The 524,386-nt window shown below is 46.4% G+C and overlaps 11 protein-coding genes and 3 pseudogenes across 11 annotated transcripts; 7 read left to right on the top strand and 7 right to left on the bottom strand.

The window, feature by feature from the left end:
• Nucleotides 1–21,899: 21,899 nt before the first annotated feature.
• Nucleotides 21,900–108,737, bottom strand: LOC149468149 (uncharacterized). Its single transcript, XM_089670684.1, is given in 8 exon segments — nt 21,900–23,715; nt 53,818–55,122; nt 69,286–69,551; nt 69,718–71,309; nt 97,437–98,931; nt 107,729–107,872; nt 107,989–108,112; nt 108,199–108,737. Coding segments are annotated over 8 exon segments (6,333 nt in total). The 5' UTR covers nt 108,376–108,737; the 3' UTR covers nt 21,900–22,485.
• Nucleotides 108,738–122,708: 13,971 nt separating this feature from the next.
• LOC149468148 (uncharacterized) lies at nt 122,709–193,934 on the bottom strand. Its single transcript, XM_089670683.1, is given in 7 exon segments — nt 122,709–123,356; nt 139,357–140,757; nt 150,211–150,308; nt 150,425–150,548; nt 150,635–150,771; nt 189,798–191,161; nt 193,225–193,934. Coding segments are annotated over 7 exon segments (4,482 nt in total).
• Nucleotides 193,935–194,968: 1,034 nt separating this feature from the next.
• Nucleotides 194,969–406,992, top strand: LOC149468140 (uncharacterized). The gene is made up of 2 exons (XM_089670682.1): nt 194,969–195,316; nt 406,720–406,992. Exons 1-2 carry the CDS (start codon nt 195,089–195,091, stop codon nt 406,990–406,992), a joined length of 501 nt encoding a protein of 166 aa, XP_089526808.1. The 5' UTR covers nt 194,969–195,088.
• Nucleotides 214,808–217,213, bottom strand: LOC149468147 (uncharacterized). Its single transcript, XM_089670622.1, has one exon. It carries the CDS (start codon nt 217,175–217,177, stop codon nt 216,176–216,178), a length of 1,002 nt encoding a protein of 333 aa, XP_089526748.1. The 5' UTR covers nt 217,178–217,213; the 3' UTR covers nt 214,808–216,175.
• On the bottom strand, nt 220,059–227,172 carry LOC149468146 (uncharacterized). The gene is made up of 6 exons (XM_089670654.1): nt 227,088–227,172; nt 221,452–221,588; nt 221,242–221,365; nt 221,028–221,125; nt 220,428–220,634; nt 220,059–220,318 (listed from the first exon to the last, which is right to left on the bottom strand). Exons 1-6 carry the CDS (start codon nt 227,170–227,172, stop codon nt 220,166–220,168), a joined length of 804 nt encoding a protein of 267 aa, XP_089526780.1. The 3' UTR covers nt 220,059–220,165.
• On the top strand, nt 258,164–262,298 carry LOC149468145 (uncharacterized; annotated as a pseudogene).
• Nucleotides 275,193–347,938, bottom strand: LOC149468143 (uncharacterized). The gene is made up of 5 exons (XM_089670651.1): nt 347,692–347,938; nt 345,928–346,236; nt 336,657–337,629; nt 298,097–298,891; nt 275,193–276,963 (listed from the first exon to the last, which is right to left on the bottom strand). Exons 1-5 carry the CDS (start codon nt 347,936–347,938, stop codon nt 276,144–276,146), a joined length of 3,144 nt encoding a protein of 1,047 aa, XP_089526777.1. The 3' UTR covers nt 275,193–276,143.
• Nucleotides 307,232–321,605, top strand: LOC149468144 (uncharacterized). Its single transcript, XM_089670652.1, has 2 exons — nt 307,232–307,260; nt 320,562–321,605. The coding sequence occupies exons 1-2, from the start codon at nt 307,232–307,234 to the stop codon at nt 321,583–321,585; spliced, it is 1,053 nt and encodes a 350-aa protein (XP_089526778.1). The 3' UTR covers nt 321,586–321,605.
• LOC149468142 (uncharacterized) lies at nt 375,232–375,959 on the top strand. Its single transcript, XM_089670630.1, has one exon. The coding sequence runs from the start codon at nt 375,253–375,255 to the stop codon at nt 375,889–375,891; it is 639 nt and encodes a 212-aa protein (XP_089526756.1). The 5' UTR covers nt 375,232–375,252; the 3' UTR covers nt 375,892–375,959.
• LOC149468141 (uncharacterized) lies at nt 377,876–386,562 on the top strand. Its single transcript, XM_089670650.1, has 2 exons — nt 377,876–378,027; nt 383,887–386,562. Exon 2 carries the CDS (start codon nt 384,400–384,402, stop codon nt 386,560–386,562), a length of 2,163 nt encoding a protein of 720 aa, XP_089526776.1. The 5' UTR covers nt 377,876–378,027; nt 383,887–384,399.
• Nucleotides 406,993–445,034: 38,042 nt separating the features above from the next.
• On the bottom strand, nt 445,035–446,210 carry LOC149468139 (uncharacterized; annotated as a pseudogene).
• Nucleotides 446,211–450,014: 3,804 nt separating this feature from the next.
• LOC149468138 (U2 spliceosomal RNA) lies at nt 450,015–450,147 on the bottom strand (annotated as a pseudogene).
• Nucleotides 450,148–452,192: 2,045 nt separating this feature from the next.
• Nucleotides 452,193–454,873, top strand: LOC149468137 (uncharacterized). The gene has a single exon (XM_089670627.1). The coding sequence runs from the start codon at nt 452,203–452,205 to the stop codon at nt 452,929–452,931; it is 729 nt and encodes a 242-aa protein (XP_089526753.1). The 5' UTR covers nt 452,193–452,202; the 3' UTR covers nt 452,932–454,873.
• A 23,779-nt stretch (nt 454,874–478,652) lies between these two features.
• Nucleotides 478,653–517,718, top strand: LOC149468136 (uncharacterized). Its single transcript, XM_089670681.1, has 5 exons — nt 478,653–479,482; nt 483,197–483,284; nt 494,335–495,521; nt 498,698–498,712; nt 515,931–517,718. The coding sequence occupies exons 1-5, from the start codon at nt 478,653–478,655 to the stop codon at nt 516,646–516,648; spliced, it is 2,838 nt and encodes a 945-aa protein (XP_089526807.1). The 3' UTR covers nt 516,649–517,718.
• Nucleotides 517,719–524,386: the final 6,668 nt, after the last annotated feature.

Here is a 524,386-nt window from a genome sequence, read left to right as displayed (position 1 = left end):
CAATAAATCTCCTCAACACCCGCAAATCCTGATGACAATACACCTCAAAAAGAAAAAGCTCGACATAGTGTCATACCTTTTAAATAAAAGGAACACACGTGCCACTCACTGTGCAACATGCAAAAATCTATATAAATGTGTATACTCTATAGGCGAGTATCTATACACATGCAAATATTCTTTTGTGTACCTAAAATATATATATATAAATATAAGTGAAAGACACTCACACAAAGTGTCATTAACACAATATGTGAAAACAACTCAAAATTGTCACTGCAAGTGTGTATCACCGCACTCTGTATTCATCAGTGATCACCTTAAACCCAAACCAGCACTCTCCAACTCATGTACTGATGGATATTACCCTATATAAGAAATGACAGGGCATAACACCACTCTGGGTTAACTTCTCATCAATAAGGTTTCATCCAATGTTAGGGTTTCTCCTCCATTTCCCTCATAAGAAAATCCACAGTTACAAATAGTAGATACAAAATATCCTCCTTTATTTGGCAACTCACATTAAAATTTGGGTGAAGCAGCTCCTCCTCATAAGGATACAGGTGTAGACAAGTTTAGGGAAACATTGGCCACATGTTCCCACTTCCAAGATGGCCACGATCGCACTTCCGGTCAGTGTTGATACGTCTGACGTCACGTGTGTCTGACGTCACGTGTCTCTGACGCGTTTTGTCACTTCCTATGACTTTTTCAGAAGTGACTTCTGAAAAAGTCATAGGAAGTGACGAAACGCGTCAGTGACACGTGACGTCAGACGTATCGATGCTGACCGGAAGTGCGATCGCGGCCATCTTGGAAGTGGGAATATCTTTTTACATATTTACTTTTATACTTTAATACTATTTCTTTCCACATATTTATAAATGTTTAGCATGAATATATATGTTGTGTGAATATTTTCTGCCTGCTGGGCTTTGTGGTACTTTAAGAAATCCTTGCTTAAGAAATATTTGCTCACAGGAACAGACCCCCTCCCACCGTGTGATTTGGAAGACAAAAGAATGTTTTTCTCTTTATAAGATAAGACTGAAGAAGATCACACCTATACCATGACGGAGATTGTTTTCGTGTAAAGTGACCAATCAAAGACTAATATAATGCTTATGCTGTTATCACGTGATGTTCGCATCATTTTTCATATATAAGCTCACGGTTTCATTTCAATAAATTAGAGAGAAGTTTTCACAGACCAAACGTATCAGTGTGAGTTTCTTCATGTGCGCACATTCCAAAAGCTGGCCAGCATCATAAATTAGGACAGGAACAGATAAGCACTGGACGATTAGGTCCAATACTAAATCATTATTAGTGTACTATGTGAGGGGCGGTGTCATACAAATACCGGAGATCACACCCCCCAACATATTATTAGTGTGCTATGTGAGGGGCGGTGTCATACATATCCCGGAGATCACACCCCCAACATATTATTAGTGTACTATGTGAGGGGCGGTGTCATACAAATACCGGAGATCACACCCCCCAACATATTATTAGTGTGCTATGTGAGGGGCGGTGTCATACATATACCGGAGATCACACCCCCCAACAAATTATTAGTGTACTATGTGAGGGGAGGTGTCATACAAATACCGGAGATCACACTCCCCAACATATTATTAGTGTACTATGTGAGGGGCGGTGTCATACAAATACCGGAGATCACACCCCCCCAACATATTATTAGTGTACTATGTGAGGGGCGGTGTCATACAAATACCGGAGATCACACCCCCCAACATATTATTAGTGTGCTATGTGAGGGGCGGTGTCATACAAATACCGGAGATCACCCCCCCAACATATTATTGGTGTACTATGTGAGGGGCGGTGTCATACAAATACCGGAGATCACACCCCCCAACATATTATTAGTGTGCTATGTGAGGGGCGGTGTCATACAAATACCGGAGATCACCCCCCCAACATATTATTAGTGTACTATGTGAGGGGCGGTGTCATACAAATACCGGAGATCACACCCCCCAACATATTATTAGTGTGCTATGTGAGGGGCGGTGTCATACAAATACCGGAGATCACCCCCCCAACATATTATTGGTGTACTATGTGAGGGGCGGTGTCATACAAATACCGGAGATCACACCCCCAACATATTATTAGTGTACTATGTGAGGGGCGGTGTCATACAAATACCGGAGATCACACTCCCCAACATATTATTAGTGTACTATGTGAGGGGCGGTGTCATACAAATACCGGAGATCACACCCCCAACATATTATTAGTGTACTATGTGAGGGGCGGTGTCGTACAAATACCGGAGATCACACCCCCCCAACATATTATTAGTGTACTATGTGAGGGGCGGTGTCATACAAATACCTGAGATCACCCCCCCAACATATTATTAGTGTACTATGTGAGGGGCGGTGTCATACAAATACCGGAGATCCCATCCCCCAACATATTATTAGTGTACTATGTGAGGGGCGGTGTCATACAAATACCGGAGATCACACCCCCCCAACATATTATTAGTGTACTATGTGAGGGGCGGTGTCATACAAATACCGGAGATCACACCCCCAACATATTATTAGTGTGCTATGTGAGGGGAGGTGTCATACAAATACCGGAGATCACACCCCCCCAACATATTATTAGTGTACTATGTGAGGGGGGGTGTCATACAAATACCGGAGATCACACCTCCCAACATATTATTAGTGTACTATGTGAGGGGAGGTGTCATACAAATACCGGAGATCACCCCCCCAACATATTATTAGTGTGCTATGTGAGGGGCGGTGTCATACAAATACCGGAGATCACACCCCCCCAACATATTATTAGTGTGCTATGTGAGGGGCGGTGTCATACAAATACCGGAGATCACACCCCCAACATATTATTAGTGTACTATGTGAGGGGCGGTGTCATACAAATACCGGAGATCACACCCCCCAACATATTATTAGTGTGCTATGTGAGGGGCGGTGTCATACAAATACCTGAGATCACACCCCCCCAACATATTATTAGTGTGCTATGTGAGGGGCGGTGTCATACAAATACCGGAGATCACACCCCCAACATATTATTAGTGTACTATGTGAGGGGCGGTGTCATACAAATACCGGAGATCACACTTCCCCAACATATTATTAGTGTACTATGTGAGGGGCGGTGTCATACAAATACCGGAGATCACACCCACCAACATATTATTAGTGTGCTATGTGAGGGGCGGTGTCATACAAATACCGGAGATCACACCCACCAACATATTATTAGTGTACTATGTGAGGGGCGGTGTCATACAAATACCGGAGATCACACCCCCCAACATATTATTAGTGTGCTATGTGAGGGGCGGTGTCATACATATCCCGGAGATCACACCCCCAACATATTATTAGTGTACTATGTGAGGGGCGGTGTCATACAAATACCGGAGATCACACCCCCCAACATATTATTAGTGTGCTATGTGAGGGGCGGTGTCATACATATACCGGAGATCACACCCCCCAACAAATTATTAGTGTACTATGTGAGGGGAGGTGTCATACAAATACCGGAGATCACACTCCCCAACATATTATTAGTGTACTATGTGAGGGGCGGTGTCATACAAATACCGGAGATCACACCCCCCCAACATATTATTAGTGTACTATGTGAGGGGCGGTGTCATACAAATACCGGAGATCACACCCCCCAACATATTATTAGTGTGCTATGTGAGGGGCGGTGTCATACAAATACCGGAGATCACCCCCCCAACATATTATTGGTGTACTATGTGAGGGGCGGTGTCATACAAATACCGGAGATCACACCCCCCAACATATTATTAGTGTGCTATGTGAGGGGCGGTGTCATACAAATACCGGAGATCACCCCCCCAACATATTATTAGTGTACTATGTGAGGGGCGGTGTCATACAAATACCGGAGATCACACCCCCCAACATATTATTAGTGTGCTATGTGAGGGGCGGTGTCATACAAATACCGGAGATCACCCCCCCAACATATTATTGGTGTACTATGTGAGGGGCGGTGTCATACAAATACCGGAGATCACACCCCCAACATATTATTAGTGTACTATGTGAGGGGCGGTGTCATACAAATACCGGAGATCACACTCCCCAACATATTATTAGTGTACTATGTGAGGGGCGGTGTCATACAAATACCGGAGATCACACCCCCAACATATTATTAGTGTACTATGTGAGGGGCGGTGTCGTACAAATACCGGAGATCACACCCCCCCAACATATTATTAGTGTACTATGTGAGGGGCGGTGTCATACAAATACCTGAGATCACCCCCCCAACATATTATTAGTGTACTATGTGAGGGGCGGTGTCATACAAATACCGGAGATCCCATCCCCCAACATATTATTAGTGTACTATGTGAGGGGCGGTGTCATACAAATACCGGAGATCACACCCCCCCAACATATTATTAGTGTACTATGTGAGGGGCGGTGTCATACAAATACCGGAGATCACACCCCCAACATATTATTAGTGTGCTATGTGAGGGGAGGTGTCATACAAATACCGGAGATCACACCCCCCCAACATATTATTAGTGTACTATGTGAGGGGGGGTGTCATACAAATACCGGAGATCACACCTCCCAACATATTATTAGTGTACTATGTGAGGGGAGGTGTCATACAAATACCGGAGATCACCCCCCCAACATATTATTAGTGTGCTATGTGAGGGGCGGTGTCATACAAATACCGGAGATCACACCCCCCCAACATATTATTAGTGTGCTATGTGAGGGGCGGTGTCATACAAATACCGGAGATCACACCCCCAACATATTATTAGTGTACTATGTGAGGGGCGGTGTCATACAAATACCGGAGATCACACCCCCCAACATATTATTAGTGTGCTATGTGAGGGGCGGTGTCATACAAATACCTGAGATCACACCCCCCCAACATATTATTAGTGTGCTATGTGAGGGGCGGTGTCATACAAATACCGGAGATCACACCCCCAACATATTATTAGTGTACTATGTGAGGGGCGGTGTCATACAAATACCGGAGATCACACTTCCCCAACATATTATTAGTGTACTATGTGAGGGGCGGTGTCATACAAATACCGGAGATCACACCCACCAACATATTATTAGTGTGCTATGTGAGGGGCGGTGTCATACAAATACCGGAGATCACACCCACCAACATATTATTAGTGTACTATGTGAGGGGCGGTGTCATACAAATACCGGAGATCACACCCCCCAACATATTATTAGTGTGCTATGTGAGGGGCGGTGTCATACAAATACCGGAGATCACACCCCAACATATTATTAGTGTGCTATGTGAGGGGCGGTGTCATACAAATACCGGAGATCACACCCCCCAACATATTATTAGTGTGCTATGTGAGGGGCGGTGTCATACAAATACCGGAGATCACACCCCCCAACATATTATTAGTGTACTATGTGAGGGGCGGTATCATACAAATACCGGAGATCACACCCCCAACATATTATTAGTGTACTATGTGAGGGGCGGTGTCATACAAATACTGGAGATCACACCCCCCAACATATTATTAGTGTGCTATGTGAGGGGCGGTGTCATACAAATACCGGAGATCACACCCCCAACATATTATTAGTGTACTATGTGAGGGGCGGTGTCATACAAATACCGGAGATCACACCCCCCCAACATATTATTAGTGTGCTATGTGAGGGGCGGTGTCAAATACCGGAGATCACACCCCCCAACATATTATTAGTGTGCTATGTGAGGGGCGGTGTCATACAAATACCGGAGATCACACCCCCAACATATTATTAGTGTACTATGTGAGGGGCGGTGTCGTACAAATACCGGAGATCACACCCCCCCAACATATTATTAGTGTACTATGTGAGGGGCGGTGTCATACAAATACCTGAGATCACCCCCCCAACATATTATTAGTGTACTATGTGAGGGGCGGTGTCATACAAATACCGGAGATCCCATCCCCCAACATATTATTAGTGTACTATGTGAGGGGCGGTGTCATACAAATACCGGAGATCACACCTCCCAACATATTATTAGTGTACTATGTGAGGGGAGGTGTCATACAAATACCGGAGATCACCCCCCCAACATATTATTAGTGTGCTATGTGAGGGGCGGTGTCATACAAATACCGGAGATCACACCCCCCCAACATATTATTAGTGTGCTATGTGAGGGGCGGTGTCATACAAATACCGGAGATCACACCCCCAACATATTATTAGTGTACTATGTGAGGGGCGGTGTCATACAAATACCGGAGATCACACCCCCCAACATATTATTAGTGTGCTATGTGAGGGGCGGTGTCATACAAATACCGGAGATCACACCCCCCAACATATTATTAGTGTGCTATGTGAGGGGCGGTGTCATACAAATACCGGAGATCACACCCCCCCAACATATTATTAGTGTACTATGTGAGGGGTGGTGTCATACAAATACCGGAGATCACCCCCCCAACATATTATTAGTGTGCTATGTGAGGGGCGGTGTCATACAAATACCGGAGATCACACCCCCCAACATATTATTAGTGTGCTATGTGAGGGGCGGTGTCATACAAATACCGGAGATCACACCCCCCAACATATTATTAGTGTGCTATGTGAGGGGCGGTGTCATACAAATACCGGAGATCACACCCCCAACATATTATTAGTGTGCTATGTGAGGGGCGGTGTCATACAAATACCGGAGATCACACCCCCAACATATTATTAGTGTGCTATGTGAGGGGCGGTGTCATACAAATACCGGAGATCACACCCCCAACATATTATTAGTGTGCTATGTGAGGGGCGGTGTCATACAAATACCGGAGATCACACCCCCCAACATATTATTAGTGTGCTATGTGAGGGGCGGTGTCATACAAATACCGGAGATCACACCCCCCAACATATTATTAGTGTGCTATGTGAGGGGCGGTGTCATACAAATACCGGAGATCACACCCCCAACATATTATTAGTGTACTATGTGAGGGGCGGTGTCATACAAATACCGGAGATCACACCCCCCAACATATTATTAGTGTACTATGTGAGGGGCGGTGTCATACAAATACCGGAGATCACACCCCCCAACATATTATTAGTGTACTATGTGAGGGGTGGTGTCATACAAATACCGGAGATCACACCCCCCCAACATATTATTAGTGTACTATGTGAGGGGCGGTGTCATACAAATACCGGAGATCACACCCCCAACATATTATTAGTGTACTATGTGAGGGGCGGTGTCATACAAATACCGGAGATCACACCCCCCAACATATTATTAGTGTGCTATGTGAGGGGCGGTGTCATACAAATACCGGAGATCACACCCCCAACATATTATTAGTGTGCTATGTGAGGGGCGGTGTCATACAAATCCCGGCGATCACCCCCCCCAACATATCTTACAACGCTAGGCTTTTTGGTTTGAATCCCAACCACAGCAATGAATTTGCATGATCTCCGTGTGACTACCCTAACATACATGTGCTGGTGGCAGCATCTTTGCTTTCTGTCTCAATGATCCCTAGAATGTGAATTAGAATGAGGCCTTGTCTGTTCAAACACCTTTAAAGTAGCACCTTATGTGAATGTCAAACGATGGGATGAGATAAGGGCCTGGACTAATGATTGATTGGATAATGCTGGTTTACACTCCACCCCCTTTTTGAGAAGGTTTTTCAAACCATGAGAAGAGTGAGAGAAAAGGATTTAAAAATAAAATAATGGCATGGAGTCCCCCCCCCGCCCCGCATATCCACAACAGACCCTTATCTGAGCATGCAGATACCGCATGCCTTCAAAGATTTATTTCCTTTGTTGGATTGCCTGCTTGGCTCACACTAGATGTGATTTAAATTTTGCTTTTTTTTCACCGTATTTTCTGTAGATTTACCAATGAGTTATTGCGTTTTCAATTGTGTTTTGCATTGCAGTTTCTATTGTAGTCTATATGTGAAATCGCTACAAAATGCTGAAAAAGTTAGACGAGAACTACTTTTGAAATTGTGCTGCAGCAAATCGCTTACGTTAAGACACTCACATCCACATTCATTAGATCCGATATCTGGTACAATTTCAATTCTCAAATCGCACCTGAAATTGTGCACTCTGGATGTGACTTGGCATTCGATTTTCATGCCCTGCGACTTGCAAATTGTATGCAAAATTGCACCCAATGTGACTGGGGGCTAACTCCACAGTCACATCAAAGCGGATTTTGAAGTGGTGCGATTTACACTACGGTCACATCATGGGACTTACAGTGAAGTCACATGATTTCAAAGTCGGGGGACATGCTGATTTAAAGTGCGATTTGCAACACATCTGACACAGATCTCTCTGCAAATCACATGAAAGGTAGTGTATTCATTATTTAGAAATTGTTGCAGCTCCAACCAAGTTTGAACCACACCAATATGAACGCTCTAATAGCAGTTACATTGAGTGCGAGTTGGCATGTGATTTGCATGACATGAGGCTTGCAAATCGTATGTCAAGTTGCACCCTATTGTCTGCTATTAGAGCGGTCACATGGGTGCGTTTCCGACACTGATTTCTATAGTAGTACATGTACTACTTTTGTGGCAATTTGCATACATATCTGTGTCAGATGTGTTGCAAATCGCAAGGAAATTGGCATCTTCACTGTACGTCGCACAATTTCTAAATCGGCTTTGATGTGACCGCGGTGTAAGGCCTTTTTATGTTTGATTTCCTGATTTTTTTCCCGATTTATGGGAAATGCCGCATACTAGCAAAAGTGAATTGACATTTTCAGTATTGCATGCGAGATGTGGTCATGTGATTGCCTTAACTCATGCGATAATCTGCAGTGAATTGTGCCCAAAGAGCCAAGAAATATTGCTAATAGGGTTCCCTTTCACATTCCTGTTCAATGTTCTGTTGTATGCTGCACAGGTACACTTCACTGTGGCTTTCTTTCTGACTCTGATTTGTGGGGCCTGTATACCAAGGGTTAACACTTTCTCTGACCAAATGAATGACAGTGGTGGGTGTGGCCTACCTTATATAAAGAGATGCAGTTGGGGCTGATTTTTTCCTTGCACAGGCACATTATTTCTGCATGTCCTTGTCTGTGGTGGTTTGGGGAGGAAGAGATATTGTGGTGAATTGCCCCAGGCCACACTCACACTGTGTTTGGGGGAGGAAGAGATATTATGGTGAATTGCCCCAGGCCACACTCACATTGTGTTTTGATGTGGGCTGTAAATGTTTTGCATGTTCTTCCTTCTAAGGTGTGTTTGTGTGTTATTCTACAATGATTGTGTTTATTATCTTTGCATTGTAATCCTAACACATGTCCATTGCTCTGCTCTTCCAAGTTTGCTTTTAGACTGAAATGCAGTTTTCAAACAAACCTGATGAGAAATGTATGTGTGGGGGATTTGGGGAGGTGTTTTAATTTGGCACGTATGTATTTTTATATTGATATTTTGATCTGCAGCTTGTTTTGTGGATAGATAAGCCTACTATGTAATTTATATTAACTGTCTGTTTCCTGCTGTAACCTGTGAAAGCACAGTTCATTAGAAGTATAGTCTTTTAGATTGTAAGCTCTTATGAGCAGGACCGTTCTATTTTAGCAACATCAATCCTGTGTTTTTTTGTTTTTTTTTCACCAAGAAATTGAATGTAGCTACTTGTTGTTGCTGTCCAAATAAATGTGGAATGTGTATTTGATGAATAAACATTTGGACTATGTATTTTTGGGGGATTATTTCATGTTCTAGTTGAATATACTAGCAACCCTAACAATTATTTTTGCTAGCTATATAATATGCCCAAATCTTCCTGAGTGCACTTATGCAGGTATGTCCAAACTAACAAACCAAAAGCACACTATTGCACCACAAGACCATGTTATGTCCCAATGAATAGGTCATGTTCAATGTGCAGCTAGCTATTCTTTTTCAATAATCCTTTTAACAGTAATACATTAGGCCCCCAATTTATGTTGACTTTGGGCCTTTACTGGCAAATATATATTCTCCAATGTCATATACACAGTAGAGCTGCAAACCTACATTTACCATTGCCAAATCCACAAAAGAACTGCAGACATTTGTGAATGTCATATACACAATGGAGCCGCATGTAAAATTGCTATGGTGCACAAATAAATGCCAAGATGGCTGTTGGAGAAGGTGCTAGAGCAGCTGTCATACCGGAAATACGTCATGACGTTGGCAGAAGGACGTTTGCACACACCCAGAAGTGGTAGTGGGGAGTGTGAGTGGATGGGAGTGTAGTTAGGAGAGTTTAGTGGTCATTTACAAGTCTATTTTTTAGTTTTGTGAATTGTTCTTTTTGGAATTCCAGACCACATCTGGACATGGCGAGATCGCTGTTCTCCACCGAGGAGCTGATCCTCATTTGCTGGGGAAACATTACTAATAATTGTTGTATTTTCAGTTGAAAACATGTCCAATTCCTAGATCCATTGAGGTACATAGCAGAGGTTCAAGGTTCTTCCTAACTATACAGGTGGCACAGACACAAGCATACACCCAGGGCCACTGTTAGATATCATGGGGCCCCGTACAGCATACCTGACAGCCCCCCACCACCAGAGAAAATATCCAAATTATATTTATGGTAAAAATACACTAAAAACATTATTAATGGACATAATCCCAACCATATTCCTGTGAAATCTAAATGATAAAACTGTGTGGGAACATGCAAAAATACTGCAGGCATATTATTGTAAACGTGTGTTGCACCTAACCGCACTCATCTGCAAAGGGCATTGCATTTCTTTGCTGTGCTGGAAAATGTGTGTTCTTGCATGCGTTTCTGCACCACCAATGGTGTGAACAAGTCCTAAGGGCCGGTTCACACTATAGAAACAGTCTAGATGTGTTCCTGATGGGTTTTTTTTATGCCCTTTTGGCATGCATGTTTAGTGTGTTCCAGTACATTTTGGATGCGTTTTGGACATGTTGCATTGCATTTTTGTATCCCTTCCAGTTAGTTTTTTCTACTTTCGTTTTATTCAATGTAGTTAGGGACATGTGTGTTTTAGTACATTCAAGGACATTTCAATGTGTTCCAGTACAGTTCTGTGCAGAAACAATGCAGCGTGGTCAACTTTGTTTACAGCACCTGCAATGCACTGAAAATGCAAGCGCTGATGTGAACTATGACATTGACAACAATATAACCTTCTTTCTGTGCGTTTGTGATGCCGAAAAAGCAACTGAAACACATGTAGTGTGAACTGGCCCTAAAGGTTATTAGAGGTCAGGGAACGGGACTGACCAGGGATTGTGAATTCAATCAGACTAGTGGTGAGATACAATCAGCAATCGTATAATAATGTGAGATCTGAGCTGTAGCTGATAGAAAATGAGACACATTCACTTGATCAGTAAATAGTTAAATAGAGTGGGGCGGTGATCCATAGATTTGCATATGGGACAGGTGATGATGGGGTGGGGGAGGGGTCAAGTTGTATAAGGAGACAGATTTAAAAGAAGAGAAAAAAGTTACAATGAAATATACACAGCATGAAACTTGCACATTTCCTAATTGGCAGAAGAACAGGACGCAGGTAACATTCATCCACTTTCTAGTCATTAGGCAAAATCATAATTGATTGATCAATATTCCTGGCGCTGACACAACTCAGAAAATTGATCTCCATTTTTTTAATGTTCATAAATGTCAAGGAGCTTATAATCTAAGGACAGAAACTCAGCCATGTAACTAGGTCCAATGAACCTAACAGCATGTCTTTTGAGTGTTGGCAGAAACACATCCATACAGGGAAAGCATGCAAACTGGGATGCAGCCATGACTGGGATTAGAACCCACGACCCAAGTGCTGTAAATTCTGAGCTCTAACCACTAAACCACTGTGGGAGACACAGCTTGAGATACAATGTAGAATAGTTACATTGTTTAATGCTAAAGCGAGCGCTGGTCACATGATATAGACTACTAAAATGGTATTACACAAGATGAATATAACCACGAACAGTAGTGCATGAACTCGTGAAAGGTCATCCACCCCTGTGACAGTGTACTACACTATTGAGCACCTTTCTGGCTCCTGTGGCTGAGCTAATTCCTCCCCAGGACCATTTGGGCACCCACCCTGATGGATGGATGGAGCTGGATGACTAACCCATAGCTGCCAGCATACCGCTGCACCCCCAGATGTGTGATGTGTATAACCCATGCACATTAATACTTTTGTTCTGGTGAGTGTAGACCAGTCCCAAGGGTGGTTTATCTTTCACGAGTTCATGCACTACTGTCCGTCACGGAGAAACCACACGTGCCATTCATAGGCACTCTCTGAGTTGGTACTCTCACACCAAGGACATTCCATTATTCAGGAATGATTATATGAACTTATTTTAGCACCATTTACCATTTTACGTCATTATTGCAATTCTTTGCACTTTTTGGTTTTTACATGCGTTCATTATTGATCACATGCATTTATAGCGCTGCACTTGACTTTAACATGGAATAGTTACATGATTACAGAGAATGAAGATATATCATTATATTGGGAAATTAGAAGTATCCAAATTATTTGAGATATGTGTGAAAATGTTTAACATTTGAAAATAGAATGTATGACATTCATTAGTAAATGCATTACTTTCCTGATCATTTTGGAGAAACAGCAAAAAAAAAAATTACAATATAGATGCACTAATTATGTTACATTCTAAGTATTCTCTTATGCTAAGAGAAAAACGGCAACGCTATAAAGCCCGCGCTTGTGCGCCATCTAGCGAACATATCCTGTATTGCACCCTAAAAATGTGCCAGACGCAATTCCACATTTATAAATAGCAAAGTAGACGTTCGTCAATGAGATTGCTAGACGCTGCTCAGAAGACTGACAGGTCCTCATTGATTTAACTGAGTCTGCCTGAATGGTCAGAGTCCGCTAGTAGACTCACATCTTAGTAAATCAGGGCCATTGTATGACAGTTTGGCAATCTGTTCCCTCCACTGCAGTTTCGTCGGGACACCTGTAACCACACAAGGATCAAGTAATTTGTTGGCCACAGGCAATGAAGTCTTCAGTCTCCTAGACATCAAGCGCTGTGCAGGACTACTGTCCATGCCTTCAGATGGGGTGTTCCTCCAATGTAGAATGGCCTTCCATGGATCGGTACCATTAAACTTGGCCTTCTTACAAAGATTCTTCACTATCTTGACAGCCGATTCTGCTTTGCCATTTGCTTGCGGGTGCCTCGGGGATGAGGTAACATGCTCGAATCCCCAATCTGCAGAGAAACGTCTGAATTGCTCACATGCAAATTGAGGTCCATTATCCGAGATGACTCTATCCGGCTGGCCATAACGTGCAAACTGTGCTTTACAACGCTTGATGGTAGGATCAGCAGACAGGTCAGGAAGTAGCTCAATCTCCCAAAAGTCAGAATAGTGATCAACAATTAGTAGAAAATCCTGCCCAGCATAATTCAGTAAGTCCATGCTTACAATTTGCCAAGGCCGGGTGGGCAGCACATGCGACATCATAGGTCCTTTCTGTTGTGCCTGCGCATATTCATTGCATGCCGAGCAACAGCTAACAAAGTCTCCAATCTCGTTCTGCATGTTGGGCCAGTATAGGGTATCACATGCTTGCCTATAGCATGCTTCTCCACCAATGTGACTGGCATGAATACGAGTCAGCATCTCCCATCTTAAAGATTTAGGAATGATGACCCTTGGCCCCTTGTACAGTATACCATCCTGAATGGCGATTTCATCTCTGAAAGTCCAATATTCTCTCACAAGTAATGGGGCTTCCAACTTGGAATCAGGCCAACCATTCAGAACAACATATTTAAGAGCCTGCAGACTCTCATCGGTTTCAGTGTGCTGTTTTATCTGAAGCAATCGTTGGTCCGTGACGTATAAATAGTCTGAATGATTAATCTGTGACAGGACCTCCAGGTCCCGCTGAACATTGCAAACTGTGTGTTGTGCATACTCAGGTGTACCACCTGCTGCTGTAGCTCTGCTAAGAGTGTCACTAATGTACATTTCAGGACCAGGTTTATAGACAACATTTAGGCAATAGTTTTGTAACGTGACAACATGCTCTGTAGACGTTTGGGTGCACACAAAAGTGGTTTCTGGAAAATAGAAATCAGAGGTTTATGGTGAGTTTCTGCCGTGATCTCGTCACGCCCATAGAGGTAGTGGTGAAAGCGCTGGCAGGCAAACACTATACTCAGACATTTCTCTTCTATTTGTGTGTATTTTTGCTCGGTAGAGTCAGTGCCCTTGAACCAAAAGCGATAGGCTGGCCAGCTTGCAATAGACAACACCCAAGTCCAGTTTTGCTTGCATCACTTTGAATAGTTACAGGTTTAGTAACGTCATAGTACTTCAGGACAGGTGTGTCCGTGACCAAGCGTTTGATGTCCTGCACTGCATTATCATGCTTAGGAAGCCAATACCAAACAGCGTCCTTGTCCAGAAGCCTTCTCAATGGCTCACAGACCTCTGAGAGGTGTGGTAGGAATTTTGCTAGGTAGGTAACAAATCCAATGAAGCGTTGCAGGGATTTCACATTTGCTGGCTGCGGCATATCCAGTATGGCTCTGATTGGTTTCTGGGTCAGCCTTCAAACCCTCCCAGGTTAGAATGTGTCCATGAAAGCGGACCTCTTTGACCTTGAATTGCAGTTTTTTCATGCCAAGTCTCAATTTTACCTGCCTACAACGATTCATCAGTTCCAGCAGTTTGCCATCATGATCTTGATCTGCTTCCTCATCTGTGTCCCCACAGCCAACCACAAGGATGTCATCAGCTATTGGTTCAATACCACCGAGTCCAGCCAATAGTTCATGTTGTTTATGTTGATACACGTCTGGTGCAACTGATACTCCAAAAGGCAGTTTGAGCCATCTTTTCCTGCCCCACGGAGTCCAGAAGGTGGTCATGTAACTACTTGCATCATCCAACTTACACTGTAAAAATGCATCCTGGGTATCAACAAGTGTGAACAGACATGCCTTAGGCAGCTTGTACAAAACATCCTCGAGAGTTGGCATGATGTAGTGAGATCGTCTCAGTGCCATTTTTAAGAATTTGGGATCTATGCATATTCGTAGTTTATTTGGCTTCCTTACAATCACCATGTTACTTATCAGCCAGTTGGGTTCGTCACTGGTGTCAAGTGTCCATTGGCCTCATACTGGTCAAGCTGTGCCTTAACTGCCTGTTTTAATGCCACCGGCACATTGCGTGGTGCACATTGGACTGGAGGGACACTCACGTCAAGGTCGCAATGAACTTCCCCTGGTACAGATTCCACTGGCCCAGTAAACACATCACTAAATTCCTTTATCAGCAGTTGTTTTGTCAAGGGCCCCTTGGATAGATTGTCCATCACATTAAGCTCTGCAGGGATGGAGAAACGTCTCAGCCCTAGACGCTCACAGGTTGACCCAGACAACAGTGGCCTTTGGCAGGCTTCCACAATTTCACACTCCAGCTTGTGTGTTAGTCCACGTATGGCACATTCTGTCTTGAAGAGCCCTAGAGAGTTCATAATCGCACCGGAGTATAACTTTAACCTGGTGTCACTTGGCAGTAGACGTGCTTCTGGTGCTGACACCATTTTGTCTCTTAAGCACATTACATCCCACGTTGTTCCTGAATGGAGGTGACAGGAATGGGGCTTATTATTTACATGTAAAGTGACAAACCATTTCTTTCCTCTGGATTGCACAGCGCCGATCAATTCACTGCTGTACATAACTTCAGTGGTGTGTGTCTCTTCCTCATATGCGGATGTGTTCTCCACGTTGTGTCATTTGCCTATTGATGGCCGTCGTTTACTTGACAAACAAACGTTAGCAAAATGGTTTGTTCTTCCACAAGACTTCCAAGACTTCCCATGAGCTGGATACGGCTCTTTAATTCTTTCATGCACAGTCCCACAGTATTTGCAAGCTGTAGGGTTGGCAGTATTTGTGCTCATCAGGCGGCGTTGCTGCAGTTTGTTCATGTTGCCATGCTGCATTGCAATGTTTATGCTGTCGGTCTGCTGTCTGTCCTGTTCCATAACTTTCAGACGTCTGTCAGTGAGCTCTGCTGTACGGCACGTCTCAATGGCTGTGTGTAGAGTGAACTCATGTTCTCTTAGGAGGCGCCTGCGTGTGCTCTCTCGCTAGCTATACCAACAACAATTGTGTCCCTTATCAATTCGTCTCTGAGTGCCATATTCACAAGTTGCTGCCTTTTCTCTCCAGTGTGTAACAAAGTGATCCAAAGATTCTCCCTCTTCTTGTTTGCAGCATCCAAACACATCCCTTTCATAAATGACATTTGTAGCAGGTATGAGATCATCTTCCAGTACATTTACAATGGCTGTAACATTGTGTTGCTGATCTGCTGTGAGGGTCACATTGTGTTTATACACATGCCTGCATTCACTGCCCATGACTCTTCTCAGAGTTGCTGCCGGCACTCCTGCACATTTCTCATTCCAGCCTGTAGCCAGACAATAATCTTCACATTCAGCTCTGAAAGATTCCCAATTGCTGCTCCAATCCCCACTCATTGTCATCCCCTCTGGGGGAGGTATGCCATTCATGGCAGCCATATTGTCAGGAAGCCTCTGAGCTATCAAATCTCAGACAATCCTCAGTCTCAGGCTGTAGTTCACAAACCTGTGTTTCCCAAAGCTGCTGCACTCCAAACAAGAGGCTCAGTCCTGATTCCAGTCACTTCTGACACCATGTTTCATGTACAGGAATGAACACAACACAAGCTGGTGTGAGGAATCATGTTGTACAACAGAACTGCATCCAGGTCAGCATAGAACAGGAAGCAGGAAGTAGAAGGCCATGCAATATTCCCGGATACAAGTCGGGTCACAGGATTTGTACAATGACTCTATAACAACTGCCTATCACAGTTCTGGAGGCCCTGGAATGCCAGGATAGCACCAAACCCCCCAAATGACCCCTTTTTGGAAAGTAGACACCCCAAGGAATTTGATAATAAGCATGGTAAGTATTTTGCAGATCTCGTTTGTTGCCACAAGTTTTTGGAAAATGAATAAAAAAACATATTTTTTTTTTCTTTTTTTTATATTTCAAAACCTTGTAGGAAAAAATTAGATCTGCAAAATACTCACCATACCTATTTTTAAATTCCTTGGGGTGTCTACTTTCCAGAAAGGGGTCATTTGGCGGGGTGCTATCCTGACATTTCAGGGCCTTTGAAACGGATAGGTAGTGAGGAAGTGAAATGAGGAACTAAAGGAAAACTATTTGTGTGAAAAAAAGGATGCAAATTTAATTTACTTACACAATAATCAATAAACAGAATTCTGCACCTTATCACCTACAAAAATATCTACTATACCCAGAAGAAAAGTAAACTTTCACCCTTGAAAGTATGTGTACATGTAACTAAACTCTTCTTTAAACATAGATGAATCTATCCCAATATACAATAAAATAATACAGAAATACAATTTACAATAAAATAAATAAAATAAATTGTAAAATAAAATAAAAATTCCAAACAATATTATTATATATCAAACTAAATGTCCCAAAAAATAAATGTCCAAAATGTCTCTGTAAAGATGTCTTTCCAAATTGCAAAGCAAACTCGTATCATCTTTAATCATCCAGTATGGAAATTCCAAAATTCTTTGTAAACCTCAAAAAAATAAACTTCTGATAGTGTATTACCTTTATACTGAACATACATGTAAAATAGTGACAACTTTTATGTATTTGGTAGATTTTATATTAACTGTTAGTGTTTTTTAGGGGTTGATTTTATTTATTTTATTTATATATTTTATTTAATTTATTTTATTATATATCATATTTATCATACTTTTATGAGATAGTTTGGGGGATATGGATTAGTTTGTGTGTGAGTAGATGTAGAATGTATTGATCTGGGAATGCATAGATTGACCAGTAGAGGGAGTCATCACCATAGGGGGTATAAGATTGTCATTGTATTGAATATCGGTCTGTTATATATTTATATATTATATAAGAAGGGTGTATATACATTGCTGCTATTTAGTTGGATTCACAGTATATGTTGATCCTTTTTAGCATTTTAATTACATGGGGATTTAGATCAGGTATGGGGGCGTGTACCTGTTAGGGGGAGTGGGGGGGTCATTAAGATGGAGTTTATGTTACAGTATAGGTACACAGTTATATGGTTCTAGTATAGATGCTGTGTGATTGCAGTGTTTGTATAGGGATTGCAGTGTTTGTATAGGGATTGCAGTGTTCGTATAGGGATTGCAGTGTTCGTATAGGGATTGCAGTGCTCGTATAGGGATTGCAGTGTTCGTATAGGGATTGCAGTGCTCGTATAGGGATTGCAGTGCTCGTATAGGGATTGCAGTGTTTGTATAGGGATTGCAGTGTTCGTATAGGGATTGCAGTGTTCGTATAGGGATTGCAGTGCTTGTATAGGGATTGCAGTGTTCATACAGGGATTGCAGTGCTTGTATAGGGATTGCAGTGTTCGTATAGGGATTGCAGTGCTTGTATAGGGATTGCAGTGTTCATACAGGGATTGCAGTGTTTGTATAGGGATTGAAGTGCTCGTATAGGGATTGCAGTGCTCGTATAGGGATTGCAGTGTTCATACAGGGATTGCAGTGCTCGTATAGGGATTGCAGTGTTCGTATAGGGATTGCAGTGCTCATATAGGGATTGCAGTGTTTGTATAGGGATTGCAGTGCTCGTATAGGGAATGGGAATAAAGATATACATGCCGCCGTTTTTCCATATAGTAAGATGGCGGATTCAATTTCCTGCCCTTGATGTGGGACAGAATATAAGGAACCACCTCTCAGACATCTTGATCCCTTGTGAAAAAGTCCAGGAAATGACGAAATGCGTTGGGACACGCGACGTCTAACGCACTCAAGCAAAACCAGAAGTGTGGTGGTGGCCATTTTGGAAGTGGGAACATGCGGTTCTCTATACATAGGACTACACCTGAGCTGTTCTGAATGCTGGAAGCTGATATTCTTCAATTGTAATGTAAGATATTCAATAAATATTGACTTATGTTACTATATAGCGCTGATTGTCTCCTATCTCACCTGATGAGGAATATGGAAGAGTGCCAACAGGAACATTAGGAAGCCTGGAGAGTGCGACTATCCCCTGAAAGCCTGGGATTTATTTCCAGAGGGGAATGATCCATTGTTGCACCAGTTGGAGGAGAGCACTTTATTGTTCACTATTATTGAGTTTGTAGCGCTCACTATTAGAGATTTGGGTTATTCTCCATTCTCACTATTTGGAGGTGATCACGTTTCATCGTTTGGACTTGGAATGGTCACTCTTCTGATTCTTGTCACGAGTGTATTTACATATTCAGAGATTGATATATTGGTAGAGGAATTGTTTTTCACGTGTGAGCTCACGTTATGCAGTTGGCATGATACACGGTTCTTTCACTATTTTACATGTATGTTCAGTTTAAAGGTAATACACTATCTGAAGTTTAGTTTTTTGAGGTTCATGAAGAATTTTGGAATTTCCATACTGGATGATTAAAGATGATACGAGTTTGCTTTGGAATTTGGAAAGACATCTTTACAGAGACATTTTGGACATTTATTTTTTGGGACATTTAGTTTGATATATAATTTTTGGGGATTTTTATTTTACAATTTATTTTTTTATTTTATTGTATATTGGGATAGATTCATCTGTGTTTAAAGAAGAGTTTAGTTACATGTTCATTTATGTACCGTATTGCATGACCGCGCAATTGTCAGTAACACAAGTGCAGTTCTGTATAGTAAAACAATGGCATAAATTCCATTATCTCTCCCATAGTTTGTAGACGCTATAACTATCACACAAAGCAATCAATATACACTTATTGGGATTTTTTACCAAAAACATGGAGCAGAATACATTTTGGCCTAAATTTATAACTAACTTTGAGTTTACTATATATTTTTTATAGCCAAAAGTAAAAAATATTGTTTTCTTTTCAAAATTTTTGGTCTTTTTTTGTTTATAGCGCAAAAAATAAAAAGCGCACAGGTGATCAAATACCTCTGAAAGAAAGCTCTATTTGTGTGAAAAAAGGACATAAATTTTGTTTGTGTGCAGCATTGCATGACCGCGCAATTATCAGTTGAACTAGTGCAGCACTGAAAGCAAAAAGAGGCGTGGTCATTAAGGGGGGTAAATCCTCAGGAGGGGGAGGGGTTAAACTCTTCAGTATCTTCCCAACTATAGAAGTTCCACTAACAGCTCTATAATTACTTGGGAAAGATTTTGTCCCCTTTATAAATATTGGCCCCACATTGGCCTTACACCAATCCAGTGGTACTATGCCAGTCATTAAAGAGTCCCTAACAATGAGAAACAATGGCTGTGAGATGACAGAGCTGAATTCTTTAAGGCCCCGTGGGTGTCTGCCATCCGGTCCAGGGGCTTTATTCACCTTTATTCTGTACAAATATTTCTGCATCATATCAATTGTGAGCCAATGTGGATCATCTGGGGGTGTCAGTACCACCCCCCATTATGGACAAGAGCCCCCCCCATGCTCCTTTGTATACACAGAGCTGAAGAAGGGATTTCATACATTGTCCTTCTCTTTGTCCCCCCCCCTCTAGATGGTTCTGTAAAGGGCCTACATGCTGGGACCGGACCTTTCTACTATTCATATATTGGAGGAATGTTTTGGGGTCGTCCTGATATCTTTCTGTCGTTTGTTTTCAGTTTTTGCCTTTATTTCCTTTTTGCATATTCTGTTCTATTCTTTGTAATGTGTAAACGATGATCGCGTTCCTTCATTGTTATATTTAATAAAAGCTCTTTTCTTATTATCTATCGCTTTTGTAACTTTGGCCGTAAGCCACATAGGTTGGATTTGTAGCCTTTTATAATTGTTGCCCATGGGAATATATTTTGCAGTGTGGTCACATACAGGCTTTTTGAAGAACTCCCATTTCTGTGTTGTGTTCATCGATGCCAATATTCCCTCCCAGTCTAAGTCTTGGAGAGCATCTCTCAGCCTTGGAAAATTAGCTCTCTTAAAGTTGAGCATTTTTATTTTTCCCGTATGTGCTCGCTGTTTACAGCTAACAATAAATGAAATCATGTTATGGTCACTGCTACCCAGATGTTCTTTTATATGGACATTCGTAATAAAAACTGCATGGTTGGAGATGACCAGGTCCAGCAGAGCATCATTCCTAGTTGGGGCCTCTATGAACTGGACCATAAAATTGTCCTGTAGTAGGTTTAAAAATGTTTGCCCTTTAACTGTTCCTGCAGTCCCATTACTCCAGTCACTATCCGGGTAGTTACCATCCCCCATTATTATCACTGTCCCAGCCCTTTCCGTCTGTGGGAGGAGCTGAGTCTCCACCTCCTCATTAACACTGGGAGGCCTATAACAAACTCCAAAGATGACCTTTGTAGTACCGCCCCCCATGTGCAGTTCCACCCATAATCCTTCAGCCTCATCACACTCTCCATCAACTAGGTCCTCTTTCACACTCGCTCTGAGATCACTTCTCACATAGAGACAGACACCACCCCCTTTCCTATTTCCCCCGTCTCTCCGAAAGAGAACCTAGCCAGGAATATGAATGGCCCAGTCATGTGAGGAATGAAGCCAAGATTCAGCAATACCAATTCAATCCTAGTTCTCTTCATGCACCAAACCTTCCAACTCACCTATTGTGCTGGGCAGACTTCTGGTATTGGGGAACAAACACTTTCATTCACTGACACCTTGTATATTCCCTGACACCTTGTTCATTTACTGACACCTTGTTCACATGGATTTTGTGTATTTTTTATTTTCATACAAATGGTACCAATTCCACTGGTTATTTGTAACATGGGAACCTTCTTACCATCTGTCATAGCCCTCCCCCCATCTTTCCCCATTCCACCCCCCAATAAGTACTGACCCGTCTGATCTGTCTTCCTCATTATAATCGAATTCTCTCTCCCCCTCCATCCTAGTTTATATATTCCTCCAGCCTTCCCATAAACCCCCTTCCAATTAGGTGCAAACCATCGCTAGCATATAGGCTGCACCCCAATAAAAAGTTAGCCCAGTGCTCTTGGTCAGGCCTCCATTTTTATTCTTACCCTGCTATCAATGGCCAACCCGGTCCCACACTTCATCCATGTCTTTGGGGACCTCTGATCTCCTTATGAACTGTTTCTTCCATGATGAAGATCAGCCATGGAGTATATCTGAGGTGTATATCAGGGTGTGCTTCTTCCCCACATGAGAGCTGGGATGTCCAGCAACATTCATCTAGAAGACATTTCCCGCACTCAAGGCACTAATACACCTCCAGGGTTGTGTGGGACCCCTGATGTACAGGAAGACAGGACTTCAGTGAGGAACATTTCCCTCACTCAGGACAGGAAAGTGGCTTCACCCCCGTGTGAAGTCTCTGATGTCTGTGAAGACTGGACTTATCTGAAAAACATTTCCTGCACTCAAGACAGGAATACGGCTTCTCCCCTGTGTGAGATCTCTGATGTGTTTGAAGAATGGACTTCTCTGAAAAACATTTCCTGCACTCAAGACAAGAATACGGCTTCTCCCCCGTGTGAGATCTCTGATGTGTGTAAAGATGGGACTTCCTTGAAAAACATTTCCCACACGCAGGACAGGAATATGGCTTCTCTCCCGTGTGAGATCTCTGATGTCTGTAAAGATTGGACTTCACTGAAAAACATTTCCTGCACTCAGGACAAGAATACGGCTTCTCCCCTGTGTGAGATCTCTGATGTGTTTGAAGAATGCACTTCTCTGGAAAACATTTCCCACACTCAGGACAAGAATACGGCTTCTTCCCCGTGTGAGATCTCTGATGTGTGTAAAGATTAGACTTCTTTGAAAAACATTTCCCACACTCAGGACAGGAATATGGCTTCTCTCCCGTGTGAGATCTCTGATGTGTGTGAAGATTGCACTTCCGTGAAAAACATTTCCCGCACTCAGGACAAGAATACGGCTTCTCCCCTGTGTGAGATCTCTGATGTGTGTGAAGACTGGACTTCTGTGAAAAACATTTCCCGCACTCAGGACAGGAATACGGCTTCTCCCCCATGTGAGATCTCTGATGTTTATGAAGTATAGACATCTCTGAAAAACATTTCCAGCACTCAGGACAAGAATACGGCTTCTCCCCCGTGTGAGATCTCTGATGTGTGTAAAGAGTAGACTTCCTTGAAAAACATTTCCCGCACTCAGGACAAGAATACGGCTTCTCCCCTGTGTGACATCTTTTATGCCTATTAAGTCTGGATTTATAACAGAATCCTTTCCCACACTCAGTACAGGAGAACCTCTTCCCTGTTGGAAGGCCGGCCTGGTCCCGCACAGTCTGAGGTTCCTCAGGATACGAGGAATCCGATGGTCCATCTACACTGGGTGGTGCCGGATGGACATTGGAGGGAGCCGGGTTTTCTCCTGGACTATACTGTGTGATGTCCTCATCTTCTACTTTCCAGTCTGGAGACAAAGTGAGACAATCCTCGGAGGTTTTCCTCATCTCCCGGCCATGGACTAAAATACAAAGACAGAGGATTACTAGACAGGAGCTGATTGGTTCCCCCAAACCAGGACTCCGCCCACATCAGGCAGCTTGGTCTCTGAGGAGCTTACAATTCCACCCTCAAGGGAACTAGGAAATGGCTCCTCTGATCTCCTACCAGGTCATTTCTTTATTCATGGACCTTAGTCAGAGAGTGAGGAAACAACCAGAACTGTCTTTTATAGGAGGGACAGTGATGAGGGGATTATAGGACGAGGGTCCCCACCCCCTCTATCACTCATCGCCATCTTCCCAACACAAGAAGTACTGCACTTCCTTATTTAGTCCATGATTTAGTCATGAAGAACAGCGGGGCTGAGCCCCACCAGAGGTCAGAGAGTGAGGATGGGGGGAGAACAACCAAGATGAATACTGGACTGATCCTGAAGACCACCATCATTGGGGTATTGACTCCTCCCTCATTATCACTTTCTGTTTAAGGGTCCAAAGTTGGTGGATGTTATCACATTATTATCACCATGTAAAAGTCTGTGCTCCAATCACATCATCTGATATAAAATGTCCAGCTGGGAGGAAATGGGGGAACAAAAGAGAATCCATATTATGTGTATATATAGCAGTGGGGGGAGAGCAGAAGTCAGGAGAATGTAATGTACAACATAGAGTATATAGTGCAGGGGTCAGGAGGATGTAATGTACAACATAGAGTATATAGTGCAGGGGTCAGGAGTATGTAATGTACAACATAGAGTATATAGTGCAGGGGTCAGGAGTATGTAATGTACAACATAGAGTATATAGTGCAGGGGTCAGGAGTATGGAATGTACAACAGAGTATATAGTGCAATGGTCAGGAGTGTGTAATGTACAACATAGAGTATATAGTGCAGGGGTCAGGAGTATGTAATGTACAACATAGAGTATATAGTGCAGGGGTCAGGAGTATGTAATGTACAACATAGAGTATATAGTGCAGGGGTCAGGAGTATGTAATGTACAACATAGAGTATATAGTGCAGGGGTCAGGAGTATGTAATGTACAACAGAGTATATAGTGCAGGGGTCAGGAGTACGTAATGTACAACATAAGAGTATATAGTGTAGGGGTCAGGAGTATGTAATGTACAACACAGAGTATATAGTGCAGGGGTCAGGAGTACGTAATGTACAACACAGAGTATATAGTGCAGGGGTCAGGAGTATGGAATGTACAACATAGAGTATATAGTGCAAGGGTCAGGAGTATGTAATGTACAACATAGAGTATATAGTGCAGGGGTCAGGAGTATGTAATGTACAACATAGAGTATATAGTGCAGGGGTCAGGAGTATGTAATGTACAACATAGAGTATATAGTGCAGGGGTCAGGAGTATGTAATGTACAACATGGAGTATATAGTGCAGGGGTCAGGAGTATGGAATGTACAACATAGAGTATATAGAGCAGGGGTCAGGAGTATGTAATGTACAACATAGAGTATATAGTGCAGGGGTCAGGAGTATGTAATGTACAACATAGAGGATATAGTGCAGGGGTCAGGAGTATGTAATGTACAACATAGAGTATATAGTGCAGGGGTCAGGAGTATGTAATGTACAAGTTATATAGTATAAGGGTTAGGACTCTCAGTATTAGTATTCTGTAATCAGTGGAAGCTTAAATTTGTACTGTAGACAACATGAAGAGGTGAGATGGGAATAAACCATCATGAAACAGGTTAGATTGGAGATTAACAAATCCTTGGCCAGAGGGGTGGCGTTGGACGTGGTATACTTGGACAGAGGGGTGGCGGTGGACGTGGTATACTTGGACAGAGAGGTGGCGCTGGATGTGGTATACTTGGACAGAGAGGTGGCGGTGGACGTGGTATACTTGGACAGAGGGGTGGCGGTGGATGTGGTATACATGGAGAGAGGGGTGGCGGTGGACGTGGTATCCTTGGACAGAGGGGTGGAGGTGGACGTGGTATACTTGGACAGAGGGGGGGCGGTGGACGTGGTATCTTTGGACAGAGGGGTGGCGGTGGACGTGGTACACTTGGACAGAGGGGTGGCGGTGGACGTGGTATACTTGGACAGAGCGGTGGCGGTGGACGTGGTACACTTGGACAGAGGGGTGGCGGTGGACGTGGTATACTTGGACAGAGGGGTGGCGGTGGACGTGGTATACTTGGACAGAGGGTTGGCGGTGGACGTGGTATACTTGGACAGAGGGTTGGCGGTGGACGTGGTATACTTGGACAGAGGGGTGGCGGTGGACGTGGTATACTTGGACACAGTTACCCACACACGGCTAATGTGTAAGGTAAAGTCTATGGGCTGGAAAAATCTGAATGTAAATGGATAGAAAACTGGCTTAAAGATCGTATTCAGAGAGTAGTGGTTAATGATTCATACTCTGAATGGTCTGGGGGTGTCAGTGGTGTACCCCAAGGTTCAGTGTTATTAGTGGGGTACCCCAAGGTTCAGTGTTATTAGTGGGGTACCCCAAGGTTCAGTTTTATTAGTGGGGTACCCCAAGGTTCAGTTTTATTAGTGGGGTACCCCAGGGTTCAGTGTTATTAGTGGGGTACCCCAAGGGTCAGTGTCATTAGTGGGGTACCCCAAGGTTCAGTGTCATCAGTGGTGTATCCCAAGGTTCAGTGTTATTAGTGGGGTACCCCAGGGTTCAGTGTTATTAGTGGTGTACCCCAAGGTTCAGTGTTAATAGTGGTGTACCCCAAGGGTTCAGTGTTATTAGTGGGGTACCCCAAGGGTCAGTGTTATTAGTGGGGTACCCCAAGGGTCAGTGTTATTAGTGGGGTACCCCAAGGTTCAGTGTGATTAGTGGTGTACCCCAGGGTTCAGTGTTATTAGTGGGGTACCCCAGGGTTCAGTGTTGGGCCCCTTACTTATTAATATATATATAAACAATATGGGGTGTGAGATTATAAACCCCATTCCAGTCTTTGCAGATGACACCAAGCTGTGCCGGGGAATAACGTCCTTACAGGATGTCTCCAACTTACAAGCCGACCTCAATGCTCTGTGTAATTGGGGGACTATGGGGCCAATGAGGGCTAATGGTGATAAATGTAAGGTTCTGCACTGGGGGGGCTAAGAATATGCATCATACATACTAGGGGGGTACAACTGGGGGGGTCAATGGTGGAGAAGGGTCTGGGGGGGTCAATGGTGGAGAAGGATTTGGGGGGACAATGGTGAAGGATTTGGGGGGACAATGGTGGAGAAGGATCTGGATGGGTCAATGGTAAAGGATCTGGGGTTCTGGTAAATTACCAGCCTAATAATGGCAGCAATGAAAAGCTGCGGGTTCTAAAGTGAGCAAAATCCTCTCTTGTATTAGGAGAGGTAGAGACTCCAGAAAGAGAGATATCACCCCCTCCCCCCCCCCCCGGGTACAAATCATTAGTAATACCTCATCTGGAATATGCAGTTCAGTTTTGGGCTCTAATTCACAAAAAGAACATTGGGGAACTGGAGGAAGTACAGAGAAGGGCAACCAAACTGATACGAGGCATGGAGGAGATCAGCTATGAGGAGAGATTAGAGGAACTGAATGTATTCTCTACTGAGAAGAGGAGATTAAGGGGGATATGATCTCCATGTATAATACATAAGGGGGGGATATGATCTCCATGTATAATACATAAGGGGGGATATGATCTCCATGTATAATACATAAGGGGGATATGATCTCCATGTATAATACATAAGGGGGGATATGATCTCCATGTATAATACATAAGGGGGGATATGATCTCCATGTATAATACATAAGCGGGGATATGATCTCCATGTATAATACATAAGGGGGGATATGATCTCCATGTATTATACATAAGGGGGGATATGATCTCCATGTATAATACATAAGGGGGGATATGATCTCCATGTATAATACATAAGGGGGGATATGATCTCCATGTATAATACATAAGGGGGGATATGATCTCCATGTATAATACATAAGGGGGGATATGATCTCCATGTATAATACATAAGGGAGGATATGATCTCCATGTATAATACATAAGGGGGGGGATATGATCTCCATGTATAATACATAAGGGGGGGATATGATCTCCATGTATAATACATAAGGGGGGATATGGTCTCCATGTATAATACATAAGGGGGGGATATGATCTCCATGTATAATACATAAGGGGGGATATGATCTCCATGTATAATACATAAGGGGGGATATGATCACCATGTATAATACATAAGGGGGGATATGATCTCCATGTATAATACATAAGGGGGATATGATCACCATGTATAATACATAAGGGGGATATGATCTCCATGTATAATACATAAGGGGGGATATGATCTCCATGTATAATACATAAGGGGGGAGGATATGATCTCCATGTATAATACATAAGGGGGGATATGATCTCCATGTATAATACATAAGGGGGGATATGATCTCCATGTATAATACATAAGGGGGATGTGATCTCCATGTATAATACATAAGGGGGATGTGATCTCCATGTATAATACATAAGGGGGATGTGATCTCCATGTATAATACATAAGGGGGGGATATGATCTCCATGTATAATACATAAGGGGGATATGATCTCCATGTATAATACATAAGGGGGGATATGATCTCCATGTATAATACATAAGGGGGGATATGATCTCCATGTATAATACATAAGGGGGGATATGATCACCATGTATAATACATAAGGGGGGATATGATCTCCATGTATAATACATAAGGGGAGATATGATCTCCATGTATAATACATAAGGGGGGATATGCTCTCCATGTATAATACATAAGGGGAAGATATGATCTCCATGTATAATACATAAGGGGGGATATGATCTCCATGTATAATACATAAGGGGGGGATATGATCTCCATGTATAATACATAAGGGGGGATATGATCTCCATGTATAATACATAAGGGGGGATATGATCTCCATGTATAATACATAAGGGGGGATGTGATCTCCATGTATAATACATAAGGGGGGATATGATCTCCATGTATAATACATAAGGGGGGATATGATCTCCATGTATAATACATAAGAGGGGATATGATCTCCATGTATAATACATAAGGGGGGGATATGATCTCCATGTATAATACATAAGGGAGATATGATCTCCATGTATAATACATAAGGGGGATATGATCTCCATGTATAATACATAAGGGGGGATATGATCTCCATGTATAATACATAAGGGGGGATATGATCTCCATGTATAATACATAAGGGGGGATATGATCTCCATGTATAATATATAAGGGGGGATATGATCTCCATGTATAATACATAAGGGGGGGTTGCTGTAGGAAAGTCCTGGATTCTTTCTTGGATACACAGAATATAACTGGATATAACATTTATAGGGAAAGTTGATCCAGGGAATATCCGATTGCCTCTCGGGGGGTCAGGAAGGAATTTTTCCCCTGCAGGAGGAGATTGGATCGTGCTTTGCTGGGTTTTTGCCTTCTGGTGGATCAGCTGTGGGTGTCGAATGTCTTTTTTCAGCCAGACTAACTATGTAACTATGTAGGTCCCACACCGCTGCCTCCCATCTCCTGAGACTGCACTCAGTGACTTGGGTCTGGGACACTACAGACATATCCCTCCACCCGGCACAGCCAGCAGACAACAGAGAAGGTCCCCTGGAAGAGTCAGGCACAAGGCAGGAGACCCCAGTCACATGTCCTGGGTGACTACATTATGCAATGCTTATAGGAAAAATGAACATTTTTCTGCCAGCTGAACCCCAGAACCTCCATAAATCCAGTCTAGAGACATAAATTGTGTCTGCAGCACAGAGAAGGAAGATTATCCGAGAGAAATCCAGGAATACAGGACGGGGAACACAGCTCAGGAAAGTGACCAGGGGATTACAGGCTGATATCACCCAGTCCCCGCCCTACTCTGGACCAATCAGTGAGCAGTATGGGTGGAGGAATGGATTTAGTGTTCATGACCCACCTGTGCTGATCTCTGTAGGAGTGTCCTCCTCTATAAATGTCCCCGTTATTCCATCCTCCTCCATAGACTGCTGATCATCCCTCACATACGCCTCTTCTTCTTCTGCTTTCACCTCAAATTCTATATCGATTGGATCTCCACTCTAAATCAAGAAAATGAGAGAAAATATCATCTGTAAAATGTAAGGTCACATAAACAATCCACACATCATCTCCACAAGTCCATGTTCTAGATGCTCCATCCCACCAACCTTGCAATGATGAGGGATGGTGTGACCTTCCTGTGTGGAATCCCGGGAATACAGAGGACGGGGACATCTCTCTGGTGGGTTCCCATGACTGGATCCATCTGTAGGAAACACACACACTGACTGAATCCATTGTTTCTATGTGTTTATCAGATGATGGGGGATCTAGGTGGATCCTCCGTACTGCTCTCTCCTTTACAATAAAGTCTCCTCTTACCCGGTGATGTGAGGGGCGGCTGATTGTCCATCATGACGTCCTTGTAGAGATCCTTGTGTCCTTCTAAATACTCCCACTCCTCCATGGAGAAATAGACAGTGACACCCTGACACCTTATAGGAACCTGACACACACAATGATACAGTCACCATCCAGACACATCCCTTGTCTGTTACTGGAGAATGTCCCAGAATTCCCGGCACCGCTCACCTCTCCTGTCAGCTGATGGACCATCATGGTGGTCAGTTCCAGAATCTTCTGCTCTTTCTCCCTCTCAGGTATCAGAGAATGAGATGGAGGCACCATGGTGAGGCTCCGGGTTCTGCTCCATCCTCCTGAGATTGGCTCCCCACTAGACTTCTTCTTTACAACATAATCCTACAGATCAGGAGACAAATAAAACAATATCAACCACCTGACATCATCTAAATGTGTGCAAAAATAAAATGTTCTATTGACCAGAATAGACAAGAGTGATGTCATGTGACCTCCCAGAATCCTCCTCACTTCTCCGGTCAGGTCTGTGTTTTATTAATAGAGATAAGAGTGATGTCATGTGACCTCCCAGAATCCTCCTCACCTCTCCGGTCAGCAGGTAGATGATCTCCAGGGTGAGGTTTAGTATCTTCTCAGTCATGTGACTCCGGTCCTCCTCCATCCTCATTGGCGCCATCATGTGATCTATACAGGTCTCCTTGTAGACGGATAACTTTGGGAAATGAAAGTAAGAATGATTTGGATGGTATTGGTCACACAATGATAGGATGTGGATGTGAGGGGGGAATAGGAGGGTTGCTGGACATTGAAGAACTACTCCCCCCATGGGAAGACATTTTGTTTGGACTGTTTAGTGTTTACTACAATTTTGGGGTCCGGGGCCCCTTTTCTCTGTTGGGTTTGTTTGGTCTCTGAACTGGTTTTGATGAGTATTAGATCTGCAGACAAGGAATGATAAATCTGATCCTTCCTATGACTAGTTTGCTCTGAGGCAGTGCTGTGAGGTCAATGTCGGCTCATCATGCAGGGATGGTCACTTTACATCGCCCGACGCCCGGGACATGTAGTTCTGGGGGCCGGGCAAGTATTGTGTTTAATCTTTATCCCTGCTGAGGGCAAGCCGCAGGGCTCTCCTTTCAGGTGCCAGCCTCTGCCACCCCGTGTGTGTGATCCTCTCCTGTACCTACTATGCTTCCCCGGCTCTGCTTGCCCATCTGTGGGCCCGGGTCAGCGGGTGTCGGAGGGTAGAGGGGATGGAGGAGAGCGGACATGTTCACTCCCTTCTTGTCCTGACCCAGAAGTGATATTATGACAGATTTCGCGACCATCGAGGCCGGCAAAGAATGTAATGCGGTGCGATGTGCTCTACATTACATCCAATGGAGTACAGGGGAGACATTGGGGGTCTTTTAGACCCTGGATGTCTGAATAAAGAGAACCTGTCATCAAAAGTCATCACATAGAGGACTTTGTCCCATTAACCACTAGCCGACCGCGCATAGCCGAAAGACGGCTTCACCGCGGCCGGCCAGTTCTGAGTGGACGTCATATGACGTCCTCCCAGAATGCGCTCTCCTGCGCGCCCCAGGGGGCGCGCACCCGGCGATCTCCGTGATCGCTGTGTCCTACGGACACAGCTGATCACGAGATGTGGTGAAAGGCCGAGCCCACCGGCCTTTTACCACGTGATCAGCGGTGTCCAATGACACGCTGATCACAGGAAAATGCAAGTGCCGGTTCTCGGCTGCACTTTCCTCACGCTGTCAGATCGTGAGGAAAGTACTGCCGAGAACCGGCAGTTGTCAGAGCGGGGATCGGCACCGATCATCAGGGCACTGATGATCAGTGCCCTGATGATCGGTGCCCAGCAGTGACCCCCGCAAGTTCCGATCAGCGGTGCGCTCACTAGCCCCGCCCACCCATTCCCAGCAGTGCCCCCACCTGTGCCCAGCAGTGCCCCCACCTGTGCCCAGCAGTGCCCCCACCTGTGCCCAGCAGTGCCCCCTACCTGTGCCACTCTGCAGTGCCACCTACATGTGCCCAACAGTGCCACCCACCTGTGCCCACCCACCTGTGCCCACCAGTGCCACCCACCTGTGCCCACCCACCAGTGCTGCCAGTCAGTGCCACCAGTCAGTGCCCAGGGGTTGTGCCAGTCAGTGCCGCCAGTCAGTGCCCAGAAGTGATGCCAGTCAGTGCCGTCTATCAGTACCCATCATCAGTGTCACCTATCAGTGCCGCCTATCAGTGCTGCATATCAGTGCCGCCTAACCGTGACCCCTAATTAGTGCTGTCTATCAGTGCCGCCTCTTCGTGCCACCTCATTAGTACTGCCTATCAGTGCCCTTTAGTGCTGCCTATCAGTGCCCATCAGTGCCGCCTATCAGTGCCCATCAGTGCCGCCTCATCAACGCAAATCAGTGAAGGAGAAAAAATACCTGTTTGAAAAATTTTATAAAAGAAACAAATAAACTTTTTTTTTTTTTCAAATTTTTTGCACTTTTTTTAATTTATAGCGCAAAAAGTAAAGCGCCCAGTGGCGATTAAATACCACCAAAAGAAAGCTCTATTTGTGAGAAAAAAATGATCAAAATTTCATATGGGTACAATGTTGCATGACCGCGCAATTGTCAATCAAAGTGCGGCAGCGCTGAAAGCTGAAAATTGGCCTGGTAAATAAGGGGGTAGAAGTGCCTGGTAGGCAAGTGGTTAAGTAAAAATGCTTTTTTTTAATTGTAAAGAATTAAAGTTACACCCAAGTACATAACTCCTCCCCTTAAAAAATTTTGAGGCCCCCCCCACCCCCACATATATGCACACCCAAACGTAAGAGCACACGCTGGAGCGCCTACACGTGATAACATTGATTGTGATACACGTTACATATCGCCGGTCACACCAGAATGAGAGGATAATTCTAGGAGCAGACCTCCTCCGTACTCTATACTGATGACCTAGAAGGGGCTATAAATGTGTCCCCTATAGATAATACCGGGACTAAAGGTTGTCACCATTTCAGCACACACAACTTAAGGTTTGACATGTTGGATATCTATTTACTCGCTGCAACCTCGGCTTTTATATTTTTACACATAAATGGGTCATTTATTGCTTTTTGTGCCCTGAAATCAGCTTAAGTATATTTTTTAGTGAAATTTGGCATTTCCTAGACTTTGTGATAATATTTTGTGACATAAAAAATTAGAACTGCCGCTATTTTATTCTCTAAAGTCTCTACTTTCAGAAAATCGATATTTGGGGGGTTTTGTGTCATCTTCAGGATAAAATGATTTTTTAAATGTGCAAAAAAGGCTCTGGGAGTGAAAGGAGAAAGGATAAGCAGGACACTCCCCTTTTCTGAGGAGCAGCCAATCGGTAGTCATTACACTGCAAGGTCTCTCCCCTCCCTGGGTGCGGTGCTGGAGACAGGCGGGGGAGGGGAGGAGGAGATAAACAGAACAATGTTACACATATTACACATTTAAGTTGCTATAAAGCCCCTTTCATTTTTTTAAACCCCCCAACATTCCTAAAAGAGCCTCAGATTTATATACATTTGTTGTAAATAGGAAATAACATCTTATTACCTCCTCTGCTGCCACTTCCACCAACGTCTCCTCTATACTTCTTCCCGCCTCACCTCTCATCTGGAACTTCCTGTCTGTACCTGACATCACTTCCTGTCTATACCTGACATCACTTCCTGTCTGTCCCTGACATCACTTCCTGTCTGCATTCCATAGAGACTTCCTGTGTGAGTATAGGTGAGATCAGCACCTTGTGGAGATCAGAGGAACTGCAGCCCCGAGATCCATCCCATAATCCCCCTTCCTGTATAATATGTACCTTACAGGGATACTACGGGAGATGAAACATTACTGAATAAAGGAAGAAGAAATAAATGTAACTCTTATGTAACCAACTGTTCAACAAACATCTCTTATTACATATAGAAAAGTCTTACAAACACAGAACACAAAATACAAATGTATAGCTAATGAGAGCGATCCCGCCAAACCTGATCCTTCTGGGGGGGACAATGCAAAAATATATATCAATCCACTCATAATGACATCATCTTCTGGGAGTGTCTGCACATCCATCCATTTCATACACATTTCATTGTCTCAGCAGATCTCCTGCAGCCTATTAGCTCCCATTTCCCTTTCTATGTCTCAGCAGATCTCCCGCAGCCTATTAGCTCCCATTTCCCTCTCTATGTCTCAGCGGATCTCCTGCAGCCTATTAGCTCCCATTTCCCTCTCTATGTCTCAGCAGATCTCCTGCAGCCTATTAGCTCCCATTTCCCTCTATGTCTCGGCAGATCTCCCGCAGCCTATTAGCACCCATTTCCCTCTCTATCTCTCAGTGGATCTCCTGCAGCCTGTTAGCGCCCATTTCCCTCTCTATGTCTCAGCGGATCTCCTGCAGCCTATTAGCTCCCATTTCCCTCTCTATGTCTCAGCGGATCTCCTTCAGCCTATTAGCACCCATTTCCCTCTCTATGTCTCAGCGGATCTCCTGCAGCCTGTTAGCGCCCATTTCCCTTTCTATGTCTCAGCGGATCTACTGCAGCCTATTAGCACCCATTTCCCTCTCTATGTCTCAGCGGATCTCCTGCAGCCTATTAGCTCCCATTTCCCTCTCTATGTCTCAGCGGATCTCCTGCAGCCTATTAGCACCAATTTCCCTTTCTATGTCTCGGCAGATCTCCTGCAGCCTATTAGCACCCATTTCCCTCTCTACATCTCAGCAGATCTTCTGCAGCCTATTAGCACCCATTTCCCTCTCTATGTCTCAGCAGATCTCCTGCAGCCTATTAGCTCCCATTTCCCTCTCTATGTCTCGGCGGATCTCCTGCAGCCTATTAGCTCCCATTTCCATTTCTATGTCTCAGCAGATCTCCTGCAGCCTATTAGCTCCCATTTCCCTCTATATCTCAGCAGATCTCCTGCAGCCTATTAGCACCCATTTATCTCTCTATGTCTCAGCAGATCTCCTGCAGCCTATTAGCTCCCATTTCCCTCTCTATATCTCAGCGGATCTCCTGCAGCCTATTAGCACCCATTTCCCTCTCTATGTCTCAGCAGATCTCCTGCAGCCTATTAGCACCCATTTCCCTCTCTATGTCTCAGCAGATCTCCCGCAGCCTATTAGCACCCATTTCCCTCTCTATGTCTCAGCGGATCTCCTGCAGCCTATTAGCACCCATTTCCCTCTCTATGTCTCGGCAGATCTCCTGCAGCCTATTAGCACCCATTTCCCTCTCTATGTCTCAGCAGATCTCCTGCAGCCTATTATCACCCATTTCCCTCTCTATGTCTCGGCAGATCTCCTGCAGCCTATTAGCTCCCATTTCCCTCTCTATGTGACACACTACAACAAGCAGTCACAAAGGTAAATGTAAAATAAAAGCAGAGAGGGAGAGAAGGCTGATAAAGCAGCTCATCGATGAGAGGTACATAAGAACATACAATGTCAATACAAAACAGTGACATGGCCATCAATCACAAACGATCGGAGCAGACAGATCGGTGTCATAGGTGTCCCGTGGGTCCTGAACTGCCTCCAGCGCAGGGACAGTAGCAGGGTGTAAAGCAGGTAGGTACTCCAACTTTCTCATTTCTGCTCTGACCTTCATCAGTGCCGGTAACATGGGGGACATAGAAGACAGCCAATGCATGGGAATGGTTCTCCTGGCTGCCCTCAGAATGGAGGTGGAAAGTTTCCTCGCACATTTAGAGAGACCCGAAAAGGTAGACCCAACAGAAAGTAAATGGGCTCAAAAGGGACAGGAGCCAGGAAAAGTAACCACAATGGGGTAAGGACCTCCTCCAAAAGGGTGCAATGGACCGGCAATCCCAAAAAATGTGGAAAAGAGTGTCAGTTTCCGTCACACAACACCAGCAAACAGAAGAAACATTCAGGTTATGATCATGGAGAACCTCAGGGGTCCGATACCAAAACATGGGGGTCTTAGAAGGATTTTCTGTACACATTACACACACAGAAGATTTAGAAGAGGCCTCCCAAATCCTACTCCATTGATCCAACCCAATATCACATTGAAGGAAACGGGACCATTTACACATATAAAGGGGAGAACCAATAGAAAAAGGGCGACATCTACAAGCAATGTATACGTAGCGGAAATGATGTCCCGGTGGTGTGGGCCTTGGATGCAGATATGCTCTAAAGGGGTAGGTTGTTCAAGAGTCAGAGAAGAGGCTTTGGGGGCAAAAATGTGTTGTATCTGTAGATAAACAAAATACTGATGGGGTGGAATGCGAGCAGCTTTTTGAATGTCAGGGAAGGATTTAAGGTTGTGAATTATGGGATTGACCAAATGTTGCAATTGGAATAGATTAGCCTCAGCCCAAGGATGGACTCGACCAATGGCCAGACTATCTGGGAGACTTGGATTAAAAATGATGTTGGTCAAGGGAGAACACTTAGAGCCTAGGATGAATGTAACCCTACACCTCCTCCATATAGACAACATAAACTGCATGGGTCCTAATATGAGAGGAGAGGTAGTGCGGGCTGTGACAAAATAAGTCCCCCTCATTCCCTCTTTACACCAAGTCACGGCCAGACATGCATGCCTCGGTTAGCTAGTCGCTGTGGGCGTGTGCATGTGGGTGGGATCCGTGACAGCCTCTGATGACTCCTCTGTCATCCAATAAAGCTGATGGACCTCTGATGTCTTCCTTGTCCTCTGATGAAGCTGATAGACCTTTGATTTCTCCTCTGTCCTCTAATGAAGCTAATGGACCTCTGATGTCTCCCCTGTCTCCAATGAGGCTGATGGACCTCTGATGTCTTCCTTGTCCTACGATGAAGCTGATGGACCTCTGATGTCTCCCTTGTCCTCTGATGAAGTTGATGGACCTCAGATGACTCCGTCATCCAATAAAGCTGATGGAACTCTGATGTGTCCCTTGTCCTACGATGAAGCTGATGGACCTCTTGATGTCTCCCCGTCCTCTGATGAAGCTGATAGACCTTTGATTTCTCCTCTGTCCTCTGATGAAGCTAATGGACCTCTGATGTCTCCCCTGTCTCCAATGAGGCTGATGGACCTCTGATGTCTGCCTATCCTCTGATGAAGCTGATGGACCTTTGATTTCTCCTCTGTCCTCTGATGAAGCTAATGGACCTCTGATGTCTCCCCTGTCTCCAATGAGACTGATGGACCTCTGATGTCTGCCTATCCTCTGATGAAGCTGATGGACCTCTGATGACTCCCCTGCCCTCTGATAAAGCTGATGGACCTCTGATGTCTGCCTATCCTCTGATGAAGCTGATGGACCTCTGATGACTCCCCTGTCCTCTGATGAAGCTGATGGACCTCTGATGACTCCCCTGCCCTCTGATAAAGCTGATGGACCACTGATGTGTCCCTTGTTCTACAATGAAGCTGATGGACATTTTGATGTCTCCCCTGTTCTCAGATGAAGCTGATAAACCTCTAATGTCTCTACTGTCATCTGATGAAGCTGATGGACCTCTGACTTCTCCCCATCCTCTGATATCCACCAGTCAATGTTCACTGAAGGAAGGGGGATCCAGGAGCGAACGTTCACTAAAGGAAGGGGAGATCCATGAGCGAATGCTCACTCCAGGAGGGAGAAATCCAGGAGTGAATGTTAACCATGGGAAGTGGAAATCCAGGAGTAAATGTTCAATGAAGGAAGGGGGGATCCAGGAGAGAATGTTCAATAATCTCCCACCCCTCTAACTGGCATCACCCCCTGTGCCGATCCTAGGTGTGCCTGGAGGAGAGCAGAAGGATGACTCTCTGTTGTGTCAGACTTCTCCCTTCTAACCCCCGACACCACAAGTCCAATAGGCAAACACTGCACCCAACTAATGCTTCATAGCTACTTTCCAAGGTAGAGCTATTCCCTCCCACACCATGCAATATAGAGGCCTGAATACGCATGCGCGTGCCCGTATGGCACCAGTAACGTCAGTCTCTTGGTAACAGGATGAATGTTGGGGTCTTCAGCGAGACACTTTCATTGGTGCACTTACACTCCTATGGTAAAGTATCATTGTAATCCCGTGGCAGGATTTGTATAGCAAAGCAAACACTGTGTCTGTATAGCAGGACCATCTACACAACCCAGTGCCTGGTGAGTATGGGAGAAGTGTCATGTCCCTGTGTGCCGTGTTCCTGTCATCTGCCAGGAGGCAAAATCCCTCTCACCAGATCCTGGGACTAAGGCCCAAACCATGGTCCTGGAAATGACCGGCTCCTGTGGTCACCTCACGATGAGCCCTTCACACTGTCGGTGTAGGCACTGTACTGTAGGCCACATCTCTCAGGTTGGATGTTCCCTGACTGATGCAGATACCTAAACATGGAGTGAACTGACCCTGAGCACTTCTCTGCCAGGTCCAGACTGTCTCCTGCCACATGCAGACTGCCTCCCCTCAGGAAAAACAAGATGGAGTCCTTCACTCTGCTCTCACTAAGCTTGCTGGTCTCTGTAGTTCCATCCCTCATATCAGCCTATCAGGCCATTTCTGTCCAGGACTGCATATCCCACAATGCTTTGCAGCTGCACCTCCTGCTTGAGAAAGTCCCTGTCATTGGCTCCTTTAATACCTCTTCTGATTGGCTCTCTCTGTGTTACAGTATGAGAGGAGAAGGGAGGGGCTGAAATCCCTGACTGCCTTGTGTGTATCCAGTGCAAGTGTCAGATTTCACAGGAGATGCCAGTCAGCAGGTTACAGCAGTCACAGATAGGAGTCATTTCCTCTCCCACACAAGGATCTACAGTCCATACACACCCAGCACAAGGCCGGGGTCACACTACCAGACGCTTCTCGAGGCTGCAGTTCCTCTGAGCTCCACAAGGTGGGGATCTCACTTCTACCCACACAGGAAGTCTCTATGGAAGACAGGAAGTGATGTCAGGTACAGACAGGAAGTGATGTCAGGCACAGACAGGAAGTTTCGGGTGAGAGCTGAGTTGGGAGGAAGCAGAGAGGAGACGTTGCTGGAAGTGACAGCAGAGGAGGTAATAAGATGTTATTTCCTATTTACACCCAGTAACCCCCTGTCATGTCCGTCTTCTTCCTCCATAGTCACGTCCGTCCTCTTCCTCCATAGTCATGTCCGTCCTCTTCCTCCATAGTCATGTCCGTCCTCTTCCTCCATAGTCATGTCCGTCCTCTTCCTCCATAGTCAGGTCCGTCCTCTTCCTCCATAGTCATGTCCGTCCTCTTCCTCCATAGTCACATCCGTCCTCTTCCTCCATAGTCATGTCCGTCCTCTTCCTCCATAGTCACTGTGACGTCTTTTATCTCCAGCAGATGATGATACACACATATATAGTGTGGGAACCCAGATTAACCCCTTCAGGGGCAGAACATTCCCCCACTTCCGGGGCCGGAACATTCTCCTCATTGTGGAGAGGTGTCACCTTCTCACCTCATCAGTCTATACCAAAGGATTATACCACTTTTATAAGTGGCAGGGGATGGAGAATCCTATGACATCACACTGACCTCACAGCTCCTCCTCCCAATGTCCCTCCATCCAGAGTCAGAGAATCCTATGACATCACACTGACCTCACAGCTCCTCCTCTCAATGTCCCTCCATCCAGAGTCAGAGAGTCCTATGACATCACACTGACCTCACAGCTCCCCCTCCCAATATCCCTCCATCCAGAGTCAGAGAATCCTATGACATCACACTGACCTCACAGCTCCTCCCCCCAATGTCCCTCCATTTGGCTCCTTTCTTTTTATTCTATGGTATTAGGATGTGGGGTCCCTTGGCATCCTCATAAGCAAAACAGAACTGTTGGTCCTGTGTTGTGTTATGACGTCAGAATTCCTTATACCCTGCGTAGTGTGGGGGTCCTGTGGGGGGGGAATTATACCTCAGCCTGAAGTGGGGCTTTAATAAAATGGAGACCTGAATGGAGAGGTGAGGAGGATTCTGGGAATATCATTTGATGTGACTCTTTGTGTTCAGATGTAGAGTTTTCCTCCTGTGAAGTCTGGAGATCATATGACATCACATTGCCTCCACCTCCCTCCCTGATAGAAGAGAGAAAGAAGAAGAAGATTCTAGAAGTCACCAGAGAGATCACTGAGCTGCTGACAGGAGAGGTGAGCGGTGCCGGGAATTCTGGGACATTCTCCAGTAACAGACAAGGGATGTGTCTGGATGGTGACTGTATCATTGTGTGTGTCAGGTTCCTATAAGGTGTCAGGGTGTCACTGTCTATTTCTCCATGGAGGAGTGGGAGTATTTAGAAGGACACAAGGATCTCTACAAGGACGTCATGATGGACAATCAGCCGCCCCTCACATCACCGGGTAAGAGGAGACTTTATTGTAAAGGAGAGAGCAGTACGGAGGATCCACCTAGATCCCCCATCATCTGATAAACACATAGAAACAATGGATTCAGTCAGTGTCCTCTGTATTCCCGGGATTCCACACAGGAAGGTCACACCATCCCTCACCATCATCAGGTAGATGAGGAACAATCACTGATAGTATCATTAGGATCTGTACATTATCTGCATTGTTACCATTGATGTCAGTTTTATTATATATTCAGAGTGGAAACCTGAGAGATCCTAAAGTTGAGGTTAAAGAAGAGATAAAAGAGGAGGAGGATGAGGATGGGGGGATGGAGGAGTCGGAGCTTCTAAAAGAACACAAAGATCTGTACCAGGACACCATGGTGGAGTCATCCAGCTACAGGAACCCACCAGAGAGATGTCCCCGTCCTCTGTATTCCCGGGATTCCACACAGGAAGGTCACACCATCCCTCATCATTACAAGGTTGGTGGGATGGAGCATCTAGAACATGGACATGTAAAGATGATGTGTGGAGTTTTTTATGTGAGTTTTTTTTACAGATAATATATTTCCTTGATTTAGAGTGGAGATCCAATCGATATAGAATTTGAGGTGAAAGCAGAAGAAGAAGAGGCGTATGTGAGGGATGATCAGCAGTCTATGGAGGAGGATGGAATAACGGGGACATTTATAGAGGAGGACACTCCTACAGAGATCAGCACAGGTGGGTCATGAACACTAAATCCATTCCTCCACCCATACTGCTCACTGATTGGTCCAGAGTAGGGCGGGGACTGGGTGATATCAGCCTGTAATCCCCTGGTCACTTTCCTGAGCTGTGTTCCCCCTCCTGTATTCCTGGATTTCTCTCGGATAATCTTCCTTCTCTGTGCTGCAGACACAATTTATGTATCTAGACTGGATTTATGGAGGTTCTGGGGTTCAGCTGGCAGAAAAATGTTGATTTTTACTCTAAGCATTGCATAATGTAGGCACCCAGGACATGTGACTGGGGTCTCCTGCCTTGTGCCTGACTCCTCCAGGGGACCTTCTCTGTTATCTGCTGGCTGTGCCGGGTGGAGGGATATGTCTGTAGTGTCTCAGACCCAAGTCACTGAGTGCAGTCTCAGGAGATGGGAGGCAGCAGTGTGGGATCTCTGCAACTTGTCTACAGTAAACATTTAAGCTTCCACTGATTACTGAATACTAATATTATGAGTCCTGACCCTTACACTGTATAATTTATATTGTACATTACATACTCCTGACCCCTGCACTATATACTCTGCTATACATTACATACTCCTGACCCCTGCACTATATACTCTGCTATACATTACATACTCCTGACCCCTGCACTATATACTCTATGTTGTACATTACATACTCCTGACCCCTGCACTATATACTCTATGTTGTACATTACATACTCCTGACCCCTGCACTATATACTCTATGTTGTACATTACATAGTCCTGACCCCTGCACTATATACTCTATGTTGTACATTACATACTCCTGACCCCTGCACTATATATTCTTCTATACATTACATACTCCTGACCCCTGCACTATATACTCTATGTTGTACATTACACACTCCTGACCCCTGCACTATATATTCTGCTATACATTACATACTCCTGACCCCTGCACTAAATACTCTATGTTGTACATTACATACTCCTGACCCCTGCACTAAATACTCTATGTTGTACATTACATACTCCTGACCCCTGCACTATATACTCTATGTTGTACAGTACATACTCCTGACCCCTGCACTATATACTCTATGTTGTACATTACATACTCCTGACCCCTGCACTATATACTCTCTGTTGTACATTACATACTCCTGACCCCTGCACTATATACTCCATGTTGTACATTACATACTCCTGACCCCTGCACTATATACTCTATGTTGTACATTGCATACTCCTGACCCTGCACTATATACTCTATGTTGTACATTCCATACTCCTGACCCCTGAACTATATATTCTGTTGTACATTACATACTCCTGACTTCTGCTCTCCCCCCTCCCCCACACTGCTATATATACACATAATATGGATTCTCTTTTGTTACACCCATTTCCTCCCAGCTGGACATTTTATATCGGATGATGTGATTGGGAAGATGGCGATGAGTGATAGAGGGGGTGGGGACCCTCGTCCTATAATCCCCTCATCACTGTCCCTCCTATAAAAGACAGTTCTGGTTGTTTCCTCACTCTCTGACTAAGGTCCATGAATAAAGAAATGACCTGGTAGGAGATCAGAGGAGCCATTTCCTAGTTCCCTTGAGGGTGGAATTGTAAGCTCCTCAGAGACCAAGCTGCCTGATGTGGGCGGAGTCCTGGTTTGGGGGAACCAATCAGCTCCTGTCTAGTAATCCTCTTTGTCTTTGTATTTTAGTCCATGGCCGGGAGATGAGGAAAACCTCCGAGGATTGTCTCACTTTGTCTCCAGACTGGAAAGTAGATGATGAGGACATCACACAGTATAGTCCTGGAGAAAACCCGGCTCCCTCCAATGTCCATCCGGCACCACCCAGTGTAGATGGACCATCGGATTCCTCGTATCCTGAGGAACCTCAGACTGTGCGGGACCAGGCCGGCCTTCCAACAGAGAAAAGGTTCTCCTGTACTGAGTGCGGGAAGGATTTTCCTTCTAAATCCCATCTTAATGTGCATAAAAGATCTCACACGGGGGAGAAGCTGTATTCCTGTCCAGAGTGCGGGAAATGTTTTTCATAGAAGTCCCATCTTTACACACATCAGAGATCTCATACGGGGTATAAGCCGTATTCCTGTCCTGAGTGCGGGAAATGTTTTTCACAGAAGTCTCATCTTTACACACATCAGATATCTCACACAGGAGAGAAGCCGTATTCCTGTCCTGAGTGCGGGAAATGTTTTTCACAGAAGACCAGATTTTACTCACATCAGAGATCTCACACAGGGGAGAAGCCGTATTTCTGTCCTGAGTGTGGAAAATGCTTTTCATGGAAGTCCAGTCTTTCCAAACATCAGAGATGTCACACAGGAGAGAAGCCGTATTCTTGTCCTGTGTGTGGGAAATGTTTTTTAGACAAGTTCAGACTTCACACACATCAGAGATCTCACACAGGGGAGAAGCTGTATTCCTGTCCTGAGTGTGGGAAATGTTTTTTAGCTAAGTCCGGTCTTTACAAACATCAGAGATCTCACACAGGAGAGAAGCCATATTTTTGTTCAGAGTGTGGGAAATGTTTTTCAGACAAGTCCTATCTTTCCACACATCAGAGATCTCACACGGGGGAGAAGCCATATTCCTGTCTTGAGTGCGGGAAATGTTTTTCAGACAAGTCCAGTCTTAACAAACATCAGAGATCTCACACAGGGGAGAAGCCATATTCCTGTCCAGAGTGCGGAAAAAGTTTTTCACAGAATTCCAGTCTTTGCAAACATCAGAGATCTCACACAGGAGCGAAGCCATATTCCTGTCTAGAGTGTGGGAAATGTTTTTCAGACAAGTCCAGTCTTCACACGCATCAGAGATCTCACACAGGGGAGAAGCCATATTTCTGTCTTGCGTGTGGGAAATGTTTTTCATGGAAGTCCACTCTTTCCAAACATCAGAGATGTCACACAGAGGTGAAGCCGTATTCTTGTCCTGAGTGCAGGAAATATTTTTTAAATAAGTCCAGTCTTCACACACATCAGATATCACATACAGGTGAGAAGCCATATTCCTGTCCAGAGTGCGGAAAATGTTTTTTACGGAATTCCACTCTTTCCAAACATCAGAGATGTCACACAGGTGTGAAGCCATATTCCTGTCCTGAGTGTGGGAAATGTTTTTCAGACAAGTTCAGTCTTCACAGACATCAGAGATCTCACACAGGGGAGAAGCCATATTCCTGTCCTGAGTGCAGGAAATGTTTTTCAGACAAGTTCAGTCTTCACAAACATCAGATATATCACACGGGGAGAAGCCGTATTCCTGTCCAGAGTGCGGTAAATGTATTTTCCAGAATTCCAGTCTTTGCAAACATCAGAGATCTCACACAGGAGAGAAGCTGTATTCCTGTCCAGAGTGTGGGAAATGTTTTTCACACAAGTCCAGTCTTCACACACATCAGAGATCTCACACGGGTGAGAAGCCATATTCCTGTCCTGAGTGCGAGAAATGTTTTTCAGACAAGTCCAGTCTTCACAAACATCAGAGATCTCACACAGGGGAGAAGCCGTATTCCTGTCCAGAGTGCGGAAAATGTTTTTCACAGAATTCCAGTCTTTGCAGACATCAGAGATCTCACACAGCAGAGAAACTGTATTCCTGTCCAGAGTGTGGGAAATGTTTTTCAGACAAGTCCAGTCTTCACACACATCAGAGATCTCACACAGGGGAGAAGCCGTATTTCTGTCCTGAGTGCGGGAAATGTTTTTCACAGAAGTCCCATCTTTCCAAACATCAGAGATCTCATTCAGGGGAGAAGCCACTTTCCTGTCCTGAGTGAGGGAAATGTTCCTCACTGAAGTCCTGTCTTCCTGTACATCAGGGGTCCCACACAACCCTGGAGGTGTATTAGTGCCTTGAGTGCGGGAAATGTCTTCTAGATGAATGTCGCTTAACATCCCAGCTCTCATGTGGGGAAGAAGCACACCCTGATATACACCTCAGATATACTCCATGGCTGATCTTCATCATGGAAGAGACAGTTCATAAGGAGATCAGAGGTCCCCAAAGCCATGGATGAAGTGTGGGACTGGGTCAGCCATTGATGGCAGGAGAAGAATAAAAATGGAGTCCTGCCCTGGGATTGGCTGAGTACATTTTGTGGTGGGAGATTTCACAAACACTTGGAGGTCTTGTCACACTTACCTCTAACACAGGTGGTCGGCTTGTGAGATTCCATTTGTGATCTTGTAATAAATGTGATATTACGGTAATGCTCCCTCTTGTGTGTTGTCTTTGACAGTTCCTAGATTCCCCCATCTGTGGACGGCTGCACCTCATCAAGTGACAGATAACGTGTGGAATTGTGAAGCACCAAGATTTGAGTGTTGTTGTGTTTGGCAACATTTGATTGACAAGGCAGATTATATTCAGAGTAATCGGGGTCCAATCCCTGGTCAAAAGACAGGCAAAGTTCAGAGAGTAATTGATATCTGATCCAAGGTCATAAACAGAGGAATCCAAACAGCAGAGCAGGACAGACAGACAGGGAGCTTAAACGTGTATTACACACACTATCACAAACATGAGACTGCAGGTTTGGCTGGCTTAAATCAGATTTATTCTCCACCCAGAGACTTGCTGCATCATAGCTAAAACCAGGATGCTTTAATGAGACCATCAGTTGTGATGGATTGGGGGCACTAGACGTTCCTGACATTAACCTCCATCTGAAAAGGGGCCAAATAATCCCTTAAAGGCATGTTGGACATCCAGCATAGGACCATCAGGCTGGGCATTAAACAAAGGACCAGCATGCTGAGCAATGGTCAGGGGCAGGGGTGGACTGACCATTTGGAAACATGGGCACTGCCCGAGGGCCTGGGGTCAGTAGGGGGCCCCATGAGATGCCCGTGGTACCTTTTTCATTGGCTTTTTTGAGTTTGGGCAAGGACACAGGGGCCCCATGATCCCCTATTGTCTGGGGGCCCCATGAGTTGTCAGTCTGCGCCTGGTCAGGGGATCAGCAAAGTCAGGTTGGTTAGCAGGCAGAGAGTTTATGAAGCCAAACTGGACAGCAGAGAACCTGTAACATCAGGTTGGATAGAAGGTGATATGGTACTGAAGTCAAGCTGGAACACAGGCTGGATGCAGAGTGGCTGGAAGACAAAGTTGTGACCCCACATGGCTGAATGAGGCAGTTTATCCAAAGGCTGGATGGAACTTCTTAGACAGGTTTCAGCAGATATAGTTGCAGTAGGGTGAGGCCCGGTTACTGAAAGTCCCAAAAATGCGATGCAGAGGCAGACTGGACCACATCAACAGGTGCAGAGGCAGACTGGACCACATCAACAGGTGTAGAGACATACTAGACCGCATCAGCAGGTGTAGAGACAGACTAGACCGCATCAGCAGGTGTAGAGGCAGACCAGACCGCATTCAGCAGGTATAGAGACAGACTAGACCGCATCAGCAGGTGCAGAGGCAGACTAGACCGCATCAGCAGGTGCAGAGGCAGACTAGACCGCATCAGCAGGTGCAGAGACAGACTAGGCCGCATCAGCAGGTGTAGAGACAGACCAGACCGCATCAGCAGGTGTAGAGACAGACTAGACCGCATCAGCAGGTGTAGAGACAGACTAGACTGCATCAGCAGGTGTAGAGACAGACTAGACCGCATCATCAGGTGTAGAGACAGACTAGACCGCATCAGCAGGTGTAGAGACAGACCAGATCGCATCAGCAGGTGTAGAGACAGACCAGACCGCATCAGCAGGTGTAGAGACAGACTAGACCGCATCAGCAGGTGTAGAGACAGACTAGACCGCATCAGCAGGTGCAGAGACAGACTAGACCGCATCAGCAGGTGTAGAGACAGACTAGACCGCATCAGCAGGTGCAGAGACAGACTAGACCGCATCAGCAGGTGTAGAGACAGACTAGACCGCATCAGCAGGTGTAGAGACAGACTAGACCGCATCAGCAGGTGTAGAGACAGACTAGACGACATCAGCAGGTGTAGAGACAGACTAGACCGCATCATCAGGTGTAGAGACAGACTAGACCGCATCAGCAGGTGTAGAGACAGACTAGACCGCATCAGCAGGTGTAGAGACAGACTAGACCGCATCAGCAGGTGTAGAGACAGACTAGGCCGCATCAGCAGGTGTAGAGACAGACTAGACCGCATCAGCAGGTGTAGAGACAGACCAGGCCGCATCAGCAGGTGTAGAGACAGACCAGACCGCATCAGCAGGTGTAGAGACAGACTAGACCGCATCAGCAGGTGTAGAGACAGACTAGACCGCATCAGCAGGTGTAGAGACAGACTAGGCCGCATCAGCAGGTGTAGAGACAGACCAGACCGCATCATCAGGTGTAGAGACAGACTAGACCGCATCAGCAGGTGTAGAGACAGACCAGATCGCATCAGCAGGTGTAGAGACAGACCAGACCGCATCAGCAGGTGTAGAGACAGACTAGACCGCATCAGCAGGTGTAGAGACAGACTAGACCGCATCAGCAGGTGCAGAGACAGACTAGACCGCATCAGCAGGTGTAGAGACAGACTAGACCGCATCAGCAGGTGTAGAGACAGACTAGACCGCATCATCAGGTGTAGAGACAGACTAGACCGCATCAGCAGGTGTAGAGACAGACTAGACCGCATCAGCAGGTGTAGAGACAGACTAGACGACATCAGCAGGTGTAGAGACAGACTAGACCGCATCATCAGGTGTAGAGACAGACTAGATGACATCAGCAGGTGTAGAGACAGACTAGACCACATCAGCAGGTGTAGAGACAGACTAGACCGCATCAGCAGGTGTAGAGACAGACTAGACCGCATCAGCAGGTGTAGAGACAGACTAGACCACATCATCAGGTGTAGAGACAGACTAGACCGCATCATCAGGTGCAGAGACAGACTAGACCGCATCAGCAGGTGTAGAGGCAGCAGACCTTGAGGACAAGTCAGCCTGGACATGCATCCAAGGGTGTTTATGGACAGGCAAAGGAAGGGGTAATGCAGAGTGTTGGACTTTTGAGGACTTATAGTAAGCACAGATTCTGCAAGCTCTTACACAGAAACAGGAGTCCTTATGGAGAGAGGCCACTAAAGCCCACGAGAAACCAAAGAAAAGGTTTTAGTATTCCCTGGGAGCTCGGCCGTCTTAGCTGGATATGCCTCTGAAAGCACTTTATGCCTAAGGTGGAGGGGAACAAACAGCTTTCCAGGGGTAGAATAAGCAGAGCACTAGACGGGCCCTAAAAATAGAGTTTAAAGGTTCAGGGGAAGGGCCCTTTTCTTGGCTTATTGGAGCAGCTGGTGACAAAGTGGCCATGGTCCTCCCAGTATAAGCAGAGTCCCTGAGATCTTCTAGCCTTTTCCCCAGAGGATAAAGGATAGGCCTAACCTGAACCGGCTTCTTGGATCTGGGGCCTTCCACCCCGAGTCAGGTGACCAGTGGTGGAAATCAGAACAGTATTGTTCAGCAATGTATTTATCCTGATGGTCAGTTTCTGCTGAGTGGGCACGGTCAGGATTATCATTGATTAAACCCAACTGACCTTCAGGCTGGATCATCTGTGAGGAGACTAAAAGCCCAAGACTGGGGGCCCCTGCAACCATGTGACAACAAGGTTAACCCGTGTCCTTCAGAACCAGAAGAATGTGGTCTGAGCTTGAAGCATAGTAAACAACTGTTTTTAAAGTTGGAAAACATGTCGGGTCACCAGAAACATGATCAGGCGGGATAACCCTGGGCTCTGGTTCCTGCATTACTGCTGGAGGTGCGTTTACATGCACAGATAGTTCCTGGACTTGACCTCTCAGTTTGCATATCTCCTCAGCAAATACATGATCCTGTGTAGAGTCCATCTTCACAGAAACATGTTCTTGTTAAAGACTTGTGATAATGTCACACTTACCCCTAACACAGGTGGTCACACACTAGAGATGGCTTCTGTGTTCTTTACCTAAAGCCGCCCCCTTTCCCATAAGGCAAGCTCAGTTACTCTCAGGACTTATACACAATGCTATAGTGCCTGGCTACCATGCTGGGGTAGGTGTGAACTGAGCACAGAAAAAAGGGACTTGAGGTTGGCAGCCAGACAGATTGGTTCAATGACAGTCCAGGTACAAGGCAGGCAAGGCTTGGGGTACTCGGAATCAGATCCATAGTCAACAGGAAGGCAGAGTTCAGAGATATCCGATCCGAGGTCGTCAATGAGGGAATCCAAACTGGCAGACAAACAGGGAGATTGGAGCATGTGTTAAAAACACAATATCACAAGCATGAGACTGCAGGCTTGGCTGGCTTAAATCAAGTTTGGTCTCCACCCAGAGACTGGCAACATCCATCAACTTTCAGCTAGACATACAGACAGGGAGAATGTATCACATCCAAAACCAGGATGCTGGAATGAGACCAGCAGCAGTGATGGAGCAATAGTGCTAGATGCTCCTGACAATTGTCCAAATGTGACCAGTGGCCATATTTAGTCAGTGATGTCACTGCTATCCCCACCCCCTTCCTTACATGGTAGGGATTCCCAATGACATCACTGATTCCTGGGGATTTGGCAGTTACAAGTATCCGTTGCTTCCTTAGTCCCCAGTGCAGGACGCTGTTATATATAAACGTGCATTTGGTTTCAATTTTTTTTTTGTATGAAAATGTCATTTTCAGAGATTGAGATGTACAGCAATATTCTGGAAAAACCACCAACTTTATCAAATCCACCCGAACCAACGAATATACAAAACAAATGCTGGAAATACAAAACAAATTCTGAAGATGAATTGGGCCAACATAACGAAGGGGAGTAAATGAAATTCTTCAATGAACGAATGTATCCAAACTAAATGGAAATCTCCAGAATGGACACGCCTAGTTATATATAGAAGTGGTAGAAATGTCTCTTCTACATGTGATGATCGGCTCCTGCAAAACACGGGACCGGAACAGGCAAAGTTTGGTTTGTACTGTCGTCTCATCCCTACTCTCCAACAACTAAACCCAGAGATCATCCCAAGTGGTCATTGTATTTGTCCCTTACATTGGTGACCAATGGGAGAAGGACCCCTTATATCAGTGGTCACTGTAGTGGTCCCTTACATTGGTGACCAATGGGAGAAGGACCCCCTTATATCAGTGGTCAGTGTAGTGGTCCCTTACATTGGTGACCAATGGGAGAAGGACCCCTTATATCAGTGGTCAGTGTAGTGGTCCCTTACATTGGTGACCAATGGGAGAAGGACCTTCTTATATCAGTGGTCAGTGTAGTGGTCCCTTACATTGGTGACCAATGGGAGAAGGACCCCTTATATCAGTGGTCAGTGTAGTGGTCCCTTACATTGGTGACCAATGGGAGAAGGACCCCCTTATATCAGTGGTCAGTGTAGTGGTCCCTTACATTGGTGACCAATGGGAGAAGGACACCCTTATATCAGTGGTCAGTGTAGTGGTCCCTTACATTGGTGACCAATGGGAGAAGGACCCCATTATATCAGTGGTCAGTGTAGTGGTCCCTTACATTGGTGACCAATGGGAGAAGGACCCCCTTATATCAGTGGTCAGTGTAGTGGTCCCTTACATTAGTGACCAATAGGAGAAGGACCCCCTTATATCAGTGGTCAGTGTAGGCCTACCCAAACGAACGCTATCCCCACTCCAGTCGATCCTAAACTCAGCGGCTAGACTCATCCACCTCACCAATTGCTCCACATCTGCCTCCCCCCTCTGCCAATCCCTTCACTGGCTCCCGATTGCCCAACGCATCAAATTCAAACTGTTAACTCTGACCTACAAAGCCATTCACAATGACGCCCCAAACTACATAACTGACCTGATACCCAGATACTACCCTACCCGTGCCCTCCGCTCCTCACAGGACCTCCTACTCTCTAGCTCCCTGGTCTCCTCCTCCCATGCCCGATTGCAGGACTTCTCCAGGCCTTCCCCCATCCTCTGGAACTCTCCACCCCAATCCATCAGACTGTCGCCTACCCTCACCTTCAGGCGCACCCTGAAAACCCTCCTCTTCAGGGAAGCCTACCCCAACCTCACCTAACACCCAACCTCACCTAACAACTAACCTCCTCCACTCCTCCCACCACTCCATCCCCCACAGCCATCTCCTCCTGTGCCACCTGTCATGACCCACGGTCGCCACCGACCAACAGGCGACAATCGCACGACCACGACTAACAGTAATACGTCGCGCCCACGGCGTCAGACCCCAGACCTTCTCACCAAACTCGTGACCGAAGGACCAGCTGATCTAAAACCGCGGTGTGACGCACGTAACAAGGCCCCAGCCAGCTGCACCCAGCACAGCGATTGCCCAGCTAATGGACTACAATCGGTGCCTGCAGCCTGAATGCGCTTGTTACTGGGTCGGGTTAATTACGCAACTAACCCTCTACTGCCACCACCACTTTTGTCGGACACTGGGAAACTCCCGTTATCAAATATACACTATAATGATTGAAATACTGATGTATATAGTACGGCCCACGGACCTGCTATACAGAGATATAACCACAGTAGCGCAGGGATTTGTGAATTGCAAGTAAGCGCTTATAAACAGTTTAACACTTTCAGAAAGAAAGATTTATTACTAAAAGCGTCAGACAGATGCAAATAAATATTTACAAAGAGATGTCACAAAAATATATATATATGTATATAAAGACACAGCAAAGAGATAATTAGGAAGAAGATTACAGGGTTAAGTTACTTGCCCTTAGCCTGGGTTTGCAAATCCAAGATGCAGAGCAGAAAGGTTCTTTGATCTCCTCTGTTACGATGTGTGTGAGTGTGACAAGCTCTAACTCTCTTGAAAGTCCCTCTCAAGGGGAGGGGGGGGGGGGCTCTGACTACACGTTTTGGGAGTGGTCATTGGGGAACTCTAAACTAAACTACCAGCTTCATATCCCATTATATGAACCATACAGTTGACCTGAGGAATGTTCAGTTCTCGGGTCAGTTTGATAAGGTGTGGGGCTTACATAGCTTTGGGTGACCAAAGTGAAACGTTCGCAGACAGCGTGTCTCCACTTCCCATGTCTTAGGTTGTTCAACATCATCTGCCAGGAGATAGTCTGCCTCACAGGAATGCAAGGGGGGGATGTGAGGAATGATTCGAGGAAGACCTCAAATACAGCAAGGAACAGGGGAACTCCGCTTCCAGCTCTGATGAGCTAGTTTGTTACAAAAGCAAAGGTTGAAGGAGAACTCCGCTTCCAGCTCTGAGGAGCTAGTTTGCTACACCACCTTCCCTTCCCTCCTAGACTGTAAGCTCGAAAGAGCAGGACCCTCGCACCTCTCGTGTATTGTATTGTCACTGTCTTGTCTCATGTTCTGTCCCCCCCCGTTACTGTACAGTGCTGAGCAAACCCTTTGGCGCTATATAAATACTGTATAATAATAATAATCCTAACAGGAGTTCTGTCATTTTTCAGGATGTCAGGAAAAACATGTCCTCCGTCAGTAAATGTTCATGTTGTGTCAGTAATAAAAGTCACGGAGGGTTGGGAACCCTGCAAGGGGGGCAGAGATATGTGACTGCCTAGTCCAGCCTTTCTCAGCCAGGGTTCCTCCAAAGGGTTCTAGGGCTTCCTTGTCACTTCATTGGGCTGTATATGGAAGTGTCACCGACCAGCCGTTTCTGGATACACAGCTTTGTCATCATTGCACACACACACAGGATTTTGTTTTTCATTCAATACAATTTTTATTATAATTTTACATTTAACAAGATTGAAGCATAAAAAACATTCAGGAAACAGTAAAGGCAGAAATCCAATTGGTCAGGAAGATCCCTTGTCTGGAATGTGGGGGCGGAGTCATTATTATAGGTGTACAATACAATACACAACGTGTTCCATTATTATAACAAAGTATTGTAGAAAAGATCCCAACATAGAAAATGGGGGAAAGGAGGAAATAAAGGCGGATATGAAGGGGAATCTGTGTACGGGGAACACCTTAACAATCACCACCATTTTATTCTCCAGGGCCTCTGATGTCACAGAATAGATGTTTGGGGGTTTATCTCATCTTCAGGACCAAAATCTGCATTTTCCCATGTGTGCAAAATCATGCAGAAACAGCTCTGGCAGTGAGAGGGTTAATGTGGGCTAGATGGGATCCCTCTGCTGGGGTGACATTAGAGCTCCCCCTAGCTGCAGCCTGGTAATAACATTGCTGGGAGGTCTCTTCATTTCTCTGCTCCATACTTCCCGTCTTTATAGAAACGTCTCCTGACATTTGGGGGTCTATTCATAAAGAATGTGTGGAACCATTCACCTGGTGAAAGTGCATGTCCATTCCTCCTGTGTGAATGGGGGAACCAATGTTATTAGGATCACATCTGAGCTGCTGGAATGTCTTCCATTCATGGAAAATACATTGAAAACGTCTTCTGCCATCAATGGCCGACCCGGTCCCACACTTCATCCATGTCTTTGGGGACCTCTGATCTCCTTATGGACTGTTTCTTCCATGATGAAGATCAGCCATGGAGTATATCTGAGGTGTATATCAGGGTGTGCTTCTTCCCCACATGAGAGCTGGGATGTCCAGCAACATTCATCTAGAAGACATTTCCCGCACTCAAGGCACTAATACACCTCCAGGGTTGTGTGGGACCCCTGATGTACAGGAAGACAGGACTTCAGTGAGGAACATTTCCCTCACTCATGACAGGAATATGGCTTCTCCCTCATGTGAGATCTCTGATGTTTGTGCAGACTGGAGTTCTCTAAAAAACATATCCCGCACTCAGAACAGGAATACAGCTTCTCTCCCGTGTGAGATCTCTGATGTGTGTAAAGATTGGACTTCTGTGAAAAACATTTCCCGCACTCAGGACAGGAATACGGTTTCTCCCCCGTGTGAGATCTCTGATGTGTGTAAAGATTGGACTTCTTTGAAAAACATTTCCCACACTCAGGACAGGAATACGGCTTCTCCCCCGTGTGAGATCTATGATGTGCGTGAAGACTAGCCTTGTCTGAAAAACATTTCCTGCACAGAGAACAGGAATAAGGCTTCTCCCCTGTGTGAGATCTCTGATGTGAGTAAAGATTGGACTTATCTGAAAAACATTTCCCGCACTCAGGACAGGCATAAGGCTTCTCTCCTGTGTGAGATCTCTGATGTCTGTGAAGACTAGTTTTGTCTGAAAAACATTTCCCGCACTCAGGACAGGAATACGGCTTCTCCCCTGTGTGAGATCTCTGATGTGTGTAAAGATTGGATTTTTGTGAAAAACATTTCCCGCACTCAGGACAGGAATACGGCTTCTCCCCTGTGTGAGATCTATGATGTGCGTAAAGACTAGCCTTGTCTGAAAAACATTTCCCGCACACAGGACAGGAATACGGCTTCTCCCCTGTGTGCAATCTCTGATGTGAGTAAAGATTGGACTTATCTGAAAAACATTTCCCGCACTCAGGACAGGCATAAGGCTTCTCTCCTGTGTGAGATCTCTGATGTGTGTGAAGACTAGTTTTGTCAGAAAAACATTTCCCGCACTCAGGACAGGAATACGGCTTCTCCCCTGTGTGAGATCTCTGATGTCTGTAAAGATGGGATGTTTTTGAAAAACATTTCCCGCACTCAGGACAGAAATACGGCTTCTCCCCTGTGTGCAATCTCTGATGTATGTAAAGATTGGACTTTTGTGAAAAACATTTCCCGCACTCAGGACAGGAATACGGCTTCTCCCCCATGTGAGATCTTTTATGCCTATTAAGATTGGATTTACAATGGAAACATTTCCCGCACTCAGTACAGGAGAAGCTTTTCCCTGTTGGAAGGCCGGCCCGGTCCCGCACAGTCTGAGGTTCCTCAGGATACAAGGAATCCGATGGTCCATCTACACTGGGTGGTGCTGGATGGACATTGGAGGGAGCCGGGTTTTCTCCTGGACTATACTGTGTGATGTCCTCATCTTCTACTTTCCAGTCTGGAGACAAAGTGAGACAATCCTCGGAGGTTTTCCTCATCTCCCGGCCATGGACTAAAATACAAAGACAAAGAGGATTACTAGACAGGAGCTGATTGGTTCCCCCAAACCAGGACTCCGCCCACATCAGGCAGCTTGGTCTCTGAGGAGCTTACAATTCCACCCTCAAGGGAACTAGGAAATGGCTCCTCTGATCTCCTACCAGGTCATTTCTTTATTCATGGACCTTAGTCAGAGAGTGAGGAAACAACCAGAACTGTCTTTTATAGAAGGGACAGTGATGAGGGGATTATAGGACGAGGGTCCCCACCCCCTCTATCACTCATCGCCATCTTCCCAACACAAGAAGTACTGCACTTCCTTATTTACTCCATGATTTAGTCATGAAGAACAGCGGGGCTGAGCCCCACCAGAGGTCAGAGAGTGAGGATGGGGGGAGAACAACCAAGATGAAGACTGGACTGATCCTGAAGACCACCATCATTGGGGTATTGACTCCTCCCTCATTATCACTTTCTGTTTAAGGGTCCAAAGTTGGAGGATGTTATCACATTATTATCACCATGTAAAAGTCTGTGCTCCAATCACATCATCCGATATAAAATGTCCAGCTGGGAGGAAATGGGAGAAAAAGAAGTAAGGCCAATGTAATGTACAACTTATTATATAGGATACAAATGTTAGGACTATACAGTATCAGAATGATGTAATGTACAACATAGAGTATACAGTGCAGGGGTCAGGAGTATGTAATGTACAACATAGAGTATATAGTGCAGGGGTCAGGAGTATGTAATGTACAACATAGAGTATATAGTGCAGGGGTTAGGAGTATGTAATATACAACATAGAGTATATAGTGCAGGGGTCAGGAGTATGTAATGTACAACATAGAGTATATAGTGCAGGGGTCAGGAGTATGTAATGTACAACATAGAGTATATAGTGCAGGGGTCAGGAGTATGTAATGTACAACATAGAGTATATAGTGCAGGGGTCAGGAGTATGTAATGTACAACATAGAGTATATAGTGCAGGGGTCAGGAGTATGTAATGTACAACATAGAGTATATAGTGCAGGGGTCAGGAGTATGTAATGTACAACATAGAGTATATAGTGCAGGGGTCAGGAGTATGTAATGTACAATATAAATTATACAGTGTAATGGTCAGGACTCATAAAATTAGTATTCAGCAATCAGCAGACACATGAATTGTTACTGTAGACAAGTTGCAGAGGTCCCACACCGCTGCCTCCCATCTCCTGAGACTGCACTCAGTGACTTGGGTCTGAGACACTACAGACATATCCCTCCACCCGGCACAGCCAGCAGATAACAGAGAAGGTCCCCTGGAGGAGTCAGGCACAAGCTAGGAGACCCCAGTCACATGTCCTGGGTGCCTACATTATGCAATGCTTAGAGTAAAAATCAACATTTTGCTGCCAGCTGAACCCCAGAACCTCCATAAATCCAGTCTAGAGACATAAATTGTGTCTGCAGCACAGAGAAGGAAGATTATCCGAGAGAAATCCAGGAATACAGGACGGGGAACACAGCTCAGGAAAGTGACCAGGGGATTACAGGCTGATATCACCCAGTCCCCGCCCTACTCTGGACCAATCAGTGAGCAGTATGGGTGGAGGAATGGATTTAGTGTTCATGACCCACCTGTGCTGATCTCTGTAGGAGTGTCCTCCTCTATAAATGTCCCCGTTATTCCATCCTCCTCCATAGACTGCTGATCATCCCTCACATACGCCTCTTCTTCTTCTGCTTTCACCTCAACTTTTATATCTATCAGATCTTCATCCTAATAAAATAATAATAGAAGAGCTCATCTGTAAAACATAAACTCCAATATTGTGGCATCACATAAAAAAATATCACTTCTATGAGTCCATGTTCTTAATGCTCCATCCCACCAACCTTGTAATAGTGAGGGATGGTGTGACCTTCCTGTGTGGAATCCCGGGAATACAGAGGACGGGGACATCTCTCTGGTGGGTTCCTGGTATTAGGTGGCTCCATCATATCCTTGTGTCCTTCTGAAAACTCCTCCATCACTCCATACTCCTCATCCTCCTCTTTATACTCTTCTTTAACATCAATATTCTCATCCCCGAGGATTCCACTCTGAAAGATATAATAAAACATTCATTGTAACAAACATGCTGTGTATAAATCACAACTACCAATAATTGTCATCATCTACCTGATGATGGTGAGGGATGGTGTGACCTTCCTGTGTGGAATCCCGGGAATACAGAGGACGGGGACATCTCTCTGGTGGGTTCCCATGACTGGATCCATCTGTAGGAAACACACACACTGACTGAATCCATTGTTTCTATGTGTTTATCAGATGATGGGGGATCTAGGTGGATCCTCCGTACTGCTCTCTCCTTTACAATAAAGTCTCCTCTTACCCGGTGATGTGAGGGGCGGCTGATTGTCCATCATGACGTCCTTGTAGAGATCCTTGTGTCCTTCTAAATACTCCCACTCCTCCATGGAGAAATAGACAGTGACACCCTGACACCTTATAGGAACCTGACACACACAATGATACAGTCACCATCCAGACACATCCCTTGTCTGTTACTGGAGAATGTCCCAGAATTCCCGGCACCGCTCACCTCTCCTGTCAGCAGCTCAGTGATCTCTCTGGTGACTTCTAGAATCTTCTTCTTCTTTCTCTCTTCTATCAGGGAGGGAGGTGGAGGCAATGTGATGTCATATGATCTCCAGACTTCACAGGAGGAAAACTCTACATCTGAACACAAATAGTCACATCAAATGATATTCCCAGAATCCTCCTCACCTCTCCATTCAGGTCTCCATTTTATTAAAGCCCCACTTCAGGCTGAGGTATAATTTCCCCCACAGGACCCCCACACTACGCAGGGTATAGGCTTGTTGCAGCATTCTGATGTCATTACATACAACGCAGGACCAACAGTCCCACTTTACATGTGAGGATACCAAGGGACCCCCCACATCCTAAGAGGAACAGAAAAAAGCCAAATGGAGGGACATTGGGGGAAGGAGCTGTGAGGTCACTGTGATGTCATAGGATTCTCTGACTCTGGATGGAGGGACATTGGGAGGAGGAGCTGTGAGGTCAGTGTGATGTCATAGGATTCTCTGGATGGAGGGACATTGGGGGGAGGAGCTGTGAGGTCAGTGTGATGTCATAGGATTCTGTCTCTTGATGGAGGGACATTGGGAGGAGGAGCAGCTGTGAGGTCAGTGTGATGTCATAGGATTCTCTGACTTCCATCATGAATGAGATGAGGGGGAGAGGAGGAAGTCACTGAAGGTGACCATAGATCCATGGAAATTCAGCTGGTTCAGCAGGGATCGCTCACATTTCCATCCATGTGTGGCCACTGCCGGATAAAAGCCACTCCCCCAGCAGCCAATAGCTTCAGTGCTGATCTGTGTATTCTGAGAGCGGAGGAGTCCCCCCATTGTCAGAAAAAAAGAGTGCAGCGGGGAGGATTCCCCCATCCACCTCCTATGTGTGGATGGGGGAATCACTTCAGTTTTTATGGTCATCCCGCTGGCTGAACGATAAAACTGAACCATGTAGGCCAGCTTTGGGAGCAAATATATTATCATCAACTCCTCCCCCTGAAGGGGTTCATCTACGTATTACCTCCTATGCTGCCAGATCCAGGAATGTCTCCTTTCTACTTCCTCCTGATTCACGTCTCCTATGGGACTTCCTGTCTGTACCTGACATCACTTCCTCTTTACCTGACATCACTTCCTGTCTGTCTTCCATAGAGACTTCCTGTCTTGGTAGAAGTGAGAGCCCCACCTTGTGGAGCTCAGAGGAACTGCAGCCCCGAGAAGCGTCTGGTAGTGTGACCCCGGCCTTGTGCTGGGTGTGTATGGACTGTAGATCCTTATAGAGGGGTCACCTCCACTCCCACCAAGAGGGACAGAAATGCTCGGGGGAGGGGTTTTGGCCCCTTTGATTTTGCAGTAACATTGATTGCAGATTTAGTCCTGTAGAACATCTGGTATATGGATACAAAGCCCCCCAGCTGGGAGTAAAGGGTGGAAATGGCTGGTGACCCCCAGATTTGGGCAATGATGTCATCACTATAAATGGATAAAACCCGCGCTATGTGTAACAACTCCAAACCTACAAAAACCTTCTAGCGGACTGCTGCTGTAACAAAGGGAAGGATTCCCTGTCATCTAGAAGAGCATTATGTGTCACAGCGCTGTCCTATTGTGTGTGCACAGAAATCATCACAAATACACTACAAATATGTGGAGACATTCAGAGATAAAGAGCTCAGGGCTCCAAATCCTATTCTCTGCACATCCACTGCTTCCACTTTACACCCACTTCATTGGTCTTATGGGGTTTATCAATAAATGAAGGAAACTGAACCGTGTGCAAATCCATCCACAACATAAAGGGCTTTGTGCTCAAGATGCTGCTCCCTGCACATCCACTGCTTCCACTTTACACCCACTTCATTCATCTCATCAGATTTGCTGCTATAGGAAATCATTTATAATGTTCATAAAAACAATTCTGCAGCTAATTGGCCACTAGGATTACTTTTACATGAAAGCCGCCCACCAGCTAATAAACCAGCACTAGAATGATGGCTGTAGCTGCAAGCATCCTCCCGGTATAACCACTCCAAGTCCAGCGACGTTCCAGTACATTGCTGGTCCATGTTGGACATATATGTACCAGCAGAGAACACGGACATACGATGAATCGGGTCTGCGGACCAATATGACTGCAATTCATTCTTTTCTGTAATGTCCATGTTGGGGGTTCGGCCCAGAAAAGTTTTAATTTCATAAACGGTGATAGAGTTCCATGTGAATTGTGTGACAAGAGCTGAATTTGGGGGGCGGCCATGTATTGTGGTGTATAAATTGCCTTGGCCCACAATTGGTACAAATCTTCTGTGAAGAACAGTGGAGGGGCTGAACACTAGTGCTGGCAGTGACCGGGCCGATCCGGCTAACACTGAGTATTGGGGACACTATACAAAGCCGGCACTAGTATAGTTCTGTTCATGATCAATATATTGATCCGTACAAACACTATACTAGTAATGGCGGTGATCAGCGACCTATAGCGTGAGTGCGACAGTGTGCGGCCAATCTAACGCCAGCTGACCCTGGCTGGGAGGGGCTTACTGACCCTGACACTATGTGATGTCACTAGTGGCAGGAATACAGTGATCAGTGATACATTCTATATACTGACACTGTACTAATGGCACTGGCTGGGTGATAAGGTGTGGTCATGGTTCCCTACCTACACGGGATGGGGGATAAGGTGTGGTCATGGTTCCCTACCTACACGGGATGGGTGATAAGGTGTGGTCATGGTTCCCTACCTACACGGGATGGGGAATAAGGTGTGGTCATGGTTCCCTACCTACACGGGATGGGGGATAAGGTGTGGTCATGGTTCCCTACCTACACGGGATGGGGAATAAGGTGTGGTCATGGTTCCCTACCTACACGGGATGGGGGATAAGGTGTGGTCATGGTTCCCTACCTACACGGGATGGGGGATAAGGTGTGGTCATGGTTCCCTACCTACACGGGATGGGGGATAAGGTGTGGTCATGGTTCCCTACCTACACGGGATGGGGGATAAGGTGTGGTCATGGTTCCCTACCTACACGGGATGGGGGATAAGGTGTGGTCATGGTTCCCTACCTACACGGGATGGGGGATAAGGTGTGGTCATGGTTCCCTACCTACACGGGATGGGGGATAAGGTGTGGTCATGGTTCCCTACCTACACGGGATGGGTGATAAGGTGTGGTCATGGTTCCCTACCTACACGGGATGGGTGATAAGGTGTGGTCATGGCTCCCTACCTACACGGGATGGGTGATAAGGTTTGGTCATGGTTCCCTACCTACACGGGATGGGTGATAAGGTTTGGTCATGGTTCCCTACCTACACGGGATGGGTGATAAGGTGTGGTCATGGTTCCCTACCTACACGGGATGGGGAATAAGGTGTGGTCATGGTTCCCTACCTACACGGGATGGGGGATAAGGTGTGGTCATGGTTCCCTACCTACACGGGATGGGTAATAAGGTGTGGTCATGGTTCCCTACCTACACGGGATGGGTAATAAGGTGTGGTCATGGTTCCCTACCTACACGGGATGGGGAATAAGGTGTGGTCATGGTTCCCTACCTACACGGGATGGGTGATAAGGTGTGGTCATGGTTCCCTACCTACACGGGATGGGTGATAAGGTGTGGTCATGGTTCCCTACCTACACGGGATGGGGAATAAGGTGTGGTCATGGTTCCCTACCTACACGGGATGGGGAATAAGGTGTGGTCATGGTTCCCTACCTACACGGGATGGGTGATAAGGTGTGGTCATGGTTCCCTACCTACACGGGATGGGGAATAACACTCATGATAAATAATGACACAAACATTATTGATGATATACTGGAGAGGACCTCTAAGGACATGGGGTTGCTAAATACTGAGACCAGAGCTATTAGAGAACAGCTGGAGATGCCAGAATTAGCTATGGAAAGCATGAGTGCTGCTCTGACAGGTCTGTGTGAGATGACAGAGGACATCTATCAGTCAGCGATACGCCAGTAGGAGGAGCTCGAGCGGCAGCGCAATGACGTCATACCTGGCGTTGACGCCATCTTGGTGCACCCGGATATATCCACACATGCAGTACACCCATGCTGTAGTGGAACTAATGCTGTGAAAACATCTACAGATGTGAGTAGATCCGTCTTTATATTTTAACAATAAAAGGTTTCACACTATATCGGATTTTCTTACTTTATTGGGGACGAGTTTGGAAGGTCATTGGCCCTGAGAAGCAGGAGAGTTCAGGGGAGACCCCGGTACAGAGGAGGAGAGAGTCCCAACATTACTACTAACAAGGAAGCTTTCCTGTGGAACAGCAATACTGCAAGGCTCATTGACCCTGTGGGGCCGGGGCAGGAAGGTGAGGGGGCACCCCAGCCACTGAGGATTGTCACTGATTGGTTGCACACCTGCATGAAGATCATAATTATTATCATGAATTGATTGTTTCCATTAAGGACACTTTATTATTGTGTTGTGCATGCCACACACCATGAAGGGGTTTATGCCCCCATGTAGCATGTATTGAGGGACACAAGGACTATTGCACTTTATAGGCCATCTGGAATATTGGGGTTCTATTTACTTCTATACACTTATGTGTTTCTATCACATCCTTGTAAGAGTTTTCTATATGTGCTCACATCAGTTTATTTGTATTATTCCATTATATTTGTCTCTGTGATATTATTGTCTAGCGCTGCACTACCTATATATTCATCTCAGCCCCCCTGACCACATTGTGACCCCTCTGGCTATCACACCTGAGCTGCTAAGCAGCTTCTGACCAACCATTAGGGTGTAGATCCCCCTGGCTGAACTAGGAGGGCGATACAATGTATAATCTTCTACCTCAAAAGTCCAATTTTACTGGACATACAAAAAGTATATGTGAGCTAGAAGGAATCACTCTCCTGTGGGAACACTTCAAACATTAGAGCTCCCCCTAGCTGCAGCCTGGTAATGACATTACTAGGAGGTCTGTTCATTTATCTGCTCCATACTTCCCGTCTATATAATTTAACATAACATAATACAATATAATAGAATATATTATATCTCCTGACATTTAGGGGTCTATTCATAAAAAACATTTGTATAGCAATCCGCTCAGTGACAAAGCATGTACATTCCTTCTGTGTGAATGGGAAACCATTTAAAATGAATTTTGACTTAAAATGGAAAATGTTGCCTTTTGTTAGAATTTCTATGAGGAAGATCATATTTTCATCGTTTCCCCAGTTTGAACCATGGGAGTTATTATACCAAATAATAGACGAGGGTCATTTTCAGGTCTCAAGTCCCACAAGGGACAAACTTCTCCCCAACTGAAGTATTTAGTTCTGTGTATAGAGAAGGAATGGAAGCCGGGACCCCTCAGTGCAGGAACAAGGGGGGAGGTGATTACAAACACCAAATAATCCCGTGGTGGTCCCCACATCCTCTAGTCTAGCTGAGATGTCATTGTTCTGCCAACGAGAAGGATGAACAAGATGAAGAGACGCGGTATATGGAAGTATTCTCTACGTTTCTGCAGACACAGGGACCATTATTCCAAGCTGAGGGATTCTGGGAGAGCTTGATAATAAAGGTCACAATGGAAGAGTTTCTGTACACCAATGTAATGAGGACAAGAGAAGTCCCACATCATGGATTATACACTGTGTCACGGATAAAATGCACGCCCATGATGACTAGCTAACCAAGGCATGGTCCGCCCGTGACTTGGGTAAAGAGGGAATGAGGGGGACTTTCAGCATATGACTGGTCAGGATACCCTTTCACAGCCCGCACTACCTCTGACCACCATTAGAGGGAGACTCCACTCCAGCTGGCTGACCACACACAGGCAGATATGAATGTTATATACAATCTGGTGCACGCTAAGGATTGAGGAGCAGTCTAGCAATTGGCACACCCTTCTAGGATTCCTCCAGCTATCCTACAAGCTAGAACCCCGGTGTTAATCACTCTTCCACTGTCCACAGACCCCCACATCAGACACACAACACACGGTAGCTTGGCACCACCCAACAGTTTGTCCACAGACTGGTCTACTGGGCCACCACACACACACAGATCTCCGTCTGGCAGATCTATGTTACAATCTGTAGGCCATCTGCCAACACACAGTACAATTGCATACAGATTGGCAATGAACTTAGACCGAGCACATAGACTCTACAATACAACAATCTCTCCGGAGATCATTTTATGATGGAATATCCCAAAAGTCGGCAATGAATTAAATATGTACAAAGAAAAAAGTTGCAATACAAAAAGACACACAATTGGCTATTCACAATAAAATAAAAGGGAATAAAAACAGAAAAAAATTTTTAGCAAGATTTATCCTGTGACTGGAGCAAGTCAGAGAAAGTCCACGATTCACCAGTCACATGGAACCGGCTCCGTACAAATCACCCCGTCCATATCTCAGAGTCCTCAATTTATTGAAATATGGATGTGGGCTGCACATGAGCCCTTGGCCAATCAACCCTGGGGGGTGTTCCTGTAGCAGCCCATTGGATGTTCTGGGTTCTGAAGTGGGCCAGGAAAGGTTTGGATCACTTGTTCAGGGATAGAATTTACGACACCAGTGTGTTAGTCCGAACACAACAGAACCAATCGCTGTTCAGCTGTTGCAATCAGGCACCATATAACTGTTTCCTGTGTTTCTCTGGGATTCCAAAGGGGCTACAAATACAGTTTTACATGCAGATGTAGCCTACAGTGTGTCCAATCAGAAAGAAGTATTTTCATCTCTCTGCAACAAATATTTTAGCTTTTATGAGAGATGAAATACATTCCTTTGATTTGTGGATATAAATCAAAGCTGACAGACACTTTCAGAGCCTTCTCACAGTCTCCTGCTGACTCTTGTAGCCGAAATGACTAGGATTCTTCTTCTAGGTTCAAGAAGGTGGCAAACTCTGGCTACATAGGTGACAACATTGTATTGGCATCCAGGTGACACCTCTAGCCTAGAAGCTGCTCTGTCCTTTCAGATGCTGATTGGTGAACATATGTCTCTGACCGAATACTGAACACTTATCTGTAATAACATGGAATAAAACTAGATTCACAATTACATATGTCTACTGATCACCTCACATCTCAGCTACCCAACCCTTACATTTATGTTACACATTGCTCCAAAAAATGAAAGGAACACTTTGAAAACCCATCAGATCTCAATGAGGAACAATCTCCTGCTGGATCTCTATACTGACATGGGCTGGGTAATGTGTTAGGAATGTAAGGACGCCCCATTGTTTAATGGAAATGAAAATGATCGATCTACAGAAACTGAATTCAAAGGCATCCCAAAAATCAAGAAAAAATGATGCAGCAGGCGAGTCCATTTTACCGAAATTGAATTGCAGCAACTCAGAATGGTCCTCAGTAGTTTGTATGGCCCCCATGTGCTTGTATGCATGCCTGACAATGTTGGGGCATGCTCCTAATGAGACCACGGATGGTGTTCTGGGGGATTTCATCCCAGATCTGGACCAGGGCATCACTGTGCTCCTGGACAGTCTAAAGTGCAACTGGGCGGCTTGGATGAATCTAAACATGACATCCCACAGGTGTTCTATTGGATTTAGGTCTGGCCAGCATGGGGGCCATTCAGTGGTATTAATTCCTTCATCCTTCAGAAACTGCCTGCACACTTTCGCCACATGAGGCTGGGTATTGTTGTGCACCAGGAGGAACCAAGGACCCAATGCATCAGGAGGAACCCAGGACCCACTGCACCAGGAGGAACCCAGGACCCACTGCACCAGGAGGGACCCAGGACCCACTGCACCAGTGTAGGGTCTGAAAATGGGTCCAAAGATTTCATCCCAATACCTAATGGCAGTCAGGATGCCATTGTCTAGCCTGTAGAGGTCTGTGCGTCCCTCCATGAATATGCCTCCCCAGATCATCAGTGACCCACCACCAAAACGGTCATTCTGAATGATGTTAAAGGCAGCAGAATGTTCTCCATGGCTTCTCCAGACCCTTTCATGTCTGTCACATGTGCTCAGGGGGAACTTGCTCTCATCTGTGAAAAGCACAGGGCGCCAGTGTTGGACCTGCCAATTCTGGTGTTCAATGGCAAATGCCAATCCAGCTCTATGGTGCCAGGTAGTGAGCACAGGGCCCACTAGAGGATGTCGGTCCCTCATGCCACCCTCATGAAGTTCCTCCTTGCACAAAGGAGCAGATACAGTTCTGCTGGTGGGTTAAGGAACTTCTATGACCCTCTCCAGCTCTCCTAGAGTAACTGCCTGTCTCCTGGAATCACCTCCATGCTCTTGTCTCCTGGAATCACCTCCATGCTCTTGTCTCCTGGAATCTCCTCCATGCTCTTGTCTCCTGGAATCTCCTCCATGCTCTTGAGACTGTGTTGGGAGACACAGCAAACCTTCTGGCAATGGCAAGTATTGATGTGCCATCCTGGAGGAGTTGGACTACCTGTGCAACCTCTGTAGGGTCCAGGTATGACCTCATGCTACCAGTAGTGACACTGACCCTAGCCAAAAGAAAAACTAGTGAAGAACAGTCAGAAAAGATGAGTAGGGAAAAAAATGTCAGTGCCCTCCACCTGTAAATTCCTGTTTTGAGGGTTGTCTAACTGTTACCCATCTAGTGCACCTGTTGATAATTTCATTAACACCAAAGCAGCTGAAACTGATTAACAGCCCCCTCTGCTACTTCACTGACCACATCAATATCTCAGGAGTCTCATTGACTTGATGCTAGACTTTGATTAATAAGTCTTTCTTTCATTTTTTGAGCCGCGTATTATGAATGCTAACTCTACAAAGCTGCAGATCTGTGAGAGTTCTTTTCTGGATTCTTCTGTTTATAGATTACTGAGACCTTTACAGTAAGATGTGCATTTCCTCATGTATTGTTCTATTTGTGTGTTTTGTTTTTTCTGTTGGTTGGACTGGATGGATTGGTGTCTTTTTTCCATCCAGATGAACTCTGTAACTATGTAACAAGGTGACTCCAGTAACACTGCTGAGACTCATTTCGTTTTGGTGAAAAGGTACAAAAAGGAACCTCCCTGTTTCCATATATTTCAGATTATACAAAAAGACGTGATGGGGATAAAATACCAGATTGTCTCCTAAGAATGTAGGACGTATATTATGTTATGTTTGCTGATTTGTAATCCCATGATATATATTTGGTGTGTTGGAGTTTATCGGTATTGTTAGGAATATTGTATGCATGCTACCAAAGCCGTAATCAATCAGTAGATCAGTATACAAATTATTCTTTTATTATCTCTCCTCTGTGTGTACAACTATTATTCTAATCGCTTTATGTAATCCAACCTCCTGATAGTTACAATTCTCCATTTAATCACTGTTACACCAAAACGTAATGATTGTAAGTGAGGAATAATATCTACTCTCCAAGGCATTCTATAGATTTCACAAGGGACAATCTGTTATAGTGAAATATTCATTTTTCCCGATCACAGATTAGTTACTTCCATCCCCAAATAAACTCAGACCAGACAATTCTTATCCAAGGATGACACACAGTGGCCATGGGAGGTAATGCTTGAGTAAACATGGGTTAGAGAATCAGATTCCCCAATCACAGAGAAGGTTCCACCTCCTGGCCAGGTTTATTCAGATTTTGAGAGTGTATTAGTCATAACTAGAAAAAACCGGCAGGAACACTGACAAAGGGACGACCATCTACACAGCCATCTGGAAGGCAGACATCATCTCAGACTCATATAATCTAAAGACACTCATCAACTGAAGAAGAGACGCCATTTTGTGGAAGCTCAATCCCAACCATTAATCAGCAGCTATCTTTGAGTCTGATCATCAGTTCTGTAAAAGATTACCTGATACTTGGACGGTAATTACATATTTTCTGTTGATTTTGCTTGCTTAGACTAGTAAGTCAATTGCCACATTCCTTTGTGTAACCTAATAACTCTCCCCATGATAACATCACTTCAAGTTAAGTCATTTATAAAAATGTTCCTGTTCTTAGGCCATACTGGTGGACAATTCTGCATAGTTTATTCCTTCTGCAGGAGACAGATTATTGTCCGTTTTCATTGGTTATGTTGTTTACAGGGAGACTGATTATTGAATTTAATTCACTCTATTTTAGAGCTTTTACAGAAACATCTTAGTGTCAGTGTAAATCACAATCTGACTATTGTTTATGGTGTTTGTAAGTGACGTATGTAAATAAATATTGATTTTCATACTCTGCAGTCTATACCTACACAGATCTTTGACTTCTTAAATAATTTTTCAGAATAATTAAGTCAGTTAAATTATTTTTATAAATATTTTTTTTGTATTGGAGATACTGTGATTTGATTGATTTGGCTGACTAAATCAATTGTTCGGGTGTTCCCTGACAATTTGGACACTAGATGGTGCTAATTGCTAGGATACTAGCGTCATCTAAAGGCCAATTGAGGTATTTTTGGTTTAAAATCAATGGATAGTTTAATTCTGTGGTTTTATGTAATTTATGTCTTCAATGTCTACTGTACTTGAAAATGTATGAGTGTGATCTCAGGTATTTGTATGAAACCACCCCTGACACAGTAAACTAAGGGGTCTATGCAAAAAATATGTTGGGGAATGTGACAAGCATGTGTCCAGCCTTGACAAATTCTGGCCGTATTTTAATAAACTCAGTGACTTCCTATATTCATCAGCTCCCTCTAGTGGCCATAATGATGTATTACTTCCAAAATACCTCAGTCAGGAAAAACAGTTCAATACCGCATTATGGCCACTAGATGGAGCCAATGATCATAGGAAATCACTGTATGAAAACACCAACATGTGACATGGCTGAATTAATGCTGGTCATATTACTTCATCTATTCTCTAAGTGGGGTGGTATCTATTGGGCCAATCCCTTTTACAAACCACACATAATATCGCCCTTCAAAGTGAAAACAGAAACGATTTGCACAAAATCAAAGAGTAGAAATATTTTCCGGTGGATCCCCTCTACCCAGACCCCATATGTAGACATAGAACAACAAGCTGTGTTCCCTCTTGTGCCGCACTCCTCCAACCACCCAAACCCACACAGAAGCCAAGGGAAATAATGAGAGGAAAGTTCCCCCCTAGTTTGGGGCGGAGTTTTCCTTCCCTCCTGTTGGGGGATGGGAGAAGGATGGACTGAAGACAGAGAGATGCTTCGGGGTCACCACTGTTCTGTAGAGCCTTGAAATGAAGGACATCAACTTCAGAAGTTCTTGTTGTCTGTGTAAAGTTCCCCGATAACGAGATCTGGGCTCTCCCGGCTTCTAGCTCTGTAACCCGCTATATCATTATCAGGAAACGCAACTCCGACACCCAAGAAGGGCTGACGTTGTGTCCTTCATTTCCAGGATCTACTGACCACTCTGCACCCCAACATTTACTGCACTTCATCCATGTCTTTGGGGGCTTCTCATCTCCTTATCAACTGTTTCTTCCATGATGAAGATCAGCCATGGAGTATATCTGAGGTGTATATCAGGGTGTGCTTCTTCCCATGAGAGCTGGGATGTCCAGCAACATTCATCTAGAAGACATTTCCCGCACTCAAGGCACTAATACACCTCCAGGGTTGTGTGGGACCCCTGATGTACAGGAAGACAGGACTTCGGTGAGGAACATTTCCCTCACTCAGGACAGGAAAGAGGCTTCTTCCTACGTGAGATCTCTGATGTCCGGAAAGACTGGACTTCTGTGAAAAACATTTCCCACACTCAGAACAGGAATACGGCTTCTCCCCCGTGTGAAATCTCTGATGTGTGTAAAGATGGGACTTGTCTGAAAAACATTTCCCACACACAGAACAGGAATACGACTTTTCCCGTGTGAAATCTCTGATGTGTGTAAAGATTGGACTTCCATGAAAAACATTTCCCGCACTCAGAACAGGACTATAGCTTCTCCACTGTGTGAGATCTCTGATGTCTGTAAAGATCTAGCTTATGTGAAAAACATTTCCCACACTCAGGATAGGATTATGGCTTCTTCCCCGTGTGAGATCTCTGATGTTGGGAAAGATTGGACTTCTCTGAAAACCATTTCCCGCACTCAGGACAGGAATACGGCTTCTCCCCCGTGTGAGATCTCTGATGTTTTGAAAGATTTGACTTCTCTGAAAAACATTTCCCGCACTCAGCACAGGAATATGACTTCTCCCCAGTGTGACATCTCTGATGTCTGTAAAGATTGGACTTTTGTGAAAAACATTTCCCACAGTCAGGACAGGAAAATGTCTTCCCTGTGTGAGATCTTCGATGTGTGTAAAGACTGGACTTATTAGAAAAAGATTTCTTGCACTCAGGACAGGAATATGGCTTCTCCCCCATGTGAGATCTCTGATGTTTGGAAAGATTGGACTTCTCTGAAAAACATTTCCCGCACTACGTACAGGAAAATGTCTTCTCCCCCAGGTGACATCTTCGATGTGTGTAAAGATGTGACTTATAAGAAAAAGATTTCCCGCACTCAGGACAGGAATACGGCTTCTCTCCTGTGTGAGATCTCTGATGTTTGGGAAGATAGGACTTCTCTGAAAAACATTTCCCACACTCAGCACAGGAATATGGCTTCTCCCCTGTGTGAGATTTCTGATGTTTGGAAAGACTGGACTTATCTGAAAAACATTTCCCGCACTCAGAACAGGAATACGGCTTCTCCCCCGTGTGCGATCTCTGATGTGTGTGAAGATGAGACTTCTGTGAAAAACATTTCCCGCACTCAGCACAGGAATACAACTTCTCCCCAGTGTGACATCTCTGATGTCTGCAAAGATTGGACTTTTGTGAAAAACATTTCCCACAGTCAGGACAGGAAAATGTCTTCTCCCCTGTGTGAGATCTTTGATGTGTGTAAAGACTGGACTTATTAGAAAAAGATTTTTTGCACTCAGGACAGGAATATGGCTTCTCCCCCATGTGAGATCTCTGATGTTTGGAAAGACTGGACTTCTCTGAAAAACATTTCCCGCACTCAGGACAGGAAAATGTCTTCTCCCCCATGTGACATCTTCGATGTGTGTAAAGATGTGACTTATAAGAAAAAGATTTCCCGCACTCAGGACAGGAATACGGCTTCTCTCCCGTGTGAGATCTCTGATGTTTGGGAAGATAGGACTTCTCTGAAAAACATTTTCCGCACTCAGCACAGGAATATGGCTTCTCCCCTGTGTGAGATTTCTGATGTTTGGAAAGACTGGACTTCTCTGAAAAACATTTCCCGCACTCAGAACAGGAATACGGCTTCTCCCCCGTGTGACATCTCTGATGTATGTAAAGATTGGACTTTTGTGAAAAACATTTTCCGCACTCAGGACAGGAATACGGCTTCTCCCCCGTGTGACATCTCTGATGTGTGTAAAGATTGGACTTCTCTGAAAAACATTTCCCGCACTCAGGACAGGAATATGGCTTTTCCCCTGTGTGAGATCTCTGATGTATGGAAAGAAGGGACATGCATGAAAAACATTTTCCGCACTCAGGACAGGAAAACAGCTTCTCCCCCGTGTGAGATCTTTTATGCACATTAAGATGGGATTTATAGCAGAAACACTTCCCACACTCCCTACAGGAGAAGCTCTTCCCTGTTGGAAGTTTGGCCGGGTCCCGCACAGTCTGAGGTTCCTCAGGATACGAGGAATCCGATGGTCCATCTACACTGGGTGGTGCCGGATGGACATTGGAGGGAGCCGGGTTTTCTCCTGGACTATACTGTGTGATGTCCTCATCTTCTACTTTCCAGTCTGGAGACAAAGTGAGACAATCCTCGGAGGTTTTCCTCATCTCCCGGCCATGGACTAAAATACAAAGACAAAGAGGATTACTAGACAGGAGCTGATTGGTTCCCCCAAACCAGGACTCCGCCCACATCAGGCAGCTTGGTCTCTGAGGAGCTTACAATTCCACCCTCAAGGGAACTAGGAAATGGCTCCTCTGATCTCCTACCAGGTCATTTCTTTATTTATGGACCTTAGTCAGAGAGTGAGGAAACAACCAGAACTGTCTTTTATAGGAGGGACAGTGATGAGGGGATTATAGGACGAGGGTCCCCACCCCCTCTATCACTCATCGCCATCTTCCCAACACAAGAAGTACTGCACTTCCTTATTTACTCCATGATTTAGTCATGAAGAACAGCGGGGCTGAGCCCCACCAGAGGTCAGAGAGTGAGGATGGGGGGAGAACAACCAAGATGAAGACTGGACTGATCCTGAAGACCACCATCATTGGGGTATTGACTCCTCCCTCATTATCACTTTCTGTTTACGGGTCCAAAGTTGGAGGATGTTATCACATTATTATCACCATGTAAAAGTCTGTGCTCCAATCACATCATCCGATATAAAATGTCCAGCTGGGAGGAAATGGGAGTAACAAAAGAGAATCCATATTATGTGTATATATAGCAGTGGGGGGAGGGGGGAGAGCAGAAGTCAGGACTATGTAATGTACAACATAGAGTATATAATGCAGAGGTCAGGAGTATGTAATGTACACCATAGAGTATATAGTGCAGGGGTCAGGAGTATGTAATGTACAACATAGAGTATATAGTGCAGGGGTCAGGAGTATGTAATGTACAACACAGAGTATATAGTGCAGGGGTCAGGAGTATGTAATGTACAACATAGAGTATATAGTGCAGGGGTCAGGAGTATGTAATGTACAACAGAGTATATAGTGCAGGGGGTCAGGAGTATGTAATGTACAGCATAGAGTATATAGTGCAGGGGTCAGGAGTATGTAATGTACAACATAGAGTATATAGTGCAGGGGTCAGGACTATGGAATGTACAACATAGAGTATATAGTGCAGGGGTCAGGAGTATGTACTGTACAACATAGAGTATATAGTGCAGGGGTCAGGAGTATGTAATGTACACCATAGAGTATATAGTGCGGGGGTCAGGAGTATGTAATGTACAACATAGAGTATATAGTGCAGGGGTCAGGAGTATGTAATGTACAACATAGAGTATATAGTGCAGGCGTCAGGAGTATGTAATGTACAACAGAGTATATAGTACAGGGGTCTGGAGTATGTAATGTACAACATAGAGCATATAGTGCAGGGGTCAGGAGTATGTAATGTACAACATAGAGCATATAGTGCAGGGGTCAGGAGTATGTAATGTACAACAAAGTATATAGAGCAGGGGTCAGGAGTATGTAATGTACAACATAGAGCATATAGTGCAGGGGTCAGGAGTATGTAATGTACAAGAGTACATAGTGCAGGGGTCAGGAGTATGTAATGTACAACAGAGTATATAGTGCTGGGGTCAGGAGTATGTAATGTACAACATAGAGTATATAGTGCAGGGGTCAGGAGTATGTAATGTACAACATAGAGTATATAGTGCAGGGGTCAGGAGTATGTAATGTACAACATAGAGTATATAGTGCAGGCGTCAGGAGTATGTAATGTACAACAGAGTATATAGTGCAGGGGTCAGGAGTATGTAATGTACAACAGAGTATATAGTGCAGGGGTCAGGAGTATGTAATGTACAACATAGAGCATATAGTGCAGGGGTCAGGAGTATGTAATGTACAACAGAGTATATAGTGCAGGGGTCAGGAGTATATAATGTACAACATGGAGTATATAGTGCAGGGGTCAGGAGTATATAATGTACAACATAGAGTATATAGTGCAGGGGTCAGAAGTATGTAATGTACAACATAGAGTATATAGTGCAGGGGTCAGGAGTATATAATGTACAACATGGAGTATATAGTGCAGGGGTCAGGAGTATATAATGTACAACATAGAGTATATAGTGCAGGGGTCAGGGGGATGTGTACAATATAAATTATACAATGAAATGGTCAGGACTCATAATATTGGTATTCAGCAATCAGTGGAGGCCTAGATGTCCACATGAGACAAGTTGCAGAGGTCCCACACCGCTGCCTCCCATCTCCTGAGACTGAATCCATTGTTTCTATGTGTTTATCAGATGATGGGGGATTTAGGTGGATCCTCCGTACTGCTCTCTCCTTTACAATAAAGTCTCCTCTTACCCGGTGATGTGAGGGGCGGCTGATTGTCCATCATGACGTCCTTGTAGAGATCCTTGTGTCCTTCTAAATACTCCCACTCCTCCATGGAGAAATAGACAGTGACACCCTGACACCTTATAGGAACCTGACACACACAATGATACAGTCACCATCCAGACACATCCCTTGTCTGTTACTGGAGAATGTCCCAGAATTCCCGGCACCGCTCACCTCTCCTGTCAGCAGCTCCATCATCTTCTTGGTGACTTCTAGAATCTTCTGCATGTTGTGTCTCTCAGGGTTTAGGGAGTCACATGGAGGCACTGTGATGGTCATATGGTCACCTGACTTCAGAAGAGGAAATCTCTGTATTGAGGAACCAATAGGAATATCATGTTAGATTCCCAGAATCCTCCTCACCTCTCCGGTCAGGTCTGTGTTTTATTAATAGAGATAAGAGTGATGTCATGTGACCTCCCAGAATCCTCCTCACCTCTCCGGTCAGGTCTGTGTTTTATTAATAGAGATCAGAGCGATGTCATGTGACCTCCCAGAATCCTCCTCACCTCTCCGGTCAGGTCTGTGTTTTATTAATAGAGATAAGAGTGATGTCATGTGACCTCCCAGAATCCTCCTCACCTCTCTGGTCAGGTCTGTGTTTTATTAATAGAGATCAGAGCGATGTCATGAGACCTCCCAGAATCCTCCTCACCTCTCCGGTCAGGTCTGTGTTTTATTAATAGATATGAGTGATGTCATGTGACCTCCCAGAATCCTCCTCACCTCTCTGGTCAGGTCTGTGTTTTATTAATAGAGATCAGAGCGATGTCATGAGACCTCCCAGAATCCTCCTCACCTCTCCGGTCAGGTCTGTGTTTTATTAATAGAGATAAGAGTGATGTCATATGACCTCCCAGAATCCTCCTCACCTCTCTGGTCAGGTCTGTGTTTTATTAATAGAGATGAGAGTGATGTCATGTGACCTCCCAGAATCCTCCTCACCTCTCCGGTCATGTCTGTGTTTTATTAATAGAGATAAGAGTGATGTCATGTGACCTCCCAGAATCCTCCTCACCTCTCCGGTCAGCAGGTAGATGATCTCCAGGGTGAGGTTTAGTATCTTCTCAGTCATGTGACTCCAGTCCTCCTCCATCCTCATTGGTGCCATCATGTGATCTATACAGGTCTCCTTGTAGACGGATAACTTTGGGAAATGAAAGTAAGAATGATTTGGATGGTATTGGTCACACAATAATAGGATGTGGATGTGAGGGGGGAATAGGAGGGTTGCTGGACATTTAGGAACTACTACAATCATGGGAAGATATTTAGTTGGGACTGTTTAATATTTCTTACATTTAGGAGGTCCCGGGACCCTCTTGACCTGCAGGATCAGAAATCCCCTTTACTCTGTTGGGTTTGTTTGGTCTCTGAACTGGTTTTGATGAGTTTTAGATCTGCAGACAAGGAATGATAAATACGATCCTTCCTATGACTTGTTTGCTCTGAGGCAGTGCTGTGAGGTCAATGTCGGGTCATCATGATGTCCAGGAAGGGAACTTGATGACTTTTCCTGGCTAATCAGGATAATTCTGTCTCTTCCCTCCAATGACAGCCTAGTGTGGGTAGAAGGAGGACAGAAGGAGGGGAGGAGTTTGGTTACCAAGTATACTGTAGTACACAGGACATTGTACAGAGTCGTGGTGGGTTCCTGGGGCTCTGAATTCCAGCACCGGGCACTGCCAGAGCCTGTGTCATGGGAAGGTATTGGAGTGTCTCCTGAAGATGTTCAGCACTGACCCCTGACTACCTTTTAGTCAATAATGCACCAACAGACCTCCTCTGAGAACAAGTGCCCACCAAGGGGGGAAAGACTGCCCTCCTTCATTCCACTTGGTATCTTGGAATACATTATTTGACCAGTGAGATGGTAAGAAGGTGAAGGTTGTCTTCCTTTCCTGGTAGGAGTTCTGTAAGAAGGTCTGGAAAGTAAGTACAGGTAAGAGGACAATCAGAGACCAGGAGCCCCCCTCCCTACCTCAGTGTCCCCCTGAGCCTGACAAACTTCCCTTTCCTCAGAGCCCTGCTCCCCGCCAACCCTATCAAAGACCCAGATTCCTTCAGCTACTCTCCCCCCTAAAAGCCTTTGAACTCCACTACTCTCTCAGGGGCCCCAATGTTTCCCATCCTCAGTAACCCCTGAGAGACCCCTCAGCTCCTCTACTTCCCTCAGACCCCTCAGTATTTCCCTCCCTCTGACACCAATGATGGAACATATTCTTCATGGCCGGCTGGGGAATGTTTCCTTCCTCCTGAGCAGCAATGTAAGGGGCTCTATGCTCCATACTCCTGACCCCGGCACTCCATCATTGTGTTGGCTGCATAGTGTAATGATTGCCCATTGGCTGCCTGTGTAGTGTCATCATTGCCCTTTGTAGGCCATGTATGGTCAGGATGGTCCTTGTCTTGTCTATTTATTGTCAGTGCTGTTTGTTTAGAGGACCATATTACTAGAATTTATCTCCACAATGAGGAGAATGTTCCGACCCCGGAAGTGGGGGAATGTTCTGCCCCTGAAGGGGTTAATCTGGGTTCCCACACTATATATGTGTGTATCATCATCTGCTCGAGACAAAAGACGTCACAGTGACTATGGAGGAAGAGGACGGATATGACTATGGAGGAAGAGGACGGACATGACTATGGAGGAAGAGGACGGACATGACGATGGAGGAAGAGGACGGACATGACGATGGAGGAAGAGGACGGACATGACGATGGAGGAAGAGGACGGACATGACGATGGAGGAAGAGGACAGACATGACTATGGAGGAAGAGGACGGACCTGACTATGGAGGAAGAGGACAGACTTGACTATGGAAGAAGAGGACGGACATGACTATGGAGGAAGAGGATGGACGTGACTATGGAGGAAGAGGACGGATGTGACTATGGAGGAAGAGGACGGATGTGACTATGGAGGAAGAGGACGGACATGACGGGGGGTTACTGGGTGTATATAGAAAATAACATCTTATTACCTCCTCTGCTGCCATGTCCACCAACGTCTCCTCTCTGCTTTCTATGGTATGGCACTTCCTGTCTTTATTCCAGATAACTTCCTGTCTGTACCTGACATCACTTCCTGTCTGTACCTGACATCACTTCCTGTCTGTGTTCTATAATAACTTCCTAGATAGAAGTGAGATCACCACCTTGTGGAGTTCAGAGGAACTGCAGCCCCGAGAAACATTAAAATATCCGTTCCTGTGGTTTCCATGAAAGATCAAAAATATCTAAAAAAAACTGAGAAAAAATAAATCTAGCTCCTATGCAACCAACTATTTATTTTCCAATATTTTTATTGAAATGTTTCAAGTTACAGAAAATGTAATAGACAAGTGTCTGGTTATAAAATAAGGTATGAAATATCCCCAACAAACAGGCGGATGAATAAACAACAGACATCCCGCAGGGAAGCAGGAAATGTGTGCAATAATGACTGGAGACGTCACATAGAACATTCCCAGCATTAAGTCCACCTTGTACAGGGGAAGCAATAATAGGAGACATATGGATCACACAGAGCATTCATCATACACACCACACATAGTGCACAACACATACAACATGGAACTCCACTAGCACCAGAACATGGGAAAATAAAAGAGACAGCAGAAAGGAAGAAAAGAGGGTAACAGTAATGAGAGGAGAGAAGAGAAAAGAAGAGAGAAGAGGAGGAGAGGAGGATAGAAGAGGAGGAGAGGAGAGGAGGAGGAGAGGGGAGGAGAAGGGACAGGGGAGGGGAGGGGAGAGGAGAGGGGAGGAGGAGGAGAGAGGAGGGGAGGAGGAGGAGAGAGGAAGGGGAGGAGGAGGAGAGAGGAAGGGGAGGGGAGAGGAGGAGAGGGTAGGGGAGGGGAGAGGAGGAGAGGAGAAGAGAAGAGAGGAGAAGAGAGGAGAGGAGGATGAGAGGGGAGGAGGAGGAGAGGAGAAGGAGGAGAGGAGAGGGAATGAGGAGGAAAGGAGAGGGGAGGAGGAGGAGAGGAGAAGAGAGCCAAATCAGGAAGTACTAGGGCACAGAGATGCAACACGGAACTCAACTAGCACCAGAACATGGAAAAATATAAGAGACAGCAGAAAGGAAGAAAAGAGGGTAACAGTAATGAGAGGAGAGAGGAGAAGAGAGGGGATGAGGGGGAGGGGAGGAGGAAGAGAGAGGAGGGGAGGAGGAGGAGAGGGGATGAGGAGGGGAGGAGGAGGAGAGGGAGGGGAGGGGAGGAGGAGAGGAGAGGGGATGAGGAGGAGAGAGGAGGAGAGAAGAGGAGAGGGGAGGAGGAGGAGAGGGAAAGAGGAGGAGTGGAGAGGGGAGGAGGAGGAGAGGGGAGGGGAGAAGAGGAGAGGAGGGAAGGAGAAGAGAGGAGAGCCAAATCAGTACGTACTAGGGCACGGAGATGTATGGACTCCACGGATCCCACGTTTTATCACACATGTTGGTATTATGATATAAAACACAGGTGAGTCTGTCGTTAATCAGGATCCAATCTCATTTGTTGTGAACATATTGAAGCGGAATAATTGATCTCTTCTAATATTCAGCAATAGTGATTCTCGCTGCTAACAGGATAGAAGACACTCAACCCCTCGCCTACCGGGCAGTTCTATCCCCTTCCCTCCCAGTCCAATTCTCAGCTTTCAGCGCTGTCACACTTTGAATGACAATTGTGCGGTCATGCAACACCCATATGAAACTTTTATCTTTTTTTTTACACAAATAGAGTTTTGTTTTGATGGTATTTACTCACCGCTGGGGGTTTTATTTTTTGCGCTATAAACAAAAAAAAAGCAAAAATTTTTTTAAAAAAAGTTTCTTTGTTTCTATTATAAAATTTTTCAAACAGGTAATTTTTCTCCTTAGATGTTTGTTGATGAGGCTGAACTTATAGGCAGCACTGATGAAGCGGCACTGATGATGCTGCACTGATATGCAACAAGTTGGGCACTGATAGGTGGCATTGATGGGTGGCACTGACTGATGGCACTGACTGGTGGCACTGCTGGGCGGCACTGATGGGTGGCACTGGTGGGCACTGATAGGCACAGGTGGGCGGCACTGCTGGGCACTGACACTCAGGTCACTGATCATGCCAATCCCTTCTCTGACAATTTCCGGTTATCGGCAGTACTTTCTTCACACTGTGACAGCATGAGGAAAGTGCAGCCAATAATCAGCAGCTGCATTTCCCGGTGATGTGCTGTTCCATTGGACACAGCTGATCAGAAGGGTAAAAGGCAGCTGTGATTGGCCTTTTACCACATCACATGATCAGCTGTGTCCGTAGGACACAGCAATCATGGAGATTGCAGAGTCTGCGCCTCTGGGGGCACCCCCTCCCAGAACTGGCCGGCCGCAGTGAAGTCGTCATTCGGCTATCTGCGGTCAGCAAGTGGTTAAGGGTCTTTTTTGGTACTGTAAGTGGAAATTTATGGAAGAGGGCCATTTCCGGGGCCCTACCAACATTAACCCCCATCACCCTGTAGATAAGGTTAAACATGCAGATCCAAAATCTAGTAACTATCAGACATTGCCACCAAACGTGGAACATAGAACCCATCTGGCTGCAACACTGAAAGCACATTGGTGAGGCAGAAGGATGGTCCTCGCCGTCCGAGTTGGGACCCGGTACCATCACAATAGTTTTATAGTTTGCTTCAATTCAGGTAGTATTGATGGAAACTTTAGATAATTCCAGGGCTATGTCTTGCCAATCAGATAGATCGTAATTAACATTCAGGTCCCATTCCCATTGATCCATATAGTGGAGTTTACAGTTTGGATCAGCAAGAAGGGCGTACACCACACAAATACGGCCTCTAGAGAGATTCGTATGGTGACAGGAAAGTTCAAAACTGGTAAAAATGGGCGCTCCATCTAGTAAAACAATTTTCGAGCGGATAAAATAGGCGACTTTATTATATCTGAAAATTTCTGTGGGGGGCATCTGTAGTTTCTCTGTAGAGTACTGAAGAGGATAAATTCAGACAATCCGGAGGTAGTGTCCTATCTGCAGCAACCCTTTGTTGATCCACCATTGGAATTGGGCCGGGACCAGACACGGTACAAATTTATGGTTACAAAAAACTGGGGCTAAGGGAGCGTGTGGGGAGGCTAATGGTTTGTGATGGCGTACTCTATCCCAAACTGTCAATGAGAAAGACAGAGTAGGACATAAGATAGGAGGGCGAGATCTATTAGGGAGCCAAGGCAAGGAACCAACCGCTAAAGGATGGCAGGATAGAGCTTCAATAGAAACCCAGAGGGGAGTAGATCCCTTAGCTGTAGTATAGGCCAATTGCACAATTTGAGCAGCTTGGAAGTAAGCATAGAGATAATATTCACATTCCTTCTGTACAGAAATGTATTGTAATTGTACTGTCTCCCTTATATTGTAAAGCGTTGCTCAAACTGTTGGCACCGTATAAATCCTGTATAATAATAATGAAGACCAACCCCACCCTGCGGCTTTAAAGTGTATAATATCTTCTGGTTCATCTGATGCCTTCTATTGTTCCACACAAAACAAAGCACCTCTGCCTGTAGGAGCCGCAGCTCGCGTCTCAGAGTTGGTATCAGTAAGGTCCGAATGATGTATAATAGTCGAGGTAAAAAGGTCATTTTAATAGAGTTGATCCTTCCAAACCAAGATACAGAGTAAGCAGCCCAACGATGAAGATCTTCCCAAAGTCATTTGAAAAGAGGGGGATAGTTTGCTTGGTAAAATAGGGTCTCAATAAGTAGTTGCTAGCCCATTGAAAGTCATATAGAGTTTGAAGCCGTTGCTCCATTGAAGAAGGTAACAAAGTATTAAGGGCTATCATTTTATGAGAATTTAGAGTCAGTCCAGAAAGTTCAGAGAAGTGACACAAGAGAGATAATAGATTAGGTAGAGTACTAGAGGGGATGTAACATACATGGGAACATCATCAGCAAAAAAAGAGCATTTATGTTCCTGATGACCACAGGGGACCCCGTGGATTCCGGCTTGAGAGCGGATCGCCATAGCTAAGGGTTTTATTGCCAAAGCAAAAAGCAGTGGGGAGAGTGGGCAACCCTGTCTAGTGCCACGTCGAATTTGGAACACGGGGATCTGTAACCTCAAATGGACACTTGACCTGAGGGGGTGTTGTATAATGACTGCAAAAGCGTAAGAAATGCAGGACCAAATCCAAAAGCTTGCAAAACAGTAAACAAATATTTTCAAGTTAAGCTATCAAAAGCTTTATGGAGGTCCAAAGAAAGAAGCATCAATTCCCTAGAAAGAGGGGCATCCCAATTAGAGTAAACAGCAGAAATCAAAGCTACGGACCTTCAAATCTGATCTAACATTTGGCAACCAGATATGAAACCCGATTGGTCTTTGTGAACATACTGCACCAAAAAGGAATTAAGACTCAGGAACAAAAGTTTTGTCAATATTTTCAGGTCACAATTTAGTAGCGAAAAAGGCCAATACTTAAGGATATCAGTCGCATCTTTATTAGGTTTAGGAATAATGCTAATATATCCTTTATTTTCATCTAAAGGAATCACCCGTCTTCTCTCAAGGAACTGAAGTAAAGAGCCATATGAGGGAGAAGATGATCAGAGAAGGTTTTATAGTAAACATTTGGTAAACCGTCGGGGCCCGGGGACTTATGTGATGTTAGCATTTTAATAACTTTATCAAGTTCCTCACTAGTTATAGGTCATTCCATAAGTTCCCTGTGGGCGTCGGCAAGTGAAGAAAGCTGCAAGGGTCCTAAAAAATCTTGAAGCACGGAAGGCTCAACAAGCTGGGGTGGACTATATAAGGTAGAATAAAACTTATTACATTCTTGAAGGATCTTCTGAGGATCCTGTGAGATGTGACCTCCCGAAAGCCTAAGCTTAGGAAGCTCCAAGTTAGAATGTTTAGGGGAAAGTTTAGAATCCGGTTTGTCTCGCCATGTGAAGAAGTTATGATTCCTCCATCGTAGCTGGTTTTCTGGTTTTGTGGTGAGACAAAGATTAAGCTCCAAACGAGCCTGTTGTACCTTAAGTAACAAGTCCGGGGTTGGAGTAATTTTATGTTGGGCCAGTAAAGCCTCGTATTCCTTAGTTTTGGCAGAAATCAACTCTTCATGAGATCACTTTAGTCTAGAGACTTGTTGGATAAAAAAAACCTCTGATAGAAGCTTTATGAGCTGCCCAGTTAATAGCCGGGGTCATGTCTTCTGCTGTACTAATGGTAAAGTAAGAGTTCAAATGCTCCACCACTTCAAGGCGAGCTGACTCATTGCTAAGAATGGACTCATTCAATCGCCAGTGTGACTTGGCCAGATTGGCAGTTAAATTGGAGATTGTTAGCATCACCGGGTCATGATCTGACCAGGGTGTCCATACAATTTTAGCCGAACACAACTTAGGCAGCAGCTCCGTAGGGAGAAAGATGTGGTCTATATGTGAATACCGGTTGTGAGCTCTAGAGAAATGAGAGTAGTCTCTAGAAGTAGTATTGGCCTCTCTCCATGCATCCACCAAATTATAGCCGTATAAAAGTTGAGCAAATTTGCGACTTTGTTTTGGGGGGACGCAAGTTTGATCGCATGCAATTTATCAAGTGTTTGATCTAAAGCCAAATTCGAATCCCCCACTAAAATGACATCACCTTCCAGTTCCAGAGCTAAAGATTGAAACAGGGATCAAAAAAAGTCTAATTGATTCACATTAGGGGCGTAGTAAATCAGGAAAGTCACTAAGTTTCCCCCCAAGTGGCCTTTAACCAATAGATATCGCCCTTCCTTGTCTCGTATCACTTTAGATTCAGTAAAGGATAACTTCCGGGCCTAACAGAGTGCTACCCCTCATATTTTCCCAGATGCATTAGCAAAAAAGCACACAGGGAAATCTCTATGAATATAACACAGTGTGAAAAAGAGACAAAATGGGTTTCCTGCAGAGCAACTATATCAGCTCCCAGGGACTTATAATGAGAAAAAACCTTGAGACGCTTAGAGGGGGATCCCAAACCTGCACATTATGGGAGAGTAAGGGAACAACGCTCCTATTAGGTCTTAAGGTCTCAAACCAAATTACAGACTGGCTATCCTGGGAAATCAGAGAGCTAGGACAGGGCACAGCTGAACTCCAGATACGGGTTGATGATCTGGACACCCTTGTTCACAGCCATACAGATGAGCTTGAGGCCCTCAGAGAGGAAAATCTCATCCTACAGTCTTGCCGGGAGGACTTAGAGAATAGGGCCCGATGCTCTAAACTCCACATCCACAGGATACTAATGACCATCACAGATGTACAGTCCAAGGTAGCTGCTCCTTTTCAAGATCTGGCACCCTCCATCGCAACCGAGCATCTGGAAATGGACAGGGTCCACAGGGCCCTCACACCTCATCAATTCAATGGTCCCCCTTGGGACATAATTGCCAAACTGCACTATTACCATTCTAAAGAACAGCTCCTTTCTGCCACACGTGGCAAGGAATCCCTTGTGGCTCCATCCCGGTACAACCAATTGAAGTCAAGTGATCTGCCTGTACACCGCTTGTCAGCAAATGGTTAAAGGAGCTTCATTCCAGTCACAGCATTTATTTTTGCACATAATGGCCAAGTTGGTGTTTTAGGATCACTAGCAAAAAACTGGAGTATTGGGGAGGGGAGGGGGTTAAAGGAAGGGATCTTAGTCAAGGAGGGGGAATAGGAAGGAAGGGGAAGGGCAGGGTGGTTCTCCACAAATGGGGGTATTAATTTGAGGTGTAACCACACAGCACAGAGTGGGTGGGGAGGCCCCAAGAGACGGGGGATAGAAGAAGATGCACACAGGATGGACAAACAATAGATGAAAGTGACTTTTACATCATTAAACTTTCCAAAGTGAACCTCTCTGCTGCTCAGATTCTTCTTCTTTCTAAGGGTTTGAGGTTTACTCTGTTATGAAAGGTTTGTGCTTTGAAGCAGTTAAAGATTTATATTTATTTGCCCGTACATGGGTCCTGAAAGCATTACATTCTACAAACAATAGATAAGATGATCCTTTTCATGGACTGATTAAGGTTTGGACCCAGCTCTCCAGAAAGGAGTATAGAGCTGTGGGTCCCCCACAGGTGCTCCTGGTGCCTCCTCTCCATCTAATCCACTTTCTATGGAGGCACTCATGTGGGCTTGCTCCTGAGCCACCCTGTCTGTGGCTATTGACACAGACAGTGAGGCTTGGCCCCGCATTCTGCTTCTTCATCATAGAATTTGAATGACAGCAGTGGGAGCCAATGACTGATTCTTCAGACCCAATTTAAGAGATTTAGTTGCCTGATGGGATGAAGGTCATGTAGAGGATATTGAAGATGATTTAGCTGACATAGCTTTAGAACTGGTGGAGGAAATTCAGAGATGTGAATGGTGAGGAACACATGGTCCTGTCCCGATTAGATAATGGGGGTTTTACATGTTTAATCTTCTTTATTGGCAGTAGCTGGAGTTCAGTGTTTTGTGGCTGCAGTTACCAGAGAATTAAAAATGGTGAATTTTGGAAAGATGGCATATGGTATTCTGATGGGTGAAGAACGTGTTGCTGTGGACAGCTTAAGACAAAGATATGTGTTGGTGTGTCAAAAGATCCTAAAAAATAAGGAATGGTACACTAAGGTAACAACCATCAACCTGGAGAAGGATCAGAAGATCAAAAGATCCCCTTTAGTATAACTGATGAAGCTTTTGGGAAGAGTATCATTGATAAAAATCCATATACAGTATATATCCACAGATACCATTTTTATAGGCTTTCAAAAGTCCATAAACGGGTGGTTGTCCCCCCTGGGAGTTCTATTATCTCAGGATCGGTGTCCCTCACTGAGAAGGTCAATGAGTATACTGATACATTGTTACAATCTTTTGTGGTGGCTTTGCTCTCATATGTGAGGGATACTTTGCACCTCCTGAACGTTTTAAGTGATCTGTTGGTACCTGATATGTCATCTTGGCTACATTAGATGTAGAGGCATTATATTCCTACTTCCCTCGTAAGAAGGATTTGGAGGTTATAGAAAAACACTCAACTGCAGACCTAGAATCCTGTTCTCACATACAAATTTTATTTTTGGTTTACTTAATTTTTGTTGGAAAGTCATACATTCATGTTTGGCAACACATGTTATTGCCAAGCACAAGGTACTGCAATGGGTAAAATAATGTCCACAGGCCTAATCTTTATGTTGAAGAACAGGAGAACTTGGCGATTAGGCCTTGTCAGGGTACCTGACCACCATCATTTGTTGGTTCAGATACATAGATGATGTTCTCATCCTCTGGCATTTAGAACCTGAGGACCATAGGATGTTTGTAGATTTATTGGGATAAAATTATTTCAATTTGAAATTCACATATACCTACTATGCTAGGACCATTACACTTTTGGATGTAACTATCCATAATATGAAGAATGGTACCTTTTATTTGTGTTGGTATTGGGTGGCTTTGGGGTGTTTTTATGTTTAATCCAAGCTATGCTCTTTGGGTGCTAGTGTCTGGTGTTTGTTTGTCCCTTTGGGTGCCCCCCTGATTTTAGCTTGCATTATGGACCAGTAACTCTTCCTTTTTTGCCACTTGGGGTAGTGTGTGATGTGGTGTCATACCCTGCCCATCGTGCAGTCACCTATACATGTGCATCATGATGATTTTGTACTTTATAATTTTCTTTTGTGTCTTGGTGCTTCCAATGTGCAGATGTAATGATGTCACATCACTGATGTGCCTTTGGCTGGCTTTTTCCAGTGGGAGGGACTGAGTTAAACAGTGGAATACCCTTTTATTCAGGGAATAGGGGCAGGAATGCTGTTTGGCATTCTCCATCTCTGTGGGTGCCATCTTTACTGCCTGGTCTGTTATTTAGGGGGGGTGTACACTACTGTGGATTGGGCAGTCTCTGAGAAAGTTGGGATACCAACACCAGTCACACATCAGTCTTTCCTCCATCTGATCCTATGGTGGTGCTCTCTATATCTCTCCATGATGGATAGACTTTTGTTCCTATGAGTTAAAGTACCTATGATAAATGACAAGGCTAAACCCACCTGGAGACTTTCTCCACACCTGGAGTGTGCTGAGTTCTTGGAGAACGTCTACACAGTGTTGTCACGGTCAGGTGCCAGGATCAGGGACCAGTAGCTATAGCAGTGGAAAAGCTTCCACCATCCAGTTTACAAGCAGGTCACCCTGCAGATGATGCGTGCTCACCTGAGGTATGTGTTCTAACCACTAAACTGTATTCACCAGTTCCTAATGGTGGAGATGGGTTTGGCTGCATGTTAGTACCAGGTCACAGTCCCCAGGATCGCCCCATCAGCAGGTGAGCAATCCAGGGTCCAGTAACAGAGATAGCAGGTAGGGAACAAATAGAAACGTAGGCAGTAAACAAGCCGAAGGTCAGTAACAAGTGGTTTCAGGTTGGGATCGGGCAGAAACGTGGTACAGGAACAAGCCAAAGGTCAGTAACAAGTGGTTTCAGGTTGGGATCGGGCAGAAACGTGGTACAGGAACAAGCCAAAGGTCCGTAATGAGTGGTAGCAAAAGTATGGATGGCAGCAGGAGGGACAAGAGTGAGATATTGGCTGGAGAAGGCACAATAATCTGGCAAAAAGAAGTGCAGAGACATGACTTAAATCAGGAAGTTCATGGGAGGACCAAAGAATGCAAGGTTCAGCAGAAAACAAGGCACAAGGCAGGATTGTCCAATGGATCAGGCAGAGTGCTGTCCAGCATTCCTGGAACACAAGGCTGTATATGACATACTCCTGACCATTGCACTCTATACACAGGGCTGTATATGACATACCCCTGACCACTGCACTCTATACACAGGGCTGTATATGACATGTTCCTGACCACTGCACTCTATACACAGGGCTGTATATGACATACCCCTGACCACTGCACTCTATTCACAGGGTGTCATGAATGGACTGGCCAGCAATGGTGGGACTCGCCTGCCTTTTGATCTGCAGTACCAGGGCTGGCCAGCGGGTGCTCCCAGCAATCAGAGACTCAACTTTGCAGCTAGCTAACACCTGGAACTGATTATGCTGGGGTATTTAAGGGATGGCCAGACCCACAGACTCTGCCTTGGTGTTGTGTTTGTCCTGGGCCCTGTATCTGTCCTGCATCCTGTTTCTGTTTCTTTGCTGACTTCTCCTGCTCTGATCCTGGCTTGTGCCCCTGACCATCCCTCTGCCTGACCCTCTGTACCACGCTGCTTGCTACCTGTTCTGATCCCTGGCTTGTGACCCTGACCATCCCTCTGCCTGACCCTCTGTACTACGCTGCTTGCTACCTGCTGAACCTGGCCTGTGACCCCGACCATTCTCCGCTTGCTTCCCCTGTACCTACCTGCCCAATTGATAGTGACCCAGCCTGCCTGACGACGCTTGCTTGTATGTACTGTTATCTGTGGGTGGTTGGGTTTGGTTGCACTGTGTTATGTTTAGTATTGCACTGCGTTTATGTTTGTATGGTTAGTGTTAATAAATTATATTGTTTATCACATATCTGAAGTCTGCGTTTCCCTGCTTCAGTCACACATCTCTGGTCATACCCCGGAGCCCTGACATTACACCAAGGCCAATCCTGACCAGAAGTGGCTGCACAGGGAAGCCATCTTGGCTTGTTGATGGGAAGGATGGATCTGGATGAGGTTGTGTATTTATCTCTGCTAGTGTTTGATGACAGAGAGTATGCTTATCAGACTCTGAAGGAGTATACCCGGGATCAACTGCTAGAATGTATACGGCTCGCTCATGTTCTAGTAGATCAGGGCACAGAGTTCTCTGAGGTGCAGCCTTTGATTGAGGTTTGTGCTGAGTTGGTTTCATCTGGTACCCCCGAATGCAGGGATGAATTTTTGCCGCCATTTAGTGCAGACCAGGTAGAGTCCCCGGTGTGGTTATTAGAGGATGATGCGGGTTACTTTCTGGAGCATTATTCCACATGTTCACCACAGGTACTAAGAGATTGTATAAACGCAGTGCAGTCATTGACCAGACAGGCTTTGTGTAAGCTCAGCTTTGTTCAACCCATACTGCAGACATGGACAGACTTGTTGCACCCATCCTCAGTCAGCTTACAAAGACCCAGTCCTGCTTCTAATCTATTTCCTCAAAGCTCTACTCCTGTATTCCCAACAACTCCTCCAGTTACAGCCCAGTATACTTGGCTATCTACCGCATGTCAGTACCCTGTTCCCACTCGCTGCACCTATCCTGCCTTTAACCCTGTAAAAAAGCCCTCTGTAGCAACTGCTCCCTCTCCTGTTCCATCCTCCAGTTCTTCTCTGTCTCCAGCTGCTCCATTTGTTTGCAGACCTGCGTTTACTTGCAGTGCTCCAGTGGTTAAAACCAGAAAAAAGCGAAAATTCTTTCCAACCAATACCATCCTGCCAGTATCCAAACCGGTGAGCCTGCCTTCCGTGGTTCAGCCTGAAGCCTCTACTCAGCCTGAATCCTCTACTCAGCCTGAAGCCTCTACTCAGCCTGGTGCCTCTACTCGGCCTGGTGCTTCTAGTCAGCCTGATGCCGCTACTCAGCCTGATGCCGCTACTCAGCCTGATGCCTCTACTCAGCCTGATGCCTGTACTCAGCCTGATGCCTGTACGCAGCCTGATGCCTCTCTTCGGCCTGAAGCCTCTACTCGGCCTGATGCCTCTACTCGGCCTGATGCCTCTACTCGGCCTGAAGCCTCTACTCGGCCTGAAGCCTCTACTCGGCCTGAAGCCTCTACTCAGCTGGACGCCGGCATTCAGCCTGATGCCTCTACCCAGCATGATGAACTGATCCAGCCTGACGATCCTATTAGGCCAGTTGACTCGATGCCCGCTGTTGATCCAGATGATCCGGTACCTGATCAGGTGCCCGCTGTCGTGCCAATTGACTCAGAGCCCGCTGTCGTACCTGGTGACTCGGTGCCCACTGCCTTGCCAGATGACGCGGTGCCCGCTGGCAAGCCAAATGACCTGATGCCTGGTGACCCAGTGCCCGCTGTCATACCTGGTGACCCGATGCCCGCTGTCGAGCCAGACAATCTGGTACCTGATGACCCGGTGCCCACTGTCGTGCCTGTTGACTCAGAGCCCACTGCCTTGCCAGATGACGCGGTGCTCGCTGTCAAGCCAAATGACTTGATGCCTGGTGACCCGATGCCCGCTGTCCAGTCAGACGATCCAATGTCTGACCCAGTGCCCGCGGTCATACCAGTTGACTCGGAGCCCACTGCCTTGCCAGATGACGCGGTGCCCGCGGTCGAGCCAAATGACCTGATGCCTGGTGACCCGATGCCCGCTGTCCAGCCAGACGATCCAATGTCTGACCCAGTGCCAGCGGTCATGCCAGTTGACTCGGAGCCCACTGCCTTGCCAGATGACGCGGTGCCCGCTGTCGAGCCAAATGACCTGATGCCTGGTGACCCGATGCCCGCTGTCCAGCCAGACGATCCAATGTCTGACCTAGTGCCAGCGGTCATGCCAGTTGACTCGGAGCCCACTGTCGTGCCTGGTGACTCGGTGCCCGCCGCTCCGCCTGGGGGCCCGAGACCTGTCGCTCCGCCTGGGGGTCCAGCGCCCGCCGCCCCGCCTGGGGGCCCGAGACCTGTCGCTCCGCCTGAGGGCCCGAGACCTGTCGTTCCGCCTGGGGGTCCGGCGCCTGCCGCTCCGCCTGAGGGCCCGAGACCTGTCGCTCCGCCTGGGGGTCCGGCGCCCGCCGCTCCGCCTGAGGGCCCGAGACCTGTCGCTCCGCCTGGGGGTCCGGCGCCCGCCGCTCCGCCTGAGGGCCCGAGACCTGTCGCTCCGCCTGGGGGTCCGGCGCCCGCCGCTCCGCCTGAGGGCCCGAGACCTGTCGCTCCGCCTGGGGGTCCGGCGCCCGCCGCTCCACCTGAGGGCCCGAGACCTGTCGCCCCGCCTGGGGGCCCGATGCCAGTCGCCCCGCCTGGGGGCTTGATGCCTGTCGCCCCGCCTGGGGGCCCGATGCCTGTCGCCCCGCCTGGGGGCCCGATGCCTGTTGCCCCGCCTGGGGGCCCGATGCCGGTCGCCCCGCCCGGGGGCCCGGTGCCTGCTGCTCCGCCTGGTGGCCCGCTGCCTGCTGCTTCGCCTGGTAATCCGATGTGCCTCTGCCCGGAGTCCTGCCCGATGTGCCTCTGCCCGGAGTCCTGCCCGATGTGCCTCTGCCCGGAGTCCTGCCCGATGTGCCTCTGCCCGGAGTCCTGCCCGATGTGCCTCTGCCCGGAATCCTGCCCGATGTGCCTCTGCCCGGAGTCCAGCCCGGTGTGCCTCTGCCCGATGTGCCTCTGCCCGGAGTCCAGCCCGATGTGCCTCTGCCCGGAGTCCTGCCCGGTGTGCCAGTCTTTGATATCCCGCCAGTTACCAGACCCGGGCGGTGGAACATTTTGCCCAGTTAGGACTGTTTGGAGCGTCCTGAGGCCGCTCCTTGAGGGGGGGGGTACTGTCAGGAATGGACTGGCCAGCAATGGTGGGACTCGCCTGCCTTTTGATCTGCAGTACCAGGGCTGGCCAGCGGGTGCTCCCAGCAATCAGAGACTCAACTTTGCAGCCAGCTAACACCTGGAACTGATTATGCTGGGGTATTTAAGGGATGGCCAGACCCACAGACTCTGCCTTGGTGTTGTGTTTGTCCTGGGCCCTGTATCTGTCCTGCATCCTGTTTCTGTTCCTTTGCTGACTGCTCCTGCTCTGATCCTGGCTTGTGACCCTGACCATCCCTCTGCCTGACCCTCTGTACTACGCTGCTTGCTACCTGTTCTGATCCCTGGCTTGTGACCCTGACCATCCCTCTGCCTGACCCTCTGTACCACGCTGCTTGCTACCTGTTCTGATCCTGGCTTGTGACCCTGACCATCCCTCTGCCTGACCCTCTGTACTACGCTGCTTGCTACCTGCTGAACCTGGCCTGTGACCCCGACCATTCTCCGCTTGCTTCCCCTGTACCTACCTGCCCAATTGATAGTGACCCGGCCTGCCTGACGACGCTTGCTTGTATGTACTGTTATCTGTGGGTGGTTGGTTGGTTTGTTTGCACTGTATTATGTTTAGTATTGCACTGCGTTTATGTTTGTATGGTTAGTGTTAATAAATTATATTGTTTATCACATATCTGAAGTCTGCGTTTCCCTGCTTCAGTCACACATCTCTGGTCATACCTGGGAGCCCTGACACAGGGCTGTATAGGACATACTCCTGACCACTGCACTCTATACACAGGGCTGTATATGACATACTCCTGACCACTGCACTCTATACACATAGCTGTATATGATATACTCCTGACCACTGCACTCTATACACAGGGCTGTATATGACATACTCCTAACCACTGCACTCTATACACAGGGCTGTATATGACATACTCCTGACCACTGCACTCTATACACAGGGCTGTATATGATATACTCCTGACCACTGCACTCTATACACAGGGCTGTATATGACATACCCCTGACCACTGCACTCTATACACATAGCTGTATATGATATACTCCTGACCACTGCACTCTATACACAGGGCTGTATATGACATACTCCTGACCACTGCACTCTATACACATAGCTGTATATGATATACTCCTGACCACTGCACTCTATACACAGGGCTGTATATGACATACTCCTGACCACTGCACTCTATACACAGGGCTGTATATGACATACTCCTGACCACTGCACTCTATACACAGGGCTGTATATGACATACTCCTGACCACTGCACTCTATACACAGGGCTGTATATGACATACTCCTGACCACTGCACTCTATACACATAGCTGTATATGATATACTCCTGACCACTGCACTCTATACACAGGGCTGTATATGACATACTCCTGACCACTGCACTCTGGGCCATTATTTATAGGTAACTGTAAACTGATGACCTGTAAGGGCTTTTAAAGCGTCACCTATGAGCAATTTTTGGGTACCAAAGATCTCCCTCATTGCCCCGACATACAACCTTTATTTTTGTTCAATACATTTTTTATTGTACTTTTAATTTAATAAGATTGAAATCAAAAAGTGGGTATCAGTAAAGGAAGGAATCCGATTGGTCAGGAAGATTCCTTGTCTGGAATGTGGGGGCGGAGTCATTATTATTGGTGTACAATACAATACACAACGTGTTCCATTATTATAACAAAGTATTGTAGAAAAGATCCCAACATAGAAAATGGGGGAAAGGAGGAAATAAAGGCGGATATGAAGGGGAATCTGTGTACGGGGAACACCTTAACAATCACCACCATTTTATTCTCCAGGGCCTCTGATGTCACAGCATATATATTTTTTGGGGAGGGGTTTAGCTAACCTTCAGGCCCCAGATCTGCATTTTCCCATTTGTGCAAAAATGGCCCTGGCAGTGAAAGGGTTAATGGGAGCCAGTATGAGTATCTGTGGACATGGAGTGAATTGTGGGGCCCCCTTTGTGAGAATAGCTACCACATGTGTGGGACTGTTTTTATAGGAGTGTGGTGCGGGTCTCTGTGGTGTGGTGCAGGTCTCTGTGGTGCGGGTCTCTGTGGTGTGGTGCAGGTTTCTGTGGTGTGGGTCTCTGTGGTGCGGCGCGGGTCTCTGTGGTGTGGTGCGGGTCTCTGTGGTGTGGTGCGGGTGTCTGTGGTGCGGGTCTCTGGGGTGCGGTGCGGGTGTCTGTGGTACAGTGTGGGTCTCTGTGGTACGGTGTGGGTCTCTGTGGTGTGGTGCGGGTCTCTGTGGTGTGGTGCGGGTTTCTGTGGTGCGGTGCTGGTCTCTGTGGTGTGGGTGTCTGTGGTGTGGTGCGGGTCTCTGTGGTGTGGTGCGGGTGTCTGTGGTGCGGTGCGGGTCTCTGTGGTGTGGTGCGGGTCTCTGTAGTGTGGTGCGGGTCTCTGTGGTGCGGTGCGGGTCTCTGTGGTGTGGTGCGGGTCTATGTGGTGCGGTGCTGGTCTCTGTGGTGCGGAGCGGGTGTCTGTGGTGCGGAGCGGGTGTCTGTGGTGTGGTGCGGGTGTCTGTGGTGTGGTGCGGGTCTCTGTGGTGTGGTGCGGGTTTCTGTGGTGTGGTGCGGGTCTCTGTGGTGCAGTGCAGGTCTCTGTGGTGCGGTGCGGGTCTTTGTGGTGTGGTGCAGGTCTCTGTGGTGCGGGTTGCAGTACACTCTGGATACTTGGGTGTGGATTCCATGGAATCAGATGGTGTCACTTCCATTGCTGGAAGATATTTCCCCACTACATCTAGGCTGCATTTATGGGATTCCTCGTCATGTAATAGAATGCTCCTCATACTGCTGACCCCTTGAAGGGGAGGGGCGTTCTCCCACCAGGGATCATTGGGTATGGGGCACTGCTGACCCCTTGAAGGGGAGAGGCGTTCTCCCACCAGGGATCATTGGGTATGGGGCACTGCTGACCCCTTGAAGGGGAGAGGCATTCTCCCACCAGGGATCATTGGGTGTGGGGTACTGCTGACCCCTTGAAGGGGAGAGGCCTTCTCTCACCAGGGATCATTGGGTGTGGGGCACTGCTGACCCCTTGAAGGGGAGAGTCGTTCTCCCAACAGGGATCATTGGGTGTGGGGTAGATGGAGCTGGATGATGGAGCCTCTAGTCCTAGGGGGGCTTCCAGTAGTAAAGGTAGACTGAGACTACAGAACCTCTTATGGGATATACAGAACATTAGGGGGGACTTGTGGATGTATTGATAGACTTCCCACTGATGATCCCATTCCTGATCCCGCCTCCTCCTGACGTTCTAGGTCCCTAATTACTCTCTATGCAGTGAGATGTTGTATTGTAATCATTATGAACGTTATCATTGTTCTAGAACATCTGGTGCATATATTGGCTCCTGAAGAAGTGGACTATGTCCAGGAAACGTGTCAGGACACTGAGAATGCCTTCTTCTGGATATCACGCACTTTATCATTGTTCTAGAACATCTGGTGCATATATTGTCTGCTGAAGAAGTGGACTATGTCCTGGAAACGTGTCGGGACACTGAGAATGCCTTCTTCTGGATATCACGCACTTTATCATTGTTCTAGAACATCTGGTGCATATATTGTCTCCTGAAGAAGTGGACTATGTCCAGGAAATGTGTCAGGACACTGAGAATGACTTCTTCTGGATATCACTCACTATATCATTGAGATGTTCTTAGCACTGTGAAGTTCAGTGCTGCAGCATGTTACATGTCATGGGAATGGATTTTTCTAGAATATTTATATGAATATGAATGAAATAAAAAAATGTTTTATGTTGTAGCACTACCCCATAGGGATTGCTGAGGAATTTGGGTCCCCCTATAGTCCTGCACAGCCAGTCATTCAGCATTTTCCACACAAGCTCACATCCGGAGACAGAAACCAGTCCTTGAGTGTTGGTTTGGGTATTTATTGAGGGGATTATAACTTGGATGGGGTAAGGGGGGTATAGGACACCCAAGGGAACCGAAATCTGAGGACAACTTCCTGAACTATTCACAAGCTTCTCCTTCTTTAGAAACACTGTCTCTGTTGGAGAGCTGGCCAGTTGTCCCACCCTGGACCCTAGATGAACTCCTCTTCACCCAGCAATCTGGAGACTTCTTCCAGAGAAGGGATGTGGTTCCTGTCCCTTTAATTGAGGTGAACAGTCACTAGTAGGGGGCTAATCTGGATAACCACCAGAGTGCTTCTCATATCTGCCCAGGGGGTGCAGGTGTACTCACTCAGATCCTCTCCTGTACCACTTGTGGGTTGGCTGCTGCTACCAGTCCTATCAGCTGGGCTGCTCCATCCCTGCCATACAGATGGTCCTCTCTCAGGAGGCCAGTGGGCTCCAAACTTTCCTCCTCTCCAACTCCAGGCTTACAGGCAGGACCCATCCCACTAGGCCTCCTTCCTCCAGCCTCACATCTTCCACCTGACTGCTCACACTCCACTCCCCACTCCTACTACTGAGCAGGATCTTACACTATTAAGGGAGTCCCAGCCCCTTGTCAAGCCTTCTGTTGGGGATTGGCTGAAATCCCTGAAGAGTGCAGCCTGGCTGGCTCCTCAGATCCGCCCACTTCCTCCAAGGCCCTCTTCCAAAAGGTTCAAAACAGGGGAATCCCAGAGGGACTGGCCTACAGAGTCCCTCAGCCCTGACCACAATTTGACCCCTCTGGCTATCACACCTGAGCTGCTAACCATTAGGGTGTAGCTCCCCCTGGCTGTACTAGGAGGGCGCTACAATGTATAATGTGTCTCAAAAGTCTCATTTCACTATAATGTTTGTATGTCTATATGAGCTAGAAGGAATCACTCTCCTGTGTTCGACTCTAAACATTAGAGCTCCCCCTAGCTGCACCCTGGTAATGACATTGCTAGGAGGTCTGTTCATTTATCTGCTCCATACTTCCCGTCTTTATATACTATAATATAATACAATATGATATAATACGATACAATATAATAGAATATAATAGAATATAATACAATATGATACAATATAATATAATACAATATAATAGAATATATTATATCTCCTGACATTTAGGGGTCTATTGATAAACCCTTTGTCTAGCAGAGCGCTCAGTGACAAAGCATGTACATTCCTTCTGTATAAATGGGGAACAATTTTAAATGAATTTTGACTTAAAATGGAAAATGTTGCATTTTGTTAGAATTTCTATGAGGAAGATCATATTCTCATCGTTTCCCCGGGTTGAACCATTGGAGTTATTATACCAAATAATAGACAAGGGTCATTTTCAGATCTCAAGTCCCGCAAGAGACAAACTTCTCCCCAACTGAAGTATTTAGTTCTGTGTATAGAGAAGGAATGGAAGCCGGGACCCCTCAGTGCAGGAACAAGGGGGGGGGGGGTGATTACAAACACCAAATAATCCCGTGGTGGTCCCCACATCCTCCAGTCTAGCTGAGATGTCATTGTTCTGCCAACGAGAAGGATGAACAAGATGAAGAGACGCGGTATATGGAAGTATTCTCTACGTTTCTGCAGACACAGCGGCCATTATTCCAAGCTGAGGGATTCTGGGAGAGCTCGGGAATAAACATCACAATGGAAGAGTTTCTGTTCTCCAATGTAATGAGGACAAGAGAAGTCCCACATCATGGACTATAGTAGGAATGACAACTCTACAAAGCTGCACACCCTCCTCCATGTCTATGGATCCATCTAGGGATCTTCTCATGATTCTCATATCTATAGATGACTGGCTGACATGGCTGAATGAATGCTGGTCATATTAGTTCATCTATTCTCTAAGTGGGGCGGTATCTATTGGGCCAATCCCTTTTACAAACCACACATAATATCGCCCTTCAAAGTGAAAACAGAAACGATTTCCACAAAATCAAAGAGTAGAAATATTTTCCGGTGGATCCCCTCTACCCAGACCCCATATGTAGACATAGAACAACAAGCTGTGTTCCCTCTCGTGCCGCACTCCTCCAACCACCCAAACCCACACAGAAGCCAAGGGAAATAATGAGAGGAAAGTTCCCCCCTAGTTTGGGGCGGAGTTCTCCTTCCCTCCTGTTGGGGGATGGGAGAAGGATGGACTGAAGACAGAGAGACGCTTCGGGGTCACCACTGTTCTGTAGAGCCTTGAAATGAAGGACATCAACTTCAGAAGTTCTTGTTGTCTGTGTAAAGTTCCCCGATAACGAGATCTGGGCTCTCCCGGCTTCTAGCTCTGTAACCCGCTATATCATTATCAGGAAACGCAACTCCGACACCCAAGAAGGGCTGAAGTTGTGTCCTTCATTTCCAGGATCTACTGACCACTCTGCACCCCGACATTTACTGCACTTCATCCATGTCTTTGGGGGCCTCTCATCTCCTTATCAACTGTTCCTTCCATGATGAAGATCAGCCATGGAGTATATCTGAGGTGTATATCAGGGTGTGCTTCTTCCCCACATGAGAGCTGGGATGTCCAGCAACATTCATCTAGAAGACATTTCCCGCACTCAAGGTACTAATACACCTCCAGGGTTGTGTGGGACCCCTGATGTACAGGAAGACAGGACTTCAGTGAGGAACATTTCCCACACTCAGTACAGGAAAGTGGCTGCTTCCCCATGTGAGATCTCTGATGTTTGGAAAGATGCGACTTCCATGAAAAACATTTCCAGCACTTAGGACAGGAATACAGCTTCTCCCCCGTGTGAGATCTTTAATGTCTATAAAGGTGGGAATTCTGTGAAAAACATTTCCTGCACTCCAGACAGAAATATGGCTTTTCCCCTGTGTGAGATCTCTGATGTGTGTGAAGATGTGACTTCCATGAAAAACATTTTCCGCACTTAGGACAGGAATACAGCTTCTCCCCGTGTGAGATCTCTGATGTGTGTGAAGGCTAGACTTCACTGAAAAACATTTTCCGCACTCAGAACAGGAATTTCTGTGTGAGATCTCTGAGTGTGTGACATTTCTGATGTGTGTAAAGATTGAACTTCCATGAAAAACATTTCCCGCACTCAGGACAAGAATACATCATCTACCCTGTGTGAGACTTCTTCCCCGTGTGAGATCTCTGATGGTTGGAAAGACTGGACTTCAGGGAAAAACATTTCCCACAGTCAGGACAGGAAAGTGGCTTCTCCTCCGTGTGAGATCTCTGATGAATGGAAAGACTGGTCTTAGCTAAAAAACATTTCCCACACTCAGGGAAGGAATATGGCTTCTCCCCTGTGTGAGATCTCTGATGTTTGGAAAAATTGGATTTTGTTAAAAAACATTTCCCGCACTCAGGACAGGAATATGGCTTCTCCCCTGTGTGAGATCTCTGATGTGTGTGAAGACTGAACTTGTCTGAAAAACATTTCCCACAATCTAGACAGGAATAAGGCTTCTCCCCTGTGTGAGATCTCTGATGTATGTGAAGACTGGACTTCACTGAAAAGCATTTCCCACACTCAGGACAGGAATAAGGCTTCTCCCCCGTGTGAGATCTCTGATGTATGTGAAGACGAGACTTGACTGAAAAACATTTCCCACACTCAGGACAGGAATACGGCTTTTCCCCTGTGTGAGATCTCTGATGTGTGTGAAGATGGGACTTGCCTGAAAAACATTTCCCACACTCTAGACAGGAATACGGCTTCTCCCCTGTGTGAGATCTCTGATGTGTGTGAAGATGGGACTTGCCTGAAAAACATTTCCCACACTCTAGACAGGAATACGGCTTCTCCCCTGTGTGAGATCTCTGATGTGTGTGAAGACTGGACTTGACTGAAAAACATTTCCCACACTCAGGACAGGAATACGGCTTCTCCCCTGTGTGAGATCTCTGATGTATGTAAAGATGTGACTTCTGTGTAAAACATTTCCTGCACTCAGGACAGGGATATGGAATCTCCCCTGTGTGAGATCTTTGATGTCTGGAAAGATGATACTTATCTGAAAAACATTTCCTGCACTCAGGACAGGAATACAGCTTCTCCCCCGTGTGAGATCTCTGATGTCTGGAAAGATGATACTTATCTGAAAAGCATTTCCCACACTCAAAACAGGAATACGGCTTCTCCCCTGTGTGAGATCTTTGATGTGTGAAAAGACGGGACTTCACTGAAAAACATTTCCCACACTTAGTACAGGAATACGGCTTCTCCCCCATGTGAGATGTCTGATGTGTGTGAAGACAATACTTGTCTGAAAAACATTTCCCACACTCAGGACAGGAATACAGCTTCTCTCCTGTGTGAGATTTCTGATGTGTGGAAAGATTGGACTTCTGTGAAAAACATTTCCCGCACTCAGGACAGGAATACGGCTTCTCCCCCGTGTGAAATCTCTGATGTGTGGAAAGATTGGACTTCTGTGAAAAACATTTCCCGCACTCAGGACAGGAATACGGCTTCTCCCCTGTGTGAGATCTTTTATGCACATTAAGATGGTATGTAGAACTTAACCTCTTCCCGCACTCAGTACAGGAGAAGCTCTTCCCTGTTGGAAGGCCTGCCCGGTCCCGCACAGTCTGAGGTTCCTCAGGATACGAGGAATCCGATGGTCCATCTACACTGGGTGGTGCCGGATGGACATTGGAGGGAGCCGGGTTTTCTCTTGGACTATACTGTGTGATGTCCTCATCTTCTACTTTCCAGTCTGGAGACAAAGTGAGACAATCCTCGGAGGTTTTCCTCATCTCCCGGCCATGGACTAAAATACAAAGACAAAGAGGATTACTAGACAGGAGCTGATTGGTTCCCCCAAACCAGGACTCCGCCCACATCAGGCAGCTTGGTCTCTGAGGAGCTTACAATTCCACCCTCAAGGGAACTAGGAAATGGCTCCTCTGATCTCCTACCAGGTCATTTCTTTATTCATGGACCTTAGTCAGAGAGTGAGGAAACAACCAGAACTGTCTTTTATAGGAGGGACAGTGATGAGGGGATTATAGGACGAGGGTCCCCACCCCCTCTATCACTCATCACCATCTTCCCAACACAAGAAGTACTGCACTTCCTTATTTACTCCATGATTTAGTCATGAAGAACAGCTGGGCTGAGCCCCACCAGAGGTCAGAGAGTGAGGATGGGGGGAGAACAACCAAGATGAAGACTGGACTGATCCTGAAGACCACCATCATTGGCGTATTGACTCCTCCCTCATTATCACTTTCTGTTTAAGGGTCCAAAGTTGGAGAATGTAAAAGTCTGTGCTCCAATCACATCATCCGATATAATATGTCCAGCTGGGAGGAAATGGGGGGAACAAAAGAGAATCCATATTATGTGTATATATAGCAATGGGGGGAGGGGGAGAGCAGAAGTCAGGACTATGGAATGTACAACATAGAGTATATAGTGCAGGGGTCAGGAGTATGTAATGTACAACATAGTGTATATAGTGCAGGGGTCAGGAGTATGGAATGTACAACATAGAGTATATAGTGCAGGGGTCAGGAGTATGTACTGTACAACATAGAGTATATAGTGCAGGGGTCAGGAGTATGTAATGTACAACATAGAGAATATAGTGCAGGGGTCAGGAGTATGTAATGTACAACATAGAGTATATAGTGCAGGGGTCAGGAGTATGTAATGTGCAATATAGAGTATATAGTGCAGGGGTCAGAAGTATGTAATGTACAACAGAGTATATAGCGCAGGGGTCAGGAGTATGTAATGTACAACATAAGAGTATATAGTGCAGGAGTCAGGAGTATGTAATGTACAACATAAAGTATATAGTGCAGGGGTCAGGAGGATGTAATGTACAATATAGAGTATATAGTGCAGGGGTCAGGAGGATGTAATGTATTACAGTATATAGTGCAGGGGTCAGGAGGATGTAATGTACAATATAAAGTATATAGTGCAAGGGTCAGGAGTATGTAATATACAACAGATTATATAGTGCAGGGGTCAGGACTATGTAATGTGCAACATAGAGTATATAGTGCAGGGGTCAGGAGTATGTAATGTACAACATGGGAGTATATAGTGCAGGGGTCAGGAGTATGTAATGTACAACATGGAGTATATAGTGCAGGGGTCAGGAGTATGTAATGTACAACATGGAGTATATAGTGCAGGGGTCAGGAGTATGGAATGTACAACATAGAGTATATAGTGCAGGGGTCAGGAGTATGGAATGTACAACATAGAGTATATAGTGCAGGGGTCAGGAGTATGTAATGTACAACATCGAGTATATAGTGCAGGGGTCAGGAGTATGTAATGTACAACAGAGTATATAGTGCAGGGGTCAGGAGTATGTAATGTACAACAGAGTATATAGTGCAGGGGTCAGGAGTATGTAATGTACAAGTTATATAGTATAAGGGTCAGGACTCTCAGTATTAGTATTCTGTAATCAGTGGAAGCCTAAATGTTTACTGTAGACAACATGTAGAGGTGAGTTGGGATTAAACCATCATGAAACAGCTTAGATTGGAGGTGAGCAAATCCTTGGACAGAGGGGTGGCAGTGGACGTGGTATACTTGGACAGAGGGGTGGCGGGGGACGTGGTATACTTGGACAGAGGGGTGGCGGTGGACGTGGTATACTTGGACAGAGGGGTGGTGGTGGACGTGGTATACTTGGACAGAGGGGTGGCGGTGGACGTGGTATACTTGGACAGAGGGGTGGCGGTGGACATGGTATACTTGGACAGAGGGGTGGTGGTGGACGTGGTATACTTGGACAGAGGGGTGGTGGTGGACGTGGTATACTTGGACAGAGGGGTGGTGGTGGACGTGGTATACTTGGACAGAGGGGTGGCGGTGGATGTGGTATACTTGGACAGAGGGGTGGCGGTGGATGTGGTATACTTGGACAGAGAAATCTGAATGTAAATGGATAGAAAACTGGCTAAAAGATCGTATTCAGAGAGTAGTGGTTAATTATTCATACTCTGAATGGTCTGGGGGTGTCAGTGGTGTACCCCAAGGTTCAGTGTTATTAGTGGTGTACCCCAAGGTTCAGTTTAATTAGTGGGGTACCCCAAGGTTCAGTGTGATTAGTGGGGTACCCCAAGGTTCAGTGTGATTAGTGGGGTACCCTAAGGTTCAGTGTTATTAGTGGGGTACCCCAGCGTTCAGTGTTATTAGTGGGGTACCCCAAGGTTCAGTGGTAGTAGTGGGGTACCCCAAGGTTCAGTGTTATTAGTGGGGTACCCCAAGGTTCAGTGTTATTAGTGGGGTACCGCAAGGTTCAGTGTTATTAGTGGGGTACCCCAGGGTTCAGTGTTATTAGTGGGGTACCCCAAGGTTCAGTATTATTAGTGGTGTACCCCAGGGTTCAGTGTTATTAGTGGGGTACCCCAAGGTTCAGTATTATTAGTGGTGTACTCCAAGGTTCAGTGTTATTAGTGGGGTACCGCAAGGTTCAGTGTTATTAGTGGGGTACCCCAGGGTTCAGTGTTATTAGTGGGGTACCCCAGGGTTCAGTGTTGGGCCCCTTACTTATTAATATATATAAACAATATGGGGTGTGAGATTATAAATCCCATTCCAGTCTTTGCAGATGACACCAAGCTGTGCCGGGGAATAACGTCCTTACAGGATGTCTCCAACTTACAAGCCGACCTCAATGCTCTGTGTAATTGGGGGACTATGGGGCCAATGAGGGCTAATGGTGATAAATGTAAGGTTCTGCACTGGGGGGGGGGCTAAGAATATGCATGCATCATACATACTAGGGGGGTACAACTGGGGGGACAATGGTGGAGAAGGATCTGGTGGAGTCAATGGTGGAGAAGGATCTGGGGGTGTCAATGGTGAAGGATCTGGGGGGGGGGTCAATGGTGAAGGATCTGGGGGGGAGTCAATGGTGGAAAAGGATTTGGGGGGGTCAAAGAACATTGAGGAACTGGAGGAAGTACAGAGAAGGGCAACCAAACGGATAGGAGGCATGGAGGAGATCAGCTATGAGGAAAGATTAGAGGAACTGAATGTATTCTCTACTGAGAAGAGGAGATTAAGGGGGGATATGATCTCCATGTATAATACATAAGGGGGGGATATGATCTCCATGTATAATACATAAGGGGGGGATATGATCTCCATGTATAATACATAAGGGGGGGATATGATCCTTATGTATAATACATAAGGGGGGATATGATCTCCATGTATAATACATAAGGGGGATATGATCTCCATGTATAATACATAAGGGGGATATGATCTCCATGTATAATACATAAGGGGGGATATGATCTCCATGTATAATACATAAGGGGGGGATATGATCTCCATGTATAATACATAAGGGGGATATGATCTCCATGTATAATACATAAGGGGGGATATGATCACCATGTATAATACATAAGGGGGGATATGATCTCCATGTATAATACATAAGGGGGGGATATGATCTCCATGTATAATACATAAGGGGGGATATGATCTCCATGTAGAATACATAAGGGGATATGATCTCCATGTATTATATATAAGGGGGATATGATCACCATGTATAATACATAAGGGGGGATATGATCTCCATGTATAATACATAAGGGGGGGATATGATCCTTATGTATAATACATAAGGGGGGATATGATCTCCATGTATAATACATAAGGGGGATATGATCTCCATGTATAATACATAAGGGGGATATGATCTCCATGTATAATACATAAGGGGGGATATGATCTCCATGTATAATACATAAGGGGGGGATATGATCTCCATGTATAATACATAAGGGGGATATGATCTCCATGTATAATACATAAGGGGGGATATGATCACCATGTATAATACATAAGGGGGGATATGATCTCCATGTATAATACATAAGGGGGGGATATGATCTCCATGTATAATACATAAGGGGGGATATGATCTCCATGTAGAATACATAAGGGGATATGATCTCCATGTATTATATATAAGGGGGATATGATCACCATGTATAATACATAAGGGGGGATATGATCTCCATGTATAATACATAAGGGGGGATATGATCTCCATGTATAATACATAAGGGGGGATATGATCTCCATGTATAATACATAAGGGGGGATATGATCTCCATATATAATACATAAGGGGGGGTATGATCTCCATATATAATACATAAGGGGGGGATATGATCTCCATGTATAATACATAAGGGGGGATATGATCTCCATATATAATACATAAGGGGGATATGATCTCCATGTATAATACATAAGGGGGGATATGATCTCCATGTATAATACATAAGGGGGGGATATGATCTCCATGTATAATACATAAGGGGGATATGATCTCCATGTATAATAATAAGGGGGGATATGATCTCCATGTATAATACATAAGGGGGGATATGATCTCCATGTATAATACATAAGGGGGGATATGATCTCCATGTATAATACATAAGGGGGGGATATGATCTCCATGTATAATACATAAGGGGGATATGATCTCCATGTATAATACATAAGGGGGGATATGATCTCCATGTATTATATATAAGGGGGATATGATCTCCATGTATAATACATAAGGGGGGATATGATCTCCATGTATAATACATAAGGGGGGATATGATCTCCATATATAATACATAAGGGGGGGTATGATCTCCATGTATAATACATAAGGGGGGGGATATGATCTTCATGTATAATACATAAGGGGGGATATGATCTCCATATATAATACATAAGGGGGATATGATCTCCATGTATAATACATAAGGGGGGATATGATCTCCATGTATAATACATAAGGGGGGGATATGATCTCCATGTATAATACATAAGGGGGATATGATCTCCATGTATAATAATAAGGGGGGATATGATCTCCATGTATAATACATAAGGGGGGATATGATCTCCATGTATAATACATAAGGGGGGATATGATCTCCATGTATAATACATAAGGGGGGATATGATCTCCATGTATAATACATAAGGGGGATATGATCTCCATGTATAATACATAAGGGGGGATATGATCTCTATGTATAATACATAAGGGGGATATGATCTCCATGTATAATACATAAGGGGGGGATATGATCTCCATGTATAATACATAAGGGGGGATATGATCTCCATGTATAATACATAAGGGGGGGATATGATCTCCATGTATAATACATAAGGGGGGATATGATCACCGTGTATAATACATAAGGGGGGATATGATCTCCATGTATAATACATAAGGGGGATATGATCTCCATGTATAATACATGAAGGGGATATGATCTCCATGTATAATACATAAGGGGGATATGATCCCCATGTATAATACATAAGGGGGGATATGATCTCCATGTATAATACATAAGGGGGGATATGATCTCCATGTATAATACATAAGGGGGGATATGATCTCCATGTATAATACATAAGGTGGGGGATATGATCTCCATGTATAATACATAAGGGGGATATGATCTCCATGTATTATATATAAGGGGGATATGATCACCATGTATAATACATAAGGGGGGGGGTATGATCTCCATGTATAATACATAAGGGGGGATATGATCTCCATATATAATACATAAGGGGGGGGTATGATCTCCATGTATAATACATAAGGGGGGGATATGATCTCCATGTAAATACATAAGGGGGAATATGATCTCCATGTATAATACATAAGGGGGGGATATGATCTCCATGTATAATACATAAGGGGGGATATGATCTCCATGTATAATACATAAGGGGGGATATGATCTCCATGTATAATACATAAGGGGGATATAATCTCCATGTATAATACATAAGGGGGATATAATCTCCATGTATAATACATAAGGGGGGATATGATCTCCATGTATAATACATAAGGGGGATATGATCTCCATGTATAATACATAAGGGGGGATATGATCTCCATGTATAATACATAAGGGGGGGATATGATCTCCATGTATAATACATAAGGGGGGATATGATCTCCATGTATAATACATAAGGGGGGATATGATCTCCATGTATAATACATAAGGGGGGATATGATCTCCATGTATAATACATAAGGGGGGATATGATCTCCATGTATAATACATAAGGGGGATATGATCTCCATGTATAATACATAAGGGGGGATATGATCTCCATGTATAATACATAAGGGGGGATATGATCTCCATGTATAATACATAAGGGGGATATGATCTCCATGTATAATACATAAGGGGGATATAATCTCCATGTATAATACATAAGGGGGATATAATCTCCATGTATAATACATAAGGGGGGATATGATCTCCATGTATAATACATAAGGGGGATATGATCTCCATGTATAATACATAAGGAGGGATATGATCTCCATGTATAATACATAAGGGGAGGATATGATCTCCATGTATAATACATAAGGGGGGATATGATCTCCATGTATAATACATAAGGGGGGATATGATCTCCATGTATAATACATAAGGGGGGATATGATCTCCATGTATAATACATAAGGGGGGATATGATCTCCATGTATAATACATAAGGGGGGGGATATGATCTCCATGTATAATACATAAGGGGGGGGATATGATCTCCATGTATAATACATAAGGGGGGGGATATGATCTCCATGTACAATACATAAGGGGGATATGATCTCCATGTATAATACATAAGGGGGGGATATGATCTCCATGTATAATACATAAGGGGGGGATATGATCTCCATGTATAATACATAAGGGGAGGATATGATCTCCATGTATAATACATAAGGGGGGATATGATCTCCATGTATAATACATAAGGGGGGATATGATCTCCATGTACAATACATAAGGGGGATATGATCTCCATGTATAATACATAAGGGGGGGGATATGATCTCCATGTATAATACATAAGGGGGGAGATATGATCTCCATGTATAATACATAAGGGGGGATATGATCTCCATGTATAATACATAAGGGGGATATAATCTCCATGTATAATACATAAGGGGGGATATGATCTCCATGTATAATACATAAGGGGGGATATGATCTCTATGTATAATACATAAGGGGGAATATGATCTCCATGTATAATACATAAGGGGGATATAATCTCCATGTATAATACATAAGGGGGGATATGATCACCATGTATAATACATAAGGGGGGATATGATCTCCATGTATAATACATAAGGGGGATATGATCTCCATGTATAATACATAAGGGGTGATATGATCACCATGTATAATACATAAGGGGGGATATGATCTCCATGTTTAATACATAAGGGGGGATATGATCACCATGTATAATACATAAGGGGGGATATGATCTCCATGTATAATACATAAGGGGGGATATGATCTCCATGTATAATACATAAGGGGGGGATATGATCTCCATGTATAATACATAAGGGGGAATATGATCTCCATGTATAATACATAAGGGGGGATATGATCTCCATGTATAATACATAAGGGGGGATATGATCTCCATGTATAATACATAAGGGGGGGGATATGATCTCCATGTATAATACATAAGGGGGATATGATCTCCATGTATAATACATAAGGGGGGATATGATCTCCATGTATAATACATAAGGGGGGATATGATCTCCATGTATAATACATAAGGGGGGATTGCTGTAGGAAAGTCCTGGATTCTTTCTTGGATACACAGAATATAACTGGATATAACATTTATAGGGAAAGTTGATCCAGGAAATATCCAATTGCCTCTCGGGGGGTCAGGAAGGAATTGTTTTCCCTGCAGGAGCAGATTGGATCGCGCTTTGCTGGGTTTTTGTCTTCTGGTGGATCAGCTGTGGGTGTCGGATTATAACTTTTACTTTTAATGGTTCAACTAGACGGAATGTCTTTTTTCAGCCAGACTAACTATGTAACTATGTAGGTCCCACACCGCTGCCTCCCATCTCCTGAGACTGCACTCAGTGACTTGGGTCTGAGACACTACAGACATATCCCTCCACCCGGCACAGCCAGCAAACCACAGAGCAAGGAACCCTGGGAGAAATGTTCTGTCAGAGATCCTGTTAGCCCCAGGATAAGGGGTAGAAGACCCAATACACATGTCCCAGGTCAATCAACACCTATTGTGAACATCAACATTTTGCTGCCAGCTGAACCCCAGAACCTCCATAAATCCAGTCTAGAGACATAAATTGTGTCTGCAGCACAGAGAAGGAAGATTATCCAGAAATACAGGATGGGGAACACAGCTCAGGAAAGTGACCAGGGGATTACAGGCTGATATCACCCAGTCCCCGCCCTACTCTGGACCAATCAGTGAGCAGTATGGGTGGAGGAATGGATTTAGTGTTCATGACCCACCTGTGCTGATCTCTGTAGGAGTGTCCTCCTCTATAAATGTCCCCGTTATTCCATCCTCCTCCATAGACTGCTGATCATCCCTCACATACGCCTCTTCTTCTTCTGCTTTCACCTCAAATTCTATATCGATTGGATCTCCACTCTAAATCAAGGAAATGAGAGAAAATATCATCTGTAAAATATAAGATCACATAAAAAATCCACACATCACCTCCACAAGTCCATGTTCTAGATGCTCCATCCCACCAACCTTGTAATAGTGAGGGATGGTGTGACCTTCCTGTGTGGAATCCCGGGAATACAGAGGACGGGGACATCTCTCTGGTGGGTTCCCATGACTGGATCCATCTGTAGGAAACACACACACTGACTGAATCCATTGTTTCTATGTGTTTATCAGATGATGGGGGATCTAGGTGGATCCTCCGTACTGCTCTCTCCTTTACAATAAAGTCTCCTCTTACCCGGTGATGTGAGGGGCGGCTGATTGTCCATCATGACGTCCTTGTAGAGATCCTTGTGTCCTTCTAAATACTCCCACTCCTCCATGGAGAAATAGACAGTGACACCCTGACACCTTATAGGAACCTGACACACACAATGATACAGTCACCATCCAGACACATCCCTTGTCTGTTACTGGAGAATGTCCCAGAATTCCCGGCACCGCTCACCTCTCCTGTCAGCAGCTCCATCATCTTCTCTGTGACTTCTAGAATCTTCTGTGTCTTCTGTCTTGTAGGGATCAGGAATGGAGGTGGGGGGATGGTGGTGGGATTCTGGATTCTCGAGGATCTTGTGGTCATACGATGAGATCTCCTTCTTGTGTCATTGTCGGTAGATGTCTTCATGACTCCTGTACAGTTCTGTGTGATACAAAGAGGTCTTACCTGTCCATAATGGACAACAAGAGGAAGTACTTGGCATAGCAGAGTCCAATGTTTAGTGAAAGGATTGGTGCAAAGCTGAAGGTTTTGGTTCTGTTAGTCATGATGCCATCAGGTGGTCTGACATTGAGCTGTACAATAGAGATGGTCTGCATCCCTCACACAAGGGCGCTCAGCTCCTTACTATGGAATTTAGGAGGTTTTTGGACATGCATTTAAACTGAGAAATGGGGGCAGAGATGTCATTGTTGAGGATCATTTCTGTCCCCAGCAGGCTGAAACAAATGTGAGGTTGGTGTTGCTCAGGACGGGGCTGATGGGGTCACTTCAGTTACAGTTTCGGGTGGTAAACATAAAACAGTAGATGGCAGTGCTTGTCATGTCATTGCACTAATGCTCCGAGTTTAGGCAACAAGCTTGTGAGCTGACAGCTCTTATGTCTAGGGACCACTTGGACCTTGTTGTAATTACAGAGACGTGGTTCAAGGATTCAGATGACTGGGAACTATACCAGGGTATACACTATACAGGAAAGACAGAGTGGGGGGAGGGGAGGAGGAGTTGTCATATATGTCAGAAATAGCATAAGGAGAACATTAATTCAAACAACAAATGAAATACTGGAAACCCTCTGGGTCTGCCTTCCAACCAGAGAGGGATCTTCCCTTAGAATTGGTGTCATATACAGACCCCCAGGACAGGCTGAAGATTAGGAGGACTTCTTGATTGATGAGATAACTCAAATGGCAATGAAGGGGGAGGTTTTCATTATGGGTGACGTCACCACGCCTGACATTAACTGGAATTATCAAACTGTTATTACAAGCAGCAGCAGAGATGTAATGGAAGCACTGAATGGGGCTTCTCTAAAACAGTAAAAAGTCCAACCCAAGGTGATCATATTCTAGACCTAATACTGACAAATGGGGATCAACTGTCTAATATTGAGGTAGAAGAAAACTTGGGTTCTAGTGATCACCAATGTCTTTAGTTTGATATTAAATTAAGAACTGAAAAATCAAAAACAAAAGATTTAGATTCCAAAAAGACAAATTTTGGTGAAATGGGTCAATTTCTAAAAAATGAGTTAAAAGGTTGGAGTAAAAGGACTGGAGTAAGTAATCAGTGGGCACTGTTAGAGTCTACCATCCTGGAGGCAACTAGATTATATGTCAGGCAAGTTAGTAAGAATAAACAGAAGAAAAAACTGATAAAAATATATACAAAAGGAGGCCAAACACATTATCAGCGCTGCCAAAGCACAGAAAGAGGAGGAAATTGCTAAATCTATGAAGAAAGGAGATAAAACCTTTTTTAGGTACATTAGTGATAGAAAAAATACGATGGGATCACTAAAATGAAATCTGGGCACAACACCTATGTTGGGGGAGACCTGGATGTAGCAAACCACTTAAACAATGACTTTTGTCTTCTCAGAAATAAATTATACTAACAATAATAAGTTGGGAGATCATATTGGTTCCAGTAATGATGGATCATTTTTAGGATTTCCGGAGACAGAGTCAGAGGAATTGGCTCAGTTAAAGGTTAATTAATCAATGGGCCCTGATGGATCATCCCAGAGATCTCAGAGAACTTCGAGGTCTAGTTGTTGGACCAGTAACTGATCTTTTTAATCAATCTCTTCTAACAGGAGAAGTTCCCCATGACTGGCGGACAACTAATATTGTACCGATCCACAAGAAGGGCAGCAAGGTAGAAGCCGGCAATTACAGGCCAGTGAGTCTAACATCGGTGGTAGTCATGTTAATGGAATCACTCCTGAAAGGAAGGATCATTGATCATCTAGAAACACACAACTTGCTGGATCCAAAGCAGCATGGCTTTGCTGAGGGCAGATCATGGCATCTGATTGGATTTTTTTTTACTATATTACCAATGATTTGGACCAGGGTGGTGCTGTGGACATAGAATATCTTGATTTCAGCAAGGCATGTGATACAGTTCCACATAATGATCTAATACAGAAGTTGGACAAGCTAGGACTTAGCCCTTGGGGGGTTCAGTGGATGTGCAGCTGGCTAAAGGATAGATACCAGAGTGTGGTTGTAATTGGGGTTCACACGGAACAGAGAGCAGTCACTAGTGGTGTCCCCCAAGGTTCTGTACTGGGACCTGTTCTATGTAATCTATATGTAAGTGATAGAACTAAAGGGTTGTTGGGTAAGGGGATGTCTCTTTGCTGATGACACAAACATGTGTAATAGGGAGGATATCCCTGGAGGTGTCTGTAACATGGAACAGGATTTGGCATTGCTGGAAGATTGGTCAAAAAAGTGGAAATTTCAGTTCAATGTTTCTAAATGTAACATAATGCACCTAGGGAAAAATAATCCCTTAGGAGTGAACAACATGGGGGTACAGTGCTGGCCAACATTACAGAGGAAAAGGACTTGGGTACTTATTTCAGATGATTGCAAAATGAGCAAACAGTGGGGAAAGCAAATAGAATTCTAGAGTGCATAACTAGAGGGGTCCATAAAGGAGGAAGGAGGTCCCAATTCCTCTATATAGATCTTTATATTACTAGAGGGGTCACCGGCGGGAGGAAGGAGGTCCTGATTCCTCTATATAGATCTTTATATTACTAGAGGGGTCACCGGCAGGAGGAAGGAGGTCCTGATTCCTCTATATAGATCTTTATATTACTAGAGGGGTCACCGGCAGGAGGAAGGAGGTCCTGATTCCTCTATATAGATCTTTATATCACTAGAGGGGTCACCGGCAGGAGGAAGGAGGTCCTGATTCCTCTATATAGATCCTATCACAAGAGGGGTCACCGGCAGGAGGAAGGAGGTCCTGATTCCTCTAAATAGATCCTATCACTAGAGGGGTCACCGGCAGGAGGAAGGAGATCCCGATTCCTCTATATAGATCTTTATATCACTAGAGGGGTCACTGGCGAGAGGAAGGAGGTCCTGATTCCTCTATATAGATCTATACATCACTAGAGGGGTCACCAGCAGGAGGAAGGAGGTCCTGATTCCTCTATATAGATCTTTATATCACTAGACGGGTCACCGGCAGGAGGAAGGAGGTCCTGATTCCTCTATATAGATCCTATCACTAGAGGGGTCACCGGCAGGAGGAAGGAGGTCCTGATTCCTCTAAATAGATCCTATCACTAGAGGGGTCACCAGCAGGAGGAAGGAGGTCCTGATTCCTCTATATAGATCTATACATCACTAGAGGGGTCACCAGCAGGAGGAAGGAGGTCCTGATTCCTCTATATAGATCTTTATATCACTAGAGGGGTCACCGGCAGGAGGAAGGAGGTCCTGATTCCTCTATATAGATCTTTATATCACTAGAGGGGTCACCGGCAGGAGGAAGGAGGTACCGATTCCTCTATATAGATCTTTATATCACTAGAGGGGTCACCGGCAGGAGGAAGGAGGTCCTGATTCCTCTATATAGATCTATATATCACTAGAGTGGTCACCGGCAGGAGGAAGGAGGTCCTGATTCCTCTATATAGATCTATCACTAGAGGGGTCACCAGCTGGGGGAAAGAGGTCCCGATTCCTCTATATAGATCTTTATATCACTAGAGGGGTCACCGGCAGGAGGAAGGAGGTCCCAATTCCTCTATATAGATCTTTATATCACTAGAGGGGTCACCGGCAGGAGGAAGGAGGTCCCGATTCCTCTATATAGATCTATATATCACTAGAGTGGTCACCGGCAGGAGGAAGGAGGTCCTGATTCCTCTATATAGATCTTTATATCACTAGAGTGGTCACCGGCAGGAGGAAGGAGGTCCTGATTCCTCTATATAGATCTTTATATCACTAGAGGGGTCACCGGCAGGAGGGAGGTCCTGATTCCTCTATATAGATCTTTATATCACTAGAGGGGTCACCGGCGGGAGGAAGGAGGTCCTGATTCCTCTATATAGATCTTTATATCAATAGAGGGGTCACCGGCGGGAGGAAGGAGGTCCTGATTCCTCTCTATAGATCTTTATATCACTAGAGGGGTCACCGGCAGGAGGAAGGAGGTCCCGATTCCCCTATATAGATCTTTATATCACTAGAGGGGTCACCGGCAGGAGGAAGGAGGTCCCGATTCCTCTATATAGATCCTATCACTAGAGGGGTCACTGGCAGGAGGTCCTGATTCCTCTATATAGATCTTTATATCACTAGAGGGGTCCCCAGCGGGAGGAAGGAGGTCCTGATTCCCCTATATACAGCAGATCTTTAGTTGGACCTCATGTAGAATACTGTGTCCAGTTCTGGAGACCTCACTTACATGAAGATATTGATAAGATAGAACGAGTCCAGAGACGGGGTACAAAAATGGTGAAAGGTCTGGGGGGGATAGAACATATCAGGAGAGACTTCAGGAACTTAACATGTCCAGTCTGGAGGAGAGAAGGGAAAGGGGAGACATGACTGAAACTGTTAAATACAACAAGGGAGTGAATAAGGTTCAGGAGGGCAGGATTTTCAATATGAAACCAAAATGAAGAACACGAGGACATGACCTCCAACTAACTGGAGGAAAGTTCACAACTAATCTCAGAAAGTATTATTTTACTGACAGAGTAGTTGATGCTTGGAGTGAACTTCCAGCAGCGGTAGTGAGCCAGTCAACAGCAAATATCATCAAACATGCTTGGGACAAACATAGATCTATACTCAGACAAAAAAACAAAATAAAAAACCAAGTCCAAAACATATATATAGATCAAATGTGCTTTAATATCAACCTGAAATCCAACCAGCTCTCCTCTGCAAGTACTTTACTGACTCCTCCTCCCATTCCCCATCAGAAATCCATGTCCCTGAGGAAGTCACATGATTCATTATGTAATGAAGAAATTGTGATGACATCATTTCCGGTCAGACGGTGGCCGCCATCTTGGTACACCTGTTCCTGTGTATGTTATTACCAATGCTTGTATGGGTCTGCTGGCCCGATTTTGAGTATTCTATACCCGGTTTTTATACATTAAACATGAAGTATTACACTATGAGATGTCCTCTGATGGTTTTTTGAACACGGATTTCTGATGAGGAATTGGAGGCGCCAGTAAAGTACTTACAGAGGAGAGCTGGCTGGATTTCGGGTTGATATTAAAGCACATTTTACATATAATCCGAGATGAAAATGGGAGGGGAGCGTGCACGCTCGCTGGTGGAGGATTCTTCCAAGTCACATGTGGAATATCTGCTGATATGAAGATTTTTCTGCATTACAGATCTTGATTTTTCCTGCATTTACAGACATTTATTCACAGACTGTCACTGTGTTGAGGGCTCAGCCGGGTGTTTTATGGAATATTATTATCTTTATATTTTGTGTGCTTTGTTATATATATTATTATTTATGCCTTGATATATATTACTCAGACTATCTATTTGCACATTTGTTGAAGTTGCACTCATTGGTTTGTTCACATTTGGTGTTGCCTAGCAGGACATCCATTGTTTTTGGATCTTTTCCTTCCCTTGTGTTTGGTGATTCTCTAGGTATGCACTTCTATCACCTTAGTTAGGGGCTCTGTCAGGTGTTTACTTTATGGTTAGCTTTAGTGAGTAGCGCAGCACTATTTATCTCTCCATTTATTTTGTAGTGTTGTGGGAACGCAGTTTGGAGTTTGCAGACACTCTTAGTTCATCATATTAGGTTTGGCAGCACAAGAGGATTTTTTCTTTATTTAACCCCTTCATTACACTCACCTCTCCAGTCAGCAGGCTGAGGATCTCCAGGGTGAGCTTCAATATCGTCTCATTCCGGGGAAATTCCTTCCTTACAATCTTCCTGAAAGTCTGCTGATTGTCCATCATGACGTCCTTGTAGAGATCCTTGTGTCCTTCTAAATACTCCCACTCCTCCATGGAGAAATAGACAGTGACACCCTGACACCTTATAGGAACCTGACACACACAATGATACAGTCACCATCCAGACACATCCCTTGTCTGTTACTGGAGAATGTCCCAGAATTCCCGGCACCGCTCACCTCTCCTGTCAGCAGCTCCATCATCTTCTTGGTGACTTCTAGAATCTTCTGCATGTTGTGTCTCTCAGGGTTTAGGGAGTCACATGGAGGCACTGTGATGGTCATATGATCACCTGACTTCAGAAGAGGAAATCTCTGTATTGGGGAACCAATAGGAATATCATGTTAGACTCCCAGAATCCTCCTCACCTCTCCGGTCAGGTCTGTGTGATGTCATGTGACCTCCCAGAATCCTCCTGACCTCTCTGGTGAGGTCTGTTTTATTAATGGAGATGAGAGTGATGTCATGTGACCTCCCAGAATCCACCTCACCTCTCCGGTCTGTGTGATGTCATGTGACCTCCCAGAATCCTCCTCACCTCTCCGGTCAGGGCTGTTTCATTAATAGATATAAGAGTAATGTCATGTGACCTCCCAGAATCCTCCTCACCTCTCCGGTCAGGTCTGTGTTTTATTAATAGAGATGAGAGTGATGTCATGTGACCTCCCAGAATCCTCCTCACCTCTCCGGTCAGCAGGTAGATGATCTCCAGGGTGAGGTTTAGTATCTTCTCAGTCATGTCACTCCGGTCCTCCTCCATCCTCATTGGTGCCATCATGTGATCTATACAGGTCTCCTTGTAGACGGATAACTTTGGGAAATGAAAGTAAGAATGATTTGGATGGTATTGGTCACACAATAATAGGATGTGGATGTGAGGGGGGAATAGGAGGGTTGCTGGACATTTAAGGACTACTCCCCCCATGGGAAGACATTTAGTTTGGACTGTTTATTGTTTGTTACATCTTGAAGGACCTGGAACCCTCTTGGGCTGTCGGATCAGAAATCCCCTTTTCTCTGTTGGGTTTGTTTTGTTTCTGAATTGGTTTGCAGCTGAATCAGGACTCCTCTAAGAACAAGTGCTCACTGAGTGAAGGAATGTCCTTCTCTATGTTACTTGATATTCCAGAACATATCACATGACCAGTGAGACAATAAGATGGTTAAGATTGCCGGTTCTGTAAGGTCGGAAAAATAAGTACAGGTGGGGGGGCACCACAGACCCAGAGACCTCCCCTCCTTCTGAGTCCCCTGAGCCCTTCAGCCCCCTATTCCCCCAAAGCCTTGCAGCCTGACTACCCCCTAAAAGGTCCCAGATTCCCCCTTCAGGGGCCCTAAAGTCTTTCAGCTTCTCAGCTCCTCTACTTCCCTCAGACCCCTCAGTATTTCCCTCCCTCTGACACCAATGATGGAACATATTCTTCATGGCCGGCTGGGGAATGTTTTCTTCCTCCTGAGCAGCAATGTAAGGGGCTCCATGCTCCATACTCCTGACCCCGGCACTCCATCATTGTGTTGGCTGCATAGTGTAATGATTGCCCATTGGCTGCCTGTGTAGTGTCATCATTGCCCTTTGTAGGCCATGTATGGTCAGGATGGTCCTTGTCTTGTCTATTTATTGTCAGTGCTGTTTGTTTAGAGGACCATATTACTAGAATTTATCTCCACAATGAGGAGAATGTTCCGGCCCCGGAAGTGGGGGAATGTTCTGCCCCTGAAGGGGTTCATCTGGGTTCCCACACTATATATGTGTGTATCATCATCTGCTGGAGATAAAAGACATCACAGTGACTATGGAGGAAGAGGATGGACATGACTGGAGGAAGAGGATGGACATGACTGGAGGAAGAGGACGGACAAGACTATGGAGGAAGAGGACGGACAAGACTATGGAGGAAGAGGATGGACATGACTATGGAGGAAGAGGATGGACGTGATGGTGGAGGAAGAGGACGGACATGACTGTGGAGGAAGAGGACGGACGTGACTATGGAGGAAGAGGACGGACGTGACTGTGGAGGAAGAGGACGGACGTGACTGTGGAGGAAGAGGACAGACATGACTATGGAGGAAGAGGATGGACATGATGGGGAGTTACTGGGTGTAAATAGGAAATAACAAACTTATTACCTCCTCTGCTGCCACGTCCACAAACGTCTCCGATCTGCTTCCTCCCAACTCACCTCTCGGAATGTCCTGCCTGTACCTGACATCACTTCCTGTCTGTACCTGACATCACTTCCTGTCTGTACCTGACATCACTTCCTGTCTGTATTCCATGGAGACTTCCTGTCTGGGGAGAAATGAGGTCACCATCTTGTGGATTTCATAGGAACTGCAGCCCCGAGAAACATCCCTACTAACCATTCCTGCATTGTATCTACCTTACAGAGATACCAGGGAAGATCAAAAAGAACTAAAAAAAGTAAGAAACAATAAACCTAACTCTTATGCAACCAACTGTTTATATAATATATTTTACTACAGATAGAAAAGACTTAAAGACACAGAACACAAGATAAAAACAAAATACCTAATAAAACAGAGACCTCCAAAACAGATCTTTTTGGGTAAAATATGCAAAACTTCATCCTAAAGTATAAAAATATCTATCAATCCACTCATAATGAAGATGTCAGACATAAATGACAAGGATGTAATGGTCACAGAGGAATGGTGGTGGAGATCTCTCAAAGTAAGAACACTTCCTTGAATGGTTCTATAAATAAAGAATGAATCCTGGAGGGAATAAAGCTGTAAAGCAATAAATAATATATAAACTGGGCCATCCACTTCATCCATAAAGACATTGTGATTGAAGATCTTCTAGATCACATAGAAGGAGGACTCATCCATGATTTCATACATTTGTTTGGAAGGATAGAACAATCCTCAGAAGGGAACATGTAGGATGACAGGAAAGGCTCCTGACTGGTGAGATCCTCCAAACATAATGATGACATCCATGAACTGGAGCGAGCTCGTTGGGGTGATAAAGCCAATCTGGAAACACTGTGTAGACGTTCTCCAAGAACTCAGCACACTCCAGGTGTGGAGAAAGTCTCCAGGTGGGTTTAGCCTGTCATTTATCATAGGTAGAAATGTCCACACATGGACTTCCACAGGGACCCCCGAGACTACATATAGAACCTGTACAGTGTCCCCTGTAATGAATTGCTTCCCACCAGGCCTATAGCAGAATGACAGCTGAGCGGGATCTCTCCCATCCTGGGTGGACATCATATGAAGTCCTCCAAGTCTAGTGGCTCTGCTGTATCTTGATATGTCACCTGCTGTGTCCACCAGATGACAGATCATTGTACCAGGCCAGCCCAGTACCATGTGATTGCTATGACCAATCACAGTGATCACATGACAGTTGTACACAATGAATGGCTTTCATTCATAACCATTCATGGTGTACTATTGTGATGATCTCTGTGATTTGTCTCTGGCTCACTACCTCTACTGGAAATGTATTCCAAGCAACTACTACTCTTTCAGTAAAATAATACTTTCTGAGATTAGTTGTGAACTTTCCTCCAGTTAGTTGGAGGTCATGTCCTCCTGTTCTTCATTTTGGTTTCATATTGAAAATCCTGCCCTCCTGAACCTTCTTCACTCCCTTGTTGTACGTAAAGGTTTCAGTCATGTCTCCCCTTTCCCTTCTCTCCTCCAGACTGGACATGTTATGTTCCTGAAGTCTCTCCTGATATCACTATTTGTATTCCCCGTCTCTGGACTCGTTCTGTCTTATCAATACCTTTATGTAAGTGAGGTCTCCAGAACTGGACACAGTATTCTACATGAGGTTGCTGGTGACCCCTCTAGTGATATAAAGATCTATATAGAGGAATCAGGACCCCCTTCCTCCTGCCGGTGACCCCTCTAGTCATATAAAGATCTATATAGAGGCATCGGGACCTCCTTCCTCCTGCTGGTGACCCCTCTAGTAATATAAAGACCTATATAGAGGAATCAGGACCTCCTTCCTCCCGCCGGTGACCCCTCTAGTGATAGGATCTATATAGAGCAATCAGGACCTCCTTCCTCCTGCTGGTGACCCCTCTAGTAATATAAAGACCTATATAGAGGAATCAGGACCTCCTTCCTCCCGCCGGTGACCCCTCTAGTGATAGGATCTATATAGAGGAATCGGGACCTCCTTCCTCCTGCCGGTGACCCCTTTAGTGATATAAAGATCTAAATAAGTACCCCAAATCCTTTTCTTCTGAAGTGCTGTCAAGCAACATAACCCCAATGTTGTTCTCTCTCAAGGGATTCTTTTTCCCTAGTTGCATTATCTTACATTTAGAAACATTGAACTGCAATTTCCACTTCTCTGACCAATCTTCCAGCAATGCCAAATCCTGTTCCATGTTACAGACACCTCCAGGGATATCCTCCCTATTACACACCTTTGTGTCATCAGCAAAGAGACATCCCCTTACCCAACAACCCTTTAGTTCTATCACTTACAAATAGAATAGGTCCTAGTACAGTGCCTTGGGGTACACCACTAGTGACTGCTCTCTGTTCTGAGTGAACCCCATTTACAACCACACTCTGGTATCTATCCTTTATCCAACTGCACATCCACTGAACCACCCAAGGGCTAAGTCCTTGTATTAGATCATTATGTGGAACTGTATCACATGCCTTGCTGGAATCAAGATATTCTATGTCCACAGCACCACCCTGGTCCAAAACATTGGTGATATACTCAAAAAGTCCAATCAGATGAGTCTGCCATGGTCTGCCCCCAGTAAAGCCATGCTGCTTTGGATCCAGCAAGTTGTGTGTTTTTAGGTGATCAATGATCCTTCCTTTCAGGAGTGATTCCATTAACATGACTACCACCGATGTTAGACTCACTGGCCTGTAATTGCCGGCTTCTACCTTGCTGCCCTTCTTGGATGGAACACACTGTGCACTCCATTACATGAACAACATTGGGAGTGCCGCAATCATCATCTGATCAGGATACAAAGGGGTATGAGCCAATCATAGATCAGCAGGTGCCTACAGGTTACCACCCCACAGGGTTATAAGCCAATCGTAGATCAGCAGGTGCCTACAGGTTACCACCCCACAGGGTTATAAGCCAATTGTAGATCAGCAGGTGCCTACAGGTTACCAGTCCAAAGGGTTATGAGCCAATCGTAGATCAGCAGGTGCCTACAGGTTACCAGTCCACAGGGTTATGAGCCAATCGTAGATCACCAGGTGCCTACAGGTTACCAGTCCACAGGGTTATGAGCCAATCGTAGATTACCAGGTTGGCGGAACTGTTCTGGGCTCACAGAATGAAACAGGAAGGCCTGAACTTATCATCTCTACATGGACATGCTGGAAGCCATTTTGTTCTGTATATTCTATTTCATGGTTTCTGAACACAGATTCTAAGAGCATTCCAAGGTGGTTACAGCTTATGTTCCCAGGTTATAAATCTGGGGGGAGGTATGGTGGGATCAGACGGCTACAAGATGAAGACTAGACATGACACCAAGTGGTAAGATAAATGGATGAGTCCATGTCTAGATTGAACAAAGGACACAAGAACTGGTCACAATGATTATTTCCCATGATCCTCTGGAAAGAGTGCATATTATACCTTACATTGTATATGGTGTTATTATTATGTGACAGGAATATCTGATCCAAAAATGTCACTTGTATTATTATTAGTATTACATGAAGTGAATGCTTGCTTACTTATGTCATCCAGGTTTATATTACTAGATTCCATTTCCACATACATATATTTATATGAAATGGTTTAACAATGAATACATATTGATATATTTGGGATATTCTGTTTGTAACATTATAAAGTATCAGTTTGAGTTCATTGTATGACAACGTTGTTATGTTACAGAAGACGTGAGATAAGAAGTCTCAGTATAATGACCTCATCTTTTTGTAGGATATTTAGGTAGATTTGTTTTTTCCAGAATCACTTAAAGTGGTTGTAAACCCCAAATATTTAAAAAAAAATGTACTTTTTGCCATACATGAATACATTTTAATGTAAACATCCATACAGCTGTGAGTGTACCTCAGAAAAATGCTCCTTTAGCTTGTCTCCACCCTCCAAAAACTGCTGGTCTGTGGGCGTGGCTTAGGACCAGAGAATAGTAGGCGGAGATGTGATGTCACACAATCCCCCAGTTATACCCCCTCCAGCCTCAGCTCAAGAACAATCACTGGTGCTGATGAGTGCTGAGTTGTGGATCTTGTGAAGGCAGAGACCAGCATGGAGAGGACACCCCCTCCCCCACCCCTTGCAGTGTATTACATGGAGGCTCATACTGGTCTCATCCTCAGCACAGCCTGTCACTCACAGGAGAAGGGGAGTGGTGACACCATATTTCTGCTGGTGTCAGATTTATTCAGCTCAGAAGATCAGGCGGGATTTCTGGAGAAAGGGATTGCTTCAAGATACCAGACTAAGCTGAATGGCTCAGTAAAGGTAAAATCTACCCAACTGCAGGATTAGACTGATTTGTGTTTTTTAGGTTTACAACCACTTTCAGTAATACATTATTAGCAGTGACATGGGTACCAGTCTGTGTGACACCAAACCTGGCAGAAAAGCAGTTCTCTCTAAATGTAGTCATGTCCTTACCAGCCGAGGTTAAAGGTCAACCCTTGTCATGTTCCAGAAGACATGTCAGAGAATTCCTCATCCTATACTGCCCCCTTCAGGTCACTGAAATCAAGTAGTAGAGAAAATAGCACCTAGTCTGACGTCATTGTGAGGAGAGATAAGCTTTGCCCGCCTAGGTTTTATTTGGAGGGATAAAAGTAAGAGACGGACAGAGAAGAGGACACACATCACAAAACAAGACCTCACAAGACAGGAGACAAGGGGCAACAGACGGACACAGACACCCCCTGAAGTGAGCGCACTGAAAGCTGACACCACTGACACCATACAGTCCATATTGGGAACTAGAACTTTCATTTTCCTCAGATAACTTGTACTCCCCTTATATCTCCAGATACATTGTTTAGTCCGATAACGGTTCTGGTGAGCACAGGAGGGGATGTGACGTCATTTTACCTGCAGTATAAATTATTATCATTTCCCTCCTCTGGGGAAGATTTATTTTACATATCCCTGAAGCTGATTCTGGCTTCTAGTCAATGGTTTATCCGGATGTATACAGTATATATATGACAAGGCAGACTACTTCATGTAACATTACATCTTCATCTCAGATTGTAAGCGGATTGGATTGGCCTGTGTATGGGATTCCAGATCAAGTCATGGCAAGGTACACGTTGAGCGTTGAATATCTGGTTGTAGAGAGATCACGGGGGGGATTTGTATATCTGTTGTCACATGTTGCTGAGTTACTGATTTCTTACACGACATTTCCAGACAGTTGGATGTAATTCATTAATATTTGGAAGTAATTGCTGGCTTGTATTTCTCCCCATTATTGTGGATTAGATCATTGTACTGTTATCTTGTATTGTTTATTATTTATCATCACCTATTATATTTCATCCCCATTTTGTACTGATTTATATTATTAATAAATATATATTTTTGCACATTATTGCGTTTTATTTTGTCTTCCAATTATCACAAATACAGAACTGGGATGTCGGTTACTTTGTGAGAATTAGCAGGGAATCTCCTTCATTCCAGATCCCGCCTGTTTCCATGAATTGTATACGGATTATTTCCTCACAGATAAAGTTCTGACAATTTGTACCGTTCTGGTGTTTTTGATCCTCAGAAATGAGATCTGCCGTCATCAGACATGATGGATTTTCAGACATCTATCCCATAGTTTGTAGACTCTATAACTCTCCTACACACTGAATCATAGACACTGATTGGGGTTATTGTACCCAAGAAATGGCGCAGAATACACCTTTGTCTACATTTATAAGGAAAGACCATTTATTTGTAAAAACAAGAAACAAGCAAAAATGGTAAAAAGTGGTGTTTAAATACCACCAAAATAAATATCTATTTGTGTTAAAAAATTACAAAAATATAATTTGGGTACAATGTTGCATGACTGTGTAATTGTCATTCAAAGTGTGAGAGCGCTGATAGTTACCAGACGGCCTGGGCAGGAAGGGGGTGGAAGGGTCCGGTATACAGGAGGTAGAAATATTTATTTTTAAACAGACCTCCAAGTGTTTGTGAAATCTCCCACCACAAAATGTACTCAGCCAATCACAGGACAGGACTCCATTTTTATTCCTCTCCTGCTATCAATGGCCAACCCGGTCCCACACTTCATCCATGTCTTTGGGGACCTCTGATCTCCTTATGGACTGTTTCTTCCATGATGAAGATCAGCCATGGAGTATATCTGAGGTGTATATCAGGGTGTGCTTCTTTCCCACATGAGAGCTGGGATGTCCAGCAACATTCATCTAGAAGACATTTCCCACACTCAAGGCACTAATACACCTCCAAGGTTGTGTGGGACCCCTGATGTACAGGAAGACAAGACTTCAGTGAGGAACATTTCCCTCACTCAGGACAGGAAAGTGGCTTCTCCTCATGTGAGATCTCTGATGTCTTGAAAGATGGGACTTCACTGAAAAACATTTCCCACACTCAGGACAGGAATACGGCTTCTCCCCCGTGTGAGATCTTTGATGTGTGTAAACACTGGACTTATCTAAAAAACATTTCCCACACTCAGGACAAGAATATGGCTTCTCACCTGTGTGAGACCTTTCATGTTTGACAAGATCTGATTTTTGTGCAAAACATTTCCCGCACTCAGGACAGGAATAAGGCTTCTCCCCCGTGTGAAATCTCTGATGTCTGTACAGATGGGACTTCTGTGAAAAACATTTCCTGCACTCAGGACAGGAATATGGCTTCTCTCCCGTGTGAGTTCTCTGATGTGTGTAAAGATTGGACTTTTGTGAAAAACATTTCCCGCACACAGAACAGGAATAAGGCTTCTCCCCCGTGTGAAATCTCTGATGTCTGTAAAGATAGGACTTGTCTGAAAAACATTTCCTGCACTCAGGACAGGAATACGGCTTCTCTCCTGTGTGAGATCTCTGATGTGTGTGAAGACTGGACTTGTCTGAAAAACATTTCCCACACTCAGGACAGGAATACTGCATCTCCCCCGTATGAGATTTCTGATGTCTGTACAGATTGTGGTGGTTTATGTAAGGATATATATTATTTATAAAGGGCGTGTCCCTTTCCCTTAGATGAAATATTACAGTGCCTCCAGCCGTTAAAATACGGCAAATATTTAGTAAACCAATAATTTGGACACCTTGATAACTTGATCACCACTTATTATTATACCTTGAATTCTTTTAGCCAATATGATTTCGTACCATACACACAAAATTTGCCTTATAATAGATAAATATAAGAATTTATTTATGTACAAAAATTATATATATATTAACACAAAACGCAAAAGACTGGTGATAAATGAATATTGGTACACACAATCAAAAATATATCCTACCAATGTAAGACACAATAATAAGGTCTCTAACTAATTACATCAATATCACAATTTTTAAATGATATGATTATTTATTAAATTTATTAATAATTAATAATTTTGAATATCTCAAAGGTTATATTCTCACAAGCCGTGGCCATAGGATTGCAAGAAGCAAGCCCTTGATATATGATACTCTGGTTATTAATATTCAATAAATTATGAAATATGAAAAAAAAATTATAATATGGCAACAAACGATTTTTTTTTACAGTAAAACAGGATCTCTCTACATATATCTAACTACCCAATATTGTTGTGATACACTAAGATAATTTTATGATTCCACACAACAGAGAAAATAGGTAATACAAAATCAAATAAACATCTCACCACACCCGGAATTCAGACTAGGCAACTCTCCCGTGGATTTAGCTGGCAGTGGAACGCCTTTAGACTGATATTATAGGGCAAGTGATAGATATTCAGTATGGGAGAATGTAGGAAGTTATAAGGATAGAGGTTTAGAAATTTAGTTAAAGTTTTAGGAAGTTTGAAGGGATGGAAGAGTAGTTATTCAGCAGAGATCTTCTTCAGATGTCAGGGTCTTCTTTTGATGAGGTCTCTTCTTGAGCTTTTTCTTGATGAGGTCCTTTTCTGTTAAAGGTACAAGGGCTTTTATATCCACTAATCCATTGTTCTAAGATACCTTCCCACCAGGCTTCTTGATTGGCTAGTTGAGAAATGTGTGTACATAAGCTATTTCTCACCTGCCCGCCAGGTGGCGGTCATGTATCATAGAACAATTTGAGTATTTGAGATGACTCATACCTTGGGTGGAATCTTAAGGTAATTTCAGGAATCAAATATACGTCTTTTTCCAGATATAAGTGATCATACCTATAATATTCTAAATAGGGACCATGGAATATAGGTGTATATTCAGTTATTCCTTCTTGAAATACCATCCTGTTTGTTTCCTGATAAGACATGTAACTAATGCTAGTTTATAATACATCTTACTTCCCATCATCTCAATACTCAAGTTAGTGATATATAGTTCCCATTTCTGAATATTTAGTGGTGTGTAAAATCCATAACATCTTATTTATAATATGTTTTTGTAATATATTTTTGTAATTATATACAGTCAACTTTTAGACTTAAATGTCCTGAATTTCACCTCTTTGTTTTAGAATCAACATTTTCTATGTGTAGGAAAAAAAACTCTCTGTTTGCCTGGCCCTTGTATTGGACTCATGGTAAACAACTGTTAATGCTTTCACCCTTGGTGAACAATAGTATATTGTAATAGTTTCAGAGGTCTGTTGGTTCATCACACCCTGCAAGTTTTGGTTAAGCTTTCAACCAGTTGAGTTCTCATCTCATTATTGTTAAAATGTTTGAAAGTCGAAGTCCTATCTGGCTATTTGTTTGACTTTCTGTATATGCATTCTTCTCAACCTCAATATACAAATAGTCCTTGTTGACAGTTCAAACAGTCTTATTGTCTTGGAAAAGTCTTACTTCCCCCATTCTCTCCATTTCTTTAACTAGAATCCTTGATGGTTCAACCAAGACAAAATTAACTCTTAGCATCCGGCTATACTGAGCTGTTTGTCATATAATATTATGTCTTGATAAAGTCATATTTTTGAGACATAATTCAAAAGGTCCACAACAAATCCCCCTTTTTTTGGGGTACAGGCACGTGTAGAGGGGTGTCTGTATCGAAAAACATGAGTGGGACTTTTGGTTAGAGTGGTCGTTCGTCTTCTCCGGTGAAGTGAATGAAATACAAAAAAAAAAAAAAAAATATATAATTTTTTTTTTTTTTTTATAATAAAATAGCAGCGGTGATGCTGGTTGGTCCTCAACTTGACTCGGCGTCTTTAGATGGACACTTCTGATGACGATCCTGGTCTTGTGATGAGGCCGGCCTGGCCTGGCACATCCACCTTGGGGTCCATGGGTCCTCCGCACGACAGGTCTCGTAGACGGTCTCCTAGGCGGGTCTTTTCCTCTGGACTGGCCCTTGGTGGCCTGGGACATCAGGTTATCGTCTCCGGATCGATCTCTGGCATCTGGTCTTTCCCACAGGACATTATAGCTTCCTTCTAGGGTCCGGTCATTGACACCTCCGATCGCCGGTCTGGTCATAGTCTGGGCCTTCCTTTCTAAATTATTAAAATGAACAGTTTAAGTATTGGATATACATAAAATTATATTACTGGATCCTGTAAGGCAAAAGATTAATGATATGTTCAAAGGAAATTTAAGAATGATCTCAATATCTCCAGATAGGAACTGGTGGGTTAGTCTTCCAACAACTGCAATTGAGACTTTGGATGGCAAGCACGTAATTGATTGATGTGCACCCATCTATCACTGATTTCACCATACCGGGTAACCTGCAATTTATATGCGACCGGAGAGATTTTATCAATGATAGAGAACGGACCTTTCCAAGATGGAAGGAATTTCCGTTCCTTGATCTGGTCTCTTGCAAAGTTGTATAGATAGACCTTGTCACCAATCTCATATTCCTTCTTGGAGGTTTTGAGATCATAGTATGTCTTAGCACTAGTTGCAGCTCTTTCCAAATTTCGCTGGGCAAAGGCAAAAGCATATTGCAGATGTTTACGTAAATCCTCTATGTACTGGTGTGTGGTGGTAGCATTGATCAAATTTTGATCTGTAGTGCGATACAATAAGTGCTGGGGCAGTACCATCCGTCTACCTGTCATCAGTTCAAAAGATGACATTTTTGTAACTGTATTCGGAGTAGCCCTCAACGCCATCAGGACCAGCGGGAGTTTGACATCCCAATCTTTGCCTGTTTCCTTAACAAATTTCTTAAGGACGTTAACGATGGTCTGATTATATCGTTCTACACCACCACTAGAGGCTGGCCGATAGGCGATATGCAATTTCCTTTTCACCCCCAAAATTTTCCACAATTTGGCCATCACTTCGCTAGTGAAGTGCGATCCTCTATCAGACTCTATCCTCTGAGGTAGACCAAAACGTGAAAATACATGATTTATTAGCAATGCAGCACATGTCTCGGAGCTGTTATTTGGTGCTGGTATACATTCGACATACTTGGTGAATAAACATGTAACTGTTAACATATACCGATTTCCTCGTGAAGATTTTGTTACTGGCCCAATAAAATCCATCTGAAGGTCTGACCAAGGCATACATATCCCCCTCTTCTGGAGAGGTGCTCTGTGAGTTGGCTTGGTAGGTTGAAATTGGGGACATATTAGGCAACCTTGGCAGTACTCCTTCACATCACGTAACATATGAGGCCAGTAGGCATAATCCCGCAGGATCTCATACGTGATCTTCTCTCCACGATGACCGGAAGTGGGAGCATCATGGGCATGCTGTAGCATCAAACCTCTAAATTTAAGTGGGACGACCCATTGTTGTACGCCACCCTTTGAGGTTCGTATCAACAATCCCTGGCATAAAGAGAATTGGGATTTGGATTTCATTAAGATACGTAAATCCTCCTTCCCACTACATACTTCCTTATTTATGGGATTTTGGTTGGGATCTTCTATATGACTATAAAACAAGCCAATTATTGGGTCTTCTTTTTGGGCAGTAATTAAATCCTCACTAGGAGAATCGTGACTCCACTGTAATGCATTCGGATCACCAGCTGTTCTGGCCTGTTGCCTGGTGACAGCTTCAACCTGTACGGTACCTAAAAATTGATCAATGTCTAACAGTTCACCGGTGATTGCCCCTTCCTTGGCTAGAGAATCGGCCAGATCGTTCCCTTCTTTCTCGGCACCTAGAACCTTGGAGTGGCCTTTGGTCTTCTTGAAGTGCAGGGTGAGATCATTGGACCTTACCAGTTCATCGATGTGACAAAAGAGCTTACCATGTTTCACGGGTTTGTGATTACTCTTGTTCATGTTGTTTCGCTTCCACCTAGGGAAATACTCCACAAAACTATTCCTGACATAATTGGAATCGGTTATGATGGCACACTCTCTGATGTTGAACTCTATAGCCATCTCAACTGCTCTAAGAATTGCAGTAAGTTCAGCAACCTGACTGCTCTTTGGTCCAAGTTTGTATCCCACAGAAATTGGGGTGACACCTTGGGTCCAAACGATTCCAATACCTGCCACTAGTTGGAGCTGTTCCCCATCCTTGTGATGAAAAGCACAACCATCCACATATACACACGGCAGCTGTTTACAGTATTCTTCATCGTAAACCTTGTAAGGAGAGAACAGTTGTTCTTCCAGAAAGTCAGTGTCCGGGGCCTCCATAGTAGGCGTAGTTGCGGAACAATCATGGAGCTCGGCTAGGCCCTGGGCTACTGGACTTTCCTTGTTCTGTTTGTACCGAATTTCAAGAGGCCACCCTTGCAAAGACAAAGTCCAAGCAGTGATGCGGCTATTAGACACATTTCCTCCCTTGATACGTTCACTCTTTAAATACTGCAAAGGCTGGTGTGCCGTTTCAACAATGATTCTCTCTCCCTGAATGTAACTGCGGAAATTCTGTAATGCCCACACGGTGGACAATAGAGCTTTTTCACAGTCACTGAACTTTACTTCAACCGGGGACAAAGTTTTACTGGCATAGGCAATCACCTTACTGACATCATCACGTTTCTGGTAAAGAACGGAACTCATACTTACCTGCGTAAATCCTGTCTCTAGATAGAAGCTCTTACCCCCTTCAGGATATCCGAGACATGGGGCCTGTGTGAGATGTTCCTTCAACTCCTTCATGGCGTCTTCCTGCTTCTTACCCCACGACCATCCGACATCCTTCTTCAGTAGGTGAAGCAACGGCTTGCTTATCTCGGCGTAATTATCAATAAATTTACGCGAGTAGTTTACCATACCTAGGAATGATCTCAATTCTTTAAGGTTAGTAGGGACTTTACAGTTTAGAACCGCCTCTACCTTCTTCTTTTGTGGGTTCAAACCTTCAGCAGTAACTTCATGGCCTAGGAAGTTTCCCTTCGTGCGACACCACTGGGCTTTTTGTAAGGAAAGTTTAACTCCTGCTGTTTTCAATTGGCCCAAAACATGTCGAAGTTCTGTAATATGCTTGGCCATATCAGTACTTTTGATCAGGATATCGTCCACATATGCCAACGTCCCCCTTTCGAAGGCGTCTGGCATGGCCTTGTGCATGAACACAGCAAATTCATGTCTGGAATTTATGAATCCGAAAGGCATTCGCACCCAACAATACTGTCGATTCCCAAAACTGAAAGCCAGTTTGTATTGGTCTTCCTCACTCACCTTAATGGTCCAATACCCCTGTGTACAATCCAAGGCTGTAAAAACGTGGGATCCTTGGAGCTGAGTGAGACATTGGTCTATGTATGGGACAGGCCATCCTGACATGTACACACGCTTGTTTAGCTGACGGAGGTCAGCGCACAAACGCCATTGTCCATTGGGTTTTAAAATACCCAGGATCGGGTGGTTATAGGAGCTGTGGATGGGCCTAATTATACCCCTTTCATGTAACTTCCTGATAATCTCAGCTAGAGATTCATAGGAAGCTAATGGCAACCTATACTGTCTTACGAATACTGGTGGGGCATCTGGATCTGTTTGGATCCTAGCGATGTGTAGGTCAGTAGTCCCACAATCGTAAGAATCCTTGGCAAAGATCTCTTGGAATTCAAGGAGAAGCTCTCGGAGCAATTGTCGGTCAAGATCACTGGAACACGCATCGGCGAGGGCCACCATCTCTTCCACTAACTCCTTGAATCCAGGAAAGCTTTCCGGCTGACCTGTCTCGTATGCCTCTTCAAGTTTTGTGGTGAGGTCATTGGGTATGTGATGTGTGTGTGTGTTCTCCTGCCATCCAGGTTCTTTGGGGTACTCTTGTTCTTTGATTGGGTGATCAAAGACAATGGATGTCTCTTCAATTCTACAGGTACCATCTTTAGAATCGAACGGATAAATGGACTCTACGGTGAAAATACCCTCTGGTAATGAATGGAATGTTTGTTCAATTAATTGTTCCTCCGACAAATATTCATCGGGGATGAGTCCAATCACCTGGTTAGTGACCCCAAAGGTGTAATATTCAGTCTCTACCGCTAGACCAATAAGGGTCTCTTTGGGTAAGACGATGTCCTGATTGGACAGATTATGTATGTAAATGTACATCGGGAATTGATGTGTGTTGACTAGGGGCGTGTGTGTAATGTTCAGTCCCTCCCCCTGCATTTTATGGGAGAGGCATACTAATGCATCTGACCCCTTCAGTCTATGTCCCTTTTTAACTTGGATGGGGAGTATGAAATTATTTATGCCCTTAGGAATTGTAATCTTTTGGGCTACCTGGACTTCAACAGCATAAGGCATCTGTTGCTGGGATTTTAAAGCTAAGTCCAGATTTTGGTATTTCTCGGGGTCCCCCTTTAGTCGACTCCATAAACAGTCATTAATTAGGTCGACTTGCACTGCAAAGCGATGTAATACATCATTGCCAAAATAAATTTTAGTTTGGGGATTATCCAAGACTAGGAACACATGGGTGGCTGTTTTGTTTCCTACAGTGACATTTAAGAGACACTTGGCTATTGAATTGTAATCATCAGAGTCATCAAGGGAGTCTGAAATCCAATGACGCTGAGGTGTGGAGAAACGGATCATTTCCATTTCGGTCAGGTGTTTTATCAGCCCATGGCTTACAAAGCTGTGTTCCTGTCTCAAATCTAGTTTGGCATATTTTGACCTATTAAGACCATTTATCCGGATGGGGATAAACAAGTCGCTGTTAACCCTTTCAATACCTGTCAAGAATTGGGTGTGATCTCCCCCTTTTCTTGGTTTATCCTCCCGATGAAAAGATATCGTAAGGATGTCATCTTGGAGGGAAATATCTTTTATTTTATCTTGGGGAATTTTAAAAATGTGATCCTCATCTCTTCTGATAGGGTTATGGTCATCAGGTTGGATAACTGTGACTAGAGATGAGCGAATCGAACTTGGCGAAGTGGAATTCGTTTCGAATATTAGGAAAAATTTGATTCGCATCGAATCCGAATTTTAGCAAACTTCGGATGCACGAATCGAAATTTCCCCGATCAGCCGGCAAAAGTGTCACTGCAGAGAGCTCCGCTATTTCTGACAGTTCTCTGACAGTTCTGACAGTTCATTTACAGCGGTTGAAACATTGTATCTATTTGTTTCCATTTAGGATACAGATGTTTTTATTCGGAAATAAATAGATACAATGTTTCAACCGCTGTAAATGTGAAGGAACTGTCAGAGAACTGTCAGAAATAGCGGAGCTCTCTGCAGATACACTTTTTGCTGTACTGGAATTCTTCTTCTTTTCATTCTTCTTCTTTTCATTCTTCTTCTTCTTTTCATTCTTCTTCCTCTTCTTTTCATTCTTCTTCTTCTTTTCATTCTTCTTCTTTTTTTCATTCTTCTTCTTCTTTTCATTCTTCTTCTTTTCATTCTTCTTCTTTTCATTCTTATTCTTCTTTTCATTCTTCTTTTCATTCTTCTCATTCTTCTTTTAATTCTTCTTTTCATTCTTCTTCTCATTCTTCTTTTCATTCTTCTTCTTTTCATTCTTCTTTTCATTCTTCTTTTCATTCTTCTTCTTCTTTTCATTCTTCTTTTCATTCTTCTTCTTTTCATTCTTCTTTTCATTCTTCTTCTTTTCATTATTCTTCTTCTTCTTTTCATTCTTCTTCTTCTTCTTTTCATTCTTCTTTTCATTCTTCTTCTTCTTTTCATTCTTCTTTTCATTCTTCTTCTTCTTCTTTTCATTCTTCTTCTTTTCATTCTTCTTCTTCTTCTTTTCATTCTTCTTTTCATTCTTCTCATTCTTCTTTTAATTCTTCTTTTCATTCTTCTTCTCATTCATCTTTTCATTCTTCTTCTTTTCATTCTTCTTCTTCTTTTCATTCTTCTTCTTTTCATTCTTCTTTTCATTCTTCTTCTTCTTCTTTTCATTCTTCTTCCTCTTCTTTTCATTCTTCTTCCTCTTCTTTTCATTCTTCTTCTTCTTCTTTTCATTCTTCTTCTTCTTCTTTTCATTCTTCTTTTCATTCTTCTTCTTCTTCTTTTCATTCTTCTTCTCCTTCTTTTCATTCTTCTTCTCCTTCTTTTCATTCTTCTTTTCATTCTTCTTCTTGTTTTCATTCTTCTTTTCATTCTTCTTCTCATTCTTCTTTTCATTCTTCTTCTTCTTCTTTTCATTCTTCTTCTTCTTCTTTTCATTCTTCTTCTTCTTTTCATTCTTCTTTTCATTCTTCTTCTTCTTTTCATTCTTCTTCTTCTTTTCATTCTTTTCATTCTTCTTCTTCTTTTCATTCTTCTTCTTCTTTTCATTCTTTTCATTCTTCTTTTCATTCTTCTTTTCATTCTTCTTCCTCTTCTTTTCATTCTTCTTCCTCTTCTTTTCATTCTTCTTCCTCTTCTTTTCATTCTTCTTCTTCTTTTCATTCTTCTTCTTCTTCTTTTCATTCTTCTTTTCATTCTTCTTCTCCTTCTTTTCATTCTTCTTTTTCTTCTTTTCATTCTTCTTCTTCTTTTCATTCTTCTTTTCATTCTTCTTCTCATTCTTCTTTTCATTCTTCTTCTTCTTCTTTTCATTCTTCTTCTTTTCATTCTTCTTCTTCTTTTCATTCTTCTTCTTCTTTTCATTCTTCTTCTTTTCATTCTTCTTTTCATTCTTCTTCTTCTTTTCATTCTTCTTCTTCTTTTCATTCTTTTCATTCTTCTTCCTCTTCTTTTCATTCTTCTTCTTTTCATTCTTCTCATTCTTCTTTTCATTCTTCTTCTCATTCTTCTTCTTCTTCTTTTCATTCTTCTTTTCATTCTTCTTCTCATTCTTCTTTTCATTCTTCTTCCTCTTCTTTTCATTCTTCCTCTTCTTTTCATTCTTCTTCTTCTTTTCATTCTTCTTCTTCTTCTTTTCATTCTTCTTCTTCTTTTCATTCTTCTTCTTCTTCTTCTTCGTCGTGCCCCGTGACTGCCCAAATGAGTGAAGTGTGCGGTGATTCTAAGATCGACGGCACTCATCTGCATGTCATACTGACTGACAGTATTATTTCTCTTCCCCAGCAGACTCCAAGGGCATTTAAATTAAAGGTACAGTGTTCTGCACTAATATAAAGGCTCTCTGAAGCCTAGAAACCCTTTTAATAAGTTAAATTCGCGGCGAATAAATTCGCATCGAATCTAATTTCTCCCGCAAATTCGGCGAATCAGCCGAATCAAATTTTTGAATAATTCGCTCATCTCTAACTGTGACATCAGGAAGTTGCCTATTCCTGAAATGGATTTCCAAGGAACCAGGCCTTTCTTCCACCAGGTGGCAGTGTTGTCGGGAATGGGGAGTTTGAAGTTTCCCATATTTAATCGGGGTATTTACCTGTGACCACAGTACTTGGTTCACACAGTCAACTATTGTGTTCAGCCTTTTTAAAAAGTCCATCCCAATTATCATGTGGTGCTGGGAGATGCTGGCAATGATGATGGGGTGTCTCAGTTCCTTGTTACCCAGTTTAAGCTTTAGCCAGGCGGTGCCTGTGACTTGTAAAGGGTCTCCACCTACACCAATGAATGAGCTGTCAAAGCTTTTAAGTCTTGGCTTAGTGGGCATGACATTCGCCACTTTATTAAAATGTTCCTGTGACATGATGGTAGCTTGGGATCCAGTGTCTATTAGGCCGACAATAGAAAGATCACTGGCATCCTGCACCTGCACCGTGGCATAATATCTCCCATCAGATTCAGTCAGCTCACACATGAAATTGGTGTGGTTGAAGATCTGTGGGCCCTTCAATGACATATGACTGGCTCTTATCTCACCGCATGTGGTGGACGCATCACCCTTATCCTTCCTGGCGGGACTCTTGGAATGTTTCAAGACGGAAGCACAACTAGAAGTTGGCGTTCCGTCTGGCTTGTCAATCCCGACGACTTCCGACGCCGCGACTATATTAGGGAAAATAGATGGACACTGAAAAACAGGAGAGGAATTAATAACCAACAACTGGTCCCCCTTTGCCCGAGAACTAGATTCTCCATTAGTGGGCATGTCAGGGACGGGACACACATCTCCTGTCATTTTACTCAGTGTTCTCCCCTGTTGGTTTAAGGCTTGGTTGTTTATGAATTCTGTGACCCTTGGTTGGTCACAGAAGCTGCTCCTAAAAAAGGATTGGAAGAATGGTTAGTGACAAGCCTGTTCATTTGTTCAGCCATTTTGCTGATCTGCACCTCTATTTGCTCGATGCGCTTAGAGGAGGCATTCTGGTGATTCTCCCTTTTCCTGTACTTGCAGTTGTACTGCGGACGGGATTGGCTAGGAGACCCGGAGTCAGAATTGCTGCTCCGGTCCCGACGCCATGGCCTTGCTCCCTGAGGTTTCTGGTTCTCCCTGTAATTGAGGGGAATCTGGGGTACTGTATCCACCCTTTGAGCTTGAGGGTGTTCCTGGTGTTGAGGGAATCTTTGGAAGTCAGAGTTCCTATTAAAATTGGGGTTCCTATTGAAATTAGGGTTCCTATTAAAATTGTTGTTTCTATAAAAATTTCTCTGTTGGTTCTGGCGAGTATAGTAGAACCTCCGAGGATACCATTGACCCCTTTGGTTCTCATCACTATAGTGGGCATTTTCATACCTTTTATTCTTTTCACTTCCACTACCGTAGTTCCCTGGCTTTTGTCTATCCTTCCTCACCCACTGGGTTTGAGGGGCAAAGCTAGGGGCCTCCTTTACTTGCTGGGTTTGAGGTGCAAATCTAGGGGAACCATTGGGTTAACTCCAACGGACTACTTCCGCATACGATTTCTTCTCCGCCTGCAAATTTAGATTTGGAGGGGAAACGGTAGTGGCTGCCACTATCTTGGGACTATTCTTGTGCTCTCTTTTTATCCCGCCCTCACTGGACTGTTGGATTGAGAACAGATAGTCACTCTCTTTCACCAGCCAATCAAGAGAGCGTCCCTTTCTGTAATCCTGAGCAAGTCCCAATTTTATGTAAGCAGGTAATGCTTCATAAAATAGAGTCTTGAATTCTGGCTGGTCAGGATTGGGATCCTTCTCAGCCAGGATATATGCATTTATGAGGACGGCCAGAAATTCTGCAGGGCTTTGGTGAGGACCACACTTTAAATTGTAGGCCGCAGCCTTGGCAGAGGTAACAGTTCTATAAGGCCCAAATTCCATGTGGCACCTATGTTTTACCTCTCTCCAGGACTGATTGGAAAAGGCCTTCAAGGTATCAAAGAATTGCCGGTATTTTTCTTCAAACACCCATGGCAATAATTCAATTTTGGTGTGGTCATCCCTAATGCCTAGAATTTCTAACGCTTGTTCATATGTTTTCATATGTTCAGTAATTTCCAGGGACCCTTTCTTGGTGAAAATAGGAATGGTGTCTTTCAAAAATTGAATGACCTTTGGGGTGTCATATCTTCTGAATGACCCCCGGGACTTCCCTTCCTGCCTATATGAACCCTCATACTCTTCTTCTGCATGCTCTGGGGTATATCTTTGGAGCCTAGGGGGCGACCTATATTCCGTCTCTGTCTCACTATCAGGTACTTCACTGTGATATGGGTATTCCCGTTCATCAGCCTCCTGCTTAACTGGGTAGGTCCGGTTCTGGACTCTAGAATTTATTTGGGCAGTTAACCTGACAATCTGCTCCTCCAGTGCTTTTTGCTCAGACCTTACAAAAGCAACTTCTGATTGGTCATTCTTATCCCCTGGATGAACATTAATTTCAACAGGAGATATCCTTCCTGATCTAAAGAACTCTACTTCTTGTTTTAAATCCTGATATCTCTTTTTAAATTGTTTTAATTCCTGAAAACTTTCCTCATATAAGCCTTGAGCACATTGAATGTCTTTGACCAATCTAGCTTGATGCTCCTTGGATTCGTTGAGACAAACACATGTATGGTCAAGCTTCTCCCTCAAGGACTCAATTTCCTGATCTCTGTCTTTCAAAAGGTGGCGGGCTTCTGACAGGTCCTCCCTTAAAGCTGGTGTTTGCTGGGCAGCTTCACTGCTCATAAACCATAACATGGGCCAGGCTTCTAGAAGTCTGTCACTGCTTTTATTATTTTCTGCTTCAGCAAATGCAAAAAAAACCTGACAAACCGACCTTCTTCGTTAAACAGGTCCTCAGAGGTGCTCATAGCTTGCTTTTTCTCTTCTGCTACTAATTCCTCAATGTTATCCCCTAAATCTAATCCTAGATAATCTATTACCGTACATTCTGTATACCTTTGCAAAGCATCGCAGGATTTTCTAGCTCTCTTAGGAGTTTCCTCCTCAACATTCTGGACAGCTACCTTTTCCTTGCTATGCTTGGAAGAGGTGGATCCGTGGTTACTGGATGCCATTTTTATACAAAATATGTTTTTGACAATGGTATAATCACCAGTGCGTTTTGTATTATGGTACGATTTCTTTGGCTCTCAGCAGTGCCTCCAAATTTGTCCTGTGGTGATTTATGTAAGAATTTATTCTAAATACGTAGGGTGGTGTCCTCTCCCTTAAACAAAATATCGCAATGCCTCCAGCCGTTAAAATACGGCAAATATTTAATGAACCAATAATTTGGACACCTTAATAATTTGATCACCACTTAATAATATACCTTGAGTCCTTTTAGCCAGTATGATTTCGTACCATAGAAACAAAAATTGCCTTTTGATAAATAAATTTATTTATGTACAAAATTTATATATATATATTAATACAAACGCAAAAGACTGGTGATAAATGTATACTTGTACATACAATAAAAATATGACAGGCTAATTCTATATGATCCATAGATAATAGTAAATAGAGGAAAAATCTAATTTAGGTATAAGTTGTAACCTTATAGTGCTTCAGCAATTATTTAAAATTTCTCGTGGCCATAGAGAAAAAAGAAAAGTATCTCTGATAAATTGCACTACAACAAAACTACCGATCAGTGAAATATGAAATATATACACTCAATACCAAACCAAATACTTTTTAGTGATAATTATGTATATAATCTTAATATTCCTAAACACACAATACAAATGCTATAAGTCTTTGGAAAATTGGAAATATCAAATAAAATACAATATCCTAGCAGTCTCACCACTCCTAGAACCTTGATTTTGAGGACTCCCCAGTGGGATGCAGTTGGGCCTTCAAATGGTCCTCAAGACAAAATGGCAGCTGGACTCCTTCAGCAAAATGGCCGCAGGTAGCAAGTGAGAGATAGTGCATTCTTGATTGTAGTGTTTAGAGTAGAGTATAGATATTATATAAGGAAAGTAGATCAGAAGAAGTAGCTCAGTATAGTCATAGACGTGTCGATAAAAGTCTAGATCAGAAGTGTCATAGAAGAAGTTTAGAAGTCTTGAAGTTTAGAAGATTGTTTTCAGATTTTTAAGTGTCAGATTTTCAGCTTGATTGAGTATGAGGTGTACGGCCTTTTTATACCATACAATCCTTTGTTTCAAGGGACCCTCCCAACTGGCTTCTTGATTGGCCGGTCAAGAAGTGTGCGTACCTAGAGATATTCCTCACCTGTCCACTGGGGACAGTCAGGCATCCAAGGAAATTTGTGTTTTAATGACTCATGCTTTGATTGAAACCAAAATGTCTTTAGGTATCAAATATATATGTCCTATTCAAGTATAGTTGATTTCAATACTAATTCTTGGATAAGGATCATAGAAAGATATATGTACATTCAGTTTCTCATTTCCCTGATATTTAAGCTGTTTTGAGATAGCTGATTTCTTTGGAAATGTACAATTGACACCAATTCATAAATCATCCTATTCTTTATCATTTCACACTTAATTGAGTGGTATGCAATACCCAACTTTGTTGAATATATTTTGGTGTGTGGAAACATACCCTTTATAAGATCCCATTGATATAAACCACATTTTTCTTTGTATCTTAGCTGACCCAGATTTTACCTTGTTCTGAATGTACAGTTCATGGGAATGTGACGGAGAACCTTATCCATTGTTGAGTAATTAAGGTAAATAGACTGGCCTGGAGTTAAAACCTCAGTTCAATAGCATATTGTCACATTTCACGGTTTGTTCATCACACTTTCCAAGGTTTTGTGTGAGCTTTCAGACAATCAGGTTTGGTTCCCCTATTGTCACTTCCAGACCTTGTATATGTTCACCTGCAGAAGTCCAAATAGTGGTGTTTGACTCTATAATTAAGTTCCCTGCAGGTGAAGTCTCCTGGCTTCCCATAGACCATGGTACTTGTTTAGATGACACTTTGCAAGGTCTTAGAAAAAGAATCAGATCCCACCATTGTCTTTTCTGGTACTCTTGTTTGATCACCTGTAGAAATTCAAATAGTAATATTGTGTCTTGAACAAGTCTCTTCCACTCATTGTGTGTGTGTGGTAACCTCTTGAAATATCCCTTGAAATTCACCCTAAAATGTTAACCCCTGACAGTCAGCTGGGATTCCCAATTTTGGGATAATATTATTTTTCTTAATAAACAGTCCCCAAAAGTCACTACAATCCACATCTCCAGTATGTTCTTGGTAGGGCTTAAAGTCCATCCTGAAGATTCTTGGGGTTTCCCTTACCACAGGGACAGACACAGAGGTGGCTTCTCTGTTCTTTGTAGCCTCCCACTCTGTGTGTCTCTTTTGTGTCTTTTCAGTGACTGCAAGTTTCCTTTCTGTAGTGGCACCCTCCCCCAGAATGGCCATCTCTAGCACCAGATAAGCCATGGGCTCTTACTGGATTTCCCAGGTAGCTCTGGTACATCCTCACCGGGTGGTGCCTGACCCATGTCAGTGCCCAACTCCTGTTGGCCAGCTTCCTCCAGTATTCGGACCAGCTGTTCTTTAGTAAGTCCCCTGTAGCTGAGACCCAACTCTCCAGCCTTTTCTTGTAGGCTGGGACGGTCAGAGACTGCAGACATACTACAGGAGATGGTCAGAGACTGCAGACATACTACAGGAGATGGTCAGAGACTGCAGACATAGTGCAGGAGATGGTCAGAGACTGCAGACATACTACAGGAGACGGTCAGAGACTGCAGACATAGTACAGGAGATGGTCAGAGACTGCAGACATACTACAGGAGACGGTCAGAGACTGCAGACATAGTACAGGAGATGGTCAGAGACTGCAGACATACTACAGGAGACGGTCAGAGACTGCAGACATACTACAGGAGACGGTCAGAGACTGCATACATACTACAGGAGACTGTCAGAGACTGCATACATACTACAGGAGATGATCAGCAATAACAGACATACTACATGAACATAGCTACAAATTTTCAGAAACATTTCCAGGGACACCTTTTCTGATGAACATCCAGCAAGCCATTAAAGGTAGAGAATGTATTTCCTATTAAATCTATTCTGGAGAATGCCGGTCACATCCGTTCAACATTGTTCTCCATAGACCTCCAAGTGTTTGTGAAATCTCCCACCACAAAATGTACTCAGCCAATCACAGGGCAGGACTCTATTTTTATTCTTCTCCTGCCATCAATGGCCAACCCGGTCCCACACTTCATCCATGTCTTTGGGGGCCTCTGATCTCCTTATGAACTGTTCCTTCCATGATGAAGATCAGCCATGAGTTATACAGGTGAAACTGGAAAAATGAGAATATGGTGCAAAAGTTCATTTATTTCAGTTCAGCAACTTAAAAGGTGAAACTAATATATGAGATAGACTCATTACATGCAAAGCAAGATAGTTCAAGCTGTGATTTGTCATCATTGTGTACCTGTATCTGAGATGTACATCAGGGTGTGCTTCTTCCCTACATGAGAGCTGGGATGTCCAGCAACATTCATCTAGCAGACATTTCCCGCACTCAAGGCACCAATACACCTCCAGGGTTGTGTGGGACCCCTGATGTACAGGAAGACAGGACTTCAATGATGAACATTTCCCTCACTCAGGACAGGAAAGTGGCTTCTCCCTCGTGTGAGATCTCTGATGTGTGTAAAGACTGGACTTCTGTGAAAAACATTTCCCACACTTAGGACAGGAATACGGCTTCTCCCCTGTGTGAGATCTTTGATGTGTGTAAAGATTGGACTTCACTGAAAAACATTTCCCACACTCAAGACAGGAATATGGCTTCTCCCCTGTGTGAGATCTCTGATGTGTGTAAAGACTGGACTTCACTGAAAAACATTTCCCGCACTCAGGACAAGAATGTGGCTTTTCTTCAGTGTGAGATCTCTGATGTGTGTAAAGACTGGACTTATCTAAAAAACATTTCCCACACTCAGGACAGGAATACGGCTTCTCCCCCGTGTGAGATCTCTGATGTTTATGAAGATTGGACTTCTCTAAAAAGCATTTTCCACACTCAGAACAGGAATACCGCTTCTCCCCCGTATGATATCTCTGATGTGTGTAAAGATTGGACTTCACTGAAAAACATTTCCCGCACTCAAGACAGGAATATGGCTTTTCCCCAGTGTGAGATCTCTGATGTGTGTAAAGACTGGACTTCACTGAAAAACATTTCCCGCACTCAGGACAAGAATACGGCTTTTCTTCGGTGTGAGATCTCTGATGTCTGTAAAGACTAGACTTCACTGAAAAACATTTTCCACACTCAGAACAGGCATACGGCTTCTCCCCTGTGTGAGATCTCTGATGTTTATGAAGATTGGACTTCTCTGAAAAGCATTTTCCACACTCAGAACAGGAATACGGCTTCTCCCCCGTGTGATATCTCTGATGTGTGTAAAGATGGGACTTCTGTGAAAAACATTTCCTGCACTCAGGACAGGAATATGGCTTCTCTCCCGTGTGACATCTCTGATGTGTGTAAAGACTGGACTTCTGTGAAAAACATTTCCCACACTCAGGACAGTAATGTGGCTTCTCCCCTGTGTGAGATCTCTCATGTCTGTAAAGATGGGACTTCTGTGAAAAACATTTCCCACACTCAGGACAGGAATGTGGCTTTTCCCCCATGTGAGATATCTGATGTTTATGAAGATTGGACTTCTCTGAAAAACATTTCCCATACTCAGGACAGGAGAAGCTCTTCCCTGTTGGAAGGCCGGCCCGGTCCCACACAGTCTGAGGTTCCTCAGGATACGAGGAATCCGATGGTCCATCTACACTGGGTGGTGCCGGATGGACATTGGGGGGAGCCGGGTTTTCTCCTGGACTATACTGTGTGATGTCCTCATCTTCTACTTTCCAGTCTGGAGACAAAGTGAGACAATCCTCGGAGGTTTTCCTCATCTCCCGGCCATGGACTAAAATACAAAGACAAAGAGGATTACTTAGACAGGAGCTGATTGGTTCCCCCAAACCAGGACTCCGCCCACATCAGGCAGCTTGGTCTCTGAGGAGCTTACAATTCCACCCTCAAGGGAACTAGGAAATGGCTCCTCTGATCTCCTACCAGGTCATTTCTTTATTCATGGACCTTAGTCAGAGAGTGAGGAAACAACCAGAACTGTCTTTTATAGGAGGGACAGTGATGAGGGGATTATAGGACGAGGGTCCCCACCCCCTCTATCACTCATCACCATCTTCCCAACACAAGAAGTACTGCACTTCCTTATTTAGTCCATGATTTAGTCATGAAGAACAGCGGGGCTGAGCCCCACCAGAGGTCAGAGAGTGAGGATGGGGGGAGAACAACCAAGATGAAGACTGGACTGATCCTGAAGACCACCATCATTGGGGTATTGACTCCTCCCTCATTATCACTTTCTGTTTAAGGGTCCAAAGTTGGAGGATGTTATCACATTATTATCACCATGTAAAAGTCTGTGCTCCAATCACATCATCCGATATAAAATGTACAGCTGGGAGGAAATGGGTGTAACAAAAGAGAATCCATATTATGTGTTTATATAGCAGTGGGGGGAGGGGGGAGAGCAGAAGTCAGGACTATGGAATGTACAACATGGAGTATATAGTGCAGGGGTCAGGAGTATGTAATGTACAACATAGAGTATATAGTGCAGGGGTCAGGAGTATGTAATGTAAAGCATAGAGTATATAGTGCAGGGGTCAGGAGGATGTAATGTACAACATAGAGTATATAGTGCAGGGGTCAGGAGTATGTAATGTACAACATAGAGTATATAGTGCAGGGGTCAGGACTATGTAATGTACAACATAGAGTATATAGTGCAGGGGTCAGGAGGATGTAATGTACAACATAGAGTATATAGTGCAGGGGTCAGGACTATGTAATGTACAACATAGAGTATATAGTGCAGGGGTCAGGAGTATGTAATGTACACCATAGAGTATATAGTGCAGGGGTCAGGAGTATGTAATGTACAACATAGAGTATATAGTGCAGGGGTCAGGAGTATGTAATGTACAACATAGAGTATATAGTGCAGGGGTCAGGAGGATGTAATGTACAACATAGAGTATATAGTGCAGGGGTCAGGAGGATGTAATGTACAACATAGAGTATATAATGCAGGGGTCAGGACTATGTAATGTACAACATAGAGTATATAGTGCAGGGGTCAGGAGTATGTAATGTACAACATAGAGTATATAGTGCAGGGGTCAGGAGGATGTAATGTACAACATAGAGTATACAGTGCAGGGGTCAGGAGTATGTAATGTACAACATAGAGTATATAGTGCAGAGGTCAGGAGTATGTAATGTAAAGCATAGAGTATATAGTGCAGGGGTCAGGAGGATGTAATGTACAACATAGAGTATATAGTGCAGGGGTCAGGAGGATGTAATGTACAACATAGAGTATATAGTGCAGGGGTCAGAACTATGTAATGTACAACATAGAGTATATAGTGCAGGGGTCAGGAGGATGTAATGTACAACATAGAGTATATAGTGCAGGGGTCAGGAGTATGTAATGTACAACATAGAGTATATAGTGCAGGGGTCAGGAGTATGTAATGTACAACATAGAGTATATAGTGCAGGAGTCAGGAGTATGTAATGTACAACATAGAGTATATAGTGCAGGGGTCAGGAGTATGTAATGTACAACATAGAGTATATAGTGCAGGGGTCAGGAGTATGTAATGTACAACAGAGTATATAGTGCAGGGGTCAGGAGGATTTAATGTACAACATAGAGTATATAGTGCAGGGGTCAGGAGGATGTAATGTACAACATAGAGTATATAATGCAGGGGTCAGGACTATGTAATGTACAACATAGAGTATATAGTGCAGGGGTCAGGAGTATGTAATGTACAACATAGAGTATATAGTGCAGGGGTCAGGAGGATGTAATGTACAACATAGAGTATATAGTGCAGGGGTCAGGAGGATGTCATGTACAACATAGAGTATATAGTGCAGAGGTCAGGAGTATGTAATGTAAAGCATAGAGTATATAGTGCAGGGGTCAGGAGGATGTAATGTACAACATAGAGTATATAGTGCAGGGGTCAGGACTATGTAATGTACAACATAGAGTATATAGTGCAGGGGTCAGGACTATGTAATGTACAACATAGAGTATATAGTGCAGGGGTCAGGAGGATGTAATGTACAACATAGAGTATATAGTGCAGGGGTCAGGAGGATGTAATGTACAACATAGAGTATATAGTGCAGGGGTCAGGAGTATGTAATGTACAACATAGAGTATATAGTGCGGGGGTCAGGAGTATGTAATGTACAACATAGAGTATATAGTGCGGGGGTCAGGAGGATGTAATGTACAACATAGAGTATATAGTGCGGGGGTCAGGACTATGTAATGTACAACATAGAGTATATAGTGCAGGGGTCAGGAGGATGTAATGTACAACATAGAGTATATAGTGCAGGGGTCAGGAGTATGTAATGTACAACATAGAGTATATAGTGCGGGGGTCAGGAGTATGTAATGTACAACATAGAGTATATAGTGCGGGGGTCAGGACTATGTAATGTACAACATAGAGTATATAGTGCAGGGGTCAGGAGGATGTAATGTACAACATAGAGTATATAGTGCAGGGGTCAGGACTATGTAATGTACAACATAGAGTATATAGTGCAGGGGTCAGGAGTATGTAATGTACAACATAGAGTATATAGTGCAGGGGTCAAGAGTATGTAATGTAAAGCATAGAGTATATAGTGCAGGGGTCAGGAGGATGTAATGTACAACATAGAGTATATAGTGCAGGGGTCAGGACTATGTAATGTACAACATAGAGTATATAGTGCAGGGGTCAGGAGGATGTAATGTACAACATAGAGTATATAGTGCAGGGGTCAGGAGGATGTAATGTACAACATAGAGTATATAGTGCAGGGGTCAGGACTATGTAATGTACAACATAGAGTATATAGTGCAGGGGTCAGGACTATGTAATGTACAACATAGAGTATATAGTGCAGGGGTCAGGAGGATGTAATGTACAACATAGAGTATATAGTGCAGGGGTCAGGAGGATGTAATGTACAACATAGAGTATATAGTGCAGGGGTCAGGAGTATGTAATGTACAACATAGAGTATATAGTGCGGGGGTCAGGAGTATGTAATGTACAACATAGAGTATATAGTGCGGGGGTCAGGAGGATGTAATGTACAACATAGAGTATATAGTGCGGGGGTCAGGACTATGTAATGTACAACATAGAGTATATAGTGCAGGGGTCAGGAGGATGTAATGTACAACATAGAGTATATAGTGCAGGGGTCAGGAGTATGTAATGTACAACATAGAGTATATAGTGCGGGGGTCAGGAGTATGTAATGTACAACATAGAGTATATAGTGCGGGGGTCAGGACTATGTAATGTACAACATAGAGTATATAGTGCAGGGGTCAGGAGGATGTAATGTACAACATAGAGTATATAGTGCAGGGGTCAGGACTATGTAATGTACAACATAGAGTATATAGTGCAGGGGTCAGGAGTATGTAATGTACAACATAGAGTATATAGTGCAGGGGTCAAGAGTATGTAATGTAAAGCATAGAGTATATAGTGCAGGGGTCAGGAGGATGTAATGTACAACATAGAGTATATAGTGCAGGGGTCAGGACTATGTAATGTACAACATAGAGTATATAGTGCAGGGGTCAGGAGGATGTAATGTACAACATAGAGTATATAGTGCAGGGGTCAGGAGTATGTAATGTACAACATAGAGTATATAGTGCAGGGGTCAGGAGGATGTAATGTACAACATAGAGTATATAGTGCAGGGGTCAGGAGTGTGTAATGTCCAAATAGAGTATATAGTGCAGGGGTCAGGAGTATGTAATGTACTACATACAGTGGATATAAAAAGTCTGCACACCCCGGTTAAAATGTCAGATTTCTGTAATGTAAAAAAATGAGACAAAAATAAATAATTTCAGAAGAGTTTTCCACCTTTTCCATCGGGCAATATTTGCCCGATCTTTCTTGTAAAAATGCTCCAAATCTGTCAGATTGCGTGTCATCTCCTGCGCACAGCCCTCTTCAGATCACCCCACAGATTGTCCATCGGATTCAGGTCTGGGCTCTGGCTGGGCCATTCCAAATCTTCCATCTTCTTCTGGTGAAGCCATTCCTTTGTGGATTTGGATGGATGCTTTGGGTGGTTGTCATGCTGAAAGGTGAAGCTCCTCTTTGTTCAGCTTTCTAGCAGAAGCCGGAAGGTTTTGTGCCGATATCGACTGGTATTTGGAACTGTTCATAATTCCCTCTACCTTGACTAAGGCCCCATTTCCAGCTGAAGAAAAACATCCCCATAGCATGATGCTGCCACCACCATGCTTCACAGTGGGTATGGTGTTCTTCTGGTGATGTGCAGTGTTGTTCTTGTGCCAAACATATTTTTTTTGAATTAAGGCCAAAGAGTCCAACCTTGGTTTCATCAGACCAGAACACATCTCCCCACATGCTTCTGGGAGACTTCAGATGTGTTTTTGTAGAATGTAGCCGGGCTTGGATGGTTTTCTTCCTAAGAAAAGGCTTCCGTCTTCCACTCTACCCCATAGACCAGACATATGAAGGACATGGAGATTGTTGTCACATGGACCACACAGCCAGGACTTGCCACATATTCCTGCAGCTCCTTTCATGTTGCTGTAGGCCTCTTAGCCGCCTCCCAGACCAGTGTTCTTCTCATCTTTTCATCCATTTTGGAGGGACGTCCAGTTCTTGGTGAGGTCACTGTTGGTGATGTCACTGTTGGTGATGTCACTGCTGCACCATATTTTCTCCACTTGATGATTACTGTCTTCACTGTGTTCTATGGTACAGTTATGTTCAAAATAATAGCAGTGTGTTGAAAAAAGTGAATAAAGCTGAAAATCCTTCTAATAGCTTTTATTTCCATCCACACAAATGCATTGGGAACACGACACATTCTATTCCAAATCACAACATGAAGAAAAATATATCAAATTTGTGTTGTTCCTCTAAAAAAATGGAAGAAAAGTGAATATTAGACGGTTCAAAAAAAATGGCCGTGTTTGTATTCTTCTTTACAAACTCAAACATTCACTATATAAACTGAGAAATGTTTGAAGATTTTGCTTTCCTTTGAATGACTTCATGAATATTTGGTTGTAGTCGCACTGTTTCTGAGAACTGCTGTACATCTGTGTTGCATGGAGTCCCCCAACTTCTGGCCCCTGTGATCAGGTATTCCAGCCCAGGATGATTGGACCACATTCCACAGTTCTTCTCTATTTCTTGGTTTTGCCTCAGAAACGGCATTTTTGATGTCACCCCACAAGTTTTCTATTGGATGAAGATCCGGGGATTGGGCTGGCCACTCCATAACGTCCATCTTGTTGGTCTGGAACCAAGATGTTGTACGTTTACTGGTGTGTTTGGGGTCGTTGTCTTGTTGGAACACCCATTTCAAGGGCATTTCCTCTTCAGCATAAGGCAGCATGACCTCTTCAAGTATTCTGATGGATTCAAACTGATCCATGATCCCTGGTATGCGATAAATAGGCCCAACACCGTAGTATGAGAAACATCCCCATATCATGATGCTTGCACCACCATGCTTCACGGTCTTCACAGTGTACTGTGGCTTGAATTCAGTGTTTGGGGGTCGTCTGACAAACTGTCTCCGCCCACTAGACCCAAAAAGAACAATCTTACTTCCATCAATCCACAAAATGTTGCACCATTTCTCTTTAGGCCAGTCAATGTGCTCTTTGGCAGATTGTAACCTCTTCAGCACACGTCTTTTTCCCAACAGTGGGACTTTGCGGGGACTTCTTGCAGATAGCTTGGCTTCACATCGGCGTCTTCTAATTGTAACAGTCCTCACAGGGAACGTCACACCTTCTTTCATCTTCCTGGGGCTGATTGTTGGCTGAGTCCGCCCCATTTTGGCTATTCTTCTATCCATTCCAATGGTAGTTTTTCGCTTTCTTCCGCATCTTTCAGGTTTTGGTTGCCATTTTAAAGCATTTGCCATCATTTTAGCTGAGCAGCCGATCATTTTCTGCACTTCTTTATATGTTTTCCCCTCTCCTATCAACTTTTTAATCAAGGTACGCTGTTCTTCTGAACAATGTCTGGAACGACCCATTTTCCTCAGAATTTCAGAGAGAAATGCACTGTAACCAGCATGTCCAACATTTGCTGCCTTCCTTCCTTAAATAAGGGCAATAATTGCCACCTGTTTTTCAAAGAATGAATGACCTCACTAATAGAACTCCACACGGCTATTATTTTGAACACGCCCCTTTCAATGACACAGAATCAGCAGCATGCATGTCATGACTGTTGGGTCTGTTGGATTTCTATGACTCTACTACACCTGCTAGGAAATTATTTGCCATGTAGAAGTATCATTTCCACCAAAAACAGTGATTGATCCGGTTAGTGATGTCTGACTGCTAGTATTTTGAACATAACTGTATATCTAATGCCTTGGAAGTTCTTTTGTACCCTTCTCCTGACTGATACCTTTTAACAATGAGATCCCTCTGTCAAGGTCCTACCTTTTCCCAGAGACTGTCCATCTTGGGTTTCTGCAGAGCATGGTGGGAGTCTTTTATGCCTTCAGGTCTCTGAGGTCCATCCCCCAGAGGGGTGTGGCTGAGCACATATAAGCCTGTGATCCGCACATGCTCTTTGCACTTGTGTCTTGTGTCTTTGTGTCGCTACAGCTCTGTTCATACTCTCGTGACTCTCCTGGAATCTGACTCGGCTTGTGACTAGACCATTCTCTGTGTTTTCCTTTGATCTGACCTTCCGTTGCTGAACCCGGCCCATGACCTGTGATTTTCATCTACTGTTCTGTACCGTTTTGTCCTGTTGTTGTCGACCCGGCCTGACTGACTACGCTATTGTCATTCCTACCAGCTACACGCCATTGGCGGTGGCCATTACCGCAGCCAGGGTATCTCGGGGGCTGCGACCTGGTTCCTGGCTGTGTCAAGTCCATCCCCACCATCAGGGGCCCCGGTGAAGGGCAGCCTGGGACTTAGACTCCACTCCCTGAGGGACTTCGGTCTGTTGGTGGTGGTTGTCATCAGTCAGTGCGTTACCCTGCCACTAGGCCTACCTATCCATTCCAAATCCCTGCCCTGACACCCTCTGATGCTTTGGAAGCTCTCTGCAGACCATGGCTTTTGCTGTAGGATGCGACTAAGAAAATGTCAGAAAAGACCGACTAGAACAGCTGAACTTTATTTAGGGTTAATCAGAGGCACTTTAAATGATGGCGGGTGTGTACTGACTCCTATTTAACATGATTGTGAATGTGATTGCTTCATTCTGAACACAGCTACATCCCCCAATTATAAGAGGGTGTGCACACTTATGCAACCACATTATTTTAGCATTTTTTGTTGACTTCCCCTTAAAAGATTTCAGTTTGTTTTTCAATTCAGTTGTACAGTTTATAGGTCACATTAAAGGTGGAAAAGTTTGGAAATGAGTTATCCTTGTCTCATTTTTTTACATCACAGAAACCTGACATTTTAACAGGGGTGTGTAGACTTTTTATATCCACTTTAGAGTATATAGTGCAGGGGTCAGGAGTATATAATGTACAACAGAGTATATAGTGCAGGGGTCAGGAGTATGTAATGTACAACATAGAGTATATAGTGCAGGGGTCAGGAGTATGTAATGTACAACATGGAGTATATAGTGCAGGGGTCAGGAGTATGTAATGTACAACATGGAGTATATAGTGCAGGGGTCAGGAGTATGTAATGTACAACATAGAGTATATAGTGCAGGGGTCAGGAGTATGGAATGTACAACATAGAGTATATAGTGCAGGGGTCAGGAGTATGGAATGTACAACATAGAGTATATAGTGCAGGGGTCAGGAGTATGGAATGTACAACATAGAGTATACAGTGCAGGGGTCAGGAGTATATAATGTACAACAGAGTATATAGTGCAGGGGTCAGGAATATGTAATGTACAACATAGAGTACATAGTGCAGAGGTCAGGAGGATGTAATGTACAACATAGAGTATATAGTGCAGGGGTCAGGAGTATGTAATGTACAACATAGAGTATATAGTGCAGGGGTCAGGAATATGTAATGTACAACAGAGTACATAGTGCAGGGATCAGGAGTATGTAATGTACAACATAGAGTATATAGTGCAGGGGTCAGGAGTATGTAATGTACAACAAAGTATATAGTGCAGGGGTCAGGAGGATGTAATGTACAACAGAGTATATAGTGCAGGGGTCAGGAGTATGTAATGTACAACATGGAGTATATAGTGCAGGGGTCAGGAGTATGTAATGTACAACATAGCGTATATAGTGCAGGGGTCAGGAGTATGTAATGTACAACATAGAGCATATAGTGCAGGGGTCAGGAGTATGTAATGTACAAGAGTACATAGTGCAGGGGTCAGGAGTATGTAATGTACAATATAAATTATACAGTGTAATGGTCAGGACTCATAATATTGTTATTAAGTAATTAAAGGTCCTTAAAAGGTTGCTTCTCTCCCATCTCCTGAGACTGCACTCAGTGACTTGGGTCTGAGACACTACAGACATATCCCTCCACCCGGCACAGCCAGCAGACCACAGAGCAAGGAACCCTGGGAGAAATGTTCTGTTAGAGATCTTACTAGACCCGGACATGGGGAAGAATACCCAAATCACATGTCTCATGGGCCTAAGTAGAGCAATGTCTATGGTGAAAATGCACATTTTGCTGCCAGCTGAACCCCAGAACCTCCATAAATCCAGTCTAGATACATAAATTGTGTCTGCAGCACAGAGAAGGAAGATTATCCGAGAGAAATCCAGGAATACAGGACGGGGAACACAGCTCAGGAAAGTGACCAGGGGATTACAGGCTGATATCACCCAGTCCCCGCCCTACTCTGGACCAATCAGTGAGCAGTATGGGTGGAGGAATGGATTTAGTGTTCATGACCCACCTGTGCTGATCTCTGTAGGATCATCCCTCACATACCCCTCTTCTTCTTCTGCTTTCACCTCAAATTCTATATCGATTGGATCTCCACTCTAAATCAAGGAAATGAGAGAAAATATCATCTGTAAAATATAAGGTCACATAAAAATCCACACATCATCTTTACAAGTCCATGTTCTAGATGCTCCATCCCACCAACCTTGTAATGGTGAGGGATGGTGTGACCTTCCTGTGTGGAATCCCGGGAATACAGAGGACGGGGACATCTCTCTGGTGGGTTCCCATGACTGGATCCATCTGTAGGAAACACACACACTGACTGAATCCATTGTTTCTATGTGTTTATCAGATGATGGGGGATCTAGGTGGATCCTCCGTACTGCTCTCTCCTTTACAATAAAGTCTCCTCTTACCCGGTGATGTGAGGGGCGGCTGATTGTCCATCATGACGTCCTTGTAGAGATCCTTGTGTCCTTCTAAATACTCCCACTCCTCCATGGAGAAATAGACAGTGACACCCTGACACCTTATAGGAACCTGACACACACAATGATACAGTCACCATCCAGACACATCCCTTGTCTGTTACTGGAGAATGTCCCAGAATTCCCGGCACCGCTCACCTCTCCTGTCAGCAGCTCAGTGATCTCTCTGGTGACTTCTAGAATCTTCTTCTTCTTTCTCTCTTCTATCAGGGAGGGAGGTGGAGGCAATGTGATGTCATATGATCTCCAGACTTCACAGGAGGAAAACTCTACATCTGAACACAAATAGTCACATCAAATGATATTCCCAGAATCCTCCTCACCTCTCCATTCAGGTCTCCATTTTATTAAAGCCCCACTTCAGGCTGAGGTATAATTCCCCCCACAGGACCCCCACACTACGCAGGGTATAGGCTTGTTGCAGCATTCTGATGTCATTACATACAACGCAGGACCAACAGTCCCACTTTACATGTGAGGATACCAAGGGGCCCCACATCCTAAGAGCAACAGAAAAATGCCAGATGGAGGGACATTGGGAGGAGGAGCTGTGAGGTCAGTGTGATGTCATAGGATTCCCTGACTGGATGGAGGGACATTGGGGGGAGGAGCTGTGAGGTCAGTGTGATGTCATAGGATTCTCTGACTCTGGATGGAGGGACATTGGGAGGAGGAGCTGTGAGGTCAGTGCGATGTCATAGGATTCTCTGACTCTGGATGGAGGGACATTGGGAGGAGGAGCTGTGAGGTCAGTGCGATGTCATAGGATTCTCTGACTCTGGATGGAGGGACATTGGGAGGAGGAGCTGTGAGGTCAGTGTGATGTCATAGGATTCTCTGACTCTGGTTGGAAGGACATTGGGAGGAGGAACTGCGAGGTCAGTGTGATGTCATAGGATTCTCCATTCCCCGCCACTTATAAAAGTGGTATAATCCGTTAGTATAGACTGATGAGGTGAGAAGGTGACACCTCTCCACAATGAGGAGAATGTTCCGGCCCCGGAAGGGGTTAATCTGGGTTCCCACACTATATATGTGTGTATTATCATCTGCTGGAGATAAAAGACGTCACAGTGACTATGGAGGACGGACATGACTATGGAGGAAGAGGCCAGACATGACTATGGAGGAAGAGGCCAGACGTGACTATGAAGGAAGAGGACGGACGTGACTATGAAGGAAGAGGATGGACGTGACTATGCAGGAAGAGGCCAGACATGACTATGGAGGAAGAGGACGGACATGACTATGGAGGAAGAGGATGGACATTATTATGGAGGAAGAGGACGGACATGATGGGGGGTTACTGGGTGTAAATAGGAAATAACATCTTATTACCTCCTCTGCTGCCACTTCCAGCAACGTCTCCTCTCTGCTTCCTCCCAACTCAGCTCTCACCCAGAACTTCCTGCCTGTACCTGACATCACTTCCTGCCTGTACCTGACATCACTTCTTGTCTGTACCTGACATCACTTCTTGTCTGTCTTCCATAGAGACTTCCTGTGTGGGTAGAAGTGAGATCCCCACCTTGTGGAGCTCAGAGGAACTGCAGCCCCGAGAAGCGTCTGGTAGTGTGACCCCGGCCTTGTGCTGGGTGTGTATGGACTGTAGATCCTTGTGTAGGGAGGAAATGACTCCTATCTGTGACTGCTGTAACCTGCTGACTGGCATCTCCTGTGAAATCTGACACTGGCACTGGATACACACAAGGCAGTCAGGGATTTCAGCCCCTCCCTTCTCCTCTCAGACTGTAATACAGAGAGAGCCAATCAGAAGAGCTATTAAAGGAGCCAATGACAGGGACTTTCTCAAGCAGGAGGTGCAGCTGCAAAGCATTGTGGAATATGCAGTCCTGAACAGAAATGGCCTGATAGGCTGATATGAGGGATGGAACTACAGAGACCAGCATGCTTAGTGAGAGCAGAGTGCAGGACTCCATCTTGTTTTTCCTGAGGGGAGGCAGTCTGCATGTGGCAGGAGACAGTCTGGACCTGGCAGAGAAGTGCTCAGGGTCAGTTCACTCCATGTTTAGGTATTTGCATCAGTCAGGGAACATCCAACCTGAGAGATGTGGCCTACAGTACAGTGCCTACACCGACAGTGTGAAGGGCTCATCGTGAGGTGACCACAGGAGCCGGTCATTTCCAGGACCATGGTTTGGGCCTTAGTCCCAGGATCTGGTGAGAGGGATTTTGCCCCCTGGCAGATGACAGGAACACGGCACACAGAGACATGACACTTCTCCCATACTCACCAGGCACTGGGTTGTGTAGATGGTCCTGCTATACAGACACAGTGTTTGCTTTGCTATACAAATCCTGCCACGGGATTACAATGATACTTTACCATAGGAGTGTAAGTGCACCAATGAAAGTGTCTCGCTGAAGACCCCAACATTCATCCTGTTACCAAGAGACTGAAGTTACTGGTGCCATACGGGCACGCGCATGCGTATTCAGGCCTCTATATTGCATGGTGTGGGAGGGAATAGCTCTACCTTGGAAAGTAGCTATGAAGCATCAGTTGGGCGCAGTGTTTGCCTATTGGGCTTGTGGTGTCGGCGGTTAGAAGGGAGAAGTCTGACACAACAGAGTCATCCTTCTGCTCTCCTCCAGGCACACCTAGGATCGGCACAGGGGATGATGCCAGTTAGAGGGGTGGGAGATTAGTGAACATTCTCTCCTGGATCTCCCCTTCTTTCATTGAACATTTACTCCTGGATTTCCACTTCCCATGGTGAACGTTCACTCCTGGATTTCTCCCTCCTGGAGTGAGCATTCGCTCCAGGATCTCCCCTTCCTTTAGTGAATGTTCGCTCCTGGATCCCTCTTCCTTCAGTGAACATTGACTGGTGGATATCAGAGGATGGGGAGATGTCAGAAGTCCATCAGCTTCATCAGATGACAGGAGAGACATCAGAAGTCCATCAGCTTCATCTGAGAACAGGGGAGACATCAAAATGTCCATCAGCTTCATTGTAGAACAAGGGAGACATCAGAGGTTCATCAGCTTTATCAGAGGGCAGGGGAGTTATCAGAGGTCCATCAGCTTCATCAGAGGATAGGCAGACATCAGAGGTCCATCAGCCTCATTGGAGACAGGGGAGACATCAGAGGTCCATTAGCTTCATCAGAGGACAGAGGAGAAATCAAAGGTCTATCAGCTTCATCAGAGGACAGGGGAGACATCAGAGGTCCATCAGCTTCATCGTAGGACAAGGGAGACATCAGAGTTCCATCAGCTTTATTGGAGGACAGGGGAGTCATCAGAGGTCCATCAACTCCATCAGAGGACAGGGGAGACATCAGAGGTCCATCAGCTTCATCGTAGGACAAGGAAGACATCAGAGGTCCATCATCTGTATTGGATGACAGAGGAGTCATCAGAGGCTGTCACAGATCCCACCCACATGCACACTCCCACAGCGACTAGCTAACCGAGGCGTGCATGTCTGGCCGTGACTTGGTGTAAAGAGGGAATGAGGGGGACTTATTTTGTCACAGCCCGCACTACCTCTCCTCTCATATTAGGACCCATGCAGTTTAAGTTGTCTATATGGAGGAGGTGTAGGGTTAGATTCATCCTAGGCTCTAAGTGTTCCCTCTTGACCAACATCATTTTTAATCCAAGTCTCCCAGATAGTCTGGCCATTGGTCGAGTCCATCCTTGGGCTGAGGTTTATCTATTCCAATTGAAACATTTGGTCAATCCCGTAATTCACAACCTTAAATCCTTCCGACATTCAAAAAGCTGCTCGCATTCCACCCCATCAGTATTTTATCTACAGATACAACACATTTTTGCCCCCAAAGCCTCTTCTCTGACTCTTGAATGACCTACCCCTTTAGAGCATATCTGCATCCAAGGCCCACACCACCGGGACATCATTTCCGCTACGTATACATTGCTTGTAGATGTCGCCCTTTTTCTATTGGTTCTCCCCTTTATATGTGTAAATGGTCCCGTTTCCTTCAATGTGATATTGGGTTGGATCAATGGAGTAGGATTTGGGAGGCCTCTTCTAAATCTTCTGTGTGTGTAATGTATACAGAAAATCCTTCTAAGACCCCCATGTTTTGGTATCGGACCCCTGAGGTTCTCCATGATAGTAACCCGAATGTTTCTTCTGTTTGCTGGTGTTGTGTGACGGAAACTGACACTCTTTTCCACATTTTTTGGGATTGCCGGTCCATTGCGCCCTTTTGGAGGAGGTCCTTACCCCATTGTGGTTACTTTTCCTGGCTCCTGTCCCTTTTGAGCCCATTTACTTCCTGTTGGGTCTACCTTTTCGGGTCTCTCTAAATGTGCGAGGAAACTTTCCACCTACATTCTGAGGGCAGCCAGGAGAACCATTCCCATGCATTGGCTGTCTTCTATGTCCCCCATGTTACCGGCACTGATGAAGGTCAGAGCAGAAATGAGAAAGTTGGAGTACCTACCTGCTTTACACCCTGCTACTGTCCCTGCGCTGGAGGCAGTTCAGGACCCACGGGACACCTATGACACCGATCTGTCTGCTCCGATCGTTTGTGATTGATGGCCATGTCACTGTTTTGTATTGACATTGTATGTTCTTATGTACCTCTCATCGATGAGCTGCTTTATCAGCCTTCTCTCCCTCTCTGCTTTTATTTTACATTTACCTTTGTGGCTGCTTGTTGTAATATGTGACATAGAGAGGGAAATGGGTGCTAATAGGCTGCAGGAGATCCGCCGAGACATAGAGAGGGAAATGGGCGCTAATAGGCTGCAGGAGATCCGCTGAGACATAGATAGGGAAATGGGAGCTAATAGGCTGCAGGAGATCCGCTGAGACATAGATAGGGAAATGGGAGCTAATAGGCTGCAGGAGATCTGCTGAGACATAGAGAGGGAAATGGGTGCTAATAGGCTGCAGGAGATCTGCTGAGACAATGAAATGTGTATGAAATGGACGGATCTTCAGACACTCCCAGAAGATGATGTCATTATGAGTGGATTGATATATATTTTGCATTGTCCCCCCCAGAAGGATCAGGTTTGGCGGGATCGCTCTCATTAGCTATACATTTGTATTTTGTGTTCTGTGTTTGTAAGACTTTTCTATATGTAATAAGAGATGTTTGTTGAACAGTTGGTTACATAAGAGTTACATTTATTTCTTCTTCCTTTATTCAGTAATGTTTCATCTCCCGTAGTATCCCTGTAAGGTACATATTATACAGGAAGGGGGATTATGGGATGGATCTCGGGGCTGCAGTTCCTCTGAACTCCACAAGGTGCTGATCTCACCTATACTCACACAGGAAGTCTCTATGGAATGCAGACAGGAAGTGATGTCAGGTACAGACAGGAAGTGATGTCAGGCACAGACAGGAAGCATATCAGAGACGTTGCTGGACGTGACAGCAGAGGAGGTAATAAGATGTTTTTTTCCTATTTAACCCCCGTCACGTCGGTCCTCTTCCTCCACAGTCACGTCGGTCCTCTTCCTCCACAGTCACGTCGGTCCTCTTCCTCCACAGTCACAGCCGTCCTCTTCCACCACAGTCACGTCCGTCCTCTTCCTCCACAGACACGTCCGTCCTCTTCCTCCACAGACACGTCCGTCCTCTTCCTCCACAGTCACGTCCGTCCTCTTCCTCCACAGTCACGTCCGTCCTCTTCCTCCACCGTCACGCCCGTCCTCTTCCTCCACAGTCACGCCCGTCCTCTTCCTCCACAGTCACGCCCGTCCTCTTCCTCCACAGTCACGCCCGTCCTCTTCCTCCACAGTCACGTCCGTCCTCTTCCTCCACAGTCACGTCCGTCCTCTTCCTCCACAGTCACGTCCGTCCTCTTCCTCCACAGTCACGTCTGTCCTCTTCCTCCATAGTCACTGTGACGTCTTTTATCTCCAGCAGATGATGATACACACATATATAGTGTGGGAACCCAGATGAACCCCTTCAGGGGCAGAACATTCCCCCACTTCCGGGGCCGGAACATTCTCCTCATTGTGGAGATAAATTCTAGTAATATGGTCCTCTAAACAAACAGCACTGACAATAAATAGACAAGACAAGGACCATCCTGACCATACATGGCCTACAAAGGGCAATGATGACACTACACAGGCAGCCAATGGGCAATCATTACACTATGCAGTCAACACAATGATGGAGTGCCGGGGTCAGGAGTATGGAGCATAGAGCCCCTTACATTGCTGGGACGGAGGAAGGAAACATTCCTTTGTAACAGAAAATGTATATAAATCTGAGGCTCTTTTAGGAATGTCCGGGGGGGGTAAAGAATGAAAGGGGCTTTGGTGTCTCCAGACCAATCAGGTTTTATCCCGGACAGATTTATCAGTGACAACATTCTCTTTACATTACACATTAGTCAGGACCCCAATTTGCACTCCAGAGAAGTTTTGTTACTGAGTTTGGACACTAATAAGGCCTTCGATGGTGTCCTTTGGCCTTGTTTTCCTGGGTGCAGAGAATGGGTGTCAGTGATGAGTGTTTATCTGGTATACTCGCCCTCTATGACTCTCCCATAACAAGGATCAGACTTCCCGGCTGTAACTCTGACTTTGTTACATTGGGTAGAGGTACCCGTCATGGTTGTCCTCTGTCATCCCTATTGTGTGCACTGGTGTTGGGACCTTTGGTGATTGCAATCAGATCACATTCGGACATCTCTGGTTACCCTTTATTGGTTTCACCTTTCAGAATCTGTATGTATGCTGATGATGTAATGCTTTTCCTCACCATCCCGTTAGTATCATTGCCTAATCTATGGCGGTATTGAACGACTTTGCTCCAGTGTCAGGTCTGTTCATGTCACTAAATCAGTGGTTATGCCATCAATGTTCCTGATTCCTGAGTGCCTCTCTCCGTAGCTCTTTTCCATTTCGTTGGGCCACGGATCGGATTTCCTATTTAGGTATCAACCTCACTCCCAGATACTCAGATATGTTTGCTGCTAATTACCCCCCATGTGTGTGTCGCCTCTCTACTCTACTGAAGGTTTGCCATGGGTACCCCATCTCCTTCCTGGGTAGAGTCACGGCAGTCACAATGAATATTCTGCCTAAACTACTTTATTTACATCACTTCCAGTCTCCGTCTCCAAAATGTTTCTGGATCGCTTTCAGTGGCTGATTAACAATTTATTTGGCGTAATAAACGTCCACGTTTTACCTCATCGGTTTTGTACCGGTCACAACGGACGGGGGGCCTCGGTCTTCCCAATTTTTGGCTCTATTACCTTTCAGCGTGTTTTTCACAATTATCACAATGGGTGACTGTTAACTCACAGATCCCGTGGGTTAGATTTGAATCTCAATCTATACGCCCATTTTATTTACCAAGTATTTTATGGTCCAAAATCCTCCCTCGATCGGTAACTTTTTATAACTCTGTTGTGGCCATTCATTGACACTTTGGTCTCGATGGAAACTTAAATGAAATCTGGTCTCTTCTGTTTCCCAGGTGTATCGTTTTTTGGTGGCCCTAACTTTAGTACGGCATTTTCTTCTCCTCAGGCGTTTCGTTGGTGGTACGATAGATCCTTTATTAGGTTGTCTGACTGTCAAAGTGGAGGATCTTATATTCCCTTTGATATGATGTGCAGACTTTCTGATGTTCTGCTTCGTGAATATCATCGTTATCGGCAGATTAGACATTTTTTAACTCACATTTTGGCCTTACACCTTCATCTCAGATTTCATTCTTTGAACGTATGAGCCGTGACTCTCCCAAGGCAAAGGTCTTATCTCTGATCTGTATCACCAATTCCTGGTCAGTCTCTCTCCCTCACCTCCTTTATAGAGACACAAATGGGAGGAGGATAGTGGTATCACCTTTTCCAGGCGAGGATTGGGATTCCATGGTGGATAACATATGTAAGAGCTCTCCATCTCTTTCTGTCCGTGAGACGGCCCTCAAGGTATTAACCAGATGGTATTATACCCCATCAAGGCTACACGTTTTGTACCCACAAACGTCCCCGTTATGTTTCCGGGGCTGCGGCCTCACCGGTACTTTGGTACACACGTTGTGGGCTTGTCCAACTTTATCCTTGGTGTGGGGCAGGATATCTGAGTTGGTGACTTCACTGGTGGGTGTTCCGGTACGTCTGACTATACAGTCTTCCTATTGGGAGCTCGTATCCCGGGGGTTCCTGATAATGTTATGACATTGATACATACTATTTGTATTTCTACTTTGTGGGCTATCGCCCTACATTGGGAATCTATCACTGTACCATTGGCCTCTGTGTTACATAGAGTAGATGCTGTGATGCTCATGGAGAGAATTCATTATAACTTACTGGACAAGATGCACTTGTCTGATAGAAAATGGGAATCATGGAAGGTTCAGAGACATTTACTACATGAATAGTGGCATTCCATGTGAAGGTTGATTGACGTCTCCTGTTCACACATATATCATTCAGTCTACTTTTCCTTTATATTTCTCATGTACTTAGGATCTATTCTCCTTTCCTTTCTCTTCTTTTTTACCCTTTCTATATGATGGTGCCTTTCTGAATTGTACGATTCAAGTGTGCCTTGTTAATACTGTACACATTGTTTGACGCTGTACTGTTATTTTCAGTCTACTCTTTGAAAAATAAAATCGTTTGTAAACAAAAAAAAAATGAAAGGGGCTTTATAGCAACTTAAATGTGTAATATGTGTAACATTGCGCTGTTTATCTCCTCCTCCCCTCCCCCGCCTGTCTCCAGCACCCGGGACTAGCAGGGAGGGGAGAGACGTTGCAGTATAATGAGAACCAATTGGCTGCTCCTCAGGAAAGGGGAGTGTCCAGCTTATCTTTTTTCCCTTTTACTTCCAGAGCCCTTTTTGCATTTTTGCACACATTTAAAAAATCATTTTAGGCCTGAAGATGACACAAAACCCCCAAAATATCGATTTTCTGAAAATAGAGACTTTAGAGAAAATAGTGGCAGGTCTATTTTTTTATGTCACAAAATATTATCACAAAGTCTAGGAAATGCCAAATTTCAGTAAAAAATACACTTAAGTTAATTTCAGGGCACAAAAAGCAATAAATGACCCATTTATGTGTAAAAATATAAAAGCCGAGGTTGCAGCGAGTAAATAGATATCCAACATGTCCAACCTTAAGTTGTGTGTGCTGAAATGGTGACAACCTTTAGTCCCGGTATTATCTATAGGTGACACATTTATAGCCCCTTCTAGGTCATCAGTATAGAGTACGGAGGAGGTCTGCTCCTAGAATTATCCTCTCATTCTGGTGTGACCGGCGATATGTAACGTGTATCACAATCAATGTTATCACGTGTAGGCCCTCCAGCGTGTGCTCTTACGTTTGGGTGTGCATATATGTGGGGGAGGGGGGGCCTCAACATGTTTTAAGGGGAGGAGTTATGTACTTGGGTTTAACTTTAATTGTTTACAATTAAAAAAACATTTTTACTTAAGGGGACAAAGTCCTCTATGAGATGACTTTTGATGAGAGGTTCTCTTCATTGAGACATCCAGGGTCTAAAAGACCCCAATGTCTCCCCTGTACTCCATTGGATGTAATGTAGTGCACATCGCACCGCATTACATTCTTTGCCGGCCTCGATGGTCGGGAAATCTGTCATAACGTCACTTCTGGGTCAGGACAAGAAGGGAGTGAACATGTCTTCTCTCCTCCATCCCCTTTACCCTCCGGCACCTGCTGAACCGGGCCCACAGATGGGCAAGCAGAGCCGGGGAAGCATAGTAGGTACAGGAGAGGATCACACAGACGGGGTGGCAGAGGCTGGTACCTGAAAGGAGAGCCCTGTGACTTGCCCTCAGCAGGGATAAAGATTAAACACAATACTTGCCCGGCACCCAGAACTACATGTCCCGGGCGTCGGGTGATGTAAAGTGACCATCCCTGCATGATGAGCCGACATTGACCTCACAGCACTGCCTCAGAGCAAACTAGTCATAGGAAGGATCAGATTTATCATTCCTTGTCTGCAGATCTAAAACTCATCAAAACCAGTTCAGAGACCAAACAAACCCAACAGAGAAAAGGGGCCCCGGACCTCAAAATTGTAGTAAACACTAAACAGTCCAAACAAAATGTCTTCCCATGGGGGGAGTAGTTCTTCAATGTCCAGCAACCCTCCTATTCCCCCCTCACATCCACATCCTATTATTGTGTGACCAATACCATCCAAATCATTCTTACTTTCATTTCCCAAAGTTATCCGTCTACAAGGAGACCTGTATAGATCACATGATGGCACCAATGAGGATGGAGGAGGACCGGAGTCACATGACTGAGAAGATACTAAACCTCACCCTGGAGATCATCTACCTGCTGACCGGAGAGGTGAGGAGGATTCTGGGAGGTCACATGACATCACTCTTATCTCTATTAATACAACACAGACCTGACCGGAGAGGTGAGGAGGATTCTGGGAGGTCACATGACATCACTCTTATCTCTATTCATAAAACACAGACCTGACCGGAGAGGTGAGGAGGATTCTGGGACGTCACATGACATCACTCTTATCTCTATTCATAAAACACAGACATGACCGGAGAGGAGGATTCTGGGAGTCTAACATGATATTCCTATTGGTTCCTCAATACAGAGATTTCCTCTTCTGAAGTCAGGTGATCATATGACCATCACAGTGCCTCCATGTGACTCCCTAAACCCTGAGAGACACAACATGCAGAAGATTCTAGAAGTCACCAAGAAGATGATGGAGCTGCTGACAGGAGAGGTGAGCGGTGCCGGGAATTCTGGGACATTCTCCAGTAACAGACAAGGGATGTGTCTGGATGGTGACTGTATCATTGTGTGTGTCAGGTTCCTATAAGGTGTCAGGGTGTCACTGTCTATTTCTCCATGGAGGAGTGGGAGTATTTAGAAGGACACAAGGATCTCTACAAGGACGTCATGATGGACAATCAGCCGCCCCTCACATCACCGGGTAAGAGGAGACTTTATTGTAAAGGAGAGAGCAGTACGGAGGATCCACCTAGATCCCCCATCATCTGATAAACACATAGAAACAATGGATTCAGTCAGTGTGTGTGTTTCCTACAGATGGATCCAGTCATGGGAACCCACCAGAGAGATGTCCCCGTCCTCTGTATTCCCGGGATTCCACACAGGAAGGTCACACCATCCCTCACCATCATCAGGTAGATGAGGAACAATCACTGATAGTATCATTAGGATCTGTACATTATCTGTATTGTTACCATTGATGTCATTTTTATTATATATTCAGAGTGGAAACCTGAGAGATCTTAAAGTTAAGGTTAAAGAAGAGGTAAAAGAGGAGGAGGATGAGGATGGGGGGATGGAGGAGTCAGAGCTTCTAAAAGAACACAAAGATCTGTACCAGGACACCATGGTGGAGTCATCCAGCTACAGGAACCCACCAGAGAGATGTCCCTGTCCTCTGTATTCCCGGGATTCCACACAGGAAGGTCACACCATCCCTCACTATTACAAGGTTGGTGGGATGGAGCGTCTAGAACATGGACTTGTGGAGACAATGTGTGGATATTTTATGTGACCTTATATTATACAGATGATATTTTCTCTCATTTTCTTGATTTAGAGTGGAGATCCAATCGATATAGAATTTGAGGTGAAAGCAGAAGAAGAAGAGGCGTATGTGAGGGATGATCAGCAGTCTATGGAGGAGGATGGAATAACGGGGACATTTATAGAGGAGGACACTCCTACAGAGATCAGCACAGGTGGGTCATGAACACTAAATCCATTCCTCCACCCATACTGCTCACTGATTGGTCCAGAGTAGGGCGGGGACTGGGTGATATCAGCCTGTAATCCCCTGGTCACTTTCCTGAGCTGTGTTCCCCGTCCTGTATTCCTGGATTTCTCTCGGATAATCTTCCTTCTCTGTGCTGCAGACACAATTTATGTATCTAGACTGGATTTATGGAGGTTCTGGGGTTCAGCTGGCAGGAAAATTCTGATTCATGGGCGTTACTTGACATAGACACCTGGGACATGTGATTTGGGTCTCCTTCCCCATGCCCGGGTCTAGTAAGATCTCTGACAGAACATTTCTCCCAGGGTTCCTTGCTCTGTTATCTGCTGGCTGTGCCGGGTGGAGGGATATGTCTGTAGTGTCTCAGACCCAAGTCACTGAGTGCAGTCTCAGGAGATGGGAGGCAGCGGTGTGGGATCTCTGCAACTTGTCTACAGTAAACATTTAATGTTCCACTGATTACTGAATACCAATATTATGAGTCCGGACCCTTACACTGTATCATTTATATTGTAAATTACATACTCCTGACCCCTGCACTATATACTCTATGTTGTACATTACATACTCCTGACCCCTGCAGTTTATACTCCATGTTGTACATTACATACTCCTGACCCCTGCACTATATACTCTATGTTGTACATTACATACTCCTGACCCCTTCACTATATACTCTATGTTGTACATTACATACTCCTGACCCCTGCACTATATACTCTGTTGTACATTACATACTCCTGACCCCTTCACTATATACTCTATGTTGTACATTACATACTCCTGACCCCTGCACTATATACTCTATGTTGTACATTACATACTCCTGACCCCTTCACTATATACTCTATGTTGTACATTACATACTCCTGACCCCTGCACTATATACTCTATGTTGTACATTACATACTCCTGACCCCTGCACTATATACTCTATGTTGTACATGACATACTCCTGACCCCTGCACTATATACTCTATGTTGTACATTACATACTCCTGACCCCTTCACTATATACTCTATGTTGTACATGACATACTCCTGACCCCTGCACTATGTACTCTATGTTGTACATTACATACTCCCGATCCCTGCACTAGATAATCTGTTGTACATTACATACTCCTGACCCCTGCACTATATACTCTATGTTGTACATTACATACTCCTGACCCCTGCACTATATACTCCATGTTGTACATTACATACTCCTGACCCCTGCACTATATACTCCATGTTGTACATTACATACTCCTGACCCCTGCACTATATACTCTGTTGTACATTACATACTCCTGACCCCTGCACTATATACTCTATGTTGTACATTACATACTCCTGACCCCTGCACTATATACTCTATGTTGTACATTCCATACTCCTGACTTCTGCTGTCCCCCTCCCCCCACTGTTATATATACACATAATATGGATTCTCTTTTGTTCCCCCCATTTGCTCCCAGCTGGACATTTTATATCGGATGATGTGATTGGAGCACAGACATTTACATGGTGATAATAATGTGATAACATCCTCCAACTTTGGACCCTTAAACAGAAAGTGATAATGAGGGAGGAGTCAATACCCCAATGATGGTGGTCTTCAGGATCAGTCCAGTCTTCATCTTGGTTGTTCTCCCCCCATCCTCACTCTCTGACCTCTGGTGGGGCTCAGCCCCGCTGTTCTTCATGACTAAATCATGGAGTAAATAAGGAAGTGCAGTACTTCTTGTTTTGGGAAGATGGCGATGAGTGATAGAGGGGGTGGGGACCCTCGTCCTATAATCCCCTCATCACTGTCCCTCCTATAAAAGACAGTTCTGGTTGTTTCCTCACTCTCTGACTAAGGTCCATGAATAAAGAAATGACCTGGTAGGAGATCAGAGGAGCCATTTCCTAGTTCCCTTGAGGGTGGAATTGTAAGCTCCTCAGAGACCAAGCTGCCTGATGTGGGCGGAGTCCTGGTTTGGGGGAACCAATCAGCTCCTGTCTAGTAATCCTCTTTGTCTTTGTATTTTAGTCCATGGCCGGGAGATGAGGAAAACCTCTGAGGATTGTCTCACTTTGTCTCCAGACTGGAAAGTAGAAGATGAGGACATCACACAGTATAGTCCAGGAGAAAACCCGGCTCCCTCCAATGTCCATCCGGCACCACCCAGTGTAGATGGACCATCGGATTCCTCGTATCCTGAGGAACCTCAGACTGTGCGGGACCGGGCCGACCTTCCAACGGGGAAGAGATTCTCCTGTCCTGAGTGTGGGAAGAGGTTCTGTTCTACATACCATCTTAATGTGCATAAAAGATCTCACACGGGGGAGAAGCCGTATTCCTGTCCTGACTGCGGGAAATGTTTTTCACAGAAGTCCCATCTTTACACACATCAGAGATCTCACACGGGAGAGAAGCCGTATTCCTGTCTTGAGTGCGGGAAAAAATTTTCACAGAAGTCCCATATTTACATACATCAAAGATCTCACACGGGGGAGAAGCCATATTCTTGTCCTGAGTGTGGGAAAAGTTTTTCAGATAAATCCAGTCTTTACAGACATCAGAGATCTCACACGGGAGAGAAGCCGTATTCCTGTCCCGAGTGCGGGAAATGTTTTTTACAGAAGTCCAATCTTTCCAGCCATCAGCAATCTCATGCGACGGAGAAGCCACTTTCCTGTCCTTAGTGAGGGAAATGTTCCTCATTGAAGTCCTGTCTTCCTGTACATCAGGGGTCCCACACAACCCTGGAGGTGTATTAGTGCCTTGAGTGCGGGAAATGTCTTCTAGATGAATGTTGCTGGACATCCCAGCTCTCATGTGGGGAAGAAGCACACCCTGATATACACCTCAGATATACTCCATGGCTGATCTTCATCATGGAAGAAACAGTTCATAAGGAGATCAGAGGTCCCCAAAGACATGGATGAAGTGTGGGACCTGGTTGGCCATTGATAGCAGAAAAAGAATAAAAATGGTGTCCTGACCTTTCATTGGCTGAGTACATTTTGTGGTGGGAGATTTCACAAACATTTAGAGGTCTATTTAAAAAAATAAAAATAAAAAGATTTAGTTGAACGAATGTGACCGGCGTTCGCCCAGCTGGGATGAATATTGGCCGTATTTTTTTTCATACTCTGATTTTCTTGGCTCCATCTAGTGGCCATAATGCAGTATTGAGATACTTTTACTGACTGAGATATTTCATGAATAATACCTCATTATGGTCACTAGATGGAGCTGACGGTCATAGGAAATCAATGTGTTACATTATTAATTTTTATCATATTCGTCCAATGAATTTTCTTTCAGCAGACCCCTTCATTTCCTTCTTCAGGCATGGATTCATACTAACAGCACACGCCAATTAGGCCACAACATGCTATTATCAGACCACCCATTAATTGTCTCAATCTTCCTAGGCCAGGTATCCATCCAAATACCCCGTCCCACCCATTACCAGGAACATCCTGTTTAATTCCTGAGGACAAGTCATGTAAAGCCTTTGTGATTGTATAGAGGTGGCATGATCACTTACATTCCGTCACAATGTTCCCAACCATGATCATTGTTAAGCAGTAAATCATCTATAGTCACTGGATTCTGAAGAACAGCTTTACGGGTTCCTTGGAGGTCGAGTAACAGTTCCTGCAAAGCCATAGAAGTATGATTCAGACTTTTATCCAGACTACATACAATAGATCCAACTAAACTAGTGTATTCAGCTTTGGAAAGCAGTGTAATGTCTGATATACAATCTTCTGATACAATCTCGGTCCTCCTTCTTGATCTTAGATCCTTCTCCATAGCTTTAGGATGCTCAGGCAATATCATACTCAGACGGCTCCAAGTACAAGGCCCTCCAGTAATATTCCTGGAATATATGAATATGTGGGATTTCCACAAGAAAACAACCATCCTAAAGGTAGTGTGACCTGCTGAGTGTGGCTGGGCTGTGATAGAACATGATGACAGCTCATTGGGTTATGTACTGAACTACATGTTCTATTAGACGTACAGAAAATCCTGTCCTGAGGAGATCGGGTTGTGTGATGTGGGCCATATGGAAATCTGAGATCCCAACACCGGGGAATCTCTTCAGAATCACATGTCATATTGTAACACATCTCCTGGGGGAACATTCAACGTTTTCATACCAGTCATATATTCCCAGCCTTTATATGGACCTGGACAGTTCTGACAGTCCTCATACAATGACATAGATGGTCCATCATCCATTCTTACATCAGTATCATTAGTCATTACTCTGAAAATGTCCAACAAAACCGAGGTTGGGGTGGGAATGGCCATCAAACATGTAGCTAAATGATCGGCAGCATATCTGACTGATGGAAATTGGGAACAGTCATGTTGTGGACCTTTTGAAATTATGTCTCAAAAACATGATTTATCAAGACATAATCCTATATAACATCAAGTCAGCATAGCCGGATGTTAAGGGTTAATTTGTCTTGGTTGGAAAGTCGAATGACCATCTAGCTAGAGAAATGTAAACGATGGGTGAAGGGATTTTTTTTCCTCCTAGAGACAAATATACTATTTGAAGTTCTACAGGTGGTCAAACACCATTATTCAGACTTCTATAGCAGGTAAACATATACAAGGTCTGGACAGGACAATAGAGGAACCAAACTGATTGTCTGAGAGCTTACCCAAACCTTGCAGAGTGTGATAAACCAACAGACCTCTGAAACTATCACAATATACTATTGTCCACCAAGGGTGAAAGTATTAATAGTTGTTTACTGTGACTCCAATACAAGAGCCAGGCAAACAGAGAGTTTTTCCCTACCCATAGAAAATGTGGTTCTAAAATCAAAAGGCTAAGAATTGAATATATCCATCCACAGAGGTATACCAAAAACATATTATAAATGAGATGTTATAAAGGATAGGTTTTACACACCACCAAATATTCAGCAATGGGAACTATATATCACTAACTTGAGTATTGAGATGATGGAAAGTAAGATGTATTATAAACTAGCATTAGTTATATGTCTTATCAGGAAACAGACAGGATGGTATTTCAAGAAGGAATAACTGAATATACACCTATATTCCATGGTCCCTATTTAGAATATTATAGGTATGATCACTTATATCTGGAAAAAGACGTATATTTAATCCCTGAAATTACCATAAAATTCCACCCGAGGTATGAGTCATCTCAAATACTCAAATTGTTCTATGATACATGACCGCCACCTGGCAGGCAGGTGAGAAATAGCTTATGTACACACATTTCTCAACTAGCCAATCAGGAAGCCTGGTGGGAAGGTATCTTAGAACAATGGAATAGTGGATATAAAAGCCCATGCACCTTTAAAAAAAAACTCATTCAAAGAAAAACTCATCAAAAGAAAACTGATCAAAAGAAAGAAAACCTGACTGAAGAAAGACCTGATTAGAAGAATCTGAAGACATCTGAAGAGACCTTTCTATAACCCCTCTTCCATCCTTTCAAATTTCCAAACTTTACTAAATTGCTAAACCTCTGTCCTTCTAACTTCCTACATTCTCCCACACTATTGAACTCTATCTCACTTTCCCCTGTGGTCATCATTCTGAAGGCGTTCCATTGCCAGCTAAATCCACGGGAGAGTTTCCTAGTCTGAATTCCGGGTGTGGTGAGACTGTTTATTTGATTTTGTATTACCTATTTTCTCTGTTGTGTGGAATCATAGAATTACCTTAGTGTATCACAACAATATTGGGTAGTTAGATATATGTAGAGAGATCCTGTTTTACTGTTTCGAAATTGTGTGGTGTCATATTATAAAAAATTTTCATATTTCATAATTTATTAAATATTAGTAATCAGAGTATAATATATCAAGGGCTAGCTTCTTGCAATCCTATGGCCACGGCTTGTGAGAATATAACCTTTGAGATACTCGAAATTATTAATTATTAATAAATTTAATTTTTAATCAGATCATTTAGAAATTGTGATATTGATTTAATTATTTGGAAACATTATTATTGTGTATTACATTGGTAGGGTATGTCTTTGATTGTGTGTATCAATATTCATTTATCACCAGTCTTTTGCGTTTTGTGTTAATATATATATAATTTTTGTACATAAATACATTTTTATATTTATCTATTATAAGGCAAATTTTGTGTGTATGGTACGAAATCATACTGGCTAAAAGAATTCAAGGTATAATAATAAGTGGTGATCAAATTATCAAGGTGTCCAAATTATTGGTTTACTAAATATTTGCCGTATTTTAACGGCTGGAGGCACTGTAATATTTCATCTAAGGGAAAGGGACACGCCCTTTATAAGTAGGATAAATCCTTACATAAACCACCACAGGATAAATTTGGAGGCACTGCTGAGATCCATAGAAATCGTACCATAATACAAAACGCACTGGTGATTGTATATTTGTACACTTTGTCAAACATATATTTTATATCAAAATGGCATCCAGTAATCACGGATCCACCTCTTCCAAGCATAACAAGGAAAATATGGCGGCTCAAAGCATTGAGGAGGAAACTCCGAGGCCAGCCCGGAAAGCTGTCAATGCTTGGCAGAAGTATGTTGAATGTGAAGTAATAAATTACCTCCGCAAGAGATTAAGTTTGGGGGATAGCAATAATGAATTCGTGGATGAAGAGAAAAGGTAGGCTATGAGCACCTTTGAGGACCTATTCAACCAAAAGGGCCAGGTTGTTGGGTTTTTAATGGCATTTGCTGGAGCAGAGAGTGATAAAAGCCGTGACAGACTTCTCCTAGAAGCTTGGCCCATGTTATGGTTCATGACCGCTGGAGCTGCCCAGCGAACTATAACTTTAAGGGAAGAGTTGTCAGAAGCCCGCTTCTTGTTAGAAAGCAGAAATCAGGACATTGAGTCTTTGAAAGGGAAGCTTGGTCATGCCGGTATTCGTTTAGACGAATCCAAGAAAAATCATGATAGATTGGTCAGAGACTTTCAAAGTGCTCAGGACCTGTATGAAAGAAATTTTCAGGAATTAAAACAACTTCAAGAGAAGTATCAGGACTTAAAAGATGAGGTGGAGTACTTCAGATCAGAGAGGTTATCTCCTGTCAAAATTAAAGTTCACCCAGGGGATAAGCATGACCAGTCAGAACTTGCATTGATAAAATCTGAGCAGAAAACTCTGGAGGAGCAGATTATGAGGTTGACGGCCCAAATAAATTCTGGGGTCCAAAACCGGACCAACCCAGTCAAGCCGGAGGCTGATGAGCGGAGATACCCGCATCACAGCGAAGTATCTGATAGTGAGGCAGGGTCAGAATATAGGTCACCTCCTCAGCTTTTAAGATATACTCCAGAGCGCTCAGAAGAAAAGTATGAGGTTTCATATAGGCAGGAAGGGAAATCCCAGGGGTCATTCAGGAGATATGACACCCCAAAGGTCATTAAGTTCCTGAAGGACACTGTTCCTATGTTTTCTAAAAAAGGGTCCCTTGAGATCACCGAACACATGAAAACATATGAACAGACGTTAGAGATTCTGGGCATTAGAGATGACCACACCAAAATAGAATTGCTGCCATGGGTGTTTGAAGAGAAATACCGGCAATTCTTTGAGACCTTGAGGGCCTATTCCAATCAGTCCTGCAGAGAGGTTAAACATAAGTGCCACATGGAATTTGGGCCTTATAAAACTGTAACCTCTGCCAAGGCTGCGGCCTACAATTTAAAGTGTGGTCCTCACCAAAGCCCTGCAGAATTTCTGGCTGTCCTCAGAAATGCCTATTTCCTGGCTGAAAAGGATCCCAATCCTAACCAGCCAGAATTCAAGACCCTATTCTATGAAGCATTACCTGCTTACATAAAATTGGGACTTGCAAAGGATTACAGAAAGGGATGCTCTCTTGATTGATTGGTTGGTGAGAGAGAGTGACTATTTATTCTCGATCCAACAGTCCAGTGAGGGCGGGATAAAAAGAGAACCCAAAAATAGCCCCAAGATAGTAGCAACCACTACCGTTTCCCCTCCAAATCCAAATTTGCAGGCAGAGAAGAAATCATATGCGGAAGTAGTCCGTGGGGGTAAAACCAATGGTTCCCCTAGATTTGTACCTCAAACCCAGCAAGTGAAGGAGGTCCATAACTTTGCACCCCAAAACCAGTGGGTGAGAAAGGACAGACAAAAGCCAGGGAACTACGGTAGTGGAAGTGAGAAGAATAAAAAGTATGGTAAGGGCCATGTTATGCCGCCTGGCAGAGTCTCTAGCAACCCACCGCACGGACGCTCCCAGGGCGCGGGGTCTAAGTCCCAGCCTGCTGTTTAGAGATGAGCGAAGAAATGAAAAATTCGATTCGACTGATTCGGCGAATTCGTGGACAATATTCGATTCGAGTCGAATAAATTCGCTGTGAATTTAACTTAAAAAAGGGTGTTTCTAGGCTTCAGAGAGACTTAATATTAGTGCAGAACACTGTACCTTTAATTTAAATGCCCTTGGAGTCTGCTGGGGAAGAGAAATAATACTGTCTGTCAGTATGACATGCAGATGAGTGCCGTCGATCTTAGAATCACTGCACACTTCACTCCTTTGGCCAGTCACGGGGCCAAAACCAGTGTTTGGAGCCACAGTGTGGCGGTGGAGGCAGCAGCAATGGGAGGCCATACAGCAACCTATGACAAAATGGAAACCAGCAGGAGCGTGAGGAGACCTGAAAGTGGCACATGGCAGAGTGGGAGCAATGGGAGGCGGTACAGGGACCCAGGTCACACTGTGGGCCCAGCAGCAGCGTGACCAGGCGGTACGGGGGCCCATGGCCGATATGGGGCTTGGTGGCACCTATGGAAGGCCTGTAATCTGCCAGCAACCTATGACAAAATGGACAACCGCAGGAGTGTGAGGAGATTTCAAAGTGGCACATGGCAGAGTGGAAGCAATGGGAGGCCGTACAGGGACCCAGGTCACACTGTGGGCTCAGCAGCAGCGTGACCAGGAGGTACGGGGGCCCATGGTCGATATGGGGCCTGGCGGCACCTATGGAAGGCCGCTAATCTGCCAGCAACCTATGACAAAATGGAAAACCGCAGGAGTGTAAGGAGACCTCAAAGTGGCACATGGCAGAGTGGAAGCAATGGGAGGCCGTACAGGGACCCAGGTCACACTGTGGGACCAGCAGCAGCGTGACCAGGAGGTACGGGGGCCCATGGCCGATATGGGGCCTGGCGGCACCTATGGAAGGCCGCTAATCTGCCAGCAACCTATGACAAAATGGAAAACCGCAGGAGTGTAAGGAGACCTCAAAGTGGCACATGGCAGAGTGGAAGCAATGGGAGGCCGTACAGGGACCCAGGTCACACTGTGGGACCAGCAGCAGCGTGACCAGGAGGTACGGGGGCCCATGGCCGATATGGGGCCTGGCGTAACCTATGGAAGGCCGCTAATCTGCCAGCACCCTATGACAAAATGGAACCCTGGGCTGGGGCAGGCAGAACCGCCGTATCTTTATCACGTTTTTCACAGGCCACCGAATGGCGACGCTGCATATGCTGACGCAACGCTGTAGTCCCAACATGGGCCCCCTGGCCACGCTTGACTTTCTGGCCACATAGTCGACATACGGCTACGTTTACTTCCTCGGGCGGCTTGACGAAAACTTGCCACACCGCCGAGTAGGAAACTTTGCACCCGCTACTCCTCACTGGCTGACTGCTACTTCCTCCGTGCACACCGGCACCACTACTGGCTGTGGTGGTAGGCTGCAGTGGAGCTGCTGCTCTACTCCGTGGCCGTTTGCCTCCACTGACACAGCTGCGACCCTGCTGCCTCCTGGCAGCAGCAATGGGAGGCCGTACAGGGACCCAGGTCACACTGTGGGCCCAGCAGCAGCGTGACCAGGCGGTACGGGGGCCCATGGCCGATATGGGGCCTGGCGGCACCTATGGGAGGCCGCTAATCTGCCAGCAACCTATGACAAAATGGACAACCGCAGGAGTGTGAGGAGATTTCAAAGAGGTACATGGCAGAGTGGAAGCAATGGGAGGCCGTACAGGGACCCAGGTCACACTGTGGGACCAGCATCAGCGTGAACAGGCGGTACGGGGGCCCATGGCCGATTTGACCTCATTCATCCCATAGTCCTGCCGACTCACGAATAGCGTGGCCTCCTCAAAGGGCCTGAGCAAGCGCAGGTGTCACACATGAGCTGACAATGGCTGACATCTAAGTTACACAGGGAGTACCTTTATCCGCTTTTAACATCAGGAAATCTGTGATGGCCTTTAGCTGTTCGTAAAGGCGGTCTAACATATGTAGGGTTGAATTACACCTTGTTGCAACGTCACAGCATGAGGAGTCGGTACGGGGGCCCATGGCAGATTACATGTCTGGCAGCAGCAATGGGAGGCCCGTAATCTGCCAGCACCCTATGTCAAAAAATTCAACACACCAGCAGTGTGAGGAGACCTGAAAGTGGCACATGGCAGAGTGTGGCGATGGAGACAGCAGCAATGGGAGGCCGTACAGGGACCCATGAGAGACTCTGGACCTAGCAGCAGCATGAGGAGGCGGTATATAGGGGCCTATGGCAGATTAGGGGCCTGGCAGCAGCTATGGGAGGCCCGTAATCTGCCAGCACCCTATGTCAAAAAATTAAACACACCAGCAGTGTGAGGAGACCTGAAAGTGGCACATGGCAGAGTGTGGCGATGGAGACAGCAGCAATGGGAGGCCGTACAGGGACCCATGAGAGACTCTGGACCTAGCAGCAGCATGAGGAGGCGGTATATAGGGGCCTATGGCAGATTAGGGGCCTGGCAGCAGCTATGGGAGGCCCGTAATCTGCCTGCACCCTATGTCAAAAAATTTAACACACCAGCAGTGTGAAGAGACCTGAAAGTGGCACATGGCAGAGTGTGGCGATGGAGACAGCAGCAATGGGAGGCCGTACAGGGACCCATGAGAGACTCTGGACTTGGCAGCAGCATGAGGAGGCGGTATATAGGGGCCCATGGCAGATTAGGGGCCTGGCAGCAGCTATGTGAGGCCTGTTATCTTGCAGCACCCTATGTCAAAAAATTAAACACACCAGCAGTGTGAAGAGACCTGAAAGTGGCACATGGCAGCAGAGTGTGGCGATGGAGACAGCAGCAATGGGAGGCCGTACAGGGACCCATGAGAGACTCTAGACTTGGCAGCAGCATGAGGAGGCGGTATATAGGGGCCCATGGCAGATTAGGGGCCTGGCAGCAGCTATGTGAGGCCCGTAATCTGCCTGCACCCTATGTCAAAAAATTAAACACACCAGCAGTGTGAAGAGACCTGAAAGTGGCACATGGCAGCAGAGTGTGGCGATGGAGACAGCAGCAATGGGAGGCCGTACAGGGACCCATGAGAGACTCTGGACTTGGCAGCAGCATGAGGAGGCGGTATATAGGGGCCCATGGCAGATTAGGGGCCTGGCAGCAGCTATGTGAGGCCCGTTATCTTGCAGCACCCTATGTCAAAAAATTAAACACACCAGCAGTGTGAAGAGACCTGAAAGTGGCACATGGCAGCAGAGTGTGGCGATGGAGACAGCAGCAATGGGAGGCCGTACAGGGACCCATGAGAGACTCTAGACTTGGCAGCAGCATGAGGAGGCGGTATATAGGGGCCCATGGCAGATTAGGGGCCTGGCAGCAGCTATGTGAGGCCCGTAATCTGCCTGCACCCTATGTCAAAAAATTTAACACACCAGCAGTGTGAAGAGACCTGAAAGTGGCACATGGCAGCAGAGTGTGGCGATGGAGACAGCAGCAATGGGAGGCCGTACAGGGACCCATGAGAGACTCTAGACTTGGCAGCAGCATGAGGAGGCGGTATATAGGGGCCCATGGCAGATTAGGGGCCTGGCAGCAGCTATGTGAGGCCCGTAATCTGCCTGCACCCTATGTCAAAAAATTTAACACACCAGCAGTGTGAAGAGACCTGAAAGTGGCACATGGCAGCAGAGTGTGGCGATGGAGACAGCAGCAATGGGAGGCCGTACAGGGACCCATGAGAGACTCTGGACTTGGCAGCAGCATGAGGAGGCGGTATATAGGGGCCCAAGGCAGATTAGGGGCCTGGCAGCAGCTATGTGAGGCCTGTTATCTTGCAGCACCCTATGTCAAAAAATTAAACACACCAGCAGTGTGAAGAGACCTGAAAGTGGCACATGGCAGCAGAGTGTGGCGATGGAGACAGCAGCAATGGGAGGCCGTACAGGGACCCATGAGAGACTCTAGACTTGGCAGCAGCATGAGGAGGCGGTATATAGGGGCCCATGGCAGATTAGGGGCCTGGCAGCAGCTATGTGAGGCCCGTAATCTGCCTGCACCCTATGTCAAAAAATTAAACACACCAGCAGTGTGAAGAGACCTGAAAGTGGCACATGGCAGCAGAGTGTGGCGATGGAGACAGCAGCAATGGGAGGCCGTACAGGGACCCATGAGAGACTCTAGACTTGGCAGCAGCATGAGGAGGCGGTATATAGGGGCCCATGGCAGATTAGGGGCCTGGCAGCAGCTATGTGAGGCCCGTAATCTGCCTGCACCCTATGTCAAAAAATTAAACACACCAGCAGTGTGAAGAGACCTGAAAGTGGCACATGGCAGCAGAGTGTGGCGATGGAGACAGCAGCAATGGGAGGCCGTACAGGGACCCATGAGAGACTCTGGACTTGGCAGCAGCATGAGGAGGCGGTATATAGGGGCCCATGGCAGATTAGGGGCCTGGCAGCAGCTATGTGAGGCCCGTTATCTTGCAGCACCCTATGTCAAAAAATTAAACACACCAGCAGTGTGAAGAGACCTGAAAGTGGCACATGGCAGCAGAGTGTGGCGATGGAGACAGCAGCAATGGGAGGCCGTACAGGGACCCATGAGAGACTCTAGACTTGGCAGCAGCATGAGGAGGCGGTATATAGGGGCCCATGGCAGATTAGGGGCCTGGCAGCAGCTATGTGAGGCCCGTAATCTGCCTGCACCCTATGTCAAAAAATTAAACACACCAGCAGTGTGAAGAGACCTGAAAGTGGCACATGGCAGCAGAGTGTGGCGATGGAGACAGCAGCAATGGGAGGCCGTACAGGGACCCATGAGAGACTCTAGACTTGGCAGCAGCATGAGGAGGCGGTATATAGGGGCCCATGGCAGATTAGGGGCCTGGCAGCAGCTATGTGAGGCCCGTAATCTGCCTGCACCCTATGTCAAAAAATTAAACACACCAGCAGTGTGAAGAGACCTGAAAGTGGCACATGGCAGCAGAGTGTGGCGATGGAGACAGCAGCAATGGGAGGCCGTACAGGGACCCATGAGAGACTCTGGACTTGGCAGCAGCATGAGGAGGCGGTATATAGGGGCCTATGGCAGATTAGGGGCCTGGCAGCAGCTATGTGAGGCCCGTAATCTGCCTGCACCCTATGTCAAAAAATTTAACACACCAGCAGTGTGAAGAGACCTGAAAGTGGCACATGGCAGCAGAGTGTGGGGATGGAGACAGCAGCAATGGGAGGCCGTACAGGGACCCATGAGAGACTCTGGACTTGGCAGCAGCATGAGGAGGCGGTATATAGGGGCCCATGGCAGATTAGGGGCCTGGCAGCAGCTATGTGAGGCCCGTTATCTTGCAGCACCCTATGTCAAAAAATTAAACACACCAGCAGTGTGAAGAGACCTGAAAGTGGCACATGGCAGCAGAGTGTGGCGATGGAGACAGCAGCAATGGGAGGCCGTACAGGGACCCATGAGAGACTCTAGACTTGGCAGCAGCATGAGGAGGCGGTATATAGGGGCCCATGGCAGATTAGGGGCCTGGCAGCAGCTATGTGAGGCCCGTAATCTGCCTGCACCCTATGTCAAAAAATTAAACACACCAGCAGTGTGAAGAGACCTGAAAGTGGCACATGGCAGCAGAGTGTGGCGATGGAGACAGCAGCAATGGGAGGCCGTACAGGGACCCATGAGAGACTCTAGACTTGGCAGCAGCATGAGGAGGCGGTATATAGGGGCCCATGGCAGATTAGGGGCCTGGCAGCAGCTATGTGAGGCCCGTAATCTGCCTGCACCCTATGTCAAAAAATTAAACACACCAGCAGTGTGAAGAGACCTGAAAGTGGCACATGGCAGCAGAGTGTGGCGATGGAGACAGCAGCAATGGGAGGCCGTACAGGGACCCATGAGAGACTCTGGACTTGGCAGCAGCATGAGGAGGCGGTATATAGGGGCCCATGGCAGATTAGGGGCCTGGCAGCAGCTATGTGAGGCCCGTTATCTTGCAGCACCCTATGTCAAAAAATTTAACACACCAGCAGTGTGAAGAGACCTGAAAGTGGCACATGGCAGCAGAGTGTGGCGATGGAGACAGCAGCAATGGGAGGCCGTACAGGGACCCATGAGAGACTCTAGACTTGGCAGCAGCATGAGGAGGCGGTATATAGGGGCCCATGGCAGATTAGGGGCCTGGCAGCAGCTATGTGAGGCCCGTAATCTGCCTGCACCCTATGTCAAAAAATTTAACACACCAGCAGTGTGAAGAGACCTGAAAGTGGCACATGGCAGCAGAGTGTGGCGATGGAGACAGCAGCAATGGGAGGCCGTACAGGGACCCATGAGAGACTCTGGACTTGGCAGCAGCATGAGGAGGCGGTATATAGGGGCCCATGGCAGATTAGGGGCCTGGCAGCAGCTATGTGAGGCCCGTAATCTGCCTGCACCCTATGTCAAAAAATTTAACACACCAGCAGTGTGAAGAGACCTGAAAGTGGCACATGGCAGCAGAGTGTGGCGATGGAGACAGCAGCAATGGGAGGCCGTACAGGGACCCATGAGAGACTCTGGACTTGGCAGCAGCATGAGGAGGCGGTATATAGGGGCCTATGGCAGATTAGGGGCCTGGCAGCAGCTATGTGAGGCCCGTAATCTGCCTGCACCCTATGTCAAAAAATTTAACACACCAGCAGTGTGAAGAGACCTGAAAGTGGCACATGGCAGCAGAGTGTGGCGATGGAGACAGCAGCAATGGGAGGCCGTACAGGGACCCATGACAGACTCTGGACTTGGCAGCAGCATGAGGAGGCGGTATATAGGGGCCCATGGCAGATTAGGGGCCTGGCAGCAGCTATGTGAGGCCCGTAATCTGCCTGCACCCTATGTCAAAAAATTAAACACACCAGCAGTGTGAAGAGACCTGAAAGTGGCACATGGCAGCAGAGTGTGGCGATGGAGACAGCAGCAATGGGAGGCCGTACAGGGACCCATGAGAGACTCTAGACTTGGCAGCAGCATGAGGAGGCGGTATATAGGGGCCCATGGCAGATTAGGGGCCTGGCAGCAGCTATGTGAGGCCCGTAATCTGCCTGCACCCTATGTCAAAAAATTAAACACACCAGCAGTGTGAAGAGACCTGAAAGTGGCACATGGCAGCAGAGTGTGGCGATGGAGACAGCAGCAATGGGAGGCCGTACAGGGACCCATGAGAGACTCTGGACTTGGCAGCAGCATGAGGAGGCGGTATATAGGGGCCCATGGCAGATTAGGGGCCTGGCAGCAGCTATGTGAGGCCCGTTATCTTGCAGCACCCTATGTCAAAAAATTTAACACACCAGCAGTGTGAAGAGACCTGAAAGTGGCACATGGCAGAGTGTGGCGATGGAGACAGCAGCAATGGGAGGCCGTACAGGGACCCATGAGAGACTCTAGACTTGGCAGCAGCATGAGGAGGCGGTATATAGGGGCCCATGGCAGATTAGGGGCCTGGCAGCAGCTATGTGAGGCCCGTAATCTGCCTGCACCCTATGTCAAAAAATTTAACACACCAGCAGTGTGAAGAGACCTGAAAGTGGCACATGGCAGCAGAGTGTGGCGATGGAGACAGCAGCAATGGGAGGCCGTACAGGGACCCATGAGAGACTCTGGACTTGGCAGCAGCATGAGGAGGCGGTATATAGGGGCCCATGGCAGATTAGGGGCCTGGCAGCAGCTATGTGAGGCCCGTAATCTGCCTGCACCCTATGTCAAAAAATTAAACACACCAGCAGTGTGAAGAGACCTGAAAGTGGCACATGGCAGCAGAGTGTGGCGATGGAGACAGCAGCAATGGGAGGCCGTACAGGGACCCATGAGAGACTCTGGACTTGGCAGCAGCATGAGGAGGCGGTATATAGGGGCCTATGGCAGATTAGGGGCCTGGCAGCAGCTATGTGAGGCCCGTAATCTGCCTGCACCCTATGTCAAAAAATTTAACACACCAGCAGTGTGAAGAGACCTGAAAGTGGCACATGGCAGCAGAGTGTGGCGATGGAGACAGCAGCAATGGGAGGCCGTACAGGGACCCATGAGAGACTCTGGACTTGGCAGCAGCATGAGGAGGCGGTATATAGGGGCCCATGGCAGATTAGGGGCCTGGCAGCAGCTATGTGAGGCCCGTTATCTTGCAGCACCCTATGTCAAAAAATTAAACACACCAGCAGTGTGAAGAGACCTGAAAGTGGCACATGGCAGCAGAGTGTGGCGATGGAGACAGCAGCAATGGGAGGCCGTACAGGGACCCATGAGAGACTCTAGACTTGGCAGCAGCATGAGGAGGCGGTATATAGGGGCCCATGGCAGATTAGGGGCCTGGCAGCAGCTATGTGAGGCCCGTAATCTGCCTGCACCCTATGTCAAAAAATTTAACACACCAGCAGTGTGAAGAGACCTGAAAGTGGCACATGGCAGCAGAGTGTGGCGATGGAGACAGCAGCAATGGGAGGCCGTACAGGGACCCATGAGAGACTCTGGACTTGGCAGCAGCATGAGGAGGCGGTATATAGGGGCCCATGGCAGATTAGGGGCCTGGCAGCAGCTATGTGAGGCCCGTTATCTTGCAGCACCCTATGTCAAAAAATTAAACACACCAGCAGTGTGAAGAGACCTGAAAGTGGCACATGGCAGCAGAGTGTGGCGATGGAGACAGCAGCAATGGGAGGCCGTACAGGGACCCATGAGAGACTCTAGACTTGGCAGCAGCATGAGGAGGCGGTATATAGGGGCCCATGGCAGATTAGGGGCCTGGCAGCAGCTATGTGAGGCCCGTAATCTGCCTGCACCCTATGTCAAAAAATTTAACACACCAGCAGTGTGAAGAGACCTGAAAGTGGCACATGGCAGCAGAGTGTGGCGATGGAGACAGCAGCAATGGGAGGCCGTACAGGGACCCATGAGAGACTCTGGACTTGGCAGCAGCATGAGGAGGCGGTATATAGGGGCCTATGGCAGATTAGGGGCCTGGCAGCAGCTATGTGAGGCCCGTAATCTGCCTGCACCCTATGTCAAAAAATTTAACACACCAGCAGTGTGAAGAGACCTGAAAGTGGCACATGGCAGCAGAGTGTGGCGATGGAGACAGCAGCAATGGGAGGCCGTACAGGGACCCATGAGAGACTCTGGACTTGGCAGCAGCATGAGGAGGCGGTATATAGGGGCCCATGGCAGATTAGGGGCCTGGCAGCAGCTATGTGAGGCCCGTTATCTTGCAGCACCCTATGTCAAAAAATTAAACACACCAGCAGTGTGAAGAGACCTGAAAGTGGCACATGGCAGCAGAGTGTGGCGATGGAGACAGCAGCAATGGGAGGCCGTACAGGGACCCATGAGAGACTCTAGACTTGGCAGCAGCATGAGGAGGCGGTATATAGGGGCCCATGGCAGATTAGGGGCCTGGCAGCAGCTATGTGAGGCCCGTTATCTTGCAGCACCCTATGTCAAAAAATTAAACACACCAGCAGTGTGAAGAGACCTGAAAGTGGCACATGGCAGCAGAGTGTGGCGATGGAGACAGCAGCAATGGGAGGCCGTACAGGGACCCATGAGAGACTCTAGACTTGGCAGCAGCATGAGGAGGCGGTATATAGGGGCCCATGGCAGATTAGGGGCCTGGCAGCAGCTATGTGAGGCCCGTAATCTGCCTGCACCCTATGTCAAAAAATTTAACACACCAGCAGTGTGAAGAGACCTGAAAGTGGCACATGGCAGCAGAGTGTGGCGATGGAGACAGCAGCAATGGGAGGCCGTACAGGGACCCATGAGAGACTCTGGACTTGGCAGCAGCATGAGGAGGCGGTATATAGGGGCCTATGGCAGATTAGGGGCCTGGCAGCAGCTATGTGAGGCCCGTAATCTGCCTGCACCCTATGTCAAAAAATTTAACACACCAGCAGTGTGAAGAGACCTGAAAGTGGCACATGGCAGCAGAGTGTGGCGATGGAGACAGCAGCAATGGGAGGCCGTACAGGGACCCATGAGAGACTCTGGACTTGGCAGCAGCATGAGGAGGCGGTATATAGGGGCCCATGGCAGATTAGGGGCCTGGCAGCAGCTATGTGAGGCCCGTTATCTTGCAGCACCCTATGTCAAAAAATTAAACACACCAGCAGTGTGAAGAGACCTGAAAGTGGCACATGGCAGCAGAGTGTGGCGATGGAGACAGCAGCAATGGGAGGCCGTACAGGGACCCATGAGAGACTCTAGACTTGGCAGCAGCATGAGGAGGCGGTATATAGGGGCCCATGGCAGATTAGGGGCCTGGCAGCAGCTATGTGAGGCCCGTAATCTGCCTGCACCCTATGTCAAAAAATTAAACACACCAGCAGTGTGAAGAGACCTGAAAGTGGCACATGGCAGCAGAGTGTGGCGATGGAGACAGCAGCAATGGGAGGCCGTACAGGGACCCATGAGAGACTCTAGACTTGGCAGCAGCATGAGGAGGCGGTATATAGGGGCCCATGGCAGATTAGGGGCCTGGCAGCAGCTATGTGAGGCCCGTAATCTGCCTGCAGCCTATGTCAAAAAATTAAACACACCAGCAGTGTGAAGAGACCTGAAAGTGGCACATGGCAGCAGAGTGTGGCGATGGAGACAGCAGCAATGGGAGGCCGTACAGGGACCCATGAGAGACTCTAGACTTGGCAGCAGCATGAGGAGGCGGTATATAGGGGCCCATGGCAGATTAGGGGCCTGGCAGCAGCTATGTGAGGCCCGTAATCTGCCTGCACCCTATGTCAAAAAATTAAACACACCAGCAGTGTGAAGAGACCTGAAAGTGGCACATGGCAGCAGAGTGTGGCGATGGAGACAGCAGCAATGGGAGGCCGTACAGGGACCCATGAGAGACTCTGGACCTAGCAGCAGCATGAGGAGGCGGTATATAGGGGCCTATGGCAGATTAGGGGCCTGGCAGCAGCTATAGGAGGCCCGTAATCTGCCAGCACCCTATGTCAAAAAATTAAACACACCAGCAGTGTGAGGAGACCTGAAAGTGGCACATGTTTGAGGCATGATTCATGGCGGATTTAGTCAGTTGTGTCAGGAACTGGTGGTTTGAAATCCAGACTAATCCACGCCTGATTCATTTTCACAAACGTGAGTCTCTCCACACTTTGGGTGGACAGTCGTGTCCTCCGCGGAGTTACAATACCTCCTGCCGCACTAAACACGCGCTCCGATGCCACGCTACTGGCCGGGCATGACAGCCTTTCAAGGGCAAATTCAGCTAGTTGGGGCCAAAGGTCAAGTTTCGTTGCCCAGTAGTCAAGGGGATTGTCTACCTCGGTTGGCAGGGTGCTGTCCAAGTAGGCCCAAGCCTGTTGTTTGAGCTCCTGCTCCAGGTCCACCTGATGCTGCTGCTGCTGCTGCGGCTGGTTAGTAGTTTCCTCACTGCGCTGGTGAAGAAAGCTACTCATCATCGACTGCAGACTGAGGCAGCCGCTGCTGGTGGAGCTGCCACTGCTCCTACCACCCCACCCCTCCCCTGCTGCCATGCCAGCGGAACGCGAGCGCACAGGGCCCACAGTGTCTGAGGATGGACGTTGGCGCACAAAGGCAGAGACCAACTGACTACATAGGTGGTTTTTATAGTACGTAATTTTGGCCTCCCTCTCAGCAGGTGTGAAAAAGGCCACCATTTTGGACCGGTAGCGAGGGTCCAACAAGGTGGACAGCCAAAAGTCATCCCTCTGTCTGATGGTTATTATTCGGCTGTCGCTACGCAAGCAACCGAGCATGCTATGGGCCATTTGTGCCAAGGAATGCGAGGGACTCCCTGCCTCCATCTCCACAGCATACTGCCACGGTGCGTCTGGGTCCTCTGTCTCCTCCTCCTCCTCCTCTACCAGATGCTCCTGCTCCTCCACTCCTGTCCGCTGAGTGGAAAAACCACCCATTTCACTCAATAATTCCTGAGCACAAATGTCCTCCTCTACCTCCTCCTCTTCTTCCTGTCCTGCCCCCACAGGGGTCATGTGGCGTTGAGATCTGTGCGCCACGTCTACCGCACCCTGACCAGCCATTGTTAACAGCATTTGTTCCAGGACGTGCAACAGAGGAATGACGTCGTTCATCCCATAGTCCTGCCGACTCACGAATAGCGTGGCCTCCTCAAAGGGCCTGAGCAAGCGGCAGGTGTCACGCATGAGCTGCCAATGGCTGACATCTAAGTTACACAGGGGAGTACCTTTATCCGCTTGTAACATCAGGAAATCGGTGATGGCCTTTCGCTGCTCGTAAAGGCGGTCTAACATGTGTAGGGTTGAATTCCACCTTGTTGCAACGTCGCAGATCAGGCGATGCTGTGGAATTCCGTTCTGCCGCTGCAGCTCAATGAGGGTGTTCTTTGCGGTGTAGGAATGGCTGAAATGCATGCACAGTTTACGTGACATTTTAAGGATGTCTTGCAGTGGGATGGTGGATTTTAGGAACCGCTTGACAACCAGATTGAACACGTGAGCCATGCATGGCGCATGGCACAACCTTCCTTGACGCAGAGCAGACACCATGTTCTTTCCGTTGTCAGTCAACATGGTTCCGATTTTTAGTTTGTGCGGAGACAGCCATCTGTCGATTTCTCTGTTCATTACACTTAGAAGTTCCTCCCCTGTGTGACTACGTTCGCCAAGGCATACCAGGTGCAGCACAGCGTGACACCGTTGCGCCCTGCACATGTGATATGCCGGTCGGGTAATGGGACTTGGCACGGGGGTGGCGGCTGAGGACACGGCGGAAAAAGAGGTGGTAGAGGCGGACATGCTTGCTGGACCAAGGACGTGCAAACGTGGAGGCAAAAGCGTCGTGACCTGTCCAAGTTGCTGGTGCGGCTGTGCCGGCACCACGTTCACCCAGTGGGCCGTAAATGACATGTACTGTCCCTGACCGTAGTTACAGCTCCACACGTCGGCGCTGCCGTGCACTTTGGCAGAGACCGACATGCTCAAAGACTGGCCCACCATCTCTTCTACATGTGAATGCAGGGCTGGCACTGCCTTTTGGGCAAAGAAATGACGGCTTGGCACTCTCCACCGCGGCGCGGCACAAGCCATCATTTCTCGGAAAGGTGCTGAGTCCACCAGTTGGAAAGGGAGGGACTGCAGCACCAGCAACTTGGACAGGAGGACGTTCAGCTTTTGCACCGTCGGGTGCGTGCTCGCAAACTGTTGTCTCTTGGATACGGATTCCAAGAAAGACTGTTGACGGAATCCGAGAAGAGGAGTAGCAGGAGAAGGAGCATCTGAACGAGCGGAAGATGCCAACGAGCGACAACTCCCCTCAGCAGAGGTGTTGGAGCCTTGACTGGCTGATAGAGGGCGATTGACGACGTCGGGTGACGGAGCAAGTAACGGAGCGGGTGATGGAGCGGGGGCTGGGGCAGGCAGAACCGCCGTATGTTTATCACGGTTTTCCCAGGCCACCGAATGGTGACGCTGCATATGCTGACGCAACGCTGTAGTCCCAACATGGGCCCCCTGGCCACGCTTGCATTTCTGGCCACATAGTCGACATACGGCTACGTTTACTTCCTCGGGCGGCTTGAGGAAAAATTGCCACACCACCGAGTAGGAAACTTTGCCCCCGCTACTCTTCACTGGCTGACTGCTACTTCCTCCGTGCGCACCGGCACCACTACTGGCCGTGGTGGTAGGCTGCAGTGGAGCTGGTGCTCTACTCCGTGGACGTTTGGCTCCACTGACACTGATGCGACCCTGCTGCCTCCTGGGCAACCCACCGACTGTTTCGCTCGCTGCCAAGCTGGCACCCTCTTCTCCTGATGATGCGGAAGAAATTGCCTGATGACGACGAGGCAGCCAAGTGCGATCAACCTCCTCATCATCAAGTACGGTCTCCGCCTCACTACTAGCCCCCTCGGCTGCGTCTGGGTCAGGAGACAGACCTGTCTCTAGACCGGCTACCGAGCCACTCTCCTCGCCAGTACTTGTTCGCTTGGCTGCTGAAAAGGCCGATGTCTCCCCCCGTTCCTGACCGCCCTCTGTTAGCTCTTCCTCACTGTACAGTGGGGCTGAGCCCACAGCATGCGATACTTCGCTTGGTGAGGGAACAGCAAAGGACAGGGGCAGGTAGAGGACACGTGATTTCAGTGGGCTTGCTCCCGGGCCATGCCAACTAACGGTTGTGTCTGACGTACCCACCGACCGTTGGCTGTAGGTGTCAGAGGTGACCTGGGAAGAGGAAGACGACCGAGCCAACCAATCAATGACGGCAGGGTTGTCGGTGGAGACACGACCGCTGGATGACACCGGGAGCACTGGCCTCTGGCTGCGAATACTGCTGCCTCGACCCCTTCCTCTGCTGCCACGTCTGCTCGCTCCTAAAACATTGCCTCCTCTGCCACTCCTCTGCATGTTGTCTGACATACTATTTAATTCAACGATTAGGTGTCCCTGAGTAACAATTCTCTGGCACTCAGTAACAATTCTGTCTGTCCCTGAGTATGAATTCTGTGGCCCTGAGTAACAATTCTGTGTCTGTGCGAGTAACAATTCTGTGTCTGTGCGAGTAACAATTCTGTGTCTGTGCAAGTAACAATTTTGTGTCTGTGCGAGTAACAATTCTCTGGCACTCAGTAACAATTCTGTCTGTCCCTGAGTAACAATTCTCTGGCACTCAGTAACAATTCTGTCTGTCCCTGAGTAACAATTCTCTGGCACTCAGTAACAATTCTGTCTGTCCCTGAGTATGAATTCTGTGGCCCTGAGTAACAATTCTGTGTCTGTGCGAGTAACAATTCTGTGTCTGTGCAAGTAACAATTTTGTGTCTGTGCGAGTAACAATTCTCTGGCACTCAGTAACAATTCTGTCTGTCCCTGAGTAACAATTCTCTGGCACTCAGTAACAATTCTGTCTGTCCCTGAGTAACAATTCTCTGGCACTCAGTAACAATTCTGTCTGTCCCTGAGTAACAATTCTCTGGCACTCAGTAACAATTCTGTCTGTCCCTGAGTATGAATTCTGTGGCCCTGAGTAACAATTCTGTGTCTGTGCGAGTAACAATTCTGTGTCTGTGCAAGTAACAATTTTGTGTCTGTGCGAGTAACAATTCTCTGGCACTCAGTAACAATTCTGTCTGTCCCTGAGTAACAATTCTCTGGCACTCAGTAACAATTCTGTCTGTCCCTGAGTAACAATTCTCTGGCACTCAGTAACAATTCTGTCTGTCCCTGAGTATGAATTCTGTGGCCCTGAGTAACAATTCTGTGTCTGTGCGAGTAACAATTCTGTGTCTGTGCAAGTAACAATTTTGTGTCTGTGTGAGTAACAATTCTCTGGCACTCAGTAACAATTCTGTCTGTCCCTGAGTAACAATTCTCTGGCACTCAGTAACAATTCTGTCTGTCCCTAAGTAACAATTCTCTGGCACTCAGTAACAATTCTGTCTGTCCCTGAGTATGAATTCTGTGGCCCTGAGTAACAATTCTGTGTCTGTGCGAGTAACAATTCTGTGTCTGTGCAAGTAACAATTTTGTGTCTGTGCGAGTAACAATTCTCTGGCACTCAGTAACAATTCTGTCTGTCCCTGAGTAACAATTCTCTGGCACTCAGTAACAATTCTGTCTGTCCCTAAGTAACAATTCTCTGGCACTCAGTAACAATTCTGTCTGTCCCTGAGTATGAATTCTGTGGCCCTGAGTAACAATTCTGTGTCTGTGCGAGTAACAATTCTGTGTCTGTGCAAGTAACAATTTTGTGTCTGTGCGAGTAACAATTCTCTGGCACTCAGTAACAATTCTGTCTGTCCCTGAGTAACAATTCTCTGGCACTCAGTAACAATTCTGTCTGTCCCTGAGTAACAATTCTCTGGCACTCAGTAACAATTCTGTCTGTCCCTGAGTATGAATTCTGTGGCCCTGAGTAACAATTCTGTGTCTGTGCGAGTAACAATTCTGTGTCTGTGCAAGTAACAATTTTGTGTCTGTGCGAGTAACAATTCTCTGGCACTCAGTAACAATTCTGTCTGTCCCTGAGTAACAATTCTCTGGCACTCAGTAACAATTCTGTCTGTCCCTGAGTAACAATTCTCTGGCACTCAGTAACAATTCTGTCTGTCCCTGAGTATGAATTCTGTGGCCCTGAGTAACAATTCTGTGTCTGTGCGAGTAACAATTCTGTGTCTGTGCAAGTAACAATTTTGTGTCTGTGCGAGTAACAATTCTCTGGCACTCAGTAACAATTCTGTCTGTCCCTGAGTAACAATTCTCTGGCACTCAGTAACAATTCTGTCTGTCCCTAAGTAACAATTCTCTGGCACTCAGTAACAATTCTGTCTGTCCCTGAGTATGAATTCTGTGGCCCTGAGTAACAATTCTGTGTCTGTGCGAGTAACAATTCTGTGTCTGTGCAAGTAACAATTTTGTGTCTGTGCGAGTAACAATTCTCTGGCACTCAGTAACAATTCTGTCTGTCCCTGAGTAACAATTCTCTGGCACTCAGTAACAATTCTGTCTGTCCCTGAGTAACAATTCTCTGGCACTCAGTAACAATTCTGTCTGTCCCTGAGTATGAATTCTGTGGCCCTGAGTAACAATTCTGTGTCTGTGCGAGTAACAATTCTGTGTCTGTGCAAGTAACAATTTTGTGTCTGTGCGAGTAACAATTCTCTGGCACTCAGTAACAATTCTGTCTGTCCCTGAGTAACAATTCTCTGGCACTCAGTAACAATTCTGTCTGTCCCTGAGTAACAATTCTCTGGCACTCAGTAACAATTCTGTCTGTCCCTGAGTATGAATTCTGTGGCCCTGAGTAACAATTCTGTGTCTGTGCGAGTAACAATTCTGTGTCTGTGTAAGTAACAATTTTGTGTCTGTGCGAGTAACAATTCTCTGGCACTCAGTAACAATTCTGTCTGTCCCTGAGTAACAATTCTCTGGCACTCAGTAACAATTCTGTCTGTCCCTAAGTAACAATTCTCTGGCACTCAGTAACAATTCTGTCTGTCCCTGAGTATGAATTCTGTGGCCCTGAGTAACAATTCTGTGTCTGTGCGAGTAACAATTCTGTGTCTGTGCAAGTAACAATTTTGTGTCTGTGCGAGTAACAATTCTCTGGCACTCAGTAACAATTCTGTCTGTCCCTGAGTAACAATTCTCTGGCACTCAGTAACAATTCTGTCTGTCCCTGAGTAACAATTCTCTGGCACTCAGTAACAATTCTGTCTGTCCCTGAGTATGAATTCTGTGGCCCTGAGTAACAATTCTGTGTCTGTGCGAGTAACAATTCTGTGTCTGTGCAAGTAACAATTTTGTGTCTGTGCGAGTAACAATTCTCTGGCACTCAGTAACAATTCTGTCTGTCCCTGAGTAACAATTCTCTGGCACTCAGTAACAATTCTGTCTGTCCCTGAGTAACAATTCTCTGGCACTCAGTAACAATTCTGTCTGTCCCTGAGTAACAATTCTCTGGCACTCAGTAACAATTCTGTCTGTCCCTGAGTATGAATTCTGTGGCCCTGAGTAACAATTCTGTCTGTGCGAGTAACAATTCTGTGTCTGTGCAAGTAACAATTTTGTGTCTGTGCGAGTAACAATTCTCTGGCACTCAGTAACAATTCTGTCTGTCCCTGAGTAACAATTCTCTGGCACTCAGTAACAATTCTGTCTGTCCCTGAGTAACAATTCTCTGGCACTCAGTAACAATTCTGTCTGTCCCTGAGTAACAATTCTCTGGCACTCAGTAACAATTCTGTCTGTCCCTGAGTAACAATTCTGTCTGTCCCTGAGTATGAATTCTGTGGCCCTGAGTAAGAATTCTCTGGCACTCAGTAACAATTCTGTCTGTCCCTGAGTAACAATTCTCTGGCACTCAGTAACAATTCTGTCTGTCCCTGAGTAAAAATTCTGTGGCCCTAATAACGTTTCTGTGGCCCTAAGTAACAATTCTCTGGCACTGAGTAACAATTCTGTCTGTCCCTGAGTATGAATTCTGTGGCCCTAACTAGCGTTTCTTTGTCCCTAAATAACGATTCTGTGGCCCTCATTAACAAGTCTGTGTCCCTGAGTAATGGTTCTCTGTCCCTAAGTAACTTCTCTCTGTCCCCAATTCTCGTTTCTGTGGCCCTAACTCTGTCCCTGTCCCTAGTACAGAGCGGTCTGCCTCTGTTCAATGACTGCAGGCAAATGAAGATTTCCAAAATGGCCGCTATATATACCTCGACCATTACACAGTGCTGGCTGGCTGGCTGCTGATTGGCTGATGCGATCACATGTCGTTGAGGAATGCATTATGGGGCAGCGCGCCTTGTCTGCGCGCCTTCCCCGACATCCCCGCTCCGTCGCCGCACATGTCAGCCGCCATTTTCGGAAAAATTTCGATTCGCGCGTCCGAATTAGGCTGTTTTTCGGATTCGGCACGAATCGAAATTTTTCCGATATTCGACTCGAATTCCACTTCGGATACTTCGATTCGCTCATCTCTACTGCTGTTCACCAGGGCCCCTGATGGTGGGGATGGACTTGGTGCAGACTGAAACCAGGTCGCGACCCCCGAGTGTGTCCTGCGGTGGTAGAGAATACTGACAGGGGAGTGCAGGAACGGAATCTACTTGGAAGAGGCAGACAGATACACAGGTCTGACCCAAACCGGATGGATGGATGGATGGATGGATGGATACGGTATGCGTGGTCAGACAGGCCGGTCGGTATTATGCGGGCAACAAGGTACAGAGGAGCGAGCTAAGAATGGTCAGGTCACAAGCCAGGTTCAGCAGGATGCGGGCAAATACAGTACCAGGGATCAGACAGAAGAGTAGTCAGGCAAGCCAGGGGTCAAACAGGAGAGAGCAGGATCAGGAACAAGCAGAGGTCGGCAACGGAGTATACAGCAACACAGGAACAGGACACAGGATACAAGACCAAACGGCAACTAACATACCTGTTCCTGCGTTTAAATAGCCCGCCTCCCGCTGTCATTGGTGCCAGGCGCGCGTCCGTGATCCCGAGTGCGCATGCGCGAACCCCGCCGCTGCCATGCGCGGCCAGGTCCTACCGCCCGCCGGGTAGAGAGAGTGGGTGTTCTGCGCATGCGCCGCCCGATGCGATGCCGCAGAACACCTGGATCCTGACATTGCCCCCCCCCTACGGGCAGCCGCCGGATGCCCAACAGTTCTCTCTTGCGTGGGTGGTTGTCAAAAAAATCCCGAATCAATCTAGAGGCATGAATGTTCTGGGAGGGTTCCCATGAGTTCTCCTCTGGACCATACCCTTTCCACTTTATGAGAAACTGGGTCTGACCCCCCCTCTTCCTACAGTCTAGAATTGTCTCAATTTCGAATTCCTCCTCCCCATCAACGTTTATGGCGTCAGGAGGCCTAGATCTCCGGTTCGGGAATGGGTCCGGTGCCGCGGGTTTCAACAGCGATACATGAAATACCGGGTGTATTCTAAAGGATTCCGGGAGTACGAGCTCGTACGCCACTTCGTTAACCTTCCTCTTTACCTGGAATGGGCCCATAAATCTCGGTCCCAATTTCCGCGATGGGCATATCATCTTAAGGTTTGTCGTGGCCAACCAGACCTGGTCCCCTGGGTGTAACATAAGCTCCCCTCTTCTCCTTTTGTCAAAGGCTTTCTTACTGCCCTCCTGGGCCTTCAGGATTGCTTCTTGTAAGACCTTATTGTTTGCAGAAAGGAAGTGCAACATGTCCTGTGTAGCTGGCACCGAACTTTCAGGAATTGTGTCAGGTAAAAAGGTCGGGTGGAAGCCGTAGTTGGCAAAAAATGGGGATTGCTGAGTAGTCGAGTGGCTAGCATTGTTGTAAGCAAATTCGGCCAGTGGTAAAAGAGTTAGCCAATCGTCCTGAAGAAATGATGTGTAACATCGGAGATATTGTTCCAAGGTCTGGTTTGTACGTTCGGTCTGTCCATTGGTCTGTGGGTGATATGCCGAGGAGAGAGATAACTTGATTTCCAAGGTCTCGCATAGTGCTTTCCAAAATTTGGAGGTGAACTGGGCACCCCTATCCGAAACTATATCCTTAGGAATTCCATGGAGTCTCACCACCTCTCTCACAAAGATTTGCGCCGTCTCCGCAGCGGATGGTGTGTCTTTGAGAGGCAAGAAGTGGGCCATCTTGGATAGGCGGTCCACAATCACGAAAATGGTGGTATGGTCTTGAGATGGAGGAAGTTCCACAATGAAATCCATCGAAATCATTTCCCACGGTCTGTTGGGTATGGGTAAGGGTCGCAGGAGCCCCCAAGCCTTGTTCCTGGAAGGCTTATTCCTTTGACAGACCGCGCAGGTCTTTACGTAAGCCTCGCAATCTTTGGACATGCTGGGCCACCAGAACATACGTTGTAGAAGTTCCAACGTCTTCCGGGTCCCAAAGTGCCCAGCCAGGGGATGGTCATGGCAATGGCCCAAGACCGTGGTGCGAGATTCGTCAGGTACCAAGATTCGTTCTCCTTTCCACCATAATCCGTCTCTATTCTGTAGTGGCACCCCTGGAACCTTTGGAGCCCCTATGGATGCTGCCTGTAGTTGGGAACGTAGCTCAGTCTGTAATGCCAAAAAATTACCAGACGACAGGATGGTGTCAGGTTTGTGGGCCTCCTTTGGGTCTTCGAACATCCGCGAAAGAGCATCTGGTTTCGTGTTCTTTGATCCAGGCCTATAAGTGATATGAAACACAAACCGAGAGAAAAAAAGTGCCCACCTAGCCTGTCTTGGTCTCAAGCGCTTCGCCGTTCTTAAATATTCAAGGTTCTTGTGATCCGTAAAAATCAATATCGGGTGCACGGCTCCTTCCAGCAAGTACCTCCATCCTCCAACGCTGCCTTGATGGCCAGGAGTTCTCGGTCCCCTATGTCATAGTTCTTTTCGGCCGAAGATAGTTTCCTGGAGAAAAATGCCACGGGATGCATCAGTTCCTTGATGCCCTTCCTTTGGGAAAGCACAGCCCCAACCGCGTTTTCGGAAGCATCCACCTCCAAGATGTAGGGTAGTGAAGAATCAGGATGGCTCAATACTGGGGCCTCGGTGAATAACCTCTTTAGGGACTCAAAGGCTTCCTGCGCCTCAGATGTCCACTTGAAACGCACTCCCTGCTTGGTAAGTTGCGTGATGGGGGATACTAGGCCTGAAAAGTTCCTAATGAATTTCCGGTAAAAATTAGCAAAGCCAATGAACCGCTGGACCCCTTTTTTATCTAACGGCACCGGCCATTCCAGAACTGCGGAGATCTTCTGTGGATCCATCGCTATTCCAGTAGTAGAAATAATTAAGCCTAAGAAGGGGATACTGTGCTGCTCAAAACTGCATTTATCTGCCTTTGCGTATAACCCATGCAAACGGAGCCTTTCCAGCACTACCCTGACGTGACCCCTATGCTCCTCCAGAGATGCAGAAAAAATTAAGATATCATCAAGATAGATGACCACAAAAATATCCAAGAAGTCCCTGAACACATCGTTAATGAAGTGCTGGAAGGTGGCGGGGGCGTTACACAGACCGAAGGGCATTACCAGGTACTCAAAGTGCCCGAACCTAGTACGGAAGGCAGTCTTCCACTCATCTCCCTCCCGAATACGGACCAGATTGTAAGCCCCCCTCAAATCCAACTTCGTAAAAACAGATGCAGTCCTGAGTCGCTGAAACAGTTCTGGTACTAAAGGAAGTGGGTAACAGTTCTTTACCGTGATCTTGTTAAGCTCCCTATAGTCCACACAGGGCCTTAAGGATTTATCCTTCTTCTCAACAAAAAAAATACCCGCCCCGGCCGGGGATGTGGAGGGGCGTATGAACCCCTTCTGAAGATTTTCCTCAATATATTCCTTTAGTACCCCTAGTTCTTTTTCTGACAGAGGAAAGATCCGCCCGAAGGGTACCTCAGATCCCAGGAGCAGATCGATTGGACAGTCGTAGGCCCTATGCGGAGGAAGATTGTCAGCTCCCCGCTTACTAAATACGTCAAGGTATTGATGGTAAACTGAAGGGACGAGTTGTGTCAGCTCCATGTCAGTATCTACGCAGAATAATGTGCGTGGGGCCTCCGGCTCATGTGGACAACAATGCTCTTGGCAGTATGGAGAGCCGAACCGGAGGGTACCGGCTTTCCAATTAATCTGGGGGTCGTGGGCCCGCAGCCACGGAAGCCCCAGAATAATTGGAAACAGAGGGGAGGAGATAGCATTCAAACACAGGAATTCCCGGTGAGTCTCGGATACAGTCACACAGAGAGGCGGGGTCTCCCGATCCACCACCCCAGACTTGATCCGAGATCCATCGGCTAGGAAAATATTAAACCCACATTCTTTAACCTGTAAGGGAATCTGGAATCGAGCCGTGAAGTCCAGATCCACAAAACAGCTACAGGCCCCGGAATCAATGATCGCTGTTGCCGTCACGACCCTTCCGGGGAGCTGGAATGAAATGGGTACCGCTAAATAATTGACATTGTGACTGGCTGTGGTAGGTGTGGCAGAGTAAACAGAAGTGCACTTACCAGCCTTCACCGGACAGGAACGTACCATGTGGCCAGCTTCCCCACAGTAGAGGCACAGGTTGTTGCGGCGGCGTCTTTGACGCTCTTCAGGTGTTAGGGAGGGACGAGCTAGCCCAACTTGCATTGGTTCCGGCGTATCCGGGGGTTCTGGATTGCGATTCCCAGCAGTGCTACTGACTGGTCCTGGAGCATGGGGAAACATCCAAGCAGGCCTCAGGCCCTGGCCTGACCTCTCCATCCTGCGTTCCCGCAAGCGACGGTCGATCTGAATAGCCAGGGTCATGAGATTTTCTAGTGTGGCTGGTATGCCTACCCTGGCTAGTTCGTCTTTCAGGGACTCAGACAGGCCTATGCGGAACTGGTTGCGCAAGGCAGCGTCGTTCCATTGCGTGTCTCCCATCCACCGCCTGAACTCACCCGCATACTCTTCTGCAGGCCTACGACCTTGCCTGAGAGACTGAAGGGCCGATTCAGCTGATGCTGCTTGTTCGGGGTCATCGTAAAGGAGGCCCATCGCTTCAAAAAATGCTGCCACAGATTCCAGCTGAGGTGGTTGCTGGATCTCTAATAGTCGATGTGCCCATTCTTGGGGTTCATCCAGTAGCAAAGAAATAATAAACCCCACCTTCACGGTTTCTGTCGCGAACGTACGTGGCTGGAGCCTAAAGTACAACAGGCAGGCATTACGAAATGCTCTGAACTTGGTGCGATTCCCACTGAATCGTTCTGGGACAGGAACATGAGGTTCTGGCATAAGTGTAGGTGTAGGTGCTGCTGGTCCGGCCAGGGTTTCAGTGGTACCACTGGCCGGAGCTGAGGGACTATGATCTTGGGGGGCCGAAATAGTGGTGGTTAGGGTCTGGATCCGACCATCCAGGTGATTATAGCCCTCCTCCAGCGCCCTTACCGCCTGAGTAAGAGCCGCCAGATGCTGGCACATATTTTCCAGGGGGGAAGGTGCTCTTCCAGGTTCCGTCACCTTTTGGCCGTTTGGTACTGTTAAGCCGCCTGGCAGAGTCTCTAGCAGCCCACCGCACGGACGCTCCCAGGGCGCGGGGTCTAAGTCCCAGCCTGCTGTTCACCAGGGCCCCTGATGGTGGGGATGGACTTGGTGCAGACTGAAACCAGGTCGCGACCCCCGAGTGCGTCCTGCGGTGGTAGAGAATACTGACAGGGGAGTGCAGGAACGGAATCTACTTGGAAGAGGCAGACAGATACACAGGTCTGACCCAAACCGGATGGATGGATGGATACGGTATGCGTGGTCAGACAGGCCGGTCGGTATTATGCGGGCAACAAGGTACAGAGGAGCGAGCTAAGAGTGGTCAGGTCACAAGCCAGGTTCAGCAGGGTGCGGGCAAATACAGTACCAGGGATCAGACAGAAGAGTAGTCAGGCAAGCCAGGGGTCAAACAGGAGAGAGCAGGATCAGGAACAAGCAGAGGTCGGCAACGGAGTATACAGCAACACAGGAACAGGATACAGGACACAGGATACAAGACCAAACGGCAACTAACATACCTGTTCCTGCGTTTAAATAGCCCGCCTCCCGCTGTCATTGGTGCCAGGCGCGCGTCCGTGATCCCGAGTGCGCATGCGCGAACCCCGCCGCTGCCATGCGCGGCCAGGTCCTACCGCCCGCCGGGTAGAGAGAGTGGGTGTTCTGCGCATGCGCCGCCCGACGCGATGCCGCAGAACACCTGGATCCTGACACAGGGTGTCACTGTCTATTTCTCCATGGAGGAGTGGGAGTATTTAGAAGGACACAAGGATCTCTACAAGGATGTCATGATGGACAATCAGCCGCCCCTCACATCACCGGGTAAGAGGAGACTTTATTGTAAAGGAGAGAGCAGTACGGAGGATCCACCTAGATCCCCCATCATCTGATAAACACATAGAAACAATGGATTCAGTCAGTGTGTGTGTTTCCTACAGATGGATCCAGTCATGGGAACCCACCAGAGAGATGTCCCCGTCCTCTGTATTCCCGGGATTCCACACAGGAAGGTCACACCATCCCTCACCATCATCAGGTAGATGATGACAATTATTGGTAGTTGTGATTTATACACAGCATGTTTGTTACAATGAATGTTTTATTATATCTTTCAGAGTGGAATCCTCGGGGATGATAATATTGATGTTAAAGAAGAGTATAAAGAGGAGGATGAGGAGTATGGAGTGATGGAGGAGTTTTCAGAAGGACACAAGGATATGATGGAGCCACCGAATACCAGGAACCCACCAGAGAGATGTCTCCGTCCTCTGTATTCCCGGGATTCCACACAGGAAGGTCACACCATCCCTCACCATCATCAGGTAGATGAGTGACAATTATTTGTAGTTGTGATTTATACACAGCATGTTTATTACAATGATGCATGCAGTAACGAGCCAAGACAATCGAAGATTCTGATAGTGTAGTACTTTTATTATCCACATTAGAATAGTAAACAAATAGCTGAAAATCTTACTCACATGTGTAGTGAGCAGCTGGTAGCAGGGAATTCCAAAATGGCCGCCGGCCGTCCACAGGGGCCATGCAGAGTGACATCACAGGGTATACAGCCCCTCCTAACGCGTTTCGTGCCATTGCACGATTGTCTTGGTTCGTTACTTCCGAGCCCCCCCTCCTTCAAGGCTTATTGGGATGATCTGGTGGCCACATCAGGATTGGTTAGACTCCCCCCGGTGGTGAGACGACTACACGCCCTCTGATATCTGGTGTCCCTGAGGTTGTGATGTTTGCCCAGCTGATGCAGGCCAGATGACCACTCTGTGATCCAGTTCCAGTTTGCAGTAGCCGGATGACCAGGAGTTGGTTAACACTCAAATGCGCATTAAGATTGCGCTCTCTGGTTAGTGCAATCTACACTCATCTCTGCGGGAGGAATATGGTCACAGAAGTCACATACTGTGTCACCTTTTTGTCCTAAAATTTTTTTTCTATGTATTATGCACCGCAAGAACACTCTTGTTGAAAGAATTATACTCACCATCATTAATATTCCTGGACTTTTTAGATAATTCTTAAGATCCTTTCTAATATTAAGTGGTGTTCACTTTACTAGTTATCACCTGCACCAAATGATTATTTGCATGCATCATTGTACGTATTAGCGCTGCATGGTTGTTTGATATATATTACTTTTGAGGCTCCTGGTATTTGCCTTTCATGCTAGCCGCTCTCTTGTTGATTATCCAGCGCTCGTATTTTTTCTGTTTCTATGTTTGTTACAATGAGTGTTTTATTATATCTTTCAGAGTGGAATCCTCGGGGATGATAATATTGATGTTAAAGAAGAGTATAAAGAGGAGGATGAGGAGTATGGAGTGATGGAGGAGTTTTCAGAAGGACACAAGGAGATGATGGAGCCACCTAATACCAGGAACCCACCAGAGAGATGTCCCCGTCCTCTGTATTCCCGGGATTCCACACAGGAAGGTCACACCATCCCTCCCCATTACAAGGTTGGTGGGATGGAGCATCCAGAGCATGGACTCATAGAGACAATGTGGGGAGTTTTTTATGTGATGTAACAATATTAACGCTTATATCTTACAGATGATATTTCTCTACTTTTCTTGGTTTAGGTTGAAGATCTGATGTATATAAAAGTTGAGGTGAAAGCAGAAGAAGAAGAATCGTATGTGAGGGATGATCAGCAGTCTATGGAGGAGGATGGAATAACGGGGACATTTATAGAGGAGGACACTCCTACAGAGATCAGCACAGGTGGGTCATGAACACTAAATCCATTCCTCCACCCATACTGCTCACTGATTGGTCCAGAGTAGGGCGGGGACTGGGTGATATCAGCCTGTAATCCCCTGGTCACTTTCCTGAGCTGTGTTCCCCGTCCTGTATTCCTGGATTTCTCTCGGATAATCTTCCTTCTCTGTGCTGCAGACACAATTTATGTCTCTAGACTGGATTTATGGAGGTTCTGGGGATCAGCTGGCAGCAAAATGTTGATTTTTAGCACAGGCGTTGCTAGGATTCAACCTATGTCTGTAGACCTTAAATGTCTTCAGTAATTTCTAGCCTCTGAGCTCAGGAGAAATAAAGCTCCGGACACCGAAGTGTGCAAACTAAATCTCTGAAAGTTTAATGCATACTAGCAGTTTTTACAAATTCAGAATGACCAATGATATATTGCACTCTTATCGAGAGAGATAACGACCACAAATGACTGAAGACCACCATATAAGTCAGTTCCGTTTCTACAGAATAGAAACTGAATTCATAAAACAAAGTTGTTACAAGTGACATATAAACACGAAACTACAGGTGAAACTCGAAAAATTAGAATAAGGTGCATTCATTCATTTATTTCAGTGCAGCAACTTAAAAGGTGAAACTAATATATGAGACTCATTCCATGCAAAGCAAGATAGTTCAAGCCGTGATTTGTCATCATTGTGATGATTATGGCTTTCAGCTCATGAAAACCCCAAATCCACAATCTCAGAAAATGAGAATATTCCATGCAATCAATAAAACACGGATTGTACATAGAACAATATCGGACCTCTGAAAAGTAGAAGCTGCATATGTACTCAGTACTTGGTTTGGGCCCCTTTTGCAGCAATTACTGCCTCAATGCGGCGTGGCATGGATGCTATCAGCCTGTGGTACTGCTGAGGTGTTATGGAAGACCAGGATGCTTCAATAGCGGCCTTCAGCTCTTCTGCATTGTTCGGTCTCATGTCTCTCATCTTTCTCTTGGAAATGCCCCATAGATTCTCTGTGGGGTTCAGGTCAGGCGAGTTTGCTGGCCAATCAAGCACAGTAATCCCACGGTCATTGAACCAGGTTTTGGTGCTTTTGGCAGTGTGGGCGGAGCCAAGTCCTGCTGGAAAATGAAGTGAGCATCCCCATAAAGCTCGTCTGCGGAAGGAAGCATGAAGTGCTCCAAAATCTCCTGGTAGATGGCTGCAGTGACCATGGACTTAATGAAGCACAGTGGACCAACACCAGCAGATGACATGGCTCCCCAAATCAACACAGACAGTGGAAACTTCACACTGGACTTCAAGCATCTTGCAGTGTGTGCCTCTCCATTCTTCCTCCATACTCGGGGTCCTTGGGCCTCTTCATTCTTCCTCCATACTCGGGGTCCTTGGTTTCCAAATGACATGCAAAACTTGCTCTCATCAGAAAAGAGGACTTTGGACCACTGAGCAGCAGACCAGGTCTGTTTTTCTTTAGCCCAGGTAAGACGCTTCTGACGTTGTTTGTTGTTCAGGAGCAGCTTGACAAGAGGAATATGACATTTGAAGCCCATGTCCAGGATCCGTCTGTGTGTGGTGGCTCTTGATGCACTGACTCCAGCCTCAGTCCACTCCTTGTGAAAGTCCCCAATACTTTTGAATTGCCTTTTCCTGACAATCCTCTTCAGGCTGCGGTCATCCCTGCTGCTTGTGCACCTTTTTCTTCCACACTTTTCCCTTCCACATAACTTTCTATTAATGTGCTTTGATACAGCACTTTGGGAACATCCAACTTCTTCTGCAATTACCTTTTCAGGCTTTCCCTCCTTATGGAGGGTGTCAGTGATGGTGTCAGGTCAGCATTCTTTCCCATGATTGTGATTCCTACTAAACCAGACAGAGAGACCATTTAAAGGCTCAGGAACCCTTTGCAGGTGTTATGGCTGAATGAGCTGATTAGAGTGGGACACTTTGAGCCGAGAATATTCCACCTTTTCACAATATTCTCATTTTCTGAGTTTGTGGATTTGGGGTTTTCATGAGCTGTAAGCCATAATCATCACAATGATGAAAAATCACGGCTTGAACTATCTTGAACTCGGCTCAAAGTGTCCCATTCTAATCAGATAATTAAGCCATAACACCTGCAAAGGGTTCCTGAGCCTTTATATGGTCTCTCAGTCTGGTTCAGTAGGAATCACAATCATGGGAAGGACTGCTGACCTGACACCATCACTGACACCCTCCATAAGGAGGGAAAGCCTCAAAAGGGAATTGCAGAAGAAGTTGGATGTTCCCAAAGTGCTGTATCAAAGCATTAATAGAAAGTTATGTGGAAGGGAAAAGTGTGGAAGAAAAAGGTGCACAAGCAGCAGGGATGACCGCAGCCTGGAGAGGATTGTCAGGAAAAGGCCATTCAAAAGTGTTGGGGACTTTCACAAGGTCCTGCTCCGGACTTGGCACTACTTTTGAAAAATAGGCTACTGGCCTCGTGTCCTCCATGATCCTGAGTGACCACAGCCACCATGGTTTTACAATTGTCATGAGCATACACTTGAAAATCAATATTGTAATTCACTAAACCCAGAGCAGGAGAGGAAACTAATGAGGACCTCAAGGCTTGGTAGGCATTGGTGGATTCTTCATCCCACTTAATAAGGTCTGAAGCCCTCAGCCTTAGTGTGCTGCCTGACTATGTTGTCATAATGGGAGCAGTCAGGTATCCATTAGAGACAATAGTTGACTATGCCAAGGAAAGAGAGCAGTTACTTTTTAGTTTTTGGGTGGGGCAGATTCGTAATGGCTTGGATCCTGGACTGGCTCACCATTCTGGTGCCTTGTGACAGAGTGAAACCCAAGTAATCCACCAAAGTTTGACAATATTGTACCTTATGCCTTGCCACCTTGTGTCCCTCTGTACCCAGAAAATTTAACAGAGATATACTGTCCTGCCTACAAGACTCCCTGTTGAGTGAACAAAGTAACAAGTCATCCACATACTGGATTAACATGGAACCATGGCGGGGTGCCCAACCCTTTAAGAATTCCTGGAGGGCCATGGAATATACAGCCTGAGAATCCACATAGCCTTGGGGCAATCTGGCCCAGGTTAACTGTTTGTTGGCCAGAGTAAAACTTAACAGTATTTGTGTCTCTGTCAATTGGGATGGAAAAAAAACGCATTGCTTAAATCGATCACAGTATAACACTGCGTATCATGTGGAATGGAGGTAATCAATGAGGGCACATCTGGGGCAATGGGTGCAATTGGAATAATGAGATTGTGAATGGCTCTGAGATCTTGCACTAAACGGTAAGTACCATCAGCACTCTTCACTGGAGTTACTGGGGTGTTGTATGGGGAAACCACAGGTTTCAAAACACTTTCCTTGAGGAGCTTCTCTACTATTCCATATACCATCTACTATTCTCTACTATTCCATATACCATCTACTATTCTCTACTATTCCATATACCATCTACTATTCTCTACTATTCCATATACCATCTACTATTCTCTACTATTCCATATACCATCTACTATTCTCTACTATTCCATATACCATCTACTATTCTCTACTATTCCATCTACCATCAATCTCCTTGTGACAAAGGATACTGCTTTTGGTACACTGGACGAACTCCAGGTTTAGGTCTGGCCTTGTAAGGTGTACAGGGAATGTACCCTACATGTAGCTTACTGTTGGCCCAGACTTCAGGCTTCACTTTGTCTAAATCTTCCATGCCCACAAAACAGTGAGATGACTCCATGTGCACCCCTCCCTTCTCACTTATCCTGATTGTGGCCTTGAATTTTCCCAACAGATCTCTGCCTGGCAAATTCACAGGACATCCTGATATGATCTTGAAAGAATGTTTCACTATGGAACTTTTACCGTGAGAATCAGAAACACACAAAGGGGGTGTCTCCCAGGTTTTGGCACGTCCCAGTGATACCAATTGAAGGTTCACATTCTACTCTTGTTCCCTCACAATGATCCTCCTTTAAACTGGACCTGCTATCTCCCATGTCAATTAAGAAATCCATTTTTGTGCCATTGACCATTAGTGTAATTTGGGGAAGCTGATCATGGCTAGCAGTCATTTGGGGTAATGCCAAAAAAGGTGTAATCATAAATATACCTTCTTCATTGACTGCCATGATAACATTCATTTTACTAAGTAAATCTCTTCCTAACAGACTATCTGGGCAATCAGGGATTACAGTAAATTCATGACAAATAATCTGTTCCTCCCTCTTTTGTCAGGGTTCCCTTACACAGGCAAAGGGGGGGGTCTTAAAAGTTGGGAGAACTGCTCCACTAATTCCCATCGAAGGTTCACATAAAAAGAGTGGTCCCACATCATTTTCTTCCTTTATAACTGAACGAGTTGAACCCGTGTCAACTACGAATGCTAATATTTTTCCTGCTACTCTTAGAACCATTAAAGGTTCCTGTTCAGGAGTATGTGAGACAACTGGACATGTGAGGGAGCTATTACCTTCGGGGCAGATCTATTGTGGACCTTGGTTCTGCCAACTGATCGGGTACTTGACGGGTGGATTTCTGCACTTTGTCTCCTGTGGTATGGATTTGTTCCCTCTAAGTTGTGGGCAATCCTTCTTCCAATGACCTTCCTGTCCACATATAAAATACCTGTCATCTTTGGGTCTCCCACCTCCTCTACCTTTATATCCTTTTCTCTCCCTGTTTCCATTTCTACCTCTTTCTCTGGGATTGTAACTATGTTGTAATCCCTGAAAATGTGCTTTGTTGGTGGATTTAGGAACCTCAAAACATCCAGTGGCGTCTTTCTCCATCACTTGCTTTCAAACGTACTTGCATCCATCTCTATCCAGTCTGAAATAAGCTGTCTTATTACCAGTGTAATTTCAGGTGTGAATCCTGCCATCAAGGTTTGGATATATATATAATGCCCATTTCTGCACTACCCATATCCATCCCTGCTTCTTCCTTCCAAACTTTCCTCAATCTTTTCCCATGCTCTGTCACCGTCTTTTGTCCCTTGCTTACAAGTAACACCAGTTGCTAACGATTTCCTACTTTTCCATATTCTCTCCATCTCGGCTGTCACCTCTTCCCATACTTTTTTCTGAGTGTCTTCTTTCAGCCATGTATGAGTGGCTGCCAGGGTTCCAGGATGAACCAAATCATGTATGGTAGACACCTTTGTCCAGTCAAACCCTGAGTCCATGTCATATCGTAAAATTCCATCAATTATTAATTTCATGTCCTGTTGTGAACACTGTCTGCCTTGGGTGGCTCTCTTTAAATAATTTATGCAGGCAGTTGGATTCTTTCTGGGGTCTGGACTATTCTTTATGATGTCATTCATTCGGTCATATCCATGGGTTTAATTACGATATCATTTCCCATCACAATATATGGGAAAGCTAAATTTTCTCCCTCTTTCACTTTTCCTTTACATTGCTTCTCAAAGTCCTGTCATTGGGGGCTGCAGTCCTCTTTGTAGATGTAAGTGTATTGGTTAGTGGACTCTGTGTAGTTCTGGTAATTTGCCACTTGGGACTGCCATCTGATCTGTCTCCTTCCTCCCTTCCTCGGGGCTGCCATCTGATCTGTCTCCTTCCTCCCTTCCTCGGGGCTGCCATCTGATCTGTCTTCTTCTCTTCCTCGGGACTGCCATCTGATCTGTCTCCTTCCTCCCTTCCTCGGGACCGCCATCTGACCTGTCTCCTTCCTCTCTTCCTCGGGACTGACATTTGATCTGTTTCCTTCCTCTGTTCCTCGGGACTGCCATCTGATCTGTCTCCTTCCTCATTTGCTCGGGACTGCCATCTGATCTGTCTCCCTCCTCATTTGCTCGGGACTGCCATCTGATCTGTCTCCTTCCTCTCTTCCTCGGGACCGCCATCTGATCTGTCTCCTTCCTCTCTTCCTCGGAACTGCCATCTGATCTGTCTCCTTCCTCTCTTCCTCGGGACTGCCATCTGATCTGTCTCCTTCCTCATTTCCTTAGGACCGCCATCTGATCTGTCTCCTTCCTCTCTTCCTCGGGACTGCCATCTGATCTGTCTTCTTCCTCTCTTCCTCGGGACTGCCATCTGATCTGTCTCCTTCCTCTCTTCCTCGGCACCGCCATCTGATCTGTCTCCTTCCTCTCTTCCTCGGGACTGCCATCTGATCTGTCTCCTTCCTCTCTTCCTTGGACCACCATCTGATCTGTCTCCTTCCTCTCTTCCTCGGGACTGCCATCTGATCTGTCTCCTTCCTCTCTTCCTCGGGTCTGCCATCTGATCTGTCTCCTTCCTCTCTTCCTCGGGTCTGCCATCTGATCTGTCTCCTTCCTCTCTTCCTTGGACCACCATCTGATCTGTCTCCTTCCTCTCTTCCTCGGGACTGCCATCTGATCTGTCTCCTTCCTCTCTTCCTCGGGTCTGCCATCTGATCTGTCTCCTTCCTCTCTTCCTCGGGTCTGCCATCTGATCTGTCTCCTTCCTCTCTTCCTCCTACAGCCCCTCCCTCCTCCTCCCATACTGTACTATCCGGACTCTGTATCTCCGCTGCTTGTTCTATGGGAGGCTGTAGTGGTCTATCTGTTCTCAAAGATTTGAGGAAATCATCATCCTCTGTCTTTGGTAATGCTGGATATATTTGTGTAGAAGTTGGCGGGGCAGATGCTGGGGGTTAAAGAGTGGAGATTAAAATTCCTTGGCTCCGGAGTGTAACCAGTCATTCTGAGCCAGTGAACACCCGCAGATTTCATGTATTTATAGTCCCAGCTCGGGCAAGTTGAAAGATGTCTTCTCTCCTAAACACAGTCCCCTTATCATGTCCATATGAATCTTATCATTAGACCCATCTCTAGGAAAGGGACCACTGCTTTTCATATCCAGGGGCCATTCTGCAATACTGTCTGTGAAAGGAACCACATAGTAATCGTCCCACGGTGATACTCTGATCACATATTCTTTACAAGTTAGCCTAGACCATTCCGGATTCTCTTTCTTTTTCTCAGCAATATCACTTAACACTTTATGCGGAAGCCTTGGAATTTTTGGCAGAGATCCCTTACTTTGGATCTTTCCCATAGTGGAAGCAAAACAGCTGTTAGACAAAGCAATAAATGATTACAATATCAGTACTTATTCCCTGAAGTGGAGAGGTTGTCATGTCAGCAAAGCCTTCTCCACAGTTCAGGAGTTTAACACCTAAAAGTACAAATCCTTGTAATAAACCTGTTCTGAAGAAACACAAATACTACATAGCAGTTCCATAACACACAGCAAATAGGCACTTCTACTTCTAAAATGGCAGAAATAACCGAGGACTCCTGTGAATTCACAATACATCTGCCGAGGCAATTTTTCCCCAGAGGCTTCCAAAACCTCTGAATTTCCTTTGAGGACCCACCTCAAGGACTCTCCGTGAGATCCAACAATCTCACATGGAAACTTTGGCTGCTGTCCCGGGGTCTTTAAAGGGGATTTGATCCGGCAAAACTAAGACAAAATAGCTCAGCTTACCTGACCAGCCTCGCCTTTAATCCCGACTTCTGACACCAGATTGCAAGGATTCAACCTATGTCTGTAGCCCTTTAAATGTCTTCGGTAATTTCTGCCCTCTGATCTCAGGAGGAATAAAACTCCGGACACCAAAGTGTGCAAACTAAATCTCTGAACGTTTAATGCGTGCGAGCAGGTTTTACAAATGCAGAATGACCAACGATATATTGTAATGACCAATGATATATTGTAATGACCAATGATATATTGTAATGACCAACGATATATTGTAATGACCAATGATATATTGTAATGACCAATGAAATATTGTAATGACCAACGAAATATTGTAATGACCAACGAAATATTGTAATGACCAATGAAATATTGTAATGACCAATGAAATATTGTAATGACCAATGAAATATTGTAATGACCAATGAAATATTGTAATGACCAATGATATATTGTAATGACCGATGATGTATTGTAATGACCGACGATGTATTGTAATGACCGACGATGTATTGTAATGACCGACGATGTATTGTAATGACCAATAAAATATTTTAATGACCAACGATACATTGTAATGACCAACAAAATATTGTAATGACCAACGATACATTATAATGACCAACGATATATTGTAATGACCAATAAAATATTTTAATGACCAACGATACATTGTAATGACCAACGAAATATTGTAATGACCAACGATATATTGCAATCTTATCAAGAAATATAATGACCACAAATGACTGAAGACCACCATATAAGGCAGTTCCATCTACAGAATGGGAACTGAATTCATGAAACAAACAGTTGTTACAAGTGACATATAAACACCAAACTAACTTGTTCCCACATCTACAATGGAGGCATTAAACACAATGGATGCCAGTTAATAAGACATTTTTCCTTACAGGGGGAATTGTACCGTCCTGACATTTGGGGGTATTTGTACCATCCTGACATTTGGAGGGATCTGTCCTGTCCTGACATTTGGGGGATATCTGTACTGTCCTGACATTTGGGGGTATTTGTACTGTCCTGACATTTGGGGGATATCTGTCCTGTCCTGACATTTGGGGGATATCTGTACTGTCCTGACATTTGGGGGATATCTGTACTGTCCTGACATTTGGGGGATATCTGTACTGTCCTGACATTTGGGGGGATATCTGTACCGTCCTGACATTTGGGGGATATCTGTCCCGTCCTGACATTTGGGGTATTTGTACCGTCCTGACATTTGGAGGGATCTGTCCTGACATTTGGGGGTATTTGTACCGTCCTGACATTTGGGGGGATTTGAACCAATCAGCTCCTGTCTAGTAATCCTCTTTGTCTTTGTATTTTAGTCCATGGCCGGGAGATGAGGAAAACCTCCGAGGATTGTCTCACTTTGTCTCCAGACTGGAAAGTAGAAGATGAGGACATCACACAGTATAGTCCAGGAGAAAACCCGGCTCCCTCCAATGTCCATCCGGCACCACCCAGTGTAGATGGACCATCGGATTCCTCGTATCCTGAGGAACCTCAGACTGCGCGGGTCCAGGTCAGCGTTACAACAGGGAAAAAGTTCTCCTGTCTGGAGTGCGGGAAATGTTTCCATCATGAATACCGTCTTAATATGCATATAAGATCTCACACAGGAGAGAAGCCATATTCCTGTCCTGAGTGTGGGAAATGTTTTTCAGTGAAGTCCAGTCTTTACAGACATCAGAGATCTCACACAGGGGAGAAGCCATATTCCTATTCTGAGTGCGGAAAATGTTTTCCAGAGAAGTCCAGTCTGCACAAACATCAGAAATCTCTCAAGGGGGAGAAGCCATTTTCCTGTCCTGAGTGCGGGAAATGTTTTTCAGTGAAGTCTCATCTTTCCAGGCATCAGACATGTCACACAGGGGAGAAGCCGTATTCTTGTCCTGAGTGTGGGAAATGTTTTTCACAAAAGTCCAGTCTGCACAAACATCAGAGATCTCACACAGGGGAGAAGCCGTATTCTTGTCCTGAGTGTGGGAAATGTTTTTCACAGAAGTCCAGTCTGCACAAACATCAGATGTCTCACACGGGGGAGAAGCCATTTTCCTGTCCTGAGTGCGGGAAATGTTTTTCACTGAAGTCCCATCTTTCGAGGCATCAGACATCTCACATGGGGGAGAAGCCGTATTCTTGTTCTGAGTGCGGGAAATGTTTTTCATTGAAGTCCTATCTTTACAGACACCAGAAATTTCACACAGGAGAGAAGCCGTATTCCTGTTCTGAGTGCGGGAAATGTTTTTCAGAGAAGTCCAGTCTGCACAAGCATCAGAGATCTCACACGGGGGAAAAACCATATTCTTGTCCTGATTGCGGGAAATGTTTTTCACAGAAGTCCAGTGTGCACAAACATCAGAGATCTCATACGGGGGAGAAGCCGTATTCTTGTCCTGAGTGTGGGAAATGTTTTTCACAGATGTCTCATCTTCACAAACATCAGAGATCTCACACAGGGGAGAAGCCGTATTCTTGTCCTGAGTGCAGGAAATTTTTTTCAGAGAAGTCAAGTCTTTACAGCCATCAGAGATCTCACACAGGGGAGAAGCCGTATTCCTGTCTTGAGTGCGGGAATTGTTTTTCACAAAAGTCCAGTCTTCACACACATCAGAGACTGCACACGGGGGAGAAGCCGTATTCCTGTCCTGAGTGCGGGAAATGTTTTTCACAGAAGTCCTATCTTTACACACATCAGAGATTGCACACAGGGAAAACGTCACTTTTCTGTTCTGAGTGCTGGAAATGTTTTGTAAATCAGGCAGATCTTGTCAAGCATCAAAGATCTCACAAAAGGGAAAAGCTGTATTCCCGTCCAGAGTGTGGGAAAAGTTTTTCAGAAAAGTCCAATCTTTACAAACATCAGAGATCTCACATGGGGGAGAAGCCACTTTCCTGTCCTGAGTGAGGGAAATGTTCCTCACTGAAGTCCTGTCTTCCTGTACATCAGGGGTCCCACACAACCCTGGAGGTGTATTAGTGCCTTGAGTGCGGGAAATGTCTTCTAGATGAATGTTGCTGGACATCCCAGCTCTCATGTGGGGAAGAAGCACACCCTGATATACACCTCAGATATACTCCATGGCTGATCTTCATCATGGAAGGAACAGTCCATAAGGAGATGAGAGGCCCCCAAAGACATGGATGAAGTGTGGGACCAGGTTGGCTATTGATATCAGCAGAAGAATAAAAATGGAGTCCTGCCCTGTGATTGGCTGAGTACATTTTGTGGTGGGAGATTTCACAAACACTTGGAGGTCTATGGAGAACAATGTTGGATGGATGTGACCGGCATTCTCCAGCAGGGAGGAGTTTTGGGTGTATTTTATTTCTTATGATCATTGGCTCCATCTAGTGGCCATAACATCATATTGGGCTAATTTTACTGATGGAGATATTTCAGAAAAATCACCTCATTGTGGCCACTAGATGGAGCTGGAGATCATAGGAAATCACTGTGTTACTTAACATACAGCAGGATGTTGTCACAGCTGGAGGAATGATTGTCTCATTGGTCCAATGAATGTTCTATAAATACAGCCCTTGGTTTCCTTCATCAGACACGCCCCCATACTAATCGCTGAGGTCACACTCCCGCACTCTGAGGTCACGCTCCCGCACCCTGAGGTCACGCTCCCGCACCCTGAGGTCACACTCCCGCACTCTGAGGTCACACTCCCGCACCCTGAGGTCACACTCCCGCACCCTGAGGTCACACTCCCGCACTCTGAGGTCACACTCCCGCACTCTGATGTCATACTCCCACACCCTGAGGTCACACTCTGAGGTCATACTCCCGCACCCTGAGGTCATACTCCCGCACCCTGAGGTCATACTCCCGCACCCTGAGGTCATACTCCCGCACTCTGAGGTCATACTCCCGCACCCTGAGGTCACACTCTGAGGTCACACTCCCGCACCCTGAGGTCACACTCTGAGATCACACTCCCGTACCCTGAGGTCACACTCCCGCACTCTGAGACAGATAAAACTTTATTTTGGTGGTATTTATTCAACGCTGGAATTTTTATTTTTTGCTATATAAATTAAAATGTCCAAAAATTTGGAAAATAAAATGTTTTTCTTATAAAATTTTGCAAATAAATAATCTTTCTTCATAAATTGGCCAAAATGTATTCAGATATCTTTTTAGTAAAAAAAAAACAAATTAGTTTATAACCAAAAATTATAATTTTTCAAAAAAAATTTTTACATTTTTATTTTTTTTTTATATTATTATTTATGGGTTTTTTTACACCCATAAAGGCTGTAACAGCAATAATTTCACCTTCTCTCTGGCTGCATTCTTGCAGCCATTGAGAAATACTGTGAGAGCTGTGATTGGTCACAGCTTGTCACATGGTACAAGTCTGTTGGGAATAGCCCTGTACCATGTGACCTCGGTGATCATTCACAGATTTCACTAGTTGTAAACAATGATATCAGGAAGTGACATCTTGCTTACTATTGTTCATGTGATCACTTGTCTTCAGTTCACTGATCTTCCTAGTGAATGGCTGTGCAGGGAGGGGGATGTCAGGACAAGTCTGATGATTGGAGGAGAGCAGACTGAGCTCCCAGCAGTTAGAGAACTGACCACGCTGAGCTCTCATGCCTAGTGTGGTCAGTTTTAATAGGAAATCAGAGGGACTGTCAGGATCACCGGGGATCAAATATAAATAGGAGCTAATAGACGTCCCTGACTGTAAGCCCAGCACCCTATGATGATGTGCATTACACGAAACGTGTCAGAGGGGATATAGTTTCTGGACGTCTGACCACCAAGGGCTCTATTTATAGAACGTCTGACCATCACTCAGCTGGTCCAGTCTGGGGACAGATCACGCAGGCACAGGGAGAACATGCAAACTTCAGGCAGGTATGGCAGTGGTTGGGATTCAAACCAACAACGCCAGTTCTTCTAGGAGGAAGTGCTAACAATTTATATGTTTCTATAAAGGTGATCCCTCCAAGCCCACATTAACCCTCTCACTGCCAGAGCTGTTTCTGCATTATTTTGCACACATGGGAAATGCAGATTTTAGGCCTGAAGATGAGATAAACCCCCAAACATCTATTAGCAGAGGCCCTGGAAAATAAAGTTTTGGTAATTTTCGGGGAATTCCGGATCATCATATACTAAGCAGGATTTGGATCCCGATGGAGAACTTTCACCCCAAGAAAAAATGAGGGTGAGGTCAGCAGAGGAGCCCATAGTAAAGGAGGAAACTCTGAAATGTTTTCTTCAGAAGGTCGGAGTTTACTGGACAAGTGAATGTAAAATACACCATCAACGCGTTTCATGGCTTCAAAGTGTGACTTCATCAGGACAGGTGTAAGAAGACGATATAAAAATAGGGAATGAAGTAACAGTCCAGTATATGGTATTATAAAGACCCGAGTCACATACAATTCATGGACAGGACTGAGATTTATAGCATTCAGGATTTGTATGATGTTAGACAAGGTGAAGAGATATATGGAGAGGATGTTCAATACATGGAGAAATCAATCTATTCTATCATAGAAGGGAATCAATAGATCAATCAATGACATCAACCAATCAATAAGATCCATTTCATGGGATAGATTTATCATTCTGTGCACTGGTTATGTTGGAGGATCAAACCGTGATCACTGGATATTGGAAACATTCCTATTGATCTGATGATTGCTGGCATGGATTCCTGATTGATTATTGCTGGGAATAAAGTCCAATAAACACGCAGATTTGATGGGATTATTGATAGAAAAATCTCTTCATATTCCATGGAATAAATATGTGTAGAATAGTTTGGATTTGATGGAATAAATCTCTATAAAAAGACTTTGTGGGGTTTGTTGGATCTTTTCTATAACTCTCTAGGTCTGGATTTCAGGAAGAAGAAACAATTCCTCCAATTTCTATTGGATGGTGAGGAGGGGAGAGATTTGGGTGAGTTTTGTACATACAGGAGGTAATAGAGAGAATCCGACTAGTAATTGATGAGAGGAGATTTCACCAGAGAGTTCCATTGGAGAGAATTCAGGGCTAAGGCCTGGAGGGTTCTGATTGGACCACCAGTACACGTGTTGTATTAATCCGGGGGTGTGCACTGCTGGGGCCTGGAGGGTTCTGATTGGACCATCAGTACATGTGTTATATTAATCTGGGGGTGTGCACTGCTGGGGCCTGGAGGGTTCTGATTGGACCACCAGTACACGTGTTGTAATAATCTGGGGTGTGCACTGCTGGGGCCTGGAGGGTTCTGATTGGACCACCAGTACATGTGTCGTATTAATCTGGGGGTGTGCACTGCTGGGGCCTGGAGGGTTCTGATTGGACCACCAGTAGACGTGTCATATAAATCTGGGGGTGTGCACTGCTGGGGTCTGCAGGGTTCTGATTGGCTGATTGGACCACCAGTACATGTGTCATATTAATCGGGGGTGTTTGTTTATCATTGTAATGATTCTGGAAAGATGCCCTCCAGATGTACACATGGGGGGTGTCCTGGGGGGGTTACAATGTAGAGGGCGGAGAGAGAATACTGTACAGTGTGTAATAATATATTTGGAAAGCTGCCCCTATATACAATGGTGTAAAATCTAGTTGCAGAGCGCCCCCTACATACAATGGTGTCATAGGGAGTCCTCTTCCTGATCCTGTTCTGCTGACACCCCAAATCTCAGGATTTTATATTACTTTCGGTAATAATTGTAAACAGGACAAATAGAGAGGCTGAATCTCCCTAAAGGAGGCCGAGGCAGCAATAAAAGCCAACAGGAGGTCTCATCCCTCTCCACTCTCCAGAAAATCAATGCCTTTAGTTCTTCTGTAAAACAACCCAGTGAAGGGATGGGGGGGGGAATATGTTTGTCTTTTCCAGAAGGTTGGATGCAGAATACTTTCATGTCCAGCATACTAAATGGGTCCAATACTGGGATCATCTGAGGAAATGTGTTCTGTATTCCTGGGAGGGAGGCACCTATGGGTTGGTGTTTGTAGAAAATGAACACAGTGAGGACAATGGCAAGTGCTGAATGGCAGAGGTGACTGCATGGAGTCTGTAGTGCCAGAAACCTACTCAAATGTATTCTGCTCCCATCCTCTCCATGGTCCTTCCCCACCCCATCCTTTCCCTCCCCAAACTCTCTAAGCTCAATTGCCTACAATTTCTCTAAGTTCCCTTCACTCTCCATCCTCTCTAGGCTTCTTCCCCTCCCCATCCTCTCTAGGCTCCTTCCCCTCCCCATCTTCTCTAGGCTCCTTCCCCTCCCCATCCTCTCTAGGCTTTTTCCCCTCCCCATCCTCTCTAGGCTTCTTCCCCTCCCCATCCTCTCTAGGCTCCTTCTCCTCCCCATCCTCTCTAGGCTTCTTCCCCTCCCCATCCTCTCTAGGCTCCTTCCCCTCCCCATCCTCTCTTGTCTCCTTCCCCTCCCCATCCTCTCTTGGCTCCTTCCCCTCCCCATCCTCTCTAGGTTTCTTCCACTCCTCATCCTCATTAGGCTCATTCCCCTCTCCATGCTGTCTAGGCTTCTTCCCCACTCCATCCTCTATAGGCTTCTCCTTCCCATCCTCTATAGGCTCCTCCTTCCCATCCTCTCTATGCTCCTTCTCACTATCCTCTTTAGGCTCCTTCCCATCCTCTCTAGGCTTCTTCCTTTCTAGGCTCCTTCCCCTACTGATCCTCTCTAGGCTCCGTCCTCTTTCCCATCCTCTCTAGGTTCCTTCCCCTCCCCATCCTCTCTAGGTTCCTTCCCCTCCCCATCCTCTCTAGGCTCCTTCCCCTCCCCATCCTCTCTAGGCTTCTTCTCCTCCTCATCCTCTCTAGGTTCCTTCCCCTCCCCATCCTCTCTAGGCTCCCATTCCCCCTAGGTTCCATTCCCTCCCAATCCTTTCTAGACTCCTTCCCCTCCCCATCCTCTCTAGGCTCCATTCCCTCCCAATCCTTTCTAGGTTCCTTCCTCTCCTCATCTTATCTAGACTCCTTCTCCTCCCCATCCTCTCTAACCTCCCTGGCGGTCTGATTATTTCAGATTTTTGGTGCTGAAAGCGGTACCATTATTTTGCATGGAAATATGTAGTTTTTTTATTGTAGAGGGTAATTTTTAGGAATAACTCACTGAAATCTGTCTGAACAAGAGTCTAGTAAACATCCCGGGGAGGATAAAACTTGAAACACGAAATCATAAATTATAATTTAATAAATACTCCTAAAAAATAATAATATAATAATAATAATAAATGTAATTCAATAATATAATCAAACCAAAAACACTGATATTGGAAATATAGCGCCAAGTTCGCACATCGCTGAGCAAAGTCGCAGAATCGTTTTCAGTGTCTGATGAGGAATTTCCCCCATGAATCATTATCACTCAATTCTGCAAGTGGTTCTGATTTACTATCGCTGTTCTCTAGCCGGTCTAAAGCCGCTTTTGACATAAAGGGACGCTTTTTGGACGCCATGGACGTTTCTGTTTCCAGGCAGAAAGAACAGTAAAAATGCAGGCAGGGCGCCGGACAAAGCACTCGGGACAAAATGTATGTGAAATGGTTTGTTACAGGAATGTTTTACTATGTAATATTTGTTTGCAAAAAAATGACATTTTTTTTAATTTGCCGCCGGTTCCGGCACCCGTACGTCCCGACGTCACAGTGACAGGAACACAGAAGCCGGCATCGGCAGGAGGAGATGGCCGGGGATGCTGAAGGGGACACATCGCGGGAGCGAAGGACAAGGTAAGCGCTGCAGCGACTCCCTGAACAACGCCGCATGGTAAGCCGCAGTGTAGCTCAGGGTTACCTCTCTTGATACTGAAATTTTACCCCGAGCTACACTCAGGAATACCGCTGGGGAGGCTAGGCTTCTTTCACTCCTCATCCTCGTTAGGCTCCTTCCCCTTCCCATCCTTTCTAGGCTTCTTCCCCTCCCCATCCTTTCTATGCTTCTTCCCCATCCTCTATACTTTCCTTCCCTTCCTTTTCCACCCTTCTCTCCAATTCTCCTTAGGTTTCTACCCCCCTCCCATCCTCTCTAGGCTCCTTCTCCTCCCATCCTCTCTAGGCTCCTTCCCCCCCCCATTCTCTATAGGCTCCTTCTCCTCCCCATCCTCTCTAGGCTCCTTCTCCTCCCCATCCTCTCTAGGCTCCTTCCCCTCCCCATCCTCTCTTGGCTCCATCCCTTCCCCATCCTCTCTAGGCTCCATCCCCTCCCCATCCTCTCTAAGCTCCCTTCCCTCTCTAGGCTTCTTCACCTCTCCATCCTTTCTAGGCTTCTTCACCTCCCCTTCCTCTCTAGGTTCCTCCTGCTCCCCACCCTCTCAAGGTTCCTACTGCTCTCTATCTTCTCTTGGCTCCTTCTGCTTCCCATCCAAGTGCTGTTTACTAATACATTGTCTTCCCGCTGCATAGTGGAAGTGTAGAGTTATGCCGTGTAGTCATCTGTGGATAATTAGGTCTGCAAAGAGGTCTAGTGTGTCCGGTGTGCTGTGGGCTGAAGATGCTCACATGACTCAGTGGATGAAACACGTTGACATCACAACATCATGACGCCCGCATCCCCGGCATCCAGGCCTCTCCACACAGCCTCACCACCTGGCCGCATTGCTCTGGACACACTAGACCTCTTTGCAGACCTCCTCATCCACAGATGATTACACGGCGTGCCTCTACACTTCCACTATGCAGTGGGAGGACAATGCATTAGCAAACGGCACTTGGATGGGTGAGCGGACTCTGTTTTTTGGACTACGGCACTAATACACTGCGGGAGTCCCCATTCATGGAAATTGCTTGGCTGAGCTCCACCTGTCTGATGTTCTTGTTCCTATCGCTGGCACACAGGGCTCTATCAGTCTCATATTTCTGCTCACCCACTGCCTACTGCACTATCTATCCTGTCATTATAACCCGCCATCCATATACTGGCAACACTGCTATTACCACAATTATCCGTGGATGACTACGTGGATTACCCCCTATGGGATCTATATGGGTCTGCCATGTATGTATATGACCTCACTGAGGATTGAGGGACTCTCCTGTGCTGAAAGTGAATGGTGACCGCTGCCTCCTTTGACTCTACAAGTGCCCCGTTCCGTCATCTCTTTACATCCATCTACTGGCTGTCTTTGTGCCAAGTGTGAGATAGCAGCGTGTGGCTTTATCTGATATCTCAGTGACTATCATCTACATATGAGGATACCTGAGGATTGCCCTCCATGACACCACAAGGGTCTATTATACATGTATGTGACCCCCATGAGGACTGATCGGGTCTGCCTCTACTATCAAGGAGCTTGATTCTGCCCGTCCCTTCATCACCTTCCATTGACTACAATGTTCACATTATCTATCCATTCTATTCTATTTCATGTTGTGTCAGTAATAAAAGTCACGGAGGGTTGGGAACCCTGCAAGGGGGGCAGAGATATGTGACTGCCTAGTCCAGCCTTTCTCAGCCAGGGTTCCTCCAAAGGGTTCTAGGGCTTCCTTGTCACTTCATTGGGCTGTATATGGAAGTGTCAGCGACCAGCCGTTTCTGGATACACAGCTTTGTCATCATTGCACACACACAGGATTTTGTTTTTCAATCAATACATTTTTATTATAATTTCACTTTCAACAGGATTGCAAAACAAAATCAGGAAATAGTAAAGGAAGAAATTGGATTGGTCAGGAAGATCCCTTGTCTGGAATGTGTGGGCGGAGTCATTATTATTGGTGTACATTACAATAACATTGCTGGGAGGTCTCTTCATTTCTCTGCTCCATACTTCCCGTCTTTATAGAAACGTCTCCTGACATTTGGGGGTCTATTCATAGAATGTGTAGAACCATTCACCTGGTGAAAGTGCATGTCCATTCCTTAGCAGATCCGGAGAGGTAAGTGTGCATGGATGGGGTGTAGGTCAGTCCTTCCCCTAGATGAAATCTCTCATACAGACACAATGGGACTCATGGGACTTTATAAAGAGGAACTCCAGAAAAACATCAATAAAGATCTTCCAATGCTTTCTTCCCAATCAGCGTAGAAATCATAAAACCCTCCCAGCAGGTGTACAAGGCCATGAAATCTCTCACAAAGTCCATCAATGGACAATTCCTGGACAACAATCACCGTGGGACAGAATTCTGAGCACCATAAGGAGGATCCAGCAGCGCCATCCATCTCCACGCGTTTCGTGGTGCAGTGCTCACTTCTTTAGGAGAAATGATTCCTGCTGATCAGAGTATACACCAATAATAAAACAAATGGCGGCAGGACCATCACTGGCTGGATGGAAAGTGGAGCAGGAAAGTGGCGTCAGGTAAGTCTTCCCAGGAGTTCAGTGCTGGGCCAGCTCCCTTGTTTATGGCAGCCGATGGACATGCTGGTGCTCGGGTCTATGATGCTTCCTGCCTACCATGGTAAGCCAGCCCCCCTCTGTGTTCTCACTGGATGCCCCCAGGTCTGCCCCTCCCCCATGTGTACGCAGATTACACAGAACACATTGGAAGATTTGATTGATGTGATTTTCTGGTGTTCCTCTTTATAAAGTCACATGACCATTCTGTCTGTATGAGAGATTGTATCTCCTGTCCATTCCTTCTCTGTGAATGGGGCTAAAACACCGATGTCATTAGGAGATTTGCTGAGCCGGGGGAATGTTTTCCATCATTACAGAGCATTTCACACTCCATTTATATTCTTCTCCTGATATCAATGGCCAACCCAGTCCCACACTTCATCTATGTCTTTGGGGGCCTCTGATCTCCTTATGGACTGTTTCTTCCATGATGAAGATCAGCCATGGAGTATATCTGAGGTGTATATCAGGGTGTGCTTCTTCCCCACATGAGAGCTGGGATGTCCAGCAACATTCATCTAGAAGACATTTCCCGCACTCAAGGCACTAATATACCTCCAGAGTTGTGTGGGACTCCTGATGTACAGGAAGACAGGACTTCAGTGAGGAACATTTCCCTCATACAGGACAGAAAAGTGGCTTCTCCCTGTGTGAGATCTCTGATGTCTGGAAAGATGAGACTTCACTGTAAAACATTTCCCGCACTCAGGACAGGAATACGGCTTCTCCCCCGTGTGAGATCTCTGATGTATAACAAGTCCTGATTTGTATACAAAACATTTACCACACTCAGAACAAGAAAGTGGCTTTTCCCCCGTGTGAGAGCTCTGATGTGCGTCAAGATGAGACTTCCGTGAAAAGCATTCCCCGCACTCAGGACATGAATAAGGTTTCTCTCCTGTGTGACATCTCTGATGTCTGTAAAGATTGGCATTTAGTGAAAAACATTTCCCGCACTCAGGACAGGAATACGGCTTGTCCCTTGTGTGAGATTTCTGATGCGTATAAAGATTGCACTTCTGTGAAAAACATTTTCCGCACTCAGAACAGCAATATGGCTTTTCACCCGTATGCAGTCTCTGATGTGTGTAAAGACTGGACCTTTCTGAAAAACATTTTCCACACTCAAGACAGGAATACGGCTTTTCCCCCGTGTGGGACCTTTCATGTCTGACAAGTTCAAATTTTTGTACAAAACATTTCCCGCACTCAGGACAGGAATATGGCTTCTCCCCCGTGTGACATCTTTTATGCACATTAAGATTGTATTTATAACGGAAACCCTTCCCGCACTCAGTACAGGAGAACCTCTTCTCTGTTGGAAGGCTGGCCGGGTCCCGCACAGTCTGAGGTTCCTCAGGATACGAGGAATCTGATGGTCCATCTACACTGGGTGGTGCCGGATGGACATTGGAAGGAGCCGGGTTTTCTCCTGGACTATACTGTGTGATGTCCTCATCTTCTACTTTCCAGTCTGGAGACAAAGTGAGACAATCCTCTGAGGTTTTCCTCATCTCCTGGCCATGGACTAAAATACAAACACAAAGAGGATTACGAGACAGGAGCTGATTGGTTCCCCCAAACCAGGACTCCGCCCACATCAGGTAGCTTGGTCACCGAGGAGCTTACAATTCCACCCTCAAGGGAACTAGGAAATGGCTCCTCTGATCTCCTACCAGGTCATTTCTTTATTCATGGACCTTAGTCAGAGAGTGAGGAAACAACCAGAACTGTCTTTTATAGGAGGGCAGTGATGAGGGGATTATAGGACGAGGGTCCCCACCCCCTCTATCACTCATCGCCATCTTCCCAACACAAGAAGTACTGCACTTCCTTATTTAGTCCATGATTTAGTCATGAAGAACAGCGGGGGTGAGCCCCACCAGAGGTCAGAGAGTGAGGATGGGGGGAGAACAACCAAGATGAAGACTGGACTGATCCTGAAGACCACCATCATTGGGGTATTGACCCCTCCCTCATTATCACTTTCTGTTTAAGGGTCCAAAGTTGGAGGAATGTTATCACATTATTATCCCCATGTAAAAGTCTGTGCTCCAATCACATCATCCGATATAAAATGTCCAGCTGGGAGGAAATGGGTGTAACAAAAGAGAATCCATATTATGTGTATACAGTGAGGAACAGAAGTATTTGAACACCCTGCGATTTTGCAAGTTTTCCCACTTAGAAATCATGGAGGGGTCTGACATTCACATTGTAGGTGCATTCCCACTCTGAGAGACAGAATTAAAAAAAAAATTCAGGAAATCACATTGTATGATTTTTAGAGAATGTATTTGTCTCGCACGGCTGAACAGAAGTATTTGAACACATAAGAAACAGCAAGAATTTTGGCTCTCAAAGACCTGTTACTGTGCCTTTAAAAAGCCCACCTCTACTCCACTCATTCATCTAACTTAGTAGCACGTGTCTGAGCTCTTTAAAGACACCTGTCCACCCCACAGTCAGTCAGATGCCAACTACTACCATGGGCAAGACCAAAGAGCTATCAAAAGACACCAGAGACAAAATTGTGGACCTCCACAAGGCTGGAAAGGGCTACGGGGCAATTGCCAAGCAGCTTGGTGAAAATAAATCAACTGTTGGAGCAATTGTTAGAAAATGGAAGAGGCTAAAGACGACTGTCAGTCTCCCTCGGACTGGGGCTCCATGCAAGATGTCACCTCGTGGGGTATCACTGATGATAAGAAAGGTGAGGAATCAGCCCAGAACTACAAGGGAGGAGCTGGTCAATGACATGAAGAGGGCTGGGACCACAGTTTCAAAGGTCACTGTCGGTAGAACACTACGATGTCATGGTTTCCAATCATGCATTGCACGGAGGGTTCCCCTGCTCAAGTCATCACATGTCCAGGCCCGTCTGAAGGTTCCCCTGCTCAAGTCATCACATGTCCAGGCCCGTCTGAAGGTTCCCCTGCTCCAGTCATCACATGTCCAGGCCCGTCTGAAGGTTCCCCTGCTCAAGTCATCACATGTCCAGGCCCGTCTGAAGGTTCCCCTGCTCCAGTCATCACATGTCCAGGCCCGTCTGAAGTTTGCCAATGACCATCTGGATGATCCAGAGGAGGCATGGGAGAAAGTCATGTGGTCAGATGAGACCAAAGTAGAACTTTTTGGTCTAAACTTCACTCATCGTGTTTGGAGGAAAAAGAAGGATGAGTTTAATCCCAAGAACACCATCCCTACTGTGAAGCATGGGGGTGGTAACATCAAGCTTTGGGGGTGCTTTTCTGCGAAGGGGACAGGACGACTGCCCTGTATTAAGGAGAGGATGAATGGGGCCATTTATTGTGAGATTTTGAGCAACAACCTCCTTCCCTCAATCAGAGCATTGAAGATGGGTCGTGGCTGGGTCTTCCAACATGGCACACAGCCAGGATAACCAAGGAGTGGCTCTGTAAGAAGCATATCAAGGTTCTGGAGTGGCCTAGCCAGTCTCCACACCTAAATCCAATAGAACATCTTTGGAGGAAGCTGAAACTCCGTGTTGCTCAGCGACAGCCCCAAAACCTGACAGATCTAGAGGAGATCTGTGTGGAGGAGTCGGCCAAAATCCCTGTTGCAGTGCAAACCTGGTCAGGGACTACAGGAAACGTCTGACCTCTGTAATTGCAGACAAAGGCTTCTGTACCAAATATTAACACGGATCTTCTCAGGGGTTCAAATACTTCTGTTCAGCCGTGCGAGACAAATACATTCTTTACAAATCATACAATGGGATTTCATAAATTTTTTTTTTTTAATTCTGTCTCTCAGAGTGGGAATGCACCTACAATGTGAATGTCAGACCCCTCCATGATTTCTAAGTGGGAGAACTTGCAAAATCACAGGGGGTTCAAATACTTCTGTTCCTCACTGTATATAGCAGTGGGGGGAGGGGGAGAGCAGAAGTCAGGAGTATGTAATGTACAACATAGAGTATATAGTGCAGGGGTCAGGAGTATGTAATGTACAATATAGAGTATATAGTGCAGGGGTCAGGAGTATGTCATGTACAATATAGAGTATATAGTGCAGGGGTCAGGAGTACATAATGTACAATTTAAATAACACATTGGAAGGGTCAGGACTCATAATATCGGTATTCATTAATGAATGGAAGCTTAAATATTTACTGTAGACAAGTTGCAGAGATCCCACACCGCTGCCTCCCATCTCCTGAGACTGCACTCAGTGACTTGGGTCTGAGACTATACAGACATATCCCTCCACAGCCAGCAGACCACAGAGCAAGGAACCCTGGGAGAAATATTCTGTCAGAGATCTTAGTAGATCTAGGCATGGGGAAGAACACCCAAGACACACCCCAGGTGCCTAGGTCTAGTATTGCCTGTGCTGAAAAACATTTTTCTGCCAGCTGAACCCCAGAACCTCCATAAATCCAGTCTAGATACATAAATTGTGTCTGCAGCACAGAGAAGGAAGATTATCCGAGAGAAATCCAGGAATACAGGACGGGGAACACAGCTCAGGAAAGTGACCAGGGGATTACAGGCTGATATCACCCAGTCCCCGCCCTACTCTGGACCAATCAGTGAGCAGTATGGGTGGAGGAATGGATTTAGTGTTCATGACCCACCTGTGCTGATCTCTGTAGGAGTGTCCTCCTCTATAAATGTCCCCGTTATTCCATCCTCCTCCATAGACTGCTGATCATCCCTCACATACGCCTCTTCTTCTTCTGCTTTAACCTGAACTTTTATATCGATTGGATCTTCACCCTAAATCATGAAAATTCGAAATTTCTCATAATATATAAATATAAGCTAACATGAAAAATCCACATATTATCTCCTCAAGTCCATGTTCAAGATGTTCCGTACAACCAACCTTGTAATGGTGAGGGATGGTGTGACCTTCCTGTGTGGAATCCCGGGAATACAGAGGACGGGGACATCTATCTGGTGGGTTCCTGGTATTAGGTGGCTCCATCATATCCTTGTGTCCTTCTGAAAACTCCTCCATCACTCCATACTCCTCATCCTCCTCTTTATACTCTTCTTTACCATCAATATTATCATCCCCGAGGATTCCACTCTGAAAGATATAATAAAACATTCATTGTAACAAACATGCTGTGTATAAATCACAACTACCAATAATTGTCATCATCTACCTGATGATGGTGAGGGATGGTGTGACCTTCCTGTGTGGAATCCCGGGAATACAGAGGACGGGGACATCTCTCTGGTGGGTTCCTGTAGCTGGATGACTCCATCATGGTGTCCTGGTACAGATATTTGTGTTCTTTTAGAAGCTCTGACTCCTCCATCCCCCCATCCTCATCCTCCTCTTTTATCTCTTCTTTAACCTCAACTTTAGGATCTCTCAGGTTTCCACTCTGAATATATAATAAAAATGACATCAATGGTAACAATGCAGATAATGTACAGATCCTAATGATACTATCAGTGATTGTTCCTCATCTACCTGATGATGGTGAGGGATGGTGTGACCTTCCTGTGTGGAATCCCAGGAATACAGAGGACGGGGACATCTCTCTGGTGGGTTCCTATGACTGGATCCATCTGTAGGAAACACACACACTGACTGAATCCATTGTTTCTATGTGTTTATCAGATGATGGGGGATCTAGGTGGATCCTCCGTACTGCTCTCTCCTTTACAATAAAGTCTCCTCTTACCCGGTGATGTGAGGGGCGGCTGATTGTCCATCATGACGTCCTTGTAGAGATCCTTGTGTCCTTCTAAATACTCCCACTCCTCCATGGAGAAATAGACAGTGACACCCTGACACCTTATAGGAACCTGACACACACAATGATACAGTCACCATCCAGACACATCCCTTGTCTGTTACTGGAGAATGTCCCAGAATTCCCGGCACCGCTCACCTCTCCTGTCAGCAGCTCAGTGATCTCTCTGGTGACTTCTAGAATCTTCTTCTTCTTTCTCTCTTCTATCAGGGAGGGAGGTGGAGGCAATGTGATGTCATATGATCTCCAGACTTCACAGGAGGAAAACTCTACATCTGAACACAAATAGTCACATCAAATGATATTCCCAGAATCCTCCTCACCTCTCCATTCAGGTCTCCATTTTATTAAAGCCCCACTTCAGGCTGAGGTATAATTCCCCCCCACAGGACCCCCACACTACGCAGGGTATAGGCTTGTTGCAGCATTCTGATGTCATTACATACAACGCAGGACCAACAGTCCCACTTTACATGTGAGGATACCAAGGGGCCCCACATCCTAAGAGCATCAGAAAAATGTCAGATGGAGGGACATTGGGAGGAGGAGCTGTGAGGTCAGTGTGATGTCATAGGATTCTCTGACTCTGGATGGAGGGACATTGGGAGGAGGAGCTGTGAGGTCAGTGTGATGTCATAGGATTATATGACTCTGGTTGGAAGGACATTGGGGGAGGAGCTGCGAGGTCAGTGTGATGTCATAGGATTCTCCATTCCCCGCCACTTATAAAAGTGGTATAATCCATTAGTATAGACTGATGAGAAGGTGACACCTCTCCACAATGAGGAGAATGTTCCGGCCCCGGAAGTGGGGGAATGTTCTGCCCCTGAAGGGGTTCATCTGGGTTCCCACACTATATATGTGTGTATCATCATCTGCTGGAGATAAAAGACGTCACAGTGACTATGGAGGAAGAGGATGGACGTGACTATGGAGGAAGAGGATGGACATGACTATGGAGGAAGAGGACGGACATGATTGGGGTTACTGGGTGTAAATAGGAAATAACATCTTATTACCTCCTCTGCTGCCACTTCCAGCAACGTCTCCTCTCTGCTTCCTCCCAACTCAGCTCTCACCCGGAACTTCCTGCCTGTACCTGACATCACTTCCTGCCTGTACCTGACATCACTTCCTGCCTGTACCTGACATCACTTCCTGTCTTCCATAGAGACTTCCTGTGTGGGTAGAAGTGAGATCCCCACCTTGTGGAGCTCAGAGGAACTGCAGCCCCGAGAAGCATCTGGTAGTGTGACCCCGGCCTTGTGCTGGGTGTGTATGGACTGTAGATCCTTGTGTAGGGAGGAAATGACTCCTATCTGTGACTGCTGTAACCTGCTGACTGTCATCTCCTGTGAAATCTGACACTTGCCCTGGATACACACAAGGCAGTCAGGGATTTCAGCCCCTCCCTTCTCCTCTCAGACTGTAATACAGAGAGAGCCAATCAGAAGAGGTATTTAAGGAGCCAATGACAGGGTCTTTCTCAAGCAGGAGGTGCAGCTGCAAAGCATTGTGGGATATGCAGTCCTGAACAGAAATGTCCTGATAGGCTGATATGAGGGATGGAACTACAGAGACCAGCATGCTTAGTGAGAGCAGAGTGAAGGACTCCATCTTGTTTTTCCTGAGGGGAGGCAGTCTGCATGTGGCAGGAGACAGTCTGGACCTGGCAGAGAAGTGCTCAGGGTCAGTTCACTCCATGTTTAGGTATCTGCATCAGTCAGGGAACATCCAACCTGAGAGATGTGGCCTACAGTACAGTGCCTACACCGACAGTGTGAAGGGCTCATCGTGAGGTGACCACAGGAGCCGGTCATTTCCAGGACCATGGTTTGGGCCTTAGTCCCAGGATCTGATGAGAGGGATTTTGCCCCCTGGCAGATGACAGGAACACGGCACACAGAGACATGACACTTCTCCCATACTCACCAGGCACTGGGTTGTGTAGATGGTCCTGCTATACAGACACAGTGTTTGCTTTGCTATACAAATCCTGCCACGGGATTACAATGATACTTTACCATAGGAGTGTAAGTGCACCAATGAAAGTGTCTCGCTGAAGACCCCAACATTCATCCTGTTACCAAGAGACTGAAGTTACTGGTGCCATACGGGCACGCGCATGCGTATTCAGGCCTCTATATTGCATGGTGTGGGAGGGAATAGCTCTACCTTGGAAAGTAGCTATGAAGCATCAGTTGGGCGCAGTGTTTGCCTATTGTGGTGTCGGGGGTTAGAAGGGAGAAGTCTGACACCACAGAGAGTCATCCTTCTGCTCTCCTCCTGCTTGGACATCATAGAGCTGAGTTTATGTAAAGGGGTTTAGACCCACTTTGAGGTCCCATGTAAGTGTTTCCTCTGCTCTTGGGGTTATTCACGGTTGGAATCCCCTGAAAGCAGCCTGAGTGTAAAAGTGAGTTATATTGCTTCCGGTCTCAGGATTTGCTGTTCTCTGGATTCACCGAACGTATACCTGTTGTTCATGTTTATTACTTCCCATAGAGGTCTTACAGTAAAGCTGATCTCGGTGTTTATTATACCGTGTGTGCTTTTCATTGGTCCTTGTACTTCACTATTGTCAGGGGTGTCAGTTGGGGCTGAGACAGTTCTTGGGGTTGGGAGGCAGAGTGGTGGAGTGAACATAAGTACCCCCTTCGGGGGGATCGCTACACTGATAGAGGGGTCACCTCCACTCCCACCAAGGGGGACAGAAATATATGACTGCCTAGTCCAGCCTTTCTCAGCCAGGGTTCCTCCAAAGGTTTCTCGGGGCTCCTTCAGCAATGAACAATTCCTGTGTGAATCTGTCAGATTACAAGTCCCCATTATCTGGGTAAGGGGGTGTCAATCATCGCACGTCCCTGACATTTACAAATCTAGAGAAGAGTTTTAAATTGCCAACAAATTACATTTCCCTCCCAGATTCCTTTTTACACTCAGCCGATGCGGGGCCGCTGCATTTTTCAAAGTCCTGTTTGTCACATTTTTAGTGCAGGTTTGGTGTGGTAAAAAAAAGCCACACAAAAAATGCACCTCCCCATTGAAATCAATGGAAAACATGGCAAACCACATCAAAAATGCACCTTCCCATTGAAATCAATGGAAAACATGGCAAACCACATCAAAAATGCACTTGCCTTGTGTTTTTGGTGCAGTTTGTGAGTCACATGCATTGCCTGCACTTGTTGGGGGGTCAAAGAACAGCCTCATTCACTTCAATGGGTCACATTCAGCAGGAGATACACCCATCAAAAGTGACATCTTGGGGATAATTCCTGCTGTGACTGCGAAGACAACCATCACTACTGGGATATGTGTAGACACTGCCCACTGCCTCTGCAGATATAGGGGGCAGTAAAAGTTCAGCTCAACTGTGAGGTCTAACAATATAAAGGAAAACTCTGCTTCAAAACTAAATAAGTGTGGGGTTCCCCTTTAATATCCATACCAGACCCTCATCCAACATTAGGAGAAGTATGAAGATGAAGGGGAACTCCACTTTAAAAATGAACTAATGATAACACGGTGTTATCTTATTGACAAATGGTGGGTCCCCCATATACCCCAGTAATGGTTGGCTCCCCTGAACTCCATTGTAATGGGGGGTTCCCCCACACACCCAAGCAATGGTGCCCCCCCGCGCACACACCCTGGTAATGGTGAGCCCTCCCGCACACACCCAGGTTATGGTGGATTCCTCCATACACATAAGTAATGGTAGGTCCCCCTGCATAGCCCAGCAATGGGGGTTTTCCCCACACTCCCTGGTAAAGGTAGGTCCCCCCACACAACCCTGCCATGGGCCCATTAACACACCTAGGATTGACACAAGGGGTGATGCCAGTTAGAGGGGTGGGAGATTAGTGAACATTCTCTCCTGGATCCCCCCTTCCTTTCATTGAACATTTACTCCTGGATTTCCACTTCCCATGGTGAACATTCACTCCTGGATTTCTCCCTCCTGGAGTGAGCATTCGTTCATGGATCTCCCCTTCCTTCAGTGAATGTTCACTCCTGGATCCCCCTTCCTTCAGTGAACATTGACTGGTGGATATCAGAGGATGGGGAGACGTCAGAGGTCCATCAGCTTCATCAGATGACAGGGGAGTCATCAGAGGTCCATCAGATTCATCTGAGAATGGGGAGACATCAAAATGTCCATCAGCTTCATTGTAGAACAAGGGAGACATCTGAGGTCCATCAGCTTTATCAGAGGACAGGGGAGTCATCAGAGGTCCATCAGCTTCATCAGAGGATAGGCACACATCAGAGGTCCATCAGCCTCATTGGAGACGGGAGACATCAGAGGTCCATTAGCTTCATCAGAGGACAGAGGAGAAATCAAAGGTCTATCAGCTTCATCAGAGGACAGAGGAGAAATCAAAGGTCTATCAGCTTCATCAGAGGACAGGGGAGACATCAGAGGTCCATCAGCCTCATTGGCGACAGGGGAGACATCAGAGGTCCATTAGCTTTATCAGAGGACAGAGGAGAAATCAGTGGTCTATCAGCCTAATCAGAGGACAGGGGAGACATTAGAGGTCCATCAGCTTCATCATAGGACAAGGGAGACATCAGAGTTCCATCAGCTTTATTGGAGGACAGGGGAGTCATCAGAGGTCCATCAGCTTCATCGTAGGACATGGGAGTCATCAGAGGTCCATCAGCTTCATCGTAGGACAAGGAAGACATCAGAGGTCCATCAGCTTTATTGGAGGACAGGGGAGTTATCAGAGGTCCATCAACTTCATCGTAGGACAAGGAAGACATCAGAGGTCCATCAGCTTTATTGGAGGACAGGGGAGACATCAGAGGTCCATCAGCTTCATCGTAGGACAAGGAAGACATCAGAGGTCCATCAGCTTTATTGGATGACAGAGGAGTCATCAGAGGCTGTCACAGATCCCACCCACATGCACACGCCCACAGCGACTAGCTAACTGAGGCGTGCACGTCTGGCCGTGACTTGGTGTAAAGAGGGAATGAGGGGGACTTATTTTGTCACAGCCCGCACTACCTCTCCTCTCATATTAGGACCCATGCAGTTTACGTTGTCTATATGGAGGAGGTGTAGGGTTCGATTCATCCTAGGCTCTAAGTGTTCCCCCTTGACCAACATCATTTTTAATCCAAGTCTCCCAGATGGTCTGGCCATTGGTCGAGTCCATCCTTGGGCTGAGGTTAATCTATTCCAATTGTGACATTTGGTCAATCCCGTAATTCACAACCTTAAATCCTTCCCTGACATTCAAAAAGCTGCTCGCATTCCACCCCATCAGTATTTTATCTACAGATACAACACATTTTTGCCTCCAAAGCCTCTTCTCTGACTCTTGAACAACCTACCCCTTTAGATCATATCTGCATCCAAGGCCCACACCACCGGGACATCATTTCCGCTACGTATACATTGCTTGTAGATGCCCTTTTTCTATTGGTTCTCCCCTTTATATGTGTAAATGGTCCCGTTTCCTTCAATGTGATATTGGGTTGGATCAATGGAGTAGGATTTGGGAGGCCTCTTCTAAATCTTCTATGTGTGTAATGTGTACAGAAAATCCTTCTAAGACCCCCATGTTTTGGTATCGGACCCCTGAGGTTCTCCATGATAGTAACCTGAATGTTTCTTCTGTTTGCTGGTGTTGTGGGACGGAAACTGACACTCTTTTCCACATTTTTTGAGATTGCCGGTCCATTGCACCCTTTTGGAGGAGGTCCTTACCCCATTGTGGTTACTTCTGCGGGCTCCTGTCCCTTTTGAGCCCATTTACTTTCTGTTGGGTCTACCTTTTCGGGTCTCTCTAAATGTGTAAGAAAACTTTCCACCTCCATTCTGAGGGCAGCCAGGAGAACCATTCCCATGCATTGGCTGTCTTCTATGTCCCCCATGTTACCGGCACTGATGAAGGTCAGAGCAGAAATGAGAAGGTTGGAGTACCTACCTGCTTTACACCCTGCTACTGTCCCTGTGCTGGAGGCAGTTCAGGACCCACGGGACACCTATGACACCGATCTGTCTGCTCCGATCGTTTGTGATTGATGGCCATGTCACTGTTTTGTATTGACATTGTATGTTCTTATGTACCTCTCATCGATGAGCTGCTTTATCAGCCTTCTCTCCCTCTCTGCTTTTATTTTACATTTACCTTTGTGACTGCTTGTTGTAATGTGTGACATAGAGAGGGAAATGGGTGCTAATAGGCTGCAGGAGATCCGCTGAGACATAGAGAGGGAAATGGGAGCTAATAGGCTGCAAGAGATCCGCTGAGACATAGAGATGGAAGTGGGCGCTAATAGGCTGCAGGAGATCCGCTGAGACATAGAAAGGGAAATGGGTGCTAAAAGGCTGCAGGAGATCCGCTGAGATATAGAGAGGGAAATTGGAGCTAATAGGCTGCAGGAGATCCGCTGAGACATAGAAAGGGAAATGGGTGCTAATAGGCTGCAGGAGATCTGCTGAGACATAGAAAGGGAAATGGGTGCTAATAGGCTGCAGGAGATCTGCTGAGACATAGAGATGGAAATGGGCGCTAATAGGCTGCAGGAGATCTGCTGAGACGTAGAGATGGAAATGGGCGCTAATAGGCTGCAAGAGATCCGCTGAGACGTAGAAAGGGAAATGGGCGTTAATAGGCTGCAGGAGATCCGCTGAGACATAGAAAGGGAAATGGGTGCTAATAGGCTGCAGGAGATCCGCTGAGATATAGAGAGGGAAATGGGTGCTAATAGGCTGCAGGAGATCCGCTGAGACGTAGAGAGGGAAATGGGTGCTAATAGGCTGCAGGAGATTCGCTGAGAGATAGAGAGGGAAATGGGAGCTAATAGGCTGCAGGAGATCTGCTGAGATATAGAGAGGGAAATGGGTGCTAATAGGCTTCAGGAGATTCGCTGAGAGATAGAGAGGGAAATGGGAGCTAATAGGCTGCAGGAGATCTGCTGAGATATAGAGAGGGAAATGGGTGCTAATAGGCTGCAAGGGATCCGCTGAGACATAGAGGGAAATGGGTGCTAATAGTCTGCGGGAGATCTGCTGAGACATAGAAAGGGAAATGGGTGCTAATAGGCTGCAGGAGATCCGCTGAGACATAGAAAGGGAAATGGGTGCTAATAGGCTGCCGGAGATCCGCTGAGACATAGAGAGGGAAATGGGAGCTAATAGGCTGCAGGAGATCCGCTGAGACATGGAGAGGGAAATGGGTGCTAATAGGCTGCAGGAGATCTGCTGAGACATAGAGAGGGAAATGGGAGCTAATAGGCTGCCGGAGATCTGCTGAGACATAGAGAGGGAAATGGGTGCTAATAGGCTGCAGGACATCCGCTGAGACATGGAGAGGGAAATGGGTGCTAATAGGCTGCAGGAGATCCGCCGAGACATAGAAAGGGAAATGGGTGCTAATAGGCTGCCGGAGATCTGCTGAGACATAGAGAGGGAAATAGGTGCTAATAGGCTGCAGGAGAATTGCCGAGACATAGAGAGGGAAATGGGTGCTAATAGGCTGCAGGAGATCCGCTGAGATATAGAGAGGGAAATGGGAGCTAATAGGCTGCAGGAGATCCGCCGAGACATAGAGAGGCAAATGGGTGCTAATAGGCTGCAGAAGATCCGCTGAGACATAGAAAGGGAAATGGGTGCTAATAGGCTGCAGGAGATCCGCTGAGACGTAGAAAGGGAAATGGGTGCTAATAGGCTGCAGGAGATCTGCCGAGACATAGAAAGGGAAATGGGCGCTAATAGGCTGCAGGAGATCCGCTGAGACGTAGAGAGGGAAATGGGTGTTAATAGGCTGCAGGAGATCCGCTGAGACATAGAGAGGGAAATGGGCGCTAATAGGCTGCAGGAGATCTGCTGAGACATAGAGAGGGAAATGGGCGCTAATAGGCTGCAGGAGATCTGCTGAGACATAGAGATGGAAGTAGGTGCTAATAGGCTGCAGGAGATCTGCCGAGACAAAGAAAGGGAAATGGGTGCTAATAGGCTGCGGGAGATCCGCTGAGATATAGAGTGGGAAATGGGAGCTAATAGGCTGCAGAAGATCCGCCGAGACATAGAGAGGGAAATGGGTGCTAATAGGCTGCAGGAGATCTGCTGAGACATAGAGAGGGAAATGGGCGCTAATAGGCTGCAGGAGATCTGCTGAGACATAGAGAGGGAAATGGGAGCTAATAGGCTGCAGGAGATCCGCTGAGACGTAGAAAGGGAAATGGGTGCTAATAGGCTGCAGGAGATCTGCTGAGACAGTGAAATGTGTATGAAATGGATGGATGTGCAGACACTCCCAGAAGATGATGTCATTATGAGTGGATTGATATATATTTTTGCATTGTCCCCCCAGAAGGATCAGGTTTGGCGGGATCGCTCTCATTAGCTATACATTTGTATTTTGTGTTCTGTGTTTGTAAGACTTTTCTATATGTAATAAGAGATGTTTGTTGAACAGTTGGTTACATAAGAGTTACATTTATTTCTTCTTCCTTTATTCAGTAATGTTTCATCTCCCGTAGTATCCCTGTAAGGTACATATTATACAGGAAGGGGGATTATGGGATGGATCTCGGGGCTGCAGTTCCTCTGAACTCCACAAGGTGGGGATCTCACCTATACTCACACAGGAAGTCTCTATGGAATGCAGACAGGAAGTGATGTCAGGGACAGACAGGAAGTGATGTCAGGGACAGACAGGAAGTGATGTCAGGCACAGACAGGAAGTGATGTCAGGGACAGACAGGAGGTTCCAGATGAGAGGTGAGGCGGGAAGAAGTATATCAGAGACGTTGGTGGAAGTGGCAGCAGAGGAGGTAATAAGATGTTATTTCCTATTTACAACAAATGTATATAAATCTGAGGCTCTTTTAGGAATGTTGGGGGGTTTAGAAAAATGAAAGGGGCTTTATAGCAACTTAAATGTGTAATATGTGTAACATTGTTCTGTTTATCTCCTCCTCCCCCGCCTGTCTCCAGCACTGCACTCGGGGACTAGCAGGGAGGGGAGAGACCTTGCAGTGTAATGAGAACCGATTGGCTGCTCCTCAGGAAAGGGGAGTGTCCGGTTTATTTTTCTCCCTTTCACTCCCAGAGCTGTTTTTGCCTTTTTTGCACATTTAAAAAATCATTTTATCCTGAAGATGACACAAAACCCCCAAAATACCAATTTTCTGAAAGTAGAGACTTTAGAGAATAAAATAGCGGCAGTTCTAATTTTTATGTCACAAAATATCACAAAGTCTAGGAAATGCCAAATTTCAGTAATAAATTATTATTATTATATGGAGTTTATATAGCGCCAAAGGGTTTGCTCAGCGCTGTACAATAGAGGGGGGACAATACATGAAACATTACAGCAACTACAAACAGCACACAAGGGGTTAGAGGGCCCTACTCTTAGGAGCTTACAATCTAGGAGGGAGGGGGTAGTGGTACAGGAGGAAGTGGCTGTGGGGGATGGAGTGGTAGGAGGAATGAAGGAGAGTGGCAGTTAGGTGAGGGTGGGGTAGGCTTCCATGAAGAGGTGGGATTTCAGGGAGCGCCTGAAGGAGAGGAGGGAAGGTGACAGTCTGATGGATTGGGGTAGTGAGTTCCAGAGGAAGGGGGAGGACCTGGAGAAGTCTTGCAGTCGTGCGTGAGAGGAGGAGACCAGGGAGCAAGATAGGAGGTCCTGTGAAGAGCGAAGGGTAGGGTAGTACTTGGGAATCAGGTCGGTGAGGTAGTTAGGGGCAGTGTTGTGAATGGCTTTGTAGGTCAGGGTGAGTAGTTTGAATTTGATGCGTTAGCAATTGGGAGCCAGTGGAGGGAGAGGCAGAGGGGGTGGAGCCAGTGGAGGGATAGGCAGAGGGGGGTGGCAGAGGTGGAGCGGGTGGTGAGGTGGATGAGTCTGGCCGCTGAGTTCAGGATGGTCTGAAGCGGGGAGAGCCTGCACTAGGGTAGGCCGTGAGGAGGGAGTTGCAGTAGTCCAGACGTGAGACAATCAGGGAGTGTACGAGTAGTTTGGTGGTGTCTGGGGTAAGGAAGGAGCGTATTTTGGCGATGTTGCGGAGGTGGAGCCTGCATGTGTTTGTAAGTGATTTGACATGAGGGAGGAAGGAGAGGTTTGAATCCAGAATGACCCCAAGGACTTTGGCTTGCCGGGGCGGGATTGATGGTGGTGTTGTTGGTGATGATGGATAGGATGGGGGGGGGGTGAAGGCAGGGGTAAAGACGAGAAGCTCGGTTTTGGAGAGGTTAATCTTAAGGAAATGGAGCGACATCCAGTCTGAGATGTCGTTTAGGAGGTGAGTAATGCGGGCGGAGAATGTGAGGGTGAGGTGAGGGGTGGATAGGTAAATTTGAGTGTCATCAGCGTAGAGGTGATAGTTGAAGTCATGGGAGTGTATGAGTTTGCCGCGGGAGGAGGTGTAGATGGAGAAGAGAAGGGGTCCAAGGACAGAGCCCTGGGGGACCCCAACAGAGAGGGGGAGGGAAGGGGAGGTGGCACCGTTGTAGGAAACGCTGAAGGAGCGTCGGGATAGGTAAGAGGAGAACCAGGAGAGAGCGGTGTCTCTGATGCCAAGGGAGAGAAGTTTATTAAGGAGGAGGGGGTGGTCAACTGTGTCGAAGGCCGCAGAGAGGTCCAGGAGAAGGAGGACAGAGTAGTTGGCTTTGGCGGTTAGTAGGTCGTTGGTGATTTTGAGGAGGGCGGTTTCGGTGGAGTGCAGGGGGCGGAAGCCGGACTGTAGTGGATCAAGGAGATTGTTGTCAGTTAGCTGGGCGCTTAGACGATCGTAGACTAGGCGCTCAAGGAGCTTGGAAGTGAGTGGCAGCAGGGAGATGGGTCTGAGGTTGTTTGGGTCAGTGGGGTCCAGGGAGGGCTTTTTGAGTATGGGGGTGATGTGTGCATGCTTTAGGGGGGAGGGGAATGTGCCAGTAGAGAGGGAGAGATTGAAGATGTGGGTGAGGGAGCGGATGAGGGAAGAGGGGGGTGATCGGAGGAGTTGAGAAGGGATAGGGTCCAGGCGGCAGGTAGTGAGGTGGGCTTCTGAGAAGACCCTGGTGACTTCCTCAGTGGTAGCAGGGCTGAAGGAGTACAGTGCTGGGGGGGTTACGGTAAGCGGGGCCTTGGGTGTGGTGGGGGGCAGTGTGGTTGCGAGGTCAAGGGAGGGGAGAGAAGAGGGGGTGATGGGGGGGAGGCTAGGTGGGGAGGTAGATTGCGAGTTGACTATGTCCTTACAGATTGCGTCAATCTTGTTGTGGAAATGAGTGGCAATCTCGTTGGCGGTGAGTGAGGTACTGAGTTGAGGAGGGGGGGGGGAGCAGGGAGTTGAAGGTGGAGAAGAGTCAGCGAGGGCAGGTGGAGAGGGTGTTGATCAGGTTTACGAAGTAGGCCTGCTTGGCGGCGTGGAGGGAGGAGGTGTAAGTGAGGAAGGCAGATTTGTAGAGGGAGAATGTATGAGGGGACCTGGTTTTGCGCCATAGTCTCTCCAGTGCGTGACTGTGACGTTTGAGGCATTTAGTGCGGTCATTCTGCCATGGTTGGAGCGGTCTAGGTTTGATGTTGCGTGTGGTTAGGGGTGCCAGAGAGTCTAGGGCAGCTGACAGTGAGTCATTGTATGTGGTGGTGGCTAGGTCAGGACATGACAGTGGAAAGATGCTGTCATGTAGGCGGTCTGCAGCCGAGTGGAGGGGGCCGGGTTCAGGTTGCGGAGGTTGCGGCTGGTGATGGTTTGCCGCTTTTGGGGGGGAGTTGGGGGAAGGGGAGACGGAGAACGTGAGGAGGTGGTGGTTGGAGAGAGGGAAGGGGGTGTTAGTGAACTGGTTGAGGGTACAGAGGTGGGAGAAGACGAGGTCCAGGGTGTTCCCATCGATGTGGGTGGAGGATTGAGTGTATTGTGTGAGTGCGAAGGAGGATACACTTAAGTTAATTTCAGGGCACAAAAAAGCAATAAATGACCCATTTATTTGTAAAAATATAAAAGCCGAGGTTGCAGCGAGTAAATAGATATCCAACATGTCAAACCTTAAGTTGACATGTTGGATACCTTTTGCCATGCATATATGTGGGGGTGCCTTAAAATTTTTCAAGGGGAGGAGTTATGTACTTGGGTGTAACTTTAATTCTTTACAATTAAAGAAAAACATTTTACTTAAGAGGACAAAGTTCTCTATGTGATGACTTTTGATGACAGGTTCTCTTTATTGAGACATCCAGGGTCTAAAAGACCCCCAATGTCTCCCCTGTACTCCATTGGATGTAATGTAGTGCACATCGCATCGCATTACATTCTTTGCCATCCTCGGTGGTCGGGAAATCTGTCATAACATCACTTCTGGGTCAGGACAAGAAGGGAGTGAACATCTCCTCCGTCCCCTCTACCCTCCGGGGCCCACTGAATCGGGTCCACAAATGGGCAAGCAGAGTCAGGGAAGCATAGTAGGTACAGGAGAGGTTCACACACACGGGGTGGCAGAGGCTGGCACCTGAAAGGAGAGCCCTGCAGCTTGCCCACAGCAGGGATAAAGATTAAAAACAATACTTGCCAGGTGGGGCTACAATACCTCTGGTGGGGCTCAGCCCCGCTGTTCTTCATGACTAAATCATGGACTAAATAAGGAAGTGCAGTACTTCTTGTGTTGGGAAGATGGCGATGAGTAATAGAGGGGGTGGGGACCCTCGTCCTATAATCCCCTCATCACTGTCCCTCCTATAAAAGACAGTTCTGGTTGTTTCCTTCCTCTCTGACCTCTGGTGGGGCTCAGCCCCGCTGTTCTTCATGACTAAATCATGCAGTAAATAAGGAAGTGCAGTACTTCTTGTGTTGGGAAGATGGCAATGAGTGATAAAGGGGGTGGGGACCCTCGTCCTATAATCCCCTCATCACTGTCCCTCCTATAAAAGACAGTTCTGGTTGTTTCTTAACTCTCTGACCTCTGGTGGGGCTCAGCCCCGCTGTTCTTCATGACTAAATCATGGAGTAAATAAGGAAGTGCAGTACTTCTTGTGTTTGGCAGATGGCGATGAGTGATAGAGGGGGTGGGGACCCTCGTCCTATAATCCCCTCATCACTGTCCCTCCTATAAAAGACAGTTCTGGTTGTTTCCTCACTCTCTGACCTCTGGTGGGGCTCAGCCCCACTGTTCTTCATGACTAAATCATGAAGTAAATAAGGAAGTGCAGTACTTCTTGTGTTGGGTAGATGGCGATGAGTGATAGAGGGGGTGGCAGCTCCCTCAGGCCTCTGCAAAGCCTTCTCCGCCCTCCGGCACAGTGAGTACCTGCTCTCCTATTCCCCACTCTGACAGCCATGCAGAGGTTCCTGAACCCCCAGAACCATCGCTGAAAGAAATAACAGCAGTCCACACTCATGGCACATCGCTCACACAGCTTACTGTGGAATATAAACGCATGAAAGAGGACATTTTATTTATCCGCCATGATATGCACAAGATGAGAGAGAGGGCGACCACCATTGAAGGCAGGGTGAGCACATTGGAGGATGAACTCCCTCCATTGTAACAAGATGTACATTCTAACACCATGAAAACATCTGAGCACCTGGCCAGATCAGAGGACATGGAGAATCACCTACGTAGGAGCAACCTTCGCCTGGTAGGCTTGCCTGAGAAAGCTGAGGGAAAGAATCCTGTGGGATTTATTGAGACTTGGTTACTGAATACATTCGGCAATGATGACCTAACACCTTTTTTCTCAGTGGAAAGAGCCTATCGGGTCCCACCCCGTCCTCCACCACCGGGGGCCCCTGACAGACCTTGTCTACTGAAACTTTTACATTACAAGGATAGAGATGTCATCCTCCATCTTGCTAGACAACCACCTGCCATGGAAATACAAGGTGCAAAAATATCTATATTTCCAGATTTCTCAGCTGAAATCCAGCGTAAGTGAGCCAGATCTACTGATGTTAAATGCCGCCTACGTGTGATCCAAGTGTCTTACTCCATGCTTTATCCTGAGAAGCTACGAGTCATAACAGATGGCTCCGTACAATTCTATGACTCCCCTGCAGCAGCATCTACCTGGCTGGATAGGAATGAAAGGCTCTTATGTCCAGCTCCAGTATGACTTATCCATTGCCCGGCGTTCCCAGCTCAAATTTCTCCTTGTCTCTCCCTTAGTATGAAAGCGGAGTTCAGGGATGAGTAGATTGCCTGTTTTGCTTTAATAACAGATGACTCTCATGGCTACACCCTTTGGAATGTCAGATATAGGCCCTTTGCTTTCCCCTTCTGTTACCCTGCGGGGCGTTTTTGAGTTGACTTAGGTTTGCCCGTGTTTGGGCCTAAGCTGGTATTTTTTCAATTTTTTTCACTTGCTATGCTGTCTCTGGACTGGAAAACATCCTACGCCAATTATCGCCTACTGGAGTGTGAGAGGAGATCCAGCGTCTCTGGGTGTTCCCTATAATTGTATATATTGTGCTGACTATATCCCACCAAACACTTCCTTGGGACATGGAACACTACCCCTGAGGAATCACACTCCTAGTCTTCATAACCTCCTTCATAACTATGAGTAATCAAAAGGATATTGTCCTTTCTTGGAATGTCTGTGGCCTGCATGACCCAAAGAAGAGAATGGCTGTCTTCACATTCCTCAGCCATCAAAACCCTTCCATTGTACGCCTTCAGGAGACTCACATGACTTTGGATACTCTTCATCTTTTGAAACGCTCTGAGTTCCCCCTTCAGTTCCATGCTACACACTCTCAGTACTCTAGGGGCATGAGTATCATGGTTGTCAGAGGAGTACCTTTCATGGTTATCTCATCCAAAATAGATCCGTTGGGTCGTTATATATTTCTGTTATACAGTTGGGACTCTCATTTATGTGTTCTTGCAAATATGTATGTACCTCCACCATTTCATATGGAGACGGTGAGATGTCTGTTTCAATTTATAGCCACCCATCCACAAACACCATTATTGGTAATGGGGGACATTAACACAGTTTTGGATACTTCCTTAGATCTCTTAAAAAAAATTATCCCCACTTGGCCCTAGACAAATCACTCCTTTTGTCCACCACATGAAGGAAATTGGACTCCGGGACTTATGGCGATCCCTCCACCCACTAGATGCTCAATTTTCATGTCACTCAAGCTCCCACTCCTTGCTATCCTGCATAGATTTGGCATTGGGTTCCAATCTGATTCTACCATATACACCTCAGGTGACCTCTTTAGCCAGGAGCCTATCTGATCATTCCCCAATGCGTATATCCTTGTCCCTGAAAAGGTCCTCTACATTTACATTGGGGAAGCTCAACCCATTCTGGATAACTCTCTTCACTGACTTAATGCATAAACAATTACAGGGCTTTCTATTTGGTTACAGACACTCAACGATTCCTATGATTGTTTGGGATGCTTTGAAAGCATATATTAGAGGCACGTGTATCAAAGACATTTCCAGAATGAAGACTAACTCCAGACAGTGGGAGGTTGAGGCCGGCCAAGAGAGGGGGTGCTTGCGGCACAACAGTTTCTGCGCACTGTCCAACTTCAGCATGCTAAAAATAAACATTTTTTCTTCTCAAACCTTGAGGAGGCGGAAAAGACGGGTCATATTCTCACAATCATTGCAAAAGCTCAGTAACCATCTTCTCATATCTCTTCTTCAAAACTGTCCGACTCAATTGGTCACAGATACCCCCTCCATCTTACAAGGCTTTAGATCTTTTCATGAAACGCTCTACTCTCCCAAAGTGTCTTCGGATGACTCTAGTATGTGGGAGTTTTTAACACTTCCTCAACTTACTTTTCAACAAAGGCAAAAGCTTAATGCACCACTCACTCCTGAAGACTTGCAGATGGCTGGAGCTTCATACCCCAATTCCAAGGCTCCCGGCGGAGATGGGCTGCCCATGGAAATTTACAAATAATTGGGGGAATACTTTTACCTGAACTACTTAAAATACTCCAGGTGGCATTGGAACAGAATCCCTCCCCATGTATGAGGCAATAATAGTCGTACTTGAAGCCGGGGAGGGACCCAACCTTAGCAGAATCCTACCAGCCCATATCGCTATTGACCTCAGACCTCATAATTATTACTGAAGTACTGGTGACCAGACTGACTAGGGTTATCTCTACACTTATTCACCCGGATCAGTCGGGTTTCATTCAGATCTACAGCAATCAATAGTCATAGGCTTTATCTTAACCTTCAAATCCCTTCTGATAATATGGGTGATGGCGATTTTGTCTCCCGATGCTGCTAAGGTGTTTGGCTGTGTAGAATGGAGATACCTTTGGCAAGTCCTTGTGAAATTTAACCCTGGGGGACACTTTCATTTCGTGGATTCAATTATTCTATTGTGCCCATTCGGGTTAACAATGCCTTGTCCATCTCCTTCACACTAGGCAGAGGGACACGGCAGGGCTGTCCTCTCTCCCCGCTGTTATTCGCTATAGTGATAGAACCTCTGGTGGCTGCCATTGGAGAGGATCCGGGTATATGGTTTTTGTAGAGGAGAGCAGATGGAGAAAGTAGCGTTCTATGACGATGACACCCTTCTGTTTTTGGGTGATACATTTGCGTGTCATTGACACACCTAATGACATTAATCAGTGAATTTGTCTCTGTCAAGAGAACCAGAGAGCACACAGAGACAGATTGCACGGAACCCAACGTGCTTTTATTGGGGAGGTTTTTGGGGCACAGACAACAGTTCCTTTAGTCCACAGATCCACACCAGACACAGCAACACAGTACAGTTCTCTGGAAGGCAATATGGAACAACAGGGGTATTGTAATCCACAGGGTTAGTCCACACAGGAGGCTCCAGACAGGGAAGTCCAGGCAGGTTCACGGAGAACAAGGGGTTAAGTCCAGGCAGGGGATAGATCCAGGCAGGTTCACGGAGAACAAGGGGTTAAGTCCAGGCAGGGGATAGATCCAGGCAGGTTCACGGGGACAGCAGAAGATCACTCCACAGTGCAGGGATTCCAGGCAGCACAGACAGTCCAGGAGATGAGGAGGACGGGGGATGAGAGGAGCTGGCCCTCAGCCAGCCTTCCCTCACACACACACGGCCAGGAGAACACAATGGGGGTTTTCCTGCTCACCCTTAAGTATAGAGCTGGTAACCGGATACTTCCTATCGGGTTACCATGGTGACGGGCCCTGTCTTTCAGGTCTCCAGACCTGCCCAGGAATTCATGCATGAGGGGGAAGGGAGGAGATGGCCTGTTTGTGGATTCCTCCAGCAGGAGGCCAGGCTGCAAGCCAGGGGGGTGAGGGGCTGCTGAGGTCTGCCTGTGTCAGGGACAAAGAGGACTAGAAGTCCCAGCATGGATGGGACAGAAGGGTGGCAGCCAGCAAACCTGGAGGATGGGGAAGGAAGGACCAGCTCCGTGACACCCCTCCCCCCTCCATTCTACAAGTGCCGCCAGGGGAACCTCAACAGGTTGCCATAGAGGCACTTGTGGACTGCATTTACTGGGTCTTGCTGATGGGACAGCCCATCTGCATTGTGGTATTGGATGGTGAAATTGTATGGTTGTAAGGCCAGGCTCCATCGTAAGAGGCGGCCATTATCCCCGGAGACCCGATTCAGCCAGGTGAGGGGGTTATGGTCCGTGAGGATGGTGAACTCCCGGCCATACAAATAGGGTTGAAGTTTCTTCAATGCCCACACTATGGCCAGGCACTCCTTCTCTATGGTGGCATAGGCCACCTCCCGGTCTAATAGTTTCCTGCTAAGGAAGGCCACAGGGTGCTCCTCCCCCTCCTCATTTACCTGGCTGAGGACGGCCCCCCGCCCATAAGTGGAGGCATCTGTCTGCACGATGAACCTTCGCTGGTAGTTGGGCGCTGCTAGGACGGGGTCATGGGAAAGGGCCTCCTTCAGCCGATCAAATGCGTTCTGGCATGCCGGGGTCCAGGTTACCATCCGGGGCATGGTCTTCTTGGTGAGATCTGTGAGGGGCTTCGCAATCGTGCTGAAATAAGGAACAAATTTGCGGTAATAGTTAGCAGTGCCCAGGAACGCCATAACCTGTTTCTTGGTCTGGGGGGTGGGCCATTCCCTAATGGCTTCTATTTTAGCCGGTTCTGGGCGCAGTTTACCCCCTCCCACCCGGTGTCCTAAATATTGCACCTCCGCCATCCCCATCTGGCACTTGTCTGGTCGAATCGTGAGGTTGGCCCCTGCAATTCGGTCCAGGACAAAGCCCACATGCTGGAGGTGGTCTTCCCATGTTTCACTAAAGATGGCTATGTCATCCAGGTAGGCGCAGGCAAAGTCATGACAGCCCCGCAGCAGCTGGTCCACCGTACGCTGGAAGGTGGCAGGAGCGTTCTTCATGCCAAAAGGCATGTTGAGAAACTCGAACAGGCCGAAGGGGGTGATGAAGGCAGAACGCTCCCGACCCTCTGAAGATAATGGGATTTGCCAGTAGCCCTTGCTCAAGTCCAGAGTAGTGACATAGCGGGCTCCAGCCAGCCGATCCAGTAGGTCATCGATACGGGGCATCGGGTAGGCGTCACTAACCGTGTGGTCATTGAGGCGTCGGTAGTCAACACAAAAGCGGATGCTACCATCTTTCTTGGGGACAAGAACAACAGGAGAGGCCCAGGGGCTCTGGGAGGGCTGAATAATTCCCAGATCCAGCATTTCGTTCAGTTCCTGTCTCATAGTGTTCTTAACAGCTTCGGGGACACGATATGGGGCTTGTTGGAGGGGCCGGGTTCCCAGGGTCTCCACATGGTGAGTGGTGATAGTAGTTTTTCCAGGCCGGGCCGAAAAAGCAGAACTGCGCTGGCCCAGGACAGCATTCATGGCCCTCTGTTGCCCCGGGTTCAGCTGCAGACTCAGGGGCACCTGGTGCACATCAGTTGGATGGCGTGCTGCTTCCAGGAGGTCCGGTACGGCCTCTTCCTCCTCCTCAGAGGGTATTGGGCAGACGGCCATAACAAGGGGGTTTCGGTCATGGTACTACTTGATCATATTGTACCGTTTTCTGCCGTCTCCCCCGATCATCTAGTCCAAGAATATAGTTAGTGTCATTCACTTTCCTAATGACACGGAAGGGTCCTTCCCATGTGGTTTGCAATTTGTTCTGGGGATTTGGGACAATCATGAGGACCTGTTGGTTTTCAGTAAACTCCCGGGTGCGTGCCTTGCGATCATACCATGTCTTTTGCCGGACCTGGGCTGCTTGGAGATGGTCAGCTGCTAGGCCGGCTAGTTGTCCCATCTTTTCACGCAGTTCCAAGACATAGGGCACCACAGGGACCCCGGTATCTGGTAGTTGACCCTCCCAGTATTCCTTCAGTAGGGTCAGGGGGCCGTGGATTTTCCGCCCATACAGCAGTTCAAAGGGGGAAAATCCGGTAGATTCCTGCAGCACCTCCCGGTAGGCAAAGAGGAGGTGGGGCAGGTATCTTTCCCAGTCTGGCTCTAGGTCTACAAAGGCCCTTAGCATGGCCTTCAGGGTCCCGTTGAAGCGTTCACAAAGTCCATTGGTCTGGGGGTGATAAGGGCTTGCCCGGATGGCCCGCACTCCACAGGTCTGCCAGAGGGACTGAACAAGGCCTGACATGAACTGAGCCCCCTGATCTGACAGGATTTCAGCAGGGAAGCCCACTCGGGTGAAAACGGTAACCACTTTATCCTCTACACATCCTCACACCCAAAAAATCTCCAACTCGTGTGTAAATGGATAATTACCCTATATACCAGGAAATAGGGCATAACAAAGATCTGGATTCACTTCTTAGCTGTCGGATTCCATCCAATATTAGGTCCAGTATTAAAGTTTTCCTTCCATTCAGGAGGAGTTCAGAACAGAGATTACCGGTGAACCAGAAGTACCAGGAATTGAAGCAAAATATCAGAGATGAAGAGCCAACAATGTCTGTAGGTAGGGGTCAGTAACAGTACATCATCAGGGCAGGATAAAGAGATCAGACAGGAAAGCAACAAGGGACTTTTCAGTTGATTCATTTCAGTCCAGCTTTCTTTCTCATTGTTCCTTGCTATGTGAGCACAGACTGCATACAGATTACTAGAATTGGCTAATCTCTGTTCTGAACTCCTCCTGAATGGAAGGAAAACTTTAATACTGGACCTAATATTGGATGGAATCTGACAGCTAAGAAGTGAATCCAGATCTTTGTTATGCCCTATTTCCTGGTATATAGGGTAATTATCCATTTACACACGAGTTGGAGATTTTTTGGGTGTGAGGATGTGTAGAGGATAAAGTGATCACTGATGCATATCTAGTGTGGTGGTACACATTTGCAGTGATATTTTTTGAGTTGTCTAAACACAGAGTTTAGAGTGTACACTGTTTGTGAGTGTTTCACTGATTAAGGGGATATTATATATATATATATTTTTTTTCTTTTGCCTGTGTGTTTGTTTTGTTTGTTCACTAATATTGCATGTTGCACTGGAAGGGGCACGTGTGTATTTGAATTTTTTAAAAAGGTATGACACTATGTTAAGTTTTTTTCTTTTGAGGGATACTGTCAGCAGAACTTGCGGGTGTTGAGAAAAGATTTTTCGTTGAAAGAAGAAATGAAAGAGACTTGGTTGAACATTTAGTTTACACAAGTGGGGATTTGTTTTGGACACTTGATGGGGTTTTGTTAAACAAAAGTTTTGTACACAATTTCAGAATGTCAATAGCTACTCATTGGAATGGCTCCTCAATAATGGGTAGGGGCTGTAGGGGGGCCCGCAGGCCACCTGTTCTTCCATGTCGCTGACAGGTATCGCAGGTACGGCAGTAGCGAGCTACCGATTGGGACATCCCAGGCCAATAGAAGGCCTGGGCCAACCTCCTTTCGGTCCGTAGCTTTCCCTGATGCCCAGCCATGGGAATATCGTGAGCAAGGTGTAGCAGTTGGGTCCGGAATTGTTGGGGAACTATCAGCTGTTTAGCCACGGTCTGGGGCCCTCCTTCGGCATCGGTCTCCACCACTCGGTACAGCAACCCATTTTCCTGCACTATCCTTTCGCCGGTCCCCGGACCAGTCAGCCCTGCTCGGGCCCAGAAACTTGTCAGGGTAGGGTCGGTGGCTAAGTCCCCTTGAAACTTGTCCCGGTCCCATGTCACCCCAGCATTGTCAGCAGTCAGAGTTGAGTCACTCACCGCGGGCAGCGGAGGTCTGTCCACATGATGGGGTGACTCCTTCCTCTCAGCGGTTTCCCGGCAGGCCTGACTTCGTGTGACGGCTCCCACAAAGTGGCATTGAAGATCGCCAACATCATTCCCAAGAAGCACATCTGCAGGCAGTCCTCCCATTACACCCACGTTGCAGCGTTTAGGCCCCAAGTCATAGTCCAGATTGACGGTAGCAAGAGGAATGAAGCGTTTGGTGCCCCCTGCTAGTTGAATCACTATCCCAGGGCCAGGCTGTACAGCGTCAGGGTGCACCACTCGGGGGTCCACAATGGTGAGGAAGGCCCCTGAGTCTCGGAAGCCCACCGCCTTTTGTCCATCCACAGTGACCTCTTGCAAGTGCTTTCCTTGGAGGCTCTGGGTAGGGGCCCCCACCGGCTGTAGGCCAAAGACTCCTGGGGGGGGTGTCCTTGTCTGCAGGAGCAAGATCCCAGTCTGAAGGGGGTGGTGGCAAGTCCTCGGGAGCTTGGTACAGATCCACAGAATTCTGGCCGGGGCAAGCTAGGCCCGAGAGTCTGTTTTTTGGCAGGGCGGCTGGCCTGGTAGTGACCAATCTGTCCACAGCCAAAGCACCGCCTATCTAAGGCCGGTCTGGGGCCCCGTTGTGAGGTGGCTGAATGAGGTGGTAGTAAGGGCCGTAGCGCTGGCACTATTTGTGGGGCCATCCGGCGATGGGGAGGCGTGTAGGGCACCGGTGTAGGATGGGGCATCCTTGCCGCTCGGGGTGCCTCGGCCACAGGCTTCTTCCATTGCGGGTTAATGAGGAGAGCCTCATCCGCTAAGGCTGCAGCTCTTCCAGGGTGGCAGGTTTCCGCTCACGCACCCACTGTCGGAGCTCGGGGGGGCACTTGAAAAGGAATTGTTCCTTCAGGATGGCCTGGATGATCTGCTCAGGGGAGGTTGCCTTCTCCCCTTCCAGCCACCGGTGGCAGGCTACCAACAACTTCTGTGCAAACATTTTGAAGGAGGCCTCTGGGAGGCGGGGGGTAGTCCAGAACTGGGCCCGATATGACTCCGATGAGACCGCGTAGTAGTCCAGTACGGCCCTTTTTATCTCCACATAGTTCCGTCTCTTGAGGGGGTCCATCATTCGGTAGGCTTCAGCAGCCCCTCCGTCAAGCAGCCCTACCACATGGCGAGTCCAGTCTGTGGGTGGGACCTCCAGTAGTTCGCACTGGTATTCAAAGTCCTGGAAGAACCCATCCACATCTCCGGTGTGCTCTTGGTAGGGCTTAAAGTCCTTCCTGGATATTCTCTGGGCCTCCCGTGCCACAGGGACAGCCACAGGAGCAGCTGCTTGGTACTTTGCAGCTTCCCACTCTGTTTGTCTCTTTTGAGCCTTTTCCATGGCCGCCAGCTTTCTATTTAGGGTGGCATCACCCCCAGAATGGCCATCTCTTCCTCGTACCAGATGACCCAAGGGCTCTTGCCACTTGTGCTTTGAAGCTCTGGTCCATCTCCTCTCAGGACCGCTTGGCTCCTGTCTGTGCCCGCATCTTCCCGTTGCTGTTGGATGGTTTCCTCCAGCATTCGGACCAGCTGATCTTTGGTAAGTCCCTTGTAGTTGAGGCCCAAAGTTCTGGCCTTTTCTTGTAAGCTGGTTACCGTCCAGTGTTGATATTCCGGGGCCACCGCTTCCATTGTATGCAGACTCTCATCTATCATCTCGAGTGCTCTCGTCCCGCCGCTGCCAACCAGTTGTCAAGAGAACCAGAGAGCACACAGAGACAGATTGCACGGAACCCAACGTGCTTTTATTGGGGAGGTTTTTGGGGCACAGACAACAGTTCCTTTAGTCCACAGATCCACACCAGACACAGCAACACAGTACAGTTCTCGGGAAGGCAATATGGAACAACAGGGGTATTGTAATCCACAGGGTTAGTCCACACAGGAGGCTCCAGACAGGGAAGGGTTAAGTCCAGGCAGGTTCACGGAGAACAAGGGGTTAAGTCCAGGCAGGGGATAGATCCAAGCAGGTTCACGGAGAACAAGGGGTTAAGTCCAGGCAGGGGATAGATCCAGGCAGGTTCACGGAGAACAAGGGGTTAAGTCCAGGCAGGGGATAGATCTAGGCAGGTTCACGGGGACAGCAGAAGATCACTCCACAGTGCAGGGATTCCAGGCAGCACAGACAGTCCAGGAGATGAGGAGGAGGACGGGGGATTTTCGGATGAGAGAAGCTGGCCCTCAGCCAGCCTTCCCTCACACCCGCAGCCAGAAGAACACAATGGGGGTTTTCCTGCTCACCCTTAAGTATAGAGCTGGTAACCGGATACTTCCTATCGGGTTACCATGGTGACGGGCCCTGTCTCTCAGGTCTCCAGACCTGCCCAGGAATTCATGCATGAGGGGGAAGGGAGGAGATGGCCTGTTTGTGGATTCCTCCAGCAGGAGGCCAGGCTGCAAGCCAGGGGGGTGAGGGGCTGCTGAGGTCTGCCTGTGTCAGGGACAAAGAGGACTAGAAGTCCCAGCATGGATGGGACAGAAGGGTGGCAGCCAGCAAACCTGGAGGATGGGGAAGGAAGGACCAGCTCCGTGACAGTCTCCTTCTCCGGCTTCTCAATAAATTGGGATAAGTCCACCCTTCTCCCACTGGACACCCTTGCACATCCCATACCACCTGAAGATGCGCAGATTGAAATAGTGGCCTCCTTTATATATCTGGGTATTATCATTCACCCCACTCTATCGATATATACAGATCTAAACTGACATCCATTAATTAAAAGTTTTCAACAGAAAACAACTAGCTGGACTAAACTCCCTCGATCCGTGGTAGGGAGGTGTAACTTAATCAGAATGATCTGGGCCCCTCAATGACTTTATATTCTGCACAACGTCCCTGTTTGGATTCTTATATGGATCTTTAGAAGATTTGATATGGTGTTTGGCTCCTTAATCTGGTGGATGCCACGCCTCGGATTGAACTAGAAACTCTACAGGAGGCTAAATATATGGGAGGCCCTGAGGTTCCCAATCCTTCTCTTTATTATATTGTGGCCCAGTTACAACACTTTCCAGCCTGGCAGGACAATCCACACCCAGACCCGGTCAGGTCACTTCTTCTAGGGATTGTGTCCACAGATCATTTAGTAGAATGCCTGGAAGCAGGTGAGCTCAAAGCCCTAGCACAGTTCCCCACTCTAGCACTGATTGACAGAATTTGCAGCAAGGCCAAATATTATTTCCAATCTCAAGGTTTTACCACATTCACACGTATCCTTAATAACCAAAACTACTCGGAGCTTCTTAAACTGGAGGGGGTGATCTCAGTGGAAAGAGTGTCTTGAGTGGGGGAGGGGTGACAACACTAAGGGAGAGAGTGTCCTCAGAAGGGAAAGGTTGTCCCCAGTGCAGGAAAGGAGGGGAAGGGGTGTCTTCAGAGGAGGAAAAAAGAGGAATGGAGTATCTTCAGTGGAGAGGGTGTCTTTAGTGGGGGAGGGGTGTCCTCTATGGGGGGAGAAAGGGGGTGTTCTTAGTGGAGGACGGGAAGGGTTTTTTGGGTAAATGACACCAGATCAAAGTCCTCCTGAGAAATTCCTAAAAAGACAACTGTCTTGTCTATGTAAAAAGATAGCTTTAGCTGAATCTTAGAAAGCACAGCGTATTCTGAGGGGGCTAGGAGGTAAACTGACCCCAGCTTTGTTTGTGGACAGGGAGGAGTTCAATGGTCTGTTTACACAAGTCCTAAACAAAAGCTCCATTGTTCTCGGAGTTTCATTTCTCCAGAAGGAAGAACCTGGTCTGGCTGTACAGATCACACAGGTGGAGTCTACACTGCAGTCTGCATTGTCAGCCGAGCAGCTGAAGGAGTCCAACATCTAAACGTCTACTAGTCAGGCGTACTCTTGGAGCACCACCTACACAAGACTCACCTCGTCCATCTAGACTGCTCACTAGAGCTTCTTCTACAGCCTCTGACCCATCACTTCCCTCCTCTGCTGGAGGCACTTTATTAGGATCTATAGAGGGACAACACCGGCCTTGTTTTGTACATCAGAATCAAGGAAACAGCAGAGATCCGGCCACAGGGGAGCTAAGAAACATCAACGCTGCAACAAGGGATCTCCCACTCATCCAACCATCCCAACAGATGATTCATCATCAACAAAAATAGACGGAATTGTCACCTTCTCCTCAGCTGGACTGACATCGGGTAAGATGGACCTTCTGGGGAAAGGTTTGGGCTTTAGCCCTAAAGGTATCATGAAGAAGTTTTTGTTGGCAGAAGACTTGTATAGATGTTTTAGGAATATTAGATTAAAGGTACATTATTCTTGGAGAGGTGATATTGAGGGATCATCTGTACTCACACCACTGAGTAGGTCTGTCTGAGGTTTGCAGACAAAATGGAAGTTTCCACCACCCACTACATATGCAGCAGCAGAAATGTTCCTTCATTTGGATGATATAGATGGTAAAGTATGACAGTCTATAATCAGGAACTCTGGGGTCATATCCTAATAATGGGACCATTGAGGAGAAAGGTGCATTGCCATCATTAGCAGCAAGGGGAGATATAACATTGAAGCCAGCTGATAAGGGGGATGGGTGGTCATTCTGGACACAGCCTATGATTACAATGAGACACTGGAGAGTGCAAAGTCTGGTGCAGCTCTGCATAGGAACCAATCAGCTTCCAGGTTTTATGTCAAAGCTTAATTGAACAAGCTGAAGTCAGAACCTGATTGGCTCCCATGCACAGCTGCCCCAGATTTTGCACACTCCAGTTTTAGTAAATCAGCCCCATTATGTCCATCTGAGATGGTTTGTGCCAGATCCCGGGTTGTGAGTTCCATTCAGTACAATGTCTTTGAGTTCTCTTGCTAGTTGACTGCCCCCTTGTTAGTTGAGGTGTGTAAGGGACCGCCCGGCGGTACCACTAGCACTCCACTGATCGGATGTTCCCAGCGCACAGAGTCTAAGCCCCAGAGTACTTGTTCACCAGGGCCCTTGATGGTGGGGATGGACTTGGAGTACCCCAGGACCAGGTCGTGACTACTGAGGACACCCGTCAGTGGTAGGGGTATTCGCCAGGGGCTCCCACGGGAGAGAGCCAGGTATGAGGAGGTCTGGAGACCCCATTGAGAGGGATGGATGGATGGCTGAGCAAGTGCAAGGTCATACAAGCCGGGTCGGTAACTATGGGGACGGTGCGGTACAGAGCAGCGGGCAAAGAATAGTCGGGTCACACGCCAGGTCAGCAACAGCAGGTCAGATCCAATAGGGGGCATTCAGGAGAGAGGTCAGGCAAGCAAGGGTCACGAACAGGAGAAAACAGCAAGGTCAGGGCACAATCCGGGTCAGCAACTTACTTTAAACAGGTTCACAGGTACACAGGATTCAAGAGACCAAAAGGCACTGAATGACAGCTCAGGGCCGTTTAAATATCCCGCCCTGCGCTGTCATTGGTGCCAGGCGTGCGCCCGTGGTCTCTACTGCGCATGCGCGAACCTGGTTGCCGCGGTTGGCCAAGTCCCGGCGCCCGCGTACAGGGCGGTGTACTGTGCCTGCGCCGAGCCCAGCGGCGCGGCGATCTCCAACATTGCCCCCCCCCCCTACGGGCAACCTCTGGATGCCCACCCGATCTCTCCACCACGGGTGATCACAAAGAAACTCCCAGACTAGTCTAGGTGCGTGGACATTATGAGCCGGTTCCCAGGAATTGTCCTCTGGACCATAGTCCTTCCACTTAATTAGGAATTGGGTCTGGCCCCCCCTTCTTCGGCACTTAAGGATTGTTTCCACCTCAAATTCCTCTTGTCCTTCGACCGTTATGGCTTCCGGGGGTCTGGATTCTCGTTCTGGGAAGGCATCTGGGAACACTGGCTTCAGCAGGGATACATGGAAGACTGGATGAATTCTGAACGTGTCCGGAAGGATAAGCTCATATGCTACTTCGTTGACCATCCGCTTTACCTGAAAAGGCCCCACAAATTTAGGTCCCAATTTTTTCGAGGGACAAAGCATCTTTAAGTTGGTTGTGGCCAACCACACCTTCTGCCCAGGCCGCAACGCCAAATCCCCTCTTCGTTTCTTGTTAAACTCCTTCTTATTGTCCTCTTGAGCCCGAGCGATGGCTTCCTGGAGTAATTTGTTATTGGCGGAGAAGAAGGTCAACGCATCCTGCGTTGCTGGAACTGGGCATTCAGAGGCCAAATCAGGGAGAAAGACAGGGTGAAACCCACAATTCGAAAAGAATGGGGACTGCCCCGTTGCCGAATGGCTTGTGTTGTTATAAGCGAACTCCGCCAGGGGTAAGAGTGACAACCAATCATCCTGCAGGAAAGACGTGTAGCAACGCAAGTATTGCTCCAGGGTCTGGTTCGTCCTCTCAGTCTGACCGTTGGTCTGAGGGTGGAACGCGGAGGAGAGGGACAACTTGATGTCCAGGGCCTTGCACAGAGCCCTCCAAAACTTAGATGTAAACTGGACTCCTCGATCAGAGACAATGTCCTCAGGTACTCCATGAAGTCTAACGATCTCCCGGATAAATATTCGCGCCATCTCGGCTCCTGACGGAGTCTTCCTTAGTGGCACGAAGTGAGCCATTTTGGATAGGCGATCAATGACCACCAGAATTGCTGTGTGGTCTTGCGACGGTGGGAGCTCGACTATGAAGTCCATCGCGATCCTCTGCCAAGGCCGTTCGGGAATCGGCAAAGGTCGCAACAGCCTTCAGGCTTTGCTCCTCAATGGTTTGCTCTTCTGGCAGATGGTACAGGATCTCACGTAGCGCTTGCAATCCTTAGCCATGTTTGGCCACCAAAAAGAGCACCGGAGAAGCTCCAGAGTCTTGACTGGGCCAAAGTGTCCTGCCAGCGGGTGATCGTGGCAATGCCCCAAAACCAGGGTCCGGACTTCCTCAGGTACCACAATTGAATCTTCCTTCCACAGGAGTCCCCCCTTGTTCTGGAGGGATACCCCAACTGGGGTTGATGTGGCCGTAGATGCTTCTATTAACTTGGAGCGAAGGTCCGTCTGGAGCGCCAAGAAGTTCCCTGAAGACAAGATAGTGTCGGGTACCAGTTCTTCTTCGGAGTCCTCATACATACGAGATAGCGCGTCGGGCTTCGTATTTTTAGATCCGGGCCTGTAAGTAATGTGAAAATTGAATCTGGAAAAGAATAGGGCCCATCTTGCCTGCCGTGGGCGTAGACGCTTGGCAGTCCTCAGATACTCCTGATTCTTGTGGTCTGTGAAAATCAATATGGGGTGTGAGGCACCTTCCAGCAGGTACCTCCATTCCTCTAACGCTGCTTTGATAGCCAACAGTTCTCGATCACCGATATCGTAATTCTTCTCCGCTGAGGTGAGTTTCCTCGAGAAGAATGCTACGGGATGGAGTAACTCTTTGGTGCCTTTCCGCTGAGACAGGATGGATCCTACCACATTCTCCGATGCATATACCTCCAAGATGTAGGGAAGGGCTGCGTCCAGATGGCCCAGGATGGGTGCTGAGGTAAATAGCTTTTTCAGAGCTTTGAAAGCTTCTTGAGCCTCCGGTGTCCATTTGAACCGTGTTCCAAGTTTGGTTAGTTGAGTAATGGGGGAGACCAGACCCGAGAAGTTCTTGATGAACTTCCGATAAAAGTTTGCGAACCCTATAAACCGTTGGACGCCTTTTTTGTCCGTGGGTTCAGGCCAATCTAAAATTGCAGAGACCTTCTGGGGGTCCATCGCGACCCCCGCAGTGGAGATAATCAGGCCTAGAAACGTGATGCTAGATTGCTCGAAGCAACATTTCTCCGCCTTAGCATATAACCCATGCTGCCGCAACCGCCCCAATACCTTTGCCACATGCATCCTATGATCCTCTAGAGAGGGTGAAAAAATTAGTATGTCGTCCAAGTAGACGATAACGAAGACATCCAAAAAATCCCTGAAGATGTCGTTCACGAAATGTTGGAAGGTGGCTGGTGCATTGCACAGCCCAAATGGCATGGCCAGGTATTCAAAGTGGCCAAACCGGGTACGGAAAGCCATTTTCCACTCGTCCCCCTCTCTTATGCGTACCAGGTTATAGGCCCCCCTTAAATCAAGCTTTGTGAATATAACCGCAGCCTTTAGGCTCTGAAACAGTTCTGGTACCAATGGCAACGGGTAACGATTTTTGATTGTGACCCTGTTCAGCTCCCGGTAGTCGATACAAGGTCTCAGGGTTTTGTCTTTTTTCTCCACAAAGAAGATTCCCGCTCCTGCTGGAGAAGTGGAGGGGCGGATGAATCCCTTCTGGAGGCTGTCCTCAATATATTCCTTTAGGGCCCCCAATTCAAGCTCAGATAGGGGGAAAATTCACCCAAAAGGGATTTCAGAGCCTGGTAACAGGTCGATTGGACAGTCATACGGGCGGTGGTGGGGCAGGGTATCGGCTCCCCGCTTACTGAACCCATGATAGGCTGCGGGAATAACCTATTTCAAATCGGAGTCTCCTTCGGAGCATAGGAGAACTCGGGGCCCTGCGGGGCCCAAAGTGCGACAATGTTCCCGGCAGTATGGGGAAGGGAACGAGATTGACCCGGTTTCCCAGTCAATCTGGGGGTTATGGGCCCGTAACCATGGGAGCCCCAGAATGACTGGGAAAAGAGGTGACGCAATAGCGTCCAGGCGGAGGAATTCCTGGTGCTGGTTGGCAATGATAGTGGCAATGGGGGGAGTTTCCTGATTAACTACCCCCAATTTTATCTGGGAACCATCGGCCAAAAATATGTTGAAGCCCTTCTTTCTGTGTTGGAGGGGAATGCCCTGCTGGTGAGCAAACTCTAAATCAAGGAAACAGCTGCATGCCCCCGAATCAACTATGGCTGTCACCTCCACGGTCTTTTCTGGAAGCTGAAAGGAGAGGGGCACTACTAAGTATTGCTAATAGACAAGGAAGAAAAACGGGTGCACTTACTCATTTTCTAAGGGCAGGATCGCACCATATGACCAGCTTCACCGCAGTAAAGGCAGAGGTTCTGGGCTCATCTGCGCTGGCATTCCTACGGTGGTAATTTAGGCCGTCCCAGGCCTAGCTGCATAGGTTCCGGAACATCTCCTGGTGGTGGGTTCTGGATGCTTTGTCGGGTTGATGGGCTGTGGCCTAGGAATGGACCCCAGGTATTTCCGCGACCCTGGCCGGACCTCTCGAGCCTGCGTTCCCGCAGTCTTTGGTCAATTTTAATTGTCAGGGCAATAAGGTCTTCTAGAGACTCGGAAACCTCCACCCGGGCCAGCTCATCTTTCAAGGGATCGGAGAGCCATACGGAACTGGTGCAACAGAGCAAACTCGTTCCAACGTGTATCCCCCATCCACCGCCTGAAATCAGAGGCGTATTCCTCTGCCGCCCGCCGGCCCTGCCGGAGTGCATATAAGGTCGCTTCGGCAGAGGCTGCCCGCTGTGGGTCATCATACAAGATGGCCATTGCTTCAAAAAAACTATTGACCGATCCCAGATGAGGATCATTGTTTCCCCTTAGCCGATGGGCCCAATCCTGGGGTTCACCCTGTAATAGTGAAATAATGAATCCTACCTTCACATTTTTGGTCAGGAAGGTACGGGGTTGTAGCTCAAAGAACAAGAGACAGGAATCACAGAATGACCGGAAGCGTGTGCGGTCCCCGTGAAAACGCTCCGGTAAGGGTACTCGGGGTTCCGCCATAGGGAGCGGGGCGGAAGCCCCTGAGACTGGCTCCTGAGCTACCAGGGCCGGGGGTGCAGAAACCGGGGCCTGTGGGGCAGGGTCAGAAATAGAGCCAGTCTGGAAGCGATTCTCCAGCTGCATGCACCTGTCCTGCAGGGCCATTACGGCCTGCGTCAAATTAGCTAGGTGCCTGCAAATTTCCTCTAGCGGGGAGGGCCCTCCTCTAGGCTCAGTCATGGCCTTTTGGTACTGTAAGGGACCGCCCGGTGGTACCACTAGCACTCCACTGATCGGATGTTCCCAGCGCACGGAGTCTAAGCCCCAGAGTACTTGTTCACCAGGGCCCCTGATGGTGGGGATGGACTTGGAGTACCCCAGGACCAGGTCGTGACTACTGAGGACACCCGTCAGTGGTAGGGGTATTCGCCAGGGGCTCCCACGGGAGAGAGCTAGGTATGAGGAGGTCTGGAGACCCCGTTGAGAGGGACGGATGGATGGATGGCTGAACAAGTGCAAGGTCATACAAGCCGGGTCAGTAACTATGGGGACGGTGCGGTACAGAGCAGCGGGCAAAGAATAGTCAGGTCACACGCCAGGTCAGCAACAGCAGGTCAGATCCAATGGGGGCATTCAGGAGAGAGGTCAGGCAAGCAAGGGTCAAGAACAGGAGAAAACAGCAAGGTCAGGGCACAATCCGGGTCAGCAACTTACTTTCACAGGTTCACAGGATACAAAGAGACCAGAAGGCACTGAATGACAGCTCAGGGCCGTTTAAATATCCCGCCCTGCGCTGTCATTGGTGCCAGGCGCGCGCCCGTGGTCTCTACTGCACATGCGCGAACCTGGTTGCCGCGGTTGGCCAAGTCCCGGCGCCCGCGTACAGGGCGCTGTACTGCGCCTGCGCCAAGCCCAGCGGCGCGGCGATCTCCGACAAGGTGTTTGTAGTCATAGAGGTGTTGGGTCATGATGGAATGATGTTGTGTCAGGTGAATGGTAGGCTTTGACCTGGTTTTATCTGTTTGTTATGTCCATCCTTGGAATTAGGGAGGACAGTATGATGTTGGAGTGAGGACATTTTTGTTGTGCGGTCTCTGTTAGTTGTAATAGTTTATTCTCAGAGGCTTCCTTTTGTCCCTGGAGGATGTTTGGGTCGGTGTGTATGATGATACGTTTGGGTCGGTGTGTATGATGATATGTTTGGGTCGGTGTGTATGATGATACGTTTGGGTCGGTGTGTATGATGATACGTTTGGGTCGGTGTGTATGATGATACGTTTGGGTCGGTGTGTATGATGATACGTTTGGGTCGGTGTGTATGATGATACGTTTGGGTCGGTGTGTATGATGATATGTTTGGGTCGGTGTGTATGATGATATGTTTGGGTCGGTGTGTATGATGATATGTTTGGGTCGGTGTGTATGATGATATGTTTGGGTCGGTGTGTATGATGATATGTTTGGGTCGGTGTGTATGATGATATGTTTGGGTCGGTGTGTATGATGATATGTTTGGGGTTGGTGAAATACGGATCATTGATGACTCCTGTCGCTTGTTCAGTTGTTGGACTTGAATTTTGTTGTCTCTTGTTCCTGGGAAGAGCCGTTTGGTGTTTAGATATTTCCCATTGGAGTCTATTAATAACAATAAGAATCCGGAGTTTGTTGGCTGTTCTTGTGGTTTGATGATTGTTTGTAGGGATGGGCTTCATGTTCCAGTTGAACCTAAGTTTGATTTGAACATGGGCCGTTCGTGTGTTCGGCAAACATAAATAGTACGGGTGTTCAGTGGGCTGTTTGCCCACCATGCCCCACAATGCAATGCTCCCTGACAGTGCATTGTGATTGGACAAAGCAATACACCTAACCACAAGTCAGGTGTAATACTTTGACCAATCACAGTGTGTGGTGATGTCAAAAGGGGGCGGGGTATATAAAAACTGTCAGACAGCCGGGAGCCAGTGTCGCAAGCGGAGCTTTTTCCCCCCTTTTTTGGGTAGCGGTGGTGGCGGCATCGTGATTGATGTTGGATCTATTTTGGGGGACATTTTTTTTAAATGTTTATTTTTAATAAAGGACTTGTCAAAGACTTTGTCCTATCACTTTTTACACTACACTTTTTTTGTGAATGGGTAGCAGTATCATATACCGCCAACTCATTCACATAGGCGGGGGGCTGGGATCTTGGGGTCCCATTGTTAAAAGGGGCTTTCAGATTCCAATAAGCCCCCAGGCTGCAGACCCCCACAACCACAGGACACGGTTGTGGGAAAGAGGCCCTTGTCCCCATCAATATGTGGACAAGGTGCTTTGGTGGGCTTCCGACCCAAGCACCCCCCATGTTGAGGGCATGTGTCCTGGTATGGTTCAGGAAGGGGGGCACTCACCACCCCTTTCCTGACCTGCTGGGCTGCAAACTCAGATAAGGGTCTGGTATGGATTTTGGGGGGACCCCCATGCCATTTTTAACCAATAGCCATCCGGCCAATAGCCGTTTGGTGGCCAGGAAAAGGCTGTAGATTTCCGGGTGGAAGCCATATGGCGTCCTCCCACACATGCACAGTTTTTGCACTTGCAGAGCGCGCAGCAGCGTGATCTGTCACCGGCCGTGTACCTCGAACATGGCCGATGACAGATCTGTGTACCAGCCCCCGTTGCTGGTACCATGTGACCTGCTGTGACCAATCACAGCAGGTTACATGACAGTTGTATACAATGGATGGCTTCATTCATGCCATCCATTGTATACTAGTGTGTCTAGCTGTGAATGGTCACAGCGATCACATGCACATGTCATGTGATTATCTGTGGCCAAATCACAGCTAAGCACAAAAAAAAACCCTGAATGAATCGATGTCATTCAGGTAAATGCTTGCTTATAGCGAAGTAATTCTTTGCTATAAGAAAATTGTGTAACAAAAAAAAATACTGATCACTTCCCCAAAGTAGTACAATGTTACTATGGTATATAAATATAAAAAAAATATTAAAAAAGAAAAAAAGTAATAAAAAAATTAAAAATAATAATAATAAAAAATAATATATATATTTTTTTTCATACTGTCACCAGTCAGTGTCCCTGATCACCGCCATGCCAGTTATATGATGACGCTGTACTGCACTGGTGACAGTATGTAAAAAAAAATAGTGAAAATAATTTTTTTTAATTTTTTCATTTTCCGACAAATTATGACAAAAAAAATACAACTTCACAAAACTCGCCATTCCTCTTATGAAGTACGTTGGACTGTCTACTCTGCAAAAAGGGGTCATTTGGGGGATATCTGTACTGTCCTTACATTTGGGGGATATCTGTACCGTCCTGACATTTGGGGGATATCTGTACCGTCCTGACATTTGGGGGATATCTGTACCGTCCTGACATTTGGGGGATATCTGTACCGTCCTGACATTTGGGGGATATCTGTCCTGTCCTGACATTTGGGGGATATCTGTCCTGTCCTGACATTTGGGGGATATCTGTACCATCCTGACATTTGGGGGATATCTGTACCGTCCTGACATTTGGGGATATCTGTACTGTCCTGACATTTGGAGGATATCTGTACCGTTCTGACATTTGGGGAATTTCTGTCCTGTCCTGACATTTGGGGGATATCTGTACTGTACTGACATTTGGGGGATATCTGTACCGTCCTGACATTTGGGGAATTTCTGTCCTGTCCTGACATTTGGGGGATATCTGTACTGTTCTGACATTCTTGGTCCTTAAGAAATTAGATTGGCTGTCAGTACTTCAGGATTGATCAATGTTCAGATCTATACCATAGTTTCCTACAAACTAAATAATACATCCTAATTTGGGTTATTTTCACCAAAGACATGTAGCAGAATACATCTTGGCCTAAATTTATGAAGAACAATTATTTATTTGCAAACTTTTATAACAGAAACAAAGAAAAATGTGTTTTTTCAAAATATTCGGTTCTTTTTCGTTAATTTAGCAAAAAAATAAAAACCGCAGCAGTGATTAAATACCACCAGAAGAAAGCTCTAGTTGTGTGAAGAAAATGATAACATTTTAGTTTGGGTACAATGTTGTATGACCGCTCAATTGTCATTCAAAGTGTGAGAGCGCTGAAACCTGAAAATTGGCCTGGGCAGGAAGGGGGTAAAAGTGCCCGGTAAAAAAAATTGTCATGGAAGGTTCCTCTAAAATTCCATACCAGTCTCGATGGGCTTGTTTTTTTTTTTAATTGCTGGGCAATGCTGACAATTCTTTTGACATTCAGCTGTCGGCAGGAAACCCCACTGACACCAGGAACATGAATGAATGTCTCACTACTAAAATACCGCGTGACTTCATCACATAACTCATGCCGGATGTTAGTAACTGAGCGGTATCTTCATACTCAGATGCGGTAAGACATCTCTCAGTCCTTTGTGTTCAACATTCACTGTAGAACATTCTGTAGGTTCGGATGTTTGACCGCGACCTGAACAGGGGGGTGTTCGGCCATCACTATTTGTGGTCTCAGGATTAGTAGAGTTGTCTTGGCTATTGCTGGTCTTTGTTACATTCCGGAAGCTGATTGGTCTCACCGGTCTGTTGTTCCTTGATGGGTACTTTGTATAAATCATCCTCTTTGATTCTCTTTCCTGGTTGTTGAGCTCCATTTGTATCTTTGGTGTCATTATCTCTTCCCTCAGTTGAGGGTTTTCTTGGTGTAATTGTTACATTTTAGACTAAATTTCTAGGATAGATCTGGGGGGGTGTTTTTAGTGTTTTTAGCTCCTCTCTCAGCTTCTCATTTACATTTTTCTCACCTGTCTTTGAAGTTTTTCTTTTAATTGAACAAAGTCTCTCCCTAGCTGAGATTAAGCTTCCAATTTTTGGATCCTTAGATGCACTTTCTGAACGAACCTGCAAATCGAATCCAAGCATTCTGGTTATCAACTCATACTCCCACCAGGCATGGATTGAGCAGGTGAACCCCATAATAATACATGAAAACCTAACTTCTCCTAGGAGACTTATGGCTCTCTGGCAGAACTGGCTGGATACTCCGGTACTCACTCCCCATACTTCATTTGTCATAGGTTTTTATAGGTTTAACTTTTTTAGGCCCCTAAAAATGGACCCGGCCAACTGTACCCTACTAAATGGTGACTACATTGGAGGCCGATACTTGGTGTATGATCCTGTAGACACAGGCCTACTTGAACGGAGTCAGCTATCTATGTATGTACTGGAGAGAGTTACTTGCCATGTACAGGTGAATTGTTCTACGTTACTTCTTTTTTCTCTTTTCATTTGTTTATAGAAAGTAAAAGTGACACCAGAGACAAAGCAAGTTATTGTTCTGTATGATCTGTAACATTGCCACAACTGCTTGTACATGAGAATGTATGACTCCATTGTCTGGGCTGAATGTTGGATATACTGTGTGCACTTAAAAACTTAAATAATACAATTTAGTTTAATTCAAAAAAAATATTTTATATATATATACAGTATATATACAAATGATGATGTACATATGCTTTCTATATATATAACACAGGTGTCAAACACCTGCATCCAGATCCTGCCCTCTAAGTTATTTCATGTAGCCCTTACACCTCTCCTGCAGGTACCCCCTTGTCTCCTCCCCCACCTTGTCTCAGCAGTCAGCAGCAGAGAGGAGAAAAGAACTCCTCTGCCAAATCCTGCACCTCTCAGTGCAGCTGCAGCATCCCCTCATCTCCACCTCCTTTGGTCTCAGCATTCAGCAGACTCTAGTAATTGAGTCAACTTCTCCTCTGGTCCTCCTCCAGACCCTGCACTTTCTGCTTTCCCGCTCTGCTCCCAAAGGATTTGCACGGTGATGTTAGGGAGGGTGTGGGGTTCTTGGCATCTGATGTAATGGGGGGGGGGGGGGGTGAGGTGCTCTGGACATCTAGTCTTACAGTTACAACTGGCCCTTTGAGGACAACCATAATGCTGACACAGCCTGCGATGATATATAAGATATATTTAATAATGATCATTAAAAATAAAAACCAACTTTAGCCCTTTTATATAGAATTCTGATTTGTATTTTTCTTTCTGTACAGGTGGATTGATGAGCCACGTTTTTGGTCATGCTGGTCCTCGTGAATACAACTCAGTCACATGGGAAACCAAACATCTGGGTGTCTTAATTGACTGAAAGTTTTTATTGCAGTTCACTGGAGGAGTCACACAGGACACAAGTCATATCCGTGTTCTAAATGTCATAAGTGCTTTGGGTCCTCTTCAACACTGATCCAACCTCAGAGGACAACATGAGAAAAGTCATTTCAGTGTTCTGGAAGTGACAATTGCTTTACAGTAAAGTCCAACCCACTTATACATAAGAGGAGTCATTTCAAGCTATTTCTTTTTGGAACGTGACAAAGATTTTACAATGGAGGCAAAACATATCGCACACCAGAAGGTTCACACTGGAGAGAAGCCATATCAGTGTTCTGAATGTGACAAAGCTTTTACATGGAAGTCACAGCTTATCAGACACCAGAGGATTCACACTGGAGAGAAGTCATATCAGTGTTCTGAATGTGACAAAGTGTTTACACAGAAGTCATGTCTTATCATACACCAGATGATTCACACTGGAGAGAAGTCATATCAGTGTTCTGAATGTGACAAAGTGTTTACACAGAAGTCACATCTTATCACACACCAGAAGGTTCACACTGGAGAGAAGTCATATCATTGTTCTGAATGTGGCAAAGCTTTTACATGGAAGTCATGTCTTATCATACACCAGAGGATTCACACTGGAGAGAAGTCATATCAGTGTTCTGAATGTGACAAAGTGTTTACACAGAAGTCATATCTTATCACACACCAGAGGATTCACACTGGAGAGCAGCCATATCAATGTTCTGAATGTGACAAAGCTTTTACACAGAAGTTGTATCTTATATCACACCAGATGATCCACACTGGAGAGAAGCCATATCAGTGTTCTGAATGTGACAAAACTTTTACACAGAAGTCAAGTCTTAACACACACCAGATGATCCACACTGGAGAGAAGCCATATCAGTGTTCTGAATGTGACAAAGCTTTTACATGGAAGTTACATCTTATCAGACACCAGAGGATTCACACTGGAGAGAAGTCATATCAGTGTTCTGAATGTGACAAAGCTTTTACACGGAAGGCGTATCTTATATCACACCAGATGATCCACACTGGAGAGAAGCCATATCAGTGTTCTGAGTGTGGCAAAGCTTTTACACAGAAGTCAAATCTTATCATACACCAGAGGATTCACACTGGAGAGAAGTCATATCAGTGTTCTGAATGTGACAAAGCTTTTACAAGGAGGTCACATCTTATCAGACACAAGAGGATTCACACTGGAGAGAAGTCATATCAGTGTTCTGAATGTGATAAAGCTTTTACACAGAAGTCAAGTCTAAACACACACCAGAGGATTCACACTGGAGAGAAGCCATATCAGTGTTCTGAATGTGACAAAGCTTTTGCACATAAGTCATATTTTATCAGGCACCAGAGGATGCACACTGGAGAGAAGCCATATCTGTTCTGAATGTGACAAAGCTTTTTTAACCAAGAAAGAGCTTATCATACACCAGAGGGTTCACACTGGAGAGAAGTCATATCAGTGTTCTGAATGTGACAAAGCTTTTACATGGAAGTCATATCTTATCATACACCAGATGATCCACACTGGAGAGAAACCACATTAGTGTTCTGAATGTGATAAAACATTTACACAGAAGTCAGTTCTCATAGTACACCAGAGGGTCCACACTGTAGAGCAGCCATATTAGTGTTCTGAATGTGATAAAACTTTTAAACGGAGAGGAAACCTTGTCATACATGAGAGGGTTCATACTGGAGAGAAGCCATATCAATGTTCAGAATGTCCCATTAGATTCACAGGCCCAATGTCTTCCCACAAACTAAGGAAGACATGATGTTACTTAAAAAAAAAAAATTTGAACAAACAGGACTCTAATGATCGGATTCATCGGGTTTAGTGCTTATGTCCTTCAGAAACACACCTAGAAGGCCTGTCAATATTTCACCTTTGGACATTTCTTCAGACAAGCAGCAATGACTGAACTGTATTCCTCATCATTCTCATCTTTATCCTTTTTTATGGAGCATTGACTGAACATGTAATGCATTTTCATCATTCACTAACTGAGCTATGTTCCCATGTGTTTTCTTCATTGCCAGAATCTGACCAACCAATACATGACCAACAATGCCTCAGTACCAGAGTCTAGGATGGGGTCCAATGGCTTCTTGCCAAGCCTCTGAAACCTCATTAGGAGAGTCCAATCCATGTTCTTTTGAGAATTGATACACCATGAGCTAGGCTTGAGGGTTCCAGCTAAGCCCACCTTGTCCACACCTCCCATTACATGTACCACCTCCTCTCCCATGATCAATGCCTCCTTTCCATGTTCCATCTCCTCTCATGGATGACATCTTTGCAGGCAGGTCTGTAGCTGAGATACCAGCCAGATAGAGGTCTATGTTTGGTTAGAGAGTAACTTCTTAAGCTGGTGTAGGCCTTCCAACATGGAGTTAATGCTGTTTTAGGGGACATATTCAACAGTATCACCTAATCCCAGCTGGCCACTTATGTTTCATCTGGTTTTCTCAAAAGGGATTCTATCAGGTGAAGATTGGATGTCATTATTTTTTTTTTCTCCAGCTATTGCTCATCTCCATAAACTATTCACAGGGTACAACTGCAAGAGATCTGAACTTACAAAGTGCTAAGTGTGCGGTCATATTCCTACCACTTCTTCTGGGGGACTGAAATTCCTCTTATTGGGGTTCACCTCAATGACTCTGAATGAACGGGTCCCTTTTTGGGGCAAAGTGTGCAAAGAGCACTAATTATTCCTGGAAATGCTAAGACATCGACACTAAAGTGTAACAATGGGCAAAATCAATAATTACATAAATGGTGCAATCTGTCATTAGCATAAACGTTTTATGTTTTCTGAGTCTCCCCTTGTAACATTTTTATTACCTGTTGACCCTCCCAGTAGATCTGTTTTTTTCTGCTTCATGTAGAAGGCCAAGCTATTTGGAAAAAATTAAAGTTGGGGGGGTAGAAAACACCATATAACACTGCTGGGGGTGCTTACAACTGTCAACTTCCATTCATATGGGGGGTTGAACCTAATAGAAATCCTGTTGCTGTAACTGCTGAAGAAGCGTTAGCTGGAGTTGGACTTTACTTGTTGTGTGTCTTACTTATAATCTATCTAAGACTTCCCTGTACAGGGTGACAACGCTGCTGTGTAATGTTCCTGCAGAATGATCAGGGTTGTCACCCTGTTACAGAAGGTGGAGAAATAACAGATCTACAGACAGGACCAACAACTGATACAACTATGTTGCAGAGGGAACTCTGGGAATGCTAATGACAGATTGCATTACACATTCAGTTAGCAGACTTCCTGCTGTTGGTCTTCTGTTTGAATTGTGTTCTGATATTTACTGTCCTGCTGTAAAAGGTGTAAATGATTGCCCACATGTTTCCTGTAGTAGCAGGGACTACAAACTCATATCAGGAATATTAGGATGGGTACTTACCCAAGGGGATCACCTTTTTGGATTTGTAAGAAACATTTCACATGGTTTCTGAAATTCCATTAATGACACCGACAAGGGGAGTCTCACTTACTTCACTAACAATAGGAGAGCCAATCACAGGCCAGTAACATTTCATGGTTTCTCAATAGAAACAATTGAGTACTGTCCGTGATACTTTTTTTATTTATTTGCACTAACATACAATTTTGAGGACAAGCTTTCGGGGAATGTCCCCTTCTTCAAGGTCTAAGCAGTGCTACTCACAAAGTTAGCAGAATGTTAGAAGAGATGAAAGAAAAAAAAAAGGAGGCTAGAGATAAGATGCAGTCAAAGCGAGGGGGGAGGGGGGATACTACACTCACACAGAGGGAGTCAAGCTACAGCTAATAGTCATAAAACTGTTGGATAATGGTTGAGGAATCCCATGTCCAAATTCAGGCCGTTATCTCTTGTGTCAAATAGAATTATCATTCTTAGTTCAAAAGTTTTTCTTTCCTGAATGGATTTGAAATTTCCTTTAAGTACTAAAACATTGAGGTCTCCCATTGTGTGGTCTGGTTGGGTGAAATGGTGTCCTACAGGTGTGCACAGGTCATCTTCTTTATGTTCCTTGATGGTATGTCTGTGCAGATTCATCCTTGTTTGCAACTTCTGTCCTGTTTCACCAACATATCCTTTGCTGCATTTTCTGCACTGGATAAGGTACACAACATTACTAGAGGTGCAGCTGTATGATCCGGAGATATTGAAGATCCCTTTTGAGTGTCGGACACTTTTTGATGGATGATTTGGTTGCACAGTTTGCAGCGTTTCTTATTGCAGGGTTTGCTTCCATTATTTGTGACATCATCATCAGAAGAAAGTTTCCTACTGATTAGTTTATTTCTGAGGTTGGGGGGTTGGGGAAGTTGCAAACAAGGATGAATTTGCACAGACGTACCATCAAGGAACATAAAGAAGATGACCTCTGCACAACTGTAGGACACCATTTCAGTCAGGCGATGGTCCTGGTGGTCCTGGTCTTGTTCTCCTTCAGGTCCTCTCACCTTGTACATGGTGGCATGGTCTTGTTGTGTGGGAATGAGCAGGAGGGGCTCGGGGTTCTCTTGTACCCAATCAGCTTGTTGTGGATGAAAGATGAAAGTGTCTTCTGGGAATTTACAGGGATTTGGATGTTTAGAGTGTTACAAAAGTGGGTGTGGCTTGTGTTAATGAGGGGTGTGTCATATGTTAGTCAGTTTTTTAGAATAGATTATATAAATGGTGTAAATAGATCAACAATTTATCTCTTTTCTTCTGTTGTTAAAGTGTCACATTTAATAAAGTTGAATTATAATTTCATCACACAATACCGTGGTCTGGGTTCTTCTACAACACATCCCCCCAAAAATGTCCTCTTCCAGTTATAGGGGTCTGGTGGAATGGGACACCAGCTGATGGTATCTCTTAGGCCCCTTGTACATGGGGGGGTCCAGCCCCTGTGGGTGCAATGCTGGCATTATAATACACCTGGTAGGCACAGGTACAGCGTCCAGCCCCGCTGCCTGCAGCCTGTCAAAGTCTACACTACAGCTGGACGGGGCTCAATGCTGCACCACGTTTACCTCGTGTTTAGGGCGCTTCGTGTTCAGGGAGAAATGACCGCCATCCTGATCAGACAAAGCATAAAGAAGATGTAGTCAGGTGCAGTCTGCTTCTTCTACTGTAGGGGGCACCCAACCAGGGGGACATCCCAGCCTGGAGAGGAAGTCGGGGGACACTTGGTTTCTCTGTGGTTTCCTGGTTCCTGGAGACTGTGTGGAATGAACGGGTCCATGGAGTCCTGGAGACATTTTTAATTTTTTGGTTTACATGTTTTAAAAACCATTTATATCTTAAAATTACTTAAAACCCCAAATATTATATATATTTCTTCACAACAGCAGACACACTAGAGGATAAATTGTTAGTAGTTCTAATGTTTTATGATTTTTATTATTTTACACAATATTAGTGCAATGATTTATGAAAGGTATAATTTCAGTTAAAAATACAGTAAAGTTAATTTCTGGGACATAAATGTAATTTATTATCTAAGGTTTCAGTAAAATATAAAAGATACATTTGCCCGCCCTGAATATAATGGGATCCCACATAACAGTCGCTGTTCATATTCAGAATTCCTTTCTTACAATGGGATCTTGTGTCCGGATAAAATCTTTTATAGATCCCTTGTGACATTGTGTTCTCATTGTAAAATCCTAGATTTGTAAATCTGTCGCTGATATTTATAATGGTTTTGTCCAGAAAAAGAATGGAGTGATGTGGAGAGATGGAAACATATGTATAGATGAAAGATTGGTCTGTTGACTCCCCAGAGCTCCTTTCCATGAGAGATGTTTGATCCCCCCCCCAGAGCTGAACAATGGTACGTTCCTGAATGGCCAGGCTGCTGGTTTGTTGAATCCAGAGTCTACATACAAGATGCCTCCACAGTGTACATTGATGGGGCTGAGAAGGCTGGTACATGTTGTTCATTTGCTCCGGGTGCAGGAGATAGGACAGAATCCCATTGTTGCCGGGTGTCCTCGCTTTCCTCAATTCTGTACTCACTTCATTTACAAAAGCAAACTATGTGAGTGGAGAAGGTGATTGTATCCGGCTGGAGCTCAGACCTGACAGGGACTTCGGGATTTTGGGCCTCTAACGTCTAAGACAAATATAGTCTGAGTTGGAGAGAAGATAAAATATCATTTCTTCTCAGAGACATTCTGAGGGGTTTTCCACAATTTGTAATTGCTGACAATTCTTTTGTGGACATTCAGCTGTCAGGGGGGAAACCTGCCGACAGATGAGGAGTCATCGGTTAGGGGTGTGACCGCCTGATTTCCAGCCAATCATTAACAACCAGATATATTTCACACAGAATTCAGATCAGTCCATCAATTGTCAACAGATGAGAATTCAGAGAAAGCTCCACCCTCATTCCTTCTCTGCCAATCAAGGATCTCACTCCAGTTACCCAGTCACCGTGGGCATGATTTCCTTGACATCCATCATTGGGATAAAATAAGCCCCATTGTTGGTGTCAGTGAGATAAAATAAGCCCCATTGTTGGTGTCAGTGAGATAAAATAAGCCCCATTGTTGGTGTCAGTGAGATAAAATAAGCTCCATTATTGGTGTCAGTGAGAATAAAGTGTACGCCCAGCATTGGTGGACAGTGGTGGTACTTATCTGATCCCACCCTCCCACTACCTCTCTGCTGATGTCAGAATTATACTTTCACTGTAGGAAAGGAGATGACGGCTCCCAGCAGTCGGGTATAATTGCAGTGCCTGGTGATGGAACCCAGAGAAAGTTCCGGAGTCATCACCTCACTGCCACTCTAAAGAGTCGTGGAACCAACCAGTCATGGAAAGGATCAATGGAGAACATTTGGAAACAACAAAGGTTCAAACTATGAGACATTTCTTGGAGCTGCAGTTCCTCTGAGCTTCACCAGGTGATGACCTCCCTTCTACCCAGACAGGAAGTGATGTCAGGTACAGACAGGAAGTGATGTCAGGTACAGACGGGAAGTGATGTCAGGAACAGAAAGGAAGTGATGTTAGGTACAAATGGGAAGTGATGTCAGGTACAGACAGGGCTGTATATGATATATTCATGGCCAATGCGCTCTGTACACAAGGCTGTATATTATATACTCCTGACCACTGCACTCTGTACACAGGGCTGTATATGACATGTTCCTGACCACTGCACTCTGTATGATGGGCTGTACGTGACATGTTCCAAACCACTGCACTCCTTTTGCTGAGCCATGTATGACATGTTCCTGACCAATGACCACTTCTAAATGCTGGGCTGTATAAGACATGATCTTACGCACTGTGCGCTGTACATGACATACTACTTCTGACTACTTCACTCTGTATGAGGACTGTATATCATCTACTCCTGACCACTACACTCTGGGATGTAAATCACATACTGACCACTACACTCTGTATTCTGGGATGTAAATCACATACTCCTGACCACTACACTGTACTCTGGAATGGAAATCACATACTCCTGACCACTACACTCTGTACTCTGGAATGGAAATCACATACTCCTGACTAGAGATGAGCGAAGTATTCAAAAATTCGATTCGGCTGATTCGCCAAATTTGCGAATAAATTTGATTCGAGTCGAATATATTCGCTGCGAATTTAACTTATAAAAGGGTGTTTCTAGGCTTCAGAGAGCCTTTATATTAGTGCAGAACACTGTACCTTTAATTTAAATGCCCTTGGAGTCTGCTGGGGAAGAGAAATAATACTGTCAGTCAGTATGACATGCAGATGAGTGCCGTCGATCTTAGAATCACCGCACACTTCACTCATTTGGGCAGTCACGGGGTCAAAACCAGAGTGTGGAGCCACAGTGTGGCGGTGGAGGCAGCAGCAATGGGAGGCCATACAGCAGCCTATGACAAAATGGAACCCACCAGCAGTGTGCGGAGACCTGAAAGTGGCACATGGCAGAGTGTGGCGATGGAGACAGCAGCAATGGGAGGCCGTACAGGGACCCATGACACACTCTGGACCTGGCAGCAGCATGAGGAGGCGGTAAAGGGGCCCATGACAGATTACGGGCCTGGCAGCAGCATGAGGAGTCGGTACGGGGGCCCATGGCAGATTACGGGCCTGGCAGCAGCAATGGGAGGCCATACAGCACCCTATGACAAAATGGAACCCACCAGCAGTGTGCGGAGACCTGAAAGTGGCTCATGGCAGAGTGTGGCGATGGAGACAGCAGCAATGGGAGGCCGTACAGGGACCCATGACACACTCTGGACCTGGCAGCAGCATGAGGAGGCGGTACAGGGGCCCATGACAGATTACGGGCCTGGCAGCAGCATGAGGAGTCGGTACGGGGGCCCATGGCAGATTACGGGCCTGGCAGCAGCAATGGGAGGCCATACAGCACCCTATGACAAAATGGAACCCACCAGCAGTGTGCGGAGACCTGAAAGTGGCACATGGCAGAGTGTGGCGATGGAGACAGCAGCAATGGGAGGCCGTACAGGGACCCATGACACACTCTGGACCTGGCAGCAGCATGAGGAGGCGGTACAGGGGCCCATGACAGATTACGGGCCTGGCAGCAGCATGAGGAGTCGGTACGGGGGCCCATGGCAGATTACGGGCCTGGCAGCAGCAATGGGAGGCCATACAGCACCCTATGACAAAATGGAACCCACCAGCAGTGTGCGGAGACCTGAAAGTGGCACATGGCAGAGTGTGGCGATGGAGACAGCAGCAATGGGAGGCCGTACAGGGACCCATGACACACTCTGGACCTGGCAGCAGCATGAGGAGGCGGTACAGGGGCCCATGACAGATTACGGGCCTGGCAGCAGCATGAGGAGTCGGTACGGGGGCCCATGGCAGATTACGGGCCTGGCAGCAGCAATGGGAGGCCATACAGCACCCTATGACAAAATGGAACCCACCAGCAGTGTGAGGAGACCTGAAAGTGGCACATGGCAGAGTGTGGCGATGGAGACAGCAGCAATGGGAGGCCGTACAGGGACCCATGACACACTCTGGACCTGGCAGCAGCATGAGGAGGCGGTACAGGGGCCCATGACAGATTACGGGCCTGGCAGCAGCATGAGGAGTCGGTACGGGGGCCCATGGCAGATTACGGGCCTGGCAGCAGCAATGGGAGGCCATACAGCACCCTATGACAAAATGGAACCCACCAGCAGTGTGCGGAGACCTGAAAGTGGCACATGGCAGAGTGTGGCGATGGAGACAGCAGCAATGGGAGGCCGTACAGGGACCCATGACACACTCTGGACCTGGCAGCAGCATGAGGAGGCGGTACAGGGGCCCATGACAGATTACGGGCCTGGCAGCAGCATGAGGAGTCGGTACGGGGGCCCATGGCAGATTACGGGCCTGGCAGCAGCAATGGGAGGCCATACAGCACCCTATGACAAAATGGAACCCACCAGCAGTGTGCGGAGACCTGAAAGTGGCACATGGCAGAGTGTGGCGATGGAGACAGCAGCAATGGGAGGCCGTACAGGGACCCATGACACACTCTGGACCTGGCAGCAGCATGAGGAGGCGGTACAGGGGCCCATGACAGATTACGGGCCTGGCAGCAGCATGAGGAGTCGGTACGGGGGCCCATGGCAGATTACGGGCCTGGCAGCAGCAATGGGAGGCCATACAGCACCCTATGACAAAATGGAACCCACCAGCAGTGTGAGGAGACCTGAAAGTGGCACATGGCAGAGTGTGGCGATGGAGACAGCAGCAATGAGAGGCCGTACAGGGACCCATGACACACTCTGGACCTGGCAGCAGCATGAGGAGGCGGTACAGGGGCCCATGACAGATTACGGGCCTGGCAGCAGCATGAGGAGTCGGTACGGGGGCCCATGGCAGATTAGGGGCCTGGCAGCAGCAATGGGAGGCCATACAGCACCCTATGACAAAATGGAACCCACCAGCAGTGTGCGGAGACCTGAAAGTGGCACATGGCAGAGTGTGGCGATGGAGACAGCAGCAATGGGAGGCCGTACAGGGACCCATGACACACTCTGGACCTGGCAGCAGCATGAGGAGGCGGTAAAGGGGCCCATGACAGATTACGGGCCTGGCAGCAGCATGAGGAGTCGGTACGGGGGCCCATGGCAGATTACGGGCCTGGAAGCAGCAATGGGATGCCATACAGCACCCTATGACAAAATGGAACCCACCAGCAGTGTGAGGAGACCTGAAAGTGGCACATGGCAGAGTGTGGCGATGGAGACAGCAGCAATGGGAGGCCGTACAGGGACCCATGACACACTCTGGACCTGGCAGCAGCATGAGGAGGCGGTACAGGGGCCCATGACAGATTACGGGCTTGGCAGCAGCATGAGGAGTCGGTACGGGGGCCCATGGCAGATTACAGGCCTGGCAGCAGCAATGGGAGGCCATACAGCACCCTATGACAAAATGGAACCCACCAGCAGTGTGCGGAGACCTGAAAGTGGCACATGGCAGAGTGTGGCGATGGAGACAGCAGCAATGGGAGGCCATACAGGGACCCATGACACACTCTGGACCTAGCAGCAGCATGAGGAGGCGGTACAGGGGCCCATGACAGATTACGGGCCTGGCAGCAGCATGAGGAGTCGGTACGGGGGCCCATGGCAGAGTACGGGCCTGGCAGCAGCAATGGGAGGCCATACAGCACCCTATGACAAAATGGAACCCACCAGCAGTGTGAGGAGACCTGAAAGTGGCACATGGCAGAGTGTGGCGATGGAGACAGCAGCAATGGGAGGCCGTACAGGGACCCATGACACACTCTGGACCTGGCAGCAGCATGAGGAGGCGGTACAGGGGCCCATGACAGATTACGGGCCTGGCAGCAGCATGAGGAGTCGGTACGGGGGCCCATGGCAGATTACGGGCCTGGCAGCAGCAATGGGAGGCCATACAGCACCCTATGACAAAATGGAACCCACCAGCAGTGTGCAGGTGCAGCACAGCGTGACACCGTTGCGCCCTGCACATGTGATATGCCGGTCGGGTAATGGGACTTGGCACGGGGGTGGCGGCTGAGGACACGGCGGAAGAAGAGGTGGTAGAGGCGGACATCTTTGCTGGACCAAGGACGTGCAAACGTGGAGGCAAAAGCGGCGTGACCTGTCCAAGTTGCTGGTGCGGCTGTGCCGGCACCACGTTCACCCAGTGGGCCCTAAATGACATGTACTGTCCCTGACCGTAGTTACAGCTCCACACGTCGGCACTGCCGTGCACTTTGGCAGAGACCGACATGCTCAAAGACTGGCCCACCATCTCTTCTACATGTGAATGCAGGGCTGGCACTGCCTTTTTGGCGAAGAAATGCCGGCTTGGCACTCTCCACCGCGGCTCGGCACAAGCCATCATTTCTCGGAAAGGTGCTGAGTCCACCACTTGGAAAGGGAGGGACTGCAGAACCAGCAACTTGGACAGGAGGACGTTCAGCTTCTGCACCGTCGGGTGCGTGCTCGCAAACTGTTGTCTCTTGGAAACGGATTCCAAGAAAGACTGCTGACGGAATCCGTGAAGAGGAGTAGCAGGAGAAGGAGCATCTGAACGAGCGGAAGATGCCAACGAGCGACAACTCCCCTCAGCAGAGGTGTTGGAGCCTTGACTGGCTGATAGAGGGCGATTGACGTCGGGTGACGGAGCAAGTAACGGAGCGGGGGCTGGGGCAGGCAGAACCGCCGTATCTTTATCACGGTTTTCCCAGGCCACCGAATGGCGACGCTGCATATGCTGACGCAACGCTGTAGTCCCAACATGGGCCCCCTGGCCACGCTTGACTTTCTGGCCACATAGTCGACATACAGCTACGTTTACTTCCTCGGGCGGCTTGACGAAAAATTGCCACACCGCCGAGTAGGAAACTTTGCCCCCGCTACTCCTCACTGGCTGACTGCTACTTCCTCCGTGCACACCGGCACCACTACTGGCCGTGGTGGTAGGCTGCAGTGGAGCTGGTGCTCTACTCCGTGGCCGTTTGCCTCCACTGACACTGCTGCGACCCTGCTGCCTCCTGGGCAACCCACCGACTGTTTTGCTCGCTGCCAAGCTGGCACCCTCTTCTCCTGATGATGCGGAAGCAATAGCCTGATGACGACGAGGCTGCCAAGTGTGATCAGCCTCATCATCATCAATTAGGGTTTCCGCCTCACTACTAGCCCCCTCGGCTGCGTGTGGGTCAGGAGACAGACCTGTCTCTAGACCGGCTACCGAGCCACTCTCCTCGCCAGTACTTCTTCGCCTGGCTGCTGAAGAGGCGGATGTCTCCCCCGTTCCTGACCGCCCTCTGTTAGCTCTTCCTCACTGTACAGTGGGGCTGAGCCCACAGCATGCGATACTTCGCTTGGTGAGGGAACACCAAAGGACAGGGGCAGGTAGAGGACACGTGATTTCAGTGGGCTTGCTCCCGGGCCATGCCAACTAACGGTTGTGTCTGACGTACCCACCGACCGTTGGCTGTAGGTGTCAGAGGTGACCTGGGAAGAGTAAGACGACCGAGCCAACCAATCGATGACTGCAGGGTTGTCGGTGGAGACACGACCGCTGGATGACACCGGGAGCACTGGCCTCTGGCTGCGACTAGTGCTGCCTCGACCCCTTCCTCTGCTGCCACGTCTGCTCGCTCCTGAAACATTGCCTCCTCTGCCACTCCTCTGCGTGTTGTCTGACATACTCTTTAATTCTATAAGCACCCCAAAAATAACGTAACGATTCTGTGTCCCTGAGTAACAATTCTGTGTCCCTGAGTAACGATTCTGTGTCCCTGAGTAACGATTCTGTGTCCCTGTGTAACGATTCTGTGTCCCTCAGTAAAGATTCTGTGTCCCTCAGTAACAATTCTGTGTCCCTGAGTAACGATTCTGTGTCCCTGAGTAACGATTCTGTGTCCCTGAGTAACAATTCTGTGTCCCTGAGTAACGATTCTGTGTGCCTGAGTAACGATTCTGTGTGCCTGAGTAACGATTCTGTGTCCCTGAGTAACGATTCTGTGTCCCTGAGTAACGATTCTGTGTCCCTCAGTAACGATTCTGTGTCCCTGAGTAACAATTCTGTGTCCCTGAGTAACAATTCTGTGTCCCTGAGTAACAATTCTGTGTCCCTGAGTAACGATTCTGGGTCCCTCAGTAACGATTCTGTGTCCCTGAGTAACAATTCTGTGTCCCTGAGTAACAATTCTGTGTCTGTCCCTGAGTAACAATTCTGTGTCTGTCCCTGAGTAACAATTCTGTGTCTCTGAGTAACGATTCTGTGTCCCTGAGTAACGATTCTGTGTCCCTGAGTAACGATTCTGTGTCCCCTGAGTAACGATTCTGTGTCCCTGAGTAACGATTCTGTGTCCCTCAGTAACGATTCTGTGTCCCTGAGTAACAATTCTGTGTCCCTGAGTAACAATTCTGTGTCGCTGAGTAACAATTCTGTGTCTGTCCCTGAGTAACAATTCTGTGTCCCTGAGTAACGATTCTGTGTCCCTGAGTAACAATTCTGTGTCCCTGAGTAACGATTCTGTGTCCCTCAGTAACGATTCTGTGTCCCTGAGTAACAATTCTGTGTCCCTGAGTAACAATTCTGTGTCCCTGAGTAACGATTCTGTGTCCCTCAGTAACGATTCTGTGTCCCTGAGTAACAATTCTCTGTCCCTGAGTAACAATTCTGTGTCTGTCCCTGAGTAACAATTCTGTGTCTCTGAGTAACAATTCTGTGTCCCTGAGTAACGATTCTGTGTCCCTGAGTAACGATTCTGTGTCCCCTGAGTAACGATTCTGTGTCCCTGAGTAACGATTCTGTGTCCCTCAGTAACGATTCTGTGTCCCTAACGATTCTGTGTCCCTGAGTAACAATTCTGTGTCTGTCCCTGAGTAACAGTTCTGTGTCTGTCCCTGAGTAACAATTCTGTGTCCCTGAGTAACAATTCTGTGTCTGTCCCTGAGTAACAATTCTGTGTCCCTGAGTAACAATTCTGTGTCCCTGAGTAACAATTCCGTGTCCTTGAGTAACAATTCTGTGTCCCTGAGTAACGATTCTGTGTCCCTGAGTAACGATTCTGTGTCCCTCAGTAACGATTCTGTGTCCCTGAGTAACAATTCTGTGTCCCTGAGTAACAATTCTGTGTCCCTGAGTAACGATTCTGTGTCCCTCAGTAACGATTCTGTGTCCCTGAGTAACAATTCTGTGTCTGTCCCTGAGTAACAATTCTGTGTCCCTGAGTAACAATTCTGTGTCCCTGAGTAACGATTCTGTGTCCCTCAGTAACAATTCTGTGTCTGTCCCTGAGTAACAATTCTGTGTCCCTGAGTAACAATTCTGTGTCCCTGAGTAACGATTCTGTGTCCCTGACTAACAATTCTGTGTCCCTGAGTAACGATTCTGTGTCCCTCAGTAACAATTCTGTGTCCCTGAGTAACAATTCTGTGTCCCTGAGTAACAATTCTGTGTCTTTCCCTGAGTAACAATTCTGTGTCCCTGAGTAACAATTTTGTGTCCCTGAGTAACAATTCTGTGTCCCTGAGTAACAATTCTGTGTCCTTGAGTAACAATTCTGTGTCCCTGAGTAACAATTCTGTGTCTGTCCCTGAGTAACGATTCTGTGTCCCTGAGTAACAATTCTGTGTCCCTGAGTAACAATTCTGTGTCTGTCCCTGAGTAACAATTCTGTGTCCCTGAGTAACGATTCTGTGTCCCTGAGTAACAATTCTGTGTCCCTGAGTAACGATTCTGTGTCCCTGAGTAACAATTCTGTGTCTGTCCCTGAGTAACGATTCTGTGTCCCTGAGTAACAATTCTGTGTCCCTGAGTAACAATTCTGTGTCTGTCCCTGAGTAACAATTCTGTGTCCCTGAGTAACGATTCTGTGTCCCTGAGTAACAATTCTGTGTCCCTGAGTAACGATTCTGTGTCCCTGAGTAACGATTCTGTGTCCCTGAGTAACAATTCTGTGTCTGTCCCTGAGTAACGATTCTGTGTCCCTGAGTAACAATTCTGTGTCCCTGAGTAACGATTCTGTGGCCCTAAAGTCTCTGTGGCCCTAACTCTGTCCCTTCATACAGACAGGTCTGTCTCTCTTGAATGACCGGAGGCTAATGGAGAATTCTAAGATGGCCGCGATTTATAGCTCCACCATTACACAGTGCTGGCTGGCTGGCTGCTGATTGGCTAATGCGATCACGTCATGAATGAATGCATTATGGGTCAGCGCGCCTTGTCTGCGCGCCTTCCCAGAGATCCCCGCTCCGTCGCCACACATGTCGCCGCCATTTTTGGGAAAATTCGATTCGTGCATCCGAAGTTGGCTAATCTTCGGATTCGTCGCGAATCGAATATTTCCCAATCTTCGAAACGAATTCCACTTCGCCATGTTCGATCCGCTCATCTCTACTCCTGACCACTACACTCTGTACTCTGGGATGGAAATCACATACTCCTGACCACTACACTCTATACTCTGGGATGGAAATCACATACTCCTGACCACTACACTCTGTACTCTGGGATGTAAATCACATACTCCTGACCACTACACTCTGCACTCTGGGATGGAAATCACATACTCCTGACCACTACACTCTGTACTCTGGGATGTATATCACACACTCCTGACCACTACACTCTGTACTCTGGGATGGAAATCACATACTCCTGACCACTACACTCTGTACTCTGGGATGGAAATCACATACTCCTGACCACTACACTCTGTACTCTGGGATGTAAATCACATACTCCTGACCACTACACTCTGCACTCTGGGATGGAAATCACATACTCCTGACCACTACACTCTGTACTCTGGGATGTAAATCACATACTCCTGACCACTACACTCTGTACTCTGGGATGTAAATCACATACTCCTGACCACTACACTCTGGGATGTAAATCACATACTCCTGACCACTACACTCTGTACTCTGGGATGGAAATCACATACTCCTGACCACTACATTCTGTACTCTGGGATGTAAATCACATACTCCTGACCACTACACTCTGTGCTCTGGGATGTAAATCACATACTCCTGACCACTGCACTCTGGGATGGAAATCACATACTCCTGACCACTACACTCTATACTCTGGGATGTAAATCACATACTCCTGACCACTACACTCTGTACTCTGGGATGGAAATCACATACTCCTGACCACTACACTCTGTACTCTGGGATGTAAATCACATACTCCTGACCACTACACTCTGCACTCTGGGATGGAAATCACATACTCCTGACCACTACACTCTGTACTCTGGGATGTATATCACACACTCCTGACCACTACACTCTGTACTCTGGGATGGAAATCACATACTCCTGACCACTACACTCTGTACTCTGGGATGGAAATCACATACTCCTGACCACTACACTCTGTACTCTGGGATGTAAATCACATACTCCTGACCACTACACTCTGCACTCTGGGATGGAAATCACATACTCCTGACCACTACACTCTGTACTCTGGGATGTAAATCACATACTCCTGACCACTACACTCTGGGATGTAAATCACATACTCCTGACCACTACACTCTGTACTCTGGGATGGAAATCACATACTCCTGACCACTACATTCTGTACTCTGGGATGTAAATCACATACTCCTGACCACTACACTCTGTGCTCTGGGATGTAAATCACATACTCCTGACCACTGCACTCTGGGATGGAAATCACATACTCCTGACCACTACACTCTGTACTCTGGGAGGTAAATCACATACTCCTGACCACTGCACGTTGTTTGCAGGGCTGTATGAAGTAGTCTCCTGACCCCTGCACTCTGGGCCATTATTCATGGTGAACCAGAAACTGGATGACCTGCAAAGGCTTGTAAAGTGTCTCCTGTGAGAAATGTTTGGCCCCCAAAGATCCCCATCATGGCCCCGACACACACATTTCATTTCACTCAATCAATTCTTTATTATAGTTTTACTTCTAACAAGATTGTAATCATAGAATCAGGAAATAACAAAGGAAGGAATCCGATTGGTCAGGGAGATCCCTTGTCTGGAATGTGGGGGCGGAGTCATTATTATTGGTGTACAATACAATACACAACGTGTTCCATTATTATAACAAAGTATTGTAGAAAAGATCCCAACATGTGACATGGCTGAATGAATGCTGGTCATATTAGTTCATCTATTCTCTAAGTGGGGCGGTATCTATTGGGCCAATCCCTTTTACAAACCACACATAATATTGCCCTTCAAAGTGAAAACAGAAACGATTTGCACAATATCAAAGAGTAGAAATATTTTCCGGTGGATCCCCTCTACCCAGACCCCATATGTAGACATAGAACAACAAGCTGTGTTCCCTCTCGTGCCGCACTCCTCCAACCACCCAAACCCACACAGAAGCCAAGGGAAATAATGAGAGGAAAGTTCCCCCCTAGTTTGGGGCGGAGTTCTCCTTCCCTCCTGTTGGGGGATGGGAGAAGGATGGACTGAAGACAGAGAGACGCTTCGGGGTCACCACTGTTCTGTAGAGCCTTGAAATGAAGGACATTAACTTCAGAAGTTCTTGTTGTCTGTGTAAAGTTCCCCGATAACGAGATCTGGGCTCTCCCGGCTTCTAGCTCTGTAACCCGCTATATCATTATCAGGAAACGCAACTCCGACACCCAAGAAGGGCTGAAGTTGTGTCCTTCATTTCCAGGATCTACTGACCACTCTGCACCCCGACATTTACTGCACTTCATCCATGTCTTTGGGGGCCTCTCATCTCCTTATCAACTGTTTCTTCCATGATGAAGATCAGCCATGGAGTATATCTGAGGTGTATATCAGGGTGTGCTTCTTCCCCACATGAGATCTGGGATGTCCAGCAACATTCATCTAGAAGACATTTCCCGCACTCAAGGCACTAATACACCTCCAGGGTTGTGTGGGACCCCTGATGTACAGGAAGGCAGGACTTCAGTGAGGAACAATTCCCTCACTCAGGACAGGAAAGTGGCTTCTCCCCCATGTGAGATCTCTGATGTCTGGAAAGATGGGACTTCCGTGAAAAACATTTCCCACACACGGGACAGGAAAACGGCTTCTCTCCTGTGTGAAATCGCTGATGTGTGCAAAGATGTGACTTCTGTGAAAAACATTTCCCACACTCAGGACAGGAATATGGCTTATCCCCTGTGTGAGATCTTTGATGTGTGTAAAGACTGGACTTCTGTGAAAAACATTTCCCACACTCAGGACAGGAATATGGCTTCTCCCCTGTGTGAGATCTCTGATGTTTGTAAAGATCGGACTTAATTGAAAAACATTTCCCACACTCAGAACAGGAATATGGCTTCTCCCCTGTGTGAGATCTCTGATGTTTGCAAAGATCAAACTTCATTGAAAAACATTTCCCACACTCAGAACAGGAATACGGCTTCTCCCCTGTGTGAGATCTCTGATGTTTGTAAAGACTGGACTTCTTTGAAAAACATTTCCTACACTCAGGACAGGAATATGGCTTCTCCCCTGTGTGAGATCTTTGATGTGTGTAAAGACTGGACTTCTGAGAAAAACATTTCCCACACTCAGGACAGGAATATGGCTTCTCCCCTGTATGAGATCTCTGATGTTTGTAAAGATTGGACTTCATTGAAAAACATTTCCCACACTCAGGACAGGAATATGGCTTCTCCCCTTTGTGAGATCTCTGATGTTTGCAAAGATCGAACTTCAATGAAAAACATTTCCCACACTCAGAAGAGGAATATGGCTTCTCCCCCGTGTGAGATCGCTGATGTTTATGAAGACTGGACCTATCTGAAAAACATTTCCCGCACATAGTACAGGAGAACCTCTTCCCTGTTGGAAGGCCGGCCCGGTCCCGCACAGTCTGAGGTTCCTCAGGATATGAGGAATCCGATGGTCCATCTACACTGGGTGGTGCCGGATGGACATTGGAGGGAGCCGGGTTTTCTCCTGGACTATACTGTGTGATATCCTCATCTTCTACTTTCCAGTCTGGAGACAAAGTGAGACAATCCTCGGAGGTTTTCCTCATCTCCCGGCCATGGACTAAAATACAAAGACAAAGAGGATTACTAGACAGGAGCTGATTGGTTCCCCCAAACCAGGACTCCGCCCACATCAGGCAGCTTGGTCTCTGAGGAGCTTACAATTCCACCCTCAAGGGAACTAGGAAATGGCTCCTCTAATCTCCTACCAGGTCATTTCTTTATTCATGGACCTTAGTCAGAGAGTGAGGAAACAACCAGAACTGTCTTTTATAGGAGGGACAGTGATGAGGGGATTATAGGACGAGGGTCCCCACCCCCTCTATCACTCATCGCCATCTTCCCAACACAAGAAGTACTGCACTTCCTTATTTAGTCCATGATTTAGTCATGAAGAACAGGGGGGCTGAGCCCCACCAGAGGTCAGAGAGTGAGGATGGGGGAGAACAACCAAGATGAAGACTGGACTGATACTGAAGACCACCATCATTGGGGTATTGGCTCCTCCCTCATTATCACTATCTGTTTAAGGGTCCAAAGTTGGAGGATGTTATCACATTATTATCACCATGTAAAAGTCTGTGCTCCAATCACATGATCCGATATAAAATGTCCAGCTGGTAGGAAATGGGGGAACAAAAGAGAATCCATATTATGTGTATATATAGAAGTGGGGGGAGGGGAGAGAGCAGAAGTCAGGAATATGGAATGGACAACATAGAATATATAGTGCAGGGGTCAGGAGTATATAATGTACAACATAGAGTATATAGTGCAGGGGTCAGGAGGATGTAATGTACAATATACAGTATATAGTGCAGGGGTCAGGAGTATGTAATGTACAACATAGAGTATATAGTGCTGGGGTCAGGAGTATGTAATGTACAACAGAGTATATAGTGCAGGGGTCAGGAGTATGTAATGTACAACATAGAGTATATAGTGCTGGGGTCAGGAGTATGTAATGTACAACATAGAGTATATAGTGCAGGGGTCAGGAGTATGTAATGTACAACATAGAGTATATAGTGCAGGGGTCAGGAGTATGTAATGTACAACATAGAGTATATAGTGCTGGGGTCAGGAGTATGTAATGTACAACATAGAGTATATAGTGCAGGGGTCAGGAGTATGTAATGTACAACATAGAGTATATAGTGCAGGGGTCAGGAGTATATAATGTACAACAGAGTATATAGTGCAGGGGTGTCTGTGGACGTGGTATACTTGGACAGAGGGGTGATTGATTTGAAGATAGGCTGCACAGGATGAGGGAGTCACCTCACCCCTCTGCCCCTTGTCACCTCCTCACATCTTGATGTGGCCTTTGAAGGCAGACCGTGCAGGATGGGGGGAAGTGACCGCTGCGATGGCCCTCACACCTCTAGGGCCGCATAGCCGAGGAGGGGTGACACACCGCTGAGAGATTCCAGAGTGGGGCCGCCAACCAGTCGATGCGCGCCCCCTGGCAGGTACAGTGTTGGCCCAAGACTTTTCTGTGCTCTGCGCCCACCAGGAGACAAAGGCCCGAGTCAAGGGGGCATGCCACTTTGCCCTTGCAAAGCGGCACTGGGCTGGACATTGCCGGGGCAACTGGGAAGCATCCTGGCTTTTGCCAGGCCAGTGCAGGAACCAGTTATATGTCTTCTATCTCCGCCACTGCTGGACTCGCAAGCCATTTGGAGGTCCGGGTGGGGACTGGACCTCCGAAGTCATTCCTGCTGAGCACTCTGCAGGAGACCCCCCCAAAGGTAAGGACTATTATCCACTGCCACTCTGCAGAATGCTCCAGGGTTGGGAGTACCCGCTGCCCCTCTGCTAAATACTCCAGGGTTGGGAGTATCCGCTTCCTCCCTGCTAATACTCCAGGACTGGGAGTACCCGCTGTTACTCTGCTAATTCTCTGGGCTAGAACTGCTTTGCTGTTGGCCCCACGATACTCTGCCTAATACTCTGGGGCCCGGATTACCCGCTCTGCTGTGTGCTGAGGAGTTTTGCCCTCCCTGCTGTCGCCTGCTGTGAGCCAGGACATCCCTGCCAGAACCATGAGTGTCTGCAAGCCGCCTACCTTCCTGGAAGCCACCTGCTGCAGAGTGCCTGCAAGCCACCTATCGTGAGTGTCCCTAGAAGCCATGAACTGCCCCCTATTGTGCGCTCAGACCGCCCTTGTCATGATCTGCCCCTATTGTGTGCTCAGACCACCCTTGTCATGATCTGCCCCTATTGTGTGCTCAGAACCCCCTTGTCATGATCTGCCCCTATTGTGTGCTCAGACCACCCTTGTCATGATCTGCCCCTATTGTGTGCTCAGACCACCCTTGTCATGATCTGCCCCTATTGTGTGCTCAGACTACCCTTGTCATGAACTGCCCCTATTGTATGCTCAGAACCCCCTTGCCATGAACTGACCCTATTGTGTGCTCAGACTGCCCTTGTCATGATCTGCCCCTATTGTGTGCTCAGACTGCCCTTGTCATGATCTGCCCCTATTGTGTGCTCAGACCGCCCTTGTCATGAACTGCCCCTATTGTGTGCTCAGACCACCCTTGTCATGAACTGCCCCTATTGTGTGCCCAGACCACCCTTGTCATGAACTGCCCCTATTGTGTGGTCAGACCACCCTTGTCATGAACCGCCCCTATTGTGTGCTCAGACCGCCCTTGTCATGAACTGCCCCTATTGTGTGCTCAGACCGCCCTTGTCATGAACTGCCCCTATTGTGTGCTCAGACTACCCTTGTCATGAACTGCCCCTATTGTGTGCTCAGACCACCCTTGTCATGAACCGCCCCTATTGTGTGCTCAGACTACCCTTGTCATGAACTGCCCCTATTGTGTGCTCAGACCGCTCTTGTCATGAACTGCCCCTATTGTGTGCTCAGACCGCCCTTGTCATGAACTGCCCCTATTGTGTGCTCAGACCGCCCTTGTCATGAACTGCCCCTATTGTGTGCTCAGACTACCCTTGCTTGAATTGCCCCATTGCGTGCCCGGATTATAGCTACCTGGACTGTCCCCCTGAGTTCTTGAGCCATCGCTACCCAAATCAAGCCCCACAGCCAAAGTCCTGCTGAGTCCCTGTGAGACTGATGTTGTCCCTAGAGAGCTGTGCTGAGGGCTGTGCTGAGGTCAGACACCACAGCCAAGGTCCCACTGAGTCCCCGTTAGCCTTCTTACCATGAGTGTCTCTACAAGCCGCATGTTGCGGAGTGCCTTGAACTGCCCTGATTGAATGCCTTCCATAGTTCAATAAAGCTTTGTATGTTTACCACTGTGGACGTGGTATACTTGGACAGAGGGGTGGGTGTGGACATGGTATGCTTGGACAGAGGGGTAGCGGTGGATGTGGTGTACTTGGACAGAGGGGTGGTGGTGGACGTGGTATACTTGGACAGAGGGGTGGGTGTGGACATGGTATGCTTGGACAGAGGGGTAGCAGTGGATGTGGTGTACTTGGACAGAGGGGTGGCGGTGGACGTGGTATACTTGGACAGAGGGGTGGGTGTGGACATGGTATGCTTGGACAGAGGGGTGGCGGTGGACGTGGTATACTTGGACAGAGGGGTAGCGGTGGATGTGGTATACTTGGACAGAGGGGTGGCGGTGGACGTGGTATACTTGGACAGAGGGGTGGCGGTGGACGTGGTATACTTGGACAGAGGGGTGGCGGGGGGACGTGGTATACTTGGACAGAGGGGTGGCGGGGGACGTGGTATACTTGGACAGAGGGGTGGCGGTGGACGTGGTGTACTTGGACAGAAGGATGGCGGTGGACGTGGTATACTTGGACAGAGGGGTGGCGGTGGACGTGGTATACGTGGACAGAGGGGTGGCGGTGGACGTGGTATACTTGGACAGAGGGGTGGCGGTGGACGTGGTACACTTGGACAGAGGGGTGGCGGTGGACGTGGTTCACTTGGACAGAGGGGTGGCGGTGGACGTGGTACACTTGGACAGAGGGGTGGCGGTGGACGTGGTATACTTGGACAGAGGGGTGGTGGTGGACGTGGTATACTTGGACACAGTTCCCCACACACGGCTAATGTGTAAGGTAAAGTCTATGGGCTGGAAAAATCAGAATGTAAATGGATAGAAAACTGGCTAAAAGATCGTATTCAGAGAGTAGTGGTTAATGATTCATACACTGAATGGTCTAGGGGTGTCAGTGGTGTACCCCAAGGTTCAATGTTATTAGTGGGGTACACCAAGGTTCAGTGTTATTAGTGGGGTACCCCAAGGATCAGTGTTATTAGTGGTGTACCCCAAGGTTCAGTGTTAGTGGGGTACCCCAAGGTTCAGTGTTGTTAGTGGGGTATCCCAAGGTTCAGTGTTGTTAGTGGGGTATGTAGCAAATGAGCATACAGAGATGGACGCGGTCATCCATCTTGCTTAGGATCCTCCATCTTGTATCATTTCTATTCCCAAGTCAGCTTCCCTCCAATTCCCCCCCCCCCTCTCAGGAATGTGGTGTGTATGATGCCAGAGATCACAGGCACAGTGGGAGAGTTCCAGGGTTATAAATCCCATCCTAGCTGGTGCCTGGATGTCTGTTAGCTTCTCAATCTGAGATATTGTAAAACCATAAACCAGTCCTTCACTGAGCTTCAAAGACTTTCCAGCTAGCTATAAAACGGACTCACATTTATAAATCCCCTTTTCCATATAATTTTATATCTGGAGATATGAAAGACTTACATGAAAACCAGGAATATATTCAGATCGGTCACTTCAATACAAGTTGTCTGATACCTTGCACCCCCTAGTTGGAATCTACAGGAGAGCAGAAAACGATATCTCCTTAACCGTCCCAAGCAGGTATGTCATATTTCATATCTAAACGTTCAGCAGATCATTCTGCATATTAATCTACTAGTGGCTAGGCTGCTACATGCACCGAGGGTAAATTATTGATCATGATATTAATTGGGAGGGATTTTGGTTCTAGCTTGGGTCTCCGCCTGCAACACCCTCCCCAAATGAGGCGATTGGTTCTCTGCTTCAAGGAGACACCCTGCTGAGTTCCTAGAAAGGATGTTATGCTTGGAGCACAATATTAAGTTGAGTAGGTCGGGTTGAAGTTGAAGAATCCTCCCTTTTAACATCGGAACTAACTTTGGGAGATAAGGCACCCTTTTGGCTCAGGACCTTAAATCTGCGTAACCCAGGACTTTTGGCAAGTACTCTACCTCCCTAAACTTCTTTCTGTTATCTCTTTGCTGTGTTATTGCTCTCTGTATTTATATATATATAAACCTCTATATATCTCTGTCTGCAGTGACCGTGGTATATAGACGATTATCCAATCATCATAGTGTTATAACTGATATTGCCGAGTTTCCTCTTTCTCTGTACAAAAGGAGGTGGTGGCAGTGTGAAGGGTTAATTGTGTAATTAACCTAACCCAGTAACAATCACTCTTTAGGCTGCAGGTACACAGATTGTGGTCCATTAGCTGGAAAATCTTTGTGCAGGGAGCAGCTGGGCGTGGCATTGTTATGCACGTGACAGCGCGGATTTAGATTGGCCAGTCCTTCGGTCACAAGTTTGATGAGAAGGGCTGGGGTCTGACGCCGCGATTGTTACAGGGTACTCCAAGGTTAGAAGGGGGACTCCAAGGTTCAGTGTTAGTGGGGTACCCTGAGGTTCAATATTATTACTGGGGTACCCCAAGGTTCAGTGTTATTAGTGGGGTACCCCAAGGTTCAGTGTTATTAGTGGGGTACCCCAAGGCTCATTCCTAACCTCGGAAACCACTAAGCAACTTATTCCCTCCCTTGTTATATCTCGCCTTGACTATTGTAACTCCCTCCTCATTGGCCGACCTCATCGCAGGCTATCCCCTCTTCAGTCTATCATGAATGCTTCTGCCAGACTCATCCACCTTACTAACTCTCTGCCAATCCCTCCACTGGCCTCCATTCAGTGTCCTCCACTCCTCTCTTCCAATCCCTCTACTGGCCTCCATTCAGTGTCCTCCACCCCTCTCTGCCAATCCCTCCACTGGCCTCCATTCAGTGTCCTCCTCTGTCCTGACATTTGGGGGGATATCTGTACTGTTCTGACATTTGGGGGGATATCTGTACTGTTCTGACATTCGGGGGGATATCTGTCCTGACATTTGGGGGATATCTGTACTGTTCTGACATTCGGGGGGATATCTGTCCTGACATAGGGGGATATCTGTACCGTCCTGACATTTGGGGGATATCTGTACCGTCCTGACATTTGGGGGATATCTGTACCGTCCTGACATTTGGGGGATATCTGTACCGTCCTGACATTTGGGGGATATCTGTACCGTCCTGACATTTGGGGGATATCTGTACCGTTCTGACATTTGGGGGATATCTGTACCGTTCTGACATTTGGGGGATATCTGTACTGTTCTCACATTCTTGGATCTGAAGAAATGAGATTGGCTGTCAGTACTTCAGGATTGATCAATATTCAGATATCTCCCAGAGTTTGTGAACTCTATAACTTTCCTACAGACTAAATCATAAATACTAATTTGGGTTATTTTCACCAAAGACATGTAGCAGAATACATCTCGGCCTAAATTTATGAAGAACAATTATTTATTTGCAAATGTTTATAACAGAAACAAAGAAAAACACTTTTTTTCCCCAGAATTTTTGGTCTTTTTTTGTTAATTTAGCAAAAAATAAAAACCCCAGCGGTGATTAAATACCACCAAAAGAAAGCTCTAGTTGTGTGAAGAAAAAGATAAAATTTTAGTTTGGGTACAATGTTGTATGACCGCGCAATTGTCATTCAAAGTGTGATAGCGCTGAAACCTGAAAATTGGCCTGGGCAGGAAGGGGGTAAAAGTGCCTGGTATGGAAGGGGTTAGAGGGGTACCCCAAGGTTCAGTGTTATTAATGGGGTACCCCAAGGTTCAGTGTTATTAGTGGTGTACCCCAAGGTTCAGTGTTATTAATGGGGTACCCCAAAGTTCAGTGTTATTAGTGGGGGACCCCAAGGTTCAGTGTTATTAGTGGGGGACCTCAAGACTCAGTGTTATTAGTGGGGTATCCCAAGGTTCAGTGTTATTAGTGGTGTACCCCAAGGTTCAGTGTTATTAGTGGTGTACCCCAAGGTTCAGTGTTATTAGTGGGGTACCCCAAGGTTCAGTGTTATTAGTGGGGGACCCCAAGGTTCAGTGTTATTAGTGGGGGACCTCAAGACTCAGTGTTATTAGTGGTGTACCCCAGGGATCAGTGTAATTAGTGGTGTACCCCAAGGTTTAGTGTTATTAGCGGTGTACCCCAAGGTTCAGTGTCGATAGTAGGGTACCCCAAGGTTCAGTGTTATTAGTGGGGTACCCCAAGGCTCAGTGTTATTAGTGGGGTACCCCAGGGTTCAGTGTTATTAGTGGGGTACCCCAGGGTTCAGTGTTGGGACCCTTACTTATTAATATATATATAAACAATATGGGGTGTGAGATTATAAACCCCATTCCAGTCTTTGCAGATGACACCAAGCTGTGCCGGGGAATAACGTCCTTACAGGATGTCTCCAACTTACAAGCCGACCTCAATGCTCTGTGTAATTGGGGGACTATGGGGCCAATGAGGGCTAATGGTGATAAATGTAAGGCTCTGTACTTGGGGGGGGCTAAGAATACACATGCATCATACATACTAGGGGGGTACAACTGGGGGGTCAATGGTGGTGAAAAATCTGGAAGGAAATGTTGGAGAAGTATCAGGGGGGCAATGGTAGAGAAGGATCGGGGGGGGGGGGGTAAAGGGTGGAAAATGATTTGGGGAGTCAATGGTGTATACAGATCTGGTGGGGTCAATGGTAGAGAAGGATCTGGGGGGGTCAATGGTAGAGAAGGATCTGGGGGGGATCAATGGTAGAGAAGTAACTGGGGGGGATCAATGGTAGAGAAGGATCTGGGGGGGATCAATGGTAGAGAAGGATCAGGGGGGGTCAAAGGAGAAAAATCTGGGGGGGATCAATGGTGGAGAAGAATCTGGGGGCAATTGAGGAGAAGGATCTGGAGGGGTAGGGGGGGTAAATGTTGGAGAAGGATTTGGGGGGTCAATGGTGAAGGATCTGGGGGTTCTAGTAGATCACAAGCTTAATAATGGCAGCAATGAAAAGCTGCGGGTTCTAAAGCGAGAAAAATCCTCTCTTGTATTAGGAGAGGTAGAGACTCCAGAGAAATATCCCCCCCCCTATACAAATCATTAGTAATACCTCATCTGGAATATGCAGTTCAGTTTTGGCCTCCAATTCACAAAAAGAACATTGGGGAACTGGAGGAAGAACAGAGAAGGGCAACCAAACTGATACGAGGCATGGAGGAGATCAGCTATGAGGAGAGATTAGAGGAACTGAATGTATTCTCTACTGAGAAGAGGAGATTAACGGGGGGATATGATCACCATGTATAATACATAAGGGGGGGATATGATCTCCATGTATAATACATAAGGGGGGGATATGATCTCCATGTATAATACATAAGGGGGGGTATGATCTCCATGTATAATACATAAGGGGGGGATATGATCTCCATGCATAATACATAAGGGGGGATATGATTTCCATGCATAATACATAAGGGGGGATATGATCACCATGTATAATACATAAGGGGGGATATGATCTCCATGTATAATACATAAGGGGGGATATGATCACCATGTATAATACATAAGGGGGGATATGATCTCCATGTATAATACATAAGGGGGGATATGATCTCCATGCATAATACATAAGGGGGGATATGATCTCCATGCATAATACATAAGGGGGGATATGATCACCATGTATAATACATAAGGGGGGATATGATCTCCATGTATAATACATAAGGGGGGATATGATCTCCATGTATAATACATAAGGGGGGGATATGATCTCCATGTATAATACATAAGGGGGGGATATGATCTCCATGTATAATACATAAGGGGGGATATGATCTCCATGTATAATACATAAAGGGGGATATGATCTCCATGTATAATACATAAGGGGGGATATGATCTCCATGTATAATACATAAGGGGGATATGATCTCCATGTAGAATACATAAGGGGGGATATGATCTCCATGTATAATACATAAGGGGGATATGATCTCCATGTATAATACATAAGGGGGGGATATGATCTCCATGTATAATACATAAGGGGGGATATGATCTCCATGTATAATACATAAGGGGGGATATGATCTCCATGTATAATACATAAGGGGGGATATGATCTCCATGTATAATACATAAGGGGGATATGATCTCCATGTATAATACATAAGGGGGGGATATGATCTCCATGTATAATACATAAGGGGGGATATGATCTCCATGTATAATACATAAAGGGGGATATGATCTCCATGTATAATACATAAGGGGGGATATGATCTCCATGTATAATACATAAGGGGGGATATGATCTCCATGTATAATACATAAGGGGGGATATGATCTCCATGTATAATACATAAGGGGGGATATGATCTCCATGTATAATACATAAGGGGGATATGATCTCCATGTATAATACATAAGGGGGGATATGATCTCCATGTATAATACATAAGGGGGGATATGATCTCCATGTATAATACATAAGGGGGGATATGATCTCCATGTATAATACATAAGGGGGATATGATCTCCATGTATAATACATAAGGGGGGATATGATCTCCATGTATAATACATAAGGGGGATATGATCTCCATGTATAATACATAAGGGGGGATATTATTTCCATGAATATCATATAAGGGGGGATATGATCTCCATGTATAATACATAAGGGGGGATATGATCTCCATGTATAATACATAAGGGGGGGGATACGATCACCATGTATAATACATAAGGGGGGGATATGATCTCCATGTATAATACATAAGGGGGGATATGATCTCCATGTATAATACATAAGGGGGGATATGATCTCCATGTATAATACATAAGGGGGGATTGCTGTAGGAAAGTCCTGGATTCTTTCTTGGATACACAGAATATAACTGGATATAACATTTATAGGGAAAGTTGATCCAGGGAATATCCGATTGCCTCTCGGGGGGTCAGGAAGGAATTTTTTCCCCTGCAGGAGCAGATTGGATCGTGCTTTGCTGGGTTTTTGCCTTCTGGTGGATCAGCTGTGGGTGTCGGATTATAACTTTTATTTTTAATGGTACAACTAGATGGAATGTCTTTTTTCAGCCAGACTAACTATGTAACTATGTAGGTCCCACACCGCTGCCTCCCATCTCCTGAGACTGCACTCAGTGACTTGGGTCTGAGACACTACAGACATATCCCTCCACCCGGCACAGCCAGCAGATAACAGAGAAGGTCCCCTGGAGGAGTCAGGCACAAGGCAGGAGACCCCAGTCACATGTCCTGGGTGCCTACATTATGCAATGCTTAGAGTAAAAATCCACATTTTGCTGCCAGCTGAACCCCAGAACCTCCATAAATCCAGTCTAGAGACATAAATTGTGTCTGCAGCACAGAGAAGGAAGATTATCCGAGAGAAATCCAGGAATACAGGACGGGGAACACAGCTCAGGAAAGTGACCAGGGGATTACAGGCTGATATCACCCAGTCCCCGCCCTACTCTGGACCAATCAGTGAGCAGTATGGGTGGAGGAATGGATTTAGTGTTCATGACCCACCTGTGCTGATCTCTGTAGGAGTGTCCTCCTCTATAAATGTCCCCGTTATTCCATCCTCCTCCATAGACTGCTGATCATCCCTCACATACGCCTCTTCTTCTTCTGCTTTCACCTCAAATTCTATATCGATTGGATCTCCACTCTAAATCAAGGAAATGAGAGAAAATATCATCTGTAAAATATAAGGTCACATAAATATCCACACATTGTCTCTATGAATCCATGTTCTAGATGATCCATCCCACCAACCTTGTAATGATGAGGGATGGTGTGACATTCCTGTGGGGAATCCAGAGGACGTGGACATCTCTCTGGTGGGTTCCTGGTATTAGGTGGCTCCATCATATCCTTGTGTCCTTCTGAAAACTCCTCCATCACTCCATACTCCTCATCCTCCTCTTTATACTCTTCTTTAACATCAATATTAACATCCCCGAGGATTCCACTCTGAAAGATATAATAAAACATTCATTGTAACAAACATGCTGTGTATAAATCACAACTACCAATAATTGTCATCATCTACCTGATGATGGTGAGGGATGGTGTGACCTTCCTGTGGGGAATCCCGGGAATACAGAGGACGGGGACATCTCTCTGGTGGGTTCCTGTAGCTGGATGACTCCACCATGGTGTCCTGGTACAGATCTTTGTGTTCTCTTAGAAGCTCTGACACCTCCATCCCCCCATCCTCATCCTCCTCCTCTTTTATCTCTTCTTTAACCTCAACTTTAGGATCTCTCAGGTTTCCACTCTGAATATATAATAAAAATGACATCAATGGTAACAATGCAGATAATGTACAGATCCTAATGATACTATCAGTGATTGTTCCTCATCTACCTGATGATGGTGAGGGATGGTGTGACCTTCCTGTGTGGAATCCTGGGAATACAGAGGACGGGGACATCTCTCTGGTGGGTTCCCATGACTGGATCCATCTGTAGGAAACACACACACTGACTGAATCCATTGTTTCTATGTGTTTATCAGATGATGGGGGATCTAGGTGGATCCTCCGTACTGCTCTCTCCTTTACAATAAAGTCTCCTCTTACCCGGTGATGTGAGGGGCGGCTGATTGTCCATCATGACGTCCTTGTAGAGATCCTTGTGTCCTTCTAAATACTCCCACTCCTCCATGGAGAAATAGACAGTGACACCCTGACACCTTATAGGAACCTGACACACACAATGATACAGTCACCATCCAGACACATCCCTTGTCTGTTACTGGAGAATGTCCCAGAATTCCCGGCACCGCTCACCTCTCCTGTCAGCAGCTCAGTGATCTCTCTGGTGACTTCTAGAATCTTCTTCTTCTTTCTCTCTTCTATCAGGGAGGGAGGTGGAGGCAATGTGATGTCATATGATCTCCAGACTTCACAGGAGGAAAACTCTACATCTGAACACAAATAGTCACATCAAATGATATTCCCAGAATCCTCCTCACCTCTCCATTCAGGTCTCCATTTTATTAAAGCCCCACTTCAGGCTGAGGTATAATTCCCCCCCACAGGACCCCCACACTACGCAGGGTATAGGCTTGTTGCAGCATTCTGATGTCATTACATACAACACAGGACCAACAGTCCCACTTTACATGTGAGGATACCAAGGGGCCCCACATCCTAAGAGCATCAGAAAAAAAAGCCAGATGGAGGAACATTGGGAGGAGAAGCTGTGAGGTCAGTGTGATGTCATAGGATTCTCTGACTCTGGTTGGAGGGACATTGGGAGGAGGAGCTGTGAGGTCAGTGCGATGTCATAGGATTCTCTGACTCTGGATGGAGGGACATTGGGGGAGGAGCTGTGAGGTCAGTGTGATGTCATAGGACATATAGACTCTGGATGGAGGGACATTTGGATGGGGAGATTTGAGGGGTCCTCTATATGAGGCTCCCGTACAAACCAAATCATTGTTCCTGGGTGCGTCCTACCTCTCCTAAACTGAAGAGTGACCTTTGACCTTTACCATCCAGAAATCTGTCCGGAATCAGTGGAAGTAAGCTGTCATGTGATCAGGTGACATGCGGAGGAACGGAGTGTAAATAGCAGACAATTGTCTCCAGAGCCCCTAATGGTGGGGATGGATTTGGTGGCGTGCTGGTGCCAAGTTTCCTCCCCCCAGGGTCACTGCAGGTGTGGAGAAAAGCTGTGTAAGAGGATATGGAGGAGAGATGAGGAGGAGATCCAGGAATCAGGAGAAAGGTCAGGGCAAGCAACAGACGAGAATATTGCTCAGCCAATGGGAGATGATCTCAGCATGACTTCCATCATGAAGGAGATGAGGGGAAGGGGAGGAAGTCACTGAAGGTGACCATAGATCCATGGAAATTCAGCTGGTTCAGCAGGGATCGCTCACATTTCCATCCATGTGTGGCCACTGCCGGATAAAAGCCACTCCCCCAGCGGCTGCAGCCAATAGCTTCAGTGCTGATCTGTGTATTCTGAGAGTGGAGGAACCCCCCATTGTCAGAATACAAGAGTGCAGCGGGGAGGATTCCCCCATCCACCTCCAATGTGTGGATGGGGGGATCGCTTCTATTTCCTTCCATGACCTTTTTGTCCACTCACCCAGACCCAGTGGTCGGAAAGGTGGTGGGGTTGGTTTGCTTCTATCCCCACTCAGCACCTTTCAATTCCTCCCTAACCCTCCCTCTCTATCCTTCTCTTCTTTCCAGACTCACTGCATCCGGCTGTTTTCTCCCATTTCTCTGAGGATTGCAGTGATCTATCGGCCTCCTGGACCCGTGTCCCGCTTTCTTGATGATTTCTCCACCTGGCTACCCTACTTTCTCTCCTCTGAACTACCCACTATTATCATCAGAGATTTTAACATCCCCATTAATGTCGACAACCCAGCTACATCCCAACTCTGCAACCTAACCTCATCTTTTTCCTTAATGCAGTGGACACGGTCCTCCGCTCTTCTCTGATGGGAATACATTAGACCTTGTTTTCTCCCATCTTTGCACTCCCTACAACCTCACAAACACCCCCTTTCCTCTCTCTGATCACAATCTCATCACCTTCACAGTCTCCTCGTCTTCAAACACCTATCCCTCCAAGCAGCAAACAATTACCCGCAGAAACCTTCACAACTTGAACCCGGCTCCTTTCCACTCTGCAACTGACCAACTCTATGACAGAATCTCTCCCCTGTCCTGCCCTGACCTGGCCACTGCTGTCTACAACAGTTCACTTTCATCCACATTAGACTCACTTGCTCCTCTAACAACACAAAGCATCAGGCCCCAACCATTACATCCGCGGGCAGACTGATGACACCAGAAATCTTAGGAGACATAGTCGTGCGCTGGAGCGATTGTGGCGTAAAACCAAATCCCAGCAAGCATTCACCCGATATAAATCTGCTTTCTTCACATACAATTCCTCCCTCCATGCTGCCAAACAAGACGACTTTGTCACTCTTATTAATACCTTGTCATCCAGTCCTTGTCGTCTCTTCTCTACTTTTAACTCTCTACTTTTTCCACCTCCACCCAGTACGTCACTCACTGCTCATGAGATTGCAAATCATTTCAAAAACAAGATTGATGCAATTCGTAGGGGCGTCGCCACTGCACAGACATCCATCCCACTTAGCATACCTTATACTAAACCTTCCTCAACACTTTCCTCTTCTGACCTTCTACTACCGAAGAGGTCACTAATGTTTTCTCAGAAGCCCGTCTCACTACCTGCCCCCTGGATCCTGTCCCCTCACAACTACTATGGTCACCCTCTTCTTCCATCCTATGCTCCCTCACTCACATCTTCAATCTTTCCCTCTCTAATGGTGCCTTCCCCTCCCCTCTAAAGCATGTGCACATCACTCCCATACTTAAAAAGCCCTCACTGGACCCCACCAACCTGAACAACTTAAGACCCATCTCCCTGCTGCCATTTACCTCTAAACTCCTAGAACGCTTAGTCTACAATCACCTGAGCTCCCACCTCACCGACAACAACCTTCTTCACCCTTTACAGTCTGGCTTTCACTCACTACACTCCACTGAAACTGCCCTACTAATACTCACTAATGATCTACTAACTGCTAAAACCAATGACCACTACTCCGTACTCATCCAAACCAATGGCCACTACTCCGTACTCATCCCAACCAATGGCCTCTACTCCGGACTCACCCCAACCAATGGCCACTACTCCATACTAATCCCAACCAATGGCCACTACTCCGTACTCATCCCAACCAATGGCTACTACTCCGTACTCATCCCAACCAATGGTCACTACTCCATACTTATCCCAACCAATGACCACTACTGCATTCTCATCCCAACCGATGGCCACTACTCCGTACTCATCCCAACCAATGGCCACTACTCTGTACTCATCCCAACCAATGGTCACTACTCCGTACTCATCCCAACCAATGACCACTACTCCGTACTCATCCCAACCAATGGCCATTACTCCGTACTATTCCCAACCAATGACCACTACTCCGTTCTCATCCCAACCAATGGCCACTACTCCGTACTCATCCCAACCAATGGCCACTACTCCGTACTCATCCCAACCAATGGCGACTACTCCGTACTCTTACTACTTAACCTCTCTGCGGCTTTTGATACTGTTTACCATCCCCTCCTCCTCAAAAAACTCCACTCTCTTGGCCTCCGAGACTCTGCTCTCTCCTGGTTCTCCTCCTACCTATCACAGCGCTTCATCAGCATTACCTATAATGCTGCCACCTCTCCCTCACTTCCTATTTCTGTAGAGGTCCCTCAAGGCTCTGTCCTTAGACCCCTTCTCTTCTCCATCTACACCTCCTCCCTTGGTCACTTGATAAACTCCCATGGCTTTAAGTACCATCTCTGTGCTGATGACACACAAATCTATCTTTCTACCCTTTACCTCGCCCCTTCAGTCTCCTCCTCACCTCACCCCTTCAGTCTCCTCCTCACCTCGCCCCTTCAGTCTCCTCCTCACCTCACCCCTTCAGTCTCCTCCTCACCTCACCCCTTCAGTCTCCTCCTCACCTCACCCCTTCAGTCTCATCTCGCATTACTAACCTACTAAGTGACATATCAGCATGGATGTCACTCCACTTCCACAAACTCAATCTTTCCAAAACTGAGCTCTTAGTATTCCCTCCAGCCCGTGCCCCCTCCCCTGACTTCTCCATCAAGATCAATAACACAATCATCAGTCCCTCCCCTCATGCCAGGGTACTAGGTGTAATCCTAGACTCCCATGTGTCCTTTCAGCCCAGATCCAATCACTGTCCAAATCTTGTAGACTTCTCCTCCGCAACATCTCCAAGATACGCCCGTTCCTAACCTCGGAAACCACTAAGCAACTTATTCACTCCCTTGTTATATCTCACCTTGACTATTGTAACTCCCTCCTCATTGGCCGACCTCATCGCAGGCTATCCCCTCTTCAGTCTATTATGAATGCTGCTGCCAGACTCATCCACCTTACTAACCGTTCTGTATCTGCCACCCCTCTCTGCCAATCCCTCCACTGGCCTCCATTCAGTGTCCTCCACCCCTCTCTGCCAATACCTCCACTGGCCTCCATTCAGTGTCCTCCACCCCTCTGCCAATCCCTCCACTGGCCTCCACTCAATGTTCTCCAGCCCTCTCTGCCAATCCCTCCAGTGGCCTCCATTCAGTGTCCTCCACCCCTCTCTGACAATCCCTCCACTGGCCTCCGCTCAGTGTTCTCCAGCCCTCTCTGCCAATCCCTCCAGTGACCTCCATTCAGTGTTCTCCATCCCTCTCTGCCAATCCCTCCTCTGACCTCCACTCAGTGTTCTCAATCCCTCTCTGCCAATCCCTCCACTGGCCTCCACTCAGTGTCCTCCACCCCTCTCTGCCAATCCCTCCACTGGCCTCCACTCAGTGTCCTCCATCCCTCTCTGCAAATCCTTCCACTGGCCTCCATTCAGTGTCCTCCACCCCTCTCTGCCATTGAATCCACTGGCTTCCAGTTGCCCAATGGATAAAATGCAAAACATTAAAAATAACATATAAAGCCATTTATAACTCCGCCCCAAATTACATCACCAATCTTGTCTCTAAATATCACCCAAACCGTACTCTCCTCTCCTCGCTCTCCTCTCCTGCTAGAGAGCAGACCTTCTGCTCTCTAGCTCCCTTGTCTCCTCTTCCCATGCTCATCTCCAGGACTTCTCCCATCCTCTGGAACTCTCTACCCCAATTTATCAGACTATCGCCTACTCTGCTCACTTTTAGGTGATGTCTAAAAATCTATCGTTTCAGGGAAGCCTATCCTGCCCTCAGCTAATACTGGAATCTTCTACTCCTCCTACCAGTCCATCCCCCACAGTTACTACCTTTTGTAGCACTAGCCCCTCCCTCCTAGATTGTAAGCTCCCAGGATCAGGGCCCTCCTATCCCTCTTGTATTGAACTGTATTGTTGCTGTATTGTCTCCCGTTATATTGTAAAGTGCTGAGCAAACTGTTGGCGCCATAAATCCTGTATAATAATAATAATATTTTTTTCTCTCATCCCGCTGGCTGAACGATAAAACTGAACCATGTAGGCCGGCTTTGGGAGCAAATATATTATCATCAACTCCTCCCCCTGAAGGGGTTAATCTGGGTTCCCACACTATATATGTGTGTATCATCATCTGCTGGAGATAAAAGACGTCACAGTGACTATGGAGGAAGAGGACGGACATGACTATGGAGGAAGAGGACGGACGTGACTATGGAGGAAGAGGATGGACGTGACTATGGAAGAAGAGGATGGACATGGCTATGGAGGAAGAGGACAGACATGGCTATGGAGGAAGAGGATGGACATGACTATGGAGGAAGAGGATGGACATGATAAGGGGTTACTGGGTGTAAATAGTAAATACCATCTTATTACCTCCTCTGCTGCTACTTCCACCGATGTCTCTTTTTCTTTGTGCCACACGGAACTTTGTCTTTATTTCAGGTCACTTCCTGCCTGTACCTGACATCACTTCCTGTCTGTACCTGACAGCACTTCCTGTCTGTACCTGACATCACTTCTTATCTGTCTTCCATAGAGACTTCCTGTCTGGGTAGAAGTGAGATCCCCACCTTGTGGAGCTCAGAGGAACTGCTGCCCCGAGAAGCGTCTGGTAGTGTAGATCTCATTTGCTACCATAAGTTTTTGAAGATTGAAGAAAAAAAACAAAAGAAATGTTTCTATTTTTTTTTATATTTCAAAACCTTTTGAGAAAAAATGAGATCTGCAAAATACTCCCCATGCCTCTTTTTAAATTCCTTGGGGTGTCTACTTTCCAGAAAGGGGTCATTTGGGGGGGGGTTTGGTGCTATCCTGGCATGTCAGAGCCTCCGAAACTGTGATAGGTAGTGAGGAAGTGTAATGAGGAAGTTACGCACCTTCAGGCTTTCAAAGTGGTCATTGGATTTCAGGCTCCTGTATGTGGCTAGGCTCCCAAAAAGTCTCACACATGTGGTACCTCCATACTTGGTAGAAGTAGCAGAATGTATTTTGGGGTGTAATTCTATATATACCCATGGCTTGTGTGAGAAACATATAATTTAAATGACAACTTTGTGTAAAAAAACGTTTTTGTAATTTTCCAGAAACTTGTGGAAATAAAAAAAATCTTCCATGGACTCAATATGCCTCTCAGCAGACAGCTTAGGGTGTCTACTTTCTGAAAAGGGGTCATTTGGGGGTGTTTGTACTCCTCTGGTATTTTATCACCTCAAGAAATGTGATGGCGGTCAGAAAGTAAAAGCTGTAAATTCCATTATCTCTCCCATAGTTTGTAGACGCTATAACTTTCACACAAAGCAATCAATATACACTTATTGGGATTATTTTTAACCAAAAACATGTAGCAGAATATTTTAGTATTTTTTAATATTTTTATGACAGAAATGAGAAAATTTTATTTTTTTCAAAACTTTTTTTTTCAAAATTTTTTTTGTTTATAGCACCAAAAATAAATATTGCACAGGTGATCAAATACCACGGAAAGAAAGCTCAAAAGGACGTAAATTTCATTTATGTACCGTATTGCATGACCGCGCAATTGTCCATTAAACTAGCGCAGTGCTGTATAGCAAAAAATGGCGTAAATTGCAGTATCTATCTCATAGTTTGTAGATATAACTATCACACAAAGCAATCAATATACACTTACTGGGATTTTTCACTAAAAACATGGAGAATACATTTTGGGCTAAATTTATGACTAACTTTGAGTTTACTATATATTTTTTATAGCTGAAAGTAAACAATTTTGTTTTTCTTCAAAATTTTAAGTATTTTTTTGTTTATAGCGCGAAAAATAAAAAGCGCACAGGTGATCAAATACCACCAAAAGAAAGCTCTATTTGTGTGAAAAAAGGATGTAAATTTCATTTGGGTGCAGCATTGCATGACCGCGCAATTATCAGTGGAATTAGTGCAGCACCGAATATCAAAAAGAGGCGTGGTCAGGAAGGGGGGTAAATCCTCTGGAGGGCAAGGGGTTAATCATGTCCAGCAAAAAAAATATTAAAATTTCGTCATAAATTTCGTCCAGAATGTATTCTCCTCCTTGTCTTTGCTAAAAATAAAATCCCAATCCGTGTAAATGAATCGTTTTCTGTGAAAGTTGCAGCGTCTACAAATGGCGGGATAGATACTGGAATTGTATTTTTTACTAGTGTGATAGATATTTTGGGCCTACAATAATTTTTACCATCATTGTGAACTTGTTTTTTTTTTTTTTTTTAAAGAAATATTTATTGGGTTTTATGTCAATAAAAAAAAAGAAAACATCAAGTCATTTGGGTGTTACAAACAGAGAGAACAGATGACATTAATGACGGGATAGACATTGCAGATGATGTACATAGAGCATTGCTGGGTTCTGCTCTCCAATGTGTGTTGCAGTGAGGAGACCGGGGATCACATCAACATCTATACATCTCCACAATACATCCTACAAATGTACAAAAGGACATAAAAGAAAGACAAAGGAATAGGAATACAGCAGAGGGCTTAAGAAGGGGGGGGGGAGAAGGGAGGGATGGGTTGGAAGGAAGGGGGGAGGGGGGAGAGGAAGGGAGAAGAGGGGAGGGGGAGAAGGGAGCTAGAAAGGAAATAAAAAGGAATCCCGATCTCTGCCATGTGGGATTATAGAGGGATAAATAGAGACATGTATAGCCAAGCCCTGCTCCTCATCCCTCCACACCCGCCCCATATACAGTCCAGGCGTGGCAGTCCCGGGAGTGCAGCTGTAGCTGTGTGAAGCCTGAATGTCCCAGTAGGAGGAGTTCTGCCCGCAGTGTGAGCTGCACTCCTGGAGGACCCTGGTCCAGTCTATGCTGCACCACCCCCAGCTTCCTGATTGGCCTTCCTCTGCCTCATTGTCTGATATCAATTGTCCGTGTATTGCTACATGTTGGGGATTTCTGCTACAAATCTGAACTAGGAATAGAGAAAGGTAGAAAGGATGGCGCTCTACTGCCTGCTCTCTGTGCTTTCCATCCCCCATCAACCAATCACAATGTGTCCACAATCACCATGGAAATGATCAGATCAATGAAACGTTTGTCATAGACAGACCATCATGTGCCGATCATATACAGACATTTGTATCACGGGAAACATACAAGAAGAAACATGTATGGAGAAAGACACGGGAAAGTCCCAATATGTGCATTCACCAATCACTCCTTCATTCCCGGTATACACACAATTCCATTGCTTCCATATGTACACCATCAGTCACTCTTCTAGAATTGGGACATTTTATTACCACCCACCTCTTCAGTGATCCCCCACCATGCAAGTATTGTCCTCACCTCCAACTGTGGGCCTAATGAGTGCTTGGAACATTTGTCCACAAAGTATCAATAATAGACCTCCAAGTGTTTGTGAAATCTCCCACCACAAATGTACTCAGCCAATCACAGGGCAGGACTCCATTTTTATTCTTCTCCTGATATCAATGGCTGACCCGGTCCCACACTTCAGCCATGTCTTTGGGGACCTCTGATCTCCTTATGAACTGTTTCTTCCATGATGAAGATCAGCCATGGAGTATATCTGAGGTGTATATCAGGGTGTGCTTCTTCCCCACATGAGAGCTGGGATGTCCAGCAACATTCATCTAGAAGACATTTCCCGCACTCAAGGCACGAATACACCTCCAGGGTTGTGTGGGACCCCTGATGTACAGAAACATAGGACTTCAGTGAGGAACATTTCCCTCACTCAGGACAGGAATACGGCTTTTGCCCTGTGTGAGATCTCTGATGTCTGTAAAGACTGGACTTCACTGAAAAACATTTCCCACACTCAGGGCAGGAATACGGCTTCTCCCCTGTGTGAGATCTCTGATGTGTGTAAAGATGGGACTTATCTAAAAAACATTTCCCGCACTCAGGACAGGAATACGGCTTGTCCCCCGTGTGAGATCTCTGATGTTTGGAAAGACTGGACTTATCTGAAAAACATTTCCCGCACTCAGGACAGAAATACGGCTTCTCTCCTGTGTGACATCTCTTATGACTATAAAGATGGGACTTCTGTGAAAAACATTTCCCGCACTCAGGACAGGAATATGGCTTTTCCCCCGTGTGAAATCTCTGATGTGTGTGCAGACTGGACTTCAATGAATAACATTTCCCACACTCAGGACAGGAATACGGCTTTTCCCCCGTGTGAGATCTCTGATGTCTGTAAAGATGGGACTTCTCTGAAAAACATTTCCCGCACTCAGGACAAGAATACGGTTTCTCCCCCGTGTGAGATCTCTGATGGATGTAAAGAATGCGCTTCAGTGAAAAACATTTCCCACACTCGGGACAGGAATACGGCTTCTCCCCTGTGTGAGATCTCTGATGTTTGTGCAGACTGGACTTCTCTGAAAAACATTTCCCACATTCAGGACAGGAATATGGCTTCTCCCCCGTGTGAGATTTCTGATGCCTGTACAAATTAGACTTGTCTGAAAAACATTTCCCACACTCAGCACAGGAATACGGCTTCTCCCCCGTGTGAGATCTTTTATGCACATTAAGACCGGATTTAGAACAGAATCCCTTCCCGCACTCAGTACAGGAGAAGCTCTTCCCTGTTGGAAGGCCGACCCGGTCCCGCACAGTCTGACGTTCCTCAGGATACGAGGAATCCAATGGTCCATCTACACTGGGTGGTGCCGGATGGACATTGGAGGGAGCCGGGTTTTCTCCTGGACTATACTGTGTGATGTCCTCATCTTCTACTTTCCAGTCTGGAGACAAAGTGAGACAATCCTCGGAGGTTTTGCTTATCTCCCGGCCATGGACTAAAATACAAAGACAAAGAGGATTACTAGACAGGAGCTGATTGGTTCCCCCAAACCAAGACTCCGCCCACATCAGGCAGCTTGGTCTCTGAGGAGCTTACAATTCCACCCTCAAGGGAACTAGGAAATGGCTCCTCTGATCTCCTACCAGGTCATTTCTTTATTCATGGACCTTAGTCAGAGAGTGAGGAAACAACCAGAACTGTCTTTTATAGGAGGGACAGTGATGAGGGGATTATAGGACGAGGGTCCCCACCCCCTCTATCACTCATCGCCATCTTCCCAACACAAGAAGTACTGCACTTTCTTATTTAGTCCATGATTTAGTCATGAAGAACAGCGGGGCTGAGCCCCACCAGAGGTCAGAGAGTGAGGATGGGGGGAGAACAACCAAGATGAAGACTGGACTGATCCTGAAGACCACCATCATTGGGGTATTGACTCCTCCCTCATTATCACTTTCTGTTTAAGGGTCCAAAGTTGGAGGATGTTATCACATTATTATCACCATGTAAAGGTCTGTGCTCCAATCACATCATCCGATATAAAATGTCCAGCTGGGAGGAAATGGGGGGAACAAAAGAGAATCCATATTATGTGTATATATAGCAGTGGGGGGAGGGGGGAGAGCAAAAGTCAGGACTATGTAATGTACAACATAGAGTATATAGTGCAGGGGTCAGGAGTATGTAATGTACAACATAGAGTATATAGTGCAGAGGTCAGGAGTATGTAATGTACAACATAGAGTATATAGTGCAGGGGTCAGGAGTATGTAATGTACAATATAAATTAAACAGTGTAAGGGTCAGACTGCACTCAGTGACTTGGGTCTGAGACTATACAGTCATATCCCTCCACCCGGCACAGCCAGCAGACCACAGAGCAAGGAACCCTGGGACATTGCTCTCTCAGTAAACTTGCTAGACCCACTAATGGGGAAGCAGATACAAGACTCATACCCCAGGTGCCTAGGTCTAGTAACAATTATGGTGAAAATCAACATTTTTCTGCCAGCTGAGCCCCAGAACCTCCATAAATCCAGTCTAGATACATAAATTGTGTCTGCAGCACAGAGAAGGAAGATTATCCGAGAGAAATCCAGGAATACAGGACGGGGAACACAGCTCAGGAAAGTGACCAGGGGATTACAGGCTGATATCACCCAGTCCCCGCCCTACTCTGGACCAATCAGTGAGCAGTGGAGGAATGGATTTAGTGTTCATGACCCACCTGTGCTGATCTCTGTAGGAGTGTCCTCCTCTATAAATGTCCCCGTTATTCCATCCTCCTCCATAGACTGCTGATCATCCCTCACATACGCCTCTTCTTCTTCTACTTTCACCTCAAATTCTATATCGATTGGATCTCCACTCTAAATCAAGGAAATGAGAGAAAATATCATCTGTAAAATGTTAGGTCACATAAAAATCCACACATCATCTTTACAAGTCCATGTTCTAGATGCTCCATCCCACCAACCTTGTAATAGTGAGGGATGGTGTGACCTTCCTGTGTGGAATCCCGGGAATACAGAGGACGGGGACATCTCTCTGGGGGGTTCCTGGTATTAGGTGGCTCCATCATATCATTGTGTCCTTCTGAAAACTCCTCCATCACTCCATACTCCTCATCCTCCTCTTTATACTCTTCTTTAACATCAATATTATCATCCGCGAGGATTCCACTCTGAAAGATATAATAAAAATGACATCAGTGGTAACAATGCAGATAATGTACAGATCCTAATGATACTATCAGTGATTGTTCCTCATCTACCTGATGATGGTGAGGGATGGTGTGACCTTCCTGTGTGGAATCCCGGGAATACAGAGGACGGGGACATGTCTCTGGTGGGTTCCCATGACTGGATCCATCTGTAGGAAACACACACACTGACTGAATCCATTGTTTCTATGTGTTTATCAGATGATGGGGGATCTAGGTGGATCCTCCGTACTGCTCTCTCCTTTACAATAAAGTCTCCTCTTACCCGGTGATGTGAGGGGCGGCTGATTGTCCATCATGACGTCCTTGTAGAGATCCTTGTGTCCTTCTAAATACTCCCACTCCTCCATGGAGAAATAGACAGTGACACCCTGACACCTTATAGGAACCTGACACACACAATGATACAGTCATGTCAGGGCAGGAGCTGAGGAACGGACAGGCAGGCCTAACAATGTAACGCACTGGCTGACGACAACCACCACCCACAGACCGAAGTCCCTCAGGGCGCGGAGTCTAAGTCCCAGGCTGCCCTTCACCAGGGCCCCTGATGGTGGGGATGGACTTGACGCAGCCAGGAACCAGGTCGCGGCCCCCGAGACACCTCAGCTGCGGTAATGGCCGCCGCCAATGGCGTGTAGCTGGTGGAAGAGACAAAAGAGTAGTCAGACAAGCCGGGGTCAACAACAACAGGACAGAACAGTACAGGACAGCAGACGAGAATCACAGGTCACGAGCCGGGTTCAGCAACAGAGGGTCAGATCAAAGGAGAATACAAAGAATAGTCAAGACAAGCCGAATCAGATACCAGGAGAGTCACGAGAGTCAGAACAGAGTAACAGCAACACAAAGACACAAGACACAAGTGCAAAGAGCATGTGCGGGCCACAGGCTTATATGTCATCAGCCACACCCCTCTGGAGGATGGGCCACAGAAACCTGAAGGCATAAAAGGTCTCCCATCATGCACAGCAGAATCCAAGATGGACACCAGCACATGAAGTAACATAACCACAGGGAAAAGGTAGGACCTTGACAGTACCTCCCCCTCAAGGGCCCCTCCCCCTCCGCGGCTCAACAAAAGGTTTCTGAGGAAAGCGGGTATGAAAAGCGCGGAGGAGGGCAGGAGCATGGACATCCGCGGAAGGAACCCAGGAACGCTCCTCGGGACCATAACCGCGCCAATGAACCAGGAACTGTAATTGACCACGCACCAATCGAGAGTCCAGGATCCGGCTCACCTCATACTCCTCATGACCGTCAACCCGGACAGGACGGGGCCGAGGAAGAGAGGTAGTGAAGCGATTGCAGATCAGAGGTTTCAACAGGGAAACATGAAAGATATTGGAGATCCGCATCCCAGACGGAAGGGCAAGTGCATAGGCCACCGGATTCACTTTGCGGAGAATGCGGAAAGGGCCGACAAAACGGGGAGCCAGTTTGGGTGTGGGCACCCGAAGATTGAGGTTGCGAGTAGACAACCACACCCGATCGCCGACCTGGTATGAAGGAGCGGGCAACCGTCTGCGATCAGCCTGGAACTTCTGGCGCTGAGCTGAGTCCCTCAAGGCCCTCTGGATCTGCCCCCAAGAAGAACGCAGGGCAGCAAGATGGTTCTCCACAGCCGGAATGTCCTGTGGTGAGAACCTCTCAGGTAATACCGCGGGTTGAAACCCATAGTTGGCCATGAAGGGAGACATCCCGGTGGAGGAGTTGACCGCCGAGTTCCTGGCAAACTCTGCCCACGGCAGGAGATCGGCCCAATCATCCTGATGGTCTGAAATATAACACCGAAGGAATTGTTCTAAGGCCTGATTGGAACGCTCCGCAGCCCCATTGGACTGCGGGTGGTAGGCTGATGAAAAGGAGAGACTAATACCCAACTGGGAGCAGAAGGCACGCCAGAATCTGGACACAAACTGACTCCCGCGGTCTGAGACAATCACCTTAGGTAACCCATGCAGGCGAAAAATCTCCCTGGAAAAGACCGTGGCCAGTTCCTGCGCTGTGGGTAATTTCCTGAGTGGAATGCAATGGCACATCTTGGAAAACCGATCGACGATCATGAGGATGACCGTATGACCCCGAGACACCGGGAGGTCTACAATAAAGTCCATCCCTAGATGTGACCAAGGACGCTCCCCATTGGGAATGGGTTGCAGAAGACCCAAAGGGAGATGCCGTGGAGACTTATTCTGGGCACAGATCGAACATGCCGCTACATAAGAGGCAATGTCGGCACGGAGGGTTGGCCACCAGAATAAGCGAGAGACGACCCAACACAGCTGGTTCTTCCCTGGATGCCCGGCAGTTTTGGCGTTATGGTAGGCACAGCAAGCGGAACAGCAGCGGAAGCGACCACCGGAGCGACAACCGGCCTAATAACACCAGGAGTAAGGTGCGCGGTGCGTGCAAGCAGAGTTTGCAACGCCTGAGCGAACTGATCCAACAGGTGATCCTGTTGATCGAGTCTGGCGACTAGCATTGGGAGCGAAGGCGTGCCTGCACCGTCAGGGTTCATGGCACTTGTGTAATGTCAGGGCAGGAGCTGAGGAACGGACAGGCAGGCCTAACAATGTAACGCACTGGCTGACGACAACCACCACCCACAGACCGAAGTCCCTCAGGGCGCGGAGTCTAAGTCCCAGGCTGCCCTTCACCAGGGCCCCTGATGGTGGGGATGGACTTGACGCAGCCAGGAACCAGGTCGCGGCCCCCGAGACACCTCAGCTGCGGTAATGGCCGCCGCCAATGGCGTGTAGCTGGTGGAAGAGACAAAAGAGTAGTCAGACAAGCCGGGGTCAACAACAACAGGACAGAACAGTACAGGACAGCAGACGAGAATCACAGGTCACGAGCCGGGTTCGGCAACAGAGGGTCAGATCAAAGGAGAATACAAAGAATAGTCAAGACAAGCCGAATCAGATACCAGGAGAGTCACGAGAGTCAGAACAGAGTAACAGCAACACAAAGACACAAGACACAAGTGCAAAGAGCATGTGCGGGCCACAGGCTTATATGTCATCAGCCACACCCCTCTGGAGGATGGACCACAGAAACCTGAAGGCATAAAAGGTCTCCCATCATGCACAGCAGAATCCAAGATGGACACCAGCACATGAAGTAACATAACCACAGGGAAAAGGTAGGACCTTGACAAGTCACCATCCAGACACATCCCTTGTCTGTTACTGGAGAATGTCCCAGAATTCCCGGCACCGCTCACCTCTCCTGTCAGCAGCTCCATCATCTTCTTGGTGACTTCTAGAATCTTCTGCATGTTGTGTCTCTCAGGGTTTAGGGAGTCACATGGAGGCACTGTGATGGTCATATGATCACCTGACTTCAGAGGAGGAAATCTCTGTATTGAGGAACCAATAGGAATATCATGTTAGAATCCCAGAATCCTCCTCACCTTTCCGGTCAGGTCTGTGTTTTATTAAGAGATGAGAGCCATGTCATGTGACCTCCCAGAATCCTCCTCACCTCTCCGGTCAGGTCTGTGTTTTATTAAGAGATGAGAGCCATGTCATGTGACCTCCCAGAATCCTCCTCACCTCTCCGGTCAGGTCTGTGTTATTAATAGAGATGAGAGTGATGTCATGTGACCTCCCAGAATCCTCCTCACCTCTCCGGTCAGGTCTGTGTATTATTAATAGAGATAAGAGTAATGTCATGTGACCTCCCAGATTCCTCCTCACCTCTCCGGTCAGCAGGTAGATGATCTCCAGGGTGAGGTTTAGTATCTTCTCAGTCATGTGACTCCGGTCCTCCTCCATCCTCATTGGTGCCATCATGTGATCTATACAGGTCTCCTTGTAGACGGATAACTTTGGGAAATGAAAGTAAGAATGATTTGGATGGTATTGGTCACACAATAATAGGATGTGGATGTGAGGGGGGAATAGGAGGGTTGCTGGACATTGAAGAACTACTCCCCCCATGGGAAGACATTTTGTTTGGACTGTTTAGTGTTTACTACAATTTTGGGGTCCGGGGCCCCTTTTCTCTGTTGGGTTTGTTTGGTCTCTGAACTGGTTTTGATGAGTATTAGATCTGCAGACAAGGAATGATAAATCTGATCCTTCCTATGACTAGTTTGCTCTGAGGCAGTGCTGTGAGGTCAATGTCGGCTCATCATGCAGGGATGGTCATTTTACATCGCCCGACGCCCGGGACATGTAGTTCTGGGGGCCAGGCAAGTATTGTGTTTAATCTTTATCCCTGCTGAGGGCAACCTGCGGGGCTCTCCTTTCAGGTGCCAGCCTCTGCCACCCCGTGTGTGTGAACCTCTCCTGTACCTACTATGCTTCCCCAGCTCTGCTTGCCCATCTGTGGGCCCGGGTCAGCGGGTGTCGGAGGGTAGAGGGGATGGAGGAGAGCGGACACATTCACTCCCTTCTTGTCCTGACCCAGAAGTGACGTTATGATAGATTTCCCGACCATCGAGGCCGACAAAGAATGTAATGCAGTGCGATGTGCTCTACATTACATCCAATGGAGTACAGGGGAACATTGGGGGTCTTTTAGACCCTGGATGTCTCAATAAAGAGAACCTGTCATCAAAAGTCATCTCATAGAAGACTTTGTCCCCTTTAGTAAAAATGTTTTTTTAATTGTAAACAATTAAAGTTACACCCAAGTATATAACTCCTCCCCTTAAAAAATGTTGAGGCCCCCCCACCCCCACATATATGCGCACCCAAACGTAAGAGCACACGCTGGAGCGCCTACACGTGATAACATTGATTGTGATACACGTTACATATCGCCGGTCACACCAGAATGAGAGGATAATTCTAGGAGCAGACCTCCTCCGTACTCTATACTGATGACCTAGAAGGGGCTATAAATGTGTCCCCTATAGATAATACCGGGACTAAAGGTTGTCACCATTTCAGCACACACAACTTAAGGTTTGACATGTTGGATATCTATTTACTCGCTGCAACCTCGGCTTTTATATTTTTACAAATAAATGGGTCATTTATTGCTTTTTTTGTGCCCTGAAATCAGCTTACGTGTATTTTTTAATGAAATTTGGCATTTCCTAGACTTTGTGATAATATTTTGTGACATAAAACATTAGAACTGCCGCTATTTTATTCTCTAAAGTCTCTACTTTCAGAAAATTGATATTTGGGGGTTTTGTGTCATCTTCAGGATAAAATAATTTTTTAAATGTGCAAAAAAGGCTCTGGGAGTGAAAGGGAGAAAGGATAAGCAGGACACTCCCCTTTCCTGAGGAGCAGCCAATCGGTTCTCATTACACTGCAAGGTCTCTCCCCTCCCTGCTAGTCCCGGTGCAGTGCTGGAGACAGGCGGGGGAGGGGAGGAGGAGATAAACAGCGCAATGTTACACATATTACACATTTAAGTTGCTATAAAGCCCCTTTCATTTTTTTGTTTACAAACGATTTTATTTTTCAAAGAGTAGACTGAAAATAACAGTACAGCGTCAAACAATGTGTACAGTATTAACAAGGCACACTTGAATCGTACAATTCAGAAAGGCACCATCATATAGAAAGGGTAAAAAAGAAGAGAAAGGAAAGGAGAATAGATCCTAAGTACATGAGAAATATAAAGGAAAAGTAGACTGAATTATATGTGTGTGAACAGGAGACGTCAATCAACCTTCACATGGAATGCCACTATTCATGTAGTAAATGTCTCTGAACCTTCCATGATTCCCATTTTCTATCAAACAAGTGCATCTTGTCCAGTAAGTTATAATGAATTCTCTCCATGAGCATCACAGCATCTACTCTATGTAAAACAGAGGCCAATGGTACAGTGATAGATTCCCAATGTAGGGCGATAGCCCACAAAGTAGAAATACAAATAGTATGTATCAATGTCATAACATTATCAGGAACCCCCGGGATACGAGCTCCCAATAGGAAGACTGTATAGTCAGACGTACCGGAACACCCACCAGTGAAGTCACCAACTCAGATATCCTGCCCCACACCAAGGATAAAGTTGGGCAAGCCCACAACATGTGTACCAAAGTACCGGTGAGGCCGCAGCCCCGGAAACATAACGGGGACGTTTGTGGGTACAAAACGTGTAGCCTTGACGGGGTATAATACCATCTGGTTAATACCTTGAGGGCCGTCTCACGGACAGAAAGAGATGGAGAGCTCTTACATATGTTATCCACCATGGAATCCCAATCCTCATCCGAAAAGGTGATACCACTATCCTCCTCCCATTTGTGTCTCTATAAAGGAGGTGAGGGAGAGAGACTGACCAGGAATTGGTGATACAGATCAGAGATAAGACCTTTGCCCCGGGAGAGTCACGGCTCATACGTTCAAAAAATGAAATCGGAGATGAAGGTGTAAGGCCAAAATGGGAGTTAAAAAATGTCTAATCTGTGGATAACGATGATATTCACGAAGCGGAACATCAAAAAGTACGCACATCATATCAAAGGGAATATAAGATCCTCCACTTTGACAGTCAGACAACCTAATAAAGGATCTATCGTACCACCAACTAAACGTCCGAGGAGAAGAAAATGCTGTACTAAAGTTAGGGTCACCAAAAAACGATACACCCGGGGAAACAGAAGAGACCAGATTTCACTGAAGTTTCCATCGAGACCAAAGTGTCAATGAATGGCCACAACAGAGTTAGAAAACGTTAACGATCGAGGGAGGATTTTGGATCATAAAATACCCGGTAAATAAAATGGGCGTATAGATTGAGATTCAAATCTGACCCACGGGATCTGGGAGTTAATAGTCGCCCATTGTGATAATTGTGCAAAACACGCTGAAAGGTAATAGAGCCAAAAATTGGGAAGACCGAGGCCCCCCGTCCGTTGTGACCAGTACAAAACCGATGAGGTAAAACGTGGACGTTTATTACACCAAATAAATTGTTAATCAGCCGCTGAAAGCGATCCAGAAACATTTTGGAGACGGAGACTGGAAGAGATGTAAATAGATAAAGTAGTTTAGGCAGAATATTCATTGTGACTGCCGTGACTCTACCCAGGAAGGAGATGGGGTACCCATGGCAAACCTTCAGTAGAGTAGAGGGGCGACACACATGGGGGGTAATTAGCAGCAAACATATCTGAGTATCTGGGAGTGAGGTTGATACCTAAATAGGAAATCCGATCCGTGGCCCAACGAAATGGAAAAGAGCTCCGGAGAGAGGCACTCAGGGAATCAGGAACATTGATGGCATAACCACTGATTTAGTGACATGAACAGACCTGACACTACAGCAAAGTCGTTCAATACCGCCCATAGATTAGGCAATGATACTAACGGGATGGTGAGGAAAAGCATGACATCATCAGCATACATACAGATTCTGAAAGGTGAAACCAATAAAGGGTAACCAGAGATCTCCGAATGTGATCTGATTGCAATCACCAAAGGTCCCAACACCAGCACACACAATAGGGATGACAGAGGACAACCATGACGGGTACCTCTACCCAATGTAACAAAGTCAGAGTTACAGCCGGGAAGTCTGATCCTTGTTATGGGAGAGTCATAGCAGGCGAGTATACCAGATAAACACTCATCACTGACACCCATTCTCTGCACCCAGGAAAACAAGGCCAAAGGACACCATTGAAGGCCTTATTAGTGTCCAAACTCAGTAACAAAACTTCTCTGGAGTGCAAATTGGCTCCTGACTAATGTGTAATGTAAGGAGAATGTTGTCACTGATAAATCTGTCCGGGATAAAACCTGATTGGTCTGGAGACACCAAAGCCCCTTTCATTCTTTAACCCCCCCGGACATTCCTAAAAGAGCCTCAGATTTATATACATTTTCTGTTACAAAGGAATGTTTCCTTCCTCCTGAGCAGCAATGTAAGGGGCTCTATGCTCCATACTCCTGACCCCGGCACTCCATCATTGTGTTGGCTGCATAGTGTAATGATTGCCCATTGGCTGCCTGTGTAGTGTCATCATTGCCCTTTGTAGGCCATGTATGGTCAGGATGGTCCTTGTCTTGTCTATTTATTGTCAGTGCTGTTTGTTTAGAGGACCATATTACTAGAATTTATCTCCACAATGAGGAGAATGTTCCGGCCCCGGAAGTGGGGGAATGTTCTGCCCCTGAAGGGGTTCATCTGGGTTCCCACACTATATATGTGTGTATCATCATCTGCTGGAGATAAAAGACATCACAGTGACTATGGAGGAAGAGGACAGACATGACTATGGAGGAAGAGGCCGGACGTGACTATGGAGGAAGAGGACGGACGTGACTATGGAGGAAGAGGACGGACGTGACTATGGAGGAAGAGGACGGATGTGACTATGGAGGAAGAGGACGGACGTGACTATGGAGGAAGAGGACGGACGTGACAATGGAGGAAGAGGACGGACGTGACTATGGAGGAAGAGGACGGACGTGACTCTGGAGGAAGAGGACGGACGTGACTCTGGAGGAAGAGGACGGACGTGACTATGGAGGAAGAGGACGGACGTGACTGTGGAGGAAGAGGACGGACGTGACTGTGGAGGAAGAGGACGGACGTGACTGTGGAGGAAGAGGACGGACGTGACTGTGGAGGAAGAGGACGGCTGTGACTGTGGAGGAAGAGGACCAACGTGACTGTGGAGGAAGAGGACCAACGTGACTGTGGAGGAAGAGGACGGACATGATGGGGGTTAAATAGGAAAAAACATCTTATTACCTCCTCTGCTGTCACGTCCAGCAACGTCTCTGATATGCTTCCTGTCTGTAGCTGACATCACTTCCTGTCTGTCCCTGACATCACTTCCTGTCTGCATTCCATAGAGACTTCCTGTGTGAGTAGAGGTGAGATCCCCACCTTGTGGAGTTCAGAGGAACTGCAGCCCCGAGATCCATCCCATAATCCCCCTTCCTGTATAATATGTACCTTACAGGGATACTACGGGAGATGAAACATTACTGAATAAAGGAAGAAGAAATAAATGTAACTCTTATGTAACCAACTGTTCAACAAACATCTCTTATTACATATAGAAAAGTCTTACAAACACAGAACACAAAATACAAATGTATAGCTAATGAGAGCGATCCCGCCAAACCTGATCCTTCTGGGGGGGACAATGCAAAAATATATATCAATCCACTCATAATGACATCATCTTCTGGGAGTGTCTGCACATCCATCCATTTCACACACATTTCATTGTCTCAGCAGATCTCCTGCAGCCTATTAGCTCCCATTTCCCTTTCTATGTCACAGCAGATCTCCTGCAGCCTATTAGCTCCCATTTCCCTCTCTATGTCTCAGCGGATCTCCTGCAGCCTATTAGCACCCATTTCCCTTTCTATGTCTCAGCAGATCTCCTGCAGCCTATTAGCACTCATTTCCCTCTCTATGTCTCAGTAGATCTCCTGCAGCCTATTAGCACCCATTTCCCTCTATGTCTCAGTAGATCTCCTGCAGCCTATTAGCACCCATTTCCCTCTATGTCTCAGCAGATCTCCTGCAGCCTATTAGCACCCATTTCCCTCTCTATGTGATACATTACAACAAGCAGTCACAAAGGTAAATGTAAAATAAAAGCAGAGAGGGAGAGAAGGCTGATAAAGCAGCTCATTGATGAGAGGTACATAAGAACATACAATGTCAATACAAAACAGTGACATGGCCATCAATCACAAACGATCGGAGCAGACAGATCGGTGTCATAGGTGTCCCGTGGGTCCTGAACTGCCTCCAGCGCAGGGACAGTAGCAGGGTGTAAAGCAGGTAGGTACTCCAACTTTCTCATTTCTGCTCTGACCTTCATCAGTGCCGGTAACATGGGGGACATAGAAGACAGCCAATGCATGGGAATGGTTCTCCTGGTTGCCCTCAGAATGTAGGTGGAAAGTTTCCTCGCACATTTAGAGAGACCCGAAAAGGTAGACCCAACAGAAAGTAAATGGGCTCAAAAGGGACAGGAGCCCGCAGAAGTAACCACAATGGGGTAAGGACCTCCTCCAAAAGGGTGCAATGGACCGGCAATCCCAAAAAATGTGGAAAAGAGTGTCAGTTGCCATCCCACTAGAAATTCTGAGGCCCCTCTGCACTCTGGTATATACCCTTCAAGCAGACTATGCAATAAATAGGGATATTTAGTTCACACATATTACAATACAGGCTTAAGCTGCCAACTGCATCAAAGTGATCCCTCTATGGCCAGTCCTACTCTGCTCTGCCTACGCAAATGCTACTGTGGACACAATGCCAACATAGGGGAAAAGACACAATGGGGAAGAGCTACAAGGTTCAGGTCTGGCTACTGACCCAACAATACAACAAACAAGAGATCCCTGTGCTCAATCCATACAGCTAGTGCATGCATTTATCCATCAGGTGCTAAAGGGGTGTAACCACATATTAACACTAGAAATTCTTTCTCGGAACCCAAAAAATGGCCGCCACGATACTTCCGGAAAAAACATCAATACGTCACCACATCACGTGCCCCGGAAGCGTTTCATCACATCTGGACTTTTTCAACATATCAATATCCCTGTTGAAAAGTCCGGATGTGACGAAACGCGTCCGGGGCACGTGACGTATTGATGTTTTTTCTGGAAGTATCGTGGTGGCCATTTTTTGGGTTCCGAGACACACGGCTGTTCTCACCCTGGAGACTTCCATCTACCACCTGGCTCTCCTTCAGAGTGGTATGGACTTGATCATATAGTTACCGCTGAGGAATCATGTCGTGTTGTTCATCTCACTATATGGAAGCTGTTCTCATCAAATTTTAATGTAAGTTGCTACAATAAAATGTATTTGTGATATAATATATTTACTGATCCCTGGTCTGTCCATGAGGTCTATGGGAAGTGTTTGGAGAAGATGGTAGACTAAAGCTTGGAGGCTCTCATCTGTATTATGGATCCTATGCTGATTGTATCTATGTCAGGGTAATTCTGCACTTCTTTTATTGTGTGCAGTGGATTTATTAATCGAGGTGTTGGAGTCCTGACATTTCACCATTGCTGTGGCACTTTATTTTGTTGGCATGTGACACGTGTGGCACTATATTATAATACCTGGGATAATACACTATGTTTAGAATCTTTTGTTTTTGAGGTATATGAAGATTCTCTGGAGTATACCATCAATCTTATTCGGGGATATCAATGATTATGAAATCACCTGCAAGAAAAGTTTTTTTTTTTGGACTGTAAATTGACTTTAATTGGATTTTAGGTGTAGTGACACCATATCTGGGTTTATTCTAATCAAGTCTGCTTATCACTATTTGAAATCCCTGACTGCCTTGTGTGTATCCAGTGCAAGTGTCAGATTTCACAGGAGATGCCAGTCAGCAGGTTACAGCAGTCACAGATAGGAGTCATTTCCTCCCTACACAAGGATCTACAGTCCATACACACCCAGCACAAGGCCGGGGTCACACTACCAGACGCTTCTCGGGGCTGCAGTTCCTCTGAGCTCCACAAGGTGGGGATCTCACTTCTACCCACACAGGAAGTCTCTATGGAAGACAGGAAGTGATGTTCGGGACAGACAGGAAGTGATGTCAGACATAGGAAGTCATGTCAGGTACAGACAGGAAGTAGAGAGGAGACGTGGCTGGAAGTGGCAGCAGAGGAGGTAATAAGATGTTATATTCTATTTACACCCAGTAACCCCCCATCATGTCCATCCTCTTCCTCCACAGTCACATCCATCCTCTTCCTCCATAGTCACGTCCGTCCTCTTCCTCCATAGTCACGTCCGTCCTCTTCCTCCATAGTCACGTCCGTCCTCTTCCTCCATAGTCACATCCGTCCTCTTCCTCCATAGTCATGTCCATCCTCTTCCTCCATAGTCATGTCTGTCCTCTTCCTCCATAGTCGTGTCCATTCTCTTCCTCCATAGTCACTTCCATCCTCTTCCTCCATAGTCACGTCCATCCTCTTCCTCCATAGTCATGTCCGTCCTCTTCCTCCATAGTAACTGTGATGTTTTTTATCTCCAGCAGATGATGATACACACATATATAGTGTGGGAACCCAGATTAACCCCTTCAGGGGCAGAACATTCCCCCACTTCCGGGGCCGGAACATTCTCCTCATTGTGGAGAAGTGTCACCTTTCCCACCAATCACTTTCTTACCTCATCAGTCTATATCAAAGGATTATACCACTTTTATAAATGGTGGGGGATGGAGAATCCTATGACATCACACTGACCTCACAGCTCCTCCCAATGTCCCTCCATCCAGAGTCGGAGAATCCTATGACATCACACTGACCTCACAGCTCCTCCTCCCAATGTCCCTCCATCCAGAGTCAGAGAATCCTATGACATCACACTGACCTCACAGCTCCTCCTCCCAATGTCCCTCCATCCAGAGTCAGAGAATCCTATGACATCACACTGACCTCACAGCTCCTCCTCCCAATGTCCCTCCATCCAGAGTCGGAGAATCCTATGACATCACACTGACCTCACAGCTCCTCCCAATGTCCCTCCATCCAGAGTCGGAGAATCCTATGACATCACCCTGACCTCACAGCTCCTCCTCCCAATGTCCCTCCATCCAGAGTCAGAGAATCCTATGACATCACACTGACCTCACAGCTCCTCTTCCCAATGTCCCTCCATCCAGAGTCGGAGAATCCTATGACATCACACCGACCTCACAGCTCCCCCTCCCAATGTCCCTCCATCCAGAGTCGGAGAATCCTATGACATCCCACCGACCTCACAGCTCCTCCTCCCAATGTCCCTCCATCCAGTGTCGGAGAATCCTATGACAGCACACCGACCTCACAGCTCCTCCCCCCAATGTTCCTCCATCCAGTGTCGGAGAATCCTATGACATCACACTGACCTCACAGCTCCTCCCCCAATGTCCCTCCATCCAGTGTCGGAGAATCCTATGATATCACACTGACCTCACAGCTCCTCCTCCCAATGTCCCTCCATCCAGTGTCGGAGAATCCTATGACATCACACCGACCTCACAGCTCCTCCCCCCAATGTCCCTCCATCCAGAGTCAGAGAATCCTATGACATCACACTGACCTCACAGCTCCTCCTCCCAATGTCCCTCCATCCAGAGTCAGAGAATCCTATGACATCACACTGACCTCACAGCTCCTCCTCCCAATGTTCCTTCCATCCAGAGTCAGAGAATCCTATGACATCACACTGACCTCACAGCTCCTCCCCCCAATGTCCCTCCATCCAGAGTCAGAGAATCCTATGACATCACACTGACCTCACAGCTCCTCCTCCCAATGTCCCTCCATCCAGAGTCAGAGAATCCTATGACATCACACTGACCTCACAGCTCCTCCTCCCAATGTCCCTTCATCCAGAGTCAGAGAATCCTATGACATCACACTGACCTCACAGCTCCTCTCCCCAATGTCCCTCCATCTTGCTTTTTTCTGATTCTCTTAGGATGTGGGGCCCCTTGGTACCCTCACATGTAAAGTGGGACTGTTGGTCCTGCGTTGTATGTAATGACATCAGAATGCTGCAACAATCCTATACCCTGCGTAGTGTGGGGGTCCTGTGGGGGGGAATTATACCTCAGCCTGAAGTGGGGCTTTAATAAAATGGAGACCTGAATGGAGAGGTGAGGAGGATTCTGGGAATATCATTTGATGTGACTATTTGTGTTCAGATGTAGAGTTTTCCTCCTGTGAAGTCTGGAGATCATATGACATCACATTGCCTCCACCTCCCTCCCTGATAGAAGAGAGAAAGAAGAAGAAGATTCTAGAAGTCACCAGAGAGATCACTGAGCTGCTGACAGGAGAGGTGAGCGGTGCCGGGAATTCTGGGACATTCTCCAGTAACAGACAAGGGATGTGTCTGGATGGTGACTGTATCATTGTGTGTGTCAGGTTCCTATAAGGTGTCAGGGTGTCACTGTCTATTTCTCCATGGAGGAGTGGGAGTATTTAGAAGGACACAAGGATCTCTACAAGGACGTCATGATGGACAATCAGCCGCCCCTCACATCACCGGGTAAGAGGAGACTTTATTGTAAAGGAGAGAGCAGTACGGAGGATCCACCTAGATCCCCCATCATCTGATAAACACATAGAAACAATGGATTCAGTCAGTGTGTGTGTTTCCTACAGATGGATCCAGTCATGGGAACCCACCAGAGAGATGTCCCCGTCCTCTGTATTCCCGGGATTCCACACAGGAAGGTCACACCATCCCTCACCATCATCAGGTAGATGATGACAATTATTGGTAGTTGTGATTTATACACAGCATGTTTGTTACAATGAATGTTTTATTATATCTTTCAGAGTGGAATCCTCGGGGATGATAATATTGATGTTAAAGAAGAGTATAAAGAGGAGGATGAGGAGTATGGAGTGATGGAGGAGTTTTCAGAAGGACACAAGGATATGATGGAGCCACCTAATACCAGGAACCCGCCAGAGAGATGTCCCCGTCCTCTGTATTCCCAGGATTCCACACAGGGAGATCACACCATCCCTCACTATTACAAGGTTGGTGGGATGGAGAATCTAGAACATGGACTTGTAGAGACTATGGGCTCCAATCACAAAGCGGTATCTTCCCGTATCCCAGTATGTAGTAAGATGCTGCATTCTGTTTTTTAGTAGTGAAGCCTGCGGTGAATTTACCACTGGTGTCCATAGCAACACTTGTAAATAGCTCGTTGTTAAGGAGAGGTCGCCAGTGTCCCCAACAACCAGTAAACAAGGAGCGGATGGCTGCCAGGTTCCACGCTGACAGCTGTGACAGGTCTGGTATGGATTTTGATGAGAATCCCCGATGCCAAAATAATAAAAAAAAAGGCGTGGGTTCCCCTTCAAAATCAATACCAGACCCTTAGTGAGTGCCCACCTTCCTCCTGAACCATACCAGGCCACATATCCTCAACATGGGGTGGGTGCTCTGCCCCCCCAAAAGCACCTTATCCCCATGTTGATGGAGACAAGGGTCCCTTCCCCACAACCCTGGGCAGTGGTTGTGGGGGGCTGTGGGTGGAGGACTTATTGGAATCTGGAAGCCACCTTTAACAAGGAGGCCCCCACATCCCGGCCCCCCCACAATGTGAATGAGTATAGAGTACAGGTGAAACTCAAAAAATGAGAATATGGTGCAAAAGTTCATTTTTTTCAGTGCAGCAACTTAAAAGGTGAAACTAATATATGAGACTCATTACATGCAAAGCAAGATAGTTCAAGCCGTGATTTGTCATCATTGTGATGATTATGGCTTACAGCTCATGAAAACCCCAAATCCACAATCTCAGAAAATGAGAATATTGTGAAAAGGTGGAATATTCTCGGCTCAAAGTGTCCCACTCTAATCAGCTCATTCAGCCATAACACCTGCAAAGGGTTCCTGAGCCTTTAAATGGTCTCTCAGTCTGGTTCAGTAGGAATCACAATCATGGGAAGGACTGCTGACCTGACACCATCACTGACACCCTCCATAAGGAGGGAAAGCCTCAAAAGGGAATTGCAGAAGAAGTTGGATGTTCCCAAAGTGCTGTATCAAAGCACATTAATAGAAAGTTATGTGGAAGGGAAAAGTGTGGAAGAAAAAGGTGCACAAGCAGCAGGGATGACCGCAGCCTGGAGAGGATTGTCAGGAAAATGCCATTCAAAAGTGTTGGGGGCTTTCACAAGGAGTGGACTGAGGCTGGAGTCAGTGCATCAAGAGCCACCACACACAGACAGATCCTGGACATGGGCTTCTAATGTCGTATTCCTCTTGTCAAGCCGCTCCTGAACAACAAACAACGTCAGAAGCGTGTTACCTGGGCTAAAGAAAAACAGACCTGGTCTGCTGCTCAGTGGTCCAAAGTCCTTTTTTTCTGGTGAGGCAACTTTTGCATCTCATTTGGAAACCAAGGACCCCGAGTATGGAGGAATAATAGAGAGGCCCAAGGACCCCGAGTATGGAGGAAGAATGGAGAGGCCCAAGGACCCCGAGTATGAAGGAAGAATGGAGATACTCAAGGACCCCGAGTATGGAGGAAGAATGGAGAGGCCCAAGGACCCCGAGTATGAAGGAAGAATGGAGATACCCAAGGACCCCGAGTATGGAGGAAGAATGGAGAGGCCCCAGGACCCCGAGTATGGAGGAAGAATGGAGAGGCACAAGGACCCCGAGTATGGAGGAAGAATGGAGAGGCCCAAGGACCCAGAGTATGGAGGAAGAATGGAGAGGCACAAGGACCCCGAGTATAGAGGAAGAATGGAGAGGCACAAGGACCCCGAGTATGGAAGAAGAATGGAGAGGCCCAAGGACCCCGAGTATGGAGGAAGAATGGAGAGGCACAAGGACCCAGAGTATGGAGGAAGAATGGAGGGGCCCAAGGACCCCGAGTATGGAGGAAGAATGGAGAGGCCCAAGGACCCCGAGTATGGAGGAAGAATGGAGAGGCCCAAGGACCCAGAGTATGGAGGAAGAATGGAGAGGCCCAAGGACCCCAAGTATGGAGGAAGAATGGAGAGGCTCAAGGAGCCCAAGTATGGAGGAAGTATGGGTAGGCACAAGGACCCCGAGTATGGAGGAAGAATGGAGAGGCCCAAGGAGCCCAAGTATGGAGGAAGAATGGAGAGGCACAAGGACCCCGAGTATGGAGGAAGAATGGAGAGGCCCAAGGACCCCGAGTATGGAGGAAGAATGGAGAGGCACAAGAAGCCTGAGTATGGAGGAAGAATGGAGAGGCACAAGGACCCCGAGTATGGAGGAAGAATGGAGAGGCCAAGGACCCCGAGTATGGAGGAAGAATGGAGAGGCACAAGGACCCCGAGTATGGAGGAAGAATGGAGAGGCACAAGGGCCCCGAGTATGGAGGAAGAATGGAGAGGCACAAGGACCCCGAGTATGGAGGAAGAATGGAGAGGCCCAAGGACCCCGAGTATGGAGGAAGAATGGAGAGGCACACACTGCAAGATGCTTGAAGTCCAGTGTGAAGTTTCCACAGTCTGTGTTGATTTGGGGAGCCATGTCATCTGCTGGTGTTGGCCCACTGTGCTTCATTAAGTCCAGGGTCAATGCAGCCGTCTACCAGGAGATTTTGGAGCACTTCATGCTTCCTTCTGCAGACCAGCTTTATGGGGATGCTGACTTCATTTTCCAGCAGGACTTGGCTCCGCCCACACTGCCAAAAGCACCAAAACCTGGTTCAATGACCGTGGGATTACTGTGCTTGATTGGCCAGCAAACTCGCCTGACCTGAACCCCATAGAGAATCTATGGGGCATTGCCAAGAGAAAGATGAGAGACATGAGATGGAACAATGCAGAAGAGCTGAAGGCCGCTATTGAAGCATCCTGGTCTTCCATAACACCTCAGCAGTGCCACAGGCTGATAGCTTCCATGCCACGCCGCATTGAGGCAGTAATTGCTGCAAAAGGGGCCCAAACCAAGTACTGAGTACATATGCAGCTTCTACTTTTCAGAGGTGCGATATTGTTCTATGTACAATCCGTGTTTTATTGATTGCATGGAATATTCTCATTTTCGGAGATTGTGGATTTGGGGTTTTCATGAGCTGTAAGCCATAATCATCACAATGATGACAAATCACGGCTTGAACTATCTTGCTTTGCATGGAATGAGTCTCATATATTAGTTTCACCTTTTAAGTTGCTGCACTGAAATAAATGAACTTTTGCACCAGATTCTCATTTTTCCAGTTACACCTGTACATAGCACCCCTATTCATTCCCCAAAAAAAGTGTAGTGTAAAAAAACTCGAAGTCATTTTTGGCAAAACACAAATAAAGAACAATATCCCCCTGATGTAGATCCATCGATGATCCAATCACAATACTCGCTGTCATTGTTGACTCGAAGAAAAAACAAAGCTCCACTCCTGCCGTCTGACAGCTCCGCCGCCTCCCACTTCTAAATAAACTAAGGAGCGCTACCACACTGTGACATCACTGGGTGGCCTTGCCCTCTTGTGACATCACCAATACAACATGCCCCGGTCAGTGACGTCACCAATACAACATGCCCTGGTCAGTGACGTCACCGAGTGGCACCGTCCCTTAGTATATTTAGTGGCAGGAGGCAGCAGAGCTGTCAGACAGAGGGGAGTCTTCATTGGGAGCGGAGCTTTTCTTTCCAAGTCAGCGGTGACAGCGAGCATCGTGATTGATGATGGATCTACACCGGGGGGACATTTTTGCTTTATTTTTGCTTTTTTAATAAAGGACTTATCAAAAACTGCCTGCTGTATCTAACAGAATACTTTTTTGGGGTGAATAATTAGGGGTACCATGTACTCCATACTCATTTACATGGGGTGAAGGATCTGAGGGCCCCCTTGTTAAATGTTGTAAGTCCTCTGCCTGCAAACCCCCACAGCCACTAGCCTGGGTTGTAGGGAAGAGTCCCTTGTCCCCATCAACATGGACAAGGTGCTCTGAGGGAGCAAAGCCCCCCCTTGCAACAGAACATCCACTCCATGTTAAGGACACGTGGCCTGGTATGTTTCAGGAGGGGGGGTTACTTTCTCATCCCCCTGTTTACTGACCTGCCGAGCTGCATGCTCAGATAGGGGTCTAGTATGTATTTCTTTTTTTTTGGCAAGGGGTCCCCCTCAAAATCCATACCAGACCCGGGATGGGAACCCACGCCATTTTCTTAATATTTCACTGCCGGTAATTCTTTTTTTTAGATTCATCTTTTGGTTAGGACGCAGTGGCCGCTCGCTCCCTAACAACCATGTTGTTTACTGGTTGTTAAGGATGCCAGCGGCCGCCCACTCTTTACCAAGCAGTACACATTTCCTGAATGCCGCATGTCTCCACCACTAATTAATGACCGCATGCATTTCATTCTTTATTTCCTTCTGTGAATGTAACGCCTGTTCATGCGGTATTTACTGAGCGTGTTCAGTGTTTGTGGTCAATACCGCAACACGGGATAGGAAATGGACAGTTTCAGGATGGCATGCGGTATTTAGGGGAAATGTACCCACATATCACATGTGATCTGCTTCTGTGAAGGGAGACAATGTGTGGATTTTGTGTGATGTCACAATCATAAATCTTACATTTTACAGATGATATTTTCTCTCATTTCCTTGATTTAGAGTGGAGATCCAATCGATATAGAATTTGAGGTGAAAGCAGAAGAAGAAGAGGCGTATGTGAGGGATGATCAGCAGTCTATGGAGGAGGATGGAATAACGGGGACATTTATAGAGGAGGACACTCCTACAGAGATCAGCACAGGTGGGTCATGAACACTAAATCCATTCCTCCACCCATACTGCTCACTGATTGGTCCAGAGTAGGGCGGGGACTGGGTGATATCAGCCTGTAATCCCCTGGTCACTTTCCTGAGCTGTGTTCCCCGTCCTGTATTCCTGGATTTCTCTCGGATAATCTTCCTTCTCTGTGCTGCAGACACAATTTATGTATCAGTTCTGGTTGTTTCCTCACTCTCTGACTAAGGTCCATGAATAAAGAAATGACCTGGTAGGAGATCAGAGGAGCCATTTCCTAGTTCCCTTGAGGGTGGAATTGTAAGCTCCTCAGAGACCAAGCTGCCTGATGTGGGCGGAGTCCTCTGGTTTGGGGGAACCAATCAGCTCCTGTCTAGTAATCCTCTTTGTCTTTGTATTTTAGTCCATGGCCGGGAGATGAGGAAAACCTCCGAGGATTGTCTCACTTTGTCTCCAGACTGGAAAGTAGAAGATGAGGACATCACACAGTATAGTCCAGGAGAAAACCCGGCTCCCTCCAATGTCCATCCGGCACCACCCAGTGTAGATGGACCATCGGATTCCTCGTATCCTGAGGAACCTCAGACTGTGCGGGACCGGGCCGGCCTTCCAACAGGGAAGAGCTTCTCCTGTACTGAGTGCGGGAAGGGTTTCCGTTCTAAATCCTATCTTAATGTGCATAAAAGATCTCACACGGGGGAGAAGCCACATTTCTGTCCTGAGTGCGGGAAATGTTTTTCAGTGATGTCCAATCTTTACAGACATCAGAGATCTCATACGGGGGAAAAGCCATATTCCTGTCCTGAGTGCGGGAAATCTTTTTCTAGTAAGTCAAATCTTTACACACATCAAAGATGTCACACAGGTGAGAAGCCGTATTCCTGTCCTGAGTGCGGGAAATGTTATTTATCAAAGTTCCATCTTTTCAGACATCAGAGATCTCACACGGGAGAGAAGCCATATTCCTGCCCTGAGTGCGGGAAATGTTTTTCAGAGAAGAACAGTCTTTACACACATCAGAGATCTCACACGGGGGAGAAGCCATATTCTTGTCCTGAGTGTGGGAAATGTTTTTCTCAGAATTCCAGTCTGCACAAACATAAGAGATCTCACACAGGGGAGAAGCCATATTCCTGTCCTGAGTGCGGGAAATGTTTTTCAGAGCATTCCAGTATGTACAAACATCAGAGAACTCACACAGGGGAGAGGCCATATTCCTGTCCTGAGTGCGGGAAATGTTTTTCCGAGAAGTCCATTCTACACAAACATCAAAGATTTCACACAGGGGAGAAGCCGTATTCCTGTCCTGAGTGTGGGAAATGTTTTTCAAGGTCATCAAATCTTTACACACATCAGAGATCTCACACTGGGGAGAAGCTGTATTCCTGTTCTGAGTGCGGGAAATGTTTTATAGAAAAATCAAAACTTGTCAGACATCAAAGATCTCACACGGGGGAGAAGCCGTTTTCCTGTCCTGAGTGTGGGAAATGTTTTTCAGAGAAGTCCAGTCTGCACAAACATCAGAGATCTCACACGGGGGAGAAGTCACTTTCCTGTCCTGAGTGAGGGAAAGGTTCCTCACTGAAGTCCTGTCTCCCTGTACATCAGGGGTCCCACACAACCCTGGAGGTGTATTAGTGCCTTGAGTGCGGGAAATGTCTTCTAGATGAATGTTGCTGGACATCCCAGCTCTCATGTGGGGAAGAAGCACACCCTGATATACACCTCAGATATACTCCATGGCTGATCTTCATCATGGAAGAAACAGTTCATAAGGAGATCAGAGGCCCCCAAAGACATGGATGAAGTGTGGGACCGGGTTGGCCATTGATGGCAGGAGAAGAATAAAAATGGAGTCCTGCCCTGTGATTGGCTGAGTATATTTTGTGGTGGGAGATTTCACAAACACTTGGAGGTCTATGGAGAACAATGTTGAACGGATGTGACCGGCATTCTCCAGCTGGGAGGAGTTTTGGCCGTATTTTATTTCTTATGATCATTGGCTCCATCTAGTGGCCATAATATCATATTGGGCTAGTTTTACTGATGGAGAGATTTCAGAAAAATCACCTCATTGTGGCCTCTAGATGGAGCCGGCGATCATAGGAAATCTCTGTGTTACTTGAGGTCACACTCCTCCACCCTGAGGTCACACTCCCACACTGTGAGGTCACACTCCCGCACTGTGAGGTCACACTCCCGCACTCTGAGGTCACACTCCTGCACTGTGAGGTCACATTCCCGCACCCTGAGGTCACACTCACGCACCCTGAGGTCACACTCCCGCACTGTGAGGTCACACTTCCGTACTCTGAGGTCACACTCCCACACCCTAAGGTCACACTCCCGCACTCTGAGGTCACACTCCCGTACTCTGAGGTCACACTCCCGCACCCTGAGGTCACACTCCCGCATCCTGAGGTCACACTCCCGCACCCTGAGGTCACACTCCCGCACTCTGAGGTCACACTCCCGCACCCTGAGGTCACACTCCCGCATCCTGAGGTCACACTCCCGCACCCTGAGGTCACACTCCCGCACTCTGAGGTCACACTCCCGCATCCTGAGGTCACACTCCCGCACCCTGAGGTCACACTCCCGCACTCTGAGGTCACACTCCCGCACCCTGAGGTCACACTCCCGCACTCTGAGACTCATAAAACTTTATTTTGGTGGTATTTATTCAGTGCTGAAATTTTTTTTTTTTTTTTGCTATATAAATGAAAATGTCCAAAAAGTTTGTAAAAAAAAGTGTTTCTCTTATAAAATATTGCAAATAAATAATCTTTCTTCATAAATTTTGGCCAAAATGTATTCAGATATCTTTTTAGTAAAAAAAAAAAACCCAAATTAGTTTATAACCAAAAATTATAATTTAAAAAAAAAAATTACATTTTTATTTTTTTATATTATTATGTTTTTTTACACCCATAAAGGCTGTAAAAGCAATAATTTCTCCTTCTCTCCGTCTGCATTCCTGCAGCCATTAAGAAATACTGTGAGAGCTGTGATTGGTCACAGCTTATCACATGGTACAAGTCTGTTGGGAATAGCCCTGTACCATGTGACCTCGGTGATCATTCACAGATTTCACTAGTAGTAAGCAATGATATCAGGAAGTGACATTCTCCTTACTACTGTTCATGTGATCACTTGTCTTCAGTTCACTGGTCTTCCCAGTGAATGGCTGTGCAGGGAGGGGAGATGTCAAGACAAGTCTAATAATTGGAGGAGAGCAGACTGAGCTCCCAGCACAGCTACAGAACTGACCATGCTGAGCTCTCATGCCTACTGTGGTCAGTTTTTAATAGGAAATCAGAGGGACTGGCAGGATCACCGGGGATCTCACACAAAGGAAGCAATACAGAGAGAAAAGACGTCTTCATACCAGGACATGGGACAGCCGGCACAGATCAGGAATAGGACATGTTGGAGGAACATATTCTTTGAAGGAGAAGTTCAGGCAAAGCTCTTTTGTCTGTACTTCTGTGGATCAGAGGAGTGCAGTTCATTCTGATCTCCTGTGACCCGTTTTCAGGTGAAGCCCGCTGTCAGCTGACGTCACTCAGCCGGTCCAGGCTGGGGAAAGATCCCAACATCAGAGTCTGGACCAGCCGCACCCTCCCCCTCCACAGCCCAGTGAGTGTGGGGGGGAGGGCAGAGAGCGGTGACTGACAGTCACCGCTCTCTGCTCAGAACGGCTGTGAGAACTCATGGTCAGCAATCACGTGATCGCTGAGTTCTCACACTTGGAGCCGGCGGGGGATGGGTGCAGCACCCACCTAGGGGCAAGGATAATTTTACAAAGTCAATAAATAAATGCCATACTTTTCTGGCCTTTAGATGGCGCTAAGTATCATAGAAAATAGAACCATCTTATTGCCAAATGTGGTATTCTCCATTTTATATCCATGGAAACCATTCACCCCGCCCAGCACAGAGCCTACTCCCTCTACTCCCCCCATCCCATTCACACAGAGGGAATGACAGGCACATTCACCGGGTGTATTGCTGTGCAATTGTTTTATGAACAGACTCCTAGATGATTACAGCTACTTATATAGGGCCATCAATTTACATATTACCCATCAGTCCCCGCCCCCGAGGAACCTACAGTCTAAGGTCCCTCACATTCATACATATACATACTGGGGCCAATATAGACAGGAGCCAATTACCTTCCAGCATGTCTTTGGTGTGTGGGAGGAAACCGGAGTACCCAGAGGAAACCCACGCAGGCACAGGGAGAACATGCATACTCCAGACAGGTAGGGAAGTGGTTGGGATTCAAATCAATGACATTAGAGCTGCTAGGAGGAAGTGCTAACCACTGAGCCACTGTGCTGCAGAATATGTTTCTATAAAGGTGGGAAGTATGTAGCAGTGAATAGACCTCCCAGCAATGTTATTACCAGGCTGCAGCTAGGGGGCACTCTAATGTGTACAGTGTGACCCCAGCAGAGTGATCCCATCTAGCCCACATTAACCCTCTCACTGCCAGAGCTGTTTCTGCATTTTTCTTTTGCGTACATATTAAACCGCAGACTTTGGGCCTGAAGATTAGTTAAACCCCCAAACATATATATCATGAAAGCCGAGGCCTGGAGAATAAAATGGTGATATTTTCGAATTTTTGAGAATACAGATACATTATTTTACCAATTTGTTAGTAAAATATAAAAGATGAGGTTGTGCCAAGTCAATAGATACCCAACATGTCCAGCCCTAAAATGGGGTGTGCCATTGAGATGATGAAAAACATTTTATATATATATACTGCTCAAAAAATGAGAGGAACACTTTGAAAACCCATCAGATCTCAATGGGAAAACTCTCTTGCTGAATATGTATACTGATATGGACAGGGCAATGTAAGGACGCCCCATCGTTTGAAGGAAATGAAAATGATTGATCTACAGAGGACTGAATTCAGACACCATGAAAATCAAAGTGAAAAAATGATGCAGCAGGCGAGTCCATTGTGCTGAAATTTAATTGCAGCAACTCAGAATGATACTCAGTAGTTTGTATGGCCCCCACGTGCTTGTATGCATGCCTGAGTGACAATGTCGGGGGAGGCTCCTAATGAGACGACCGATGGTGTCCTGGGGGATTTCCTCCCAGATCTGGACCAGGGAACCACTGAGCTCCTGGACAGTCTGAGGTGCAATCTGGCAGAGTTGGAGGAACCAAAACATGACATCCCAGAGGTGTTCTATTGGATTTAGGTTTGGTGGCCATTCAATGGTGTCAATTCCTTCATTCTCCAGGAACTGCCTGCATACTCTCCCCACATGAGGCCAGGCATTGTGATGCACCAGGAGGAACCCAGGACCCACTGCACCAGGAGGAACCCAGGACCCACTGCACCAGGAGGAACCCAGGACCCACTGCACCAGGAGGAACCCAGGACCCACTGCACCAGCGTAGGGTCTGACAATGGCCTAATAGCAGTCAGGGTGCCATTGTCTAGCCTGTAGAGGTCTGTATGTTCCTCCATGGAGATGCCTCCCCAGACCATCACTGACCCACCACCAAAATAGTTATGCTGAACAATATTATGGGCAGCATAACATTCTCCACGACCTCTCCTGACCATTGCATGTCTGTCACATGTGCTCAGGGGGAACCTGCTCTCATCTGTGAAAAGCACAGGGTGCCAGTGGTGGAGTTACCAATTCTAGTGTTCAATGGCAAATGCCAATCCAGCTCTATGGTGCTGAGCAGGGAGCATAGGACCCACTAGAGGACGTTGGGCCTTCAGTCCACCCTCATAAAGTCTGTTTCTGATTGTTTGGTCAGAGACATTCCCATCAGTGGCCTGCTGGAGGTCATTTTGTAGGGCTCTGGCAGTGCTGTTTCTCCTTCCACAAAGGAGCAGATACCAGTCCTGCTGATGGGTTAAGGACCTTCTATGGCCCTGTCCAGCTCTCCTAGAGTAACTGCCTGTCTCCTGGAATCTCCTCCATGCTCTTGAGACTGTGCTGGGAGACACAGCACTTCTGGCAATGGCACGTATTGATGTGCCATCCTGGAGGAGTTGGACTGCCTGTGCAACCTCTGTAGGGTCCAGGTATGGCCTCATGATACCAGTAGTGACACAGACCCTAGCCAAATGCCAAACTAGTGAAAAACAGTCAGAAAAGATGATTAGGGAAAAAATGTCAGTGGCCTGTCAGTGACGATCGCGGCGTCAGACCCCAGCCCCTCTCACCAAACTCGTGACCAAAGGACTAGCCAATCTAAAACCATGCTGTCATGTACGTAACAATACCACACCCAGCACAACGATTTTCCAGCTAATGGACTGCATATCGACGTACCGGCAGCCTGAATGCGCTTGTTACTGGGTCAGGTTAATTACGCAATTAACCCTTTACACTGCCACCACCTCCTTTTTATACAGAGAAAGAGGAAACTCAGCAATACACTAGGATGATTGGTTAATTGACAGTATACCGCTATCTCTACAGACCGGTTATACAGAGGGTTAAACACTCATTTATTTATTTTGGTACTTATATAGCGCTGTCAATTTACACAAAGCTTTCAACATACAGTCATGGCCGAAATTGTTGGCACCCTTGATATTTTTCCTGAAAATCAAGTATTTCACACAAAAAAGGTATTGCATTAACACATGTTTTGCTATACACATGTTTATTCCCTTTGTATGTATTGGAACAAATATAAAACAGAGGCAGAAAAGCAAATATGACATAATGTCACACAAAACCCCAAAAATGGGCTGGACAAAAGTATTGGCACCCTTAACTTAATATTTGGTTGCACACCCTTTGGAAAACATAACTGAAATCAGTCGCTTCCTATAACCATCAATAAGCTTCTGACACCTCTCACCCGGAATTTTGGACCACTCTTCCTTTGCAAACAGCTCCAGGTCTCTCTTATTGGAAGGACACCTTTTCCCAACAGCAATTTTAAGATCTCTCCACAGGTGTTCAATGGGATTTAGATCTGGGCTCATTGCTGGCCACTTCAGAACTCTCCAGCGCTTCTTTGCCATCCATTTCTGAGTGCTTTTTGACGTATGTTTGGGGTCATTGTCCTGCTGGAAGACCCAGGATCTTGGACGCAAACCCAGCTTTCTGACACTGGGCCCTACAGTGCGACCCAAAATCCTTTGGTAATCCTCAGATTTCATGATGCCTTGCACACAGTCAAGGCACCCAGTGCCAGAGGCAGCAAAACAACCCCAAAACATCATTGAACCTCCACCATATTTTACCGTAGGTACTGTGTTTTGTTCTTTGTAGGCCTCATTCCGTTTTCGGTAAACAGTAGAATGATGTGCTTTACCGAAAAGCTCTATCTTGGTCTCATCTGTCCACAAGACGTTTTCCCAGAAGGCTTTTGGCTTACTCAAGTACATTTTGGCAAACTGTAGTCTTGCTTTTTTATGTCTCTGTGTCAGCAGTGGGGTCCTCCTGGGTCTCCTGCCATAGCGTTTCATTTCATTTAAATGTCGACGGATAGTTCGCGCTGACACTGATGCTCCCTGAGCCTGCAGGACAGCTTGAATGTCTTTGGAACATGTTTGGGGCTGCTTATCCACCATCCGGACTATTCTGCGTTGCAATCTTTCATCAATTTTCCTCATCCGTCCACGACCAGGGAGATTAGCTACAGTGCCATGGGTTGCAAACTTCTTGATAATGTTGCGCACTGTGGACAAAGGCAAATCTAGTTCTCTGGAGATGGACTTGTAACCTTGAGATTGTTGATATTTTGCCACAATTTTGGTTCTCAGGTCCTCAGACAGTTCTCGTCTCCTCTTTCTGTTGTCCATGCTTAGTGTGGCACAGACAGACACACAATGCAAAGGTTAAGTGAACGTCTCTCCTTTTTATCTGCTTTCAGGTGTGATTTCTATATTGCCCACACCTGTTACTTGCCCCAGGTGAGTTTACAGGAGCATCACATGCTTGTAACATTCTTATTTATCCGCAGTTGTGAAAGGGTGCCAATACTTTTGTCCAGCCCATTTTTGGAGGTTTGTGTGACATTATGTCGAATTTGCTTTCTTTCCTCCCTTTTTTTGTTTTGTCCCAATACACACAAAGGGAATAAACATGTGTATAGCAAAACATGTGTTAATGCAATACGTTTCGTGAGAAATACATGATTTCCTGGAGAAATATCAAGGGTGCCAACAATTTCGGCCATGACTGTATATATATAGAACATTCACATCAGTCCCTAACCCTCAAGGGGTGTACAATCTAAGGTCCCTAACTTACATTCATGCATACACATATTACGGTCAATTTAGACAGGATCCAATTAACCTACCAGCATGCCTTTGGAGTGTGGGAGGAAACCCACGCAAGCACAGGGAGAACATGCAAACTCCATGCAGGAGGCACCATGGTCAGGAATCGAACCCATGACCCATTTACTGCAAGGCAGATGTGCTAACCACTAAGCCACTGTGCTGCCCACAGCAGGGACTCGTAAATTGCAATTAAGAGCTATAGAAACAATTCAACACTTTTAGAAAGTAAGATTTATTACTAAAAGGTCAAAAGGGTGCAGTAGAAATATTTACAGGAAGAAGATGTAACATATATATATATAAATATACAGAGCAATACAGCACAGCAAACAGATAACAGAAAGAAGTTTAGGTAAGTAAGTACTTGCCAAATAAATTCCTGGGGTTAAGCAGTTTCAAGTCTGATGAGCTAAAAAAGGGGTTTCTGGTCTCTCATTGGGTTTCGTTGTTGCCGTGAGATTCTCCTTTGCTTTCTGTCCGATAGATGTTATATTGAACGGTCCTCACTTGTCTGACTCCTCACAAGAACTAACTGCGTCTTTTTCCTACACAAAACCTCTTCCCACGATGGACAAGCCAAGCCTTATTTGGCAAGAGGATTGTATAGACATCCCCTTAGCAAGGTACGCTGAACGCGTTCCTGAGGGGGGGGGAAATCGGAGGAGAGAGACTGATTTGGGAGTTTAAGAGAAATACCAAAATGTAGTTGTTTGTAGCAGAATGGATGACCGCTCCCATCTCTGTGTGCATGATTGTGACAGCCTCCACCTGTAAAACCATGTCTGTTTTGGGGGTTGTCTCATTTTTGCCCATCTAGTGTACCTGTTGTTAATTTTATTAACACCAAAGCAGCTGAAACTGATGAACAACCCCCTCTGCTACTTACCTGAGCAGATCAATATCCCAGGAGGTTCATTGGCTTGGTGGTAGACTCTGATTAAAAAGTCTTCCTTTCATTTTTTTGAGCAATATCTATCTATATCTATTCATATGTATGATTTGACTTTCTGAGTGTCAGCTCTTTATAATCCCATTTTTCTGACTGCTCTTCTTTAACAATGTCACACGTGAAGATCTCTTTGTATCATCTCAGCTTGAGTCTAGTAGGAACGTGTGGATTCTGTTCATTCCTTCCACCTTCCAGTGGCAGTTGCTGCATATTCTTCTCAGGAAATTGTTGGCCTCATGGATCTGTTGCTACTAGAAGGTTTGTTATGGAATGACTGAGGCTCTGTTTTCATCTAAAATATAAAATCTATAAAAGAGATAACATCAGCGCAGAGTTGGAGGAAACAGAACAGACCTCCCTGTTGACTCCAAACTGATCCCCAAAAACTGCCCATGAACCCCAATCCCTTCATCCTGGGGGGGTAAAGATTATCAAACCTGATAAGGACACCCCGTCCTGGACTCATCTCCATCCCATCTCTTTCCTAAATGTCGATGTCTAAATCCTCATCCAATTTCTATCTAAATGGCTGAATTTATCCCCAAATCTCCTCATTTATAAAGTCTAAGTGGGCTTTGTTCCCTATAGACAAGCAGCCGACAATGTCTGACACACAATCCTCCTGAACCATCAAGTCCATCAGAGATCAGAACAGATGCTGCTTTCTTTGGATATGTACAAAGCAGATGAGACACCATCATGGTCCTATCTACCCCCCACCCTAACTCACTGGGGTCTAGGTGATGTCTTCCTGAAATGGGTCATGGCTCTATACAACCCCCATCTGTGATGAGTCAATGCCATGGAGTCCAGTCTTCCTGCTTTCTGATTTGTTACGGAACATGTCAGGGATGTCACCCCCCTCCCCCATTCATTCTAGTACCAGAACCGCTGGCTGCGCAGATCAGATCCAATCTGTGCATTAACCCTTTCTCTGCCGGGCCCTGAGATCCCCTTTTAACCCCTTGCCTACCGTGCACTGTCACCCCTTCCTGCTCAGGCCAGTTTTCAGCTTTCAGCGCTCTCACACTTTGAATGACACCAACTTTTCATCATTTTTGAGACAGATAGAGCTTTCTTTTCTTTTCTTTTGGTGGTATTTAATCACCACCGGGGGGCTTTTATTTTTTGCTAAACAAACTCAAAAATGACACAATTTTGAAAAAAGTTTCTGTTATAAAATGTAAATAAGTAATTTTTCTCCTTCACTGATGTGTGCTTATGAGGCTGCACTGATAGATGGTACTGATAGGTGACACTGATGGGTACTGACAGGCATCATTGATGGGCACTGAAAGGTAGCACTGATGGGCACTGAAAGGTGACACTGACTGGCAGTGATAGGTGGCACTGACTGGCACTGATAGGCAGCACCAACTGGCACTGATAGGCAGCACTGATGGGTACTGATAGATTGCACATATGAGGAGGCATTGATGGGCATTGACAGGTATCATTGATGGGCACTGAAAGGCAGCACTGATGGGCACTGAAAGGCAGCACTGATAGGCAGCATTGATAGGCAGCACTGATGGGTACTGATAGATTGCACATATGAGGAGGCATTGATGGGCATTGACAGGTATCAGTGATGGGCACTGAAAGGCAGCACTGATGGGCACTGATAGGCAGCAGTGATAGGCAGCACTGATCGGTACTGATAGACTGCACTGATGAGGAGGCACTGATGGACATTGACAGGCATCACTAGTGGACACTGAAAGGCTGCTCTGATGGGCATTGATATTTGGCATTGATGTACACTGACTGGAGGCAAAGGTGGGCACTGAAAGGCAGCACTGATGGAGCTGCACTGATGATCATTGCCCTGATTAAAAGTGTAGAGGAGAGGACTGCCGATAGCCAGCATTTCCTGTTTACATGTGATCAGGTGTGATTGGACACAGCTGATCACATGGTAGAGCCTACATCATTGGCTCTTTACCATGATCACTGATCCACTGTGTCCCCGGGGGTGTGCATGCGCAAATAGAGTGGGAGGATGTCATATGTCCTCCCAGAACAAGAGAGCTCCCCCCCATCCCTCATTTCCCTACACGGTGGGCAGGAGGCGGTTAAACTCAGGTGGTCAGACCATTTTTTAAATGTTTCCATTTTTTTATTTTTTACAAACAGCCTTGAAAATTGAGAAAATCAAATCTACAGAAAACTGTCAAAGAGCAATTTTGTCTAAAAATTATAATTTTTCACTTACAGTTTCCAAAATGTATAAAAGCGTACATTTTATGAAAGCATAGAACGGGTAGAATGAAAAGAAGGTGACCCCCCAAATCACACATTTTCTGAAAGCATAGAATTGTTAGAATGAAGAGAATTTGCCCCCCCCCCCCCCCCAAACTACATTTTATGAAAGCATAGTACCGGCAGAATAAAAAGAAAGTGACCTCCCCCCAAACTGTACATTTTCTGAAAGCATAGAAGCGGGAGAATAAAAACGTGACCCCCCCAAATCGTAAATTTTCTGAAAGCATGGAAGCGGGAGAATAAAAAGGTGACCCCCCCCTAAATCGTACATTTTCTGAAAGCATAGAAGCGGGAGAATAAAATGGTGACCCCCCCTAAATCGTACATTTTCTGAAAGCATAGAAGCGGAAGAATAAAAAGGTGACCCCCCTAAATCGTACATTTTCTGAAAGCATAGAAGCGGGAGAATAAAAAGGTGACCCCCCCTAAATCGTACATTTTCTGAAAGCATAAGGCAGGTAGAATAAAAAGAAGGGGACCCCCCCAACCGTACATTTTATGACAGCTTAGGACCAGTAGAATAAAAGAAGGTGCTAGTGATTTTTCAGGTCCCGTGATATTTGTGCAAATGTTAATAAAAATATATATATATTTTCACTAAAAAAATACATAAAAGTCATTGTTAGCCGAGACAAACAACAAAACTCACAAAATTCCCGCTAACTTCCCACTAAATCTAAAACTGGACTGCGGTAATCAATAAGAAATATTTGTACATTTTAGATTGCGCTTTTTTGGTAAATGGTGAAAATCAAATATTTGCAAAACTGTAAATGTGCAATTTAGTCTAAAAATCTGAAGGTTATAATTTTTCACTTATTATTTCCAGAATTTGTAAACGACCCCCAAACCAGACATTTTCTGGAAGCATAGAACCAGTGGAATAATAAAAAGTGCTACAGATATATTAGACCCGCAATAGTTGGGCAAACGTTTATTCAATCTCTATTTTTATTAAAAATACACTAAAATCATTATTAGAGACATAAACACAACACAACGTACAACATTCCTGCTATAGTCCTACTAAGGCCTCGTTCACACAGGAAATCCTATAGTGTACGCCCTGCCAGGCCTCGGTTCCCCACACGGTGATGGACACGTGCTGTGCGGTCCCATTGGTGTCATTGGGGATTCAGAGACTGCATGGAGGACACAGCTGCTGCCCCCATCCTGACATCCATGAGGGTGCACAGCCCTGAATGCAGACAGTGTGACTTCTGGGACATGCATCCACATGGATGTCAGATTGAGATCAGCAGCTGTGTGTGTGCAGCCGCTGCGTGCCAATTGGCATCAATGGGACTGGTTGTACAGGGATACACAGAGCACCACTGTATACACATGTGGGTGAACAAGGCCTGACATGGGCCTATGCTGTAATGTGCCCTGTAAGGATGAGGCCCCACTTTTTTATTATTTTAATTGTTTTTATAATTTTATTGTATTTATTTTTTTGTGGGGGAGGGGGGTGGTTAGATATCAGAGGACTAAAGAAATCCTCAGAGTCCTCAATGCAACCTCAGCTGCACTGTAGATGAATAAATAGGAGTCTACTGTACAGAGGCTTCTATTCATTCATGAAACTAAAGCACAGAAAACACTCTTTACTATGCTTCAGTGATGAATGAACACAGGAGTGATCGGTACTGATCACTCATTGTGTTCATTCAGGAAGGGGCTGGTAAACATGACATTCCAACCCCCCACTCTCCATCCTGAAAACCACACTGATCTTCCACTCCAGCAGCAGCTACGGCCATGGGCGGGGGTAGAGGGGAAGCTGGCCAGCAGCACTGCAGGGAAGGTGCTTCAGGGGATCAGTAAGAGGTCTAAGGACAAGGGGGGAGTCTGAGCGGCAGAGGGAAATATTTAGACATTTTGATTCCCAGTGGCTCCCCTGCAGCAGCTGAAGCTGGTGGGAGGGGAGAGGAGAAGAGGCCAGCAGCAGGGAAGCTAAAGGTAGATCTGTGCTGTGGGCGAGCAGTGGGTGCTGCGAGGGGGATTAGTGCTGCGGGGGGGATGTTAGAGGTGCAGGGAGCCATCCTAGAGGACAGGCAGAGGGTCTGTGGAGTGGAGGGAAGCTCAGGAGACCATGAGGTTATAGCAGAAGGGGAAAGCCATGGACATACGTCATACTGACCTGGCCAGCTGGAAGCAGTTCTATAGGTCAGTACAACACCCATCCATGGCAGCACAAGGGTTAATGATCACCTCGGGGGGGTTTAGGGCACCAACATTTTCCATCATTTCATCAGCACACACCATTCTAAGGATGGACATGTTGGGTGTCTATTTACTCAGCACAACCTCGTATTTTACATTTTACCCCACAAAAAAAGTAAAATCTTACATTTGTGTTCTCTAATATAACATTTAGTGTATTTATTTACTGAAATTTAATCTTGATAAATCATTGAGCTTAATCATGTGAAATACAAAACTGGAACTACCACCATTTTATTCTCCAGGGCCTCTGATGTCACAGAATAGATGTTTGGGGGTTTATCTCATCTTCAGGACCAAAATCTGCATTTTCCCATGTGTGCAAAATCATGCAGAAACAGCTCTGGCAGTGAGAGGGTTAATGTGGGCTAGATGGGATCACTCAGCTGGGGTGACATTAGAGCTCCCCCTAGCTGCAGCCTGGTAATAACATTGCTGGGAGGTCTATTCATTTCTCTGCTCCATACTTCCCGTCTTTATAGAAACATCTCCTGACATTTGGGGGTCTATTCATAGAATGTTTGTATAGCAATTCCCTCAGTGAGAGTTCATGTCCATTCCTCCTGTGTGAATGGGGGAACCAATGTTATTAGGATCACATCTGAGCTGCTGGAATGTCTTCCATTGATGGAAAATACATTGAAAACTTCTTCTCCTGCCATCAATGGCCAACCCGGTCCCACACTTCATCCATGTCTTTGGGGGCCTCTGATCTCCTTATGAACTGTTTCTTCCATGATGAAGATCAGCCATGGAGTATATCTGAGGTGTATATCAGGGTGTGCTTCTTCCCCACATGAGAGCTGGGATGTCCAGCAACATTCATCTAGAAGACATTTCCCGCACTCAAGGTACTAATACACCTCCAGGGTTGTGTGGGACCCCTGATGTACAAGAAGACAGGACTTCAGTGAGGAACATTTCCCTCACTCAGGACAGGAAAATGGCTTCTCCCCTGTGTGGGACCCCTGATGTACAGGAGGACAGTGTCAAGGATTCGTTAAACGATCACCCTGTCACGTGTCCACCACACGCCACGCCCACAGCGACTAGCTAACCGTGACGCACGCGTGCGGCCGCGACAGGGTGGTAAAGAGGGGATAATAAAGGGATTTACACTTAAATATCTCAAACCATATATAAGATCAGCCGTGATACCTTTTCACAGCCCACACTACCTCTGGCCACCACCAGATGGAGACTCCACTCCAATCCAGCTGGTTGACCACACACTGGCAGATAGGATCTTACATACAACCTGGTGCCCTGATTAGAGTTGAGGACCAGCTTAGTAATCACACACCCTTCTAAAGGTCCCTTCAGCTATCCTAGCTTTTACCCCGGTGTTGATAACCCTTCCACTGTCCACACCCCCCCACACCAGACGCACCACAAAGGTAGCCTGCCACCACCCAACAGTTTATCCACAGAATGGTCTGTTGAGACACCCCACACACACAGATCTCCGTCTGGCAGATCTGTTACCTTTGCAATCTGCATGCAATCTGCCCACTCACAGTGCAGTTGCATACAGATTGGCAATGAGCTTGACCGAGCATTTTAAAGGCACTAAAATACAATACAATCTAACCCAATCTAATCTCTCCAATCTAATCTCTCCAATCTAGTCTCTCCGAAGATATGAGCACGAGCTTAAATACACAGAAGTTCACTAATTAATTTTAAGATTTAATTTCCCAAAGTGGGCAGAGCATAAAATATGTACAAAATATAAAAGGTTACAGAAAATACAAAAGATATAAGAAGACACACAAATGACTAATTACTATAAAATAAAAGGGAATAAAAAGACAGAATAACACTTTACTCTGCGACTGGAGCAAGCCAGAAACTTAGCAATCCATTGGTCAATCCAACCAGCTCCGTACGGATCACAAATGTCCATGTACCCAATTTATTGGGATTAGTACATGGGCAGGACATTAGTCTTCGGCCAATTGACTCTGGGGGAGGTGGTCCTGACCTGCCCACAAGAGTTACTGTGTGTGGACCTGCCCAAGTTCAATTGGGCCAAGACTGGCCTGTACATCAAGTCGGGGATTGGATTTCTGACACCAGCGTGTCAGCCCGATCGCAACAGTACCAAACACCCTCCGACTGTCGCACCCCCGCGTCATCTAATCATTCTATGCATTTTCCTGGCTTTCTCCCCAAGCCAAAAATATGATTTTCATATGCAAATGTAGCGCACAGAATGGCCTGCACAAAAGAAGCTTGTTCATATCTCTGCAACTAATATTTCAGCTTTTATAAGAGATTAAACATCCCCCTTTGATGAATGCATATAGCTAGCTGTCCTGTCTCCTATAACAAATTCCTAAACTGGTTTTCCCAGCAGGTGATCATCTCATTAACACAAAGTTGTCACCTCCAGGAACCTGGCTTTAGACTAATTGATGCTAAATGATGATTGGGTCTGTAAGGCCTATGGAGTAATTGTGTATACATACACATCTGACCCCAGACCATTGTCTGTACCTTCTATTCATTTCCCTACTGCCCAGGGGCTCAATGTACATCCTTAATGACCAGACTGTTCCTGCACACACCTTTGCAATGAAAGGGCCTGACATAATCTAATCTACTCAACCTGTCATGGCTATGATACCATATTTCCACTCAAATCTTACATGTCCGTTACAATAAATTTTACATATCCGTTACAGACAGGACTTCAGTAAGGAACATTTCCCTCACTCAGGACAGGAATATGGCTTCTCCCCTGTGTGAGATTTCTGATGTTTGTGCAGACTGGACTTCACTGAAAAACATTTCCCGCACTCAGGACAGGAAAGTGGCTTCTCCCCCGTGTGAGATCTTTTATGTTTACAAAGACTGGACCTGTCTGAAAAACATTTCCCGCACTCAGGACAGGCATACGGTTTCTCCCCAGTATGAGTTCTCTGATGTATGTAAAGATTAGACTTCTGTGTAAAACATTTCCCGCACAAAGTACAGGAATACGGCTTTTCACCAGTGTGAGATCTCTGATGTCTGGAAAGATCGGACTTCTGTGAAAAACGTTTCCAGCACTGAGAACAGGAATATGGCTTTTCCCCTGTGTGAGATCTCTGATGTTTGTAAAGACTGTATTTTTGTGAAAAACATTTCCCGCATTCAGGGCAGGAATACGGCTTTTCCCCCATGTGAGAGCTCTGATGTATGTAAAGTTGGGACTTCCTTGAAAAACATTTCCCGCACTCAAGGCAGGAATAAGGCTTCTCCCCCGTGTGCAATCTCTGATGTGTGTAAAGATTAAATTTATGTGAAAAACTTTTCCCGCACTCAGAACAGGAGTGTGGCTTTTCACCTGTATGAGATCTCTGATGTGTGTAAAGATTAGCCTTCCTTGAAAAAATTTTCCCACACAGAGGACAGGAATATGGCTTTTCAACCGCATGAGACTTCTGATGTCCGACAAGTTTTGATTTTTCTACAAAACATTTCCCACACTTAGAACAGGAATATGGCTTCTCCCCTGTGTGAGATCTCTGATGTTTGTACAGACTAGATTTTTGTGAAAAACTTTTCCCGCATTCAGGGCAGCAATATGGCTTTTCCCCCATATGAGAGCTCTGATGTATGTAAAGATGGGACTTCTTTGAAAACCATTTCCCACACTCAGGACAGGAATATGGCTTCTCCCCCGTGTGTAATCTGTGATGTGCGTACAGATTGGATTTATGTGAAAAACTTTTCCCGCACTCAGGACAGAAAAACGGCTTTTCACCTGTGTAAGATCTCTGATGTGTGTAAAGATTAGCCTTCCTTGAAAAAGATTTCCCGCACTCAGGACAGGAATATGGCTTTTCAACCGCATGAGACTTCTGATGTCCAACAAGTTTTGATTTTTCTATAAAACATTTCCCACACTGAGAACAGGATTACAGCTTCTTCCCCATGTGCAATCTCTTATGATGATAAAGGTTAGACTTATCTGAAAAACATTTCCCACATTCAGAACAGAAATATGGCTTCTCTCCTGTGTGAGATCTCAGATGTTTGTACAGACTGGACCTAGCTGAAAAAATTTCCCACACTCAGGACAGGAATGTGGCTTCTCCCCTGTGTGAGATTTTATATGCAAATTAAGATGGGATTTATAATGGAAACCTTTCCCGCACTCAGTACAGAAGAACCTCCTCCCTGTTGGAAGGCCGGCCCGGTCCCGCACAGTCTGAGGTTCCTCAGGATACGAGGAATCTGATGGTCCATCTACACTGGGTGGTGCCGGATGGACATTGGAGGGAGCCGGGTTTTCTCCTGGACTATACTGTGTGATGTCCTCATCTTCTACTTTCCAGTCTGGAGACAAAGTGAGACAATCCTCGGAGGTTTTCCTCATCTCCCGGCCATGGACTAAAATACAAAGACAAAGAGGATTACTAGACAGGAGCTGATTGGTTCCCCCAAACCAGGACTCCGCCCACATCAGGCAGCTTGGTCTCTGAGGAGCTTACAATTCCACCATCAAGGGAACTAGGAAATGGCTCCTCTGATCTCCTACCAGGTCATTTCTTTATTCATGGACCTTAGTCAGAGAGTGAGGAAACAACCAGAACTGATACATAAATTGTGTCTGCAGCACAGAGAAGGAAGATTATCCGAGAGAAATCCAGGAATACAGGACGGGGAACACAGCTCAGGAAAGTGACCAGGGGATTACAGGCTGATATCACCCAGTCCCCGCCCTACTCTGGACCAATCAGTGAGCAGTATGGGTGGAGGAATGGATTTAGTGTTCATGACCCACCTGTGCTGATCTCTGTAGGAGTGTCCTCCTCTATAAATGTCCCCGTTATTCCATCCTCCTCCATAGACTGCTGATCATCCCTCACATACGCCTCTTCTTCTTCTGCTTTCACCTCAAATTCTGTATCGATTGGATCTCCACTCTAAATCAAGAAAATATCACATAAAAATATCCACTTATCACCCCTACAAGTCCATGTTCTAGATTTTCCATCCCACCAACCTTGCAATGGTGAGGGATGGTGTGACCTTCCTGTGTGGAATCCCAGGAATACAGAGGACGGGGACATCTCTCTGGTGGGTTCCTGGTATTAGGTGGCTCCATCATATTCTTGTGTCCTTCTGAAAACTCCTCCATCACTCCATACTCCTCATCCTCCTCTTTATACTCTTCTTTAACATCAATATTCTCATCCCCGAGGATTCCACTCTGAAAGATATAATAAAACATTCATTGTAACAAACATGCTGTGTATAAATCACAACTACCAATAATTGTCATCATCTACCTGATGATGGTGAGGGATGGTGTGACCTTCCTGTGTGGAATCCTGGGAATACAGAGGACGGGGACATCTCTCTGGTGGGTTCCCATGACTGGATCCATCTGTAGGAAACACACACACTGACTGAATCCATTGTTTCTATGTGTTTATCAGATGATGGGGGATCTAGGTGGATCCTCCGTACTGCTCTCTCCTTTACAATAAAGTCTCCTCTTACCCGGTGATGTGAGGGGCGGCTGATTGTCCATCATGACGTCCTTGTAGAGATCCTTGTGTCCTTCTAAATACTCCCACTCCTCCATGGAGAAATAGACAGTGACACCCTGACACCTTATAGGAACCTGACACACACAATGATACAGTCACCATCCAGACACATCCCTTGTCTGTTACTGGAGAATGTCCCAGAATTCCCGGCACCGCTCACCTCTCCTGTCAGCAGCTCCATCATCTTCTTGATGACTTCTAGAATCTTCTGCATGTTGTGTCTCTCAGGGTTTAGGGAGTCACATGGAGGCACTGTGATGGTCATATGATCACCTGACTTCAGAAGAGGAAATCTCTATATTGAGGAACCAATAGGAATATCATGTTAGACTCCCAGAATCCTCCTCACCTCTCCGGTCAGGTCTGTGTTTCATTAATAGAGATAAGAGTGATGTCATGTGACCTCCCAGAATCCTCCTCACCTCTCCGGTCAGGTCTGTGTTTTATTAATAGAGATAACAGTGATGTCATGTGACCTCCCAGAATCCTCCTCACCTCTCCGGTCAGGTCTGTGTTTTATTAATAGAGATAACAGTGATGTCATGTGACCTCCCAGAATCCTCCTCACCTCTCCGGTCAGCAGGTAGATGATCTCCAGGGTGAGGTTTAGTATCTTCTCAGTCATGTGACTCCGGTCCTCCTCCATCCTCATTGGTGCCATCATGTGATCTATACAGGTCTCCTTGTAGACGGATAACTTTGGGAAATGAAAGTAAGAATGATTTGGATGGTATTGATCACACAATAATAGGATGTGGATGTGAGGGGGGAATAGGAGGGTTGCTGGACATTGAAGAACTACTCCCCCCATGGGAAGATGTTTAGTCGGGACTGTTTAGTATTTGTTACACTTTGGAGGTCCCGGGACCCTCTTGACCTGCCAGATCAGAAATCCCCTTTTCTCTGTTGGGTTTGTTTGGTCTCTGAACTGGTTTTGATGAGTTTTAGATCTTCAGACAAGGAATGATAAATATGATCCTTCCTTTGACATGTTTCCTCTGAGGCAGTGCTGTGAGGTCAATGTTGGGTCATCGTGGTGTCCAGGAAGGGGAACTTGCTGACTATTGGCTGGATTTACTGGCTAATCAGGATAATTGCCAGAACTCCGGCTGCAAGGCTCCAATCTCTGACAGCTTTCTAACTGACAGGAGTGATGTCACTGTCACTCTCTGCAGTATGAGAAGGGATTGGATAGAATAGAAGGATGGTGCTGGTGGAGGAGAGAGCTGTGAGGGAGGGGTCTGGTCTCCTTCCTCCAATGGTAGCCCAGTATGGGTAGGAGGAGGATGGCAGGGGGTAGGGTCTTGTTTTCATCATTGGCAAGTATACTGTAGTACACACGACATTGTACAGAGTGGTGGTGGGTTCCTGGGGCTCTGAATTCCAGCACCGGGCACTGCCAGAGCCTGTGTCATGGGAAGGTATTGGAGTGTCTCCTGAAGATGTTCAGCACTGACCCCTGACTACCTTTTAGTTGATAATTCACCAACAGACCTCCTCTAAGAATGAGTTCCCACCAAGGGGTGAAAGACTTCCCTTCTTCATTCCGCTTGGTATCTTGGAAAATGTTATTTGACCGGTCAGATGATAAGAAGATGAAGGTTGCCTTCCTTTCCTGGTAGGAGTTCTGTAAGAAGGTCTGGAAAATAGGTTCAGGTGGGAGGACAACCAGAGACCAAGAGCCCCCCTCCCTACCTCAGAGTCCCATGAGCCCTACAACCTTCTCTTCCCTCAGAGATATGCTACCTGCCAACCCTATCAACCCAGATTTCACCATCTACTCTACACCCTCAGGGGTCCCAAAGTCTCTCATCCTTAGTACCTCCTGAGAGTCCTCTCAGCTCCCCTTCATCCCTCAGACCCCTCATTTTTTTCCTCCTTCTGACACCAATGATGGAACATATTCTTCATGGCAGGCTGGGGAATGTTTTGTTCCGGGTAGAGAAGAAAAATCTGTTTCGCTGCACATCCAAAAAAATAAATCACCTTTATTTGGACATATTCAAACCAGACCCTCCACAATGTATAAAAGAGGGAACATAGCACTTCAGTGGTGATTGCTCTTCATTCATTTGGAATGTTTTCTTCCTCCTGAGCAGCAATGTAAGGGGCTCTATGCTCCATACTCCTGACCCCGGCACTCCATCATTGTGTTGGCTGCATAGTGTAATGATTGCCCATTGGCTGCCTGTGTAGTGTCATCATTGCCCTTTGTAGGCCATGTATGGTCAGGATGGTCCTTGTCTTGTCTATTTATTGTCAGTGCTGTTTGTTTAGAGGACCATATTACTAGAATTTATCTCCACAATGAGGAGAATGTTCCGGCCCCGGAAGTGGGGGAATGTTCTGCCCCTGAAGGGGTTCATCTGGGTTCCCACACTATATATGTGTGTATCATCATCTGCTGGAGATAAAAGACGTCACAGTGACTATGGAGGAAGAGGACGGACATGACTATGGAGGAAGAGGACAGGCGTGACTATGGAGGAAGAGGACGGACGTGACTATGGAGGAAGAGGACGGACGTGACTATGGAGGAAGAGGACAGGCGTGACTATGGAGGAAGAGGACGGACGTGACTATGGAGGAAGAGGACGGACGTGACTATGGAGGAAGAGGACGGACATGATGGGGGTTACTGGGTGGAAATAGGAAATCTTATTACCTCCTCTGCTGCCACTTCAACCAATGTCTACTCTTCTTTGAGCCACATGAAATGTCCTGTCTTTGTTCAGATCACTTCCTGTCTGTACCTGACATCACTTCCTGTCTGTACCTGACATCACTTCCTGTCTGTATTCCATAGAGACTTCCTGTCTGGGTTTACATGAGATCACCACCTTGTGGAGTTCAGAGGAACTGCAGCCCTCAAAATATCTCATAATAGCCATTCCTGTATATTATCTACCTTTGAGGGCTACCACAGAAGATCAACAATTATTTTAAAAATAAAGAAAAATAAATCTAGATCTTTTGCAACCAACTGTTTATGTAATAAAATATCTAAAGAAAAGTCTTAAAGACACAGAACACAAGTTAAAAACAAAAGGTAAACCCAATGAAACAGATACCTCCGAAATGTATATTTTTGTTGAAGAAAATGCAAATATACATCCTAAAGTATAAGAATATCTATCAATCCACTGATAATGAAGATGTTAGACATAAATGACAAGGATGTAATGGTCACAGAGGAATGGTGGTGGAGATCTCTCACAGTAAGAACACTTCCTTGAATGGTTCTATAAATAAAGAATGAATCCTGGAGGGAATAAAGCTGTAAAGCAATAAATAATATATAAACTGGGCCATCCACTTCATCCATAAAGACATTGTGATTGAAGATCTTCTAGATCACATAGAAGGAGGACTCATCCATGATTTCATACATTTGTTTGGAAGGATAGAACAATCCTCAGAAGGGAACATGTAGGATGACAGGAAAGGCTCCTGACTGGTGAGATCCTCCAAACATAATGATGACATCCATGAACTGGAGCGAGCTCGTTGGGGTGATAAAGCCAATCTGGAAACACTGTGTAGACGTTCTCCAAGAATGCAGCACACTCCAGGTGTGGAGAAAGTCTCCAGGTGGGTTTAGCCTGTCATTTATCATAGGTAGACATGTCCACACATGGACTTCCACAGGGACCCCCGAGACTACATATAGAACTTGTACAGTGTCCCCAGGTCTCCAGGTGGGTTTAGCCTGTCATTTATCATAGGTAGACATGTCCTCACATGGACTTCCACAGGGACCCCCGAGACTACATGTAGAACCTGTACAGTGTCCCCAGGTCTCCAGGTAGATTTAGTCTGTAATTAATAATGCACAAATGTCCATATATATGGATTTCTACAGGGACCACTGATACCATCTATGCATGGCTTGGATGTCACCCAGATTACTAGGAGCCCATAAAGCAGATGACCATAAAAAGATATAAAAGTCCACTCACTGTCATGGAGCTTCAGATCAAAGGACCTTTGATCCAGGAAAGAACCAAAGTGTATCCATCATGGAGAGATATAGAGAGCACCATCATAGGATCAGATGGGAAAAGACTGACATGTGACTGGTTTGGTTGGTATCCCAAAAGGACAAACAAACTGGAACATGGGAGCCAATAAACACCAGATGCTAGTGCCAAAAAAGTGTACTTTACATTAAACATACAAAACACCCCAAAGCCACCCAATACCAACACAAATACAGAGGTACCATTCTCCATATTCTGGATAGTCAAATCCAAAAGTGTAATGGTCCTAGCATGGTAGGTATACGTGGATTTCAAATTGAACTAATTTTATTCCAATAAATCTACAAAACTCTCATCTTCCTGAGGTTCACCGTGCCAGAGAATGAGAACGTCATCGATGTACCTGAACCAACCAGTGATGTTGCTCAGGTACCCTGACAAGGCCTCATCCCCAAGCACTGACTTCTCCCATTCTTCAACATAAAGGTTAGTGTAGGCCGGTACACATATTTTTCCCCATTGTAGTACCTTGTGCTTGGCAATAACATTTATATCCAACAGGAATGGATTATTTTCCAACAAAAACTTGAGTAATCCGAGAACAAAATGTCTATGTGCAAAATGATTCTAGGTCTGCTGTTGAGTGATTTTCTATAACCTTTAAATCCTTCTTATGAGGGATAGAGGAATATGTCACGGTCCCCCCTCGCTCTCCCTCATCTTCCTCCCCCCTCCTGTCACGGCTTCCCCCTCGATCCCTTTCATCCTCCCCCCTCCCTTCCCCTTACAGGTTCCGACATCCCGCACAAGCCTACATCAAAGGCTGTGCAGGAGGTCAGGAACTGTTCCCTGTGATGTGGTTAGCACCTCTCCCCAGCTCTGCCAGGCAGGAGTCTGACACCCCGCTGTGCCTGCACATGGATTCTTCATGTGCAGGCCACCGGGGTGTCTCTGCGCACGCCCCTTCCTTGTCCTGGTGGGCGCAGTGTGGCCATGAGGCTTCTCGTGCTCTGCGCCTGCCAGAGACAAAGGCCGCGCTCCCTGGGCGCAGCCAGAGTGAGTGGAGCTCACCTCATTGCCCCGGCAACCTGACACAGGGCTGGCCTTTACCAGGGCAAACAGGAAGCATCCTGCTCCGGGATAAGAGGACAGGAGCAGGACCCAGGTGTTTGTTGGTCCCCTGCTCAGAGAGAGAACAGCTGTGTGTGGTCTGAGCCAAGGCCAGACCCCATTGCCCATTGCCCCGCTGAGTGCTCTGCTGATTGCTGTGTCCCTGGGGGTTACCCCTGCCTGCTGCCACTGTGTGCCTAGAAGTTACCCCTGCCTGCTGCCGCTGTGTGCCTGAGGAGTTACCCGTCTGCTTCCGCTGTGTGCCTGAAGAGTTACTCCTGCCTGCTGCTGCTGTGTTCCTGAGAAGTTTCCCCTGCCTGATGACCGCTGTGTCTCTGGGGAGTTACTCCTGCCTGCTCTGCTGATCGCTGTGTGCCCAGGAAGTTACCCCTGCCTGCTGACCGCTGTGCCTGAGAAGTTACCCCTGCCTGCTGACCGCTGTGCCTCAGAAGTTACCCCTGCCTGCTGACGCTGTGTGCCTGAGAACTTACCCCTGTCTGCTGCTGCTGTGTCTCTGGGAAGTTACCCCTGCCTGCTGCCGCTGTGTGCCTGAGAAGTTACCCCTGTCTGCTGCTGCTGTGTCTCTGGGAAGTTACCCCTGCCTGCTGCCACTGTGCCTGAGAAGTTATCCTTGCCTACTGACCACTGTGCCTCTGGGAAGTTACCCCTGCCTGCTGCTGCTGTGTGCCTGAGAAGTTACCCCTGCCTTCTGACCGCTTTGACTCTGGGAAGTTACCCCTGCCTAAAACCATGAGTGTTCATATTTCCCCCACCTGGACTACCCCATTGAATCTCTATATTGCCCTGTCTGGACTGCCCCATTGAATGCTCATATTTTCCTTGCCTGGACTGCCCTGTTGAATCTCCATATTGCCCTTGTCTGGACTGCCCTATTGAATTCCCATATTCTCCCTGCCTGGACTTCCCCATTGTACACCCACATTCTCCCTGCCTGGACTACCCCATTGAACACTTGGATTAATACTTGCTTGGACTGCCCTATTGCATGCCTGGATTTTTATAGCTACCTGGACTGCCCCACTGAGTGTTTGGGCCATCGTTACCCAATTCACCCTATTGTGGGCCGGATTATCGCTGTTCTGACTCCTCCCCCCCTCTTCCCCCCTTTTTTGGGTACCCGGATGCTACCTTATTACCTTGATTGAGTGTCTTTCCCATTTCAATAAAACTTTGTGTGTTTATCATCCTCCGTGTGTGTTCTGTCCTGCCTACGCTTCCATCACAGGGTATAATGCCTCTACATCTAATGTAAGATGACATCATCAGGTACTAACAAATCATTTACAACTTTTAGGAGGTGCAAAGTGTCTCTCACATAGGAGGGTAAAGCCACCACAAAAGGTTGTAGCAATTCATCAATATACTCATTGACTTTCTTGTGAGGGACCCCCTCCCTGAGATAATAGTTCTTCCAGGAAGGGGTCAACCACTGATTTATGGACTTTTGGAAGTCTATTAAAATGGTATCTGGATTTAATACCTAAAAGAAGGTTGTGGTCTTTTTATCAATGTTACCCTTCTCAGAAGCTTCCTCAGTCACACCAGAGAGGACCTTCTGACCATTCTCCAGGTTGATGGTTGTTATCTTAGTGTACCTTTCCTTATGTTTTATGATCTGTTGACACATCAACACATATCTTTGTTGATCCATGATGACAAGGTTTCCCCCCTTGTCAGTAGGCATGATCACAATGTCATGACAGTTCATAAGCTGTTCCAAAGCAACACGTTCTTCACCCATAGGATCATCATATGCCATCTTCCCAAAATTCACCGTTTTTACTTCTCTGATAACCGTAGCCACAAAACACTGAACTCCAGCTACTGCCGACAAGAAGGGAAAGAGAAGATTTAACACGTAAACCCTGATCATCGGATCTCATTTTATGATAACAGATCAATGATCTCTTATCAAAGTTGGGACCGTTTCTCCAACCGATTAAACTCTCTGGGAATCCCCAGCTATACCTAACGTTCTGCTTTCTCATTTGTTCAAGTAATGGTTCAATATTCTCCTTCTTATTAAAGTTTCCACTGCTAGGTCAGCAAAGATCTGCAAATGTATATCTCCATATTTTATTGCTGCCCTTCCTTTTATCTTCTTCCAAAGCTCCTCTTTATCCCGGTAATAATGTCATTGTACAATCACATCTCTCAAATTTTCTCTTCTACCTTCTTGCCATAATCTTCCGATTCTATATACTTTATCAGTTTTAAGTGGCTCTGTTGCAGGTCTGTCCATTACTATTACAAGCATTTTCCCTGTTGTTTCCATTACACTTTCTCCTTGGGAAGTCTCGGGGAAACCTTGAATCCTTAAATTGCATCTTCTTTCCCTGTTCTCCTGATTTTGCAGTTTATATAGCAGATTTCTCTGTTCTTTTCTCATTTCCGTCATCTGTCTCTATAAATTTATTATGGCTTGGGCATGTTTATCCAATTCTTCCTCCGTGTCTTCTACCCTCTTCAATACCTGCCCCAAATCTTTGTGCTGTTTCACCATCTCCACTTTTATTGACTTTTCTAACCCTTTAAACATTTCTGCAATTTCTGTTTTAGTGGGTAATTGAGAGTTCTTTTTCTGATCTTCTATGTTCTCCAAATCTGCTGTTTTTCCTATATCTCCTTCCTCTATATCCTAACTAACGTTGGTCATGTCCGGGACAATCTAGAGCATTCTCCAGTGCTTCCATCTCTGTTCTTCCACTTATTCCTTGCTGTCTCTCGGGGGTCTGTTTCTCTTGTTGGGGTATATATTTTTGAATTGAGCTTGTCTGGGAGGCCTTTGGCCCTCCTCCTTTTATCCCTTTATTTTTCATACTGTTGACATTTTTTCCCTTTTCTCCTTTCTCTCCCCTCCTATAGACCTCTGTTAGTCTCCAGTCCCCTTTTGGATCCTATTGATTTTAGTTTATCCTCCTTCCCCTTCATCTTTTTCAGGATCCCCGGGGTTCTGTCCCCTGGGTGCCTCCCCCCCTCAGACTTACTTCACAGTTCCAATCAATTATAATAAGTTATTTCATTTAAATTTTCCTTTTTCATTTCATCTCAGTCACCATCCTGATCTCTTCTTCCTCCACACCAGGTGATTCAGTCTTCAGATGGGTCTTCTCCTGAATGAGTGAGATGTCTGCTTCCCTGTCTGTTGGTACAGCTTCCGGGGGGGGGGTTCCCTTGGTGCCCCTACAGGGGACCTGACAGCTCCAGCATGATGGTATCCAGGAGGGGGGTGGTAAGGAGAGGGGAGAGAGGTCCACCACTTCCTGCACTCCTTCACACCGGCCGGCTCCTCCCAGCTCCCAGGACTCCTTTGCAGCAAGTCATGTGAACGCTCGGTGTCCACGCTGGATCTCTGCTCTCCTCCTCCTCCAACCTCAGCCGCACTCTCACTCTCCATCACCGGCCAGCCAGCCCAACCTGGAAGGGTCCGCACACCTCGCTCTCCTCCACAGGGGACCACTCCTGATCCCAGGTAGGTCACGGCAGCTGCTCCTAGGGGATTTTCTCCTGTGCTGTAGCGGGACATTGGAGACGCCTGGTGCTGGAAGATCTCACATTGATCTGCCACTTGGTGCCATGTTCAGGCTCCTCCTCTGCAAACTAGTTTCCTTCATTTATTGATAAACACCATAAGACCAATGAAGTGGGTGTAAAGTGGAAGCAGTGGATGTGCAGAGAATAGGATTTGGAGCCCCGAGCTCTTTATCTCTGAATGTCTCCACATATTTGTAGTGTATTTGTGATGATTTCTGTGCACACACAATAGGACAGCGCTGTGACACATAATGCTCTTCTAGATGACAGGGAATCCTTCCCTTTGTTACAGCAGCAGTCCGCTAGAAGGTTTTTGTAAGTTTGGAGTTGTTACACATAGCGCGGGTTTTATCCATTTATAGTGATGACATCATTGCCCAAATCTGGGGGTCACCAGCCATTTACACCCTTTACTCCCAGCTGGGGGGCTTTGTATCCATATACCAGATGTTCTACAGGACTAAATCTGCAATCAATGTTACTGCAAAATCAAAGGGGCCAAAACCCCTCCCCCGAGGAGTCATATATTTCTGTCCCCCTTGGTGGAGGTGACCCCTCTATAAGGATGTACAGTCCATACACACCCAGCACAAGGCCGGGGTCACACTACCAGACGCTTCTCGGGGCTGCAGTTCCTCTGAACTCCACAAGGTGGAGATCTCACTTCTACCCAGACAGGAAGTCTCTATGGAAGACAGACAGGAAGTGATTAGAGATGAGCGAAGTATTCAAAAATTCGATTCGACTGATTCGGTGAATTCGTGGAAAAATTTCGATTCGAGTCGAATATATTCGCTGTGAATTTAACTTAAAATAGGTTGTTTCTAGGCTTCAGAGAGACTTAATATTAGTGCTGAACACTGTACCTTTAATTTAAATGCCCTTGGAGTCTGCTGGGGAAGAGAAATAATACTGTCAGTCAGTATGACATGCAGATGAGTGCCGTCGATCTTAGAATCACCGCACACTTCACTCATTTGGGCAGTCACGGGGCCAAAACCAGAGTGTGGAGCCACAGTGTGGCGGTGGAGGCAGCAGCAATGGGAGGCCATACAGCACCCTATGACAAAAATGGAAACCACCAGCAGTGTGAGGAGACCTGAAAGTGGCACATGGCAGAGTGTGGCGATAGAGACAGCAGCAATGGGAGGCCGTACAGGGACCCATGACACACTCTGGACCTGGCAGCAGCATGAGGAGGCGGTACAGGGGCCCATGGCAGATTACGGGCCTGGCAGCAGCATGAGGAGTCGGTACGGGGGCCCATGGCAGATTACGGGCCTGGCAGCAGCAATGGGAGGCCGTACAGGGACCCATGACACACTCTGGACCTGGCAGCAGCATGGGGAGGCGGTACAGGGGCCCATGACAGATTACGGGCCTGGCAGCAGCATGAGGAGTCGGTACGGGGGCCCATGACACACTCTGGACCTGGCAGCAGCATGAGGAGGCGGTACAGGGGCGCATGACAGATTACGAGCCTGGCAGCAGCAACTTGGACAGGAGGACGTTCAGCTTCTGCAGCGTCTGGTGCGTGCTCGCAAACTGTTGTCTCTTGGAAACGGATTCCAAGAAAGACTGCTGACGGAATCCGTGAAGAGGAGTAGCAGGAGAAGGAGCATCTGAACGAGCGGAATATGCCAACAAGCGACAACAGGGGCCCATGACAGATTACGGGCCTGGCAGCAGCATGAGGAGTCGGTACGGGGGCCCATGGCAGATTAGGGGCCTGGCAGCAGCAATGGGAGGCCCGTAATCTGCCAGCACCCTATGACAAAAAATGGAACCCACCAGCAGTGTGAGGAGACCTGAAAGTGGCACATGGCAGAGTGTGGCGATGGAGACAGCAGCAATGGGAGGCCGTACAGGGACCCATGAGAGACTCTGGACCTGGCAGCAGCATGAGGAGGCGGTATAGGGGCCCATGGCAGATTAGGGGCCTGGCAGCAGCTATGGGAGGCCCGTAATCTGCCAGCACCCTATGACAAAAAATGGAATACACCAGCAGTGTGAGGAGACCTGAAAGTGGCACATGGCAGAGTGTGGCGATGGAGACAGCAGCAATGGGAGGCCATACAGGGACCCATGAGAGACTCTGGACTTGGCAGCAGCATGAGGAGGCGGTATAGGGGCCCATGGCAGATTAGGGGCCTGGCAGCAGCTATGGGAGGCCCGTAATCTGCCAGCACCCTATGACAAAAAATGTAACACACCAGCAGTGTGAGGAGACCTGAAAGTGGCACATGTTTGGGGCATGATTCATGGCGGATTTAGTCAGTTGTGTCAGGAACTGGTGGTTTGAAATCCAGACTAATCCACGCCTGATTCATTTTCACAAACGTCAGTCTCTCCACACTTTGGGTGGACAGTCGTGTCCTCCGCGGAGTTACAATACCTCCTGCCGCACTAAACACGCGCTCCGATGCCACGCTACTGGCCGGGCATGACAGCCTTTCAAGGGCAAATTCAGCTAGTTGGGGCCAAAGGTCAAGTTTCGTTGCCCAGTAGTCAAGGGGATTGTCTACCTCGGTTGGCAGGGTGCTGTCCAAGTAGGCCTAAGCCTGTTGTTTGAGGTCCTGCTCCAGGTCCACCTGATGCTGCTGCTGCTGCTGCTGCTGCGGCTGGTTAGTAGTTTCCTCACTGCGCTGGTGAAGAAAGCTACTCATCATCGACTGCAGACTGAGGCAGCCGCTGCTGGTGGAGCTGCCACTGCTCCTACCACCCCACCCCTGCTGCCATGGCAGCGGAACGCGAGCGCACAGGGCCCACAGTGTCTGAGGATGGACGTTGGCGCAGACAGGCAGAGACCAGCTGACTACATAGGTGGTTTTTATAGTACGTTATTTTGGCCTCCCTCTCAGCAGGTGTGAAAAAGGCCACCATTTTTGAACGGTAGCGAGGGTCCAACAAGGTGGACAGCCAAAAGTCATCCCTCTGTCTGATGGTTATTATTCGGCTGTCGCTACGCAAGCAACCGAGCATGCTATGGGCCATTTGTGCCAAGGAATGCGAGGGACTCCCTGCCTCCATCTCCACAGCATACTGCCACGGTGCGTCTGGGTCCTCTGTCTCCTCCTCCTCCTCCTCCTCTACCAGATGCTCCTGCTCCTCCACTCCTGTCCGCTGAGTGGAAAAACCACCCATTTCACTCAATAATTCCTGAGCACAAATGTCCTCCTCTACCTCCTCCTCTTCTTCCTGTCCTGCCCCCACAGGGGTCATGTGGCGTTGAGATCTGTGCGCCACGTCTACCGCACCCTGACCAGCCATTGTTAACAGCAGGGCTTTTTTTCTCAGAGGAAAGGTGGTGGAACTCCCCCACCCAAACCTGGCCACGCCCCCATCAAACCCTAGGACCACCCCTTTAGAGAACAGGAATGCAAGTAAAATTTGGGAGGGGCTTCCGATGACATCATTTCCCGTACATACCATATAAGGGAAATGATGTCATCGGACCCCCGGCTGCCTCTTGCATGATCTGCATGAAACACATGCATAGATATAAAATGACTAATGTACTGACACCAGAAACACATGCATAGATATAAAATGACTAATGTACTGACACCAGAAACACATGCATAGATATAAAATGAATACCGTACTGACACCAGAAACACACGCATAGATATAAAATCAGTACCGTACTGACACCAGAAACACATGCATAGATATAAAATGACTAATGTACTGACACCAGAAACACATGCATAGATATAAAATCAGTACCGTACTGACACCAGAAACACACGCATAGATATAAAATCAGTACCGTACTGACACCAGAAACACATGCATAGATATAAAATCAGTACCGTACTGACACCAGAAACACACGCATAGATATAAAATCAGTACCGTACTGACACCAGGAACACATGCATAGATATAAAATCATGGCAGGCCGTTTGTAAACGTCCAGCATAGATATAAAATCAGTCTAGCATGCATGTGTACCCTGTCTGGTAGATGTGCCTGCTCCTACAGGCTCCCCTAGGGTTGCCACCTTTTCCTCCAAAAAATACCGTCCATCACTGAATTTATCTTTCCTGTTCCTCATGCACAGGAGGGGCGCTCTCGATCGGCGCCGCTGAGCGCTGAGCAATTGCGTTCTGAAATAGTTTAGGTGGGCTCAGGTGGGTGAGGATAGTTTAGGTGGGCTCAGATAGTTTAGGTGGGCACAGGTGGTTGGGATAGTTTAGGTGGGCACAGGCTGGGGAGAGAGTAAAAATTTAGAGCAATACATGATACTGCAGTCAGTGACAGGGAGCCGAGCGCAGCTTACCTACTCCAAGCTGTACGGCCCCTGCGTCCACGCTGTCACTGCCGTTGATGTCGCCGCGCCGCCCCCGATGTTTACACGCCGGCGGGGGGGGGCGGTGAAGCGTGCATAGTGTCCTCGCCCATCGTCCGCGCCCCCGATGTTTACACGCTGGCGGTAGAGGGGGGGGGGGGTGAAGCGTGCATGTCCCCGCTCACCGGCTGTGAGCAGCGGCAGTGACAGGTGCCGGGCACGCGCAAGCATGACATAAACAAGCCGCGTCCGGCACCTGTCACTTTCGCTGCTCTGCATAGCTTGTCAGCTCTGCAGAGGCAGTCGGTGAGCGGGGACAAGAAGAAAAAGGTGGCGGAACGCAGTACCGCCGCGTTCCGGCAGAAAGAAAGCCCTGGTTAACAGCATTTGTTCCAGGACGTGCAACAGAGGAATGACGTCGTTCATCCCATAGTCCTGCCGACTCACGAATAGCGTGGCCTCCTCAAAGGGCCTGAGCAAGCGCAGGTGTCACGCATGAGCTGCCAATGGCTGACATCTAAGTTACACAGGGAGTACCTTTATCCGCTTTTAACATCAGGAAATCTGTGATGGCCTTTCGCTGTTCGTAAAGGCGGTCTAACATATGTAGGGTTGAATTCCACCTTGTTGCAACGTCACAGCATGAGGAGTCGGTACGGGGGCCCATGGCAGATTACGTGCCTGGCAGCAGCAATGGGAGGCCCGTAATCTGCCAGCACCCTATGACAAAAAATGGAACCCACCAGCAGTGTGAGGAGACCTGAAAGTGGCACATGGCAGAGTGTGGCGATGGAGACAGCAGCAATGGGAGGCCGTACAGGGACCCATGAGAGACTCTGGACCTGGCAGCAGCATGAGGAGGCGGTATATAGGGGCCTATGGCAGATTAGGGGCCTGGCAGCAGCTATAGGAGGCCCATAATCTGTCAGCACCTTATGTCAAAAAATTCAACACACCAGCAGTGTGAGGAGACCTGAAAGTGGCACATGGCATGAGACACTGTGGACCTGGCAGCAGCATGAGGAGGCGGTATATAGGGGCCTATGGCAGATTAGGGGCCTGGCAGCAGCTATAGGAGGCCCGTAATCTGCCAGCACCCTATGTCAAAAAATTCTACACACCAGCAGTGTGAGGAGACCTGAAAGTGGCACATGGCAGAGTGTGGCGATGGAGACAGCAGCAATGGGAGGCCGTACAGGGACCCATGAGAGACTCTGGACCTGGCAGCAGCATGAGGAGGCGGTATATACGGGCCCATGGCAGATTAGGGGCCTGGCAGCAGCTATGGGAGGCCCGTAATCTGCCAGCACCCTATGTCAAAAAATTCAACACACCAGCAGTGTGAGGAGACCTGAAAGTGGCACATGGCATGAGAGACTGTGGACCTGGCAGCAGCATGAGGAGGCGGTATAGGGGCCCATGGCAGATTAGGGGCCTGGCAGCAGCTATAGGAGGCCCGTAATCTGCCAGCACCCTATGTCAAAAAATTCTACACACCAGCAGTGTGAGGAGACCTGAAAGTGGCACATGGCAGAGTGTGGCGATGGAGACAGCAGCAATGGGAGGCCGTACAGGGATCCATGAGAGACCCTGGACTTGGCAGCAGCATGAGGAGGCGGTATATAGGGGCCTATGGCAGATTAGGGGCCTGGAAGCAGCTATAGGAGGCCCGTAATCTGCCAGCACCCTATGTCAAAAAATTCTACACACCAGCAGTGTGAGGAGACCTGAAAGTGGCACATGGCAGAGTGTGGCGATGGAGACAGCAGCAATGGGAGGCCATACAGGGACCCATGAGAGACTCTGGACCTGGCAGCAGCATGAGGAGGCGGTATATAGGGGCCCATGGCAGATTAGGGGCCTGGCAGCAGCTATGGGAGGCCCGTAATCTGCCAGCACCCTATGTCAAAAAATTCAACACACCAGCAGTGTGAGGAGACCTGAAAGTGGCACATGGCATGAGAGACTGTGGACCTGGCAGCAGCATGAGGAGGCGGTATAGGGGCCCATGGCAGATTAGGGGCCTGGCAGCAGCTATAGGAGGCCCGTAATCTGCCAGCACCCTATGTCAAAAAATTCTACACACCAGCAGTGTGAGGAGACCTGGAAGTGGCACATGGCAGAGTGTGGCGATGGAGACAGCAGCAATGGGAGGCCGTACAGGGACCCATGAGAGACCCTGGACTTGGCAGCAGCATGAGGAGGTGGTAAAGGGGCCCATGGCAGATTAGGGGCCTGGCAGCAGCAATGGGAGGCCGTACAGGGACCCATGAGAGACTCTGGACCTGGCAGCAACATGAGGAGGCGGTATATAGGGGCCTATGGCACATTAGGGGCCTGGCAGCAGCTATGGGAGGCTCGTAATCTGCCAGCACCCTATGTCAAAAAATTCTACACACCAGCAGTGTGTGAGGAGACCTCAAAGTGGCACATGGCAGAGTGTGGCGATGGAGACAGCAGCAATGGGAGGCCGTACAGGGACCCATGAGAGACCCTGGACCTGGCAACAGCATGAGGAGGCGGTATATAGGGGCCTATGGCAGATTAGGGGCCTGGCAGCAGCTATAGGAGGCCCGTAATCTGCCAGCACCCTATGTCAAAAAATTCTACACACCAACAGTGTGAGGAGACCTGAAAGTGGCACATGGCAGAGTGTGGCGATGGAGACAGCAGCAATGGGAGGCCGTACAGGGACCCATGAGAGACCCTGGACTTGGCAGCAGCATGAGGAGGTGGTATAGGGGCCCATGGCAGATTAGGGGCCTGGCAGCAGCAATGGGAGGCCCGTAATCTGCCAGCACCCTATGTCAAAAAATTCTACACACCAGCAGTGTGTGAGGAGACCTGAAAGTGGCACATGGCAGAGTGTGGCGATGGAGACAGCAGCAATGGGAGGCCGTACAGGGACCCATGAGAGACTCTGGACCTGGCAGCAGCATGAGGAGGCGGTATATAGGGGCCTATGGCAGATTAGGGGCCTGGCAGCAGCTATAGGAGGCCCGTAATCTGCCAGCACCCTATGTCAAAAAATTCTACACACCAGCAGTGTGTGAGGAGACCTGAAAGTGGCACATGGCAGAGTGTGGCGATGGAGACAGCAGCAATGGGAGGCCGTACAGGGACCCATGAGAGACCCTGGACTTGGCAGCAGCATGAGGAGGCGGTATAGGGGCCCATGGCAGATTAGGGGCCTGGCAGCAGCAATGGGAGGCCCGTAATCTGCCAGCACCCTATGTCAAAAAATTCTACACACCAGCAGTGTGTGAGGAGACCTGAAAGTGGCACATGGCAGAGTGTGGCGATGGAGACAGCAGCAATGGGAGGCCGTACAGGGACCCATGAGAGACTCTGGACCTGGCAGCAGCATGAGGAGGCGGTATATAGGGGCCTATGGCAGATTAGGGGCCTGGCAGCAGCTATAGGAGGCCCGTAATCTGCCAGCACCCTATGTCAAAAAATTCTACACACCAGCAGTGTGAGGAGACCTGAAAGTGGCACATGGCAGAGTGTGGCGATGGAGACAGCAGCAATGGGAGGCCGTACAGGGACCCATGAGAGACCCTGGACTTGGCAGCAGCATGAGGAGGCGGTATATAGGGGCCTATGGCAGATTAGGGGCCTGGCAGCAGCTATAGGAGGCCCGTAATCTGCCAGCACCCTATGTCAAAAAATTCTACACACCAGCAGTGTGAGGAGACCTGAAAGTGGCACATGGCAGAGTGTGGCGATGGAGACAGCAGCAATGGGAGGCCGTACAGGGACCCATGAGAGACTCTGGACCTGGCAGCAGCATGAGGAAGCAGTATATAGGGGCCCATGGCAGATTAGGGGCCTGGCAGCAGCTATGGGAGGCCCGTAATCTGCCAGCACCCTATGTCAAAAAATTCAACACACCAGCAGTGTGAGGAGACCTGAAAGTGGCACATGGCATGAGAGACTGTGGACCTGGCAGCAGCATGAGGAGGCGGTATAGGGGCCCATGGCAGATTAGGGGCCTGGCAGCAGCTATAGGAGGCCCGTAATCTGCCAGCACCCTATGTCAAAAAATTCTACACACCAGCAGTGTGAGGAGACCTGAAAGTGGCACATGGCAGAGTGTGGCGATGGAGACAGCAGCAATGGGAGGCCGTACAGGGACCCATGAGAGACCCTGGACTTGGCAGCAGCATGAGGAGGCGGTATAGGGGCCCATGGCAGATTAGGGGCCTGGCAGCAGCAATGGGAGGCCCGTAATCTGCCAGCACCCTATGTCAAAAAATTCTACACACCAGCAGTGTGTGAGGAGACCTGAAAGTGGCACATGGCAGAGTGTGGCGATGGAGACAGCAGCAATGGGAGGCCGTACAGGGACCCATGAGAGACTCTGGACCTGGCAGCAGCATGAGGAGGCGGTATATAGGGGCCTATGGCAGATTAGGGGCCTGGCAGCAGCTATAGGAGGCCCGTAATCTGCCAGCACCCTATGTCAAAAAATTCTACACACCAGCAGTGTGTGAGGAGACCTGAAAGTGGCACATGGCAGAGTGTGGCGATGGAGACAGCAGCAATGGGAGGCCGTACAGGGACCCATGAGAGACTCTGGACCTGGCAGCAGCATGAGGAGGCGGTATATAGGGGCCTATGGCAGATTAGGGGCCTGGCAGCAGCTATAGGAGGCCCGTAATCTGCCAGCACCCTATGTCAAAAAATTCTACACACCAGCAGTGTGTGAGGAGACCTGAAAGTGGCACATGGCAGAGTGTGGCGATGGAGACAGCAGCAATGGGAGGCCGTACAGGGACCCATGAGAGACCCTGGACTTTGCAGCAGCATGAGGAGGCGGTATAGGGGCCCATGGCAGATTAGGGGCCTGGCAGCAGCAATGGGAGGCCCGTAATCTGCCAGCACCCTATGTCAAAAAATTCTACACACCAGCAGTGTGTGAGGAGACCTGAAAGTGGCACATGGCAGAGTGTGGCGATGGAGACAGCAGCAATGGGAGGCCGTGCAGGGACCCATGAGAGACTCTGGACCTGGCAGCAGCATGAGGAGGCGGTATATAGGGGCCTATGGCAGATTAGGGGCCTGGCAGCAGCTATAGGAGGCCCGTAATCTGCCAGCACCCTATGTCAAAAAATTCTACACACCAGCAGTGTGAGGAGACCTGAAAGTGGCACATGGCAGAGTGTGGCGATGGAGACAGCAGCAATGGGAGGCCGTACAGGGACCCATGAGAGACTCTGGACCTGGCAGCAGCATGAGGAGGCGGTATATAGGGGCCTATGGCAGATTAGGGGCCTGGCAGCAGCTATGGGAGGCCCGTAATCTGCCAGCACCCTATGTCAAAAAATTCTACACACCAGCAGTGTGTGAGGAGACCTCAAAGTGGCACATGGCAGAGTGTGGCGATGGAGACAGCAGCAATGGGAGGCCCTACAGGGACCCATGAGAGACTCTGGACCTGGCAGCAGCATGAGGAGGCGGTATATAGGGGCCTATGGCAGATTAGGGGCCTGGCAGCAGCTATAGGAGGCCCGTAATCTGCCAGCACCCTATGTCAAAAAATTCTACACACCAGCAGTGTGAGGAGACCTGAAAGTGGCACATGGCAGAGTGTGGCGATGGAGACAGCAGCAATGGGAGGCCGTACAGGGACCCATGAGAGACTCTGGACCTGGCAGCAGCATGAGGAGGCGGTATATAGGGGCCTATGGCAGATTAGGGGCCTGGCAGCAGCTATGGGAGGCCCGTAATCTGCCAGCACCCTATGTCAAAAAATTCTACACACCAGCAGTGTGTGAGGAGACCTCAAAGTGGCTCATGGCAGAGTGTGGCGATGGAGACAGCAGCAATGGGAGGCCGTACAGGGACCCATGAGAGACCCTGGACCTGGCAGCAGCATGAGGAGGCGGTATATAGGGGCCTATGGCAGATTAGGGGCCTGGCAGCAGCTATAGGAGGCCCGTAATCTGCCAGCACCCTATGTCAAAAAATTCTACACACCAGCAGTGTGAGGAGACCTGAAAGTGGCACATGGCAGAGTGTGGCGATGGAGACAGCAGCAATGGGAGGCCGTACAGGGACCCATGAGAGACTTTGGACTTGGCAGCAGCATGAGGAGGTGGTATATAGGGGCCCATGGCAGATTAGGGGCCTGGCAGCAGCTATGGGAGGCCCGTAATCTGCCAGCACCCTATGACAAAAAATGGAATACACCAGCAGTGTGAGGAGACCTGAAAGTGGCACATGGCAGAGTGTGGCGATGGAGACAGCAGCAATGGGAGGCCATACAGGGACCCATGAGAGACTCTGGACTTGGCAGCAGCATGAGGAGGCGGTATAGGGGCCCATGGCAGATTAGGGGCCTGGCAGCAGCTATGGGAGGCCCGTAATCTGCCAGCACCCTATGACAAAAAATGTAACACACCAGCAGTGTGAGGAGACCTGAAAGTGGCACATGGCAGGGGCATGATTCATGGCGGATTTAGTCAGTTGTGTCAGGAACTGGTGGTTTGAAATCCAGACTAATCCACGCCTGATTCATTTTCACAAACGTCAGTCTCTCCACACTTTGGGTGGACAGTCGTGTCCTCCGCGGAGTTGCAATACCTCCTGCCGCACTAAACACGCGCTCCGATGCCACGCTACTGGCCGGGCATGACAGCCTTTCAAGGGCAAATTCAGCTAGTTGGGGCCAAAGGTCAAGTTTCGTTGCCCAGTAGTCAAGGGGATTGTCTACCTCTGTTGGCAGGGTGCTGTCCAAGTAGGCCTAAGCCTGTTGTTTGAGGTCCTGCTCCAGGTCCTCCTGATGCTGCTGCTGCTGCTGCTGCTGCTGCGGCTGGTTAGTAGTTTCCTCACTGCGCTGGTGAAGAAAGCTACTCATCATCGACTGCAGACTGAGGCAGCCGCTGCTGGTGGAGCTGCCACTGCTCCTACCACCCCACCCCTCCCCTGCTGCCATGGCAGCGGAACGCGAGCGCACAGGGCCCACAGTGTCTGAGGATGGACGTTGGCGCAGAAAGGCAGAGACCAACTGACTACATAGGTGGTTTTTATAGTATGTTATTTTGGCCTCCCTCTCAGCAGGTGTGAAAAAGGCCACCATTTTTGAACGGTAGCGAGGGTCCAACAAGGTGGACAGCCAAAAGTCATCCCTCTGTCTGATGGTTATTATTCGGCTGTCGCTACGCAAGCAACCGAGCATGCTATGGGCCATTTGTGCCAAGGAATGCGAGGGACTCCCTGCCTCCATCTCCACAGCATACTGCCACGGTGCGTCTGGGTCCTCTGTCTCCTCCTCCTCCTCCTCCTCTACCAGATGCTCCTGCTCCTCCACTCCTGTCCGCTGAGTGGAAAAACCACCCATTTCACTCAATAATTCCTGAGCACCAATGTCCTCCTCTACCTCCTCCTCTTCTTCCTGTCCTGCCCCCACAGGGGTCATGTGGCGTTGAGATCTGTGCGCCACGTCTACCGCACCCTGACCAGCCATTGTTAACAGCATTTGTTCCAGGACGTGCAACAGAGGAATGACGTCGTTCATCCCATAGTCCTGCCGACTCACGAATAGCGTGGCCTCCTCAAAGGGCCTGAGCAAGCGCAGGTGTCACGCATGAGCTGCCAATGGCTGACATCTAAGTTACACAGGGAGTACCTTTATCCGCTTTTAACATCAGGAAATCTGTGATGGCCTTTCGCTGTTCGTAAAGGCGGTCTAACATATGTAGGGTTGAATTCCACCTTGTTGCAACGTCACAGCATGAGGAGTCGGTACGGGGGCCCATGGCAGATTACGTGCCTGGCAGCAGCAATGGGAGGCCCGTAATCTGCCAGCACCCTATGACAAAAAATGGAACCCACCAGCAGTGTGAGGAGACCTGAAAGTGGCACATGGCAGAGTGTGGCGATGGAGACAGCAGCAATGGGAGGCCGTACAGGGACCCATGAGAGACTCTGGACCTGGCAGCAGCATGAGGAGGCGGTATATAGGGGCCTATGGCAGATTAGGGGCCTGGCAGCAGCTATGGGAGGCCCATAATCTGCCAGCACCCTATGTCAAAAAATTCTACACACCAGCAGTGTGTGAGGAGACCTGAAAGTGGCACATGGCAGAGTGTGGCGATGGAGACAGCAGCAATGGGAGGCCGTACAGGGACCCATGAGACACTGTGGACCTGGCAGCAGCATGAGGAGGCGGTATATAGGGGCCTATGGCAGATTAGGGGCCTGGCAGCAGCTATGGGAGGCCCATAATCTGCCAGCACCCTATGTCAAAAAATTCTACACACCAGCAGTGTGTGAGGAGACCTGAAAGTGGCACATGGCAGAGTGTGGCGATGGAGACAGCAGCAATGGGAGGCCGTACAGGGACCCATGAGAGACCCTGGACTTGGCAGCAGCATGAGGAGGCGGTATAGGGGCCCATGGCAGATTAGGGGCCTGGCAGCAGCAATGGGAGGCCCGTAATCTGCCAGCACCCTATGTCAAAAAATTCTACACACCAGCAGTGTGTGAGGAGACCTCAAAGTGGCACATGGCAGAGTGTGGCGATGGAGACAGCAGCAATGGGAGGCCGTACAGGGACCCATGAGAGACCCTGGACTTGGCAGCAGCATGAGGAGGCGGTATAGGGGCCCATGGCAGATTAGGGGCCTGGCAGCAGCAATGGGAGGCCCGTAATCTGCCAGCACCCTATGTCAAAAAATTCTACACACCAGCAGTGTGTGAGGAGACCTGAAAGTGGCACATGGCAGAGTGTGGCGATGGAGACAGCAGCAATGGGAGGCCGTACAGGGACCCATGAGAGACTCTGGACCTGGCAGCAGCATGAGGAGGCGGTATATAGGGGCCTATGGCAGATTAGGGGCCTGGCAGCAGCTATAGGAAGCCCGTAATCTGCCAGCACCCTATGTCAAAAAATTCTACACACCAGCAGTGTGTGAGGAGACCTGAAATTGGCACATGGCAGAGTGTGGCGATGGAGACAGCAGCAATGGGAGGCCGTACAGGGACCCATGAGAGACCCTGGACTTGGCAGCAGCATGAGGAGGCGGTATAGGGGCCCATGGCAGATTAGGGGCCTGGCAGCAGCAATGGGAGGCCCGTAATCTGCCAGCACCCTATGTCAAAAAATTCTACACACCAGCAGTGTGTGAGGAGACCTGAAAGTGGCACATGGCAGAGTGTGGCGATGGAGACAGCAGCAATGGGAGGCCGTACAGGGACCCATGAGAGACTGTGGACCTGGCAGCAGCATGAGGAGGCGGTATATAGGGGCCTATGGCAGATTAGGGGCCTGGCAGCAGCAATGGGAGGCCCGTAATCTGCCAGCACCCTATGTCAAAAAATTCTACACACCAGCAGTGTGTGAGGAGACCTGAAAGTGGCACATGGCAGAGTGTGGCGATGGAGACAGCAGCAATGGGAGGCCGTACAGGGACCCATGAGAGACTCTGGACCTGGCAGCAGCATGAGGAGGCGGTATATAGGGGCCTATGGCAGATTAGGGGCCTGGCAGCAGCTATAGGAGGCCCGTAATCTGCCAGCACCCTATGTCAAAAAATTCTACACACCAGCAGTGTGAGGAGACCTGAAAGTGGCACATGGCAGAGTGTGGCGATGGAGACAGCAGCAATGGGAGGCCGTACAGGGACCCATGAGAGACTCTGGACCTGGCAGCAGCATGAGGAGGCGGTATATAGGGGCCTATGGCAGATTAGGGGCCTGGCAGCAGCTATGGGAGGCCCGTAATCTGCCAGCACCCTATGTCAAAAAATTCTACACACCAGCAGTGTGTGAGGAGACCTGAAAGTGGCACATGGCAGAGTGTGGCGATGGAGACAGCAGCAATGGGAGGCCGTACAGGGACCCATGAGAGACCCTGGACCTGGCAGCAGCATGAGGAGGCCGTATATAGGGGCCTATGGCAGATTAGGGGCCTGGCAGCAGCTATAGGAGGCCCGTAATCTGCCAGCACCCTATGTCAAAAAATTCTACACACCAGCAGTGTGAGGAGACCTGAAAGTGGCACATGGCAGAGTGTGGCGATGGAGACAGCAGCAATGGGAGGCCGTACAGGGACCCATGAGAGACTCTGGACCTGGCAGCAGCATGAGGAGGCGGTATATAGGGGCCCATGGCAGATTAGGGGCCTGGCAGCAGCTATGGGAGGCCCGTAATCTGCCAGCACCCTATGTCAAAAAATTCAACACACCAGCAGTGTGAGGAGACCTGAAAGTGGCACATGGCATGAGAGACTGTGGACCTGGCAGCAGCATGAGGAGGCGGTATAGGGGCCCATGGCAGATTAGGGGCCTGGCAGCAGCTATAGGAGGCCCGTAATCTGCCAGCACCCTATGTCAAAAAATTCTACACACCAGCAGTGTGAGGAGACCTGAAAGTGGCACATGGCAGAGTGTGGCGATGGAGACAGCAGCAATGGGAGGCCGTACAGGGACCCATGAGAGACCCTGGACTTGGCAGCAGCATGAGGAGGCGGTATAGGGGCCTATGGCAGATTAGGGGCCTGGCAGCAGCTATAGGAGGCCCGTAATCTGCCAGCACCCTATGTCAAAAAATTCTACACACCAGCAGTGTGTGAGGAGACCTGAAAGTGGCACATGGCAGAGTGTGGCGATGGAGACAGCAGCAATGGGAGGCCGTACAGGGACCCATGAGAGACTCTGGACCTGGCAGCAGCATGAGGAGGCGGTATATAGGGGCCTATGGCAGATTAGGGGCCTGGCAGCAGCTATAGGAGGCCCGTAATCTGCCAGCACCCTATGTCAAAAAATTCTACACACCAGCAGTGTGAGGAGACCTGAAAGTGGCACATGGCAGAGTGTGGCGATGGAGACAGCAGCAATGGGAGGCCGTACAGGGACCCATGAGAGACCCTGGACTTGGCAGCAGCATGAGGAGGCGGTATAGGGGCCCATGGCAGATTAGGGGCCTGGCAGCAGCAATGGGAGGCCCGTAATCTGCCAGCACCCTATGTCAAAAAATTCTACACACCAGCAGTGTGTGAGGAGACCTGAAAGTGGCACATGGCAGAGTGTGGCGATGGAGACAGCAGCAATGGGAGGCCGTACAGGGACCCATGAGAGACTCTGGACCTGGCAGCAGCATGAGGAGGCGGTATATAGGGGCCTATGGCAGATTAGGGGCCTGGCAGCAGCTATAGGAGGCCCGTAATCTGCCAGCACCCTATGTCAAAAAATTCTACACACCAGCAGTGTGTGAGGAGACCTGAAAGTGGCACATGGCAGAGTGTGGCGATGGAGACAGCAGCAATGGGAGGCCGTACAGGGACCCATGAGAGACTCTGGACCTGGCAGCAGCATGAGGAGGCGGTATATAGGGGCCTATGGCAGATTAGGGGCCTGGCAGCAGCTATAGGAGGCCCGTAATCTGCCAGCACCCTATGTCAAAAAATTCTACACACCAGCAGTGTGTGAGGAGACCTGAAAGTGGCACATGGCAGAGTGTGGCGATGGAGACAGCAGCAATGGGAGGCCGTACAGGGACCCATGAGAGACCCTGGACTTGGCAGCAGCATGAGGAGGCGGTATAGGGGCCCATGGCAGATTAGGGGCCTGGCAGCAGCTATAGGAGGCCCGTAATCTGCCAGCACCCTATGTCAAAAAATTCTACACACCAGCAGTGTGAGGAGACCTGAAAGTGGCACATGGCAGAGTGTGGCGATGGAGACAGCAGCAATGGGAGGCCGTACAGGGACCCATGAGAGACTCTGGACCTGGTAGCAGCATGAGGAGGCGGTATATAGGGGCCCATGGCAGATTAGGGGCCTGGCAGCAGCTATGGGAGGCCTGTAATCTGCCAGCACCCTATGTCAAAAAATTCAACACACCAGCAGTGTGAGGAGACCTGAAAGTGGCACATGGCAGAGTGTGGCGATGGAGACAGCAGCAATGGGAGGCCGTACAGGGACCCATGAGAGACCCTGGACTTGGCAGCAGCATGAGGAGGCGGTATATAGGGGCCTATGGCAGATTAGGGGCCTGGCAGCAGCTATAGGAGGCCCGTAATCTGCCAGCACCCTATGTCAAAAAATTCTACACACCAGCAGTGTGAGGAGACCTGAAAGTGGCACATGGCAGAGTGTGGCGATGGAGACAGCAGCAATGGGAGGCCATACAGGGACCCATGAGAGACTCTGGACCTGGCAGCAGCATGAGGAAGCAGTATATAGGGGCCCATGGCAGATTAGGGGCCTGGCAGCAGCTATGGGAGGCCCGTAATCTGCCAGCACCCTATGTCAAAAAATTCAACACACCAGCAGTGTGAGGAGACCTGAAAGTGGCACATGGCATGAGAGACTGTGGACCTGGCAGCAGCATGAGGAGGCGGTATAGGGGCCCATGGCAGATTAGGGGCCTGGCAGCAGCTATAGGAGGCCCGTAATCTGCCAGCACCCTATGTCAAAAAATTCTACACACCAGCAGTGTGAGGAGACCTGAAAGTGGCACATGGCAGAGTGTGGCGATGGAGACAGCAGCAATGGGAGGCCGTACAGGGACCCATGAGAGACCCTGGACTTGGCAGCAGCATGAGGAGGTGGTATATAGGGGCCTATGGCAGATTAGGGGCCTGGCAGCAGCTATAGGAGGCCCGTAATCTGCCAGCACCCTATGTCAAAAAATTCTATACACCAGCAGTGTGAGGAGACCTGAAAGTGGCACATGGCAGAGTGTGGCGATGGAGACAGCAGCAATGGGAGGCCGTACAGGGACCCATGAGAGACTCTGGACCTGGCAGCAGCATTAGGAGGCGGTATATAGGGGCCCATGGCAGATTAGGGGCCTGGCAGCAGCTATGGGAGGCCCGTAATCTGCCAGCACCCTATGTCAAAAAATTCAACACACCAGCAGTGTGAGGAGACCTGAAAGTGGCACATGGCATGAGAGACTCTGGACCTGGCAGCAGCATGAGGAGGCGGTATATAGGGGCCTATGGCAGATTAGGGGCCTGGCAGCAGCTATAGGAAGCCCGTAATCTGCCAGCACCCTATGTCAAAAAATTCTACACACCAGCAGTGTGTGAGGAGACCTGAAAGTGGCACATGGCAGAGTGTGGCGATGGAGACAGCAGCAATGGGAGGCCGTACAGGGACCCATGAGAGACCCTGGACTTGGCAGCAGCATGAGGAGGCGGTATAGGGGCCCATGGCAGATTAGGGGCCTGGCAGCAGCAATGGGAGGCCCGTAATCTGCCAGCACCCTATGTCAAAAAATTCTACACACCAGCAGTGTGTGAGGAGACCTGAAAGTGGCACATGGCAGAGTGTGGCGATGGAGACAGCAGCAATGGGAGGCCGTACAGGGACCCATGAGAGACTGTGGACCTGGCAGCAGCATGAGGAGGCGGTATATAGGGGCCTATGGCAGATTAGGGGCCTGGCAGCAGCTATAGGAGGCCCGTAATCTGCCAGCACCCTATGTCAAAAAATTCTACACACCAGCAGTGTGAGGAGACCTGAAAGTGGCACATGGCAGAGTGTGGCGATGGAGACAGCAGCAATGGGAGGCCGTACAGGGACCCATGAGAGACTCTGGACCTGGCAGCAGCATGAGGAGGCGGTATATAGGGGCCTATGGCAGATTAGGGGCCTGGCAGCAGCAATGGGAGGCCCGTAATCTGCCAGCACCCTATGTCAAAAAATTCTACACACCAGCAGTGTGTGAGGAGACCTGAAAGTGGCACATGGCAGAGTGTGGCGATGGAGACAGCAGCAATGGGAGGCCGTACAGGGACCCATGAGAGACCCTGGACCTGGCAGCAGCATGAGGAGGCCGTATAAAGGGGCCTATGGCAGATTAGGGGCCTGGCAGCAGCTATGGGAGGCCCGTAATCTGCCAGCACCCTATGTCAAAAAATTCAACACACCAGCAGTGTGAGGAGACCTGAAAGTGGCACATGGCATGAGAGACTGTGGACCTGGCAGCAGCATGAGGAGGCGGTATAGGGGCCCATGGCAGATTAGGGGCCTGGCAGCAGCTATGGGAGGCCCGTAATCTGCCAGCACCCTATGTCAAAAAATTCAACACACCAGCAGTGTGTGAGGAGACCTGAAAGTGGCACATGGCAGAGTGTGGCGATGGAGACAACCCACCGACTGTTTTGCTCGCTGCCAAGCTGCCACCCTCTTCTCCTGATGATGCGGAAGCAATAGCCTGATGACGACGAGGCTGCCAAGTGCGATCAGCCTCATCATCATCAATTAGGGTCTCCGCCTCACTACTAGCCCCCTCGGCTGCGTGTGGGTCAGGAGACAGACCTGTCTCTACACCGGCTACCGAGCCACTCTCCTCGCCACTACTTCTTCGCCTGGCTGCTGAAGAGGCGGATGTCTCCCCCCGTTCCTGACCGCCCTCTGTTAGCTCTTCCTCACTGTACTGGATGACACCGGGAGCACTAGCCTCTGGCTGCGAATAGTGCTGCCTCGACCCCTTCCTCTGCTGCCACGTCTGCTCGCTCCTAAAACATTGCCTCCTCTGCCACTCCTCTGCATGTTGTCTGACATACTCTTTAATTAAACGATTCTGTGTCCCTGAGTAACAATTCTGTGGCCCTAAGTAACGGTTCTGTGGCCCTCAGTAACAGTTCTGTGTCCCTGAGTAACAATTCTGTGTCTGTGCGAGTAACAATTCTGTGGCCCTAAGTAACAGTTCTGTGGCCCTCAGTAACAATTATGTGTCCCTAAGTAACGGTTCTGTGGCCCTCAGTAACAATTCTGTGTCCCTGTGTAACAATTCTGTGTCTGTGCGAGTAACAATTCTGTGGCCCTAAGTAACAGTTCTGTGGCCCTCAGTAACAGTTCTGTGTCCCTGAGTAACAATTCTGTGTCTGTGCGAGTAACAATTCTGTGGCCCTAAGTAACAGTTCTGTGGCCCTCAGTAACAGTTCTGTGTCCCTGAGTAACAATTCTGTGTCTGTGCGAGTAACAATTCTGTGGCCCTAATTAACAGTTCTGTGGCCCTCAGTAACAATTCTGTGTCCCTGAGTAACAATTCTGTGGCCCTAAGTAACGGTTCTGTGGCCCTCAGTAACAATTCTGTGTCCCTGTGTAACAATTCTGTGTCTGTGCGAGTAACAATTCTGTGGCCCTAAGTAACAGTTCTGTGGCCCTCAGTAACAGTTCTGTGTCCCTGAGTAACAATTCTGTGTCTGTGCGAGTAACAATTCTGTGGCCCTAAGTAACAGTTCTGTGGCCCTCAGTAACAGTTCTGTGTCCCTGAGTAACAATTCTGTGTCTGTGCGAGTAACAATTCTGTGGCCCTAAGTAACAGTTCTGTTGCCCTCAGTAACAATTCTGTGGCCCTAAGTAACAGTTCTGTGGCCCTCAGTAACAATTCTGTGTCCCTGTGTAACAATTCTGTGTCTGTGCGAGTAACAATTCTGTGGCCCTAAGTAACAGTTCTGTGGCCCTCAGTAACAATTCTGTGTCCCTGATTAACGTTTCTGTGGCCCCAAGTAACAGTTCTGTGGCCCTCAGTAACAATTCTGTGTCTGTGCGAGTAACAATTCTGTGTCTGTGCGAGTAACAATTCTGTGGCCCTAACAGTTCTGTGGCCCTCAGTAACAATTCTGTGTCCCTGATTAACGTTTCTGTGGCCCCAAGTAACAGTTCTGTGGCCCTCAGTAACAATTCTGTGTCTGTGCGAGTAACAATTCTGTGTCTGTGCGAGTAACAATTCTGTGGCCCTAAGTAACAGTTCTGTGGCCCTCAGTAACAATTCTGTGTCCCTGATTAACGTTTCTGTGGCCCTAAGTAACAGTTCTGTGGCCCTCAGTAACAATTCTGTGTCTGTGCGAGTAACAATTCTGTGGCCCTAAGTAACAGTTCTGTGGCCCTCAGTAACAGTTCTGTGTCCCTGAGTAACAATTCTGTGTCTGTGCGAGTAACAATTCTGTGTCTGTGCGAGTAACAATTCTGTGGCCCTAAGTAACAGTTCTGTGGCCCTCAGTAACAGTTCTGTGTCCCTGAGTAACAATTCTGTGTCTGTGCGAGTAACAATTCTGTGGCCCTAAGTAACAGTTCTGTGGCCCTCAGTAACAGGTCTGTGTCCCTGAGTAACAATTCTGTGTCTGTGCGAGTAACAATTCTGTGTCTGTGCGAGTAACAATTCTGTGTCTGTGCGAGTAACAATTCTGTGTCTGTGCGAGTAACAATTCTGTGGCCCTAAGTAACGGTTCTGTGGCCCTCAGTAACAGTTCTGTGTCCCTGTGTAACAATTCTGTGTCTGTGCGAGTAACAATTCTGTGGCCCTAAGTAACAGTTCTGTGGCCCTCAGTAACAATTCTGTGTCCCTGATTAACGTTTCTGTGGCCCCAAGTAACAGTTCTGTGGCCCTCAGTAACAATTCTGTGTCTGTGCGAGTAACAATTCTGTGTCTGTGCGAGTAACAATTCTGTGGCCCTAAGTAACAGTTCTGTGGCCCTCAGTAACAGTTCTGTGTCCCTGAGTAACAATTCTGTGTCTGTGCGAGTAACAATTCTGTGGCCCTAAGTAACAGTTCTGTGGCCCTCAGTAACAGTTCTGTGTCCCTGAGTAACAATTCTGTGTCTGTGCGAGTAACAATTCTGTGTCTGTGCGAGTAACAATTCTGTGTCTGTGCGAGTAACAATTCTGTGGCCCTAAGTAACGGTTCTGTGGCCCTCAGTAACAGTTCTGTGTCCCTGTGTAACAATTCTGTGTCTGTGCGAGTAACAATTCTGTGGCCCTAAGTAACAGTTCTGTGGCCCTCAGTAACAATTCTGTGTCTGTCCCTGAGTAACAATTCTGTGGCCCTAACTAAAGTTTCTGTGGCCCTAAGTAACAATTCTCTGGCACTCAGTAACAATTCTGTCTGTCCCTGAGTAACAATTCTGTGGCCCTAATAACGTTTCTGTGGCCCTAAGTAACAATTCTCTGGCACTCAGTAACAATTCTGTCTGTCCCTGAGTATGAATTCTGTGGCCCTAACTAGCGTTTCTTTGTCCCTAAGTAACGATTCTGTGGCCCTAATTAACAATTCTGTGTCCCTGAGTAATGGTTCTCTGTCCCTAAGTAACGTTTCTCTGTCCCTAAGTATCGTTTCTGTGGCCCTAACTCTGTCCCTAATACAGAGCGGTCTGCCTCTGTTCAATGACTGCAGGCAAATGAAGAATTCCAAAATGGCCGCTATTTATAGCTCGACCATTACACAGTGCTAGCTGGCTGGCTGCTGATTGGCTGATGCGATCACATGTCGTTGAGGAATGCATTATGGGTCAGCGCGCCTTGTCTGCGCGCCTTCCCAGACATCCCCGCTCCGTCGCCGCACATGTCAGCCGCCATTTTCGGAAAAATTTCGATTCGCGCGTCCGAATTAGGCTATTTTTCGGATTCGGCGCGAATCGAAATTTTTCCGATATTCGACTCGAATTCCACTTCGGCTACTTCGATTCGCTCATCTCTAGAAGTGATGTCAGGTACAGGCAGAAAGTTCCAGGGGAAACATGAGTAAGTAGGAAGCAGAGAGGAGACATTCCTGGATCTGGCAGTAAAGAGGTAATACGGAGATGAACCCCTTCAGGGGGAGGAGTTGATGATAATATATCTTGCTCCCAAAGCTGGCCTACATGGTTTAGAAGGACACAAGGATCTCTACAAGGACGTCATGATGGACAATCAGCCGCCCCTCACATCACCGGGTAAGAGGAGACTTTATTGTAAAGGAGAGAGCAGTACGGAGGATCCACCTAGATCCCCCATCATCTGATAAACACATAGAAACAATGGATTCAGTCAGTGTGTGTGTTTCCTACAGATGGATCCAGTCATGGGAACCCACCAGAGAGATGTCCCCGTCCTCTGTATTCCCGGGATTCCACACAGGAAGGTCACACCATCCCTCACCATCATCAGGTAGATGACAATTATTGGTAGTTGTGATTTATACACAGCATGTTTGTTACAATGAATGTTTTATTATATCTTTCAGAGTGGAATCCTCGGGGATGATAATATTGATGGTAAAGAAGAGTATAAAGAGGAGGATGAGGAGTATGGAGTGATGGAGGAGTTTTCAGAAGGACACAAGGAGATGATGGAGCCACCTAATACCAGGAACCCCCCAGAGAGATGTCCCCGTCCTCTGTATTCCCGGGATTCCACACAGGAAGATCACACCATCCCTCACCATTGCAAGGTTGGTGGGATGGAGTATCTAGAACATGGACTTGTAGAGATGAAGTGTGGATTTTGTGTGTGAGCTTTTATTTTACATGTGATATTTTCTCTACTTTTCTTGGTTTAGGGTGAAGATCTGATAGATATAAAAGTTGAGGTGAAAGCAGAAGAAGAAGAGGCGTATGTGAGGGATGATCAGCAGTCTATGGAGGAGGATGGAATAACGGGGACATTTATAGAGGAGGACACTCCTACAGAGATCAGCACAGGTGGGTCATGAACACTAAATCCATTCCTCCACCCATACTGCTCACTGATTGGTCCAGAGTAGGGCGGGGACTGGGTGATATCAGCCTGTAATCCCCTGGTCACTTTCCTGAGCTGTGTTCCCCGTCCTGTATTCCTGGATTTCTCTCGGATAATCTTCCTTCTCTGTGCTGCAGACACAATTTATGTATCTAGACTGGATTTATGGAGGTTCTGGGGTTCAGCTGGCAGAAAAATGTTGATCTCCTTCATAGGCATTCTATGACCTAGGTACCTGGGGAATGTACCTGAGGTCTTCTACCCCATATCCTGGATTTAAAGGCTCTGTGACAGTACAATTCTCCCAGGGTTCCTTGCTCTGTAGTCTGCTGGCTTTGCCGGGTGGAGGGATATGTCTGTATAGTCTCAGACCCAAGTCACTGAGTGCAGTCTCAGGAGATGGGAGGCAGCGGTGTGGGATCTCTGCAACTTGTCTACAGTAAACATGTAAACTGCCACTGATTACTAATATACTCTATGCACTATATACTCTATGTTGTACATTACATACTCCTGACCCCTGCACTATATACTCTATGTTGTACATTACATACTCCTGACCCCTGCACTATATACTCTATGTTGTACATTACATACTCCTGACCCCTGCACTATATACTCTATGTTGTACATTACATACTCCTGACCCCTGCACTATATACTCTATGTTGTACATTACATACTCCTGACCCCTGCACTATATACTCTGTTGTACATTACATACTCCTGACCCCTGCACTATATACTCTATGTTGTACATTACATACTCCTGACCCCTGCACTATATACTCTATGTTGTACATTACATCCTCCTGACCCCTGCACTATATACTCTATGTTGTACATTACATACTCCTGACCCCTGCACTATATACTCTATGTTGTACATTACATACTCCTGACCCCTGCACTATATACTCTATGTTGTACATTACCTACTCCTGACTCCTGCACTATATACTCTATGTTGTACATTACATACTCCTGACCCCTGCACTATATACTCTATGTTGTACATTACATACTCCTGACCCCTGCACTATATTCTCTATGTTGTACATTACATACTCCTGACCCCTGCACTATATACTCTATGTTGTACATTACATACTCCTGACCCCTGCACTATATACTCTATGTTGTACATTACATACTCCTGACCCCTGCACTATATACTCTATGTTGTACATTACATACTCCTGACCCCTGCACTATATACTCTATGTTGTACATTACATACTCCTGACCCCTGCACTATATACTCTGTTGTACATTACATATTCCTGACCCCTGCACTATATCCTCTATGTTGTACATTACATACTCCTGACCCCTGCACTATATACTCTATGTTGTACATTACATACTCCTGACCCCTGCACTATATCCTCTATGTTGTACATTACCTACTCCTGACTCCTGCACTATATACTCTATGTTGTACATTACATACTCCTGACCCCTGCACTATATACTCTATGTTGTACATTACATACTCCTGACCCCGGCACTATATACTCTATGTTGTACATTACATACTCCTGACCCCTGCACTATATCCTCTATGTTGTACATTACATACTCCTGACCCCTGCACTCTATACTCTATATTGTACATTACATACTCCTGACCCCTGCACTATATACTCTATGTTGTACATTACATACTCCTGACCCCTGCACTATATACTACATGTTGTACATTACATCCTCCTGACCCCTGCACTATATTCTTTATGTTGTACATTACATACTCCTGACCCCTGCACTATATACTCTATGTTGTACATTACATACTCCTGACCCCTGCACTATATACTCTATGTTGTACATTACATACTCCTGACCCCTGCACTATATTCTTTATGTTGTACATTACATACTCCTGACCCCTGCACTATATACTCTATGTTGTACATTACATACTCCTGACCCCTGCACTATATACTCTGTTGCACATTACATATTCCTGACCCCTGCACTATATCCTCTATGTTGTACATTACATACTCCTGACCCCTGCACTATATACTCTATGTTGTACATTACATACTCCTGACCCCTGCACTATATACTCTATGTTGTACATTACATACTCCTGACCCCGGCACTATATACTCTATGTTGTACATTACATACTCCTGACCCCTGCACTATATCCTCTATGTTGTACATTACATACGCCTGACCCCTGCACTCTATACTCTATATTGTACATTACATACTCCTGACCCCTGCACTATATACTCTATGTTGTACATTACATACTCCTGACCCCTGCACTATATACTACATGTTGTACATTACATACTCCTGACCCCTGCACTATATACTCTATGTTGTACATTACATCATTCTGATACTATATAGTCATATCTGCTGTATCTTATACAATATATTGTACATTCCATAGTCCTGACTTCTCTCCCCCCACCACCCTCTGCTACAGTATCTCCCAGACGTGAGTCCCCCCCTCACATTTGTGTCAATATTTGATTCTCTCTTTTCATGTGACAACACTGAAGAAATGACACTTTGCTACAATGTGACGTAGTCAGTGTACAGCTTGTATAACATGTAAATTTTCTGTCCCCTCAAAATAACTCAACACACCGCCATTAATGTCTAAACTGCTGGCAAAAAAAGTGTGCCCACTCCTAGGTAAAAATGTTCAAATTGGGCCGAAAGTGTCAATATTTTGTGCCATTATTTTCCAGCACTGCCTTAACCCTCGTGGGCATGGAGGTCACCAGAGCTTCACAGGTTGCCATTGGAGTCCTCTTCCACTCCTCCATGACGACATCACGGAGCTGGTGGAGTTGCGCTCCTCCACCTTCCATTTGAGGATGCCCCACAGATGCTCAATAGGGTTCAGGTCTGGAGACATGCTTGGCCAGTCCATCACCTTTACCCTCAGCATCTTTAGCAAGGCAGTGGTGGTCCTGGAGGTGTGTTTGGGGTCGTTATCATGTTGGAATACTGCCCTGCATCCAGTCTCTGAAGGGAGGGGATCATGCTCTGCTTCAGTATGTCACAGTACATGTTGGCATTCATGGTTCCCTCAATGAACTGTAGATCCCCAGTGCCGGCAGCACTCATGCAGTCCCAGACCATGATACTCCCACCACCATGCTTGACTGTAGGCAAGACACACTTGTCTTTGTACTCCTCACCTGGGTACCGCCACACACGCTTGACACCATCTGAACCAAATCAGTTGATCTTGGTGTCATCAGACCACAGGACGTGGTTCCAGTAATCCATGTCCTTAGTCTGCTTGTCTTCAGCAAACTGCAGGCTTCCTTGTGCATCATCTTTAGAAGAGGCTTCCTTCTGGGACGACAGCCATGCAGACCAATTTGATGTAGTGTACAGCATATAGTCTGAGCACTGACAGGCTGACCCCTCCCCCCCACCCCTTCACCCTCTGCAGCAATGCTGGCAGCACTCATACGTCTATTTCCCAAAGACAACCTCTGGATATGACGTTGAGCACGTTCACTCAGCTTCTTTGGTCAACCATGGCGAGGCCTGTTGTGAGTGGAACCTGTCCTGTTAAACCGCTGTATGGTCTTGGCCACTGTGCTGAATCTCAGTGTCAGGGTCTTGGCAATCTTCTTATAGCCTCGGCCATCTTTATGTAGAGCAACAATTCTTTTTTTCAGACACTCAGAGAGTTCTTAGCCATGAGGTGCCATGTTGAACTTCCAGTGACCAGTATGAGAGAGTGAGAGCGATAACACCAAATTTAACACACCTGCCCAAGAGGGTTAAGGCAGTGCTGGAAAATAATGGTGGCCATGCAAAATATTGACACTTTTGGCCCAATTTGGACATTTTTACTTAGGAGTGGGCACACTTTTTTTGCCAGTGGTTTAGACATTAATGGCTGCATTGAGTTATTTTGAGGGGACAGCAAATTTCCATGTTATACAAGCTGTACAATGACTACGTCACATTGTAGCAAAGTGTCATTTCTTCAGTGTTGTCACATGAAAAGAGAAGATGGCGATGAGTGATAGAGGGGGTGGGGGCCCTCGTCCTATAATCCCCTCATCACTGTCCCTCCTATAAAAGACAGTTCTGGTTGTTTCCTCACTCTCTGACTAAGGTCCATGAATAAAGAAATGACCTGGTAGGAGATCAGAGGAGCCATTTCCTAGTTCCCTTGAGGGTGGAATTGTAAGCTCCTCAGAGACCAAGCTGCCTGATGTGGGCGGAGTCCTGGTTTGGGGGAACCAATCAGCTCCTGTCTAGTAATCCTCTTTGTCTTTGTATTTTAGTCCATGGCAGGGAGATGAGGAAAACCTCCGAGGATTGTCTCACTTTGTCTCCAGACTGGAAAGTAGAAGATGAGGACATCACACAGTATAGTCCAGGAGAAAACCCGGCTCCCTCCAATGTCCATCCGGCACCACCCAGTGTAGATGGACCATCGGATTCCTCGTACCCTGAGGACCCTCAGACTGTGCAGGACCGGGCCGGCCTTCCAACAGAGAAGAGGTTTTCCTGTACTGAGTGTGGGAAGTGTTTCTGTTTTAAATCACATCTTAACATGCACAAAAGATCTCACACAGGTGAGAAGCCATTTTCCTGTCCTGAGTGCGGGAAATGTTTTTCATTAAAGACTAATCTTCAAATACATCAGAGATCTCACACAGGAGAGAAGCCATATACCTGTCCTGAGTGCGGGAAATGTTTTTCTGGTAAGTCCAATTTTTACAGACATCAGAGATCTCACACAGGGGAGAAGCCATTTTCCTGCCCTGAGTGCGGGAAATGTTTTTCATTAAAGACCAATCTTCAAATCCATCAGAGATCTCACACGGGGGAGAAGCCGTATTCCTGTCCTGAGTGCAAGAAATGCTTTTCACAGAAGTCTGATCTTTACACACATCAGAGATCTCACACGAGGGAGAAGCCTTACTCCTGTCTTGAATGTGAAAAATGTTTTTCAGAGAAGTCCAGTCTTTACAAACATCGGAGATCTCACACAGGAGAGAAGCCGTATTCTTGTCCTGAATGTGGGAATAGTTTTTCAAGGAAATCACATCTTCACAGACATCTGAGATTGCACACAGGGGAGAAGCCACTTTCCTGTCCTGAGTGCGGGAAATGTTTTTCTAGGAAATCGCATCTTTACAATCATCAGAGGTCTCACACGGGAGAGAAGCCACTTTCCTGTCTTGGATGAGGGAAATGTTCCTCACTGAAGTCCGGTCTTCCTGTACATCAGGGGTCCCACACAACCCTGGAGGTGTATTAGTGCCTTGAGTGCGGGAAATGTCTTCTAGATGAATGTTGCTGGACATGCCAGCTCTCATGTGGGGAAGAAGCACACCCTGATATACACCTCGGATATACTCCATGGCTGATCTTCATCTTGGAAGAAACAGTTCATAAGGAGATCAGAGGTCACCAAAGACATGGATAAAGTGTGGGACCGGCTTGGCCATTTTTCAGTGTAATCTTTCACAAATTCTTAGAGGTCTATGTTTATAAAATGAGTGGAATAAATATGAAATGTGTTTGCTCAGCCATGACACATATTGTCCGTATTTTATTTCATATAGTGGTTTCCTATGACCATCTAGTGCAGGGCTGTCAGACTCTGTCATTGTGGGCACACTAAAATTGTTGGTCATTGATAACAGTAGAAAAATAAAAATGGAGCCATTGCTTTTCATTGGCTGAGTACATTTTGTGGTGGGAGATTTCATAACTTTTTAGAGATCTATTTAGGAAATCTTAGTTGAATGAATGTGATGATCCTTCCCCCAGCTGTGATGAGTTTTGGCCATTGTTAGGATAGATCGGTTTCATGCCGGCACCCTCCATACAATCACGCCGGATACAAAGTACTCTGGGAATAATGCAATTCAGACACTGAGGTGTGAAACGCAGAATTCAAAGTCTTTATTGTTTGAGGTGAAATCCAGAGATAACAATGGAAACCCACGAGTAAAGGACTCACTGGAAGAGAAGTCCTCAAGAGAACAGAGCTGCGGCTTGAAACACAATTTGTATTGAAATTGACATGACAACAATAGAAAGCTGACATTGCCCTCCACCCAGCACAATAAAATCATGACAACGTTGCCATACAGAGAGGCACCCACCTAGGCACCCGGGTCCACGCTACACGCACACGTACAGCACTAAGATTGGCCAATATAATGAGGGAATGTGAAACCCAAGGAGGGTCATTCCACATCAAACATAGAAATCAAGGGAGATCAAAAATAATAAAAAAAAAAATGGAAGTAGAGTAATCACGGACGTCAGTGGAGCCAAATGTAGATAGTGGCAGGATCAAAAAACAATAAAACAGACTCAGACAGTCCTTGTGTAGGTGTATATGAATCCCGGTATATCCATAGAAGGCAGTCCAGAACACACCACATGTGTGAAAGATAATTGTAAGGATAGGAATACAGCCCGTTGCTCCTATAAACCAAATAGATGGACCCCCAATAGAGGGATGTGATAAACAACCGGAAGCAGTATATAGAAATGGGGAGACAAACGGTTATCATTTACTAGACCATATGGATCAATCCCTTGATGGTTGTTGAGGCCTGAAGGGAAATGTATGTCTTTTAGGTCTGTCATTTTGTTTTTCCCCTCCACTCCATTTTATATTCCATGTTGATTAATTGTTTTGTATTATAACCAGAATGAGTTAATGAAAATATGCTGTCAGTTATGTATTACAGAACTATACTCACAAAATTCTTCTATCTTTTATCTTAGCTTAGCCTTGGTAGAGACGGTGAAAGTATCCAACTATTTCTTTGTATTAACAAGCACCTGTTTCTGTTATGATACAATTAAATGTCAAATATTTCTGTCCCATGAGAAAATAATTGTTTGTTACTTATAACTAATTACAATGCCTGAGAAAGATCATGTTCACAGCCTTGAAAGTATCTAGCCAGATTCTATTGTATGTAGCAGATAAGTTTTTATGTAATATTATAGACATTCCTTATTCTTGGGAAAGTTAAATTTTGCTTCTCATCATTATTCAGGATTGACGTAAATGCTTGTATTTGTATTCAGCCAATCAATTACTGAGAATTAAGTTTTTCCCAGATACTCTGTGCCCCCACCTTTCTTTTTTGTTATATTAATCCTCTTCCCACTAATAAAAAATGTAGATTAATTTCACCTACACTGTGTGCACTTGTCTATTACTTAGGTGAAGTTAGTCTTCTGGACGTCCATACCTTCAAACAGACTGATCAAGACAGATAGCCAGGGGCTAGCGACAACCTTTCAATTGGAGGTCCCACCGAGATCGGGAGGTCAACCCGTTTGCGGTCACCCGGTAAGATAAACAAAATCTGTCTGTCTGTCCGGCTGTCCGTGGGCTCTGACTAAACTCTCGATCTCTGAACTGACAGGAGTATTCTGGGAATACTCCATTGAGTCTCAGGGAGACTCAGATAAGGAAAGGTGATTTCTGTAGACGGGGTCTACATTCAAAATACCTAGACAGGGTCTAGGTATAATTACAGAGTCTTAACGAGTCTGTTGAGGGTAACCAACTTTCTTTTCTTTGCTTCTATTATCAAATGCATAGAGTATAAAATAATTTGTTTATGCAAATAAGTGAACCCGGTTGGTAAGTGAACGGGTCGAAGTTATTGAAATAGAGTCAATATTTAAGTTCTTACTGTCTATCCTTTATTGAGGGTGATAAGTGGTCACGTGTCACTCGACCCGCTCCATACTGTCAGCACGGCTGAAGTACCACTGTGACTAGCTCACGTTTATGGAAGGCGCACCAAAGTGAAAACTGCGGTGGCAGCTGAGCACTGTGAGCATTCCACTAGATCTCACATATGTGTGGTATATTGATCCAACATACCGGGGTAGATGTAGGAGAACACATAATCAGACACATTTCCGTTGACCCTTACAACATACACCACGCGTCTCCTACCATAGATAATCCAAAACAGTACTGTAAAAGACAGTACCTTTATAAACATAATTTTTCCTTTTTAATACATAACGATTTTATTGGGCGAACTTTAGGAGATTTACGATTTTTTATCAAGTCATTTAACAATTTTGTAGGACCAATATGGGAGGTGGTAAATCTAAATCAATTTCCCACCCCCCTCCTCAAGCTGAAGAGACATGCAAGGACTACATAGCTCGTGTCTGTGGCACGGACTATTTCCTCATTAACCCTTTTGTAGATAATCTTTCTGAATGGACTGAGTCCATGGGAAGTTGTAGTCCTTTCCCTAGGAACGGGGCAAATGATTCCTTCCATATGGATATGGTAAAGGGGCTGTGTTTAGGAGATGAGGAGGCATGGCCATATTTTGGTCCCGACCCTCAATGGGACCATAACTATATGGAAGAAGGAGGACTAAATTGGTTAACATATGCTCCACACTGGTATGAGACAACTGATAAGGGACAGAAAGTGAAAAACAAAAATAGTCAGGTTAAGTTTCACGAACTACAAAATAAATTGACAGCAAATATTAAGCCCAACAAACCTCCTCCATATAAACACATCTATCCCTCTTTATCACAAAAGGACATAGATGAACTTATGATGACTAGTGCCACCCTATTACCCCCACCACCCACTGTTCCCACGGTGCCTGACCAAAGACAAGACGTTCCCGGAGCAGACGGTTCACCCGTCATAGCAGACACAACAACTCATGACCACCCAGAACAGGAATCTGACGAGGAGGAAAGCCCTCCTCCCTCGAGACATGAGACACAACCTGACTCCACGCAGTCCAAAGCCACCCCAAGACGGTCCGTTTTAAAGATAGAATTACCACGAAGGACAGGTAGGAATACTAGCAAGAGTAATGAAGCAACACACCTGCCGTTTATGACGGTTGGGGAGCAACTCTTAAAGAAACCAATCGAAATCGAGGACATTAATAAAATAGTGAAACACTGCCCCAAACCAAACACGGCACCACAGGGCACCATTACTTATTTAAAGAAAGCATGTAGGGGGAGAAATTACACTCAGGAGGACATGCGGTTAATCATAGACGGAGTTGTAGGGACACACTCTGGATGGGATTGGACAAAGGTACCCTCCATTAACAACATTCAAACGGGTGACCCCAATGCTAATCCCATTGTTCCCTATCCCACAGCCTCTACCTATGCCCTTAACACCCCAGAGGGACAAGAAACCATGTGGCAGGAGATTATTGACCATATGACGGAGATCTTTAAAACCAGATCCTCCCTTTCCACTGCTATAGCCTGTAAACAGAAGGGCTCTGAGACCCTTACTGAATTCTGGAGGAGATTTGATGCCTGTTGGACTCAGGAAGCAGGACTGGAGAAGACTAATAATGCCAGCCTCCTGATTTCAACATGGATCAGTAATACCCTGCCACACTTGACGGTCCCAATCAGGCAAATGATTCCCTCATGGACATCCGATACACTAGATGATTTTCAGAAACAACTTTATGATAGAGAAGCTGCAGGATGCTTTGACATCAAGAAAACAACGCCCTCTACACATAACTACGACAATATCCTCGCACCACAGAGAGGAAACCATCCCCGTGGAAGAGGTAGAAGGGGAGGACAGACAGGTAGAAGCGCCCCTAATAAATACCAACAACCCCAAACTCACCGCAACTTAGATTTCTCACCGGTCCAAGACCCACAGGTTTGCTATAACTGTGGCAGGCCAGGACATTGGGCCAGAAACTGTCCACAACCCAATAAGAAACAACAACCTAGGAATGAAAGCGCAACAATCACACAAAAGCCAGCACCACCCCAGTTCCCCATAGATTGGAATAACCACCAAACCTCACGTTTCTGAAGGGGCCCGGAGGCTGGTATCCCGACTTTTCCTCAGATCACTGACAGTTGGAGGGAGGCTCCCTTGATTGTTCTCAACATCAATGGATCCTCCATTCCATTTCTCGTTGATTCTGGGGCAACCACTAGTGTGATATCTGAAGAACACTATGATGGTCCTAGAGGAAAGTCGGAGCCTTCTGTGGGTATAAATGGGATACCAACAAAAACTTACTGCACAAGACCACTCATCATTACAGATGCAGGAGATGTGGTAACCAAACATGTGTTCAGGATCATACCAGGGTGTCCTGTAAATCTACTAGGGAGAGACCTCTTTGACAAATTAAGTCTTTCCATTTCAGTCTCCCCACATGGTGGGGATTACAGGCAGAATCTCCACTGTTACCCATCTCAATCCCCAGAGGCAAACATCAGCAAGCCCTACCCGAGATCTTGGCTTTCCAGGATCTCCCAGAAGAATTATGGGCTACAGAAGAGTTTGACACGGGTCTAATCTCCTGTACCCCATACAGGGTCACCTTAAAACCAAATGTGGCCCCAGTGTTTCAAAAACAATATTCCCTGTCACAAGAGAAAATTGAAGGTATCACCCCAATGGTTGAGAGGTTCTTACAGGAAGGTATTCTAGAAGAGATTATCTCTCCCTATAATACCCCTATGAACCCGGTAAAGAAACCCAATGGTACATACCGATTTGTACAAGATCTGAGAGCGGTTAATGACCTGGTGCAGCCTATAGCCCCCATAGTACCAGATCTAAATGCCCTTCTCACTCGCATACCACATGACGCAGCAGTATTTACTGTAATTGATCTTAAAAACGCCTTTTTCAGTGTCCCAGTTGACAAGGAGACAAGACCCATTTTTGCTTTTTCCCTTGATGGGCGGCGCCAACTGACCTGGTGCAGAATTCCACAAGGCTTTGTGGACAGTCCCGTGGTATATAGCATTGTTTTACAGTCCACTCTAAGGCCCTGGCAACCCCCCCAAGGTTCGGTAGTACTACAGTACGTCGATGACTTGATGGTCTGTAGTAAGTCATGGGAGTCCTGCCAATCAGATAGTGAATCACTGATGTTATGGTTATGGAAGTGTGGTCACAAAGTGTCTAAGCAAAAGTTGCAGTGGTGTAAGGGACAAGTACAGTATTTGGGCTGTGTCTTCACAAAAGGTCAAAGGAGAATCAGTCCTGAGCGCATCCATGCCATCTTGGGCCTGGTCACCCCACAAACTAAGAAGGAAATGCTGTCCTTTCTTGGAATGATAAACTACTGTAGGCAGTGGATCGCTGACTGCTCCTATTACGACAACATTTTAAGACAAGCCACCCTGAAAGATGCCCCAGACACCATACACTGGTCTAATGAAATGTTACAAGCTTTTCAAACTTTAAAAAGGTCTATGATTGTCAGCCCTGGTTTAGGACTCCCAGACTACAAACTTGTATTTCATGTGTATGCTAGAGAAAATTGTAAAACCATGGCGGGCGTGCTGGCACAAGAACACGGTGGCAAGCTACGGCCTGTAGCTTATTTTTCAAAGGTCATGCCTCTCCAAGTCCAGGGACTCCCCTCATGTTTGCGGGCGTTAGCGACATGTGCTATGATAGTGGAAATGTCAACTGTTCTCACATTAGGCCACCCCACCGAACTTCATACTTCACACGATGTAGTTACTCTTCTTAAGGGTATACACACACATGTCTGCCCAACGACTCAGCGGATATGAGGTCATTTTGATGAGCAACCCCATGTTGCATATCAAGTATAGCGCAAACAACTCAGGTCCAGCAATGATCCTAAACGCACTGTTGGGTCTCAAATCGTCAAACGATCTGGAACCCAAGGCTCATGACTGCCTCAAATCCATTGAGGCTAATACTTCACCCAGACTGGATTTATCAAAGTTTCCAATCCCAAATGCTGATGTTGTTTTCGTAGATGGCTCCTGCACTAGGCCCAACGATAACACTTACCATGCTGGCTATGCTGTAGTTAAACTCCCTAACACCGTTATAGAAGCAAAACCAATCACTTTTCAATCAGCCCAGGCTGCTGAATTGATTGCTCTCACTAGAGCATGTGAACTGTACAAAGACCAGTCTGTCACTATTTACACGGATTCCAAATATGCCTATGGAACAGTGTATGACCATGGTGTATTATGGTCTCTCAGAGGCTACATAGGAGCTGATGGGAAAAAGATTGCCCATTCCCAACTAATAGCCAATTTTCTCAAGGCTCTCACACTTCCCAAGGAACTTGCTGTCATACACTGCAGAGCACATACCAAAGGGGACGATGATATAACAAAAGGTAACGCTCTAGCAGATTATGAAGCAAAAAAGGCGGCTCAACAGCAACTTGCTTTACTACAGATGCCCACTCTATGCCCCATCCTCCCAGATGATTCCCAATTGATCACAACCTTGCAGCAGTCAGCTTCCACAGAGGAGCTCAAAGACTGGTGCTATCCTATTTTACAGAAGAATCCAAAGACTGGATTAATCTGCAAAGAGGGGAAACCATGCATCCCACGGTGTAGCGCCCCGATATACATTGCACAATACCATGGGATAGGACATATAGGATGGAAGACAACCCTAAAACAACTTCAAAAAGATTTTTATATCACAGAAGTGGCGGAGTTAGTACAAGATTATGTGAAAAGATGCATCACATGTATCAGGAGTAACCCAAACAACCCAAATAAAGCCATGCATCAACACCTGCCTTACCCCACAACACCTTTTATACATCTTCAAATTGACTTTACACACATACCCCAACCAAAGGGAGGACAACAACCAGCTTGTGTGGTCACAGATGTGTTTTCCCGATGGCCAGAAATGTACCCCACAAAAAGAGAAGATGCCAAAACCGTGGCTAGATTGCTCACACGGGAAATAATACCTAGATGGGGAGTGCCATTACAGATCAATTCAGATCAGGGTCCAGCTTTCACCTCCCAGATCTGCAAGGAGCTGGCCAGATCTTTGCGGATTGAGTGAAAATTTCACATCCCATATCACCCACAGAGTTCAGGGATAGTGGAAAGGATGAATAGGACTATCAAGGATAAGTTAAGGAAGGCAACAGGAGGCACATATAATGACTGGAAAAGGTATCTCCCAGCTATATTGGCAGAAATTAGGATGACACCAAACAAGACTACAGGATACTCACCTTTTGAAATCCTTATGGGAAGACCATTCCCTACCCCCTGGGCCAGGGATATATTCATGACAGGAGACAACTATGATAATATCAGAGATGAATATGTAAGGAAGCTTATTGAAATATTGATAAAAACTGAGAACGATGTTATCCGCAAGCTCCCGTCTTTTCCACAGGAAAATACCCACCCGTTCCAGGCCGGAGATCGTATTGTCGTAAAACAACTGACGAGAAACAAGAAACAGCAGGATTTCGCCTATGGACCAGAAACTACGGTCGTAGCAGTAACCAGAACAGCAGTCCTCACTGAACATAGCCCCACCTGGATCCATGCTTCCAGAGCAAAGCTGGTCGAGAAAGGCCCAGGACCAGACCCAAGGGAATCAAGGAAAGGAGGTACTAACGGGGGCAGAAAGCCCTGACCTCGAACAGGACAATCAAGAAAAGGAGGTACTAACGGGGGCACAAAGCCCTGACCTCGAACAGGACAATCAAGAAAAGGAGGTACTAACGGGGGCACAAAGCCCTGACCTCGAACAGGACAATCAAGAAAAGGAGGTACTAACCGGGGGCAGAAAGCCCTGACCTCGAACAGGACAAGGTGCTGTTTATTAAAGGAGGTGAAGCAGGTAATACAAATCCTCGAAGAGTGAGTGAAGCCGGTAACAAAGCCTCTGAAAATAATCAAGATGAGCATTCTATTAGCCAAGGACTCTGGCAAACTATGGATTCTCCTGGGACTGATTACATTTTTAGTGTTTACCCCAATATGGATAGTGACTAACTGCATATACTCCCCAGAGGATTTGGGTGCTGTTCAGGTTATATGTGGTCACAACAACAATGATAAAAACACCTCAGAAAAACACACATTTGATAAAAACACCTCAGAAAAACACACATTTGATAAAAACACCTCAGAAAAACACACATTTGATAAAAACACCTCAGAAAAACACACATTTGATAAAAACACCTCAGAAAACACACACCCAATACACACTAGGACCAAAAGAGAAACCAATGTACCAGCACAGAAACCAAAGGTTGCTATAACCAGAGAGGGGAAGATTATTACATTGTGGTTTGACTCTTCTAATACCTATGTTGCTACCTTTTCTTTCACCTATGACGACCTAACAGAAAAAGGGGATGAAGAGAGTAGCAGGAAAAGGGCGCATAAGAGGGAGGGAATAGGTTACATTTGTGTAACTGATGATTATTGGGGGAGTAACTGTGATTATTGGGGAGCAGTGGGATGGAACATAGGAACTGACTGGGGATACAAACCTGACACAGCCATAAATAAGAAGGACAAGAACGGAAAATCCCTCATAAACAGAATGACTCTTACCAAGCCCAATGCCAAATATACGCTTACCATAGAAAATCCCAGCCCTAGTGATTCGGGAATGTATGTATTTGGGTTATACTGGGGAGGAGGTATATCGGGCACAAGGGGAAAATTTAGGATACAAGACATGCATAATAACAATGATTACAATCCCCTGAAGCCACGTATCAGTACTATTAGGGATATGATTGCCATTGCTGATCCTTCTTTTGAAGATACCGTAGCAGCGGAGACGGGATTTTCAGATGTAAATCTTTGGTTAGAATGGATGAGGTACAGCGCCCTGCAGTACAACAAGTCTAATTGTTATGTCTGTGGAGCAGCCAGACCCCATGTGGGAACAGTGCCACTAAACCTTCCTGAAGATGTTGAAGAATGTTTTCTAAGTCTTTTTACAGGAACACATGACAAGAATGCTTCCTGTGAAACCTGGAAAGCAAAGTATCCCATAGTTACAAAAAACCCCAAACCAGGCGAAGGTTTGCAAATTTACCCAGGGAATTATACCTGCTATAGAGGAGTGGCAAGGAAAAGAAGTTTTGGAAATTTTACAAAAGGTTTTTGTCACACATACAGCAACATCTCATCTAGGCTTTTACAGAATCAGACACAATCTTTAGGTGATATCTATTGGATTTGTGGTGATGGTATGATCAGGTCTAGATTGGAGAAGGAGTGGTCTGGTGAGTGTGCTTTGGCCAAAGCTATTATGCCCCTGCATATTTTTAGTGAAATTCCTTCTGAGATCCCTGAAGATGTAACAGGAGGTACTCAGAGGTACAAGAGGGAGGCCCCGATGGGTAGTTTTGACCCACATGTGTATATAGACGCCATAGGGGTTCCAAGAGGGGTCCCAGATGAGTTTAAGGCCAGGGACCAGGTCAAAGCAGGTTTTGAGTCAATCATTCCAATCATCACTGTCAACAAGAATGTTGATTGGATAAATTATATATATTACAATCAACAGAGGTTTGTCAACTACACCAGGGATGCATTGAAGGGGATAGCGGAGCAGTTGCAGGCTGACTCCACCATGACCTTCCAAAATCGTATGGTCTTAGATATGATGCTTGCAGAAAAGGGTGGTGTGTGTGCAATGATAAAAGGAACAGGTACTTGTTGTACCTACATCCCAGACAACACTGGGCCAAATGGCAAAGTCACTATGGCTATAAAAAAACTGTCTGATCTGTCGGAAGAGTTGAAAAGGAATTCAGGGATCACTGATCCATGGGATCAATATTTTGGATGGCTCAAGGGATGGAAGCAGATGCTAGCACAAATAGGAGTGATTATTGTAGTCACCCTGATACTTCTAGCCCTGATAGTGTGCTGTGTGATTCCGTGTATTAAGAAGCTTATGAACAAAGGTATAGATATGACTATGTACGAGGAAGAAATCCAAGAACAAACTGCCCCACTGAACCCGAAACCCAAAGAGTACAATAGTTATCTAGCCAAATACAGAGAGAAGCAGAAAAAGAACTATGTTGTATAAGGGGGAATTAAAATCATATATGTAAATAATGATTATAAGAGGGGATTGAAGGGAAATGTATGTCTTTTAGGTCTGTCATTTTGTTTTTCCCACTCCATTTTATATTCCATGTTGATTAATTGTTTTGTATTATAACCAGAATGAGTTAATGAAAATATGCTATGTCAGTTATGTATTACAGAACTATACTCACAAAATTCTTCTATCTTTTATCTTAGCTTAGCCTTGGTAGAGACGGTGAAAGTATCCAATTATTTATTTGTATTAACAAGCACCTGTTTCTGTTATGATACAATTAAATGTCAAATATTTCTGTCCCATGAGAAAATAATTGTTTGTTACTTATAACTAATTACAATGCCTGAGAAAGATCATGTTCACAGCCTTGAAAGTATCTAGCCAGATTCTATTGTATGTAGCAGATAAGTTTTTATGTAATATTATAGATAGAGATGAGCGAATTATTCAAAAATTCGATTCGGCTGATTCGCCGAATTTCAGGAAGAAATTTGATTCGATGCGAATTTATTCGCTACGAAGTTAACTTATAAAAAGGGTTTCTAGGCTTCAGAGAGCCTTTAAATTAGTGCAGAACACTGTACCTTTAATTTAAATGCCCTTGGAGATGAGGAAGGAGAAGGAGAAGGATGAGAAGAAGGAGAAGGAGAAGGATGAGAAGAAGGAGAAGGATGAGAAGAAGGAGAAGGAGAAGGATGAGAAGAAGGAGAAGGAGAAGGATGAGAAGAAGGAGAAGGAGAAGGATGAGAAGATGGAGAAGGAGAAGGATGAGAAGAAGGAGAAGGAGAAGGATGAGAAGGATGAGAAGAAGGAGAAGGATGAGAAGAAGGAGAAGGATGAGAAGAAGGAGAAGGATGAGAAGAAGGAGAAGGATGAGAAGAAGGATGAGAAGAAGGAGAAGGATGAGAAGAAGGATGAGAAGAAGGAGAAGGATGAGAAGAAGGATGAGAAGAAGGAGAAGGATGAGAAGAAGGAGAAGGATGAGAAGAAGGATGAGAAGAAGGAGAAGGATGAGAAGAAGGATGAGAAGAAGGAGAAGGATGAGAAGAAGGAGAAGGATGAGAAGAAGGAGAAGGATGAGAAGAAGGAGAAGGATGAGAAGAAGGAGAAGGAGAAGGATGAGAAGAAGGAGAAGGATGAGAAGAAGGAGAAGGATGAGAAGAAGGATGAGAAGAAGGAGAAGGATGAGAAGAAGGATGAGAAGAAGGAGAAGGATGAGAAGAAGGATGAGAAGAAGGAGAAGGATGAGAAGAAGGATGAGAAGAAGGAGAAGGATGAGAAGAAGGAGAAGGATGAGAAGAAGAAGAAGGATGAGAAGAAGAAGAAGGATGAGAAGAAGGAGAATTCCAAGCCGGCAAAAATTGTATCTGCAGAGCTCCGCTATTTCTTAGCGGAGCTCTGCAGATACACTTAGCGGAGCTCTGCAGATACACTTTTTGCCGGCTTGGAATTCTTCTTATTTTCATCCTACTTCTTCTTCTTCTTCTTCATCCTTATCCTCTTCTTCTTCTTCTGAGGATGAGGATGAAGAAGAAGAAGAAGAAGAAGTAGGATGAAAATAAGAATTCCAAGCCGGCAAAAAGTGTATCTGCAGAGCTCCGCTAAGTGTATCTGCAGAGCTCCGCTATTTCTGACAGTTCTGTGACATTCCCCTGCAGATACACTTAGCGGAGCTCTGCAGATAGATACAGCGGTTGAAACATAGGCTATGTTTCAACCGCTGTATGGAGTGAATGTCAGAGAACTGTCAGAAATAGCCTATTTCTGACAGTTCTCTGACATTCACTCCATACAGCGGTTGAAACATAGCCTGTGTTTCAACCGCTGTATCTATCTGCAGAGCTCCGCTAAGTGTATCTGCAGAGCTCTTCTGAGGATGAGGATGAGGATGAAGAAGAAGAAGAAGAAGTAGGATGAAAATAAGAAGAATTCCAAGCCGGCAAAAAGTGTATCTGCAGAGCTTCTCTAAGTGTATCTGCAGAATAGAGGAGCTCTGCAGATACACTTTTTGCCGGCTTGGAATTCTTATTTTCATCCTACTTCTTCTTCTTCTTCTTCTTCTTCTTCATCCTCATCCTCAGAAGAAGAAGAAGAGGATGAGGATGAGGAGGAAGAAGAAGAAGAAGTAGGATGAAAATAAGAAGAATTCCAAGCCGGCAAAAAGTGTATCTGCAGAGCTCCTCTATTCTGCAGATACACTTAGAGGAGCTCTGCAGATACACTTTTTGCCGGCTTGGAATTCTTCTTATTTTCATCCTACTTCTTCTTCTTCTTCTTCATCCTCATCCTCAGAAGAAGAAGAAGAGGATGAGGATGAAGAGGAAGAAGAAGAAGTAGGATGAAAATAAGAAGAATTCCAAGCCGGCAAAAAGTGTATCTGCAGAGCTCCTCTATTCTGCAGATACACTTAGAGGAGCTCTGCAGATACACTTTTTGCCAGCTTGGAATTCTTCTTATTTTCATCCTACTTCTTCTTCTTCTTCTTCATCCTCATCCTCAGAAGAAGAGGATGAGGATGAAGAGGAAGAAGAAGAAGAAGAAGAAGAAGAAGTAGGATGAAAATAAGAAGAATTCCAAGCCGGCAAAAAGTGTATCTGCAGAGCTCCTCTATTCTGCAGATACACTTAGAGGAGCTCTGCAGATACACTTTTTGCCGGCTTGGAATTCTTCTTATTTTCATCCTACTTCTTCTTCTTCTTCATCCTCATCCTCATAAGAAGAAGAAGAGGATGAGGATGAAGAGGAAGAAGAAGAAGAAGAAGAAGTAGGATGAAAATAAGAAGAATTCCAAGCCGGCAAAAAGTGTATCTGCAGAGCTCCTCTATTCTGCAGATACACTTAGAGGAGCTCTGCAGATACACTTTTTGCCGGCTTGGAATTCTTCTTATTTTCATCCTACTTCTTCTTCTTCTTCTTCTTCTTCTTCATCCTCATCCTCAGAAGAAGAAGAAGAATATGAGGATGAGGATGAAGAGGAAGAAGAAGAAGAAGTAGGATGAAAATAAGAAGAATTCCAAGCCGGCAAAAAGTGTATCTGCAGAGCTCCTCTATTTCTGACAGTTCCTTCACATGTACAGCGGTTGAAACATTGTATCTGTTTCCGAATAAAAACATCTGTATCCTAAATGGAAACAAATAGATACAATGTTTCAACCGCTGTACATGTGAAGGAACTGTCAGAGAACTGTCAGAAATAGCGGAGCTCTCTGCAGGGACACTTTTGCCGGCTGATCGGGAAAAATCCGATTCGCGCACCCGAAGTAGGCAAATATTCGGATTCGACGCGAATCAAATTTTTCCTGAAATTCGTATCGAATTCCACTTCGCCTGGTTCGATTCGCTCATCTCTAATTATAGACATTCCTTATTCCTGGGAAAGTTAAATTTTGCTTCTCATCATTATTCAGGATTGACGTAAATGCTTGTATTTGTATTCAGCCAATCAATTACTGAGAATTAAGTTTTTCCCAGATACTTTGTGCCCCCCACCTTTCTTTTTTGTTATATTAATCCTCTTCCCGCTAATAAAAAATGTAGATTAATTTCACCTACACTGTGTGCACTTGTCTATTACTTAGGTGAAGTTAGTCTTCTGGACGTCCATACCTTCAAACAGACTGATCAAGACAGATAGCCAGGGGCTAGCGACAACCTTTCACTTGTCATAGCTACAAACTCTTGAAGTTTTTCTAATGTCTCACTTTTGTGCTTCATTAGATACGTTATTGTGTACCTGGAATAATCGTCGATGAAAGTCAGTAAATATCTGTTCCCGCCAGGTGTGATGGTTTTCATTGGTCTGCACACATCACTGTGTATCAGTTCCATGGGTTTAATGGTTTTACTCTGACTGGTCTGTGGAAGAGAGGTTCGGGTGGCCTTTGCTTTGATGCAACACGTGCACTTGCTGAGTGTGTGGCAAGGCAATATTTTCATGTTTTCTGATAGACTTCTCTTTGCAAAGTCCTTTATAGCTTCTGGGTTTGGATGCCCCAATCTTCTATACCACAGGTGGATGCACTTGTCATGTGGGTTATGAGTTGCCGCATTAGCCTTCTCACTTTCAGTGACGATTTTGTAGAGATGTTCATTTAATCTTCCTCTTGCTAGGATTTGCTTTCCATTTTGAATTGTGCATTCATTACCTCTGAACTGGACAGTGAGTCCATTGCTTTCAAGGGTTCTAACTGATAGGAGGCTTCCTTCTAGGCTTGGAACATATAGAACATTCTTTACAAGGATGCTCTGCTTGCCCCCTGATGGTGTTTTGCAGTTCAGAAATTCCTGACCATTACCTTCCGCTGTAATATTTTTCCCATTTGCTAAGAAGACTTTATCTTTTACACTAAAATCAATTTCTGTGAAGAATGTCTCGTCGCTTGTCATGTGACTTGTTGCCCCTGAATCAATGTACCATCCATGTGAGGTACTATTCTGAGTCACTTTAAAAGTACCACTCCATGATGCACTTTCATTTTCTTTCATGACCGCTTTAGCTCTTTCTCTTGTGGGTAGCTCCCGCTTTCGCTGCTCAGCTTTCCAGATTGAACAGTTCTTTTTCAGGTGACCGGCCTTTTTGCAGAGAAAACATACCCTGGTTTCTTTGCCTTATTTTATGCCTTCATGCACCTTCAGAGCTGCCTCTGGTCTATCGTTCTCTTCACTATGCAAATTTTCCTTCTGCTGTATTCATCAATTAATTTTCCCTTAACATATTCTAGAGTCAGTTCAGTTTCCGGTCTAGTTTCTAGAGCATTTATAAGGGCACTGTATGATTCTGGAAGGCTGCATAGCAGTAGCGCCACAACATGATTGTCTTTCATTTCTTCACCTATTGCACCCAGCTGGTCCACAATTTCTAGCATAGCATTTACATGTTCACCCATTTCCTGCCCTTTTTCCAGCCTCATCTTATACAGTTTGCGTAGCAGATATAGTTTACTGTTTAGGTTTGCACGTTCATGCAGTGTTTGTAATGCAGTCCACATACCTTTAGCTGTGCTTTCTTTCCTGATATGAATGAGTTGATCATACTCCACTAACAGGCTTATGACTGCTTTTGCTTGCCTGTTTTTTCTGTCCCATTCTTCCGCGTTGTCATTGGGTCTGTCCCATTCTTCCGGGTTGTCATTGGGTCTGTGTGTATCTAGTACCTGCCACAAGTCATCTTTGGATAACAGCATTTCAAGCTTGAACTTCCATAGCTGGTAGTTGGTATTGTTGAGCTTTGCTATTGTAAACTTCATATCTGAAGCACTTGCCATCTTTCAGTGAATTGGTAGGATTGCAAATGCAGCACTTACTTGCTTGTAGTTTTCCTTTTTTTCAATGTCTGGAGCTGGGCCCATAATCTGTTGGTTATGTGTTAGAGAAGACACTGGTAGTGATGAGGCAGAATTATGACTTTACTTGTGTGGCTTAAGTTGCAAACATACAGAGCACATTTCAGCAATGTATAACAGTGATGGTAGACGTATTACTTCCTGAAGATAGAGAGAAGAACCAACAAGTTTTCAGATATGCACAAGTGAGAACCTTAGTGTACAGTGCCATCTACTGGTCAAGTGATATTAACACACAATACTATATAGTACATTATAGTACATGCTGTTGCATTCCCAACAACATCAGGGCCACGGGGATTCAACAGGACTCTGGCTGTGGAGGTTGCCCTCAATACAGCTCCCACCCAGTTTTCTAGGGACATCAGGCTCATGGGGACTCAACGGGACTCTAGCTGTGGAGTCTGGCCTAGCACAGCTCCCACCCAGCTTCTAGGGACATCGGGCTCACGGGGACTCAACGGGACTCCAACTGTGGAGTCTGGCCTAGCACAGCTCAGGACATGGGTAGTTTGTGCGCACACCAGGGACAGTTCAGGACACGGGTAGTCTGAGCGCACACCAGTGACAGTTCAGGACACGGGTGGTTTGTGCGCACAATAAGGACAGTTCATGGCATGTGTAGTCTGTGCGCACAATAGGGACAGTTCAGGACAAGGGTGGTCTGTGTGCACAATGGGGACAGTTCAGGGCATGGGTGATCTGAGCACACAATAGGGACAGTTCACGACTTCTAGGGACACTTATGATAGGCGTCTTGCAGGTGCTCAGCAGTGTTGGAGAAACAACAGCATGTACTATATAGTATTGTGTGTTAACATCACTTGACCAGTAGATGGCACTGTACACTAAGGTTACCAGTTGTGCATATGTGTAAAACCTGTTGGTTATCTCTCTCCTCTCTACCTCTCTTCAAAACCAAGATGTCTGCTGAAATGTGTTCTGTATGTTTGCAACTTAAGCCACACAAGTAAAACAGAGTTCTGCCTCATCACAAGCTACCAGTGTCTTCTCTAACACATAACCAACAGGTTATGGGCCCAGCTCCAGACACTGGAAAAAGGAAAACTACAAGCAAGTAAGTGCTGCATTTACAATCCTACCAAATCCTATGTGAGGAAACAAGATCTGTATCTAATTCACTGAAAGATGGCAAGTGCTTCAGATATGAAGTTTACAATAGCAAAGCTCAACAATACCAACTACCAGCTATGGAAGTTTAAGATTGAAATGCTGTTATCCAAAGATGACTTGTGGCCGGTACTAGATACACACAGACCCAATGACAACCCGGAAGAATGGGACAGAAAAAACAGGCAAGCAAAAGCAGTCATAAGCCTGTTAGTGGAGGACGATCAACTCATTCATATAAGGAAAGAAAACTCAGCTAAAGGTATGTGGACTGCATTACAAACACTGCATGAACGTGCAAACCTAAACAGTAAACTATATCTGCTACGCAAACTGTATAAGATGAGGCTGGAAAAAGGGCAGGAAATGGGTGAACATGTAAATGCTATGCTAGAAATTGTGGACCAGCTGGGTGAAGAAATGAAAGACAATCATGTTGTGGCGCTACTGCTATGCAGCCTTCCAGAATCATACAGTGCCCTTATAAATGCTCTAGAAACTAGACCGGAAACTGAACTGACGCTAGAATATGTTAAGGGAAAATTAATTGATGAATACAGCAAAGGAAAATTTGCATAGTGAAGAGAACGAGAGACCAGAGGCAGCTCTGAAGGTGCATGAAGGCATAAGACAAAGCAAAGAAACCAGGGTATGTTTTCTCTGCAAAAAGGCCGGTCACCTGAAAAAGAACTGTTCAATCTGGAAAGCTGAGCAGCGAAAGCGGGAGCTACCCACAAGAGAAAGAGCTAAAGCGGTCATGAAAGAAAATGAAAGTGCATCATGGAGTGGTACTTTTAAAGTGACTCAGAATAGTACCTCACATGGATGGTACATTGATTCAGGGGCAACAAGTCACATGACAAGTGACGAGACATTCTTCACAGAAATTGATTTTAGTGTAAAAGATAAAGTCTTCCTAGCAAATGGGAAAAGTATTACAGCGCAAGGTAAAGGTCAGGGATTTCTGAACTGCAAAACGCCATCAGGGGGCAAGCAGAGCATCCTTGTAAAGAATGTTCTATATGTTCCAAGCCTAGAAGGAAGCCTCCTATCAGGTAAAACCCTTGCAAGCAATGGACTCACTGTCCAGTTCAGAGGTGATGAATGCACAATTCAAAATGGAAAGCAAATTTTAGCAAGAGGAAGATTAAATGAACATCTGTACAAAATCGTCACTGAAAGTGAGAAGGCTAATGCGGCAACTCATAACCCACATGACAAGTGCATCCACCTGTGGCATAGAAGATTGGGGCATTGAAACCCAGAAGCTATAAAGGACTTTGCAAAGAGAGGTCTATCAGAAGACATGAAAATATTGCCTTGCCACACACTCAGCAAGTGCACGTGTTGCATCAAAGCAAAGGCCACCCGAACCTCTCTTCCACAGACCAGTCAGAGTAAAACCATTAAAACCATGGAACTGATACACAGTGATGTGTGCGGACCAATGAAAACCATCACACCTGGCGGGAACAGGTATTTACTGACTTTCATCGATGATTATTCCAGGTACACAATAACGTATCTAATGAAGCACAAAAGTGAGACATTAGAAAAACTTCAAGAGTTTGTAGCTATGACAAGCAACAAGTTTCAAAGGAAACCTGGAATAATACGCACTGAAAATGGACGGGAATATATGAATACAGATGGAATCATACCTAAAGAAACAAGGTATTATACACCAAACAACTGTACCATACACTCCTGAGCAAAACGGTGTAGCGGAAAGAAAGAATCGCACTCTTGTAGAAATGACGTATGATTACGGACGCTGCCTTACCTAACAAATACTGGGGAGAAGCAATAATGACTGCAACATACCTACAAAACAGGCTCCCATCAAAAGCTATTGAGAGTACACCATATGAAATGTGGAATGGATCAAAACCTAACATAGGACACATCAGAGTGTTTGGATGTAAAGCATATGCCCACATTCCAAGTCAGAAACGCTCCAAGTTGGAGAACAAAGCCATATAAGGCATTCTGGTTGGCTACAGTGAGCAGAGTAAGGGATATAGAATCCTTTGTCCAAAGACCAACAAGGTCACAGTAAGCCGCAGTGTTTATTTTGATGAAAGTGAAGCACCAGATAATACAATTCTTGAAAAATGTGGAGAGGATTTACACACTGAATCGGCAAGAGACACTGATTTATGCGAAGCAGGACAAGAGCCAAGAACAAGAAGTGGAACTTACAATTAACTATCCAATAGAACCCACTGAACAACAAGAAATCAGAAGATCCTCTCGAATGACAAAAGGGATACCATCCCGCAGGTTATCATACGCTGCTAAAACACATCAAACACAGGAGCCAACATCCTGGGAAGACATAGAAACTTTGCCGAGAAGGGAAGCCGATCAGTGGAGAAAAGCAGCTGAAGAAGAGATAAAATCACTTCAAGAAAATAAAACTTGGTCACTAACAGAACTCCCTCCTGGTCGCAAAACCATCGGAAACAAGTGACTGTTGCACTCTCTTCAACTGAAGCGGAATACATAGCAGCAGCACATGCATGTCAAGAATCCATTTGGATTCGTCAACTTCTACTAGACATGGGACTGAATATGTCACAACCCACACTTATCTTTGAAGACAATCAGGGATGCATAAAGCTTACACACTCTGAGAAGATTAACCCAAGAACCAAACACATTGATGTAAGATATCATCTGCTCAGAGACATGCAAGAACAAGGGGTTATCTACATCCAGTACTGCCCATCAGAGGAGATGACTGCAGATGCACTCACCAAACCTTTGCCAAGGGAACGTCATTGTTTTCTACAAAAGAGACTAAATGTCATATAATTATGCACATGCCGTTGAGAAGGGGTGTTGGGAATGCAACAGCATGTACTATAATGTACTATATACAGTATTCTGTGGTAATATCACTTGACCAGTAGATGGCACTGTACGCTAAAGGTTACTAGTTGTGTATGTGTAAAACTTGCTGGTTCTTTATTCTTCTCTATCATCTCTTCAGGAAGTAATGTGTCTGTTATACAGTCTGATGAAATGTGCTCTCTATGTTTGTAACTTAAGCCACACAAGTAAAGCCTGAATTCTGCTATCACTACCAGTGTCTTCTATAACACATAACCAACACTCCCTGTCATTAAGGGGAGCCTGGGGTACTGTATCCACCCTTTGAGCTTGAGGGTGTTCTTGGCGTGGAGGGAATCTTTGGAAGTCAGAGTTCCTATTAAAATTGGGATTCTTATTAATATTATGGTTCCTATTGAAATTGGGGTTCCCATAAAAATTCCCATGTTGGTCTTGGCGAGGATAAAAGAACCTCCGTGGATACCATTGACCCCCTTTGGTTCTCATCACTATACTGGCCTTTTCCATACTTTTTATTCTTTTCACTTCCACTACCGTAGTTCCCTTGCTTTTGTCTATCCTTCTTCACCCACTGGTTTTGAGGTGCAAAGCTATGGGCCTCTTTCACTTGCTGAGTTTGAGGTACAAATCTAGGGGAACCATTGGGTTTACCCCCACGGACTACTTCCACATATGATTTCTTCTCCGCCTGCAAATTTAGATTTGGAAGGGGAAACGGTAGTGGCTGCCACTATCTTGGGACTATTCTTGGGTTCTCTTTTTATCCCGCTCTCACTGGACTGTTGGATTGAGAACAAATAGTCACTCTCTCTCATCAACCAATCAAGAGAGCGTCCTCTTCTGTAATCCTGGGCAAGTCCCAATTGTATGTAAGCAGGTAGCGCTTCATAGAATAGGGTCTTGAATTCTGGCTGGTCAGGATTGGGATCCTTCTCAGCCAGGAAATAAGCATTTCTGAGGACTGCCAGAAATTCTGCAGGGCTTTGGTTAGGACCACACTTTAAATTGTAGGCCACAGCCTTGGCAGAGGTAACAGTTCTATAGGGCCCAAATTCCATGTGACACCTATGTTTTACCTCCCTCTAGGACTGATTGGAGAAGGCCTTCAAGGTATCAAAAAATTGCCCATATTTTTCTTCAAACACCCATGGCAATAATCCAATTTTGGTGCGGTCATCCTTAATGCCTAGAATTTCTAAGGTTTGTTCATATGTTTCCATATGTTCAGTAATTGCTAGGGACCCTTTCTTGGTGAAAATAGGAACGGTATCTTTCAAAAACTTAATGATCTTCGGGGTGTCGTATCTTTTGAATGATCCCAGGACTTCCCTTCCTGCCTATATGAATCCTCGTATTCTTCCTCTGCACACACTGGGGTATATCTTGGGAGCCTAGGGGGCGACCTATATTCCGTCTCTAGAAATTCTGAAGGCCCCTCTGCACACTGGTATATACCCTTTCAAGCAAACTATGCAATAAATAGGGATATTTGGTTCACACATATTGTAATACATGCTTAAGCTGGCCAATTGTGTCAAAGTAATCCCTCTATGGCCAGTCCTACTCTGCTCTGCCTACGCAAGTGCTACTGTGGACACAATGCTAGCATAGGGGAAAAGACACAATGGGGAGAGCTACAAGGTTCAGGTCTGGCTACTGACCCAACAATACAACAAACAAGAGATCCCTGTGCTCAAATCCATACAGCTAGTGCATGCATTTATCCATCAGGTGTATTGCTGGGTCAGTAGCCAGACCTGAACCTTGTAGCTCTCCCCATTGTGTCTTTTCCCCTATGTTGGCATTGTGTCCACAGTAGCATTTGCGTAGGCAGAGCAGAGTAGGACTGGCCATAGAGGGATCACTTTAACGCAGTTGGCAGCTTAAGCATGTATTGTAATATGTGTGAACTAAATATCCCTATTTATTGCATAGTTTGCTTGAAAGGGTATATACCAGTGTGCAGAGGGGCCTTCAGAAATTCTGGGTAGTCTGTCTCTCTCTGATATGAAGGACGGGACATTCTGGGTAGCCTGTCTCTCTCTCTGATATGAAGGATGGGATATTCTGGGTAGTCTGTCTCTCTGATATGAAGGATGGGACATTCCAGGTAGTCTGTCTCTCTGATATGAAGGAAGGGACATTCTGGGTAGTCTGTCTCTCTGATATGAAGGACGGGACATTCTGGGTAGTCTGTCTCTCTGATATGAAGGACGGGACATTCCGGGTAGTCTGTCTCTCTCTGATATGAAGGAAGGGATATTCTGGGTAGTCTGTCTCGGTCTCTGATATGAAGGACAGGACATTCTGGGTAGTCTGTCTCTAACATGAGGGATGGGACATTCTGGGTAGTCTGTCTAGGTCTCTGAAATGAAGGATGGAACATTCTGGGTAGTCTGTCTCTCTCTAATATGAAGGATGGGACATTCTGGGTAGTCTGTCTCGGTCCCTAATATGAAGGATGGGACATTCTTGGTAGCCTGTCTCTCTCTGATATGAAGGACGGGACATTCTAGGTAGCCTGTCTCTCTCTGTTATGAAGGATGGGACATTCTGGGTAGTCTGTCTCTCTAATATGAAGGAAGGGACATTCAGGTAGTCTGTCTCGGTCCCTGATATGAAGGATGGTACATTCTGGGTAGTTTGTCTCTCTCTGTAATGAAGGACAGGACATTCTGGGTAGTCTGTCTCTCTCTGATATGAAAGACAGGATATTCCGCGAAGTCTGTCTTGGTCTCTGATATCAAGGATGGGACATTCTGGGTAGTCTGTCTCTCTCTGATATGAAGGATGGGACATTCTGGGTAGTCTGTCTCTCTCTGATATGAAGGATGGGACATTCTGGGTAGTCTGTCTCTCTCTGATATGAAGAATGGGACATTCTGGATAGTCTGTCTCTGATAGGAAGGATAGTACATTCTGGGTAGTCTGTCTTGGTCTCTGATATGAAAGACGGGATATCTTGGGTAGTCTGTCTTGGTCTCTGATATGAAGGACAGGACATTCTGGGTAGACTGTATCTCTCTGATATGAAGGATGGACCATTCTCGGTAGTCAGTCTCTCTCTGATATGAAGGACAGGACATTCTGGGTAGTCTGTCTCTCTCTGATATGAAGGATGGGACATTCTGGGTAGTCTTTCTCTCTTTGACATGAAGAAGGGACATTCTGGGTAGTCTGTCTCTCTCTGATATGAAGGACGAGACATTCTGGGTAGTCTGTCTCTCTGATATGAAGGACGGGACATTCTGAGTAGTCTCTCTCTCTCTGATATGAAGGATGGGACATTCTGGGTAGTCTGTCTCGGTCTCTGATATCAAGGATGGGACATTCTGGGTAGCCTGATTCTCTCTGATATGAAGGATGGGACCTTCTTGGTAGTCTGTCTCGGTCTCTGATATGAAGGACAAGACATTCTGGGTAGTCTCTCTCTCTGAAATGAAGGACGGGACATTCTGGGTAGTCTTTCTCTCTCTGATATGAAGGATGGGACATTCTGGGTAGTCTGTCTCTTTCTCTCTCTGATATGAAGGATGGGACATTCTGAGTAGACTATCTCTTTCTCTCTGATATGAAGGATGGAACATTCTGGGTAGTCTGTCTTGTTCTCTGATATGAAGGATGGGAGATTCTGGGTAGTCTGTCTCTTTCTCTCTCTGATATGAAGGACGGGACATTCTGGGTAGTCTGTCTCTTTCTCTCTGTGATATGAAGGACGGGACATTCTGGGTAGTCTGTTTCTCTCTGATATGAAGGAGGGGACGTTCTGGGTAGTCTGTCTCTTTCTTTCTGTGATATGAAGCATGGGAAATTCTGGGTAGTCTGTCTCTTTCTCTCTGTGATATGAAGGACGGGACATTCTGGGTAATCTGCCTCTCTCTGATATGAAGGATGGGATATTCTGAGTAGTCTGTCTCGGTCTCTGATAGGAAGGATAGAACATTCTGGGTAGTCTATCTTGGTCTCTGATATGATGGATGGGACATTCTGGGTAGACTGTCTCTCTCTCTGATATGAAGGATGGGACATTCTGGGTAGTCTGTCTCTCTCTGATATGAAGGATGAGACATTCTGGGTAGTCTGTCTCTCTCTGATATGAAGGATGAGACATTCTGGGTAGTCTGTCTCTCTCTGATATGAAGGACGGGACATGCTGGGTAGTCTGTCTCTCTCTGATATGAAGGACAGGACATTCTGGGTAGTCTGTCTCTCTCTGATATGAAGGATGGGACATTCTAGGTAGCCTCTCTCTCTGATATGAAGGACGGGACATTCTGGGTAGTCTGTCTCTCTCTGATATGAAGGACGGGACATTCTAGGTAGCCTCTCTCTCTGATATGAAGGACGGGACATTCTGGGTAGTCTGTCTCTCTCTGATATGAAGGACGGGAAATTCTGAGTAGTCTGTCTCTCTCTAATATGAAGGATGGGACATTCTGGATAGTCTGTCTCAGTCTCTGATAGGAAGGATGGGACATTCTCGGTAGTCTGTCTCTCTCTGATAGGAAGGACAGGGCTTTCTGGGTAGTCTGTCTCTCTCTGATAGGAAGGACGGGACATTCTGGGTAGTCTGTCTCTCTCTGATATGAAGGACAGTACATTCTGGATAGTCTGTCTCTCTCTCTGTTATGAAGGACAGGACATTCTGGGTAGTCTGTCTCTCTGATATGAAGGACAGGACATTCTGGGTAGTCTGTCTCTCTGATATGAAGGACGGGACATTCTGGGTAGTCTGTCTCTCTCTGATATGAAGGACGGGACATTCTGGATAGTCTGTCTCTCTCTCTGATATGAAGGACGGGACATTCTGGGTAGTCTGTCTCTCTCTGATATGAAGGACGGGACATTCTGGGTAGTCTGTCTCTCTCTGATATGAAGGACGGGACATTCTGGATAGTCTGTCTCTCTCTCTGATATGAAGGACAGGACATTCTGGGTAGTCTGTCTCTCTCTGATATGAAGGACGGGACATTCTGGGTAGTCTGTCTCTCTCTGATATGAAGGACGGGACATTCTGGATAGTCTGTCTCTCTCTCTGATATGAAGGATGGGACATTCTGGGTAGTCTGTCTCTCTCTGATATGAAGGACGGGACATTCTGGGTAGTCTGTCTCTCTCTCTGATAGGAAGGATGGGACATTCTGGGTAGTCTGTCTCTCTCTGATATGAAGGACGGGACATTCTGGGTAGTCTGTCTCTCTCTGGTATGAAGGACGGGACATTCTGGGTAGTCTGTCTCTCTCTCTGATAGTAAGGACAGGATATTTTGGGTAGTCTGTCTCTCTCTGATAAGAAGGATGGGACATTCTGGGTAGTCTGTCTCTCTCTGATAGGAAGGACAGGACATTCTGGGTAGTCTGTCTCAGTCTCTGATAGGAGGGACGGGACATGCTGGGTAGTCTCTGATAGGAAGGACGGGACATTCTGGGTAGTCTCTCTCGGTCTCTGATATGAAGGACGGGACATTCTGGGTAGTCTGTCTCGGTTTCTGATAGGAAGGATGGGACATTATGGGTAGTCTGTCTCGGTCTCTGATATGAAGGACGGGACATTCTGGGTAGTCTCTCTCGGTCTCTGATATGAAGGACGGGACATTCTGGGTAGTCTGTCTCGGTTTCTGAGAGGAAGGATGGGACATTATGGGTAGTCTGTCTCGGTCTCTGATATGAAGGATGGGACATTTTATTTATTTACTTATTTATTTATTTCAGGTACTTATATAGCGCTGTCAATTTACGCAGCGCTTTACATATATATTGTACATTCACATCAGTCCCTAACCCTCAAGGGGCGTACAATCTAAGATCCCTAACTCACATTCATACATACACATACTAGGGACAATTTAGACAGGATCCAATTAACCTACCGGCATGTCTTTGAGGTATGGGAGGAAACCGGAGTACCCATAGGAAACCCACGCAGGCACAGGGAGAACATGCAAACTCCAGGCAGGTGGTGCCATGGCTGGGATTCGAACCAACGACCCTAGTACTGCCAGGCGGGTGTGCTAACAATTTAGCCCGGGTGTCGGCAACCCACGCCTCCGGAGCCGCATGCGGCTCTTTTTCACCTTTCCTGCAGCTCCGGAGCACACTGCCCACCAGGTGACAGGCAATAGGCTCAGTGGTCGGCAAGCCACGGCTCTTTTAATGCAGCTCTTCTGTGTGCCGGGTGCCCGCTGGCAAACATTGGCTGTCAGGATGTAGGCGGGGCAGCGTGACGAATTCCTCTCCTCTCACAGTCCGCCCTGAAGACCAGAACGGCGCGGGAACACGGCGAGAGGAACGCGCGGAGCAAAGGTAAGTGAATTGACACAATATGGGGAATGAACTACTATAAGTGGGATGAATTACTATATGGGGGATGAATTACTATGGGGGATGAATTACTATGGGGGATGAATTACTATATGGGGGATGTATTACTATGGGGGATGAATTACTATGGGGGATGAATTACTATATGGGGGATGAATTACTATGGGGGATGAATTACTATATGGGGGATGGATTACTATATGGGGATGAATTACTATATGGGGGATGAATTACTATGGGGGATGAATTACTATATGGGGGATGAATTACTATGGGGGATGAATTACTATGGGGGATGAATTACTATGGGGGATGAATTACTATATGGGGGATGAATTACTATGGGGGATGAATTACTATATGGGGGATGAATTACTATATGGGGGATGAATTACTATATGGGGGATGAATTACTATGGGGGATGAATTACTATATGGGGGATGAATTACTATATGTGGGATGTATTTTCAGTTTTAAAAATGTTTCTCTCAAAATAAATTTTAATCGTGGTTTTGGCGAGATTTGGCTCAGTTGAAAAAAAAGGTTGCCCACCACTGACCTAAGGCTATGATTGTGATTATGACGATACACTGTGGCCCTGATTAACCCTTTGCTTACTGGGCCCTTAAACCCACTTCATGACCAGAGCGCTTTTTGCAATATATGCAGTTTCGGATTTGTTTTAAATGTTGCAATGGTTTTGCGGCTCCCAGTCTTTTTTTCCCTCTCGGAAACGGGTCCTAGTGGCTCTTTATGTCTTAAAGGTTGCAGACCCCTGATTTAGCCACTGTGCTGCCCCATTCTGCCACATTCTGAGTAGTCTGTCTCGGTCTCTGATATGAAGGATGGGACATTCTGGGTAGTCTGTCTCTCTCTGATATGAAGGAAGGGACATTCTGGGTAGTCTGTCTCTCTCTGATATGAAGGACGGGACATTCTGGGTAGTCTGTCTCTCTCTGATATGAAGGACAGGACATTCTGGGTAGTCTGATTTTGGAGGTCTCTTTTATTATTATGTATACCTTTGTTTTTATCTTGTGTTCTGCGTCTTTAACTCTTTTCTGTCTGTAGTAAAATATCTTTTTTAAACAGTTGGTTGCATAAGAGTTAGGTTTATTGTTTCTTACTTTTTTTTAGTTATTTTGGCACCTCCCTGATATCTCTGTAAGGTAGATACAATGCAGGAATTGTTATTAAGGTACATTTCTCGGGGCTGCAGTTCCTCTGAAATCCACAAGATGGTGATCTCATTTCTACTACCTAGACAGGACTTCTTTAATACAGACAGGAAGTGATGTCAAGAACAAACAGGAAGTGAAGACAGGAACAGACAGGAAGTCATTTGGAATAAAGGCAGGCTTTGCCATGTGGTTGAATGAGATTGGAGATGTTGGTGGACATGGCAACAGAGGAGGTAATAAGATGTTATGTTCTTTTTACACCCAGTAACCCCCCATCATGTACGTCCTCTTCCTCCATAGTCACTGGGATGTCTTTTATCCCCAGCAGATGATGATACACATCAATATTTAGAAGGACACAAGGATCTCTACAAGGACGTCATGATGGACAATCAGCCGCCCCTCACATCACCGGGTAAGAGGAGACTTTATTGTAAAGGAGAGAGCAGTACGGAGGATCCACCTAGATCCCCCATCATCTGATAAACACATAGAAACAATGGATTCAGTCAGTGTGTGTGTTTCCTACAGATGGATCCAGTCATGGGAACCCACCAGAGAGATGTCCCCGTCCTCTGTATTCCCGGGATTCCACACAGGAAGGTCACACCATCCCTCACCATCATCAGGTAGATGAGGAACAATCACTGATAGTATCATTAGGATCTGTACATTATCTGCATTGTTACCATTGATGGCATTTTTATTATATATTCAGAGTGGAAACCTGAGAGATCCTAAAGTTGAGGCTAAAGAAGAGATAAAAGAGGAGGAGGATGAGGATGGGGGGATGGAGGAGTCAGAGCTTCTAAGAGAACACAAAGATCTGTACCAGGACACCCTGGTGGAGTCATCCAGCTACAGGAACCCACCAAAGAGATGTCCCCGTCCTCTGTATTCCCGGGATTCCACACAGGAAGGTCACACCATCCCTCACCATCATCAGGTAGATGATGACTAGAGATGAGCGAATCGAACCAGGCGAACCGGAATTCGATACGAATTTCAGGAAAAATTCGATTCGCGGCGAATCCGAATATTTGCCTACTTCGGGTGCGCGAATCGGATTTTTCCCGATCAGCCGGCAAAAGTGTCCCTGCAGAGAGCTCCGCTATTTCTGACATTTCTCTGACAGTTCCTTCACATGTACAGCGGTTGAAACATTGTATCTATTAGTTTCCATTTAGGATACAGATGTTTTTATTCGGAAACAGATGTTTCAACCGCTGTACATGTGAAGGAGCTGTCAGAGAACTGTCAGAAATAGAGGAACTCTGCAGATACACTTTTTGCCGGTTTGGAATTCTTATTTTCATCCTACTTCTTCTTCTTCATCCTCAGAAGAAGAAGAAGAGGATGAGGATGAAGGAGAAGAGGAAGTAGGATGAAAATAAGAATAATTCCAAGCCGGCAAAAAGTGTATCTGCAGAGCTCCTCTAAGTGTATCTGCAGAATAGAGGAGCTCTGCAGATACACTTTTTGCCGGCTTGGAATTCTTCTTATTTTCATCCTACTTCTTCTTCTTCTTCTTCTTCTTCCTCTTCATCTTCATCCTCATCCTCTTCTTCTTCTTCTGAGGATGAGGATGAAGAAGAAGAAGAAGTAGGATGAAAATAAGAATAATACCAAGCCGGCAAAAAGTGTATCTGCAGAGCTCCTCTATTCTGCAGATACACTTAGAGGAGCTCTGCAGATACACTTTTTGCCGGCTTGGAATTAATCTTATTTTCATCCTACTTCTTCTTCTTCATCCTCATCCTCAGAAGAAGAGGATGAGGATGAAGAAGAAGTAGGATGAAAATAAGAATAATTCCAAGCCGGCAAAAAGTGTATCTGCAGAGCTCCTCTAAGTGTATCTGCAGAATGTCATTTATGGAAACAAATAGATACAATGTTTCAACCGCTGTATGGAGTGAATGTCACAGAACTGTCAGAAATAGACAGAAACTGTCACAGAACTGTCCTTCTTCTCATCCTTCTCCTTCTTCTCATCCTTCTCCTTCTTCTCATCCTTCTTCTTCTCATCCTTCTCCTTCTTCTCATCCTTCTTCTCATCCTTCTCCTTCTTCTCATCCTTCTTCTCATCCTTCTCCTTCTTCTCATCCTTCTCCTTCTTCTCATCCTTCTCCTTCTTCTCATCCTTCTCCTTCTTCTCATCCTTCTCCTTCTTCTCATACTTCTCCTTCTTCTCATCCTTCTCCTTCTTCTCATCCTTCTCCTTCTTCTCATCCTTCTCCTTCTTCTCATCCTTCTCCTTCTTCTCATCCTTCTCCTTCTTCTCATCCTTCTCCTTCTTCTCATCCTTCTCCTTCTTCTCATCCTTCTCCTTCTTCTCATCCTTCTCCTTCTTCTCATCCTTCTCCTTCTTCTCATCCTTCTCCTTCTTCTCATCCTTCTCCTTCTTCTCATCCTTCTCCTTCTTCTCATCCTTCTCCTTCTTCTCATCCTTCTTCTCATCCTTCTCCTTCTTCTCATCCTTCTTCTCATCCTTCTCCTTCTTCTCATCCTTCTTCTCATCCTTCTCATCCTTCTCCTTCTTCTCATCCTTCTCCTTCTTCTCATCATCCTTCTCCTTCTTCTCATCATCCTTCTCCTTCTTCTCATCATCCTTCTCCTTCTTCTCATCATCCTTCTCCTTCTTCTCATCATCCTTCTCCTTCTTCTCATCATCCTTCTCCTTCTTCTCATCATCCTTCTCCTTCTTCTCATCCTTCTCCTTCTCCATCTTCTCATCCTTCTCCTTCTCCATCTTCTCATCCTTCTCCTTCTCCATCTTCTCATCCTTCTCCTTCTCCATCTTCTCATCCTTCTCCTTCTCCATCTTCTCATCCTTCTCCTTCTCCATCTTCTCATCCTTCTCCTTCTTCTCATCCTTCTCCTTCTTCTCATCCTTCTCCTTCTTCTCATCCTTCTCCTTCTTCTCATCCTTCTCCTTCTTCTCATCCTTCTCCTTCTTCTCATCCTTCTCCTTCTTCTCATCCTTCTCCTTCTTCTCATCCTTCTCCTTCTTCTCATCCTTCTCCTTCTTCTCATCCTTCTCCTTCTCCTTCCTCATCTCCAAGGGCATTTAAATTAAAGGTACAGTGTTCTGCACTAATTTAAAGGCTCTCTGAAGCCTAGAAACCCTTTTTATAAGTTAACTTCGTAGCGAATAAATTCGCATCGAATCGAATCTCTTCCTGAAATTCGCCGAATCAGCCGAATCGAATTTTTGAATAATTCGCTCATCTCTAATGATGACAATTATTGGTAGTTGTGATTTATACACAGCATGTTTGTTACAATGAATGTTTTATTATATCTTTCAGAGTGGAATCCTCGGGGATGAGAATATTGATGTTAAAGAAGAGTATAAAGAGGAGGATGAGGAGTATGGAGTGATGGAGGAGTTTTCAGAAGGACACAAGGAGATGATGGAAACACCTAATACCTGGAACCAACCAGAGAGATGTCCCCGTCCTCAGTATTCCCTGGATTCCACACAGGAAAGTCACACCATCCCTCACTATTGCAAGGTTGGTGGGATGGAGCATCTAGAATATGGATTCATAGAGACAATGTGTGGAGTTTTTTTTCTTTAACCTTATATTTACAGATGATATTCTCTCCCATTTCCTTGATTTAGAGTGGAGATCCAATCGATATAGAATTTGAGGTGAAAGCAGAAGAAGAAGAGGCGTATGTGAGGGATGATCAGCAGTCTATGGAGGAGGATGGAATAACGGGGACATTTATAGAGGAGGACACTCCTACAGAGATCAGCACAGGTGGGTCATGAACACTAAATCCATTCCTCCACCCATACTGCTCACTGATTGGTCCAGAGTAGGGCGGGGACTGGGTGATATCAGCCTGTAATCCCCTGGTCACTTTCCTGAGCTGTGTTCCCCGTCCTGTATTCCTGGATTTCTCTCGGATAATCTTCCTTCTCTGGGCTGCAGACACAATTTATGTCTCTAGACTGGATTTATGGAGGTTCTGGGGTTCAGCTGGCAGCAAAATGTTGATTTTTCCTATAAGCATTGCATAATGTAGGCACCCTGGACATGTGACTGGGGTCTCCTGCCTTGTGCCTGACTCCTCCAGGGGACCTTCTCTATTATCTGCTGGCTGTGCTGGGTGGAGGGATATGTCTGTAGTGCCTCAGACCCAAGTCACTGAGTGCAGTCTCAGGAGATGGGAGGCAGCGGTGTGGGACCTACATAGTTACATAGTTAGTCTGGCTGAAAAAAGACATTCCATCTAGTTAAACCATTAAAAATAAAAGTTATAATCCGACACCCATAGTTGGTCCACCAGAAGGCAAAAACCCAGCAAAGCGCAATCCAATCTGCTCCTGCAGGGGAAACAATTCCTTCCTTACCCCCCGAGAGGCAATTGGATATGCCCTGGATCAACTTTCCCTATAAATGTTATATCCAGTTATATTCTGTGTATCCAAGAAAGAATCCAGGACTTTCCTACAGCAATCCCCCCCTTATGTATTATACATGGAGATCATATCCCCCCTTATGTATTATACATGGAGATCATATCCCCCCTTATGTATTATACATGGAGATCATATCCCCCCTTATCTATTATACATGGAGATCATATCCCCCCTTATGTATTATACATGGAGATCATATCCCCCTTATGTATTATACATGGAGATCATATCCCCCCTTATGTATTATACATGGAGATCATATCCCCCCTTATGTATTATACATGGAGATCATATCCCCCCTTATGTATTGTACATGGAGATCATATCCCCCCTTATGTATTATACATGGAGATCATATCCCCCCTTATGTATTATACATGGAGATCATATCCCCCCTTATGTATTATACATGGAGATCATATCCCCCCTTATGTATTATACATGGAGATCATATCCCCCCTTATGTATTATACATGGAGATCATATCCCCCCCTTATGTATTATACATGGAGATCATATCCCCCCCTTATGTATTATACATGGAGATCATATCCCCCCCTTATGTATTATACATGGAGATCATATCCCCCCCCTTATGTATTATACATGGAGATCATATCCCCCCCCTTATGTATTATACATGGAGATCATATCCCCCCTTATGTATTATACATGGAGATCATATCCCCCCTTATGTATTATACATGGAGATTATATCCCCCCCCCCCTTATGTATTATACACGGAGATCATATCCCCCCTTATGTATTATACATGGAGATCATATCCCCCCCTTATGTATTATACATGGAGATCATATCCCCCCTTATGTATTATACATGGAGATCATATCCCCCCTTATGTATTATACATGGTGATCATACCCCCCTTATGTATTATACATGGAGATCATATCCCCCCTTATGTATTATACATGGAGATCATATCCCCCCTTATGTATTATACATGGTGATCATACCCCCCTTATGTATTATACATGGAGATCATATCCCCCCTTATGTATTATACATGGAGATCATATCCCCCCCTTATGTATTATACATGGCGATCATATCCCCCCCTTATGTATTATACATGGAGATCATATCCCCCTTATGTATTATACATGGTGATCATACCCCCCTTATGTATTATACATGGAGATCATATCCCCCCCTTATGTATTATACATGGAGATCATATCCCCCCCTTATGTATTATACATGGAGATTATATCCCCCCCTTATGTATTATTATTATTATTATTATACAGTATTTATATAGCGCCAAAAAGTTTGCTCAGCGCTGTACATTATAGTGGGGGACAGTATATGAGACAATACAGTAACAATACAATACACGAGGGGTTCGAGGGCCCTGCTCCTTGGAGCTTACAATCTAGGAGGGAGGGGATAGTGGTACAGGAGGAAGTGGCTGTGGGGGATGGAGTGGTAGGAGGAGTGGAGGAGATCGGCTGTTAGGTGAGGGAGGGGTTGGCTTCCCTGAATAGATGGGTTTTCAGGGTGCAACTAAAGGTGGGGAGGGTAGGGTGGGACTGATGGTGGCATTATTGATTGTGATGGAGAGGTTGGGGGGGCAGCCTGGGGGGAAAACTAGGAGCTCGGTTTTGGAAAGGTTTAATTTGAGGAAGTGGAGTGGCATCCAGTCTGATATATTGTTCAGTAGGCAAGTGATTTGGGCGAAGACTGAAGGGGTGAGGCGAGGGGTAGAGAGGCAGATTTGCATATCATCGGCGTACAGGTGGTAGCTAAAGCCGTGGGAGTGTATGAGTTGGCCAAGGGAGGAGGTGTAGATGGAGAGAAGGGGCCCGAGGACAGAGCCTTGGGGGACCCCAACAGAGAAGGGAAGGTGGCAGCATTATAGGTAACACCGAAGGAGCGTTGGGATAGGTAGGAGGAGAGCCAGGAGTCTCTGATGCCAAGGGAGTATAGTTTATGGAGGAGGGGGTGGTCAACTGTGTCAAAGACCGTGGAGAGGTCTAGGAGTAGGAGGACTGAGTAGTGGCCATTGGCTTTGTTGGTTAGCAGGTCGTTGGAGAGTTTGAGTAAGGCGGTTTCGGTGGAGTGTAGGGGACGGAAGCCGGACTGTAGGGGATCGAGGTGGTTGTTGTTGGTGAGGTGAGAACTCAGGCGATTATAGACTAAGCGCTTGAGGAGTTTGGATGTAAATGGCAGCAGGGAGATGGGTCTAAGGTTGTTCAGGTCGGTGGGGTCCAGGGAGGGTTTTTTGAGTATGGGGATGATGTGTGCGTGCTTTAGGGGAGAGGGGAATGCACCAGTAGAGAGGGAGAGATTGAAGATGTGGTGAGGGAGCATAGGATGGAGGAGGAGGTTGACCAGAGGAGTTGTGTGGAAACAGGGTCAAGGGGGCAGGTGGTGAAGTTGGCTAGGGAGAAGACCTTAGTGACCTCTTCAGTGCTAGCAAGGCCAAAGGAGTGGAGTGTTGGGGGGGTTTTAGTGTGCGGGGTGTTAGGTGTGGTGGGGGTAAGGGCAGTTGTGAGGTCAGAGGAGGGGAGTGTTGAGGGGGTTATCATGGGAGGGAGGCTAGGTGGGATGGAAGTCTGAGTATTGGCGATGTCCCTACGGATTGTGTAGATCTTTTTTTGGAAGTGATTGGCAATCTCAAGGGCGGTGAGTGAGGTACTGGGTGGGGGTGGGGAGGAGAGAGCAGGGAGTTGAAAGTAGAGAAGATCCGGTGAGGACTGGAGGAGAGGTATTGATGAGGGTTACAAAGTATGCTATTTTGGCTGCGTGAAGGGAGGTGTAGGTGAGGAGGGCAGATTTGTAGAAGGTGAATGCTCGAGAGGATCTGGTTTTGCACCATAATTGCTCCAGCGTGCGACTGCGTCGTTTAGTGTGGTTGTTCTGCCAGGGTTGAAGCGGTCAGGATCTAATGCTACGTTTTATTAGGGGTGCTAAAGAGTCTGAGGCAGCTGATAGAGAGTCGTTACACGCAGCAGTGGCCAGGTCAGGGCATGACAGTGGAAGGATACTGTCGTACAGACGGTCAGCTGCAGAGTGGAGAGGAGCCGGGTTCAGGTTGCGGAGGTTACGGCTAGTGATGGTTTGACGTTTGGGGGGGAGGTGGCAGAGGACAGGGAGATGGAGAATGTAATGAGGTTGTGGTCATAGAGAGTGAAAGGGGTGTTTGTGAGGTTGTGGGGGGTGCAGAGATGGGAGAAAACGAGGTCCAGGGTGTTCCCATTGGTGTGGGTGCAGGACTGTGTGAGTGCAAAAGAAGAGGTTAAGTGGAGGAGTTGGGATGTAGCCGGGTTGTTGACATTGATAGGGATATTGAAGTCTCCAAGGATGATGGTGGGTAGCTCAGAGGAGAGGAAGAAGGGTAGCCAGGAGGCCGATAGATTACTGCAATCCTCAGAGGGATGGGGGAGAAGAGTCGGATGCAGTGGGCCTCGAAGGAGGAGAAGGATAGAGAGGGGTGTTTGGGAGAACCTGGAAGGTGCTCAGCGGTGACAAGAGCATGCCGACCCCCACCGCCTCTACGACCGCTCGGTCTGGTTGAATGGGACCAGACAAAACCTCCATAGGAGAGTGTCGCAGGGGAGGTGGAGTCGGTGGCCTGGATCCAGGTTTCGGTGACCGTTAGGAGGTTGAGGGAGTGGGAGATAGAGGTCATGGATGGCAGTGAGCTTGTTACAAACCGATCGGGCATTCAGGAGTGCAACTGAGAGTGGAGGGGTAGATGCGGGGAGGAGGGGAACAGGTATAATGTTTAGGGGGTTGCAGTGGTTTGTGGGACTAGGAGGGGGCCTAGTGGGTGAGTGAGGGGCCAGGGATCGGGGAGATATCCCCAGAGGTAAGGAGAAGGGTGAGAAAGGTGGCATGGGAGTGGGATGTGGAAGAGCGTGTGAGTCTGTTAGTGGTGATGTGTGGGTCGGTGGGAGAGTGGAGTATCAGGAGGAGGTGGGGAGATGGAAGTAGTGAGGGTCCGATGTATTATACATGGAGATCATATCCCCCTTATGTATTATACATGGAGATCATATCCCCCTTATGTATTATACATGGAGATCATATCCCCCCCTTATGTATTATACATGGAGATCATATCCCCCCTTATGTATTATACATGGAGATCATATCCCCCCTTATGTATTATACATGGAGATCATATCCCCCCCTTATGTATTATACATGGAGATCATATCCCCCCTTATGTATTATACATGGAGATGATATCCCCCTTCTGTATTATACATGGAGATGATATCCCCCCTTATGTATTATACATGGAGATCATATCCCCCTCTTATGTATTATACATGGAGATCATATCCCCCCTTATGTATTATACATGGAGATCATATCCCCCTTATGTATTATACATGGAGATCATATCCCCCCCTTATGTATTATACATGGAGATCATATCCCCCCTTATGTATTATACATGGAGATCATATCCCCCTCTTATATATTATACATGGAGATCATATCCCCCTTATGTATTATACATGGAGATCATATCCCCCCTTATGTATTATACATGGAGGTCATATCCCCCTTATGCATTATACATGGAGGTCATATCCCCCCTTATGTATTATACATGGAGATCATATCCCCCCCTTATGTATTATACATGGAGATCATATCCCCCCTTATGTATTATACATGGAGATCATATCCCCCTTATGTATTATACATGGAGATCATATCCCCCCTTATGTATTATACATGGAGATCATATCCCCCCTTATGTATTATACATGGAGATCATATCCCCCTTATGTATTATACATGGAGATCATATCCCCCTTATGTATTATACATGGAGATCATATCTCCCCCTTATGTATTATACATGGTGATCATATCCCCCCTTATGTATTATACATGGAGATCATATCCCCCCTTATGTATTATACATGGAGATCATATCCCCCCTTATGTATTATACATGGAGATCATATCCCCCTTATGTATTATACATGGAGATCATATCCCCCTTATGTATTATACATGGAGATCATATCCCCCCCTTATGTATTATACATGGAGATCATATCCCCCCTTATGTATTATACATGGAGATCATATCCCCCCCTTATGTATTATACATGGAGATCATATCCCCCCTTATGTATTATACATGGAGATGATATCCCCCTTCTGTATTATACATGGAGATGATATCCCCCCTTATGTATTATACATGGAGATCATATCCCCCTCTTATGTATTATACATGGAGATCATGTCCCCCTCTTATATATTATACATGGAGATCATATCCCCCTTATGTATTATACATGGAGATCATATCCCCCCTTATGTATTATACATGGAGGTCATATCCCCCCTTATGCATTATACATGGAGGTCATATCCCCCCTTATGTATTATACATGGAGGTCATATCCCCCCTTATGTATTATACATGGAGATCATATCCCCCCCTTATGTATTATACATGGAGATCATATCCCCCCCTTATGTATTATACATGGAGATCATATCCCCCCTTATGTATTATACATGGAGATCATATCCCCCTTATGTATTATACATGGAGATCATATCCCCCCTTATGTATTATACATGGAGATCATATCCCCCCTTATGTATTATACATGGAGATCATATCCCCCCCTTATGTATTATACATGGAGATCATATCCCCCCTTATGTATTATACATGGAGATCATATCCCCCCCTTATGTATTATACATGGAGATCATATCCCCCCTTATGTATTATACATGGAGATCATATCCCCCCTTATGTATTATACATGGAGATCATATCCCCCCTTATGTATTATACATGGAGATCATATCCCCCTTATGTATTATACATGGAGATCATATCCCCCCTTATGTATTATACATGGAGATCATATCTCCCCCTTATGTATTATACATGGTGATCATATCCCCCCTTATGTATTATACATGGAGATCATATCCCCCCTTATGTATTATACATGGAGATGATATCCCCCTTCTGTATTATACATGGAGATGATATCCCCCCTTATGTATTATACATGGAGATCATATCCCCCTCTTATGTATTATACATGGAGATCATATCCCCCTCTTATGTATTATACATGGAGATCATATCCCCCCCTTATGTATTATACATGGAGGTCATATCCCCCTTATGTATTATACATGGAGGTCATATCCCCCCTTATGTATTATACATGGAGGTCATATCCCCCCTTATGTATTATACATGGAGGTCATATCCCCCCTTATGTATTATACATGGAGGTCATATCCCCCCTTATGTATTATACATGGAGGTCATATCCCCCCTTATGTATTATACATGGAGGTCATATCCCCCCTTATGTATTATACATGGAGATAATATCCCCCCCTTATGTATTATACATGGAGATCATATCCCCCCCTTATGTATTATACATGGAGATCATATCCCCCCCTTATGTATTATACATGGAGATCATATCCCCCCCCTTATGTATTATACATGGAGATCATATCCCCCCCCTTATGTATTATACATGGAGATCATATCCCCCCCTTATGTATTATACATGGAGATCATATCCCCCCCTTATGTATTATACATGGAGATCATATCCCCCCCTTATGTATTATACATGGAGATCATATCCCCCCCTTATGTATTATACATGGAGATCATATCCCCCCCTTATGTATTATACATGGAGATCATATCCCCCCCTTATGTATTATACATGGAGATCATATCCCCCCCTTATGTATTATACATGGAGATCATATCCCCCCTTATGTATTATACATGGAGATCATATCCCCCTTATGTATTATACATGGAGATCATATCCCCCCTTATGTATTATACATGGAGATCATATCCCCCCTTATGTATTATACATGGAGATCATATCCCCCCTTATGTATTATACATGGAGATCATATCCCCCTTATGTATTATACATGGAGATCATATCCCCCTTATGTATTATACATGGAGATCATATCCCCCCTTATGTATTATACATGGAGATCATATCCCCCTTATGTATTATACATGGAGATCATATCCCTCCCTTATGTATTATACATGGAGATCATATCCCCCTTATGTATTATACATGGAGATCATATCCCCCCTTATGTATTATACATGGAGATCATATCTCCCCCTTATGTATTATACATGGTGATCATATCCCCCCTTATGTATTATACATGGAGATCATATCCCCCCTTATGTATTATACATGGAGATGATATCCCCCTTCTGTATTATACATGGAGATGATATCCCCCCTTATGTATTATACATGGAGATCATATCCCCCTCTTATGTATTATACATGGAGATCATATCCCCCTCTTATGTATTATACATGGAGATCATATCCCCCCCTTATGTATTATACATGGAGATCATATCCCCCTTATGTATTATACATGGAGGTCATATCCCCCCTTATGTATTATACATGGAGGTCATATCCCCCCTTATGTATTATACATGGAGGTCATATCCCCCCTTATGTATTATACATGGAGGTCATATCCCCCCTTATGTATTATACATGGAGATCATATCCCCCCCTTATGTATTATACATGGAGATCATATCCCCCCCTTATGTATTATACATGGAGATCATATCCCCCCCCTTATGTATTATACATGGAGATCATATCCCCCCCCCTTATGTATTATACATGGAGATCATATCCCCCCCCTTATGTATTATACATGGAGATCATATCCCCCCCTTATGTATTATACATGGAGATCATATCCCCCCCTTATGTATTATACATGGAGATCATATCCCCCCCTTATGTATTATACATGGAGATCATATCCCCCCCTTATGTATTATACATGGAGATCATATCCCCCCTTATGTATTATACATGGAGATCATATCCCCCCTTATGTATTATACATGGAGATCATATCCCCCTTATGTATTATACATGGAGATCATATCCCCCCTTATGTATTATACATGGAGATCATATCCCCCCTTATGTATTATACATGGAGATCATATCCCCCTTATGTATTATACATGGAGATCATATCCCCCCTTATGTATTATACATGGAGATCATATCCCCCTTATGTATTATACATGGAGATCATATCCCTCCCTTATGTATTATACATGGAGATCATATCCCCCCTTATGTATTATACATGGAGATCATATCCCCCTTATGTATTATACATGGAGATCATATCCCCCCTTATGTATTATACATGGAGATCATATCCCCCTTATGTATTATACATGGAGATCATATCCCCCCTTATGTATTATACATGGAGATCATATCCCCCTTATGTATTATACATGGAGATCATATCCCCCCTTATGTATTATACATGGTGATCATATCCCCCCTTATGTATTATACATGGAGATCATATCCCCCTTATGTATTATACATGGAGATCATATCCCCCCTTATGTATTATACATGGAGATCATATCCCCCTTATGTATTATACATGGAGATCATATCCCCCCTTATGTATTATACATGGAGATCATATCCCCCCTTATGTATTATACATGGAGATCATATCCCCCCTTATGTATTATACATGGTGATCATATCCCCCCTTATGTATTATACATGGAGATCATATCCCCCTTATGTATTATACATGGAGATCATATCCCCCTTATGTATTATACATGGAGATCATATCCCCCCTTATGTATTATACATGGAGATCATATCCCCCCTTATGTATTATACATGGAGATCATATCCCCCCTTATGTATTATACATGGTGATCATATCCCCCCTTATGTATTATATATAGAGATCATATCCCCCTTATGTATTATACATGGAGATCATATCCCCCCTTATGTATTATACATGGAGATCATATCCCCCTTATGTATTATACATGGAGATCATATCCCCCGTACCTTGTCCAAGTATACCACGTCCACCCCTCTGTCCAAGTATACCACATCCACCGCCACCCCTCTGTCCAAATGGGGTCTCTGTGAGGCGGGGGGTGGGCTTGCAGAGTCTAGTCTCAAAGGTCCTGCCACAGCTTGGGATCCTTTGATGACTGCACAATGGAATGCACCCGGCACCAGCCTCTTAAGCTGATAGGAGACCCTTCCCGGTCGCCTTGGCAACTGGGGCCGGGCCAGCGTTGGTGTGCCTTGTTGCCCAGCAATGAGGCATGCCCCCTGGGCAGGGGTCACGCTCTCATAAGCACGACCTTTGTTCCAGGACATCTGCAATCATGGGAACTCCACCTGCCCATGCTGTGGGTGTCAGGGCTGAGATGGCGTCAGACACCTGAGCTCAGGCCATCCCTGTGGGAGGTTTGCACTTCTACAAGGAGAGGTGTGAACCTCACCACCTCTTCTTTGCCAGAGAGGGAGAGACAGGACAGGGTGATGGTAGTCACACCTCTCATCTCACAGCTGCAAGAGGAGAGGTGGAGGGGGTACACTAGACCCCAGGGATGAATCGGGCTGGTGACAGGGACATCCTGAGAGGCAGGGCTGATGTCCACATAGATGAAAGGAGGTGTGCGGTGAGCTGGCAGCAAGCTGGCTGGGAGGGAGGGGGCCCAATGTAATTGAATTAGGCCATTTGGCCAAGTGACACACGGGACAATTGGAACAATACAGAGCGGGATGCTGAGGGGCATGTGATACAAGACATTAATAAGGGGATTAATAATTGGCAGACTTCTACAACGTGACACCAAGTATACCACGCCCACCGCCACCCCTCTGTCCAAGTATACCACGTCCACCGCCACCCCTCTGTCCAAGTATACCACGTCCACCGCCACCCCTCTGTCCAAGTATACCACGTCCACCGCCACCCCTCTGTCCAAGTGTACCACATCCACCGCCCCCCCTCTGTCCAAGTATACCACATCCACCGCCCCCCCTCTGTCCAAGTATACCAAAAGTGCTATGTGCTTATAAATAAATAAAATGTGAGAATAAATGGTGTATCATGATTGAAATATGTAAAAACAAATAAATTAATATTAAAAGTGGCTAATTATATAAAATCATGCATATCATATTATTCCATCACAAAATGTGCAATCCTTGTGACAAATGTGCATATTTTCCCTCAGTGCAAAACATGTAATTTGATATATAAAATTCAAAAGTGGATGAAAAGTGATAAATAAATATTTTTATTATTCTCTATATATAATTTTTTTATTTATCACTTTTCATCCACTTTTGAATTTTATATATCAAATTACATGTTTTGCACTGATGGAAAATATGCACATTTGTCACAAGGATTGCACATTTCGTGATGGAATCATATGATATGCATGATTTTATATAATTAGCCACTTTTAATATTAATTTATTTGTTTTTACATATTTCAATCATGATACACCATTTATTCTCATATTTTATTTATAAGCACATAGCACTTTTGATCCATTCGTTTTGTGGATATTAGAGCGCGGTTAACATTTAAATTAGCTTCAAATATCTGTTTGCTGCTATGTGATGGGATTTTAGCAGCTGCTCTCTTGATCCGATGCATGGATCTGGCAGAAATCTTCCTCAATGTGCCTTTATCTGCACCAACCCGTCTGTGCTCTGAATCAGCCACAAATCTCTTCATAGTGCGATGATCACGCTTACGTTTTCCTGAAATATCGAATGTTTTCATCCCTCGTCCAAGGCATGGAACTATTTCACTCTTTCCGGCAGCACAGAGATCCTTTTTCTTCCCCATATTGCTTGAAAATGGCGCTCTGCTTAATAATGTGGAACGCCGTCCTTTAGTAGTTTGTCCTGAAATTGGGCTCACAGGCCAATCTAATTATCACAGATGTCCGAGATTGTTTTCAGTGATCAAAAGAGCCCTGACACACAATGCCATCCATGAGTTACACTGAAAAACAAAATATTTCATCTTTGTGACACTTAAATTTGCATAATAATTTGGAACGCGGTGTATACACACATAATATGGATTCTCTTTTGTTCCCCCCCCATTTCCTACCAGCTGGACTTTTTTTATCAGATGATGTGATTGGAGCACAGACTTTTACATGGTGATAATAATGTGATAACATCCTCCAACTTTGGACCCTTTAATAGAAAGTGATAATGAGGGAGGAGTCAATACCCCAATGATGGTGGTCTTCAGGATCAGTCCAGTCTTCATCTTGGTTGTTCTCCCCCATCCTCACTCTCTGACCTCTGGTGAGGCTCAGCCCTGCTGTTCTTCATGACTAAATTATGGACTAAATAAGGAAGTGCAGTACTTCTTGTGTTGGGAAGATGGTGATGAGTGATAGAGGGGGTGGGGACCCTCGTCCTATAATCCCCTCATCACTGTCCCTCCTATAAAAGACAGTTCTGGTTGTTTCCTCACTCTCTGACTAAGGTCCATGAATAAAGAAATGACCTGGTAGGAGATCAGAGGAGCCATTTCCTAGTTCCCTTGAGGGTGGAATTGTAAGCTTCTCAGAGACCAAGCTGCCTGATGTGGGCGGAGTCCTGGTTTGGGGGAACCAATCAGCTCCTGTCTAGTAATCCTTTGTCTTTGTATTTTAGTCAATGGCCGGGAGATGAGGAAAACCTCCGAGGATTGTCTCACTTTGTCTCCAGACTGGAAAGTAGAAGATGAGGACATCACACAGTATAGTCCAGGAGAAAACCCGGCTCCCTCCAATGTCCATCCGGCACCACCCAGTGTAGATGGACCATCGGATTCCTCGTATCCTGAGGAACCTCAGACTGTGCGGGACCGGGCCAGCCTTCCAACAGGGAAGATATTCTCCTGTACTGAGTGCGGGAAGGGTTTCTGTTCTAAGTACAATCTTGATGTACATAAAAGATCTCACACAGGGGAGAAGCCGTATTCCTGTCCTGAGTGCGGGAAATGTTTTTCAGAGAAGTCTAGTCTGCGCAAACATCAGAGATCTCACACGGGGGAGAAGCCATATTCCTGTCCTGAGTGCGGGAAATGTTTTTCAGTGAAGTCCAGTCTTTACACACATCAGAGATCTCACACAGGAGAGAAGCCATATTCCTGTAGTGAGTGTGGTAAGAGGTTTTGTTCTACATACAATCTTAATGTGCATAAACGATCTCACACGGGGGAGAAGCCGTATTCTTGTCCTGAGTGTGGGAAATGTTTTGTAGAAAAAGGAAAACTTGTCACACATCAGAGATCTCACACGGGGGAGAAGCCATATTCCTGTCCTGAGTGTAGCAAATGTTTTTCACAGATGTCTAGTCTGCATAAACATCAGAGATCTCACACGGGGGAGAAGCCTTATTCCTGTCCTGAGTGCAAGAAATGTTTTTCAGAGAAGTCTATTCTCCGCAAACATCAGAGATCTCACACGGGGGAGAAGCCATATTCCTGTCCTGAGTGCAGGAAATCTTTTTCAGAGCAGGCCAGTCTGCGTGAACATCAAATCTTACACAGGAACAAAGCCATATTCCTGGACAGAGTGCGGGAAATGTTTTTCAGACATGTCCAGTCTTCACACACATCAGAGATCTCACACGGGAGAGAAACTATTCCTGTCCTGAGTGTGGGAAATGTTTTTCAGAGTAGACTAGTCTGCGCAAACAGAGACCTCACACGGGGGAGAAGCCATATTCCTGGACAGAGTGCGGGAAATGTTTTTCAATGACGTCTCATCTTTACACACATCGGAGATCTCACACAGGGGAGAAGCCATATTCCTGGCCAGAGTGCAGGAAATGTTTTTCAGACAAGTCTAGTCTTCACACACATCAAAGATCCATTGAGATGATGAAAAATGTTGTTACTGAAAAATGGTCCCTATGTGGCACTTGAACCCTTTCCCTGCTATGGATGTAGTGATATTGTACTGACCGCTCCTCTGCCTGTCCTCTAAGATGGCTCCCTGCAACTCTAACATCCCCCCGCAGCACTGATCCCCCCACAGCACTGATTCACCCCTCCCCCTGCAGCACCAATCCATCTTTGGCTCCCCTACTTCTGGCTTCTTTCCCCTCCCACTGGCTTCAGCTGCTGCAGGGGAGCCACAAGGAGATCAAAATATCTAAATACTTCCCCATCACTAAAACTCCCTCCCTGTGCTGGGACCTCCTACCGATGCCCCAGCCCCCTCTGTGCAGTGCTGCTGTCTGACTTCCCCTCCTGCCCCCCACACTGGCTGCTGCTAGGGTTGGAGATCAATTTGGTGTTCAGAATGGAAAGATGTTGGCCTACCATGTTTACCAGCCCCTTCCTGAATGAACAGAGTGAATGATTAATACCAATCACTCCTGTGTTCATTCACTAAAGCATAGTAAAGGGTGTTTCCTGGGCTTCAGTTTTGTGAATGAATAGGAACCTCTGTACAGGATCTTCCTACAAATCCCACCCATAGAACAATATTGGAGATAACAGCAGTATTGTCCTCACCAATCACAGCCAGGATATTTCCCAGTACAGGTCAGGAGGGGGAGGGGTTATAGTACAATAAGGGGCCCATAGACATGACATGACAGAGACCCTCATAGATATGACTTTGTCATCTGATCTATCAGGAAATAACTAGATTGGAGGACAGTCTCATGTCTGGGGGGTACCTGCACACAGTGGGGGCTCCTCAGGGGCTATTGTGATTGGACGGGGCAGAATACCCTATAGGTCCCCCTCATAAACCAACACTGAGAGGAGTCTGTGTACTCCTCCCCCTCCCCTCTGCATACAAATGAAGTAGACCTGTCATGAGAGCAATATGTAGAAATCCTCCAAACCATCAGGAGATGGGAGAAGAGGATAAAAGACCATGGGAGAGATGGGACTGAGTGTAGTGATGGATACCAGAAGGTGGGAGATGGTTCTAGAAGATGGGGAGAAGTACGGTGCATGGACTCACATCTGGGAGGTTGTGGGGAACCCATCCAGGGATCAGACAACCTATCTGAGGACTTGTGGAGAATATGTCCGTCTCCTCACTGAAGTCAATGGGTGGTCACCCTCCATGGTCATCAGGGAATTCCAGATCATCATATACTAAGCAGGATTTGGATCCCGGTGGAGAACTTTCACCCCAAGAAAAAATGAGGGTGAGGTCAGCAGAGGAGCCCATAGTAAAGGAGGAAACTCTGAAATGCTTTCTTCAGAAGGTCGGAGTTTACTGGACAAGTGAATGTAAAATACACCATCAACGCGTTTCATGGCTTCAAAGTGTCACTTCATCAGGACAGGTGTAAGAAGACGATATAAAAATAGGGAATGAAGTAACAGTCCAGTATATGGTATTATAAAGACCCGAGTCACATACAATTCATGGACAGGACTGAGATTTATAGCATTCAGGATTTGTATGATGTTAGACAAGGTGAAGAGATATATGGAGAGGATGATCAATACATGGAGAAATCAATCTATTCTATCATAGAAGGGAATCAATAGATCAATCAATGACATCAACCAATAAGATCCATTTCATGGGATAGATTTATCATTCTGTGCACTGGTTATGTTGGAGGATCAAACCGTGATCACTGGATATTGGAAACATTCCTATTGATCTGATGATTGCTGGCATGGATTCCTGATTGATTATTGCTGGGAATAAAGTCCAATAAACACGCAGATTTGATGGGATTATTGATAGAAAAATCTCTTCATATTCCATGGAATAAATATGTGTAGAATAGTTTGGATTTGATGGAATAAATCTCTATAAAAAGACTTTGTGGGGTTTGTTGGTTCTTTTCTATTCCTCTCTAGGTCTGGATTTCAGGAAGAAGAAACAATTCCTCCAATTTCTAGTGGATGGTGAGGAGGGGAGAGATTTGGGGGAGTTTTGTACATACAGGAGGTAATAGAGAGAATCCGGCTAGTAATTGATGAGAGGAGATTTCACTGGAGAGTTCCATTGAAGAGAATTCAGGGCTGGGGGCACCGCTGGGGCCTGGAGGGTTCTGATTGGACCACCAGTACATGTGTTGTATTAATCTGGGGGTGTTTGTTATATCATTGGAATGATTCTGGAAAGATGCCCTCCAGATGTACACATGGGGGGTGTCCCGGGGGGGTTACAATGTAGAGGGCGGAGAGAGAATACTGTACAGTGTAATAATATACAGTCAGGTCCATAAATAATGGGACATGGACACAATTCTAACATTTTTGGCTCTATACACCATCACAATGGATTTGAAATGAACAAGATGTGCTTTAACTGCAGACTGTCAGCATTAATTTGAGGGTATTTACATCCAAATCAGGTGAACGGTGTAGGAATTTATGGATCTGACTGTATTTGGAAAGCTGCCCCTATATACGATGGTGTAAAATCTAGTTGCAGAGCGCCCCCTACATACAATGGTGTCATAGGGGGTCCTCTTCCTGATCCTGTTCTGGTGACACCCCAAATCTCAGGATTTTATATCACTTTCGGTAATAATTGTAAACAGGACAAATAGAGAGGCTGAATCTCCCTAAAGGAGGCCGAGGCAGCAATAGAAACCAACAGGAGGTCTAACCCCTCTCCACTCTCCAGAAAATCAATGCCTTTAGTTCTTCTGTAAAACAACCCAGTGAAGGGATGGGGGGGGAATATGTTTGTCTTTTCCAGAAGGTTGGATGCAGAATACTTTCATGTCCAGCATACTAAATGGGTCCAATACTGGGATCATCTGAGAAAATGTGTTCTGTATTCCTGGGAGGGAGGCACCTATGGGTTGGTGTTTGTAGAAAATGAACACTGAGGACAATGGCAAGTGCTGAATAGCAGAGGTGACTGCATGGAGTTTGTAGTGCCAGAAACTTACTCAAATGTATTCCCCTCCCATCCTCTCCATGGTCCTTCCCCACCCCATCCTTTCTAGGCTCCTTCCCCTCCCCAAACTCTCTAGGCTCAATTGCCTACAATTTCTCTAGGTTCCTTTCACTCCCCATACCCTCTAGGCTCCTTCTCCTTTTTTATCCTCTCTAGCCTCCTTCCATTCCCCAACCTTTCTAGGCTCCCATCTGCTCTAGGCTTTATGCCTTTGCCATCCTCTCTTAAGCTCCTTCCCCTCCCTATCCTCTCTAGGTTCTTTTCCCTCCCCATCCACTTTAGGTTCCTTCCACTCCCCATTGTTTCTACGTTCCCCTCCTCTCTAGGCTCTATCCCCTCCTCATACTCTCTAGGTTCATGCCCCTCTCTAGACTCCTTCCACTCCTCATCCTCAATAGGCTCATTCCCCTCTCCATGCTGTCTAGGCTTCTTCCCCTCTCCATCCTCTTTAGGCTCCTTCTCCTTCCCATCCTCTGTAGGCTTCTTCCCTTCCTCATACTCTCTAGGCTCCTTCCACTTTCCCATCCTCTCTAGGCTCCTTCCACTCCCCATCCTTGTTAGCCTTCCTCCCCTCCCTATCTTCTCTAGGCAACTTCTTCTCCTCATCCTCTCTAGGTTCCTTCCCCTCCCTATCATCTCTGGGTTCCTTCCCCTCCCCATCCTCTCTAGGCTCTTATTACTCCCCATGCTTTCTAGGCTCCCATTCTCTCTAGGCTCCATTCCCTCCCAATACTTTCTAGGCTCCTTCCCCTCCCCATCTTATCTAGGCTCCTTCCCCTTCCCATCCTTTCTAGGTTCCTTTCTCTCCCCATCTTATCTAGGCTCCTTCTCATCCCCATCCTCTCTAGGCTTCTTTCACTCCTCATCTTCGTTAGGCTCCTTCTCCTCCCCATCCTCTCTAGGATTCTTTCTCCTCCCGATCCTTTCTAGCTTTCTTCTCCATCTTCTATACTTTCCTTCCTTTCCTTTTCCACCCTTCTCTCCAATTCTCTTTAGGTTTATACCCCCCTCCCATCCTCTCTAGGCTCCTTCCCCTCCCATCCTCTCTAGGCTCCTCCTTTCCTATCCTCTTTTGGTTCCTTCCCCTCCCCATCCTCTCTTGGCTCCATCTCCTCCCCATCCTCTCTAGGCTCCTTTCCCTCTCTAGGCTCCTTCTCCTCCTCATCATCTCTAGGCTGCTTCTCCTCCTCGTCCTTTGTAGGCTTCTTCACCTCCCCATCCTCTCTAGGCTGCTTCTGCTCTCCATCTTCTCTTGGCTCCTTCTCCTTCCCATCCAAGTGCTGTTTGCTAATACATTGTCTTCCCGCTGCATAGTGGAAGTGTAGAGGTACGCCGTGTAGTCATCTGTGGATAATTAGGTCTGAAAAGAGGTCTAGTGTGTCCGGTGTGCTGTGGGCTGAAGATGCTCATGTGCCTCAGTGGACGAAACACGTTGACGTCACAGCATCATGACACCCGCGTCCCCGGCATCCAGACCTCTCCACACAGCCTCATCACCTGGCCGCATTGCTCTGGACACACTAGACATCTTTGCAGACCTCCTCATCCACAGATGATTACACGGTGTGCCTCTACACTTCCACTATGCAGCGGGAGGACAATGCATTAGCAAACGGCACTTGGATGGGTGAGCGGACTCTGCTTTTTGGACTAAGGCACTAATACACTGCGGGAGTCCCCATTCATGGAAATTGCTGGGCTGAGCTCCACCTGTCTGATGTCCTTGTTCCTATCGCTGGCACACAGGGCTCTATCAGTCTCATATTTCTGCTCACCCACTGCCTACTGCACTATCTATCCTGTCATTATAACCCGCCATCCATATACTGCCAACACTGCTATTACCACAATTATCCGTGGATGACTACGTGGATTACCCCCTATGGGATCTATATGGGTCTGCCATGTATGTATATGACCTCACTGAGGATTGAGGGACTCTCCTGTGCTGAAAGTGAATGGTGACCGCTGCCTCCTTTGACTCTACAAGTGCCCCGTTCCGTCATCTCTTTACATCCATCTACTGGCTGTCTTTGTGCCAAGTGTGAGATAGCAGCGTGTGGCTTTATCTGATATCTCAGTGACTATCATCTACATATGAGGATACCTGAGGATTGTCCTCCATGACACCACAAGGGTCTATTATACATGTATGTGACCCCCATGAGGACTGATCGGGTCTGCCTCTACTATCAAGGAGCTTGATTCTGCCCGTCCCTTCATCACCTTCCATTGACTACAATGTCCACATTATCTATCCATTCTATTCTATTTCATGTTGTGTCAGTAATAAAAGTCACGGAGGGTTGGGAACCCTGCAAGGGGGGCAGAGATATGTGACTGCCTAGTCCAGCCTTTCTCAGCCAGGGTTCCTCCAAAGGGTTCTAGGGCTTCCTTGTCACTTCATTGGGCTGTATATGGAAGTGTCACCGACCAGCCGTTTCTGGATACACAGCTTTGTCATCATTGCACACACACAGGATTTTGTTTTTCATTCAATACATTTTTATTATAATTTCACTTTCAAAGGGATTGCAAAAATAAATCAGGAAATAGTAAATGCAGAAATCCGATTGGTCAGGAAGATCCCTTGTCTGGAATGTGGGGGCGGAGTCAATATTATTGGTGTACAATACAATACACAACGTGTTCCTTTATTATAACAAAGTATTGTAGAAAAGATCCCAACATAGAAAATGGGGGAAAGGAGGAAATAAAGGCAGATATGAAGGGGAATCTGTGTACGGGGAACACATTGGAAGATTTGATTGATGTGATTTTCTGGCGTTCCTCTTTATAAAGTCACATGACCATTCTGTCTGTATGAGAGATTTTATCTCCTGTCCATTCCTTCTCTGTGAATGGGGCTAAAACACCGATGTCATTAGGAGATTTGCTGAGCCGGGGGAAAGTTCTCCATCATTACAGAGCATTTCACACTCCATTTATATTCTTCTCCTGATATCAATGGCCATCCCGGTCCCACACTTCATCCATGTCTTTGGGGACCTCTGATCTCCTTATGGACTGTTTCTTCCATGATGAAGATCAGCCATGGAGTATATCTGAGGTGTATATCAGGGTGTGCTTCTTCCCCACATGACAGCTGGGATATCCAGCAACATTCATCTAGAAAACATTTCCCGCACTCAAGGCACTAATACACCTCCAGGGTTGTGTGGGACCCTGAACTATATGAAGACAGGACTTCAGTGAGGAACATTTCCCTCACTCAGGACAGGAGAGAGGCTTCTCCCCTGTGTGAGATCTCTGATGTGTGGAAAGATGGGACTTCTGTGAAAAACATTTCCCGCACTCAGGACAGGAATACGGCTTCTCCCCCGTATGAGATCTCTGATGTTTGTAAAGATTGGACTTATCTGAAAAACATTTCCAGCACTCAGGACAGGAATACGGCTTCTCCCCTGTGTGAAATCTCTGATGTTTCTGCAGACTAGACTTTTCTGAAAAACATTTCCCACACTCAGGACAGGAATATGGCTTCTCCCCTGTGTGGGATCTCTGATGTGTACGAAGACTGGGCTTTTCTGAAAAACATTTCCCACACTCAGAACAGGCATACGGCTTCTCCCCTGTGTGAGATTTCTGGTGCTTATAAAAAGCAGACTTCTCTGAAAAACATTTCCCACACTCAGGACATGAATATGGCTTCTCCCCTGTGTGAGATCTCTGATGTGTGTTCAGACTGGACTTCACTGAAAAACATTTCTCACACTCAGGACAAGAATATGGCTTCTCCCCCGTGTGAGATCTTTTATGCCTTTTAAGCTGGTATGTAGAACTGAAACTCTTCCCGCACTCAGGACAGGAGAAGCTCTTCCCTGATGGAAGGCCGGCCCGGTCCTGCACAGTCTGAGGTTCCGCAGGATACGAGGAATCTGATGGTCCATCTACACTGGGTGGTGCCGGATGGACATTGGAGGGAGCCGGGTTTTCTCCTGGACTATACTGTGTGATGTCCTCATCTTCTACTTTCCAGTCTGGAGACAAAGTGAGACAATCCTCGGAGGTTTTCCTCATCTCCCGGCCATGGACTAAAATACAAAGACAAAGAGGATTACTAGACAGGAGCTGATTGGTTCCCCCAAACCAGGACTCCGCCCACATCAGGCAGCTTGGTCTCTGAGGAGCTTACAATTCCACCCTCAAGGGAACTAGGAAATGGCTCCTCTGATCTCCTACCAGGTCATTTCTTTATTCATGGACCTTAGTCAGAGAGTGAGGAAACAACCAGAACTGTCTTTTATAGGGGGGACAGTGATGAGGGGATTATAGGACGAGGGTCCCCACCCCCTCTATCACTCATCGCCATCTTCCCAACACAAGAAGTACTGCACTTCCTTATTTAGTCCATGATTTAGTCATGAAGAACAGCGGAGCTGAGCCCCACCAGAGGTCAGAGAGTGAGGATGGGGGGAGAACAACCAAGATGAAGACTGGACTGATCCTGAAGACCACCATCATTGGGGTATTGACTCCTCCCTCATTATCACTTTCTGTTTAAGGGTCCAAAGTTGGAGGATGTGATCACATTATTATCACCATGTAAAAGTCTGTGCTCCAATCACATCATCCGATATAAAATGTCCAGCTGGGAGGAAATGGGGGGAACAAAAGAGAATCCATATTATGTGTATATATAGCAGTGGGGGGGAGGGGGGAGAGAAGACGTCAGGACTATGTAATGTACAACATAGGGTATATAGTGCAGGGGTCAGGAGTATGTAATGTATAATATCAATTATATAGTGTAAAGGTCAGGCCTCATAATATTGGCATTCAGTAATCAATTTTAATCTAAATGTTTACTGGAGATTACTGGTCCCACACCGCTGCCTCCCATCTCCTGAGACTGCACTCAGTGACTTGGGTCTGAGACACTACAGACATATCCCTCCACCCGGCACAGCCAGCAGATAACAGAGAAGGTCCCCTGGAAGAGTCAGGCACAAGGCAGGAGACCCCAGTCACATGTCCTGGGTGCCTACATTATGCAATGCTTAGAGGAAAAATCAACATTTTGCTGCCAGCTGAACCCCAGAACCTCCATAAATCCAGTCTAGATACATAAATTGTGTCTGCAGCACAGAGAAGGAAGATTATCCGAGAGAAATCCAGGAATACAGGACGGGGAACACAGCTCAGGAAAGTGACCAGGGGATTACAGGCTGATATCACCCAGTCCCCGCCCTACTCTGGACCAATCAGTGAGCAGTATGGGTGGAGGAATGGATTTAGTGTTCATGACCCACCTGTGCTGATCTCTGTAGGAGTGTCCTCCTCTATAAATGTCCCCGTTATTCCATCCTCCTCCATAGACTGCTGATCATCCCTCACATACGCCTCTTCTTCTTCTGCTTTCACCTCAAATTCTATATCGATTGGATCTCCACTCTAAATCAAGGAAATGAGAGAAAATATCATCTGTAAAATGTAAGATTTATGATTGTGACATCACACACAAAATCCACACATTGTCTCCCTTCACAGAAGCAGATCACATGTGATATGTGGGTACATTTCCCCTAAATACCGCATGCCATCCTGAAACTGTCCATTTCCTATCCCGTGTTGCGGTATTGACCACAAACACTGAACACGCTCAGTAAATACCGCATGAACAGGCGTTACATTCACAGAAGGAAATAAAGAATGAAATGCATGCGGTCATTAATTAGTGGTGGAGACATGCGGCATTCAGGAAATGTGTACTGCTTGGGAAAGAGTGGGCGGCCGCTGGCATCCTTAACCACTTCCAGTCCGGACACTTTCACCCCCTTCCAGTCCGGACACTTTCACCCCCTTCCAGTCCGGACACTTTCACCCCCTTCCAGTCCGGACACTTTCACCCCCTTCCAGTCCAGTCATGCAACACTGTACCCACATGAATTTTTTATCATTTTTTTAGACAGATAAAACTTTATTTTTGCGGTATTTATTCACCGCTGGGATTTTTATTTTTTTTGCAATGTAAATGAAAAAGTCCAAAAATTTTGAAAAAAAAGTGTTTTTCTTATAAAATTTAGCAAATAAATAATATTTCATCATAAATCTTGGCCAAAATGTATCTTTTTAGTAAAAAAAAAATAAGCCAAATTAGTTTATAACCAAAAATTATAATTTGTAAACATTTTTTTTTAATTTTTATTTTATTTTTTTATATTATTATTTATTTATTTTACATACTGTCACCCTAGCAGTACAGTATCACCATGGTGACACTGTACTACTTGTGGGAGGTGATGAAGATTTTTTTTTTTCTTTTTTTACATTGATTGCTTTTTACACCCACATAGGATGTAAAAGCAATCATTTCTCTTTCTGTCTGCATTCCTGCAGCCATTGAGAAATACTGTGTGAGCTGTGATTGGTCACAGCTTGTCACATGGTACAAGGCTGTTGTGAATAGCCCTGTACCATGTGACCTCTGTGATCATTCACAGATTTCACACGTAGTAAGCAATGAAGTCACAAATGTCATCTTGCTTACTACTCTGGATGTGATCACTGATTGGCCAATCAGTGATCAGATGATCGGGACCTCGTACAGAGGTCCCATCCAACGATCGGTGTTTCACTGTGTCCGGAGGACACAGCAGGCACCGGATCGTGGTGCTGCACGCTCCCAGGGAGTGCGCACAAGCAGGGGGTGGGGAGGCCATTTATAAACAGCCACCCTACCCTGCAGTGCCACCATCCAGCCGTTTATATACAACAGCCGGACGGGAGGTGGTTAACAACCAGTAAACAACATGGTTGTTAGGGAGTGAGCGGGTGCCGCGTCCTAACCAACCGATAAATCTGAAAAAAAGAATTATCGGCAATGAAAAATTAAGAAAATGGCGTGGGTTCCCCCCCTCGGGTCTGGTATGAATTTTGAGGGGGACCCCTTGCCAAAATGAAAGAAATACATACCAGACCCCTATCTGAGCATGCAGCCTGGCAGGTCAGTAAACGGGGGATGAGCAAGTGACCCCCCCACCTTAAACATACCAGGCCACATGCCCTTAACATAGAGTGCATGCTCTGGGGCGGGGGGGCTTTGCTCACCCAAAGCACCTTGTCCATGTTGATGGGGACAAGGGACTCTTCCCCACAACCCAGGCTAGTGGCTGTGGGGGTTTGCGGGAAGAGGACTTACAAAATTTAACAAGGAGGCCCTCAGATCCTTCACCCCATGTGAATGAGTATGGGGTACGTGGTACCCCTAATTATTCACCCCAACAAAGTATTCTGTTATATAGACAGCAGGCAGGTGTAGATCCATCATCAATCACGATGCTCGCTGTCACCGCTGACTCAGAAAGAAAAGCTCCGCTCCCAATGAAGACTCCCCTCTGTCTGACAGCTCTGCTGCCTCCTGCCACTAAATATACTAAGGGACGGTGCCACTCGGTGACGTCATTGACCAGGGCATGTTGTATCGGTGATGTCACAAGAGGGCAAGGCTACCCAGTGATGTCACAGGGTAGTAGCAGTCCTTCGTGTTTTCAGAAGTGGGAGGCGGCGGAGCTGTCAGATGGAAGGAGTGGAGCTTTGTTTTTTCTTCCAGTCAGCGATGACAGCGAGTATTGTGATTGGATCATCGATGGATCTACATCAGGGGATATTGTTCTTTATTTTTGTTTTGTCAAAACTTTCTTACAGTTTTTTTTTACCCTTTTTTGGTAAATGAATAGGGGTACTATGTACTCTATACTCATTCACATTGTGGGGGGGCTGGCATCTGGGGGCCTCCATGTTAAAGGAGGCTTCCAGATTTCAATAAGTCCCCCACCCACAGCCCCCCACAACCACTGGCCAGGGATGTGGGTAAGGGACCCTTTTCCCCATCGACATGGGGACAAGGTGCTTTTGGGGTGGCAGAGCGTCACTGCCCTGAAGCACCCACCCCATGTTGAGGATATGTGGTCTGATATGGTTCAGGAGGAAGGTGGGCACTCACTAAGGGGCTGGTATTGATTTTGGAGAGAAACCCACACCATTTTTTTTTATTGTTTTGGCATTGGGGGATTCCCTCAAAATCCATACCAGACCTGTCACAGCTGTCAGCGGGGAACTTGGCGGCCGTCCTCTCCTTGTTTACTGGTTGTTGGGGACACTGGCGGCTGCCCTCTCCTTAACAACAAGCTATTTACAAGTGTTGCTATGGACACCAGTGGTAAATTCCCCGCAGGATTCACTACTAAAAAACAGAATGCAGCATCTTACTACATACTGGGATACGGGAAGATACCGCTTTGTGATTGGACTCTACAAGTCCATGTTCTAGATTCTCCATCCACCAACCTTGTAATAGTGAGGGATGGTGTGACCTTCCTGTGTGGAATCCCAGGAATACAGAGGACGGGGACATCTCTCCGGTGGGTTCCTGGTATTAGGTGGCTCCATCATATCCTTGTGTCCTTCTGAAAACTCCTCCATCACTCCATACTCCTCATCCTCCTCTTTATACTCTTCTTTAACATCAATATTATCATCCCCGAGGATTCCACTCTGAAAGATATAATAAAACATTCATTGTAACAAACATGCTGTGTATAAATCACAACTACCAAGAATTGTCATCATCTACCTGATGATGGTGAGGGATGGTGTGACCTTCCTGTGTGGAATCCCGGGAATACAGAGGACGGGGACATCTCTCTGGTGGGTTCCCATGACTGGATCCATCTGTAGGAAACACACACACTGACTGAATCCATTGTTTCTATGTGTTTATCAGATGATGGGGGATCTAGGTGGATCCTCCGTACTGCTCTCTCCTTTACAATAAAGTCTCCTCTTACCCGGTGATGTGAGGGGCGGCTGATTGTCCATCATGACGTCCTTGTAGAGATCCTTGTGTCCTTCTAAATACTCCCACTCCTCCATGGAGAAATAGACAGTGACACCCTGACACCTTATAGGAACCTGACACACACAATGATACAGTCACCATCCAGACACATCCCTTGTCTGTTACTGGAGAATGTCCCAGAATTCCCGGCACCGCTCACCTCTCCTGTCAGCAGCTCAGTGATCTCTCTGGTGACTTCTAGAATCTTCTTCTTCTTTCTCTCTTCTATCAGGGAGGGAGGTGGAGGCAATGTGATGTCATATGATCTCCAGACTTCACAGGAGGAAAACTCTACATCTGAACACAAATAGTCACATCAAATGATATTCCCAGAATCCTCCTCACCTCTCCATTCAGGTCTCCATTTTATTAAAGCCCCACTTCAGGCTGAGGTAAAATTTCCCGCCACAGGACCCCCACACTACGCAGGGTATAAGGAATTCTGACGTCATTACATACAACACAGGATCAACAGTTCTGTTTCGCTTATGAGGATGCCAAGGGACCCCCACATCCTAAGACCATAGAATAAAAAGAAAGGAGCCAAATGGAGGGACATTGGGAGGGGGAGCTGTGAGGTCAGTGTGATGTCATAGGATTCTCTGACTCTGGATGGAGGGACATTGGGAGAGGAGCTGTGAGGTCAGTGTGATGTCATAGGATTCTCTGACTCTGGATGGAGGGATATTGGGAGGAGGAGCTGTGAGGTCAGTGTGATGTCATAGGATTCTCTGACTCTGGATGGAGGGACATTGGGAGAGGAGCTGTGAGGTCAGTGTGATGTCATAGGATTATCTGACTCTGGATGGAGGGACATTGGGAGAGGAGCTGTGAGGTCAGTGTGATGTCATAGGATTCTCTGACTCTGGATGGAGACATTGGGGGGAGGAGCTGTGAGGTCAGTGTGATGTCATAGGATTCTCTGACTCTGGATGGAGGGACATTGGGAGGAGGAGCTGTGAGGTCAGTGTGATGTCATAGGATTCTCCATTCCCCGCCACTTATAAAAGTGGTATAATCCATTAGTATAGACTGATGAGGTGAGAAGGTGACACATCTCCACAATGAGGAGAATGTTCCGACCCCAGAAGTGGGGGAATGTTCTGCCCCTGAAGGGGTTAATCTGGGTTCCCACACTATATACGTGTGTATCATCATCTGCTGGAGATAAAAGACGTCACAGTGACTATGGAGGATGGACATGACTATGGAGGAAGAGGACGGACATGACTATGGAGAAAGAGGACGGACAAGATGGGGGGTTACTGGGTGTAAATAGGAAATAACATCTTATTACCTCCTCTGCTGCCACTTTCAGCAAAGTCTCCTCTCTGCTTCCTCCCAACTCAGCTCTCACCCGGAACTTCCTGCCTGTACCTGACATCACTTCCTGTCTGTACCTGACATCACTTCCTGTATGTCTTCCATAGACACTTCCTGTCTGGGCAGAAGTGAGATCCCCACCTTGTGGAGCTCAGAGGAACTGCAGCCCCGAGAAGCGTCTGGTAGCGTGACCCCGGCCTTGTGCTGGGTGTGTATGGACTGTAGATCCTTGTGTAGGGAGGAAATGACTCCTATCTGTGACTGCTGTAACCTACTGACTGGCATCTCCTGTGAAATCTGACACTTGCACTGGATACAGACAAGGCAGTCAGGGATTTCAGCCCCTCCCTTCTCCTCTCAGACTGTAATACAGAGAGAGCCAATCAGAAGAGGTATTAAAGGAGCCAATGACAGGGACTTTCTCAAGCAGGAGGTGCAGCTGCAAAGCATTGTGGAATATGCAGTCCTGAACAGAAATGGCCTGATAGGCTATGAGGAATGGAACTACAGAGACCAGCATGCTTAGTGAGAGCAGAGTGAAGGACTCCATCTTGTTTTTCCTGAGGGGAGGCAGTCTGCATGTGGCAGGAGACAGTCTGGACCTGGCAGAGAAGTGCTCAGGGTCAGTTCACTCCATGTTTAGGTATCTGCATCAGTCAGGGAACATCCAACCTGAGAGATGTGGCCTACAGTACAGTGCCTACGCCGACAGTGTGAAGGGCTCATCGTGAGGTGACCACAGGAGCCGCTCATTTCCAGGACCATGGTTTGGGCCTTAGTCCCAGGATCTGGTGAGAGGGATTTTGCCCCCTGGCAGATGACAGGAACACGGCACACAGAGACATGACACTTCTCCCATACTCACCAGGCACTGGGTTGTGTAGATGGTCCTGCTATACAGACACAGTGTTTGCTTTGCTATACAAATCCTGCCACGGGATTACAATGATACTTTACCATAGGAGTGTAAGTGCACCAATGAAAGTGTCTCGCTGAAGACCCCAACATTCATCCTGTTACCAAGAGACTGAAGTTACTGGTGCCATACGGGCATGCGCATGCGTATTCAGGCCTCTATATTGCATGGTGTGGGAGGGAATAGCTCTACCTTGGAAAGTAGCTATGAAGCATCAGTTGGGCGCAGTGTTTGCCTATTGGGCTTGTGGTGTCGGGGGTTAGAAGGGAGAAGTCTGACACCACAGAGAGTCATCCTTCTGCTCTCCTCCTGCTTGGACATCATAGAGCTGAGTTTATGTAAAGGGGTTTAGACCCACTTTGAGGGCGCCATGTAAGTGTTTCCTCTGCTCTTGGGGTTATTCACGGTTGGAATCCCCTGAAAGCAGCCTGAGTGTAAAAGTGAGTTATATTGCTTCCGGTCTCAGGATTTGCTGTTCTCTGGATTCACCGAACGTATACCTGTTGTTCATGTTTATTACTTCCCATAGAGGTCTTACAGTAAAGCTGATCTCTGTGTTTATTATACCGTGTGTGCTTTTCATTGGTCCTTGTACTTCACTATTGTCAGGGGTGTCAGTTGGGGCTGAGACAGTTCTTGGGGTTGGGAGGCAGAGTGGTGGAGTGAACAAACTTACCCCCTTTGGGGGGATCGCTACACTTATAGAGGGGTCACCTCCACTCCCACCAAGGGGGCAGAGATATATGACTGCCTAGTTCAGCCTTTCTCAGACAGGGGTCCTCCAAAGGGTTCTTGGGGTAAAGCTGCATCTTTGGAGACTGACAAGCACTAGGCTTGCTCACCCTGATAGGACAAGAAATGGCCGCTGCCCCAGTCTATAACTGGCCTTCACAGCAAGGAGCACTTGAACGGGCAACACATGTCACACAACAAAAGAGAAAAGTTCCCGGCTCAACTTGCCAGCCATCCTGCAAACAAACCAAAGTACCCCGTCTAACAGTATGCGTTAAAAACGGGGGTTTAGTTAGCACACATTTGCAATCACATTGTAAGCTACAGAGCCACGTCACGGCCCCCCCGATATTCTGTAGTCCTAACTCTACAAATTAATTGAACCCCCATAGTAGAGGCACATGTATTGCTAGACCAAGGGCAGGTGGACCTGTGGGAACCCACCCCTCTTTAACCAAAGTTCAGACACTTTCCCCCCCCCAGGCCAATTTTCAGCTTTCAGCGCTGTCACACTTTGAATGACCATTGCGCAGTCATGCAACACTGTACCCATATGATTTTTTTAGCATTTTTTGAGACAGATAAAACTTTATTTTGGTGGTATTTTTATTTTTTTGCTTTATAAATGCAAAAGTCCAAAAATTTTGAAAAAAAGTGTTTTTCTTACAAAATTTTGCAAATAAATATTTCATCATACATCTTGGCCAAAATGTATTCCGTTATCTTTTTGGTAAAACAAAAAATAACCCAAATTAGTTTATAACCAAAAATTATAATTTTTTAAAAATATTTTAACATTTTTATTTTATTTTTTTATATTATTATTATTATTTATTTTTTTTTAACATACTGTCACCATGGTGACACTGTACTACCTTTGGGGGGTGATGAAGATTTTTTTTAATTATTTTTTACACCGATTGCTTTTACACCCATAAAGAGGAATAATTTCTCCTTCTCTCTGGCTGCATTCTTGCAGCCATTGAGAAATACTGTGTGAGCTGTGATTGGTCACAGCTTGTCACATGGTACAAGGCTGTTATGAATAGCCCTGTACCATGTCACCTCTGTGATCATTTACAGATTTCACCCGTAGTAAGCAATGATGTCAGAAGTGACATGTGATCACTGATTGGCCAATCAGTGTTCACATGATCGTGACCTCGCACAGAGGTCCTGTAAGATGAATGGTGTTCCACTGTGTCTGGAGGACACAGCAGGCACCGGATTGCGGTGCTGCATGCTCCCAGGGAGCGCACACAAGCAGGGGGTGGGGAGGCCATTTATAAATGGCCACCCACCCCTGCACTGCCACCGTCTGGCCGTTTATATACAACGGCCGGACAGGAGGTGGTTAAAGGTACAGGAGCGCACCGGACACCCAGCATATAGCACAATGGCAGCTAAGATATCCAGTGTGTCTCCTCCCCAACAATTCAACAGAATAAAGAATGGCCACTGCCCCAGTACCCTGATAGTCAGGAATCGTGTTTGTGTAGTTAGTGCCGGGACACGGCTAGGATTTTGGTTTTGAGGTTTTTGCCGTTACTTTGTGGAACATTGTACAGCACCTGTAATCAGCACCAATAAACACTGCACTGTGTGACACTACATCACTGGACTGGTATCTGTCCCTGAAAGTGTGCCCATCCCAGGGAGCTTTGTACCCGCTACCCATCCCCAGCCCACGATTCAGAAACATTGAACTGCAATTTCCACTGCTCTGACCAGTCTTCCAGCAACTCCAACTCCTGTTCCATGTTACAGGTACCTCCAAGTTCTATATGTAGTCTCGGGGTCCCTGTGGAAGTCCATGTGTGGACATGTCTACCTATGATAAATGACAGGCTAAACCCACCTGGAGACTTTCTCCACACCTGGAGTGTGCTGAGTTCTTGGAGAACGTCTACACAGTGTTTCCAGATTGGCTTTATCACCCCAACGAGCTCGCTCCAGTTCATGGATGTCATCATTATGTTTGGAGGATCTCACCAGTCAGGAGCCTTTCCTGTCATCCTACATGTTCCCTTCTGAGGATTGTTCTATCCTTCCAAACAAATGTATGAAATCATGGATGAGTCCTCCTTCTATGTGATCTAGAAGATCTTCAATCACAATGTCTTTATGGATGAAGTGGATGGCCCAGTTTATATATTATTTATTGCTTTACAGCTTTATTCCCTCCAGGATTCATTCTTTATTTATAGAACCATTCAAGGAAGTGTTCTTACTGTGAGAGATCTCCACCACCATTCCTCTGTGACCATTACATCCTTGTCATTTATGTCTAACATCTTCATTATCAGTGGATTGATATTATTTTTATACTTTAGGATTATTTTTTCATTTTTTTCAACAAAAGGATCAGTTTTGGTGGTATCTGTTTTATTAACTATACATTTGGTTTTTGTGTTCTGTGTTTTTAAGACTTTTCTATATGTAATAAAATATCTTTATTAAACATAAGAGCTATTTATTATTATTATTTATTATTTTTGAACTTCCCTGGTAGCCCTGTAAGGTAGATATTTTTATGTTTCTGCAGTTCTTCTGAAATCCACAAGGTGGTGATCTCACTTATACCCAAATAGAAGGTCTCTATGGAATACAGAAAGGAAATGTCAGGTACAAACAGGAAGTGATGTCGGGTAAAGACAGGAAGTCATCTGGAATAAAGACAGGAAGTTCCATATGGTAGAAACCAGCAAGGAGACGTTGGTGAAAGTGGCAACAGAGGAGGTAATAAGCTGTTATTTCCTATTTACACCCAGTAACCCCCCGTCATGTCTGTCCTCTTCCTCCATAGTCATGTCCATCCTCTTCCTCCATAGTCATGTCCGTCCTCTTCCTCCATAGTCATGTCCGTCCTCTTTCTCCATAGTCACTGTGACATCTTTTATCTCCAGCAGATGATGATACACACATATATAGTGTGGGAACCCAGATTAACCCCTTCAGGGGCAGAACATTCCCCCACTTCCGGGGCCGGAACATTCTCCTCATTGTGGAGATAAATTCTAGTAATATGGTCCTCTAAGGGTTCTGATGGATGAAGGGGAGCTGAGGGGTCTCTTTTTGGGTACAGATAATGGAGAACTTTGGGGCCCCTTGGAGGATAGTGGATCCCAAGTTCTCTGAGGGGGTAGAGTAGCTGAAGGACTTTGGGTCCTTGATAGGAGATCTCTGAGAGAAGAGGAGGTACTATGGCTCAGGGAGTCGCTGAGTTAGGGAGGGGGCTGTTGGTCTATGATGGTCCTCCTACCTGAACTTACTTTCAGTCCTCCTTACAGAACTCCAGCCAAGAAAAGAAGGCGACCTTCACCTTCTTACCATCTCACCGGTCAAATAATATTGTCCAGGTGGAATGAAGGACAGTTCTTCACCCCTTGGTGGGCACTTGTTTCTAAAGGAGGTCTGTATGCTCAGCATAGACTAAAAGGTAGTCAGGGGTCAGTGCTATACATCTTCTGGAGACAGTCCCATACCTTCCCATGACACAGGCTCTGGCAGTGCCCGGTGCTGGAATTCAGAGCCCCAGGAACCCACCACCACTCTGTACAATGTCCTGGATATTACAGTATATTTTTCAACCAAAGGTCTTCCCCCTGTTGTCCCCCTCCTACCCACACTGAGCTGCTATTGGAGGGAGGAGAACAGAGTCCTCCCCCAAAGCCCTCTCTGCTCCACCAGCAGCATTCTCCTGCTATCCAATCCCTTCTCTTACTGCAGAGAGTGACAGTGACATCACTCCTGTCAGTCAGCAGGCTGCCGGAGATTGGAGCCTTGCAGCTGGATATCGGGCAATTATCCTGATTATCCAGCAACTCCAATCAAAAGTCATCAAGTTCATGATGACCCGACATTGACTTCACAGCACGGCCTCAGAGCAAACAAGTCATAGGAAGGATCGTATTTATCATTCCCCCCTTACATCAGTGTCCAGCGGAGTCCCCCCCTTATGTCAGTGTCCAGCGGAGTCCCCCCCTTACGTCAGTGTCCAGCGGAGTTCCCCCCCTTATGTCAGTGTCGAGTGGAGTCCCCCCCCCCCTTATGTCAGTGTCGAGTGGAGTCCCCCCCCCCTTACGTCAGTGTCGAGTGGAGTCCCCCCCCCCTTACGTCAGTGTCGAGTGGAGTCCCCCCCCTTACGTCAGTGTCGAGTGGAGTCCCCCCCCCTTACGTCAGTGTCGAGTGGAGTCCCCCCCCCCCTTACGTCAGTGTCGAGCGGAGTCCCCCCCACCCCTTACGTCAGTGTCGAGCGGAGTCCCCCCCCCTTACGTCAGTGTCGAGCGGAGTCCCCCCCCCCTTACGTCAGTGTCGAGCGGAGTCCCCCCCCCTTACGTCAGTGTCGAGCGGAGTCCCCCCCCCTTACGTCAGTGTCGAGCGGAGTCCCCCCCCCTTACGTCAGTGTCGAGCGGAGTCCCCCCCCCTTACGTCAGTGTCGAGCGGAGTCCCCCCCCCTTACGTCAGTGTCGAGCGGAGTCCCCCCCCTTACGTCAGTGTCGAGCGGAGTCCCCCCCCCTTACGTCAGTGTCGAGCGGAGTCCCCCCCCCTTACGTCAGTGTCGAGCGGAGTCCCCCCCCCTTACGTCAGTGTCGAGCGGAGTCCCCCCCCCTTACGTCAGTGTCGAGCGGAGTCCCCCCCCCTTACGTCAGTGTCGAGCGGAGTCCCCCCCCTTACGTCAGTGTCGAGCGGAGTCCCCCCCCCTTACGTCAGTGTCGAGCGGAGTCCCCCCCCCCCTTACGTCAGTGTCGAGCGGAGTCCCCCCCCCCTTACGTCAGTGTCGAGCGGAGTCCCCCCCCCCCTTACGTCAGTGTCGAGCGGAGTCCCCCCCCCCCCTTACGTCAGTGTCGAGCGGAGTCCCCCCCCCTTACGTCAGTGTCGAGCGGAGTCCCCCCCCCCTTACGTCAGTGTCGAGCGGAGTCCCCCCCCCCTTACGTCAGTGTCGAGCGGAGTCCCCCCCCCCCTTACGTCAGTGTCGAGCGGAGTCCCCCCCCCCTTACGTCGGTGTCGAGCGGAGTCCCCCCCCTTACATCGGTGTCGAGCGGAGTCCCCCCCCTTACGTCAGAGATCAGTGGAGTCCCCCCCCCCTTACGTCAGAGATCAGTGGAGTCCCCCCTCCCATACGTCAGAGCTCAGCGGCGTCCCCCCTTACGTCAGAGCTCAGCGGAGTCCCCCCCTTACATCAGAGTTCAGCGGAGTCCCCCCTTACATCAGAGTTCAGCAGAGTCCCCCCTTACATCAGAGCTCAGCTGCTAACTGGACATGGAATAGGGAAGTGTGAAGCTCCTGGAAGAACAGGGAGGGGGGAGGTAGATAAGGAGAGAAGGGAAGGAGGTGGGGAAAGCTCCATGGTAGAGAAGAGATCGCTCACCCGCAGGCTGCTCTCTGCAGGCTCAGACATCCCAATTGTACAACCGGATCTTCAAATTTCCCGCCAATGGGGCAGTCACAGAGCAGAGGAGCGGGAAGAGGCGGAGCAAAACAGAATCTCTCTCCTCCCCCGTCTATGCGGGGAGGGAGGGGGGAAGTGTGCTGTCTGAGCAAGTGTCACAGACACTGAGCGTGCCCAGCTGCAGCCTGCCCCCCCCCCCCCCCCCGGAGTCTACCAATCACTTTCTTCAGTAAGCCCTGCTGCTTGCCTGCAACAGGGATAAATGTAAGAAAACAACCAGCATGGCACCCGGAACTACATGTCTCGAGAGTCAGGAGATAGGATTTTTTTGATTGAAAAATAAACTTTATTACAGAAGTATAAAAAAACACGATATTCGTAATCGAGGTACATCTCACCCTGTACTGTGACGCAGCGCACCACATTGCAATATAGTTCCAGGCATACAATAAATACATTCAATAAATACATTCTGTTGTATATATTAAAAACTCCCAGTGCTATAATTAATTGAATTGTGATTAAAAAAAAAAAAATTTTTTTACTGTGCAGAAAATTAATTTGTATGACATAAAAAATGTGCAAAGAAACCCTCCTTGCACTGTGATATATAGGTGCAAAAGTAGATATGTGCAAATTTGCAAATATTACCCCAAAACAATAATGTATGATAAATATATATATAATGGAGTGTAATAATCAAATTAATATATGAAAAAATAAATAACAATAAAAATAACAAATAAATAATAATAGAAAACTGTGCAAACAATACTTCACTTATTGCAACAAAGGATAGTGATGTAAGCTGTATATTTCTTATCCTTTAGCTTTAAATGACATATGATGGTCCCAATTTGTTTGTGCAAATATATGGAAAGTATATTATTATTGAGGTAGTCTGTGGTTCTACTTTCCTTCCACTAGATGGCCTCCCAATTCCTTCTGGGTTGTAAGGGCTGGATGGATGGATATAGATATCTCCCCTCCTGTTGTCCGGGGTCTATTTCCTATCACCTCTTCCTCCCCTGTATTCCTCCGGTTTAGGCCATAAAAGAAAAAGATACCCACATGGTGTTTTATCCTTTATAAAGGGGTTTAATGCGTTTCCAGACAAATGCGAACTCACATTCCACAAGATAATACAGAGCGTTTTTATATAGATGTGTGCCCTCACACAAAGACAGTACTTGCCGTTCCGCTGCTATTGGCGTCGTGACGTCAGAGCCCCTCCCCTACGCGTTGTGCCACAGGGATTACATCCCCCTGAGGAAGCCACGTGACCCTGTGGCGCAACGCGTAGAGGAGCGGCTCTGACGTCACGACGCCAATAGCAGCGGAACGGCGAGTACTGTCTTTGTGTGAGGGCACACATCTATATAAAAACGCTCTGTATTATCTTGTGGAATGTGAGTTCGCATTTGTCTGGAAACGCATTAAACCCCTTTATAAAGGATAAAACACCATGTGGGTATCTTTTTCTTTTATGGCCTAAACCGGAGGAATACAGGGGAGGAAGAGGTGATAGGAAATAGACCCCGGACAACAGGAGGGGAGATATCTATATCCATCCATCCAGCCCTTACAACCCAGAAGGAATTGGGAGGCCATCTAGTGGAAGGAAAGTAGAACCACAGACTACCTCAATAATAATATACTTTCCATATATTTGCACAAACAAATTGGGACCATCATATGTCATTTAAAGCTAAAGGATAAGAAATATACAGCTTACATCACTATCCTTTGTTGCAATAAGTGAAGTATTGTTTGCACAGTTTTCTATTATTATTTATTTGTTATTTTTATTGTTATTTATTTTTTCATATATTAATTTGATTATTACACTCCATTATATATATATTTATCATACATTATTGTTTTGGGGTAATATTTGCAAATTTGCACATATCTACTTTTGCACCTATATATCACAGTGCAAGGAGGGTTTCTTTGCACATTTTTTATGTCATACAAATTAATTTTCTGCACAGTAAAAAAATTTTTTTTTTTTTAATCACAATTCAATTAATTATAGCACTGGGAGTTTTTAATATATATTACATCACAATGTGTTAATATTTATGTAATATTCATTTAGATTCATTTATTTTATACAGTTGCAAGAAAAAGTATGTGAACCCCTTGGGATTACGTGGAGTTTTGCATGAATTGGGCATAAAATGTGCTCTGAACGTCATCTAAGTCACAACAATAGAAGAACACAGTCTGCTGAACATAATACTACACAAACATTAGATGTTGCCATGGTTTAATTGCACATAACATGTAAACATTCACAGTGCAGGGAGGAAAAAGTATGTGAACCTTTGGACTTAATAACTGGTTGACCCTCCTTTGGCAGCAATAACCTCAACCAAACGTTTCCTGTAGTTGCAGATCAGACCTGCACAACGATCTGGAGTCATTTTGGACCTCTCCTCTTCACAAAACTGTTTCAGTGTAGCAATATTCTTGGGATGTCTGGTGTGAATCGCTCTCTTAAGGTCATGCCACAGCATTTCAATCGGGTTGAGGTCAGGATTCTGACTGGGCCACTCCAGAAGGCGTATTCTGTGCTGTTGCAGCCATTGGTTTGTTGAATGACTTGTATGCTTTGGGTCATTGTCCTGTTGCATCACCCATCCTCTGCGGAGCTTCAGTTGGCGGACAGATGGTCGTACGTTTTCCTGCAAAATGCCTTGATAAACTCTGGAATTCATTTTCCCATCAATGACAACAATCTGTCCAGGCATTGAGGCAGCAAAGCAGCCCCAAACCATGATGCTCCCTCCGCCATGTTTCACAGTGGGGATGAGGTTTTGATGTTGGTGTGCTGTGCCTTTTTTTCTCCACACATAGTGTTGTGTGTTCTTCCCAAACAACTCAATCTTGGTTTCATCTGCCCACAGTATATTTTGCCAGTAGTGCTGTGGAACATCCAGGTGCTCTTTTGCAAACTTCAAACGTGCTGCAATATTCTTTTTGGACAGCAATGGCTTCCTCCGTGGTGTCCTCCCATGTACTCCATTCTTGTTTAATGTTTTCCTTATTGTAGATGTGTCAACAAAAATGTTAGCATGTGCCAGAGATTTCTGTAGGTCTTTAGCTGACACTCTGGGATTCTTCTTTACCTCATGCAGCATTCTGCGCTGTGCTCTTGCAGTCATTTTTACAGGACGACCATGCCTAGGGAGAGTAGCAACAGTGCTAAACTTTCTCCATTTGTAGACAGTCTGTCTTACCGTGGACACATGAACATCAAGGCTTTTGGAGAAACTTTTGTAACCCTTTCCAGCTTCATGCAAGTCAACAATTCTTGATCGTAGGTCTTCTGAGAGCTCTTTTCTGTGAGGCATGGTTCACATCAGACAGTGCTTCTTGAAACCAGTAAACCCAAAACAGGTGTCAGCAACACATCCAATATCATCACACTGATTGGAGTCAAGGTTGGCTCACTCCTGGCTCCAATTAGCTCTGGGAGAAGTCATTAAGCTAGGGCTTCACATACTTTTTCCTCCCTGCACTGTGAATGTTTACATGTTATGTGCAATTAAACCATGGCAACATCTAATGTTTGTGTAGTATTATGTTCAGCAGACTGTGTTCTTCTATTGTTGTGACTTAGATGACGTTCAGAGCACATTTTATGCCCAATTCATGCAAAACTCCACGTAATCCCAAGGGGTTCACATACTTTTTCTTGCAACTGTATATATCACACATCACTAGAAAAAATTCCTTTTGAGGAGCGCGACACATCCAATATTTTATTTGTTCATTGTCACACAGTATTTTGAGTATGTGTTTTATGTGTTGATGCTCCATTATATTTGAAGGAGTTAATTAATTTATTACCAGTATTTCTGTGCCACCATAGTAGCTCACAAGTATACACTTTCACAATAAATACATTCACTCAGCGGTATGATGCCTGACGTGATGTGCGTGGCGAATGAATCCCCCGACCAACACATCATGCATAACGCCGCTTACCCCGAGACCATAGCATGCTTAGAAAACATTTCCTACAATTACAAATCATGCAAGATACGATTGTTACAATTTACAATAAGCATTGGGTGTGGGGGGGGGGGCGGGGAGGGGAAAAAGGGGACACAGGCCCAAAGCTTTATTGAAGGGACAAAGACACGCAAGGGGGGGAGTAGGGGGAAGGGGAGATCTTCAGACGTCTTCTTCCTCAAAGTCCATCAAGGTATAGTCTCTGAGCAGACTGAGGATCAGTTTGCGGCAGTCCTCAATGGACATCCTCTCCCGCTGGTGGATGAGGCGCTTCCGGGCCACCATAAAGCGTCCTTAAAACAACACAGCACCCGTCAGGCGCTGTCAATGTGTTCCAGAGTAAAATTCCACAGAAAAGTCCGTTCAACACCCCAAAGTGTGTGATGGTTCTCTGTGGCACAAAGTCCTTGAGTTCAGGTTCCAGGGCTCTCAACAGGTCCTGAGCAAAAGAGCACTCCCAGAAAACGTGCTGAGCCGTTTCCTCATGGATGATGCAGAAGGGCAGTGTCTGTATCTGCTCAGGTTCCTGGCATGCATAAATGTCCTGAGAGGCAAACCCCCTTGGATTCCCATCCATGCCAGGTCCTTGTGCCTGTTGGTGAGGATCTTTGAAGAAACGTTCCTCCAGACCACCTTGCAGGTGTCTGAAGGCAGGCCTGGAACCGACTCCAAAATGTCACTTGCTCTGATGAGCTTGTATATGGTCTTCGGTTTCCACAAGTCAGGCTTGACTCCCTGTAGCCCCTGCTCCTTGATAAACTTGAAGGTATCCAGGTAGTACCAAGGGGTGTCCCAGTTGTAGGGGATGGAACTGTCCCAATTGTCCCATCCGAGGGATCTCCAGAGAGGCAAAAGGAAGAAGCGTGACATTGCGTTCCCGCCAGAATCCATAATCCTTTTAGGTAAGGTCCTGTGGATGCAGTTGCAGGCAAAGAACACCCTCAGTTGGGTTGCGATGTCAGGCACACCCTTACCGCCCTTGAGGGGTTCCTTGAACATGACTGCCCGCTTCACTCTGTCCATCTTGGAGCCCCAGATGAAGTGAAACACCGCCCTGGTGATGGTCTTGCATGTGTTGACAAGTGGGGGCCAGGCCTGGGCGAGGTACTGCAACACAGGGAGAATCTCATTGCAGAGTACCAGTGTCTTCCCTTCGTTGGTAAGGTCTCTGAGGCTCCAAAGTCCAAACTTTTGTCGCATCTTTGACAGTCTCTCCTCCCAAGACTTCAGGGCTGCGCCCTCAGCACCAAACCAAACTCCCAGGATTTTCATGAAGTCTTTCTTGATGCCAAAGGGCATGGATGCAGAAGAAGGCAGGAACCACTTTCCAAAGAGCATGACCTCCGACTTCCCGCAGTTGACTTTTGCCCCCGAAGCTTGGCCGAAGTCCTCGCAGGTCTGGATGAGCAGGTCGATGGAGCGTTGGTTGGCACAGAACACCGTCACCTTGTCCATGTAGAGCGAGCACTTCACTTCCCTTCTGTCTGGTCCCGGCGCGGTGATTCCCCCGATCTCTGGATTCCGTCTGATGCATTCCGCGAAGAGCTCTATACAGCAAACAAAAAGCAGAGGTGAGAGAGGGCAGCCTTGTCTGACCCCGGAGAGGACCGGGAAGGGGTCAGTTTTCCAGCCATTCACCTGCACCGTACTACAAATGTTGTTATACATCAGGTCAACATACACACAAAACATTTCCCCAAGACCAAACCTGCGCAGGGCTCTGCACATAAACCCATGGGAGACGCAGTCAAAGGCCTTTTCCTGATCAAGGCTGACCAGGGCCGCGTGCACACAGCGATCCTTGATGTATTGGACCGTGTCCCGGATGAGCGCTAGGCTGTCCGCAGTCCTGCGGCCAGGAATGCAGCAAGTCTGATCCGTGTGGATGATCTGTCCGATGACGGCCTTCAGTCTGTTGGCCAGAACTTTGGCGAGGATCTTGTAGTCCACGTTCAGGAGAGAGATGGGACGCCAGTTTTTCAAATCACATCTCTCCCCCTTACGCTTGTACAGGATCGTGATCATTCCCTCCCTCAACGAAGGAGGCATTCTGCCCTCCACCATCATCTCCTCATACAGCTCGAGCAGGTCCGGGCCCACGAGGTCCCACAGCGCTACATAGAGCTCTGCTGGGAGACCGTTGCAGCCCGGGGTCCTGCCCCACCTAAAGGATTTGGCGGCAGAGTGCAGCTCCTCCAACATCAGGGGGGCATTGGTAGCCGACAAACCTGCAGGATCAATGGTGTTAGTGATACCTGACAAGAATCTGTCGGCTGTTGTCATGTTCGTTTCTTTGGGGGAATAGAGGTCGGTGTAGTAGTCGCTGACCACTTCCATCATGGCTTCTTTCCCCTTCTGGAGTGTTCCAGTCTTGTCGCGCAGCTCCGACAGGGGTGTGTGTCCTGAGTGGAGTTTCCTGAAAAAGAAAGAGTTACACTTCTCACCTTTCTCTAGATGATCCACACTGGCACTGGATTCTTCCTCAGAGTGCTTTTTCAAGCTCTTCCTGGTGTCCTCCAGGTCCTGCCTAACGTCCCAGCCACAGTGATGAAGGTTCTGCAGGGACTGCAGCTGATGTTGCAGTCTCCTGAGTTCCCCCCTCCTGGCACACACTTGCTGGCATCCCCTGGCCTGAAAGAAGCTGCGCAGCCTAACTTTCACAAACTCCCACCAGTCGCTTACCTTGGGAAAAAGAATCTTCTCCTCCTGCCAGGCACCGTAGGCTTCCCTGAGCTCCTCCAGCAGTTCCTCATTTTCCAGCAGGGTGCAATTCAGCTTCCAGGAGCCTGGCCCTGTGGTCAGAGAAAAAGCAGGGGACCATGGAGAACCCACGGTGCCTGACTGCCCTAGAGGTGAGCACGAAGTCGATCCTGGAACGCACAGATCCATTGGGGCGGCTCCACGAGTAGTTCACGGAGCCACGTCCCACGGCATCCTGCAGGGAGACCTCCGCAATCACCTCCCGGAGCAGCTTCGAGGTGTCATCGAGTTTAGCGTACATGCTGGAGCTGCGCCCGTCCTCCTCTATCGGACAGTTAAAATCACCACCGATCACTACTGTTCTCGTTGTGACGAGTTGCGCCCGCAGGGTCTGGAAAATCTCCAGCTGCGCGTTCTTCTCTGGGGAGGCGTACACGTTGATGAGCCTAACTGGCTCTCCCGCCCACGAGCCGTCTATGACCAAGAGGTGGCCACAGACGAGCTCATGGACGGAGTCAACAGTGAAACGACCTCCCCTGACAAGAACCGCTACCCCTGCAGACTTGCAATCGCCACCCCCAGACCAGTAGGAGGGACCGTGGGTCCACTGGGAGGACAAATGAGTGTACCTCCTCAGGGGGGGAAGGACGCATTCCTGCAGCATGTAGACATCGCTCTGCTGCGGGGAAAGAAAAGTCAGCACCGTCTGCCTCCTAGACGCATCCTTGATGCTCCTCACATTAATGGAAAAGATAGATATCTCAGCCATCATGGGAAGGAGATGAAGGGGTTAGTTGGCAGGGGCTGTACTTACCTCCCCTGGAGAGGGGGGGATCCTCTGCCGTCTCTGCAGCCTGACTAGTGCCCTGGCTCAGTCCTATCTGAGTGAGGACCTTGTTGAGGACCTCATTGAAGTCGGTGGAGAGGTCAGGCTCCGATTGGGTCAGAGCCATCTCTTCTTCCACCTCCTCCTCCTCCAGGGTGTCGAGGTCCTCCCCCACGGGGTCGGGACCAGCGGCATCCTGGAGGACAGCAGGCCGTTTGGTGGAGGAGGAGGTGTCCTCCGCCGCCGGGCTGGCCTGCTCCTTCTTCCGGTGCCCCACCGCAGAGCTGCTGGCGGGGGCAGGAGGGACAAGGGCCGGGAAATCCTCCTGTGAGGACAGGTCAGGGGGGGTGGAACAGGGCCAGGGAGGGGTTGAGCAGGGCCAGGGGGGGGGGAGAGGGGCAGGAGGGCTAGGGTCCGGGGGGGCGGGGGGGCAGCCTCCGACACCGGAGGGGTAGGGAGGGCTGGGGTGGAGGGAGGGGGTGGGGGGTTCCTCTTACCTTGGTCTTTCTGGGGTTTCGGTGGCGATGATCCAGTGGTGCCCTTGCTCAGAGCTCCCGCGTACGTTCTGCTTCTCTGGGGGCAGTCCTTGTAGACGTGCTCCGATCGTCCACAGAGGTTGCAGGCTTTGGACCTCGGACAGTCCTTGGTCTCATGGCCCGCAAACCGGCAGAACCTGCAAGAAAGCTCGTGGCAATCCTTACCCTCGTGCCCATGCTGGCCGCACCTGCGGCAGGTGTGGGGTTGGTCCGGGTAGTGCAGGATTCCTGTGGACGCTCCCAGAGAGAAGCACGGTTGCAGGTGTTTGAGGTCTCCTGAGGATCGATCTCTCATCAACCTGCAAAACACAGACCACTTACCTATCCAGAAGCCGTTAGCGTCCAGTATCCGGACTGGGTCCTTCAGTACGACGCAGAACCTCTGTAGATAGGTGGCTATATCCTTTCCGGGGACATGAGGGTTCCTCATGGACACCGTAATCCACCTTTCATCCCTTTGAATGGGTGAGTTCGCAACAAAGTTGCGGAAAGGGGAATCAGGCCCAGAGGTCTTCACCATCTCCCAGTATCTTCTGCAGAACCTGTAGAGATATAAAAGTAACGTAAAAAATTCCTCTCACGAAGGACTGCATCGACAGGGTCTCTGACTTGCTGAATCCTTGCTCGAGGATCATCTTCTTGCCGAAGACTTCCGGGGTCATGTCCGGGACTCTGCCTTCCACTTCCTTCAGGCGCAGCACGACAGTCTGATTCATCCAGGGCTCCAGGGAGGGGAGTCCTTCTGCAGGGCCGGTGCCTTCTGAGGTGGAGGGGGCTTCTCCTGGGGTCTTGGCAGGAGCGGTGGTCGATGTCTTCTTGCTCGCTGTTTTCTTCCCCATCTTGTCGCCGAGGAGTTTTGAAGGCTTCCGAAGGTCTTGAGCGGCTTCCTCCTGCTTCCTCGGCGTCTTCACTCTTGCTTAGCCTTTGAAAAGGCTATTTGGCGTCTACTGCCCGGAGGTAGTAACGCAGAGTGGGAAGGGGGGAAGATCACAAACTCGTTCTGTGTGGGGGCTAAGCCTCAAACCCAATAGCAGCAGGCAGGTGAAGCCGAATTTAATTGACGATCCTACCAGGCCGAGTAGAGGGTGCCCCACACAGACCAAATGGCTGGGATAGATACAAGTGTTTCACAACGTCCTAGCTGGAAGCAGGGACACCCCTAAAGGCAAGGTCGATACTACACTTGATCTTAGCCAAAAGGCCGAGAAGCGATCAGGAGATAGGATTTGTAAATCCAAGTCCAAACAAAATGTCTTCCCATGGGGGGAGTAGTTCTTCAATGTCCAGCAACCCTCCTATTCCCCCCTCACATCCACATCCTATTATTGTGTGACCAATACCATCCAAATCATTCTTACTTTCATTTCCCAAAGTTATCCGTCTACAAGGAGACCTGTATAGATCACATGATGGCACCAATGAGGATGGAGGAGGACCGGAGTCACATGACTGAGAAGATACTAAACCTCACCCTGGAGATCATCTACCTGCTGACCGGAGAGGTGAGGAGGATTCTGGGAGGTCACATGATATCACTCTTATCTCTTAATAAAACACAGACCTGACCGGAGAGGTGAGGAGGATTCTGGGATTCTAACATGATATTCCTATTGGTTCCTCAATACAGAGATTGAAGTCAGGTGATCATATGACCATCACAGTGCCTCCATGTGACTCCCTAAACCCTGAGAGACACAACATGCAGAAGATTCTAGAAGTCACCAAGAAGATGATGGAGCTGCTGACAGGAGAGGTGAGCGGTGCCGGGAATTCTGGGACATTCTCCAGTAACAGACAAGGGATGTGTCTGGATGGTGACTGTATCATTGTGTGTGTCAGGTTCCTATAAGGTGTCAGGGTGTCACTGTCTATTTCTCCATGGAGGAGTGGGAGTATTTAGAAGGACACAAGGATCTCTACAAGGACGTCATGATGGACAATCAGCCGCCCCTCACATCACCGGGTAAGAGGAGACTTTATTGTAAAGGAGAGAGCAGTACGGAGGATCCACCTAGATCCCCCATCATCTGATAAACACATAGAAACAATGGATTCAGTCAGTGTGTGTGTTTCCTACAGATGGATCCAGTCATGGGAACCCACCAGAGAGATGTCCCCGTCCTCTGTATTCCCGGGATTCCACACAGGAAGGTCACACCATCCCTCACCATCATCAGGTAGATGAGTGACAATTATTGGTAGTATCATTAGGATCTGTACATTATCTGCATTGTTACCATTGATGACATTTTTATTATATATTCAGAGTGGAAACCTGAGAGATCCTAAAGTTGAGGTGAAAGCAGAAGAAGAAGAGGCGTATGTGAGGGATGATCAGCAGTCTATGGAGGAGAATGGAATAACGGGGACATTTATAGAGGAGGACACTCCTACAGAGATCAGCACAGGTGGGTCATGAACACTAAATCCATTCCTCCACCCATACTGCTCACTGATTGGTCCAGAGTAGGGCGGGGACTGGGTGATATCAGCCTGTAATTCCCTGGTCACTTTCCTGAGCTGTGTTCCCCGTCCTGTATTCCTGGATTTCTTTCGGATAATCTTCCTTCTCTGTGCTGCAGACACAATTTATGTATCTAGACTGGATTTATGGAGGTTCTGGGGTTCAGCTGGCAGCAAAATGTTGATTCATAAGCTCTGCTCAACCTCTTTTTTGTTCCCCCTATTTCCTCCCAGCTGGACATTTTATATCGGATGATGTGATTGGAGCACAGACTTTTACATGGTGATAATAATGTGATAACATCCTCCAACTTTGGACCCTTAAACAGAAAGTGATAATGAGGGAGGAGTCAATACCCCAATGATGATGGTCTTCAGGATCAGTCCAGTCTTCATCTTGGTTGTTCTCCCCCCATCCTCACTCTCTGACCTCTGGTGGGGCTCAGCCCCGCTGTTCTTCATGACTAAATCATGGACTAAATAAGGAAGTGCAGTACTTCTTGTGTTGGGAAGATGGCGATGAGTGATAGAGGGGGTGGGGACCCTCGTCCTATAATCCCCTCATCACTGTCCCTCCTATAAAAGACAGTTCTGGTTGTTTCCTCACTCTCTGACTAAGGTCCTTGAATAAAGAAATGACCTGGTAGGAGATCAGAGGAGCCATTTCCTAGTTCCCTTGAGGGTGGAATTGTAAGCTCCTTGGAGACCAAGCTGCCTGATGTGGGCGGAGTCCTGGTTTGGGGGAACCAATCAGCTCCTGTCTAGTAATCCTCTTTGTCTTTGTATTTTAGTCCATGGCCGGGAGATGAGGAAAACCTCCGAGGATTGTCTCACTTTGTCTCCAGACTGGAAAGCAGAAGATGAGGACATCACACAGTATAGTCCAGGAGAAAACCCGGCTCCCTCCAATGTCCATCTGGCACCACCCAGTGTAGATGGACCATCGGATTCCTCGTATCCTGAGGAACCTCAGACTGTGTGGGACTGGGCCGGCCTTCCAACAGGGAGGAGCTTCTCCTGTCCTGAGTGCGGGAAAGGTTTCTGTTCTATATCCAAACTTAATGTGCATAAAAGATCTCACACAGGGGAGAAGCCATATTCCTGTCTTGAGTGCGGGAAATGTTTTTCAGTGAAGTCCAATCTTTACAGACATCAGGGATCCCACACAGGTGGGAAAATATATTCCTGTCTTGAGTGTGAGAAATGTTTTCTACAGAAGTCTGATCTTTACAGACATCAGAGATCTCATACGGGGGAGAAGCCATATTCCTGTCTTGAGTGTGGGAAATGTTTTTCACAGAAGTCCAGTCTTTACACACATCAGCGATCTCACACGGGAGAGAAGCCGTTTTCCTGCCCTGAGTGTGGGAAATGTTTTCCACACAAGTCCCATCTTTACACACATCACAGATCCCACACAGGAGAGAAGCCATATTCCTGTCCTGAGTGCGGGAAATGTTTTTCACGAAGGTCCAGTCTTTACAACCATCAGAGATGTCACACGGGGGAGAAGCCACTTTCCTGTCCTGAGTGAGGGAAATGTTCCTCACTGAAGTCCTGTCTTCCTGTACATCGGGCCCACACAACCCTGGAGGTGTATTAGTGCCTTGAGTGCGGGAAATGTCTTCTAGATGAATGTTGCTGGACATCCCAGCTCTCATGGGGGGAAGAAGTACACCCTGATATACACCTCAGATATACTCCATGGCTGATCTTCATCATGGAAGAAACAGTTGATAAGGAGATCAGAGGTCCCCAAAGACATGGATGAAATGTGGCACCGGGTTGGCCATTGATAGCAGGAGAAGAATAAAAATGTCCTGCCCTGTCATTGGCTGAGTACATTTTGTGGTGGGTGATTTCACAAACACTTGGAGGTTGGTTTAAAAAAAGAATGAGCTGAATTAAAGTGACCAGCGTTCATCCAGCTGTGATGAATATTGGCCGTATTTTATTTCATACTCTAATTTTCTTGGCTCCATCTAGTGGCCATAATGCAGTATTGAGATACTTTTACTGACTGAGGTATTTCATGAATAATACCTCATTATGGTCACTAGATGGAGCTGACGGTCATAGGAAATCAATGTGTTAAATTACGGCCAGAATCTGTAAGGGCTCGATGAATTTGTGTCACATTCGTCCAATTAATTTCTATCAGCTGACCCCTTACTCTCCTTCTTCAGGCATGGATTCATACTAATACACTTCTGACTACAGTAGACATGGAAGGATAGAAGGTGATCTGTATGTAAGTCTTCACCTTGTAATACAACCAGTTCAGGTAAACATAAAAAGAAAGGCAAAGCGTTTGTGTATAGATAGAAAAAGATTAGAAATACATTGTTCCCCTTTTTATAAGTGATCACATTCCCTCTGATCTCAGCTGTATATGGGGAGGAGAAACAACAGCACAATTGTCTTCTGTTTACTGGTCTTCCCAGTGAATGGCTGGCTGAGCAGGGGGGTGTCAGGGCAAGTCTTATTATTGGAGGAGAGCAGGCTTTGTTTTCAGCATGGATGGAGAACTGACCACGAAAGTGACAGGGAAGCAGAGGGACTGCCAGGATCACCGGGGATCTCACACAAAGGAAGCAATACAGAGAGAACTTTAGATTGTACACCCCTTGAGGGTTAGGGACCTTAGATTGTACGCCCCTTGAGGGTTAGGGACCTTAGATTGTACGCCCCTTGAGGGTTAGGGACTGATGTGAATGTACAATGTATATAAAGTGCTGCGAAAATTGAGGGTGCTATATAATTACCTATAATATATATGTAAATAACAGGAGACGTCTTCATACCAGGACATGGGACAGCCGGCACAGATCAGGAATAGGACATTGACCCCCCCAAGCCATTTCTGACACTTTTTGTTTCCATGTAACAATCAGTATTTTTGCTAGAAATTGTCTTTGAACCCGCAGTGCGCATGCGCTGGTCCGGGACAGGTTATGTGCTGACCGCGTTCTGCATGTCCTCCACCATCTGAGATAAATGAAGGAAGTGGGGCAGAGGAGGGGTCCTGGAAACAGCAGCACTAGCTGGGGGAACACAAGATGTACAGTCGGTGCTAATGGTGAAAAAGAAGCCCACACAGCAGCCTCGGTCAGACCGCCAGTCCCCTCTTCTGCAGTGAACTCCTCCAGCCAAGATGGTGCCGGTGCACAAAGCCACAACACACAGCAGCCCACCACTGCAGCAGCCCTCACCTCCACCACAGACAGCTTCTCAGGAGGACACACTAGGAGACCCATTTTCCTTAGTCCCAGGATGAGCCCCAGCAGACGTCACCAGGTGAACAATGACAATTCTCTCCATATCCTGGATCACCCGGGGGGGTATTCATAGTGCAGCCTCCCCAGGGTCCTCCATGGACAAAAATTCCAATTAGAGGTTAATGTCCCACATCTGTGGCTTTGTAAATTGCAATTAGTGTCAGTGTATAAATAGTCAATGGGTTTGTTAGCTCTTATGTGGAAGCACTGACTAGGCTTGATACTGAGCCATGGGGAGCAGAAAAGAACTGTTAAATGTCCAGCGTAACAAGGTAATGGAACTTTATAAAGATGGAAAAGGATATAAAAAGATGTCCAAAGCCTTGAATATGCCAGTCATCACTTCCACTAAGAAGTAGAAAATTCAGGGACCTCTTGATACCAAGCCAAGGTCAGGTAGACCAAGAAAGATTGAAGCCACAACTGCCAGAAGAATTGTTTGGGATACAAAGGGAAACCCGTAGGTAACCACAAGAAAAATCCAGGCTGTTCTGGAAAAAGACAGTGCGGTTGTTTTGAAGGAGCGCAATATGATGACACTTGAACAAAAATGAGCTGCATGGAGGAGGTGCCAGAAAGAAGCCTTTACTGCATCAATGACACAAGAGGGATGGAGGGGCACAGCGTCCACCTTGCACTAGATGGAAGAGTTTATGGATTATGATCCAAAGGAGGAAGGAAAAAAAGGGGGAAAATTATGCAAATAACTTAACCACATGCTGCCCAGCCACTGTAGAAATACGGCGGCAGGGCAGCATGGCAGGGCAAAAGCATGTTTTAAAACGTATGTTTTGTAAACAGGTAGGGGGCGCGCGCGAGGCACACAGGCGCGAGGGCACACAGAGGCATCATCAATAAACAGTCCAGGGTCAGTTCAGTGGGCAGGCAGAGGCATGGTCAATAAACAGCCCAGGGTCAGTTCAGTGGGCAGGCAGAGGCATTACAATAAACAGTCCAGGGTCAGTTCAGTGGGCAGGCAGATTCATGGTAATACAGGGAAATCACAGACAGCAGACACTGTAACAATATCTTCTATGTCACTAATAGTGTAGAGATGTATGATGGATCGGGAAGGACTCTCCAATACAGGCTGGCTGGGGGGGACATTGGGGACAGTAGTATGGGGTGTCATGGTGAATTCTGTTACTGGAACATACAGGACATTTTCTTTGGGGTTGGCATCCTGTTTGGGTCGGAGGGAGGATATCGGGGAAATGTCTTTCATGAAGTCTGCTCCCTGAATAGGAGTGACCTTGTTCGGGGACATGGCTATCTGGATAGAGAAGGGCTGTAACAATGTCCTCTTGGTATGTCAGGTAGGATAGGGATGGTTGTGTGCACTTACAGAAGATGACAGAAGAATTGTACGGGGATAACTGAAACAAGTAGATGACAACCATTTTATACCAATAGACTGATCTCCTGGGGGTGAAGTAGGGCTGTAACATTCGGTCATTCATACCCTCCATGAACTGGTTCTAGTCATGTATGTTGTGATTTTTGAAATTATTTATCAAAACATAACGTTTCTGACAGCAAACCAGCCTAGCCATCTGTTAAGGGTTAACTTGTCTTGGTTGGAAATTCAAAGGACCCTCCAGTTAGGATATGCAAATAATGGATGAAAGAAGCTCTTCCCAGAGACAATAGACTGTTTGAATATCCACAGGTGATCTAAGATAGACAATCCTGGGAATTTAGGTTGGAGACTGTGAGACTAGCTAAAATGTATATTCTCAATAAATACTATTTGTATATTGGGGTCGGGGAGAATGCATATACAAAAGTTAATCAGACAGTCAAATAAGACGCTAGACCTTCAAACATTGAATCACCACACCAACAAGTGAACAATATATGAGACTATATTAAAGTCTGGGAAGAGTAAACAAACCTTGGGAAGAATGGTGAGATAACAGTCTTTTCAAATAGTCTTTTCAAACTACAAGGACACCTGGTTGTTGCCTATCATCTTTACAATGGACAAACATCAGTTTAATGTGTCACTCTTGAGACTAAAAGAAAGCTTAGAACTTATATTCTTACCCCAGAAACATTAACAGGAAGATACATTATTCCTACTCTTTCTGAAACAAAAATGCATTCAGCAATGGGAATTGTATATCACTAACTTGAGTATTGAGATGATGAAAAGTAAGATATATTGTGAATTAGCATCAGTTGTATGTTGTATCAGAAAACAAATGCTTTCCCACAAGTTTGTATCTCAGGGAAATGAATAACTGAATATACATATATCTTCCATAGTTCCTATCCAGGACATTATAGGTATAATCAAATATATATATCTGGATGAGACGTATATTTAATACCTAAAATCACGCTGAATTCCACCCGAGGTGTGAGTCATCATCAATACTCAAATTGTTCTATGGTACATGACTGCCACTTAGTGGACAGGTGAGAGATAGCTTAAGTACATACATTTCTCAACCAGCCAATCAAAAAGCCTGGTGGGAGGATCTCTTAGAACAATAGTTTGAATGGTATAAAAACCCATGCACCTCATTTAGAAAGAAAAGAACTCACTAAGAAAAAAACTCATCGGAAAAAAAAAAAGACCTAAGAAAAAGAACCTGGAAAAAGACCCTCGCTAAAAGAAAATCTGAAGACATCTGAAGAGACATCTCTGCTGAATATCCCCTCTTCCATCTTTTCAAACTTTTAAAACTTTACTAAATTTCTAAATCTCTGTACTTCTAACTTCCTACATTCTCCCACACTATTGAACTCTATCTCACTTCCCCCTGTGGTCATCATTCTGAAGGCGTTCCATTGCCAGCTGGATCCACTGGGAGGTGTCATATTCCTAGATCTGGGTGTGGTGAGACTGTCCATTTAATTTTGTATTGTATATTTTCTCTGTGTGTAGAGTAACAAGAATTATCGTAGAGTGAGAACAGCTGTATTGGGTGGTTATATATATAGAGAGATCCCGTATTACTGTTAGATAGTGTTGGTGTCACATTACAAATTTTTCATAAACTATTAAATATTAGTAATCAGAGTATAATTTATCAGAGAATATCTTCTCCCAATCCTATGGCCATGTTTTGTGAGAAAATAACCTCTGAGATACTCTAAAATTATTAGTTATTACTAGATTTAATTTTTAATCATCATCATCATCTAAAAATTTGTTATATTGATTTTCATTATTTAGAAACATTATATTGTGTATGATATTGGGAGGGTATATCTTTGACCGTGTGTATCAATATTCATTCATCACCAGTCTTTTGCGTTTTGTGTTAATATATATGTAATTTTTGTACATAAATACATTTTTATATTTATCTATTATAAGGCAAATTTTGTGTGTATGGTACGAAATCATACTGGCTAAAAGAATTCAAGGTATAATAATAAGTGGTGATCAAATTATCAAGGTGTCCAAATTATTGGTTCACTAAATATTTGCCGTATTTTAACGGCTGGAGGCACTGTAATATTTCATCTAAGGGAAAGGGACACGCCCTTTATAAGTATAATAAATCCTTACATAAACCACCACAGGATAAATTTGGAGGCACTGCTGAGATCCATAGAAATCGTACCATAATACAAAACGCACTGGTGATTGTATATTTGTACACTTTGTCAAACATATATTTTGTATCATAAATGGCATCCAGTAATCACGGATCCACCTCTTCCAAGTATAGTGAGGAAAATCTGGCGGCCCAAGATATTGAGGGGGGAACTCCTAGGCCAGCCCGAAAAGCCTACGATACTTGGCAGAAGTATGCTGAATGTGCAGTAATCAATTATCTCCGCCAGAGATTAGGTTTAGGGGATAACAATGATGAATTGGTGGATGCAGAGAAAAAGCAGGCTATGAGCACCTTTGAGGACCTGTTCAACCAAAAGGGTCGGGTGGTCGAGTTTTTATTTGCCTTTGCTAAAACAGAAAGTAATAAAAGCCGTGACAGACTTCTCCTAGAAGCCTGGCCTATGTTATGGTTTATGAACAATGGAGCTGCCCAGCAAACCATAACTTTAAGGGAAGAGTTGTCAGAAGCCCGCCTCTTGTTGGAAAGCAGAAATCAGGACATTGAGTTTTTGAAAGCGAAGCTTGGTCATGCCGGTATTCGTTTAGACGAATCCAAGGAGTGTCAAGCTAGATTGGTCAGAGACATTCAATGTGCTCAAGACCTGTATGAGGAGAGTTGTCAGGAATTAAAACAAGTTAAAAAGAGATATCTGGATTTAAAAAGATGAAGTGGAGTACTTCAGATCAGGAAGGTTATCTCCTGTTGAAATTAAGGTTCACCCAGGGGATAAGCATGACCAGTCAGAACTTGCATTGATAAAATCTGAGCAGAAAACTCTGGAGGAGCAGATTATGAGGTTGACGGCCCAAATGAATTCTGGGGTCCAAAACCGGACCAACCCAGTCAAGCCAGAGGCTGATGAGCAGGGATACCCGCATCACAGTGAAGTACCTGATAGTGAGGCAGAGACAGAATATAGGTCGCCCCCTAGGCTCCCAAGATACACTCCAGAGCGCTCAGAAGAAAAGTATGAGGTTTCATATAGGCAGGAAGGGAAATCCCAGGGGTCATTTAGAAGATATGACACCCCAAAGGTCATTAAGTTCCTGAAGGACACTGTTCCTATGCTTACTAAGAAAGGGTCTCTTGAGATCACCGAACACATGAAAACATATGAACAGACGTTAGAAATTCTGGGCATTAGAGATGACCACACCAAAATAGAATTGCTGCCATGGGTATTTGAAGAAAAATACCGGCAATTCTTTGATACCTTGAGGGCCTATTCCAATCAGTCCTGGAGAGAGGTTAAACATAAGTGCCACATGGAATTTGGGCCTTATAAAACTGTAACCTCTGCCAAGGCTGTGGCCTACAATTTAAAGTGTGGCCCTCACCAAAGCCCTGCAGAATTTCTGGCTGTCCTCAGAAATGCCTATTTCCTGGCTGAGAAGGATTCCAATCTTGACCAGCCAGAATTCAAGACCTTATTTTATGAAGCATTACCTGCTTACATAAAATTGGGACTTGCTCAGGATTACAGAAAGGGATGCTCTCTTGATTGGTTGGTGAGAGAGAGTGACTATTTGTTCTCAATCCAACAGTCCAGTGAGGGCGGGATAAAAAGAGAACCCAAGAATATCCCCAAGATAGTAGCAGCCACTACCGTTTCCCCTCCAAATACAAATTTGCAGGCGGAGAAGAAATCATATGCGGAAGTCGTCCGTGGGGGTAAAACCAATGGTTCCCCTAGATTTGTACCTCAAACCCAGCAAGTGAAGGAGGTCCATAACTTTGCATCCCAAAACCAGTGGGTGAGGAAGGATAGACAAAAGCAAGGGAACTACGGTAGTGGAAGTGAAAAGAATAAAAAGTATGGAAAGGGCCAGTATAGTGATGAGAATCAAAGGGGGCAATGGTATCCTCGGAGGTTCTATTATCCTCGCCAAGACCAACATGGGAATTTTTATGGGAACCCCAATTTCAATAGGAACCATAATTACAATAAGAATCCCAATTTTAATAAGAACTCTGACTTCCAAAGATTTCCTCCACCCCAAGAACACCCTCAAGCTCAAAGGATGGATACAGTACCCCAGGCTCCCCTTAATGACAGGGAGAACCCGAAACCTCAGAAAGAAAAATGGCGTTGGGACCGGAGCAGTAGTTCTGACTCTGAGTCTCATTACCAGTCCCGTCCAAAATACAAACATAAGTACAGAAAAAGGGAGAATCAACAGGATGACTCCTCTGAGCGTATTGGGCAAATAGAGGCACAGGTCAGCAAAATGGCTGAACAAATGGACAGGCTTGTCACTAGATTTTCTTCCAATCCTTTTTTAGGAACAGCTCCTGTGACCGACCAAGGGTCACAGAATTAACAGGCAACCAAGCCTTAAACCAACAGGGGAGAACACTGAGTCAAATGACAGGAGATGTGTGTCCCGTCCCTGACATGCCTACTAATGGAGAATCTAGTTCTCAGGCAAAGGGGGACCAGTTGTTGTTTATTAACGATTCTCCTGTTTTTCAGTGTCCATCTATTGCCCCTAATATAGTCGCGGCATCGGAAGTCGTCAGGATTGACAAGCCAGACGGAGCACCAACTTCTAGTTGTGCTTCCATCTTGAAACAGTCCAAGAATCCCACCAGGGAGGATAAGGATGATGTGTCCACCACATGCTGTGAGATCAGAGCCAGTCATATGTCATTGAAGGGCCCACAGATCTTCAACCACGCTAATTTCATGTGTGAGCTGACTGAATCTGATGGGAGATATTATGCCACAGTACAGGTGCAGGATGCCAGTGATCTTTCTATTGTCGGCCTAATAGACACTGGATCCCAAGCAACCATCATGTCACAGGAACATTTTAATAAAGTGGCGAATGTCATGCCCACTAAGCCAAGACTTAAAAGCTTTGACAGCTCATTGATTGGTGTAGGTGGAGACCCTTTACAAGTCACAGGTACCGCCTGGCTAAAGCTTAAACTGGGTAACAAGGAACTGAGACACCCCATCATCATTGCCAGCATCTCCCAGCACCACATGATCATTGGGATGGACTTTCTAAAAAGGCTGAACACAATAGTTGACTGTGTGAACCAAGTCCTGTGGTCACAGGTAAATACCCCGATTAAATATGGGAAACTTAAAACTCCCCATTCTGGCAATGCTGCCACCTGGTGGAAGAAAGGCCGGGTTCCTTGGAAATCCATTTTAGGAATAGTCAACTTCCTGATGTCACGGTTATCAAACCTGATGACTATAACCCTATCAGAAGAGATGAGGATTACATTTTTAAAATTCCCAGAACTAAAATAAAAGATATTTCCCTCCAAGATTATATCCTTACGATATCTTTTCATCAGGAGGATAAACCAAGAAAAGGGGGAGATCACACCCAATTCTTGACAGGTATTGAAAGGGTTAACAGCGACTTGTTTATCCCCATCCGGATAAATGGTCTTAATAGGTCAAAATATGCCAAACTAGATTTGAGACAGGAACACAGCTTTGTAAGCCATGGGCTGATAAAACACCTGACCGAAATGGAAATGATCCGTTTCTCCACACCTCAGCGTCATTGGATTTCAGACTCCATTGATGACTCTGATGATTACAATTCAATAGCCAGGTGTCTCTTAAATGTCACTGTAGGAAACAAAACAGCCACCCATGTGTTCCTAGTCTTGGATAATCCCCAAACTAAAATTTATTTTGGCAATGATGTGTTACATCGCTTTGCAGTGCAAGTCGACCTAATTAATGACTGTTTATGGAGTCGACTAAAGGGGGACCCCGAGAAATACCAAAATCTGGACTTAGCCTTAAAATCCCAGCAACAGATGCCTTATGCTGTTGAAGTCCAGGTAGCCCAAAAGATTACAATTCCTAAGGGCATAAATAATTTCATACTCCCCATCCAAGTTAAAAAGGGACATAGACTGAAGGGGTCAGATGCATTAGTATGCCTCTCCCATAAAATGCAGGGGAAGGACTGAACATCACACACACGCCCCTAGTCAACACACATCAGTCCCCGATGTACATTTACATACATAATCTGTCCAATCAGGACATCGTCTTACCCAAAGAGACCCTTATTGGTCTAGCGGTAGAGACTGAATATTACACCTTTGGGGTCACTAACCAGGTGATTGGACTCATCCCCGATGAATATTTATCGGAGGAACAATTAATTGAACAAACATTCCATTCATTTCCAGAGGGTATTTTCACCGTAGAGTCCATTTATCCGTTCGATTCTAAAGATGGTACCTGTAGAATTGAAGAGACATCCATTGTCTTTGATCACCCAATCAAAGAACAAGAGTACCCCACAGAACCTGGATGGCAGGAGAACACACACACACATCACATGCCCAATGACCTCACCAAAAAATATGAAGAGGCATATGAGATAGGTCAGCCGGAAAGCTTTCCTGGATTCAAGGAGTTAGTTGAAGAGATGATAATCCTCGCCGATGCGTGTGCCAGTGATCTCGACCGTCAATTGCTCCGAGAGCTTCTCCTTGAATTCCAAGAGATCTTTGCCAAGGATTCTTATGATTGTGGGACTACTGACCTACACATCGCTAGGATCCAAACAGATCCAGATGCCCCACCAGTATTCGTAAGACAGTATAGGTTGTCATTAGCTTCCTATGAATCTCTAGCTGAGATTATCAGGAAGTTACATGAAAGGGGTATAATTAGGCCCATCCACAGCTCCTATAACCACCCGATCCTGGGTATTTTAAAACCCAATGGACAATGGCGGTTGTGCGCTGACCTCCGTCAGCTAAACAAACGTGTGTACATGTCAGGATGGCCTGTCCCATACATAGACCAGTGTCTAGCCCAGCTCCAAGGATCCCAAGTTTTTACAGCCTTGGATTGTGCACAGGGGTATTGGACCATAAAGGTGAGTGAGGAAGACCAATACAAACTGGCTTTCAGTTTTGGGAATCGACAGTATTGTTGGGTGCGAATGCCTTTCGGATTCATAAATTCCGGACATGAATTTGCTGTGTTCATGCACAAGGCCATGCCAGACGCCTTCGAAAGGGGGACGTTGGCATATGTGGATGATATCCTGATCACAAGTACTGATATGGCCAAGCATATTACAGAACTTCGACATGTTTTGGGTCAATTGAAAACAGCAGGAGTTAAACTGTCCTTACAAAAAGCTCAGTGGTGTCGCACGAAGGTAAACTTCCTAGGCCATGAAATTACTGCTGAAGGTTTGAACCCACAAAAGAAGAAGGTAGAGGCGGTTCTGAACTGTAAAGTCCCTACTAACCTTAAAGAATTGAGATCATTCCTAGGTATGGTAAACTACTCGCGTAAGTTTATTGATAATTACGCCGAGATAAGCAAGCCACTGCTTCACCTACTGAAGAAGGATGTTGAATGGTCGTGGGGTAAGAAACAGGAAGACGCCATGAAAGAGTTAAAGGAACGTCTCACACAAGCGCCGTGTCTAGGATATCCCGAAGGGGGTAAAAATTTCTATCTAGAGACAGGGTTTACGCAGGTAAGTATGAGTTCCGTTCTTTACCAGAAACGTGATGATGTCAGTAAGGTGATTGCCTATGCCAGTAAAACTTTGTCCCCGGTTGAAGTAAAGTTCAGTGACTGTGAAAAAGCTCTATTGTCCACCGTGTGGGCATTACAGAATTTTCGCAGTTACATTCAGGGAGAGAGAATCATTGTTGAAACGGCACACCAGCCTTTACAGTATTTAAAGAGTGAACGTATCAAGGGAGGAAATGTGTCTAATAGCCGCATCACTGCTTGGACTTTGTCTTTGCAAGGGTGGCCTCTTGAAATTCGGTACAAACAGAACAAGGAAAGTCCAGTAGCCCAGGGCCTAGCCGAGCTCCATGATTGTTCCGCAACTACGCCTGCTATGGAGGCCCCGGACACTGACTTTCTGGAAGAACAACTGTTCTCTCCCTACAAGGTTTATGATGAAGAATACTGTAAACAGCTGCCGTGTGTATATGTGGATGGTTGCGCTTTTCATCACAAGGATGGGGAACAGCTCCAACTAGTGGCAGGTATTGGAATCGTTTGGACCCAAGGTGTCACCCCAATTTCTGTGGGATACAAACTTGGACCAAAAAGCAGTCAGGTTGCTGAACTTACTGCAATCCTTAGAGCAGTTGAGATGGCTATAGAGTTCAACATTGGAGAGTGTGCCATCATAACCGATTCCAATTATGTCAGGAATAGTTTTGTGGAGTATTTCCCTAGGTGGAAGCGAAACAACATGAACAAGAGTAATCACAAACCCGTGAAACATGGTAAGCTCTTTTGTCACATCGATGAACTGGTAAGGTCCAATGATATCACCCTGCACTTCAAGAAGACCAAAGGCCACTCCAAGGTTCTAGGTGCCGAGAAAGAAGGGAACGATCTGGCCGATTCTCTAGCCAAGGAAGGGGCAATCACCGGTGAACTGTTAGACATTGATCAATTTTTAGGTACCGTACAGGTTGAAGCTGTCACCAGGCAACAGGCCAGAACAGCTGGTGATCCAAATGCAATACAGTGGAGTCACGATTCTCCTAGTGAGGATTTAATTACTGCCCAAAAAGAAGACCCAATAATTGGCTTGTTTTATAGTCATATAGAAGGTCCCAACCAAAATCCCATCAATAAGGAAGTATGTAGTGGGAAGGAGGATTTACGTATCTTAATGAAATCCAAATCCCAATTCTCTTTATACCAGGGATTGTTGATACGAACCTCAAAGGGTGGCGTACAACAATGGGTCGTCCCACTTAAATTTAGAGGTTTGATGCTACAGCATGCCCATGATGCTCCCACTTCCGGTCATCGTGGAGAGAAGATCACGTATGAGATCCTGCGGGATTATGCCTACTGTCCTCATATGTTACGTGATGTGAAGGAGTACTGCCAAGGTTGCCTAATATGTCCCCAATTTCAACCTACCAAGCCAACTCACAGAGCACCTCTCCAGAAAAGGGGGATATGTATGCCTTGGTCAGACCTTCAAATGGATTTTATTGGGCCCGTAACAAAATCTTCACGAGGAAATCGGTATATGTTAACAGTTACCTGTTTATTCACCAAGTATGTCGAGTGTATACCAGCACCAAATAACAGCTCCGAGACATGTGCTGCATTGCTAATAAATCATGTATTTTCACGTTTTGGTCTCCCACAGAGGATAGAGTCTGATAGAGGATCGCACTTCACTAGCGAAGTGATGGCAAAATTGTGGAAACTTTTGGGGGTTAAAAGGAAATTGCATATCGCCTATCGGCCAGCCTCTAGTGGCGGTGTAGAACGATACAATCAGACCATCGTTAATGTCCTTAAAAAATTTGTTAAGGAAACAGGCAAAGATTGGGATGTCAAACTTCCACTGGTCCTGATGGCGTTGAGGGCTACTCCGAATACAGTTACAAAAATGTCATCCTTTGAACTGATGACAGGTAGACGGATGGTACAGCCCCAGCACTTATTGTATCGCACTACAGATCAAAATTTGATCAATGCCACCACCACACACCAGTACATAGAGGATTTACGTAAACATCTGCAAAATGCTTTTGCCTTTGCCCAGCGAAATTTGGAAAGAGCTGCAACTAGTGCTAAGACATACTATGATCTCAAAACCTCCAAGAAGGAATATGAGATTGGTGACAAGGTCTATCTATACAACTTTGCAAGAGACCAGATCAAGGAACGGAAATTCCTTCCATCTTGGAAAGGTCCGTTCTCTATCATTGATAAAATCTCTCCGGTCGCATATAAATTGCAGGTTACCCGGTATGATGAAATCAGTGATAGATGGGTGCACATCAATCAATTACGTGCTTGCCATCCAAAGTCTCAATTGCAGTTGTTGGAAGACTAACCCACCAGTTCCTATCTGGAGATATTGAGATCATTCTTAAATTTCCTTTGAACATATAATTCATCTTTTGCCTTACAGGATCCAGTAATATAATTTTATGTATATCCAATACTTAAACTGTTCATTTTAATAATTTAGAAAGGAAGGCCCAGACAATGACCAGACCGGCGATCGGAGGTGTCAATGACCAGACCCTAGAAGGAAGCTATAAAGTCCTGTGGGAAAGACCAGATACCAGAGATCGATCCGGAGACGATAACCTGATGTCCCAGGCCACCAAGGGCCAGTCCAGAGGAAAGGACCCGCCTAGGAGACCGTCTAAGAGACCTGTCGTGCGGAGGACCCATGGACCCCAAGGTGGATGTGCCAGGCCAGGCCGGCCTCATCACAAGACCAGGATCGTCATCAGAAGTGTCCATCTAAAGACGCCGAGTCAAGTTGAGGACCAAACCAGCATCACCGCTGCCATTTTTATTATTAAAAATTTCTTTATTTAATTCACCCATCGGAGAAGACGAACGATCACCCTAGCCAAAAGTCCCACTCATGTTTTGCGACACAGACACCCATCTTTACGTGCCTGTACCCAAAAAAAAGGGGGATTTGTTGTGGGCTTTTGAAATTATGTCTCAAAAACATGATTTTATCAAGACGTAATCCTATATAACATCAAGTTAGCATAGCCGGACGTTAAGGGTTAATTTGTCTTGGTTGAGAAGTCAAATGACCATCCAGCTAGAGAAATGTAAACGATGGGTGAAGGGGTTTTTTTTTTCCTCCTAGAGACAATATACTATTCGAATTTCTACAGGTGGTCAAACACCATTATTTAGACTTCAATGGCAGGTAAACATATACAAGGTCTGGACATGACAATAGAGGAACCAAACTGATTGTCTGAGAGCTCACACGGAACCTTGCAAAGTGTAATGAAACAACAAACCTGTCGAACTATCACAATATACTATTGTCCACCAAGGTTGAAAGTATTAATGGTTATTTACTCTGACTCCAATACAAGAGCCAGGCAAACAGAGAGTCTTTTACTACCTATGGGAATGTTTAATTCTGAAACAGAAGTTAAATTCAGGACATTTTAAAGCTAAAAATTGAATGTATTTAACCACAAAGATATTACTACAAAAGCATAGTATCTAGAGATGTTATAAAGAATAGGTTTCACACACCACCAAATATTCAGCAATGGGAATTATATATCACTAACTTGAGTATTGAGATGATGAAAAGTAAGATGTATTGTAAGTTAGCCTCAGCTGTATGTCTTATCAGGAAACAGACAAGATGGTATTTCAAGAAGGAATAACTGAATATACATATATATTCCATGGTCCCTATTTAGAATATTATAGGTATGATCACTTATATATCTGGAAAAAGACGTATATTTAATTCCTGAAATTACCTTAAAATTCCACCCGAGGTATGAGTCACCTCAAATACTCAAATTGTTCTATGATACATGACTGCCATCTGGTGGGCAGGTGAGAAATAGCTTATGTACACACATTTCTCAACTAGCCAATCAAGAAGCCTGGTGGGAAGGTATCTTAGAACAATGGATTAGTTGGTATAAAAGCCCTTGTACCTTTAAGAAAAAAAAAACCTCATCAAAAGAAAAAAACCTGACTGAAGAAAGACCTCATTAGAAGAATCTGAAGACATCTGAAGAGACCTCTCTATATAACCCCTCTTCCATCCTTTCAAACTTCCAAACTTTACTAAATTGCTAAACCTCTGTACTCCTAACTTCCTACATTCTCCCATACTAAATCTCTATCACTTGCCCTATAATATCATTTCTAAAGGCGTTCCATTGCCAGCTGATCCACGGGAGAGTTTCATAGTCTGAATTCCGGGTGCGGTGAGACTATTCATTTAATTTTGCATTGCCTATTTTCTCTGTTGTGTAGAGTCATAGAATTACCTTAGCGTATTACAACTATATTGGGTAGTTATATATAGGTAGAGAGATCCTGTTTTACTGTTAAAATTGTTTGGTGCCATATTATAAATTTTTTCATATTTCATAATTTATTAAATATTAATAATTAGAGTATATTTTATCAGAGAATATCTTCTTTCAATCCTATGGCCACGGTTTGCGAGAATATAACCTTTGAGATACTCGAAGTTATGAGTTATTAATAAATTTTATTTTAATCAGATCATTTAGAAATTGTGATATTGATTTCATTAGTTTGAAACCTTATTATTGTGTATTACATTGGTAGGGTATATCTTTGATTGTGTGTATCAATATTCATTTATCACCAGTCTTTTGCGTTTTGTGTTAATATATATATAATTTTTGTACATAAATAAATTTTTATATTTATCTATTATAAGGCAAATTTTGTGTGTATGGTACGAAATCATATTGGCTAAAAGAATTCAAGGTATAATAATAAGTGGTGATCAAATTATCAAGGTGTCCAAATTATTGGTTTACTAAATATTTGCCGTATTTTAATGGCTGGAGGCACTGTAATATTTCATCTAAGGGAAAGGGACACGCCCTTTATAAATAATATATATCCTTACATAAACCACCACAATTTATGGCCCTCAAATCTTGTACAAACCTGTAAGAGCCATCCGGCTTCTTAACAGGATTGATAGGTGTGTTTTAAGGAGAAACAGTTTCTTCTAAAATACCTGTTTCTAAAAATCTTTCCACTAGAGGAGCAATCCCTTCCTCCTTCTCTGGCGTCAATTTGTATTGCCTCTTTGTAGGGCAATGCCCCTTCCTTGAGTGTGACTGTGTATGGTGTACATGAAATTAATCCTACATCCATAGAATTTGTTGCCCAAACTGGATGTGTATCAGGAGGGGGTGTAATGTGTGAGGGATGACTCTCATCATTGAAATAGGCGGGTATAATGGGTACTTTGGTGGATCTGGCAACAATACCTCCTTCTGATGTTACTCTCAGAGAAATCCCTAAAATTCCCATAAGATCTCTTCCCAACAAATTTACAGGGCAACTTGGAATGATTCTGAAACTGTGACAAGTGATGGCCTCATCCCATGTGAGGGCTGAAACGGGCAAGGGGGGAGTTTTGAGGGTTTTTGTTAGTATCCCATTTATTTCCATAGAAGGTTCAGCATTTGTAGTTTCTCCATGATACATTTCCTCACTCAGTCTGCTGCATGTCGCGCCTGATTCAATTAAAAATGGAACTTCAGCACCCACTACTTGTAAAGAAATGAGGGGCTGCTGCCTGTATGATGAAGAAACCAAGGGAAATGCCGGGACACCACCTTCCGGGCATCCCTATTGTCTCTGGTTCTGCTGTGGCCCCCTCTGAATTGGATATTTAATATCTTGGGGTTGTGCCTGTGGTGTTTGGGGGGTGGTGGTGGCATTAGGTGGATGGTATCTCTGTTTGCGCTGTTGTGGCTGTCCCTGGGAGGAGGAAGGTTCATATGGATAGTTATATCTCCAGTGATCCTGTCCTCCACAGTTGAAACATCCAGTTCTTCTGGGGATTTGGCGGGGTTCAGAGTTACTTCTTCCCCTGCCAAATCCTCCCTTACCTCTACCTCTATACCATCCTCTTCCTCTTTGTCCTTGCCCTTGATTTCCCTGTTGGGGGTCACTTTGGAAATTACTACTAATAACCTTCTCTTTTCTTACAATATCTAAACATCCCGCTGCCTCCTTCTCGTGAAGGGAGGTCTGAAACTCAACAACAGTTTTAGTTGCCCAGTCAGAGACCTGCTGCTTCACGGCTAATCCTGCTTCTGGCTTAACACCTGTTATGAATGTCTGAATCATCAATGGACTTAACTCTCCAGTTAGAGCCAGTCCTGCTTCTTGTGTCCAGACATCCTTCAACCTTTTCCAGAATTCTAATACAGTTTCTCCTGCCTTCTGTTTACATGCTGTAGCAATAGGGAGGGAAGCCTTATTCTTGAAAACCCTTTTTAGTTCTGTGTCAAGCTCCCCCCACATAGTTTCTCTCCCTTCTGTGGTGTTTAGTTTATAGGCAGTAGCCTGTGTATTACTTGGTTCTATGTGACTAATGCTTTTTACATTTATCCAATCCCAAGCTGGATTATTTCCCAGAATACCATCAATGATCAATCTCATATCTTCCTGCGTGTAATTTCTTCCTAAACATGCCTTTTTTACATAAGCAAGTGTACCTCCAGGAGATACTGTAGGCTTGGGACAATGTTTAACAATCTTATTAATATCTTCTAATTCTATGGGGTTTTTTAGAATTAGTTCTCCTGCTGTGAGAAAAGGTAGTGTCAATATAGCCACCTCCTTTCCTCCTACGGCCCCCTCATCTTTTCTTTTTCCCTCTAGTTTCTTATCCATGGATCTAAGCTGCATTCTAAATTCCTCCACATCTCTGCCCTTTCTATGACTGGTGTCACTTCTTCTCCACTGACCATCCTTTTTCTGTAATTTTAGTATATTTACCTGTCCCTGTTCTTCGTATTCCAACTGTCCTTTGTCGTCATTATTTTCCGTAAGGATGCCTTGAACCTGGCTACCCTCTTTGTCTGGTGATTTTATACTAAGAATCTGTTTGGGTCTAGTGGAGGGGCCTGGCTGTATTGGTTGTTGATCCGGGACGGGAAGTGGCACAGGGGCAGGGGCTGCAGAGGCAGGGGCAGGAGGGGCATTAGGCTGGGGAGTAGTCATCCCCAAACTGATCAAAAAATCATCAGCAGCAGCATTTTTTAAACCACTTAATGAAGGATATATATTATACGGAAGGGGTGGGATTGGTGTCTGAACTGTTTTCAGTCCAATCTTGGGTCTGCATGTCTTTTCAGATTGATGCTTTTCCTGGCATATTTTTAATGTATCCAATTTCAACTTCCTCTTTTGTTTTAAAGAGAAAATCAAATTGAACTTCCCTTGCTATTATCAACCCAATACGGTGACCATTTTAACCAGTTTTCTCCCCCTTTCTTCATATAAACTTGGTCCCGTTGTGGGTCCCCCTCATACCAAGGAAAGGCTTGTTTGTCCCCCAAAGATAATCCCTTAACCATGTCTGTATGAAAAGGATCATTCGCCCCCTTTCTTGGGAATGGGTCTGTACTCCCCATAGCTTCTGTCCAGCCTGCCATACAATCCACCCAGATATTTATTAAATAATAATCCGTTCCACAAACTCTAGCAACATAATCCTTACAATTTTCTCCCTTTTCTGGGGGACCTGGTGGGTAACTACCTCCTTGACCCATATTTAGACAGTGGATAAGATTATCTTACTTTATAATCTTCATTTGTTCCACACAACAAATTATCTTATACTTCTACGCAACAGAAAAAAAAAGCAAAAGACAGACAAACCAGAATCTGCTCCACAGACTTATTAACCTTTTGATAACTTCCCAAAAGTTATCTCTTCACTGTTCTACCAAAGGACAGCGTGTTCTACCAAAGAACAATTTCTTTTATGTTCTACCAAAGAACAATCTGTTTTACCAAAAACACTCTCTTTATAGTGCACTATATTGTAACTCTACCAAAGAGTTATGTCTGCTTACCAAAAGCAGCTACAGGTTATCACGGGTCTATATAGACAATACAGAATGGTTCAAGACCTTCCCTCAACACAGGGCAAGAAAGAGCTTTTAGTCATAAAAAGACAAAAGGTTTACTTACCAAGTGAGGTGGGTGGTCATCCCGGATGAGCCCCCAGCTGAAAGGATGATTTTCTTATCCCCTCAGAGACCCCCGGTATGTGGAGAGATTCCTGGTTTATCAGCAGAATTCTGGGAACACCCATTTACCACGGAAATAACGGCAGCTTATGTTCAGAGATGTTCAAAGTTTATTAGACATTACTAAGATTATATAAGATACAGAAAAAATAAGGGAGGGGGGAGCGAGTTCTAAAACTGTAACTTGTAAGTTTCCATCATGAGCTGACTACATGAAACATGACATATACATTTCTTGGTATAAACTGTTTTTGCTAGCTTTCTGAGAAATAGCCGGGCAAAGAAAGCTTCAGGGTCATGTTATCTTTTGTTGATACATCCTTCAGCAAACTAAAACAGTTCCATTAAACTTCTAATATATCTGCAAAAAGCTAACTTATTACTTAAAATGGTGTACATCAACACAATGGAGGTTCTCTAGAGCCTTTCAATTGAAACCTTTAAATACAACAAGGGAGTGAATAAGGTTCAGAATTTTCAATATGAAACAAACATGAAGAACACGAGGACATGACCTCCAACTAACTGGAGGAAAGTTCACAACTAATCTCAGAAAGTATTATTTAACTGAGAGAAGTAGATGCTTGGAAAAAATTTCCAGTAGAGGTAGTGAGCCAGTGACAAATCACAGAGATCATCACAATAGTACACAATGAATGGCTATGAATGAAATTAATTAATTGTGTACAACTGTCATGTGATCACTGTGATTGGTCACAGCAATCACATGGTACTGGGCTGGCCTGGTACAATGATCTGTCATCTGGTGGACACAGCAGGTGACATATCAAGATACAAAAGAGCCACTAGACTTGGAGGACTTCATATGATGTCCACCCAGGATGGGAAAGATCCCCCTCAGCTGTCATTCTGCTATAGGCCTGGAGGGAAGCAATTCATTACAGGGGACACTGTACAGGTTCTATATGTAGTCTCGGGGGTCCCTGTGGAAGTCCATGTGTGGACATTTCTACCTATGATAAATGACAGGCTAAACCCACCTGGAGACTTTCTCTACACCTGGAGTGTGCTGAGTTCTTGGAGAACGTCTACACAGTGTTTCCAGATTGGCTTTATCACCCCAACGAGCTCGCTCCAGTTCATGGATGTCATCATTATGTTTGAAGGATCTCACCAGTCAGGAGCCTTTCCTGTCATCCTACATGTTCCCTTCTGAGGATTGTTCTATCCTTCCAAACAAATGTATGAAATCATGGATGAGTCCTCCTTCTATGTGATCTAGAAGATCTTCAATCACAATGTCTTTATGGATGAAGTGGATGGCCCAGTTTATATATTATTTATTGCTTTACAGCTTTATTCCCTCCAGGATTCATTCTTTATTTATAGAACCATTCAAGGAAGTGTTCTTACTGTGAGAGATCTCCACCACCATTCCTCTGTGACCATTACATCCTTGTCATTTATGTCTAACATCCTCATTATGAGTGGATTGATATTTATTCTTATGCTTTAGGATGTATTTTTGCATTTTTTTACCCAAAAAGATCTGTTTTGGAGGTCTCTGTTTTATTATGTATACCTTTATTTTATCTTGTGTTCTGTGTCTTTAAAAAAAATATTTTAATACAGATAGAAAAATCTTAAACAGTTGGTTGCATAAGAGTTAGGTTTATTGTTTCTTACGTTTTTTAGTTCTTTTTGATCTTCCCTGGTATCTCTGTAAGGTAGATACAATGCTGGAATGGTTATTAGGGGACACTTCTCAGGGCTGCAGTTCCTCTGAACTCCACAAGATGGTGATCTCATTTCTCTCCAGACAGGGCTTCTCTATGGGATACAGGAAGTGATGTCAGGTACAGACAGGAAGTGATGTCAGGTATAGAAAAGAAGTTCCATGTGGTACGAAGTACAATGGAGACATTGCTGGAAGTGGCAGCAGAGGAGGTAATAAGATGTTATTTCCTATTTACACCCAATAACCCCCATCCTCTTCCTTCATAGTCATATCCGTCCTCTTCCTCCATAGTCATGTCTGTCCTCTTCCTCCATAGTCACTGTGATGTCTTTTATCTCCAGCAGATGATGATACACACATATATAGTGTGGGAACCCAGATTAACCCCTTCAGGGGGAGGAGTTGATGATAATATATTTGCTCCCAAAGCTGGCCTACATGGTTCAGTTTTATTGTTCAGCCAGCGGGATGACCATAAAACCTGAAGCGATTCCCCCATCTACACATTGGAGGTGGAGGGGGGAATCCTCCCCGTTGCACTCTTGTATTCTGACAATGGGGGGAGTCCTCCGCTCTCAGAATACACGGATCAGCACTGAAGCTATTGGCTGCAGCCGCTGGGGGAGTGGCTTTTATCCGGCAGTGGCCACACATGGATGGAAATGTGAGCGATCCCTGCTGAACCAGCTGAATTTCCATGGATCTATGGTCACCTTCAGTGACTTCCTCCCCTCCCCCTCATCTCCTTCATGATGGAAGTCATGCTGAGATCATCTCCCATTGGCTGAGCAATATTCTCATTTGTCTCTCAGCTCCTTCTTGCTATTCCTCGTCCTGCCTGTTGTTTCCTTGGATTGATTTTCTGTGTAGTGACCCCGGCTTGGTCTCTTGGATGCGCTCGTCTGTTGCTTGCCCTGACCTTTCTCCTGATTCCTGGATCTCCTCCTCATCTCTCCTCCATATCCTCTTACACAGCTTTTCTCCACACCTGCAGTGACCCTGGGGGGAGGAAACTTGGCACCAGCACGCCGCCAAATCCATCCCCACCATTAGGGGCTATGGAGACAATTGTCTGCTATTTACACTCTGTTCCTCCGCACGTCACCTGATCACATGACAGCTTACTTCCACAGATTCCGGAGAGATTTCTGGATGGTAAAGGTCAAAGGTCACTCTTCAGTTTAGGAGAGGTAGGACGCACCCAGGAACAATGATTTGGTTTGCATGGAAGTCTCATATAGAGGACCCCCTCAAATCTCCCCATCCAAATGTCCCTCCATCCAGAGTCTATATGTCCTATGACATCACACTGACCTCACAGCTCCTCCTCCCAATGTCCCTCCATCCAGAGTCAGAGAATCCTATGACATCACACTGACCTCACAGCTCCTTCTCCCAATGTCCCTCCATCCAGAGTCAGAGAATCCTATGACATCACACTGACCTCACAGCTCCTCCTCCCAATGTCCCTCCATGCAGAGGCAGAGAATCCTATGACATCACACTGACCTCACAGCTCCTCCTCCCAATGTCCCTCCATCTGACATTTTTCTGATGCTCTTAGGATGTGGGGGCCCCTTGGTATCCTCACATGTAAAGTGGGACTGTTGGTCCTGCGTTGTATGTAATGACATCAGAATGCTGCAACAAGCCTATACCCTGCGTAGTGTGGGGGTCCTGTGGGGGGGAATTATACCTCGGCCTGAAGAGGGGCTTTAATAAAATGGAGACCTGAATGGAGAGGTGAGGAGGATTCTGGGAATATCATTTGATGTGACTCTTTGTGTTCAGATGTAGAGTTTTCCTCCTGTGAAGTCTGGAGATCATATGACATCACATTGCCTCCACCTCCCTCCCTGATAGAAGAGAGAAAGAAGAAGAAGATTCTAGAAGTCACCAGAGAGATCACTGAGCTGCTGACAGGAGAGGTGAGCGGTGCCGGGAATTCTGGGACATTCTCCAGTAACAGACAAGGGATGTGTCTGGATGGTGACTGTATCATTGTGTGTGTCAGGTTCCTATAAGGTGTCAGGGTGTCACTGTCTATTTCTCCATGGAGGAGTGGGAGTATTTAGAAGGACACAAGGATCTCTACAAGGACGTCATGATGGACAATCAGCCGCCCCTCACATCACCGGGTAAGAGGAGACTTTATTGTAAAGGAGAGAGCAGTACGGAGGATCCACCTAGATCCCCCATCATCTGATAAACACATAGAAACAATGGATTCAGTCAGTGTGTGTGTTTCCTACAGATGGATCCAGTCATGGGAACCCACCAGAGAGATGTCCCCGTCCTCTGTATTCCCGGGATTCCACACAGGAAGGTCACACCATCCCTCACCATCATCAGGTACATGATGACAATTATTGGTAGTTGTGATTTATACACAGCATGTTTGTTACAATGAATGTTTTATTATATCTTTCAGAGTGGAATCCTCGGGGATGATAATATTGATGTTAAAGAAGAGTATAAAGAGGAGGATGAGGAGTATGGAGTGATGGAGGAGTTTTCAGAAGGACACAAGGATATGATGGAGCCACCTAATACCAGGAACCCACCAGAGAGATGTCCCCATCCTCTGTATTCCCGGGATTCCACACAGGAAGGTCACACCATCCCTCACTATTACAAGGTTGGTGGGATGGAGTATCTAGAACATGGACTCATAGAGACAATGTGTGGAGTTTTTATGTGATGTAACAATATTAACACTTATTATGTCTTACAGATGATATTTTCTTTTCTTTCGTTGGTTTAGGTTGAAGATCTGATAGATATAAAAGTTGAGGTTAAATCAGAAGAAGAAGAGGCGTATGTGAGGGATGATCAGCAGTCTATGGAGGAGGATGGAATAACGGGGACATTTATAGAGGAGGACACTCCTACAGAGATCAGCACAGGTGGGTCATGAACACTAAATCCATTCCTCCACCCATACTGCTCACTGATTGGTCCAGAGTAGGGCGGGGACTGGGTGATATCAGCCTGTAATCCCCTGGTCACTTTCCTGAGCTGTGTTCCCCGTCCTGTATTCCTGGATTTCTCTCGGATAATCTTCCTTCTCTGTGCTGCAGACACAATTTATGTATCTAGACTGGATTTATGGAGGTTCTGGGGTTCAGCTGGCAGAAAAATGTTCATTTCACCATAGATGTTGAGTTATCTGGGACCTGATCTGTGGGTGTTCTTCCCCATGCCCGGGTCTAGTAAGATCTCTGACAGAACAATTCTCCCAGGGTTCCTTGCTCTGTGCTCTGCTGGCTGTGCCGGGTGGAGGGATATGTCTGTAGTGTCTCAGACCCAAGTCACTGAGTGCAGTCTCAGGAGATGGGAGGCAGCGGTGTGGGATCTCTGCAACTTGTCTACAGTAAACATTTAATCTTCCACTGATTACTGAATACCAATATTATGAGTCCTGACCCCTGCACTATATACTCTATGTTGTACATTACATACTCCTGACCCCTGCACTATATACTCTATGTTGTACATTACATACTCCTGACCCCTGCACTATATACTCTATGTTGTACATTACATACTCCTGACCCCTGCACTATATACTCTATGTTGTACATTACATCCTCCTGACCCCTGCACTATATACTCTATGTTGTACATTACATACTCCTGACCCCTGCACTATATACTATATGCTGTACATTACATACTCCTGACCCCTGCACTATATACTCCATGTTGTATATTACATCCTCCTGATCCCTGCACTAATTACTCTATATTGTACATTACATACTCCTGACCCCTGCACTATATACTCTATGTTGTACATTACATACTCCTGACCCCTGCACTATATACTCTATGTTGTACATTACATACTCCTGACTTCTGCTCTCCCCCTCCCCCCACTGCTATATATACACATAATATGGATTCTCTTTTGTTCCACCCATTTCCTCCCAGCTGGACATTTTATATCGGATGATGTGATTGGAGCACAGACTTTTACATGGTGATAATAATGTGATAACATCCTCCAACTTTGGACCCTTAAACAGAAAGTGATAATGAGGGAGGAGTCAATACCCCAATGATGGTGGTCTTCAGGATCAGTCCAGACTTCATCTTGGTTGTTCTCCCCCCATCCTCACTCTCTGACCTCTGGTGGGGCTCAGCCCCGCTGTTCTTCATGACTAAATCATGGACTAAATAAGGAAGTGCAGTACTTCTTGTGTTGGGAAGATGGCGATGAGTGATAGAGGGGGTGGGGACCCTCGTCCTATAATCCCCTCATCACTGTCCCTCCTATAAAAGACAGTTCTGGTTGTTTCCTCACTCTCTGACTAAGGTCCATGAATAAAGAAATGACCTGGTAGGAGATCAGAGGAGCTATTTCCTAGTTCCCTTGAGGGTGGAATTGTAAGCTCCTCAGAGCCCAAGCTGCCTGATGTGGGCGGAGTCCTGGTTTGGGGGAACCAATCAGCTCCTGTCTAGTAATCCTCTTTGTCTTTGTATTTTAGTCCATGGCCGGGAGATGAGGAAAACCTCCGAGGATTGTCTCACTTTGTCTCCAGACTGGAAAGTAGAAGATGAGGACATCACACAGTATAGTCCAGGAGAAAACCCGGCTCCCTCCAATGTCCATCCGGCACCACCCAGTGTAGATGGACCATCGGATTCCTCGTATCCTGAGGAACCTCAGACTGTGTGGGACCGGGCCGGCCTTCCAACAGGGAAGAGGTTCTCCTGTACTGAGTGCGGGAAATGTTTCTCTTCTAAATTCCATCTTAATGAGCATAACAGATCTCACACAGGGGAGAAGCCGTATTCCTGTCCTGGGTGCGGGAAATGTTTTTCACAACAGTCTAATCTTAAAACACATCAAAGGCGTCACACAGCTGAGAAGCCATATTCCTGTACTGAGTGCGGGAAATGTTTCCATTATAAATCCAAACTTAATGAGCATGAAAGATCTCACAGAGGTGAGAAGCCGCATTCTTGCCCTGAAGAAGATGACATCATACAGTATAGTCCAGGAGAAAACCCGGCTCCCTCCAATGTCCATCCGGCACCACCCAGTGTAGATGGACCATCAGATTCCTTGTATCCTGAGGAACCTCAGACTGTGCAGGACCGGGCCGGCCTTCCAACAGGGAAGAGGTTCTCCTGTACTGAGTGCGGGATGTGTTTCCATGCTAAATACCATCTTAACGTGCATCAAAGATCTCACACGGGGGAGAAGCCGTATTCCTGTCCTGGGTGCAGGAAATGTTTTTCACAGAAATCCAATCTTGTCAGACATCAGAGATCTCAAATGGGAGATAAGCCGTTCTCCTGTCCTGAGTGTGGGAATTGTTTCCGTTTTAGATGCCATCTTAATGAGCATAAAATAACTCACACAGGAGAGAAACCGTATTCCTGTCCTGAGTGCAGGAAATGTTTTTCACAGAAATCCCAGCTTATCGTACATCAGAGATCTCACACGGAAAAGCCGTATTCCTGTCCTGAGTGCGGGAAATTTTTCCGTTTTAATTGCTATTTTAATGAACATAAAAGAATTCACACAGGAGAAAAGCCGTATTCCTGCCTTGAGTGCGGGAAATGTTTTCCACAGAAATCCCAGCTTACCGTACATCAGAGATCTCACACGGGGGAAAAGCCATATTCCTGTCCTGAGTGCGGGAAATGTTTCCGTTTTAAATGCCATCTTAATGAGCATAAAAGAACTCACACAGGAGAGAAGCCGTATTCCTGTCCTGAGTGTGGGAAATGTTTTTCACGGAAATCCATTCTTTACAAACATCAGCGATCTCACACGGGGGAGAAGCCATTTTCCTGTCTCGAGTGCGGGAAATGTTTTTCAAATAAGTCAAATCTTTTCCCACATCAGAGATCTCACATGGGGGAGAAACCGTATTCCTGTCCTGAGTGCGGTAAATTTTTTTCAGTGAAGGCCAGTCTTTACAAACATCAGAGATTGCACAGGGGGGAGAAGCTGCTTTCTACTCTAGAGTGAGGGAAATGTTCCGCACTGAAGTCCTGTCTTCCTGTACATCAGGGGTCCCACACAACCCTGGAGGTGTATTAGTGCCCTGAGTGTGGGAAATGTCTTCTAGATGAATGTTGCTGGACATCCCAGCTCTCATGTGGGGAAGAAGCACACCCTGATATACACCTCAGATATACTCCATGGCTGATCATCATGGAAGGAACAGTTCATAAGGAGATCAGAGGCCCCCAAAGACATGGATGAAGTGTGGGACCGGGTTGGCCATTGATGGCAGGAGAAGAATATAAATGGAGTCCTGCCCTGTGATTGGCTGAGTACATTTTGTGGTGGGAGATTTCACAAACACTTGGAGGTCTATTATTAATACTTTGTGGACAAATGTTCCAAGCACTCATTAGGCCCACAGTTGGAGGTGAGGACAATACTTGCATGGTGGGGGATCACTGAAGAGGTGGGTGGTAATAAAATGTCCCAATTCTAGAAGAGTGACTGATGGTGTACACATGGAAGCAATGGAATTGTGTGTATACCGGGAATGAAGGAGTGATTGGTGAATGCACATATTGGGACTTTCCCGTGTCTTTCTCCATACATGTTTCTTCTTGTATGTTTCCCGTGATACAAATGTCTGTGTATATGATCGGCACATGATGGTCTGTCTATGACAAACGTTTTATTGATCTGATCATTTCCATGGTGATTGTAGACACATTGTGATTGGTTGATGGGGGATGGAAAGCACAGAGAGCAGGAAGTAGAGCGCCATCCTTTCTACCTTTCTCTATTCCTAGTTCAGATTTGTAGCAGAAATCCCCAACATGTAGCAATACACGGACAATTGATATCAGACAATGAGGCAGAGGAAGGCCAATCATGAAGCTGGGGGTGGTGCAGCATAGACTGGAACAGGGTCCTCCAGGAGTGCAGCTCACACTGCGGGCAGAACTCCTCCTACTGGGACATTCAGGCTTCACACAGCTACAGCTGCACTCCCGGGACTGCCACGCCTGGACTGTATATGGGGCGGGTGTGGAGGGATGAGGAGCAGGGATTGGCTAATGGAAAGTGGGAGCATCTCTGAGTTACTGATGGATATACAGTATATGGAGACCAAGGAGAGTTCATCTTCTGCTGGCTATAGATGGGGCCCTTCAACAGTTGGAGTATAGGGGGTGATAATGACTGGGTCAAATCTGCAGAGAAGATGGAGTAATGGGATCTCCTTGGATGAAGTGGGGTAGAGGTGTCTGCTAGCAGTGTCCACGTGTGAGAAAGAGAGGAAGTGGGGGAGGGTAAAGGTGTCTGCTAGCAGTGTCCACGTGTGAGAAGTAGAACAAAAGTGGGGGAGGGTAGAGGTGTCTGCTAGCGGTGTCCACGTGTGAGAAGTAGAGCGAAAGTGGGGGAGGGTAGAGGTGTCTGCTAGCGGTGTCCACGTGTGAGAAGTAGATGGGAAGTGGAGGAGGGTAGAAGTGTCTGCTAGCAGTGTCCACGTGTGAGAAGTAGAGCGGAAGTGGGGGAGGGTAGAGGTGTCCGCTAGCGGTGTCCACGTGTGAGAAGTAGAGCGGAAGTGGGGGAGGGTAGAGGTGTCCGCTAGCGGTGTCCACGTGTGAGAAGTAGAGCAGAAGTGGGGGAGAGTAGAGCTGTCTGCTAGCGGTTTCCACGTGTGAGAAGTAGATGGGAAGTGGGGGAGGGTAAAGGTGTCTCTAGCGGTGTCCATGTGTGAGAAGTAGATGGGCAGTGGGGGAGGGTAAAGGTGTCTGCTAGCTCTGTCCACATGTGAGAAGTAGAGCGAAAGTGGGGGAGGGTAGAGGTGTCTGCTAGCGGTGTCCACGTGTGAGAAGTAGAGCGAAAGTGGGGGAGGGTAGAGGTGTCTGCTAGCGGTGTCCACGTGTGAGAAGTAGAGCAGAAGTGGGGGAGGGTAAAGGTGTCTGCTAGCAGTGTCCACGTGTGAGAAGTAGAGCGGAAGTGGGGGAAGGTAAAGGTGTCTACTAGCGGTGTCCACGTGTGAGAAGTAGATGGGAAGTGGAGGAGGGTAGAGGTGTCTGCTAGCAGTGTCCACGTGTGAGAAGTAGAGCGGAAGTGGGGGAGGGTAGAGGTGTCCGCTAGCGGTGTCCACGTGTGAGAAGTAGAGCAGAAGTGGGGGAGGGTAGAGCTGTCTGCTAGCGGTTTCCACGTGTGAGAAGTAGATGGGAAGTGGGGGAGGGTAGAAGTGTCCGCCAGCAGTGTCCACGTGTGAGAAGTAGATGGGAAGTGGGGGAGGGTAAAGGTGTCTGCTAGCCATGTGGGTGGGTCTGCTCCTCACGCTCCTGGGGAGATCTCATATTTTTAAAATGGCCACTTTCCTAAAACTACTTTATCCACTTCAATCCATTCCTCTACTACTCCATCATGGAGACGTAACCAAACTAAACCCAGCTCTCTCACAATTTCTCTGGAGGGGTCGCCGTCCACGCATAGCTTTGCAAAACCTCTATCTCCCGAGGAGCGAGGGGGGATCGGGCCTTCCCAACATTCACATACCGGAGGAGCGAGGGGGGATCGGGCCTTCCCAACATTCACATACCGGAGGAGCGAGGGGGGATCGGGCCTTCCCAACATTCACATACCGGAGGAGCGAGGGGGGATCGGGCCTTCCCAACATTCACATACCGGAGGAGCGAGGGGGGATCGGGCCTTCCCAACATTCACATACCGGAGGAGCGAGGGGGGATCGGGCCTTCCCAACATTCACATACCGGAGGAGGGAGGGGGGATCGGGCCTTCCCAACATTCACATACCGGAGGAGCGAGGGGGGATCGGGCCTTCCCAACATTCACATACCGGAGGAGGGAGGGGGGATCGGGCCTTCCCAACATTCACATACCGGAGGAGCGAGGGGGGATCGGGCCTTCCCAACATTCACATACCGGAGGAGCGAGGGGGGATCGGGCCTTCCCAACATTCACATACCGGTGGAGGGGGGATCGGGCCTTCCCAGCATTCACATACCGGAGGAGCGAGGGGGGATCGGGCCTTCCCAACATTCACATACCGGAGGAGGGAGGGGGGATCGGGCCTTCCCAACATTCACATACCGGAGGAGGGAGGGGGGATCGGGCCTTCCCAACATTCACATACCGGAGGAGCGAGGGGGGATCGGGCCTTCCCAACATTCACATATATAACCTTGCATGTCTCTTACATATCAGTCTAGACTGGCTATCCAAGGCGTCTATTTACTCCACCAGCTAGAATCTGACATGGTAACCCGCACAATGTAGCTGCTATTTTACATGCAATATAAACCAGCTTCCAACTCCCCTAAAAAACAACCCTCTTTTATGTGACACTTTGGTGGGCTGGAGAGAAATCAGACGCAAATTGGGAGTGTCCCCATGGGTTTCCCTCTACCTCCCTATTCATGGTAATCCATCTTTCCCTCATCCACAACAATACGCGGCCTACGCTAATGGCACACCCAGGACCTTACACTTGTTCCACAATCTTTGACACTTCCTCCGTAAACCTCCACCAATCCTGCGGACATTAGGGACCCTGGACTTGCCCTCACACCATTTTATATATACAATGAAAGTAATAAACTTTGTGAAATCACCAGCTCCTGACAAGCCTTCTCTTTTTCAAACCACATTGGTTGACACTCTGTTGAGCAGAGGCAGGTTCAAGATTTCAGATATTTACTCCCCACTTAACCTTTGCTTTACTAAACCTTTAGAGTCTACATCTGTGACCTCATGGGTCAAGGACTTCCAGGACTTACTGTGGAACACATGTTGGCAGGCTTCAACACCACCTGTGCCTATGTTACGAACGAGTTCTGACGGGAACAGCAACTGAAAATTATGCATCGGGCCTACATGCCTCGCTCTTCCTCCAAGTCTGCATCGAACACGTCTCAATGTCCTCTCTGCCTCTGTAACCTACCAAACCTTAAACACAGATTTTGGACTTGCCATCCTATCTCCACATTTTGGGATCAAGCGCTATCTTTCATCCAATTTGTGACAGGAGTTAAACTCCCTAAATCTCCAATACATCTACTATTCGGCAATTTGGACTCTACCCTTTTCATGCTTCACAGGGGCCTCAACTCACTTCCTCAACAAAACAAGTCTTGGATGTCTACTTTCCTCCTGATGGCAAGACGAGCCATCCTGAAAAAACTACCTGTAGATACTACACCACCAACCATATCTGACGTCAAAAAGGATCTCATCCACCTCCTCCACACAGACAAACTTCATCTTTTCTCATCCTGTCCAAACAAATCGGACTCTTTCGCATGAAAATGGCAAATATACGTATCAAGAACATTCTATCTGAACAAAGAAGCCTTCTGGAAAATGCTATGGCAGATCCTGCCCCACCTACACCCCCTCCAGAACACTGTCTCCACTTCTGACTAAAACGTATGGATAATGTATTTATTAAGGCATTAGTGGTCCTGAGATCCCTCTGCTCCATGGAGGTCAACCCATCTAAATCTAACATATGAGCATGAGGCCATGATGTCCTTAGGATCCACCCCTCCCTCCCCTTCAAGGGGTCGCTGAACAACGTGCTACTTAGATGCTCCACTAGAGGTTCCGGCTATACTTATATGTCTATTTATCCCTCTCTAAGCCCACACATCAGAGATCAGGGGATTCCTTTTTATTCCCTTTCTAGCTCCCTTTTCTTTCTGCCCTCCCCCCCTCTTTCCACCCCCCTCCCCCTTCCTCCCCCCTTCCTTCTCCCCCCCTCCCCCTTCTTAAGCCCTCTGCTGTATTCCTATTCCTTTGTCTTTCTTTTATGTCCCTTTTGTACATTTGTAGGATGTATTGTGGAGATGTATAGATGTTGATGTGATCCCGGTCTCCTCACTCCATCACACATTGGAGAGCAGAACCCAGCAATGCTCTATGTACATCATCTGCAATGTCTATCCAGTCATTAATGTCATCTGTTCTCTCTGTTTGTAACACCCAAATGACGATGTTTTCTTTTTTTTATTGACATAAAACCCAATAAATATTTCTTTAAAAAAAAAAAAAGTTCACAATGATGGTAAAAATTATTGTAGGCCCAAAATATCTATCACACTAGTAAAAAAAATACAATTCCAGTATCTATCCCGCCATTTGTAGACGCTGCAACTTTCACAGAAACCGATTCATTTACACGGATTGGGATTTTATTTTTAGCAAAGACAAGGAGGAGAATACATTCTGGACGAAATTTATGACGAAATTTTAATTTTAATTTTTTTTTGCTGGACAAGATTAACCTCTTGCCCTCCAAAGTATTTTCCCCCCTTCCTGACCACGCCTCTTTTTGATATTCAGCGCTGCACTAATTCCACTGATAATTGCGCGGTCATGCAATGCTGCACCCAAACAATATTTACATCCTTTTTTCACACAAATAGAGCTTTCTTTTGGTGGTATTTGATCACCCGTGTGCTTTTTATTTTTCGCGCTACAATCAAAAAAAGACCGAAAATTTTGAAGAAAAACAAAATTGTTTACTTTCGGCTATAAAAAATATATAGTAAACTCAAAGTTAGTCATAAATTTAGCCCAAAATGTATTCTGCTCCATGTTTTTGGTGAAACATCCCAATAATTGTATATTGATTGCTTTGTGTGATAGTTATATCTACAAACTATGGGATAGATAATGGAATTTACACCATTTCTTTGCTATACAGCGCTGCGCTAGTTTAACTAACAATTGCGCGGTCAAGCAATACGGTACATAAATGAAATTTACATCCTTTTGAGCTTTCTTTCCGTGGTATTTGATCACCTGTGCAATATTTATTTTTGGTGCTATAAACAAAAAAAATTTTGAAAAAAAAGTTTTGAAAAAAAAAACATTTTCTCATTTCTGTCATAAAAATATTAAAAAATACTAAAATATTCTGCTACATATCTTTGGTTAAAAATATTCCCAATAATTGTATATTGATTGCTTTGTGTGAAAGTTATATTGTCTACAAACTATGGGATAGATCATGGAATTTACAGCTTTTACTTTCTGTCTGCCCATCACATTTCTTGAGGTGCTACAATACCAGGACAGTACAAACACCCCCAAATGACCCCTTTTCAGAAAGTAGACACCCTAAGCTATCTGCTGAGAGGCATGTTGAGTCCATGGAAGATTTTTTTTATTTCCACAAGTTTCTGGAAAATTACAAAAACGTTTTTTACACAAAGTTGTCATTTAAATGATATATTTGTCACACAAGCCATGGGTATATGTGGAATTACACCCCAAAATACATTCTGCTACTTCTACCAAGTATGGGGGTACCTCATGTGTGAGACTTTTTGGGAGCCTAGCCACATACAGGAACCTGAAATCCAATGACCACTTTGAAAGCCTGAAGGTGCGTAACTTCCTCATTACACTTCCTCACTACCTATCACAGTTTTGGTGGCCCTGACATGCCAGAATAGCACCAAACCCCCCCCAAATGACCCCTTTATGGAAAGTAGACACCCCAAGGAATTTAAAAATAGGCATGATGAGTATTTTGCAGATCTCATTTTTTCTCAAAAGGTTTTTAAATATAAAACAAAATAGAAACATTTCTTTTGTTTTTTTTCTTCAATCTTCAAAAACTTATGGCAGCAAATGAGATCTACACTACCAGATGCTTCTCAGGGCTGCAGTTCCTCTGAGCTCCACAAGGTGATAATCTCACTTCTACCGAGTCAGGAAGTCTCTATAGAAGACAGACAGGAAGTGATGTCAGGTACAGACAGGAAGTGATGTCAGGTACAGACAGGAAGTGATGTCAGGTACAGACAGGAAGGGATGTCAGGTACAGACAGGAAGTGACCTGAATAAAGACAAAGTTCCATGTGGCACAAAGAAAAAGAGACATTGGTGGAAGTAGCAGCAGAGGAGGTAATAAGATGGTATTTCCTATTTACACCCAGTAACCCCCGTCATGTCCGTCCTCTTCCTCCATAGTCACGTCCGTCCTCTTCCTCCATAGTCACATCCGTCCTCTTCCTCCATAGTCACGTCCGTCCTCTTCCTCCATAGTCACGTCCGTCCTCTTGCTCCACAGTCACGTCCGTCCTCTTCCTCCATAGTCACGTCCGTCCTCTTCCTCCATAGTCACTGTGACGTCTTTTATCTCCAGCAGATGATGATACACACATATATAGTGTGGGAACCCAGATGAACCCCTTCAGGGGGAGGAGTTGATGATAATATATTTGCTCCCAAAGCTGGCCTACATGGTTCAGTTTTATTGTTCAGCCAGCGGGATGAGAGAAAAAAATATTATTATTATTATACAGGATTTATGGCGCCAACAGTGTGCTCAGCACTTCACAATATAACGGGAGACAATACAGCAACAATACAGATCAATACAAGAGGGTTAGGAGGGCCCTGATCCTGGGAGCTTACAATCTGGGAGGGAGGGGCTAGTGGTACAAAAGGTAGTAACTGTGGGGGATGGACTGGTAGGAGGAATAGAAGATTCCATTATTAGCTGAGGGCAGGATAGGCTTCCCTGAAGCGATAGATTTTTAGAGATCACCTAAAAGTGAGCAGAGTAGGCGATAGTCTGATAAATTAGGGTAAAGAGTTCCAGAGGATGGGAGAAGTCCTGGAGATGAGCATGGGAGGAGGAGACAAGGGAGCTAGAGAGCAGAAGGTCTTGCGAGGAGAGGACGGTTTGGGTGATATTTGGAGACAAGATCGGTGATGTAATTTGGGGCAGAGTTATAAATGACTTTATATGTTATTGTTAATGTTTTGAATTTTATCCGTTGGGCAATGGGAAGCCAGTGGAGGGATTGGCAGAGAGGGATGGAGGACACTGAGTGGGGGCCAGTGGAGGGATTTGCAGAGAGGGGTGGAGGCCAGTGCAGGGATTGGCAGAGAGGGGTGGAGGACACTGAGCGGAGGCCAGTGGAGGGATTGGCAGAGAGGGATTGAGAACACTGAGTGGAGGTCAGAGAAGGGATTGGCAGAGAGGGATGGAGAACACTGAATGGAGGTCACTGGAGGGATTGGCAGAGAGGGGTGGAGGACACTGAGTGGAGGCCAGTGGAGGGATTGGCAGAGGGGGTGGGGAACACTGAGTGGAGGGATTGGCAAAGAGGGGTGGAGGACACTGAAAGGAGGCCAGTGGAAGGATTTGCAGAGAGGGATGGAGGACACTGAGTGGAGGTCAGTGGAGGGATTTGCAGAGAGGGGTGGAGGACACTGAGTGGAGGCCAGTGCAGGGATTGGCAGAGAGGGGTGGAGGACACTGAGCGGAGGCCAGTGGAGGGATTGGCAGAGAGGGATTGAGAACACTGAGTGGAGGCCAGAGGAGGGATTGGCAGAGAGAGATGGAGAACACTGAATGGAGGTCACTGGAGGGATTGGCAGAGAGGGGTGGAGGACACTGAGTGGAGGCCAGTGGAGGGATTGGCAGAGGGGGTGGAGAACACTGAGTGGAGGCCAGTGGAGGGATTGGCAAAGAGGGGTGGAGGACACTGAATGGAGGCCACTGGAGGGATTGGCAGAGAGGGTTGGAGAACATTGAGTGGAGGCCAGTGGAGGGATTGGCAGAGAGGGGTGGAGGACACTGAATGGAGGCCACTGGAGTGCTTGGCAGAGAGGGCTGGAGAACATTGAGTGGAGGCCAGTGGAGGGATTGGCAAAGAGTGGTGGAGGACACTGAATGGAGGCCACTGGAGGGATTGGCAGAGAGGGCTGGAGAACATTGAGTGGAGGGATTGGCAGAGAGGGGTGGAGGACACTGAATGGAGGCCACTGGAGGGATTGGCAGAGACGGCTGGAGAACATTGAGTGGAGGCCAGTGGAGGGATTGGCAGAGAGGGGTGGAGGACACTGAATGGAGGCCAGTGGAGGGATTGGCAGAGAGGGGTGGAGGACACTGAATGGAGGACAGTGGAGGGATTGGCAGAGAGGGGTGGCAGATACAGAACGGTTAGTAAGGTGGATGAGGCAGCATTCATGATAGACTGAAGAGGGGATAGCCTGCGATGAGGTCGGCCAATGAGGAGGGAGTTACAATAGTCAAGGTGAGATATAACAAGGGAGTGAATAAGTTGCTTAGTGGTTTCCGAGGTTAAGAACGGCATATCTTGGAGATGTTGCGGAGGTGAAGTCTACAAGATTTGGACAGTGATTGGATCTGGGACTGAAAGGACAGATGGGAGTCTAGGATAACACCTAGTACCCTGGCATGAGGGAGGGACTGATGATTGTGTTATTGATCTTGATGGAGAAGTCGGGGGAGGGGGCACGGGCTGGAGGGAATACTAAGAGCTCAGTTTTGGAAAGATTGAGTTTGAGGAAGTGGAGTGACATCCATGCCGATATGTCACTTAGTAGGTTAGTAATGTGAGAGGAGACTGAAGGGGTGAGGTGAGGAGGAGACTGAAGGGGTGAGGTGAGGAGGAGACTGAAGGGGTGAGGTGAGGGGTAGAGAGATAGATTTGTGTGTCATCAGCACAGAGATGGTACTTAAAGCCATGGGAGTTTATCAAGTGACCAAGGGAGGAGGTGTAGATGGAGAAGAGAAGGGGTCTAAGGACAGAGCCTTGAGGGACCTCTACAGAAAAAGGAAGTGAGGGGGAGGTGGCAGCATTATAGGTAATGCTGAAGAAGCGCTGTGATAGGTAGGAGGAGAACCAGGAGAGAGCAGAGTCTCGGAGGCCAAGAGAGTGGAGTTTTTTGAGGAGGAGGGGATGGTAAACAGTATCAAAATCCGCAGGGAGGTTAAGTAGTAAGAGTACGGAGTAGTGGTCATTCGTTGGGATTAGTACAGGGTAGTGGCCATTGGTTGGGATGAGTACGGAGTAGTGACCATTGGTTGGGATGAGTACGGAGTAGTGGCCATTGGTTGGGATGAGTACGGAGTAGTGGCCATTGGTTGGGATGAGTACGGAGTAGTGGCCATTGGTTATAGCAGTTAGTAGATCATTAGTGAGGTTTAGTAGGGCGGTGTCAGTGGAGTGTAGTGAGTGAAAGCCAGACTGTAAAGGGTGAAGAAGGTTGTTGTCGGTGAGGGAGGAGCTCAGGCGATTGTAGACTAAGCGTTCTAGGAGTTTAGAGGTAAATGGCAGCAGGGAGATGGGTCTTAAGTTGTTCAGGTTGGTGGGGTCCAGGGAGGGCTTGTTAAGTATGGGAGTGATGTGCGCATGCTTTATAGGGGAGGGGAAGGCACCAGTAGAGAGGGAAAGATTGAAGATGTGAGTGAGGGAGCATAGGAAGAAGAGGCTGACCGTAGTACTTGTGAGGGGACAGGATCCAGGGGGCAGGTGGTGAGACGGGCTTCTGAGAAAACCTTAGTGACCTCTTCGGTAGTAGCGAGGTCAGAAGAGGAAATGTTGAGGGAGGTTTAGTATAAGGTATGCTAAGTGGGATGGATGTCTGTGCAGTGGAGATGTCCCTATGAATTGCATCAATCTTGTTTTTGAAATGATTTGCAATCTCATGAGCAGTGAGTGAGGTGCTGGGTGGAGGTGGAGAAAGTAGAGAGTTAAAAGTAGAGAAGAGACGACGAGGACTGGATGACAAGGTATTGATGAGAGGGACAAAGTCGTCTTGTTTGGCAGCATGGAGGGAGGAATTGTATGTGAAGAAAGCAGATTTATATCTGGTGAATGCTTGCTGAGATTTGGTTTTATGCCACAATCGCTCCAGCGCACGACTATGTCACTTAAGATTTCTGGTGTGGTCAGTCTGCCACGGATGTAATGGTCGGGGCCTGATGCTTCGTGTTGTTAGAGGAGGAAGTGAGTCTATTGTGGATGTCAGTGAACTGTTGTAGACAGCAGAGGGCAGGTCAGGGCAGGACAGGGGAGAGATTCTGTCATAGAGGAGGTCAGTTGCAGAGTGGAAAGGAGCCGGGTTCAAGTTGTGAAGGTTTCTGCGGGTAATTGTTTGCTGCTTGGAGGGATAGGTGTTTGAAGACGAGGAGACTGTGAAGGTGATGAGATTGTGATCAGAGAGAGGAAAGGGGGTGTTTGTGAGGTTGTAGGGAGTGCAAAGATGGGAGAAAACAAGGTGTAATGTATTCCCATCAGAGTGAGTGGAGGACGGTATACATTGTGCTAATGCAAAAGATGAGGTTATGTTGAAGAGTTGGGATGTAGCCGGGTTGTTGACATTAATGGGGATATTAAAATCTCTGAGAATGATAGCGGGTAGTTCAGAGGAGAGAAAGTAGGGTAGCCAGGCGGAGAAATCATCAAGAAAGAGGGACACGGGTCCAGGAGGCCGATAGATCACTGCAATCCTCAGAGAAATGGGAGAAAACAGCCGGATGCAGTGAGTCTGGGAAGAAGAGAATGATAGAGAGGGAGGGTTAGGGAGGACTTGAAAGGTGCTCAGTGGGGATAGAAGCAAACCAACCCCACCACCTTTCTGACCACTGGGTCTGGGTGAGTGGACAAAAAGGTCATGGAAGGAAATAGAAGCGATTCCCCCATCCACACATTGGAGGTGGATGGGGGAATCCTCCCCGCTGCACTCTTGTATTCTGACAATGTGGGGGCTCCTCCGCTCTCAGAATACACAGATCAACACTGAAGCTATTGGCTGCAGCCACTGGGGGAGTGGCTTTTATCCGGCAGTGGCCACACATGGATGGAAATGTGAGCGATCCCTGCTGAACCAGCTGAATTTCCATGGATCTATGGTCACTTTCAGTGACTTCCTCCCCTCCCCCTCATCTCCTTCATGATGGAAGTCATGCTGAGATCATCTCCTATTGGCTGAGCAATATTCTCATTTGTCTCTCAGCTCCTTCTTGCTATTCCTCGTCCTGCCTGTTGTTTCCTTGGATTGATTTTCTGTGTAGTGACCCCGGCTTGGTCTCTTGGATGCGCTCGTCTGTTGCTTGCCCTGACCTTTCTCCTGATTCCTGGATCTCCTCCTCATCTCTCCTCCATATCCTCTTACACAGCTTTTCTCCACACCTGCAGTGACCCTGGGGGGAGGAAACTTGGCACCAGCACGCCGCCAAATCCATCCCCACCATTAGGGGCTCTGGAGACAATTGTCTGCTATTTACACTCCGTTCCTCCGCACGTCACCTGATCACATGACAGCTTACTTCCACAGATTCCCGACAGATTTCTGGATGGTAAAGGTCAAAGGTCACTCTTCAGTTTAGGAGAGGTAGGACGCACCCAGGAACTAGGATTTGGTTTGCATGGGAGCATCATATAGAGGACCCCTCAAATCTCCCCATCCAAATGTCCCTCCATCCAGAGTCAGAGAATCCTATGACATCACACTGACCTCACAGCTCCTCCTCCCAATGTCCCTCCATCCAGAGTCAGAGAATCCTATGACATCACACTGACTTCACAGCTCCTCCTCCCAATGTCCCTCCATCCAGAGTCAGAGAATCCTATGACATCACAGTGACCTCACAGCTCCTCCTCCCAATGTCCCTCCATCCAGAGTCAGAAAATCCTATGACATCACACTGACCTCACAGCTCCTCCTCCCAATGTCCCTCCATTCAGAGTCAGAGAATCCTATGACATCACACTGACCTCACAGCTCCTCCTCCCAATGTCCCTCCATCCAGAGTCAGAGAATCCTATGACATCACACTGACCTCACAGCTCCTCCTCCCAATGTCCCTCCATCCAGAGTCAGAGAATCCTATGACATCACACTGACCTCACAGCTCCTCCCCCCAATGTCCCTCCATCCAGAGTCAGAGAATCCTATGACATCACACTGACCTCACAGCTCCTCCTCCCAATGTCTCTCCATCTGATTTTTTCTGATGCTCTTAGGGTGTGGGGTCCCTTGGTATCCTCACATGTAAAGTGGGACTGTTGGTCCTGCGTTGTATGTAATGACATCAGAATGCTGCAACAAGCCTATACCCTGCGTAGTGTGGGGGTCCTGTGGGGGGGAATTATACCTCAGCCTGAAGTGGGGCTTTAATAAAATGGAGACCTGAATGGAGAGGTGAGGAGGATTCTGGGAATATCATTTGATGTGACTATTTGTGTTCAGATGTAGAGTTTTCCTCCTGTGAAGTCTGGAGATCATATGACATCACATTGCCTCCACCTCCCTCCCTGATAGAAGAGAGAAAGAAGAAGAAGATTCTAGAAGTCACCAGAGAGATCACTGAGCTGCTGACAGGAGAGGTGAGCGGTGCCGGGAATTCTGGGACATTCTCCAGTAACAGACAAGGGATGTGTCTGGATGGTGACTGTATCATTGTGTGTGTCAGGTTCCTATAAGGTGTCAGGGTGTCACTGTCTATTTCTCCATGGAGGAGTGGGAGTATTTAGAAGGACACAAGGATCTCTACAAGGACGTCATGATGGACAATCAGCCGCCCCTCACATCACCGGGTAAGAGGAGACTTTATTGTAAAGGAGAGAGCAGTACGGAGGATCCACCTAGATCCCCCATCATCTGATAAACACATAGAAACAATGGATTCAGTCAGTGTGTGTGTTTCCTACAGATGGATCCAGTCATGGGAACCCACCAGAGAGATGTCCCCGTCCTCTGTATTCCCGGGATTCCACACAGGAAGGTCACACCATCCCTCACCATCATCAGGTAGATGAGGAACAATCACTAATAGTATCATTAGGATCTGTACATTATCTGCATTGTTACCATTGATGTCATTTTTATTATATATTCAGAGTGGAAACCTGAGAGATCCTAAAGTTGAGGTTAAAGAAGAGATAAAAGAGGAGGAGGATGAGGATGGGGGAATGGAGGAGTCAGAGCTTGTAAAAGAACACAAAGATCTGTACCAGGACACCATGGTGGAGTCATCCAGCTACAGGAACCCACCAGAGAGATGTCCCCGTCCTCTGTATTCCCGGGATTCCACACAGGAAGGTCACACCACCCCTCACCATTACAAGGTTGGTGGGATGGAGCATCTAGAACATGGACTTGTAGAGACAATGTGTGGATTTTGTGTGTGATGTCACAATCATAAATCTTATATTTTACAGATGATATTTTCTGTCATTTCCTTGATTTAGAGTGGAGATCCAATCGATATAGAATTTGAGGTGAAAGCAGAAGAAGAAGAGGCGTATGTGAGGGATGATCAGCAGTCTATGGAGGAGGATGGAATAACGGGGACATTTATAGAGGAGGACACTCCTACAGAGATCAGCACAGGTGGGTCATGAACACTAAATCCATTCCTCCACCCATACTGCTCACTGATTGGTCCAGAGTAGGGCGGGGACTGGGTGATATCAGCCTGTAATACCCTGGTCACTTTGTTCTACATTTTATTCTCCTGACCCCTGCACTATATACTCTATGTTGTGCATTCCATAGTCCTGACTTCTGCTCTCCCCCCTCCCCCCACTGCACACATAATGTGGATTCTCTTTTGTTACACCCATTTCCTCCCAGCTGGACATTTTATATCGGATGATGTGATTGGAGCACAGACTTTTACATGGTGATAATATTGTGATAACATCCTCCAACTTTGGACCCTTAAACAGAAAGTGATAATGAGGGAGGAGTCAATACCCCAATGATGGTGGTCTTCAGGATCAGTCCAGTCTTCATCTTGGTTGTTCTCCCCCCATCCTCACTCTCTGACCTCTGGTGGGGCTCAGCCCCGCTGTTCTTCATGACTAAATCATGGACTAAATAAGGAAGTGCAGTACTTCTTGTGTTGGGAAGATGGCGATGAGTGATAGAGGGGGTGGGGACCCTCGTCCTATAATCCCCTCATCACTGTCCCTCCTATAAAAGACAGTTCTGGTTGTTTCCTCACTCTCTGACTAAGGTCCATGAATAAAGAAATGACCTGGTAGGAGATCAGAGGAGCCATTTCCTAGTTCCCTTGAGGGTGGAATTGTAAGCTCCTCAGAGACCAAGCTGCCTGATGTGGGCGGAGTCCTGGTTTGGGGGAACCAATCAGCTCCTGTCTAGTAATCCTCTTTGTATTTTAGTCCATGGCCGGGAGATGAGGAAAACCTCCGAGGATTGTCTCACTTTGTCTCCAGACTGGAAAGTAGAAGATGAGGACATCACACAGTATAGTCCAGGAGAAAACCCGGCTCCCTCCAATGTCCATCCGGCACCACCCAGTGTAGATGGACCATCGGATTCCTCGTATCCTGAGGAACTTCAGACTGTGCAGGACCGGGCCGGCCTTCCAACAGGGAAGAGATTCTCCTGTACTGAGTGCGGGAAGGGTTTCCGTTCCAAATCCTATCTTAATGTGCATAAAAGATCTCACACGGGGGAGAAGCCGTATTCCTGTACTGAGTGTGGGAAGAGGTACTGTTCTACATACCATCTTAATGTGCATAAAAGATCTCACACAGGGGAGAAGCCGTATTCCTGTCCTGAGTGCGGGAAATGTTTTTCACAGAAGTCCATTCTTTACACACATCAGAGATCTCACACAGGGGAAAAGCCATATTCCTGTCCTGAGTGTGGGAAATGTTTTTCAGTGAAGTCCAAACTTCATCAACATCAGAGATCTCACACGGGGGAGAAACCATATTCCTGTCCTGAGTGTGGGAAATGTTTTTCACAGCAGTTCAGTCTTCATCGACATCAGAGATCTCACACGGGGGAGAAGCCATATTCTTGTCCTGAGTGTGGAAAATGTTTTTCCCTGAAGTCCACTCTTCATGATCATCAGAGATCTCACACGGGGGAGAAGCCGTATTCCTGTCCTGAGTGTGGGAAATGTTTTTCACAGAAGTTCAATCTTCACACACATCAGAGATCTCACACAGGAGAAACGCTATATTCCTGTCCTGAGTGTGGGAAATGTTTTTCATGGAAATCCAATCTTCACACACATGAAAGATCTCACACAGGGGAGAAGCCGTATTCTTGTCCTGAGTGTGGGAAATGTTTTTCACAGAAGTCCAATCTTCACACACATCAGAGATCTCACACAGGAGAAAAGCCATATTCCTGTCCTGAGTGTGGGAAATGTTTTTCATGGAAATCCTATCTTCACACACATCAGAGATCTCACACGGGGGATAAGCCGTATTCTTGTTCTGAGTGTGGAAAAGGTTTTTCACAGAAGTCCAATCTTTACAGACATCAGAGGTCTCACACGGGGAGAAATCACTTTCTTGTCCTGAGTGAGGGAAATGTTCCTCACTGAAGTCCTGTCTTCCTGTACATCAGGGGTCCCACACAACCCTGGAGGTGTATTAGTACCTTGAGTGCGGGAAATGTCTTCTAGATGAATGTTGCTGGACATCCCAGCTCTCATGTAGGGAAGAAGCACACCCTGATATACACCTCAGATATACTCCATGGCTGATCTTCATCATGGAAGAAACAGTTGATAAGGAGATGAGAGGCCCCCAAAGACATGGATGAAGTGTGGGACCGGGTTGGCCATTGATGGCAGGTGAAGAATAAAAATGGAGTCCTGACCTAGAGAACTGGGCTGACTTCTCATTGGGGTGCAGCCTACAGTGAAGGAAATGTGTATTTGCTCCCCCCTGATGGTGAATGTTCGCCCCTCACACAGAAATGATCGGTCTAACAATGGAATGTTTGCCCCTCACACAGAAATGATCGGTCTAACAATGGAATGTTCGGTGTAACACTGAGAGACAGAATACAACAACAAATTCAGCAGAAATGTGTCTAACAAATGATGACTGATCTGCATGTTCATGAGGGAAAGTAGGATTTTATCCCCTATCATTCAGCAGGATTTCTGGCTCCCAGGTGTCTTTCATACAGGTAACAAGCTGAGATTAGAAGCAGTCTCTTAAAGGGAGTGCTGCTAATCTCATTGTGTTACCTGTATAAAAGACACCTGTCCACAGGAGCAATCAAACCATCAGATTCCAAACTCTCCACCATGGCAAAGAGCTGTCCAAGGATGTCAGGGACAAGATGGTAGACCTACACAAGGCTGGACTGGGCTACCAAACTATGGCCAAGCAGCTTGGTGAGAAGGTGACAACAGTTGGTGCAATCATTCACAAATGGAAGAAACACAAAACAAGTGTCAGTCTCCCTAGGTCTGGTGCACCATGCAAGATCTCACCTCGTGGAGTGTCAATGATCATGAGAACAGTGAGGAATCATCCCAGAACTACACGTGAGGATCTTGTCAATGATCTCTAGGCAGCTGGGACCACAGTCACCAAGAAAACAATTGGTAACACACTACGCCGACAAGGACTGAAATCCTGCAGTGCCCACAAGGTCCCTCTGCTCAAGAAAGCACATGTCCAGGCCCATCTGAAGTCTGCCACTGAACATCAGAATGATGCAGAGGAGGACTGGTGGAAAGTGTTGTGGTCAGAGGAGACCAAAATCCAGCTCTTTGGCATCAACTCAACTCGCCGTGTTTGAAGGAGGAGAAATGCTGCCTATGACCCCAAGAACACCATCCCAACTGTGAAACGTGGTGGAAAAATTCTGCTTTCTGCACCGTATCAAAGGGACGATTGACTGGGCAATGTATCATCAAATCTTGGGTGAGAACCTTCTTCCCTCAGCCAAGGCATTGAATATGGGTCATGGATGGGTGTTCCAGCATGATAATGACCCAAAACACATGGCCAAGGCAACAAAGGAGCGGCACAAGAAGAAGCACATTAAGGTCCTGGAGTGGCCTAGCCAGTCTCCAGACCCTAATTCGATTTAAAATCTGTGAAGGGGGATGAAAGTTTGAGTTGCCAAACATCAATCACCAAACCTCTGCCAAGAGGAGTGGGCCAAAATCTCTCCTGAGATGTGTGCAAACCTGGGGGCCAACTCCAGGAAATGTCTGACCTCTGTGATTGCCAACAAGAGATTTGCCACCAAGTACTAAGTCATGTTTTGTGAAGGGGATCAAATCCTTATTTCCCTCATGAACATGCAGATCAGTCATCATTTGTTAGAATAGCAACAACAAATTCAGCAGAAATGCATCTGTCTCTCAGTGTTACAATACACCGAACATTCAATTTTTACACCGATCATTTCTTTGTGAGGGGCGAACATTCAACATCAGCAGGGGAGCAAATACGCATTTCCTTCACCGTATGTCTACATATGGGGTCTGGGTAGAGGGGATCCACCGGAAAATATTTCTACTCTTTGATTTTCTGCAAATCGTTTCTGTTTTCACTTTGAAGGGCGATATTATGTGTGGTTTGTAAAAGGGATTGACCCAGTAGTTACCACCCCACTTAGATAATAGATGAACTAATATAACCAGCATTCATTCAGCCATGTCACATGTTGGTCTTTACATACAGTGATTTCCTATGATCATTGGCTCCATCTAGTGGCCATAATGTATTGAACTGTTTTTGCTGATTGAGGCATTTTGGAACCAATACCTCACTATGGCCACTAATTGGAGCTGACGATTATAGGAAATCAGTGTTTATTAAAATATGGCCAGAATTTGTCACGGCTCCCCCAATGTATTTTTAGTTTACTATGTTAGGGGTGGTGTCATAAAAATTCCATAGATCACACTCATACATTTATGAGCACAGTGGTTATTAATGAACATACATTGAATAAAACCTCAGGATTAAACCAATCATTAATTTTAAATTAAAAAAAAACCCTATTTGTCCTTTAGATGGCGCTAAGAATCAGTAATTAGCTCCACCTACTATATGAAAGGGTTAATAGTTCACTCACTTTTGCTCTGTGCCTACTAACTGGTTTGTTGTACATACAAGATGTTCCCGTGGGATGTGAATGCTGGTATCTATGCTCACATTTCTTGTTTATAGAAATCACAGAAGTCACTATCCTGTTGTATTTTTGTTATGACGCAACATGGAGTAGTTTACTGAAATCTCTATTATGTATTCTGATTGGTGCTTTATGGAAACCGCCTGAAATATGCCGCGTTATCATTTATTACTTAAAGCTTGATGAATAATAAAGAAGTCACATTTTGCATCACACATCCAGATGTCTGACTTGTATTATTCCCAAAGTACTTTGAACTGGATGTTTGTATGGAGGAGGAGGCCGGCATAAATTGATGTTCCTGACAGAAGTGGTGTCAGAAGTGGGATAGGATTGGCCATCAGAGGTAAGTGAGCATTTTTTGTCTTCCTTTGCCCTGATCGCCCCCTATCTCCACCAAGCCTCTGTGCTGCGGTAGCACGAGCAATTGTCTGCTGGAGCTTTGGGAGCTCGCGGGGTTAAACAGAACCTAGGTTGATGTATAAGAAATGTGTGTATGTCCTCCATACAATCATACAGAGTAGTGTGTTCAGTGATTATGTACGCTTGTAACTAGAGAAACTGTTCAGTAGATGTATTCTAAGTCTCTGTAGGACTGTGAGACGCCCCATCTACTCAGCGAGGAGATTTCTCCATTGGCCTGGGATAGGTGAAAGCATGGTGACAGTCTGAAGGAGTCACAATAGGGGTGTACCTGTCCAGGTGATTTTCAGCCTTGAAGCACTTGTGCAGTTGAGAAGAATTTTGTCGGAGCTCTATGTGAGTTCAGTCCAGCTTCACCCGGCACAAAGAGTCATCACCGGGACAGAAACACATAGGTCAGCTCACATAATATTGCTTCTTTGCTTTGCAGTGATGATGGGAAACTCCCAAGGTAAGGGGAAGTACCCAGACCCTCCGGAGCCACCGTGTAAAGTATTCAGAGGAAGAAAACCTGTTAAAGAAATTTACTAAGGAAGACGGATCAGCTCTAGAAAAATCCCAACTACCAGCTAATGAGACATGTAAAGAATATGTTGTCTGAGTGTCACCTTGGGATTGTTATGTTGTCCCATGAGTGGACAGCTTGGTGGGGTGGAGTTCAACCATGGGGAGTGCCAGTCCTTTTCCCAGAGATGGGGACAATGATGATTTTCACATGGATATGATAAAGGGGATATGTTTAGGGGATAAAACTGACTTTCCCTATTTTGGTTCAGATCCTGAGTGGGATATGAAATATATGAGAGGGGGAGCATTGAATTGGTTGAAGTATGGCCCAGGATATAAGTGCCGGAAACCAATCCCTTCTGCCCCAGTAGCTAAACAGACTAATAATCCTTTTTTTGCCACTTCTTTGACGCCTGCCACTGCACTTCCTGATTATATTCAGCTGTATCCTCAGCTCCCTAAGGATGAGGATTATTTGTTGTCACGTAATCGGAGGAGACATGAATTACACTCTGCCCCAGCCCAAGAGCCCCCACCATCTCACACCAATGAAAGAGGCCATTTGGCAGTAATCAGTGGTGATGGGGAAGATTCTTTAGGTCAGGTTGAAGTTTATCAATGTGTGAAATGAATAAAGAGTGGAAAGAAACAAAAGTTACATTGTGAAGGATATTAGACCAGATGCAGCAAACTGTGACTGCTCTGACGCCCAGGACCAAGCAAAAAAAGGCAAGGTAGTAAGAAATCCAATGAAATCAGTCGGACAGACATCAATGTTAAAAGAGCAGACAGTACAGGAGAGGGACGCAGCAAGTTAGGAGTCAGAAGATTCAACAGGAGAGGTGAGTTGGCCGGAGCAGGATAATTCAGAAGAATTCTGTAAGTATTATATGACATCCAGAAAAGATGCAGAAGACGACGAGGGAGCCACCCAAGCTTACCCTTACATCATTGTGGCAAATGATGTTGTGATAAAGCCAATGGAAATTAATGACATTAATGGCATTATAAAGGGTTGTCCTGATCCCCGGAAAACCCCACTGCTTCCATTAACTACTTGAAAAGAGCAACTCAGGGATGACAATGTTCACAACAGGACATGAGGATAATCGATGGAATTTTGGGATATGATATGGAATCAGGTTGGGATTGGACCAACGTGCTGGTATTTATGAGCTTCATGAGCCATTTAAGTCAGCTGTGGATGAGTGGAGAACTACCATGGGTCAGGAACAGATGTGGAAGGCGTTGGCTACAGAAATGCAGATTTTGTGAAAAGATAAGCAGTCACTAGATACAGCAGTTGCTTGTAAGCAGGGCAGCAAGGAATCCACTACAGAGTTCCTAAAAAGATTTAAGAAGGTCTGGAAAGAAGAGGCAGGATGAAATGAAATCTGACAACACCAGAGTTAGGAATTATATATATCTATATACAGGCAGTCATGCAGGGATTGAAATGGGAGTGGAGGCATCTATGGCTATGACATTGGGACATAACACCGTGTTACATACCACACATCATGTATTACAAATTCTGAAGAATCTTCCCACACAACACATGACAGCCCAAAGAGCCAGTGTGTATGAGGTCATTCTCATAAATGAAGACACTACTCCCAGACCTGACATGATGGAAGAGCCAGTAGAAGGGAATGTTGATATCTTTGCAGATGGTTTATGCACAAGACCTAATGACAATATTTATTTGTCAGGTTATGCGGTTGTTCACCTCCCAGATAAGGTATGGGAAGCAAAGCCCTGCCTTATCCCTCAGCACAGGCTGCAGAACTCATAGCCCTGACCTGTGTCTGTGAATTATTTGTAGGAAAAGATGTTAACATTTATACAGATTTCAGGTACACATTTGATGTAGTGCAGGATTTTGGCAAGATTTGGCAGGGGATCTCATGCATCTTTAGTGAATGATCTTTTGGAAGCCATACACAAACCCCGTACTATTGCTGGTATCACATGTAAAGCCCACACATCTTCACATGACCCCATAGCTCTGGGTAATGCAATGGCTGACCGTATGGCCAAGGAAGCTGCTTTACAGTTTTCACAGGAGTCTGCCAGCCTTGTTTTGACTATGTTAGAGCCGCCCTCAATCCCGGAACAACAGTTACACACAGAATTACAGTACACAGGCACTAAAGAGGATATTCAATACTGGAAAGACAAAGGTTTGGCATTGGACCAGAATGGTCCAATGTCCAAAGAGGGGATCATGGGGATACCTCAGCACAGTGCACCGGTGTTTATAGCACAGTTTCATGGCATAGGGCACAGAGACTGAAAGATTTCCAAAATTTCTCTGGTGTGGGCTTTCTTCAACACATGTGCAGCATTGCTGTTTGCAGTCTTTGACTGAAGCAGACCAAGCGTGGCCAATACACCAGCCACTTGGGCACCACATGCTTGACAAGACATATGGTGAGCTGCCATGCAGCCCGCTGGTAACAGCACCTGAAAGACCCAGAAAAAGTGCAGACTTCTACTTGCTCCTCATCTGGGATCTCTACTGTAAAATGTCAGGTCTTCTCAACAGCCTCCACTGAGAGGAGTGATGGTACAGCAGTGGGTGGCCCATCTGACAGCAGGACACCACCTGTTCATTTCAGCAGGAACATTTCACTACCCCATTTGCTGAACCGTGAAAAATAGACTGTCCCAGCCATCCACATTCTATCCTGGCCAAATTGCTGCCTTACAGCTGCTGCCTTTCCATCTGGTGGACTCTTCCCCCTTCCGGGAATTTGCAGAATGTGCTGTATCACAGTGACAGGTTCCGAAAAGACAATTTGTTTCATGCAAGGCCATTCCAGCTCTGTGCCATCATGTGGAAGGTCATGTTTTGGCCTTGTTGGACAAGGCGGTCAGCAGCAAGGTCCACATTACTGACACGTGGTCCAGCAGGCACAGTCAGGGATGTTACATATCCGTCACGGCACACTGGGTGACTCTGCTAGCAGCTGGGAAGGATGCAGGACGGTTCAGTTCTGGAGCTTGTTCCACCACCATGCCTCCAAAAACCTGGTGGTGATTCTGCCACATCTGTCTGCTCCACCCCCTCCCCTTCCTCTTCCTCTATGGCCTCTTCTGCTGAATTGTCCTCTGAACCAGCAGTGCTCCCTAAGTGTTCAAGGGGCTATGTGGGCAGTCAGGATAAAAGATGCCACGTGGTGCTTCAGCTGGTCTGTCTAAGGGACAGGAGCCACACCAGGTCAGAGATTCTGTCAGCTCTGAAGGGGCTCTCCACCCTCCAATAGGGACACTTGACACATGTTCCATGCTTGGCACACAAGCTGAATTTGGTGGTGCAGTGTTTCTTGAACAGGTACCCAGGCTTTCAAGATCTTCTGAGGCAGGCCAGAAAAGTCTGGCCATTTCTGGTGGTCATACATGACCAGTGTTCAGTTGGCTGAAATTTAACCTGCCCACCAACCGACTCATTTGTGACATGTCCACTCGGTGGAACTCCACTTTGGTAACACGGCAGTGGCTGCACACACAGCAGAGGGCCATCAATGAGTACCTGTGTGAGAATGGCACAAGGACAGGCTCAGGGGACCTTGGCTTCTTTTCACCTCGCCAGTGGCTGCTGATAATGGATGCATGCACTGTCCTGTCACCATCTGAGGAGGCCACAAGGATGGTGAGCTGTGACACTGCATGCATCAGTGACCCTATCCCTGTAGTCATCCTGCTGGAGCACACGCTGCATGGAATCATGAACAGGGCACTTGAGGCAGAACAACAGGAGGAGAAGGAGGATTTCCTATCCTCTCAAGGCCCTCTTTATGCAGAAACCATTCCTGTGGGGCTGCAGAAAACACAAAAGGAGGAGGAAGTGGAGGAGGAGGAGGATTGCAGCAACATGGAAGTAGAGGATCACATAGAGCAGTATTCAAGGGACACTTTTCAGTCCTCAGAAACCCAGCCAGGAGTAGTACATGGCTGGGAGGAGGTAGTTCCTGACAATGTCATCCTCAGTGACCCAGAGGACTCAGAATCTCCTGCCTCCTCAAACGTACGCTGCATGGGCTCCCTGATTCTGCAAAACCTGTGTAAGAACCTGAGGATTTGTGTTATCAAGAAGAGGGATCAATACTGGTTGGCAACCCTTCTTGATCCACGTTACAAGGGTAAAGGTGCAGAGCTCATCCAGTCTTCCCAGAGGGAGCAGAGGATGAAACATCTTGAGGATGCCTTGAAATTGTGCAACACCTTTCCAGACACTGGGAGGTCACCATTTCCTGGACAACGTGTTTCTGAGGCTTCATTCTGTCAAAGGAAGAGCGGTGGAGAAGGCGGCCAGCTGACCGATGCCTTTAAAAAGTTCTTTAGTCCTCAGCGCCCAGGGCTGTTAGGTTTTAGCACCCATCGGCAGGGTCTGCATCATATGGTGCAGGATTATCTAGGGGCAAGAACAGACTTGGAGACCTTTCCAACTGAGCATCCACTGGGTTACTGGATCTTGAGGATGGATCACTGGCCAGAACTTGCTCAATATGCCATCAAGCTACTGGCCTGTCCTGCATCCAGCGTGCTTTCCGAACGGACATTCAGTGCTGCTGGAGGTTTTTTGATGGATAAAAGAGTGCGTCTGTCCACAGACTCCATTGACAAGCTGACATTTATCAAAATGAATCCACCCTGGATATTTTTCTATAATTGTTTACCATCAACACCCAAGGCCAAATTGTTCTATACCTGCATGAGAGGTGCATATAATTAGAATTTTTAGAGCCGGGTCCAATCCTGCACTTGTCAAGAATAACTCTGAAGGGTTACGGTGTCAGTCCTGCTGCAGCAGGTTCTATACATTGTACAGATATGCAACTTTGCAGGTAGTTTAAGGGGACCCCCAGGCATGATATATAAATGAATTTTTTTTTTCTACTTTAGGCAATGAAAAATGACTGCCCCTTTAAAAACTGTACTATTAGAATTTTTTTCCCACTGATTCTTGTCCATCAGGGCAGTACCCAACTCCCCATACCAGTTATTGTTAACACCTAGCATATAATCCTTCAAAATGGGCACTTTTGAATTTGCAAGTTCGAGTCCCATAGGTTCGATGTTCACGGCAAACTTTTGGTCTGTTCGAATGTTCTACCATGAACAGAACCGGGGGGTGTTCAGCCCATCACTAGTGATAAACTAGAAGTGCAGAGAGAGAGCACACAGAGCAGATCACACGAAACCCGACATACGGGAGTATATTGGGGAATGTGAGGACACAGTATGGATAACAAGACGCAGAACAGCAAAATAGTCCACCAGGTAGCAGCGTAATACCACATAGATAGTCCATGTAGGATGGTCAAGCAAAATGGAGAACCAGTACACCAGGCCACTGGACAGTACAGCAAGGGGAATGTACCCAGCCCCCAGGGCAGGGATCCAGACAGACCAGAATACAGCGTAGCAGTGGTTAAGTCCAGCACACTAGGGACGGATCTAGATGGACCAGTGTAGGATGTAGCAAGGGTCAAATCCAGCAGACATGGCAGGGATCTGGGCAGACAAGTGGTTGAGTCCAGAACAGAGCAGGGATCTGGGCAGACAAGTGGTTGAGTCCAGCACAAGGCAGGGATCTGGGCAGACAGGTGGTTTAGTCCAGCACAGGGCAGGGATCTGGGCAGACATGTGGTTGAGTCCAGCACAGGGCAGGGATCTGGGCAGACAAAGGGCTAAGTCAGCACAGGGCAGGGATCTGGGCAGACAAGTGGTTGAGTCCAGCACAGGGCAGGGATATGGGCAGACAAAGGGCTAAGTCAGCACAGTATAGGGAACTGGACAGACAAGTGGGGTGATTCAAGCACAGGGCAGAGACCAGGACAGCATGGTATGGCACATCAAGGGTAAAAACTGGCACACTGTGCAGGAATTGGATCCAGGAGCCACTTAATCCAGAGTCCAGGCACTATGAGGGATGAGAAGCAATAGACACAACATAGGTTCAGGGACTCACCAGTCAACAGAAGTCCAGGCAGCATGGCAGGGAACAGGAGGTCTGGTGGGCAGAGGTTCTTCATATGTGCATCACAGGTCCTCAGAAGGCTGTGTGTCCTGGCCCCAGCATCTGGACCACACAGACAGAAGTTGCCAGAAGATCAGAGAGTAGAGCAGAGTCCCAGTGTCCAGGAAGCTATCTGTCTCAGCAACTCTGTGCACCAGGTAGCCTCTTTCTAGGAAGACATGCAGCCCTCAGTCCTGTGTGTCCATCACAGAAGTAAACTCAGAAACGTCTGACCCTTTCTGCCAGCATAGGGTTATTATATTGTCCTTTGAGTTCAGCCAAGCCTTAAGCATCCAAACCTGCTGCTGGCCCATCTGGCTTTATCCAGCTACAGGACACAATGCTGTCTGTGCTTCAACAAACAACACACAAAAAAATTAAATTTCTGCCCTCCACTACAACCCCTGCCCCTTCCAAACATGTACCAGCAAGAGCCCTCAACATGCCTCTGCAAAGTACATGTCCCAGTTCAGCAGCAAAACTACAAACGTATCCATGGGATGGCTTTTCATCTGAGGGCCATTAAAGGTTATTAAAGCTCTTTCCAGCAGGACATCACTTTGGGGTATGGAAGCGGTTGGCTTAGGGACACACTTGAAGTGCTGGGAGGATAATTTGATCCACTAACATTATCTCTACACCAAACGGCAGCTGTAAAGTTGGACATCTCCCTACAACTCTTGGGACAGATAGCCTGCATGTGACCCTGCTGTCTCCATCTACAGCATCAAGTCTGGGGTGCTCTTCCTTTATGTCTCCATCTGTTTTCCAAATCAAGAGATCCTCCCCTAAACCTTGGGGTGTTGGTGGGATTGACCTGAGCCTTTACATGGCCTATTACAACAGGGTAGATCCTTGATGAATTTGCGTCTTGCATCAAGCCTGTCCCAGATTTGTACTCTACTCCTAGAGCTCTGGGTCACACTCCCTAGAAACAGACAAATAAGTTCTCACAGGTCATTCCCTTGGAGAATGTCAACAGAAATGCCTGCTATTACCCCAACAGAAGAAATTCACCACACAGGGATCAATGATGGTCAGGAAAGCACCTGTATCATAGAAACCAATGACTTTTTGTACATCTATGCAGACCTCCTGTAACAGCTGCTGCCTTATCTTGGGATAGCTTGGGGTAAGTGGCTGGACTCCATAAACTCCGAGAAGGGCATCAGTTGTTGGAAGCATCAATTCACTTTGAGATGGTGAAAGGCTCTATCCTTCTGGCACCAGTGCTACACTGGGATCAAGGCAGGTGTTTTGAGTCTGGGGAGGGTGGAAGTTCCTTCGGCATCTAGCCTGGAGATGCCTGGGTTGTCCACATCTGTAGCATGGGTGGTCCAAGGGTGACCAGAGGGCTGGGATTGGAGTGGCATTTCCTCAGAAGCTTGGTACATATCCACATAGTGCACTGACTTGGGAAAGCTGGACCTGAGAGTCTTTTTCTAACAGGGCAGCTAGCCTGGCAGTGACCGTTTTATCCACAGCCAAAGCAGAGTCTTTATAATAGGCCTGGGGGCCTCCTGTGGGGGAACTGGATTGTCTGAGAGATTTGGTTGAGGCAGCAGCACTATCTGGGGACTCATCCAGCAGTGGGGAGGTTGCAGCTTCCTCTAGAGTGATGGATTTCCATTCACACATGCACTGTCGGAGCTCAGGGGGACACTTGAACAACAACTGCTCCTTCAGGATCACATGAATAATTTCCTCAGGGGAGTTCCCTTTATCCTCTGCCAACATGGCAACATGCTAAAGACAACTTATGCACAAACATTTTGAAGGTGGTCTCTTGGAGGTGAGGGGTAGTCTGAAGCTGGTCCCAATAAGACTATGTGATACCGCTGCCATCCCTGCCCTTTTTATTTACTCATAGCTGCATTTCTTTAGGGGATCCATCATGTGACAGGCCTCAGCGGCCCCTTCATCTAGCAGCCCTACCATATGGCAGGTCCAGTCCATGGGAGGTACTTCCAGCAGCTTGCATTGGTGTTCAAAGTCCTGAACGAACCCTTCCTCATCTCTAGTATGTTCTTAGTAGGGCTTAAAGTCCTTGCTGGAGACTCTTGGGGTTTCCCTTACCACAGGGACAGGGACAGAGGTGGCTTCTCTGTTCTCTGCAGCCTCCCACTCTGTTTGTCTCTTTTGTGTATTTTCAGTGACTGCAAGTTTCCTTTCTGTTGTGGCACCCTCCCCCAGAATGGCCATCTCTAGCACCAGATAACCCATGGACTCTTACTGGCTTTCCTGGGTAGCTCTGGTACATACTCCCAGGGTGGTGCCTGACCCATGTTGGTGCTCAACTTCTGTTGGCTGGCTTTTTCCAGTATCCGGACCAGCTGTTCTTTAATAAGTCCCTTGTTTCTGAGACCCAGATCTACAGCCTTTTCTTGTAGGCTGGGACATCTATCCATGGTGTGCAGATTCTTGTCATCCATCTCCAGTGCTCTCATCCCACTGCTGCCAACCAGTTTGTGATGAACTAGGAGTGCAGAGAGAGAGAGCAAATGGAGGCAGATCACACAAAACCCAACATGTGGGTGTTTATTGGGGAACATGAGGGCAGAGTAGGGATAACAAGACACAGCACAACAAAATAGTCCTCTGGGTAGCAATGTAATACCACATAGATAGTCCACATAGGATGGTCCAGCAAATTGAGGAACCGGTACACCAGGCTACCAGATGGTACAGCAAGGAAAATGTACCCAGCCCAATGGCTGAGCGGTAAAGACCTCCAGTAGCTGTTCATTGCAGTATGAACCAGGCCATAGAATTTTGGAACCTTTCCCCTCCTTACTTCATGTTTCATGTTTTTTCTTTGATTCTACACAAGTCCTTGGATCTCCAGATAGTCAAGCCCTGCTGTTACAAAGCCTGATTTTTCCAGCCTTATGGTGTCAGTGGGCATACTGGATTGACTGTTGCAGCTGAAAAAGTTTTGAGAGACAGAAGTATCGAGGCCTTTTGTTGTTTCTGCTCTTTTGAAGGCTAGAAATTCTAAATTAGGAAGACTTCTCGCAGGTCCTTACAATCATATTTTGTGTTTTGCTGACCTGAGAGGTTTCCTCCTTGTTTTGGTCCGTGTCTTGGTTTCCTTCTTGGGGTGGGGGGTGAATGTGTTCCTGGCCTTGTGTATAACCAAGAGTCAGATTTCAGCCTTGGCAGTCTCTTCTTTCAGGGGCTGATTGCATTACACTTTCTAGTTGCATGCGTTGGTACTAGATGTCATGTATGTTGTTCCTCCAGTCAGCCTGTCATTGTTTCTATGGGATCTCTTTCTGTTTTTACAGAATTCTCTGTTTGAGTCCATTCAGGACCTTCCTTTTGTTCCCTTTGTTCTTTCACAAAGATGGCTTTTTTACCTTAGCTTTTTATTTATTATTTTTTTTACCTGAAGGAGTTTGTACCTTTCCATCTCAGCCGGGACGGCGTATTACCTTCCTTTACCCTCATCTCAGCCGGGACAGAGTATTACCTTCCTTTACCCTCATCTCAGCCGGGACAGCGTATTACCTCCCTTTACCCTCATCTCAGCCGTGACAGAGTATTACCTTCCTTTACCCTCATCTCAGCCGGGACAGCGTATTACCTTCCTTTACCCTCATCTCAGCCGGGACAGCGTATTACCTTCCTTTACCCTCATCTCAGCCGGGACGGCGTATTACCTCCCTTTACCCTCATCTCAGCCGGGACAGCGTATTACCTCCCTTTACCCTCATCTCAGCCGGGACAGTGTATTACCTTCCTTTACCCTCATCTCAGCCGGGACGGCGTATTACCTCCCTTTACCCTCATCTCAGCCGGGACGGCGTATTACCTCCCTTTACCCTCATCTTAGCCGGGACAGCGTATTACCTCCCTTTACCCTCATCTCAGCCGGGACAGCGTATTACCTTCCTTTACCCTCATCTCAGGCAGGAGAATGTATCACCTTCCTTTACCATCATCTCAGCCGGGACAGCGTATTACCTCCCTTTACCTCATCTCAGCCGGGACAGCGTATTACCTTCCTTTACCCCCATCTCAGCCGGGACAGCGTATTACCTCCCTTTACCCTCATCTCAGCCGGGACGGCGTATTACCTTCCTTTACCCTCATCTCAGCCGGGACAGCATATAACCTTCCTTTACCCTCATCTCAGCCGGGACGGCGTATTACCTCCCTTTACCTCATCTCAGCCGGGACAGCGTATTACCTTCCTTTACCCTCATCTCAGCCGGGATGGCGTATTACCTTCCTTTACCCTCATCTCAGCCGGGAAAGCGTATTACCTCCCTTTACCCTCATCTCAGCCGGGACAGAGTATTACCTCCCTTTACCCTCATCTCAGCATAGACAGCGTATTACCTTCCTTTACCCTCATCTCAGCATAGACAGCGTATTACCTTCCTTTACCCTCATCTCAGCCGGGACGGCGTATTACCTCCCTTTACCCTCATCTCAGCCGGGACAGCGTATTACCTCCCTTTACCCTCATCTCAGCCGGGACAGCATATTACCTTCCTTTACCCTCATCTCAGCCAGGAGAGTGTATCACCTTCCTTTACCCTCATCTCAGCCTGGACAGCGTATTACCTCCCTTTACCCCCATCTCAGCCGGGACAGCGTATTACCTCCCTTTACCCTCATCTCAGCCGGGACAGCGTATTACCTCCCTTTACCCTCATCTCAGCCGGGACAGAGTATTACCTTCCTTTACCCTCATCTCAGCCGGGACGGCGTATTACCTTCCTTTACCCTCATCTCAGCCGGGACAGAGTATTACCTTCCTTTACCCTCATCTCAGCCGGAACGGCGTATTACCTCCCTTTACCCTCATCTCAGCCGGGACAGCGTATTACCTCCCTTTACCCTCATCTCAGCCGGGACAGCATATTACCTTCCTTTACCCTCATCTCAGCCAGGAGAGTGTATCACCTTCCTTTACCCTCATCTCAGCCTGGACAGCGTATTACCTCCCTTTACCCCCATCTCAGCCGGGACAGCGTATTACCTCCCTTTACCCTCATCTCAGCCGGGACAGCGTATTACCTCCCTTTACCCTCATCTCAGCCGGGACAGAGTATTACCTTCCTTTACCCTCATCTCAGCCGGGACGGCGTATTACCTTCCTTTACCCTCATCTCAGCCGGGACAGAGTATTACCTTCCTTTACCCTCATCTCAGCCGGGACGGCGTATTACCTCCCTTTACCCTCATCTCAGCTGGGACAGCGTATTACCTTCCTTTACCCTCATCTCAGCCGGGACAGCGTATTACCTTCCTTTACCCTCATCTCAGCCGGGACAGCGTATTACCTTCCTTTACCCTCATCTCAGCCGGGACAGCGTATTACCTTCCTTTACCCTCATCTCAGCCGGGACAGCGTATTACCTTCCTTTACCCTCATCTCAGCCGGGACAGAGTATTACCTCCCTTTACCCTCATCTCAGCCGGGACAGCGTATTACCTTCCTTTACCCTCATCTCAGCCGGGACAGAGTATTACCTTCCTTTACCCTCATCTCAGCCGGGACAGCGTATTACCTTCCTTTACCCTCATCTCAGCCGGGACAGCGTATTACCTCCCTTTACCCTCATCTCAGCCGGGACAGCGTATTACCTTCCTTTACCCTCATCTCAGCCGGGACAGCGTATTACCTTCCTTTACCCTCATCTCAGCCGGGACAGCGTATTACCTTCCTTTACCCCCATCTCAGCCGGGACAGCGTATTACCTCCCTTTACCCTCATCTCAGCCGGGACAGCGTATTACCTTCCTTTACCCTCATCTCAGCCGGGACAGCGTATTACCTCCCTTTACCCTCATCTCAGCCGGGACAGCGTATTACCTCCCTTTACCATCATCTCAGCCAGGACAGCGTATTACCTTCCTTTACCCTCATCTCAGCCGGGACGGCGTATTACCTTCCTTTACCCTCATCTCAGCCGGGACAGCGTATTACCTTCCTTTACCCTCAGCCAGGACAGTGTATTACCTTCCTTTACCCTCATCTCAGCCGGGACAGCGTATTACCTCCCTTTGCCCTCATCTCAGCCGGGACAGCATATTACCTCCCTTTGCCCTCAGGCTCAGTAACTGGGGGAATAGGTTTTTATCACGTTGGGTATTTGTTTGTCTATCAGGTTACCTGTAGTTGACAGCCGCAATTTGGCAACAGGATTTCTCTTTGTGGCTCCTGAGGACCGAATAGAAGGATCCCGCAGCTTCCATGTCTACATTTATTCCCTGAATTTGTCGGCTTGTTGCTCCAGTTTCCAGTATGAAAGGACAGGTTCCCCCTTTATAAGGGATGACACTACCTACCTTCAGTGTATCATGTTGGTGAAGCCTCTACCTGGTCTTCGGTGCACTCTTTATGATGTTACCAGGTGGATGTTGGAGTCACTAAGGACTCCTCCCTTTGGACACATTGGTTTTTGCAGGCTGCTGCATGAGGTTCTTTCCTATTTCTGGTTGTTTTTGGGACCTGTTGGCTTGTTGTCCTCCCCTCATGTTCTAGGTGGGGCATCCCTGTTAGTAAGGAATGTAAAAGATGTTCTGTGTCCTGTGATGTGCGACAAAGAAAATGACATTTTGTGGTTTATCTGTAAAATCCATTTCTTGGAGTCCCTCAGGAATCCCAGAGATCCGTCCCCTCCTGTTATGGGCTATGGCTTGCTACAAACCTTTCCTATGTCGGAGATATGCTCTACAAGGGGACGTCCTGTCTATTGTTGGCCAATGTCCGATCACCTGTAGGTGGGCATAACAGTGTTAGGAAGGATTTATAAAGATGCTTCGTGTCCTGTGATGTATTCCAAGAAATGGATTTTACACATCATTGATGCCATTTGTTACTAAGAGACAGGAATTGTTCATTGCTGAAGGAGCCCCGAGAAACCTTTGGAGGAACCCTGGCTGAGAAAGGCTGCACTAGGCAGTCATATATTTCTGTCCCCCTTGGTGGGAGTGGAGGTGACCCCTCTATAAGGATCTACAGTCCATACACACCCAGCACAAGGCCGGGGTCACACTGCCAGATGGTTCTCGTTGATGCAGTTCCTCTGAACTCCACAAGGTGGGGATCTCTCTTCTACCCAGACAGGAAGTCTCTATGGAATAAAAGCAGGAAAGATGTCAGGCACAGACAGGAAGTGATGTCAGATACAGACAGGAAGTAGAGAGGAGATGTTGTGGAAGTGGCAGCAGAGGAGGTAATAAGATTTTATGTTCTTTTTACACCCAGTAACCCCCATCATGTCCGTCCTCTTCCTCCATAGTTATGTCCGTCCTCTTCCTCCATAGTCACGTCTGTCCTCTTCCTCCATAGTCACGTCCGTCCTCTTCCTCCATAGTCACGTCCGTCCTCTTCCTCCATAGTCACGTCCGTCCTCTTCCTCGATAGTCACGTCCGTCCTCTTCCTCCATAGTCACGTCCGTCCTCTTCCTCCATAGTCACGTCCGTCCTCTTCCTCCATAGTCACGTCCGTCCTCTTCCTCCATAGTCACGTCCGTCCTCTTCCTCCATAGTCACGTCCGTCCTCTTCCTCCATAGTCACGTCCGTCCTCTTCCTCCATAGTCACGTCCGTCCTCTTCCTCCATAGTCACGTCCGTCCTCTTCCTCCATAGTCACGTCCGTCCTCTTCCTCCATAGTCACGTCCGTCCTCTTCCTCCATAGTCATGTTCATCATCTTCCTCCATAGTCATGTCTGTCCTCTTCCTCCATAGTCATGTCCGTCCTCTTCCTCCATAGTCATTGTGATGTCTTTTATCTCCAGCAGATGATGATACACACATATATAGTGTGGGAACCCAGATTAACCCCTTCAGGGGCAGAACATTCCCCCACTTCCGGGGTCGGAACATTCTCCTCATTGTGGAGAGGTGTCACCTTCTCACCTCATCAGTCTATACTAATGGATTTTATGACTTTAGTTAGTGGTGGGGGATGGGGGGATATTTAGGGGGATTGGAATATCTATGTCTTTGTTTCATAAGATTCAAATAGGAAGAAAGAGAGAAAAATGTCATTTGTAGTAAATGTGATGAAAGCATATTTCTCCATAATGATCCCAGTCTCAGATATTCATCCTACAATGTGATCAGTCTCTGGAGATCTGAGAAATATGATGTGTCCTGGCACAGCCCAAAGACAAAGGTCATCTTTCATGTTTGGAGAGGTGGGATGCACCTGGTATAGATGTACAGAAACCTCACAGAGCGCCCCCCACAGCTCCCCCTCCCAATCTCCATCCAGAGTCAGAGAATCCTATGACATCACACTGACCTCACAGCTCCTCCCCCCAATGTCCTTCCATCCAGAGTCAGAGGATCCTATGACATCACACTGACCTCACAGCTCCTCCCCCCAATGTCCCTCCATCCAGAGTCAGAGAATTCTATGACATCACACTGACCTCACAGCTCCTCCTCCCGATGTCCCTCCATCCAGTCAGAGAATCCTATGACATCACACTGACCTCACAGCTCCTCCTCCCGATGTCCCTCCATCCAGAGTCAGAGAATCCTGTGACATCACACTGACCTCACAGCTCCTCTTCCCGATGTCCCTCCATCCAGAGTCAGAGAATCCTATGACATCACACCGACCTCACAGCTCCTCCTCCCAATGTCCCTCCATCCAGAGTCAGAGAATCCTATGACATCACACTGACCTCACAGCTCCTGCTCCCGATATCCCTCCATCCAGAGTCAGAGAATCCTATGACATCACACTGACCTCACAGCTCCTCCTCCCGATATCCCTCCATCCAGAGTCAGAGAATCCTATGACATCACACTGACCTCACAGCTCCTCCTTCCAATGTCCCCCCATCCAGAGTCTATATGTCCTATGACATCACACTGACCTCACAGCTCCTCCTCCCAATGTCCCTCCATCCAGAGTCAGAGAATCCTATGACATCACACTGATCTCACAGCTCCTCCTCCCAATATCCCTCCATCCAGCTCTTTTTTTCTTTTATCCAGTACTCTTAGGATGTGGGCGGACCCTTTACATCCTCACAGCCAAAGCAGAACTGTTGCTCCTTCATTTCATGTAATGATGTCAGAATTCCTTATACCTCAGCCTGATGTGGGGCTTCACTAAAACAGACCTGAATGGAGAGGTGAGGAGGATTCTGGGAATATCATTTGATGTGACTATTTGTGTTCAGATGTAGAGTTTTCCTCCTGTGAAGTCTGGAGATCATATGACATCACATTGCCTCCACCTCCCTCCCTGATAGAAGAGAGAAAGAAGAAGAAGATTCTAGAAGTCACCAGAGAGATCACTGAGCTGCTGACAGGAGAGGTGAGCGGTGCCGGGAATTCTGGGACATTCTCCAGTAACAGACAAGGGATGTGTCTGGATGGTGACTGTATCATTGTGTGTGTCAGGTTCCTATAAGGTGTCAGGGTGTCACTGTCTATTTCTCCATGGAGGAGTGGGAGTATTTAGAAGGACACAAGGATCTCTACAAGGACGTCATGATGGACAATCAGCCGCCCCTCACATCACCGGGTAAGAGGAGACTTTATTGTAAAGGAGAGAGCAGTACGGAGGATCCACCTAGATCCCCCATCATCTGATAAACACATAGAAACAATGGATTCAGTCAGTGTGTGTGTTTCCTACAGATGGATCCAGTCATGGGAACCCACCAGAGAGATGTCCCCGTCCTCTGTATTCCCGGGATTCCACACAGGAAGGTCACACCATCCCTCACCATCATCAGGTAGATGATGACAATTATTGGTAGTTGTGATTTATACACAGCATGTTTGTTACAATGAATGTTTTATTATATCTTTCAGAGTGGAATCCTCGGGGATGATAATATTGATGTTAAAGAAGAGTATAAAGAGGAGGATGAGGAGTATGGAGTGATGGAGGAGTTTTCAGAAGGACACAAGGATATGATGGAGCCACCTAATACCAGGAACCCACCAGAGAGATGTCCCCGTCCTCTGTATTCCCGGGATTCCACACAGGAAGGTCACACCATCCCTCACTATTACAAGGTTGGTGGGGCGGAGAGCATGGACTTGGGACAATATTTGGATTTTTTTATGTGAGTTTATATTTTATAGATGATATTTTCTCTCATTTCCTTGGTTTAGGGTGAAGATCTGATAGATATAAAAGTTGAGGTGAAAGCAGAAGAAGAAGAGACGTATGTGAGGGATGATCAGCAGTCTATGGAGGAGGATGGAACAACGGGGACATTTATAGAGGAGGACACTCCTACAGAGATCAGCACAGGTGGGTCATGAACACTAAATCCATTCCTCCACCCATACTGCTCACTGATTGGTCCAGAGTAGGGCGGGGACTGGGTGATATCAGCCTGTAATACCCTGGTCACTTTCCTGAGCTTTGCTCCCCATCCTGCCGGATGGGGGCAGAGTCCTGGTTTGGGGGAACCAATCAGCTCCTGTCTAGTAATCCTCTTTGTCTTTGTATTTTAGTCCATGGCCGGGAGATGAGGAAAACCTCCGAGGATTGTCTCACTTTGTCTCCAGACTGGAAAGTAGAAGATGAGGACATCACACAGTATAGTCCAGGAGAAAACCCGGCTCCCTCCAATGTCCATCCGGCACCACCCAGTGTAGATGGACCATCGGATTCCTCGTATCCTGAGGAACCTCAGACTGTGCAGGACCGGGCCGGCCTTCCAACAGGGAAGAGGTTCTCCTGTACGGAGTGCGGGAAATGGTTCCCTTCTGAATTCCGTCTTAATGTGCATAAAAGATCTCACACAGGTGAAAAACCATATTTCTGTCCTGAGTGCGGGAAATGTTTTTCACAAAAGTCTAATTTTAAAAGACATCAAAGGCTTCACACAGGTGAGAAGCCACATTCTTGCCCTAAGTGCAAAAAATGTTTTTCAGCTAAGTCCTATCTTTCCACACATCAGAGATCTCACACAGGAGAGAAGCCGTATTCATGTCCTGAGTGCGAGAAATGTTTTTCAGCTAAGTCCAATCTTTATAGTCATCAGAGATCTCACATGGGAAAGAAACCATATTCCTGTTCTGAGTGTGGGAAATGTTTTGCACAAAAATCAACATTTGTTGTACATCAGAGACATCACACCGGGGAAAAGCCATATTCCTGTCCCGAGTGTGGGAAATGTTTTTCAGGCAAGTCTAGTCTTTACAGACATCAGAGATCTCACACGGGGGAGAAGCCACTTTCCTGTCCTGAGTGTGGGAAATGTTTTGCATACAAAACAGGACTTGTTATACATCAGAGATGTCACACGGGGGAAAATCCGTATTCATGCCCTGAGTGCGGGAAATGTTTTTCAACTAAGTCCAGTCTTTATAATCATCAGAGATTGCACAAGGAACAGAAGCCATATTCCTGTTCTGAGTGCGAGAAATGTTTTGCACAAAAATCAAAACTTGTTGTACATCAGAGAAGTCATACGGGGGAAAAGCCATATTTCTGTCCTGAGTGTGGGAAATGTTTTTCAGACAAGTCCCATCTTTACAAACATCAGAGATCTCACATGAGGAAGAAGCCACTTTCCTGTCCTTAGTGAGGGAAATGTTCCTCACTGAAGTCCTGTCTTTCTATACATCAGGGATCCCACACAACCCTGGAGGTGTATTAGTGCCTTGAGTGCAGGAAATGTCTTCTAGATGAATATTGCTGGACATCCCAGCTCTCATGTGGGGAAGAAGCACCCCCTGATATACATTTCTGATCTTCATCATGGAAGAAACAGTCCATAAGGAGATCAGAGGTCCCCAAAGACATGGATGAAGTGTGGAACTGGGTCGGCCATTGATAGAAAATTAAAAATGGAGGCAATGTTCTAGCAGAAGCTCTCACAAACACTTGGAGGTCTGATGGAGGTGTGGAAGTGTGAGGTCCTGCCACTGTGACAATGACACCGGGTCCTCCTGGCTTCTGTTTGAGAAGCTCCAACATGTATATTGTGAGCAGAGAAAACTGTGTTCTAGATTGTCAATGGATTTGGTAGTTCCGGGTCGGAACCTGGAGCTTGAAGGTTCCAGAGATTCTTGGTGGGTACAAGACCTTCAGTCCTATGTCCAGGCTTTGCTAGATGCCTGCAGCCTGTGTGAGTACATAGGTGGGCAGGATCGTTATAGGCCAGGTCTTCTGCCATTTGGAGACAGGACCCTGTCAGGAGAGCTGGGGGTTCCTGCTGGAGACTGCATCCCTTGTGAGGTGGGATTCCTTGCCCAAGGACTGGGAAAGTCAGGACAGCTCCAAGAGTCTGGGGGACCTGAAGTGACTTGTGAGTCCATGGGGCTGGAGGGAGTCCATGGGGGTGGAGGGAGTCCAGAAGTCAATGGAGGAGTGATCAAGCTTGAGGGGGGCTGGGGAACCCTATTTAGAGTCCAGGAGTGGGCCTGTGTAGTGAGGTGCTGTAACCAAGGCTGAGTAATCCTGAAGAAGTCCTAGTCTGGGGACCAGTGTAAAGATCAGTGGTGCTGCTGAAGTGTAGCCAGGTGAGCTAGCATTTTCAGTGATCTGATGTATTGACAAAGCTGGACAATCCCCTGCGTGGGAAACCTTATGGTGTAAAGACTTTCATTTTCCTTCTTAATAAAAGTGGGCTGCCGTGCCGATAAACCGCAAGTCTTGACTGACGTGGACTCACTTACAAACATCTACCACAGGAGCTAACAAACCCCCATATCACAGAGGGATTTCAGGAAAATACTGCATTGAGGCCACTAGATGGAGCTGACCATCATAGGAAATCATTGTGTAAAATAAATGATGGCCACAATGTATCTCGGGGGGGAAATGCTCCTCACATTTGTCCAACTAACTTTCACTTGCAGTAAGTTTTTATTATTAAAGTTTTGTAGGATACATTGTGCAACTCGTACAAATGTTCAGAAGTAACCAACCCACGAAAACAATTCCAGCGTGCATCCGTAAATCATACAAGAGAATACAAGTGATGGATATAAAGATCAATGAGCGCGGCGTGTTACAAGATCGGGTTTACAGTAACCATACACATTGTAAGAATGACAACAAGAGGATAATTAGGGAAGGAGAAGAGAATAAAATGAGGGGGAGGGGAAATCTTGAGTTAGCCATAATTTGGGAGACACTCTTGGATTGGGTGTGAGAGTCGGGTCCTGCACAGAGGATAGGCAAGATACCCAGTAACCAAGGCCTCCCGGGTCAGGGGGCCGAGAGAAAAGGAAGAGGGAAGGAAATAGAACAAGGTGGTAAGATGAAGAACAGATGGAGGACATTGGGGACCCCCTTACCAGAAACCTGGGGCCTCAATGCCTATAGCAGTGTGTAGGTGTCAGGGGACATGGAGGGGTGAGTGTAATGTATACACGGGGCCCAGGATTCTAAGAATTTCTTATTAGACATCTTTCTTAGACGACATCTTTGCTAAGATGGACTTCCACGAGGGGGCCAAGCTCTTGTTTCCAAGTCTTTGTTTTGCTGCTAGTAGAACATTTATAGCCAATTTTAAATTGGTAACTTGTGAGGTCTGGGGGGTTTCAAATGCCATCATACCAAGGGTTCCTGGGAAGGTGGCAGGTTAGTAATGTTTGTAACCGTTTGAGGAGCTTTGTAGGATCACCCAAAAGAGGACAGAGAGGCAAGTGAGGTGATATGAAGTTTCTGGAATATTTATCAGAGTTCCAGGTGCAGAGTGTGTGACCCATCAAGAGGCTGATAGACGTAGGTCTGGATTTAGGAGGACTCCATGGGAGTGAATGGTGAGAAGTTTGAGAACACAGCAATGCTTCTAAGTCAGCCCATAAGGAGCCATGTATTGTGGTGTAAAGGGGGTTAGTGGGGTAATCTGGGCACCAAGAAATATTTAGTAACATTTGGAACACCCAAACCTCCTTGTTCCTTATGTATAAACATAATATTATTGAGATTCGTGACCCTTTGTCTGCTCAGTTGAATCACAAGACCTGATTTTAAAAAGATTTCAGAGTATAGGAGGTGATGGGGATCGGTGGGGGTGGGGATGGGGAAGAGTACAGAACAAGTAAAGGAGTTTTGGTAAAATTGCCAATTTTCCATCACTGATCCTCCCTATCCAGGAGAGGTGAAGATGAGTCCAGGACAGAAGTAGGACTCTCAAGTATTTGAAAGTGGGGATGTAGTTGGCCTCATGGAGTGTGTTGTACGAGCGAGGGAGATGAATGCCCAAATAATCCAGGTAGGAGGTGGGCCAAGGAAACTATCATTCTGTTTTACAGAGGAAAGGGAAATGTATGGAGTACAGAGAATAGGACTGGCAGGGAGGTGTTGGGTTGGAGAAAGTAAGTAAAAGATCATCGGCAAACAATCTGACTTTACCCAGTTCAGGACCGACCATCACACTTACACTGCGGCAGGGCAGCCCCTCTGTTCCAGATCACATACAGTACATGTACACGTGTGAGCCCACCGCCCTGACTGTGCTGTCATTCAGTACAACACAAGCCGATTATCAGGTCCAGGCCAATGATTTCTGGCCTGGACCTGCTGATCACCTGGACCTGCTGATCACCTGTACAGAATCAGAGATCTTCCTGTGTCCATATTTATAAACACAGCTAAAAAAGGTGATCAACAATCAATAAACCAACTTAACAGTTAATTCAACTAAAACAATGCTGGCCACACCTAAACATACTCATATAAATGTGCAAAAATGTCAATAAATAGAAATACAGCGCCGCGCTTTCCTTAACCGCTTTAAGTTCACCCTATTGCAGAAATACTGCCACAGGGCGGACCCCCTGTGCAAAATCATGTATATACAGTTGCAAGAAAAAGTATGTGAACCCCTTGGGATTACGTGGAGTTTTGCATGAATTGGGCATAAAATGTGCTCTGAACGTCATCTAAGTCACAACAATAGAAGAACACAGTCTGCTGAACATAATACTACACAAACATTAGATGTTGCCATGGTTTAATTGCACATAACATGTAAACATTCACAGCGCAGGGAGGAAAAAGTATGTGAACCTTTGGACTTAATAACTGGTTGACCCTCCGTTGGCAGCAATAACCTCAACCAAACGTTTCCTGTAGTTGCAGATCAGACCTGCACAACGATCTGGAGTAATTTTGGACCACTCCTCTTCACAAAACTGTTTCAGTGTAGCAATATTCTTGGGATGTCTGGTGTGAATCGCTCTCTTAAGGTCATGCCACAGCATTTCAATCGGGTTGAGGTCAGGACTCTGACTGGGCCACTCCAGAAGGCGTATTCTGTGCTGTTGCAGCATTGTTTTGTTGAATGACTTGTATGCTTTGGGTCATTGTCCTGTTGCATCACCCATCCTCTGCGGAGCTTCAGTTGGCGGACAGATGGTCGTACGTTTTCCTGCAAAATGTCTTGATAAACTCTGGAATTCATTTTCCCATCAATGACAACAATCCGTCCAGGCCCTGAGGCAGCAAAGCAGCCCCAAACCATGATGCTCCCTCCGCCATGTTTCACAGTGGGGATGAGGTTTTGATGTTGGTGTGCTGTGCCTTTTTTTCTCCACACATAGTGTTGTGTGTTCTTCCCAAACAACTCAATCTTGGTTTCATCTGTCCACAGTATATTCTGCCAGTAGTGCTGGGGAACATCCAGGTGCTCTTTTGCAAACTTCAAACGTGCTGCAATATCCTTTTTGGACAGCAATGGCTTCCTCCGTGGTGTCCTCCCATGTACTCCATTCTTGTTTAATGTTTTCCTTATTGTAGATGTGTCAACAAAAATGTTAGCATGTGCCAGAGATTTCTGTAGGTCTTTAGCTGACACTCTGGGATTCTTCTTTACCTCATGCAGCATTCTGCGCTGTGCTCTTGCAGTCATTTTTACAGGACGACCACGCCTAGGGAGAGTAGCAACAGTGCTAAACTTTCTCCATTTGTAGACAGTCTGTCTTACCGTGGACACATGAACATCAAGGCTTTTGGAGATACTTCTGTAACCCTTTCCAGCTTCATGCAGGTCAACAATTCTTGATCGTAGGTCTTCTGAGAGCTCTTTTCTGCGAGGCATGGTTCACATCAGACAGTGCTTCTTGAAACCAGTAAACCCTAAACAGGTGTGTGTTTTTTAAGGGCAGGACAGCTGTCAGCAGCACATCCAATATCATCACACTGATTGGAGTCAAGGTTGGCTCACTCCTGGCTCCAATTAGCTCTGGGAGAAGTCATTAAGCTAGGGCCTCACATACTTTTTCCTCCCTGCACTGTGAATGTTTACATGTTATGTGCAATTAAACCATGGCAACATCTAATGTTTGTGTAGTATTATGTTCAGCAGACTGTGTTCTTCTATTGTTGTGACTTAGATGACGTTCAGAGCACATTTTATGCCCAATTCATGCAAAACTCCACGTAATCCCAAGGGGTTCACATACTTTTTCTTGCAACTGTATATATGGTTCATGCTCCCGCGGTGACCAGAGGCATGCATGCACGCACCAACCTGCTGTTGCCGTGATTCAGTTCCTGACCGATCAATCATCATGTTCAGGCCAGTGATGTTCGGATCTGATGATCGATCCCTGCCCTATCAGAGATATTCATGTAACTTTGTTTACATTACACAGGTACAGGAAATGATGAAATCTTCTCTCTCTGAGCACATTCCATCCCAGAGAGAGAAGAAAGCAGATCCACACACTACACACACACAGTAAAATCACATTTAGGACAAATTTAACCCCTTGATCACCCCCCAGTTAACCCCTTCACTGCCCTGTCACCAGTGTCATTAGTACAGTGTACAGATTTTTTGCTGATCACTGTATTAGTGTCACCAGTGACTTCACATAGCGTTAGTGTCAGTTAGCATCCCTCCCAGATAGTGTCAGATTGCCCGTCACTACACTAGTCATCACATTTAACCCCTTGATTGCCAGGAACACGCTCATACACATTAAACCTCCATTGCTAGTATAGTGTCTGAATGGATCAATATCTTTGATCAGATCAGCACTATACCAGCATTCACATTAGTATAGTGTCCCCAAAAATGCAGCGTTTGCGGGATCAGCCCCGGCACCTGCCAGCACCTGCGTTTATCCCCTACGCTTAACCCCCATTCTCCCCCAGCAAGTGCAGTGTCAGTAACTGTCACTTCATACATTGCACACAAAACCGTAGTGTTTGCAGAATCAGGCCTGATCTCTGCTTGCACTTGCAAATAAATTTTTTTGTAGCGGTTCAAGCAGTCCCTGACATCCAGGTGCTCTATTTCCCCGGGAGTCACGCTAGGTACCTATAAATTTAGTGGCCAAAATGTCCAATGAAAGCTACACTAGTGAAGAGGCCACAGAATTCTGAGCATGTCAGGTGAGAGTGAAGGGGAAGCCTCCCTGACACAATCCACATCAGAATATGAACCTGTAGACAGCAGCGGCACCCTGACAGATCGCTCAGACGATGGAGAAGAGGTCCCTGCCAAGGTCAGGTGTACCCGACCCCATTCCCAGGTTGCTGAGGTGGTACAATTGCATGATTACTCTCATATGCAGCAGAGTGCCAGTACTAGTGCCACACTACCTTTTGGTGAACTGGCAATCACCAGCGGCCTAGTACATCCTGGTCTTTCACATACCAGCACTGCAGTATCACTTGGTGACATGGTGAGTCCCATAAGTGCAGTACAAGCTGGTGCAGTGGTGAGCACAAGTATTGTCCTGCAGCCACCAAGAATTCGCACACAGGCCCATAGAGCTCCTAGTTTCCTTCCGGATGTGCTTGCAAATCCCGATTGGCAGCCCACACATTCTGCAGCACCTGTACTTCCCCCATTCACCACCCAACCCGGAATTCAGGTGGAAACAGCAAATTTAACTCCTCCCCGTGATTTTTTGGAGCTGTTTTTCACAGAAGATCTGTATGCATTAATTGTGGATCAAAGCAATTTATATGCACAACAGTTTATCGCCACCAACCCAAATTCAAACCTTGCCAGAGTATTTGCATGGAAACCCATTACGGTTTCCCAATTTAAGGTTTTTTTGGACCTAAACCTCAACATGGGCATTACTAAGAAAAATGAATTGCGGTTGTATTGGTCCACAGACCTGATTCATCATATTCTCGTGTTCTCTGCTGCCATGGCCAGGCATAGATATGAGAAGATATTGCATTTTATGCACTTCAACGACATCTCCTCGGGGTGACCCTGAATTTTACTGACTCCACAAAATTAGGCCCTTCATAAATCACCTCAACCAAAAATGTGCAGATGTGTATACTCCCCAGCAAAAAATCTGCGATGATGAATCCCTCATTAATTTTTATGGCCACCTTGCATTCAAACAATTTTTCCCCAGCAAGCGTGACAGATATGGGGTCAGGGTTGGTGCTATCCTGGTATTTCAGGGCCTCCGAAACTGTGATAGGTAGTGAGGAAGTGAAATGAGGAAGTTATGCACTTTCAGGCTTTCAAAGTGGTCATTGGATTTCAGACTCCTGTATGTGGCTAGGCTCCCAAAAAGTCTGACATGTGGTACCCCCATACTCGGTAGAAGTAGCAGAATGTATTTTGGGGTGTAATTCCACATATACCCATGGCTTGTGTGAGAAATATATCACTTAAGTGACAATTTTGTGTAAGAGAAAAGAAAATGAAAAAAAAAAAAATCTTCCATGGACTCAACATGCCTCTCAGCAGATAGCTTAGGGTGTCTTCTTTCTGAAAAGGGGTCATTTGGGGGTGTTTGTACTATCCTGGTATTTTAGCACCTCAAGAAATGTGATGGCAGTCAGAAAGTAAAAGCTGTATAAATTCCAGTATCCATACCATAGTTTGTAGATGATATAACTTTCACACAAACCAATTAATATGCAGTTATTTGGATTTTTTTTTTAACAAAGACTTATAGCAAAATACATTTTGACCTAAATTTATGATGAAATTTGACTTAATTGGATATTTTTTATAACAGAAATGAGAAAATATTGTTTTTTTTTTCAAAAGATAGAGAATTAGAGTTCCAGAATTCCATCGTTGGGAGTTTGGTTGTATGAGTTTGTTTTTGGAGTAGGTGGTAGAAGGTAGAGAGATGGGAGCTGGAAGGTGTAGAGCTGTTGAAGACTGTTATGAGGCCCATGGGCTGAGTGTTCTCACACCAGTGCAGGTGAGGTAGCATATGTCTAATTCTGAGGAATTTGTAGAAGTCTTTCTGGTCCAGAAAATAAGTGAGGCTGGGATCCTGAAACGTTCTTATGTAAGTGTTGTTCAGCAGATCTTTGACAGAGTAAATGCCCTTTGTGTACAAGTTTACAGGTGGATATCTTCAGATAGGAGT

This window comes from Staurois parvus, unplaced genomic scaffold (assembly GCF_062004578.1).
Source record: "Staurois parvus isolate SC_StPar_1 unplaced genomic scaffold, SC_StPar_1.0 ptg000092l, whole genome shotgun sequence".
Taxonomy (NCBI): Eukaryota; Metazoa; Chordata; class Amphibia; order Anura; family Ranidae; genus Staurois; species Staurois parvus.
Note: the sequence above shows the minus strand (reverse complement) of the source record. Positions and strands in the feature narration are given on the sequence as shown.

What these genes read in the sequence shown, in the direction of transcription:
- LOC149468140 (XM_089670682.1), top strand. Translation starts at nt 195,089, where the DNA reads ATGTTTTATTATATCTTTCAGAGTGGAATCCTCGGGGATGATAATATT. An exon ending in CCATCCCTCACCATCATCAG is followed by an intron (nt 195,317 to 406,719) that starts GTAGATGAGTGA and finishes TATATCTTTCAG; the next exon opens with AGTGGAATCCTCGGGGATGA.
- LOC149468147 (XM_089670622.1), bottom strand. Translation starts at nt 217,177, where the DNA reads ATGTGGGCGGAGTCCTGGTTTGGGGGAACCAATCAGCTCCTGTCTCGT.
- LOC149468146 (XM_089670654.1), bottom strand. Translation starts at nt 227,172, where the DNA reads ATGGTTCTCCTGGCTGCCCTCAGAATGGAGGTGGAAAGTTTTCTTACA. An exon ending in AAAGGTAGACCCAACAGAAA is followed by an intron (nt 221,589 to 227,087) that starts GTAAATGGGCTC and finishes ATTTGTGTTCAG; the next exon opens with ATGTAGAGTTTTCCTCCTGT. An exon ending in CCATCCCTCACCATCATCAG is followed by an intron (nt 220,635 to 221,027) that starts GTAGATGAGGAA and finishes TATATCTTTCAG; the next exon opens with AGTGGAATCCTCGGGGATGA.
- LOC149468144 (XM_089670652.1), top strand. Translation starts at nt 307,232, where the DNA reads ATGATATTCACGAAGCGGAACATCAAAAA. An exon ending in ACGAAGCGGAACATCAAAAA is followed by an intron (nt 307,261 to 320,561) that starts GTACGCACATCA and finishes GGCACCACCCAG; the next exon opens with TGTAGATGGACCATCGGATT.
- LOC149468143 (XM_089670651.1), bottom strand. Translation starts at nt 347,938, where the DNA reads ATGTCCCGCTACAGCACAGGAGAAAATCCCCTAGGAGCAGCTGCCGTG. An exon ending in GAGCTGGGAGGAGCCGGCCG is followed by an intron (nt 346,237 to 347,691) that starts GTGTGAAGGAGT and finishes TCTTGTCGGCAG; the next exon opens with TAGCTGGAGTTCAGTGTTTT. An exon ending in TGAGGAAGCTTCTGAGAAGG is followed by an intron (nt 337,630 to 345,927) that starts GTAACATTGATA and finishes AATGTTTTATAG; the next exon opens with AAAAATCAAAACTTGTTGGA.
- LOC149468142 (XM_089670630.1), top strand. Translation starts at nt 375,253, where the DNA reads ATGCACAAAAGATCTCACACAGGTGAGAAGCCATTTTCCTGTCCTGAG.
- LOC149468141 (XM_089670650.1), top strand. Translation starts at nt 384,400, where the DNA reads ATGAGCATTCTATTAGCCAAGGACTCTGGCAAACTATGGATTCTCCTG.
- LOC149468137 (XM_089670627.1), top strand. Translation starts at nt 452,203, where the DNA reads ATGAGGAAAACCTCCGAGGATTGTCTCACTTTGTCTCCAGACTGGAAA.
- LOC149468136 (XM_089670681.1), top strand. Translation starts at nt 478,653, where the DNA reads ATGTGTTTCCATGCTAAATACCATCTTAACGTGCATCAAAGATCTCAC. An exon ending in AAGCTGCTTTCTACTCTAGA is followed by an intron (nt 479,483 to 483,196) that starts GTGAGGGAAATG and finishes CTAAACCTTTAG; the next exon opens with AGTCTACATCTGTGACCTCA. An exon ending in TCAACACCACCTGTGCCTAT is followed by an intron (nt 483,285 to 494,334) that starts GTTACGAACGAG and finishes GAATTGTAAGCT; the next exon opens with CCTCAGAGACCAAGCTGCCT.